Raw genomic sequence first — 479,113 nt, 5'->3', positions numbered from 1 at the left:
CCAAAAGCACTCAAAAGAGTTAATAAGTGTGCCAGTAAACTGTGCCAGATGCCCATTCCAATTTTGGTATCCCTTTAAAAGGATAGTTTTAGGTTAAAAAAACAGATCAGTGCAACATTTACAAATGCTGAAGTATCAATATTCTTGATGACAAAGCTACATCTCAGCAAATATTTTTTCAAAACTATTTCCTCACATATTTGGGATCTTGACCATTTATTCACGTTTCTTTACATTTTGGCTGAGTAGATCTTTTAATATTTTGTTTAGGTTTGCGTTTAAATTAATTTGGCTTAAAAGGTGAATCAAATTATTGAGATGAACTGAACTGAAGACTGAGAACTGAAGATAGAGATTGAGAACTGAACTGAAGTAATATACTGTATATGAGAGTAGCTTTATTCTGTTGATTACATTTTCCTTCAGATACATTTTTATCTTTGAGATATCGGATCTTGGTGTGTCAGTTGCATGCAAGTGACAGTCTTTGAAATGTGTAATATCATTATTTGAGAGGCTCCCGATCTGTTCCTCAGGCTGTGACAGGAGATCACATGGCCTGCAGCTCTATTATGATTCCTCTCCCCTCTGCCAGTTGAAAGCTGTTCTAATTCTGGCAGAATCCGAATTTTGGAATCGTATTTCTTATTTAAGGGAAGAGTGTTTCTGTAACCCTGGAGTAGTTCAGGTATTTTAGCAGAAAGTGCATCTTTATTTCTTTTTTACCCTGTTGGAAGTGGGAGCACAGCCTGTCCTCTCTGCGTATGCAGGTCTGCTTCTGTCTGTCATATCCACCGCTAATCGAAAACTCCTCACAAACGGTCTCATCCCAATCAAGCACCGGCTAGAGGCAATCTCCGCAAACACCGCCGGTCCATCCCTTCATTCAATCTGAGCACCTCACTAGTTAACACACCCTCCACTTCCTCCACTTACAAAAGCCTTCTGCTTTTCACTGAACACTGCTCGGTATTGTTAGCTTCTTCGGAACTCCTTGCCTCGCATTATTTACTTCCTCTTGCCTTTTTGGGTACTCGAACCCGGATCTTACCTTTTGACCTTGATCTTGTCTAGCACTTTAGATTTGTCTGCCTTTCTACATTTGAAGAACTTTTGGTATCGATCCTGGAATTCTACATCTCTGCCTAACGTTTTGGATACGTCAGAAATCTCTCCTGACTCGGCTCCCCTACTCCGCAGAGGGTTCCTCACTCAAACAATGCGGCTTGTTACAGTGTCCAGTTCCAATGGCCAGGCTGTGGACACTGAGACTGTCCTCTCTGGGTATCCACGTCTGCCTGTGTCCAGTTCCTATGGCCAGGCTGTGGACACTGAGCCTGTCCTCTCTGGGTATCCAGGTCTGCCTGTTTCCAGTTCCTATGGCCAGGCTGTGGTCACTGAGCCTGTCCTCTCTGGGTATCCAGGTCTGCCTGTGTCCATTTTCTATGGCCAGGCTGTGGTCACTGAGCCTGTCCTCTCTGGGTATCCAGGTCTGCCTGTGTCCATTTTCTATGGCCAGGCTGTGGTCACTGAGCCTGTCCTCTCTGGGTGTCCAGGTCTCTTTCTCCTTGTTGTCTTTCACCCTGTTTATTATCTTTTTAGGACTGGCAGCATTGCAGTTTTTGTTGTGAATGTGTCCCAGTGGGTGAGGTAGTGTTGTTTGCCCGGGCTGGGATTTGTGGTGCTTTAGCAGTGCTGTCCGGAGTCTGGTTGGTGTCGGTGTGGCTCAGGGCAGCGAGCTTCAGGACCAGCTGGCTGAGGGGGTCTCTCTCTTCCTCCCTCTCTCCTGGCTGCAGAGGAGGAGTAAAGTCTTTCCCATCAGAGCCTGCAGGGAATTCTCCACAACAGTGATCCTTTCTTTGAAACAAAAGATTTTTTTTAAAGATACACAATGGCTCCCATGACTGGTTAAATGCCCGATTGATTTCACATGAGATCGGAAATGGAATTGTGGATATCTGACATTGATCTATCAGCTGTTGGGAGTCTGGAACAAGATGCCCATCTGCACTGTTGAATCAACATCCGGGCAGCTGGCTGAGATCCTTGGATCAATACCTACAGTACTAGTGAAGCAAAGGAACACAGCAAATCCAATGGCTTCCTCTGTAATGTTTCTACTCTTAAACAATTGACCTGACATTACTGTTTAACAGAAAAGTTTAAAAGGGGTTGTCTTTCCAGCTACATTTATTTCCTTTTCCCTCCCAAAAGCAATCATAAGAGATGAGCAGAGCATATATACTGAGTGACCGTATATGTAGCTATTATTGTGGCCAACTTTAAAAGTTTTACAGAAGTAGGTGGAGTTTAAAGTAAAAATGAAGTGGGAGCCCATTTTGCACAGGAACCATACATTTTATAAATAGTCCCAACCATGGTCAAACGGCTATCCGGACGGATACTGTCGACTGCGTGTGTGGAAGTGGGGGGTTAGTCACTTCAGCCCCGGGTCAGTGTAGTTTCCGGTAAGAGAATAAGTGTGTGACGGGACAGGGGTCGGGGGAGTGGACCTATTGGGGACGTCATCAGGGGGCGTGTCCAGTGGGGGGAGGGGGCGGGGTGTGAGTACCCCAGTTCATCTGATACACTGATAGACTCGCCTGCCACTGTAGCAGGGTTTCTGCAATGCTGGTGCGCTATAGCTGTTCTCTTTAAAATCGCGATTATTACCCTCGACGGGGTGAACGCACTGGTGCCTTGCCCTGTCACAGCACGCAGCCTGCTGTCCCCAACTTCAGAAGCGGGTCTGGAGCTGGACACGGTGATCAGAGAGTAAGGGAGAGAAAGGGCTTGTTTTCGGAGTAGCGAGCGGTGCGCAGGGGAACAATAGCGTTCGTTCAGCCCTGGGCTCGAATTACAGGGGCTGAGAGTGAAGGAGGGAGGTGTAGAAGTGGTTCCTGCCATGCAAACTGACAGCATCAGATGTTTTGAACTGAAGGGCTTTTGAAAACAGAGACGGGGGGGAAGGAAAACGCTGGTCGCAGAGGTAACGGACATCGCGAATAGAGCGATCTGATTTATTTCCTGGACGCACGGAGCCACGGGGGAGACCGAGAAGAGCCAGCTGTGACAATATCGCAGGAGTGCCTCGGAATACGGAGCGCAGAGAGGAGAGACCCGCACTGTAAGTCAAACTATCTGCTTTATAACGGACAGCAGCAGAGTCCTCAGCCGCCTCGAATGGAAAATTCAGCCTCTTGCGGGATTTGACTTTTCTTATTGTGTTCACAAAGCGTTGAATAGTACAGTTATTACAGTTCTATCTATGGTAATGGTGCGGTTTTTTATTGACCACTTATTCCAAAAGCCAATCGGTATTCGGACTATTCCAAACTGCCACTACAGTGATTGTAATATACGTATGTATTTCGCTTACTGCTGTTTTCTCAGCTGTTTTCGGGGGAAAAAAACAAACTCAAATCACCCTGACACGTTCGAGGTAAACGCAGCGCTCCGAGGGATACAGTGTTCCGATTGAGTTTCTCTCAATCTTTCCCAGGTTGTCTTAAAAACGCCGTAAAATCCTGTTTACCCAGCACAGTGAGGAAGGCGTGATATTTTACACAGGGCTTGCGCAAGGCTAGCGAAGTACGTTACTAACGAAGTCGTCTATGAAGGGAAACGCTTTGCAGATGTTGCAGTTTAATCTTTTAGACATAAACTACGGACTCTTAGGCGCACGTATTCCCAGTTGCCGACGAGTGATGAGACAGGTTATATTGTCGACAGGCTATAGTTGTTATGGGTGACTCGAGAAGTAAACAGGCTATTTTCAGTTATTCCGAAGTTAACGTGGGAACTGTAGCTGAATAATTACAGTAATTACGGCGCAAGAAGTCCTGTATCGGGGGCGCAGCACAGGGCTGGACTGAGGGAACGGGCGATGACCGTTACACACGGTGCTGCCTGTTTCAGAATGGATCTGGTACAGTATGTGCTGTTTGGTTGTAATCCCTTGTTGGGAGCGTAACCCTTGCGGGTGCTGCTTTATGGGCATTTTAAAAACTGGTTTCAAAGCCCCCATTGTGTGCTAAATTAAACCAACGATATCCACGAAAAGTATTTTAACAGATGATATTCCTGAATAAAAACACTTTTTGTTTGTCAGTTTTGAAAATCGAATTGTTGTCTCTGTATGAATCCAGATCATCTGTTTTCGTTGTGCAGGCTATATTTAGAGGAAATATGTTTTACGTGTTTTACCGTGATTGCTTAAATCCAGTTGTGTTTTCTGGAGAGAGTGCGTATTTGTCTGAAAGCTTGCAGCGGGTGTGTAGAGATCGTACACGTGTGCAGACTATGTATACATACATCGTATGTGGCTGTGTATAGTTTGTGTACATATTGTGTAGTGGGTGTGTGTAGTCAGTGTGCATGAGTGCAGCGTACATGTCTACTGTCTAGATTAGAAAGTAGACAATAGTGCGTGTGTTGTGTACACGAGCAGTGTGTGCGTTGTGTATATGCAGTGTAGCAGGCGTGTATGTCGCTTCTGTGAGCTGGCGGCTCGGTCTTCTCGCTCTTGGAGCCTGAAGCTTTAATTCTGGTTTGGAGAGCGATGCCTGAGCCGCCGCGCAGATATTTTTAATTGCCCGGCCTTTGAAGGCGGCTTGCGTGTCGTTTTCGCTCTGCTTTCTTTTCCTTCTGTGTCAATGTTGTGTTTAGATCGTAGGGGGATCCGGTTACCTTCCAGAACCTAAAACCACAGGCGTAGGAACTTTTTAAAGGAGAATGTGCTTTCTTTAAAAAAAAATATTGAGGTCAGTATTGAGAGGTCAATCTTTGTAGAAAGTCATTTTCCATGTGCTGGCGCTGTGCAGTGCTCTCTCTGTGCACGGACCGCTCTCTGCAGTGTCTGGTGCTGTTCGAGCGGGGCTGTCAGAATCCCGCCTCCGCCCCCCCCGCTAGCTCCGCACAGGTTTGTGAAAAACGGCGTCTATGTGTGTGGAGCTCGCAAAAGCGAGTAACGCCACTACAGCTGTACGCCGAATGTGTGTGCGTCTCTAAGCCTACGTGTGCCTTCGCAGTGCGCGCCAACGGTGCGCCTCTCTGGGGGGGTGGGGGATACTGGGAAAGCGCAGCTTTCGGAAGTCGGAAGGCAAGGGTCAGGATTGTGAGTCCACCGAGGGTCATTATTGATGGCCAGTATTGATCACTCACTCCATTGTCGAAAGAAAGGGAGAGCGATTCCTCTCTCCGCTGCGGACCAGCCTTCCCTCGCACAGTGTTGTATTTGGGGCGGTGATTTTGTAACCAACGATTCACATCTCCTCAGCTTTCTGAGGTTTAAGAGCGGGTTGACCCGCAGCTTCAGAACTAAAACACCGCAGAAGAAAAGGGTTTGTGTTGTGCACAAGGTTTAATGACCACAAGTTGTTCAATCTCAAGGTGTTTCAGACGCAGGCCCCTTTTCCATCAGCACTGAATGGAAATGCAAGCAGTGCTGTCAAAAGAGTTCCAAAATTTCTCATTATGTCACAAATGTAACGCGTTCCTGTTATATGTATCTACATGTACATATATTTGCATCCATCCATGAGAAAGCCTCTTATTCCTGATAAGTGACACAGCTGCCCAGTGCCCTTCCCTGAGGTATAGGGTACAGGGAGAGACTAAACCTGGGTGTGTGCACCATTCATTGCAGCTCACACACACAGGGAGGATTTAGAGACACACAATCCCGGAGAGATCATGCAGACTCCACACAGAAGGATCCCAAGTCAGAGCCCACACCCAGGGCCAAAGACCTAAATAAACATGATGGCAATGGAACTCCTGCTCCAGAAAAGGCAGTGCCATCTGTGCACCTCCAATCTTGTGCGCATACTTCTCATGTTTTGTTTTCAGTACGCACACGAGTAAGTGGGTGTGTGTCTTTTAATGAAGTCAGCAGCTCACAACTTCTACGCAGGGTAATAAACACAGGATATAAAACCCCCCAGGAGAGTGTAATCTGTCTCACTTTCTCCCACAGTTTCTCTCTTGTTTTCTCCTATCGATGAGCTGAATTGCCGTCAATCAGTTCCATTGCGCCCTCACAAACGCACACTCCCTCCCTGCGCGTGAGTCATGCAGTGTCAGAGAGGACAGATGGCGAGGGGGAGAGGGGGAGATGTCCCAGCAGGCTACTTTCGGGTGGGTTGCACACTGTCGTGGGGGTCCGTCCTGAAGTGGGAATGCCCAGGGATCTGTGGGATCTGAGCTCTTACTTGGCAGGAAAATGGACTTTTGCTCCTCTATGAAGGAGAATGCGCTGAGCCTCACCCTCAGTGTAGTTTTACCCCAGTGCTGATGTGACTGCTTGAGTGAGGGTGAGAGGAACCGCTGGCCTCTGTGCTGGGCTGAGGAGCTCACGGCACGACGCTTCTATCTGTGGGATCACCACCGAACGGCCCTAAGAGGTAGACCTGACAGCGTGGGGACCCCGACTGACTGTACAGAACAGCACGTGAAGGGTGTGGACCTCTCTTCCCACTCATCTGTCCGGGGCTTGAAGGAAAAGGACTGGTTTATATAAGAGCATGCACACCTCTCTGATCATCTGAGATCCAGTGTGTTGACACAGGGGCAGCCGATATGTACCCACACCTTTAAGAGCTAATGCTCCCCTGGGAGAAGGCAGCAGCCCTGATTCCTGAGGCAGTCTTCTGCTCACGGCTCTGGTGGACCTGCGGCCCACGCAGTGCGCCGGGGGGAAAGGCAGGGGCAGGAGTGGTCAAGCAGCCCCTCGCCCTGTGACTGGGGTTCCCAGTGCGGTGCGGACAGATGGCTGCTTCTTCACTGGGGTCAGGTGCAGGCCTGTCCAGAGCCTGTGAACCTGGTACCACGCCGTGCAGAGGGCACGGCAGTGTGGGTCTTACAGTGCACCCCCCCCCCCCCCCCAGTTTAAACTGAGAGCCTGAGCTTCGTCTCTCCTCCTCCTGCCTCCGTGCCCTGATCCGCTTGACCGCTGCGTCCGTCAGGATCCTCGGACTCCCCAGTACAGAGAGGGCCTCAGCCGGCGGTCCATCTCTCCCTTGTCCAGAAACAGCTGGGGCAGCTCAAGGTCCCCTCTGTGTCCAGATTAGGTGCTTCTCCTTTTGATTTCCCAATTGCTTCACAGCCTGGCTCCATCGGATCGGGTTGTGTCGCTAGCGGTGGATCGCCCTGCCCCAGCCTCGGAAAACTGCCCATTCCCACAGGGAGATTGAAAGCCGAGGCCAGCAGAGCTGATCTTTCGCGTATCCAAGATGAGGGAACTCGCTCCCAGGTGACATTGGAGATACTTTGTCTGTATCTGTTTAATTATTGATCCCTCGGAGCTCTTGCTGAACTGCCTGCTGGCCAGCTCGTGTCTACAGGATCTGTGTGAATCGACACAGGGTGTCAGCAGGAACAGTTCAGAGGCTGGGAATTCAAGGGTAAAGGGTGCCAGAAGATTTGTTCATTTCCTTCGGCAATCAAGCCTTTTGGCGTGACCTTAGCAAAACACAGATGAAACAAATGGATTGGCCCATAATGCAGTGCACTGCAGTGGGGGTTGGAGTCAGCGCTGTAGTTTTTCGGGTGGCCAGGGAAAGAAGCACGGTGGTCACCAGCTGGCCCGTGCTGGCCATCTGCCTGCCTCTGTCTCCCTGCAGGCCGCGGGCTGTGGGGCTGTGTGTGTCGGAGACAGGGGTCCTGGTCAGTGATGCCGGGGGAGGCCTGTGGAGGCAGAGTGTGAGTGTGTGTTCAGTGTGTTCCACTGCCAGGGCCTGTGACTTGTGTGCACGGGGCACTTTATAATAGAGTTCTCAGCCTATTCAAACAGCACTACTGTGCGAAGTGTGCACCCTGAAGCAATGAGATTGAGTTCAAACACAAGCAGGATTTACAGGGAGGTCGGCCTCATGGACATCAGCAGTGGTCACTAGGAAGCTGTGTGTCAAGCCCTGTCCGTGGGTGCAAGCAATCCCATCAGCCCTTGGAGTTGTCGACAGGACAGTGCGCCATATTGTACCGCTTCACAGTCCAGCATTTCCACAAATCTGTAGTCTGAACAGAGCAAATCACATGCATGCAGTCTCTGTGGTCTCCTGGGCTCTTGATGAAGATTAAAGGCTGCCCTTTAATCAAGTACAAAAATTTTCAAAGGAAACTTTATAAAAATACTTTTCAATTGTGACAGCTGTCGGACACATGCCGAGTGTGAGACCTTTAGGAGCGCAAATCTGTTTTCCCAGGGCCTAGGAAGTGCATCAAGGGAATTAAGTAACTGAGACCTGACCTGGATGAGAAATGGAGGAAAGGGTGTAGAGGTGTGTGCAAAGTACTGTGGGTAGTGTGACTGTGTGGCGTCGTGTAGCTACACTGACGTTGTTTCAGCTCCCAGCTGTGCCAGCCAACAGGACAACAGGCAGGCCTGCTTTTCCACTGCGCTGCCTGCTCAAGCGTTACCCTGCACAAAGAGAACAGGCCGCTTCTCTCCTGTCCTGGGCCATTAGCAGCAAGCAAACACCTGCTGGTTCAACTGAGGCTACAGCCCAGTCCGACTGCACCACCCTTCACTCAGTGTCCTGCTGATGGGCAGCACCTGGATGATTTGTGCCAGCTGGCAGTTTGACCTGGTTTTGATGAAATTTCCTCCGTTTCGCCTGGTTAATCCCGTATTTGTGAGAGTTCGCCCATCAGGAGTGAGACTGAGAGAAGCATGTCTCATTCAGTGTGAGTTTAATTTCCCCCATGAACGGTACATTAGCTATAGAGTACTCAACATATGTTCAGTACAGTGTCTTACAATGCAGGAGTCTGGCTGTATCTGCCAAAGCCAAGCAGAACCAGGGAGAATCATACAGCAGTACAGGCTTGTAATGATGATTGGTAAAGTGGGAATCTGATCTGGGATTTGAGGGCCCAGGCACCTGCAGCAGGTGGAAAGCAGCTCTATACAGCGCTGTTTCTCTCCCCTTACTGCACACAGGCAACCTCCCTGGAGCACACTGACCCTGACCCTTGACCTCTGACCTCTAACCCCACCGGCATGGACACAACACGCACACACATCCTGCCAGGCCCCTTCCGTTGCCTCTTGGCTGTTACAGCAAGGAGGCATTTTTTAGGAAGCAACACAACCTAAATATAACCCTACACTTACGCACTGAACCCTGAGAGGCCGGAGGATAGACTTGGGTAGGGCGGAGAAGTGCACATGGATCTCTCGAGGGAGGCAGCAAGACCCAGGGAGGGGACTCTGGCTCCTCTGCTGGCCACACTGCAGTCCGTGTGTCCATCTCTCTGTCCCTCTTGCCCCCCGGCCCTCGGGCTCAGGGCCGTGTTACTCCATCTGCCCCCTCCCTGCCTCTCCTGCTCTTTCCCTCTGTACCCTTCCTGTTGTTCTCTGCCCTCCCCCTCTGGCTCCATTTGGCCCATATGGAACAGTTTATGTAGGAGCCCTTTCTTGTGTTCTTGCCTTTAAAAAGGAAACATTTTTTTAAAAATAGCAGCGGAAGGACAAACAAATCGGAACTCTCTCTCTCTCCTTTCTTCTTTTCACTGGAAACCACAGCCAGTGGTGAGGTGTTTCTGCTTTCTGGGAAACGGCGCCTGTCGTTTCCTTGTGGAGCTTTGACCCCCCCTCCTGCAGCAGAAAGTCAGCGAGCGGATCCTGGAATGCTGGGAAAACCTGACATCAGATGGCACTTGGGCTCCCAGCTGGGAGGGGCTTGTTGCCATTTGTCTGCCTGCAGGTTCTCACCTCTCTGGATATCTTTCCCTGAATGAATTCTCTTTCTTTCACATCCGTCCAGTGCGTGTGGTGCTCTGTTCGAGGGTGGTGGGGCCATGTGATTTGCTTGCCAGGAATTCAATTGGTTGAGTGAACGTCTTTTTTTGAAAAAGCCCTTCTATTAAATGACATTGATACTTCCTTAGTGTAGGAGCATTGCATGTTTGCTCAGCTCAGAATGGCCTCGTCAGCCCCTTAAATGGACTGTGATTACTGGACTGGGTGCTTCTAGTTTGGACTAGAATTGTTCTGGACTGGTGATACTATCCTTATTCTCCAGAACTGGGTTCTATTGATCTGGCACTGTATTTTACCGACTTCTCTGTACTGGAATGACACTATATTTTGTTTCCCTAGCATGGAACTGACCTGCATTATATATTTGAGTGTCAGTATGTTTGCTACAATGGATTGGGACTGTCTTTATTTGACTGGATTGGGTTGGACTGGTAGAGTCTTTGTTTTACTGCACTGGATTGGACAGGCGTGGTCAATATTTTGCCAGATGGACTGGTACTGACTCTTTACTGTACCTGGATTGGATGGCCACAGTCTTTATATTTTCTGGATTGGACTGTCAGTGTTTGCCACACAATTTGTCCAGACTAGCTAGGACAGACAAGGTCTTTACTTTGCCATAGAGGATTGGAATGGACTGATATCATCCTGTCTTAATGTATTGGACTGGCTCAGTCTTGCTGGATTGACCATACTGGACTGGCCCTTGCTCTCCAGTTGGAACACTGGGGAGACATGCAGTAGTCTGCGCTGGCATGCTCTGCAGTGGGCGGGCGCTGTCTGTAACGGTGCAGTACTGTCCTGGATCGTGCTGCGTGCCAGAGGGCATATTGACAAAGGTTTTAAAAGAAATTGAAAATAAAACCAAGCAGCGGGTTTGGTGATGCGGAGAGCCACAGAGGGAACGCCCAACCCTGGGCTCCCTGCGTGCTGCGTTCGAACCCGGGCTTTCCGTGATAGTGCAGCCTGAGCAGAGCAGAGTTTGCTTCCTGGTGAGCGAATGATGTGCTTTGCAGACTGTCTGAGATCTGCCTTCCCTTTTTCCAAATGGAGTTATAATAAAGATCTGGATAGAAGAGTCTGGGTGGATCGGAGTGGTGAAAAAAGCATTTCTAAGCCTTCCCTCTGCAGGCAGCCGGGAAGCCTGTCTCGAATATTAAAGTCCTGCCCACTGCAGAAATGAATAAGTGAGGTCGACTCCAGTGGGCCCTTCGGATTGACCTCATTCAGGGAGAGTGCCTGAAGGGGTGGGGGCGGCAATACTAATAATTCCTCGCTTTAATATAGCGCTCTTCATCCCAGAGGACCACAGAGCACTTGATATATTGGAAGGGCCCCCCCCTCGGCACCCCCTGGGCATGCTGGAGATTTCACAGGAGGGCACAGGGCTGCTCAGAGATTCATGACCACAGGGCAGAGTTTTCCAAGTTAGGACAGCGGATCTGTCAGTGTCCAGCGAGCTGCTGTTTCGGGGACCCGGTGCTCTGTGGCAGAGGTGTCCAGCACTGAGGGGTAACAAGACCGAACAGCTCAGCACAGTGTGGTCCGCTGCAGCACAGCAGAGGGTAGTCAGTGTGTCAGAGTGCGGATTAATGGCGATTGTCTCGGGGATCTCACAGGGTCGTGCGTGCGTGCGTGCGTTCGCGGCGGGTGAGTTCTGAGAGCCTCAGGGTGCTGTGGGTTCGATCTGCGCTCCCAGTGTCTCCAGCCCGTGCCATCACCAGATGTGCCAGTGCTGCCTTCTCCTCCTCCTCTCGCTCCATGTTTGTCGCCAGCCATCGTTATTATTAGCACTGACTTCATCCAGGTCCCAGGGCACCAACTCCTCTGCTGGTGAGGATGGCTCGTCGGGAACACTAGCTCCCAGAGGCGTGGCTGGGCCCCACGATGTCGTAATGCTCCCTGGCTCCCTCCGGTCTGGGCTACCGGCACAGCATGTCCCTCAGGGCTGGGGCAGAGGTGCCAGTCTGCCATGCTCCCAGCCTGAAACTGGCACAGGGCACCTGCACTCTGCGCATGTCTGCAGAGGAGGCAGCGTGGCACAGGGGCGAAGGCGAAGGGCTTGATTGCAGGAGGATCTGCCACTGTCTCACTCTGTCACCCTGAGCCTGGTGGCAACAATTCTGATAAATCAGTAGTCAATTCCACAGTTCACCTAATCTTTACATCAATGCATCTACAGGATGCCAGGGTATGATTATTCCATTCTACTGCAGTACGTTAAAGTGGTTTTAGATTGAAGGTTAGGTAAAGGAATTGTGCATCCTTTAGAGCAGAAATCCACCCTGAGCCCGAGCGGTATCATCAGGTGTGAGTGTTTTCGCAGGATTCGGAGACCCATGAAGCGGCACCTTTCTGAGACGGTGTAGCTGCAGTACTTCAGCGGGATGAGATCACAGAGATGGTAATTGACCGGCTCCTGGGACTGCGGAGCTCCACAAACACATGACATCACCTGCAGTGTGCAGGCTGCCACCGCTACAGCCCTGGGCTCCCAGGCTGGTACTGACACACGCTACCCAGAGCCAACAAAACCCATGGCCGTAATGGGGATGTGTGGAAATGATATCAAGGGAAACAGTAGCTGTGTGCAGTGCACTAGATGGCCTTCTCTTGAAATCTTATGTTCCGCTTTGCTAACTGTGTCAGAATAGCCTTGCAACTCTAGAGGCAGGACGGAGCAGAGCAATCGAACAAATTCAGGGTCTGAAGTGATTGCAGTACTTGAACAGAGAGAGCAGGGTCTCTTTATTCTGCAAGCGCACAGATCAGGGAGTATCATGTGTGGGGGCTTGGTTCAAGCCTTTCAAGCTCCTGGAGGGCACCATAGGGGTTTCCTTCAAAGAGCAGCAGCAGCACGAGCGCCCAGGGACACAGGCAGAACGTGAGGTTCGGAGTCAGGAGCGTCTCTACCCAGAGGATTGTGGGATCCTGGAACTGAAGCTGCTTCCAGTGGATCCTTTAAGTCTTGGGCAGATGGATTTTGTGGCTCGTTAGGCTGTTGATATGTCACATGACCTCCTCTCAATCACAGCCTGTCGTGCGCTGTGACGATCCTTAGGCTCTTCTGAGGAGGCTCTAAGCGAGAGGAGCAGATGTCCTGTCCTGCTCCTGTGGTGTCCTGGCGTGGTAGGATGGCTCAGTCTGGGATGTTCAGGGAATGGGAACAGGAGAGAGAGGGAGATGAGGGGAGAGGGCTGGGTGCTGACTTTATTCTTGGGAATGAGCTTGTAATCAGTGGATGTTTTGTTTTAGAATGTTTTTATTTTGGCTTGTCTTTTTCCAGGGGGTATATACGGAGCGATAAGTCTCTTGTGCCCTTGGGATTCGTTATTGTATACAGCATGAAATTTGTGCCAAAAACAGAATATCCTCCTACACGCAGAGTTTGTGCGTAGCTGTTTGAGCGTCATGGTGCTGGGGTGCCTCTGCGTTGGCTCTTGACGAATCTTGCCCGATTTGGTGCAGAGGCCTGTGACGTTCTTTCCCAGGAGATTCCGATCCAGTAATAATAAGAGCGGGAACAGGCCCTGATCCGCACTGTGGGAAGCTGTTGGCTTGGAGATCCTGGATGTGACCTTCCCCCCCCTTTGGGACGCCCGGCAGTGCTGCGTCTGTTTGTGCTGGCGTGGGCCGCGGTCCATCCCCTGCCTGACATTCCCACACTCCCTCTCCCCGCGCGTGGTTGGAGGGGCCGAGCCCGCGTGTGACTCCCGAGGCCCGCTGTGGAAGAGCACGAGAGCAGGGGTATGTACAATACCTGCAACTCCTGACCATGGGGTGGGTCTCATGTGGCGCAGGCCGGCGGGTGAGCGTTGGCAGAACCTGCAGGGGCTCCTCGGTTCTGCCAACGCCTGCCTGCAGGCCCTCGTCCTCCAGCTGGCGCGCCAATCCTGAGGGCATGAGTGACTCAGCAGAGGCAGCAGCTGTTGATGCACAGTCATCTGGTCTGAGCAAGTGCTCCCTCTGCACGGCCGATTACTAATTTATTGCTGTATCAATAACAAGCCGGGTGAGTCAACCCGTATTGACCTGAACACGGCTCTGCGTTTGTCACTGCCGGCTCTTCGGCTATCCACCACGAAGGATACTTTTGTTCCATGCGCTGCCTGGATGAATTGCTAAGCGCTCGGAGACCCGGGCTGGTGGGGGGGTGGGACGGGGCTGTTTGTTCAGGAGAGCCGGTCAGCTCCTGGCCTGTCTGCCGGGAGCTCAGCTCAGAGCAGCAGAGGCAGGTGTGCTAGAGAGTGTGACAGGCCGCGCGTGTGCGTACGTGTGAGCTGCGTTCGCTGTGTATTCAGCTGTGCTCGTGCGCACGCGGTTAGGTCTTTTTTGATTTGTAGGTGCTTAGAAATTTATTTTTGGACAGAAGAGCGCAAGTAAGCCTTCTTTGTCCTGCAACCTCTCCAGCCTATTTTAGGATCCAACCGTATCGTACCTCAATGGCACGGCTGGGTAACGTGTTCCAGACACCCACCACCCTTTGTGTAAAGAAGCGGTGCCTGGTTCTCGGTTTTAACTGCACTTCTATTTCCTAGTTTGCACTTGTGCCCTCGGGAGTGCCAAGTCCCGGGGGTAGGGGGGGTGCAGAGTCCCGGGGGTAGGGGCAGTGCAGACTCACAGGGGTAGGGAGTGAGGGGCAGAGCAGCTGTGTAGAGTGTGCAGGATGCCTGAGGGTCAGAGGGCAGGGGAACGAGGGCGGTTCATCACATTCGTTTACTCAGATTTCCACTGACTACTCCTGCAGATCAGTCAACGGCGTGCTGAGCAAGGCCTCACGTATACAGTGACAGGAAAGAGGGGGGTCTCGCTCGCTGCTCCCCTCTGCCCCTTCCTTCCACGGGCCCCGGACTCGGCAGTTCAAGGGCCGTGTTCCTCGCCCCTGGTCCCAGAGAGCCACAGGGGCTTTTCACCCCCATCGCAAGAACAGCTGCAAACGAAATCTGGCCCATCTGGCCCGTGTGGTAGTAAGGAGCTAATTAATCCAAGGCTCTCCTGCACGTGTTTCCTCTGGTTCCTGTTGGACTGTTCGTTGTGCAGAAGTCCTCAGGGACGTCTTTGCCGATGCCTTTGAGGATACTTGGACCGAGTCCCCTCCTGGTCCTCTGTGTCCGAGGTTCAGTTCCTGTGAGTGGAGGACATTCATTGAAGTCCTGGAATGTACTATATCTGCTTGATCCAGAACGCCTGGTTCGCTTTCCTCGATCTTCCTTCTGGCCCTCTCCAGCGCCGGGAATGAGGGATCGCTGTTCCTGCCTGCGCAGAGAGGCAGACACAGCCGTGAAGGGCAGAGCTGTCGGGAGCATCAGGGCTGGCCTGATGCGCTGGATCCGGCAGCGTGGGGTCTTGGCATGCCCCTGTGTCCTGGGGCTCAGGCCTGCTGGAGGGGGGCCGGCGCGGAGCTGCACATCTGGACGACATGCTGTACGGACACACAGCTGCTCGCGGTCTCTGTCATGGCGAGGGCTGGGATGTTGCAGCAGCTTACTGCTTGCCATTCAAAGAGCATTTAATCTCTAAGAGCTGATTTTCTATCACAGCGCATTTAATTTTATTGTCATTGTTGTCTCTGGTCTTTAATTCCGCTGTGTGATCGGGGCGTGTGTGCTCTCGGTCAGATGTGAAGGATATTAACTTGATTGAAAACAGACGCCGCCCCCTCACCCCTCCTCCCTTCCCCCTCCCTGACCTTCATCCGAGAGGGGATGTGCGCCGGACTCGCCCAGCTCTGTCTTAAAGCACAGAATGATCCCTGATCCCTCTCTCTCGGCTGGCCCACAGAGGGGCGGAGAGAGAAATGGGGGCGAAACAGATGGCACCCGACAAATTATGGGGAAACGACAAAGGATTTGCAAAGAGAGAGAGATCTAGCAGAAGGAGGGGAGAGGGAGAGAAAGAGGCAGATATTTGACGTCTCTGAAGGCACTCCAGCCTGGAAACACCAGACCCGCTTAATCTGTGAGAATTAATCGTGGCGAAATCCACAGAGAGCTGTAATGCTCTGAGTTTCTGAGGAAAACAGGAAAATATAAAGGATTTCAAAATATATTGTTACAGTCTCTTATTAAAAAGAGCAGCCTATAAATTGTGACATTCTCTGTGTTTTTATACAGTAGTTCTGTGCCCCCTTAGTAAAATATGAGCATTGCGCATGAGCGTCTCTGTCAGGCCCTGCATGACAAAGCGTTGACCAAGCCAGGCTGTGCCTACCAACTCCTGCTGTGCTGCTGTGTTGGAGCCTGCTCCGTTTGGTGCTTGGTATTGTATCGCTGGCTCCGGGGTGGCATCAATGGGTTCGGCCTGCGGTGTTTATGAGAGCGCGGTGTGGGGGGGGGTGCCGTGGTAGAATAATGGCTGCTGATTAGAATGAGAATCAGATCAGTTTACTGACCTGCACCAGCGGGAGGGACTCCCGGAGGGGGAATGGGAAGGAAGGGAGGGCGAGGAAGAGTGACTGCAGCTTTCACACATCCAGAGCAGGGAGCTAGATTACAGGCCGGATGTTGGGAGAGGGAGGGGGAGGGGGGGGGCAGAAGGGCCGAGTGGGGCTGATTCACCGTGCCTCCTCGCTGTCGGCTGGGCCCGGAGAGGTGGGGCGGGCCGGTCCGGTCAGCGGGATCCAGGTGATTCCAGCGGAATTCTTTGCTCTCTCCAGTGAATGACGCACAGGAAGGAAAAAACAACCATTCATCATGCTGGCTGCTCCCCATCACCACTTCGCAATTTCAATAGGGCCCCTTTTAAATGCAAATGCACATTAATCCTCCTGACTGTTGCTAATCTGCACTACCTGTTTAGGGGCAGTACTGGCATCCGGGAGAGCGGCGTTGACAGTGGGGGTGTCCAGTCCTGGTCCTGGGGGGAGGGGGCGTCTCTCTCCCAAGCAGCAGCCCAGGGAGAAGCTGATCCGCTGGTCCAGTGGAGCCAGTAATGAGCGGATTCAGAGCCGGGTTTACAAGCCCACTCCAGGAGCAGGACCGGACACTCCTGATGTACAGAGTGATGAGTTTGCTGTGCGCCCAGCCTGGGGAAAGGCATGGGCGATGGCCGGCAGACAGGAACTCGTGCTCCTCTGCCTGTTTCGAGAGCTGTGATGTAGCGAGTCGTTCCTGTTACTCGTGGCTGTAGGGGAAGGCTCAGAAGGGAGAGGGAAACTCTTAGAGTTTTTATTATTCTTGTTCCTTTTTCAGAGCAGGAAGGGTATAGTTAGCCTCCCTGTCCCTCTCTTCCTTCCTGCCCTTGGTGTAAATGGGTGCCGGTCAGCTCTCCAGAGCCGGCTCTGCAGGGGACACCATTCCCTAATCCCGGGCCCAAGCAGGTTCCTCTCACAGTCTCTCCCGCCCCCCGCCCTTGGGAGAACAGGAGACTTGTCGCGGTCCTGGTGGACAGTCGGCACTGCAGTGGACTTCCCTGCCCCAGAAGTCTTCCCACGTTAGCGTTCCCGAGTCTGGAGCTCAGCCCCAGTGCTGCCCCTCGGCAGGTATTAAACTGGAAGGGCTTTAATAGGGGATTATTGCGCTAGGGGGTCTCGCCCTTCAGGGGAGTAATCTTCCAGGGATTAACACGGAGCTCTTTTAGGGGTCCCGTCTTCGACATCAGAAGATTTGTGTCACGCTATGTTCCTGCACACTGTGCTCGATAAAGACATCAGGCAAGAGAATAATTACAGCGCAGGGATCTTAAATCCGACTTATTGTTCAGCCGTTCAATAGAGGAGTGAATTCATGGACGCAGATATTACAGGACATGACCAAGGAGCTAAGGGCTCTGCTCCTGTTGTAGTCTTCTGTCCATGCAGGTTTGCTTGCTACTTTATGCTGTGTCCTCATCACTGTGCTGCTGCTTCATGTTTCAATTGATTGTGCTTTGATTGATTGATTGTGGGTTGGATCTTTTGGAGTAAAAACCTCAATCAGAATAATGAAGAGGAGGGGGTCACATGAGAGATTGAGGGAATGCGGACGAAATTGGAGGCCAGCAGAACTAACGGAAAACCCTGTCTTATCAGTGACCTGAAGGTCTGATCTCCTTGGTACGCGTAGAAAACTGATCCGTTAAGCCCACGATAGGAAACGTAACTCTTTGGGATCAAAATAGAATTTAAATGGACCAAGTAGATAACTGATCTTATAATGGACACATATAATTCCAGTCAGGTAAGGGGATGGGTCAGTCTTCCTGACAATTCACATGGAAATGATCTTATAAGGAATGGGGGCGATGAGAGAACGTGTCCACAGAGGGTGACCGTCTCTGGCACAGTCCCACCCCTCCCTTCTCCCCCTCTGGTCCTCCAGCTGTGGACACGAGGACTGTTGTAGAGAAAGTGCGTTACTCCCCCGACAGTCAGTGCTGTGCCAGAATCAGTCATTCTCGATCCTCGGGCTCTTCTGAAGTCGAGAAAGTGAGGAGTAAGCAGAGGCTCTCTGTGCAGCGGTGCTGAAAATAAAGCGATAGGCTTTGTTGGCTGGATAGGCGCCCGCATCTTGTAAAACCCGTAACGGCTCAATTTGCTGTGCAATTGGTGTCTTAATCTGTTTCCTTGCAGTGCAAGTCCTTTTGCTCTTATGCCATTTTGCTGGTGCCAGAACTCCCATGGTGCTTTGCAGGGAAACCTCAGAGAGCAAATGGTCAGTTAGTCCATCTCAGAATAGGCACAGAGTGACCACAATGAACAGTGAGATGACATGAAGAAAGCCAAGCTCTGTGCTTTCATCTGGTTTTGGACACCGAAGGAAAGGAAATTAATGAACGCGTGTTGAAAGCGTGCCCCGAGTTTCAAAAGTTCAGTGGGCTGCATAATGCTTAACACTGTTTTTTCTGCTTGCGTCTTACAGTGTGTTACGCATTGCACTGCATCTTGCATCACACCACGTGCTACAGCCCTTCACAGATCACATCAGCACTGGACAAATAAGGTTCAGGTCTGAAGCCTAAGATCAGTAACAGCTGTCCTCCCTGCTGCTAGGTCCTGCGTCGGCCTCGGGGCTTTTCCGATCCGCCTGGGGGTGGCTGGAGGAGCCGGCACCGTGCGGTGCCGGATCTCTGATCCTTCAGGGCCCGCAGGCTGGCAGTGTTAATTTCATTAACACCTCCCCGAATCTGATGCCCCCGCATGTCTCCCAGCCAGGATGGGCGCCAATATCGCCGCGCACATCGGCGATGCTGCAGCCTGATTATCCCCTAATTAGCCGCAATTAAGGAGAAAGGCGATAGGTGATGCCCTGAGCGATGTTGTGGAGAATGCGGGCTGGCTTGGCGCCCGAGCCCCACTCCTCCTCTCTGAATCTCTCTGTCCTTCCCTCCTCTGTGCTCACATGCTGCCCTTGATCTGGGCTGCTGGTACCGAGATCCCCCCCCTACACACACACACGCACACACGCTGAAAGAATGTATCATTATTTTTCCCTCAGATTCCTATTTTGCCACCTCTGGCTTTCAAGACCGGGACACCAAAGCAATTATTAAGAAAAACATGAGCTTGCTATGAACTCACCATAAGACTGTCTGCACTTACTGCAGTTGTTCTTACCTAGCTATTAAAGCAGAACTGCGTGTTGCTTCAGCCTTTCCCCATTTTTCCTATAAAAAAATAAATGTCGGCCAGTGAAAACGAACATCTTAATTGTTTTAATGCTATGCTGTATGAGCTCTTTCTTCGTGGTTGGAGAGATGAAGGGTTTTGTCAGCCTCTGTTACCCAAATCCATATTTCCATGCGTGTGCTCTGTAATTGCACAATCCTCTGAGTTCTCCATTACGTCCCAAACATTGTACTGTCTGTGGCTGTACCGGATTGTCCAAGGCTTTGTGCCCATTGACAGTGCTGTTAATTGGCTGTGCCTGCTGTGTTTAGCCAATGAAATGGAAATAAAGTTGGGTGGGTGCTAACAAATGAACTTGCAAGGCCTCATGGGTAGCAGATGAGCTCACAGATCAGGACAAGGAGAGGACAATGTGTACAATATTAACATAATATTACTGAAGGCTGCTAAACTCGGCACCCAGGATCTGACAAACATACTGGACATTTCATGTCCAGGGATGTATTACAGATTTCCTGTCACAGCTAGCTCATTAAGAGAACGCCCCTGGAACCCCAGTTTGTTTACATGTCTTATTATGATCTGTCTGCCCACTTTTGGAAACTCAGTTTTGAACAATTCACAGATGTCCGTAGCCATCTCTCCCACGAGTATCTGAAGAGCAGAGAATTGGATGTTGTTTTGTTGTTTTACTGCACAACGGCTCAGTGACAAGGTCTAATGGTCAAGGAGTGAGGGGTCACAAGCAGGGGGGGTACTTGTTAAGCGCAGCCCCAAAACAAACACCAGATACAAGGGATGAAAATATTGAATAATGAAGTATTTGAGTATTGCTAACATTTTCAGTGTTTTTTTTTAATTGAGCCTCTGTAAGAATAACAGGACTAATATGTATTATGAAAAATGTTTAAGTTTAAAGTCGTTAATTATCCAGCCTGTAGGTTTGTGGTAGGTATTGGCGTTTCTGTGTATGTTTCCCACCTTACACTCTTCTGTGGGGACACCATCCTGCTCACTGCTGTGTACAGTACTTTACCAGGCAATAGCAGGACTGGGCAGTGACAGTTAGCACTGGGGCAGTACCTGTGAGTTCGCTCCTGGCTCACTGGAGCATCGCGCAAGGGTTAGAAATGAGCCAGCAGTCGCCTAATATTAATTTGTTTTTTTGAATCATTGGAATGAAAAGAGCTGTTGACCATGGGTAACTTCCTTTTCGTCTTGTGGCAGAGTGATTTTGTATTTTAATCAAAAGCCCGTACAGCACTCTGCAAAATTCCTGCTGCTGCTTGGGAAATCCCATTCCCAGCTGGCTAGTGACCCAGGCTCGAACCCGAGTGATACTGGGCCACAGGGCTCAGAATAGGACAGTACAATGTCAGTGAGAATCAGTGAGCCGATTCACTGGAATCTCTTGCTCAGCTGAATGAGAGTTCAGAGAATGTGTAGTTCGATATATAGTAATTCCACCAATAAGTGTTTTTCAGATACAGTGCCTGATCTTGGGTTTTCAGCTATATGTTTTTATTTTAGAGGCTAACCAATATGATGCTTTGTCATGCGGTTTCAATGTCCTGACTGGTTATTATTATTTTCTTTTTGTGCAGGCCTCACATCAGGCCAGCCCCTTCAAGGCCCCCAGTCCCAGGATCAGGTTTCCTTGGTGCTCAAGAGTCTCGTCCAATCAGAGTGTTCAGGCAGAAGCGAGAGGCGGGGCAGGAGGCAGGGCCAGAGGCATGGGAGGAGTCGGCGTGCTCTTGACGTGGGTTCTGATTGGCTGGGGAGAGGTCACATGCCTGGACTGGGACCCCGTCCCTCGCAAGACGGTCAAGCACAGCGGTGAGTTTCCAAACGGGATAAAGTCGAGGTGTTCTCCTGTTCCCTCTCAGCTACCTTCCTCTGTCCCTTTCTCCCCTTCCCTCTCTTTCCCTGAGTTGGTCTTTTGTGCTTTCCCTTTTCTCTGTCCTATCCTCTGCCCCTCTCCTCTGTGTGCCGTGGTGAAGCAGCTGCTCTAGCACGAAGTTTACTAAAGCCGTGTTCCTAAAGCTGTTTGTGCTGTGCCAGTTTCGAAAAGCAGAACCATGGAGCAGCTTGAGCATGGAAGACCAGCTGTCTCTTTAAGACTGGCAAAGGCCATCCTGCCCAGACACAAGGCACACATCCTGCCAAGCCCTGGAGCCTGGCAGTTCTTTTCTCCCCCCGTCCCACTCCTGTCTTCTCCTCTGTCACCCCCTTCTTCCTCTGAATTCTCTCTTCCTGCCCTGGTTCTCTCTCCCTGATGGGTGAGCGGAGGAGAGGCCGAATGGAAAATCCGATCGACGTGCACAGGAAGTCAATATCGCCCTGGAAAAAATCTCTCCCACACACACAAAGACTCCATATTTAATTTGCTGGTGTAGAACTGCATAAACGCTCAGAGCCTTTATTGCAAGTTTAAATAACTTTAATTGCTGTTGATGGGGGAGCGGAGTATTTAAAACTGATTGAGCGAGACTGAGCAGGGGCCAGGGAGGAAACAGTAAAACTGGGATTGCTCAGAGTGGACAACCAGAAGCCTTTTGTACAAGAGAACGAGTTAGAGAGGCGTTTAACACTTGAAAGAATATGCAAGGGGGTGGTTCTAAGTGAAATACAGTTGTTAAAAAGTCACTTGGATTTAGTTCAGCGTTCAATGATTGTGGGAGGCACAGTGGTGCAGTGGGCCCTGGGTTCAGTTCTGGTGCCGAGGTGCTATCTGTGTGGAGTATGTACAGTATACTCTTGCTGTGTTCACATGGGCTTCCTGCAGGGCCTCTGGTTTCCTCCCACAGTCCAAACACATGCCTGTAGGGCTTAATTGGCTACTGGGAAATTTGGCCCTGGTGTGAGTGTGTGCAAGTTTATCAAGTTTCTGTCTGTGTGCCCTGCGATGGACTGGGCGGGTCGCGTCCAGGGTCCAGGGTGTAGCGTGTCTTACCCCCGTTGCTTCCTGGGATAGGCTCCGGCTCCCCCACGACCCTGCATTGGAAGAGGCAGTTAGGAAATGGATGGGCAGATGATTATGAGAGAGTTCAGTGGGAGTTACAGCGGAGCTAGACCGAGTCTCCTTTCTGTATTGCACGGATCCGATGATCGAAGAGTTCAGAGTTCAGCGGAAGTTATGGCCGAGCTAGACTGAGTTACTCGGCAGCTCTGTACAGATTTGATGATGGAGTGTCTGAGGTCTCTGTAAGCCTCTCTCAGCTGCACGTGTAATCAGCTCTAATCCTCCTGCCCAGCTAATTGGCGTTTACTCGTCACAGAGCTCTACACTCTCGCTGCTCTGGTCTCTGCCTGCCTTGTCCTTGGCCTATTCCATTTACATATCCATTCCCACCCCAAAAGCTCTTTTACACTTCCAAAAAACAGGGGAATGTTCGGAACAAAAGACACATTGCTTCTAGATGTGCAGTGAGCTCTGAAGCATTACAGAAGTGCAAATAATTGTTTCGTGCCAGCACCGTGCTTTTAATTCATTACTTGAGCTCGTAGGTGGCTCGTCCGAACCCGTCCCCGGCCTGGAGCAGACGGAGTCCCTATTAGTCCTGCTGGCCGGTCGCTGTGTGTTTGTGGCCATGGGTGTGTCTGCCCTCACCACCCCCCACGACACAAACTTCGCCTGCAGCCTCCCCCTCTGCTTGCCTATACTTTCTCTCGCAGCTCAGCCCAGCGGAGCTGTGTCTCCCTGCTAACCCATCATTACTGTAATTGGGGGGTACAGGCAGCACAGTTGGGAGAGATTCCCAGTTTCTCTCTTTCTGCAGTTCCACTTTTCCATCTCCTTCTCTTGCAAAATACAATTTCATTCCATTCATTCCCTTCGGCTTTGCCTTTTCCCATTCCCCCTCTCTCCCTCTTCCTCCATGACCGCAGGGTTCGGAGCTGCGCTGGGGCCCTGGGGTCTGGGATTTGGGCGGGAGTCTAGGGTAGGTGGTCAAGGGAGAGACGGGGAAGGAGGGAGGGAAGCTGTTAAATATGTTTCTGTTTTTCCGGTAGACCCCAAATTAGTCAAAGCTGCTCGGAGGTTAGTGATTAGAGACTTGTGTGTGTTTTTTGGGGGGAGTACTGAATTGGATGATTATTGCTTCCCTCATCTCCCCACCTCCCTCTCCCTATAGAGAAATGCTAATCCCTTCAGACTGCTGCAGTCAGCACACGTTGTATAGCATGGAGCAGGGCACTGTGCACACACTGCACTGGAGAAACACTGGAGATACACACGGCACTGGAGATACACACGGCACTGGAGATACACACGGCACTGGAGAAACACTGGAGATACACACGGCACTGGAGATACACTGGAGATACACACGGCACTGGAGAAACACTGGAGATACACACGGCACTGGAGATACACTGGAGATACACACGGCGCTGGAGATACACTGGAGAAACACACGGCACTGGAGAAACACACTGCACTGGAGAAACACACTATTAATGCATATTGCACACACACTGCACTAGAAATACACATGGTTATATATGTGCACACACTACACTGGCAATACACACTGCCCACACACTACACTGGAAGTACACTGCACTGGCAATACACACAGTGCATGCACACACATTGCACTGGAAATACACACTGGAAAAACACACTGCGCCCACGTTGTACTGGAAATACACACTGTAAAGACATACTGCGCACACATTGCACACACGCTGCACACACAACCCACAACGTAGCTGTAAGTGGAGTTGCTGGACTGTTCACATCTGGTGGTTTTCTTTTCGATTTCTTTTTTCATTCTTCATATCTGCATCTCTTCATCTTTCTAAAATCCTTTCTTCCTATGTTCCTGTTTCCTTTCTTGCTTTTTCTCTGCTCTTTCTCTCCCCCCCTCTCTCCCGGTCTGCTGTGATGAGGTTGTTTCCTGTCCTTTTAAGGCAGTTTCAGTCTATCTGCCTGTGCTGGACTCTTCTCGCACCACCATCCATAACCCTGCTGAGTGTGTGTGTTTGTCGCTGTCTGTCTGTCTCTTTGTACTTCTGTGTGTGTTTCAGCTTCAAAGCAATCTTCTTAAAATAGCAGTTTAATTACACAGTGCAGTGTGTGTTGGTTCCAGTCCTAGGCTGTATTTATAGTAAGACTCCCTGAGACTGAGCTTTAAATAGAAGGAGAGGGACCCCAAGCTGCAGAAAGAGTTCACTGGTGCTGATGTGTTCTAGAGCTGACAGTGAAAGGTGAGGTTCAGCGATGGCTCTCTGACATCCACAGTTATGCTCCACAAACTGATAGGGTCCTCCTGCACAAAGTCAGGTGCGATAATTACATGCACAGCTCTGCATACAGAAACCAGCAGCCTTGACACGATGTTGATAAACACTGAGCATAACATGGTGGAGTCACTAACACCTCAGTTTTATATATATGTGTGGTGTGTAGAGCCTGATGCAAAGGGCTGATATTTCTGTCAGGGGGGGTCAAAAGAACAGCAGGTAACCCGTTCAGCCCCACTGTTTTGTGGAGCGTGTTGTGTTGTTGCTGTTTTTACACTCAGTTTCACCCCCTCCCAACCTCCTCAGTTCTGGAGCAGGGGCCCAGCTGTGTGTGTGCTAATCCGCACGGTGTGCTGTAAACACTGCATCACACCACGCTCACTGAACCAGCTCCCTGAACATCTGCACACAGCTCCCCCTCGCTCTCTCTCTCCCTCTCGCCTCTTTCTCTCTGTGCCCTGCTCCTCATCCTCCTCCCTCTCTCTCTCTTCCTGCCTCCCTTCCTGTCTCTCCCTTCAGCACATGCAGGACTTCTCTCCTGGAAGGTCACACGGCGCAGCTGGGCTGTTAGTTGTGCTTCTTTGTCTCTGCCCCCTTCCTCCCTGTCCAGCACTTGTTGCACACTGCTGCCCCACACTGGACAAATTGTGCCAGGCTGGCCAGGGGAGAGTGGCGGTCACCCCATCCTCTCTCTCGTTTGAAAACTGGAGTGCATAGCCACAACTCATTCGGAAAGAACTGGAAAGGTTGTTTCTCAGCAGCGTGTGTGAAGAGTGCTGATTTGGTTTGTGTGTGTGTGTGTCTGGTTTGGACCTCCTCCTCTGGCAGTGGGGAACGAGGCAGCTGTGCTTCGTTTCCCTGGGGACCGGTTTATCTGCGCGCTCAGCTCTGAAGATCAGCGTACTGCTGCTTTCTGGCTCGGCATTAATCCCTCTCCCTCTTTCTTTCACTGTCCTGCTGTCTCAGGGTTGCACGGCGTGCGGCGTTTCTGGGCAGATGGGGTGTGGAACTACAGCACCTTGATGCTGGCGGAGGGAGCAGGACTGCTGTATGTTGGCGCAAGGGAGGCGCTGTTTGCCCTGGACTTGAGTGACATCACCCGGGAGGTCAAGCCCTCTGTGAGTGATCCGTTAGTGTTGGTCTGCCTGTCTCACTGACAGTATGGCTGTATGTCTCACTATCAGTGTGTTTCACTGAGTCTGGTTGCCCTACTGCTGGCTTTCCTGGTTGTCTCACTGCCTGTGTCTCCTTCCAGATCAAGTGGCCTGCTCTGAAAAAGTCGGAGTGTGCTCAGAAGGGCAAAAACAACCAGGTACAGAGCCCCCCTGTGGATATATTTTTCACTGCATTCAAACATTGCAATTAATTCACTGATTTTGTGCACTCACATGCACACTGCCTGCAGTTGTACCTGTATACATCCAGTATACACTGGTCTTTCAGATGTATTACCCAAATGCATGAAACACCTTTCTCTCCCTCTTGGGTTCAGTTTCAGTATGTTATTACAATTAGTCATGTATTAACACCTCTCTTCTCTCTTTCTCAGACGGAGTGCTTTAACTACATCCGTTTCCTTCAAAGCTACAACCGGACTCACTTGTACACCTGTGGCACCTACGCCTTCCAGCCCAAGTGCACCTATATTGTGAGTGACACCTTGCACCTGTATGCAATGCGTTTCTCTATCTCGAAATCTGGACCGATTGCTCTCCAGCGTCCTTCGGGCCGAGATTTCTCAGACTGCTGCACTGGTGTCTGACCAGATCCTAGATGTTGGATAATCAAGTAGCACAGCTGGGTCCACGAATCCTGCAGGTCCTGATCTTCTGGCCAAGCGCTGATCTTGTCTGTTGTTCTGGCCTTTAAAACGAAGATGAATGTGGCATCAAGCTGTTGCCTCTTTCAGCTTCAATAGGGGTGAAGTGGCTCAGAGTGCTTGGGAAAGACTGGAGGCGATTGTGTGATAAACCAGTTAGCTGGCCCATGTGAACCTGTCCTTTGTTCCTCCCTAGGACTCGACCCATTTCTCCCTCGACAGCTCCGCCCTGGAGGACGGGAAGGGGAAGTGTCCGTTTGACCCTGTCAAGGGCCACACGGGCCTGATTGTAGGTGAGTGAGAGAGACCCCCCTGTATATCTGTGTCTCTGCCTGCCTGTATTTCTCTCTTCTTGCCTGTGTTTGTGGCACAGAGCGGATGGCTGGTCTCACTCTCCGACTGTGTTTTGTTCAGATAAGGAGCTGTACTCAGCCACCCTCAACAACTTCCTGGGCACAGAGCCAGTGATCCTGCGCAATCTGGGGCAGCACTACTCCATGAAGACTGAGTACCTGCCCACCTGGCTGAACGGTAAGACGGTCTCTCAACTCTCCCTCGGCTCCGGAGTTCAGACCACACAGTGCTTAACGAGCACCTCACACACGTGCTCTCTCTCCCTCTCAGAGCCGGACTTTGTGGGCTCGTCGTTTGTGCGAGAGAGCAGCGGCAGTGAGATCGGGGACGACGACAAAATCTACTTCTTCTTCAGCGAGCGTACCGTGGGACTGGACTGTGAAAACGAGCTCACGGTCTCCCGCGTCGCCCGGGTCTGCAAGGTAATGCTGCCAGCCAATCGCAGGCTGCCTTTCCTCCACCTGCCTGCCCCTGCCTGGGTTCTTGTCCAATCAGGGACTGGACTGACGGTCTGTCTCTGCCCACTAGTCAGTAGCCACTCTGATTGATGGAGAGTGTGACCAATAAGACACCTCCATTTAGTGTGTGTGTGTGTCCAATGAGAATCACTCTCATCTCTGATTGACATCTTCTTTGTGTATCTGATTAGGGCGATGTGGGCGGGGCACGGACCCTCCAAAAGAAGTGGACGTCATTCCAGAAGGCCCGACTGGTGTGCTCGCTGCCTGAGCGTCACGTGACCTTCAACACGTTGCGGGCTGTCTACACTCTGACCGCCGCCGACTGGCGCAACACCGCCTTCTACGCCATTTTCCACGCGCAGTGGTGAGTGCTCGTCCCTCTGCCTCTCTGTCTTCGGTCAGTCCCCCCTCTCTCTTTCTCTCCCCCTCTGCTGAGCAGATCACTCCGTGTGTTTGTCCTTAACGCCTTCTCTCTCTCCTTTCTCTTACTCCCTCTTCCCTGCTGAAAGGGGTTTCTGCCCTCTATCCTCCTGTCAGAGGAGGGTTAGACAGGCGATGTCTGCAGTTCTCACTCTCTTCCTCCTCCTCCTCTCTCCGATCCCCTTCCTCCCTCTGATTCCACCCCATCCGTCTCTCCCTCTCTAACCCGCCCTCCTCTCTCTCCCGCGCCCAGGGGCGATGTGGACGTGTCCGCCGTGTGTCAGTACCAGATCGGCGATGTGCAGCGGGTTTTTGACGGGCCCTTCAAGGAGTACAGGGAGGCGGCGCAGAAGTGGGGGCGCTATTCGGGCCAGGTCCCCACCCCTCGGCCTGGATCGGTGAGGAGGCAGGGGGTGTGGGTTCTGGACTTAATGTAGTGGAAAACACCACAAGCCAGTTCTCAACGAGCAAATATGGATCTTATATCATTACCTGACCCATCTTCCAATTCTGATCTGGTCATGTGACGGGTCATCCTCCACTGGTTTCTGGGAAATGTAGTTGTGGCAAGAACCTCACACATAGCCTCCTGTTACCTTGCCACATTATACATATACACGTGCGTGTCTTACAAAAAACGATTTTAATTCCCCAAACTCATAGCAGTTGCCCTTGAACAATGTCAGTCTTGAAAGATGCATCTTTCTTATGCCTGTTGAGCTGGTTAAAATTAGCCGTGTCACGCTGATGAGCCCCAGTAAGAGCAAGAACAGCTGACTGTGCACACTGATGCGCACACACACACCATGACTGCCCAGTTCCAATGTCATTCATGACTCTGCTGCTGTTCACGAGCAGCAGGTAGAATACTATGCCAAATCAAAAAATAATGCGCAGAAAGGCCCTGTGAGCCCCATACAGGGACTGAGGAGGAAATCCCTGTTCTTTTGAGCTCCTGCAGAGAACTGGACGACTGGAGTTTCAGAGACAGGACAGGGAAAAGACATGGGCAACAGCAAGTGGGAGGGCTTGGAGGGACTCTTATTGTGCAAATCCAGCCCGAGTATCCCTTTTTAAGAGCTGTTGTAATAGGGATTGCATGACTTTGCACGAGCGCGTACGTCTTGTGGGATGTTTCTTGTGAAATAAAGTTTATTTTGCTCGAAGGATTTTTAGTTTCACTGTCCGATAAAGGGACTGGAAGGGGAGCTCAGGGCTGTGCTGGAGAGGATGACCGGCAGTGTCCGTGGCCGAGACTGACCTGTCTGTGTGTGTGTGTGACAGTGCATCACCCGCTGGCACCGCGAAAACGGCTACAACAGCTCCCTGCTGCTGCCCGACGCCACGCTCAACTTCGCCAAGAGGCACCCGCTGATGGACGAGCGCGCCCAGGCCCGCCCCCTGCTGCTCAAGAAGGGCGTCAACTTCACCCAGCTGGCCGTGGACCGCGTGGCCGCGCTGGACCAGCGCCGTTACAACGTGCTCTTCATCGGCACCGGTACTGCCACTACGCCGAGAGAGGCGGGGAGGGTGGGCGGGAGCGGTGCTGACCAATCCAGGCTCTGCTGCAGAGCGCGCTTCAGTGAGACAGAGGTGCCCTCTAACTCTGACGGCTGGAGTTCTGGAACTTCGTTAGTTATTCACTTATTAACGGGAGTGAGAGATCAGACCCCCCCATTACAGACTTAACAGATCTTAACACATTTTCACGCCGGAGCTTTGCAAGTTTCAGCCACTTTGTTGGGAGCTTGATTAGATATTGATCGCAGAGTAACAGACTAAGTCTGTTTCAGGCTTAAGCAGGGCCATTAGCCAGGCTGTCTGTGCCAGATTTGGAGCTTCAGTCTGGGTGGCTGACCTGAGTCTCTCTCTGTCTCTCTCTCAGCGGAGGGGTGGTTGTACAAGGCGGTCAGCCTGGGATCAGATGTCCACGTCATCGAGGAAGTCCAGCTCTTTGACACTCCGCAGCCCGTTGAGAGCCTGATCATTTCGCACAAGGAGGTACTTTTCCTATCCACTGCAACCTGCATACGCACTGACCACCTTACACAGAAAGCTGCACAGTTCTCTACACCCTGACCAGAGGTACAACTAACTAGCACATGCTTTGCTCATGCAGAGGTACATAATGTGCATCTCACAGAGAGAGGCTTACTGACCAATGCATACTGACCATCTCATTCAGAAAAATGCGAGCTCTCTGTCTCATAGACACAGGTGTACTGACCAGTTCATACTGCCCATCTCATTCAGAGGGATGCACGCTGAGAGCCTCACAGAGAGAGGCTTACTGACCAATGCATACTGACCATCACATTCAGAAAAATGCGAGCTCTCTGTCTCATAGACAGAGGTATACTGACTAATAACATGTAAAGACATCAGCATTAACTCCCCTGCCCTCTCTCTCCCTCTGTAGAAGTCGCTGTACGTGGGCTCTCGCTCCCAGGTGGTGCAGGTGCCCTTGGCCAACTGTGGGCGTTACAGCTCCCTCCCTGATTGCCTGCTGTCCCGGGATCCTTACTGCGCCTGGGACAACGAGAAGCGCGCTTGTGTCCGCACTGACCAGCATCATGGGTAAATACTGCTCACTGTCCCTATTTGGTACCCATGCTTAACCTGCTGCCAGGTAATTTATTGGTAAATTCTATTGCAGCAGTCTCCAGTGCACCTAGGCTGATTGAGTCTGTCCCTGGCTCAGGTGTTCACAGTTAGAGAGCTTGTGGTCCACGTCTGCACATTGAATTTACCCGTTGTACACACCTGTCCGTATATGTAGAGTGAGCATCCCTGTGGTCCACCTGTGTACAGTGAGAATGCTCGTGACCCAGATATACAGTGCCTTGCGAACGTATTCGGCCCCCTTGAACTTTTCAACCTTTTGCCACATTTCAGGCTTCAAACAAAGATATAAATTTTTTATTTTATGTGAAGAATCACCAACAAGTGGGACACAATTGTGAAGTGGAACGAAATCTATTGGATTTTTGAAACTTTTTTAACTAATAAAAAAATGAAAAGTGGGGGGTGCAAAATTATTCGGCCCCTTTACTTTCAGTGCAGCAAACTCACTCCAGAAGTTCAGCGAGGATCTCTGAATGATCCAATGTTGTCCTAAATGACTGATGGTGATAAATAGAATCCACCTGTGTGTAATCAAGTCTCTGTATAAATGCACCTGCTCTGTGATAGTCTCAAGGTTCTGTTGAAAGCGCAGAGAGCATCATGAAGACCAAGGAACACACCAGGCAGGTCCGTAATACTGTTGTGGAGAAGTTTAAAGCCGGATTTGGATACAAAAAGATTTCCCAAGCTTCAAACATCCCAAGGAGCACTGTGCAAGCGATCATCTTGAAATGGAAGGAGTATCAGACCACTGCAAATCTACCAAGACCTGGCCGTCCCTCTAAACTTTCAGCTCAGACAAGGAGAAGACTGATCAGAGATGCAGCCAAGAGGCCCATGATCACTCTGGATGAACTGCAGAGAACTACAGCTGAGGTGGGAGAGTCTGTCCATAGGACAACAATCAGTCTTACACTGCACAAATCTGGCCTTTATGGAAGAGTGGCAAGAAGAAAGCCATTTCTCAAAGATATCCATAAAAAGTCTCGTCTAAAGTTTGCCACAAGCCACCTGGGAGACACCCCAAACATGTGGAAGAAGGTGCTCTGGTCAGATGAAACCAAAATCGAACTTTTTGGCCACAATGCAAAACGATATGTTTGGCGTAAAAGCAACACAGCTCATCACCCTCAACACACCATCCCCACTGTCAAACATGGTGGTGGCAGCATCATGGTTTGGGCCTGCTTTTCTTCAGCAGGGACAGGGAAGATGGTTAAAATTGAGGGGAAGATGGATGCAGCCAAATACAGGACCATTCTGGATGAAAACCTGTTGGAGTCTGCAAAAGACCTGAAACTGGGACGGAGATTTATCTTCCAACAAGACAATGATCCCAAACATACAGCAAAATCTACAAAGGAATGGTTCACAAATAAACGTATCCAGGTGTTTGAATGGCCAAGTCAAAGTCCAGACCTGAATCCAATCGAGAATCTGTGGAAAGAGCTCAAAACTGCTGTTCACAAACGTTCTCCATCCAACCTCACTGAGCTCGAGCTGTTTTGCAAGGAAGAATGGGCAAGAATTTCAGTCTCTCGATGTGCAAAACTGATAGAGACATACCCCAAGCGACTTGCAGCTGTAATCGCAGCAAAAGGTGGCTCTACAAAGTATTAACGCAAGGGGGCCGAATAATTTTGCACGCCCCACTTTTCATTTTTTTATTAGTTAAAAAAGTTTCAAAAATCCAATAGATTTCGTTCCACTTCACAATTGTGTCCCACTTGTTGGTGATTCTTCACATAAAATAAAAAATTTATATCTTTATGTTTGAAGCCTGAAATGTGGCAAAAGGTTGAAAAGTTCAAGGGGGCCGAATACTTTCGCAAGGCACTGTATGCTGTATGTGGTGATTATGTCCTTATTGTCCAGTGATAGACTCACCTGAAGCCCAGGTGTATCCAGTGAGCTTGCCTGTGGTTTGACTATACAGTAACGGCGTCTGTGCTCCACCCCACAGGCCCTCCCTGAAGCAGGACATCATGCTGGAGAGCTTCATCCGAGGAAGAGCCAAGTTTGACTCCAGCCCCATCCCCAGCCCAGGTAAGAAAATGACTTCTGTACCAAGAAGACACCTACAAGCAGACGGCCAAGTCTTAATTTGAGCCTGAAAACAAGCTCGTAACTCCTTGTGCTTTTCACTGCAAATCTTAAAGCCCCATGTGCTAAACACAAATTCCTGATCCAGCATATGATGAAGCTGGGTGTCTGAATGAGATAATCTGAAATTGCTCATTTCATTCACTTTAAAAACACTTTTCTGGACTTAACAAAAACTAAATCAGGGCTCTCCTGATTTATGGGCAGCGGATTCAAAATAATCCTGTCGGAAAATATGAATATTTTAGAGCTCACCGACAGAAGAAAAAAACATGACACACAGTGTGTATATATACTGTATAGGTACTGTAGGTGCTGCACGTGGATGCAGCTGGAAGAGGCTCAGAAATGGCCGACGCTGGCTGGACAGCACCCCCTGCACACCTGATCTCCCTCTCTCTCCCTCCAGAACACTCCAGGACCGGGAACGTCACCGTGGTGGTGGGCTCGGACCTGGTGCTGCCGTGCCAGCTGGTCTCCAACGTGGCCCACGCCGTCTGGCTGTTTAACGACCGGGAGCTGGTCATGGGCGGCGGGGACGACTTCGGCGTGCGTTTCGACCCCGCGCTGCGGGCGCTGGTGATCAGGGGCGTGGGGCCCGCCCAGGCCGGCCGCTACGTCTGCTTCTCGGAGGAGCAGGGGGTGAAGTTCCTGACGGAGCGCTACCAGGTGGCCGTGGTGGCCAGCGCGCCCGTGTTCATGGAGGCGCGGGCCCCGGACGGGGGGATGGGGCTGTTCTGGGTGCTGGTGATCACGCTGGGCGCCGCGTGCCTGTTCCTGCTAGGCGTGGCCCTGTATCTGCGGCGGCGGCTCAAGCTCACCCTGGGGAAGAGCGCGGAGATGAAACCCCTGGAGAGCACGCTGGTGTACCCCATCTCCCTCCCCAAGGAGCCCCCCAACTTCATCCCCAGCAAGATGGCGGGAGACCCGGACGATAAATTCTGGGAGACGGGCAACTTCTACTATTCGGACGGCTCTCTGAAGATCGTGCCCGGCCACGCCCTCTGCTCCAGCGCGAGCTCCAGCTCCCCCAGCGCCATCCCGGGCCAGCCCCTCCACTCGCCCAGCCGGCTCAGCCTGGGCAACATCCGCGGCTCGGGCAGCAACGGCTACATCCGCCTGAACCTCGGCTCGGCCGGCGAGGACAGGGGGGGCGGGGCCCTGGGGTCCGGGGGCGGGGGCGGAGGAGGGGGCGGGGGCGGAGCCACGGAATACATCAGCCCCTTTAAGGAGGAGCTGCGGCGGACCCTGCAGCAGAGGAGCGTGCTGCCCGATGCCAACCCCGAGGAGTCCTCCGTGTAATAGCACGGCACAGCACCTCCTGCAGGTCGGCGCCCGGTACTGCGCTTTTAAGACAAAAATCAAAAACATTCAAACCCAACTCAACTACCTCCCTACTTCAGGATTCCTCCCTCTCTCACTCACTGACATTCTGTCTCTCCCTAGCTCTCTCCATGTCGGATTCCTAGAGCTCTGACAGGCTTCCTAAAAAGTTCAGAGTTCAGATTCTGTCTCACCCAGCAGATCCTCATTCTCCTTATTTTCTTAATTGGTCCGTAACTTCCAGACCACCTGGGCCCAGCTGTAGGGATATTTCCAGGAGGACCTTGGATTGTGGGGTTTGGATTGTTTCTGACCGATCTGTGTTGTGAATTCTATGGAGGCACACAGAGGACTGTCGGTCTTCAGTCCAGACAGGGGGAGAATCCGGATCCACTAAAGGATGAAACTCGAAGAAGACAATCACTCCCTCTGGTCTCTGGCTGCGAGATGACATGCGTGCACAGGAGAGGAAGTGAGGGAGAGGTCGGGAGAGCAAGGAGAGAGAGGGGGATTTTTTTATGAAGGCGTGACTTGGACTTTTAAAAGAGCGAGTGAATGGTTGATCTTTTTATTCTCGTTTTTGTCGTTTTCCCAATTTTGTGTCTCAAGGACTTTGTAATAATATATTGTAATGTTGCTAATAATGAAAATCAGACAAGTGTACTATTGTGTATATTTGTGGGACAATGACATGGCAGCAGAAGGGGTGAAAAGGGCCTTGAGGGACACTGTCTCTGCCACAGTGCGTCAGCCTGTGTTGTTTCAGTTGCAGTATATATATTTGCTTATATACTGTACATCTGTTACAATCTGCTCTGGCCATTCCTGTGTGGGTCACATGACTGCCACCAGCCCCCTGCACAAACACACCACCTCTTGCTTCCTCGCTGTCCTGCTCGGCACCAGGCCACACGCAGACGCGGACTCTACGTGGACGCCCGGTCTGATGGACGCAGACCTGCAGGCACGTGTGTGTGGACGCACTGCAGTGTGAGAACCGGCAAAGGTGTTGTAGGAGAAACGGACACTGAGACCGACCGATACCTGCACTCCTAGTTCCTGCGGTGTGGAAAGGACATTGTGTGGTGGACATTTGGAGAGGCAAGATGGAACCCCACAGGCACTGCAGATCAGCCTGTCAGCCTAACCCCAGAGGTACGCCATAATTTCTTCTCAGCCCCTCTCCTCCTGCTTGTTGCTTTCCTTCGTATACGGAGTTGAAGGCAAAATTAAAAATGTCCTCATGCGTGACCAATCATTCAAGCTCATAAACCCTGAATCGGATCAGCTTTTTGTGCCTTGGGAATCGTCGCTCTTTCGCGGGGAAATTGGAATGTGTCCTTGCGGCATGACCTTGGCTCCTGTATTAACGGCCGACCCCCGACTCCTGCTAAAGACGGCGCTCTTTCTGTTGTTTTTTTGTAGGGGCTCGACTCTGATGAGGGCTGTAGGGCATTGCTGCCCCCTGCTGGAGGGGAGAGACATTGAGGGGGAACTATAAAGAATGGGACAGTGACCACTTGGAGACCCCCGTCTGGAAAGCAGACCAAAGAGGAGGCACGAGATTGTGGTGGGAGGAAACCAGACCTGGAAGACTGAGACCCAGCGATCCAGTATTTATTGGAGATGGGCGAGAGAGTAGAGGCACAGGTCATTCCTGGCTGGACTGTACCAAAAAAAAAAAACTGCTTGTTTTACTTCTTTTTCTGGCTTTTAATTGAAACTTGTGTAAATGTTTAAATCCGTCCCTGCAAAACCAAAAGGCATACACACAGAAACACTTCACAGCAAGCTTGTTAATAGCATGGCGTGTTTACATCACTTTTTATGTACATATAATATACGTGTGTATATGTGTATCTGTAAACAGACTCTAAACACAGTGCTGTTCTAACCTTGGACTTCAGAGCAATGCCTGTCCCCTCTCACTGGTTTCTGTCTTTTATTTTATTGTTCTTGTTGATGATATTGGTTTCTTATTTTTTACAGGTGTACATTGTAACTTATTTTGCCTGTACAAAATGTTCAATATTTATTATCACTGTACATAGTTACTTATTTTTATATATTCAAATAAAGACTGAGAATCGCCTGGCCCTGTCTACACGCGTGTGTGTGCTCGGCCGATTCGACTGCGAGTCCTCTTCCGTCGCTCCGGCAGGTGATCGGGTGTTCTGTGAGGTGATTGATTAGGTGTGTTATTTTAACTGGCCGAGGCCTTGATAACAAGCAACTCACATTTGGATCCCATTTGTATAGCAACTGAAGCAATCTGAGTGAAGTACCTTGCTCTCGGCTATATTGCATCTGAGATCTGAACCTACAGTACAACCTTCCAGGGGGCCGTTCTGAGTGAGCCACATCAGGCATGATCTCCTTGTTTTCTGGTCCTCATTGTGTTCAGCTCTGACGCAGGCAGGTAATCTTCATATCCGTGCCCTGGTGGAATATTGGGACGGCGTTAATCGTGGCGTCTGGGGTGTTCGGCAGATGAGTGCTCTCATGACTCTCTCTCTCCCCTTGGATGGAACGCTGGTCCATTGCAGGGGGGTCCCCAGTCATACAGCTGTGTGGACTGGTGCAACTCGGACAGTCTGCCTCACCAAGGCACAACAGCAGCCTAGTGAGATCAATTAAAGAACTGTTCGTGCCATCGATCCTCCCCCCCCCGCAGACGATTTGAATGTGGGAAGTGGTTCACTGAGCCAGCCAGACAGGTCTTAACATCTGCAGCAGTGATTAACAGTGATCCTGCCCTCCTCTGAAGACATGGCAGTGCGCCCAATTTGTCAGAAGGTTTTTTTTTTTTCCTCCTCCTCCAGATTAGTTGGTCTTGTGAGACAAGTGCAGAGCCTTTTGACAAATCATTCAGCATGTACCAGGTTTTATCTTACTGAGGGTAGGAAAAAAAAATAAATGACGAAAACAGCTGGTCAAGTAACTTTCCAGCTGTGTAATTAGATTCTCAGCCCAATTAACGCAGATTTACTTGAGCTGCCCCCGGAAGGCAGTGTACAAGCACAGTAACACAGATGATTCAGATAATGGGCAAGGAGTACACTGCTGTAGAGTACTACAGTATTACTGTTCAGTAAAGCACACAGCAGTGATGTACAATCTATATATAATACAATGCTATAGTAGTATAGGCCAGTACAGTACTTTACTACACAGTGTATTGCAGCATTCTGAAGTATGATATGTAGTATAGTGTGTATATATATAAAGGTGCAAACAGAGCACAGTGACACGAAATCCGTTCTATTCGACAGTCCAGGCTGGTAGAGTTATGTGCAGTGGGGTGCAGCAGAGCCGGCCTGAACGAGCTGCAGTTCAACAGAGACCCAGTCGCACTCTTATGCTCTTCAATCTGCCTGGTCCTGCTCCAGACAGCGCTGCCTTACTCACAGGGTGAACAGCTGCCTCACCGCTTGCCCTGCCCCCCACATCCTCTCTCCTGCGCGAGCGAGGGATTACATCAGAGCAGGCTGAGACAGAGATTCGTATGACTTTCCGATAATACCCTGTTCATATGGCAAGAGCTGTACAGAGAAGAATCCATCCTGCCAGGCTGTTTTGTATTGTATACTGACGCAGCCGCTTCCCTTCTTAGTTTTCACTTAACACTGCTGCCTCACAGCACTGGGACGCTGGGTTCACTTGCTGGGGTACTGTCTGGGTGGAGTTTGCATGTTCTCCATGTATTTGTGCAGGCTTGCTCCCGTTTCTTCCACAGTTCATAGACATGCTGGTGGTGTAATTAGCTTCTGGGAAAACTGGCCCTGGTGTGAGTATTGTTGTGGTTGTTTGGCTGGTGTCTTCCCTGCGAGACACTGGTATCCTGTCCTGGGTGCCTGTTGCTTGCGGGGATAGGCCCCCCCAGTATTGGAGAGAGCAGTTAGAAAATGGATGGATTTCTTTGTTTTAAGAAGTTCAATCTGAAGCATGTCAAGGCGGAAATGAATTACAGCAGTGTTCAACCCCTTTCCTGTATATGACACCCATTTCACACAGAAACAGCAACACCCAAGTTGTCCATTCCTGACTCACCTGTGCCGATCAGATTCCTGAAATGATCCACTGGCAGGTGTGTGCAGCTGCCTGATTTCAGGGTGACCTACAGCGTGAGAGGGGTGGGCAGTTCTCATCCTCGTTTACTTGTGGTTTTCACTCCATCTTAGCTGTTAATTTATTTTCTTAGCCTGGAAATGAAAGCAGCCGTGGTTTTTTTTTCAGTTCATGATCTGGTGCTCAGTGAGCCGTATCCAGGGGCAGGAGTGCTCTACCTCCGACCTAGAAGAACTGCTGGACCGTGGCTCCCTGGGACCAGGGCTGGACACCCCTGTCCTCCTCAGCCCCCCGCCACCTGTCTCTCAGCACGGACCAGATGGCCATACGTGGAACCTCACTGCCAGGGTATTTAGGGCAGAAAATATGAGACATGATGGTCATGCCAAGAGGTCTGGCAATTGGAAACAAATCTGTCCTAGTGGGTTATGGGAGGCAGATTTCCTGGGATTCTTCAAAGGAAAGGCGGGATTAACCGGGTAATTAGAAATCCACTGTGCACGCCGGACAATACGGGCACACATGATCAAACACCCAGGAACCGAGACCGAACCTAGTTCACACACTCCCCCCTAATGCTCAGCTATCAACTGCTCTCTCTCCTCTCACTCACAGAATCCGGTCTTCCTCACATCACCCAGAGGACCCTCTCTTGAGGCCCCTGATCTCCCTCGTTCTCCCCTCTCCTTTCCTTCTTCTTCCTCACCAGCTTTCTCCCCTCTCTCCCTTGCGCACGCAGCCAAAACCTTGGAATCGCCCCCCCCGTGCTCCCGAATGTGGACCGGCTCCAAGCGGTCTGTCAACAGGATCTGCCCTTCACCACAGCGAGGGTGAATAGCCATGAGCTCACGGCTCTGCAATAGAGACGCCACGCAAAACACAATGGGCACTGAACTCTGCCCCTGCGCTGCCCATGGCGTAATGACCGGTAATTAAGAGTGAGGTAATGTTCACATCTGCCCTGCAGACCCACGCTGTGCCCACAGACTGACCGCTTGTGTCTTTTCTCTCTTTGTTCTCCGCCAGTGAACCCCCAAACCACAGTTTGCTGGGGGGGGGAACCCCTAAATAAGCCTGGCCTCCTGCAGACAGACATGTCAGCCACACCCCACTGTCGCTCAGGACCTGTCGGGAGCGGAACTAACGCAGCCACAGCCCTTCCAGCTCCATAACACGGCGCGGTGTGCGCTGGGAACTCACCGTGTAGAAAACACCGCTCCACTAGCCTGCGCGGCTCCAGGTAAGTCCCGTGCGCTCGTAATAGAAAAGGGCTGTACTGCGTGTTTCCTGGCCTCTCCCAGCCAGGCCTCGGCCGCGGGTTCGGAGGGCCCGTGTGACAATGGTCGCGGGTGTCCCGATACCGGCGGGTTCCCACCTCGGGTGCCCGAGCAAACTTCCCGGGTGTTGGCACGCTTCCACACCGGCACGTAAACGTCTTTTCTGGGAGGAGCTCCGGTGATTCCCAGACGAGGAGCTATGAAATTGACCGTTTAGGTTTTAAAAAACGTCAGTTTTTCCCCCCCACTAGTGAAACGAGGAGCAGCAGCAGGGAGGGGTCCTGGGGTCCCAGCAGAGGCAGTGAACTCTCCATCCTTAACAGCCCACCTGTGGGGAGTTCGGTTCCCTCTGTTCAGCTGTTCAGTCCTTAATTTCACCTTAGTTCTTCCTGGACACGAAATTCTTAGGGCATATGAAGGAGGGAAACACTAGTGACTAACGAAAAACGAGCTGAAACAACATGCTTGCAATCGTCTCTAGGTGCTACAAATCAATAATCAGACGCTATCTAGCGGCTCTTCTAGAAACTAAAAGTGTCGAAGTGATGGTTTCTCGACTTGCTCCATCAATCACGTGGTTTAACATTAGAATAGTTCAAAGTGCATCATGGCAATCGACGTGATTCAATTAGCGTTTACCCCTCTTTTTGCACATTTCGGAGTTCAAGTGCCTAGGGCCCACGAACACCAAAATCCGACCCTGTACTTAATTCACAATGTCCGAGTACAGGACACGAAATCCACCTCTTCAAACTAGACCGAAGACGGACTGTCCAGTCCGCGTCCTGGAGGTCCGATATATCACCAGGCGGTAGTTTCACGCCAGCACAGCTCTTAACACGTTAAACCAGCTGGTTACCGGATTAACCGAACCGAACCGGGTTCTCCCAACTCGTACAGGCGCTCCTGCATTCAAGAAACCCCAGAGCCTGCGGGGACACCTCCCGTCCGGGACCTGACCCGGACTGGACAGCACTGTGCAAGTGATTTTATTTCTATAACGTATATATATGAAACCATCAGTATTGATCGGATGAGTAGAATGGCGGCTACATGACGTTGAACTATCATTCAATACTGGTTCGAAAATCTTTTAACATTAGAATATCCTAGTATGCTTGGAATAAAACATTCATGATACGTTTATAAATGTTATATTTATAAACGTGTACTCAACGATAGTATTTTCTGTTTTGTTTTAAGTAGAAAACACGTCGAGCCAAAACCGCAGCAGCTGGTGGCGTGACGTACAATTTATTTTACATCGTAGTAGTGCCTTCTTGCGGTGCAATGGGAGAACTACAGCCACGGCTTGGCCATGGCGAATCTTGTAAAAAACAGTACTCAAACCAAAATACAGATTTGTCTACGTGAATGACACTTTTTATTCGTTTTTTTATCATTCAATTAACGTCAAGAGGCACAGAAAAGTGTACAGTTGCCGCAGAAAGTAACGCCCTGGTAACGTAATGCGTTCAATGGGCTAAAAACCCTGATTTGTAACTTACTGCACGCTCTTATGTTCCGTCAACAGAGAGAGAAAGGGGTCTGGTTTCCGAAGGTGTTTTATCTAACTCTGTGTTAGGGGGGAAAAAAAACTTTTATTAAACTCCAGATCAAGAAAAAACAGTCCCTACGGTCTGCAGGATTAGTGTACAGCTTGCCTCTCCTCTCAGTATTTACAGCATAAGGCGCTGCTCACCAGCTCATTTACAAGCCACGCATTATACAGGCTGACACTGCTGTTAGGGTTATGTGGGCACCTGCTGGTTAACTACATTTGCTCCATTACCTACAGATTTATCTTCTCGTGAGTTTCTGGGGCCTGTGAAAATGAGAGATGGCTTCTGCTGTGTTATCATCCCGTCCCTCCCCAGCAGTGAGATACCCCCCCCCCCCCAAAAAAAAAACTGTGGGGAGCAGGCCAAGTACTGGCCTCGTTTCCCCAAACAGCTTCTGTAACTGAGGTGGCCCATCGAGCTTGAACTTGTGTCTCTAACCCTGACAAAGAGACCCATCGAGACTCAAGCCACATCTGGAGTCACCCCCCCCCACACACACAGATCTATCGCTGGGGGACAGACGGGGCACTAGGAGTGCCCTTGTTGGGGAGCCCTACTGGATTAATGGGTAGAGGTACTCTCTCCGCGATCCAGACCTCATACGTCCCGGGAGGCCGGGTCTGGGATTGCTCAGAGGAGGGATTCGTCAGCCAGGAGGCCGTCTCGGCTCCTACTGAAACAGACAGCTGCCGCGGGCTAGCGGCGGTGTGAGAGAGGGCGGAGCCGCTCACTTGCACGGAGCCGATTGGCTGTCGGGGTGGGCGGAGTCCGGAGGGCCCGTCTGCACCTCCTCGTTTCCCCCCCCCCCCGTGGGACGGGGGTCGACGCTCTGGGACGAGAGGGGGTGGGCATCAAATGAGAAAAGCCGACAATTCTATTCTTTCAAAGATGAGACTAGGGTGCTGCGCATCGGGGCTTGGGGACAGCGGGACTCCCCGTTGCCAGTCCTGGAGGAGAAACGGTCCAGCAGGTTCTGGAAGGCTCTCAGAACCACGACCAGCCCAAGCCCTCAGGAAGAGGGCTGAGTGTTCGCTCTCCTGCACTGAGGCTAAAGATCCCGCTGAAACACTCTGCTGAACCGTTGCCCTTGAGGAGTGTACAGATCAGTGGCCAGACACTATCGGCCAACGGTCAGAGCAGCTACCACTGGAAGGGAAAGGAGGAGACCTTGGTGTGGAGCAAGGCACTGTCCGCTGCTGGTGTCCAGGATACTTGAATCAGTAGCGTTCAGGTATCCAGCACTACTGTGACAACTTCAACTGTCCCCTGCATACCAGCTCAGGATCAGCTAAAACAGGGGCACGGTCTGGGCATCTGCAAAGGGTTACACAGTTACTGTTCGCCTTACGTCAATAGAGCCTGTATGAAATCTGATTAGGTTTTGAATTTATGGTGGAACCTCATTTTTGCCTTTCATAGCATGTAGCATTGGGGGGTTGTCCTAATCTGTCCGCACTGTGGTTTTTCTGTCATACAGATCATTACACTGTACCTGAACTACACAAAGCACTCCTGAGAAGCAGCTTCAGTGAGAGGGTGACAGGGGTGTCCAGTCTTGGTCCTGGAGGGCTGGTGTGTATATGGGATTTCCAGTCTCTTAAAGCAGCAGCAACCTGTAGAGCTGGGAGAAGCTGGCGAACTGGTCCAGTTGAGCCAGTAATGGGCTGATTCAGGACTTTAAGAGCCAGAGTGGAATGAAGTCCTGCAGACACACCAGTTGTCCAGCTCCAGGACCAGGACTGGACAGCTCCACTCTGTGATGTTCCACAGCATTCCCATGATCCCATGCTGCAGAATGGAGGCCTGTTAAAACAACAGGCAGCCACAGCGAAAGCAAAGCTACAGCATAAATACAACATTCTAGTGAGAGATTCGCCACAGTGAGAGTTCCCAAGGATAACAGCGCGGATTGCGGAAGTGGTGGTGCCCCCTCCCGGACGGCGAGTGGTCAGTGCTCCGTGGACAGTTTGAGTTGGGTCAGGTGGTCTACGGGCGCGGAGAGAGCCTACACTGCCGTCTTGGCGTACAGCTGGCGGATCTGCTCCTGGAAGGCGCGGCGGATGTCGACGCGGCGAGTCTTCAGCGTGGGCGTCAGGAGACCATTAGAGACGCTGAACATCTCCGGGTGCAGGTACAGGTCCTTCACCTGAGAGACAGGGAGGAAGAGGAGTGAGAGGGTGCAGGGAGGAGGAGGAGAGAGACAGGGTGCAGGGAGGAGGAGAAGGAGAGAGACAGGGTCCAGGGAGGAGGAGAAGGAGAGAGACAGGGTCCAGGGAGGAGGAGGAGGAAGAGCAGGGAGGCCAGAGAGAAAAGGCAGTCGCTGTATCCCCCAGGAGAAGGGACAAGCAGTGAGAGAGAAGCCTGTGAGACATAGTGAGAATGGGACAGGACTCCCACCAGAGAGGGGCCTCGGAGACAGACCCTGTGCCACACACCTGCTCGAACGACTTCAGACCGGCCTCCTTCCCAATCACCGTCATGTCCTCCAGCACAGCTTTCTTCACATCCTGAGGGGCGACAACGAGACGCAGAGTCACCCAGTTAGGGTGTGGAGTACCCCGAGGGGATAGGAGCACTGAGGGGGAGGGCAGGGGGGCAAACCGAAAGACACACAGGGGTGCATTCTCGAGAACTGCTCTAACAGAAAGAAATTTGGTGGGGTGATTTTTGTTTAATTTATTTGCTACTTATGCGAGTTCAAAACCCTCTGACCACATGGTGAGGTGCATTATGACATCTTCAAAAGGTATTGAATTCACCCAATTTTGTCTTTTGAGATGTGAAACCCCCATTCTGTGTGTTATTGTTTAGCTATACTTATATACAACAAAAAAAGTTAAAAAGACAAACACACATCCACACGTGGCCTGAAGTGATATTGTGTGCTGTGCAGGGAGCTAGACGTTTGTTTACCGGATTCCTGCAGAGCTCCTCGTAAGATCCCACAATGCCCCTCTCTCTAGCCCAGTCAGTGAACACTTCCGGGTCAGGCACCACAATGCCAACCAGGTGAGACTGGGGACAGGAAGCACAGAGAAGGAACTGTGATTGATTTGCTTTAGAAGTCATATTACTGTATAGGAGACTTTTACTATACTAAATCCTCATTTAATGTTATTTTATGTTGTTCCTTTGATTTTTTTTTATCTGTATTACTGCTTCATCTTATGCCATGTTTTGCCAGATTTCTCAGGCTCTATGGTTTAAGGTGTTTGTATTAAGAGGAGAACTTTGGCTGGTAATGGAGGAGATTTACATATCGGAAACTCTCCTCAGTTGTTTGCTCTGCTGTTCACCTTGCAAAACCCATTTAAAAAGATTTGAACCAGAAAGGTGTTCCAATTTTAGCATTAGCATGGGTGCCAGTAATTGTACTGTTAGTACTGGTGCCAGCATGAGCTTTAGTTGCCTCAGTCTTACTCCTGACAATAACAGTACCAGTAATGATGTTATCATCAATACTAAGAGTTTCAGTATCAACATTCATAGTGGCCGATCTAACAGTAGTATCATCACAGTCAGAGTGAGTCTGTGTGCAGGCTGTAGTGTTTGAACTAGTGCCAGCACAGGCTATGTCATTCCTTACCACTGAAATCCCAAGTCCAGTTAATCCTCCAGTAAGTAATTGAGCCACCAAGGGACAATTCATAAGATAAAGTATGGATTTGCTCCTAGACCAGTCGATGGCCATGTAGGAAGAGCCAAGATGAATGTGCAAGTTGTCTGTAAGCATGCCTGTGTGCCCAGGAGCGGATCACCGTTGGTGAACGCGAGGATGCCTGTGAGCGGATCTCCGTTGGTGAACACGAGTGCCCGCGAGCAGATCCCCGTCGGTGAACACGAGCATGTGCTCACATGTGTCCAGGATCCGTTAGTGAAAGCGAGTGTTCATGAGCATATCTGTGTCCCTGTTAGAGAAAATGAGTAAGTGCGTTGTTGTGTATGTGTGTGAGCGTGACAGTGCACGCTCGAGCTGCATACCTGCAGGCTGTCCCCGTGCACAAACACCTGCAGCACAGGGGCGCTGCGAATGTAGACGTTCTCGATCTTCTCGGGCGCAATGTACTCTCCCTGGGAAAGCTTGAAAATGTGCTTCTTCCTGTCAATGATCTGCAGGGCACCGTTCTGAGAGAGGGAGAATTTAACCCATGAGACTGTCCACGTTTCACTCAGGATTCCTCCTGTGGTCATTACCTGTGATGTACGCTAGGCACTGCTGTGTCTGTGATGAGATAAAACACCAGGATCTGGAGTTGAGAGTTACTGGGAAAGTGTGTTTAATGAGTCTGTCAGTAAGTAAATCATTCTGAATGTCTCTCAGTCCTTCAGTGAGTCAGTCTGTTCTTCCTTCTGTCAGTGAGTTGGTCGGTGGGTCACTCTCTTGGCCAGTCTGTCCGTCAGTCTGCTGGTCTATCATTGGGTCAGCCTGTTGGTCAGTCTGTCCTTCAGTGGGTCAGTCTGCTGGTCCATCACTGGATTCGTCGGTGGGTCGGTCAGTGGGTCAGTCTGTCTTTCAGTGGATCAGTCTGTAGATAAGTCTGTTCTAGGTTTTGAGTTTTAGGCAAGTCTGTCCTTCACTCAGTCATTCTGCCTGGTGGGTCTTGTCAGTGGGTCAGCCTGTCCATCAGTCATTCAGCCTGGTGGGTCTGTCAGTGGGTCAGCCTGTCCACCAGTCATTCAGCCTGGTGGGTCTTGTCAGTGGGTCAGCCTGTCCACCAGTCATTCAGCCTGGTGGGTCTGTCAGTGGGTCAGCCTGTCCACCAGTCATTCAGCCTGGTGGGTCTGTCAGTGGGTCAGCCTGTCCACCAGTCATTCAGCCTGGTGGGTCTGTCAGTGGGTCAGCCTGTCCACCAGTCATTCAGCCTGGTGGGTCTTGTCAGTGGGTCAGCCTGTCCACCAGTCATTCAGCCTGGTGGGTCTTGTCAGTGGGTCAGCCTGTCCACCAGTCATTCAGCCTGGTGGGTCTGTCAGTGGGTCAGCCTGTCCATCAGTCATTCAGCCTGGTGGGTCTTGTCAGTGGGTCAGCCTGTCCATCAGTCATTCAGCCTGGTGGGTCAGTCTGTCCATCAGTCATTCAGCCTGGTGGGTCTGTCAGTGGGTCAGCCTGTCCTTCAGTCATTCAGCCTGGTGGGTCTGTCAGTGGGTCAGTCTGTCCATCAGTCATTCAGGCTGGTGGGTCTGTCAGTGGGTCAGTCTGTCCTTCAGTCATTCAGCCTGGTGGGTCTGTCAGTGGGTCAGCCTGTCCACCAGTCATTCAGCCTGGTGGGTCTGTCAGTGGGTCAGTCTGTCCTTCAGTCATTCAGCCTGGTGGGTCTGTCAGTGGGTCAGTCTGTCCTTCAGTGGGTCAAGCAGTGGGTCAGCCAGTATTTCTTACCGGGAGCCACTTGCCGACGTCCCCGGTGTGCAGCCAGCCCTCGGGGTCCAGCGCCTCTGCTGTGCGTTCGGGGTCACGGAGATAGCCTCTGAACACACTGTGGCCCTTGATACAGATCTAGACAGAGGGCGCTTTCTTACTGTTCCACCTGCACGAGAGCCCATTCACAGCTTCCCTGCCTGAATTGTCCCTGGCACTCTGGCACTCTTGCCCTCAATCCCAAGTGGTCCTCTTTCTGTAGGGGGCGCTGGATCTGGGCCTCCAGCAAACAAGTCAATAAACTATTGGACAGTAAGACCTACTAAAGTAGCTCCAGTACTGTGTCATTTTCTCTCAGAACAACTGATCCCTCTTTAAACACGAGGAGCTTGTCTGAGTAAGGTTGTGATCTTATCACTTGGATTGAGATAAGCTCAGAGTACAGTTCCCTTTTGCTTATTAACTTTTCCCTTTTGCCCACATCCTTTTCCTGTGTCTTCCTTCTCTCTATCTCTCACCTCTCCTTCTCCATTGTGGGAGTAGTAGCTCATCTCAGGGATGTCAGTGACCTTCACCATAGCACACGGTAGTGGGGCTCCAACGTGACCTGGAATACAGACAGAGCTGAGACAGAGACAGACACGCAGAGGCGCGCAGACAGACAGAGACAGACACGCAGAGGCGCGCAGACAGACAGAGACAGACACGCAGAGGCGCGCAGACAGACAGAGACAGGCATGCAGACGGACAGAGAGACAGAGACAGGCATGCAGACGGACAGAGAGACAGAGACAGGCACGCACAGGCATAAAAACAGATCGACAGAGACAGACGCACAGAGAGACAGAGAGACAGAGATGCGCATCGGGACAGAGAGACAGACAAAGACAAGCAGATGAACACCTGAGACAGACAGATAGCACAAATGGACATAAATTGATACAAAGGCATATAAGGAAGATACTGTATGGTACAGAACAGACAGAAAAGTGTAGATTGAAAATAATTGAATGAAGTTCTGCCATAATAACTGCAGCAAATATAAGGATGATCCTGTTCTAGGTTCTTAGTTTTAGGCAAGACACTATCTGGTACATCGAGAAGGAGAGTAGAGCCTGTGGTTGGAGTGTTGAAAAGTTTATTAACCAGAGGGAATCATATATTTTAGAACATTCTCATGTGTCATCAAGACTTCAAGTGCAGTTTTAGAAATGGATTTTCTCTTTGTACCTTTTTTACAGGTGACTCTGAGATAGCATGAAACACGACCCAAAGTAATTCTGCATGTTTTGATGGAGTTATTTTTTATTCTTCATTCTGATCGAATCAAAGGCTCAGGAGCACTTTCAAGATCACTTTGACTTCACCGTCATTCCAGGAAATAAGGGACAGGAGATTTTTATTTCAAAATTAACTTCTACTTGAAATGACAATTCCCTGACGCCTGAGGCTAAACAGTGCTGAGTACCCAGAGGAGTGACATTTTTCACTATGGGTCCTGTCACACAAAGAGACACAGGAAGCTTCAATAACACAGCTCCCTGCCCTGCTCTCACCTGCGGTCCAGTCTCCTGGCATGGAGAATGTGCAGCCAGCTGTGCACTCTGTCTGCCCATAACCCTCGAAGATCTGCACAAGACAAGAGTTTACACACCCCCTGCTCTCACCCTACTCAGAGATGGATTTAGACAAGCAAAAACTGTAGGGTGGAAGACGGGGACAAAGCAGGAGAGGGCAGCACATTTTGTCAGAGGAGGAGAAAGGAGGGATTTTCTCATTTTGTCCACCTGAAAAAAATTCCCAGGAGGATCTAGGGCGCCTCGGAGTACCGAGACATCTCCAAACAGCACCTTATCTATTGACTCTAACCAGGAACACAAACTGACTGGGACTTTGACACTCCCCCCCTGACAGCGCTGTGAAGCTACACCCAGTGGTCAAAATATACTGATGGAAAAAAGAAACGCAACATTTTTTGGAATGAGAATACTATAGCTATAGCTTATGTACTTTCACAAAAAGTTGTCAATTTGTTTTAAGCCCTCTGAAAAGCAATACAGCTTGTGGGGTGAGGCATTGCAACTTTCCAATCACACGAAAGCTCGTTAGGTGCACTTTTACCCAACGAGGTCCTGGTGGAACTATGCCTGATCAGGTCACCTTTAAAAAGGCCTGAATTCAAAGCTTAGGTCACTGCAAGAAAAAGGCCAAGCAGTTTAGTCAGTTTTCTGTGCACTCCATAATGCCTTGAATGTCACCAGAAGCAAGGGAGTGGGCCATTGGCATGCTGCAGGCGCTATGGAGTAAGCCGCTCCACTGTGTCCTGACTGCAGAGAAGGTTTCAGTATGACCGCCCACGATCTGGTCGCCCTCGAGTGACCACACCAGAGCAGGACCGACACATCAGACTGGTCCATCTGAGAGATTGTTTCAGATCTGCCACCCGTACTACTGCTGAAACTGCCTGCAGACACAACGCCTGCATCAGTGACAGGACAGTGAGGCTCAATGCTGCTGGCCTTAGAGCAAGGTGACCTGTCAGAGCCCCTCTGCTCTCACCTCCTAGACGTCACATCCGATTGGCTTGGGCCAGACAGAGGCTGCGATGGACTCATCAGCAGTGGCATCAGGTCCTCTTCAGGGATGAGTCCCTCTTCAGCCTGTTCCACGCAGACGGGAGGGCCAGAGTGTGGAGGAGGAGGAGTTGCGTTTCTTTTTTCCCATCTAAACTGGCTAACATGTCCACCCCCCGACAGCTGTGAGAACAGCTGGAACAGGCTGTGGTGTGCAGTTCAACAGGTGCCTGCAATAGTTGTAGCCCAGACCATTTCCTTTCTCCCAGCAGGACTGGTTTCAGCTGAAGCTGTGATGAGGACAATGGTGTGTATTCGATGTGAATGCATATCCCACTGATTCCACAAACTGTCAACTGGATTGGAATCTGGAGATTGCTCAGACCAGGTAAGGTGATGGGTGTCTGTTTCATGCTCCTCAATTCAAATCAAGGCAAAGACAACATCCATACAAGAACTGAGAGGCTCATCAGGTTAGGGTTAGGTAGAATTAAGCATGTGATTTGGTCTATCACATAGACATCCTCAGTATTGCTGGTCTCCGCTTACATAGCTGGGTGGACTGGAGTAAAAGGAGTTAAACACCTCACTGAAGGGTACAACAGCAGTGTCTGCAGTGAGGACTCAAACCCGCAACATGTCAGTCAAAAGTCTGGAGGCTTGCCCACTACACTATGCCAACGCAACCACTAACACCTATCTGTTAATAAGAAACCTGTCATCCTTCTGTGAAGGATATCTCTTGCAAATAATTGCTGTCTGCATAATAAAGAAGAAACCACGTGTTTACACAGCTGGGAACTTGTACATCTCCAGTGAGCATCTTATCTGGTGAAAGAGATGCACACTAGATCCCAGCAGAGGGACGATGGAAGGGATTGAGGAGGGTGAGGAAGAAAGGCAGACAGAAAAAGAGAGAGATGTGAGGGAACATTCTCACCAGGCAGCCCAGCGTGGCGCGGAGGAAGGAGAGGACGGTGGGGGAGATGGGTGCCGACGCCGTCAGGATGAACCGCAGATTCCCGCCCAGACTGGCCTGGATGGACACACGACTGTAACTTGCAGAGTACAGGCATGAACACTGTCTGGCCATGGTGCTATCCTGCGGACTAAAGTGTGATGAATGCTCCAGCTGTCTGCTTTAATGATGACACGACCTCCTCTGAGCTTTGTCTCCTTGGTATGAGTCTGCAGCCCAGTGATTCGTTCCCACAGCACAGGCGATCAGCCAATCAGCTGCTTCAGGTGGCCCATTGGGCCCATCGGACTCTAAGCAGCCACTGTGGACTCTGCTCCATGAGGAGGTCTTCACAAAAGCCTGTGAATCAAATCTTTGCTGCTCTGTGTTCTTCGCATTTCACGTTCGTTGTGCTTTTGTTTTGGCATATCGGTGAGCAGTAAGTGTGTTTTGACTTCTTAAGAAGGCTGCAGACCGACCTGGATCTTGTTGAAGATCAGCCTGTCCCAGACGCTGTTGTTCCGCACCACCCCGCTGCTCAGCTCGGCCTGCTTCCTCCTCACGGCGTAGTGCAGCAGTGCTCGCTTCAGAGGGGAGCTCACCGAGGCCAGGATCTGGCACACACATACACAACACGGTCCGTCAACAGCTCTGCCAATCAGTCCATCGGTGTGCCAGTCAGCCAGCCCGGGTCCCAGCTGGTTAGCGAACAATCAGTCAGTTACAGCCTCACATTTCCAATGTGCAATCATCTCAGGACCCTACCAGTGAGTGTGCCAGTCAGTGTACCCATCAGTCAGGCAGCGTTCACAGGCTCACCTTGTCATAGATGCGGTTGAGAAGTCTGGGCACCACAGGAAAGAAGGTGGGCCGCAGGGTCTTGATGTCATCCATCAGCAGGGAAAGGTCTCCCTGATAGAAGCCCACTCTCGCACCATGGCAGAACATCGACACCTGAGACAGAGAGAGGGGAAGGAGAGGAGATCAAGCCATTCAGCCCCTGAGGGATCAGCAGTCTTCTTCTTATGTTGAGTCTTATTGTCTTCATACTCTTGAACGACAGTCAAAAGGAGGGATAATGGGATGGAAGAGTTGCTCGTGGGGACACGCAGTGTGACCATTGGTCCAACAGCAGAATTGTGCACATCACACAACTGCAGTGCACCGTGGGTAGATGCAGCCAGGGTCCTTACCTGGATCATGCGCTCAAACATGTGAGCCAGCGGCAGGTAGGATATGGAGATGTCCTCCTGGCGGATGACAAATGATCCCTGGAGGGGAGAGAGATACACTGGGGAGTGAGCCCTTCACAAGCTGCCTGGGCATCTGAGATGCCTGAAGAATGGTGTAGACTGAGAGGAGCCAGAGAGACTTACTTCCAGGATCTTGATGACAGAGGAGGTGTTGGAAGCAATATTACCATGAGTGATCATGGCTCCCTTGGGCTTCCCTAAGAGACAGACAGAGTTCGGTATAGGATCCTGTGCCAGGGAAGACATGTACTCATCCCCAACAGAAACTGTTTACCCATTTACTTAATCTATGTAGTCTCACACCCACACTCCACACACCCTCCTCCATCCCCTCTCCAAACACACACACCCACACAAGTACAGGCATGGCTGGCCTGGCTGCGAGTCCCACCCTGGGCCATACCTGTGGTACCGCTGGTGAAGCACACCACTGCCAGGTCCTCCGGCTTGGGTGGCTGCAAGAGAGACAGATGGGCACACACAATGACGCACACTGCCAGGTACACAGACACACATACACACACACACACACACACACACACACAGACACACAATGATAGAGACACATGGGCACACACACAGGCACACTGAGGAAGTGACACACTGGCACCTGGAGAGACGTAGATATTGTAACGCAACGGGGGCTCAGGCGGGCGCCCTTGCCGCATTAGGTCGGCCCCCCACCGTCGGGGGCTCGAACCCGGGACTCCCACGTCTCTCTGCAGCGACCCAGCCCCGTGAGCTAAAGAGAGATCTCTTTACAGCCCAGTAGCTGTAGTCCTGCTATCACAGGGAAGGGCGGTGACATCTCCTGCTCTGGTACGCCGGCTCTTACACAGTGCCTGTCGGCCGTAAGCGTTACACTATGTAGTGACACACACATGATACACAGAAGGACAGTGACACGCAGACAGAGAGAGAATGGTACACACAATAACAACCCAGTCACTCAATGCTGCAGATCAGAACTGCACTTTTCATTTGAGCACACAATTTCTGTTCTTTGCTAATTAAAAACATTCTGAAGGAACTAACAGATCAGTGCTTTATCTAGCAGTTCTTATCATGCTAGAAAGTCCACAGTACCACATCCATCTTCACAAATGTATATTGCTCCATCCTGCTACTGCCATTACAAGAATGTTTTCACAGCTAAGAGCCCCCCACTCCCCCAGCTCCGTTTGACAGCTATTATGATCTGTCTAGGTGTCAGGATTTCAAAGCTTTTCATGCAGCTGGAAGGAGATGAAACGCACCTGTTTAAAGCTTTTAGTCACAGCAATAATTATGCCTTTTTAGGTGTGGAAACCATGTTGAAATTAAACATGTCACTCAAGAAAAGGACTGAAAGGAAGCCATTCAGAAACATCTGTTATCTGGCACAGCTCTGCTTGTCAGCCCATCTGTTTCTTATTCTTGCACAGCCATACATGTCGGAGGGAAGGCACAGCTCAGCAGATAGAAGTGCAGGCTCTCAGGAGCCTGACGAGACACAGATGTTGCCCTGATAAAGTCAACCGAGGATCCAGAGCTGTCCAGCTCATCGACTCCTGCAATGCTGCTTGGAGAATCTCTGCCTATTTGCTAACGATGGGGCTCAGTGACAGAAAGACACCTGAGGGTACTAGTCAAGCCCTTCAGAGATCCCGTAATTAAAGTAAGAGTTGACTTCCGGGGAAAACTGTGCTATTTCCACAGAGATCAAACTGGCTGAGCTCAATTTAGGAAAAACAAGAGAAGCTGCTCTACACAAAGGGTGGTAGATGCCTGTGACAAGCTACGTACTCAGCTGCACTATTGCACTTGATTCACAGTGACCCTTTAGGAACAGCTGGCTGAGGTACCAGGAGGGAAATGAGCTGGTCATGTCTGTAACCTTGTGTTCCTAACAGCAGGAGACTACAGACTCCAGATCTCCTTCACACAGCTGGGGAAACGAGCAGCGACTTGAACAGAAGTCAGAATCTCGCCATTTCTTGTCACTGTGTTCCCTCCCATCTGAGCAAACCAACCATCCTGTCATTCTAAAAACCCATCACCAAACTCTCTCTCTCTCTCTCTCTCTCTCTGCCTCCACTTCTCATTCCATCGCTCTCCTCTTTTTCTGTCTGGAAAACCAGCTGGCAACCACATGTCTCTCTGATTCCTCCTCCACCACATCCGTCTTCATGCTGGAGGGACGAAGACCCAGAGGGAGAGACTCACCACAGGCTCCCTGAGATTCTGTCGCCCCAGCTCCTGTAACAAAGCAGTGACAGATGATCGCGCTGGCAAAGGTCATACACTAGCTGTACCGCTTCCCATAAGAAGAAGATCTAGAAGAGATTACAACCAAACACAGCCGAAAGGAGCTGGAGTCACCACCCAGCTTTGTCTGATAGATTACTGTAGATGTACTGTAGTTAGACCTAACAGAAGAAGTAACTGTGCCTGAAGATCAATGTTTAATGGGTTTGTGTGGCTGTTGAAGAAAGACTGATTAATACAACAAGAGTGACAGGACAAAGAATCACGAGGACACACTCTCTCTGACTCACCATCAGCTCGCTGAACTGCAGTATCTCTATGCCACACTTCTTAGCTCTCTCCAGCAGGGCGGCGCTGCAGGGCGTCATCAGCACAATGCTGCCCAGCAAAGGTGCCAGGGTCTGCTCCTTATGGGATAACAGAGACTCCGCCTTCTCTGGCTTGTCACAGATCACCATGGTGATCTCAGCTGAAGGTGTGGCCAGACAGAGGAGTCAGTGTGAGAAACTGCATATTGTATATTGTACAGTAAATCTATATGGTTTTTAATATTCTATTCACCACTATACCACTCAGTAATGTATTGAGCTTTTTTGTCCTCTTGCCAGTAAAGCTCATTAATTGTGCTATGCTAATAACTGTATTATATGACATTTTCTTTGTTTTAAGCAAAGTGGCCAAATTCAACACCATTCCCACTGCTGACTTTAACATCATTGATTGGTCAATTACTAAAAATAATTAAAAACAGCAATTCATTAAATAGGTTGCAGACTGACAGCAAACAGCTGTTTCATTTCCTAGCAGCTCCCCATTTGCAAAAGAGTGCATCTGAATCCAGCAACAATATTAACAATGATCTTCTGCAATTTAGAGTAAATCCCAACTGAACAATCGATTAGATCACGTTCAATGGACTTCGGTCACAACAGGAACTCCCAGACCCTTGTTTTCTGACGCTGTGTTTACTGACAGGTGTGTCATGTTCTGCATCAGAGTGGCGTTCTCACCAATGTTGAGGATGTGTACCATGGCCTCCTGCCCCAGGGTGTCATACAGTGGGACAACAGCCATGGAGAAAGAGTAACAAGCCAGCTCCGCAATCACCCACTGTGGACAGTAGGGGGAGACACAGAGTTTATCATCACACACTAACTCAGAACAACACATGGTCTTTCAGCTCTCTGCACTTCTCTTTCCCCCTCCCTTTGTCTCTAAACCCTGGCACAGTATGACCTACCATGGGTGCCAAACCCTGCAACTCACAACTGGCAGCCCACTGAAGCTAAGCAGGTGTGAGCCTGGTCAGTACCTGGAGGGGAGACCTCCTGGGAAAAACTAAGGTTGCTGCTGGAAGAGGTGTTAGTGGGGCCAGCAGAGGGCGCTCACCCTGCGGTCCATGTGGGTCTTAATGCCCCAGTATAGTGACGGGGACACTAAACTGTAAAACAGGCACCGTCCTTCGTTGGCCTTTACCAATCATGGCTTCCTAATAATCCCCATCTATGAATTGGCTACATCACTCTGCTCTCCTCCCCACTGATAGCTAATGTGTGTGTTCTGGCGCACTATGGCTGCCGTCGCATCATCCAGGTGGGGCTGCACATTGGTGGTGGTGGAGGGGAGTCCCCATTACCTGTAAAGCGTTTTGAGTGGAGTGTCCAGAAAAGTGCTATATAAGTGTAAGCAATTATTATTATTATTATTATTATTATTATTATTATTATTATTATTAACCCAGTGTCACTGTTGCTGCCTGTTCTACAGTTGCTTCCCCCCTCCCCCCCCCCCATCTCCCTTAACTCTCTTCATAAAATGTCAAAACGAATACCCCCTGTTGCCACTAGGGGGAGACATAGGCACAGTCTCAACCTCCTTGTTGCTTTATGTTCCCTAACATTTTAGCACATATACTCATTACAACGAGTTTATCTTTTTGACAAGATTTGTCACAACTAAAGAGTTTCTTTTCCCAGGCAGAACTATCCAATTGTACAATATATTTTTTTTTTAATTCCAGTTCCAGATAGAAAGGTTACCTCTGGCCTGTTCTGAGCAAAGATGCCGATGAACTGCTGAGGGTTGGGCTGACAGCCTCGCGCCAACAGCCCTGAGCCCAGGGCCTGTGCCTGCTCACACACCTGACACACAGAGAGAGGAAACACTGTCACTGTGCCACAGCCACGTGCGATCACAGCTCTCACACATCTCAGCGTTGGGAAGAGAGAGAGCAGCCACTTTAACAGACAGGCAGCACAGCCCCACACTCACCTCTCTGTAGGAGATCCACTTGTACGGCTCACTGGGCTTCCTGAACCCCAGACACGGTCCGTCCCCTGGACACACACAGTCAGACACAGCTCGGCTCAGCACAGAACAGCACAAGAGAGAGCACTATCGCACGGCACGGCACAGGATAGCACCATAACAGAGCACAATTCAGCACGGCAGGGCTTGGCACAGGACAGCACAGATTGACACAAGAGCAGGGCTTGGTACAGAGGGTACAGCACAACAGAAAACAGTACAGGATGACTTGTCACAGTACAGCACAGCGTGGCACAGTGCCTTATGGTCCGGCTCAGTACATCACAGAAGAATAACTGCTACAGCAGAGAACGCAGCACAGTGCAGAATAACTTCGCTGAATCATTCTTCACCCTATATTCCATCCAGCTCCAGTCCAGAGCAGTTTTGGCCCCTAAATCAGGAGTAAAACTGATGATAATAGGTAACAGCCATCACTTTGAATTTTTTAGCTGATGTCACTTATGACGGATCAGTGACACAAGAAAGAAATCCTCCTTTTGTTGAAAACACGCACATTGTTTACTCGGTACTTCCTACTCATCCATCAGCAAATTTGAACATCAGATCTTCTCTACCTGGAGCTGGGATGAAAATATTCTGGCAGGAATAAATACTCCCAGCACAGAGCTGCACAAAGCACTTCATGAAATACCAGGCAGTGAAGCACAAGACTGCAGGCTGTTACAAAGTGCAGCTCTGCACGGTCCGTCACTAACCTGAGACTCGAAGCCCTCTCTGGAACATCTCGTAGGCCGTCCTCGTGTCCTCATAATAGAACTCCAGCAGCATCTCGTCCTGCAGCAGTGCCGAGCGCCGACAGCTAGGGTCCCCCTGAAACAAGCCGCACAGACCTCAGGAACACACACCCGAAGCCCTGAAACATCCGACACAAAGGCCAAAGCGCAGCAGTATTCCTTCTAAAACCTCCAGGCACGGATGTCTGAGATCTGTCAGTTGGCGCTTGACCTGCCACATTGAGCTAGGTTACCTCATCTGCACCCCTAGAACGGTTTTGGACCGCTGCCCACGAGAGAGGTGCAGATGCTCAGCAGGGCATCACTACAGCAGTACTCCTGGAGAATGCAGTCCAGGCAGATGTTTCCTCGGGCTCGGGAGTGTATTGGATCCTTACGATAACCTGCCAAGGTCCGCCAGCACTGTGAATGCAGGGTATGGTGGCCTTGTACAGTAGAGATCACTGCAAGACCAGACTAGCCACCCCTAAATTGACTGGAAATTCACTATTGTGATAATAATCCCTATTGTTCCACCTATTACACTGTGTTGAATTATTATTTTTTTTGCTCACAGGACCACATAAATACACCTTGCTCTCCCTTACCTTGTACGAGATCAGATCAGATCATTTTATTGGCTATTTACAATTTCTTGCATTAGGAATTTCTTTTTGTGTACCCCAGCTTGCTCTCCATGAGACACACAGACAGGGGAGAGAGAAGCTGGGGTCAGCCATTTATACGCCACCCCTGAAGCAGTTGGGGTTCGGGGCCTTGCTCAGGGGCGACAACAGAGTAGGATTCCTCTGCCGGCTACGGGATACAAACCGGGCACCTTCCAGTCACAGGCGCAGACCCTTAGCCACAGTGCCGCTGCTCCAGAACCGCTTTTCAGAATCAGCCCCCCTCCCCCCTCACCTGGACAGGTACGGACTGCGCGTGCAGGTCGCAGGGGGGCCGGATGGGCCGCGGCCGGGTAGCCAGCCAGTAGGCGGTGAGGGAGGCCAGGGCGCCCAGCCCCAGCAGGGAGGAGGGGGAGAGGGAGGGCAGAAGCCGGCGCAGCTCCTCCACGTCGGGCAGCCACACTCCTGCCCCGGAGCGCAGGGACCGCAGCCACTCCTGGAACTGCATGGAGCCGCCGCTGAGAGGGAGACCAAAAGGATGGGCCTTAAAAACTGCGCCGGTTTTCCACGACCCCCGCTGTTTTACCGGAGTTTTTTTTTTCCGCAACTGAATTTTTTCTTTTTGGCAAGGCCACCAACAAAAACAAGTTACAAAGGATTTCTAAAACATTCTTGTGTACATGTACTTGAAGATATCTTACAATGAATTCTCACGTATGTACATTTTCACTAGAAATACAAATGAAATCATTGACCACCATTCATTTCAATGGTATTAAAAACAAACCTATTGAGAAAAACAAAAAAAAACATATAAGATAAACAGATGAGCATAACAATATTGCTGTGATCTACCAGAGTCTTAATTTTCCATACTTTCATATTTCTATTTACTTGGGGGAAGAACTGTTCTGATACCTATGGTTACTACTGCTATTCTGCATCGAGATTTAAGTTATACTAATTGGTCGCATGGTCCCTCTACCTCGTCTGTAAACTGTGAAGTTTAAGACTAGACTGGGCTTTGACATTCCTCATAGGAGTGCGGAACTGACGACGGCAGACTGGGCTCAGTGGAGCCACCTAGCAGGCTCTCTCTGGTATTGCGCCACTGATAGAAAAGACTGGCTGTACTTGGAGAGAGTTTCATCCTGCCTTTTTAAATGAAAAAAAAAAACAAAAAAAAATCTATTTCCATGTTCTGTGATGGCATCATGTCAGTCATGCAGATGCTCTTTTTATACAGTTGCATGCAAATATTTGGGCACCCCTGGTCAAACTGCATGTTTCGCTGAACTTCTAAGCAAAAAGACGTTAACACCCCCTCTGCAGGGTACAAACCTAAACATGATGTATTGCTGCACATTTCAATGCACAATGTTATTTGCTGAATTTAACAGATTCACAGTGAATGTGGCATGTGCAAAAGTTTAGTCAGTGCTTAGCAACACCTCCATGCAGAAATCACAGCTGTTAAATGTTCTTTATACCCAGATAAGAGTCTTTCTGTTCTTGCGGTAGGAATCTTTTCCCACTCTTCCTTGCAGACCTCTACTAGCTCAGAAATATTCTAAGGTCTCCTTGCATGCAGTGCATATTTCCGATCGCCCCACAGATTTTCAATCAGATTCCAGTCTGGGGACTGTGAAGGCCGTTCCCCAGCCTTAATCTTTTGGTCCAGTAAGAGGTTCATGGTTGATTTTGTGGTATGTTTTGGATTGTTGTTTTGCTGAAATGATCCAACCTTTTTAGCTTCAATTTCTTCAGTGACTGTGGGACATCAACTTCTCGGATTTGTTGATGTATAGTCCAATCCATTCATCTTTCCACCCACGCAATATTTTCTGCGCCACTGGCTGCCACACCAACCCACAAAAAACATAACAAATCCATCCCATGCTTAGTCCACAGCACTTTATTCCAAAATGTTTCTGGCTTATCCAAGTGTTGTTTTGCATACTTCAGACCTTGCCTTTTCTGATGAGGTTGTAGGAAAGGTCCCCTTTTGACAGCTCTTCCATGCAGATCATTTTTGTGGGAGCCACACTGTACTGTGGGCCTGGGGACCACTGCCCCGCTGTCAGCTAAACCTTTCTGCAGGTCCACTGCAGCGATCTGTGGCTGCCCAAACTTTGCCACATGCCACATTTACTGACTTACTTTTTTTTCCAATTTATTAAATGAAGCAAATACAAAATTTTGCATGAAGATGTGCAGCAATGAGTCACGCTTAAGCTCGTACCCCGCAGAGGTTGTGTTAACTTCTTTTCGCTTAGAGATTCAGTGAAACAGGCGATTTGACCAGGCCTGCCCAGACCTTTGCATGCGAGTGTATCTGATTGTTTTCAGCTTGAGAGAGGTCAGGAAGATGTGTGGGTCTCGGGAGGGGGGTGCGGAGGGGGGAGGACTCTGATTGGCCGGGGGGGAACAGGCGCTGGGGTTACTGCTGGCTGCTCAGCCGCCACACAATGAGTGCCACCCTGGAGACACAGGCATTGTACTGAGCGGGAGGGGGAGGGAGAGAAGGGGCAGGAGAAGAATAACGATGGAGGAGAGCGAGCGAGCCAGGGACAGGAGTAAACAGAGAGAGGGAGGGAGGGGTGTGAGACAGGCCCAGCCGGGGTGGTGCGAGAGGGAGGACCAGCACGACATGTCGAACTCCGTCCGTCCCTCCGCTGGCGTTTTCCAGTCATGTCCGGCAGTCTGCTGCCCTGTCAGTGCTGGGCTCCCCCCAGGAAATACCGCCCATAGAAAACCATGTTCATCATGAGCAGACAAGACTACGGGGGGACCTGATTCAAGCATTCAAAATCCTCAAAGTCCACCGTGAAGCTACAGGTGGAAAGTGCGGGCGTTTAAAACAGAAGACACTTTACACAAAGGGGTGCGGGAGTGTGGAACAATCAACCTGCCGTGCTCTTGAAAGACGATACTCTGGCTTATTTTACAATACGGCTGGATGAGAACCTCAGATCAATTTACTAACCAAGCTAGCCAGACTGGCCGGAGGGCGTCCTTCCTCTCTTGCGTTGGAACAGTGAGAAGTGTATCCCATGGGGACCCAGGCAATACGACAGGAGTCTACCAGCTTACCGGTTCCTGCGGCCGATACCGCCGAGACAGCTCAACCCAGGTGATCAATTGCACCCGTGCCGCACGCTTAGTCGAGGGCATACAGTACCTGTCTAACCGGTGAGAGCCTGGAGATGGATCTCACACACTGTTTCAAACCAGCAGTAAGAACAGAGGGCATTGAGAGACGCTTGTCCTGGAGTAACCCCAGAGAGGGGGTGGGGGCAATGGGGGAGAGGGGGAGACAGGCCCGGCACTGTGACTGTGCCCTCCAGTGGCATGACAACCTGACAGGCTGCCAAGGAACTCCCGGCCACCCCCTGCCTCTTCCCCCTTCCTTCCTCCAGCAGCTCGGCTTCTCCCATCTTTCTGTGTCACTCCCCCTCTCTTGCTCTCTCCTTCAGTGTCCAGTCCACTGGGCTTCACTGGCCGGGCCGATGAGTTACAGTGTTGCCAAAGGAGATACAATTAACACACGTGTAGAGCAAAAACCTCTCACTGGACATTTACGTACTCATTAAAGACATCAAATCTTACTGTGGGACAGACTCGTTCTGGCAGGTGTGGGAATTTTGGGATTTGAGTTGTAATTTGGGAGAACAGTGTCTAATCCCACCGTATTTTTCGCAGTGGAGAACTGCATCTCTCTCTCCCTCTCCCAGCTGGAGCCCGTGAGACCTGTGCTCGCTTCCTCTCCTCCAATCACAGCTCTCCTCCCCTCCCCCAGTGACCTCTCACCCACTTACCCGCCCCCCCTCAACAGGGAGAATAAAGGGTGATGTCACCCTCCTAGTCACTCCACTCTCACAGACCCCCCCCACCCTGCTCTGGTAACTCTCTTCTCCCATTCAGATCCCTTCAAAGGTGAGCTGAGGCTCTGGCACCAGCAGCAGTGTCCCGAGGGAGACACAACAGAGTGGCAATTCAGCTCACACCCCGGGCCCCAGATCGACACACCCACAACAGGGCACACTAAGAACCGATCAAGCCTGCTCTCCCCCACTTCCACAGCACGTATTCTCACTCCCATTGGGATCTTCGAAATTCAGGTTCAAGAGCTTGGCACGCCCCATGTTTGACAGTATCGCCCGAGCAACAACTGTTAGTAAACATTCACAAACATACAGCACAATGACACAAACTGATCGTCTGAGCGGCTCCCTCGCTGCTCCTCGGGCTGTGACAGGAGATCACCCGCTGGGCGGCAGCTCTGTTGAGTCTCCAGACACGGTCCCGGCGTTTCTCAAGAAAGATGTCAACAAGAACGCAGGCCTACAGCCTGTCTGCCTGTAGAAGCCCTTAGAGTGTCACTGTCTCCCTGTCCTCGCCAAGGGGCCCACTATCCTGCAGCTACAGCTCTCCTGCTCTGCTTTTACAACACCAGCCTCCCTCTCCCTCCGAGCTACAGCTCTACGCCCCGCTTTCTGCGAAAACAGGTGTGTGGTTTTCCTCCCTGACATGCCAGGCAGGGCTGAGCCTGTCCTGAGGAATTTGTGATGGCCCTATTCTGCCTTGGGCTGGCAGATTCCTATGCTGGGTACTCCCTCTGCAGCGCCGTGCTGACTGAAGGATGTTTTTTTCTAGTGTTATTTATTAACCCTGAACATTTGAGATTTTTTAGCCAAGGTTTCTACCAAGGAAACCATGGTTTCTACCAAAAAAGAAAAAAAAAACCCACCAAATTAAAAGAAACCATTTAATCCCCCATTCTGGAGATTTCTGAGGCCGGGATTCATTTCCAAGAGTGCTGGCTAACTATCTCCTATTTCACAGCAGGATTTCCAGCTTCGGTGTGGGGTCCCCCCTTCTGCAAACCAGCGGTGTTGATCCCTTCTGCAGACAGAGAGGATCCCCCTCTCCCAACAGGCCAGAATCTGCCCATCCTGTATCCCAGTGGAGAAGACCGTGTGGCTGGCGTTCCGTCACTCCAAGTCAGAAAATCCCAAATTGCAGCAGTCTCCCACAGTGGCATTACAGCAAAGGACCTTTTGCACACAGTACTCTGTTCCACTACTGCACAGGGAACCAGATCTGCATTGCTGCTTCTTGAGCAAGAGAGTTTTGTGTAACAGGGTTTGAAGAGGATCACAGGCCTCTTAGGGTGACAACACTTCCCAGGGGTACTCAAATCCCCCTGCAGTGGGGGTACAGCCCTTTTAGCATGGCAGCGTTAATGTCTATGTGGGCCACTCAGGCACTCAGGATCAAAGATCAGGCCACACATAAGAAAAACGGAGCGCACTGTCATGTACTGTGGGCTGACACATGAGGGGCTTTCCGAAACCGAGACTAATGCAGACAAATCGCTCTTTTGAGGTGTACGGAATAATGCAGAGCTCTGACCAGCTCAACAGCCCATTTTCATCATACGATTTTGCCATTTGATTCAGAAATGGCTGTAATATCGACACTTCAGGACAGCACTGTGGATACACAAAGTGGAGGATTTCTGGGCGTTTCAGCAACACGGTTAAGATTTTGCATGCAGTGTCAAGGATCCATGTTTGATCCTGGACCCAGTGACCCCTTAAGTTTAATAAACCATATCATACAAAGGATAATAAAAAAAACAATTATAAAAACAACTAAAGGAACAATTGTAACAGTTCTCAAGGACTTACATACCTAGAACATAGTACTACTGTCCCTAGGTGATGTTAAATACTGATTCCTGTAGTATTATCCAGCTTTGATGCAGAGACAAAGGAAATGAGGCACAATAGGCATGATACGAAGCAGAAAACGGAGCAGACACAAACACGGCATTGGCTGATATAACTTGTGCGCACTGCACAGGGCATTTGATACAGGGACTCATGCTGACAGTTAGTGCTTCATACTGGGTTTGAGAAATCAGAAGGCAAGATGGGCAACTGCACTAGATTTGGGTGTGCTCGTTCACTTATGGCCAGCAGCTCTTTAGAATTGCTCTGTTCAGCTAAATATTCTGTAGAGGAAAACAAACTGGTTTACCAGACAAAACTGTAAATCTGATTACGGGGTGGCGGTGTTCAGCTGAGGAGGGTGCTTTCTGACCCAGAAACCTGGACGTGTCACAGAGGGCCGGGCTCAGCAGGGTACAGACACAGGGCTCACTGGCTGATCACTGCAAACACCCTCTTTCCTGCGCTGGGCAGGGGTGTCTCCACAACACCAAGGGCTGTTTAACAGCCCCTCTGTCCCAAGAACCGGGCACAGCTGGAGAGGGTAAGAAACAGCTCGAGTCTCTCCAGGCTAGCCCGACACACCAGTCAAGACCAAATTCTTTAATTCCAACGTTGAGGTGGGATTTCTTAAGACTTCTGATTCGTCACATGGCGGAGACAGGGCACAGGGTTCAGCTGAGCCAAAAGGATTTGGGAGAGTAGAGACACAGCCAGGGTACAGACAGAGAAGAGAAGGGGAGAGGTGGCTGATGAGTAGGGGTCAGGGTGCAGGGTTCGAGTACAGTCCCATCACTCTGTGCATCTTCACTGGATGGCCTACATTTACAGATGTCTGTAGCCATGCATATGTAAAAGTATTGCACACACAGTTTTATATACAGTAGATACAGTATATCTAGAGCACTACATAGGACCTGCACTACAGCACTGTGTTATAGAGCTGCCAGACAGGGAGGACTGGCGGATTGGCAGCCCAGTATGTGATCTCCTGTCACTATCAGAGAACCAGTGAGCCTCTCAAATATTTGTTTGTGTAAAACGTTGCAGGTGTTTTTGTTCATTCTTAGCAATTTGGTGAGTAATTCATCAGTTCTGCCCTTGAGAGAGAGTGAAAGAGATGGAGATAGGTCAGACGGAGGAAGACAGAGAATATGAAGGGGGTCCAACGGAGCAGAAGAGAGAGAATGAGAAGGGGGTCAGATTGCAGAAGAGAAAGAGAATGGGGCACTCAGGGCTTTCTACACAATAACAAGGCTTTTCAACATCAACCCACTGACAAGAATCAGGCTCCAAATATTTGATGGTGTAATCCAACCCATTGCCCTGAAAAGCAGCGACCAAAACTCCTACCACAAGGCCCTGCTGAGCCAAGAGCTGAGCCCAACAAAGAGCCCTCTGAGCCAGCTGGTCTTGAAGCTCACTGGCCCAAGCCACACCGACACCAGCCAGCCTCAGGACGGCACTGCTAGAATCAAGCACATCCCAGCACAGATCACACGGCAATATCTCACACACTGGGACACACGCACAAACACAACATAAACCCTAAACAGACAATACACTAGACGAATATTTGACCAAGATAAGAAACACCAAAAAGAAACAGACCCTGACGAAGTACAGGCTCAGTGACCAAAATCTGGCCATAGAGAGAGAGGACAGGCTGTGCTCCCACTGCCAGCGGGGAGAAATAGAGACAGAGATGCACTTCCTACTGCACTGTGACAAATATGAACTGGGATTAGAGAAACATTCTTCCCCAAATTTACACAGCTAATCCCAGGATTCCCACACCTGCCAGAATCGGAACAATTTCCAATCCTACTGGGAGAGGGAGGAGGGAACTCAGTTGAACCGGCAGCCCAGTATGTGATCCCCTGTCACAGCCTGAGGAGCAGTGAGTCTGTCTCCCAGTAATGCTCCGTATGCTTATATGTAAATGTCTTAGGATGTTATAAGCGTATTATATGCTTTGGTGATACTGAAATTCACCCGTCATGCCGATAAAGCCGTCTGACTGGAATCGAGTGAGGAGGGGTGAGAGGAGGCAGAGAGGGGTGGGGACACAGTGGTGGGAAGATGTTATGGGGGTTACGTGAAAGACAGAGGGAGGGGGAAGTGGGGAAGTGAAAGTGAGGTGGAGGCAGGGGGGTGAGACTCTCAATGGAGAGGGTGTTCTCGAGCCGTGCCTTCTTAACCAAGTGTGAATAACACGCTCACAATGACAGGCCGGGGGGCTGGAGGAAGGGGAAGAAGGGATGTTTCTCTCACAGCATCCAAGCGGGGTGAGGGATTAACTGTCTGCCTTCCCTGGGCTGCGTTCTGACGGCACACATCCGCATGGCCATCCACACGCCCAACGACGCTACGCGCAGCGGGCTGGCTAGGGCCCCGGGCCCCAGGCTGGAGGGTCATGGGTTCGAGTCCCTGATGGGGATCTGCCATTGTGCCCTTGAATAAGGTACTTTGCTCAGATTGCTCCAGTAAAGGCCCCGCTGCACAAATGGGTCTCCGGGGTGTCATTGTGGATGGGAACCTATTCTTGACTGACTTGTCTTGAACAACCGATCGGCGGTATGAGAGGAAACAGGTATTTTTCCACCTCTAAGCTGTGCAAAGACGTCCAGGCGGAGAATGGTGCCGAAACCGGACCTAGCTCTTCAGTCGTGGAAGTCGTATCCACCTCGCCGCGCTCAGAGGTCCGGCGCTTTCCGATGCTCCCGGGCGACTGCGGGGTTAATGCGCCGAGACGCAAACCAGACCGGTTCTGCCAACTTCGCAGGCGCGCAGAGCGCTGAATGGAGCCGCTCAGCCGCTGCACTGTCGCGTGTCGGGGCTCGGGACCTGCCTTCCCGCAGACAGGAGCTGTCCCAACTGCGGCTCACCTGCCGGGGGCTGTCAGCCTAGTCGCCCGGGGAAGCAAGCAGACTAGACACACAGACTTAACCTTCGCGTGAGGTGCCTTATCATTTATATACGAGCACTTTCACCAAGAAGGCCGTTTCATTACACTGTTATCTATAACCCCGCGTGTAGGGTTAAGAGGCAGAGGAAAAAATATCCCGAAGCGACAGCATGAACTTAATCAATACGTGTGACGTAACTCGAATTACCGTAACATTACGATTCACACACTTGACTCTCTTCAAATCCAAACTTAAAACTCTCCTTGTTACCAGGATCTCTGTCTGATTGCCCTACATTCCATCTGGATAAACCTGTATGCCCGATTTTTTCTTTTACTTCTTATAGTACTTTTTTTTTCTTTCTTTAATCACTCACTACAGCTTCTTTGGGTTTGGAAAAGTGCTTTAATAATAATAAAGCTGTAAAACTGTACTCCGTACGAAACTCCTTAACGTATATAAATCGTGGAGTGAGACCTGTTTACAGCAACAGCAGAGCAGGAAAGTGTAAACACCTGAGGGGTCCTGTGCGCTGGAGGGCAGGCGAGTCTCTCAGACAGCTGGGCTGCCTCACCCGGATTCCCGTTCTCCGTGAAGCCGATTGCCCACTCCAGGTGTCGCCCGGCAGCGATGATGCGGCGAGACACTTGATGCGACAAACTGCAGGTATATCTCGCTCACAAGCTCATCGACAGCTACGCGCCTCCTTGGCGCAACAAGTAACTTTTAAATCCCGTCTTTAGCCGTTCGCCGAGAACGACTGGTACAGAGCCGCGCACCCGAACGCATCACCGCACTATACGTGTCCGCGGACGCGGCGAAATGAGCTTGGCCGCACCGAACAAACTGCTGCTCCACGCTGGCCCGGCTTTTTACCGCCCGGCTCCTGTCGCTGCAGCAGCAACAACGAGGGGGTCCTCTCTCCAGCTCTGCGGGAACGGGGAAGGACGGCGGAGTCTTACCTGTCTGTGAGGAGTTGGTGACCCGCGTCTCGCCACAGCCTCCACAGCAAACTTCGCAGTGGAGATGGAATGAGCAGCCACCCGCTTCCACACAGAGTGGAGGGTCTCCCCGTACCCCGCCCCCATTGCCCACCCCCTCCCGGCCTTCCCTCCGTAGTCCTTCCCTGACGTCACTCTAGAGCCGCCTTCCCCGGCCCCATGCCCGTGCCTGGCGTCATAATCACAACGTCACCAGCTCACGACAACCTTTATTGGCATGACGTTGCACAGGTATTGCCAACGTATTTATATTGAATAGAACAGTATCACGCAATATTAGCGAAGTACGCAATAATATTGCAGTGCAACACACTATACACATCATAAAGTACAGACAGAACAGCACAGGCTGATAAGAGTGCAACATAGTGTAACAAAACGACTTTGTTCCCTCCTCCCTCTAGCACACACACTCCTCTGTCTGGACTGCACAGTGCCATGTGTAGTGTCGTTTTTCCTTGAGTAGTAATGTCCAGAGAGTGTCCACTCTCTGTCTCTATAGGCAGCAGCAGGCTGACACAGTGTGTCCACAGTTCGACTGTGGACAATATTAGAACAAAAATCACCACACCTAATAATAATAATAATAATTGCTTACACTTATATAGCGCTTTTCTGGCCACTCCACTCAAAGCACTTTACAGGTAATGGGGACTCCCCTCCACCACCACCAATGTGCAGCATCCTGGATGATGCGACGGCAGCCATAGTGTGCCAGTACACTCACCACATATCAGCTATCAGTGGGGAGGAGAGCAGAGTAATGAAGCCAATTCATAGAGGGGGATTATTAGGAGGCCATGATTGGTAAGGGCCAATGGGAAATTTGGCCAGGATGCCGGGGTTACACCCCTACTCTTTTCGAGAAACGCCCTGGGATTTTTTAATGACCACAGAGAGTCAGGACCTCGGTTTTACGTCTCATCCGAAGGACGGCGCCTGTTTACAGTATAGTGTCCCCGTCACTATACTGGGGCATTAGGACTCACATGGACCTCAGGGTGAGCACCCCCTGCTGATCTCACTAACACCTCTTCCAGCAGCAACCTTAGTTTTTCCCAGGAGGTCTCCCATCCAGGTACTGACCAGGCTCACACCTGCTGAGCTTTGGTGGGTTGCCAGTTGTGAGTTGCAGGGTGATATGGCTGCTCCGTGCTTCGAAGCCTATCTCCTCTCCTAGCGGGGTGTGGAGCTGGTCAGAGTCAGAGACCTGTGTGAGACTGCAGGGCAGGTGAGCAGGAAGTGCATGTCCGAGTCAAGTCCCTGCTCACAGTGAGCACGCAGCCGGTCCTCTTTGGCCATCCCAGACTGTATTCTGTGAGCTTAGTGTGTCGCTCTTGGATTTCGACCACTGACACAGTTAAACATCTCTTTTTAGGGATCAATAGTGGTCGGGTGTTTTCTGTACCGTAAACGTCACCTTTGTGTCGAGATCCGTCTTTGTCTGACTGTCCGGGTCTGTGGCTGTAGTGCAGAGAGAGCAGCTGCAGGAGCAGACAGGCAGGGTGCTGGCAGGGCTCTGTGCTGCAGAAGGGTTCTGTAGGGAGTGGGTTCAGGGCAACCGGCCCAGTTCTGCTGAGCGGATTCTGTTGGCTGTACGCTCCTGATCTGATAGGAGTGTCACTCCAGATGTTGGATCCTGGTCATTTTGGCCTGTAAAGGGACCCTGGTCTTCACCTACCTGCTGTCGAACAGAGAAGGAGATGGCCAAGCCACGGGCCAATAAAGAAGCCGCTGTCCTGGAATTCCGTTGTGCCGGGTGCCAGGTTTTCTCCCATGAGTCCCTCTCCCTCTTCCCATAGCTCACGGCAAAAGAAGGACTGAGAAAAATGTCCAGCTCCCATGAAAGCTCGTGAGTTCGCTGCGATTGTTCCAGATTGTTCCAGTGCGGAGCAGTAATAGCTGAGGCTGGTTTCATCGTAGTGCGGAAACGGCGGATGAGGAGCCATAGTGACCCACTCGCACCCCCTGGGGGAAGAGCACAGGGGAAAGGAGAGCCCCCCCCCTACTCTTTGTATCTTCTCCTTTGGGTGTCAGATCGCAAAGGGGTCCCTCTCACACACAGGTGCTTGGCTCACAGGACTGACAGGAAGGGAAGGAGAAAGGGGGAGCCATGCAGGAGGGCCCCCTGAAACGACAGTGGTTTCCTAGGAGTCTTTTAAACCAGGGCTGCCTTCAGGCCAAAGCATTGCCCACTGTCCACTGTCCCCGGGAATACTGAAACCCTTCAGCCACTGCAGCCACATTCCAACTGCTTGCTGTAGCCTGCAGTTTCCTTACGTGCAGTAAAAAGACTACAGCTGATCAGGAAGAGAGTCCCTGCACTCCACACACATGGCTAACTGAGAGAACAGATACAGCACAGGGTGATCATTTCACTCTTTCTTTCAGGAACCAGTCAGCCAGAGACTTACTGGGGATGGGCAGTGGAAAGATATACTGTACTGCGGGCAGACCTGGACTGTTCTGCACTGGAGTGTCACTTGCTGTATCTGAGACTCAGTACGCAGAATGCGAATGAGAGTGGGGCCCACCAGAGGGGGTGGGAGGAGGATGACATCACTGCTGGAAATCAAGGTGTGGGTGTGTGGGAGGGGGGTGAGGATCCTGCACTCCCACACCGGCTGTGTCACTGGAGGTCTTTGGGAAAACAATGTGATTTGCTCCACAGTGCACTAAACAAGTTAAACAATCGCTGGAGAGCCTTGAGAAGGAAGCGTACAGTAACCCTGTTTATCTTCTCCCTCGCCACACAAGCACACTCACAAACACTGCAAATGAGGAGACAGTCAGACTGATATCATTTTTGATATCTTCATTTCCTTTCTCAATTTTAGAAACACACACTGAAAACCCAGTCTAATAAATACACCAGAATTTCCCCAGTATACAGTCTGATGGTAGTAGCAGCATACCTGTTTAAAAAGCCTCTGATTCTGCCAGTTCTGTGGTCAGTTTGTTAGCCCTTCAGTCATTCAGCCCTTCAGTCATTCAACTAAACCTACAGTCTCTCAGACTGCTGCAGGTATTCAATTCCTGCCTTCTATTAGAAACCTAAATTTCTGTAGCACAATTTTCAGACTACTTGTTACTAAAAGTGTTAAAATGCCATATCTAAGAGCTGAGGAATCATTCTAAAATAATGAAACCATTCCCATATTCGAAAAAAAAATCTTGTCTTCCAGTTCCCATATCAAACAGCGCCCCCTAGAGGAGTAGATAGAATTATTGTCCTTTCCTACATCACTCAAGAGTTGAGAATTGCTCTATAAAACCCAATCTGATAACAGAGGTCAGTGGTGGTGACCAGTAGGTTCTGGTCTTTCATGCCAGCCTTTGCTGCTTTTTCCTCCCAGCTGTCCGATCTGGAGAAAGGCTGTCACACACTGCGCAACTCAGAACTCTTTGTCCCAGCCAGACTCCTCGTCGGGGGGCGGGTCCTCAGGGTCATCGGGAAAACAGTCAAAGTTACTGGTGTCCAGCGGGCCGCTGACCTGGAAGAGAAACACAGCCAGCGCCACGGGGTCACTCGCACACTCCCGCCTCCTGCCCTGTCGCTCATTGGCAGTATTCCCCCACTAACCTGCCTGTGGTGTGAATATCGGCCTTTTGCAGGAATGTCTGCATGATGCATGAAGCCAGGCAAGGTACTGCAGTATTCTGGGATACTGCACTCTTACCATCTCACTGGTGTGGCAGCCCGGAGAGCAGGTCTGGTCAATGACTGAGTCAGGAAATCTCAGTGCAAGTGGCTGAGACCTAGTGGCAGCAAAACACTGTTTCTTCCCTGTGGTGCCTTGTAGCTGCTTTGTCTACTCGCCTCTTGGTTTCCTCCTACCTTGCCCCCATGTGCCCCACCAATGCCCCCCCCTCTCTTACACTGGGCAGAATGGGCGGGGTCAGAGTGCCTTTCCGAATGCCTTCCCAGTTGAATCCTTCAAACCACCTGCAAGACACAACACGCGGTCAGTGACTGGGCAGACGCTGGAGCGCCCACTGCTACACATGTTTTAGCTGATCACTCACTTGTGTTTCTGGATGTCTTTGACTCCGTTCTTCTGATTTCCAAGCCTCTCGGAGGGATTGTCCCTGTGGGTCAGACACACACACTGAGGCCCTGGCACTGCCAGCCGCCACGCACACTCAAGCTGCAAACACTGTGCCGCTGGAGTTCTGCGGAGGGTGGTTTATTGTGCTGAAGTGGGACATGTATATATCTCACTTATCCAGCATCACAGTATCACCACTTAAGCACATTGTGAGAGGTGTTGATGGGGTCTGTTATTTTAACCTCAAACAAAAGTTACACTAAGATGCCATAAAGCTGACTTGCTTTAGCAGCCCCAGTGGCTTAATGCTACATAATAAAAGACAGGAACAACACCCACAATCAGGATAAAGCAGACCAATGTCTGCTGCATATCAAAGGACAGAACCTAGAGCATGACAGAGTAGGACAAGAAGTAATTACATAGAACAAAGAACAGGACAAGCACTCAGATTGTGAAACAAACTTTCTTCTGACTGTATATATGAGCTGGAGAACTTATATAAGAGCAGTTTGTCTGTTCTGTGGGGCAGACCTGGCACACATTGTTGGACTTATTGAGCTCAATAAAACTGAATCTGCACAAGACTGTGTCCTGCTCCTCTGATGAAGAATTTCCCACAACAGTGCTATACAGTCTGTGCAGTCAATCAAAGAGCAGTAGCAGTTTGTGTAATGTGGACTACATGTGGCCGACCATATTGTGCGAATTGCGTTATGCAGTATCCGTTGCGCGGAGTGAGGTGTGTTTTTTCTGCTCATAGTGTGTTGCGCAGTCAGACCTGCAGAGCCTCTTAATGAGGTTGGCTGCGTTCTTGGTGATCTTCTTGGGGAATTCCACCATGTCGATCCCACGCAGGATGATGTTGTAGGTCTTCATGGGGTCAGAGCCGGAGAAGGGGGGGCTGAGAGAGATGGAGAGCGCTGTCAGTGGTCTTTCTGCGATGTCTTGCACTCTGCCTAACCACTCTCGTGGACAGTCACACTGCCCCCTCAATCTGGCCCACAATAATGGGCAGAATTAAACATTCTCTGATTTTTTGCCCAGATTTCTACCAGCAGTGTCCTGCAGATTGGTTAGTAAAGGCTGGAGACACATAGTAATCTTAGCTCTCAGACTGGCTCTGAAGGACTCGCTAGTACACCATCATCAGCCCCTCCTCTAATTATACTGACCCCACCCATAGTTGCTTAGCCCCTCCCACACCCAATCATAGCCACACCCCCTCCTTCTCCTCAACCCCTAGAACAGTACAACCCCTTTCAGTAGCAGTAAGTCTGAATTAAAAAAAAAGCACATTGATCCTGCTCCTTTGATTCTTCTAAGCCATTCTCTATGTCTAGGCACATTTTGGGAAACAAAACTGTTGTTTTGTTCTCTGTCTTCTCTTTTTTTTTTTACAGCTTGGTGCTACGCAACACATCACATCACTCTCAGTGTTTTTACCCTGCTTCACCGCAGGTCTGGGTGTTCAGCCATACGGTTCCCACAGATCAGTAGGCTCTGATAATGGCACCTACAAAACTGACTTATGGGAAAGAAAACGTGCTCATCAGTTTGATTTCCACCCCGATCTCATACTGTCCTTGCCCAGAGCCCGCCCTCCCTAGTCCAAACCTCCGACCCCCCTACCTCAGCCCCTCCCAGCCACACCCCCAAGTATCTGAGCCCCACCTGCCGCTCAGCAGCTCGAACATGAGGATGCCAAGGGACCAGTAGTCAGCCGACACGTCGTGGCCCTTGTTCAGGATGATCTCCGGGGCCACGTACTCGGGAGTGCCGCAGAACGTCCAGGTCTTCTTCCCAAAGCCGATCTTCTTGGCAAAGCCAAAGTCAACCTGGAGGGGGAGCCAGCGAGGGAGAGTTAGTGGGGTCTTTGTGCTTGAGTCTGCCCCCCCTCCCCCGGAATGCGTCCAGATTTTGATTGATGAGGCAGGGGCTCAAACATCTCATCTGCAATCCAGAGGACAGAACGCAATGCTCTCAGATCACCCTGAGGTTTAAGCGACGTCAGGTGTTTCCAGCCCACTTGACGTAACCCGGTCCTAAAGATCTGCTTGCTATTGCTGCCGTGTTTCAGTCTGATGAAGATTTTGGGGACGATGTCTATTTTTTTGCATCAGTCAAACACTGGAACTAAATACTTTTGCGCTGTCTGAGGCGTGCAGCCGCCTCCTGCCCTGGGTGTCTGGCGACAGGCCGCGGGCGTTACCAGTTTGGCGTATCCGCGCTGGTCCAGCAGGATGTTCTCGGGCTTCAGGTCCCGGTAGATGATTCCGCGGCAGTGCAGGTACGCCAGCGCCTCGGCGACGCAGGCCGTGTAGAACCGGGTGGTGCCGTCATCGAACGAGGCCCTGTAACCACAAGCGCAAATCCCACAGCAAGCCCAGTTGTTTTAAATAGGAGAAAAAAACTGAATATTTCCACAAGTCAACTCCAACACCTGTCCCGCTCTGCAGCACTGTCAACCCTCAGTACGCATCTTACAGCAAGAACCTGCCTGAAGGGTACAGTACTGCCCCCTGCTGGAAATATTAGATCACTACAATATTGACTCCTGCTGGAGTTCCATATGCTTTTTTTCAGCCTGGCTCAATTCCCAAAAGTAGCACTTGGCTCCGTAAGAAAATCAGTGGGAATTGCAGGCAAGCAAGAACAATGATGGTATTAACTGCCATAGTTTAGAAAGCAAGTACTACTCTTCCAGAATGGCTCAGCGTCTGTATTTCTGCTTATTGAACCCCTGCGACCAGTTCCTTTTCCAACAAGCTAGTCTTCCCTTGGTTTCCTGGTCTAGGTGGGGAGGGGTCAAAGGTCAGTACCTGTCTCTCAGCAGAGTCCACAGCTCCCCACCCAAGCAGGCCTCCATCAGCATGTAAAGATACTTGGCGTCTCTAAAGGTGCAATACAACCTGCAAAGAGGAGAGAGAGATGCCCTGACTGACGGTCTTTTTCAGCACTGAAGCAGAAACCTTCTTAAGCTTTTCGCTCCAATGCTAAATATGCTCTGGATGCTAATGTACTATTTTTTCCAAAGCAGAAATGGAATGGAAAAAACATTTCTGTTTTCCATCTTACACTGTATTTGCAAGATGTTGGAAAATGGGGGCTAGAGAATATTAATGAGAGCACAGATCTCAGTGTAAGGTAGTAGATCTCAGTATGAGGGGGTAGATCTCAGTGTGAGGGATGAAGAAACATTAAAGTGACAGAATTCGGATGCTGGTGAAAGAAAAGCTGTTTATTTCACGTGCACACGGGAGAGCAGCTTGCAAAAGCTAGTCTCCCCGAAAGACGTGGCTCAGCGCTTTTTATACACGGTAACAGACAAGCTTCCTACTTTTGACATACTGTAGATGACCTAATCCCTAAAATGAATCATTAGTTTTTTAGTCAAGCTCGGGTAGAGCAAAACAACTTCCTATTAAGACTTTCGTTAATGCTTCGCAAAACAAGACATTCGACTTCCCTTTTTACTACATTTAAGACATGAGCTGTACTTGTCCACTGACCTATAGACTTGCCAGGGTTATAAGCAGTTAGGAAGTTAAAAGATAAGCAGTTTGTTAGCTTTTATAAATTTGATAACGTTCCTTCAGGGACTAGGTCTTAGTGTGAAGTAACAGATCGCAGTGTGAGGGAGTAGATCTCAGTGTGAGGAAGTAGTAGATCCCACTGTGAAGGAGTAAATCTCAGTGTGAGGAAGTAATAGATCCCATTGTGAGGGAGTATATCCCAGTGTGAAGCAGAGGATCCCAGTGTGAGGGAGCAGATCTACGTGTGAAAGAGTAGATCCCAGTGTGAGGGAGCAGATCTACGTTTGAAAGAGTAGATCCCAGTGTGAGGGGGCAGTTGTCAGTATGAAGAGAGGGCATGTCTCCAGTGGGGAGAGAGATCCTGGGGCAGCTCTCCTTGGGCTGACCTGACAATGAACTCGCAGTGAGCTTCCTGCATGATGCGGCGCTCGGACAAGATGTGCCCCTGCTGCCGGGTGTCCAGGATGTGTCTCTTCTTCAGCACCTTCATGGCGAAGGAGCGTGTTTCATCACTCTTGAGCTGCACCTGGATCAACACAATACACACCTGCATCAACACACACCTGGATCAACACACACCTGGATTAATGCACACCCGCATTAACACACACCTGGATTAATACACACCCCCATCAACACACACCTGGATCAAAACACACCTGGATTAATGCACACCCGCATTAACACACAGCTGGATTAATACACACCCGCATCAACACACTCCTGGATTAATACACACCCGCATCAACACACTCCTGGATTAATACACACCCGCATTAACACACGCCTGGATTAATACACACCCGCATCAACACACACCTGGATTAATACACACCCACATCAACACACACCTGGATTAATACACACCCGCATCAACACACACCTGGATTAATACACACCCGCATCAACACACTCCTGGATTAATACACACCTGCAATAACAAACACTTGGATCAACACACACCTAGATCAACACACACCTGCATATGTTAGACCACCCAATTAATTCCAGAGCAAGTCTTCAAGACAGAAAGCTGTTTAAATTCTTAAATTTTGTTAATTAAACAAGTATAGCGAGAGTTGTACAGAAATGCTGCCAGGGAGTGAACTGGAATATCCTTTATTTGACTCCAGACATATACAGTAATAGCATACTTGTACTGTTCTTGGACAGAGAAAACCAGTCCCTGAAAACCATACTCACCAGCTCCACGCGACCAAAGCCCCCAACACCCAGAGTGCTGATGATCCGAAAATCAGACAGCGACACACTGGAGAAGAAGTTTGTCTCTGCCTCTATCCTGCACAAACAAGGACACCCCAGCACACACAAGCAGACAAACGGACACACAGACAAATAGTATCTGTATTTAAAACTTCAGGCCAGTGGTTCCCATGCTGCTGTCCTCTCAGTTTTGCTCCAGCGCAGCGCAGTTCATACAAGCCTGATACAGTCATTCCCACTCGTCTGTCCTTTGCTAATTGATCAACTGTTAAAGTCCGGTGTGCTGACGCTGTAATGGGGTGTTTTTTGCCAACTAATCCCACCCCCCAGTTACAATCGCAACCCCAGTCACAATTGGCTAGTGAAATGACTCAAACCCGTGATCATAGCTCTTACCTTTTTCTCAGGTGAGCATATTAACCAGTAGAGCCACTCAGAGCTGCACGTGGTACACTATGGTCAGCAGTGGCTTAGTGAACCTCACTATGTGACTGAATAGATACAACTATGGTGCCTGAAGGCCCCGAACTAAATTAGCAGACTCATCTAGGTCTCCTTAAATCATCACCAGCTGAAGACCGGAGCAGAAGGGCTACTTTGTTCCAACAGGCCTCATTCTGACCTTTCCTTTTAAGGAGATAATGATTCTGAGAGACCTAGAAGACCTGGATCAGCCCCAGGGCCTTGAGGAACAGAGATGTCAGCCCCCTGGGAGAAGGCGGAGGCAGGTTCTCACTTGGCTTTGGCTTCAGCGCTGTCGTACACTCTGTTAGTGACATCCTCCAGGCCGCCAATCAGCTGTCTGAAGGACCTGAAGACACAGGAGGAGGGAGGTAAGAAAGGTGTCTGATATGAATTGTGGGACCACACTGAACATTTCAGACCTCTGTTAATGAAAGCTGTGCTGTGGTGATTGTACATACTATAGACAGCAGAAAGGCCAAAAGGCCCTTCTAGTCTACTCTGCTGCAGAATTGTGTAAAACATAATGATTTGCAGAAATAATATACAGTAGTACCTATCCTACATGAGTTATTGCTTCTTCATTAAACAGACCAGTTCAGGTGAGATATTGTGTTGCACACACTAGTTCGGGAGAGTTACTGTTTACTGTATGTGTTACACAGGACAGTTCAGGTGAGTTACTGTTTCTGTACTAAACAGACTAGTTCCAGAGACAACCCGTTGTATCTGTGATAAAGAGACAAGTGACAGTATAGCTACTGCGGCCCTTGGTCACTCACTCTCTGTCGATGACCAGACACGTCACCTCCTCTGCGGCGATCACATTGGCTGTCCGCAAGTCCTCCCTGACACAGACAGACAGCTCTATCACTAAGAGATATAGTTTGATTACAATCAGCACTTTCAGAATTTCTTCATGCTTTATTAGCATGGTACTCAACTAAAAGTCACTAATTGTAACAGTAACTGTAATTTGTTATTTTCCCCCAAAACCAGTTATGAATTGACGTTACAAATTTTTGCAGACAGGCAGAAAGTGGGAAGACAGTGGCTACCCAGAGTGGCGTTCTCTCACCCCTTCAGCGCCTGCTCCCCGAACCAATCTCCACGAGACAGACTGGACAGGAAGGCCGGCTCTTCATTGGCAGCCTTTTGCTGTGTGACCTTCACCTGTGGAATGACAAGAGCAGTCAGGGGTCATGAGCTGGAGTACAGAGGGGGCGGCTTTTCCAAGTCGTTCAAAGCTCACAGCCACCCGAGAGATGAGTGACCATTCCTGATGTCACCGCATTAATGACAGACCGAGCACTGCTCGCACACAAATAGGTAAGACTCCAAAGCTTTAAAACAGTTCTACTGAACCTGTGGCTCTTCCACTCCACTCCATTGGAGTTTTTTACAACAGCTTCTTTATTTCATCAACTGATAATTGGCAGAAAAAATATAGCAATTAAAGTGCTGGTTGCACAAATGTCTTCCAATGGGGTGGACTGGAAAAGCTGACCACAGAATAGTCCTGCCCTAGGATAAAGCTCAGATGAAAACGTTTGCCCCATTTATTGATTTGTGTAACTCTTGTCCTATGACTTATTATCATTATTCCAAGAAGGACTGGGATAGTGGTTCTAGTTGTCTCTCTCCAAGAGAGATCAATGAATACAAGCAATGCAAATTGTAGCTTTGGAGGCTACACTGAGGAGAGTGCTCTGCGCAACACTGCCACCTTGTGGAAGGAATGGATGTGGCGCAATGCAAAAAGGAGATTCCAGGACTTTGATAGAACAGCCTGAGTCCACACTCTTCCTCACCTTGCCCTTGCTGATGATGAAGAAGGTGTCACCGCTGGCGCCTTGGCGGATGATGTAATCGCCCTCGCTGTAATGCGTCTGTGGACACACGACACAGGTGTGAGACAGAACAGGTAGGGCAGCCAATCTATGACGTGAGACCTGACGTGAGTGATGCCACACTGCCCGCACACCTCTCCCTGCATCGGATGTGCAGTCTGAGCAGTGAAGGGAGATTTAAACACTGTTGGGGTTCACAACTGTGGCGCCACAGCCATCTCAACCCAACCCAAAAGTGCACTAAACCAGAAATACAAACACCATGAGTATCCTTAATTTATTTCAGTATATCCTAAGGAGGTTGTGTTCTGAAAAATCTACAGTATCATTAGAAGATATATTTTCTTTTATTTTTGGAATCCTTCAGGGACACCTTTTCGGTTCTATAAGGGTCGAATTTGCCTCACTGGCCTTGCTTAGTCCTAGATATACAGGAGATATTGTAAAAATCACAATTCTTTATCTCCCCTGCCCCTTATGTGTGCAGAGATTGTAGGGAGAACAGCAGTGCAATATAACTTAGGAGAGCAGGACTCTCTGGCTCAAGCCAGTGCACGTCTTTGGTCCAGTCAGCTGCTTTAGCAGACAAGTGAATCAAAGGCTGGCTGGACCCAGCTCTCCAGCAGAATCGATGTGTAGGTCTGGTGTTTTTGACAAGCCCTGATATGGCGTGCCAGTGTGGGTACAGAAAGTCAGTGCTGAGTGGGGATATAGAATGTGTGCGCAGAATGCAGTAGCTGAACAACACTTCATGTGTAAAGAACCCACTAGTAGCAAGTGTTTTTTTTTGGTGAACATTTATCACATCAATATCTGCTGTTCTCCCCAGGGACTTACCATGCTCTGATCATGTGTCCTACCTTTACCATAGTATACTGGAGTAAAACTATCAGGCTCTCTACAGTGAGCAGGGCACTGTACCTCCTCAAGGACATCGGCCACCTTACTGAGGACATCCTCCTGCAGGGACTGGAAGGAAGGCACACTGTGGACAGACGAGCAGAAGGGCTCAGAGTCAGACAGACCAGCATCAGCTCTCAAAAGAGGACAGGAGGACACAAACCCAGACAGCTCTCAGAAAGAACAGACAGAATGGCACACTCACTCTGCTGTGCAAGAGACATAGACAACAAATGTGAACATAAGAGCAGACTAGGGTCAGGGACATTGTCAGTTGCGAAGGAGGACAAACAGAAACCTATTTGTTTTCAGGGAGGAGAAGACCAGAGAGATGGGGAGAACAGAGATGGACAGATATATTCCAGCTCTACGTGAGACACAGTGACAGAAACCTGCTGTGTCACAGGAAAATGACAGAGAGGTGGACAACACCGGACTGTCCATGTAAGAAAGGGGTGTGCTTAGGAGTAAGAATTTCAGCTCTAGGTTTTAGAGTTGCCCTTTCTCTGCAATACAGGGTGATTCCTTTAATAAAGGGGTAACCTTGCTAATTAGTGCCTGGCTGCATTCTAAGACTACCTTGACGTTCAAATGAACAGAAGTGCTAAAAACTTACTTTTGCCCCTTTTGCAGGGATTGTATTAATATAGCTATTGAATTTAAAGGCAAACTGGATTTGATGTGTACTTTATTTGTGTAATGCTGAAGAGTTTATTGATGTGAGAAATGACTGAAGCAGGCACAAAACTGTGTCCTGCCTACGTTACTGTGTCCCTAAATCTACCGTTTGAAATGACAAGTGGAGGTGACAAGCGTCTTTTATGTTCAGCAAGTGATGGCAGTCTCTGTGCGCCTGTCTACGAATCTGTCTAAATGGTGTGTGTATTCAGTGAGCGGTTTCTGCAGACTCATGCTTTCTGTCTATCTGGCTGCGAGCAGGGCATGCAGGGCCAGTGACCGGTACTGTCTACGTGTCTCTACTTATGTGCTGTGCAGGGACAAGCTCAGTGCTCGAAGGCGCCGCCCTGCAGGTCACCTGCGGAGGAACTCCATGTACTCGGTGTGTCTGATCAGGCCTGTCCGCATCATGATGGTCTGGAAGCACTGCCTGTCTATCGCCCACAGCTTGATGTGGGTGAGTGCTGGGGAGAGAGAGAGGCAAACGCCCAGTGAGGAGGAAAAGAGGGGTGACAGGGAGAAAGAAGGTGGGAAAAGACAAAAGGGGCAGGAGGGAGGAGAGAGAAAACACAAGCAAAGAGAAGAGAGAGAGTGGGGAGCAAAGGAGAAAAAAGGGAGAATGGGAAAATGAGAAAAGCAAAATAGGAAGAGAAGGAGGAGAGAGAAAGAGAGAGGGAATTAGTCCGATTGTTAAGCAGCACGCTGGATTCTATTCATGACAGGGTGACTGCACCAATGAAGTGTACAGGGAGCTGAAACATTTTCCAAGCAAGGTCGCCATTCAAAGAAAACTGAAAGAAAAAACAACTTGAAAGACATGTGGCTGGCTTACAGGCAGAGAGCGAGTGATGGGGGAGAGAGAGCCAGAACATCACAGCAAGGATCAGAGAAGCAGGGAGAAGCCTGGGACACCGATTACCCTGATGTGTGTGAGAGAGGGAGAGGGAGACTGTGAGAGAGAGTGTGTGTGTGTGTGTGTGTGTGTGTGAGGGAGGGAGAGTGTGTGAGGGAGGGAGAGTGTGTGTGAGAGAGTGTTTGTTAGATTGTGTGACAGAGAGAGTGTGTGAGAGAGAGAGAGTGTGTGTGAGAGAGAGTGTATGTGAGAGAGAGTGTGTGAGGGAGGGAGAGTGTGTGTGAGAGAGTGTGTGTGTGAGAGAGAGTGTGTGAGACTGTGACAGAGAGTGTGTGTGACAGAGAGAGTGTGTGTGTGAGAGAGAGTGACTGTGTGTAAGAGAGTGTGAGAGAAAGTGTGTCTGAGAGAGGGAGAGTGTGTGTGTCTGAGAGAGTGTGTGTGTGAGAGAGAAGGATAGTGTGTGTGAGAGAGGGAGACTGTGTGTGTGAGGGAGAGAGTGTGTGTGTGTGAGGGACGGAGAGTGTTTGTGTGAGAGAGAGTGTGTGTGAGAGAGTGTGTGTGTGTGTGAGGGACAGAGAGTGTTTGTGAGAGAGAGAGAGAGTGTGTGTGAGGGACGGAGAGTGTTTGTGTGAGAGAGAGAGTGTGTGTGTGAGAGAGAGAGTGTGTGAGTGTGTGTGAGGGAGGGAGAGTGTTTGTGTGAGAGAGAGAGTGTGTGTGTGTGAGGGAGAGAGAGTGTGTGTGTGACAGAGTGTGGGTGTGTGAGTGAGAAAGTACCAGAGAGATAGAGTGTGAGACTGAGAGTGGGAGTGTGTGTGAGAGAGAGGGAGACTGTGTGTGAGAGGGAGAGAGAGTGTGTGTGTGTGAGGGAGAGAGAGTGTGTGTGTGAGAGAGGGAGACTGTGTCCTGCTGTCGCTCAGGGAACAGGGGCTGCAGCAGAGCTTGGCACTGCTGGAGCAGTACGGGCAGACCTGGGCACTGCCAGCCAATCTGAGCAAGACCAGAGTCATGAGCTTCCAGAAGAAAGAAACAGATTCCACTTCACCCTGAACAGCAACACAGTGGAACACTAGGTAGGTAAGTAGGTATAGGTATTTTTTATGCCATAAGAATGAGTTGTGGAGTTCAATTACAGCCTATAATTACACAAAATAGGACAAACACCCACAGAGGTCTGTAAAAACATTCTCCACCAAATAATGTATGCAAGTCTGAATTAGGCTGATACCCACTACTGATCAACATACAGATGAGAGCAATAAAAGCTGAAAAGCAGTGATCTGAACTCCTAAGACAGAGAAGAGCTCCCTTATCCAGCTGGTCCTGAAGCTCACTGCCCTGAGCCACACCGACACCAACCAGACTCCGGACAGCACTAAACCACCACAAAGAAGAAACAGACCCTGAAGGACAGGCTCAGTGACCACAGCCTGGCCATAGAAACTGGACACAGGCAGATCTGGACACCCAGAGAGGACAGGCTCAGTGACCACAGCCTGGGAATAGAAACTGGACACAGGCAGACCTGGACACCCAGAGAGGACAGGCTCAGTGACCACAGCCTGGCCATAGAAACTGGACACAGGCAGACCTGGATACCCAGAGAGGACAGGCTCAGTGACCACAGCCTGGACATAGAAACTGGACACAGGCAGACCTGGATACCCAGAGAGGACAGGCTCACTGACCACAGCCTGGCCATAGAAACTGGACACAGACAGACCTGGATACCCAGAGACAACAAGCGCAATACTAATAATTATTAGTATTGTTGTAAACATCTGCAAAATGTTTTACTAATTCATCTTGCTTTGGCAACACTGTAATTCATCGATCATGACACTAAAGCTCTTTCAATTTGAATTACTCAGAAAGAGGATTGTGCGACTTTGTGCGTGTGTGTAAATGGGTAAGTGTGTGTAACTAATCCACAGATGAGTGTCCCCTCCGCCTGGCTCTGACCTCTTATTCAGCCCTGTTCGTCAGCACTGCTCCCTGTTCCACTATCTCGGAGATTAGCGCCAGGCACCGAGATTAAACACACAATGGAGCCAGGGTAAACTGAGGAGAGGGATGAGAGTGACCCAGGAGAGCGTGTCAGTTATTTCTGTAATCCTTCAAAGGGGGCTCCTGCTTCTGGTGCATTCAGGGCCACAGCTAACCCACTACGCAGCTCTCCTGTTGTCAGGCTCTGCGGCAGTGCAGGACGATGTGAAAAGGGCCAAGAGGTGCAGTTCACAGTGAAGCCAGGTGGGGGCACTTCAGTCACATTTGGACAACCAATTCCTCCACAGGTCAGACGCTCATTTCATTGTGCCCAAGCTCTTCAGTTATACTGAGCAGAGCCACAGCGTCAACTACTACCTCCTGAGTGTTAGAGCTCTTGAGGTAGAGAAAAGCAGGCAGACACTAAGAGAGCTTGAGATGGGAGGAAAGACAGCGAGAGATGCAAAGTAACCAGAGGGTGGATGGTAGACAGGGATAGAGAGGTTACCCAGCTTCTCAGGAAGTGTGTCTCAGTTGCGTGTGTTGTTTAAAGTGTGTTTTCTCTGCAGGGTACAGTGTGTGTGAGTGTGTATTGTCTGCAATGTGAGAGTGTGTATTGTGTACTGTGTGTGTAAGAATGTGTATTGTCTACAGAGTACATTGTTTACAGTGCATATGAGTGTGTATTATCTGCAGTATATATAAGACTATGTGTTATTTACAGTGTGTGTGGGTGTGTATTCTCTATAGAGTACATTGTTTACAGTGCATATGAGTGTGTATTATCTGCAGTATGTATAAGACTGTGTGTTGTTTACAGTGTGTGTGGGTGTGTATTCTCTACAGAGTATATTGTTTATAGTGTATATGAGTGTGTATTGTTTACAGTGTGTGTGGGTGTATATTTTCTACAATGTGTGTATTGTCTACAGTGTGTCCATTGTTTATAGTGTATGTGAGTGTATAGTGTGTGAGGGTATCTACTGTTTAGTGTGTGTGTGTGTTTCGTTTACAGTGTATGTGAGTGTGTGTTGTCTGCATTGTCTACAGTGTGTGTATTGTCTTCAGAGTATGTACTGTATAGTGTGTGTATTGTCTATAGTATGTGTGTGTATTGTTTATAGTGTGTGTATTGTATAGTGTGTGTATTGTCTATAGTATGTGTGTGTATTGTTTAAAGTGTGTATAAGGATGTTCTGAAGAATGTTATTGTTGTAAATGCTTTGCTAATTGTTATCGCTTTGGCAACACAGTAATTCATCAGTCATGCCAGCAAAGCTCTCTGAATTTCAATTGAGAGCAAGAGGATAGAGGGGAGAGAGAGTCCTGGTGAGTGAGAAAGAGAGAGGCAGAGAGAGAGATAAAGGAAAGGAGAGAGGGGGAGAGTGGCGGAGAAGGACAGTAGCCCTGCTCAGTCCCTGTCTGTCGCCGTGTGAGGCTCATTCGATTTGGGGATGACATCTGCCTGCTCTAAGCAGGCTCTTTGCAGGCTGGCCCAGTGACACTACCCTGTCTGAACTCATCTCCCATCTCCAGTCATCAGGTCTCAGTGCATCTGCACCACATGTGTGGTTTGTCCCTGCGTGGGACTCAGTCTGCCAATCCAGCTCGCTGAATGACCAGTAGCATGACCCAGACAGTCTGCAAACTCTTGTCAAGCACCAAATGAGCCCCATGACACTCCTCCATCCCATCTAAATTTCTCCTCCAAATTCTGCAACAACCTTTGTGGACTGATCTGAGTCACTGCACCCATATTGCACGTGACGGTCGCTCATAGCGGGCATTGGAACAGACCTCCGACATCTCTCACGCGCTTCCCGGACCCCCAATCAGCACAGCGCACGGGCAGGAGACCAGATCCAGTGAGCCAGAAGACTGCTCATGTAGCCCAGGGGGTCAGCCTCTCCTACCAAGAACCAGAGTGTTTGTCCACTGTCATAGGCTCAAACCAGGTCAGCTGTGGTACTCCTGCAGTTTCTCAGCATCTGCACAAGAGCAGAAACTCGCTAAGACCTGGGAACCCCCTTTGCATAGAGATTAATGACTAACAGAAGCTGAGGCTTCATTAAGCATGCACGTTAAATGGCTTCCGGCACTCTTAAATTGCAGTGAGATTTGCAAACCAGGTTGGATGTTTGTTTTTGCTTTCCCACTCGGTGTCAAGTCCTCTGCCGACGTTACAATCTAGACAGCTTGTGTCTCCTGGAATTCGGAAAGTGGACTGTCAGGCAGGGTCTCAGGGCCGAATGGTCCCCCCCCATACACACACCCTCACACACATTGACCAGCCTTCGTAGTGCGCCAACTGTGACAAATTACCAGCAAAATGTATTAATGTAAAAAACTGAGCTTGTCTTTTTAGCAGCTCTCTCGTCTCCTGTGTAAAGGCTGTCTTAATTTCACTGCGTACCTACATTTTGGTCATTACTGACGGAGGGTTTCATATATTTAATCTGTATGCTCAAAACCAGGCCCTTCAACGCCAATTCTTAGTGTTGTTTCCCACAATTTGTTCCAACACTCTCCATCCATCCATTCATTTTCTAATGCAGTCACCCAGCACGGGGTCGCTGGAGGGAGCTGGAGCTTATCCTGGCAAGGAACGGGCACGAGGCAGGGTACACCCTGGACAGGACGCCAGTCCATCGCAGGACGTGTCAGACACAAACACGCACACACTCACGCCAGGGCCAATTTTCCCAGAAGCCACTCAACACCTAAGGACTTCAAAAAACATGCATCTAGTCTGTTTAAAAAAAAATAAATTTCAAAATTCTGCTTGAAATGTACTTCAGCATCGTGCTACGTTCAGCGTATTCGGTAAGTGAAAACCGAATCAGGGTCCACTGGGAATAACAACACCCAAAAATGAAGTGTACTGAAAGGATTATAGAGTGTTTAGTTAAAATGTGGCTTAACCCCCCTGGCGAAGGGCTGAACAGGGAGCAGGTGCACAAAATCAACTGAAATGTGAACGAGCTGGAGCGCCCTTAAGGGGGAGGGCACAGGGTCAGACTGGCAACAACCTTCTATCACCGCTGATTTCATCTGCCCAGCCGACCTCTGGAGGAGCGGAGAGGGCGGCCTCAGGCGGTCTCTGCCTGGCACTGACCTACGCTGGGGAACTTTGGGAGCCTACAGACTGGCACTGTGCCAACCTGCCCAAGCTGTTTGATCAGTCCGGAGAGAGACGCGCGTCCTGTAGCAGGGGCCTCTGGACCCCGGGACCTGCGACCCCTGTCTGCTCACACTTTGCTGCCGCAGAGGGACACGCACAGGCAATCAGAGGTATATAGAAATATCCGTTCACTCTCGTATGCCTGTGTTTGTACACGTGAGCTTCTTTCTCGCTCTGTTTCCCTATTCTCTCGCAGTGCGGTAATCTAGCTGTGCTCGTGGCTATTTAAAGTAAATCGGTGCAGAACAAAGGTTCAAGGCCCTTTCTCATTCGCGCTCTCTCTCTCTTTCCTGTTTCTGCCTCTGAATTCCTCTCCCTGTCTCTCTTGAAAGGAAGAGGAAACACAGTGCTTGCAGGAGAGTTAATGAATTAATAATGCAGTCAGTTCATTAATTCAGCAGCTCCAGAGGGGGGCGACTCCAGCCCACTGCCAATCAAGCTCCAGATTCCATCTCTCTTACTGGGAGCCCTGGCCTGCCCCAGACCCTCATCACTCTCTGTACTGTGCAATGTTACACTGCTGTATTCTTTGACTAGCAGTAGGAACGATCATAATTATTTGTATGTGCATAGCTTTTCTCATCCAAAACGGTCCCTTCGTGCTTCTCTTATATGCAAGGTGATGCAAGGCAGCCATTCTGACCAGCTGCCCCACTGTGATGAGGTAGATGAGGTAGTGGAGTGAGAAATGACATTGACAGTTGAAATAGGGAGACCAGATCACAGAAGCATGAGTAGAATTTAGACAAGACTTCTTTACAAGACTAGAATTAACACCTTCATTCTTCCAAACAGTGTCAACGGCTCTTTATTAGACAAGTAGTTAGGACCTCAGTTTAATGTCTCCTCCGAAGGATGACAGCTCTTGTAGCACCATACTGGGGCATTGGTCTAGAAATTCGGGCTCAGAAGGAGCCTACTGGTCCACTAACATCACAGTGGCAATCTGCATTTCCATCCCAGTACTGACCCAGCCTCGTTCAGCTTCTGAGATCTGTATTCTGTTCAGGTGCACAGCTATCTGCTGTTTTGCTGTTCTGTACTGCAGAGTATGATATTTAAGTGTGATCAACATCAGTACTGGGGTTTAGCTTTTAAGATTGCTGTGCTAAAAGAACAACATTCTAAGGTTTTTGCTTCAATATAAAAGTTACTCTATTACTGCCACCAGAAATTAAAATTTCAAATTAAAACTGAAAGGAAACTTCAGTGTCAATTCCCACACCACATTGATGAACAGACAGTGAAAATGGCTCTGTGGGCTCCAGACTCTGTGCAGTTTCCTACAGGATGGGGGCTGTTTTCTGCAGGTGTAGGGTCAGAGTCGACCACGCTGGCGTGGGCGCCGAGAGGAGGGTGAGTGACCGGCCAACGCAGGACAGCGCAGTCAAGCACACGGCTGCCCAGAGCAGGAGAGCTGCTGATGGGCTCACTTGGTAATGCTGAGAAGAAGCCTCTCAGCACCGGAGCAGTGCAGAGAGGCCCCACACAGCAGACAGTGAGAGAGAGAGAGAGAGCCAGGCTGAGTGGCGACAAGCCCACGCCTGGAGCAATTATCACTCGTAGGATCGTTAATGGCTGCACTTCACACACCTAGCGGCTGCTTTCAACTTAATTACTCCAACCTGATTTTGCCTTTAACACTTTCGTGCCTCTCGGCCTCATGTGGAAAAAAAATGCCAAACGGTTGTTCCATGAATCCTGATCAGCACCGATCATGGAACCTGCATTCACTCCCTGGCTATCCCTCATGGTCCAGGATGGTCATCTCCATTGAAACCCAAGGTGGGCGATAAGCCCAATATGGGATCTGCACACTCTCTGGCAGGTTGCAGAGATCAGGTTGTGTACTGCGCAGTCCTGTCAGGAATCTTGGATCACCTCCTGTTAGTTGTGGACTTGTGCCAGTTGGCATCTTTGAGGCGCAATAATTGTCCCAAGTGCTTTAGCAGGCTGTCCGTGGCTGAGCTGTGCAGGACCATGTACACCTTTCACTTGGCCATATCCTCCAGCTGTATCTATTGCAGTTAACCACTTCTCACCCTGTGATTTCAAATGGCTCTACAGCCTTTTGACTGCGCTTGTACACTACACCATAGTACACAATGAGCCTATTCTCTAATCACGGCGAACTTTCCCTAGAATATGTGGAGGAATTTCACGCACGAAAAAGGGGAGAAAGGAAGGGCTCTGCACTCTCCACCGAAAGGCTGTGGGTTCAAGTCCTGGCTATACACGCTACTGCTATACCCATGAGCTAAGATACTTCATCACACCTACTGAGTCCCATTTTTAAGGAGGTATATTCCTGCAATGCAGCAGCATTCAGCCAACCAGGGGAAAACTCCTGCTCTCTCAGGCCACTAAACAGTATAGAAACTAGGATAAGATCAAACCTGCTGAGCCAACAGGCACATGTATGGACTGTACTTGCCCACATCTCTGGCTGTATGCATACTTGAAGTGTGTATATCTACAGTACAGGCACTAACCATGACCTCATCTCACTCATTTTCAATCTCTGGGATGCTGTCTGGGCCACTATTTAATTCCCTGTCTGAGGAACCTTAGACTCTACTGCTGGGTCTGGAATAAACACAGGACCTATAAACCTGACAGATCCCCTGCGCCGTTGTTCCACAGAGTCTTTGTCACGGTGGGGAAGGGGGGGGGACAGCAGAAAGGCAAACTGAGCAGCTTATATCCTCCAAACGCTTCAGTGCCTAAAAAAAGAAGCTATTCAGGTCAGAGCAGCGCGCTGCCGGAGTGGGGAAGTGAGTGCGGAGAGAGAGAGAGATGGGAAATTCTCTCAGGTCTTCTTTTGCAGTTTCTTCTTTGATTCCGTTTGAAGTGAGTCTGTTTCTCCGTCTCTCTCTCTCCCCCCCTGCTGCTCTCTTTAAACACAGCCCGAGAGCAGAGTTCTCTGCCTGAGTGAAATGAAGCCCTCCGGGTCCTCTAGCTGCCACCCAGCCCTGCGCGTGCTGCTCCACGAGCAGTGCCCGGGAGGGAGACGCTCCCTCTGATGGACAGAGGGCGGGAGGGGGAGAGGGGGTGAATCTCAGTACCCCATCTCATAGCCCCCAGCTGCACAGACCTGTGTCACAGAGAAGAACAGCCTATTTCAGTCCGGTGGAGGCCTGTGGCCCCACTGTCCCCCTTCTCTGGGATGGAGGTTTTCCCTCCCTGTCCTCAGCTGAAGGAATCTGCAGTGCTACCATGTTTTCCCCGAGCAGATACAATTTTAATGTGCAGCAGTGTATTCCTGTCCTTTCGAGTGCGCGCTCAGACCAGCAGGCAGGCAGGGGTGTGAGTCGTGTGCTGTCCAACCCAGATCTGACATAACAACAGCTCTTTCCCTGCAATAGCACAGTACAGCCCTTTGAAGACAACAACAAGTGGGACGTCTGGTGAATGATTCTAACTGCAAGGAGGAGACAGACACTCAGATTATGTTCTGTATAATGTATATGAACTAGACTGGGGTTGATTTGGTTTACTACACTGCTGGTAATGGATGTCCAAACCCGGGATTTAAAACTAGATTACCTCAGGCTTACATTTTCCAAATTAGATTTTAATGAAGAAGGTGCTTACTTTTAACAGCTTTCTCACTAGCTAGATTGCCATCTTTAAATTTTGAAAAGTAAGATTGAAAAAGCCTCCAATTGATATTTTGTGGGGGAAAAAAGCCTTTAATATCCCACTGTTGGGAAACTCCGTGGGGAATCCCTAAGGTAGAGTGTTGAGGCAGTGCCAATGATAAAGCATTATACAGCGTCCCCCTGTAAGAACGCTAGCTACGCCCTAAAATAAAGCAACTTCCTCCCCCTGTCATAAACAGTAAATCTCATCACCTCCTGCATCAGACCCTGTTATCAGATAGGAATGTGTTGGTGTCTGCTCCGTTATGTGGAGGGTACTGTGTCACATCTCTATCATCTCTGAGTCCAGGCTGCTGGTTTCTGCCTGCAAGCTGTGTGTACATGCTGCTGTCCAGCTGGTCACCCTCACCTGTGACAGTCGCAGTGCGGGTGCAGTTGTACAAGATGGCCAGCTCCCCAAACACCTTCCCCGGGCCCATGGAGCACAGCTTCAGCCCATCCTTGGTCACCTCCACCTTCCCCTCTGTCAACACACACACAGTTAGGATTAACATCACGCCGAAAGACCCAGGAGAGCAACATCACAAGTACGGGTGCCGGAAATAAATATCACTCCCATCAGACACATATGAAGACAGGGAAGAGGGATCAATCGACACAAACGAGCTTAGCAAATTAATATCCAACATTTAGACACGAGGAACACGTGTTCAGGTATACATGCAGGTGAGGATAAATATCTAGGGTTATTTGGGGGAGGGGTGGCACACAGCACTGTTTACAGCAAACAAAGCCCTGCTGCAGAATGACTCAATACAGAGCTGCATTAAGAAGCAGGCAGTGCACAGCTAGTGATAACAGGCAGGGACTGATCATCTGAAACACCCAGTTACAGCAGTGGGAGGGAAGCACGGAGACAATCAAAGGAAAGAGAAAAGTTGGATCTTGCAGTGTTTTCGGTGTCTGGCAGTCTGCAAGTGTGGGCCTGTAAGAATGAGAGGAGAGGCAGTCCATTCAGGAAGCCTGCACAGCTGTTGTTTTGAGTCAGGAGCTGTCCTTGGTGCTGAACCCAGTGTCAGGGCCAGATGACAATCCAGCTCTCATTGTTGCTCTTCTAGACTGTCTGAGAGAGAGAGAGGCTGGAGGGAGGAGATACGGTGAGGGAGAGGGGGCTGAGACAAATTGAGGTGTCAGAGCCACGCAGGAGAGGGGCTGCTGTTCGAATAAGCAAGAACTGGAGGGGTATGTACTGAGGGAAAAGGTCAGCAGTTACAGCAGCTGTCAGTGACAGCTCACCGTGTATATTATAGAAAGACAAGAAGGACCCTAGACTCACTATCCTCTCAGAACCACACACTGGCTCACTGACTGAGTCACTGACTGGCTGCAGTACTGAATCACTGGCTGATTAACCAACTAACTGCCTGTAACACTGAGTGACTGACAGACTGACTGCTAATTGTACTAATTAACTGCATGTAACTCACTCTGTGACTAGGCTGCAGTTCAAGAGTCAAAGAATCGGAAATCAAAGTAAAAACGGATCATCGTAAAGCACTGTGTTGCCCATGAGTCAATCAGCATGTCACTCGGGCTATCAGAAAGACCGAACGCTTTCGTTCCAGAGACTTACTCAAAACCACTGGCAGCTGTAATCATCACAAGTTGCTTTCACTGAGTATTGACTCCGCTGGGGAGGGGGGGCAATACTTTTGCATACCCCAGATTTTAATTTGTGATTTTTCTTTGCTGTTTCTGCTGAAAGCATTCAGTTTGAGCATTCATTTTTTTATTCAAATCTCACTTCAGAAGCAAGTCTGTGCGCCACCCGTCATTGGAAAGAAAGCGATCTCTCACAGGAGGAAGAGAGAAGAACCCCCCCCCAGTCTGTGCTGGACGAACAGGGGCCCGGGCTCTGATCTCTGCCCGTACTCCGGTAGCAAGAGTGTGAGCACGCAGGCACTGCAGCTGAGCGCCTCAGCGCCATCAGCAGCAGATAATGCAGAGCACGTCTCTGCTCTCCCTGCGACAGCTTATTGTGTTACAGGCTCTGGCCCCACAGCGGGGCTCAGCACGCACCTCGCTATCGCTCCATCTCCCTTGCCATTAAAAGGCAATTCTTATTTCTTCTGTTTAATCCTGAGGCAGATAGGCTCGCGAGAGCAATAGTGTGGCAGTGAGGGAGGCCAGCAGAGCCCTCCAGCCTGGGAGGGGTGAGCAGGGAGAGGACATGATCAGAGCAAACTGCCCCCACGCAGTACAATTAACTCGGGGACTAACTCATGAGGACAGCTCATGGATGAACAGAACAATATTCCAGACTTCCCCATGGCTTCTGCTTTGTCCTTGTGCAGTTAAAGCACAATGAGTGTAAAAAAATCCAATCAAAGATTCTTCCCGAAAGCAGCTTTTACTGCTGGGATAGAAAGAAGACAAGGGTGTTTCTAAACACATAATGAAAGAGCTTTCTTTTTGTCCTTGTGTTTGCCTACATGCCACCCAGTAAACAGGGCTATGCTGACAGTGGCTGGGTGTTGTTGAAAAAGTATTAAGAGTACAGAACCGGGGTCTCCAGCAGTGGTGCTTGAGTGCCCTCATTCAGTGCCACTGCTCATCCTAAATCACCAGTTTCTAAAGATCGGGATAGAGACCACCTTGAATTTGGATGATCGGTTAATTAATCATCTAGGGATTCCATCCAGGGATCACAGATCCTTGAGGTATAATGAATTGTGTTCCAAAATATACTCTATTAGCGGTACTTAAAATTCAAGTTGTCTTTAGAAATCAGTGATTTAATGGCTGCCAGTGAAGCCTGCAGCACTGGGACTCAACAAGATCAGAGCAGGAGACAGGTGGTCTAGACAATCTGGGAGGAGATGTATAAAACAGTGGTGCCCAACTCTGGTCCTGGAGGAACAGTGTCTGCTGGTGCGCAATCTATCTGAGCTCTAATTGTCAGTGCTAATTTATGACTTAACTGATCTGCTTTCTTGTTCAGTCTTTTATCTTGCTTCTTTTGTTAATCCTGAGTGATAAAATCACCCCACTTCAGAAGTGCTGTTTCCAAAAACTTCTGTGCTTAGAATTTTACACAGACTTTCCTGAACTTCATTGTTGTTATTTCTCAGTAATGTGCTTTTACTGCTTGATCAATTGACGATGAACAGGCTGGAGTGATACTGTATCAGACACACCCACAGTGGGAGTGACACTGTATCATACACCACGGTAGGAGTGACACTGTATCAGACACCCCCACGGTAGGAGTGACACTGTATCAGACACACCCATATTAGGAGTGACACTAATCAGACACACCCACAGTGAGAGTGACACTGTATCTGACACACCCACATTAGGAGTGACACTGTATCAGACACACCCACAATGGGAGTGATACTGTATCAGATACACCCAGAGTGGGAGTGACATTATATCAGACACACCCATGGTAGGAGTGGCAGTGTATCAGACACACCCATATTAGGAGTGACACTAATCAGACACACCCACAATGGGAGTGACACTGTATCAGACACACCCACAATGGGAGTGATACTGTATCAGATACACCCAGAGTGGGAGTGACATTATATCAGACACACCCATGGTAGGAGTGGCAGTGTATCAGACACACCCATATTAGGAGTGACACTAATCAGACACACCCACAATGGGAGTGACACTGTATCAGACACACCCACAATGGGAGTGATACTGTATCAGATACACCCAGAGTGGGAGTGACATTATATCTGACACACCCACATTAGGAGTGACACTGTATCAGACACACCCATATTAGGAGTGACACTAATCAGACACACCCAGAGTGGGAGTGACATTATATCAGACACACCCATGGTAGGAGTGGCAGTGTATCAGACACCCCAACGGTAGGAGTGACACTGTATGAGACACACCCACAATGGGAGTGATACTGTAACAGACATACCCAGAGTGGGAGTGACACTCTATCAAATGCACCCACAGTGGGAGTAATACTGTATCAGACACACCTACAATGGGAGTGGCAGTGTATCAGACAAACCCATATTAGGGGTGACACTAATCAGACACACCCACAGTGAGAGTGACACTGTATCAGATACACCCACAATGGGAGTGCCACTGTAACAGACACACCCACATTAGGAATGACACTGTATCAGACACACCTACGGTAGGAGTGACACTGTATCAAACACATCTAAAATGGGAGTGGCACTGTATCAGACACACCCATATTAGGAGTGACACTAATCAGACACACCCACAGTGAGAGTAACACTGTATCAGACACACCCACAGTGAGAGTAACACTGTAACAGACACACCCACAATGGGAGTGGCAGTGTATCAGACATACCCATATTAGGAGTGGCACTAATCAGACACACCCACAGTGAGAGTAACACTGTATCAGACACACCCACAGTGAGAGTAACACTGTATCAGACACACCCACATTAGGAGTGACACTGTCTCAGACACCCCTTCTGGTGGTAAGACATTGTATCAGACCTTCAGCAAGTGTGTTTTCCTTCTGTAGATGTCCAGTTGGTTACACTTCAGGTAACACACCTGCTTGAGTGCAGTTCTTCTCGTTCTCAAATTTACCAATGTGCCGCTGATAGAAAACTGAGATCAATTAGTCTGTGATTAAAAACCCAAAGTAAATTAAAACCTCAAGTTTATAATCACAAAAACCAGAGAACACAGTGTGCCTCCAGGACCACTGCGTCGACCCACTCCTATGATATGGAAAAAGAGATCAGAGTGAGAGAGTGATGAAGGTTTGCTCATAATGGAGGTTTAAGCCTAAGAGGACATGAAGATTGGTAGTTGCACAAGTGTGGTTGGTGTGTGGGTGTGGTCAGTGGCTAGTGAATGCAGTCACTGTGGGCCTGTCCAGCAGCCACGTGGTTAAGGTACAGACAGGTGGGGAGCTGCGTCAGCATGCGTAGGCTGCAAAGGAACAAGTAATAGGTTTATTCCATGCTGAAAAAAAGAAGAAAGAGATCACAACGTTTCGGCCGTGGAGCCTTCTTCAGGTGTGAGAGAGACAGGGCAGTAGGCAAAGGGAAAGTAGCGGGAGAACAAAGGTTGGGAGGGAGGAGGAGCAAGAGGCAGGAGCAGGGGACAGAAAGAGAGGCCAATCCAGAGGTGTGAAGTCAGAATGGGTGCAGAGAGGTGTGAAATGAAACTTCCAATGAATGGAGAAAATTTAAAAGAACAGTAGTCTGTCGTTAAGAGAAGGGAGAATGTGTGATCATAAGTGTGGTCTTTGTTCTCAAAGACGGTTTTCCGAACTCATACATCAGAAAGACCACCGAAACCAAAATCATTCTGCAGCTGTCCTCCCACTACTTTACCTTTGCCTACTGCCCTGTCTCTCTCACACCTGAAGAAGGCTCCACGGCCAAAACGTTGTGTTCTCTTTCTTCTTTTTTTCAGCATGGAATAAACCTATTGCTTGTTCCTAAGGTACAGACAGCCTGGCTGTGCTGTCTCTCTCACCCTCCATGACGTAAACGAGAGAGCCCACATCTCCCTCGGTGATGAGCCGGCTGCCCTCGCCATACTCGGCGGGGTACATGCACTCCACGATCTCCAGAATCTGGCTCGTCTCCAGGTGCTTCATGAAGTCATTCTCCAGGATGGCAGCCTTGATCATTTCCCGGGACCTTGGGGTAGGCAAAGGTCCAATTAACATTGTCAAGTATCGTAGGCACTCGTCTGTAAGCACTATGTGTGGACTCACTCTGCATTTAGTATTCCCTGTTTCCACACCTCCCTCTTGCAGCAGACAGTCACTATGTGTCTGCGCACTGCCTGTATGTTCCCATGTTCCCTGCAGCTGAGTAGTGTTCCCATTCTCCTGAGCAGGGTGTGTGTTCAGTGTGTGTAGATCGTCTCCACACTCACTCCTCTCTCCTGCAGTAGATGGTGTTCAGTGTATGTAGATTGTCTCCACACTCACTCCTCTCTCCTACAGTAGATGGTGTTCAGTGTGTGTATATTGTCTCTTCTCTCCTACAGTAGATGGTGTTCAGTGTGTGTATACTGTCTCCTCTCTCCTGCAGTAGATGGTGTTCAGTGTGTGTATACTGTCTCCTCTCTCCTGCAGTAGATGGTGTTCAGTGTGTGTATACTGTCTCCTCTCTCCTACAGTAGATGGTGTTCAGTGTGTGTATACTGTCTCCTCTCTCCTGCAGTAGATGGTGTTCAGTGTGTGTATACTGTCTCCTCTCTCCTACAGTAGATGGTGTTCAATGTGTGTATACTGTCTCCTCTCTCCTGCAGTAGATGGTGTTTAGTGTGTGTATATTGTCTCCTCTCTCCTACAGTAGATGGTGTTCAGTGTGTGTATACTGTCTCCTCTCTCCTGCAGTAGATGGTGTTCAGTGTGTGTATACTGTCTCCACACTCAAGCCTCTCTCCAACAGTAGATGGTGTTCAGTGTGTGTATACTATCTCCTCTCTCCTGCAGTAGATGGTGTTTAGTGTGTGTATACTGTCTCCTCTCTCCTACAGTAGATGGTGTTCAGTGTGTGTATACTGTCTCCTCTCTCCTGCAGTAGATGGTGTTCAGTGTGTGTATATTGCCTCCTCTCTCCTACAGTAGATGGTGTTCAGTGTGTGTATACTGTCTCCTCTCTCCTGCAGTAGATGGTGTTCAGTGTGTGTATACTGTCTCCTCTCTCCTGCAGTAGATGGTGTTCAGTGTGTGTATACTGTCTCCTCTCTCCTACAGTAGATGGTGTTCAGTGTGTGTATACTGTCTCCTCTCTCCTGCAGTAGATGGTGTTCAGTGTGTGTATACTGTCTCCTCTCTCCTGCAGTAGATGGTGTTCAGTGTGTGTATACTGTCTCCTCTCTCCTGCAGTAGATGGTGTTCAGTGTGTGTATACTGTCTCCTCTCTCCTGCAGTAGATGGTGTTCAGTGTGTGTATATTGCCTCCTCTCTCCTACAGTAGATGGTGTTCAGTGTGTGTATACTGTCTCCTCTCTCCTGCAGTAGATGGTGTTCAGTGTGTGTATACTGTCTCCTCTCTCCTGCAGTAGATGGTGTTCAGTGTGTGTATACTGTCTCCTCTCTCCTGCAGTAGATGGTGTTCAGTGTGTGTATACTGTCTCCTCTCTCCTACAGTAGATGGTGTTCAGTGTGTGTATACTGTCTCCTCTCTCCTGCAGTAGATGGTGTTCAGTGTGTGTATACTGTCTCCACACTCACGCCTCGCTCTTGCAGTAGCTGGTCAGCGTGACGTGGCTGAGGTCCTGTGGGTCCAGCGCGGTGGGCTCAGCGGAGATGGCCTGTCTCTTGGTGCGGAGGGGCTCATCAGGAGGGGTGGGGCCGGGACTGGGCCGGGAACTACGGTACCGGTCCAGCTCGCCTTGAAGCCGCTGGATGAGTTCATCCTTCTGATCCAGTTCCAGCTCCAACTCGTCAATCAGGGCGTCCCTCTGCCGCAGCTCCTCGATCTTCTGCTGGAGGGCGTACTGCAGGTCCCTGAGAGTCCCCATGGGGCAACTGGACTGAGAGAGCGGGGGAGAGGGACAGGCACCTCCTGTAGACACCTGTGAAGAGGAATCAGTGAGCTGTGTGTCAGCAGCTTGCGTGTCTGTGTGTTTCATTCCTGACACCAATCCTGACATTTTAACTCACTTTAACACACTGGCACTGAAACAACACCGTTGAACATTTTCCCAGCCTCTGAGCCCGGCACAGAGAATTGCCAGACGTGAGTTTCACACCAACACAGAGTCCCACTAAAATCAAACCTGACACTGATGCTGAAAGTGATACCCCAAAACCTTTCCCAACAGTAACCCTGACATGGTGACACACTGGAAGCACCCCTTGACACAGAGTATTTAACCCAGACACAGTGACACATTGGAACTGCCCCCAGACACCGTGACACACTGAAACTGCATTCTGACACATCAACACACTGATTTTAACCCTCACACAGCGACACATTGAAACTGCACTATGACACACTGATGCACTGAATTTAACGCTGACAATTTAACCCTCCACACTCACTCCTCTCTCCTGCAGTAGATGGTGTTCAGTTGCACACTGAAACTGTGCTATGGCACACTGACACACTGAATTGAACCCTGACACAGTGACACACTGAAACTACATTCTGACACACTGAAATTAACCCTGACACGGTGATAGAGACATTCTGACACACTGAATTGAACCCTGACACGGTGAAACAGCGGCCTGACACGGGTGGAGACTGAACTGGGCCCTCTCACTGACGCCCCAGCGACGCCGAGCTGAAATAAGTGATCCAGGAAAACCAGCCCTAGCGCTCGGCATGCACACGAGCCGCCAGGCGAGGAAACAAGGTGCAAAGGATCAGGAAGAGATTGGAAAACTAATTATTTTATAGGTTTTTGCATCCCTGGGGTTCTTCAAAGATATGCATTTCCACCATCACTACCACGCGTTTTTAATAAGCCGAATGTAATTACATGCAGGATTAATAAGCAGTAGCTCTTTTAAATATCCGTCCTCCAGGGGTTTTAATAATCCGTGCTCGTCCACCGCTGTCAGTTATTCTCGTCGGGACAGAGGACTGAGAAGCTGGATTCAGTCGGAAGCAGGAATCTAGAAAACCCTACTTCTTCTATCCTCAAACAAAAGAAAAACTAAATAGCCTCCTTTTTTAATGAAAGCAAATTCAGCACCGCATCAAAATGCTTTTATAACTACTTTTTCCTTCCTACAATTCACACTCAATACGCCTGTAAGACTGCCATTGAACCCCATGACTTCCCTGAATGCATGGCGCGTAAAAAAAATATTTTTGATAAACCACGTTTTCAGATTTTCTTTCAACTGTGCGATATGAACTGAGCCCTGTTGCACGCAGGAGAGGAGCGAAGCGGGCTTGTGTCTTCAGCGGGGGGTTACCTGTGACTAAAAGCTCTGTTACGAGTCGGACCCGAATCCCTTCACTTCAATCTCCGATAACAGCTCTCAGACCACGGCATCGCAGATCGGTTTCTCCCTTCGCCACTAGAGAGGTGTCCTGCGGCGATCCACTGGATCCCGGCTGCGATTGGAGGGCGTCGCGAGGCGATGTCTGTGGTGGTGTCGAACAGGTGTGTCAGTCCGGATCCGCCGCCGGGCGCTCTGTTTTAAACCAGGCAGACAGTCGCGGGTCAGAACCGGGTCCACACAGTTAAAAAAATACCGTCTGGTCGAGTGTATTCCGAGCTCAGCGGCTGTAGTGTAAAGCTAAGCGAAAAGCGGGGGGGTTCCGTTGGTCTGGGAAGTTGAGACCCCCAGTTTCTTTCAAACGGACCTCATTTCGACTTCCCTTTCCTCGTCAAAGAAACCGTCCTGCCTCGGTTGTGTCCAGCGAGCTTGGACAAACTGGTTACGGGCGTACGGTTGCGGGGCATTTAGTTTTTAAAAAATGTAGTTTGTTTTTTCGCCTTCCGGGCAACTCTACGGAAGGCTCCCGCAGTCAGAACCCCGAACCTCTCGCGGTGTGGAGTACCGGTACCGGCGCTTAGCCCACACAGAGCTGGAAAGCAACAACAGAGACTAGTAGTAATACAAATGAAAATTCCGTGAGGCTCAGGTCCGCTACTCCTGCAGGCACACACCATACCTCTGCCGGCTCCGCGCATTACAGCCTTCCCTGTGTGAGTGTTAAATAAGAGAGAGAGTCGCACGCTGGGGGGGAGAGAGAGTGTGTGGTTTCCACATGGGTGCTGAAGTCAAGTCTGCAGCCAGCGAATGTGCAAATTGACATTCTGTGCAGAAATCAGCATCTCCGCCGCACACAGCGAGCACAAACACGCAGTTATACAAACACACTCGCACAAAACAGACACAGCCTGAAACCGGCAGTACATTTACATGCATCACACTGGTACAACACAGCTGTTGAGGAAACCGACGGGATGAAATCAGGTGTTAAAGGGGATTTTATGTAGTGTAAAAACGGACAGAAATCTTGTTGCAATAAATTGTAAGCAAAATCTATGTGGTAAAATGCTGCAATTCGCGGTCTCACGTTAATTGTATGATGGAGAGCAAACACCCTTTGAGATAGAAGGACAATGCTTCCGATCTGTTGGAAACGTGTAATATTTAAATATCAAAATTGTGTTGTCCAGTATTTCGAATCCGGGGTTGTGGTAAAAGCCATAAATGCTTATAATCGCTTGCCCATTATTTAATAAAAACAGAGTGATGCTGCTGACTGCCTTTCAGCACAAGCTGTGGTGCTTTTCACACATTTTTCAGAGTCTACAGCCATCTGAGATGTTATGCCGAACACCAGGGGTTTGTAGCTCGATCATTGACGTCTGTAGACGCAGGGCGAGCAGTGTTTTTTTTTTTGCAAAATCCGAAAGTTGAACCGTTATTGACGTAACTGACAGATCGAAGGGCAGCTGGAACTGTGAAAAATGTGCACTTCCCTCCAGCTCTCAATTAAAGATAACGACAATACGCCTCATCTGGTTTACACCACCGTTTTTTTTTTAATCATACTAACTTGTGCTGAGGCAGGAGACTCCCAACATACAATGAGCGAACGTTGATCTGTATTTAATAACATGGTCAATGTTTTCGGCGTTTTGAAATGTCTTACCTCCTGTGCTTAAAATGCAATTAGCAGTCATTGCCTCCTCACAATATACAGTCTGATCAAAAAATAATCACTGCTTTCTGGTTATAGGGTGTTGGTTTACCACTATTAACAAATTGAAAATTAAAATATGGATTAAAAAATGAGTTTATCGTAGTTGCGATTATCATAGTGTATGTCACGCACATACAGTACACAACATATTTGGTTGAAAAGAACGTCGTTCATCGGCTGCAAAAATACGCGCCAGTGAAACCTTATATTGTAATATTGTATACGTCTATATGCTGAACTGCAGGACTGAAATGAGTTAAAGGATTGAAGAATTGGTGGAGATAAAATTCCCAGTAGCTACTGTATGTGAAGTGAAAAGCGTTTCGCTGTTTTCGTGATGAGCAGTGTTGTAGCGTTTTAACCGACAAACGCGGAACACAAGATGTTCCGCAATCAACCCAACTGGTTAAAAAAAAACAGACTGCGCATTGCACAGGTCAATCTTTAAACTGCGTGGATAAAAACGAGTTTAAAACCGAGACAAGGCGTTATATTAAATTACACAGCAGCTCGACTTGCTAACTTAAGTTCTGTGTTCCGATTTGGACCAAAAAAGCCGCGCTCCGACTGTTCGCTGTTTGTAGTCCTAATAAACCGAACAGAACGTGAACAGTGGGTCGTACTCGCACTGACCAGCTCCCGAACCGCTCCAACTGGACTGTTTTTCGTAAGAGGCACCAAGCAGCGTCGAGTCTGCTTCTGGTTCTCCTTCCACGAATTACTGAAATCCCTATGTTCTGAGTCTAACGTATTTTAGTCATGATAGGGTAATGCTCTCCACTGGGAGTTAGGAAGGTCAGGGTTTTCCAGAGTTTTTAAAGTGAGGTGTGGGTTTAGCTACCCTGTTTACTCAGGTACCTCTCCTGCACTGCTGTCCTCTACCCTGCCTGCCATGAAACAGTCAGTCCCTGCCTTCTTCGGGTGTTGTGTATCGTAATTTTTGCATGAAAGAAGCTCTCCCTCTATGGAGATCAGCATTAGCTGCAAATAATGAGTATTCCTTGGATTTATGGAATGTTATCCTCTAATCCTTAAGCGCTTCACTTGTGCTGTAGGTGGGGATTCAGTTCATCTAGCTCTGAAGCGCAACCCCACTTGGGTGACAGGCGACAGCCTTTCATCTGCTGCCCTAACACGGCAGACCCGCTGGATGTGAGGAGATTATTTCACCGCCTCAATCAAGGGGGAGGGCGGATGGTTTAAAGTAAGAGCGGAATTTCACCTGGTTAGTGGGATTCACATTCCTGCTCTTACAAACAGTGCCATTGAATATTTAGTAACCAAACAGAAACACATTTTAGCTTCGCCCTGAAAAGGTGCAGTGCCACCGGGCGGTGGTTTGTAGATTCTGATCCAGAGGGATGAGCGCCGCCCTACTGGTCTACTGAATCTCTTACAGCGGCAACGTGGTTTCAATTTCATGAGCGTTTCATTTATCACAATGGATTCAGTCTTGTTCTATTACGAGTTGTTAAGGTATATTTTGTGTTTAATCCGAACAGGCCCCGCTCTTCGGATTTGTTCCCCAGGACAACTCGATCGCAGCCTGACAAGCACTCTGTGAACTGGAGTTTTATTTTTGTACTCAGACTTGATTAGTCTTATTGATTTTTGTATTTGTGCAAAATTAGCGTGTAGCGAAGAATAAATGTTTTTATCAATTATAATAACACGGAGATATATTTAGCAAAAATACGAAGGGTTTTATCACGATTGTGTGAACGAATCTGCTCCTTCTAAATCCCACGCTGAAAGTACTTGTGATGTCACATCCAAGATGGCGGTACACGGCAGTGAAACAAGCGGACAGGCGAAACTGGAATTGTATCCTTTGATCAGCACGAAATGATCGCTAGTTAATTATCACACTGCCATTTTGAGAACCGACCCCGGCTTTGCGTTGATCATCCTTTATTTCTTTTATTCCTTTTCTGTAATCGCAGCTGCTGCTATACTGTTGTTTCCGTACAGCCAGGCAAAGACATGCTTACGTTAAGTGTCAGTATTATGCTTTCATGATCAGACCACCTCTGTTTTAGGCACAGCTTTTCTACGTTGTTCCTTATCCTTAGGTGCTTTCCAGTTATCTGTTTTACATCAGGGAACTGTGGTGAACTACAGTAAACTAATCAATTTGTATTAGAAGAGCATTGTAAGTAAAGTTACTGATGTTACGGAGGCGTAAAGGCTGGAGGTAGCTATTGCAGAACAGTCCTGTTACAGTAGGGACTGTAGTAAAAGTGCAGTAGGACAGTGCTGTTACAGTAGGGGACTGTAGTAAAAGTACAGTGCTGTTACAGTAGGGGACAGTAGTAAAAGTGCAGTAGGACAGTGCTGTTACAGTAGGGGACTGTAGTAAAAGTGGAGTAGGACAGTCCTGTTACAGTAGAAGGTGAAGAAAAACAACAGATGAATACTGGTTATATTAGGGATATATGGCAGACTTAAGTTTTAGTGGGAGTTGAAATAAAAATATGGGAAAAAAGAGTCATTAATCAATTTTAAAAAATAAAATAAGCACATTTTAGCACATTCCCAGGGCTTTTTTTATGCTAAAAGCCAGGAAGGTGAGAGTATCAGAGTACAGACAAATATGTGATGTTTTCAATGAATAAATCAAACCCCACAGGGAGAGGCATAGGGTTATGAGCAGCAGTGCCCCAGGGTGTGGCAGTGAGGTTCAGGGGAACCCCAGTAGCAGCCACGTGTCACATAATTTCTCTTTAACGGGTTATCAGTGCTCTGCGCATCCCGTTCCCCTCGGAGCGCGAGGCACGGATCGCTCTTCAGTCTCTCTCTCCTGACCGTGAGCCGCGCAGAGGGGGGATCAGCAAGGAAATGAGGGCGGCAGACAACGTCCTGTCCGTGTGAGTGCCTGCCAGGTGGCATGCCTGGCTGCGCGCCAGTGCGACAGTCCGTCTCACCGTGTCGGGGCGCATGCCTGTAACGCCCACTGCCTGTCTGCTTTTGTGGGTGTGTGCTGATTGATCCTTGTGTGCGAGTCTGCGCTCAGTGTGTTGGCAGGGGATAGGGTTGGGCCTAGCGGGCCAGCGTTCTCTCGGCTTCCTGGGTGCCAGTTACCCCACTCCTCCAGACAGCCCCTAGTTTCCTGTCAGACACTGTGGAACCTGATGCAAAGGAGACTGAAGCACACAGACGCATATTCAGAATATAGACGAATATTAATGTCCATCTGCAAGCTTTCAAACACAACTGTAAGCACTGATTTAAACTGGTATTAGAAACATTAAAAGTAATTGTGCCTAACAGTACTGTAGTAACATAGTGGTCTGTCAGAGAGTAAATGGAAAATACTTGTTTGGACAACAAGTGAAGAAATACCTTGTTGGGAAACTGTGAGCGCAGCTGTTCGTGAGCGACCAGTGGGTGGAGGAGCCCGAGAAACCTGTTTGCCTGTACTCATTCGCCCCCATCTGGTACAGAGGAGCGGTTTGCTGTAGCTGAGACATAAAATAACAATTGGCGATTCTGAAATTTGGTAGGTCAAAATCTGAAAAACTCCAAAGCAGTTGTAAGAAAATTTACTTGGAATATCGCTCTTGTCTGACACTGTTGTGGCATTTTGTTTTATTCTTGTTTCTCTGTGTGTGTGCGTGTGTGTGTAAAAACTGAAAAAGATGCACAGAAGAAGCTAGAGTCCATAGTCTTTGGACTGACCTCCCTCTCTCTGTCTGCCTCTGCCAGGACTTGGGCCGCGGACGAGGCCCGGATTCTGAGAGTGTCAGTCGGGTCGTTCATGGATCACTTGGCACTGGTTCTGGAGACTATGGAGGAGTTCGGACCCCCAGCAGCCCCCTGACCCAGCCTGGCTCTGTGGTCCAGCAAATCAGCCTCCATTCTGGGGGAGAACAAAAGGTTGAGAGAGATGTTGGTGGGGTTGCTGGAACAAGGCAGGGGTACAATGCAGGGCCATTTCAGAGAATATCCATTTGATTGACTGCACAAGGACGACGGACATTACGTGAGGAAAATGAAAATCCCAGCCAACAACACTAGGTGTTAGTGTGGTCTTACATCCAACACAGGCTTCTGAGCTTGCACTGCAGTACAGTAAATACTGGAAACGTGTGTATGGAGTGACATGTTCACAGTGTAAATACAAACTAATAAAGACTGTTTTCTAAACTGCTTTGAAATGTGTTTTTTCAACGACAGATGATTACGTATAATGACTGAAATAAAACCTCTGCGTATTGTACACAATGCAATCGTCCCAATTTCTTCCTAGATTTTTTTTGGTTTACTGAAGACCAATGCAGAACTTCGTCGTTTTGTTTTCGCAATTTATACCTCCGTATACTCGAACCGGGAAACATGGTATTTAATCTTTCTACAAAATTACAAACCTAAGTATAAAAATCCTTTTCATTGGGCTTAATTAATAGGCAGAGTTCGTATTGATATTTATAGAAAAGCAAGTGTTTTCCGCTCATTGAGCAGAACTGTGAACTGTTCCTTTAAGGAAGGCCCGGCTTCTCTTAAAGCTGTAGCGCTCTCTACCGCTTGCCTGTTCACAGTCCCAGATGCTGAGGGTGGCGTATCTACAGGGTTTTATAAATAGACAATAACTTTACTGAGGTCCTTCAGGACACTAATTAACTGTAAAGGCGTCGTGAATGAAAAATGATACTGACTGTGAAACCACTTCAAGGGAAGGAGTGTAGCCTCCAGGTAAGCCGGACCGGAGCTTTCACTCTCGTGTGCTTCGCTGTGGGCTGGGCTGACACAGGAAATGCCGTGGCTGTTGCGGCCCTGCGTTAATGAGAATGGCGAAGTAGACCGGTATTTCTGAATGGAATTAGCAGAATGTCTCCTAAGTGTTACCTGTAAGGGGCAGGGGTTTGCCCCCAATAAATAAACCTGACTTCCTGCTTAATTATGTTTTAATTTCGAATAAAAAATGTAGCGTGCTGCCTAAAATCTATCCAAACCATTGTCAAACCCGGGAGACGCACCATTTGTCGAAAGGGTACGCCGGTTCAGTTATTTACCAGAACGGAAATGTTTATAGAGTCCGGGCAGTCTGTTGCCTGGAGACTGTGGTTTTTATTAAAAGAGCAGTTACTTCTCTTTTTCACGTTGATTTTGAGAGGAACTATGTCGACTGAAAGTATTCTTGCGACGACCCTATGAAGGAACGGTCTCCCAAGACACTTTACAGCTGCCTATTGTTGACCACGTTTGAACTGGCAATCGAGATTCTGAAGTGAAAGGTATTGCTTTGATTGACAACTCTGGTTTTCCTGCCAGGTCACCGAGGATGAGAAGGTGTCCACAGTGAAGGAGCTGGTCTCAGATAGACTGAATATCCCTCCCAATCAGCAGAGACTGCTGTACAAAGGGAAAGCACTTGCAGGTATGGGAGATGGGCAAACACATGGTGCAGTATAGGCTAGGACACACTCAAAAGTCTATGAGATAATGATACATTGAATCAAACACAAAACTGCAAGCAGTGATTTCAGTCTGGTTTTAGACACATTAAAAGTAATTGCACTTTACAATACTGTTGTGGTCTGTCAGTGAGTAAATGAAAAATACATTTGCCTCGTTTTAAAACAGCGTGTGGTGCGCAGCTGTTCTTGTGCTCCAGTCTGTCTCACTGTCGCTATTCTGTCATGCTGTGTTTCCAGACGAGCACAAGCTGAGCGATTACTCCATTGGGCCAGACGCGAAGTTGAATCTGGTGGTGAGGCCAGGAGGAGAGGCGCGGGGGGCAACTGCAGGGTCCAGTGTGTGGCACAGCCTGTCTGCTGTTCTGGCCAAACATTTCACTCCCACCGATGCCGCCAAAGTGCAGGAGCAACTCATCAAGGTATCAGAGCTGGTCCAGATGGTACTCTTGTACATCACACCACAGCTTGTAACAGAATGATATTGCGTTTCTCATGACTATCTCTCCAAGATAACTAGAGCATCTTCACCAACATACTAAATCCCATTTGATGTAGGATTCTTCTATTTCGTTCTTCTTCACTTTCTGAAGAAGACGTTTTGCATGATTGTTGGATGTGTTTTTTTAATGTTATCAGCCAGGATGATGTGACCAACTCCAACCTCTGACCAGCAGCTCTCATTGTGCGATAGGCTCAGAAATCTGAGAAACCTTAAGCTAGAAAAAATGAGAATCTAGAATCACTCATTTTCGGAGGTAGCTGATGTTAGTGTTCATTTTTTTACCCGGGTTGCTTCGATGAATGGCCAAACGACCTTTGGACGGGACGTTTTTTTTTATAATAATCACCCCCTAGTTCATCTTCTCCCTCCCAGGATTATGAGAGGTCCTTGCGGCAGCTGAGTCTGGACGACATCGAGCGCCTGGCCAGCCGAATGCTGCACCCAGAGACGGTGGAGAACATGGACATCTCCTTCCTGGACTGAGAGTCCGGGCCGGGGTTGGGGAGAGGGGGATCTGGCTGAGCAAAGGAGAATGAGTGCCCCAGGTGTGGCAGAGGTGCCCGAAGACCAGCCTCTACATGTGAATTGAGGGCACCTCGCTGTTGTTTTACACTACACCCCCTTGGCCAGTCCCGTTATGCTTTTGGTATTGTGGATGACCGCAAGGGGGAAAGACTGTGCTGCAGAACATACAGAGACCCCCATATCATATCTCCGCAGAACAGCCTTTGTCATTCTGATGCTCGTAGTCACCAGCAACACGTGTGGGAGAAGCTTAAGTGGTGGCTGAACATAGGCCCCACCTGGATCTGTACAGGGGGGGAGGGGGGCGGGGAGAGGGCATGTCATAGCTGCTGTTTGTTTTGTAAATATATCATTAAAATATTAAAAGAAAAGTCAAAGGATTTCTTTTCATTCTCAGAACAGGTCATTCATATGGGTGGTGTTTTTTGGGCGGGAGCAAAAGTCTGTGTGTTGGGACAGCAAATAATATAAGTGCTAAGGAGGAGGTAAAGGTTTATTCCATGCGGAAAGGAAAAGAAAATAGACACAGCGTTTCGGCTGTGGAGCCTTCTTCAGCGTCACCCGCAGAAGGCTCCACAGCCAAAACACTACGTCTCTTTTCTTTTCATTTCAGTGGTGGCGGTGGGGGGGTGTCCCCGTTACCTGTAAAGCACTTTGAGTGGAGTGTCCAGAAAGTATATATATATAAGTATATAAGTGTAAGCAATTTTTATAATTATTATTATTAATAAACCTTTACCTGTTGCTCTGCAGCCTACACAGCCACCTACTTTAGTGGGGCCAGCAGGGGGAGCTCACCCTGCGGTCTGTGTGGGTCCTAATACCCCAGTATAGTGATGGGGACGCTATACTGTAAAAAGGCGCCGTCCTTCGGATGAGACGTAAGACTGTGGTCATTAAAAATGCCAGGGCGTTTCTCGATAAGAGTAGGGGTGTAACCTCGACATCCTGGAAAAGCACTTTATAAGTGTAAGCAATTATTACTATTACGTGAACTTCATATAATTCCTAATACTTATATAGCGCTTTTTTGAACACTCCACTCAAAGCACTTTACAGGTAATGGGAACTCCCCTCCACAACCCCACCTGGATGATGTGCCAGTCCGCTTACCACACACCAGCTCTCAGTGGGGAGGAGAACAGAGTGATGAAACCAGTTTGATGGGGATTATTAGGAGGCCATGATTGGTGAAGGCCAGGAGGAAATTTGGCCCGGACACCGGGGAAATACATTCTTTTTGAATAACAACCTGGGATTTGTAATGCCCATGGAAAGTCGGGACCTCAATTTTATGTCTCATCCGAAGGACGGTGCTTTTTTTAAAGTCTAGTGCCCCTGTTGCCGTAATGGGGCATTAGGATTCGCACACCGCAGGGTGAGCCCTCCCTAATTGTCCTACTAAAAGCAGCAGGGTTTCCTAGTTGGTCTTGAGATCATTTTATCTTACATTTTTTAATGATTTAATTGTACTTTATATGTGCATTCGAATACTTCCACTGTTTACAAAAAAGTAAATTTGATTATTCTATCTTGTAACGAATGCAGTGTGCCAGAACATTTATTTTTTGGGATAAATGAAAAAGTTAAAGCTCAATAAGTAATAAAAGATGACAAAAGATCATCTAAATCAAGATCATTACCAGGACCTTTCTTTCGGTCACTACATTTTATAAATCTGAAATGGTTTACAGCAGCAAAAACATAAAACAGCCCAATTGCTCTCACTGCTCAGTTCCCGCTTCCTTTGATTGAAGCCCTTAAAATTCAAGACGGGGTAATACTGTGCAATCACTGTCTTTAGTACAGGTGCACTTCTATACTAACCCCAACTAAACATGATGAAGCAGATTTGCGACCTTACATTATACTGTTGTGTCAGGGTTTTGCTGTGGACTCGGGATAAGTAAAGCATCTGTAATGTATTTTAAATACAAGGAAAAAAAAATTAAAACAGCTGACTTAGTTTTCAAAGACTGAAAGAAAGAAAAGAAGCAAAGAAGGAAGACAAACACAATACTGGAGAATGTTTGTTGGCATTTAACCTTTATTTGACTGCTTCGAAGAGGCAATGATATTAACAGGTGATAAGACAGTTCAGCCTGAAGAAAAGGGAATCCTAGTTTTTTAACCTACATACAACACTTTTAAACTTTAATATAATGTATATATAAAATCAGTCAGGATCTTGATATATTTATATATTTATACATTAATGACTGTTAATGGTAATATACAAAGGCAAATAAAGACAGACCAAGTGAGAGAGAGAGACCATGACTGCACAGGCCTGAGCCCCATGATCCAGGCAGCTTCGGATCGCCCCTGCTGGGGACAAGCTGTGGACCGCGGCCCCGAGCAGTGCAGAGGGTTGTGATGAAGGCATTCGATTTTGAGCTTCAATAGAGCTTTCATCTCCGAAGTCCTACACAAACAGCTACCACTCCAAAAAAAAACAAACTATTATGTTATGGAAAAACAAAACATCTGCAGAAGCCATCTTATCAAGGCTGCTTTGTAATCACAGTTAAGAACCTCTTTCTAAACCATCTCTTGAACTGGAGGCTCTGTTGGAAATGGGAGGTAGAGACAGATGGGGAAGAGACCTGCAGCTGCACAGGATGCTTCCAGGGTCACAGGAGGGGCTTAAAGCGTCACACAGCACTAGACAGCTCCTAATTATCTCTGGGCTACAGGCAACTAAAAACATACAATAAGCATCTTTTATTAACTACATGAACTGAAACCAAGTTATTCAAATGTGGAAATGCAGCACTTTACATTCACGGGAACTATAATGCTGAACATGGGGCTTGGGCTGGTGTTAATTGTGCCGTGCAATTGCAGACTCATGCTGGGGTTCAAAGTTCAAGGGTCAGAAGGTTCACAGAGAGGCTCCCGAGTGCTGCAGGACTGACTCACTTTGCAACCTAGGCTTGTGCCTCTGCAGTCTAGCCCTCCTGCTATCTCCAGGACTCTAGTATCTGGCTACCAGCTCTGGGTTATGCCAGAGGGGTATCAAATTAAAAACCTAGACTGGCATACGTATTGTCAGTTAGCCTTCTCTAAGCAGCCACACTGGGAAAAATAGTCAGTGCATGCTCTACGGGAAGTCAGCCTGTTTAATAAAAAGTCAGACTTGTTTTCTTTCAAAACAGATCCCCTCCTTTCCAATTGATCATCAGCTGAATTCACAGAAACAAGACACTCTCCTACACATTTCTGAACACTGCCCAAAGGCTTTTAACATAGCTCTGACTCAGGATGGTATCTAATCACCCAGTTAGTCCATATATAGCTCTATATAGCACCTTCCATGCCATATCAGGGCTCTTCTATAGTGTTAACAACAGTAATCAAAGATAGGGTAACTACATGAAAACCCAAAGCTATTCAATGACCCAATGGAGATGATAGCTAACACATTCTGTTGAATCGCTGATCCTGTTTTTGTTTTCTTCATCACAACTTCATATTATGTGTTTGCGACTACAAAATGTCTTGACTGTCAAAGGCAGTTTCACGCTATCTCACAGCACTGACTCGGTGCAGAGTGCCCCCAGGTGGGGTTTCTCCTTCAGAGAGATTAGCTGCTGGACTGGGAGACACAAAGGTCTCTTTGAGGACTTAGAGCAAGCGCTTAGCTGTTGTCGGAGGATTCGCTGGCACGTGCTTTGGGAATATCACTGCCAACGAGGCGATGGGAATGAAATGATCGTGGGCACTGCAGTGATAAAAAAACATTAGTGATTGCCCAGGTGTTAAGCAATAGCATGAGCTGGTATAAAAACCCAGGTGCCTTGTAGACACAAATGGTGCTAAAATGAGAAGGACCCCATAGCCAGGGGTCTCACTGGTACTTCCACACATGCTTCCTACTCAAGCTGTCTATACACCGAAGGCAATCCATCGTGCTGATAATTTTACTGCAGAATCTGCTGATTTTTTTTTAACTTGAAGAGTGCAACATGCATTATAACCTTCATCCTTACCCGCAAATAATTTCAAAGAACAATCTTTTAAATAAATCCATATCAAAAGGGTGAATGCAATGGCAAAATAGCTTTGCTAATTTGCACAATAAATATCATATATATAAATCCATCTTTTGGTGCAGTAACCAGCAGTGAGTAACGCCTGTCCTGCCCATGTGCGTTAAGCAAGCGAGGAGACAGGCAGACACGAGCCCGACGTGAACCGAACCATTCCCACGACACTGTGTGCCCCCACGACAGTGCAGATCTGCGCGAGAGCCGCCAACGCTGAAATTAATAAACACGTTGGCAAAAGCGAGGAAATCAAGGTCCAGCCAAAGGCAACAAAAAAAAAAAAGTGATTCCCCTACAAAACATAATCAGAACACAAAGGCAGAAAAGGCACAGGAGCTGGCAAGAGACAGACTCTGTCTGCTGACTCTGGCTGTGGGGCCATCAGAATCGCAAGCATGTCCTCTACAGTCAGATTTACAGTACACATGAGCACTGATGAAGGAAGAACAAAGTAATCAAATGCAACTATGGATTGAGCAACTATAATAAGTACGGTGGTCATTTGCAGTTATCATCAGCATGGTCAATAATAATCATATGCATAAAAAAACAACTGGTGCAAAGTTAGCGCCGCAGGCGAACTGTGTGTGAAGGGGTTTCCCACTCTGGTACCCAGACTGTATTCCAGATCTCCTTACAGTTTTTCAAGGAATGGGTGACTTGGAATCCAGCATGCTGATTTGGACAATTTTCTTTGACAGGCAACAATGTACAGAGAAGTGAGGGGTTTCCACCTCTGTGACTAGCGCCTCCTCCTTCCCCATCTTCTCTCTCTCAGACTTCTGCCCCTTCCTCTCCTCCTGTCTCTCAGCAGCTGCAGGAATCGTTGGGGCCAGTGGGTTTGTCATCTCTCAGCTTGATCTGATCGGGGAAGTCGTAGGTCTCCACTTCCGTTTCCTGGAAGGCGACAAAAAAACGAAATGGAATTACAGTACCAATAAAACAGTACCCACATTCAGTCACTTCTCTACAAAAGTTTAATCCTCATGTTTCATAAAGTGAAGGGCAGACGGCCCTACAAATTCGAGGTTATCGACCACACAAACTATGAAAGTATGAAAGCCAAGCAGTGAGATCTCTCTCAGACCTCTGTGCTACTGGCACATCTCCACTGCCACCTTGTCTAACTCCTCATCTTCTAGCTAGTTGGCTTATTTGTCTCCAATTTACATGTTTGCTAAATGTAGAGGAGTGGAAAAAAAAGAAATGCATCATTCTCCCAGGAGGTCCGCACCTGTTTGAGCGCGTTGCGAGCAATGGTCTGGAAGGCCTGGTCCACATTGATGGCCTCCTTGGCGCTGGTCTCGAAGTACGGGATGCTGTTCTTGCTCTGACACCAGGCCTGGGCACGTTTCGTTGTTACCTGGTCAAGAGACAGATACTGCATCACTGCTCAGATTCTCAACACTGTCAGCCTACACACTGAGATGAAGACACATGCTGAAATCTACACGTGCAGCCTCAGTCCTCTTTTCTTCACACATTGTGACAATCCTGCTGTGCTCACAAAAAGGACTCCTGGATGAGGGTCTATGATTGAACCACAACACATTAACCTCTGATTTCTGATTTCTGCTGGATGTCTGCATCACTGAATTTGAGTCTCAAGAGCTCAGGACTGACCTGCCTGTTCTCCAGGTCAATCTTATTGCCCAGGACGACGAAGGGGAAGTTCTCTGGGTCACGGGGACTGGCCTGGATCAGGAACTCATCCCGCCAGCTGTCCAGCGTCTTAAAGGTGTTGGGCGCTGTGACATCAAACACCAACACGCAGCAGTCTGCTCCACGGTAAAATGCCACACCCAGGGACTGAAACCGTTCTTGTCCTGCAGTGTCCCAGATCTGCGACACACAACACCAAGGACATGCCACACAGAAACTAAACAAGCAAATCCTTCACTGCGACACAGTGAAATAGGGTGATAGTCAGGAATGCAGAACCACAGGCGAACAGACACGGGGAGGGGCCAGTCTGGGCAGAACCATAGGCGAACAGACACAGGGAGGGGCCAGTCTGGGCAGAACCATAGGCGAACAGACACAGGGAGGGGCCAGTCTGGGCAGAACCATAGGCGAACAGACACAGGGAGGGGCTAGTCTGGGCAGAACCACAGGCAAACAGACACAGGGAGGGGCCAGTCTGGGAAGAACTACAGGCGAACAGACTGCTCACCTGCATGGTGACGAGGCGATCATCCACCATGACCTCCTTGGTGAGGAAGTCAGCGCCGATGGTGGCCTTGTACTGGTTACTGAACTTCTTGTTGACATACTGGTTCATTAGAGAGGTCTTCCCCACCCTGCAAGCACACACACTGTAAGAGCGACACCCTACGGCACACAAAGAAACTAAACACTAAATAAAACAAAAACACCTGCGGACACACACACACAATCAGGCGGGTTGTGTCAGAAAGGCAAACATCTATCTGTTTGGGAGACAAGTAAGGTCTTTAACCATGGGCAACACTGGATGTGTGCGTAGTTCCTCCTTACCCTGAGTCTCCCAGGATTATCACCTTCAACAGCACCTTCTTGCGAGACGCCATCCTGAAGCCAGCTGGGAGAGCAGGAAGGGGAGGGAAGGGGGGGAGAGTGGGAGAGAAGCAAGCAAAAGTGAAAGAATTAAAAAAAACGTTTCAGTTTCCAATCCACTCCCTGTCCTGTACATGTCCCTGTGTACTGTAGAGCCTTCACTGGCTCTGACGCTGCCTAGGTTGTCCACTTGTCAGCATTTTGACAGCATCCAGCCCTTCCTGTCACGCCAGTCCGGCGGGGTGACTAACATCGCGGAAAGGTTGTGGCTTCATCCCCAGTACTTAAGAAAGAAGTGATGTCAAATGTGGGTCCCACGTCCTAGCGTTCATCATCCCAATGGAAACGGGCTGTATCTACCGTTCCTAAGCAAATTAAGTGACACCGCGGCGATTTATGCCAGAAAGACAGATCCCCCACATTTCCTCTCCCTGCTAGCACTGTAGGAAAAGGGCAAGTCACCGCCGCAAAAACAGAAAGGCACCACAAGGTCGGAATCCGAGAAAACTTCGACTATCACAACCGACATCGCTTCTCCGCTCTGGCGAAACGAGGAAGGTGTGATCTCAAGCACAGGAACCAGCACAACGATCGTTTCTCTTTCCAGGGGACGTCCGGCGAGCCACAGACAGAGCTGTAAAATATATCCTGTGCCTTTAATTTCTCACCTACGCCCGCGGCTGTCGTAACGAATGCTCCTGGTTCTTCTAGTTTTAAACCTCGAGGGAAAATATGATATCTCTACATAAATATACACCTATTTAATACATCGCTGTGAACACAAACACAAACTCACCGACAAAATCACCGTCCGCTCCAACACTTCCGGTGCGGCGCTGTCAGACTCGCAGGGACAGTGCGTGACAAAGCGGGGGCGTCCCTACACTTGCAGCCGCGTTACAAATAATATTTTTCTTTCGAGACACCAGAAAAATATATATTTTAAAAACGACCGTCTAGGAGCACATCCGCCGTTGTTGTGCTTCTGCCTCAATATGGCTGCAGCAAGTCACGAGGGGGTGACGTTGCCTGTAGGAACGCCCGCTCTCCCCCTGTCTGCGGAAAGTCCCAGGTTTTGACTCCTGTGAAACAGGCGCCATTGTGGCTCAAACGGAGAACCACGGGGCTGAGGGAACTAAAACTGACAATCAGAGCCAAAATGGGGGACATGGGCTCACTCTAATCTTGTGATACACGTGGGTGTTGCGAAATCAATGCTGTGGTTATAGAGCTGGTTTGGTTTCTCGCAGATGAGGAAGTTTGTTCTCCATTTGAGCACTGTTCCCTCTTCCGTGACTTTAACAAACAACATCCACACTTTTTGTTCACAGCTTATAGGCACTGTGAGCAGGGTGTGGAGAAGTGAGAGACCACACAGAACTGCTAAGCCTTTTGATTTTCATGAGTGTTTTCTATTCTCCTCCTGGGCTTGTATTAGCAGGAAGGCTAGTAGGACTGGGCTTCTGAAATAACACTGCTGGTGCTCCGTGACTATCCACACCCACAAAAGAGCTCACACTGTCTCTCAAAGGGTGGACAACCCCCCAACTCCCTTTCCGAGGTCATTTGGAAAACATGGTAAAGGAATCCTCCTGCACTTGCCTTACATCCTTACTTCTCCCAGTGGCTAATCCTATCACGAAAAAACAGGGACCAGGCCTACTAACCCGTCTTCCTATCGAATGAGGTTGTGCTCCCGAACACAAATTCTCCAATCCATCACCTGCACCTATTCTTCCAGACCTCTCTGCACAATTGTATCTTAAAACACAGTATCAGCTTACGTTTTCAAGTCTGTATATTTCCTAAATGACCACTGATGGCAGGACACCAGTCAGAAACTCATCAGAACAAACAGAAGGGAGCCTGGTGAGGGACACCAGGAGACTCAGTGGACAGTCTGTACTGACCTCAGAGAAACAGCGTCGTACACTGCTCTCCTCTAGAATCCCAGCAGGCAGGCAGCCTGGCGCATCACAGAGCAGGACTCACAACCTGCTGTCCTGACACAGGGAGCGGCAGGGGAAGATTCTGGAGCTCAGCTCTGCTCAGACTGGGGCCAGTGTCCCATGGAGATACAGTAAAGGATTGAGAACCCTGGAAATCCAAAATTACCACTACTGGCACACCGTGCAGAGACAGGGATACTTGAACAGTAAGTTGTGAGGAAGGAGCAAGTAGGATACAACAGCAGCAGGGCCTGTATGAGATGGTGAATCCTGACAGCACTGCTCTCTCTGAAGCACAGGGGCAGAATCACCCCAGAACCAGAACCTGACTGCAAACTGCATTCAGCCCAGAGTTCTGAAATGGGTCAATACATATAGATGGGTCCTGTATAATCTCTTCCATTGCCTCACTCTAAATGCCCTGTTGTCTCTCTCTGCAAGGTGAAACATATACGATGCATTGCAGAAGTGTGAATAGAATTCCCACACATTAAAGTACAGTTCCTCTCTCATTTAGAAAGTCAGTTGCTAGCATGGACCATTTTATTTTTACAGTGCTAAACAAAATGTTAAAACACACATATACATTGCAGTGTTACAGCTTTAAAAAGTCATAACCAGGCTCCTCTGTGTACACTGCATGTGGTCAGTCCAGGTTCTGGGGAGTTCCAATCCAAGTTTTAATAGGTCACCCTTGATCATCAAATAACAAAGAAGTGATCATTATATCAAGACGCTTCCTCAGTTCAAGTGGTCAGTTTGTGTCCTAGAAGCCTGTAAAGGGATCATATTTTTATTGACAAAGATATCAAAATGAGTTAATCAGACAATCACTCTGTTTACATGGCGATTAAATGTGACCTACAGGTCTGTCCAGAAGGTGGCTCTCCTGGACAAAGGACTGACATCAGCTGGGATACACAGCAAGGTCCAAGCCTTCTTAATGGAAGGGCCGATCTTTGTCCTAATCCAATAATTACACTCTAAATTTACAGTTGCAGCTCTTATAAGCATTTTTCCATTTTCTGAATCAAAGGACAAGTGGAATATTGCATGAGGATGGAGTAAATGTGTTTTCCTTAAACTGTTCCGGGGTTTCTTGCTGTGTCCTGCAATGAGTGACTTCACTGTCCAGAATGTGTCTCCAGTCTGGATGTTGACAGCCAGAGTGTACAGAGAAGTGAAGGGTTTCCACCTGGGTGACTGCTTCTTCTTCCCTTTTCATCCAAATTCAAATTCCAAGAGCTTTATTGGCAAGATCGATGAATCACGGTGCTGTCAAAGCAGGAAGGGAAACGCTACACTGGCCTGCCAGCTCTATGGAGTTTCCTCCCCCTCCACCGGTAGGACTGGAAGCTGAAAGAATTCTGGGACTGGACCTGTTATATTGCAGCAGACAGTGCTGCCCCTCTTTCAGCTCTCTGGTCTCTGTCCACTCCCCCCTGCTCTCCTCCCTCAAGCCCTCTCTCAGCAGTTGCAGCCACTGCTGGGGGTGGGCTCCTGTCTGTCCCTCAGGGTGATCGTCTCAGAGATGTCACTGAAAATCTCCACTTTGGCTACCTGGAAGACAAAAGATCACATCAGCAGCAGCAATAGTAGTATTTACACTAGAGTTCACTAAATCCCATGAGATAATAACTTGTGATCAGCAGTGAATAGAAAAGATATACAGTAGATAAAAAATGACAATTATTACATAACAATAGAAGTTTTAGGGAGACAGCCTGGGTATTCATCAATACTTTTATTTATTAACAAAAAGGTAAACACCCACGATACCCATCCTGCTGACAGGTGATTGATCCTGGAAGATCAAAGTGGTCAGTAACCATGGAAACCCAGCAGGGACGATTGGTCAAGAGAATCCAGAAACAGGCAGGATAGGTGAGGCTGGACAGTCCGCTGTTGCAGGTCAGTCTCACTGCCTTTCTGTCAACTAGATCGCTAGTCTTTCAGCCTGCGTATCTGTTGGTGTGACTGCAGTATTTTTTAAAGAGGGTTGTCAATCTTTGAGGTCTTCCGTTTACATCACATTGGCATATGTCTGAAATGTAAAGACTGAGTATAACATGCTCAGTATCCCATCTACCTGCCCAGATGTGTGACTTAACCTGTACAGGTGTGTGTCTGAATCTAACCAGGAGTGTGAATTAACCAGTAGAGGTTTGGATTGAACCTGCCCAGGGGAGCACACCTGTTTGAGCGCGTTGCGAGCGATAGTCTGGAAGGCCTGGTGTATGTTGATATCCTCCTTGGCGCTGGTCTCGAAGTACAGGATGTTGTTCTTCATCAGACACCAGGCCTGCGCGCTTTTCGTCGTTACCTACTCAAGACAGAGATACTGCATCACTGCTCAGATTATCAACACTGTCAGCCTACACACAGAGCCCATGACACTCTGGAAACCTACACTTGCGCGCTCCTCTTTACTATACACAGTGCAACGGGTGAAGAATAATTTAGCTGAAGCTTTCCAGTCCTGTTGTTGAAGCTGACCGGCAAAGACAGTCTCTTTGAAGAAATATCTCTATGGGTTTCATGCACTGATCAGCAAACCGCAATGAGTCCAGTAGCCCCCTTGTCTTCTTTAACCCTTCGTATGTCTGAGATCAGAGACACTCTGAGTTTTGAGAGCTCAGGGCTGACCTGTCTGTTTTCCAGGTCGATCTTATTGCCCAGAACGACGAAGGGGAAGTTCTCGGGGTCTCGGGGACTGGCCTCGATCAGGAACTCGTCCCGCAAGCTGTCCAGTTTCTTGAAGCTCTCGGGCTGCGTGACGTCGAACACCAGAATGCAGCTGTCCGCTCCTCGGTAAAACCCCGCCACCAGGGACGAGAATCGCTCCTGTCCTGCTGTGTCCCAGATCTGCAGCACAGCCACAGAGCACAAGAGCTCACAGCAGGCAGACATTAAACCCGAGTAGACAAACACTCAGCAGGTACTGTCACAAACTGATGGAGGACAAGCACACAGCTGGACAGAGAGATACACTGCCTGCATGATGACAGACGCATAGGAACAAGACACATAAAGACAGCTGAACAACTGACCTGTAGGATCACAAGTTGATCATCCACTATGACCTCCTTGGTGAGGAAGTCAGCACCGATGGAGCACTTGTACTGGCTACTGAACTTCTTGTTGACATACTGGTTCATCAGAGAGGTCTTCCCCACCCTGCAAGCACACACAGACACCAGCAGGGAGAAGAAGAGTGAGTGAGCACTAGCCTGGAGTTTGTGCGACGTGCAGAGTGTACTATTGTCGTGTCCTCTCCTCACCCTGAGTTGCCCAGCAGTATCATCTTCAACAGGATCTTCTTATGAGACGCCATCCTGGACCAGTAGAGAGAGACAGAGTGAGGGGGAAGAGTGGGAAAGAGGGAGAATCAGACTGAAAACAGCACGATGAAGGAGGACAGGGTGAGCATGAGAATGAGAGAGAAACAGAAACTGAGAAAGGGAGGATAAGAACTAGGAAAGGAGAATGAAAGGAGAGAAAAAAAGAGGAAAGGAGAGTGAGGGGGAGGGAGAATGAGAGAGGGAGGGACGAGAGAGACGCAAAATTGAAAGAATAATTAAATGTCTAATTTTCGTATCCATATTCTGTTGTTACAACATCTTTACAATTTAGCATTTGTCTGTAGAATGATCACTGAGGCAAAACTATTGTATAATCGAATGTAAACAGGTTGACCGCATAGACAAGGAACCAAAAAGCCCTGTCATACCAAACAGCTCTCGAGTGACTAAAACTGTGAGTTCAGTACAGCAAAATAAACATGGATCTCATTATCTCTAAAATCAGACAACACAGACCTCTGCTGAAACATGAAATCTCTAGATTGTTAACCTGGATGAGAGCCACAGGATAAATCTCTAGAATGATCAACTGCTACATTTACCTACCATCATCACTGTGGTTTGTATTGTTTTGTTGCAGGGATTGCAGTTAGTTTAGCGAACTTCTTGAGCCCCGAGGAGAATATTTAATCCAAAACCATAAACACAAACTCACCCTCACGATTTTGCCTCTGGTGCAACACTGTCAGAAGAGGACAGTGTGTGAAGGCAAGGCAAGTGGATTCTCTTGGTGTGGCTGTGCTGGGAGAAATATTTTATTTCTAACGATAGCAGTAGGGTTACAAAAAATGCTAGCTCTTCCCGTATTTCTGCTGAGGTGATGACTGTAAGTTTGTTTCTTTTGGAATGTAAACGAACAAGTCACCTTCAGTACAACACAGAAAGAAACAGAAAGAAAAACATTCTTTGGTATGGTCCTGCTTATCCAATGATTGTAGTTCAACAGAGCATTGTAGAGCCATGTCTGACAAGCAGACAGGTAGATACAAATTATGGGAATGAATATTAATGAGCTTTTACCAGTTAACTTGGGCTTTGACCCATTCACTGCTAACCTTGAGTTTATTTAAGCAAAAGGTGAAATTAGAGGTGTCTTTAGAGTCTGCTCCTCAGCATTGTGTAGCGGCAAGAGCTAATTAGTGTTTCTTCTCATAAATCATTGAAACCAACATGCTTCTTGTAATATAGATTGATACATGATCAAGTGGCATTACTCTAGCAATACGTGGCAGGATAGGGTCCTTAATTAGACCCATCTGGGTTGCAGCATGAGGCCTCTATTGTTACTGATTGATCAGCGTGACATTACATACACACTCTTGTGTTCACTGGGTACAATCATCAGATCAGACTGTCCCACCTCTAGCTACAGGAGAGCCATGTTCTCTGTTGATATTAGCCTGGAAACCTTGAGAGAGTCTCATGGCTTTGGTTGTTTTGGTTTAGGGCTTCTTTATTTCATGTGAACCTATTCCCCTAGTGAAATCTTTGATTTTGGAACTGATGGCTGATACTTTGTGGTTTTGATCTTGATCCTTGATCCTACATGTTTCCGATTATGCTCAAAAAGGGTTAAACACGTTTTTATTCTCTGTTATTCATGGAATGTATGTGTACTGTCAGAAAAGCAGGACAAATGGAGTTAAATCCATCCTTCTGCCATGTCTGCTGATATGCAAGGTGACTCCTGACAGAAGCAAGATCTCCCCCTGTTCATGAAACAACAAAAAAGCTACAAATGAATCCATCTGGGCCATTTTATTTATTTGGCTGCAAACACATTTATTGAATTATCTCATTCTGGTGTTTCTGGACGGATCCTGGGATATGCACTCAACAGCATGGGCTTGCTCCAGACTCCCACAACTCTTTGTGTCAAATAAGGCCTCTCGAGCTCCCTTTAATTTCCATTTCTATCCCCTAACCTGTGCTTGTTTTAAAGTCCTTAAGTGTCCCAGGATCACTTTGTAAATAACCCCCCAAGATTTTGAAGATGTCTTTTCTAAGAAGATTTTCTCATTTTTTAAACAAAGTGCAACAGTATCAGTACATGAACATCGACAGTAAAGAGGAACCCAGTACTCAGATAGAATAGGAGACAGTGAAAGAGTTACAGAAGGATGTGCTGCCAGACCACAGTGAAGTTCTGGATTGAGACCTCTGGAAGTATACCCCTTTTCAAGTCTCAGGAATGAGATCCTTGCTCTGAGGGGCAGCATGGTGACATGACACTTAGCTTTTGGTGCCCCCCCCACCACCACCACAGATCATAGGTCCAGGGTTCAATTCTGGTCTGAGGTGCTTCTGGGTGGAGTTTGGATGCCCTCCTAATTGTTGTGTGACCTAAGGCTTGGTTTTACAGGGATCTCTGAATTGCTCCTTGTACACCTGTGCTCACTGTGGACTTATGCCCATTGTCTGCAAGGTAAGGCTCTGGCCCTGTATTGGGCTACGCAGTTACTGAAAATAGATGGGGATCATCCTGACTCATTCATTGAGAAAACGGGGCTGCAGATTGTTCATTTTAGTTCCACTAAGCAAAATTCTGAGACAGGCTGAAAAGGCAAGAACCAAACATGAAACAGAAAACATCGTGGAAGCCAAACTGTCTGTTGAAAAATGGCTTAATTTTCACCAAGTGACCTGATAAACAAAACTGACAATCCTCCCAGTGTCCACCGACACCCACTCCACACTCTGACTCTCCTCCCAGTTCCATACACTGCATCTGTCTGCAACAGGTTTCATCACCTGACGTAAGAAGAGCGACACAGTGACAAAGTGGTTAGCATTGCTGCCTCACAGCACTGGGGAACTATATGCATGGAATTTGTGTTTGCACCAGAACAAACAGCAGGGAGCCAGGTGAGGGACACAGTGGACAGTCTGTACTGCCCTCAGAGAGACAGCGTCGTATAGTGCTCTCTGACTCCCAGCAGGCAGGCAGGCAGCCTGGCGCATCACAGAGCAGGACTCCCAACCTGCTGTCCTGACACAAGGAGCGGCAGGGGAAGATTCTGTAGCTCAGCTCTGCTCAGACTGGGGCCAGTGTCCCATGGAGATAGAGTATAGGACTGAGAACCCTGGAAATCCACAATTAACACTACTGGCACACCGTGCAGAGACAGGGATACTTGAACAGTGAGTTCTGAGAAAGGAGCACGTAGCATACAACAGCAGCAGGGCCTGTATGAGATGGTGAATCCTGACAGCACTGCTCTCTCTGAAGCACAGGGGCAGAATCACCCCAGAACCAGACCCTGACTGCAAACTGCATTCGGCCCAGAGTTCTGAAATGGGTCAATAGATATAGATGGGTCCTGCATAATCTCTTCCATTGCCTCACTCTAAATGCCTTGTTGTCTCTCTCTGCAAGGTGAAACATATACGATGCATTGCAGAAGTGTGAGTAGAATTCCCACACATTAAAGTACAGTTCCTCTCTCATTCAGAAAGTCAGTTGCTAGCATGGACCATTTTATTTTGACAGTGCTAAACAAAATGTTAAAACACACATATACATTGCAGTGTTACTGCTTTAAAAAGTCATAACCAGGCTCCTCTGTGTACACTGCATGTGGTCAGTCCAGGTTCTGGGGAGCTCCAATCTAAGTTTTAATAGGTCACCATTGATCATCAAATAACAAAGAAGTGATCATTTTATCAAGTCGCTTCCTCAGTTCAAGTGGTCAGTTTGTATCCTAGAAGCCTGTAAAGGGATCATATTTTTATTGACAAAGATTTCAAAATGAGTTAATCAGACAATTACTTTGCTTACATGGTGATTACGTGTGACCTACAGGTCCATCCAGAAGGTGGCTCTCCTGGACAAAGGACTGACATCGGCTGGGATCACAGCAAGGTCCAAGCCTTCTTAATGGAAGGGCCAATCTTTGTCCTAATCCAGTAATTACACTCTAAATTTACAGTTGCAGCTCTTATAAGCATTTTTCCATTTTCTGAATCAAAGGACAAGTGGAATATTGCATGAGGATGGAGTAAATGTGTTTTCCTTAAACTGTTCCGGGGTTTCTTGCTGTGTCCTGCAATGAGTGACTTCACTGTCCAGCATGTGTCTCCAGTCTGGATGTTGACAGCCAGAGTGTACAGAGAAGTGATGGCTTTCCACCTGTGTGACTGCTTCTTCTTCCCTTTTCATCCAAATTCAAATTCCAAGAGCTTTATTGGCAAGATCGATGAATCACGGTGCTGTCAAAACAGGAAGGGAAACGCTACACTGGCCTGCCAGCTCTATGGAGTTTCCTCCCCCTCCACCGATAGGACTGGAAGCTGAAGGAATTCTGGGACTGGACCTGTTATATTGCAGCAGACAGTGCTGCCCCTCTTTCAGCTCTCTGGTCTCTGTCCACTCCCCCCTGCTCTCCTCCCTCAAGCCCTCTCTCAGCAGTTGCAGCCCCTGCTGGGAGTGGGCTCCTGTCTGTCCCTCAGGGTGATCGTCTCAGAGATGTCACTGAAAATCTCCACTTTGGCTTCCTGGAAGACAAAAGATCACATCAGCAGCAGCAGTAGTAGTATTTACACTAGAGTTCATTAAATTCCATGAGATAATAACTTGTTTTCAGCAGTGAATAGAAAAGATATACAGTAGATAAAAAATCACAATTATTACATAAAAATAGAAATTTTAGGGAGACAGCCTGGGTATTCATCAATACTTTTATTTATTAACAAAAAGGTAAACACCCATGATACCCATCCTGCTGACAGGTGACTGATCCTGGAAGATCAAAGTGGTCAGTAACCATGGAAACCCAGCAGGGACGATTGGTCAAGAGAATCCAGAAACAGGCAGGATAGGTGAGTCTGGACAGTCCGCTGCTGCAGGTCAGTCTCACTGCTTTTCTGTCAGCTAGATCGCTAGTCTTTCAGCCTGCGTATCTGTTGGTCTGACTGCAGTATTTTTTAAAGAGGGTTGTCAATCTTTGGGGTCTTCCATTTACATCACATTGGCATATGTCTGAAATGTAAAGACTGAGTATAACATGCTCAGTATCCCATCCACCTGCCCAGATGTGTGACTTAACCTGCACAGGTGTCTGTCTGAATCTAACCAGGAGTGTGAATTAACCAGTAGGGGTTTGGATTGAACCTGCCCAGGGGAGCACACCTGTTTGAGTGCGTTGCGAGCGATAGTCTGGAAGGCCTGGTGTACGTTGATATTCTCCTTGGCGCTGGTCTCGAAGTACAGGATGTTGTTCTTCATCAGACACCAGGCCTGCGCACTTTTCGTCGTTACCTACTCAAGACAGAGATACTGCATCACTGCTCAGATTATCACACTGTCAGCCTACACTCAGAGCCCACGACACTCTGGAAACCTACACTTACTGGCTCGCTCCTCTTTACTATACACAGTGCCACGGGTGAAGAATAATTTAGCTGAAGCTTTCCAGTCCTGTTGTTGAAGCTGAAGTACAAAGACAGTCTCTTTGAAGAAATATCTCTATGGGTTTCATGCACTGATCAGCAAACTGCAATGAGTCCAGTAGCCCCCTTGTCTTCTTTAACCCTTCGTATGTCTGAGATCAGAGACACTCTGAGTTTTGAGAGCTCAGGGCTGACCTGTCTGTTTTCCAGGTCGATCTTATTGCCCAGAACGACGAAGGGGAAGTTCTCAGGGTCTCGGGGACTGGCCTCGATCAGGAACTCATCCCGCAAGCTGTCCAGTTTCTTGAAGCTCTCGGGCTGCGTGACATCGAACACCAGAATGCAGCTGTCCGCTCCTCGGTAAAACCCCGCCACCAGGGACGAGAATCGCTCCTGTCCTACTGTGTCCCAGATCTGCAGCAGAGCCACAGAGCACAAGAGCTCACAGCAGGCAGACATTAAACCCGAGCAGACAAACACTCAGCAGGTACTGTCACAAACTGACGGAGGTCAAGCACACAGCTGGACAGAGAGATACACTGCCTGCATGATGACTGACACACACAGGGACAAGACACATAAAGACAGCTGGACAACTGACCTGTAGAATCACAAGTTGATCATCCACTATGACCTCCTTGGTGAGGAAGTCAGTACCGATGGTGGCCTTGTACGGGCTACTGAAGTTCTTGTTGACATACTGGTTCATCAGAGAGGTCTTCCCCACCCTGCAAGCACACACAGACACCAGCAGGGAGAAGAAGAGTGAGTGAGCACTAGCCTGGAGTTTGTGTGACGTGCAGAGTGTACTATTGTCGTGTCCTCTCTTCACCCTGAGCTGCCCAGCAGTATCACCTTCAACAGGATCTTCTTACGAGACGCCATCCTGGACCAGCAGAGAGAGACAGAGTGAGGGGGAAGAGTGGGAAAGACAGAGAATCAGACTGAAAACAGCATGATGAGGGAGGAGAGGGTGAGCATGAGAATGAGAGAGAGACGGAAACTGAGAGAGGGAGGATAAGAACTAGGAAAGGAGAATGAGAGGAGAGAAAAAAAGGGGAAAGGAGAGTGAGGGGGAGGGAGAATGAGAGATGGAGGGAAGAGAGAGAGTTGCAAAATTGAAAGAATAATTAATGTCTAATTTTCGTAACCATATTCTGTTGTTACAACATCTTTACAATTTAGCATTTGCCTGTAGAATGATCACTGAGGCAACACTATTGTATAATCGAATGTAAACAGGTTGACAGGATAGACAAGGACCCAAAAAGCCCTGTCATACCAAACAGCTCTCGATTGACTAAAACTGTGAGTTCAGTACAGAAAAATAAACAGGGATCTCATTATCTCTAAAATCAAAAAATGTTAACTCTTCCCGTATTTCTGCTGAGGTGATGAATGTACGTTTGTTTCTTTTGGAATGTAAACGAACAAGTCACCTTCAGTACAACACAGAATGAAACAGAAAGAAAAACATATTCTTTGGTATGGTCCTGCTTATTCAATGATTGTAGTCCAACAGAGCATTGTAGAGCCATGTCTGACAAGCAGACAGGTAGATACAAATTATGGGAATGAATATTAATGAGCTTTTACCAGTTAACTTGGGCTTTGACCCATTCACTGCTAACCTTGAGTTTATTTAAGCAAAAGGTGAAATTAGAGGTGTCTTTAGAGTCTGCTCCTCAGCATTGTGTAGTGGCAAGAGCTAATTAGTGTTTCTTCTCAAAAATCATTGAAACCATCATAACACTGAAAAATGCTTCTTGTAAAATAGATTGATACATGATCAAGTGGCATTACTCTAGCAATACGTGGCAGGATAGGGTCCTTAATTAGACCCATCTGGGTTGCAGCATGAGGCCTCTATTGTTACTGATTGATCAGCGTGACATTGCACACACACTCTTGTGTTCACTGGGTACAATCATCAGATCAGACTGTCCCACCTCTAGCTATAGGAGAGCCATGTTCTCTGTTGATATTAGCCTGGAAACCTTGAGAGAGTCTCATGGCTTTGGTTGTTTGGATATAGGGCTTTTTTATTACAGGTGAACCTATTCCCCTAGTGAAATCTTTGATTTTGGAACTGATGGCTGATACTGTGTGGTTTTGATCTTGATCCTTGATCCTACATGTTTCCGATTATGCTCAAAAAGGGTTAAACACGTTTTTATTCTCTGTTATTCATGGAATGTATGTGTACTGTCAGAAAAGCAGGGCAAATGGAGTTAAATCCATCCTTCTGCCATGTCTGCTGATTTGCAAGGTGACTCCTGACAGAAGCAAGATCTCCCCCTGTTCATGAAACAACAAAAAAGCTACAAATGAATCCATCTGGGCCATTTTATTTAATTGGCTGCAAACACATTTATTGAATTATCTCATTCTGGTGTTTCTGGACGGATCCTGGGATATGCAGTCAACAGCATGGGCTTGCTCCAGACTCCCACAACTCTTTGTGTCAAATAAGGCCTCTCGAGCTCCCTTTAATTTCCATTTCTATCCCCTAACCTGTGCTTGTTTTAAAGTCCTTAAGTGTCCCAGGATCACTTTGTAAACAACCCTCCAAGATGTTGAAGATGTCTTTTCTAAGAAGATTTTCTCATTTTTTAAACAAAGTGCAACAGGATCAGTACATGAACATAGACAGTAAAGAGGAACCCAGTACTCAGATAGAATAGGAGACAGTGAAAGAGTTACAGAAGGATGTGCTGCCAGACCACAGTGAAGTTCTGGATTGAGACCTCTGGAAGTATACCCCTTTTCAAGTCTCAGGAATGAGATCCTTGCTCTGAGGGGCAGCATGGTGACATGACACTTAGCTTTTGGTGCCCCCCCCACCACCACCACAGATCATAGGTCCAGGGTTCAATTCTGGTCTGAGGTGCTTCTGGGTGGAGTTTGGATGCCCTCCTAATTGTTGTGTGACCTAAGGCTTGGTTTTACAGGGATCTCTGAATTGCTCCTTGTACACCTGTGCTCACTGTGGACTTATGCCCATTGTCTGCAAGGTAAGGCTCTGCCCCTCTGTGGCCCTGTATTGGGCTACGCAGTTACTGAAAATAGATGTGGATCTTCCTGACTCATTCATTGAGAAAACGGAGCTGCAGATTGTTCATTTTAGTTCCACTAAGCATAATGTTGAGACAGGCTGAAAAGGCAAGAACCAAACATGACAGAGAAAACATCGTGGAAGCCAAACTGTCTGTTGAAAAATGGCTTAATTTTCACCAAGTGACCTGATTAACAAGACCGACAATCCTCCCAGTGTCCACCGACACCCACTCCACACTCTGACTCTCCTCCCAGTTCCATACACTGCATCTGTCTGCAACAGGTTTCATCACCTGACGTAAGAAGAGCGACACAGTGACACAGTGGTTAGCATTGCTGCCTCACAGCACTGGGGAACTATATGCATGGACTTTGTGTTTGCACCAGAACAAACAGCAGGGAGCCAGGTGAGGGACACAGTGGACAGTCTGTACTGCCCTCAGAGAGACAGCTTCGTATACTGCTCTCTGACTCCCAGCAGGCAGGCAGGCAGCCTGGCACATCACAGAGCAGGACTCACAACCTGCTGTCCTGACACAGGGAGCGGCAGGGGAAGATTCTGGAGCTCAGCTCTGCTCAGACTGGGGCCAGTGTCCCATGGAGATACAGTATAGGACTGAGAACCCTGGAAATCCAAAATTACCACTACTGGCACACCGTGCAGAGACAGGGATACTTGAACAGTGAGTTCTGAGAAAGGAGCAAGTAGCATACAACAGCAGCAGGGCCTGTATGAGATGGTGAATCCTCAAAGCACTGCTCTCTCTGAAGCACAGGGGCAGAATCACCCCAGAACCAGACCCTGACTGCAAACTGCATTCGGCCCAGAGTTCTGAAATGGGTCAATACATATAGATGGGTCCTGTATAATCTCTTCCATTGCCTCACTCTAAATGCCTTGTTGTCTCTCTCTGCAAGGTGAAACATATACGATGCATTGCAGAAGTGTGAGTAGAATTCCCACACATTAAAGACGAGATCTTCTCTCATTCAGAAAGTCAGTTGCTAGCATGGACCATTTTATTTTGACAGTGCTAAACAAAATGTTAAAACACACATATACATTGCAGTGTTACTGCTTTAAAAAGTAATAACCAGGCTCCAAGAGCTTTATTGGCAAGATCGATGAATCACGGTGCTGTCAAAGCAGGAAGGGAAACGCTACACTGGGCTGCCAGCCCTCTGCCAGGAGGTTCCTCCCCCTCCACCGGTAGGACTGGAAGCTGAAGGAATTCTGGGACTGGACCTGTTATTTTGCAGCAGACAGTGCTGCCCCTCTTTCAGCTCTCTGGTCTCTGTCCACTCCCCCCTGCTCTCCTCCCTCAAGCCCTCTCTCAGCAGTTGCAGCCCCTGCTGGAGGTGGGCTCCTGTCTGTCCCTCAGGGTGATCGTCTCAGAGATGTCACTGAAAATCTCCACTTCGATTTTCTGGAAGACAAAAGATCACATCAGCAGCAGCAATAGTAGTATTTACACGAGAGTTCATTAAATCCCATGAGATAATAACTTGTGTTCAGCAGTGAATAGAAAAGATATACAGTAGATAAAAAATGACAATTATTACGTAAAAATAGAAGTTTCAGGGAGACAGCCTGGGTATTCATCAATACTTTTATTTATTAACAAAAAGATAAACACCCACGATACCCATCCTGCTGACAGGTGACTGATCCTGGAAGATCAAAGTGGTCAGTAACCATAGAAACCCAGCAGGGACGATTGGTCAAGAGTATCCAGCAACAGGCAGGATAGGTGAGGCTGGATAGTCCGCTGCTGCAGGTCAGTCTCACTGCCTTTCTGTCAACTAGATCGCTAGTCTTTCAGTCTGCGTATCTGTTGGTGTGACTGCAGTATTTTTTAAAGAGGGTTGTCAATCTGTGGGGTCTTCCGTTTACATCACATTGGCATATGTCTGAAATGTAAAGACTGAGTATAACATGCTCAGTATCTTATCCACCTGCCCAGATGTGTGACTTAACCTGTACAGGTGTGTGTCTGAATCTAACCAGGAGTGTGAATTAATCAGTAGAGGTTTGGACTGAACCTGCCCAGGGGAGCACACCTGTTTGAGCGCGTTGCAAGCGATAGTCTGGAAGGCCTGGTGTATGTTGATATTCTCCTTGGCACTGGTCTCGAAGTACAGGATGTTGTTCTTCATCAGACACCAGGCCTGCGCGCTTTTCGTCGTTACCTACTCAAGACAGAGATACTGCATCACTTCTCAGATTATCAACACTGTCAGCCTACACATAGAGCCCATGACACTCTGGAAACCTACACTTGCGCGCTCCTCTTTACTATACACAGTGCCATGGGTGAAGAATAATTTAGCTGACGTTTTCCAGTCCTGTTGTTGAAGCTGACGTGCAAAGACAGTCTCTTTGAAGAAATATCTCTATGGGTTTCATGCACAGATCAGCAAACTGCAATGAGTCCAGTAGCCCCCTTGTCTTCTTTAACCCTTCGTATGTCTGAGATCAGAGAAACTCTGTTTTGAGAGCTCAGGGCTGACCTGTCTGTTTTCCAGGTCGATCTTATTGCCCAGAACGATGAAGGGGAAGTTCTCGGGGTCTCGGGGACTGGCCTCGATCAGGAACTCGTCCCGCAAGCTGTCCAGTTTCTTGAAGCTCTCGGGCTGCGTGACGTCGAACACCAGAATGCAGCTGTCCGCTCCTCGGTAAAACCCCGCCACCAGGGACGAGAATCGCTCCTGTCCTACTGTGTCCCAGATCTGCAGCACAGCCACAGAGCACAAGAGCTCACAGCAGGCAGACATTAAACCCGAGCAGACAAACACTCAGCAGGTACTGTCACAAACTGACGGAGGACAAGCACACAGCTGGACAGAGAGATACACTGCCTGCATGATGACTGACACACACAGGGACAAGACACATAAAGACAGCTGGACAACTGACCTGCAGGGTCACAAGTTGATCATCCACTATGACCTCCTTGGTGAGGAAGTCAGCACCGATGGTGCCCTTGTACTGGCTACTGAACTTCTTGTTGACATACTGGTTCATCAGAGAGGTCTTCCCCACCCTGCAAGCACACACAGACACCAGCAGGGAGAGTAAGAGTGAGTGAGCACTAGCCTGGAGTTTGTGCGACGTTCAGAGTGTACTATTGTCGTGTCCTCTCCTCACCCTGAGCTGCCCAGCAGTATCACCTTCAACAGGATCTTCCTATGAGACGCCATCCTGGACCAGCAGAGAGAGACAGAGTGAGGGGGAAGAGTGGGAAAGAGGGAGAATCAGACTGAAAACAGCACGATGAGGGAGGAGAGGGTGAGCATGAGAACGAGAGAGAGACGGAAACTGAGAGAGGGAGGATAAGAACTAGGAAAGGAGAATGAGAGGAGAGAAAAAAAGAGGAAAAGAGAGTGAGGGGGAGGGAGAATGAGTGAGGGAGGGAAGAGAGAGAGACGCAAAATTGAAAGAATAATTAATGTCTCATTTTCGTATCCATATTCTGGTGTTACAACATCTTTACAATTTAGCATTTGTCTGTAGAATGATCACTGAGGCAACACTATTGTATAATCGAATGTAAACAGGTTGACAGCATAGACAAGGACCCAAAAAGCCCTGTCATACCAAACAGCTCTCGAGTGACTTAAACTGTGAGTTCAGTACAGCAAAATAAACAGGGATCTCATTATCTCTAAAATCAGACAACACAGACCTCCGCTGAAACATGAAATCTCTTGATTGTTAACCTGGATGAGAGCCACAGGATAAATCTCCAGAATGATCAACTGCTACATTTACCTACCGTCATCACTGTGGTTTGTATTGTTTTGCAGTAAGTGTAGTGATCTTCTTGAGCCCCAAGGAGAATATTTAATCCAAAACCATTAACACAAACTCACCCTCACGATCTTAGCCTGTTTCCACAACTCTGGTGCAACACTGTCAGAAGAGGACAGTGTGTGAAGGCAAGTGGATTCTCTTGGTGTGGCTGTGCTGGGAGAAATATTGTATTTCTTACGATAGCAGTAGGGTTACAAAAAATGTTAGCTGTTCCTGTATTTCTGCTGAGGTGACGACTGTACATTTGTTTCTTTTGGAATGTAAACGAACAAGTCACCTTCAGTACAACGCAGAAAGAAACAGAAAGAAAAACATATTCTTTGGTATGGTCCTGCTTATCCAATGATTGTAGTTCAACAGAGCATTGTAGAGCCATGTCTGATGAGCAGACAGGTAGATACAAATATGGGAATGAATATTAATGAAATTTTACCAGTTAACTTGGTAAATGGGCTTTGACCCATTCACTGCTAACCTTGAGTTTAATTAAGCAAAAGGTGAAATTAGAGGTGTCTTTAGAGTCTGCTCCTCAGCATTGTGTAGTGGCAAGAGCTTATTAGTGTTTCTTCTCATAAATCATTGAAACCAACATAACACTGAAAACTGCTTCTTGTAAAATAGATAAATACATGATCAAGTGGCATTACTCTAGCAATACGTGGCAGGATAGGGTCCTTAATTAGACCCATCTGGGTTGCAGCATGAGGCCTCTATTGTTACTGATTGATCAGCGTGACATTGCACACACACTCTTGTGTTCACTGGGTACAATCATCAGATCAGACTGTCCCACCTCCAGCTATAGGAGAGCCATGTTCTCTGTTGATATTAGCCTGGAAACCTTGAGAGAGTCTCATGGCTTTGGCTGTTTGGGTATAGGGCTCTTTTATTTCATGTGAACCTATTCCCCTAGTGAAATCTTTGATTTTGGAACTGATGGCTGATACTGTGTGGTTTTGATCTTGATCCTTGATCCTACATGTTTCCGATTATGCTAAAAAAGGATTAAACATGTTTTTATTCTCTGTTATTCATGGAATGTATGTGTACTGTCAGAAAAGCAGGACAAATAGAGTTAAATCCATCCTTCTGCCATGTCTGCTGATTTGCAAGGTGACTCCTGACAGAAGCAAGATCTCCCCGTTCATGAAACAACAAAAAAGCTACAAATGAATCCATCTGGGCCATTTTATTTATTTGGCTGCAAACACATTGATTGAAGTATCTCATTCTGGTGTTTCTGGACGGATCCTGGGATATGCACTCAACAGCATGGGCTTGCTCCAGACTCCCACAACTCTTTGTGTCAAATAAGGCCTCTCGAGCTCCCTTTAATTTCCATTTCTATCCCCTAACCTGTGCTTGTTTTAAAGTCCTTAAGTGTCCCAGGATCACTTTGTAAATAACCCCCCAAGATTTTGAAGATGTCTTTTCTAAGAAGATTTTCTCATTTTTTAAACAAAGTGCAACAGTATCAGTACATGAACATCGACAGTAAAGAGGAACCCAGTACTCAGATAGAATAGGAGACAGTGAAAGAGTTACAGAAGGATGTGCTCCCAGACCACAGTGAAGTTCTGGATTGAGACCTCTGGAAGTATACCCCTTTTCAAGTCTCAGGAATGAGATCCTTGCTCTGAGGGGCAGCATGGTGACATGACACTTAGCTTTTGGTGCCCCCCCCACCACCACCACAGATCATAGGTCCAGGGTTCAATTCTGGTCTGAGGTGCTTCTGGGTGGAGTTTGGATGCCCTCCTAATTGTTGTGTGACCTAAGGCTTGGTTTTACAGGGATCTCTGAATTGCTCCTTGTACACCTGTGCTCACTGTGGACTTATGCCCATTGTCTGCAAGGTAAGGCTCTGCCCCTCTGTGGCCCTGTATTGGGCTACGCAGTTACTGAAAATAGATGTGGATCTTCCTGACTCATTCATTGAGAAAACGGGGCTGCAGATTGTTCATTTTAGTTCCACTAAGCATAATGTTGAGACAGGCTGAAAAGGCAAGAACCAAACATGACAGAGAAAACATCGTGGAAGCCAAACTGTCTGTTGAAAAATGGCTTAATTTTCACCAAGTGACCTGATAAACAAAACTGACAATCCTCCCAGTGTCCACCGACACCCACTCCACACTCTGACTCTCCTCCCAGTTCCATACACTGCATCTGTCTGCAACAGGTTTCATCACCTGACGTAAGAAGAGCGACACAGTGACACAGTGGTTAGCATTGCTGCCTCACAGCACTGGGGAACTATATGCATGGAATTTGTGTTTGCACCAGAACAAACAGCAGGGAGCCAGGTGAGGGACACAGTGGACAGTCTGTACTGCCCTCAGAGAGACAGCGTCGTATACTGCTCTCTGACTCCCAGCAGGCAGGCAGGCAGCCTGGCGCATCACAGAGCAGGACTCCCAACCTGCTGTCCTGACACAAGGAGTGGCAGGGGAAGATTCTGGAGCTCAGCTCTGCTCAGACTGGGGCCAGTGTCCCATGGAGATAGAGTATAGGACTGAGAACCCTGGAAATCCACAATTAACACTACTGGCACACCGTGCAGAGACAGGGATACTTGAACAGTGAGTTCTGAGAAAGGAGCACGTAGCATACAACAGCAGCAGGGCCTGTATGAGATGGTGAATCCTGACAGCACTGCTCTCTCTGAAGCACAGGGGCAGAATCACCCCAGAACCAGACCCTGACTGCAAACTGCATTCGGCCCAGAGTTCTGAAATGGGTCAATAGATATAGATGGTTCCTGCATAATCTCTTCCATTGCCTCACTCTAAATGCCTTGTTGTCTCTCTCTGCAAGGTGAAACATATACGATGCATTGCAGAAGTGTGAGTAGAATTCCCACACATTAAAGTACAGTTCCTCTCTCATTCAGAAAGTCAGTTGCTAGCATGGACCATTTTATTTTGACAGTGCTAAACAAAATGTTAAAACACACATATACATTGCAGTGTTACTGCTTTAAAAAGTCATAACCAGGCTCCTCTGTGTACACTGCATGTGTTCAGTCCAGGTTCTGGGGAGCTCCAATCTAAGTTTTAATAGGTCACCCTTGATCATCAAATAACAAAGAAGTGATCATTTTATCAAGTCGCTTCCTCAGTTCAAGTGGTCAGTTTGTATCCTAGAAGCCTGTAAAGGGATCATATTTTTATTGACAAAGATTTCAAAATGAGTTAATCAGACAATTACTTTGCTTACATGGTGATTACGTGTGACCTACAGGTCCATCCAGAAGGTGGCTCTCCTGGACAAAGGACTGACATCGGCTGGGATACACAGCAAGGTCCAAGCCTTCTTAATGGAAGGGCCGATCTTTGTCCTAATCCAGTAATTACACTCTAAATTTACAGTTGCAGCTCTTATAAGCATTTTTCCATTTTCTGAATCAAAGGACAAGTGGAATATTGCATGAGGATGGAGTAAATGTGTTTTCCTTAAACTGTTCCGGGGTTTCTTGCTGTGTCCTGCAATGAGTGACTTCACTGTCCAGCATGTGTCTCCAGTCTGGATGTTGACAGCCAGAGTGTACAGAGAAGTGATGGCTTTCCACCTGTGTGACTGCTTCTTCTTCCCTTTTCATCCAAATTCAAATTCAAAGAGCTTTATTGGCAAGATCGATGAATCACGGTGCTGTCAAAGCAGGAAGGGAAACGCTACACTGGCCTGCCAGCTCTATGGAGTTTCCTCCCCCTCCACCGGTAGGACTGGAAGCTGAAGGAATTCTGGGACTGGACCTGTTATATTGCAGCAGACAGTGCTGCCCCTCTTTCAGCTCTCTGGTCTCTGTCCACTCCCCCCTGCTCTCCTCCCTCAAGCCCTCTCTCAGCAGTTGCAGCCCCTGCTGGGGGTGGGCTCCTGTCTGTCCCTCAGGGTGATCGTCTCAGAGATGTCACTGAAAATCTCCACTTTGGCTTCCTGGAAGACAAAAGATCACATCAGCAGCAGCAGTAGTAGTATTTACACTAGAGTTCATTAAATTCCATGAGATAATAACTTGTTTTCAGCAGTGAATAGAAAAGATATACAGTAGATAAAAAATCACAATTATTACATAAAAATAGAAATTTTAGGGAGACAGCCTGGGTATTCATCAATACTTTTATTTATTAACAAAAAGGTAAACACCCATGATACCCATCCTGCTGACAGGTGACTGATCCTGGAAGATCAAAGTGGTCAGTAACCATGGAAACCCAGCAGGGACGATTGGTCAAGAGAATCCAGAAACAGGCAGGATAGGTGAGGCTGGACAGTCCGCTGCTGCAGGTCAGTCTCACTGCCTTTCTGTCAGCTAGATCGCTAGTTTTTCAGCCTGCGTATCTGTTGGTCTGACTGCAGTATTTTTTAAAGAGGGTTGTCAATCTTTGGGGTCTTCCGTTTACATCACATTGGCATATGTCTGAAATGTAAAGACTGAGTATAACATGCTCAGTATCCCATCCACCTGCCCAGATGTGTGACTTAACCTGCACAGGTGTCTGTCTGAATCTAACCAGGAGTGTGAATTAACCAGTAGAGGTTTGGATTGAACCTGCCCAGGGGAGCACACCTGTTTGAGTGCGTTGCGAGCGATAGTCTGGAAGGCCTGGTGTACGTTGATATTCTCCTTGGTGCTGGTCTCGAAGTACAGGATGTTGTTCTTCATCAGACACCAGGCCTGCGCACTTTTCGTCGTTACCTACTCAAGACAGAGATACTGCATCACTGCTCAGATTATCACACTGTCAGCCTACACTCAGAGCCCACGACACTCTGGAAACCTACACTTACTGGCTCGCTCCTCTTTACTATACACAGTGCCACGGGTGAAGAATAATTTAGCTGAAGCTTTCCAGTCCTGTTGTTGAAGCTGAAGTACAAAGACAGTCTCTTTGAAGAAATATCTCTATGGGTTTCATGCACTGATCAGCAAACTGCAATGAGTCCAGTAGCCCCCTTGTCTTCTTTAACCCTTTGTATGTCTGAGATCAGAGACACTCTGAGTTTTGAGAGCTCAGGGCTGACCTGTCTGTTTTCCAGGTCGATCTTATTGCCCAGAACGACGAAGGGGAAGTTCTCAGGGTCTCGGGGACTGGCCTCGATCAGGAACTCATCCCGCAAGCTGTCCAGTTTCTTGAAGCTCTCGGGCTGCGTGACATCGAACACCAGAATGCAGCTGTCCGCTCCTCGGTAAAACCCCGCCACCAGGGATAAGAATCGCTCCTGTCCTACTGTGTCCCAGATCTGCAGCACAGCCCAAAGCACAAGAGCTCACAGCAGGCAGACATTAAACCCGAGCAGACAAACACTCAGCAGGTACTGTCACAAACTGACGGAGGTCAAGCACACAGCTGGACAGAGAGATACACTGCCTGCATGATGACTGACACACACAGGGACAAGACACATAAAGACAGCTGGACAACTGACCTGTAGAATCACAAGTTGATCATCCACTATGACCTCCTTGGTGAGGAAGTCAGTACCGATGGTGGCCTTGTACGGGCTACTGAAGTTCTTGTTGACATACTGGTTCATCAGAGAGGTCTTCCCCACCCTGCAAGCACACACAGACACCAGCAGGGAGAGGAAGAGTGAGTGAGCACTAGCCTGGAGTTTGTGTGACGTGCAGAGTGTACTATTGTCGTGTCCTCTCTTCACCCTGAGCTGCCCAGCAGTATCACCTTCAACAGAATCTTCTTACGAGACGCCATCCTGGACCAGCAGAGAGAGACAGAGTGAGGGGGAAGAGTGGGAAAGAGGGAGAATCAGACTGAAAACAGCACGATGAGGGAGGAGAGGGTGAGCATGAGAATGAGAGAGAGACGGAAACTGAGAGAGGGAGGATAAGAACTAGGAAAGGAGAATGAGAGGAGAGAAAAAAAGGGGAAAGGAGAGTGAGGGGGAGGGAGAATGAGAGATGGAGGGAAGAGAGAGAGTTGCAAAATTGAAAGAATAATTAATGTCTAATTTTCGTAACCATATTCTGTTGTTACAACATCTTTACAATTTAGCATTTGTCTGTAGAATGATCACTGAGGCAACACTATTGTATAATCGAATGTAAACAGGTTGACAGCATAGACAAGGACCCAAAAAGCCCTGTCATACCAAACAGCTCTCGATTGACTAAAACTGTGAGTTCAGTACAGAAAAATAAACAGGGATCTCATTATTTCTAAAATCAAAAAATGTTAACTCTTCCCGTATTTCTGCTGAGGTGATGAATGTACGTTTGTTTCTTTTGGAATGTAAACGAACAAGTCACCTTCAGTACAACACAGAAAGAAACAGAAAGAAAAACATATTCTTTGGTATGGTCCTGCTTATTCAATGATTGAAGTCCAACAGAGCATTGTAGAGCCATGTCTGACAAGCAGACAGGTAGATACAAATTATGGGAATGAATATTAATGAGCTTTTACCAGTTAACTTGGGCTTTGACCCATTCACTGCTAACCTTGAGTTTATTTAAGCAAAAGGTGAAATTAGAGGTGTCTTTAGAGTCTGCTCCTCAGCATTGTGTAGTGGCAAGAGCTAATTAGTGTTTCTTCTCAAAAATCATTGAAACCATCATAACACTGAAAAATGCTTCTTGTAAAATAGATTGATACATGATCAAGTGGCATTACTCTAGCAATACGTGGCAGGATAGGGTCCTTAATTAGACCCATCTGGGTTGCAGCATGAGGCCTCTATTGTTACTGATTGATCAGCGTGACATTGCACACACACTCTTGTGTTCACTGGGTACAATCATCAGATCAGACTGTCCCACCTCTAGCTATAGGAGAGCCATGTTCTCTGTTGATATTAGCCTGGAAACCTTGAGAGAGTCTCATGGCTTTGGTTGTTTGGATATAGGGCTTTTTTATTACAGGTGAACCTATTCCCCTAGTGAAATCTTTGATTTTGGAACTGATGGCTGATACTGTGTGGTTTTGATCTTGATCCTGGATCCTACATGTTTCCGATTATGCTCAAAAAGGGTTAAACACGTTTTTATTCTCTGTTATTCATGGAATGTATATGTACTGTCAGAAAAGCAGGGCAAATGGAGTTAAATCCATCCTTCTGCCATGTCTGCTGATTTGCAAGGTGACTCCTGACAGAAGCAAGATCTCCCCCTGTTCATGAAACAACAAAAAAGCTACAAATGAATCCATCTGGGCCATTTTATTTATTTGGCTGCAAACACATTTATTGAATTATCTCATTCTGGTGTTTCTGGACGGATCCTGGGATATGCAGTCAACAGCATGGGCTTGCTCCAGACTCCCACAACTCTTTGTGTCAAATAAGGCGTCTCGAGCTCCCTTTAATTTCCATTTCTATCCCCTAACCTGTGCTTGTTTTAAAGTCCTTAAGTGTCCCAGGATCACTTTGTAAACAACCCCCCAAGATGTTGAAGATGTCTTTTCTAAGAAGATTTTCTCATTTTTTAAACAAAGTGCAACAGTATCAGTACATGAACATCGACAGTAAAGAGGAACCCAGTACTCAGATAGAATAGGAGACAGTGAAAGAGTTACAGAAGGATGTGCTGCCAGACCACAGTGAAGTTCTGGATTGAGACCTCTGGAAGTATACCCCTTTTCAAGTCTCAGGAATGAGATCCTTGCTCTGAGGGGCAGCATGGTGACATGACACTTAGCTTTTGGTGCCCCCCCCACCACCACCACAGATCATAGGTCCAGGGTTCAATTCTGGTCTGAGGTGCTTCTGGGTGGAGTTTGGATGCCCTCCTAATTGTTGTGTGACCTAAGGCTTGGTTTTACAGGGATCTCTGAATTGCTCCTTGTACACCTGTGCTCACTGTGGACTTATGCCCATTGTCTGCAAGGTAAGGCTCTGCCCCTCTGTGGCCCTGTATTGGGCTACGCAGTTACTGAAAATAGATGTGGATCTTCCTGACTCATTCATTGAGAAAACGGAGCTGCAGATTGTTCATTTTAGTTCCACTAAGCATAATGTTGAGACAGGCTGAAAAGGCAAGAACCAAACATGACAGAGAAAACATCGTGGAAGCCAAACTGTCTGTTGAAAAATGGCTTAATTTTCACCAAGTGACCTGATTAACAAGACCGACAATCCTCCCAGTGTCCACCGACACCCACTCCACACTCTGACTCTCCTCCCAGTTCCATACACTGCATCTGTCTGCAACAGGTTTCATCACCTGACGTAAGAAGAGCGACACAGTGACACAGTGGTTAGCATTGCTGCCTCACAGCACTGGGGAACTATATGCATGGACTTTGTGTTTGCACCAGAACAAACAGCAGGGAGCCAGGTGAGGGACACAGTGGACAGTCTGTACTGCCCTCAGAGAGACAGCGTCGTATACTGCTCTCTGACTCCCAGCAGGCAGGCAGGCAGCCTGGCACATCACAGAGCAGGACTCACAACCTGCTGTCCTGACACAGGGAGCGGCAGGGGAAGATTCTGGAGCTCAGCTCTGCTCAGACTGGGGCCAGTGTCCCATGGAGATACAGTATAGGACTGAGAACCCTGGAAATCCAAAATTACCACTACTGGCACACCGTGCAGAGACAGGGATACTTGAACAGTGAGTTCTGAGAAAGGAGCAAGTAGCATACAACAGCAGCAGGGCCTGTATGAGATGGTGAATCCTCAAAGCACTGCTCTCTCTGAAGCACAGGGGCAGAATCACCCCAGGACCAGACCCTGACTGCAAACTGCATTCGGCCCAGAGTTCTGAAATGGGTTGTAGCGGCGAGGCTTAATAATAAGAAAGAATTAAGTGTTCTGAGCCTTCCCAAAAGAGGCCCCATCTCACCCTCCATCTCTGTGGTGCAGCCACAGAGAAAGAATTCATGCAAGCTGATTTAAGATGTTTTCTTGTGATAAGAAACCAGCTCCCAAAGGGGGATGCACTTAGCTAAGCCTGGCTATCATGATCAATGGTCACCCATTGGCGCCTATCTGTCTAGGGAGTGCCAGTTGGACATCTGGACTGCATTACTAAGTGTCAGGACTAAGTGACTCATATCTCACCCTGATCAACCAATCAGGGACTGGTAGGGCCGAGTAACCCACGTGGGACTCTGATGCCCATGGAACTTTCAGCCAATCAATGAGCTGAAGTTCCTCCAGGTAAAAACAGGCAACACAGAGAGCCTGAGAGATTCAGAAAGAGAGATTCAGATTCAGATTCAGATTCAACAAGATTCTGTGAGAATTCCAGGGCAGGACGGCCCAGGAGCAGAAGGCTCCCAAGGGCAGGACATTCTCGCAGCGCGCCTCCTGACCATCCTGAGACTCAGCCCGGACAACCACGGAACGGCCAGTGTGTCCGAGTGCCAGAACTTTCCTTTGTTCTAAGAGTCTAGAGTGGAGGTTGCCAGAGAGTAACCAGCAGCAGGCCTCCTGAACAGGTCGGAACTGTGGACAGCTGAATCACTATTCAGAACTAGCTCTTCATCATAAACGAACTGGTCCTCTTCCTGACTTGCTGGGACCCACAGTCATCTTTTCTCCTGTGCACAAACTTTGCTAGTTAAAGCCAACAGTGAGCATCAGCAGCGCACCGTCGCAAGCCGCACAGCACAGCCTGGCACCGAGCCAGAGAGCGCGGATTGGACAGCAACAGCCTGCAACTGTTTCTTTGTGCCCGCAGGAGATCTGAATCCCCAGAGATTGGATGAGTATTCAACTTCAATGCATTACAGCTCGAGAATTCAATTGTTATCCCAACCAGTTGATATCAATTTAATTCCTAAGAGTTATGTACTTGTTTGAGTATCTAATGTAGAAGTTGTAACCAAGTTCACTTTACGAAACGGTCTTAATGAATGATATACTGAACGTATGTCCTCTTGATGTGTAACACTTTGTAACTGATTGAATATATATCTTTTGTATTCTGATAACCCTCTCGATAAGATCTGTTAGGTTTATATGCATATTCTATGTATTAATAAATGTATCCTCGTGTATTAGTACCTGTGTGTGCGCGTTGTTTGAGTTATGTCGCATGGTTGGATTCTAAAGCCATCAAAAGAATCAACTTTGTGATTTACTGCTACAATTAATAATTGTCTCAGTAAATGCCCAAACCCTACAGAACTGGTGCCTTCAGAGAGCCACTATGATTACATATTTGGCGTCCCTGAAACGGCTATGAATCACTACATTTATTTGGCGTCCCTGGGTGGGCATAATCTACATTATTTGGCGTCCCTGGCACGGGCGTGGCAAGACTGAAATGAGTCAACCAAGCGAATAATTCATATAAAACGCCGCGGGTTTCATACACGACAATACAGTGTGCTGAAAGCCGAAAGGAAAAAAAGTTCCCCTTGCTCTTTAAGCAGTGCTTGATTGTTTTGTGATCTTTTGCGATCTACCAGGTTGATTGCATACTTGATCTTGTGGTTTTCTGTGGTAAAACTGTAATTTCGTACTTAAAAGTAATACTCTTTAAGTTTAACGATGGTTGCTAAAAGGTCTGAATTCGAGTCGCTATTAAGCACTCTCTCTAGCAGCGACAGGTCTGACCACGATCTCTTCCATATCTCCGTCAGCGGAGAAGCTAGAAGGATAAATCTCCATTCTCTGAGAGAGCTAGCGAAGGACATAGAGAGATTTGACCCGGCAGTGTCAGAGAATAATATCGAGAGTTATATTCAGGACCTCAGGTATAACCTGCAGTACCTGCCAAACGCCACAGAACAGGAGAAAGTGTTTCTGGTCAGGAAAACTACCAGCAGAGCTGTACATGAGTGGATGGCTAGGCAGATGAAAGAAGTCTGTAATGACTTTGAGCAGCTTTGTCAAGCACTTATCGAAGAATACAGTGCGTTTATTGACCCGACTGCTGCGATAGCCGCCGCTCTTAACATTAAGCACGAGAGAGCAGAGTCCCCTCGCGAATATTACGAGAGACTTAGACGAACTTATTTTGCAGGGCGAAATGATGAGGGTTGCGAAGAGAACACACATTTCAAGGGTTTATTCATTGCGAATCTCCACCCGTCAGTCAGAAAGATGATCTTAATGCATATAGATGCACAGACCATGAAAATGACTGATATTAAGAGATTCGTGCAGAAAGCCTGGGAGTATGATGTCCAAAGTCGCTCTGAGCAAAAAGCTGCTAAAGCGACTGTGTTCGCCGTCAGAGCCAGCAGGGTTAATTCCCTCCTGCTCGAAGGAGCACAGGCTCCTGAGCTGGCTAAGCCCCGTTCCAAAGCAGGCACACAGGACCGCACCCAGCGTCCTAAGTGCCATGAGAACACCGGGGGAGGGAAAGGGCTAGAAAAGGCTGAACAAAAGGATTCAGTAGCCGCCCGCCTGGCCAGGCTTGAACAAGCTTTATTAGGACAGGGACAACCGTTCCCCAAGGCTGCCGGAAGCGTGAATGAGCTGATACTCTCCACTGGAGGAGGCGGAGACCCGCCCCCTCTCCCTCCCTCAGTCTATCTGATTGAGCGGAAGGGTTCCTGCCTGGATAAGGTCAGCCACTCCCAAGTGAGTGCTGACTCCACCCCTGAAGTCACAGAGCAGGCAGTAAAACACAGAGGAAAAGCAAGAAGCTTTTACCTCAAGGCTGCCATGGGAGATGTCTTACCTAGTGAGACACTGATTGACACTGAGGTTGAAAGGTGTTTGATGTCACACGGCAAGCTCAAACGGGTAGAAAAAGAAAAGGGCATGCGACTCAGAGAGGAACCTTTGGTGGATCACCAGAAAGGCAAGGTGTGGAAACAGGTCAAGGCTCCTAAGCCTTCTGTACAGAAGGAAAGGGGGGCCAAGAGGCAGACTGTGCTCACACAGTGCCCACCGAACACAGAAGCCTATGCGGAGATTCCTTCTGTTCCCTCTGGACAAGAAATAAAAATATTTCCTTGTTCCCCGGATATACAGGGAAGTCGTGTCCCGGCTGAGGTCACAACAGCCTCCATGCCACAGGAGCGGTGCTCCAAGCAGCCGCCTGATCCACCAGGTAAAGCACACACCTTTTACGTCCCTAAAGAGGAGCAGATCTCCCCACCTGGCGATGAAAAGGAGCTTTCCCTGTGCACCCTGGCACCCAAGAGGGGTCAGGACCACCACCCTGCAGTGGTGGAAGGGATCCAGATGGCAGGAGAGCAGGTTGGTGATGAAGCCCTCACCCTTAGCCCTGAGAGGTCCTCTATTAGTGAGGATCTGCTTGAGCAGCTGTCACAGGGCCACCGCCAGGTGCCCCTAGTGCAACATTCACAGGTTAGACAGGAGGTCCAGCTGGACGCTGAGACTACTGCGCTGTGGACACACCTGATCCCAGATGCCGATTCCCTCTGCTTTGACCCAGGGAACCTGCAGTCAGGTAACATTATTTCTCACGACTACCAGGTAGTGAGTGAGACTGACCTGATTGTTCCTGCCTCAACGGCAGGGTTTCCAACACACCCAGTCCCCCAGAAGGGACAGGGAATGAAAGCCGAGCCGGTTTTCTTACAGCCACCAGCTCAGTCTGTCAGTCTGAGTCTGACCAACAGTGGTTCAGCCAGACTGGAGCTGGATGGTCAAGTCACCCGCCTGCCAGTGCAGGACATCGCAAAGAGAGGTGTCAGAATCCCCGCCTGCACTGACATGGGCCTGGTGAGTGATAGTAAGTTCAAAGACAGTGAACTAGCTATCCCAGTGCTGGGGCAGCTCCCTGAACCCCTAGCGAGGGAAGGGGGGAGCGAGCAGGTGTCCTACACCTACCCCCAGCAAACGATTGGAAACATGCCGATAGAGGGATTCCTCAATCAGGAAGTGTGCAGGGTGGACCTGAACAGTGAGAATAGGATAACAATCCCAGATCACTCAGGTGCTCCAGATGACCACTCAGCCGAGGGTCAGGCATGCTCCACCACTGCACCACCCCCTGCAGGGTTCCTAGAGCACAGGCATGAACAAATCGAAAAAGCAAATGCCCTGGAAAAGGAGGAGCAGCATCAGCAGCTGCGTCAGATCTCCCCAGATTTCCAGGATGTTGGTGCCCAAGATGCCACATGGCATACTGAGAAAGACACCATGAACACGCTGCACCAGCTTAGAAAGGCAACAGTCACTCAGAAGGAGATGACTGGGATCAGCCACCCGAAAAGACTTTTGGGAGGACTGATTGCTGCCGCCACTGTTGCACGTTTGCTTTTTCTGGTAGGTTTGTGTGCTACTGGCACTCTCACCCTGACTGCCCCAAGAAGGCAGGTGTCAGAGAGGCCAGAGGGTAGTGACAGACTGTATCGACAGCAGCAAAAGTTGGAAAGCTTAGGGAAAACCCTACAGGCAACTTCCTATGCAACAGGGTTAAACCTTATTCCCCAAACAGTGGACATGATTGTTGGTGTTATACAGTGGGTTTATGCTTGTGTGCAACAGGCCAGAATGTTGACACAAGACCTGTTAAGGGAGTTTAGTGCCACTGTGGCCAGTCTAGCCATGGCACAATTCCCAACCCACTTGATTCCACTCTTCTCAGTAGAGGAGTATGTGACATTAACCCCATCGCTCATAGCTCACCCAGAAGGCAATCCAAGATTGAATTCGGTTCCAAGTCTTGAGATGGGTATGGCTACCAAAGCTATCCATTGGCTGTGTCTAAACGATTCACCAATGAAGGGTGTAAAGCTACTAACGAGCAGAGGGAGGTTAATGGACCCCATGAAGAGCAGGTGGGAAGTAAATGGCTGGTCAACACACCACATTTAACTGACACTATGACTTGTGACGGGCATGATACAGCTACCGCAATGCAGCTACCTAATCAAACAGTTTTCCTGTAAGTTCCCGAGGAGGCCATAGTACAGCATGGTAACTTAACACTGTACGGTCTGGAACCAGACGATATAAGACCAAACTTGAGGTCTTGGATGCTTTCAGGTGCCACACTATTGAATTGGATAGAAATCCAAGAAACAGTAAGCCCTGAAGAGGTACAGGTAGTTAGTTTGCTTTAATGGAACAAACCTCCAAACCACCCTAGCAGATACCCAACACAGGTGTTGTGGTTTATCGGGGGCTGGGAACAGGAACTGTTGTTATTGTAACACTACTGCCAGGTAGCTGGATCATGACTGACAGTGTACTCTGAATGATGTACTCTCACATCAAGATGTACTCTGGGTAGCATGAATGAGTCAAAGGTAGCATGCCAAAAGAAAGGAAGTTACTTCTTCCCAAATATCTACTACAGAGGTATCAGATATTGACAGTGAACTTCCTGATGTGTAATTCCTAGACTTAGATAATGTCTCCTACCGTGTTTATACATACTCCAGATGTTATTCATCCTGTTTGTATCCAATGCTGGTTCCGGTATGAATTCTCGAGGAGTAATGTGGACATTTAAGATTAATGTTCTAATGGCAAGGGACATCACTTAACTCTGTTTTGTTTTGAAGGCAACAATGCCTCAGGACCTCGTGACCTTCAAAAAGGGGGGATATGTAGCGGCGAGGCTTAATAATAAGAAAGAATTAAGTGTTCTGAGCCTTCCCAAAAGAGGCCCCATCTCACCCTCCATCTCTGTGGTGCAGCCACAGAGAAAGAATTCATGCAAGCTGATTTAAGATGTTTTCTTGTGATAAGAAACCAGCTCCCAAAGGGGGATGCACTTAGCTAAGCCTGGCTATCATGATCAATGGTCACCCATTGGCGCCTATCTGTCTAGGGAGTGCCAGTTGGACATCTGGACTGCATTACTAAGTGTCAGGACTAAGTGACTCATATCTCACCCTGATCAACCAATCAGGGACTGGTAGGGCCGAGTAACCCACGTGGGACTCTGATGCCCATGGAACTTTCAGCCAATCAATGAGCTGAAGTTCCTCCAGGTAAAAACAGGCAACACAGAGAGCCTGAGAGATTCAGAAAGAGAGATTCAGATTCAGATTCAGATTCAACAAGATTCTGTGAGAATTCCAGGGCAGGACGGCCCAGGAGCAGAAGGCTCCCAAGGGCAGGACATTCTCGCAGCGCGCCTCCTGACCATCCTGAGACTCAGCCCGGACAACCACGGAACGGCCAGTGTGTCCGAGTGCCAGAACTTTCCTTTGTTCTAAGAGTCTAGAGTGGAGGTTGCCAGAGAGTAACCAGCAGCAGGCCTCCTGAACAGGTCGGAACTGTGGACAGCTGAATCACTATTCAGAACTAGCTCTTCATCATAAACGAACTGGTCCTCTTCCTGACTTGCTGGGACCCACAGTCATCTTTTCTCCTGTGCACAAACTTTGCTAGTTAAAGCCAACAGTGAGCATCAGCAGCGCACCGTCGCAAGCCGCACAGCACAGCCTGGCACCGAGCCAGAGAGCGCGGATTGGACAGCAACAGCCTGCAACTGTTTCTTTGTGCCCGCAGGAGATCTGAATCCCCAGAGATTGGATGAGTATTCAACTTCAATGCATTACAGCTCGAGAATTCAATTGTTATCCCAACCAGTTGATATCAATTTAATTCCTAAGAGTTATGTACTTGTTTGAGTATCTAATGTAGAAGTTGTAACCAAGTTCACTTTACGAAACGGTCTTAATGAATGATATACTGAACGTATGTCCTCTTGATGTGTAACACTTTGTAACTGATTGAATATATATCTTTTGTATTCTGATAACCCTCTCGATAAGATCTGTTAGGTTTATATGCATATTCTATGTATTAATAAATGTATCCTCGTGTATTAGTACCTGTGTGTGCGCGTTGTTTGAGTTATGTCGCATGGTTGGATTCTAAAGCCATCAAAAGAATCAACTTTGTGATTTACTGCTACAATTAATAATTGTCTCAGTAAATGCCCAAACCCTACAGAACTGGTGCCTTCAGAGAGCCACTATGATTACATATTTGGCGTCCCTGAAACGGCTATGAATCACTACAGGGTCAATACATATAGATGGGTCCTGTATAATCTCTTCCATTGCCTCACTCTAAATGCCTTGTTGTCTCTCTCTGCAAGGTGAAACATATACGATGCATTGCAGAAGTGTGAGTAGAATTCCCACACATTAAAGACGAGATCTTCTCTCATTCAGAAAGTCAGTTGCTAGCATGGACCATTTTATTTTGACAGTGCTAAACAAAATGTTAAAACACACATATACATTGCAGTGTTACTGCTTTAAAAAGTAATAACCAGGCTCCAAGAGCTTTTTTGGCAAGATCGATGAATCACGGTGCTGTCAAAGCAGGAAGGGAAACGCTACACTGGGCTGCCAGCCCTCTGCCAGGAGTTTCCTCCCCCTCCACCGGTAGGACTGGAAGCTGAAGGAATTCTGGGACTGGACCTGTTATTTTGCAGCAGACAGTGCTGCCCCTCTTTCAGCTCTCTGGTCTCTGTCCACTCCCCCCTGCTCTCCTCCCTCAAGCCCTCTCTCAGCAGTTGCAGCCCCTGCTGGAGGTGGGCTCCTGTCTGTCCCTCAGGGTGATCGTCTCAGAGATGTCACTGAAAATCTCCACTTCGGCTTCCTGGAAGACAAAAGATCACATCAGCAGCAGCAATAGTAGTATTTACACTAGAGTTCATTAAATCCCATGAGATAATAACTTGTGTTCAGCAGTGAATAGAAAAGATATACAGTAGATAAAAATTAACAATTATTACGTAAAAATAGAAGTTTCAGGGAGACAGCCTGGGTATTCATCAATACTTTTATTTATTAACAAAAAGATAAACACCCACGATACCCATCCTGCTGACAGGTGACTGATCCTGGAAGATCAAAGTGGTCAGTAACCATAGAAACCCAGCAAGGACGATTGGTCAAGAGTATCCAGAAACAGGCAGGATAGGTGAGGCTGGATAGTCCGCTGCTGCAGGTCAGTCTCACTGCCTTTCTGTCAACTAGATCGCTAGTCTTTCAGCCTGCGTATCTGTTGGTGTGACTGCAGTATTTTTTAAAGAGGGTTGTCAATCTGTGGGGTCTTCCGTTTACATCACATTGGCATATGTCTGAAATGTAAAGACTGAGTATAACATGCTCAGTATCCTATCCACCTGCCCAGATGTGTGACTTAACCTGTACAGGTGTGTGTCTGAATCTAACCAGGAGTGTGAATTAACCAGTAGAGGTTTGGATTGAACCTGCCCAGGGGAGCACACCTGTTTGAGCGCGTTGCAAGCGATAGTCTGGAAGGCCTGGTGTATGTTGATATTCTCCTTGGCGCTGGTCTCGAAGTACAGGATGTTGTTCTTCATCAGACACCAGGCCTGCGCGCTTTTCGTCGTTACCTACTCAAGACAGAGATACTGCATCACTTCTCAGATTATCAACACTGTCAGCCTACACACAGAGCCCATGACACTCTGGAAACCTACACTTGCGCGCTCCTCTTTACTATACACAGTGCCACGGGTGAAGAATAATGTAGCTGACGTTTTCCAGTCCTGTTGTTGAAGCTGACGTGCAAAGACAGTCTCTTTGAAGAAATATCTCTATGGGTTTCATGCACTGATCAGCAAACTGCAATGAGTCCAGTAGCCCCCTTGTCTTATTTAATCCTTCGTATGTCTGAGATCAGAGAAACTCTGAATTTTGAGAGCTCAGGGCTGACCTGTCTGTTTTCCAGGTCGATCTTATTGCCCAGAACGACGAAGGGGAAGTTCTCGGGGTCTCGGGGACTGGCCTCGATCAGGAACTCATCCCGCAAGCTGTCCAGTTTCTTGAAGCTCTCAGGCTGCGTGACGTCGAACACCAGAATGCAGCTGTCCGCTCCTCGGTAAAACCCCGCCACCAGGGACGAGAATCGCTCCTGTCCTACTGTGTCCCAGATCTGCAGCACAGCCCAAAGCACAAGAGCTCACAGCAGGCAGACATTAAACCCGAGCAGACAAACACTTAGCAGGTACTGTCACAAACTGACGGAGGACAAACACACAGCTGGACAGAGAAATACACTGCCTGCATGATGACTGACACACACAGGGACAAGACACATAAAGACAGCTGGACAACTGACCTGTAGGATCACAAGTTGATCATCCACTATGACCTCCTTGGTGAGGAAGTCAGCACCGATGGTGGCCTTGTACGGGCTACTGAAGTTCTTGTTGACATACTGGTTCATCAGAGAGGTCTTCCCCACCCTGCAAGCACACACAGACACCAGCAGGGAGAGGAAGAGTGAGTGAGCACTAGCCTGGAGTTTGTGCGACGTGCAGAGTGTACTATTGTCGTGTCCTCTCCTCACCCTGAGATGCCCAGCAGTATCACCTTCAACAGGATCTTCTTACGAGACGCCATCCTGGACCAGCAGAGAGAGACAGAGTGAGGGGGAAGAGTGGGAAAGAGGGAGAATCAGACTGAAAACAGCACGATGAGGGAGGAGAGGGTGAGCATGAGAACGAGAGAGAGACGGAAACTGAGAGAGGGAGGATAAGAACTAGGAAAGGAGAATGAGAGGAGAGAAAAAAAGAGGAAAGGAGAGTGAGGGGGAGAGAGAATGAGAGAGGGAGGGAAGAGAGAGAGACGCAAAATTGAAAGAATAATTAATGTCTCATTTTCGTATCCATATTCTGGTGTTACAACATCTTTACAATTTAGCATTTGTCTGTAGAATGATCGCTGAGGCAACACTATTGTATAATCGAATGAAAACAGGTTGACAGCATAGACAAGGAACCAAAAAGCCCTGTCATACCAAACAGCTCTCGATTGACTAAAACTGTGAGTTCAGTACAGAAAAATAAACAGGGATCTCATTATCTCTAAAATCAGACAACACAGACCTCTGCAGAAACATGAAATCTCTAGATTGTTAACCTGGATGAGAGCCACAGGATAAATCTCCAGAATGATCAACTGCTACATTTACCTACCGTCATCACTGTGGTTTGTATTGTTTTGTTGCAGGGATTGCAGTAAGTGTAGTGATCTTCTTGAGCCCCAAGGAGAATATTTAATCCAAAACCATGAACACAAACTCACCCTCACGATCTTAGCCTGTTTCCACACCTCTGGTGCAACATTGTCAGAAGAGGACAGTGTGTGAAGGCAAGTGGATTCTCTTGGTGTGGCTGTGCTGGGAGAAATATTGTATTTCTTACGATAGCAGTAGGGTTACAAAAAATGTTAGCTGTTCCCGTATTTCTGCTGAGGTGACGACTGTACGTTTGTTTCTTTTGGAATGTAAACGAACAAGTCACCTTCAGTACAACACAGAAAGAAACAGAAAGAAAAACATATTCTTTGGTATGGTCCTGCTTATCCAATGATTGTAGTTCAACAGAGCATTGTAGAGCCATGTCTGACAAGAAGACAGGTAGATACAAATTATGGGAATGAATATTAATGAGCTTTTACCAGTTAACTTGGGCTTGGACCCATTCACTGCTAACCTTGAGTTTATTTAAGCAAAAGGTGAAATTAGAGGTGTCTTTAGAGTCTGCTCCTCAGCATTGTGTAGTGGCAAGAGCTAATTAGTGTTTCTTCTCATAAATCATTGAAACCAACATAACACTGAAAACTGCTTCTTGTAATATAGATTGATACATGATCAAGTGGCATTACTCTAGCAATACGTAGCAGGATAGGGTCCTTAATTAGACGCATCTGGGTTGCAGCATGAGGCCTCCATTGTTACTGATTGATCAGCGTGACATTGCACACACACTCTTGTGTTCACTGGGTACAATCATCAGATCAGACTGTCCCACCCCCAGCTATAGGAGAGCCATGTTCTCTGTTGATATTAGCCTGGAAACCTTGAGAGAGTCTCATGGCTTTGGTTGTTTGGGTATAGGGCTCTTTTATTTCATGTGAACCTATTCCCCTAGTGAAATCTTTGATTTTGGAACTGATGGCTGATACTGGTGGTTTTGATCTTGATCCTTGATCCTACATGTTTCCGATTATGCTAAAAAAGGATTAAACATGTTTTTATTCTCTGTTATTCATGGAATGTATGTGTACTGTCAGAAAAGCAGGACAAATGGAGTTAAATCCATCCTTCTGCCATGTCTGCTGATATGCAAGGTGACTCCTGACAGAAGCAAGATCTCCCCCTGTTCATGAAACAACAAAAAAGTTACAAATGAATCCATCTGGGCCATTTTATTTATTTGGCTGCAAACACATTGATTGAAGTACCTCATTCTGGTGTTTCTGGACGGATCCTGGGATATGCACTCAACAGCATGGGCTTGCTCCAGACTCCCACAACTCTTTGTGTCAAATAAGGCGTCTCGAGCTCCCTTTAATTTCCATTTCTATCCCCTAACCTGTGCTTGTTTTAAAGTCCTTAAGTGTCCCAGGATCACTTTGTAAATAACCCCCCAAGATGTTGAAGATGTCTTTTCTAAGAAGATTTTCTCATTTTTTAAACAAAGTGCAACAGTATCAGTACATGAACATAGACAGTTAAGAGGAACCAAGTGCTCAGATAGAATAGGAGACAGTGAAAGAGTTACAGAAGGATGTGCTGCCAGACCACAGTGAAGTTCTGGATTGAGACCTCTGGAAGTATACACCTTTTCAAGTCTCAGGAATGAGATCCTTGCTCTGAGGGGTAACATGGTGACATGACACTTAGCTTTTGGTGCCGCCCCACCACCACCACAGATCATAGGTCCAGGGTTCAATTCTGGTCTGAGGTGCTTCTGGGTGGAGTTTGGATGCCCTCCTAATTGTTGTGTGACCTAAGGCTTGGTTTTACAGGGATCTCTGAATTGCTCCTTGTACACCTGTGCTCACTGTGGACTTATGCCCATTGTCTGCAAGGTAAGGCTCTGGCCCTGTATTGGGCTACGCAGTTACTGAAAATAGATGGGGATCTTCCTGACTCATTCATTGGGAAAACGGGGCTGCAGATTGTTCATTTTAGTTCCACTAAGCAAAATTCTGAGACAGGCTGAAAAGGCAAGAACCAAACATGAAAGGATAAACATCGTGGAAGCCAAACTGTCTGTTGAAAAATGGCTTAATTTTCACCAAGTGACCTGATAAACAAGACCGACAATCCTCCCAGTGTCCACCGACACCCACTCCACACTCTGACTCTCCTCCCAGTTCCATACACTGCATCTGTCTGCAACAGGTTTCATCACCTGACGTAAGAAGAGCGACACAGTGACACAGTGGTTAGCATTGCTGCCTCACAGCACTGGGGAACTATATGCATGGAATTTGTGTTTACACCAGAACAAACAGCAGGGAGCCAGGTGAGGGACACAGTGGACAGTCTGTACTGCCCTCAGAGAGACAGCGTCGTATACTGCTCTCTGACTCCCAGCAGGCAGGCAGGCAGCCTGGCGCATCACAGAGCAGGACTCACAACCTGCTGTCCTGACACAGCTAGCGGCAGGGGAAGATTCTGGAGCTCAGCTCTGCTCAGACTGGGGCCAGTGTCCCATGGAGATACAGTATAGGACTGAGAACCCTGGAAATCCAAAATTAACACTACTGGCACACCGTGCAGAGACAGGGATACTTCAACAGTGAGTTCTGAGAAAGGAGCAAGTAGCATACAACAGCAGCAGGGCCTGTATGAGATGATGAATCCTGACAGCACTGCTCTCTCTGAAGCACAGGGGCAGAATCACCCCAGAACCAGACCCTGACTGCAAACTGCTTTCGGCCCAGAGTTCTGAAATGGGTCAATACATATAGATTGGTCCTGCATAATCTCGTCCATTGCCTCACTCTAAATGCCTTGTTGTCTCTCTCTGCAAGGTGAAACATATACGATGCATTGCAGAAGTGTGAGTAGAATTCCCACACATTAAAGACGAGATCCTCTCTCATTCAGAAAGTCAGTTGCTAGCATGGACCATTTTATTTTGACAGTGCTAAACAAAATGTTAAAACACACATATACATTGCAGTGTTACTGCATAACCAGTCATAACCAGGCTCCTCTGTGTACACTGCATGTGGTCAGTCCAGGTTCTGGGGAGCTCCAATCCAAGTTTTAATAGGTCACCCTTGATCATCAAATAGCAAAGAAGTGATCATTTTATCTAGTCATTTCCTCAGTTCAAGTGGTCAGTTTGTGTCCTAGAAGCCTGTAAAGGGATCATATTTTTATTGACAAAGATTTCAAAATGAGTTAATCAGACAATCACTCTGGTTTCATGGTAATTAAATGTGACCTACAGGTCCGTCCAGAAGGTGGCTCTCCTGGACAAAGGACTGACATCGGCTGGGATACACAGCAAGGTCCAAGCCTTCTTAATGGAAGGGCCGATCTTAGTCCTAATCCAATAATTACACTCTAAATTTACAGTTGCAGCTCTTATAAGCATTTTTCCATTTTCTGAATCAAAGGACAAGTGGAATATTGTGTGAGGATGGAGTAAATGTGTTTTCCTTATACTGTTCCGGGATTTCTTGCTGTGTCCTGCAATGAGTGACTTCACTGTCCAGCATGTGTCTCCAGTCTGGATGTTGACAGCCAGAGTGTACAGAGAAGTGATGGGTTTCCACCTGTGTGACTGCTTCTTCTTCCCTTTTCATCCAAACTCAAATTCAAAGAGTTTTATTGGCAAGATCGATGAATCACGGTGCTGTCAAAGCAGGAAGGGAAACGCTACACTGGCCTGCCAGCTCTATGGAGTTTCCTCCCCCTCCACCGGTAGGACTGGAAGCTGAAGGAATTCTGGGACTGGACCTGTTATTTTGCAGCAGACAGTGCTGCCCCTCTTTCAGCTCTCTGGTCTCTGTCCACTCCCCCCTGCTCTCCTCCCTCAAGCCCTCTCTCAGCAGTTGCAGCCCCTGCTGGGAGTGGGCTCCTGTCTGTCCCTCAGGGTGATCGGCTCAGAGATGTCACTGGAAATCTCCACTTTGGCTTCCTGGAAGACAAAAGATCACATCAGCAGCAGCAATAGTAGTATTTATACTAGAGTTCATTAAATCCTATGAGATAATAACTTGTGTTCAGCAGTAAATAGAAAAGATATACAGTAGATAAAAAAATGACAATTATTAAATAAAAATAGAAGTTTCAGGGAGACAGCCTGTGTATTCATCGATACTTTTATTTATTAAAAAAAAAGATAAACACTCCCACGATACCCATCCTGCTGACAGGTGACTGATCCTGGAAGATCAAAGTGGTCAGTAATCATGGAGCAGGGACGAATGGTCAAGAGTATCCAGAAACAGGCAGGATAGGTGAGGCTGGACAGTCCGCTGCTGCAGGTCAGTCTCACTGCCTTTCTGTCAACTAGATCGCTAGTCTTTCAGCCTGCGTATCTGTTGGTCTGACTGCAGTATTTCTTAAAGAGGGTTGTCAATCTGTGGGGTCTTCCATTTGCATCACATTGGCATATGTCTAAAATGTAAAGACTGAGTATAACATGCTCAATATCCCATCCACCTGCCCAGATGTGTGACTTTACCTGTACAGGTGTGTGTCTGAATCTAACCAGGAGTGTGAATTAACCAGTAGAGGTTTGGATTGAACCTGCCCAGGGGAGCACACCTGTTTGAGTGCGTTGCGAGCGATAGTCTGGAAGGCCTGGTGTATGTTGATATTCTCCTTGGCGCTGGTCTCGAAGTACAGGATGTTTTTCTTACTCTGACACCAGGCCTGCGCACGCGTTGCCTTCACCTGGTAAAGACGCACCAGGTTCAACATTACTGCATCACCACTCTTAACCAACACTGCCAGCCTACACACAGAGCCCACAACACTCTCTGTAAACCTACACTCGCTGGCTCACTCCTATTTTCTTTACACAGTGCCTCGGGTGAAGAATTATTTGGCTGATGCTTTTATCCAAAGTGGTTTCCATTGCTCCAGGGTACAACAGTAATGCCCCACCCAGGATGCCACATGTAAACTTTCCAGTTCTGAGCCCTGCTGTTGAAGCTTACCAGCAAAGACAGTCTCTTTGAAGAAATATCTCTAAGGGTTTCATGCAGTGATCAGCAAACTGCAATGAGTCCAGTAGCCCACTTGTCTTATTTAACCCTTCGTATGTCTGAGATCTGAGACACTCTGAGTTTCGAGAGCTCGGGGCTGACCTGTCTGTTCTCCAGGTCAATCTTATTGCCCAGAACGATGAAGGGGAAGTTCTCAGGGTCTCGGGGACTGGCCTCGATCAGGAACTCGTCCCGCAAGCTGTCCAGTTTCTTGAAGCTCTCGGGCTGCGTGACGTCGAACACCAGAATGCAGCTGTCCGCTCCTCGGTAAAACCCCGCCACCAGGGAAGAGAATCGCTCCTGTCCTGCTGTGTCCCAGATCTGCAGCACAGCCACAGAGCACAAGAGCTCACAGCAGGCAGACATTAAACCCGAGCAGACAAACACTCAGCAGGTACTGTCACAAACTGACGGAGGACAAGCACACAGCTGGACAGAGAGATACACTGCCTGCATGATGACTGACACACACAGGGACAAGACACATAAAGACAGCTGGACAACTGACCTGCAGGGTCACAAGGTGGTCATCCACTATGATTTCCTTGGTGAGGAAGTCAGCACCGATGGTGGCCTTGTACTGGCTACTGAACATCTTGTTGACATACTGGTTCATCAGAGAGGTCTTCCCCACCCTGGAAGCACACACAGACACCAGCAGGGAGAGTAAGAGTCAGTGAGCACTAGCCTGGATTGTGAGCGACTTGCAGAGTGTACTATTGTCGTGTCCTCTCCTCACCCTGAGCTGCCCAGCAGTATCACCTTCAACAGGATCTGCTTATGAGACGCCATCCTTGACCAGCAGAGAGAGACAGAGTGAGGGGGAAGAGTGGGAAAGAGGGAGAATCAGACTGAAAACAGCACGATGAGGGAGGACAGGGTGAGCATGAGAATGAGAGAGAGACGGAAACTGAGAGAGGGAGGATAAGAACTAGGAAAGGAGAATGAGAGGAGAGAAGAATAATGAGGCAAGGAGAGTGAGGGGGAGGGAGAATGAGAGAGGGAGGGAACAGAGCGAGAGGGTGGGAAGAGAGGGAGGGAAGAGAGAGAGAGGGAGGGAAGAGAGAGAGGGAGGGAAGAAGACAACCAAATTTGAAAGAATAATTCATGTTTCTAATCAGTTTCTAATCTATATTCTGTCGTTACAATGTCTTTACAATTTAGCATTTGTCTGTATAATGATCGCTGAGGCAACACTATTGTATAATCGAAGGTAAACAGGTTGACAGCATAGACAAGGACCCAAAAAGCCCTGTCATACCAAACAACTCTCGAGTGACTAAAACTGTGAGTTCAGTACAGCAAAATAAACAGGGATCTCATTATCTCTAAAATCAGACAACACAGACCTCTGCTGAAACATGAAATCTCTAGATTGTTAACCTGGATCAGAGCCACAGGATTAATCTATAGAATGATCACCTGCTACATTTACCTACCGTCATCACTGGTTTGTACTGTTTTGTTGCAGGGATTGCAATAAGTGTAGCGATCTTCTTAAACCCCAAGGAGAATATTTAATCCAACACCATGAACTCAAACTCACCCTCAGGATCTTAGCCTGTTTCCACACCTCTGGTGCAACACTGTCAGAAGAGGACAGTGTGTGAAGGCAAGTGGATTCTCTTGGTGTGGCTGTGCTGGGAGAAATATTGTATTTCTAATGATAGCAGTAGGGTTACAAAAAATGCTAGCTCTTCCCGTATTTCACCCGAGGTGATGACTGTACGTTTGTTTCTTTTGGAATGCAAACAAACAAGTTACCTGCAGTACAACACAGAATGAAACAGAAAGAAAAACATATTCTTTGTTATGGTCCTGCTTATCCAATGATTGTAGTTCAACAGAGCACTGTAGAGCCATGTCTGACAAGCAGAGAGGTAGATACGAATTATGGGAACCTTGAGTTTATTTAAGCAAAAGGTGAAATTAGAGGTGTCTTTAGAGTTTGCTCCTCAGCATTGTGTAGTGGCAAGAGCTAATTACTGTAGTGTTTCTTCTCATAAATCATTGAATCCAACATAACACTGAAAAATGCTTCTTATAAAATAGATTGATACATGATCAAGTGGCATTACGTGGCAGGATAGGGTCCTTAATTAGACCCATCTGGGTTGCAGCATGAGGCCCCTATTGTTACTGATTGATCAGCGTGACATTGCACACACACTCTTGTGTTCACTGCAAGGTGACTCCTGACAGAAGCAAGATCTCCCCTTGTTAATGAAACAAGAAAAAAAGCTACAAATGAATCCATCTGGGCCATTTCATTTATTTGGCTGCAAACACATTGATTGAAGTATCTCATTCTGGTGTTTCTGGACGGATCCTGGGATATGCACTCAACAGCATGGGCTTGCTCCAGACTCCCACAACTCTTTGTGTCAAATAAAGCTTCTTGAGCTCCCTTTAATTTCCATTTCCATCCCCTAACCTGTGCTTGCTTTAAAGTCCTTAAATGTCCCCAGGATCACTTTGTCAATAACCCCCTAAAATGTTGAAGACGTCTTTTCTAAGAAGATTTTATCATTTTTGAAACAAAGTGCAACATCATCAGAACATGAAATGTACAAATGATAACAAAAGTAAACACGAAGAAAAAAGAGGAGACAGCGAAAAAGTTTTAAAATACAGAAGGACGCGTTGTCAGACCACACTGAAGTTGCAGATTGACAACTCTGGAAGTATTCCTCTTTCCAAGTTTCAGGAATGAGATCCCTCTGGGTGGAGTTTGGATGACTTCCTTATTGCTGTGTGGGTTTTCTGATTTCCTTCCATAGTCCAAAGACCGAGTGTTTGCCTTTATAGGCATCTCCAAATTGTTCCTTGTACACCTCTGTGCATGTGCCCTGCAGTGGGCTGGTGGCCTGACCAGAGTTCACTCTGCCTTATGCCCACTGTCTACCAGGTTAGGGACTGCCCCTCTGTGGCCCTGTATTGGGCTAGGCAGTTACTGAAAATAGATGGAGATCTGCCTGACTCATTCACTGAGAGAACGGGGCTGCAGATTTGTTTTAGTTCCATTAAGCAATATTTTGAGACGGACTGAAAATCCAAAAGCCAACACGACTGAGAAAACATCTAGAATGCCAAACTGTCAATTGGAAAATGACTTAATTTCCAGCAAGTAGGGTTACCAGTGATAGACAGCGTTCACCAACACCTGACTCACCTCCTAGTTCCATACACTGCATCTGTCTGCAAGAGTTTTCATCACCTGACACAAGAGGAGCAGCACAGTGACACAGTTACTAGCATTGCTGCTTTGCAGCACTGGGGACCTGGGTTCAATTCCAGACCTGGAGTGCTGCACATCTGATGCTGTTTTGCACATTAGCTGTTACTTGTTGTTTTGCACATTGCCTGTTGTCTCTCTTTCTTTTCTTATACAATTGTATTTTTGGTTTTTTTTGTACTTCGTACCGTCTGAGAGCTAGCTAAATAGCATTTTGCTATACCATATACCTGTATATGAGTATAATGACAATAAACTGGAACTATTATGTGGTGAGCTTGTGTTTTCGCTTTTTTTTTACATGGGTTTCCTCCCAGAGTGCAAAGACATACTGGTATGTTAATTGGCTTCTGGGAAAACAACCTGGTGTGTGAATATGACTGTGTGTCTGCCCTGGGCATGATGGATGAGATGGACTGGTGACCCATCCAGAGTGTACCCTGCCTTGCACCCGCTGCTTATCAGGATAGGGTCCGGCTCCTTCACAATCCCGAACTGGAAGAAGTGTTTAGAAAATGGATGGAGGGATGAATGGACACAAGAAATTCTTAGTAAACAAAGCACAACTTTATTTATTCACTTATCTTCTCAAAAGACCACTGATGACAGGACACCAGTTAGAAAACCATCAGAATAAACAGCAGGGAGGCTGGTGAGGGACATCAGGAGACTCAGTGCACAGTCTGTACTGCCCTCAGAGAAACAGCGTCGTACAGTACACTGCTCTCTGCTAGACTCCCAGCAGGCAGGCAGGCAGGCAGCCTGGCGCATCACAGAGCAGGACTCACAACCTGCTGTCCTGACACAGGGAGCGGCAGGGGAAGATTCTGGAGCTCAGCTCTGCTCAGACTGGGGCCAGTGTCCCATGGAGATACAGTATAGGAGTGAGAACCGTGGAAATTCAAAATTAACACTACTGGCACACCGTGCAGAGACAGGGATACTTGAACAGTGAGTTCTGAGAAAGGAGCAAGTAGCATACAACAGCAGCAGGGCCTGTATGAGATGCTGAATCCTGACGGCACTGCTCTCTCCGAAGCACACGGGCAGAGACATCCCAGAACCAGACCCTGAATACTAACTGCATCTGGCCCAGCCTCAGGTCCAGAGGTCACTACAGGGCTCGTCATGGGTAGAAGTGGAGCTACCCCCTCACTAACGCGTCTACTGTCTCCCCTCTTTCTGCTCCAGCCCATCCCACAGTTCCTGCCTTTGTCACTTCCTCTCCCGCCCTCTGCTTCTAGAAGTCGTCATCGTCGCAGATGTCCAGGTAGACATCGAAGGCCTCGCGGTTGCAGTTCCCGTCCGGCGTGAAGACGTACTTGTGGAACGTGCCGTCCACACAGATCGCTGAGACAAAGGGGGCGGAGGGAGAGGGAAAGAAGGGGGTTAATTCAGATGGGCTAGATGGTGCAGTACACACAGCGCAGGGCTTTATGATAACTGTAAACAGTCACTCATGGTTAGTATAACACAGTACTGCAACTGTAGCATTATCACGGTGCAGTCTGATCTTATCAGATCACTGAAGCTATGCAAGGCCAGTCCTGGTCAGTACAAGGATGGGAGGCCTTTACACACAATGAGGTTGAAGCTGTAAATGGTGTTTTTTAATGGTGTCTTCCCTCTGGACCAGATTTTTCAAACAGGGTATATGATGACAATGTAGGAGGAAGTGCCATCCATCAAAGGAGCTGTTAAACTGAGGTCCTGACTATGTGGCTTATGCAATCTTGGCTCAACTTTAGGCTTATGCAATCTGGCCTCACAAAATGTCCCTAAAGTGAAGCAATTTCTCACTTCTCTGCTTAATCAGCAATGTGGTGTGAGCACGTATGCAGCTGGTGAGAATGGTGGCTTTGTGTCACACAGACTGGAACTATGCTTCAGTGATGGATGATGAAATGAGGATGGCCACCTATAGGTAAGACGCTATATTTTGGGAAAACCTTGATATTCTGGGATGAAGAGTGCTATTTGAATGCAGGTGGTAATATTAATAATAATAATAATAATAATAATAATAATAATAATAATAATATAATTATAATAATTTATTATTTACTGTGATGTCAGTATTGGATTAAGCACTACTGTTGTATCATACTACGCTAATTCTCTTTTTCATTGCATTCATCTCAGTAGCGCTGCTGTACTGCAATGCATTGCAGTGTCTGGTGCATACCAATAACAGAGTTGACGTTTTTGGAGGTATTCTTCCCAAAGGCACAGATACAGGCACACTCTGCCGGGACAGTGAAGCTCGCCAGGGACCACTGACTGTCCACATACTGCCCGATCACAGGGCCCACCTTCCCCACACGAGCCAGGCTGAGGCATGGACACAGGGAGAAGAGAAAGTGAGGTTAGTGCTATCAGACAGTATACCTCAAAGGTTGGGAGCCATGTCTTACAAACTGTGACAATTAAGTACATGCAAAAAACCCCAACACAAACAGAAACGGAAACAGGCTGGCAGAAACTGCACAAGGACAGACAGGTAGAGTCTTACGCAGAGCGACGGTTCAGTTTGGTATCTTTCAGAGCGAAGATGTGAACTGTCCCCTTGTCACTGGAGGCGCACAGGAAGGAGGAGTCGTGGCTGAAATTGATACTGAGACACAGGAGACAGTAAGAAACACCAACTGCATATCCACACACCCACCACAATGTTCTTCACCTCCCTCTTCCCTCAGCACCAGTGTGTGCCCCCCTTCCTCTCTCACTCAGCGCCCGTGTGTGCCAGTCTCCCTCTCTTCCTCAGCACCAGTGTGTGCCCCTCTACCTCTCCCTCAATGCCAGTGTGCCCCTCTCCCCCAGTGCTAATGTGTGCCAGTCCCCCTCTCTTCCTCAGCACCAGTGTGTGCCCCTCTACCTCTCCCCCAGTGCTAATGTGTGCCAGTCTCCCTCTCTTCCTCAGCACCAGTGTGTGCCCCTCTACCTCTCCCTCAGTGCCAGTGTGCCCCTCTCCCCCAGTGCTAATGTGTGCCCGTCCCCCTCTCTTCCTCAGCACCAGTGTGTGCCCCTCTCCCCCAGTGCTAATGTGTGCCAGTCTCCCTCTCTTCCTCAGCACCAGTGTGTGCCCATCTCCCACTCTTCCTCAGTGCCACTGTGTGCCCATCTCCCAGTCCCTGCGTTTCCCGGTACCAGAATGTCTCTCTTCCCCAGCCTCACCAGTACAGCGTGGCGGGGTCAGTGCCCCTGCGCAGCTCCACCAGTTTATCACGCGTCTGCGTGTCGAAGAGGCGGATCAGGGTACCCTTGCGTGAGGCAGAGGCAGCCACACTGCCCTGCTGGTTCAGCGCCACGCAGGCAATCTCGCTCTGATGGGCGTTGATGGTGAAGGGGGCCGAGGACGTGCCGGGTTTCGTGTTGGACAGGTCCTGCAGTCGATATGTGTAACAGACAGTGAGCTGACAATACTAACTCAATACAAGAGACCTCTTTGTCAATACGGACTCTTCTGTCTCACCACGAGCTGCAGGCTGCCACACTTGTGTCCTGGAAAAACCAGCAACTGCTTCTCCAGGCTGGGGCAGAGGTCACACAAGCCTGCACGAGAGAGGAAAAGGAAAAGAGATGGAGATTTAGTACTAGAGATGCAGCCATAATCTGAGCCTGTGCAAGAGAGGCAGTGTGGCTGATATATAGTAGAGTAGTTTATTGCCATATGTACACGTACACTGGAATTCTTAATCATGCTGATCTCTTGGGACATACACAGTACAACAGACAACACAACACAGTGTAGACAACAAGAACAATACATATATTGTGGAAAAATAAATATGTAGAAGTGAGACAGAGAAATAAAGGGTAGACTATGTAAAATGTGCAGAGTGCAGATGTGCATTGAGTCTAAGGCCCTACAGTTAGCTGTTGAGCAGGTGCACTGCAGTGGGATGGAAGCTGTTCTGGAAATTACAATAAACTGGTGCTAAATCTGAGTAAGAGATACTTGGAGGGACTACAGACCTAGTAACTTATTCACTGGACCATACATGAAATTAACACTGCACTGAGTCTAAGAGAGAGGGCTGGATCAGTGCCCTGTGAATGTGGGCACGTGGAATCCCATCTTTCCAAGGTACCTTTGGGGTTGTCCCTGGTGTCAAACTCAAACAGCTTGGTGGGGTTGTCAGGGAAACTGTAGACATAAATCCTGTTCTTCAGGACAATGATGATCCTGCAGAGAGAGTGAAGGGGAGGGAAGAATTTTGGGAAGATTAAAAAACAGTAAGATCAGATAGAAGGGGTTTGGAGGTGTGTGTGTGAGGGGGGGGGGGTTAATAGCGCAAGACCAACATCAATATGTACAGCATAAAAGTAATCAGCCCAACCTGGAGACAGTTGGGTCAGTCTGAGCAGACAGTATGTTAAGTCACAGGGACAGTAAGGCCTGTCTGTGAGAAATTAGTTCAATCGGGGCAGTCAATTCGGCCTAGAGACAGCTCAGTCCACAGGCATTCAGTTCAGTCTGGGGATAACCAGTTCAATCCCTGGGGACAGTACGTTCACCACTGGGGGGCAGTACTCACTTATCGTGCCTCATGAGGACTGCTAGTACTGGTTTGGTAAAAGTAAACTCCAACACCAGCTTCTCCTTTGAGTCCCGAGTCTCCCGTGCATCATCCCAAATCAGCACTGCGGACAAAGACACAGGCACAGTCAGTAGCTAGGGCACACAGTCACACACACACAATCGTAAAGACACTGGGGCACACACACACACACAGGGACAGTATTCAGACACACAATCGTACAGACACTGGGGCACACACACACAGGGACAGTATTTAGACACACAATTGTACAGGCTCTGGGGCACACACACACAGGAACAGTATTTAGACACACAATTGTACAGGCTCTGGGGCACACACACACAGGAACAGTATTTAGACACACAATTGTACAGGCTCTGGGGCACACACACACAGGAACAGTATTCAGACACACAATCGTACAGGCTCTGAGGCATACACACACACAGGAACAGTATTTAGACACACAATTGTAAAGGCTCTGGGGCACACACACACAGGAACAGTATTCAGACACACAATCGTACAGGCACTGGGGCAGACACACACACAGGAACAGTATTTAGACACACAATTGTACAGGCTCTGGGGCACACACACACAGGAACAGTATTTAGACACACAATTGTACAGGCTCTGGGGCACACACACACAGGAACAGTATTCAGACACACAATCGTACAGGCTCTGAGGCACACACATACAGGAACAGTATTTAGACACACAATTGTAAAGGCTCTGGGGCACACACACACAGGAACAGTATTCAGACACACAATCGTACAGGCACTGGGGCAGACACACACACAGGAACAGTATTTAGACACACAATTGTACAGGCTCTGGGGCACACACACACAGGAACAGTATTTAGACACACAATTGTACAGGCTCTGGGGCACACACACACAGGAACAGTATTCAGACACACAATCGTACAGGCTCTGAGGCACACACACACAGGAACAGTCAGATAGACACATATAACCGTACAGGCAATGGGGCACACACACAGGGACAGTCGGACAGACTACACACAATCGTACAGGCACTGGGGCACACACACACACACACACGAACAGTCAGATAGACACACACAATCGTACAGGCACTGGGGCACACACACACAATCATACAGGCACTGGGGCACACACACACACACACACACACACACACACACACACACACACACACACACACACACACACACAGGGACAGTCGGCCAGACTACACACAAGTGTACAAGCACTGGGGCACACACACAAGGACAGTCAGTCAGATAGACGTACCGGAGATCTCTGAGAATTTCGGGTTGCTGCCTCCTCCCACGATGGCCAGCAGATTGGAGCGATGGAGCATCGAGCACAAAGCCACACTTCCCACCTGCTCGTGATCTGAAACACCACGTGACAACGGCACAGTCACTCCACAACGTAGACAGCACCACCGCGTCTTCGCAACACCATCGACTGATGTGACAGCGTCCTTCTAAAAGGGCCGGAAGACCAGTCAGGGCCACACTCACAGAGCTTCAACACGACAGACTCGATCACGCAGAGATCTCTCACCCAGGTGCCCTTTCTCCATCAGCGGCTGCACATTGAAGATCCTCACCCCAGTCTCCATGGCACAGCAGAAACAACCTGGGGGCACACAGCGGGGTCAGAAAAGGGCACAGCAAATCATTTTGTGTTACAGAACAGCACAAAACAAAAGAGAGATACAGAGGAAGGCGAATTCTCACTCTGGTCCTGGTTGAACTGAAGACTGTTGACTCCCCTTTGCTGAGCCATGTCTGTCTGTGGATTCCTACTCCCTGGAAAAGAGCACATAGGTGTAGCCAGTTGGTAAGGAATGACCAGACAAACTACCCTGTCAGCGACAGAACAGCCCTATATTAAATACCTTTCTTGATGATGATGTAGGCTGTTGTGAGGTGACCCAGAGCTGAGATGAGTTGGTTTCAATATCACAGTCCACTCAGAACTCACTCACTATGCAGCCATGGCACAATGCTGTATAGGCCAGTACAGCTCCAAACTGAGTCTGTCTACATGGTATGAGCCTACAATCAGGGATGCCCAGTCCTGGTCCTGGAAGAACAGTGTGCTGGTTTTAACAAGCTAAATCATCTGGGTACTGGATTGACTGGACTAGTGTAGGTTTCTGCTGGATCTTGAGGTGTTGAAGATGGGCAAGACACCCCTGGACTATGGTAATTCTGAACAAGAAGAAATTGTCGCAATGTGAAAATGAAAACAAAACGGTGGTTACCGTGCGCTAGGAACAAGCTACCTAGCCGCGCTGCTGAATCTGACTCTCATGGATCCTTCAACTCACGGGCCCATCAGCTTTTCAGCAATCTACTCTTGTTATGCTGAGCTGTGAATCTGGATCCACCTGTATTATCCTAATCAGTTTCACGCTGGTCACAGGGCCACAAACACATTATCACGATTTTTGTATCCGTTTGTATGGTTTACTTTAAAGACTAGTGTCGAGCACCTGAAAGACTACTCTTGTACTAAACAAAAGCAATAACACATTAGCTCAGTTTGAAGCACAACAAAAATCTCTAATTCCAGCAACTCACGGGAAACCGCAGTAATCCAGTGACATTCACAGACACACGTTTCACAGTCCAGATCCAGCACTTACCATTAACAGAGACAGGGGAATCACACCGCAGATGTTACAGCAGTGAACGACACTGACGATCCCGACTATTTTTCAGACCTCCACTCGGATTGACACTGCTGTTGTTGTTATTATTGCAGGAGGGTCAAACATCTAATCTACTTCCGGGTCACACGGAAGTATCGCAATGGGAAGTAACTGAGTCCCACGTTCCACCATACTGGCTCAAATGGCCTAGCTCCATTCAGGTGCAACCGAAATGACACCAAATTCAGAAAAAAATATTTTTTGATAAGGCATCATTTGACTGAGGAGAAACAACACTAGCAACGCCCGTGTAACCAAGACAAACCCCGTCACGGAATAAACGGGGCGAACGTCGAACGCGTTTCAGAGAAAAGGAATATTTTCCTTCTAGCCTTCTAGCGGTACATGACTGAATTGCAGCAGTATCTCTCGACTGCCAGCCAGGAAGAATTGTGAGTCTACAGTAGGTGGCAAACTGGCTTTTTGTGAACACGATACGGAAATAAAAATAATCGATATGTTGTTGAAGTTGTTTATAGTTAGGTAATTGATCTCTTACGAGATGAGTTATACTCTCCAGAAACAACAACAAAAAAAACAGTGATGGTTACATTTAAGTTGAGGAAATCTTTCGTGTACTGGTTTGTCACAGTGAAAAGAACTCAACCACATTTCAACAGATGCCTAGACACAGCCATTTTAGATCTGATTTAAATTGACTTCTGGGTCTATCAGGAACAGCTCCCGAATACAAATTGACATTTGTCTTGGGTTCTGATGAAGACAGTATCAGTGACCGATGTTCTTTAATCTAATGCTTAAAACAACCAAATCAAAAACGTTTCTGACAGAACCATTTAACTATTTTTAAAATTCCGACATTGTAAATTGCAGAGGAGAACACGCCCCGCTAAACACGCACCAGATACCGTTACGACTTTTAGCCAACCAGCGCCCGGTTAACGGAAATCCAGCCAGCAATACCTGCTTCTCAAAGAGCGATGTTCTGTCTAACCAATCGCCACTGGGAAGGAGGTCCTTAATATGTTTGTAAGCCTATCAGCGAAGAGAGAGGGTGGGCATTTGAAGACCTACAGGCCAATCAACGCCTTAGAGTTTGATGCGAAGTGCAGCCTCTTGGTCGCGTTCGTGCGGCGCAGGTCTGCGCAGAGACACAATCGCTAGGGTGGTGCGCGGATCAAAACCGATCTATTTTTTCCTTAAAATCGACTGTAAGGACAATGTCAACATTACAGCTTTTTTGCTGTATACAACACGGTTGTAATTTATAGTGTAACAGGGATATCTCACTAGTCCTAATCATTTTTAGGAACATGTTATAGTTTTATACCATGCTGAAAAGAGAAGAAAGAAAAGACAACGTTTCGGCGGTGGAGCCTTCTTCCCCGAAACGTTGCGTTTTCTTTCTTCTCTTTTCAGCATGGAATAAACCTATTGTACCTTTGCAGCCTACGCATGCTGACGCAGCTACCCACCTGACCAAATCATTTTTATATCGTATACCAAATCGTCAATTCGTTACGTTTTACATTTCTCTTCCCACATTTTTCCAAGGAGATATGCCAATGTGCATACTGTAAATAATTATACTGAGTGGAAAAGGGACAAAAATTCCGGGTCGTTTCGAAAATAATGACATAACACAACAGAAGGAATTTCAAGGAACGCGATTTCAGGAGCTTCCGGTTGCAGCCGGCTGCGCGGCTGCTCTGCGAGCCTGTGACGTCACACAGCCCGCAGGCCAGGGCAGCTGTCCTGCGCGACGGCTAGAGCGCAGCCGGGGTGCCTCCTGATAGATCTGTGCGTGATGGAGAGACAGACGGGGTACCGCGGGGGTTCGGTTCAGTCGTCTCCTTAACCCCGAGGTTTAATGGTCGGCGATGGCGGATATGCAAGGCAGGCTCCGGGTTTAAAACCGAAGAATCTTCCCCCCTCCCCCCGCGATAACCGAGCGAGGAATCTGCCCCGGCTTATCTGTTCTGGTGAGGAAGTGGATTCATTCTTATACAAATTTTTAAACTCAGCTGTTCTGCTGTTACATCCCGCTCTCCCTTCAGGTCCGACCATGCCAGAAAAGAAACGATTTTGCTTCCTCCGGCCGAGTTCACGCTTAGTTCTCATTAAAATGTTTACGTGCGTTTCTTTTCCTTTACTTTCCGTCAGATTCCAGCGGGCTCGCTGCCGGACTGTCGGCTCTGGGCTTGGCGTGGCCGTGGATCTTGCGTGGTTGTTGTTGCTGATGGTTTGACAGGCGAATGCTGTGACGTCGGTAGAGCTCCCCTCGGGGCTCCGCCGCGATTTTCTATTGATGAAGAAAATGCAGCTCAGACAAGAGAGTGGATTTCGTGTGCTGAGGGTGGGAAAGGTGTGTGGGTGTGCGTGCGTGACCTTGTTTCTGGCAACATGTGTACCAAGTTTACAACTGCACAAGTGAAATCAGGGTGAAGGATGGAGAGGCATGATGAACGACGTTAACTCTGAAGGAGAACCACAGCAAAGCCCAGAGAACGCACGGTGCAAGCACAGGTTCATAATGGATACGCGAAAGTACAGGGAAAGAAGTGTGAGCGAATTCTTGGAGATGACCGGTGATACCGGCTGCGCGACTTTCTGCTCCTGGCATAATCCCTGGGGCGCCGTGTTGTTGCGAGAGAAGCAGTCACCGCGGGAGCAGGAGCGCTGGTTTGCCGGAAGGTAGAATTTTATTCCCGGCGGTGGCGAAGACTCAGGTGTAGCACGCTGCGAGCGGATGCAAGGCGTGATCTTTTCCTACCGGGATCGCTCCGTGTCCGTGGTTTTGTTCCGCAAAGCCCAGGACTGGGGGAGCAGTGCCGGTGAAGGGGGAATTTACCGGGCTCTCCCTGTGTCCTGAGATCACTGATACTAACATGCGTTTCAGCCGTTTCTCTCCGCTTTCCTAGTACCGGGAGGGGACACTGTTGTTTATGTGTCTGTCCTGGTGACTGAAGGCACGGGTGTCGGCAGCAGGGGTGTCAAACTTTATTCCTGCAAGAACTGCTGTCTTCTGCGTTTTCGTCCGATCCGCGGAGTCGGTTAAGCAGTTAACGTGATTATTCTCTTAATTAGACATATAATGGATTTTTTTCTCAAGGTCGTTTCCAGTTGATTACTGAAAAAAGGCCTGGAGAGATGTGTGAGCAATTATGCTGTTTATTAGATATGTAGACCAGCTGTGTAGCTGGGAGTTCAGGTGGAAGACAGGGGCCCTCAGGGGCTAAGTCTCACACCCCTGGGCTACAGTGAATACCTTGTTCACACTCTCCCCCACTGTACTGGTGGATGGGTTTCCTTGCGGATGAGCTATAATGGAGCTCTCAGGGTGCTTTGGCCAACTTTTTATCTTCACTCATGCTCCACACATGGCCTTAGAAAATGTTTCTAGAAGAAGAAATTCGCCTCAATCACAGACTCGAGGTTATGAAGTTTTACCTTGGAGCGTAGGGTTTTGGGAGACAAAGACGAAGCTCAGATTTGGGATCGCCGTGCACCAGAAAGGTTTGTAATAGAGCTTGAAATCTCTTGTTGTGCTGTTTTGGAGTAGTGGATCTTTTAAAACTTCGTTGGCCTGCCTCAAATCTTCAGGCATTTCTGTCGCGTCATGTCCCTTTATAAACCTTTCCAGGGTGATGGAGGTTCACTGAAATAGTGAGGCTCACTCTCTAGATACAAGACGTTGTGCGTCTGTCTAAAGTTTCGATTCAGGGCCGTCAGTCTGCCCTGGGTACAGTGCAATGTGTGTGTATTGAGTGTACCCTGATGCTTTAGGTGTTGTACAGTACAGCTCACGTATTGGGACTCTCTGTATAGGAACGGTGCAGCACAGTGTGTGTGCTGAACAATGGAGGCTCTGATCCCCTTCATCAACCGGCTGCAGGAAGTCTTCCTCACGGTCGGCGCAGAAGTCATCCAGCTCCCACAGATCGTAGTGGTGGGGTCACAGGTCAGTCATGGGTTCAAGGGTCAAAGGTCGACCCAGTGGAGCTCACAAATGAAATAGGCAATTATGCTGGTAATTTTTCAAGTTCTCATAATCAGTCATCGGATAACGTATCGTTTACTGTGTAAGTCTTCGTGTGTGCTCATCAATCCGTGTGTGTGTTTGATGTGTGTGCGCGGATGATTGACACTCTTCTCCTCCAATGACAGAGCAGTGGCAAGAGCTCCGTGCTGGAAAGCATAGTGGGGCGGGACTTCCTGCCCCGGGGGTCAGGGATCGTGACCCGGAGACCTTTGGTGTTGCAGCTGGTGAATGTCGCGCCGCCTGAGGAACGCAGACGGACCGGAAATGGTAACTACTGTTCGCTGATATCCTCACAGTACTATACACTGTAGTATATGTTCTAATATAGTGTAGTATGTGAGGGGTGTGTCCAGTGTGGAGGCGGAGCCCTGGACGAAGGGCGACGATTGCCTGACGAGTTACAGCCTTGGCCTAATGAAGAACAGCTGGGCAGGCAATATATAACCACACTGGACACCCCTCCGACAGGAGCAGAGCCCCACCCCGGAAGGGGAGCTACACCACACCGGCAGTCCCGGAGGGGCTTCACATACATTTTTGTACGTTTCCTTTTTGTTTTGTTTTCTTTCGGTTCTCGCTAACCTCACACCGGTGCCTCCGCCCCCTCACAGGGGGTGTTGCCAAGTTACTGGTGCTCGCCGCGCCTCCTACAGTACATACAGTACACTGCCTGTTTGAGCTTTTACACATTCAGAAACAGGAAGTGAATTTTGCAGCAGGTCTGAAAACACCTCTTTACTGTATTCTTAACATTGCGGAGCCAATGTAATGTGTGCTGCAGGTATACCCTCTGCAGTCTGAGGCCAGACGCTGAGCTAACACTGCTTGTAAGCAACAGCTTAATCACTGCTGTGATTTTCTTTCTGAGTTTTTACTCTTATTATGTTCTCTCATTCATAACCACTCTCTCTATCTCTCTCTCTCTGTTCACTGCTCATCCTCAGGAGACAAGACAAAGTCAGACTCAAAGACCAGCTACCCAGGTCTCTCTGTCTTGTCTATCTGCATGGACAGCTCCTGCCCCTCAGTTTCCCCCACTCTCTGCATGGGTCTAAGGTGTTTGGCTGTTCTTCAGCTTTTGCCTGACTCTCTCACTGTGCTGTGTGCCTGCCTCCCTCTCACTGTGGGCTGCAAACAGTCTCTCAGAGTTTGAATGTCTTTCTCCTGCTTTCATTCACTTTCTCTGTCATATCTCCCTCTCTCTCGAAGGCATCAAGGCTGAAGAGTGGGGAACATTCCTTCATTGTAAAAACAAGGTACTGACTAAGCCATAACTGCAGTCGGCTCTGCGGAGTGCTGGAAGACCCTTGTACTAGAGCAGCGATAGCTGTGAACACTCAGGCCGATCGATCAGACTGTCCTGCCTGTGAAGTAATCCACTCTGACCCCCTGTCTTCCTCAGATTTTTACAGATTTTGTGGAAATTCGCCAGGAGATTCAAAGTGAAACTGACCGCAGTACTGGAGCTAACAAGGTGAGCGCTGCCGCGAAGCATGATGGGAACCCAGTCACTTTGAGCTGATGGGATGTCTCTCACCTTAGCACAGTGGGGGTGAGAGAGGGAGAGGGGGTGATGAAGGAGAATGGACACACACTAAAACAACACAAACCATGGTTTTGCTAGGCCCTAAAAAGGCAACATATACTGACTGGGCGCCCGATCAGGGAGAGAAACAACAAGGAGAAATAGACCCTAATGAGTTACAGACAGGGACGAGAGCCTGGCCATAGAAACTGGACACAGGCAGACCTGGATACCCAGAGAGGACAGGCTCAGTGACCACAGCCTGGTCATAGGAACTGGACACAGGCAGACCTGGACACCCAGAGAGGAAAGGCTGCGTACCTACTGGCAATAGTGACAGAGATGCACTTCTTGCTGGACTGCAAGAAATACTCAGATGGATATTCTTCCCCAAAATAACAAATCAAAACCAAGAATTCACACAAGTGTCAGAATCAGAATAGCCCCCAATCCTTCAGGGGGAGGGGGAGGAAACTCGGTAGAGCCCAAACCTAGGAGAACATGTGATCTCCTGTTACTACCCGGGGAACAAGGATGGAGCCTGCCTCTAAAACAATAATTATATGTTATTTTAAATGTCTATAAATATTTGACTAATTGCTATTGCTTTGGCAGTGAAGTTCTTTCAGTCTCTCTCCCTTCCCTTGCATGCACAGTGTGTTATTGTGGTGCTGCAGTGCTCACTCACTCAGTGTGTTTATTAACCTCTCTCTCTGTCACAGTGCCGTGCAGTGTTACTGTACTCCAGGGGTCAGCTAGTGTGCGTATTGTACCCTGAATCAGAGCAAATTCAATCTAGCGTTCAGTCTGCCAGGCTGAGGTGTTAACCCCACCATTTCCCTCTCACAGGGTATCAGTCCTGAGCCCATTCACTTGAAGATTTTCTCTCCTCAAGTTCTCAACCTCACGCTGGTCGACCTGCCGGGAATCACCAAGGTAACCAGAGTGACAGAGCTGGGGTGTGTGTGCTGTGGCTGGTTAGATGGGAATGCTGTCAGCTTCTGTGTCTCATGGTGGTGATGGAGGAGATGGGGGGTTATGGAGGGTGATGGGGATGATGGGGGTGATGGTGATGGCGAAGAGGATGATGAGATGATGACAATGATTGTATTGGTAGTAATGGTAGTAATGATGAAGGTGATCAAGATGGTGGTCATAATGAGGGTGATGATTGCGATGGCCTTGATGATGAAGGTGACAGTGATGATAGTGATACATTGCAGCCAATTGGCTGACATCTGTCACCGTTTCTTAACAGCTGCGGTTGTAGTAGTAACAATGCACAAAAGTGGATTAACTGGCAGTGGTCCAAGACTTGCGCGTTGTTATTATTTTCCTGGGGTCCTGTGTTCCGAGGTGCCCGTGGGGGACCAGCCAGATGACATCGAGCAGCAGGTGCGGGAGATGATCCTGAGCTACATCTCCAACCCCAACTCGCTGATCCTGTCCGTCACGGCCGCCAACACTGACCTCGCCACCTCCGAGGCCCTCAAACTGGCGCGAGAGGTCGACCCCGAGGGTGAGACCAGCTGTCCTCTCGCCCTGCCTGCCAAAGTCGCCTTTCTGGGACCTTGAAATGCAGCCAGCCTTCTTTTCGGTGTTATCCGGTTTGATTTCGGAAGCCAGAAATTGTACTGCCTGAGGTCGGGTGTGGCTGCAGGCCTGGACACAGCCCTGTTTGAGACACTGCGAGTCCAGGCCTCCAGCTGAGGGGATGGGCTGTCGTAAGACGCTGGGCAGATCCTTACATCACTGCTGAAGAGGGTGTCACACTGCTCTCATTTTTTTCAGTGAAAGTACTGCTTCAGTGTTAATACTACTACTACTACTAATAATTGCTTACACTTATATAGCACTTTTCTGGACACTCCACTCAAAGCGCTTTACAGGTAATGGGGACTCCTCTCCACCACCACCAATGTCCAGCCCCACCTGGATGATGCACCAGTCTGCTCACCAGACACCAGCGCTCAGGAGAACCGAGTGATGAAGGCAGTTCAGAGATGGGGATTATTAAGAGGCCATGATTGGTAAAGGCCAATGGGAAATTTGGCCAGGATGCCGGGGTTACACCCCTAGTCTTTTCGAGAAACACCCTGGGATTTTTAATGACGGTGAAGAGTCAGGACCTTGGTTTTATGTCTCACCCGAAGGACGGTGCCTTTTTACAGTATAGTGTCCCCGTCACTATACTGGGGCATTAAGACCCACACAGACTGCAGGGTGGGTGCCCCCTACTGGCCCCACTAACACCTCCTCCAGCAGCAACCTTAGCTTTCCCAGCAGGTCTCCCATCCAGGTACTGACCGGGCTCACACCTGTTGATTTTCAGTGGGCTGCCAGTTGTGAGTTGCAGGGTGATATGGCTGCTGGCCATCTTTTTTTACATAAGCAGTCCAGCTCACATCCACAGTAACCCTTCCATTAGGTTGCAATCAGTGAAAAGTTTATGAATCCTTGACATGTTTTGGCTTTGTTGGTGTTGTGTGCTTGTGTTGATCTGTGCCTGCGAACCCCCTCTCCGCGTCAGGACGTCGGACACTGGCTGTGGTCACCAAGCTGGACCTGATGGACGCTGGCACAGACGCCATGGATGTGCTGATGGGAAGAGTCATCCCTGTCAAACTGGGCATCATAGGGGTCGTCAACAGGTCAGCAAGGTCAAGGGTTGAGCTCTGCATAGAGCTTCTTCTTCTAATAACCAGCTTCTTTGATTCAATCTCTGACTCACAAAGAGATATTATAGCAGGTAGAATATTCACAGAAGTATTGTACCAGGCTTATGCAGTGTGCAGAACACAGCACACACAGCACAGAGTGCAGACACTCTGTTGCAGGCATTTTGGAATTCTTTATCCCTGCAAAAAAATAAACCTAAAAAACAATAATTCTGGATGAAACACACGGCAGTAAAATGCATCATGTTTTTGTTTTCTGGGTTAAGCGCTCAGCTCAGGAGAGCAAGTGGAGGGAGAGTAAAGCCAACGAGCTCTGAAATTGCCCCACTGGGGATGGATAAAGTGTTTTGAATCAAATTGAATCATTCTGTTTTTGCTTTCTGGCCCAGTGTCTGGAAACCAGCAATGCCCTCATGTATCAGTCATGCAGTAGATCAAACAGCGCTCTATGGGGAGCACATTTCTCTTAGAACCATGTGATAATGGCCTATCTGAGTGTTATTTCTTAGGGCTTGCCACTTCTCCAGGACCCTGGTGTCATAAGACATATGAGTTGTGGCATCTTGGGGTGCTGGTCAATTAGCTTAGTTAACTCCGAGAATCCTGCAATTCTCAGTTATTGTGTGGCCCACTGGGAAATGGAGTTCTAGCCCCTCCTTGGACTACAGAAATTAAAGGGAAAGGGAAGGAAAAGTTACTGGGGGGGATAATGTCATTATAGTCAGACCAGCCCGTTATACCCTGTGTGGGCAGTGTGCTGCAGAGGCTGATCGTGTTGACCGATTGACGCCCCTCCTCCCCAGGAGTCAGCACGACATCAACACCCAGAAGAGCCTGGCTCAGGCCCTCCAGGACGAGCAGGACTTCCTCAAGCGGCACTACCCCTCCCTGGCCTCCCGCAGCGGCGCGCGGTACCTGGCCCGCACGCTCAACCGCCTGCTCATGCACCACATCCGCGACTGCCTGCCCGAGCTGAAGACGCGTGTGACGGTGCTGAGTGCGCAGTACCAGGGGCTGCTGAGCAGCTACGGCCAGCCCGTCGAAGACCACAGCGCCACCCTGCTGCAGATCGTCACCAAGTTCGCCAGCGAGTACTGCAACACCATCGAGGGCACGGCGCGGCACATCACCACCTCTGAGCTGTGAGTCGCTGATGCGCTCGCACTGTGGCGCTGCTTTGATGCATACCCGCCTGGTTCAAGGCTTGGCTTTCTAGTATGGCCCCTGCGCAAGGATGACACGCAAATTCGTGACACACATGGGATGGCTCCTTTGCCCCGCCCACTTTGGTCATGTGACACATTGCAGGCTCCCCATTGGCTAACAGGAGGGTTGCGCCACTTTACACCCTGACTTCACTGCAGGCGCCCTGCATGTCTCGGGGGGGGTCACTGATTGTCGGTAGGCTGAGTGGACACACTCTCACTCCAGTGGCACCAGCTGTGCCCCTCAAGCAGATAGTGGGTTTTTACCCAGAGTGCAATCTGCGCTCCAAGCACATGCCTCTACAGATTGAGCCAAAGCTTTTTTGAAACACAGGCCTAGTAGTGCAGTAACACCCAGATGGACTGCCTCGCGCAGAGAGAGGAAGTCAGACAAGCAGAGACGTATGCATGCACCTACCCACAAATGCACCCTGGGACTCATTCCCCTCTCCCTTTATAAGTCTTTTTCTTTCTCTCTTGATCTATCTCTCAGCTGTGGAGGAGCCAGGATCTGCTACATTTTCCATGAGACGTTTGGCCGAACGCTCAAGTCCATCGACCCGCTGAGCGGCCTGACCACTCTGGACATCCTGACCGCCATACGCAATGCCACGGTAATGCCCAGTGCCACAGCAGCCCTGCAAACCTGGGATACGTCTATGCCAGCCACCCACAGCAGTCTGTGTGCCCATATGGGTTCTGTGCCATGGACCAAGCCAGATCCGGGCTTTGTAGGCAATTCTGTAGAATATTCCATTATTTTTCTAATTGTTTTCTACATATGTGTCTCAACAATACTTTTAGGTTCATACCATTACTAGTACTGTTCTGTACAGTACCACATGTTTAGAATTAAAAAGGGTTTAGCCTTGACTCATTTAATTATGCAATCTTTAAATAACAACCAAATCTGTTTTTTATCATAGGGGAATTGTTGTCTCAGAATTCCATGCCCACCCTTGCTTATTTCATTTTTGGGTGTCTTTGTTGTCCACATTCTAAGATGATGGTTAATACTGTGGGTAATAAATCTGCAGTATGTGACTGTAGATTGAGGCTGTGATGTATAGTGTGACATTTTCAGGGGTTGCTGAGTCACAACCAACCAGGACGCCAACCTTGTACTTCCTGAGAAAAGCCAGTAAAGAATTTTGGCCTCAAGTCATTCACAAAACAGTGTCCGAAAAACACCCTCAAGTTCCCACGTTTAGGAAGAATAATATTTGCCACACCCTTTTAAAGCCGTCAAGCAGGCAGCTCATCCCTCACAGCTGAGACTGTTTAGATGGGAAATGAGCAGGCCATTTCCCCCAAGGCATCTTGGGATGTGTAGTTTCCACCTCCCCTACGCAGAGAAAACTACCAGTTTTTAAAGAGACAGGGTCAAAGAGGGTAATGGCCTCTCAAAACTCTAGGCCCAAAGTACACTCCCTCTATGACCCTGCCCCACATTTTGTCACAACTGGCTCAGTTTGGCCATCTGATGTTGGCCCAGGGGTGATACACTGGCACAGTAGGTGGCACTGCAGATCTAAATCCACATGGGAGGGTGAGGAAGGACATCAAGTCTGCAGAATATGGGAGGTGTTGCCAACCGAGAGCGTAAACAGGTGATGAAGAGAAACATGCTGAGGGCCTGTTTGTAACTGCGATGACGTGCACTTTCAGCGGCCCAGGTGTGGCGTCTTGACCCCGGTGTGTGCGTGTGTGTGCGCAGGGCCCGCGGCCGGCGCTCTTCGTGCCCGAGGTGTCCTTCGAGCTGCTGGTGAAGAGGCAGATCAAGCGGCTGGAGGAGCCCAGCCTGCGCTGCGTGGAGCTGGTGCACGAGGAGCTGCAGAAGATGATCCAGCACTGCTCCTCCTACAGCACCCAGGTACCAGGGCGGGACGGGCAGCGGGCCGCCGGGACACCACACCTCCGCCTGCGGTGTCTAAACCCCACCCCAGGCACAGCAGCGCACTCGGGTCCTGGAGACCCGCACACCTGCCTGTGTTGTCCCAGCTGAGCTCTCGGAGAGCGGGGTTTTGAGCAGGGAGCTGCGTCAGCAGGCGTAGGCTGCAAAGGAACAAGGAAAAGTTCATTCCACACTGAAAGGGAAAGAAAGGAACCAAGTTTGGACGCTCATTCTCACCTGCTTTATGTCCATTTCCCCACTGCTCCCTGCTGCTTCTTACCTCTCCTTTGCCTTATTTATCTGCTACTTTTCCTCTCTCCCTCAGACCTGAGGAAGGCTCCAGAGCCGAAACGTTGTGTTTCTTTTCTCTGCCTTTCAGGATGGAATGAACCTTCACCTGTTCCTGAGCTCTCAGATGGGTACCTGAACCCTTAATTGAATGATAAAACCCTTAAACCCCCTTAACAATCTGATGAATTTGACTTCTCTCATTGTTTCCAGCTCTTAGACATTTGGGAGGCTTGCTTATAAAGTGTTGTATTTTAGAAGCAACTTCAAATCTCCAACATGTGAGTGGATGAAACTTTTGAAACGTTTATCAGTTCATTTAAGGGTTCAGTTCCATAACTGAGAGACTGGAGCAGAACTGGAAAGTCGCAGATGTAAAGGAGAACCTACTGTCAGTGGAGAAGTTGTAAACGAGAAGATGCCATTCTGACGTTCTTGTGTTAGTGTTCCACATAAGCCAGCGAAAAAGAAAACAAGAAAATGATACAATAAGAGCTGTGGAAGCCTATTGGCGCTACAGACCAAAAATATTTCTTGTGTTTAAACAAGTTACCTTTCGCTTTTTGAGTGCACTACAAATCTCATACATTTCAATAAACAACAAAAAGTTACAATCAGGTTCCGCACTAAACTCATTAAAAAGTGAACATGAAGCCCTTCCCAGATTGCAGCCGGAGCTGGAACTCCAGCAGGAGTGGAGAACGACGCGAACGCCAGGCAGTGGGCCGACAGTGTCTGTCCATCTGACTGACCGACTGTCTGTCTGTCTGTCAGGAGCTGCTGCGCTTCCCCAAGCTGCACGACTCCATAGCGGAGGTGGTGACCAAGCTGCTGAGGAAGAGGCTGCCGATCACCAACGAGATGGTGAGAACCATCAGCCGCTCGCCCTCTCGCCCTCGTGGAAACACCTGCGGTCAGCGCCAACACCAGTTCTTTACTGGCAGGCTTTACAGAGTCCCCCCAGAGTCACCAGGGCTGTCAGACCCACCCTTTCTCCTGGACTCCATTCCAGCCCTCTTACTGCACTAACGCACTGGTCTAACTACTCCCTTGAGTTGCGTAACGTCTCATTGATCATTTGAATAAACAATTTTGTGGGACTTGAAAGAATATTTTGTATGACCAGTTGAATCAATCATTTTTGATCATGATAAGCCAATATTGGAAACCGGAAGGCACTGATTTCCTGGAAGGCTCAACAAGAACCGAGTCTGGGTGCTCACACATTGACCAGGTAGCGTACGGTGCTCTGATCAGAATGAGTGACCTTGTACTTTTTCAGGTGCATCATCTGGTGGCAATTGAACTGGCCTACATTAACACCAAGCACCCCGACTTCATGGATGCTGCCCAAGTCTCTGCCGCTGTCAACAGTGCTCAGGTACCCCATAAGTACTCCGATATACCCTTGTACCGTTACTACAGTATTCTCCTGTACATAGTTAGATCAATTCCCCCCTTTCTGCAAAATGTTACTCCATTATCTCTCTGTACATGGGCACCCCACTACTCCCCTGCACATGGATCCCCAGTATCCCCCCATACACAAGAGAGGTTTCCTGTGTTAAAGGGGACCTGCAACACTATTTTTATATTTCTGGGTTAGAAAGAATCAGCATTGATGAGTGCATTTCAAACTGCAATAAAAATCAAATGTGCACAGTATACTGTAAAACCTCCAATTTACATAAAAAATACACTCAATTTCCAGGTAAGCGCAGCACCATGTTCTGCATTTCAACAAAACATCTCTTTTCAATCCACACAAATACTACTTACTTGTTAACTCTGCGTGCAGATCACGTTGGAATATTTCTGCAGTGAAATGTCTGCTGCACAACCTGTATATGTTGGGTCATACATTACATTACATTAGTCAGTACAGTGACTAGTGAGCAGGAATGGTCACTTCACATCACAAACCCTGGGAATTCTAATGTGAGTTTGCAACAACAAGGCTTCTTACAGTAGTTTCACAAAGTTCACGCTTTTGTGCTTAATTTGAAATGTGTAAAATCTTGTTAACCGGTCTGAGAAACTGGGACTTCAGCTCCCCTTGAACGCCATGAGCCCCTCCTGCTCCTCGCCGAGCCTTACCCCCACCCCGCTGTGTCTCCCCCTGAGGCGGAGGCGGTGCAGGACAGCGGCCGGCGCTGGAAGAGCGACAGGGCTGCCGAGGAGAAGGCAAGCGAGGAGAAGACGGCCTTCAGCAGTCCCTCCCGGGGCCTGGCGGTCCACCTGCTGGACGCGGTATGAGCCCCAGGCAGGGTCGGGAGTCAGGGGTCAGAGGTCAAGGGTCACGGGGAGGCAGAGCCGGGATTTAACCTCCGCTGCCAGGGCAGAGACTCGCAGGCAGCCCCTACTGGTGCGCTGATGAGAAAAAACTCAAACATGCTGCAGCACCTAAATATCTTTGAAAACGAGCATCGCTGCACAAAATTTCACATTCTGCTTCATAAGTGGTAATATTATTTTAATAAGACAGTAATGCATAAGTCATCATCACATCTCATATGTGTAAGTACTCTATATCTTGATTATTGTGAAAAGGCAGGATAAGCTGCACGCTGCGGCTTTGGTGACTCCTGCTGCCAGCCCAGCGCAGTTATTAATGTAGCGCCCCCTGTTTGTCAGCCAGTGCCGGTGTCTCGGAGGCTGACCCCGCGGGAGCAGCTTGATTGCGAGGTCATCCAGCAGCTCATCAAGTCCTACTTCCTCATCGTGCGCAAGAGGATTCAGGACAGGTCAGAGGTCATGGGGGCGTAGTTTCCGTGATGGAGGTGTGAGCGCAGTGTGTCTGTGTGCAATGGTCTGGGGTCGTTGAATGATATCTGGGCGTCAGATTCTTCTGCCTGGTTGTTGCTGTTGTATTGGGAGGCTCCTGTGTCTGATAGTGAGCTGTCGGTGTAGTGACAGAAGGGTGTCAGTGAGTAATAATTGGGTGGAGGTGTTATATTGTGGGGTGCCAGTGTGTGATAACAACGAATCCATACATCAGGGGTGTCAGGGGGTAGCACTGAGAAGGGTGTCCTGATGTCTTTGTGAACTTTTGGGGTATCTGTGTCCTAGCGTGCCGAAGACAGTGATGCACTTCCTGGTGAACTTTGTGAAGGAGCACCTGCAGAGCGAGCTGGTGGGGCGGCTGTACCGATCCCCCCTGCTGCAGGAGCTGCTGACGGAGTCCGCTGACACAGCCCAGCAGAGGAAAGAGGCTGCCAGCATGCTGGAGGTCTGTGTGCGTCACTCTGCGTGCGGGTTTCACTGTGTGCATCACAGCCTCTGTCACTGCGTGTGTGTGTCACTCTCTGTGTGCATCACTGCCCCTGTCACTGTGTGTGTACTGTACAGTATGTATGTATCACTCTCAGTGTGCATCACTGCCTCTGTCACTGTGCGTGTATCACTTTCTGTGTGCATCAATGTCTCTTTTATGAAGTATGAGTATATATCACTCTCTGTGTACAGCACTGCCTCTGTCACTGTGTGTGTACTGTATGTATCACTCTCAGTGTGCATCGCTGTCTCTGTCATGACGTATGAGTATATATCACTCCCTGTGTGCATCACTCTGTCCCTGAGAGCTTCAACTAATCTGTCGTCTCTGTCTGTTTCCACACCCTAGGCGCTGCAGAAAGCCAGTAACATTATCTCAGAGACCAGAGAAACCCAGCTGTGGTAGAGTCAAGGAGCACACCTGTGGACCAGCCAGACCCCCACTGTCTCTGTGTGTGGTTGTTCTGCCAGCCTGTCGCTGTCTGTCATGTTGGTCATGTTGTGTGTGAGCCGGTGGATATGTGTGAGTGATCTTTCCCTTGCTCAGACCAGCAGACCTGTCCTACCTAGTCTCTCCCCTTTCAGAGGTGCTCTATCCAGCAAAGGTCAGGCTAGTTCTTGTCCTGTGACAGACTGATACCCCTTCTCATGTACGGTCTTTCCCAGTGTCAGCCTGATGCCTTGAGTCTGTCTGAATATATGGAAGGTTGTAAATTAGAAAAGACACTCAGCCCTTCTGGGGTGCCTGGTTGCTTGTGGCTTGAGGAATTGATTGAAGAGGCTCAGCAATCCATTTCTTGAGGAGTCCCGAGGAGTCAGCTTCTGGTACTTGGATGGTCAGTTTGTTCCAGACATCTACCACTTTCTGCTAAGCACTGCCTCTCATTCTCAGTTCTTAAGGCATCTGCACTTTAACTCCTTGGGTCCTGGGGCTCCTTCGGTAAAAGATCAGCAGTTGTGGGAGTGCTGATTTTGTTTTGCAATTCATCCTTCATTTCACAGGAGTCCTTGGAATTGATGACTGAATCACAGCCTTGCTGCGATCTCTTATTTTCAGGACCTTTCATGCCATGTCCTGTCAAAGCCTGTCTTTAGAGCTGGAATCAATATGGCTGCTCTTCTGTGAACTCTTTCTTAAGCAGCAGTATCTTTTTAATCGCATGGTGATCAAAACCGATCACAGTAGGTCTTACTGTGCATCGAACATTTTTTTTATGTTGTACTCCTTTAGTGTGTATTTGGAGGAGCCAGTATAAGCAACTCTTGTAGTATGTATATTTGATCATGTTGGGGAGCCAGTATAAGCATGGAGAAAAACCCTGTTTGTGATATTGGTCAGCCTGGTCAGGCTCTGCTGAGATCCAAGCCCGCAGGGCTACCTTGTGTTTTATTGTCATTGAAGGGTAAAAGCTTATCCTCTTCCTTTGCTGTCTCACGATCAGCTGTGCGGACTGCATGAGTCACACGGCCGTATGGAGCAGATCTCCTGGCTCACGGAGAGTGTGACGTGCCAGTTCCTCCACGCTGTGTCCAGGAGTGCGGAAGAGAGTGAGGACAGCAAATCTATCTTGCGTGCGTTTGTCATATTAGGATGAATATTGCGGTTCGAGTTTCACCGTTTCCCTTCATAAGCGCATAAGAAACATTAGAAACGAGAGGAAGTTGGTCAGCACATTGGAGCTGAGGATCACATCCTGCCATTCCTTGAATGAAGCCAGGGTCTCGGCTTCAACATCACAGCTGCTTGTTCCAGACCTCCGCATCTCTTTGTGTAAAGGGCCACCTCCTGTTTGCGATTTTAAGTGCACTTCCAATGTATACACAAAGTTCTGTGTATGGAAACATTCTGTGCTGTGAAGTGCCCTGACAGTTCTCCTTCACTTTACTTCTGAAACAGATTAGCCTCAGAAACTAAACATTCTGAGGTCACCCCATAATGCATAGCCCTTCAGACAAGAGCACAGTCATGTGTCGGTGTCCTCATTTGTGGTTCTGTGTGTGGGGGAATGTGAATGTTGAATGAAATTAAGTTAACTGCTTGAAGGTGCTTGTCTACTGTGATTCTACTTGGTGTAGAATAAAAGTCTTGTGATACACTTGCCTGGGATTCTTGTGCATTACTTCACTGTCTCCTGCATTTACTCAGAGTACTTCTGCTGTTTGCAGGCTGTACTCAGACTCATATGAGTACGGTCATAATCAGGAATTTCAGAAATTGTTTTTTTCACTTTGTTTTCACTGCTCTAAATCTTAGTTAGGTGGTTATAACCTGTACTGTTCCTGTGATCACAGCACTGGGCCCCTGTTAAATTAATACAGGGTTTTAACATACGGCTTTAAACGCATTTTTAAATAGTGCATTTCGTATTTAGCAGAGCGTCTTGGTTTTCTTGTTTCTCGGAAGAGCGGTAACGGGGGACTCTAGTGGCTTCGCTGCAAAGGTGGAGGTTATCGCCAGGGGGCGACAAAGCAGATAAACTGGCCATTTAAAAAATCTTACCCTCTCTTGCCAAGAAGAAAAATCACAACAAGATTTACAGGAAGCGGAGTGCAGTTTTTTTTTTATAGAAGGCAGTTTTCATACGTATGTGTGAAAGTAAGTTGACGATGTGTGAGTACGGAACTCGCATGCGAGTGTAATTACACCTGTGCGTTGTCAGGCAGAGCTGTCCTTAAATCAACTCACGGTGTAGGGGAAGCGTAAGGTCAGTTTAATGCACATGTAGTGGTTTCGCTTAGGGGTTAGACTCCCATCTAATCGCTGATGCCTGTCAGCTGGGTTTTTAATTCCCCGCTCTTGTTTGTTGCAAACTGGGCAGAGCGCACACATGAATAGGAAGCGAGCTGCAGAGCCCGTCAGCGGCCGTCCTGCTGGTGGAGAAAGACTTAAAGCGCGCTGCCCCACTGCCGAATGGGGGGCGGCGTTGCTGGAAGGCACCTCAGGATCTGAGAGGGCAGTGCACCTCGAGCTGGCCTGCGCCGTTGAGCGGGCGGTGAAGGCGGCGGTGGAGTTGGCCATGGCGAGGGTGACCAGGCTGGTGGAGAGGCGCTGCGCCGGCCTGCGGCTGCGCATCGAGGACCGCGAGAGGGAGCTGGAGAGCGTGCGGCTGAGGCTGGATCTGGCGGAGAGCGAGCTGAGGGTCCTGCGCGAGCGCGTCGGCGGCGGCGGCGGCGAGCGCGAGCCCTGGCACGCAGCCCCGCAGTCGGAGAGCCGCGGCCGGGCGCAGCGGAGGCTGGAGGCCGGGGATCCGGCGGGTCGCGGGGAGTTTCTCCCGGTGAACAAGAAGGAGGGCGACCTCGTTAAGACCGTCGCAGCCCCCTCCTCATTCCCAGGTGTTACCGGAACACTGTCCGCCAAACAGGAATTGTATAATCCTCCCGACTGCGAGGCCAGCGGGGAAGAACGAGCTACTGACCATCGGCAGGGACCAACAGTAAAACGTAAGTTACTATTTACAATTCGCTTTAATTTGTCCTTCGTCTCCACGTTTTTGTAGTAGCAAGGGGTAATCTTGCATAGCTGTTGCAGTTTTTGATAAACGTGCGTCAAATTGTATCTATTAGTTGTGTTTTACTACTAAATTGCTCTGTGACCGCTTTTACAGTTGAATGTATCAACGAAGATGTTTAAAGGCATCTAAAATATTACTTATTAATTTGTATCGTCAGATGTCAAGTTATTTTCAAGGGATTTTTTCCGTACAAAATGTATGAACTGCTCGTTCTCAACACAAGAAGACCATATAACCTCTACAAGATGAACCTGACCACTGATTACTGTGGGTTGGAGGGGAGTTACAGTTTTTCTTCAAGATCATTGTAGCATGATCCCAAGTAAAATCCGTGGTTCTGAAATTAGAGTGCACAGGTACTGTTAGTACTGATGCAATTGCAGAACTATATCATTGTACCATTATCATCACAGTGCTACCCCCTGTCTTCTACATAACTCCTATTTTTCATCATTTGATATGCACAAGAACAGTTACTAACTCTGTATGTGGGCTGATTTCCATTATGAGTGATTTATGATAATAATAATCTGGACATTCCTGTAGGTAGTAAGCTGGTCAAGTTTACAGAGCATGCCAAATGAGGAGGAGCAGCTAACGGTGTAGAAGTGACCAAGGAAATTTAAAAAATGGGACAAACACCTGGCAGATGAGAATGAAGATCTGACCCTTTGAAGTGCAGAGTTTTACATGCAAGTATCAGAAAAGTAAACTCAACATAAGAAGACAGATCTTGAAGAAGCTGCCTATGAAAGTCTGAGGTGGCTATGATGAGACAGCCCATGAACAAGTGTGGTCCAAAGATCCGAACAAGTCTTCACTGGCTGCCATCTCTCCCATTTTCTAACTGCTGCATCCGATTCAGGGTCATGGGGGAGCAGGAGCCTATCCTGGCCAGCAGCAGGCACAAGGCGGGGTACAGCTTGGACAGGAGCACACGCACACACCCACACCCACACCAGAAGCCAATTAACCTACCAGTACGCCTTTCAATTGTGGGAGGAAACCAGAGCACCCAGAGGAAACGCACAAGGACACAGAGAGATCATACAAACTCCATGCAGATAGCACCCAGGGAAGTGCACCTAGTGCTGCCAGTCAGCAATGCTAACCACTGCGGCACAGTACCGCTCCACTGGCTGCCACACAGATTTGAAACCCATCTTTTAATAACGGGAGAGACCGTGTTGCGTATTTAGCAGGCAATCAGAATTCAATTTCAGTGTAGAAATCATGCATCAGCAAGTTGCTGTGTAGAGCAATGAGGAATCGGACGTAAGATGAGAAGACAGGGGGGCTAGTGTGTCAGGCCTATGTGTAAGATTAATAAAGTCTCTGTGATCAACCAGCACTGTGACAATAGGTCAAAGATAAAAGGTGGCAAAAATAAAATGGTTGCTGATATTCTTCAGGCCAAACCAAGAAACAGGCTGTTCTTTCTGTCCCTCCCCTGCGCAGGTGCTGATAGGACATCGCCTCTGATCGACACTCCTGAGGCTCATGGTCGCTGCATAGCTGGGGAACAGGGGTGCCCTGCGCCTTGTCAGGCCCTGCAGCCTTTCGGAAGCAGCCAAGACACCTCTGAGAGACTCTCGGGCGCTGACTGCAGGCCCCTCAAGCAGGAGGTGTCTGAGCTGGGCTATGGGGACGTGGTTCAAGAGTCCAGATGGCCACCGAGCCCTCTCGGAGCAGAGGGCAGTGAACCGGGACCAGGCCAGGCAGCTGGGCCGTACTCCAGCAATGCCCAGACTGGGAGGGGTAAAATCGAAGGGAATCCCAGGTCCTCTAGGGGCAGTATATCACGTAAGTACCAGTTACGGTTTTGTCATTTTTGTTGGCCGTGCATCAAGGTTGTGCTGATTGGGTTCCTCCAGAGCAGCTCAGCCTGTGAAGATGCTGGACTGAGCACAGGTTGAGCTCCATGACCACGGGTTCGAGAGGGAGTCGTGGCACTAGGTGATTGGGATACCTGTCAAAGGAAGGACAGGATTGGTCTGTCAGGATTCCCTCTGTTCTCCGCAACACAGCGCCCTCTGTGAGCTCCCAGGCAATTGCAGCCTTGTGGTGCTGTCAGTGAGGGACCCACCCTCTCCTTCAGTCTGCGCTGATCAGCACACCTCCGAAGTGCGTTACTGCAGTTTCACACCTTTGTACTGTGTGTGTGGCCGTTTCCTGATAAAAGGTGTCTCCCTGCCCTGTTTGCACCTTGTGTTTCACTCGGAGAGATGGTGGAGCAGGAAGCAGAATATATTCCCCCTTCTTGTCTATGGCAGACATGTTCTGTCTCATGAAAGCTGACCTTTCCTTTCCAGCCTGTTGTTTTGCTTGCTGTTTCGAGGGGAAAGCTGGTGAAATAAGGGAATCTCACGTGGAGCGAACTGTTTACAGCACAAGACGCATGGATCCTCTTCCTTCCACCCACTCCTCCCCCCAGGAAAGCACATGGTGACGCTGTTCCTTCTCTCTCTCTCTGGAAGGACTCCATCAGCTGCGGATGGAGTGAGGGGGGGTGGGACTGGAGAAAGCACGGCAGGGTACAGGAGCCGTGAGGCGACGGAGACACTGAGCGATTCCAACTTGAGCTCGGTCCACGGCGGGCCGGGCCAAGTCTGATTACGTGCCTGCCTGTGGTTCCAGTCCGTCTGAATTCCCTGTCTAGCTCGGAGCTGGAGCTGGTGGAAAGCCTCTTGAAGCATCCCTGCATTTCACAGCCCAGAGAACGAGCTCCCGGCCTGTCAGAGCACCTGGACCAGCCTGTGAAGTGCTCACGCTGCCTCTGGATTAAGTGAGGTAAGGCCTTTAGCAGCAATATAGGAAAATACTGTAATGCTGCTACCTTAGTCCTTTCAGCCAAGCACAGTACAGACCACCAGCACAAAGATCTTAGTTCTACAGGATTAAGTGCCTGTCCTGCATGTCAGATGCGTGTGTGTAATGATCAAAGGGATTAGGATCATAGCCGAGACTTGAAAAACAAATTTTACAAAATGACCTTGAAAGGGGCTTTTCTGAGAGGAGAGAGAGTTACATATCTGCTCATTGTTTTGTTCAATTTTGCCGGTTATTTGCAAATCTTGACCTTCTGACCTGTACGAATAACAGTGATGATTCCAGTTAGAAGACTGAAACTTGCTTTTTCATTGCCCCAGAACTGCTTCATGCCAAGACAGAGCAGCGCGGGATGTCAGAGCCGTGGCAGGGGGAGTACCGCGAAGTGCTCCAGAGCAAGACGGACAACAGCTGGTGAGACCTGAGGAAGCCCCTCGTCAGCTGTCTCAAGTGGGGTGCCCCCAGGCCCGCCTCCAGAGGCCCTGTTTCTCGCCCCACTCGGGCTCCTGCAGACCCTGGAGAGGAGCCCTCTGCACATTCTCTTTGACATTCCTCTGTGTGGCTAAACGGGAGAGGATCCGGAAGTGAGAATGTGTTTAGAACAGCACCTAGGAACTTTTCCTGATATCTTTGAATCCTTGAAGAAACAGCAGGACTTTCACTGCTGTGTACAAGGAAGCAGCATTAAATTATGCAACGTATCAGTCGGACTTCACTTGGAATGTCCTGTGCAGGTTGGTCCTCTTAAGTTACAAATAAAAAATCGGGACGCTGTTGCTCTGGAATGAAATCAAAGACGATTACAACACTTCTGGCCCTGAAGCAACACCACGTCCAAACAAGAAGAGAGGATTTGACGCAGATATTCATAATCCTGAAAGGAACCAACAAAATTAACCCAACAAACTATATCAAGCTCAGCACAGAAGAAAGGTTAAAAATCTTTGCCGTTTTTGAAGATAAGTGGGAAGTAGGAACAGGCAAATATAGGAGGGAAAGTGGGGAAACGTTGTGTATAAAGCAAACTACTATGAACTGAAAATGCCAACCTGGTTTTAACAGAGCAGTTCCATCAGCCTCTCCTGGTGCACCTCCCGTGTCTTCTAGCTTTGAAGGTGATGAGGAAGTTCCACTGCACCAGTGTGAACTAAAAGCTGTGTTCATGCTTTGTGTACAACACTGGAAGGCATTTATCTCTAGGCATAACTGAAAGCACTGCTGACTCAGTCAAACTATAACTTTTTTACAGTCATGGTACTCAAACCCAAAAGCACTGATCAGTGCTGTAGCCCTTTTAAAATGTTCATAGTTGTTGGAATGCTATTTTACCATTTTATTTAGCTTTCTAATCCTCTAGATTGTGTCTCATTTTTCTTAACAGCATTGGACAGAATGTTGTTTTCTGTGACTGCTGGAAACCTCTGTCCTTTTGTGTTGTAATAACAGGAAAAGGCAGGTGTGACGTGTAACAACAACCTACAAGTGCTCCTGTGCTTCACTGTGAAACCACAGCTCAGCCACCAGCGCTCTCCAATAGAGATGGCCAAGAGGCAGTCTAGGAATGGTTGCTTGACCGATGAACTGCCTTTATTTATGGGTTAATTGGTTGTTTCGGCTCTAATTGCCACATAACTTGGGCTCGAGTCTTCTTCAGTAACGTTTCTCTTTCTGTTTCCTGTTCTTCTGGGGCTGAAGAAGACGCCGCACAACGGAAGACGCCGCGACACCTGGCGCCCCCCGACTCTCCGCCCGGGGGCCGGCGGCTCCCTCTCCCTCCCCCGGCTGCCGAGGGGGGCGGGCCGAGGGGGCGGGGCCCGTTCGCCTGCGCGCTGTGCGGGCGGGCGTTCCACGCCCTGCAGAGCCTGCAGTCGCACCAGCGCACCCACACGGGCGAGAGGCCCTTCCCCTGCGCCACCTGCGGCAAGAGCTTCGCGCAGAAGCAGAACCTGATCCGGCACCGCAGCGTGCACACGGGCCTGGCCCCGCACGCCTGCGGCCTGTGCGGCAAGAGGTTCAGCCAGCTGGGCAACCTCCGCATCCACTACCTCATCCACACCGGGGAGCGGCCCCACGCCTGCCCGCAGTGCGGCCGGCGCTTCAACCAGGCCCAGAACCTCAAGCGGCACCTCCGGGTGCACGCCAAGTGCCTCTGACGCCGCGCCGGGCGGGGAGCTCGGGGCGAGGCCCCGGGCGGAGGCCCTTGACTTGAATTCTCACCGCGGTCAAGCAGTGCTGGCACCCCAAAAGGCCTCGTTCCCAAGAGCCAACCCGTCGCTCCTCCTGCGTGATTGGAGACGGCGGGGCTCACTGAATCGAGGCCCTGTCAGAGTGCTCTTCTCAAAACGCGCACCTGGTGACACTTGGCGGTCTTCACAATCTTTTATTCGTATTGTCTCTTTCGCCTGAGACCCACTCGTTCCGGAGTGGGCAGCTGTCTTCAGGGCCCAGCGGAGACTCCTGACTGAGGAGAAGGAAATAAAGAAGGGCGACAGGCTGGCTCATGGAGCCCGTCTCCTTTAGTCACTCCGTGTGCTCTGATCGGAGGGGTAGCTTGTCCCGCGCCAGTGTCCCCGCCCACAGGCGCGTCTTCCACCTGTCCTCGTCACACTCCGCCTTGGACGTGACCTGGGTTCGAACCCACGGCACCCCGATCAGTGCAACTTACTATGTAAGCACCTTTTATTGATTGAGCCGCTCAGGAAAAATTTGATCTTTTTGTTTCTTAACAAAAAGAAGCATATTCCAGTTAAAGAAAACTGGGGGAAATGAATGACCTGCATCATTATCAGATAATGTCATTGTTATTACTGATTGGCGTGATTTTTTAGTGACAGTCATTTGTCATTCTTTTTTTTAAAAACGTTTGGTCCAAATGTTGAATACTTTTTTAAATTTAATTTATTTTGTTGTTACACAGGAAGGTTTGTTTATATGCATGTCCAGTCCCAGAGTTTAATCATTCCTCTGGAATCTGGGGTTGCCAGTGTGACGATTGAGCAGTGCTTGTTGTTTATTTCAGTTTTTATTTCCAGCTTTCACACTCCTCAACCTGGAAAAACATGGGAAACGATGAATGTACTGTACAAAGCATTCTCACTGGACTCTGAAGTAGCTGTCAAGTCTCTGCTATTGATTTTTATATTGAGCTCAGTACTTTGGGATCCACTATTTAAATGAAGTTTCTACCATGCAGTAAATACTGATTTTTCTGTATTATAAAATGTATTTTGTTTTAAACTGCTGTTGGAATTTTTCTTTTCATGGTTACAGGTAGGGATTTGTGAGGTGTGGTGCTGATTTCTCTACAGAAATTGTTCTCATTCTCTCAGGCCCTAGATTAAGTTTTGGAGTCCATTTTGTGACTGTGGTTCATTTTTAAATTTATTTCTTTTTAATTGTTTTACAGTTGTCTTGCAAATGAAGTAGATTATTTTTACTAAAGTATAATTAACGCTTAGAAAATTAGGTACTTGTACAAAATAATATTAAAGTGTTTAATATTTTGTTAGTTGGTCATATGCAGTAGTTTTGCAAATGTGCAAATATTAGAAAAGCAGCACAAAAATAAAAGCTATCTGTTCATTAGCGTGAATCCTTTGCACAAGCTTTAAAAATTAGGCCTGCGACAGTCCATCAGATTACATGTGACATTGGCCATCTTCTCAGCCTTGAAACGGAAGAGATTTGGTTCCTCTGATGTGTCTGTACTGTTTATGCCTTTGCCTTTAGACCAGACCGTACTCTTCTCTGAACACCTCCTTTTGCAAGTGTGTTTTTCTGGGCAGAATTATACACTTTCTTCTAATGTGGTCTGTCAAGTTGTGCCTTCACTATATATATTGTTAAAGGCTGGGAAAAACTGGGAGAAACCCCCTAATCTTTGAGAAACACGGTTTTATGTCTCATCCTAAGGACAGCACCGTTCTTACAGTGTAGTGTCCATATCACTATACTGGGGTATTAGGACCCACACAGACTGCAGGGTGAGCGCCCCCTACTGGTAACACTAACACCTCTTCCAGCAGCAACCTTAGCTTTCCCAGGAGGTCTCCCATCCAGGCACTGCTTAGCTTCAGTGGGCTGACAGCTGTGAGCTCCAGGGTGATATATCCGATTTATCTTACCTGGCACTTCATGATCGCTATGAGCCTGATCACGGTCGGGGGACCCAATTTTAAAGTATATGCGGTTTTGTGTTAATAATCCAGTGAGGACGATTACTGCTGAATTTAAGAGCATCTCTGTGCCTAATACTGTCAGGGAGGGGGTGCTGGGACGATCTGGGACCCTGGACTCCCTTCTGCCACAGTCTGGAGATGTGCTTGTTACCACACAGTCACTCCGGCTTCGAGCAGGAGCTAAGCTGTCGCCAGAAAAAGGTTAAGACCCTGGAGGAAAGCAGCCCAGTCCAGAGAGATACACGTATGACACCCGATTTCTAGTTGGGCAGCTGTCATGGATCTGAAAGGAATAAACAAACGCACCTCCGATCTGTAGTGTGACATTGAAAGAGGAAGTGTCCTATCTGTCCACGCAACGGCCCTTGCACTTTTCACAACTTCCCCAGGAAAAAGGATACTCCATAGAATTCAAGACTTCTTCATGTTTGGTCAGAGCATTTGCTCGCCTCACAGTGCAAACTTTTTTTTTTCCTTTTTGCCCTTCTACTTCTTTTTACTCTTCTGGAATTAACCTCTGACTGTTCCTTGGTTACACAAGAAGCATTCTTTAAAAGTGACATAGGAACTTCTTTTACGATGCAGTTGTTTTCAGTTTTGTGGCTTACATGCCTTTGGTCACTTGCCCGTAAGTATGTCTTAAGTGTTTGTGTGTGATTGTAAAACTAAGACGAATCTTGTGCTGTGTTTCTGTCCAGAAGATGAGCACTATGAGTGGTTGGCAGGCCGAGGGAGGACTTTGGCGCACACTACGGTGCATTGCGGTATTTGAGAATCAATGTCAGGTTTTTCTTTGTCATCATTTAAAACAGCATTTGAGAGAGAGGACAGAGCTCAAAGAACTGGTCAAGGGGCCGAGTGGTGGCACCGTGGCTAAGGATCTGCGCCTGTGGCCGGAAGGTTGCTGGTGCAAATCCCACGGCCAGCAGAGGAATCCTACTCTGTTGGGCCCCTGAGCGAGGCCCTTAACACCAGCTGCTCTAGGGGCACTGTATAAATGGCTGACCCTGCGCTTTGACCCCAAGCTTCTCTCTTCCTGTCTGTGTGTCTCATGGAGAGCAAGCTGGGGTCTGCGAAAAGAAATTCTTAATGCAAGAAATTGTATATGGCTAATAAAATGATAGATACATATTATAATAGCTGAGATCATTACAAAAACGTGCTGTTTCATAATTAAAGGTGTTGTAACCCTGTTTTTGGCAGTTGGTATTGAATTAGACTTTGTTTTGATTAGTCTGGATCCTGTCGGAATAAGGCATTATACATTATAAAATAACATTTCAGACTGACGTAATTCAGTCCTACACTCCGTCACTGTTATGAGTAAAGAAGAATGAGGGTTTAAACCCAACAGTGGAGAGCTGTTGTTAAACTGAGCAAGGAACTTCAGTAAAATGCCAAGCTCTGAAAATGGATAGGAAGACAAGTCACTTTGCAAAAAAGTGTTGAGCAAATAGTAACAAGTATAATATGGGAAACTATCAAATGGATTTAACGGTCAACAGTTCATCTACTCAAGCTTGTATTACTACCGTTATAATCAATACCCGCAATTAAAATGCCACCTAGCTACAAGTTAGTTATTAATATGCTTCAATTGAATTTAAAGTCGGCCATGAATGATTCAAGACTGTTAAAACCTTACTTTCTGGAGTTTTCTGGAGCTTTAAGATGGCCATTTACTGAGAGAGGAAAATTTTGTGGTGCCTTTTCACATGACAGTTTTCGGTCTTGGAGGTTTACTGCTGTGCTTTTGTCGCACAAAGGTTTTTATGCATCCCTGTAAGGGCAGAGCGTTTTGTCTCAGAGAGGGTTTAAGCACCGGTCTGACATGAGGAAACCCAGCGAGATCAGCAGAGCTCAATCGGTTCGCTGGTTTAGCCATCAGGCTGTACTGTTGGATGATTGGGAGCGATCAGTAGCTACGTAAGTGTGGCCAACCAGGCATGTTCGAGGCGGGCAGGTTATCCCCAACACTACATCGGTGACCCCAAGAGTCTGCCAGTGGAAGCTGCATCACTAGCAGGATTGATGCTGCCTCTCCTGTAGGACCAGCTCCAGTGTGTAAAAAAGGTAACTGGCTCTACAGTGCACAATGCCTTGGGGGAATGGAGTACATATTGATGGTGAACGAGCCATTGGGGAGGGTGAGCTCCAGGTTGATGAGTCTCCCCATTACATTTTACTGTAAAATAAAAAAAATGACAGGCCATTCAAAATAATGACCATACTTATCTGACCTGTTTTCTTTCATCATTTTTCAAGAACCCGGTTATGGCCCATTCCAAGCACGTTGATTCTTACTTTTTAAACTAAATTAAATGACACTTATCTATTTGACTTTTGCGTCCCATGTGAAGGATGACATGTTCGGAATAATGGCACTGCCTGTCTCCAGAACAGGGCATTGCTTAGGACAGTGGTTCTCAAACTGTGGTACGCGTACCTGCAGTGGTACGTGGCGTGCCGCCAGGTGGTACGCCAAATGACCCTGGAACTGTGTTGTGTGCGCTGAAAAAAATCGGGATGGGTTTTCATATTTTGTATTTTTATACGTGTCGAATACACAGCCTACATACTACGATACAGTGCGCGCTTATACTTCAGTGGACACAAGAGATACTCTGTAATTCTATACCACTCTATAGGAATGCGTGCTATGGACGCAAGTGACCAATTGTATTTAAAAAAAGCTACTGTATCTCCAGCAAATAGGGAGAAAGGAGAATGTGCGTGATTTTGGAACAATGCCAACGTTGTAAACACAGGAATGCATAGAAATGCGTGCTACGAACGCTGGTAATCTTGTGAGCACAGGAAAGCGTGAAAAATAACAGAAAAATATTTAAGAACTGTTCTAAGTTAATTTGAGAAAAATACACCGAGCGTCTCTGTGTTTCTCTCCCATGCGCATGAAATAAATACTTAAAATAAACACTGAAATTAAAACGGAAATGTGGAAAAATGCAAGCTTGCAGATTGCTAAAGCATGTAAGCCCCACACTGTGTGTGGAGAAAAAGCTGATGAACAGCTCGACCTGCTGCCCCCCATGAAAGACACAGTCATTCATAATTATTGAAATGAAGGATTATATCAGAAGTACGCTGACAGAGCGCGTTAAGATGAGAAGATGTTTTTCACTGCAATTAGATGAGTCTGTAGTCGATTTGGCCAATTTGCTCGTTTATGTTAGATACGAGTTTGAGGGTACGTCCCGTGAGGACTTCCTGTTCTGTAAGCCGCTACCAACAGGAACTGCAAGAGAGCACATATTTCAGCTTCTGAATGAATTTATCGAAGAGAATGGCATCGACTGGATAAAATGTGTCGGAGTTTGTACAGACGGTGCTAGAGCAATGACAAGCCGACACAGCGGTGTAGTTGCACGAATTAGAGAGGTTGCTCCAGAAATTAATGGTTTCATTGCAACATCCACCGCGAGACCTTTGCCGTCAAGAAAATGCCTGACGATGTTAAACTGTTGTGAATTGTATCAAGGCTCGAAAAATTAATTCACATCTGCTTTGCTCGAGTAAACAGGCTCACCCCTCTCACTGAAATGGTGCTTTTTTATTTTTATGTTGTTGTTTTTTTTCCTGTAAAACACTTTGAGAAACCATATTTTAATATATCAAACAAAGTTTATTATTATTATATTTATTATATGTGTATGTGAGTGTATGCACGCGCGCTCATGTTGGTCATTGAGAATTTCTGGGGTTCCTATGAGATGATGACTTGTAGGTGGTACTTGAATGATTTGGTTGGATTAGGGGTGGTACTTGGTCCAAAAAGTTTGAGAACCACTGGAAATTAGGAAATTAGGAAATTCTGGTCCAGTGGGAAAAATGCCACCAACATCACTTCCTGTAGCAACCTGATAGTGGTCACTTGTTGAAGTGTTAATCGACGCTTTACTGAGCTTTACAGGACACTGCTGCTGGTCTGTATTTTGAAAAGCCAGGCATATTTGCTGTTTTTTCTGGCCTGTTAAAAGGGGCTGCTAGTTTATGCTGTCTCAAACACAGCGGCTCCGTGCTAAATGTTTTATGCACCAACCCACTAATCCCCTTATTAATTAAGGGAGAGGTTACACTTTCATATACTGTAAGTGTGTACTTTTCCATTTAACAGAAGACACCCTTTATAATTATCCTCAGAGACTGACTCACATCTTTCGTTAGTGGGTGGTCTGTTAGGACAAACCTGCTTAAATTAAGTATCACATAGTTAAATCCCTTTTGTTTTTGTGAACGTATTCACTCATTTCTACAGCACCAGCGATCAGCAAAACAGAAAAAGTGAGTCCTACAGCTTGGGATTTGGGATACATTAAAGGTAAGTGTAGAACGTAGTGTAGCACAAGGGAGGGCATATCATTTTACTTATAATAATTGCTTATACTTATATAGCACTTTTCTGGACTCTCCACTCAAAGCGCTTTACAGGTGATGGGGACTCCCCTCCACCACCACCAATGTGTAGCCCCACCTGGATGATGCAACGAAATGCTCACATACACCATCTGTCAGTGGGAAGGAGAACAGAGCCAATTCAGAGATGGGGATTATTAGGCGTCCATGTTTGGTAAAAGTCAATGGGAAATTTGGCCAGGATGCTGGGGTTACACTGGGATTTTTAATGACCACAGAAAGTCAGGACCTCAGTTTTATGTTGCATCCAAACGATGATACCTTTTTACAGTATAGTGTCCCCATCACTATACTGGGGCTTTAGGACCCACACAGACTGCAGGGTGAGCACCCCCTGCTGGCTCCAATAACACCTCTTCAAGCAGCACCCTTAGTTTTTCCCAGGAGGTCTCCCATCCAGGTACTGACCAGGCTCACACCTGGTGTGCTTCAGTGGGTTGATAGTTGTGAGTTGCAGGGTGATATGGCTGCTGGTTACATCGAAGCATCCACCAAATAAATTAATAAACAGTAATTAAATTAACGAATGTAGTTAATAGTTAGGGGTGGTAAGGTGGCAACTTGGTGAGCATCACACTGCCTCACACTACAGGGGCCCTGAATTAAATGGTGTGCTATCTGTGTGGAGTTTGCATGTTCTCCCTGTGTTTTTGTGGGTTTCCTCCTAGTGCTCCGGTTTCCTCCCACAGTCCAAAGACATGCTGATAGATTGATTGGCTTCTGGGAACATTACCTTGATGTGAGTGTGTGCATGTGTGTTTCTGTGTACCCTGGTGTGATAGACTGGTGTCCTGTGCAGGGTGTGACCTACCTTGTGCCCATCCCCTGCCAGGATAGGCTTCAGGTCCCCCACAATCCTGTATTTGAGGTGAGAAAATGAGTGGATGGGTGGTTAATAGTTAAAGCATGTAATGAAACATTTAGTACAATTTATAACCACTCCACACAAGTACTACAAATGATAGTTTGAAATGATTGCAAATGGCAGATGAAATAAAATGCATTAGATTACATGTTAATTTAAAAAAAATTACAAGTTAGTGGGAGACATGTGGCCTATCTGTCTCGTTTGGTAGTTAGTAGAGGCCTGATCTGAGGGTCCCATCCAGTCATTTCTTGAAATAATCCATCATATTGGAGGGCAGCTTGTTTCCTGCTCCCGCTAGCCTTTGGGGAAAGCAGTGTCTCTTGTCCTCGGTTTGAAATGCACTTCTCTGTCATTTCCACTTGTGCCCTCTGGTTGGTGTTTCACTAAAGATTCTGTGGGAGTCTGCTGGGTTGTCTTTGTCAGTGTCTTTCAGGGTTTTTAATGTCTTAGCAGCTCTGTGGCGACACTAACAGCTCTCCCCTCCACCACCACCAAACCTGGCTGCTTGTGATAGTAAGACGTTAGATTCTCAATCTCTCTCCCTTCAGTATTTCAAATACCAAGGAACAATAAGAGATGAACATTTAAACTTTGCAGAGAGTACCAATTGCATTTTTAAGAGGGCCAGTCAGCATATATTTCTGATCAGGAAGCGGAAAGCATGTAGGCTGTGTCAAACTAACGTATTAACGTTAACACTAACGTATTACTATCACAAGCAGCCAGGTTTGGTGGTGGTGGAGGGGAGCCCCCATTACCTGTAAAGCGCTTTGAGTGGAGTGTCCAGAAAAGCACTATATAGGTGTAAGCAATTATTATTATTATTATTATTATTATTATTATTATTACTACTACTACTACTAACTGGGCGTTTCTTGTGCTTGCAGAAGGCAGAAGAGTCAGACTGTTGGGCGGGAGTGACAGCTGTTCAGGGAGAGTGGAGGCCTATCTGTACGGCCAGTGGGGGAGACTTTGCTACCATGACTGGGACATTGCTGACGCCCAGGTTGTGTGCAGAGAGCTGGGCTGCGGCTCTTCCTTTTCTGCCACCGCAGATTTTGGCAAAGGGCTAGGCCTCGTCCATCCTTACAGAGCGATGTGTACCGGACGGGAGCCTTCATTGCATAACTGCTTGTTTATGAGAGGAAACATTGTTCAGTGCTTCTCTGATGCTGGAGTGAGGTGTACCGGTACTGGTAAGTAAGGAACATGCCTGTGTGCCATACAGAGCTGGCTGGCTGCTTACATTTCCTAGATGATCAGTTCCTGCCTAAATATCCCAGCTTAGTTATGGTAACTAGGTCTGAAACTGAAAAGGTTCCCCAGTTCAACAAAAGCGATGCCAGTTGCCAGCGTAAAACACGCTAGGGCACAGTACAATGTACTGTAAATGTACATGTGTAATATTTAGGTACATATATGTTGCAAGGAACACCTGTCAGAGGTACAGTGATTTCTTTAAGACCCAAGAAGACACTAGGATTTTTGGGAATGGCTATTAATTAGTACATGTCATTTCACAGGGCTGAAAACCACATCTCTTTTAGATGGTTCTGCTTTCCAGTGTTGTGAAACAGCCGGAGTTAATGTTCCTTCCTGTAACACAGTATATACACACAGAGGCATTTACAGCAAATGAGCGTTGGGAGCAACAGCTTGTTTTGAATTTTTAATGGTTCTCAGTACATGTATTTGATTATGCATCTGTGAACTGCTGTTAAATAAGGTTAAAGTACGATTGGGTTTTAATCTGGTGGACAGATAAAAGACAGTGGTACTGGAGAGATTGCAGACATTATTCTTCTTGATTGTTTTTGCTAATATGTCCTCATAAAGTCTGAATATTTGCAAGAGAAATCTCCGAAACAGCCTGGTTTGGAGAAGCAGGCCACGCAGGATATCAGAGCTGTTTACTGTACAGTAGGATAAAAATACTAAAGTTTTTATGAATTAAAAGATGCTGTCTTGGATCAGACTGCCATTTAAATGACCAAAATTGCACTTTTATATCAAACATACAATTATGTTATACATTTCTCTCTCTTGTATTTCATCCCTATCATTTGAAGGGATTCAATTGTAACAGCCTTTCTAGTGAATCATAATTTTGAATTATGGTATGAATTAACTGCATAAAGGAGAACTGTTTGAAAAAAAATGGAAATTTTATTGATGGATTGTCCACCCAAAAGGATGGAAAATTGTCTTTGGCATCACAATAAAAAACTACATAAACAAATAACACTCAACAAAATTAATACATGTTAAAAAGCAAACAATAGGCCTATCCATACACTACATATACACACATTTCACTTTGCCTATATTACACTATCATTACACTAATCCGGTAGGTTAATACAGGGAGTCACCTTGCTTCGTTTAATGTACCGACTGCACAGGGAATAAAGGCAGTCTTGTATTCATTTTTCTTGATCTTGTGCATTCTAAAACAGTTCCCTGAAGGAAGCTGGAAATGGTTTTGAAGAGGATGGAAAAGGGTCATCAACGATTAAAACTTAAGATCCTTTAAACTGCAATACAGCTCTTTAACCTGTTTCTATGGTTGACCAATTACTTTACTAGCAATATTAACGATTCTGGCCAATTTCCCCTTACTCTTAATACGCAGTGTGCCATACCACACCGCGATAACAAAAGTAAGGATGCTTTCTACCAACACTCTGTAAACCCTCTCTAAGATGTTTTGACACCCCCCACACACTTTCAGCTTCCTGATCAGAAATATATGCTGACTGGCCCTCTTAAAAATGCAATTGGTACTCTCTGCAAAGTTTAAATGTTCATCTCTTATTGTTCCTTGGTATTTGAAATACTGAAGGGAGAGAGGTTGAGAATCTAACTTATTACTTTCACAAGCAGCCAGGTTTGGTTTTATAAACATTAATATGAAGCATGCTTGACTGACACCACCTCTCGCCTTTACTGATCTGTTCAGAGTAATTTTCCACCCCTTCTCTATCATCCCCAGTAAACAGTCACTACTAGGGCCATATCATCTGCATACTTTAATGGGTTAACAGAAATTCCCTGCATTTTCAGACATAAAATTGTCAATTTGACACAACACAGCCCTGGGGAACACCAGCGTTTAAAAATATTCATTGGAAAATGTGTTAAAGCCGATGTGGGCACTCTGTTAAAAAATCCTTAATCCTTTTTATGAGCCTCCCATTAACATCCAAACCCAAAAGCCGTTCCAATAATAATAGCCATACTGTTGACGCTGATACCCTGGCATCTTAAAATGGTGGATGAGATGCTTGAGGCAATTAACGACTAAAATCCAATTAAGCTACATGGCTGAGCTGGCCTGCTTTAGTTTGTAACCTTGCCAGTGTTGTGATGTTAACTAGAAATACACCTGTGTAGAGAGACACAGACCTGAACCACAGTCTGTACCTGTACCTGTACCTGTACCTGTACCTGTACCTGTATGTGCGTATGTGGGTGCCCTGTGACGGACCGGACATCCCATCCAGGGTTTTTTCCCCACTTGTGTCCCGTTCCCGAATAGCGATGGACACGGTATCAGACCAGAATGTAAGAACGGAGATGCTTGCATTCGCCACACCTGTCAAGAGCACCCGAAGACACGTGTTGTGGGAAATGAGAACGTGTCCATCTTCTCTGTGTGTTCACACACTCGGGCTTCCCAAGGGTCCCTGCTGTAAATGAACAAGCACTGAAGAGAACCCAGTAACCAAGTGTGCCTGTTCTGTTCATACCAGATCACTCTGCCCATCACGCAACACCCTGCAGCTGTTTGACTTGAGCAAAACTATGTCTTTTTAAGAGTATTAAACTTGGGGAGGACTGACCTTTCAAACAACGTGACAAATATGCATTTTATTATTGTAATCTGTTCACAGGGGAAACCACACCAGCTATGCCAACAACTCCAAAACCAACATCTTTGTATGGTAAGCAAATCAGTGTTAGTTGTCTTTATGTAAAAGAAGCATGTATAGAATTGTATTGTCTCCTGTGAGTGCCCAATGTGGCATGGCTGGAATGTCTGGATGCAATTTTCCTGCCAGGGTTCAATGCATTTGGATGCTCCGTGTTATACTGTAGGTGACCCTTAAAATGTTGAAGGATAAACTATACTGGTACTAGTTTAGCTGTAAGAGTGGGTTAATTTCAGGTCTCAAAATACTGCCAAAATGCTTACAACCCTAAAGCTTGGCATTACTGACTGCACACATGCTTACGGTACTATGTCCCATGTTAAACAGATGGTGTTCCTTTGCACAGGCCATACATCTGGGCATTGCACTGGCCAAAATATTAGGAACTCCCACTGGTTAAGGCATTTGGCTTATAATAAGTACTAGGGAATGGATCCAGGCGCTTGTGAAATGTATGGAGCCCAGTCCCATCCCATTGTTCTAGTGCAGTGGCCTTTGCCTGAGGTTGTGGCAATGGTGTGTGGAATTGGTTGCTCCAGCTCTGCCAGATTTTTGCAGGATTGAGATCTGCGGGTGTTCTGGCCAGAGGAGGAAAGTCTTCAAGCCAGCCACACATTGTCTGCCTCTGAGAGAGTCTGCTGTAACCAGGGCTTCTAATATTGTAGCGAGAAAGTGTCGGGAATACAGTATCACTTTCGCACTTTGCTTTACAGATTCCCTAAAGCCCGGCATTGAAGTATATGTACAGTATGGGAACAGTGGAAAATATGTTGTGGTTTGCTCATCCCAGCAGTACATTGGTGAAGGTGCTGTTCATTTGGAAATTGTGTCCCAGAAAACCTACACCCTACAAAATCCCGTGTGTAGCGGAGAAAACATGTGTCTTTTCTCTGTGGATGAAACCCCACCAGTGTCCTTCACCTGTGTGCAGAAAACGCAGGATTCAGGACATGGTCCCTTAACTTTGACCAGTGATTCCCAGACTGTCAGCAGCCCAGGTACAGTAAATGGTCCTTTTTGTGCTGTATTTGGCTGTGTTATTGAAAGTAACTTTATAGCTGTACCCATTTAAACTCTTTAAATGTTTAACCATTTTAAACCCATTGAAAGCTGGCTGCTTGGCTGAGTGCAATAATTTGGTAGTGTTCTGGAAGCAGGCTGCCCTGGGGGCCCGAGGACTGGACCCCTAGCCCTCCATCTCCAGCAGACTCGCCTCCCCCTTTCCCCTTCTGTATAAAAATAGGGGACTCCCTTTCCCTGTGGGCTGATTCTGGCACCACACCCCTGCCAGAGACGTCGTCTCTGCACCCTTTCCTCCTTTTGCTCCCTGCTTTTCCGCCCCTAGTGACTAGCCCTCTCTTGTACTATCAAGGGAAAAGAATTAATGAGCTTCGCCCCAGTCTGCTGCTCCTCTTCTGTACCCCCGTCTGCTCTGCAGAGGGACGTTTAGGGGGGATCACTACAATATGCTCAAGGCTACAACGGCAATGTCCTGCTCTGGCATGGGACTCACAACATCCAGTTTTGATTCCAGACCCCTGACCACTGCTCCCCTCTGAAATGTCCCTCACTTCTGTTCTTTTGGCTTAAATTCCTGTTTCTGTCCTCTCAATTTATACCTTCAGCAGAACTGCCTCAAAATCCAATTGCCAGGAACTTAGCAGAGTTGAACCAAATCAGTTTGGCATCAGTAGATTAAATATGAACATTTTGCATGTTAATTTTTAATCTATTTTTGCATGTAGTATAGTCAGGTTCATCTTGATCCAGAAAGAAGAGACATTTCCTTTATAAGAGTGGTAGTGTATATATTCAATTGCATTTTTAGAATCACTAGCTATCTAGATAAAACCAATAAGTAGTAGTTTCTTTACAATCAGTAACTACTAGGGCAGCTATATTTGCAGGTGTGAATCAAGCAGATCTTTTAGCAATTGTAGGCACCGAGTCTCTGGAATGAACTGATAGAGGTAACTGAGGCTATGCATTTCGACAACTGGCTGTTTCTCCTGTTCTTATCCAACTCTCTATCTCTGTATAGGTCCCAAACACAGTTTTCCTTCAATGTCATCCTTTTCCAAAGCCTACACTGCCTTTATAGTGATCGGTGTGACTGGAATGATTATAGCCATTTTTGTGACTGAGCTCAAGGCAAGACGAACAGGTAAAACAGTTATTGAAGTTGTATTTTTCTAATGCACTATAAACCTTTCCCAGTTCCCTCTTGCACAGTGTAAGTTTTCAGAACATAAGGAAAGTTACAGCAAATGATGTGTGGTGAGCGTTCTGGTGCACTATGGCTGCCGTCGCATCATCCAGGTGGATGCTGCACATTAGTGGTGGTGGAGGGGAGTCCCCATTACCTGTAAAGCGCTTTGAGTGGAGTGTCCAGAAAAGCGCTATATAAATGTAAGCAATTATTATTATTATTATTATTAAATGAGACAACATTCAACACAACCAGCTTATGTGGTTGCTAAATATTCTGAGTATCTCATCTGCCATTTCTAGAAGGAAGCCAGGGTACCTGCTGGATCAAGGCTGGGTACCCCTAGCTTGTTCCATACTCCCTCAACTGTATTGTGAAAAGACGTTTTGCCTTTTCTTCCCTGGTATTTCTGCTTGTGTCCTCTCATGTTTCACCGATCTTGAAGAAGTCGTTAACTCATTGGTTTACAAGTACTTAGCTTGGGTTTGTCACACTTTTTTTGGGTGAGAGCTTCATTCTCAAGTTTTTGTTCAGTGTATATCCCCATTTGGAGTGAATACTGAAAAAGTTTTGTTGATGGTCAATAATCCTGTTCATTTCCTTTTGTGTAGTTGGTAGAATACTGTCATCCCCTGAGATTTACCTACGGTTTTTCTAGTAACCTTAACACTTTGCCTGCTCTGTTATTACTGTTTACCACAGAACTTTCTTTCCTCAACCTCAATCATGTTGTTTTCTTTGTAACCATAAGAGTAAAATATTAATTTCATACATTTGCCATTTACCTTTTTCTTTCTGAATATTTCACATTATCTGTCAGACACTCCATCCGTTCTGTTGCTCGTTTCATTGTTCTCATTATCCTCCATTATAATACTCTACATTACAATACAATATTCTTTGCACTCATCTTAATTTGGAACTTGTTGTTTAACTATACTAAAAAGTGCTTTCTTTCTCCTCACGTTTATTATTTGATTTATTGAATCATTTGAGACAGCTTTCTAAACTTTGGTTTATTTCTGTCATGTATCTGTCATATGCTTTAACCAGGATATCTTTAAAATGCTGCAATTTATTCTCTTCTCCTATATTCACCCTCTCCTGTTTCTTAAACAGCCTCATTTTTAAGATTTTACTTGTACAGGGAAGAGTATGTAAAACGGAGCACAGGCAGCCGTACTTTACACAAAGGGTTGTGGGAGCTGAAACAAGCTCCTCAGCCACAGTTTTGAAGCCGATACCCTGGTGTATGTCAAGAAATGGCTGGATAAGATCCTCAGACCACTTAGTAACATAGCTGTACGCGTGCCAGATGTGCATTTCCTTTTCATTATTCTTGTGTCAATATCCAAAGACAGTTTAACTTTTACAGAAAACATTGCTTACACAATTTTTTTAGGATTTGTTTGTTCAGAGGAAAGTATAGGCACCATAGGCCAGACATCACCGGCTCGAATGGGAGTCATGTGCTCTTTGTGACCAGGGTTCTGTAAGGGGTGGTACGCTATTGGCTAAACAGCACTGGGGACAGGTGAGCTAAGGCAGGACTGAGTCTCCCCGACTTGCTGCACAACACTGCCCTGTGGCCTAATGTGCAAGTGCAGTCTGCAGGGAGGTCAGTGGGGTGCTGTGGCCTGGGGGTAAGAGCAGGTACTGTCAATTTGTGGTAGTGGGGCCAGATGAGAACACATTTCCTAGGTTGTGTGTAAACTGTTGAGAGGTATGGTGGCACAGTGGTTAGTATTGATGCCTCACAGAGCTGGGGCCCTGGGATCATGAGACTATCTGTGTGGAGTTTGTATGTTCTGCCCATCTTCACATGGCTTTCCTCCACCCCCCACAGTCCTATGACATACTGGTGGGTTAATTGGCTTCTGGACAATTGGCCCCTCTGTATGTGTTTGTGTCTGACTGTACCCTGGGATGGACTGGTGTCCTGTCCAGGTGTATCCTGTCTTGTGCCCGTTGCTTGCCAGGAGAGGCTCCATCTCCCCCCATGACCCTGAACTGGAATAAGCAGTTAGAGAAGGGATGGATGGATAAGACATCCTCTTCTGCTCTTCTTCACTGACTCAGTGATGACTCAGTGAAGGGTCAGAATAAGAAAGAAACTGGGAAAGGATTTTTTATCCAGTGTTCAAAAACAGTGTATTTTAAGGAAGCACAATTAAAATCACACTTTAACTGTTACTAAACTAATACGTTTGTCTGCATTTTTTTATTTCACAGATCCTTCACAAAACAGCATCGATAATCACACAAATCATCAAGACGTTTCCCACTAACTGAACTTGAAAAATTCCACTTTGTATTAAGATAGTTGTAGAATTGTTTTATATACTTTGATATGAAAATGTTAACAGAGAATGACGAAAAAACAAATGAGAAAATTTTCAGAAGCAAAAATGTTAATATCATATCCGATTTATACTTTGCAATGTTTAATGGGACAACATCCCTGCTTTACAAATGGAGAAGGTTTGAAAGGATTTAACATAAGGACAGAAGAAAGGTTGCAAAGGAAGCCATTCACCCCTATTTAGCTTGTTTGCTTGCTAGAAGCCTTTTTTAAGAGCATGTGTCACCATTCACCTCTGTTTTGAAACTTCTTGAAAAAAGTGAAAATGTTAAACTAGTACAGATAAATCATATCATATATGCAGTTTGAATAAGCATACTCTTCAAATTACCGATGTAGACACCATTCCTTTGCAAATCATGTTTTGGAGAAACGTTGTCAATATTTATTGTGTCCCAATGTACCTTTTGGCAAGTCAAATAACAATAATCACCATTAACATGATAAATAATGACATTATAAGAGTTCATCGGCATCCATTAATTCAGGAAGATGTGTGTCCTTCAGCCTCTGTAAAGTTTATACAAGATAAAGGTAAAGTTTTTTTCAACCACACCTATTAAAGGTAGGTTGTCTAGCTGAGTATGGGGTAAGTTGATCAATACATCAAGGTGCCCCCCCCATGATCTTCTAATCAATATTTAGGTGTAGACTGGAGAACATTGTGAGAAGCTTTGTTGTAGATTAGTAACTCATAATGCCTGTAATCTAAACAGTCATTAGTAAATAAAAAACTACGCTTACCATAAATCAGTTGTATAGGAACCTAGCAGCACTAGACCAGCCCTGATCCCGGAGAATCTGAATCAAGCAGATTTTCAGGAGATTCTCCTGCCATTTTCTTAAAATCAGCCGGCTTCAACAACACAACTGGGAAACTTGTTTGATATTCCCACAGTTCTTCGTGTAAAGAAGTTCCCCCATCTTTTTCTGAAACATTCCAACTACACTACATGAGCCCATGAAATGAATAACTACCCTCAAGAACTGAATCTTAAGTCTTCTTTAACTTTCTGTAATATAATCCTCCTCATCACAAAGAAAGATGTACTCCCCAACTTGATTAAGAAGAAATACTCTTCCCAACAACATTAGAAGATACTTATATTAACTAGTAAGGGATTAATCAAAAATGACAAAAAATAGATATAGGTTAGGAAACCAAAACCAAAACAAAGTAACAAAGGTGAAGATACAAAGGTGTTTTTTGGGTGTCAAAGATCTCCTGGACAAGTGCAAGTTAAGGGCAAGATGTAGTTCTGTCCACAGTAGTCACTGTGCCTTTCTTCACCTTCACATATTGGATGTCGAATGCTACTGGTCCTTTAATGTTGAATCCAAGGAAGAAAGTAATACTACTGGGTTTTCGCACCTCTGCAGGGTTGTCAGGATTCACCTTGATTTTCTTTTTATTGTAGACGGCAAACACTTCTCGATTTTTGATGACCCCTGAGACACGCTCTAGGAGTGCAGAGACCTGTGTGTTTCTCCACACCTCCCCATTCCTCCACTTTTCATTGACTTGCCCTCGGGGGCAATGAAGGCATTCGTCAATCTTTGATTTCTGAATCATCCTTTGCACTCCTGTTCCCTTTCCGAGGAAGAAAAGAGGTACGATGTAGCGGGATCGATAGTACTTGCTGTACTGAGTCTGGAAGGATCTTTCAGTCTCGTCGACGAATGAGTTGAGGTTGATATTGTCATCATCTGGTGGCCAGAATGATAAGAAAGCCAGGAGATACAGCTCTGCGGGTTTATACCTCGCTTCACTTTCCAATAAACTGCGGAGAGTGGGTTTTAGCTCTTCCTGCGGGATTATTTGGTTGACCCATCTCCAGACGATCTTCAGAAGGGTACTGCAAACCTGATCATTAATTTTAGCTGTCCCTGTGGCGAGTTGCTTCCTCAGACGTTCACATCCTTCCTCCATGGTTACCCTGTCATAAGCAATGTAATTAGAAAAGCACGTACTCACGTCTTCCTGGAAGTGCTTAGGGTCATCTTTTAATATGCTTGGCTTGGAAAACGTGAGGTAATGGTCTGCAAACTCATGTATCCTCTCCACATCATCTTTCAACCTGGAGAGCAGTCGTCTGTATTGCTGAAGTATTTTCACTGTCCTGTCATCCACTTCTGTGAGAGAACGGATCTCGATTTCCCGTCTTAGGACTTTCTTCATGTCTTCTGATGGATGAACAGAGGTGAGAACTTCGAACACTTTGTTGGCAACCTGTATATGGCCAAAGAGTCCACTGGTATTGTAGATGCTTGACTCCCTTCTTAATCCATTGTTTTCCAACTCCTCTGCTTTCTCACTTTCGGCCAGAGTTTGCTCCTCTCTAAAGGCATCAACAGCTTTGTTTGCCAATTCCAAAAGTAATTCTAACTTTTGAGGCACAGGAGCCACACCACATTGTTTTAATTGCTTCTTATAAACCTGCCCAAGGGTATCAGCCACAAACGAGTTGTCTGGATCTATCTGCTTAGCCTCCTTGGCCCATTTCTCTGCAAGCAAATAGTTTTGTTTCCTAAGGTAATAATACCTGGCTAAAACTTGTGAAATTATTGCATCTTTGCCGAATATGGAGGCTGCCTTTTGTAAAATGGGCACACACTTAGCTCCAGGTTCCTTATGGATGCTTTCAATCAGCATTGAGAATCTAGCCTCTGGTAACCTTTTCTGCAGCATCTCTCGAATGATCTCCTGCAACAACTGACGTTTTCCCTTGAATGTTGTAAGCAAGTTTTCCATAACCTTGCCTCTTGTCCAGCCTTTGCTGGCCAGCTTTTCACAGAACTCGGCTGCGATCTTATGGTGAACCAGACGGACATGATCACACTCAATGAGCTTCTCTTGCTTTCTGAAAGTGATTAAAAAAGCTGAAAGGGGCTTCATTCGGTCTTCAAATGGGGGACCCCCATAAATAGCATCTGGGGGCCCTAAAAACGTCTCACAATCTGATTTTAGAAGAGATGATCCAATGGAATAAGTGTTCATTAATGCTAAAAATGAGAAGAGCTGGGTTTTACGTGAATATGGTAGCACTTCTTGTTCTAAGACACTCTCAACCACCCCCTGAATATACTCAGAACTGTAGTTTTGCTGCATGACATTAAAAGCATAGAATGTCTTGTGGTCTTTGTGTTGTTTCTTAATAACATCAAGCTTCTCATCCAACATGTCCTGCTCCTGGCATGAAACCTCTGCAAGAATATTAACACAATTGCCAAAATGGCCTGCTTCTTTTACATGGGCATCCCGCTTACAGTTCAACACAATCACCACAGGGGTGGTAGTGCTGGGAGCTTTTTCAGCTATTTTGTGCGAGAAGCTCTGTTGCTGTTTTTCAAAGTGTTTTAGGTTGTCGGCAAGTAGGAGGACAGTTTTGAAGTTCTTTTCTCCTCCTGCATTGAACAGCTTGGTCACCTGGCGAGCGATGTCTTCAGATTCTGCATCTGTGTCTTTTAGGACAGCGCACCTGAGCTCTTCCTTGAAGTCCCACAGGACCTGCATGGCTAAAGTTGTTCCACCACTTCCCGGCTGGTGGCATAGGTTAACAAACGATACGCTTCTGTGATGTTGGCGGTGCTTCTCGATTAGGCAGATCAAGCTTTTATAGGCATCCCTCTTGATGAAAGGTGACTTTTCTTCCGTCTCTGCTAGGAAGTTGAGCCACTGGGCTTGTCCACCTTTGTAGAAGTAAGCAGTGGAAAGCTTTTGGGTATCATCGGACCTCTCATATTGTTCTGGGCATAAGATTTCAAGGCAGGGCGTTACATCCTTCACGGCGGTTTCGAGGGCAGTTATGTCTTTACAATGACTGTCCAAGTGTTCGACACAGTTGGCCATTTCCAATGTTTCTGTAGTCTGCTCAGCCATGGCTTAATGAAGAAGCTTTTCTGTTGACCATTAAGCACTCAGTGAGGTCTCAATTCCCCCAAAGGACCAGATTGGCTCCTTTCTGGTGTCTCTTCCTGGCAATGTCCTACAACGTTTAAAAAGAAAAAGCATATTTCATAAACAGCATTGTAGAGAAACTGGTTTCAGTGTTGCTTAGCAGCATTGTTCTGACATTTTAGTTTCCTGTTTATTAAATCCTGTTAATGAAACCATAGTGCAAGGGTGTTTCAGTAAAGTAATGGGATAGTAATATCGTCCATATATAGCTAGAGCTATAGTCAATAACAACGGTGTGGCAACGTCACTTTTCCCCATAGAGTCTAGACCAGTTTAGTAATAACACTTCATCACCCATGGATTCCTACTGTACTGGATCTGATGCATGTCGGGCTCAAAGAGCTAAGATTGAGAGCTGCTAGACAGGTATCTCTTGAATGATTTAGAGATGCCAAGTACCCTAAACATCATATGTTTGGAAAGAGGCAGTAAACCTACAAAGATGGAGGTAAAACATACAAACTCCAAAGGTTTTGATCATATTGAATGGATGTACATGTTTGTGATACTTAAATGTTTCGGTCTTATAACTAATAACTAATTATGGCAAGTCTGATTGCCTCTTGTTGCACAGGGGTACAAGACAAGATTGTCCTTTATCGCCCCCTGCTGTTTGACATTGCCTGCCTCAACGTCACATATCTTAAAAGCTCATTTGCAACAACCAGAGAATGCAGGAGGTTTAGCTCTTCCTGTCTTTCATCATTATTATTGGGCTGCAAATGTAAGAAACATGACGAACAGGCAAACTGTTTTTTTCCCCCAGGACTCTGGTACAGACAAAACACCCCTGTGTGCTGAGACACGGAAGCACAAGCCAGCACTACAGCCTCTCTCCCTGCATCCTGAGTCACCCAATACAATGACAGCTCAGGTGTTATTCTGAGGATCACCCTCAGAATATTAAATCAGATTAAAAAGTGTACAAATAACCCAGAACCTCAGATTGTGCTCCAGTTTGTTACAAGCACTCCTTTACTCCTTCACAAAATTATATTGTGTTTAAAAAAAGACTAATTGTATGTCCCCAGATGAATGAGTCCCCATTACCTGTAAAGCACTTTGAGTGGAGTGTCCAGAAAAGCGCTATATAAGTGTAAGCAATTATTATAATTATTATTACATGAGCAATTCGCATTATTTAACAAGTTAAAAGACAAATATGGCCTCTCACAATCAAATTTTTTACATTATTTACAAAATTAAATGGATGCATAAGCAAAAAGTGCCTCAATTTCAAAATCTCCCCCAGTCCAATCTGTTCTATGATCTTGTCAACTCTGGATATTGAATATCACACCTCGTTTCCTTTTTCTAGGCACACAAAGGTCTGTTAATCACCTGAAAGATGCTGGGTCTAGGAACACAATAGTGACATTTCTAATGAGGTTTGGGAAGAGAGTTTGAACAATATTCACTGGTGCTCTATTCCTGTTTGATACCAGATCATACAATACATTGTGACACATCGACTGCATTACTCTAAACTAAACTGAACAAGATATTTCCTTCAGTCCCTCCTGTATGGGACAGGTGCTGATGAGGGTTCCTGATGAGACTCTCACACACCTCTGCTGGCTGTGTCCCCAGGTACAGTATAGAAACTGTGGGAAGAATTATTTCAGTGGTACACAAAAGTGTTTGGGAAGAATCTTCCCCGGATCCTGAACTGGCACTCCTTGGGTGTTCAGAGGCAACTCTTAGACTCTCAATGGAAAAAGAATCAGCATTAATGTACAAAATGATTGTGGCAAAAACGAAATATTCTTAAAGAATGGGAGTCTGTGATTGTACCCTGTTTCAGGAGCTGGCTTGATGAAATGATCTTCTCAACTACAACAGAGGATCCATGTCTATAGGACAGGAACTCCAGAGAGATTCCATAGGATCAAGGTCCCTTTCTGAAATGTTTTGAGAGACTTGAATTTTGTACAGATTCCTGATTGTTTTATATATCCACTCATTTTGTGATTACTTCCAATGCAGATTGTGAGTTTCTTCTCATCTCACCAAGAAAACTATGAAATGGCATAACAAGTTTGAGCTTTTTTGTTTGTCTAACTGCTGTTTTTTGTGTCTTGTTACCATTTTCTTAAATAAAATATTTAAAAAACTGTAAACTCAACAGAGAAGGTGCAGTGCCTGGAAGCAAGCCTAGGATCCAACAGCTGTGAGATAGAAATAGCAATAGCATCACTATCAACTGTTTAGTTTCAATGTAACTTTGTAGTAGAACCAGTGTATATGTGAAGAATGACTACAATCCTGACATATTCCACAGGAATTAAACAGGAATCAAACCAGGTTACTCAAAGTGAAAATACCTATCTAGCAATAACCTATCTCCCATCCCCTCTATGGCAGGCTTGCAGAAATGAAGAGCACGTTCAGCAATAGACTGATTCATCCACAGTGCGACAGGGAGCGCTACAGGAGGTCACTCTTGCCTTCTGCCATAAGACTGTACAACGCATCCACCTTGCGTCTGGGCAGAGGCAACATTGACAGTGACCTGTTTCTGGACTGAACAGTAAACTGACACATCTGTTCTTTTTCTTTTCCCGTTTACAACCTTTTTTTGTGCAATATATGCCAGGGACCCGTGCAATACATTTATATTTATATCTATATTTACATCAATATTTATATTTATACTGTATGTGCAATACGATTTTTCTGCGTACTGTTCTGTTCTAGGTCGTTCTTTGTGTGTCCTGGACTGTGAGTAACTCTTTTAGTGCACCCCTCACTGTACTGATTGTATTGTATGTATTGTATTATTAGTTACACTGTGGCTGTGTAGTCTGTTAAGCTACTGTTGCACTGCAATTTCCCTCACGGGATCAATAAAGTATCTATCTATAACTACTGTAGCTGCAGATCACAAACCAGCAGTAGAAGAAACATTATATAGTGCATTTACTTTTAATCAAATCATCCAAAGGCACTCAAGTTTTAAAAATGACAGGTAATAGTGTAAAGGGTATATTTACAAAGAAGTAATCTGGATACAATTGAACATTTAACAAGGATATGGAAATATTAATATGGAATTTCGTTTATATGAATTATGCTCAAATTTAATAATGCTTTTAATTGAACTGCACCCTGTTTCTAATAAACACCATGTTTACAAAGCCCATTCTAATTGCCATTTACCTGTTCCTAAACAATTATTTATTGCAAAGCAGATCTAAAAAAAGCACCCAGTACAATTTGTTACTATAGGCATGTCTCCAATCTCCCCAACCTCAGCCTGGCATTTAGAGTACTTACAGTAATGGAACATCAAGAAATACTCGTCTGTGTAGTCTTGGGTCTAAGAGTGTCCACGCAAACCCGATTTTTATAACACCTAGAGACATGCCCCTTCCTTGGAGGAACCAATAATTATTTCCTAGAACACACTCCCATTTGGCAAGCCCTCAGATCTACATGCATTCCATCACTTACTAATTTGACACACACCTTGTCCATATGAGATGTTTATTCTAAAACCCCCATTAACTGGAGACCCGAAAAAAGCAAATGCTGCCCTTCAAATGAACAGCATGCCAGGGCACAGGGCATTTAAAGCTCAGGACAGGTGTTTGTTTACCTGGGTGTGTGTATGAAACAAGCTCCCCAGCCATGTTGCCTCATAGTTTCTTTTAAAGAAATGGCTGGATGAAATCTGCAGATCGCTTCGCTCCTGAAACCAAGCCGGTGAGAAGTGGGGCCTCCTGTCCTTTGTGAACTACGTTTTGTGATCGAGGCAGTTTTCTGGATTTGAAATATGAGGTGAAATTGCCATCAGTACACAACAATGACAGTAAAAGACTTGTATAGAGATTTTTATCCCAATGGATCCCGAAAGTGTATTACGCACTGTATAGCAGAGGAACCACTTCATCTACCACTGAAGGCAGTTCCTCCACCTGGGTGACACTGCAGATCAAGCAGGGAAATTGCTTTCCCAATTGAATTAAGGGGAATGTTACTTAAAGGGGCAATTGAATTAAAGGGGTATCGGTGTGGAAATCCTGTTTGGGAGTGTGAGACATTCCCAGAATCACTGCTTTTCCAGCCTTGTTAGTCCTCAATTCTGTACGGCTGTTTCTGTCAACTACATATGAAAACTACTGTTTATTTCTTACAGTTGCCTACTTCTCTTATTACGCTGGAAATAGGATGAATTATTTAACAAGGTGAACCTCATCCTGCGTGCTCTGCTGTTTGTGTGGTCAGAAATAAGCATACTAATCACATTAGTAATGACGCTTGCCTGCTGGGAAAACTTAATACTATCAGCGTACACACTAACACTTTTAAAGTTTGTTCAGCTTCACGATCTTCTTGTTTTCGCAGATCAATGTCAAATTGAAAGTACAACCTTGTGTTTCGATTTACTGGCTGCTGCAACTTAATCGTCTGAATTGAAAGAAGGAGTCACTGCAACTGACGTCACAGGTCTTGCGAGCACGAGCTTTAGTGCTGTAGGAGCTCCTGCACTGAATGACCCAACCCCAGACCCAGTTGCCTGTGTCTCCAATGAAATTATCTCTTGAACACAGTACAGAAAGACAAAGGCCCAACCCGCCTGGCACTAGAACCTCAGGAATGACAGGAATTCGTTCATTGTGTTTTATCCATTCCTCTTATCCAACAACATTGGTCTAGTCACAAAATCAAGCACGCAGTCAGATACTGTCCTCTCCTAGTTTCACAGAAAACAACACTCCTGTTGAGTCCAGTCACGACTACCCTCACACCCAGAGAAATACACATGGATGAAACAGCCGTTTCCCCGAGTATCAACTTTGCTGATGCAAGCAGCATCACTCTCATATAACACCCAGCTAGAAATGGCATGGATGTATAGAACAGGAACAGTGCTGTGGACTGCACAGGACACTAGAACCTGCAGCACCCCATTGTATCCATCGTAGAGGATGAAGGGCTATTTAACAAAGACGACCTCTAGACAGCTGCTTAATCAGAATCATTCCACAAGGGAACAGCAGTCATTCAGGAGGCACGAACATTAGCTCATTTTGACGTCTTGTGTTGCTTAGAGTTTTCGAAACTAAGAATTGAAAAACACGATTAAACACTGTCCAACAGGACACATTCCTCCCAAGCCAGTGTGACGAAGAGGCTGCTCTCTAAACGCACAATACCCAAAAGCTTTTCAGTTCCAGCAGGACACAAGAGAATGAAAATGAAATGACAAAGACCGGAGTCCCAAACAGCTGCACATTTGTGCTGATGCTGCCCAGTTTAGAGCCCAGCAGTGTGCCTTGCTCCTCGGCTTGATACCTAAATCCTCTAAAGTCCAAAACGGTCCTCTACAGGGCAGGAAAAACACTGAAGCATTTCTCAGTTGTTATATTTGCCTCCACCGAGCCTGACGTCTAATAAATCATTTTCAACCCTTCTCTTTTTTTGCAGGGGTCATTGGTCCCAGCCTTTTCTCACTGTGGGAAGATAATGGATCTCTTGCAGCTGCTCCATGAAAGAAACCAAAAGGCCCGACTTCGACAACATGGATGCATAGCTTGGTCCCTACTCCCATAACTCTTAGGGGGATAAGAAGTTAATCAACTACCAATCAGTAACAAAGTGTGAACTGTACACCCATAGGGGTACTCTCAAACAAGCAGGCAATCCCAAATCCCACACAGCACTTCCATTGCTCCTGGAACCAGCGCTGATCCTCCCACAGCACTGAACAGATCACACCGCTGCACTGACATCTTTCCCACAAACCACTGTGCTCTCTCTGAAGGGTTTCCTGCTCATCTTCATTAAGAAGAAGATAAAGTACTATGCTTTGTGTGTGGCCAGAAAGAAGTACAGTATACTAATCTCTTCGGTGATGACACTTGCCTGCTGGGAAATATTATCCAATCAGTGCACATAACTTAAAATTCATTCACTGCTTCTTTTCTCCCCCGTTGACAGAGGTGTTAGGTTTTGCTTTCCCAGCTGCTACACCTAAATCATCTGAATTGAAAGAACAGGTACTGCCAACTGAAACCAGAAAATGATTAATTGCAGTTCTGCAGGAGCTATCAAACTGAAAGAATCCAACCTGTGTGTTTTGGTGATTTTTTTTAGTTAAGTCAGAGGCTATAGTCCTTAAGAGCTATAGGGACTGGCATTTTAGATTAAAAAAGGCTTTTGTTAAATTTTACAGCTCATTCATAAATTATAATACATAATTCTATTAACTGGGTGTTCTGTGGTTTTACCTCAAGTAGTAAATGATTCCCTGGACTTCTGACTGTGGGGTTGTAGGTACCTTCAGGGAGGTATTGTGCTTTACCCCAGTAACTCCAGCGCACCCAGCTGTATAAGCATGGACCAGTATCGCCGGGGCCAGGGGGTGGGCTGGTATTGCAGTTGAGGTAGGGAGTCACAGGCACTCTGACTGCCCCAGACCGAGAAAGCATGGCGAGGTCTGGCTGGATGAGCTGATGGTTCTCTCAAATAGCCTTATCATAAAGAATAAAAACCAAAACCCCAAAGCACCAGAAAGTCAGGCACAACAGGAAGTCATTTACTGCATTTTATTAAAACCTCTTACCCGTCAGGGTATTCATTTATAAAACTGGACCAAAGGGCTCCACCCCTACATACCTCCCATGACCGATCCCAAAAAAGCTATGCATTATTAGAATTACGAAGAGGGAAGAAACTGAAATGACAAAGTCTTTAGTCACACAGATGTGGAGGTTTACGCCGATGCTGCACAGCAGGGGTCAGAGTAGGGGTGTGTAGGACAAGCCCACTGGTGGGGCTCCGGGGGAACTGCAGGCTGCTCGGCAGTGAACTTTTACTCTGCACCCTTAAATCCCCTAAACTCTGAAGATTTCAAACTAGTCCTCCGTAGGCCAGGAGGAACACTTGTTTTTCCAATTGCTAGGTTTGCCTACCTGTGCTAGCCTATGTAAAAAACAAACAATTGCTTTCACAATTTTTAGACTTACCTGCCCCGTATCGTGAGGACCTCCTAAGACCACAAGGCAGGTCACAAAGAAGAGGCCGTCCGGGAGTTAGTAGCTTATTTGATCCAAGGATCTCATCCAGCTGCTTCTCAAAAGAAGCCATTGTATTGGCATCAACCACAAGACCGGTTAGCTTGTTCCATAATCCCACCATCCCTTGGATAAAGAGGTTAATACTATTAAAGAGTTACTAATTAGTTGATTAATAATGATACCTGCATTTTTTAACAGCTTTATCCACTATAGCAAGGGTTCCCAACCTTTTTTTTTATCAGCTGAACCCTTTCAACCTAAATTATTTGCCTCAAGTACCCCCTTGACATTTTAACTAAATCAAACGTTTCAATAAACAGACAAAAGCAACCCCCTTAACATGTTTCTTTCACTTTGTAAAATACTATTACTGTTATTTTTCTTATTCCATTGTTATTTAATAGGACTATTTAATTTGACCTTGACGTTTCCATCACTCTTGCAAACCCCCTCTTGAACCCCCAGAGGTTCACGAACCCCTGCACTACAGGGCCGCGGGGGTGTCAAATCCTATTCCAACAAACGGATGCAAGGTGTGGTACACCAGTCCATCACAGGGCACCCACACTTGGGACCAATTTTTCCAGAAGCCATTTAACCTACCGCTCTGTCTGTGGACTGGGGGAGAAAATTGCAGCACCTGGAGGAAACCCACTCAACCCTGGGAGAACATGCAAACTCCACACAGACAGTACCCTGGGGTCTGGGATTGAGGCCAGGGCCCCAGAACTGCGAGGCAGCCGTACTAACTCTGCATGCGTAAGGATCATTATAACCAGCAGCCAATGCAAACCCCACTCAGCAATGAGGCCTGATGGGATTGGCACTAATTCAGAACCTCTCACTCACACAGTATTGAATAGAAAACATCTTTCAAACACAGCCTGAGAGGGAAGAGAAGGACTTCAGACTGTCCAGGAATTAAAGGAGTAAAAACAAGACCTCAAGGGAAACTTGACTCAAACTCTTTATTCACTATAAACCACATCAGTGTAGCACAAGCGATGCTCGTTAGCTCAAGATGACTTTGACCAGTAACAAGAACTCCCCCCCCCCCCCCCCCCAACACTCACAGACCAGCAGCACACATGCTCTGCCCTGCCTGAAGCAACAGCACTCACAGAGGAGTCCCCCGTGAACTCAGGGAGAACATGCAAACTCCACACAGTCTGCCCTGATCGAGAAAGCAGCACTCACAGCAGTGTTCATAGGAGTAAAGGGAAGGAAGACCAAAGAATTCAACCACCAGTTTTAGCTAAATGCAGATTAAGACTCTATGGAACAGCAGCTTAAAAAAAAAAAACATTCAGAACCCTGCAGGTAAAAATACAGATTTTAACGTACTTATTTCCATGAACTACCCTCGTGTAACTGCGGTTTTGAAATCTTTGCCACACAAGTCGCACAGCGCTTCAGTGAAGCATTTTAGACAAGACACTGAGTTTCTTTAAAGCCTAGAGTGTAAACAACTACCAGAGGCTGGATAAAATATACAAGACAGAACAGGCTGCAGGTAACAAACTTTGCAGGACACTGCTGTTTTTTGGAAGTACAGCAAACCTGCCTTTACCAAAATACTTCTAAGAAAAACAAATTACCCTAGGACTTTAGTGCAGAAAGTTTTTGCCAAAGAAACAGAATTAGTAAATATTTAGGCCTCCTTGAGAACAATGGTTAGGTGTTAGAGACAGCTAAAGAAAACACACTGTCCCCCTTTTTAACACAGCGCTGGTTTCCGACAGATGCAACAGGGAGTTTGGAACACTGGCAGAGAGGCTTTTTAAGACAACTAGAAATGTCATGGAATGAGTCCTTTATCAAGAACTGGGATTTTAAAAGCAATAACAAACGGAATGTTACACTTTTATTCAGCTGAACTGTAACACAGCAGTGACGTGGAGGAAAGGAAGGGCTCTTTCTTGAGAGTTATGGAACAGGGAGAAGTGGAATGAAAGTTAACTGTAGAAGAGGTGGGTGACCAGTGACAGGAGCCCTGGGTCATGGCTATGTTGCCACAGGGTATATAGAGATTGTTCAGGGTCCAGCAGAGATTTCTTCTGCTTTACTTTCAACTATCATTCCCCTAAAGATGATAGGGGAAAACTCATTGTATACTGTCGCACTGGAAGGAATGTGCAGCTTCAGCCGCCCTGCAAAGCCAACACTGGACTAACTAAGCAGGGGGCAAGACCGGAAACCATGTACTGTACACTGCTGCTGAAAAAGTCAAACTGACGTTTTCAATAAAGACGGCAGTGTGTGTGTGTGTGTGTGTGTGTGTGTGTGTGTGTGTGTGTGTGTGTGTGTTTCTTCCCCTTCATTTGCAGGAAGGAACTGTGCAGCCCAACCTATGAACTCAGTGTGATGCTTCTCTGGTAGTGCACTGCTGTTCCCCGGGTTCATCTAGGAAAACTACCTGGTGAGAGTCAGAAACAGGATTTGAAAGGCGAAGACAGTGGCGGATCCTGCTGCAGAGATCTAGGCCTCCCCTGCAAGCGGATTCTAACTCAAGGGTGGGGGGACGCTACGCACATACACTGGCCAAGCGCCGAGTGCTCCGAAAGCACGAGGAAGAGAGCCACTTCACTCAGGAGGGACCAGGCTATGTTTGTGGGGACGCTAAGGAATAGAGAGGTGGAGGGGAGCTGCCCCGGACCCCACGTGGAAAGGGGGACCCCGCACGCCCTCAGTTGGCGAAGGTGGATCTGACAGCAGCGACGATGCACTTGGCGCTGATGCCGTGGTAGTCCAGCAGCTCGGTGGGCTTGCCGCTCCGGGGCACCCCCGTCACCGCCAGCCGCTGCACCACGACGCCCGGCTCCTCGGCCACCGCGGCGCACACCGCCTCGCCCAGGCCACCTGCAGGGACACAGCACACGCGTCAGGAGCGGACTGGGGGGCTCCGGGCCAGCGCCCAGGCACAATCAATCGCAGTCCCACAGCCAGCCACAAGGGGGAGACAGTTCTAAAAAAAAAAACAAGGTACAGCAGCACCACTCCCGGAGCCAACAGTCCAGTCCCGGCCAGTCAGAGCTCAGCTCACACACAATGAATACAGTGTGCCTTAGGAGGCAGCTCGCTATTAATACGTGGGCACCTTTCCTTTTACACTACTTGACTTCATGTACTTAATACCTCTCAGAGGATAGGTTTAGAACACCTTTTCTTTATTTTTGAGTACTCGACTGCTTAAAGTTTCCCCACACAAATACATCTTAGTGGAACAGTAAGCTTTTCCTAAACCCAAGCACCAGCCTCAATCCTTGGTTTAAAAAAAAAATTATTTCCATGAACTCATGAGTTTGGCCTACTGCCACAGATCCGACACGTTTGTACAGAGTCTTGGAAGGTGAAAATGCACATTTGTGCCCAACACCACAGACCACTGCAGATGGGAAGCGAGCTTTCTGCATCCCACAGGGCCTGCATACTCATCGCCACAGCCCAGGGCACTCTGACTGGAAACTGGAGACTGGCACCGATGCTAGGAGTCTGAGACCAGGGTCAAAACCACACAAGAGGGCTTTCTGTCCTTAACCCAGCCCAGTTCCTTCCTCCGCGCCCCTACCCTCGCGATAGTGGTCCTCCACGGTGATGATCCTGTCCCCCGTCGCGCGGGCGCTGGAGACGATGGTCTCGGCGTCCAGGGGCTTGATGGTGAAGGGGTCGATCACACGGATGTGGACACCTAAGGCCGGGCAAGAGAGAAGGTCAGCAGGCCCACCGTGCACGTCATGATCCCAATCACCCCAGGGGTGACCGCAGGGGCAGAACAGCGGGGTGGGGGCCGATCAGCCCTGGTCAGTGTGTTCATCACACACCTGACTGCACACCCAACCCAAAGCCATGGGACAGTTATTAATGTTTTATATGGGCATTCGGACAAACTGAAAGGATGTGATTTTGAACATAAGCATAATGTGCACTCCATATAAATTAAATGCACTGGCTTGAATCCCAATTCTTTGATTATAGCTACATACAGATGCAGCCATTCAAAGTGCGCGGTACAGACACCGCAGTACAGATACCGCAGGTAAGATGACACGCGAAACCGCGGTGCGTGATTGTTTGACCGACAGGGGCACTCGTGGTCCGTTGGTCTGTCGTAGAAAGACTTACTGTAAACGTCTTTACTGTGCCCGTTGTAGATATTGAATTTTACCACTGAAGGGAAATCTTAGTAGCTGAGCATAAAAAGAATAGGAGCATACTGTAACGCGTGTGAAGGCCATAAACGATATTAATTTTGGAACGTAAACATACAGTATATGGCTGGTCTTGGTACTTTAAAGAAAAAAATACACACCAGTATTCCATTTCTCCCTAAACATTGTAAGCTTCGAAGTCTTTAACTAACGTGATACCGGAGTCAACAAGCATACTTTTAGAATTTGATTAAAAGGGAATATAATATGGAATCGCGTATCTAAAGAATTTAATAACTGTATGATTATATCCGTGTACTGCGGCAGGACTGTGTAAGGCTGTTTCGCCTACCTGATCATGCGAGCTGTCTTGTAGCCTACTGGTCTAGGTGCGTGACTACCAACCGGCAGGTTGTGTGTTCGAATCCAGCTGGTGTTGGACTTTTCATTTTTATTTATTTATTTTTTAATCGCGTAACATAAACATATTACCGTATGCAAACTGTACTGTATACAGTATGTATATGTAAATTTGATGTCTTAACTGTGCCCGTTTAATTGAATTAAAAAAAATATTTAACACGAACATTAAGCTGTTTACATCTTCCGCCTGAGAACAGTCACCCGTTGCTACCCAACGCAGAATGGTGATTGGCTGACACTATCTGACACCCCTCTGATTGGAGAAAAAAGACGTGCTGGCGTGCTATACACACTACCAGGAAGAGGATTTCTTTCTATTCAAAACGTGTATTTTAAAAGTTTAAGAAGTAAAAACCTTACAGCGTACACAGATTTCTAAACTGATCAGGATCGTTATCTTTGTCTTATGCATAATAATGTTCACCTCTCTGTCCAGCAAATTAATAATAAACTTTATTTTATATAGCGTTTTTAACGAATAAGTAATTAGATTGCTCATAAACCTAATCACTTGCTTTTTCTTTTTATTTAGGCTCAGATTTCAACTATAGATCGTATTATTAATAACCATAATAACAACCAACCAACAAAAACAACCATATAAACATAATGGTGGTGCTGGACCTTCCAGTTTTATTTATTTATTTTTTAATCGCGTAACATAAACATATTACCGTATGCAAACTGTACTGTATACAATATGTATATGTATATTTAATGTCTTAACTGTGCCCGTTTAAGTATTGAATATTCATATCTAATTTTACCACTGAAGGGAAATCTTAAACATACAGTATATGGCTGGTCTTGGTACTTTAAAGAAAAAAATACACACCGGTATTCCATTTTTCTCTAAACATTGTAAGCTTCGAAGTCTTTAACTAACGTGATACCGGAGTCAACAAGCATACTTTTAGAATTTGATTAAAAGGGAATATAATATGGAATCGCGTATCTAAAGAATTTAATAACGATATAATTATATTCATGTTGCAAAAGAACTGCAACGGACATAAAAACTCCCTTGCATGGTTTCATTACGACCAGAATCGGTCTTGAGATATTTTTAACTTGATTTACAGTATTTGAGAGGTATGTCTTAACACCGATACTACAGTGCTTAAGTACTGCTCACGTATATGTTTCTAGGTTTATATTATGCATTTCATACGGTCAAATTACTTTTGAGCAATAAGAAGCGAGAAACGGTATGCGTTTTACTTTCGTTTTGTGCTGGGACCCGTGGATTGATTAGAGATATCAAGTACATACAAGTCATTTTTTAAATGTTGTAGTTCGTCTTGAAAAAATGTTACGAGTACATCATCCATCAACAATTACACAGGTTCTGTTTCCATATTGCGGATTTTGGTTACGTAATATTTTCTAGATTTCACGTTGTGAATATGATGGGATGTCTGATGGGATGTTTCTAAAAATCCATCCTCTGTAAAACGTCTTCTCTAGTTGTCCTGCATATGTATTCGCTAATGAAGCTGTGTGTTCTGAGCCTAGATCTCTACATTTCTGTATGAACCAGCTTAGAGGGCTAAAGACAGCTTGTGTTTAAATTGAGTGTAAGGCAATTAATGCTTCTAAAGTCATGGTCAGCATTTATCTTTGTACTGTGTTGTAAACTTGTTCTGTGCCAAGTCACATTATTTTATAGCGTTTTTAAAGCGTTATCAAATACGGTGTTACTGTAGTTTACCGAGTCCCATGTCACATGGTCTGTGATTGAAACCTGTAAAACCTGTTTAATTCGTCACAGCCAGCACTCTTCAGGTGTGAGGGTCTTCTGCTCAGAATGAAACGCTAAAATGTTTGTGTATATTCTAATGGTAGTGGGGGCGGGGTGTGTGGGAACAGATTTGGTTGAAACATTTTCTCTGAAAGCATTTTCTTCTTGTAACCGATCTTGTTACAGCATGTTACAGTTTACTATTATTAACCATATTAATTTTAAGTGCTTAATGTAAAATCTTGTAAAAATATATTTTCATTGTTCAAATATACATTAAGTCTGACTATCATATAATAAGTTAAATACAAAACTAAAGAAAAAATAGGGTTAAATATAATTCAAAATATTTTGCTAACAATGTTAACTGTTTATGAATAATAAAATGTATTAACTAAGGAGTAGGATGGCACAGTTGTTAGTATGTTTTTTTTTTTTTTAACCCAATCTCCGGGAAACCATTAGTACGATGGTGAATCGGAGATTCTCAACCCTTGCTGCGTACGACTGGAAAATAATTCGTGATCGGATCAACGAAATGCTTCGTAGGAGGAGGCGGTCTTTTCCTCTTGTCTAACAGTCTGTCCACAAACAAAACATTCCTGTTAGACAAGAGGAATTAAAAAAAAACAATGTTGTCAATGAAAACCGGTGTGTGTGTCTCTCCCTGCTGGATGTCCCTCTCACAAACTGCGGAATGAATAAAATAATTTTATTGAAAACGAGTTTGCGATTGTCTGGTCTTTAAATTCTGGAGATACGCGATTCCATATTATATTCCCTTTTAATCAAATTCTAAAAGTATGCTTGTTGACTCCGGTATCGCGTTAGTTAAAGACTTCGATGCTTAAAATGTTTAGGGAGAAATGGAATACTGGTGTGTATGTTTTCTTTAAAGTACCGAGACCAGCCATATACTGTATGTTTAAGTTCCAAAATTAATATCGTTTATGGGCTTCACACGCGTTGCAGTATGCTCAGGCACTAAGTAAAAGGAGATGCTTCGTATTGCTTGACTAATTTTAAAAACTAAGTTATAAATATAAAAATTGCAGGCGCTGCTCTGGTGCGTCGGCTCCTACACAGTGCCTGTCTGCCGTAAGCGTTACAATATACATACAGTACCCAACACTGCTTGTACCCATCTGTCATGCAAATAAAACACCTTGAATTGAATTGAATTGAGGGGAGAAGGGGGGGATACTAAAGCCAATACTGGCTCAATGGGCTTTGACGTGCTAATGCGTTGGTTTAACGGTCCGGGTGTGGCAGGCTTCCAATGTCAACTCGACTCGATTAGAAGACAATGAACGTATTTTAGCCCTAAATGAATTAATAGCAAACATGGTTTACATAAAATACATTTTTCCAAGAAAGTTTATAATAATACGATCTATAGTTGAAATCTGAGCCTACTTTAAAAATAAAGGAAAAGCATTTTCAGAGAGCAATCAAGCTGTGTTTATGTAGAAAAAGTGATTAGGTTTATGAGCAATCTAATTACCTATTCGCTTAAAACGCTATATAAAATAAAGTTTATTTAGAGATGAATGATCAGTGTCGCAGTTTAAATAATGTGAGTCAGGAAACTAACACAGCGCCACCGGATTTAATAACGCAATAAAAACGCTATAAAATAATGTGACACAGTACAGCACAGTACAACAATACTGACCATGACTTTAGAAGCATAAATTACCTTACACTCAATTTAAACACAAGCTGTCTTTCTGTATGAACCTCTAAGCTGGTTCATACAGAAAATGTAGAAATGCATTAGCCTGATCATGATTAAAAAACACATAATTAAACACGCGTTTGCGATTTAAATCAGAACACGATTTAAATCAATATAAATGTTTATATTGTAACGCATACTGTCCAGCCTCCATTTCTCTATAAAAATTTACTGTTGCACACACACAATAGAAGCAGGAACCGCTGTCAGAAGGGAAGATATATTCAAAATATCGCAAATATCGATCATGTTGCGATATTTTGAAATATAAAAGTCAATTGATTGTCCATAATATCGCTTACCTATTTTTTCGAAGAAATGTTTGTTAAAATAAAAGTCCAGCACCAGCTGGATTCGAACACACAACCTGCCAGTTGCTAGTCACGCACCTAGACCAGTAGGCTACAAGACAGCTCGCATGATCAAGTAGGCGAAACAGCGTTACACAGTTCTGCCGCAGTACATGGATATAATCATACCGTTATTAAATTCTTTAGATACGCGATTCCATATTATATTCCCTTTTAATCAAATTCTAAAAGTATGCTTGTTGACTCCGGTATCACGTTAGTTAAAGACTTCGAAGCTTACAATGTTTAGGGAGAAATGGAATACCGGTGTGTATTTTTCCTTGTGATATTTTAAGCTCTAGTTGAATGATAGGTGTCGCATTTTAAATCATTTTCGTAGCTAGAAATTATGAAACGCCCTGTTAAAAGCAAGGAAGTTTTTATGCCCCGTTGAAGTAAAACAAAATGCCTGACAAAGTATGGCTTGGACAGATTCCAAGTGCTTGTACAAATGTGCTAAAGAAATTATACTTGGAGTATACAGCTTGTCCAAAGTCATCCATTATTTCTACTATTAGTAATATCTTCAGTAAAGGCTTTGATGCATAAATATTTCTGATAAAGGTAGGTTGTGTACTTCTGTCCAACTGAGCAATCTTGCTTTCATAATATATACCAACATTTTAATGACTGATGATTAACATGCTGTAATACACAGTTCAAAATTAAAGGCTCAAATGCTGTACATGAGAGGTTAAGCTCCCCCTGGCGGTTTTACAAGGCGACGCCGGATAGTTAGTCACGTGACACACGTGACACGCGTGATACCGCGTGATACTGTGACACGCCCACCGGGGTATGCCGCGAAATACCTCACCCATTTTGAATGGCTGCATCTGTATACAGACAAAATTACACAATGCGATATGGGTACGACTTATATACACGTTTATTTCAAAAGCACCTTTCCTCACAATGCTCTTGAAGTAAAAGCTCGAGTACTGAACTAGTAAAAGTCATCTTTTTGATGGGCAGTTATGTCTTTGTGTTCTACAGCTACCGCATTTCTAGGAGCGCCTCTGCATAACCCTCACAATACTACAGGAACTATTTGGATCCAGGCACCACTGTGCAGAGGTCACACCACAGCCCGCCAGCAGGTGGCCCTCTTACCTTCCTTGGCGAGCTCATCTGCAGCAGCCAGAGCCTCGTGCAGTGTCACTCCAGCCCCGATGACAGTGACTTTGTCGCTGTCGCTCTTCCGCACGACCTGTCAAAACGCACTCATGTCAGGGCTGGGTCCGCCGCAGGGCACAGACTGAAGCACTGTCTGAACACAGGTGGGGTGAAGTTTACTGCTGAAGTTTTATAGGAGGCGCAGAGCAGATTCAGGGCTCAAACAAAGGATTAAGGGGTTGTGCATTTAAGTCCCGGATTCCCTGAAACCATATTTCTGTTCATTTCTATTAAGCCGTTCAGCCCAAAGTCCTTTCTGGTGCTAACAATCAAGGAGCTGGCACTGCATTTATAACATTTACAGTATTTTGGCAATCTGAAGCAAACCTTGTAAGAGCAGCTGGGCAAACTGGAAACCAGTGTACTGTTCAAAGATTAAACCCATTTGTTACCGTGCCATAAAAAGCAACACCTCCTTACCGATCCCCCACCAATCTTTGTTGGTTTATTGGTACCTCCAGTTAGAGACGTGCCATTACAGCTACAGAAACCCAGAACCCTGCACCACAGTCCTCCCCACGCCCCCGGTTTCTCACCTTGGCGTGTCCCACTTCAAACTTCTCCCCTGGGGAATAGATCACCGCAGTGTCTGGGCGGCTGGTTCGAATGAAGCAGATTCCCTGGGAACAGGAGAAGGCAAGGTCAGTCAGGGGTCAAAAGCCCACTCCCAGGCCACCACAGTCACTAGTGGGATACTGAACCAGAACAGGGCCAACAAGGGATCTGGCCTCAAAGAGTGAGCATCTGGTCATTAAAACAATTGTCAGAGGGAGATCAGTTTCAGAACTTTTTTCAAAAGAACACCAACACTACTTGTAGTGCAGGAAAACAATTTATAACATGGATTTTTTTTCCCCATGTCCTGAGCAAAAACAGAGGAAGCATTTTACTTTTGATGTTTTAAAAGGAAGAAGTGCTTAAAAAGGAGACGGAAACGCTTTGGATTCTAAAACAGTTCTCCAATCAGATCAGTTAAAGTCTTCAAGTTCAGCTTCTGATGGTAGATCTCTTCTGAGCCACATTCCCCAGAAAGCAGTGGGGATTGACCTGTGCTCAGTCACCTGACCAGTTGGAGCAAGACGATTGGTCGGGCCACAATTCAAAACCAGGAAGCAACAGGCTCCATTATGAGCTGAAAGAAGGAGCAAGGAGCCTCAGACCAACTGGCCTACGAGACATTTTGACAGTTTTAAAATAAGACTTGTATTTATCCTATGCATTCAAGTGGCTTAGCTGCCCAGTTATGTACCTTAAGAGACAAACAGAAGACTGTTCAAAGAGGAGCTGTGGATTTGTTCACTTTAGAAGCTTAATTGAACCGACTACAGAAATGTTTTCTGTATGTACCGATTTCCCAGAGACCTGCTTCAGATATCAAGATGTAACTGCTGCCACACTGTGCCCCCCTGAATCACAGTTCAGCGCCAGCAGCAAGCTTGAGTGGTTTCCGGTCCGAGTACCTTTGTATTGGCAGCAAGCTCCACTGCCTTCTCCGTGGAGACGGCGTCGCTGGGGTAGAAGACCGTGCAGGTGGGGATGGCACGGAACATCGCCAAGTCCTCCAGCGCCATCTGAGAGGGCCCGTCCTCACCTGGGCCCAACACGGGAAACAATCGTCAAAAACAAAATGCCCTTGAATGCAAACTCCGAATTGGAAAGCTGCAGTGCGACCTCCTCTCCACCAGGGGGAGGCATTCCCCATACCGATGGACACGCCGCAGTGGGAGCCGGCAAGGTTGACGTTGGACTGGGAGATGGCCGCCATGCGGATGTGGTCATAGGCGCGGGAGAAGAAGGCGGCGAAAGTGCTGGCGAAGGAGACGGTGCGATCGCGGGTAGCACAGCCAATCGCCACGCTCACCTGGGAGACGAGAAGACGGTTTAACAGGAAGGGGAATAGGAGCAGAATTCAAGCAAATGGCCCCAATGTGAGGAAAAGGCATGGCAGAATAGAGCACCTCATCTTATCCTGAAATTGTTCTTACTGCATGCACAGATCTAGACGTTTGTGCTAGACAACCAAATCACTACGTGCCAGCTTCAACAACACAGTCACTAGTGTGACAAAACTACTTTCAATTAACACTGGTAAACGGGATTAATTGTAGGCCAGACTGTGCATTTTTAAAAAGCTAGTCTTCTCCCCCAAACACAGGTTAGTTTCTTCAGCCCTCAAGCTCACTGGATGATGGCCCTCGCTGTCCGACAGCAGGCCAATGTCACCCACCATGTTCTGCTCGGCGATGAAGCACTCGATGTAGCGGTCGGGGTGGGCCTTCTTGAAGATGTCCGAGAAGGTGGAGTTCTTGGTGTCGCCGTCCAGCGCCACCACTCGCCCGCTGGCCTCCCCTAACTTGGCCAGGGCCAGCCCGTATGCGCGGCGGGTGGCCATCTGGGAAGACAGACACCGAGCACAAGCCTCAGTCGGCCATTTTCCCCACGTTTCCTTGCACAGACTCTCTGCACAGCTGTGCCTTGTTAGAATACCCCATTCCTCCTTGGCAGGTGGTTCTCAGAGGGCCTTCATGGCATGAATATCCATCGCCATGAGCAGTCTGCACCAGGCCATGTACATACAAGGCCAAGCTAGCAGGCCCTGCGCTGCAACTGATCTTAGGCCAGACAAGCATAACTCAAAGCTGTTCAACAGAATCCAGCTGTGCTGCTTTTTCTTAACCTCCTTCACCTTTTTTTCTGCACATCTATGAATGGTGCATTTCCATGTAACAAAGCAATCCCACCGAGTGTGGAACAAGCTACCTGGCAATGTTGTTAAAGCTGAAACCCTGTTTCTCCCTCCCCCACACAAAACAGCTGGATGAGATCCTCAGATCAATGAGCTCTAAACTACCCACCAGGCCAGGTAGGTTAAACCCAGTCTCGTTAGTCCCTAAACGACTAGGTTTCATGACTGTGCCCACCTTGTCACCAATCTTGAAGGCAGGAGGGGAAGGCATGACGATATTGGAGATGTCCACTGGAGGAGCGTCCTCTGCTGGCTGCTCGGGGGACAGCGGCTTGTTGGTCTGGATCAGGCTCTGCAGGTCTGCCAGCAGTGCCTCCACGCGGTCCTTGGGAATGGGCTTGCCGTGCCAGCTCTCTGCATTCTCAATACCTGGGAGCACGGCCAGAAACAGGGGATGCCAGTTAGCAAATTGCTGAAGATGCGCTCTTAAGTAACTTAAGAGGAACAGAAGCAAGGGAAAATGGACATTTCAAAATGATCTCCTGCTATAAACATCTATTTTACTTTTGTTATACTTTTTTCCCCCCACATCCTCTGCTTGCAGCTACCAACACCACGACCGCACACGGGGGAGAATGAGGAAGTATAGGTAGACTGAGCCCTGAGCCAATTCTTTCAAAAAAAAAACACAGGCAGTACAGCCCCATTCTGGAGGATCAAAGTTGATTGGTCACAGGGGTCAAGGTCGCTGAGCACATCGACTAATCCCACCCTACCCCATCATTATACGTCCAGTTGTGTGCCCCCTTTTGAGTTATCTCTGGCACAGCCAGTAACAGAAAAGCCTCCACTCAAAGCCACGGTCACAGAGTTTAACCTGCTCTTGAGCGAGTACCTTTACAGTGAACGATTCATCACAAGCCAGACCGGTAACGTAGTAAATGATCCAAAAGCACCTGACCTTTGAGCCCTTTGCCCTTGAAGGTCTTGGCCACGATGGCGGTGGGCTTTTCCTTGACCTGCTTGGCCTGCCACAGCGCCTTGCACAGCTCTTCCACATCGTGCCCATCCACCACGTAGGTGTTCCAGCTGCAAGACACCCACATCTGGCTCGGGAAACGAGTTCTTAAATGGAACCCCAGATTTCACCAAGAACTGACCAAGCCAAATGGACAAACTCACTTCTAAAATTGCAGGAGGCTTTTAAACTTTCCTTATAAATATTCACCCAATTGAAGGGACCTGCAAACAAGTGGTTCACCGTATCTTTAGTGTCTCCTGCTTCTAACATTCAGGAGGAATGAGAATCTGGACATCATGACTAGGAAGCCCTGCTACAGACTGCAGATGGCCTTATGAACACAGGCAACAGGGTACAATACACCTGGCAAGGAAAACTGCGCAGATAAGCAGGAGGTATCTTGATAAAGAACTAAATAAAGAACACTCACTGAATAATTTGTATTTCCACCACTATGTAACTCCTTTTTCCAACCCTTATTAACCAAACATTTGTGTGCCAAGGATCTTGGCCTTTGATAAAATCTCTTAATTTACCCCCTGAAAACACACAAGCACAACTCTCCCTGTGAAATCCCCTGAAAGACTCCAGTATTGAAACAGGAGCCCTTTTTTGGGTTGGGTTGGATCAATCACCATTCTGAACACAAAAACAGATTAAGGTGCATACACAACGTGTCATGTCATTGGGCATCCAGCCCCCCCCCTCGCCAGAGTCGGGGTCCCCCGGCCCCCGCTCACCCGAAGGCTTCACAGCGCTTGCGGTACACCTCGGTGTCGTGCTGCAGGGGGGCGGGCTCGCTCTGGCCCAGCCGGTTGACGTCGAAAATGGCCACCAGGTTGTCCAGGTTGTAGAAGGAGGCGAAGGCCATGGCCTCCCACACAGACCCTTCCGACGACTCTCCGTCGCCCAGCAGGCAGTACACGCGGTAACTGAGCAGAAGAAAAACCGTGTTGGCAAGCAAGAGGAGGCCCACCTGCATTGAGCTGAGAGGAAAGAGAGCGGCCAGAAGCCGCTATCCCGCTCCCGTGGAGTCCCAATGCTCCAACTACAGCATTCCCCAATCCCAAACTTTCCTACTGGATCTGACACTAAGGTCTTCCCATCCTTCCAGACTTCTCCTCTCTGACCACTATCCCCACCCCCCCTCTTCTCTTCCAAGAAAAGCAGTTCAACACAGGAACAGCAGCGCCAGAGCTACCCACAATGCAACACAAAGCCCTTTACTGAAGCCCTGACTGAAAGCTTGTCTAACACTGCTTGGTCTTACACGGCCTACTCTCTACACAACAGCTCCCCATCTGCAGGATGAACAATTGTTAGCTGTATATTCAAAAGTCGGCCATTGACCGCTTTTTGTCTTGTACACCCAAGAGGGCCTTTATGTTTTTCTCACACCTCGGCTCACAGCTACAAACCCTGCAGGAGGAGTAGGCAGGGTCGCCCCAAGCAGAGGACCACTGCTGACTGCAGGGGAGACACCTCCCTTGACGACAGCTCGGCAAGCCTGCAAGCAGGCAGGTCACAGCAGGGCGCTGTGTCGCTAAGAGCGGAGAGAACTCTTGTAATATAACCCCCACCCAACCCTCAGCAGCGCTTAGACACCCGTCTACTGCTTATAGTGGATTAGTAACACGACCCAAGCTCGAACCCCAGGTCGTAAAGCTCAACCTGTGCCAAGACCAGCATTTTTACTAGTTGAGCCACGCAGGAGCCCCACAGTCTTACTGGTGCTGCCCCATTCCTTCCCAACCTTCCTTTCGAAAGCAATGGGTTGGACGCCGGGGCACCCAGGCTTGACCAGAGAAGACAGCACTGGACGCCCTCAACCACGCAGGAGCGAGCGGCGGGGCCGTACCTGGCCTTGTCGAAGTGTTTGCCCGTGTAGGCCATCCCGCAGGCCGCGCCCAGACCCTGCCCCAGCGACCCCGTGGCGACGTCAACAAAGGCCAGTTTCTGCAGAGAGACAGGCGAAGGGAACTTCGATTATACACACGCAGAGCAGCTTCAACGGATGCATCTACTACGCGCCTTCGTTAACCCCGCAAGAGATCACTGCAGCAACTGCAGCACGAGGCTGGTTTGGATTTTGACACCAGCGCCCGTTCCACCTGCAATCCAGTCGGCCAGCGGACAAGACTGGGAGGGAAGTGTCAAGTGTCCCGCCAGTCCTCCCAGGTTCTTCTCCATGTCCAGTCTGTGGTGGGCCCATCGGCAGGGGAGGCACCACAGCAGCAAATCCATCTCCAAATCCCATAGCACCCCGCTCACTTTCCCCCACTAGAAACAGGAATCGCTCCTGCTGGTAGTATTCCAAGGTGCAAAGAATATTGTCATTTTCATATTGAAGGGCCTCAGAAGGTCATAGTTAAACTGTTCTTTTATACTTTTCTAGCTGCAATAACTCTGCGACTTGGAATAATGAGAGTACGTAATCCAGCAGGGTGGCTCCAGGAGTTATTGTTACTGGCCTGACGGGATAGGAGTGCTAGAGGGCCCGGGTCTGCAGGTCTCTCTTCATCTCAACTCCCCAACACCTGAAAAGCTTGGGGAATCAGGTCCCATGAAGCCCACAGTGCGGTGATGTAGGCGAGGAAGATCTTAAGAGTCACCTGCCCCCCAGGACCAGGACTGCCCCCCTCATTCCCAGGGGTCTCTGGCTTTACCAGCGCTCAGCACCAACGGGGAGGCGGGCGTCACTCACAGGAGTCGGGTGTCCCTCCAGGTCGCAGTCGAACTTGCGCAGGTTCAGCAGATCCGCCTCCTTGACGTATCCAGCCTCGGCCCAGGCGGCGTACAGGATAGGAGCAGCATGACCCTGCACAGGGGGCGAGGGGCAAAGGTCAGCTGACAAGAGGCACTAATCCGATCAATACAGCATCGTCTTGTTTGTGACCTTTACGAGCCTTCGAGGTTAAGAACATAGATGCAGACACAAAGCACTACACTGTATTTGTTACCTCTCCCAGCAATGAATAATCCCCCACTATACCCACTGGTCACACCAAGGTTATTAATTTTTTTAAATGAATTTAAAGCTACAAATTGAATTATAAGAGCACGTGTTCTGATTAAAGACAGCACTGTGGCGCAGTGGTTTGCTTTGCTGGAACCTTGGGTTCAATTTCACACCGGGGATGCCATCTGTGTGGATTTCCCCATGTGTTCTCATGGAATTCTACCAGGTGCTTCTGTTTCCTCCCACAGTCCAAAGACATGCTGGTAGGTTAACTGGCCCTGTCCGTCTCTGGCCTGCCATGCTCCTATTGCTTTCTGGGATAGGCTCTGGCGCCCCCACCACCTTAAATCGGATATGTGACTATTGAAAGTGACGTGATCCTAACATTCCTGGGATAGCGTTTCACCTGCAGTGTGAAAAATAGATATTATGTAACACTTCTGACACAGCACTCATGAGAAAGCAACTGCCACCTTCCTCCTTTAACCCAGCAGGTGATGTGCCACACTTCCTGTTACAAGTGGACAACTGCTTGGCGCTACAACAGATCATGTACACACGAAAAAGAGAAATGTTGTAAAATAAGACATGGAGAATGCTACTGTGCATTTCTGCCCAAAACTCATTTAATACACTAGTTAGGTCCTCCAGGACAGGAGCTGGGGCCCCGCACACCTGCTGGCCTGGTCCAGCTGAGCTCTTAGTTCAGAGAAACACCACCGAGTCAAGTAAGAGCTCAGCTGTGGAACTTTTTTAACGCTCTTAAATACGGTGTAGGCTCCCTTTTAACTACTGCATTTTACGAATGGCAAAATTCTTCACTTGGGAGTAGAAAATATAACTTGCAAATGCTGCCGTCGAGCAATTAATTAGCCGTGTGTGGTGAGAGCTATCAGTGGGGAGGAGAAAAGAAGAACATGACTGGTCAAGGCCAGAGGAAAATTTGGCTAGGACCCTGAGGTAACACCCCTACTCTTTCTAACCAACATCATGGGATTTTTAATGACCACAGAGTGAAGACCTCAGTTTTATGTCTCAACTAAAGGGTAGCGCCTTTTTACGGTATAGTGTTCCTGTCACTATACAGGGGAATTAGGGCCCACATAGACCACAGGGTGAGCTCCCCCTTCTGGTCCCACTAACACCTCTTCCAGCAGCAACCTTAACTTTCCCAGGAGGTCTCCCTTCCTGATACTGGCCAGGCTGAGCTCCAGTGGGCTGCCAGCTGTGAGTTAAAAGTTGATAGAGCTATGGGCAAGTTACACTGGAATGAAAAGCAGCAAGCCGGTGGGCCTCCAGGACCCTGAATGCAAACCCTTGCCCCAGAGGGCATGTCTTCGGACAGGGGGATACCCAGGCTGGAGGAGTCATTTTGGCTAGGGTGAGGATCAGGGTCCACCCCTCCAGCCGAAGATCCCGTTCCCCCAACCTCCCCGTGCACGCGGACGTGGCCACAGCCCACCTTGGACATGATGAAGCGGTCATTGTTGGGGTTGCGGGGGTCCGACGGCTTGTACTTCATGGTGTGGAAAAACAGGACCGACATGATCTCGGCAGCACTGCAGCAGGAGGTGGGGTGGCTGGGAAAGAGACAACGGACATCAGCTGGGAAGACCAGGAACATCCCGAGGAGCACCGCGTTCTGCCAGCTACCTGTAAAAAAGGCACCCAACTGCAAGACCTGAGCATGCACCCTGTTACATCAGGGGTCCCCAGTCCTGGCCCTGGAGGGCTTCCAGGTCTCTCTAAAGCAGCGGCACCTGCAGAGCTTGGGGAAGCAGGTAAACTGGCCCAGCTAAGCCAGTAATGACCCGATTCAGGTTCTTCTGAACCCAGCTGGACTGAAATCCTGCAGACACAGCAGCCCTCCCGGATAACCAGAATAGTGGGGACCCCCAAATTACCTTCCACCTGCCTCTCAGGACCCCAGGGGGCGCACACACACACACACACCGTCACCTGCTGGAAGAGCTGAAGCTGCTGCAAGTCCGACCCCATCAGACGCGCTCCGGTCACCTCCCACACCCCTGCAGCAACGGGCTCAGATTTGCAAGGCGTGTTGTGACAGAGCACGGGAGGTCAGGGTTTTGCAAGCTAACAGGAGAGGGGAGAGGGGCCAGCGAGCTGCCTGTAGATTGCAACAGAGGACAGCTACAGGGCTCCACAAACAGATCAGACAATTGCAACACAAGGGCCAAACTGATTTTTAACTAGCAAAGTGCAATCATCTCAAAGATAGTTCCAAAAATATGCCAAATTTGATTTTTCTGCTACAGTTCATAAGATAACAGGCTGCACAAGGGCTCCTCCAACTCAAACTGCTTCTTCTAGAGCACAGTATCTTCTACTGCATACAGCAATGCAGTTTTATGAGTCCAATTTTGATTTGCAACTTATCACTTTCTGAAGAGTGCCGATTAAAGGTAGTTCATTTTTTTATAGAACTGAACCAACCTCCTGCTTCCCCTGCCTTCATAATATACTCTAACCTGCACTCACGGGGTCTTCCCAAAAATATTTACACACATCGTTCAGTATATATACATAGATTTATTTCACATCAACCTCCTCAAAACCGTGTATTGTCCAGGATTGACTGGCGCCAAAGCCTAATTACAGGGAAGGAGGACTTTCGAGAAATATGAAACGCTACAAGGAAGGAAGGAAAAACGAAGCACCTGCCCAATTCTGCAACTTTGGGATTTCTCAATCCTGCGTTTCCTCATCTTCAGTTTACAAAAGCCCTAGAGCGAAAATAATCGGTGGGATCGGTGCACACATGGTTACCAGTTAACGCTGGAGGAGCATAAAGTCACAATGCGGATTCAGTAACTCGCAAGGCGCAGGCCGACATTCATTTGCCAAGTCGCCAGAAAAGAAAAGGGGGACGGAAATCATTCTAAAACTACAGCCCAGATCGCTTCGTGGCGAAGACTTTCGCTATTTTAACTCGATGTGGCTCAAAGGTGAAGACTGCTCGTACAAGGGCGACTTTCCGCAGCCACGGAGCACCCCGGCACCACGTGACTCGACCCCTGCAAGTTCACAGCCGCACGGAGCGACCGACCTCGCCTCGCATGAGGATACGACACGGACCCCTCCTGGGAAAAAAAACACTAAACTGAAAATGTGTTCTGTCTTGCAGAACTGTAAAGGTTTCGCACCAAGTCTGACAAAGTGCATGCAATAACGCCACCCGTTATTTAGAAGCGTTATTTGTTTTAGATTTTACATTTAATTTGATTCCATGCCTTTTGCTTAAAAGATAGAAAAGTACGGCACAAGCGTAAGCAATTTTGACTGTTTCTGTTATATGCACGTACGAACTGCACACCCACTACTCGAGGCTGAACTCGAAAAAAAATATCCGGTAGGCCCCACACTTGTCATTCATTCTCCTGTCTCCCTGCACAAAATGAAAATAACCATTTCAAGAGCCCAGAAAGAGCAGCAGAGCAGATTTCTACGTGAACGCAGACACACGGCCCTTCTGCCGTCGTAGGGGGATTAGGTCTCGAAGAGTTTCAGTACCCGGAGTTGGAGGCGCATGTCGCCTTGATGGAGTGAATCCTCAGCTTGTTCGCCGTGTCTTTCAGCCCCTGCAGGGTCTTCTCGTCGGGCTTGTGGTAGCTGGCCATTTCCCTAGATTTGAGCTCCTCGGCGAGCGATTAATTAGCTTCGGTAACCGCAGAGAGATTAGAAGGCAGACCCAAACTCCACACGCCGTCAGCGGGCTAGTACAGATCCTCCACAGCAGGTAGGCTAGGCTCGGCAGAGACAGGCGAGGATTTCAGACGAGGTGTCTGCCGATCAGCCCCTTTTATCAGCTCCTTCCAGGGGGCGGGGTCTCCAGCGTGCAACTGCGTCACCCCATCTCGCTGGGTCAGAGCTCCGGACTCGGTCGCTCGTACCCTGACTCAGCGAGTTTACCATTTTGAAAATTTAACATCAAGTTTATCGTATGACTTCCCGATTGAAAGCCAAATTGTTTTACACACAGTAACCCTGCAGTGTGTTTTTTTTTCGCCCAGATAGCACTGATTTGGTCTAGATTTAAACTGCTTTCCTGCTACAGTCCATCCTTTATATAGACAGCAGTGTTTCTAGGACGTTGCAGTGCCGCGTCTATAATGCAGCATAGATTTGGAGAATAAAGGAAGCATTTTTAATTCACATAAGATAATTTGATAATAAGGACACCGTCATATTACTACAATCTTGCGTTTATGCAAATTATGAAATATGGAAAGAGCAATGTACCATATTATTACCAAGAAGAAAAAAGGTATCAGTCTTTTCAGACAGTGCTTGTGATCCTAATCTGTCCACACACATACCTGCGAATCCATCTGTGTGGTGGGTTGACATTTTTGACTATAGAAGCATCTTTCTGCGGTCTTATTTGATTAATACTGTAAATTCTGAAACCACAACAGTTTTGTTTAATTGGTATTTTATCTGGAACCCCATTTGCTGCATTGCAGGAATCCTATACATTTCTTTTCCCAATGGCTTATGGCAAACCATGTCATGATCTGAAACAAGCTTCACTGTTGTCGATCTGGTGTTGCACTCTGTAACCTTTCTGTAGCTGTGGAACTGTAGCACTTCATTGCACTGATGGTGCAGACTGCCTAATAATAAAGATATCTGCTACATGGATAATATCCATTTTATCCACCTACGTAGTTGGAGTAAAATCTGTCAATTCAACAAGCTTTCCTGTAGGAGTTATTTGAGAGCAGCATTACCCATGGCAGCCAGGTCTCAGACGCTAGGCCAGGCCAGTCCTGGGATGGGAGACCTCCAGGGAAAAACCAGGTTGCTGTTGTAAGTGATGTTAGTGGACCAGTAGGTGGTGCTCTATCCCTCTGGACCTGTAATCTCAAACCAATGTCCCAGTGTATACACAGTGTGCTACAGGATGTGCCAACATCCAAATCAGACGTTACCTCATCAGCTCTCAGATGCTAGGCCAGGCTGGGCCTGGTCAGTACTGGGACGAGAGACCTCTAAGAAAACCAGCTTGCTCTCACAAGTCTACCAGTAGGGGGCACACTGGATCCCTGCAAATTCCTTGGCCCAGAATTTCAAAACCAGTAGCCAAGTATGAAGGCTAGGAACACTGTGCTGTAGGAGGTACTGTTCTATGGATAAGACATTGAAACTATTTATCTTTAAAGATCCTGTGTCACAGTTGGTAAGAGCAAGGGGTGTGAGCTCTGGTGTTAAATTCCACCAAATTGAAATTAAACCTCACCAAGCTCCACACTTTAAATTCCTCCATCCGGTGCCTTATGGCAGGTGTCTTTATGGGTGGACGTGCAGAGTCATCTATTATATATAGCAGGTTATGATTATTTAGTATGCAATAAGCCCTATTCATGCAATTAATTACTAATGATTACAGTGACAGTAAAGTGAGGGACAGCGCTGTTCACTGTGCAGAGCTGAGCAGGGTGAGTCAGAATAAGCTGTTAATGACAGATGTCATCGGCATAGATGTCACTCAGGGAGAATCGCAGATAAGGGGGCCTGGCTGAGCCTGGGCAGCTGGCTCTGCTTAATCGGGCTCTCAGAGCAGTGAAATCAGGCAGCGAGGCTGCGAGGGGGTCGCCCCGAGAAAGGGGCGAGACGACAGATGAGTAGCAGAGTGGGGTTTCCCTGGTATGCTAAACGCTGCCCTGGCGCGGCCGGAATGTCACAGCTGCTCTGTCGGGAATGTACCGTCGCTGCCAAGCGCTTGCGGACACTTCGAGAGCCGCTGCGCTCAGTTCAGGACCCTCGCATAGTGCGAGGCTGCCGGCTTCTCACAGCGTTGATCGTTGTTCCCGAATCGTTTCGCGTTCGTGGTTAACACCAGGCAGGACGCTCCTGGGCTTATGTCTTTTACACCAAGGCCAGAAGTCTTTGACCCTTCTCCCCAGTCTGAAACAAACTGCCTCTCCCCCCCTCCACGCACATCTAACATTGAACACTTTTCATCCTTTCGTCACCTCCCTGTTGTACGAAGCAGGTTTCTTTTTTATATAAAAAACTGACCCTTCAATAATGGAATTTCTCTGCTTTAAAAAAAGAACAGACCAAGTAAAAGAGGGGGGATGAGGAAGAGAAAAGGAGAAGGCTGAGAAAACAATTGTGTTGCCGACAAATTTTATAACACACTTGGCGCAGACGTGGAACCGAAGAGAAGCTCTCGCCCATTTCTGCAGAGCGACATCGAAAGACACTATGCGATAGATTTTGTGACCAAATAAAACGAGTATTAGAATAAGAATATTTCTTTAGCTTGTACTTTAAATATGTACAGGAATAATATCTTGCACAGACAGAGAGATAATTCAGTTTAAACTATTTGAATGTTTTCTATTAATGGGGAGAATCTCATTTGAGTGGTTTTGAATTTGTTTTCTGGCGGCAGGTACACTGAAAGAACTGAAAGTCTGCTTTGTAATAAACACGATCAGTGAGGAGCTTGTGAAGGGTCTGCAAACAAAACCTATTCCTTCACTTCACAACGTAGAAGAGAATTAGGAGCTCCTCAGGGGTGAGAAAACAGGGCTCTGCTTTACACAAAGAGGTGGTGGGTGTGTGGAACCAATAGCCCATCTCTGGAGATGCTGAAAAACTGGAGGGGGCCGTGTGGGATCACGAATACTTTTCAATGAGTCCTGGCTGGCAGGACTACTAATAACCTCAAAAGCTCATCCTTTCCTCTGTACAAGTGAATGTTGCTCTTAAAATAATTCTCGTTAAAAACAGGATATTCTACTCTTGTGTCCAAAAAGCAACACGATTCACGTACAGGTAATTTGGACAGAGAAACAAGACTGACTGATTGGCCTTCACTCATTTGTAACTTTTTTTTACCTACAGGGATCTTGGTATAAGAGTGTGTTTTTCAGACACTTGTTGATGAAGTTTGAAGTTTGTGCCAACAGTTAGCTGCCTTACTTGACCCCCTTCCTGTCTGGCTCGAGTCTCTGTCTCAGTAAGACTATCTTTGTCAGTAACTGATCGCGAGGCTGCCGCTCAGTCTAAAACGCTGAGTCAGGCAGGGTCTAACAATGTGTTTAGTGTTCACTGGAGCAATTCCAAAAAGGTAATGGAAAACGGCTCCTCAAGACAGAAGTGGCGATTCCTAAAAACCCGCTCATACATGTTGCTGCCATTCCACCCAACATCACAGCTAACTTCTATCAAGCAGTGAAAGATCAACAGTGACACTCCCTTCATACAGTCCCTTCAGTGCTCACTCACAGTGACTGCACAGTGTTGCGTTAGGGGCATGCCCTGTGCTTGTTACTCAAAGCCATTTCTGTGCTGCTCTGTGTTGAAAACCGGAGCAAAGACCCCCTTGTCCTGTTCATTGTCTTTCTCCCACTATGCAAGGTTTATTGGCGATCCCGTTTCGATGAGACTGCGCCAATTTTCTTTGGATTGGACATTTTGTGTCAAACGACCCAGGGGTGAGCATTGCTACCTGCCAGTGCTGGGGCCCTGGGTTCGATTCCGGACCTGGGGTGCTGTCTGTGTGGAGTTTGTATCTTCTCCACGTGTTTGCGTTTGTGTGGGTTTCCTCCCAGCGTCCCCAGACATACTGGTAGGTTAACTGGCTTCGGGAACAAAAACTGCCCCTGTGAGTGTGTGCTCGTCTGTGTCTGTGTTTCTTCCCTGCAGTGAGCTGGACTCTCGATCAAGGTGTACCCTGCCTTGTGCTCGGGCTCGCCTACAACAGATACAGCGGTTAGCAAATGGGTGGATAGACTTACCTCTGGAACTCTGGTGTATCTAATTGTTATGTTTTCCATTATTTTAAATAGAAAAGCGGAAGTGTTGTGTTTAAGTCAAAAACCTGGATTAAAACACTGAAACCCTTCCACTGCCCCTCGCTTTCCCAGTGTTACAATTTAAGCTCTGACTCTGCATCCCCAACAAACGGTCTTGAGAGAGGCGCTTCATGCAATACAGCACACAAATCAAGGGCTCTGTGGCTTGAATTGTAATCGCTGGGCCTCACCCACTGGATCACATATTTTCAGTCTGCTGCTTTAAAGGATTTGCATAGGGCTGGGCCCCCAGCCTGCCAATAAGGAAGTGCCCTCAGATCTGCTTTCTCACTCTTACTGAGCGGAATGCAAGGGGAAAACACACAGTACAGTGAGGAAATAGACACCACATCCCCTTATCACTTATACTGCTCCCGGTTTCAACACCACGCCGGTTCAGAAGAGCTTCTCTTAACACGATAACTTTATAATCACAACACCAAAAAAAAAAACATTGTCTGCCCCAGGTTGTCTATTCTATAGTTGCACTAATGCACTAAGATTATAAGAAATTAAACGTTGCTTGGTTCTTGATCCGACAAAGACTAAGCATTGTAATGTAGTCTGTGCTTCAAAATAAGAAAGGAGGCAGCACATTTTACAGAAATGATCCCCACGGTTGATTTGCCAGGAAACACACTGTCTGCCCGTTTGTACAGCTTTCGTAGAAAGCAAAACGGGATGTGGCAGATTATACTGGCATGAGAGTCCTCATTCATTTTGAAAGACGTGCTGTATTTGTAAAGTCCAGGGGAAATAAGATAGTGTAGTTAGAAAGAGCGAGGAGCCAGAGTGAGGTCATGTGTTAAAATTCCACCCTCAGACCTTCTGAAGATTGGTTACTTCCCAGCTTTTGCCTTGAAGTGTGCTGAAGAAGGTCATTGTGTCCTTGATAAATTTCATCGGAATTCTCTCCATGCTTGCGGCTTAAGTAGGTGGATAGATCTGCTCCTTAGAAATGAGGTAACAGTGCTTGAATCTTCCTCACCCTAATATATCTCATCCAGCCTCTGTCCCAAAGCAGCCAGTGAGGATGAAACAGGAAATGCTGAGGGACAGTGCTGCTGCTTCCACGAGGCAAATGTGTATTCGTGACCTCACCTGCTGGGGATGCGTGATGATCAGGAACCAAACTGGGCACGCCGTGCTCAGACCCGCCCCTCTCTGGGATTCGATGAAGGCCGCTCACGCTCGCCAATTGCAACAGACAGAGCAGAACTCCAACCTGTGCCAAAGGCCCAGGCCTCCTGCCACTGTGGGCTTCAGCACTCTCCAGGTCACATCACGCTCCTGCAACAGGCCGAGTGCCAAATGAGCACTCAGGAACTCTCGTCCTGCATTGCAGGTACAGAAAGTGCATCAGAGACAGACACACTGGAGTCCCCCCACAGTGTGCCTTAACTTCCCCTCCCCTGGAGGGATCAGTCTTAGAGGTGGACAGGGGAACCCCTGTACAGCAACCTCCAGCTACCCATTTCCTCAGTAACCCCACAAATGGACAATTCAGTGCAGGGCCTCTCCTGTCACCTCCATTGCAGTGCTGTCATGCAAATTACACCTCGATGGTTGCATTGAGCTGGCTATTGGATTGGACTGGAAGGCCTGCAGGATGAGCATGCATGCCCTAGATAAGGCTTCATTGAGTATTTGATCAATGGTTGAGCATTTATACCCTACATAAACTTAATTGATTAAGTAACAGATCAATGGTTGAGCATTCATACCCAAGTTAAGGTTAAAATGCGAGCAATTTTGCAATGCAAACTTAACATGCAGAATGACTTTAGATTAGAATTTGTCATTTCCAAACTTTTTGATGATGATGGTGGTTGTTCATCGATGACAGTTGTACTTTGTGCAGCTCATCTGTTTGGAAACCTGTGCAGGATAGCTTTTTTTTTTTTTTTTGGAAGTGGGGCAATCCCACTCTCTTGACCTCAGAAGCCTGGGTCCAGTGGTACGAGCAGTTGTCATGCCTGGAGATTTCGATGGTTGCAGTGGATGGCCATGACGCCTTTCTGGGCCTTGTCATACCCTTTGCTTTCCATGGAGCGTTGCAGCAGTATAGTGTCCCATCCCTATACTGGGGCATTAGGACCCACACAGACTCCAGGGTGAGTACTCCTACCGGCCCCACTAACACCTCTTCCAGCAGCAACCTTAGTTTTCCCCAGGAGGTCTCCATCCAGGTACTGACCAGGCTCACACCTGCTTAGCTGCAAGGGTGATATGGTTAATTATTTTATTAACAGAGTATATAAAGTGTTAATAGAGTGACATACATGTGAGAATAATTCTCTCTTGTTGAGTAATTGCACATTCGTAATAGCACTCTAATCCCCAGCACAGCCTGAACCACACTCTTACCGCTAGGGTTATTTGCAGAGGGTGCTAATTTAATTTGTATCTCATTATGATATAAGGGTTATATTATAAGTCTAAAAGGTGTGATTGTGTAACCCCTTTAAATAAAGTGTGGCTATACCTTGTAGCGGCGAGGCTTATTAATAAGAAAGAATTAAGTGTTCTGAGCCTTCCCAAATGAGGCCCCATTTCTCTGTTCATCTCTGTGGAGCAGCCACAGAGAAACCATTCATGCAAGATGTTTTCTTTTGATAAGGACAGCTCCCAAAGGGGGATGCACTTAGCTAAGCCTGGCTATCATGATCAATGGTCATCCATTGGCGCCTATCTGTCTAGGGAGTGCCAGTTGGACATCTGGACTGCATTACTAAGTGTCAGGACTAAGTGACTCATATCTCACCTTGATCAACCAATCAGGGACTGGTAGGGCCGAGTAACCCACGTGGGACTCTGATGCCCGTGGAACTTTCAGCCAATCAATAAGCTGAAGTTCCTCCAGGTAAAAACAGGCAACACAGAGAGCCTGAGAGAACAAGATTCAGATTCAACAAGATTCAGTAAGATTCTGGAGAGGATTCTGTGGACTGTTCTAAAGGGAATTCAAAGGAGAATTCCAGGGCAGGACGGCCCAGGAGCAGAAGGCTCCCAAGGGCAGGACATTCTCGCAACAAACCTTCTGACCATCCTGAGACTCAGCCCGGACAACCACGGAACGGCCAGTGTGTCCGAGTGCCAGAACTTTCCTTTGTTCTAAGAGTCTAGAGTGGAGGTTGCCAGAGAGTAACCAGCAGCAGGCCTCGTGAACAGGTCGGAACTGTGGACAGCTGAATTACTATTCAGAACTAGCTCTTCATCAGGAACGAACCGGTCCTCTTCCTGACTTGCTGGGACCCACAGTCATCTTTTCTCCTGTGCACAAACTTTGCTAGTTAAAGCCAACAGTGAGCATCAGCAGCGCACCGTCGCAAGCCGCACAGCACAGCCTGGCACGGAGCCAGAGAGCGCGGATTGGACAGCAACAGCCTGCAACTGTTTCTTTGTGCCCGCAGGAGATCTGAATCCCCAGAGATTGGATGAGTATTCAACTTCAATGCATTACAGCTCGAGAATTCAATTGTTATCCAAACCAGTTGATATCAATTTAATTCCTAAGAGTTATGTACTTGTTTGAGTATCTAATGTAGAAGTTATAACCAAGTTCATTTACGAAACGGTCTAAATGAATGATATACTGAACGTATGTCCTCTTGATGTGTAACTCTTTGTAACTGACTGAATATATACCTTTTGTATTCTGATAACCCTCTCGATAAGATCTGTTAGGTTTATATGCATATTCTATGTATTAATAAATGTATCCTCGTGTATTAGTACCTGTGTGTGCGCGTTGTTTGAGTTATGTCGCATGGTTGGATTCTAAAGCCATCAAAAGAATCAACTTTGTGATTTACTACTACAATTAATAATTGTCTCAGTAAATGCCCAAACCCTACAGAACTGGTGCCTTCAGAGAGCCACTATGATTACATATTTGGCGTCCCTGAACCGGTTTTCTTACAACCTATTGTGTCCTTCAATATAAGGATGAAGCAAGAAAACAAACATTTCCTGCTCTGTAGACATTAAGCAACATACAGAAAGTGGACATGCGCTAAAAGCTCCAAAACTAAATTTGATGAGATTGAGAGAGAAACATAACTAGAAAACATTTTTTTAAACACATACACAGAAAAGCATCATTTGTCAAGTTTTAGATATTGTTTTCCTTCTTAGTGTTACCATTGAGTTCTTTTGCAGTATGTCTATTTCTCCCCCAAAGCTGCATGAGCTAAAAGGACTTACAGTCATCCAGACATTAATTAAAATAATTCACTTATTAATGTGTTTCTTACTTACAAACTGCAGTGTTATCATCTAACACTAGTTCTAATGGACCAGTTCTTTTTAATTGTGTTGCTTTTTAGCCACTTGTTAGTTCATGAACTAAAGGCCCCTGAATGTTTGAATGAAAACAACAATTATCCAATTCTGCCTGCAATTTATTAGAGGACAAGATTAGGAGAGGAAAATGCAGATGATCAATACAAGTGAAAGTTTAAAGTACAGTTACAATGAGGAGGACATTCAGACTACCTAGAGCTTCTCCCCTTTTGATGAAAGAACTCCGAATATTGGATTCAGCATCATGGCTGGTTAGCTTATACTCCTACAACACTTTGTGTAAAGAAGTCCCTACCATTCTTGGTTTTAAAAACATTTCCAATAGTTTCCACTTATGTCCGCTGGGTTGCGTCATTGTTGGCTCTCAAGCCTGACTGAGGGAGAGAATTGGTTAATACCCGTTAGGAATCCCAGATGGAGAGATATGTGGATCCGGTGCAGACGCAGATGCGGGTAGTTGACAAGGCAGGCGAACAATCCAATACAATAGGCGAGTTCGTGGTCCAAAGGAACAGGGTGTTTCAGAATCCAGGAAGTACGATAGAAGCGAACAACCCGAAGCAAGAGGCGAGGTCGTGGTCAAAAGGATTAAGGTAGGTCGGAAACCGGGGAGAACACGGGAGGCAAACAATCTGAGACGAGAGGCTAGGTCCAAAGCCGAAAAGGCAGAAGTGGAGTCCAGAATCCAGAATTATACGAGGTACGGAAAACCACCAGGTAGAGCGCTCAACGAGTAGACTCACTACCGAGTGGGTTAGGATGTTATAAATAGCGCGGCGTGCCGCACGGTAGAGCGCGTGCAGGTGGGTTAACACGTGCGCCGGCGCTTGTTGTTATTAACCCGCTGCTGGTGCTGATTAGATCGCGTGTGGGTTGATCTCCGCTGGCTGGCGGTCGTGACAATACCTTTGAGGATCCTGAATACTTGTCAGTATAGGACATTTATTTAAGGCCAAGAAAATAGCTGTTTGCTCTTCTTGGACTGATTCTAGTGCCGCAATATAATTTTTATGACATGGTGACCAAAAAATCTAAATGAGGACCTGCTAGCGCATGGCACTTTTTTAACATCACTGGATTTATATTCCACAATTCTAACTCCATATCCCAGCGTTGCTGGGTTTTTTACTGCTTCCCCGTATTGTGTAGAAAAAGAAAGATTGTAAACATGGACATTAAGTGTTTGCAGAAGTAGGGTGTTTAAGTGTTTTACATCTTATGTGTATTATTATGTTTTCTGTGCTACCTGTGTAACACTCAGAACTTGTATTTTGTCTCAATCTTTCTCAACATCCCTACAATTTTTGCTAATCATCCTTTTTTGGTTGACCAGTTACGAAATACTACAAGAGTCCTTCTATGAATTAGGAGGAGCAACGGTCTTCCTCATGCAGATCCCCGCAGTGTTCTCCGTGTCACATCACTGTCTTAAACGTTTTAAAGATGTTTGCGACCACATCCAAAGCCACAGTATCCCATCTGGTCAGATTTCTGCGCTTGCAATAATCTGATAACTGACTGAAAGCTATTTTGCAAGGCAACAGATACCGCTGAAAGCCGTTTACACAATAAATGCTCTGTGTGGCAGCAGCGAAGTCCAGACCAGCAGGCAGTGGTGTGTAATACGCGACCCCTGCTGGTGAGAAAAGGCTATTGCACGATCTCATTTTGACCGCAGTTCCTCAAGGAGAAGCTGAATTATCGTGTCTGCCTGTGTAGCACCAGCTAGGATGATACATTTGCAAAAGAACCTTCCAGCAAAGCACAGGAGGTCCGGAGCACGTTTTCTACTTTTCTCAAACTGCCCCCATTTTCCACTGACACGTTTATAAACATACAATATGAATAATTCTGGAGGATAGTGTAAACTAAATTTCTTGGCTTGGTTTTCCTTAAAACTATTTACATTATTATGCTAACAGCTGAATTGTAGTTCTAAAAAATATATTCAGCTATGGATCTTCAATGGTACTAAGCTGGAGAGTGGCAATGAATCTTTTTCATCGCTAATGCTAGAAACACAAGTATTTGTGTTTTGTGCTTGTTATGGGGAACAACGGCAGTACTACATAGGAAGCTTCTTCAGTTTCCTCCACGTCATTGCGACGCAGTCAGTGTGCCCCGACCTCCGCCTGGTAAATCAGAAACGATGCTTGTGAATGAAACTCAACTGATCCTGACCTGCTGTATGGCGTTTGCATGCTCCATTGTGTTGACATGGGTTTTCCCAGCGTGCTCCGGGTTCCTCGACCTCCCAGATGCGTGTCGGCTTAGTTAATTCCCGTCCCCGCGTGCGCGTACGCGTGCGCCTTGTAATGATGGGTGCCCCATCCAAAATGTATCCCACCTTGCACCCTGTTTTTTCCTGGATAGCCTCCAGGCTGTCAGATTCCTTGCCAGGAAGAAGTGGATTTCTCATAATGGCTAGATCACAGCCCAACACTAGGAGACACCCATCATTTTTGGAGTTGGAGGTGTACTTTAGCGTAGACTTTAAAATCCTCATGCTCACCTACAAGGCTTTACATGGCTTGGCACCTCAATACCTGTCTGAACTTTTATCGCCCTACTCCCCACCTCGCAACCTCCGCTCTTCAAATTCTGCCCTCCTTACTGTCCCCCAAGCCCGTCTACATTGTATGGGCGACAGGGCCTTCTCCTGCTATGCCCCCAGGCTCTGGAACTCTTTGCCCAAGGATATTAGAGAGTCACCTTCTCTTAACTCCTTCAAATCCAGACTCAAAACCTTCTTCTTCAGAAAAGCCTTGACTTTCCATTCCATTCTTCACCCCTCTGCTCTTCTTAATACCACCATCCACGGTCTCCTCTATTGTTATTGTTGTATTGTTGTAATTATAATTGTGTCCTGTCTTGTGAAATTTTCTTATTTATTGTTATTGTCATCCTGTAAAGCGCTTTGAGAAGCCACCTTTAAAGGCGCTATATAAAATAAAGTTTATGATTATTATTATTATTATTATTATTATTATTATTATTATTATTATTATTATTATTATTACTTTGAAACTAAGAGCATGAAGACAACTATGCCAGTGTTTTAGCTCATTGTGTTATAATGGCTCCTGGACACATCTGGGTGGAGTCACCGGCCAGCTGTGATCAGATCGCGGGGGAGCCGGAGCTTATCCCAGCAAGCAACGAGCGCAAGATGGGGTAAAGCGCAGTGCTGAAAACTGTTTCTAATATAACATCTAATTCATGGTATAATACCTGCACTGCAGGACTTGAATCGTGTCTCACACAGGCTGTAAAACAAGCCTAATGCGAGGGGAAAAAACAGCATCTGAAACACAGTCCTCACACACACATGTCTGAGGCTTCTAAACCTGGGGTGTCACAATCCTCAAGGCTTTTCGGTTTTTAGGCCCGCGACGATGACCCGGGTTAAAAATGGGGTAGATCTTTTCCTCGAAGATATCGATAAATGTGTAGATGACGGTCATATCCTCGGCGTTGTGAAAAACAACCCTCCCGCCGCCGTAATCCACGTACACGCCGATCTTCCGCGGTTTGGAGTTGAGGCGCAGGGTGACGGTGCCGAAATCGTGAGCCGTGTAGCTGCCGCCGCGGCCGAGCGCGATGATCCACACTTTGTCTGCCGGGCGGGCTTGGTAACACAGTTTCCTCTCCACGGACGCGGCGGCCACACCTAGCTCCCACTCTGACTTGTTGCCCACCCACACCTCCCAGTAGTGGCGCCCGGAGGTGAAGCCCCGCGATCCCAGCACATTCAGGTAGGTGTCGAACCGTTCCGGCTTGGGCGCTAAAGCCCTTCTCGTCCCGCCCGTCTTCGCCGTGGTGTTCCCGTTGGATAGGATGAGGTGCGGATTGGCAGTGTCGGGATCAAAGGTCACGGGGAGCGGAGCTGGGAAGGAAGCAGTCGCCGTCAGAGCCGACATCGTGGCATAAAATGTGAAATGGGTTCAGTGTCTCATGAGCGGTTGTATCTGCTGATTCTAATTAGGAGCAGGGCTTTTCATCTCTGGTTACAGGTAACTGGATTTCTTCTTGGGGGCAGAAAGCAATCGATTCAAGAGGCGACAGAGTAATTGAGCTCAACTGAAAGGAAAACAGGAAAACACTGGGATCCTAAGCCCTTGGATTGAAAAGCCCTATTTCACAGCATGAAGTTCTTGCAATGCACTCTACATCTGAACTTGAGCACAACAGATAACATAATGTTTAATTGTTGGTGGGACTGAGCTGAACAAAGTGGATGTTCTTTCGTAGTCCGATCTGAGCAGTGGGTTCGTGGTTAAGTGGTAAAGTCAAGGTATGTTCATTGCAAACCCCCAAGCTTCTGCTCAGGGACTGAGAAAAAGAAGGAAGAAAAAAGACAAGAAAAAAAAGAGGAAAAGAGAAGAGGTACAGTACCTACACAAACACAGACCCAGGAGAGTTGTATACCTGGTGTAAGGATGTCTTTCATCTTCTTCCAGACAGTATACTGCAGTGGCCCCACGTACTCCTCAGACGAAAGGCTGATGTATTCGTCTGCTGGTTTCTGGAAGGTCAGGTCCTTCCTGTGGGAGGAAGGAACAAGCAATACAGAGATCATCCCACTCCCTTTCCCTATACATTTCCTGCAGTAGGCTGCTGCCGTAGGTATTGAGCACCGCCAACATACGCCACTACTCCCCTCCCTCTTCAAGGCTGAACGTGAGCACGCAAGGAAGGGGGAAGCATTTCGGCGTTGCACAAGCCTCAGTGCAGCTTTGTTCCAAGAGGCTGGAAGACAAAAATAGCTCTTGGACAATAATAGGGATAAGATCACAACAGTGGTACAGAGGACTGTAGAATGTAATGCATTATTAAGAATCACAATCAAGGCATTGTAGGACATGAATTTCAAGAAAGACCACTCACCTACTCAAGAGATCTTTCAAATCCTACAAAGAAAAAAGAAAAATAAATATGAAATATTTGGACAGATAGATGCACTGCGGTGGTTCAGGGAAGCTAAAAAGTGATAGCTATCATTTCCACCCGTAACAAAAGAATACGTAGTGTGTTTTACAGGTTTCATCACTCTTCTGAAACAATGTGAAAGAAACTCTTTCATCAAAGTCACACCTTTGCATTTTCTATTACACAACTTATTGTGTTATTTTATAAGGAATTTTTCTTTTCTTTAAAAAATCCGGAACCATTCTGAGCCATGAACCAAATGCAGCTGCACTGGGTCTTCACTCATTAAGAAAGATCATTTATCTTTTATAGTGAATTAAATTCTTCATTTGATAATACTGTATTGTTTCTTGCTGCATTGACTCCACCAGCTCCTGTAAACAGGTCTAAAACAGGTTTAAAAAGAGTATTTGTAAGTTCAGTTGTCATAAATACTCAAAAGATTCTCAGCTTGATTATATTTTTACATGTTGATATCCACCCATTTTCTAACCTCCTTATCCAATACAGGGTCAAGCCTATAGCAGCGTGGTACACCCTGGATGAGACGCCAGTCCATACACAGACCAGGGCCAATTTGCCCAGAAGCCAATCAACCTGTATGTTTCATGACAGTGGGAGAAAACCTGAGCACCTGGATGAAACTCACACAAACACGGGGAGAACAGACGAACTCCACACATGTATCACCCCAAGAATTGAACCCAGGATCCCAGCACTGGGAGGCAGCAATGCTGACCACAAGTCTCCAATAGATAATATGCAAATAAAATAATACAAACATAAAAAATAATGTATAATTCTTTGGTATTCTAACCCCCAGATATTTGTTACTTCAGAGCATGTTTAGCAGTGATCGGAGTGCATTGGGATATGCCGGGGGGATATTGAACGGAAAACACAGAAAAAAAGGCAAGTGTTTCTAAAACTGAGAGCAGGAGGCACTTCCTACACAAAGGGTTGTGGGGGTATGGAACAAGCTACCCAGTCACATGTTTCAGGCTGATACCCTGGCTTCCTTCACTAAAAGGTGTCTTTACGTCACAGGTGCTCAATGTGATCCTGCAGCGCTCCAGGTAACGAGTGAGTTTCACACACCTCAATACAACAATGCTACACCAAGTGTACTGGCAATGCTGTCAAAGTCCAAACCCCTGCTGCTTTCAAGAAATGGCTGGATGATATTGCTTACACTTACAGTGCCTTGCGAAAGTATTCGGCCCCCTTGAACTTTTCAACCTTTTGCCACATTTCAGGCTTCAAACATAAAGATATAAATTTTTTATTTTATGTGAAGAATCACCAACAAGTGGGACACAATTGTGAAGTGGAACGAAATCTATTGGATTTTTGAAACTTTTTTAACTAATAAAAAAATGAAAAGTGGGGCGTGCAAAATTATTCGGCCCCTTTACTTTCAGTGCAGCAAACTCACTCCAGAAGTTCAGCGAGGATCTCTGAATGATCCAATGTTGTCCTAAATGACTGATGGTGATAAATAGAATCCACCTGTGTGTAATCAAGTCTCTGTATAAATGCACCTGCTCTGTGATAGTCTCAAGGTTCTGTTGAAAGCGCAGAGAGCATCATGAAGACCAAGGAACACACCAGGCAGGTCCGTAATACTGTTGTGGAGAAGTTTAAAGCCGGATTTGGATACAAAAAGATTTCCCAAGCTTCAAACATCCCAAGGAGCACTGTGCAAGCGATCATCTTGAAATGGAAGGAGTATCAGACCACTGCAAATCTACCAAGACCTGGCCGTCCCTCTAAACTTTCAGCTCAGACAAGGAGAAGACTGATCAGAGATGCAGCCAAGAGGCCCATGATCACTCTGGATGAACTGCAGAGAACTACAGCTGAGGTGGGAGAGTCTGTCCATAGGACAACAATCAGTCTTACACTGCACAAATCTGGCCTTTATGGAAGAGTGGCAAGAAGAAAGCCATTTCTCAAAGATATCCATAAAAAGTCTCGTCTAAAGTTTGCCACAAGCCACCTGGGAGACACCCCAAACATGTGGAAGAAGGTGCTCTGGTCAGATGAAACCAAAATCGAACTTTTTGGCCACAATGCAAAACGATATGTTTGGCGTAAAAGCAACACAGCTCATCACCCTCAACACACCATCCCCACTGTCAAACATGGTGGTGGCAGCATCATGGTTTGGGCCTGCTTTTCTTCAGCAGGGACAGGGAAGATGGTTAAAATTGAGGGGAAGATGGATGCAGCCAAATACAGGACCATTCTGGATGAAAACCTGTTGGAGTCTGCAAAAGACCTGAAACTGGGACGGAGATTTATCTTCCAACAAGACAATGATCCCAAACATACAGCAAAATCTACAAAGGAATGGTTCACAAATAAACGTTTCCAGGTGTTTGAGTGGCCAAGTCAAAGTCCAGACCTGAATCCAATCGAGAATCTGTGGAAAGAGCTGAAAACTGCTGTTCACAAACGCTCTCCATCCAACCTCACTGAGCTCGAGCTGTTTTGCAAGGAAGAATGGGCAAGAATTTCAGTCTCTCGATGTGCAAAACTGATAGAGACATACCCCAAGCGACTTGCAGCTGTAATCGCAGCAAAAGGTGGCTCTACAAAGTATTAACGCAAGGGGGCCGAATAATTTTGCACGCCCCACTTTTCATTTTTTTATTAGTTAAAAAAGTTTCAAAAATCCAATAGTTTTCGTTCCACTTCACAATTGTGTCCCACTTGTTGGTGATTCTTCACATAAAATAAAAAATTTATATCTTTATGTTTGAAGCCTGAAATGTGGCAAAAGGTTGAAAAGTTCAAGGGGGCCGAATACTTTCGCAAGGCACTGTATATAGTGTTTTTCTGGACACTCCACTCAGAGCACTTTACAGGTAATGGGCACTCCCCATCACCAATGTGCAGCCCCACCTGGATGATGCAACGGCAGCCATAGTGCGCCAGAACGCTCACCACACGTCAGCTATCAGTGGGGAGGAGAACAGAGTGATGAAGCCAGTTCAGAGATGGAGTATTATTAGGAGGCCTTGATTGGTAAAGGCCAGGAAGAAATTTGGCCAGGACGCCAGGGTTACACCTCTATTCTTTTTGAGAAACACCCTGGGATTTTTAATGACCACAGAGAGTCAGGACCTCAGTTTTATGTCCTGTCTGAAAGATGGCACCTTTTACAGTATAGTGTCCCCATCACTAAACTAGGGCATTAGGACCCACATAAGACCGCAGGGTGGGTGCCCCCTACTGGATCCACTAACACCACTTCCAGCAGCAACCTTAGCTTTCCCAGGAGCTCACCCATCCAGGTACTGACCAGGCTCACACCTGCTGAGCTTCAGTGGGCTGCCAGCTTTGAGTTGTTACCAAATGTGCTCCTCTCCTTTGCATAAATTCCTATGTACTAAGGCTCCTGTCCGTTTGACACCGGTCGGAAGAGTTCTGGACGGTACAAGCCGGGGTCTGACCTCTATCGCGGCTGGGTCGTCATGCAGGGCCAGTTGGTCTTTCAGGAGCTCCTTGGCTTGCAGCAGCCGGCATTTTTCCGCTTCGCTGCGGGTCCTGTTGCGCTCCAGCGCTTTCCGTTTCTCCTCTTCGGCGTGCCGAAGTTTAGCTTTCGCCGCCGCCTCCTCTCGGTCTAGGAACCGGTGGAGCTCGGCAAACTCCGCCTCTATCGTCTTCTCTATGGACTCTCTGTCATCCTGCAGTGCAGGTATTATACCATTAATTAGATGTTATATTAGAAACAGAGTTTTCAGCACTGCGCTTTAACCCATCTTGCGCTCGTTGCTTGCCGGGATAAGCTCCAGCTCCCCCCGCGATCTGATCACAGCTGGCCGGTGACTCCACCCAGATGTGTCCAGAAGCTATTATAACACAATGAGCTAAAACATTGGCATAGTTGTCTTCATGCTCTTAGTTTCAAAGTACACCTCCAACTCCAAAAATGACGGGTGTCTCCTAGTGTTGGGCTGTGATCTAGCCATTATGAGAAATCCACTTCTTCCTGGCAAGGAATCTGACAGCCTAGAGGCTATCCAGAAAAAAACAGGGTGCAAGGTGGGATACATTTTGGATGGGGCACCCGTCATTACAAGGCGCTCGCGTACACGCACGCGGGGACGGGAATTAACTAAGCCGACACGCATCTGGGAGGTCGAGGAACCCGGAGCACGCTGGGAAAACCCATGTTAACACAATGGAGCATGCAAACGCCATACAGCAGGTACCTCAAGCCAAATTTGGACCCAATAATGACGCATCAGTCTTGACCACCTGTACCAACTGCAATAATTGTACAATTAAATTCACAGCCTGATGACTCTGGGGTTTGCAACCGAGTCGTCCCCAAGAGAGACAAGGTTGGAATATCGTAAAACGAAAGGATGCAGAATTACCTTCAGAACGGCGCTCATGTCCTCCGCTGTTTGCAAAGACCGCGACGCCTTTTTCACCTCTTTCCGGATTTGCTGTAAGAAGCCTCTCAGTTTCTCCTGTGAGTGAAAGCATCGGGAAAGCAACAGCGGAAATAACAGTCGTTAGTTTTTTTTTTAATTTGTAAAAAAAAGATTCTCTGTTAACACACCGGTCTGTTTAGGGGAGAGATATCTCACAATGCAAACGCCTGGCTGCCAAGAGTGAGCTTTGGGTCTTCTAATTAAATCTGTCACCATGGGGAAATATTAGGACCTCTTACACAAATCCCAGTTTATTGCCTATCTTCAAAGTTCCACAATTCACGAGGAGTGACAGCAGCCGAAAGCTTGGGAGAAATTAGAATCGTTTATTGTGAGGTGGAGATTCGGCGTAACCCGCTTGGCTGAGGGCCAACCTCCCGGCCGTTGGACGGGGAAGATAGGACCCCCATGCGACCAATGGGGTAGCTGCAAAGGTGGAAGAGGGATGCAGAAAACGAACGAGGAAGAGGAGAGGATATATGGTATATATGGAGACCGGTTGGTTACGTCAGGATTAGTGAGAATTGCAGCAGCCGTGTCGAATGAGCGCGGCTGCCTTCATTCTTCCCGAACTTTCATTAAAAAACTCCATTTATATGGACAAACCATTTTCTGTGTTCCATCTCATTATCACGTCAGACGTATCTTTCCTGGAGAGCGCGAAGCAATTTGCTCTGGTAAAAAGCAGGGAGTTGCGCATCTGCCCCCCGTCTCTCAGTGTGTGACTCACTCTGTATTTCCCTAAGACCTCATCCAGCGGGGCCAGGCTGTGGGACTGGTGCAGCTGAGAGCTTCCGCACGCCACGCAGATGGCTTTCCCATCCTCCTGGCAAAAGAGCTTCAGTTTCTGCCCGTGTTCCTCGCAGTAATGCTCCCTTTTTCTTTTCCCAGTCGCTTCTCTCCGATCTCCCATCATCTCCCTCACCGTCTCGGCTACGCTGCCCAAGAGCGGGGCGTCCTGAACAACTTCATCCACGGCTCCTCTGCCGCAGAGCGGGCACCGAGCGCTCTCCCCGGGTCCCTCCCAGCAGCGACCGACACAATCCTGGCAAAAGTGATGTCCGCATTCCCGCAGAACCGGGCTCCTGAACAGGTCTAGGCAGAGCGGACAGGTTAGGTCCTCACGGAGTCTGCTCAGCTCGTCTACGGCCGAATCCATGCTGGACCAGAGGGGATACTGTCGTGCCAGTGGAAGAGCGATCTTTGAGTTTCGGTTTTGTGCTAGGGAGTGGCTGAAAACCATCCACTTAGCTTTTCGAACTGTTTTCGTCTTGTGCCAGCCGTATGACTAATTGTGCGTGCTTTCCGTGTAAGTACACGCCCTTTGAATTTAAGAAGTGCTTGAGAGCCTTCAAATTTGAAGCTAATTAACCTTTTAACATTTTTAAATGAATAGTGGGAATATAATATTTGCACGTGTCAAACGTCTGAAATGAATCGTGGAAACAATGCCAAGCACAGACTAAATATGATTTATTTTCCAGTTAAAATATGCAGTTGAAATGTAAAAAACGCAGACTTTAATATATCGCAGATTGCAAGATCTAGAAATCTTGGACACAATCGAGAATTAGAATACGTGTACGTTATGGGAATCAGCAATTTGCTCAAAACCTCTACAGGTGTTTTCTGCTATTATAACGACGTTTACTGTTCTTAATTCACTTTGATCAGGATCTTCGAAACACATCATGGCCACACCTCAAGCTACACCTTAGCAATTGGCACCATCATCACTGGCTTCTGGGTGTCACAGTGGTGCAGTGGTCTGCAGTGCTGCCAGGGGTCCAGGGTTCAAATCCAGGGGTGCTGTCTGTGTGGAGTTTGTATGTTCTCCCTGTGTTTGTGTGGGTGTCCTCTGGATGTTCTGGTTTCCTCCCACAGTCTGAAGACATACTGGTAGATTAATTGGCTTCAGTCAATACTGGCCCTGGTATGAGTGTGTGTGTTTGTGTGTGCCCTGCGATGGACTGGCATCCCATCCAGGGTGTATCCCGCCTTGTGTTTGTTGCTTTCTGGGATACGGTAGGCACCTCCGCAGCCTTGAATTGGATTAAGTGGTGAGAAAGTGGTGTTATGGATGGATCACTGGTTTCTCTCTGCACAGCCAGAAAGCTAAACGTCTAGTTGTTGCACTGCAAAATAGAGATCTATTAGGCTTAAACGTTCACTCAAATCAAATAGCTGGTTTACTGGCTTCTCCGTATCATTATAGAACTGTTTCTACATAAAGAACTAGAAGAGCAGCACAACATAAAATGTCTAAGGCATAAGCACAGCAGTGTGCATTTGCTGTGGAAAAACTATGACCATTTGACAGATAAATCCAGGGACCTCGCCAATGGCTCAACCAGTAAAGGAGCTCATCTGAGCGTAGACTGAGCACCACGATCGCGGGTTGGAGCCTGTGCTGACTAGTCCACTGTGACTGGGATTCCCCAAGCAGTGGTGAACAACTGGCTGAGCGCCACCTAAACTAGGGTGAAGGACATGCTTCTCCTCCTGTTGGAGCTGAATGTCTGGTTCAGAGCTGCGTTGCCATTGATCTGTTAAGAGATCAGTAGCTTTGAAGGTGGGTCAACCATTAAAGGAATCTTAATTGATCACAGACCTGGGACTGGTGGTGGAAGTGAGCAGAGCTGGTGCTTTATTGACAGAAATCGAGCTGCATTCAGTCATTTATTGTTACATCAAGAATGCCTTTAACAAAATATCCAGGCAGGTTGCTTAAGTTTGTTCTGGAATCTATTATGTTTAATCTTTTAAGAAGTGGTTGGGTGACTTCCTTGCACCATTTGGCAGTCGTCCTAGACTCAGCTGACCAAACGCACATATTAAAATTGAGGGTTGATGATTTTCAGGGGTTTTGTAGTTTCAAGGTGTTCGGTGAAACCAGGATTGAACAGCGGATAGATCGTTTCCTGAAAATGGTTGGAAAACGCGTAGAGCAGGGTCATGCCTTCAGCGTTATAAAAAACAAGCTTCCCCTCGTCGTAGTCTAGGTACACCCCAACCTTGCACAGCCGAGTTTTCACACACAGCTGAACGACCGTTTGGTTACACGCCTCATAGCTCCCGCTGTTCCACCGCAGGGTCCACACTTTCCGGGGAAGGACCGTCTTATACAACCCCTTTCTGTCCACAGACGCTCCGATGACCCCCAGCTCCCACTGCGTCTTCCCATCCACCCACACCTCCCAGTAGTGCCTCCCAGAGTCGAAGCCCTGGGACCCCAGGACGTCCAGATAGTGTTCACAGCGCGCCGGGTGTGCAGGGACGTCTGTCTTGACGCCAGCACTCCTCACGCTGGTGTTCCCGTCTGACAAAAGCAGGCAGGGATGGGCAGTGTCAGGATCCAACGTCACAGGATGCAATCCTGGGGAAACACCAGGTCGAAGACGGATAGGAAGACCAAAACTGAGGTCAGCATATTCAGTGATATTTAATGTAGGGCTGCAACGAGGTCAAATTCTAATTTTGCACTTCTGCCGCCACACATCTTTACCAGCTTCCCTCCCTCCACCCCAACTTCACCTTTGCAGCTGCCTCTCTGGTTCATTCCTGCTAAGTCGGTATGTTTTGACAGCGCTGATCTCCGACCTGCACTGCTATTTCCTCAGCCAGGCTAGTTACCTCTAAAGCATTAAGTATACCCTCCCTTTATATTCATCTCCTTGTTTAGTTCATTAGAATTTCACATTCATCATTTTAAGAGATGACATTATAACCCCAAAACCACTGAATGCAAATATGGCCTGCTGGGACTTGAAAACATTTATGAACTTTGAATCTTTGTTTCAAAGCAGAGGAAGGGCAGACTTTGAAGACTTTCTGTGAGCAATGACAAGAGACTACAGATTCGAGGTGGGCACTGGTCAGAGCTCATTTTTCAAAGAATCAGATGTGAGTAGTGGCCTACAAATAAGGGAATATATGGGCCTACAATATATTTTTACACAATAATACAAATTCAGGCCACGAATGGTTAAACAGTGGTGGTGTACTATACCTGGAGAAATCAGTTCTTTCACCCTCATCCACACTTTGTACTGGAGTGGACCCACATGCTCCTCTGCCAATAGACCGAGTGACGAATTTAAAGGCTTCTTGAAAGTCCAGTCATTTCTAGAGACACAAAAAGACACTGACAAAGGTCAGCCTGAATACACCAAAATAAATAAGGCAAACCAGAATGCATTGGAAACATACTGTATGAAGTAACACCTGGATCAGGTGAAAGTATGACTTTCTGAAGATCTGTGGACAGCAGGTGATGTAATATTGAGCAACCATGTCAACAAGCAAGACAGTAACATCTGCAAAATGTAGATAGATCAAACAACTGCACTAAAAGTTTTCACTGGTATAACAGAGGTTCCCAAAACACAACCTCTCACCTGTTCAGGAGGGCTTTAACTTCCTGCAAAGAAACAAATGAAATAAAGTCACTTTTAATTGTACAGTACTCAGTGTTTTAAATGTTTAAATTCATCTTTAATTTAAACACAGTCTTACTGAAATAACTTCAAATCATGCTACAGCCAGGAACAGACATTATTTGTTGTTTGAACAAACTCTCAGTGAGGAGCAAACAGCCGAGTCTGTTTAAATAAGAATGATAAGCATGTGACCAGTACAAGTTAAAATTGACTACAACATAGAAGCAATCACCTACAAAAACTGCGTTTTTTTTTAAAAAATTAAAATGTCAGAGACATTGCCAACAGAGGCTTTTCATTATTTTAGATACGGATTAATCTGTTTAACATCACAATGACAGGAGAATGTTGTGGAAACATTATCTGGAGTCAGGACATTAATGATGAGCCTATAAATAAAATCTAAAATCGAACATCCCTAACAGCAGAACAGGTGTTCTAAGCACTGTGTGTGCCACAATGTAGCAGGGCTGGAACCTCCAACATCACAGTGTTCCATATACGAAAACAACATCCTTCCATCCAGTTCCTAACTGCTACATCCAATTGAGGGATGAGGGATGGGGAGCCAGAGCCTATTCCGCCATGCAATGGGCACAAGGTGGGGTACACCATGGACAGGACACCAGTCCATCACGGGGCACACACACAAACACACACACTCCCATTAGGGCTACATTTCCCTGAAGCCAATTACCATTCCAGTGTGTCTTTGGACTGTGGGAGGAAACCAACGTGCTCATGGGGAGAACATACAAACTCCACACAGACAGCACCCCAAATCTACAACTGAACACAGGACACCAGCGGTTTTGGGCAACGAGCAAACCACTACACCACCCTGCCACCCCTGAAAAAAACACCCCTGAAACACCAGAGTCAACTAGAACACTTCGACACTGTAAGAAAGTCACTCTTCCTTGTAGTTTAAAATTCATTTTTGATGTGAAAACTGATTGTCCCCTAAAGTGGTGCTAATAATATTAAAATTGGGGCTTATTTAATACTAGTAATATTTTGCACTGTGCATCACCAAGCTGGTGTATGTGTTGTGTGTGATTAAGAAGATGGGTGACACTGTAGTCTACAGGGGTGCACGGAAGAAGCACTGCCGGAATCCCCTCTGGACGATCCTGCCCACAGCACCGGCTGACCTTGACCGCGGCAGGGCTGTCACAGAGAGCGCGTTTCCCCTGCACGTCCCTGGCCGCTTCCTCTAACCGCATCACTTCCTGCTGCGCCTGGACCCGGCTCCTCTCCAGCTCGCTCCGTTTGAGCTCCTCATCCTCCCGAAGACGAGCCCTGAGGGCCTCCTCTTCCTGGTCCAAAAGCCGCCGGATCTGAGCGAACTCCGCGTCCATCTTCTCCCGAATCAGCCGCCGGTCCTCCTGGAAAAAGACCCCGGTCCATTCTCAAGGACCCCAGTCATCCCAGTCACAAACTGCTTTCTCTCCTACCGTCTGGTAAACGGTACCGAACCATTCGGTCCAAGTCCAACAGACTACGGACCAGCTTCCACCTCCAGGCATTAAGACTGCTAAACAGCCAACCTGCAGCTCCTTCAGCAAATCACCCATAAAGACTACATGGACACACAGTTTTCATTGTATTCAGCATACTGCACTACTGGGACATAATATATTGCTTACACCCTGGACACATAGCAGCTCTATTTATATTGAGTTTTCTCAGTTTATTTAATTTAATTTCTATCGCATTATTATCTATTATTATGTAACCTTATTTCGTAACCTAATTTTGTGGTTTTTAATCCCCTCCACCCCCTAGCGAGCTCGTAGAAAAGACATTTCATTGCCAGCAACTGCTGCTGCATACTGTATTGTTGTGCATTTGATAAACTTTGATTGATTGCTTGATTGAAAGAAGGAATACCCTCCTACTCCATCCTGCTTTAGCAAAACTCCACATTCTTCAGAGTTCAGTTTATTTGTCAAAGCAGAAGTGCAATAGTGCAATGAACTGCTTACTTACATGTATGCCCTGATACAAAGACATGAAGGAAACAGCAACTTAAACACAGGCCAACAGCAGCAACTACAGGAAAGTTAAATAACACTCAAATGAAATTCAGCACAAGCAGTGTGCAAAAATGCATCAGTACATAAAACAAAGATGCAAAATTGCAAAAATGCATCAGAGAGTCAATGGTAGAGGTAGAATTTAATCATCTGAAAGCTTGTGGGAACAAGCCCACTTTCTCACAATGTTCACAACAACCCTTTGACTTCCTGAAGGAATTCCCTCAACCAGAGAATAAGATGCCTAGAGACAATAAGCACGGTGCTGCTGGTGCTGTAGTCCAGCTGTTTGAACAGCTCGGCAGACTAGCCCCCTGTATGTTTGTGAACACACATCAGACTCAAACGGGAAGAGGCAAGGAATGAGACTGGGGGGAGAAAAGGAGCTCTTGTAGAGAGAAACCCAGGAACTGGAAGAGAAGTGTAAAAACTCGCAGTTACCTGAAGGGAGGCTATCCTCTGCTCTGTGTCACACTGGCACTGAACAGCCTCCTTCAGTTCTGTCTGGATCAGCTGCCAGAGAGCCTGGGCCTTTTCCTGCAGAGGCAGTGGGATGAAATTCAGGACCAACTGCTTTTTGTGCCAAAGGTTAATTACATTAAGTAAATACATACAGTATGGTGATTATATTTACATTCTGTATTCTAGTTTGACACAGGACTGAGTGGTATGCTACGAATGGGTAGAAATAGCTACAGTATGATCAATAATCCTCATGTATCCAATATCCACTTTTAGGCTATGATCGCAGACTAGGCATGCGCAATGCCTTACTGTAGTAAATCTGGGCCAGTTGAGCACAGCAGGTAGAAGTAATAAAATAATAATCATTGGTGCACTGTGGTTTATTAAAACATTTTAAACCCTTGATTTATCTCTCTGCTCAGGCCTTTGAAGAACTTCATTAAGGCCCCCCATGAGTGCTACCTCTGACCCCGTCAAACCATTACACCGCCTAAGCCGGCGATTGGCATGCAAACGCAATCGCCGCGCTTCACACAAAAACCGGCCAAAAACCGGCTGGTGAGTAGCTTGAAGAAGTCATTCATTAGGACAGAAATGGCTAAAACAGTGTCCAAGTACATATTTGAATTAGTCCAAGTTTGGGCGTGTGCTGGGGAGGGGGGTCAACAGCTCTAGGGTGCCTTACCGTGTACTGCCGCAGGGCACCGTCCAGCGCGGTCTTGGCGTGAGACCGGTGGCGCTGGGAACAGGCGCAGACGAAACAGATCGCCTCTCCATCCTCCTGGCAGAAGAGCTCCAGCCTCTCATCGTGCAGCGCGCAGTAGCTCTCCCTCTTTCTCTTCGCCGCCGCGTCTCTCTTCGCCGCCAGCTCTCTCACTCTTCCGACGATACTGCCCAGCAGCGGGGCATCCTGGGCAACTTTATGCGCCGCGGTCCTCCCGCAGAGCGGGCACCGAGCGCTCTCCTCGGGTCCCTCCCAGCGGCTACGGATACACTCCCTGCAGAAGTGGTGTCCGCATTCCAGCAGGACCGGGGCCTTGAGCAGGTCAGAACAGACCGGACAGCTCAGATCCCTGCGGAGTTTCTCCATCTGGTCTTCCGAACAATCCATCCCGCCCAGCTGGGTCGGCGTTGATCTCAGAGCCGCCGCAGCGAAAGCGCAAAAAAAAAATGATTTAAGTTTCGGTTCTTGGTGTATTGGGAGTGTCTACAAATCATCCTCTGCGCCTCCCTCTGAAGTTTTCAGCGTATCTGAGATGCCAACCGTGTCTCTAATAATTGCGCGGGTTTGCTATTGCGTCTACACAGCATTCAGATGAATGTTTTGCTGATTTTTCTGCTATTTTACTTTTCTTAAGGTTTCCTTCTTTGACCTCGGGGGCTTGTTTCTGCTGAGCGCTAAAATGCTTGAAAATGACGCGGGAGAAGATTTTATGTCAGGAACAGTATTTCTACAGTATGCATCTCGCCCGATACAATGTTCCTAAGGTTTAAATCTGACAAGTGGTTTTGTTCTTTGTCCCCCTCCTGCATTTGGCTAACTGTCGTGAGAAACATGCTTTTAAAATGTTGCTTAACCACTGTCAAGGCTTTGACTGCTGCATAAGGATCTCATTAGTGAGAGAGGTGACTGGGCACAGGTGAATTGATGATTTAACTCACCGCTGATGAAAATCAAAAAGGATTCCCCCAACACAGCTCTGTGAGACCTCAGTGTTTCCACTGAGCTGAGTTAGGTTAGTGTCCACAGGAAGAGGGTCAGACGTTTGGCACAAGTGTCATCATGCTAGGACTATATAAAAAGACCACAATGAGGTCACACTGTGCCCTATTGTAGGCCAGGAAGCTACACAGTGCCTTTGGGTATCATATTCTTCTTGTACTTATCAGCAAGGACGAACCTCAACACACATTCAGCTCTGTGCTCAGAAGCAACCAGAAGTCTGAATACTAACAAATAACTAATAACTGAAGTGCTGGTTTTCTGTGGTTCTGTTTCTGCTTGAGCTCCTCTGAAACTGATACATGTGCTGGCTCTTCAGATAGAGCTGGTCCCTTTTATTTCACTGGCAACTATGGTCTTCAGTACAGATCAATATTGGCACTGGTGCAGAACATCCAGAATATGGAGCTATCAGCCATAGTAATGGCCATCTGTGCAGCTCAGACCTTCCTGTCAGTCCAGAGTAGTGATGGGTTTCTTCTGGTGTCTCATTAGTTAAGCATTTCATTTATGGTCTCAAAGGCACACGCTACAAGCCTTGCATTAAGTCCCATTCCTCCATTATATAATATTATTATTGTCAAAATACTTTTTACAAACAGTGACAGTTCTTTCTGATTTCATTGTTGCAAACTGATGGATGGGACTGTTGAAGCTTTCAAGAGAAATTGTTGCTTAGGAAGTCCGAGTTCCTCCAGCAGGTGTTCTGCTCTGCTGCCAGTAGGGGGCAGCAGTGACTGTTGACTTCTAGTAACAGTGAAGCAAGACCACCCGAGTGTGTGTGCTGAGGAATCTCTGAAGGCCAGTACAGTGTGTTACACTCGTGATTTGGTTCACAACAGATCTCTAGTGCCCTGCTACTGAAACATGCTTACTCTTTCCTTGGGATTGATTGCTTTGTCCTTGGGCCCACAACACTGGGAGACTGGTTAAGACAAGGCAGGCTCTGAAACTCCATTTCTCCTGAAATGATTTTGAAAGCAATTCAATTTAGAAAGCATAGCAATACGTTGAAGGCAAGCAGGTCAAACAATGATGACTAAACAGCAGATCCAGTGAATGCTTGGAGGATCTGAGGACAGAAAGGGTCTGTGCGAGTCCGGAACCGTGGTGGAACTGAAAGCACAATCAACAGTAACTCTGAATCACGGAAAACTTTCACAAGCAAAAATGAATTGAACTGAGTTTATGAAAAAGGATTTTCATACAGAGGAAGTGCATTAAGGTTGTAACTATTGTATTGAAGTGAATTATTATTATAAAAAAGTGGCATGTCATTAATTAAGAAGTGACACCAATAAAGGTGTAAGAGCATGCAGGAAGGTGATATGTTTTCTTTTTAGTGCAAATTTAAAACCTAAAGGCCTTGCAGGTTTATGAGACCAGATGACAGCCCAGCTGTGTGAAATGCAGCCGACACATATAATTACAGCGGACGAGGCAGAGGTTAATTCTGCACTGAGATGTAAAAAGAAAAACATACTGGCCTTTGAATATGGAGCTTTCCTCAAATGTACCTAACACCCTGACCTCCACTATAATTACAATACAGTGAACTGTTTCACGGTCATACCAAACCAGTATAAGAGCCAGAATATCATAGTTCTGCAGCAGGAGATCATTAGATTTCTCCAATGAGAAAATACATCAGCAGGTGGGACACAGCATGCAGTTAGTTTAGGTAGGACAGGGCATTGAAGAAGGAGTTATCTTTTAATGGTTGCTACCTTTATGTAATATAAATCTTTTGTATTTCAACATGTTACGCTGCTTTGAGGAAAGCCACCTGCTTCTCTGAAGTCTGGCTTTTTGAGGACCAACTCTCAAGATTCATTCACTGATTCAGGAAAATGTACTTCCTTTTCCTAAACATCCTGACCTTACAAGACGACATCTTCACCACTACAACTTCACACGTTGTTAAGGGATGTTTTAGACCCTGAATCTAGTGAAGAATCCAGACAGCCCTGGGATTGGAAGAGCATGTGTTAAATGGTTAAATGGATTCAACTACAGGTAAGGAAGTGATAGCGATAGTAGTGATTGTTGAGCTGAGCTGGGCTAGAGTGTAATTTGACAAGCTGCCCAGTGGGTGTCCCTCTTTGCCGAACACTGCAGCCTGATTGAAATTATTGGATACTTTTTAAAACTTCCGGAAGTCTCAACCACTTAATTTAACTTCCCAGTAACTCCCTTCTCCCCACTGTTAGCTCTATATTGATATAATAGATAACATCCAGCTTTAGCCAACCAGGTAGAATATATACTGCACTCTATTTACAAATCCTTTTTCTTATTTGTTTTTTGGCTGATGCCTGTGTCAATATAGACGTACAGAAGTGGGTAGAAGCAGACAATACTGCATACAAGGAATACAATTTGGAGCACCACATATGCCGTCCATACAAGTCTCTTTTCTATGCACCACAATGACTTTAAATTGCCAGATGTATTTTAGGAATTCAAATCCACATCAGATCTTTCCTGTGCTTGGCTGTATAGTAGTGATGCACGGGTCGGCTTTTTTTTTACCCGCACCTGCTCAAAAATCTTTTTCTTTTTAACCTGAGCATCACTACTGTACAGTATTAATATTAGAATCATAACAAAGATCAGAATTTCTTTTTTTCTTGTTTGCTTGGGCAGCTAACCCAAGGTGGAATCCCATTCAGATACAGTATTTCTTGAAAGACTCCATTAACACATTGTGGGTTGCCATTCAAGTACTGAATTTCATGTGATAGTGTCGGTAGAGTTAAGGAGGCTGCCTGAGCACCGGCAGAGCGCGTGTTGTCTTCCCTGCGGTGTGCCGGTGTGTAGTCGTCTGCAGAGATTTTGGTTCTTTGGTACAGGAGAGAAATCTTTCTCCAAGTGGAGAAATTAGTTTGTGTCACCAGTGAGGGGAACACATTCGGTTCTGCCGTGAACGCCGTCTGAGGGCGCATGGGGATCTTAAATTGTAGCGCTGATTGGCGTCAGGTGTGGAAGCTGCACATTCCCACGCGCCGCTGAGTAGGAAGTGCAGTGGGATGTGTGTTCCACTGTCACATACTGTAAGCAACAAATGTTCAAACCTTTAAAAAAAAAGACTTGCAGATGCTCCATCTAAGCAACTTATTAGTTAGTAAGTGATTAGGGTTGGCTGGAATGAACCTCCACAGGTGTGTGGGGCTCCAGGACCAGCATTTGGAACCACCAGCTAGGCTCCTAACAACCTCATTGGGCTCATTACTGGCTCAACTGGACCCGTTTAGCAGCTCTTCAGTCTCTGTGGCTTTAGAGAGAGCTGGAAACACTTGCAGACACACCAGCCCTCCAGAACCAGGACTGGACACCCTTGAGGAGAGACAGCAGGGGGTCATCAGGACCAGCACACCAGGACTGGACACCCCTGAATAGAGACAGTCGGGGGTCAACTGGGCCAGTTCACCAGCTTCTCCCAGCTCCTCAGATGTTGTGGCAGGGGGAAGGTGGCCTGATAAAAGCTGGGGCCTCACCGGCTGGATTCAAAGCCCATAGCTGTGATGAAGACGTTGACGAGTACAGTGAAGAACACCAGCACTGTGGAGGCGTCGTTCATGAGGTTCAGCTTCGGCTGTTTCCTCACATCGTTGAGGTCATACCTTACTGGAGATGGACAGAAAGGGCAAAGGTCAGAGGCCAATGACACTGCAAAAGCAAATTTTTACAAAGACAATGAGACCACACTGGGTTTATGAGCTGCAGATACTTATACAAGCTGACACCTCTTGCACTGTACAGTCTCAATCATGTATCCTAATGAGTTCCCTTGAGTATATATTTCACATGTAGAACTAGAACAACAAATCATTTAACCAGGGATTTCACTTACAGTATTTACCCTATCTCAGACTGTCAGCATTCAAACTATTAAGCATTAGACCAATACCTTTAATGTTCTAAAGATACAAGTTCCAGATGTTTTATGGGGCATGTGCAACTTTTAATACCTAAGAGTGACATTGGGTGACTGGACATTTCATAATCCCAAATGCCTGGGGTGTGGGCTGTATTTAAACACAGCAGGGTTGTAACCCTGAAAAAAAATTAAACCTCGTACCCTGCGCATTGTCTGTATTTTCTCCCAGAGACGTGATAACTCGATAATCGGTTCCAACGGAAGTTGGATGTGACCATGGTCAGTTTTGTTGTTGCGTGCTGGAGAGATGGTGGCTGACAAGTCTACACTTCCAGTCATACACGAGGAGACCCTTCCTGTTATCCTCACCTAGGAAAATGAGCAGGAGGCCGACGGTGATCTGCAGAAGCATTGACAAGGAGATGAGGACAACCAGAGGGTAGTAGTATTGGTAATCTGGCCCCTCCTGGAGCACAGTCTTGAGCTGAGATGAGTTGGCCATCAGCAGAGCTATATCCAGCATGCTTTGCGCTGCACTCTTCTTTGTAGCATAATGGTTCATATTGATTGGTTTTCTGAGACCTTCTGTCTGGTTGTTGTCCTGTCCACAGGAGGGGAACAAAGGGTTTAACAGGCAACCCAGTAGTATACAAACTTCAATATATGTTTCTACCTCCATTGAACTGAAGATTTCCATCCCATTACAATCCAAAACGTTTTGACGTGAATTTTCAATATGTGTAATGTGAAGGCTGCCCCAACTCTGCAAGCATCACTCCTCTTTTCTGTGTGCTGGGCAATATCATCGACCATTTTGTAGTTTTCAAAATCAATCATGTTTAGTGATTCAGGGCACTTCTCTTGATTTCTGAGTAGCACTAGAAACCACCTTGGTGCAAGGTTAAGGCGATACTGACTCAAAAAAAGAATTATACAAGTGAAGGCAAATTGTAACCCGGTATTGCACAATACTTTTAGTTCAGTCTTTCCAGGGTGGAAACTATAAAAAAAATGCAGATATTATTTCCTTATTCTAACATGTGCTTCCTTCTTTTAAAAGTGGAATGTATTTAGAACTTTTCAGAAATAAAATTGCAACACAAAGTTTCTGACTGGGCTTTAGTAATCCTAATTCTCCAAAAACACTCTTCTGCTCTAAAAACACGTGATCTACCGATGATGACTGACATTGCCGTTTCCTGTGAAGAAAGCAGATTTGTTTGTTTCGCTTGGAAGAAATGTGTTCCAATCTCGTGAGAGAGAGCCCCAACAAAAAGCAGTGTTTTTGCAATCTGCCCATTTCTGTTTTTGCTGTGGAGGTGCCCTATCAGTTCTGCGTGACTTTCACTCGTGGCTTCTGTCCTTGGCATAATGTCGAAACAATCTGGGAGAGCTTCACTGATAAGCGTGGCTACAATGCCTGGATTAAAAAAGAACACAAGTACAAGTATTGCCTTCTTGCTGGTTTACTTCTGGACAGACCTTGTTTTAAAATCCAGGGCTCCGTGGAGTGATTCAGGCTCCTGTTGGGTTCACACTAGAAGAGGGGTCTCTAACCCCCCTTAAATCACCGTTCTTCACGGGCCTGGAACAGTTACACTGCAGCCCCCAGAGATCAGACTTCTCCTAATTAAGCACAGTACGTAATGGTGGCCTATTGAACTAACCAGACTGGGGGCTGTATCAGGTTTCAACACCTCTGCACTACATTGTGCTGCTTCTGTTACAATGTGCCAGATACAAGGCAACCTGGCGAGTGAAGCTGTAGAGTACATTCGCTATTATTCATGCGAGGAGTGGTCAGCTCTGGTCCTGGAGAGCCACAGCCCAGCAGGTTGGACAGGTCACCTGTTTCTTAAGATTACAAATACCTATAAATTATTAATCAATTAAGTAAATAGTGCATTCAATTGATAAGAGCAGAGGAGTAAGAGAACACTGATCCTTAAGGGTGCTTTGGTCCACAGGGAAGTAATGACAAATCATGATTTTTGAAATACTTAAAATTGACAATCATCTTAAGTACATTTATATGAAATTTAGTTAATTTATGGCCACCTGAATACGGCGATCCCGTCTGTGCCTTTATTGTTTGCTTTTTTTACTTTTCAGTGTGAAATCGATATCTCCTTGATCCTGGGCTGCTGACTTGCTGCCACTTAATGATTTATCTACGGATTTTGACACCCCAGATCTGTACTGTACATTGAACTTGCACAGTTTATAATGCAGGGAACCCCAGTTCTGGTCCTGAAGTGACAAGGTGACAGGGTGGGAACCCCTGGTCTCCCCCTGGACTCCTGGAGATCCCACAATGGAAGTCCTTCAAAGGCGCATTCCAACCTCATTGTAACGCGCAATATTGTGTTCGCTGGGAATGACGTGGCGGTGCGCCAGGCAGTGAATGGGAGGTGTGGTACTGTACCATTATAATCCCTGTTTGCTCAGAAAAGTAAACAATTATAGGCATGTGAAACGAACTATCTGAAAGAAAAGAGATTTATTTTAAGGAGTCGGTTAAAACATCGCATCAGCCTTTAACATGATTTTGCTAGTGTATGGTTACATATTTAAATTTGCGTGCAGCAAAGTACTTAAAATGGGAACGTCAGGATTTGGCCTGGTAATTCATTTTATGCACATCACTGGTGTTATGTCGATACCTCTCCTATCGTTATTTTAACATCTCGGAGTTTTAGTGAAAGTGCTCCTCGCACATACAGTACTTCACTCCAGGGTAGAACGAAGCACATCTGAATTGTTTTCTGGAAACGGGAACCTCGAAACCAAAAGAAATCTTCTCAAATACGCAAAACGTGATGAATATCGAAAAAGTTTTCGTCTTACGTGGTTAAACAACTTCCCATCCGGTTCCACCTTGTGAAAAATAGTAATTTCATGAATAAAGTAATAAATGAAAGCTTTTGCCCAATTATAGTGAAGAACTGTAACGAATACAAAACTTAAAATAGATGCTTGAGAACAAAACACAACGTTATTATAGAATCACAGAGGGTGTATATAAAGCCCAGTGCTCACAGGGGATCGTTAAAGCCAAAAATCTTTACATTTATTCATGGTGTCTGAGGTGTTGCACTCGTACTTGCCATAAACTAAACTGGTTAAGAAACAATAATTTTCGCGACATAACTTTTATGTCCATCACACGTTTTACGTGAGCCCAATGCATCCTAAAACAATGGAAACTCCATGTTATTAAATACTTCCTTTAAACGTGCACGCGTCAATCAGTCCTCTACTTAAACCCTCATCTGTCCCCCGGTCATTGCTCACAATTGAGATTCTCTCTCGGAGCTTACCTACTAACTACGACTTTGCCTTACTACAACTTCTCCCCCGGACCACGACCCCGCTTTTCCGACTACCGCTTTAGCCACTCGATTTTGTACCTTCGCCCGTTTTATGCTTTCTCGGATCCTGACCCCAGCCTGTCTCTTCGTTTACGCCTCTGCCTACCGACGCAACTTCTACGCCTTCCCGGACTCCGACCCCTGCCAGTCCCTCGACTACGCCTACGCCTGTACTACGCCTTCCCGGACTCGGACCCCTGCCTGTTTACTCCGACTACGCCTGCGTCTCGTGCCAACCCTACCAAGGGCACCGCAGTGGATCCCTATCCTCAGCAGTCAGCCCCTGCGTGACAGGTTCTGAGTGTCTTGGTTACATCCGTTTGTGTGTATAGATGAAAAAGCTATTGAAGAGCACCCCCACACCCCCCACCCATCTCGGTGGAAGTTGCCATGTTCAAAAAATCCTAAAAAGATAATTAAAGTTGCACACAACAAAGCATGACTGTGAATGGTCAGGAGGCCTGCCTAGTGAGCACATCACTTGATTACAGTAAAAAAATCATTAAAAAATAAAGAAATGTTCCACAACTCAAAGCGAGGTTGTATAAGGTTAGGTGAAATGTCTGGTGTAAAACACCTGGTTGCAGCACTGTGGCTGTTGTGCTACAAAATAAAGAAAGGGGCCACAGCCACAGCGAGGTTGTATAAGGTTCGGGGGGCTGTCTGGTGTGTAAAACACTTGGTTTCAGCAGTGTGGCTGTTGTATTTGAAATGCTATTGAGCCATGAAGACGACCCACCTATCCCAGTGTATTACCTGTAGTGTTATCTTCAAAAAATCATAAAAAAATAAAGGTTCCACAACCCAAAACAAAGCTGGGAAAAGTCAGAGGACCTGCTTAGTGTGCAAAACACTTACTTGCAGCATTGTGGGTGCTGTGGTTTAAATGCTATTGGTTTGTGAACAGAATACCCCTAAAGGAGCAGATAGACCGCGTGTGTACGAATTATGAAATAAAGAAATTTTCATGTCATAGCTTAACTACAAAAATGAATGAATTATGTGTGTACTGTATATACTGTATTTTAAATTAGTTTTGCCTACTTCATCCTCATTAAACATCACATATTTCAGCTATTCTTTTACATTACAGAGAACGAAACGTCCAATGGAAATATCCAACAGAAAACTCTGTTACTCCAACATCTATTGCAGTTTGAGAATGACACATTAAATAATTTAACTTCACTTACAGTCATTTCAGCTCCTCCGAGTTCCCTGAGTGGTATGTCTTCTCCGTTTACTGGGATTCGTTCATTCTTCTCCATACCTTAGCGTGAAAACGACACTAATTTACACAGTTTGCCACCGGGGATACTGATTTTGCTACGACACCGGCTCCGTTAACATTGACGCAAAGTCTTTCACTAAAACAAACCAGCCTTCCCCCTGCAGTGCTGCCGGTGAGGCCCCAGTACTTCCATTAACAAACCACCCCTACAACTTTCAACGCCCACTGGTGTAAAGGGGGTTGCTCCTACACATGAAGGTTGGTCTTGGTGTCGGTGACTTCACTTCCTGGTTTTCTCGGTGTAATGTCAGGGAATAGGAGACAATAGACGCCGGGGTCGAGTTTCGTGTCTCCCTGGCGTTTACTGTCCAATTTAATGAAATATTCACCGTAGTGTAGGCGCCACAAAGCGGAGCTGTCTCGCAGTAACCGATTAACAATTTACGAAGATTTATATGACTTAATAATGTGTTTAAAGTTGCCCTAAAAGTAATAGCAAACGTGGGGAATTAAGAACAATTCATAAAGCTGAAAGTTGGAAGAAAAAATACAGACTGTTCTCAAAGGAAGCCCCAAATAATGCTATGATCCAGTTTCTAGATTAACAGCCACGGAAGTTCCACTTTTTGAAGTTATTTTTGCAGGAGAAATGCATGTTTTTAAGCAGGATTCACGTGTCAACAACAGAGTTATCATCCACACACTGCACAGAAGCAGTGTGTTAAACTCGGGTTCTGTCCAAATGTGATTCTGTAGTTATGGAATCAAGTCTGGGGCACACTATGGTGCAGTGATCAGTATTGCTGCCTGGCAGAACTGGGGCCCTGGGATCAGTTCTGGATTTGGGTGCTGTTCTGCACGGAGTTTGTATGTTCTCATGCGTTTCTTCTGGGTGCTCTGGTTTTCCTTCCACAGCCTAAAGACAAGCTGGTAGTCTTATCGACTTCTGTAAAAACTGGCCCTGCTGTGAAGGAAATGGATTGATGGATAAATCAAGTCTGGAGATCAAATGGGGATTATCCATTGGATTTCATTTTATCTGATTGAACTCATAATTGAGAGACTGATAGGATTCATACGATCTACTTAATGGTTTTCAGTTCCTGAACACATTAGAGGCTGACATTCAGTGACTGTACTTCAAAAGTAACTTAAAATCTTCATCTTTTCAGTAGGTAAAAAGTTTTGTGAGCATTCTAAGCAAGCTACTGACTAGTTAAACAGGTCAACTAAAATGAGAATCAGCAGGTTTGTGGGTCCCCATAGCCAGGCATGGGAACCCCTAGTTTAAACTAGGCATTATATATAGTAGTTTAGGGTACCTGAGAGTCAATGGAAAGAAAACTAGAAGTCTATTTACCCTTCCAGTAATCGGGTTTTATACCTGTGCTTTGTACACTGATTTATAGGACCTTCAGTGACTTTTAAATCTAAAATAATGGTGCCAAAGGTGCTTAGCACTCTAAATACCAGGGTCCAACTCTTGTCCTGGAGGAACACTATGTTGGCTGCTTTTCATTGTAGCTTAATGGCTTAAATTATCTTGTTTTTATTTAGGTTTTTAACTTTGTTCTTTGGTCAATCCTGAGTGTCAAGATCTCCTACTTCATGAGCACAGCTCCCAACAACTTCAGCACTCACCATGTTCCCACAGCCTCTTCTCACGGTGCTCAAAGTTCTTTCTCACTGATACTATCTGATCAGTTGGTGGTGAAAAGACACAGGCAGGAAGAACTCTGATCAGATTTGCCCACAGTGGGTATGGGCCTAGCAGTCACGCCCATTGTGGGAGTGCCACTGTATGGGACACACCCACAACAGCCTTTTTCTTTCTGTAAAGGTTCAGTTGGTTAGGTTTCTGCCAGCACACCTGAAGGTGGGCAGATCTGAACCTCAGATATTGGTACATCATTGATACTAGTTACAAATCCCACTTGACCTTCTAAGCACTAAAAGCAAATGTATAAATAGGCACCAAATAGAAATGTGAAAACAATTGATCTGTGAAGAACTCAGAAGGCACAAAATCCAGAAGCCAGTGTTTCTCCAGGACCAGTGCTGGGGACCACTGGTCTATAAACAGAAAAAAATAAAACGTTCACTGTGGGAGTATTTGAGACCATGCCATTCCCACCTTGTTCTGTTTATCATAAATTCAACCCCCAGTAGGAGCTGTTTAGAGAGAAATTAGAGAGAAAATGCAGATTAAACAAGATAAAGAGAGATTATATCAAGTTCTAATACACTTCAAAAGTCTATAAATAGAAAATAAATATATATGTTAAGGACATCATGTAGCTCTACTGAATAAAGGCCAGACGGAACAAACACTAGGCGACACTGGGCATTCTCAGAACCAGGGTTAGGAACCAATAATATAAGGCCAATGACGACCAATGAAATTTTATTCAGATTTTTATTTTAAAGGTTTTTTTACAATAATTCCAGCAGAGGTAACACAACCCTTCTTCGCTCTGTCTTAATGCTCTTTAATGAGCTTTTAATAAAAAATAAACATCTGGATACACACCTGTTCAAATTCTGTTAAACCATTTACTGGAAATATTCAATTTTGTCATACGAAAAACACTCCGAGTACAGAAACCCTTCCAAACTAAAAGTACAAAAAAAATAAAGCACTAAAACTACTCTACCACTAAAAGCATTTAAAACTGGAAAACTGTGACAGGATGCAAATGATGAATATAAAAATGAGAAATGAAAATGATAAAATTCCTTTTAACAATTTGAACCTCATAGCTGACAGAAAATGTTCTAAATGCTGGAAATATCCACAATTTTATAGGAAAGATTGACATGATTGTAAAAACAAAGTTGAGTAGCTGGCTATTGCAAAATTGTACAAAATGATTCATTGTGTAAAACTGAGAAATCTTTTAAAATCTGAAAACATAAACAGAAATTCGACCAGAAGGTTTTGAAGCAAAGTGAACTGCACACAGGCCCAGCTATAGCAATAAAAAAAACTTCTAACGAAGATCTAGCATATTTCTTTAAAAATATTACTTGTGATCCTTATAGCAAAACCCATTAAAAAAAAACTAAATTTGCTATTTTAGCAAATAGTACCTGCAGTAGTCCGAAGAGGAATCAAATTCATGTCACACACTAAAACGGTAATCCATGTCCCCTGGTTTGTCCCCTGTTCATCTTACAAATAGCTTTTTATACTGGCATAGCCAGTAAACACAGGGATGATCTTTTCCCCCTCTTTTTTTACACTTCAAAGGAGTGCAACACAAAGGGTTCAAAAAACTCCTAAAGGCCACTACAACTGCTTCATGTAAAGTCTCTGCTGCAAGTCTATATAGGGTATACTATACAATTACAATAGCTTTTCCCTATATGAACGTGTTCATCAATAAGCAAGCTGATATCTGTACACATATACAGTATTCTGTATATATTGGGTGATATAATGTGTCATTAAATTTGTAGAGATTTACAAGAAGCAACAACAGTGGCACAACACCATACAAAAACAGAGAATGCAATACAAGATTTATCCCTGATGTCCATGCACACAGCTGATATTTTTAGTAGAATGCCATAGCATATAATTTGGAGATAACTTCTCTTAATGTTCACAATAGTTTACACAACATTTTACACATGCTGCTCACAAGTTGGTTTATGTAATTGTGTAATGAAATCCTTGATTGCTTTCTTAAAAGTTTACAGGGAAATGTTAATCATCTAAAAAAGTCGAGAAACAGTATGCTAGAAGAGATATGATTAACCAAACATGCAGCGAAGAGGAAGACTTTGCATCCAGAAACTTGGCAACATGCCTGCTGTCCTGCATCTGAACACAGCATATTGCCAGTTTTAGCATGGTACCTGCTATAGCATGTGACCTACAAGCCAATCACTCAGTCTTTAAGAGACCAGGATAAAGCTCATTACACACTGCCCGGGGAGATCACTGCATCTCAGGGAGAGAAACGGACCCACAGCACCCAGCACACAGTTCAAATACAGGTGGAGGAAAATGTTCAGCTAGTGTACTCACTTGCACATTGTTCTCAATGGGAATTACAGATATTTTCACTAAAAAAAAGAAGAGGGCCATTATACTTCATCACTTGACTGTGCCTAGAGCTGTAGACAGAGTTGTCATCTCTTCAATACTAATACTCAAAGTACACTGAAATTTGGGACCATAGTTCTTAATGCAACAAAGGGAGTGTTAACAAAAGTGACCTTTTACATGAATATATCAGATCTTATCATTGAGGTCACATGAGGTCATGATTTATGTGTTGGTCCTGTGCAGTAGTCAGGAAAGTATGTAAACCTTTCTTTAACCTACTGCAGGCATCAATTCTTAACACAATATGATAGTTATTTGCATCTGCATTTCTTAAGACTGCACTTCCCCAGGGCCATTGTACAGAACTCTAAGGGATCAATCAGACTGGATTCCAGGACAAAACAAAAAGTTGCACAGGAAATCTGGGGGGTGTGCTCACTGTCCTGGCATCAGTTACAAAGAACAGAGGCTCCTTATCAGGGCTCCCCTAACAAAACTACACACATGCACACGCGTGTGAACAAAAACATTTGTACACTTCACATCAAGAGTCCCTAGTTTATACATGCATGCATTGACTACTTCAATGCATGTTGGTTTTATTTGCTCCTCACCAGCAGCCTGTGCTTGATTTGCTTTTGCAGTTAAAGAGCAAAACCAAAAAGAAGCTACTGTGGCCCATTGTGTTGCCCCCTGCTTTGTGCTGATAGGCGGACTGCAGTACCTTTCCTCAAATATAACTTCGGTCTTCACTTGCAGCTTCAGGGTGTTTCACTTCCTGATTCCTTCCGGTTATTTTATATTTCGGCTCTCTGCTGTTGGTTTTCCTTCCATATTACAGATCATGGTTGAGTTAAACACACAAATCCTTCCTTAAAGCTGGACTTCACCTGGGTTCTTGTCCTCTTTCAGCAGCTGTCTAATGGACAGACGCATGCATTACACCCTTCTCAATATCTCTATGACCCCGATTCTCAGCACAGCTGCTGCATTTCAAAAGAAAAGAATGTAAAGCCCAAAGGCAGCAGTGACCATGACAAGACTACAAGGCAGCTTGCATGGCTGCTCCTACCATCTCCACAGAGATGTGGGAGACGGAGAGTTGACGTGCTCTTCCTGAGCAGTCAGCAGGTGGCACTTTCCTAAGAGGAGGTCCAGGCTTGGGAATCCAGAAATAACTGGAACAGCAAATCAGGAAGAGATCACAGAGACCAGGCTCTCCCTGTAATAAGAGAATGAGCTGGAGCGGGAATGGACCAGTGGCCCAGTGTTCTAGGGCAACTGACTTTTTTAGAACTGCAGAGGCTCCTAAAGGTCAAGCAAGGGATTACACCTTATTAAACACACTGTAAATGCTGCTTTCTGGTTTTGTCTCCCCCCCCCCCCCAACACGGTTTGTAATGCACTTTTGTAATCATTTCCTACTCAACAGTAACCCATGTGCTTGAATGTGAACATTTGACATTGCTTGGAGTTGTGCAAACGCTTTTCTGCGACTGTGTATCTGGGATGATGTGCTCAATGTGATGGCAATGGTGAAAGCAGGGAGATTTTTCTATAGATTTAGACTATGCATCTTCAAATCCTCCCATGGCTTGGACGCCATGTCTTGTAACTAAGATTCCCTTTTGGCTTGTAATAGTCAGCAGTGTTTCGGCCACAGCTGCAGAAACTGTTTTATGTGCCCACTGACCCCACCTGTGTTGTAGCCTGTGAGGCATCTTTTCTCTCAGTTGACTTTGAAACCTGAGAGTTGGGTTTGTTATTGGGAGAATTTGATTCTAAAGTATCTGACGGACAAACTTGGTGGGTCACATCAAACTATCTTGAAAAACCATGATAATGACTGTGTCTGATGCAATGGGGATATTTTCTCACGTGGTCATTCCAGGCAGTGTGTAAACTTTGCAAGCAGAAATAATTTCTCCTTGAATTTGGCAGAGGAGCACCAAAGCCCTGAAGCTGCCCCAGAAAAGCGGCATTCAATTCAAGTGCTCCATCAACCCAAAGAGCACTACTGGTAGAAAGGCTGAACAGGGCCTTCAAACTTGGCATCGAAGGTGTACAGACGGTGCTTCCTCTCCGCGTCGTAGAAGGTCAGTTGGCCCTCCTTGTAGTCAAGCAGGCAGCCCAGCTTCTTTGGTGGCTCAGCGGGGGTAATGGGGAAAGGTGTTGGCAGCATGGCACAGTACCCACTGGTCTCACCACAAGACAGCGCCCAGACACTGTCGTTCGTGTTGGTGTCCTTGTTGACTGCGACATCCTTCTTCTTCACGCCCACCTTCCACTCCTTCCTGTCCCCAACGTCCACTTCCCAGTAACGGTTCCCATCTGAAAACTCGGGGCCCACCGAGTTCTTCGTCAGCGAGACATTGGCTGGGGAAAAAAACAGATGGGGGTTGGGGGGGGGTGGGGATAGGACGCTGAATTTTGTTATGGCTAGGAACTACACACAATTCTTGATTGGATATGCGGGTGCTTGTTGTCATACCTGCTCTTGTCAGAGAACTAGAAATCACACCAGAATTATCACCAATAAGATGAATCCAGTTGATTCATGAGTTACCATAACAACATGCTACGGTAGAACATCAGTTCCACCTGCTGGTCTTTAAGCACCTGGCTGTGACCTGCCTCTGCATTCTCTAGTATTCATCATGTACTTACCTTCCGTATTTACACTGTTTGTTTCTATGTTTCTCTGGCTTTGAATTTATCTTAAGGGAAAAGAATTTAAAGATTTTTATCTCATTCTAATTTGAATAATCTGTTCCAAGATTTGCTCCTTTATTTTGTTTGTAAATCAGAACCAATTATTTACTAAACAAATCACCCTTTTAAAAGCTGAATTTGATTTAGGAATCTGCTTAGAAAGACATTGGGACATTTAAGTTTATAACTGAGTGCTTACGTTCCTGTTCTGCCCAAAGATTCATGCATAAAGATATTCCCATTCTGTGGCTAGTTGGTGTCAGAGAACACTACCCCAGTTGTGACCCCATAACAAGGTGACTGCTCAAAGGGTGTGGAAGAGGTTATTGTTGCCATCTTTCCCAGGGGAAGATGGGATTCTCTGTGAACAAGCAACAATCTGTTTATTACCCTGAGAAAACTGATATTTTAGCCTTCAGGAAATAGTGTGGCCATACTTCTTTTAAAAATGTGAACAGTCTTATCCTATTCTCCCTCAATTTGTGTCATAAAGGTGAAACTCACTGAAACCATGTGTTACTAAGAGGTGGAAGATCACTGCTTTTACCCCAAGACCCTACTACATTATTCATTCCAAACTACACTATTCATTAAAAGAAAATGTACTGGGTACATGTACACAGTGGGCAAGTGGCTGTTGTTCCATCTTTAATTGGTAGCAAAAGCAGATCTCAAAAACACAGCCAATATAACTTGGGGGACATGATTGATTTTGTTAGTTTTTAACTGGAGTGATTCAATTGAATTCTTCACCATAGAGCTTGCACTCTTGGTGTAAAAACCCACACTAACCAACATGCCTATCAAGTCAGTTTCAGATCTTTCAGGAACATTTCCTTTGGAACACAGGCTCCCAGCAAATACATCCATTCCTTTTAAAGAATCTAGAGAGGAGAAGAGATCTGTCTGGGACTAAGGAGTGTATTTGGAAGTGAATCATGGCCAGCTTACCAGCTTTTTTGGTCTGAATGCGCTTCCACTCTGTATAAAAGAAAAAGGGAAAAACGTTAAAACTGTATCTGAAGTTGGTGACCAAAAAAATGCAATCTTATGAGTGCATCATCCTAAATTTTCCATTAGAAAATTAAAACCATAATAATGTAATTAATTATGCATGGTAAAAAATACTGATATTCATATTTGGGGATTTTAATGGAAATTCAAACAGATACTACCATCCATATTGCTGAATACAAAATAGTGTTTTTAGTAATACCATGCCATGCGTTTTAAGTGCTATTGGAATAAAGATACTGCAATAAATACCGATTTTAATAGCCAAATTATTGAAAAATGGGTTTGATCACAAGGATTTTATAAGCCCTCAGAGCAGAAAGTGCATTTCTTATTGTAAGTCACGTGGGCTTCATCTATTTCTCATGGTTTTTCCATCTGCTAGCCAACTTCCAAGACAATCCTAACCCTTCTAAACACATCAGTTTTTCTCACATAAAGATCAGGAAAAAGCAAAACAACATTTTGTCTTAAAGCGTTCAGTTCACTGCTGAAAACAAATACACCATGTTGACAACACAGGCGTGTTGCTCGCTGTTGGCAGGAGCACAATACCAGCAGACCTCAAAGCTTTGACTTGCAAATTACCTGAATCGTTGACGAGTCGAGCATCAGCTGCAAAATAAATACGTGACCATGAGTGATTCACTTTATCATACTTAAAAATACCTCCATACACGAGACTGAACTCCCTCACCCTGTCCACATATGACAATCCCCTGACAACAGGAATTATTCGTAATGCTTTATTTTGAATTCTTTGTTAGGTTGTAATATAATTTTTAACAGAACACAGCTTAGAATATTATCACAATGTCATAATTACAAATTGGATTAGAATTCCACATCTTTTGCAATACACCTGAGAATCACATTCGCTTTTCTATCGCTTCACACACAGGAGGGGACAAACTTCATCCTCCCCACCTGGGTGACAGAGGGCTGTCATTCTGTCCCACCAGCCCCACTGCGCAGTACGTCAGGTGGAGGAGTGAGAGTTCACTTCCCCAATTCAGGTCAACTTGAGGGAGGACAGATTGTTCGTGCCCAGAGAGGAATTTAGTCCAGAATCTGGGATTAACATCCCTACTCTTTCAAACACTGCCCCAGATTCTTTAGTGACCATGTTGTTGAGACTTTTCCATATTCCAAATCAAACAGTTGGGATGGCACTAGAGCACTTTGATGAACGTCAGATTTCTATAACCTGTCATGTCTTGTATGATTTGCACTGATGACACACAATAGCAACATGTCTGTACAGGCACACATGTTATTCTCCTTAACAGCTTTGAGACAGACTCAGTGTCGGGCTCTGAGAGAGAGCTTCAACAGAACAGCTGCTGGTGCTTTAACGAAAGTCTGTAGTCTAAAATCCTAAAATTCAGCTACAGCAGGAGCCTTATTTTCAGTCCTCTGCATACAGCATGCAAGTAAATATGGAGGTCATCTATTCCAAAATCCTCCATATCCAAGACACAAACTGCATGGACTTCCTGATGGCTGCTTCTTAAATACGTTCCAGGAAAGGATAACCGTGCCAATGGCTCCAAAGATACAGAAGGGTTTGCTATCTGCAACTAACCTCAAGGTTTCAACAGGAAAATGCAAGACTTAAACTTAGTATTATACTGAAAGAAAGACCTTAAAGCACTCAGTAAGGTATTTGCATGTACTTACAAAGCTCCTTCTTCAGCTTCTCATAGTCTGAAAAGAAATAAAAAACATGTAACACAAAAGATATCCCTCGTTAGCCCTCAGCTATTAAAAAGGCTGTATATAGTCATATGACAACTGCCGAAACAGTCACTCTTTGTACATGACACAGCAGTTTAAAATAATGTTATCTATACAATGGTGTTCTTCCATGTTATTCAATTAATGTTTCATTCGTCTTTTTGAACTGCTAAACTAGTAAAAACTTTCTCTCTGTATCTGGGTTGGGATCAGTCAAACTCAACTTGTGAAGCATTTGTATTCAGAATCTTCAAAGGGAAAAAGTCAACCCAGTGGACTTCATCAGAATAAACAGTGAATCGTGAACCTGAATCATTTCTTTACACAAAGGGGTGTGGCACTGGGGGACAGGCTACCCAGTCACACTGTTGAAAGTCGCCAGTCTGGTTCACTTCCAGAAACGGCCGAATGAGACTCCTGGATCAGTTAGAAACTAACTACCAACAGTTAGTTTGCAGCAGCCAATGAAGGTGCCCCTTGCTGGTGCTTGGTATTGTGATGTGTTATGTGTTGCGTCTTGTGAAGGACATGTCCTCTGTCACCTTATGGTGGGGCAGCTCGAGGGAAGCACAGTGTTTTGAAGTTGGGCTCAGAATTTCATTATTCTCTCCATCCACTTTGCAAACCAGATAAGTGCATGAAGGGAATGTGCCTTCTGCCAGGTGCCCTCTCAATAAAAATCGGTTATACGAAGAATTAAAGCCTCTACGTTTAAGTGGATAACACAGTCTCCTCACTTTTGAAACGAAGTCTTAAAACAACTGCAGATTCCAGATCGAGTGGATATTTTATAAAACAACAAACGTGGAATCCAAATATCTAGAAAAGGGTCGCACATACTTTCCTTGACATCCTTCTTGTCCGTCTCTGTGAAATGAAAGCAAAAGAAACAAAGACAAGAGTGATGAGTGAATCATGTTGGGTGCTGCTGAAGTTCATCTCTGTTTTGCAAGCAAGCAGGTTTGTGATCGAGTCATGGCCAAAAGTGCTGAGGAAGTGGTTTCTGCCCACAGAATTCACAGGAACACAGACCGGATGACGATGAGGTCCCTTAGACATACAAACAGTGACCTAGACTTCAGCTTGTAGTCTACAGTCGTCTCCATCGCATACTGTCCTGTGTCTGTCCTTCTGTTCATCCCTTCACTCCGCGTGGAAGAACAAGACTCCAGCCAATACCAGGTCTCAACGCTTCCTCAAAGGCTGCCATTTCGGACTGGATCTGCTGTTCAGGTGCCTGCTGTGCACTTCACAGCTCTTTTGAGGTAGTGCGGTGGTCAGCCCAGCCTCCGGTTCTGGGTTTCTGCCTGGCCATGGGTGCCCAACTGCCTGGAGTCTGCACAATCTCCCGGTTCTTCCCAGTTCCCAGAAACGTGCCATCCAGGTCTAACTGGCTATTCTACACTGTCCCTTTCACAATGGCCCTGTGAGGGGAGTGGGCAACCCTGTGCTCCCTAGACCCCACCTTGCAACCTGTGCCTCCAGAACTGGCTTCAGGTTACTGGGACACTTGTCAGGAGGTGGCTGATTAAGAAAAACAAAATGGATGGATTTTCTACCATTGCTTCCACTATATTAGCTCCTGCACTATGCAATTCATTACATTGATGCAGCTGCCAGAGTCTGTATCACTTTACACAGAATGGTCTGTGTTTTGAGAAGCGAAACCCTTCGATGTCACCATGGATATACGTCCTGCCAAACTGCAGCTGCTAAAAACTGCTCCGTTACTGAGTGTTACCATGCTATATAGCAGGATTCGTGACAATGACTTGCTAAACAGCAAACCATCCTGAGCTAACAACAAAATACAGCTCCTGATGTGCTGTAAAATAATTTCTCATTAATAGAATAATAATGAACATATTACCTGAGTGCTCAAGAAGAGGCTGTCGTTCTGGAAGAAAAAAGGGATATGTTTAGTGCACTGGAGCTTTCACTTTCTTTCAGTTTTGTAAACAACTCAATTGCTTCACTGTAGCTTATTTTCACTTTATAAGTCAACACTACAGTATATAATATAACAATAATATAACAATAACCATGTTATATTATGTCTAATACAAGCAGGCTTAGGTAGAAGCTGCAGTAACAATTTAGTGGAAAATGTGGAGGAAGTGCACAGATGTTATTCAACATGTCCAAAGACGGTTGATCTCTGAGGATAACAGTTCTGGACACTGCCCCGAAAAAAAGCTCTTTCAAGAATATATTTGACCTAATCTGGCACTTAAAAGACTAAAAAGATTTGAATACATTTGGTAGGTATCGAACATTTTAAAGGAAGAAATTAGAAACAATACTGATTGTAACTCCAACAGTTTCTGTGCTAAAAACAAGTAAAAATTATTATTTAGAAACGTATTGGTTCAATGAAGGGTTTAACTCAACAACTGAGGAGGAATCAGAATTAATTCAAAACAAGGAGATACTGTATTCCCTAAGAAACCGGGCTATCCTGACCAGGTTTTACTGGACAGTTGTAATACTGTTGTGGACTATGTTCTGTTTCATGTAGCTTTCTGAACATGTGTAGAAGAGAAAAGTTGAAAAGTCACAAATCTGTAGTAGTTATAGAAGTATGATGCATTTACCAGCTTCTTTGGCCTGTCTTTCTTTCTCTGAAAAGATAAAGAGAACAAAAACACAGCGTTACAACGTGTAGCAAGGAGGAAAGACTTGATAGACAATGATTAGATGATACTCTAACTATGATGATGAAGAGAAACGCCAAGTCGTGGCTGATGAAGAAGAGGGGGAATCTCACCTTTAATTGCATCTCTCTTCTTCTTGAAAAAGAAGGCGGCCACCGCAGCAGCAATCACAATGAGGAAGAAAACCACCCAAAACGCAATGAGCCAGGGAGAGACATCTGGAGGAAACTCGCCTAGTGAACAAAGGATGATTTGACTCTGTTATTACAGCTACTGATTCTGTATTGCCTACTCAACTCAAGGGCAGCATCTTTTGCTTGCAAATTACAACATAAACTGGCAATATAGTAATGTACAACACTGTGCTTTGATTGTCTGAGGATCATTAATATGAACTCCAATACCTGTAGCAAGTGGATAAAAACACCTGGTATTACTTGGCTTAATGGGATTGTACTGTAACTGGGCTGCGTGTACCAGCTATCTATCTTTAGTTTTACTATAATTGAAATACATAATAATAATAATAATAATAATAATAATAATAATAATAATAATAATAATTGCTTACACTTATATAGCGCTTTTCTGGACACTCCAGTCAAAGCACTTTACAGGTAATGGGGACTCCCCTCCACCACCACCAATGTGCAGCCCCACCTGGATGATGTGACGGCAGCCATAGTGCGCCAGAACGCTCACCACACATCAGCTATCAGTGGGGAGGATAGCAGAGTAATGAAGCCTATTCATAGATGGGGATTATTAGGAAGCCATGATTGGTAAGGGCCATTGGGAATTTTGGCCAGGACGCCGGGATTACACCCCTACTCTTTTTGAGAAACATCCTGGGATTTTTAATGAACACAGAGAGTCAGGACCTCGGTTTTACGTCTCATCCGAAGGATGGCGCTTGTTTACAGTATAGTGTCTCCGTCACTATACTAGGGCATTAGGACCCACATGGACCGCAGGGTGAGCGCCCCCTGCTGGCCCCACTAACACCTCTTCCAGCAGCAGCATAAGGGTCTTGAACTGGCCTGTAGCTGGTTTCTAGGTAATGAGCATTTGTTTTTCATGCAACCACACATGGAATGAATCCCTTTAAATCAGTGGCATTATGTCAGAAGTGTTTTTTCAATTCATCATGTGTTTAGTTCTTCCTAATCATTTCTCTTTCTATTGTATTTTATTGGGAAGCTTTCAGGGCAGAAGAGGCCCAGAGCTTTGGTCATGAAATTAGCCCTATTTTTTCGAAGAAAAAGTGTCCTATTCCAGACAAACAAACTGTCAGCTAGAGCAGGGTGTAACTGTTTTGTTTCCAGTGTCCACTAATCAACCTTCATAGGCTCCTTCTCTTTTTTTCTTCACATTTTTATGGCTTTGGAATAAAAGGACTCCTGAAAAAAGCTGGCTTCTCTGTATTTCAGATGTGATCACTCCTGTAGAGCCATGCAAGATGCACACTGCCAGACACTAATGTGTTGTTTGTGCCTGCTTCACTCTGAGCCTGTTGTTTTTCAGCTGTTGTAGTTGTTGCAGCTTTACAGTGAAGTTGTATTGCTATAGCTAGCTGATGGTTCTGATATGGCATGCACAGAAATGGAATGAGATAAATATTAATCATACAAAATGCATTAAAGCAAAACATAAGAAAAAAAGTTACCAAATCTCATTTTCGGAACTGTGAAATGTATATTCATGCACAAGGAGGCACAGATTCCTACTCCTCTTTTTCCAGTTGATAAAAATCTACTTTAATCTTGCTGGAGAACAGTTCCACCTAGTGGTGAGTTATGCTGATCGCACTTCAAAGAAGTAGGAATGAATACACTTTTAAAAAAAGTTATTCGTAGAAACCAGGCTCTCTGCAGGTTCAGTTGAGGCCCCTCCATGTGTTCTCTCTTGGCTGTGTTTATCATGACTTCAATCGCAGCCAAGTTTCACTGCAGGACTGAGATCTAGTGGCAGTTGCGATTGATATCACATAATATATGTTGTTTGTATGTAACGTACTGTACGTAATCTTTGACACAAAAACAGGATTAAGGACATGTGCTAAACGTCTTTGTGTTTTATGGAATTAGAGATAGGCCCGAGGTGTTATGTGGGCTGGCTTTCATTATAACTTTATTAAAAGTGTACGTCTCAGTAAAGAAATAATGCTCCATTGGGATGCATACCTCAGCTTCACAGGAAGAGCTCTAGGAGGCCTGCACTTTTGGAGGTTTTTCTTGAAGGATGAGGGAACATAAATAGGATGGTAGAAGATCTAAGAGGGGCCACGTTGGAACGAAAGGGGTTAACAAACTTATTAATGCGACTCAAAGAGGAACCGAGAGCAGAGAGCAGCACGTGGCAGGAAGACGAAAACTGAGGGTGAGGAACTGATCTAAGCTTCAAGAATGCTGGCTAACTGGGTTTCTCAGAGAACGTTTGATCAGAGGCTGAATTAATCGTGCAGGGGAGCTGGGCCTGCAAAAGATAATATTATCAACTGTGAGAAAGGAAATCAAAAAGCTGCACAACCCAAGAACTGAGGTTCAGGCGATGAGGTGAATCATCCAGGGTGACAAGGATACCCGAGGACTAATGAAAAGTCTGAGGCATGAACTGTAAATGTAGATGAGCTGGGAATCTCTCCCCTCTAGTGAGTGTATGAACACAAACATATCATCTGAGGTGGGGAACTGCGTTACCAGAAGTTAACATAGTATGAAAAAGTCTGCAAGGATCTGTGATACAGCTGCAGCTTGATCTCTATTGGCATGACAAAGCACACTGGGAGGCATGGGAAAGCACATAGCTGGGGCACTAGTGGAATGCTCTCAATGACTAAATATTGGAACATGAAGGATAGGCGTCAATGCTGAATGCTCAATATTAACTTCCCATTTCTGGTCAAGTAGTCAAACTGGGTGAAGAAGAGCCCATATCCAGTGATAACCTAGCAGCGCAATCCACAGAAAGTCAATAATGCATCCCACTTAACCCCCTGTAACCTTTTGTCCTGGAGATCTCCCAGAGACTGCTGGTATAAAACTGGGCAGGCAGTTGGAGCTCTGAGGGTTACTGGTGCTGTGAATCTTGGTGCATATCTCACAAAGCTTGGCAAGTGTAAAACCACTCTAAAAGGCCTCTCTCACGAGGTGAACCTCTGCAGATGGGATACACGGGCTCACCAGAGATCTTGAGGGTCTCTTGGGTATCGGTGCCAAGTGTTGGGTTGTTCATTCTGCAGCTGACTTTCAGGCCCTCCTCAGCGGTCAGGGTGACCTTGCTTTGGACCTGGAGCATGCCTCGTGGGCCCGTCTCCTGCTGGAACTCGGGTTGCAGGGTCTGGCCGTTACTGGCCGTCCAGCTGATGGCAGGGCTTGGGTACCAGCCCTCGGAATTGCAGGACAGAGTCAGCGAGCGGGGCGAGGAAATCTTCTTCATGACAAACACAGGTCGAGATCCCAAATCTAGAAGGGAGAAAAAAGAGGCTCATGAGTGGCTCAAGCGATAAACATATTTTCAAAGCACCGATGAGATCTGTGAGGCCAAGATGTCATGACCTGGGATCATGTCAATCGCTGACTGTGACTGTGACCTGCGCAGCAATTGTCAGTGCCACAGGGGACAGGGGCAAACATTATTCAGCCTTAACTTGAGAAAAATATAGTTCCCCTGACTTGTAGTAACAGTGTGAGATATGCCTGTCCTCCAACTGGTGCCCACTGCCCTGCCAGGCACAGGAGCTGGCAGCCAATCAAAATGTGAATGGCTTTGGCAAGTGGGCGTACCAGGGCTTTATTCTCCCCGTTCAGTACAGCAGTTGCAGCAGCGAGCCAAATCCCAGAGCAACTCTTACTGCCAAACTGGGGAGAGACGTCAGGAGAAGGGGGGGGGGGGGGGGATCAGAAGTAAGATGATAGAGAAGAGAGCGAAGAAGAGAGGAAGGACGAGAGGTTGGCAGGGCAGAAAACAAAGATGAAGACATGGATAGGGGAGAAGCAGGAGCTGGGGGTGAAGACTAAGACAAGGAAGCGTGCAGCTGTGCCGGAAATGGGCACGGCTCACTACAGAACTGCGCGGAGGACCACGGGACAGAATCGGCATTGCGGACACAAGGGAACTCACGTCCGAGCTTGAGCTCCATGTTCTTCCTGGCAGACTCGAACTGGCAGGTGTACGTCCCTTTGTCGCTAATGGTGGCATTAGAAAGAATCAGGGAAATGTCTCCCGAGGCTAGCTTCGTGCTGTCAACACTAGCACGGCCCTCATACCCGCTCTGTGCTGTGCCCGTGCTGCCCACTTGGGTGTATATAAGCTGCCCATCTTTTAGCCATCTCACAGTGGAGGTCTCCGCGCTCTTTCCTCCCAGTATCTGGCATCCCAAAGTCACCTTTCCCAACAGAGTTCCCCGGACCTCAGATTCTGTCTGCAGCGTGATGTCTGTTGGGAAGAGGAAGAGCAAATGTCAAGCCGGACAGAAATCAAGAGAACATCCATACAAGAGTACATCCAGGGGAGGGCACCCCTGGGCCTGGAGCACCAGGTTACTGCAGGCACCTTTCAGGCAGCACCCAAAGAAGGCTTGGAAGGCACAGCTGATTGGACTTCTTACCCACTTAATTGACTCAATCAAGTCAATAAGGTTCAGAGTTTCCTACACCTGATATATACCATCACAAACTGCCATTACCTTAATTAGTAAGTGATATGACTTGTGGTTTTGAAGTACTGGTAAACATCATATTTGGAAATGGCTGGAGGTTAGGTACTATATAGAAAACATGTAAAAAGACTGTGCAACCTGTTATGCCTGCAACATGTGTTAGAGAAGTTCATGACTGCAGAGACTCAGGGCTTCCTGGAGTCAACCAAGGGCAATACTGCATGGAGGGGGAATGATGGGGAGACACACCTGAGCAAAGCAACATGTACCTTAAGCCTAGAGGAGTCACCCACAATCCAGCTCTCCACTTGCAGATGCACAGAGATGGCTGGAGCACTCTTAAGACCATCAGCAGTGGGGTGAATCCCATTACACACCATTTGCTTTTGATGGGACAGTGTACCTGTACAGTAGGTGTGATGGCAGCCTAGAGAATCCTCTGCTCTTCTTGCATTGCATTGCTCTCACTGTGCGATATGAGGGTGTAGTGGTGCGGGAGTATTTCTCATGGTTTGGACTATGTTTTCAAGGACTCTTCAAGAATCCCTCTTGGGAATTACTGTTAAATAGGCTAACAGGATGGAAAGGCAAGGTGCAGAGAAATACAATATATACTAAATGGTTAAGACCACTGGATATATATTACAGTGGGAATAAACTGAGCTTTCAGAGTGTGGAGACTGTATCTCTTAATACATTTTTTTGTAAAATAAAAAAGAAGCTTTCATGTACACTACGAATTTAGCCAGTTATGTCCAATTCTGTACCATAACGTGTAACTCAAACCACATGCAAGCCTGACTCCAGAGACCCAGCATTGCATCAAGGCCTCTGACAGGCAGTGTCTTCCTTATCTGTCAACGACGAACATGTGTTGAGACCTTACACTGGAACCATGTGTGTGAACTCCTACTGTAACTGCAGAGCAATACTACGGTACAAAAAGATTTTTTTACATGTGTTTCATCAACCCCATCTTTGGAATCTCCCAGTTCACAAGCGAGAATTGATATGTCAATAATGTTACCAATACTGTACTGTTTTTAAAAAATTGAACCCGTGCCATACAATAATGAACTTTGGTTGTGCTTCACGACTTAAGTCATTACTACATCTACAAAAATTACAGCAATCCAGTTACCTTGTCCGGAAGCACATATTATTAGGAGAGTGATAAGCCAGATAGTCATCTTTGCGATTCCTGTGGGACAAGAAACAATATTCTTAATGCTAAGTCTTTTATTGCTCTCAGGATTATCTTTAAGGCATTTGAAGTCCTGGAGCAGGTAAAACAAACACAGAAGAACAACTACAAACAAAAAAGCTCTATATTTACATAGTAAGTTATATGCAAAACTTAGGGCAAAATAACATTTATTTGTTAAAAATATATATATATATAGGTATTCCTTCTAAACAAGAAGTGTATTTAAGAATAATAAAATAACAATTACAGCAACAGTTCAAAATATTATCGGAAATACTTTTCAATGTCTGTAATACAAAAAAAAACTATTAAACACAAATTATACCATCCACTTTCTAACCTCTTTATCCCCTAAAAGGTTGCAGGGAGCCAGAGCCTATCCCAGCAAGCAACAGGCACATGGCAGGACACACTCTGGACAGGACACCTGGCCATCACAGGGCACACATTCATACCAGGAACAGTTTTCCCACAAACCAGCAGGTCTTTACACTGTGTGAGGAAACCCACACAAACAAGGGGAGGACATACAAACCTCACACACAAAGCACCAGGGCCCCAGCACTGCAAGACACCAATTCTAACCACAGCGCAACCTGCAACCCCTCAATACCATCACTTTTTTGCTAAATGCATTGTTGTAAATATTGAGGAAAACCAGAAATATCCACAATACAATTTAGTAAATGTGCTGTATAAACAGGTCTGAAGAGTTCTCTACAAGTCAACTATTGCATGCTTGAAATTAGTGTAAAAATAACACCAGCAAATACTGTATGTACAGTACATTTGCATCCAACAGTACTATTTTCCATATACAGTAAACACACACTACTAAATAATGGAACTGTGTAAACTGTCCCCTTATCTATACATTTAACAAATTTAATCAGTTTTTAGGTAGACCAAATTAAGAATTAAACATTTCAGTGTTCAGCTCCTCAAACATACATTAATTTTTCACTTCCTGATATAAAATACAGAACATATTATACTATCGTCAAAGGAAAATTAGTTTGTATTTTTAATGTATGTTATACATACTGACCACCAGATTTGTTAGTACTCCTGATGAAACAAAACAAAACACTACAAGACAGACTGAGTTATCAATTAGATAGCCTTGCTTGAAGAAATTCTAAAAACTTTATAATATTATAAACTTAATCGTTTTGCACAAAGCAAACCATTGGTGTCATAATTCAAGTCCAGTGAACACAATGATCACATTTATTCTCATCCCTGTAGTAAGCATTTGGTAAATCCTCCTCTGGCAGGGATTACACTAACAAGACTGTAGTCTGCAGTGTGCTAAGGGGATCTGGTCTCATGAAAGGGGATTTCTGATGATGACTCTCCCAGGTTAAATTACTCAAAGTCCTTCAGACTCTTTGTTTTTTTGTTTATGAACTGACTTCTTGAACCAGAAACCAGAAAAATTCATTTGGATTGAGGTCTAGGGATTGAGATGGCCAGCCAGGAACATTTATTGTCAGTGCAGTTAAAACCATTTCTTTATCTATTTGGTTCACTGGACATGCCAGTTTGAAGCTTCACCAGGAGAGGGAATGAGGTGTTTGACCAAAATATCCTTATATGTGTTAGAGTTCATGATAACCCCCTATCCAAACAGTGGCTCCAGGATTCGCACATACAATATCAAACAATCCCAAAACATACCTGATTCCCTACCGTGCCCCAAAGTGTTCACTTACCTGTAACATGAGCTTCACCTTTTTTTACACCAAACATGACATTGATGAGCATGTCCAAAAATGTCAACTCTCAACTCATGGGCAAGACTACAGATAGAATATAACTATATCTGGACTGCATTTAACATTGAGAAAAATATCCTACTCTGAATTCTCAAATTCACTCACGCTTTTAGCTAAGGCAAAATGTATTTTCCCAGATATTTACATGAAATGGGATTACTTAAACTATTTCTATTGCACAAAATTATCTTATGACACTTTTTATGTTAGGAAGTATTAGTTTTTTTACCATTTGTACAAATGTTATCTGGCTAAATTGAGTATTCAACACACTATTTGATCAGTTCGCCCAGCAAGACTGAAGTTTGACTGTAACTAACATTGTTGTTTGCGCCATTTGTGTCACAAATCTGTCACTGTCAAAATAAACACTATTGTCTTGTAAGTGTACAACTTACACTGATTGCTGACTACATGCTCAGTTTACAATAGCAATGTTTAGCGTGACCGAGTCTCAGAGTACAATTGAGCTTGGTTATGTATAGGTCCTTGAGCTCTGTATTGATGCTTGCTTGAAGCATTGAAAGTGTGTATTTAACAGGAGACTGATACTCTGAAACAAAATCATTAATTTGAGAAACGAGACGGATGTGAAGACTTATTGTTTGTTAGTGCAAATCATGTTCGTATTAGTTGCTAAACGTAAAACACTGAAGACTCAGCAGAATTGTCTGGCTGGTCCTCTCTTTGTGACTGGCGGTAACTCAAAGGACAATGTAAGTCCAACCGGCGAGCTTCTCATCAGGAAAATGTGCTTCACTGAGGTGCATTGACATGGGTTGGCAACAAGGAGACACTTGACTGGATCGCTACTCACTTTTCTCCCATCCACTTCCTAACTGCTTTATATAGGGTCACAGGGGAGCCGGAGCCTATCCCAGCAAGCAACAGGCGCAAGGCAGGATACACCCTGGATGGGACGCCAGTCCACAAACACAGATGAGCACATACTCACTTTTAATTTGATCACTTTATCAGTTTATTGACTGTATACAATTTCTTATATTAGGAATTTGTCTTTTTGCATACCCCAACTTGCTCTCCACGAGACACAGACAGGGAAAGAAGCTTGGGGTCAGAGGGCAGGGTCAGCCATTTATATGGCACCCCTGGAGCAGTTGGGGTTATGGGCCTTGTTCAGGGGCCCAACAGAGTAGGATTCCTCTGCCAGCCACAGGATATGAACCAGTAACCTTCCAGCCACAGGCACACCATACCGACCAATTCTCACACCAGGACCAATTCTTCCAGAAGCCAATTAACCAAAAAAGCATGTCTTTAGATAATGGGAGGAAACTGGAGCACCCGGAGTAAACTCATCTCACCCATGTGAACACAGGGAGAACATACAAACTCCAGACAGGCATGGGAACTGAACCCAGGGCCCCAGGATTACAAGACAGTAATGCCAACCACTGTGCCACCATGCCACCCTCCAGTAATACACTACCACTTAAAAGAAATCTCCTTGCAATAGCTTGCAATTGTAATGGAGTACTTTGTAAAACTATGTCTCTCCATCAAGACAAGTGCTTCACCGCGGCTGCACACTGACTTATATGTGTTAAAGTCCACTGTCCCCGACGCTGCATGTACCACCAAATTTTGCTAAACTTTTTGATTTTCTTATTTAAAAGGGAACTGCAACCCCAATTTCTCAGACCGGTTATGAAATCATGGTAAAAAAATAAATTAAAGTTATAGGAAAATTCTACAAATTTGGAATTAAGCTCCAAATCGCAAACCAAGCGAGAGTACTGCAAGTCGCCATGTTGTTGCAAACCTCTGGTCTCGAAGAGAGAGTTCGATAGAGTTCGTACGAGTTGCGAAGCCGCCCTTCCTGCTCACTAGTCACCATAATGACTCATGTAATGTGATGGACGAGTGAATAAGTACAGGTTGTGCAGCAGACATTTCACTGCAGAAATGTTCCAACGTGGTCTGCATGCAGAGCTAACAAGTATGCAGTAATTGTAGGCAAAACCGTTTGGAAGTTGAAAGCAATATGTCACGATGGTAATCCCCCCTCTTAAGGGCGCTCTGGCTCTTTCACATTTCGCTGATTCCCTGCACCTGCCCTCAATCCTGCCCCTCCTTATTTCAGCCGGGTTCTCTCGCTACTCCCAGCTCTGCATTGGAAGACGGACGCCTGGAGGCCCTTCTACCACCGTCCCCCCACAGTACCTCCACGGCTTGAGGGCGCAGGCCTCCTATCGGCGTCCTGACCCTGCTGAGCCCAGGGCTCAGAGCGCCTGGCCTCGTCATCCTGTTTTTATTGCCTGTCCCTGTACCGGATCCCATTCCGGTTTTTAACTTGATCTTGTTTTCGTCACGGATGGATTAGGACCTTGGACTTTGCCCTGGATTTCCCCCTGGACTCCCTTGGGCTCGTTTGCCATGTCCACGCCCCCCCCGAGCACCAGTTCGCCGTTGTCACGCCCCACCCTGTTTGTCAACCTGCTCTGATCCTCGTTGTCTCCTCCACGTTATCCTACTCCACTCACTTCCGGATTATACCGTCTGTACAGGGTCCAGAACTACGCATCGAGACACAATATTTCTATTGGATTGAAAGAGATGTTTTCACAAGCCCGCTCGTTTACAACATTGCAGGGCCGCTTCACATCACCAGACGATTTGTTGCCTTGTTGCCTGAATTGCAGAACATGTCACTGCGCATCCCTGGAAATGTCATCTATTGTGGGATGTAAATTGGAGGTTTTTACTAGTTACTGTGTACAGTTGACTTTTATCGTGGTTTGAAATGCACTCGTCACTGCTGATTCTTTCTAACCTGAAATGTCATAAAAGGGAGCGGCAGTACTGTCACCCGGCCAACATCAATGCCAGTGTGCTGGCAATGCCCTACCTGTTCTCTCCTGGTTACTCACACTGCTGTGGGGCTGTGAGGCTGCTGTGTTTTCTCTCATGTTGAGGTTTCCTCATTCCATATAAAAACAGGTCGAGCAGGTAGCACAGCCTTGATGTTTTACATGTGCTAACTACAGCGCCTGTTACCTAAATCAAGACGCTCCAACCCGCCCCCAAAACTTAATGCAGAGAGCGGGCAGAAAGGAAGCCATAACCAGGAAGTGTCTCCACGCAGCCTTTGACCTGTTGTGTGCAGACTGCTGACTGCATGGTGTCGAAGTCAACACCATTATTTTATTTCGCACCACAATATTGCATTACCACATTACAACGAGAGGAAAAAGAAAGCAGCCCACGTTTTCAGCCCTCAAGGCAGTGCAGCGCTGGCACTTCAGTGCAGAGTATTGTGAATCTGCAACACCCTCCACGACTTCAAGCACATTCCAAGACAGACAAACGTACACTATTTCCACACTATTTAACACAGTGCTCCACAAGCTTAAACACACTGGTGATTAGGGATACAAAAAACCCTCCAGAAAGCATAATTTCAATTAATTATTTCCAGTTAGCCTCAACATTTTTAAAAGGTTGGCACTTACGGTAGACAAGACACATTTGTTATATTGCACTAAAAAAAATCTACTGGATTGCTAGGGATCTCTCCACTATGGAAGACCGTTTCCGCTAGGGAGTAAAAAAAAAACGTGCTGTGGTATCTCAGAATTGCGACTTAGTAACTCAGAATTCCAACTTTTTAATCTCATATTTGCGACTTCGAAATAGCCCACATTTCATTGTCTATCCTTTTGTTATTGTAACGGATTCGGGTTCTAGGGCTTGTGCCCTCGCCGCTCCCACCCTAGTTCGTGCCTAACTGCATTGGCTCGAACCCAGGTCTTGCCAGTCGAGCTAAAGAACACTTTCTTTAGCCCCAGCGGCCAGCATCCCTGTTATGAGCAGGGGAGGGCGGTGGCGTCACCACACTGCAACCTATATGTCGGCCGTTCCGTTACACTATATTCATGAATCGTACAGGATCATAGGATCTATAGGCCTGAAGACTTGTCTTGTACAGTGCCCTGACAAAAATCAAATTAATTACACTAATTATTATGAAATCCCATTTCCGCCAGTGAGGCTTCCATAGTACCCGGATGGAATAGAGAACGGTGGGCTTTTTAAAAAAGTTTTTATTTGAACACCAGAATATGAAACAAGATACAGAATTAGACACTTCACATCCATAGGAAATCACAATTATAAAAACTGAAACTTATACTTTTTACATATTTCCATTGTATGTCCTTTTTTACTTAAAAAAAGAAGATCTTCTTTAGTACAGCTGGCAAGACCTGGGTTCGAGCCAATGCAGTGAGGCACGAACGAGGGCGGGAGCGGCGAGGGCACAAGCCCTAGAACCCGAATCCGTTACAATACCAAAAGGACAGACAATGAAATATGGGCTATTTCGAAGTCGCAATTGCGACTTTTATTCTCGCATTTGCGACTTCGAAATAGCCCATATTTCATTTCATATATAAAGTCGAAATTCCGAGTTTTGAAGTCGCAATTCTGAGATACCATAGCGCGTTTTTTTTTTTACTCCCTGGCGGAAACGGGCTTCTATACACCTCTGTATACAAAAGGGCAAACAATTCCTCTCCTTACTGCTGCAACTCGCCTTCTGTCTGCTCACTCTCTCTCATCCTCACTCCGATATTACTATACTAGGAAGGTATACCTGTTGTCGTCTGAATTAAATTGGCAAACTTTTTTTAGATTTTTTCCTCCTTCTCCGATTCTCTACATATAGTTCTGTAATAGCCATTTTAAGTAGCTCTATCATTTGCCCCCCGAGAAGGGCTTTAAGAAGGAGAACACTCGTTAAATAAAAATACGACACCGCGCCCTACTTTATGGTGTTTTTACACACAGGTTTGCGGAGGTTGGCAGACTCCCCATCTCACCGCTCAGCTCCCCCCTCTGCGCTTTCTTTCGGGAACCCCACCTTGAGCCCCTTCTTCACCGGGACCGCTCCTCATGAAGTACACCCCTGGGCTCGTGAAGATAGGGGGTTCCCCCCGGTTGACGCCTGTTTCCTCAGCCAGGCGAGTTACACCACATAAGCAAGAATCCAGCCAATTCGTCGTTGCAGCAAATAAGACAACTACCTAAACTACTTACTGTACGTAAAATGATCACCCGCACAGCATCTGTCATACTTGTTACATGTACAGTACTTAAAAATGTTGCAGTAGCTCTCTACGCTGCAAATGTCTTGCGAGGTCAGGTAACAGAACCCGTTTAGTCTTCTGAAAATCTTTGCTACTTCAGCGTGAACTGCAGCATTTTGCAGTTGTCGATTTCAGCAGGTCAATTCATAATCTAAAGATCAAACCTCCACGTCTTTTGTACCCCAAATTTTTTTAAAAAATTTACTGTAATTCTTAAAAGGACGCACCCACTAACTAACTTTCGCTTTCGTTTGATGTCAAGGGGAATAACATGATAAATACTGTAGGAAAAAAATAAAATTATTACATATATGTGCATATTTTAATCCAACAAATAAAAACTATACAAACGTGAATTTGCGTTAAGTATCTAAATCATAAAAAACATTGTTTGACGATATCAAAAGTGAAAGTACTGTAGTTTTACCCAAAATAAGCTTTTTGTTTAAATTTAGACGGTGGAAAGGTCTTATCTAAACAATAGCAACCAATGTACGTTTTTAATACAAATGACAATTTACCTGAAACACGGTTTCAGTGTGGAAAAAAGTCAAACCCCGGCGAGGAGCCCTTACGCCCAGTAGCAGCACCGCTCCGCAGGAGGCACGCCAGTAGTATGGGGAGTATAGAGTCAGCAGAAGAAAACAAATTTCGGGTTTAGACACCGACCAATCACACAGCTCCTCCGCCAGCGTCAGATAGTTCGGTTACACCGCATCGGCTCCACACTAACTAGCACATACAGGTACATGCTTGTCTCCCTGTTCGTAATTACAATGGAACGATTTTCCTAGGAAACTCAATGTTTCATTAAAGGGATAAACAAGTTCATTGGAACTGAGGGCCGGCGCGGAGCAAGAGGGCGATATACAGTGTATATATATATTAAAAACACGTTTTGTGTGTCGCTGTACAGACAGCTAGCATTCTGTTATTAACTCAATAACATTTTAACACAGCGTTCATCCTCGAGTCATAGGGTTACCAAATTGGGTGTAGCGTCCTGTGGGCTGCGTTTGTGTTAGTTACGCATATTGCAACGATATATGTTTTCCCTTTGCGCATGCGGTGGTGTATTAAGAGAGGCAGGAGACTGGAACTGCAGCTCACTAGTTCTCTTGCCCTTCTCTGGTACACGGACGTGCTGGTCTCTTTGGGAGGAGAGGCAAGTAATAATAATAATAATAATAATAATAAACTTTATTTTATATAGGGGCTTTAAAGGTGGCTTCTCAAAGCGCTTTACAGAATGACAACAACAATAAATAAAAAAGAATACACAAGATAAAACACAATTACAATACACAGAGGAGACTGTGGTTGGTGGTACTACAGTAAGTATAGTAGGAGCAGAGGGGTAAATAATGGAACCAGTTAAGTAAAGGCTCTTCTAAAGAAGAAGGTTTTGAGTCTGGATTTGAAGGAGTTCAGAGAAGGTGACTCTTAAACCTTGGGGAGAGAGTTCCAGAGCTTGGGAGCATAACGGGAGAAGGGCGTGTCACCCATAGAATGTAGACGGGCTTGGGGGACAGTTAGGAGATCAGAATTACAGGTAGAAGAGAGGAGGAGAGAGAGACAGTAACGGCTGCAACAGCTCAGCTTTGGAGTTAGGCGAGAGAAAGAGAAAGGCAAAGGGGGACTCTATTTACAGAGGCAGGGAAATTGGAAATGAGTCTGCAAAATTGAAGGAAAGGGTTTAGGGTTCAGAGGCTCCCAGATAGACCATTCCAGGGGTGGGATGCTAAAATATAGTAGCCGGTGTTTTTGTCAGGATTTGTTGTGGTTTTCTTTTTTCCTCCTTGTGTCTGCTAACCTCCATTAACCAGGGTCTTCTTGGGCAACTACGCACTGTTTGCCTAGATGTCCATCAGCTAAATTATTCCGTAAAATTAAATTAAAATACTGAGTACATAAATCCTGATATGTAAAAAGTGCCAAACTACGTAGTCTACGCTTTAAAGCGTGTGTGTGGGGGGAGGGGCTGTGTTGTATTTGACCCCGGGTTCGACCTGGCCATTCCCAGCCCTCACTCGGGTCCCGCAGTTCCAGCTAGAAAGAGGGTTTGTAACCCTCAGCCAGCGGGGTGGTCGGGACAGTGCTTGGAGACAGATGCTCGATGCTCTCTTCTGTCCCTTCCCTGGTGTACCAGATCTCCCCCAAAGAGACCTGCACAGAAGCTGTCCCTTCTCCCACACCTGGTCCAACCCGTTTGGCCAGTCCACCCAATCCCGCCTTCTTATTTTACCAGTGGCTGACATGGCTACAACCAAGGCTGTCACCCAGAACTTAGATACAGTAAGTGTTTTTACCGCTAACCTGAACGGATTCTGTGTTTTTGGCTGTGTAAAATCTCACCTTGAGATTCACTCCTCAACGAATCGTGAGGGTCTGAACAGTCAGACCCCCTGTTACTCTGCACAGCTTGTATAGAAGGGTCTGTGCACAGGTGCAGCCAATTCCCTGGTGCGAATGCAGTGTGAGGACCGTCTCATTGTGGCCCCCCCAGTGACTCCACCCCCTCTTCATCTCCTTAACCTGGCTGTCCTGTTACACCTGGGCTTGTTGTGGGTGGTAGAGAGGGGGGAGTAAGATAAGATCACTTTATTGGCCATATACAATTTCTTGTATGAGGAATTTGTCTTATCGCATACCCCAACTTGCTCCACCACGCCACCCCATAAAATGCAACAGGGTTTAATGACAACAGGGAGTTTAATAAATTAACCCTAACCCCTTCATGTTGATCTAATTTAACTTTGAACACTTTGTGATATTTAGAAAAACCAAACAAATCAGTATAGTGTCCATAATATTTGCTATCTGACTTTGTTATATTGAGAACACGTACATGTTGTTTGCGACTGTCTGGGACTTTCGCCTCTCAGTGGAAGGAGGCATAGGTGTGCCAGGGGCCTGATTCAGGAGAGTGGTGCTGTTGGATGATTTTGGTGGGACCTGGTTTTGGTTCCCGGAGAATGGGGTGTTTGTTTGTTTTTGGGTGTGTCTGTGTCTCTTGTGGATCATTTTTCTCCTTGTCTTCTTTGTATTGAGTCGACAGTAATGACTAAGTGTTAAAGAAATAAAAAATGGAGTTCATTGAGATAGTTCGGGAGGGACAGCAACAGACACCTTCAGCTGGCCACTGCTGTCCTAAATCGTTATTATGCCTGACGTCATTCCCTCATGGGGAAAAAATATAAATACCATACGAAAGCCCAAATTCTTTTGTATCCCTTCTCCATCCCATCTCCACTTTGCAGCAACCACCTGTGGACCGCTATATGACCAAAACTCTGACAGACTGGACCAATCTGTCAGATTACTGATGTTACCGTATGATAATAAAAGCTTCTTTCTGACTGAGCACAGTCCGATACAAGGCACTGTAGTTCGTAATTTAATGAGCTGAGTTCTCACATCCTCTAAATTGCCATGTATTTCTATTCCTGGAAATTGACAGAATTCTGGCAATTCCTCGACACCTAACTGAACAACTTGTGCATGGAGTAAGAACATTAGGATGTGAAACTTCAGAGAAAATGTATAGAGTGATGCACATATTCCTCATCATGACATCTATTGCGAAATCTCGGACAGCTCATCGCAGAGCACATCAGCCACAAAAATGGGATCTCGAGTGAGCCAAGAGAAGGAGAAACAGGAACACCCACACACATCAGCTGTTTTAATTTGTAGTAAGTATCACACAGAGTGGAGCTAGTAGTTTATTATTCACATGAAATGCTCCCAAAGCAATTCTCCCAGCACGTGTTGGCTACTGTCCTACATGAGAGCAGAGAGGCTCTGTTCCTTGCAAAGCTTAGGGGTTAGTCTGGATCAAGCACCAGTTCCATTGGTGTCTTCAAATACTGTTGGCAATCAGGGGTCACTCTTGCACAAGGGACTTTGACAGGCACAGAAAGAAAAGAACATAAATGAAAGAGATGCATCCTAGCATGATAATTCATCATTTTAATATTATAAGTAATCCTTGGGCTATGTGAATGCTGAAATATGAGCATCTGAGTGTCTAGAATGTGGGTAACACAGCTTTCATTTTCAATTTAAAACATCTGAAACTGAATTCATTTCCTGAAACCAATGCCAACAACAAAGAACCTGTTTCTTTTCATTTTGAGGTTCTTCCATGCCACAAGTTAGATGAATAAAGAGTCAGGAGTAACACACTTATCATTGAAAGTGTTTTATTATATTAAACTCAATGTAAAATATCAGTGCAGTAAGAACAAAACATTAATTCTAATTCACTTGTACAGTTTATTCTTAAGTTATTTAAGTAGCAATCGATGGCATTTAATTCAATGTTTTAGCATGGAGTAGATTTCATTTGAAAGTTAATTACAGAAAATAACATATAAGTGAATTAAACACAAGGCATGAACAGGGCAGCCTGCAGCAGAGCACATATCAGCATTTAGCTGTGGCGACGATCACTTCCTGGAGTGAGCACAGGAAATAATCTTGAAAGAGGGAAACAAGAAACAAAGTCATTTGGCACTTCTGAAACAACAGACAAGGTCGTTCGGCTCCTCTTACACAAAAATAGGTAGCCAGCAATAGGTGTTTTCAGAGCCAGGAGCTTTTTGCAAACCACCCAAGTATGACAGATGATCATGAGAGGGTGTCTCTACAGCCCAGTCATGACCTGTTCTGTCACACAAGACTGTGTCAGACTCTTCAGGACATTGCTTGCTCATGAGCTCCGTTTAAGAAAGAGAAACTACTTTACTCATGCCAATTAGTAAATTAATGAAAGACTCAATAAGTAGTAATATACAGTATGGGAGGGGATATGCAAATAGTAGTACCTGCCAACTCCTTTAGGAGTGTGTGTTGCAGGTGTATACAGGATACAGTACTTATACAGGTTATTGTAGACCAGCTAAACACTCTGATCACCAGTCAGTTCAGTACAGGTCAGCTGTGTTCAGGCCCAGACAGACGTGGACTGGAAGAAGAGGCACAACTGGACAGTTAACTCCCCTTTAAGTGGGAGGCACAAACAGGAGACCTGTGGAAAAGATGCCCTAATATGGTAATGTAATCCCAGGCTGAAAGATGAACGGCTCTCATGAGAGATCACGTGTGGGAGAAAGTTTAGTCATCTCTTCACTCTCTTCATCCCCAGTCACGCCGCCCTTTACAGGCCAGACTTTCACTGCTTTGGGCCTTTTCCTCGAAGCACAGAGACATAGACAAGTCACGCGAGATCTGGAGAGACTCCATTTCAATTTAGAATTGGGGTCTGTTTTCTCTCAGTCGTGGAAATATGATTTTTTTGTAAAATACAATAAAGATATAATAGCAAAGCGAAAAGATCGCCATTTGACACAGTGAGAAGAATAAAAATGCACGATGCACTTACCCAAGGATTTTCCTTTTTTGAGAGCTGTCAAAAACAGTAAATAACAAGGAAGTCAGGAATAAATGAACCCTGGGAAGGTAACCTGTTTCTGCTGTAAGCCTGATTTGTGTCAAGATCAGTAATCAATGATCAAATCCTGCTCTGGAGATCAACTCCCTGAGGGCTTTCTCATTATTCATAACACTGCATCAGGCCAAGCACCTGATGAAGTAATTAGATCAGTTATGAAGCTGAGACTGTTGAACATTGACCTCTTGGAACAGAACACTTTCAGGCAGTGGTAAAAGAAAGTAGAACAGAGGATTATCAGACATTACCCAGTAACTAAATCATAGATCTGATGCAGGTGACAGCCCTGTATATTTTAAAATGCATTCAAGGACCAAGGTAAATCGGGACAAGTTTATTCATTAGTTAAGACATTACATGTTTTAATGTGACTTCTCTTCTGTCTCAGTCACACTCAGCCCCCCAGATTGTTGGACAGCATGCTAGCTAGTTTTTAATAGAAAATGTTACATGGTGTCTCCAGCAGTGCTCTGCTTACTGAGCACAATAATCAGGAATCAGGACTCACTCACAGCACTCCTATACTGATCAGTCAGGCCAGTGTTACGCATTCCCACGCACACTGTGCTTAACAAAACACTCACGCCGCAGGTAATGTACCTACAGTATCACCGTTCACTCCTGTCACTATTTCATTTCCCCTCTTCCCCACTCACTATTGCGGATTCACCTCAAGCTTCCTAGTGCGCGTTATTTTTGCTTCTACTTACTATTCGGTATCTGAACTTCTAGCTTATAATAATAATTCCCCTCCACCACCACCAGTGTGCAGCCCCACCTGGATGATGCGACGGCAGCCATAGTGCGCCAGAACGCTCACCACACATCAGCTATCAGTGGGGAGGAGAGCAGAGTAATGAAGCCAATTCATAGATGGGGATTATTAGGAGGCCATGATTGGTAAGGGCCAATGGGAAATTTGGCCAGGACGCTGGGATTACACCCCTACTCTTTTTGAGAAACGCCCTGGGATTTTTAATGACCACAGAGAGTCAGGACCTCGGTTTTACGTCTCATCTGAAGGATGGTGCCTATTTACAGTATAGTGTCCCCGTTATCTGGGTTATTAGAACCCACATGGACCGCAGGGTGAGCGCCCCCTGCTGGCCCCACTAACACCTCTTCCAGCAGCAACCTTAGTTTTTCCCAGGAGGTCTCCATCCAGGTACTGACCAGGCTCACACCTGCTTAGCTTCAGTGGGCTGCCAGTTGTGAGTTGCAGGGTGATATGGCTGCTGGCTCGCCCCTCTTTTACGATTTAGCCTTGATAAATGTTGCTCTCTAGTAGTCTCTATCATTTTCTGACCTTCTTGCTTGTTTCCTGGATTATGTTTTTCTTAGAGATTTGGATTGGAGTCCTGCACAGGATCCATACTTCCTACTTGTCCTTTGTTACAGCCAGTGATACAAATCAAGACTTACTTCTTCCTAGGATTGCAACTAAAGGCATTAATCAAGACTAGGAAATCTGCTGGACTATGGATTTCATTCACCAAAACATATTAAGAGCATAAAGAACAAAGAGTTGACAATAAAGAGTCGGCCTTTCAGCTCACCTATTTTTAAAGATATTTGATGGGTTGACTACTTCATTGAAGTAATATTCTGCTCTTTTACAGCACTTTTAAAACTGTACCTCAGTTCTGCGGCGCAAGGTCTTTATTTGTAAAGAAGCCTAACAGTTCTTGAGATTTTCCATTTTCTGTGAGTGGTTTCAGTGACTGAAGAGATTGATCGTAGAAACCTGTAAGAACAACCTGCAATATTTTGTATTGACTATCTGCCACTTTTTGTGGGAAGACACAGATTTATCTGTCAGAAAGAGAAAGAAAGGAGTTCTTCAAAATACTTGGCCTCTGTCCGCTGAATATTATGCAACTGCTTCACGTAAACCACATACAGTAAGTGTTTCATGCAGTATTAGTAACAAAAACAGAACTGAAATTACCAAGCATGGCCTCAAACATTTCCTGACACTCTGGTCCTCCGTTCAAGAAGCCTTTTCTAAGACAGGACAGGTAGCCTGGAGAGAAGATACGACATTCAGAAAGATGGGCAAGGTGACCGAATATCCTCTAACAAGAGGGATAAAAGGCCTGTATTCATCAGCAGGCCTGATCAGGCTCACTCTTCATCCTCACAGAGTGGAGCGGGTCCAGTACCAAATGTCCAGACCCTGGCACACACTGATGATTAGTCACTAACATTCTCAGCTGGTATTTATACTGCAGGGGCAAGGAAGAAACATCCTCAAGATCCTGCACAATTATTTGTGATTACAGTATCATGGCAAGGAGTATTCTGAGCCACAGAAAATACAAGACAAAACAAAATGGTGAACAGATTGATACAACATTTTGATTTTTTTAATCTCTTTGCTTATTAAGGCTTTTTCCAGCACTCTGGTCTGAGTTTCCAAAATATTATAATGTTCATGGTATGATCATAATAGCACGTTTGAAGTTAGCATGTTGAGGAGAGACTGTATAGAGGTCTGTATCCCGACAGTGTTGGAAATATTTTTTTAAACAAAGCACTGAGTGCAGTAAAAACTCTAAACCTGCAAGCAGATCAGTTAGAGTCTCCACTTAGTACTGCTGATTGAGGGCCCGACTGGAGCAAAGACTAACAGACGCAGCAGTCCCCTTGGACCAGCACTGTGATCCTCTATTCTCTCTTATTTACTGCCTTGCGGTCCCAAAAACTGAAAAGCAGAAGACTGAGTTGTAATTGTGACACTTATTTCTTTATTAAAGTGAGCATTACAGTGAGATTTTGTGGCACACACTTGTTCTAATAATCAAGCTGTGACATTTGAGCAAAGATAGTGACCACAAACATATAATTTTAATCTATTTTATTTGGCATCACTTTACAAACATAAGGTACATCATGGGACTGGAAGCTGAAATGAAATTTATAACAACAGTGCCCTCGCCTCAATAATTTAAAGGGAGCTTGCTCTTAAAGGGCCAGTATGAACTTAGAAGCATAATATTAAATACTTTGACTTATTATTAGGGATCTTAAAATTATTTAATCCGATTTGGTCATTTTCCAAATAATTGCATTCTGGGGGGCAATTTTAAACAATATACAAATGCAAACATTTGCCTGTCATTTACGGTCTTCCTGAAAGGACCAAATATATTACAGGACATGAGTGACCTTGTGACCTCTTGCAAAGATATATGCAGTCTAATTTTACGGCCTATTAGAAACACTTTCATGATCAATAAGCAAAACAAATATATTACAGAATATTGACCACAGCGATTTGGCCTTTGCTTTCTTCCTGCAATATTTGCTCAACTACAGATAGTCAATGTTTATAATTAGAAATAATTTTGAATAGCCCTGCAGAGTATGTTGTTTTGGAAATCTCAATAAATCAGCACAGGATAAATCATTTGGAGGTCTTGTCAAGTAAACGTACTATATTCAACATTTCATTATTAGGTACAAGTCCTCCAAGTTACGGTGAAGGACAGTAGATATTCAAGACTCACTTTCAGACACATCTCTCCTAGAACCATACCTGCTAAGTTCGTCTTCGTCCGACTTTCAGTAAACATTTCTGTGGAAAGACATTACAGGGCTTGTTAGTCAATAACAGAAAGAAAGTGTGTCTTTTGGAAAAAGCTAGCGAATTAACCCTTTGGGGCTCCAGCAAAGATTTATTTTTCTCAACCGGACAAGACCACTTTAAATATTGGAATATTGTTGCATACACGGTCTTCATGACTGTCAGATATATGAGCTAAACTAGCGACACACGGCCTTGTACTGTATGCTCCTAATTTTTGCTTAGTTGAATTTGCTGCTGTGTGCATGTGATTCACCAGTTTGTGTGCTTTTCTGTTGTTTTGACTAACTTACATGCACTGAGTAATACATCATGAGTACAAAGATATTATTTGCTAAATATTATATGACTTTTTCATGAAGAAAAGAGTATCAGGTAATATTCTTGTTCTTCAGTAATGTGGCCGGCACTGAGGACATTCTTACTTGATTGCATGAGGTCCTTGGTGTCATAATGGTGGTCATAGCACATCACGATGCCTTTCATAGACTTTGTAAGCCAGCAGGACATATATTCTTCAGCGCCCCCAAAAACCAAAAGGATAAAACAATTACACCAAGGGAGAAATTTTAAAAAAAGAAAGCAGCAGATGCATACAGGCCATATTTTTCCAGCTAATCCAGGACCGTCCAAATCCTAGTCCTGGACAGCCAATGTGTTTGGGGGTTTACATTCCAGAGATCCAAATCAGCTTGTTACCAGCTTGACTGGACCAGTTTATTAATTCCTGCTGCTGTAAATAAACCTAGAAAAACCTATAGACACCCCGCCCTCCAGGACCAGGAATGTGGTCTTAAATAATCTTAATTATTAAAGTGCATCTGGACTGGAGTGTTTTCCACTATCTAACACAAATGCATTCTGCTTCATCCCTGGTTTTGCACGTAAGAAAGAAAGATGGCAAATGAGAACAGGCCCATCTTGCTTGTTTCGTAGTTCAGAAGCTAAGTGAATGTACTTCACAGAAGCCATTTCTTCAAGGAGCTCCCATATTGCCCAGAAAATGTCCCAGACATGTGGCTTGTTCCAGATACCCACAATTCTCCATCCTAAATGATGTTTTCATTCAACCACAGGGCTTGAATTAGTCCCTTGGCCTGACCCATCCTATGGCTTTTAAGATATTATGTATTCTTGGACCCAGTCTCTCAGTTTCCTTTGTTCCAAATTGAAGAGGTTAAGCTCCTTTAATCTGTCCATATAAGAGAGTTCTCTGACACCACACACTAGTCCATTGGACTAGGCCTTTCACTCATATTACAATCCGGAATGTGAAAAAAGAAACTACTCAATTTTCACACTAGAAGACTAGTGTAAGAACTCACCTCCACTGACCAGATACCCTGAAGTTGTCACAGTACTTTTAAAAACGGGGCTAAGAAACAATTAGCATCCATAACATATCAAAATAAACTTTTCTTTTTCCATCACTATAACTCCATTTTGCATGGAATTAAGTTGGAAAGTTGAAGTCTCCCAATGCCTCATCTTTGCTACTTACCCTTCCTGATCCCATAATAAGGCAATAAAGTAAGCTCCTCCTACCAAGTAAACTACTTGGTGGTCTATAACAAACACCTATCATTAAGCCCTTCTAATTTCTATTTTCTAATTGAACTCATATATATTCTGAACTGCCTGATCCCCCTGGCTTACAGGTTATTTCTGATATATAGTCTGTAGCTCTACCCCAACAATCCTTCTTTCCAATCTTTGTTACCAAAACTGTTAATTGTCTATCATATACAGTATTTGTATAATTATTTCCACAGTTTCAAAGATACATATTATCCAGGCCATGAAATGTTTCACTGGCCCAGGAAACAGGAATGCAAGAAATGTAAATCAATGCACTGTTGTCCATGTACTGTAAATTGTCTGGAAGCTGCTTCTCTCAGTTCTTCAGTAGTCCCACTAGGTGGAAGATTTCTCGGTCAGTCTGCCTGAGAACAGCAGGATGAGTGGTGGTAACATCACTAGGCAATGAACACGTTCAGCACTCTCAGTAACACTCTCACTGTCAGGAGAGGTCTTCGCTATGTTGAAAAGGAGGAATGCTGTAAATCACGTTTTGTCCACGCAACCTGTGTGCAGAGAAAATTTTAACAGGATTAACTGTACCTGGGTTTTTGAAAATCATCCTGGCAAAATGAGTGAGGACGGGTTGTACTTTATCGATCTGCTTGTTGGCCACACACACTGCAAGGGAAATTCGCACAGACAGGTGTTAAAGCCATAACCACTACATCTTGCAGGTGTCTGCATAATCACTAAATATGCCTCTGCAAAAATTAATCTCTAAATCCATTCAGTTTGATAATAGACACGCTTGACTCATACCGAAAAAAGGTATTTTTAACTTCCTTTCCCACCTTGTCCACACATAGGCCACATGTAGAGACATTACTATGTAAATAGATTAAGAATGCTGTGCTGACAGTCATTTGATGAAAGATTTCCAACCTAACATTTTTAAAATACAAGCCTAAAGAGTTTGTGCGGAGTGCAGTTGTGATTTATGCTTTCTGCTCTTGTTGCGAAGTCCGTGCTCTGTAGACTGGTTGCTATTTTCCTAAAGCCCAGTTACCATTCTAGAGCCCTCTCTCCACTAATTTCTGAAAGCAGGTACAGTAAATGGCTCAGATCAATCCCTCTCAATGGTTAAAATATACAGTATTTATGCAGAATGTACCGTAGATACTTAGATAGTATTTGTAAACAGATGCCACATAGGTCTGATGTGAATCCAAGTGAGACAAAATGGGATTAAAGGAGGGACAGAAAAAAACAACAAATTGATTAACATGAACAGGTTTTACAAAGGACAATAAATATACCTCAGCTACCTGTAAGTGAAAAGTCTTCGTCACATTCTGGTTTGAGTAAGTTTACCTGCTGTTTCTTTGAGATCTTCAGCGTTCATTGTTTGCCAGCACTCCATGTAGTACTGGACAAAGTATTCCACGAGAATCTCTGAAGAAAGGATAAAAAACCCAGAGAGACGTTCTGTACCACGGCACATTTGTGGTTAGATTTCTTTACAAGAATAATTTTATGCAAAAAATGTATTTGAAGTTTTCAGACTGTTGGCTCCAATTCAAACAAAACATAATACTGCAATTCGTTTAGCTTCAGAATAAACCTGTAAAAATGTCATGCAGAGAGAACAGGAGTTGAGAGCTCTACTAATCTTAATATTGTAGAAAACAGAATAGGTTCTGTCCTTGTGAGCTGCTTAAATATGTGAAGGAAATGAATAACAACTGAAAGACAAGGACCATATCCCTAGAACTTACATGGTGGAGAAATTTTTAAGGACTAAGTTAGGAAACAAACACAAGGTATCATCCTGTAAGTCCTGAAGATTTCCTCAGATACATTATCTGACTTTCAATGCACAGCAGTGATGTCTTCAGAGATCAGCAGCATGCAGAGCTTGATTATGAAATGAACTGGCTGATTCAAAAACTGTATCAGGAAAAGAACAGAAATGATACTCTGATCTCTGATCTGATACTCATACAAATGTGTGAAGGGACCAGCTCCCAGAGGGCACTTATGAGACGCTATACTTGAGCAATGCACTTCGTCCTGCTGGGGAGACCAGTGATGTGAAGGCCTTCCTGGTGATGTTCAAGAGATGGAGCTCCTGATTCTCGTAGTCTCACTGTTTGTTGTTTTCACAATACACTGGCCTGAAAAGCCCAACTAAAATTAGCAGGACTATATGGTTTTTATTGGAACTTACAGTCCTTCTTCAGCTGCTGGCTGGCCCAGTGTTGTTTTTTATACAATGTCAAACCGTATCACTGTAGCAGGGTCAATCCAAAAGACTCAGCCAGAAAGAACTGTGGGTTTTCTGCACTGTAGCTCATTAGGATTGTTGTACCTGCCTGATTTAGAATTCAGCTATGAACCACTTGACCACACACAGGGGAGAATGAGGAAGTGTGGACAAACTCCTCTCACAAGCCCAAAATCCTCTACTTGTGTGTCTGTTTGTGGGGCAGTCAAGCACCTTAAATAGCCCTGGAACAGAACACTGCGAGAGCCCAGAGTAGAGGTAGCCCACCTTGGCTCTTCCAGTCTGGCATTCAGCGGGTAGTGAAAATTTCTTACATTTCCCAGGTCTTGTCCCCAATGGCATTAAAGCAAATATCACACGTTAATCGAGGTTTACCAACATCTAATACGTTTTTCAGCCCTATCCAGTTTTCTCACTGTACCCATCAGTTTCCTTAACCCAAGCAAATTCTCATTTAAAAGGTGACAACAGGATGTTCCTTTGAATCCCAGATTGCCCACCTCTCTGCTGGTAAACCTGACTGAAATAACCTCCACCATTCACAGAACTGCCTGGGTGTATACATACCTCCAATGGTTTTAATCTCTGAGCTGTATGGCCCATCTGTTAATGAAGAAAGAATGACATTCCACATCAGCTGTAATTTCTAGTGCTGAACTGTCTGAGGGAACCGTTTGTAGGTATAAAAGTAATCTCTAGTGCTGTTTGTGGGAATCCTTCATAGATATGAAAATGCATTCTATCACCTTTTTTTTTTCAATTTTGAAAAGCTGCTGATAGATCTAGTCTACAAGTGCATAGAATGGTCGTCATGGTGAAGATATGCTATTGTGCTTCAGAAATGCATTGTTTGGTTTTGCATTTTTGAATCTTTTTCCCTGTTTTGGATATGGGAAAACAAACACAAACCTTTGCTAACAAGGACCACACCAAGCCACGCGCAGAGAGAGAAAGTGAGTCATGTTCTGGTTCCAGTTAAGGCATTAAAAGGCAAGGCTGTTTAAAAAAAGATGTACTCTTACCTATGAAAGGAGCAAAGGTATTAAAAACGTCCCTTATACAGCGCTTGGCCATGGTCTGACACTTCTGCACAATGCAACCTGGGTAAAAAAAGATGGCTTGTATTGAGATGTATCTCAATCCTTTTCACACATCCTCACATCTCAAGAGCTGCACTTGTTTGTTTTTAAGGCTACAACATCTATGAACATGAAATGTTCTTCAAGCAGAAGATTTTATTTGCTCTTTCATTGACTTGTTTCTATATTTAGACAGTCCAGATAAGATTACAAAAAGTAAAGTTAGTATTTGATAAGCACTCTTCCCAATTGATGGCACGCACCTTTCAGCTTGTTTGTGAGAGCCTGCCCATGTGTCTCCCCACAGACGTCGATATTCCTGGCGCAGCTACGCTGTAAACAAGCTACAGAAATGAAAAAGAGCATCCTGAAGAGGCAAGGCTGTGAGGGACATGTGATTGTAGGAATATTCTCTTTTCCTCAAATCACCGGAGCTGTGAGTAACTGATTTAGGTACTTTTTTCCTAAATTATTATTAGATATGTAAACACAAATGGCAAGTCATCTACCTACAATGTATAACCTGTGACGTATTTCTTAATTGGGCCTGTTCAAATAATTCCATGGAGACAGATCTGAAACAAGATCAAGTACTAACACTTTCAAAATCCTAATAATGTCAGGTCAGTTGTTCCAGATATTGGGGTGTTTCTTAATTGCACACAGCAATACCACCTCCTGGCTGAAATAAGATGTAATTAAAGGGTAGAGATTTTCATGTTCCTCACTTCTGGCTGTAAAGTCAACAACAACAGATGCTAATGCAGGGGTCTCGCCTGCTACCAGCTTGAACAGCAGCAGGTCCAGGTACCATCAGACTCTATAAGCCACTGCAGTGCTGAACAGTCTTGTCTGTTTTCAGCAGCCAGGGCTCAGGCCACAGCCTGCTGAGCTGCTGGACACCATGGAGAAGAATCGAGTGAAACCAAGTGAACTACAGCGAGTTGCATTTCTGTAGCTCCTTGTTCTTGTGTCCTTCAGTTCATTATTTTTGGTGGGTTTTTTGGGGGAGAATCCTTGTGGAAACCCAGAGAGAAGACCCTTTGCAAAAAGAAATTTCCTTTTTCTTCTTCAACACCGGCTGCACCATGCGACAGTATTTATCTACATGCTTTGTTCCAGTGAGGTTGTTAAATGTTGTTTTGTATCATGGTATTGTACTGTTGTTCTATTGTATTATTGTTGTGTATGTTATATGTTTATGAGCTCTTGATGTTCAGGACAAATTCCCTTGGGGCAATAAAGGTTAATTTTACATTATGCTACAGTATGTGGGTGGTGTCTGCTGGGAGGTATTTAATGTATATAGGTTAGGGCCCAATAACTTCCACAAGGTGGCACTGTTTTCCTACACTGGGGGAGTTTGTATCTCAGCCTCAATGCTTTGCAATGCAGCTTCCAGGTTCGGGAGCCTTGCCCGTTGTAGTCTGCACCCTATTTCTGTACCTTCTACGTCTGTATGCAGGCCTGGGAACTGCACCTTCAGGCAGCTGGTGGAACTCGCAGCTGAAAGGTTTGAAAAGGCAAGAGAACAGTGAAATGTACAGTACATACAGGCAAACAGGTGAATTTCCAATTTTGTTGATTCATTACATGACCAAACTTGTGTTGGTAAACGCAATACTTCACTGATTTTGTTTTTGCTACAAAACTATAATCTCTTTTCTCGTCGTTTTTTGTTTTCTGAAAGTTAAGAAAGACAGAGCAGTTCAACGCAGAAAAATGTCTCACAACAGGTGCCTTATTGGGAGAAAATTCCAGCAATACAAAGTCCAGAATTAAATTCGGGGGGGGGTTAAAAGTTACCGAAAAGCAGAATGGCTGCTGTCAGTGTTGCTCTCAGCAAAATCATTTTCATGTTATCTGAAATTAAAAACACACAAAAATGTAACAAACAAAGGCAAAAGTCAGTTTTAACGTGTATCAGTACAGAGAACAAATGTTATGGCTTTGCTGCCTACCTCCGCAGAGGTAGAAAAGCTTTTGCAATCATATTCAGTATCACTTCAACACTGACAATACTTGCACAGAAGAAAACATTACAACTTCTTCTCAGTCACACGGCTTCCAGTCCTGCCTTGCTGTCAGATGTTTATTTTGCAGATTTTGCTTATTGTGAAAGGTGTGTATTATGTTACTGTACGTGCATATTTAGAGGGTATTGCCACTTCTGCCTATTTGTGCTATGCAAACCCAGCAAAATCTCCCCGAAAACAGATTACAAAGCAGAAGCTGATACCAGTAAGCTTTCTATGCAATTAGGAACATCAAGTTTACATAAAAAGGGGAACATTAGGCCCATCTTTCTTGTTCAGTTACAATTAGCCAAGTGATCCAACCAGCTTTTAAAAGTACCTTGTTCCCTACTCCTACAACCCTTAATGTAAAGAAGTGTCTCCTGTTCGCAGTTGTAAATGTGTAATGCGCCTCCCTGTAGTCTCCACCTGTGTCCTCTGGTCCAAGTTTCACTGTAGTTTCTATAGAAATCCAGTAAGTGTCTTCGTCAATGTCTTTGAGGACTTCAAAAACAGATTCACGTTGTCTTTGTCGGAATGTACAGTGAACAATCGCTTTTGAAGGCATGATGTTATTAGATGAGAAATAAGTCATCTGACTGTCGAGAATAAATATTGTGGGTTTGAATGTTCTGCCCTTTCTGTCAGTGACACCACAGTTGCTCACCCAATTAACTAAACTTTGTACTTTGGGTACCTGCATGCTATAGAATCAGGAGGTCCTGATCCTCTATAATACCATATGCAGAGTGGAATACATTTTCCTGCTTTTATCTTGTAAAAACCACAGCATAACTGCTACCGTAGGTGCCAAAGCTGTAATAACGTCCAAACACTAAGGATGGAAATCTGTACATGCTCAGCTGTCCTCTTTCCACTAAGTGAATGATGAAGCATTCAGAGTGGTGGCGTATGTTGCGCTCAACGGGAAGGCCCCAGCATGCTAATCTTTCTCTCAACACGGATGAGCACAAGCTGCACCATGCGTTCAGAACGTACAACTTACCTCTGTTAAAGGAGTCCCAGATAAGTGGATATCGGGTTACAAAAACCCAGTCATAAACATTTATACCCACACTTGCAATCAGAAAACATTCAGCCCTCTATTTAGAACACATTGGCACTTAACTCATATGGGGATTAAAGCACCCCTTCTTATTTTAAAAGTAATCACCTAGAAAACTAAACAAAGTTCTATATTACTGGCTTACCTTAATCAATTGAAGATCTTGGATCACAGCACTCAAGATATGTGCTCCTGTCCTTTATCAATTATTTTACTTTCTGTTTCATGTTACTGTAAGTACTGTCGGTGGGAAATTCAACAGGTCCCTGTGCCAAGCTTTTTTTGGATGGTTTATCACGTGGCATTAGTTGTGTGGGGAATTGTGTACAGTGTCCATGGCTATTGCTTTGTTTTGGATACTTGTCTCAAGGAGTGTTACCTCTCACGAACAATCCGATGTGGGGCAGATGGCTGATTCATTACAACGCAAAGCATTTTTGAATTAGTGAACAGCCAAAGCAATACAGTCCCAAATGTTTATTTTTTCATGATAAGCCAGAGTAATGAAGTATATACAGCAGGGGTGCCCAACCAATCGATCGCTTGCAAGAATGTTTGGCAAAAAATAAAAGGGCTATTTGACTATTTACTTTTTTCGATAGCCTAAAAAGTTTCAGATTTGTGCATGTAATGTCATACATTTTACTGCTCTTGTGTGTGTTTAACCCTTGCCAAATGGGTTGTAAAAGTGTCTTCCCTGAGTGCTGGTTGACACTGGGGAAAAAAGGATACAGGAGCTCCGTAAATAAATAGTATTGTGTGTGCTACCCAAGAACGTTCTCTTGGTTATTGGCGCACAAACCCCTCTTCGGTAGTGCATAGTGGAGTGAAATAGACTGGCCGTGACAAATTCGCAAACAGTTTGATAAGTCTGATTGCCTATTTGATAGTTGTAGTGTTTGAGCGAAAATGATGAAGCAAAGAGACCGAAAACTCACCGTTACCACAAGGAATAGGAGCATGATTTTTTTTTGTACTTTCGCATTCAAATCTGCAATGCTAGCGTCTCCGCGAAAAAGGGAAATATAGACCAACTTTTCAAAACTGCACACAAAACGTATGATGTGGACTTTCCCGAACAAGTTACGGAAAAGAAAAGTGGAAAACTAAAATCTCAACTAGTTTTCACGAGACCTAATACAAGAGGGAACGCGGCAATCATCGCATCGTTCCGTGTGAGCCACGTCCTGGCTAAACACAAAAAAATCATTCAGGGATCGAGAAGTAATAAAAGCGTTTGCTGAGGCTGCTGACTAGCTGTTTGGAGATTTCAAAAACAGAGGTGAAGAGCCCGAAGGCGGCTTCACAGCCGAAAACGTTGTTTCTTTTCTCCTCTTTTCAGCACGGAAAATGTGTAATTTGTCATGGCTATGTTGTAACTAGTTTTGCATGTGCAATAGATGTGGTGTAATGTTCTGTGATGTATTCAGATGTACAGAAGTGCTGTGTGTCCATAAATTGCTTCCCCTAGGGGACAATAAAGTTTGTCATATTTTACTGTCAAACTTCTTATTTTCTTTGTTGGTTGTTCTGTGAGTTATAGAACAGTACAAACCAGAATTTCACAACAGTAAGACTGTATAAAAGGAAGTGCTGTTTTAATCAGAACTAAGTTAAATTAAGTATACCTAACTCTGATGGAATTTGCTCTGAAGCCTCAAAGCAAATCTTAAATAAGATCACCTACCAATAAAAAGTGAATTAGAAAATGAAATATTTACAATCACAATTTCGAGGTGATAATACACAGATACATTTTATATTATCCCTTACATAATAGAAGTTATGTATAAACTAGATTGCTAATTGCATATTAATGACAGACAAAATACCAAAATATTAAGTGTATAAATCAGAAACAAATGGACAATCAATTCAGGAATAGAAAATGATTAATCAGTCACATGACAGAAAACTAGTACTGTAGCTCTTAAAACATTATGAAAATAGTTTCTGGAAAAACAAGGACTATGTTGTGCTAGTGAAAACTGTATAATAAGTTGACTGTCATTGAAATTTTTATTTGCAGCACTAGTCCGATAGCTTGCGATTTCAAATTACTCCCAATCCTTTGACCTCTGGTGTAGTGACAAAAATTCTTCATACTTTTTCTTCAGCTCTTCTAATTTTGTAGCTAAAGACGAAAAAAAGGAAAACAAGAATCTTAGATTAGATTTTTTTCTGATACCCACCTACTTGTTTTATTGCCCATTGTGGGCAAAGCTCTGGCTTTCTAGTTTCTGCTTAAATGTTTAGTGTTAAGCAGAGTCAGCGAAAAAAGAGGCTCTTGAAACTACACTACAAGTCCCAAATATTTGTAAATAAATAACACATAAGATAAATTGAGTTATGGTGAAAATAAAATCCAATGGATTTCTACCGGTATGCTGTGATGACCATGTCATGCTTCAATGCTTGAAGTGGGTTCCAGAGCATTGTGCAAAAACTAATTGCAACCTCCCAATATCTCCTTGCAACTCAGCTTTCTCACACACTCCATGTGAAGACCTGCTCCCTATAAACATTCTGCCAGCTTCAGAGAAGAGACCAAGGATATACCATCATTTCACTTGGTAAACTAAAGGAATTTAAAGTGATTGGAAAAAAAGAGAGCAGTGAAGCCTATATATACAGTAATACAATGGGTCTCCAAATCAGAGTGTGGAGAAGCCTGATCTAACTAGTCTTGTAGGTCACCTGGTTCTGAAATTTAAGAATACTTGTAAGTTACAGATTAATTGAACAAGTCTTGTCCAGATGAGAAAACTCTGGTCTCTAGGGCTGAAGACTGTGATCTAAGTTGATCTCTAATGTACTTTAGCAAATCAGTTGCTTCATTAAATCACAATGAAACTGCTCCAAAGGTGATGTATTGGTGACAAATAAAACCTGCCCGACGGGGTCTCCCCAGGACCAGGGTTGGAGAATGCTGTGTTACGGTAGGGCTTACAGTACATCTTTCGAAGTAATGAGTTTTTAGAAGTAAAGAAAAAATAACACACTCACTTTAAGCTATTTCTGATACCTGAAAATTTCACTGCACTTACCAAAAAGTAGACTTCTCATCTATTCACTGTAACCCTTTCAATTCACATTCTTCAGCCCCCTGGGTCCCAGTCCTGGTCCTGGTGACTCACATACCTGCTGGTTCTCATTCCATCCCACCTCAGTTAGATAACTGAAGCCTTACTCGATCTGAGAAGTTGCTTCAGCTGAACATTTGCATTTTGTTGCTAGTCACAAGGCTGGGATTTTATTTCAATCACAAAATACACCAGTTAAAGCTCCAACATGTTTAAGAACTGGGACCAAACAGTTCAAATTAATCTTATTAAGTTCATGAAGGGTTTGATCGATGAACTGAGGGCTTGGTTGAAACAAAAACCTACAGGCGTGTGGGTCACCAGGATGGGTGTTCTACACTTTACGCAACATACTTCTGGCACTTTATTTAGCAGTATCGGGAGAGGTGCATCTCGTCTTGTTAGATCTTGTTTGATTGGAACCAAATAGAGAAAACTGTTAAATCTGCAGCTCGTATTGCCTGAACATCAGTCCATTTTAGTTTTCAGGGCTTTTAAGCCATTGCAGCAGCACTGTTACCTTTCAGAAGGCAGAGAAGTGTTACGTGCTCAAATGCACAAAATTGTTTTTAAACAACTGGAGAGAAACAGTATTATGGTAACTGCTGTACATCTGGAGAAAAGCAGATGAAAGTGAAGAGAGCCTCGTGAAAATGCCTGATTTCATGGGGAGATATGGGGTATGTTGTACTCACGCAGGGAGTGCATTTCTCCTCTGCTCCAGAACTGTTGTGCTTGCTGTCGCTGCTCCACAGTCTTTACCACGGCCCTGGATGTGTCTGTGGCCTGATGGAGAGCTTGCAGCTCCTGGTGGAGATCAAGGGGGAGGGATGTATGGGGAGGTATACCGCATGGCTGAAGCAGTGCACTCAACACCAGGGCTAGTGTAAGAGAAAGGCTCAGATTCTGCCCTGCTGCATGTTACACAAGCCCCGCTGGCTCACCCCTGAAGACTTCCTACTCTTTCCAAGGAAACAGAGCTCTGTTGTAAAGAAATATGTTTCAGCTTTGCAGGACTAAAAACCAAAGATTTGTTCATTTATTTTCTTCCACCCGAGAGATTGGAATTCAACAAGCTGTAACAACAAGGCCTACCTATAAGGCTGACCACAGAGGGTTGCAGCGACTTTCAATTTGGATTCCACCTTCCATTATTCATTCAAGCAAACACTGAATCAGCTGGAGCCATTTTGCAATCATTTCCCCATGCTCTAGGTATGTTAGTGGAGTTGTGTACTCCTACCGTAAAGGGAAAAAAATATATCAACTGCACACAGCTAAAATAAAATAAGCTTGAATCTTCAAGACAAACAGTCATCAGTTACAAGTGATATATATTAAATATTGTCCTTTAAGACTAGAAAAAAAGTGTGAGATATTTCAACAGGAAGCTGTGTGTCCTACAAAATTATACCAATACCTCAGCATTCACCTGTTCAGACAGCACAAATAGACACTGCTGTCTGACTGTCTTGCACCCTACAAATGTGTCTCCAGCACACCACCCATTACAGAGGAGAAGGTCCACAGTGTCAATTGTTGAATTCTCTACATCCTGCTGTGTAGCTTGAAATTGATTACTGTGCTTAGTAAAACTGTCCCGTGTGGCAGTGAACAGGCTTAACATACATGAAACCTGAAGAAGGCTCCACAGACGAAACGTTGTGTTTTCTTTCTTCTCTTTTCAGCCTCAAATAAACCTATTACGTTTTCCTTAACATACAATATACTGGATATAATGTATTTTTCATCTGCGCCCCATTTCCTTTTGATGGAAAGTCACCATGGGTAAAACAGTCAAGCAAAAGAAGTACTGATGATGATAAAGAGCAGAATACTTAGTAATCACAAAGCCCACTGGCCTAACCAGCTCCACTAATATACTGCAGGAGATGGTTTTATTCTTTGGGTTTGATATGAATACGGCGATGTCACTTAGCTATCCTGCTGCCCTACATACAGTACCTTATTGCAGGTGTGCAGCAGCTGGTGGACAGACAGGAAGAGGTGTGCATTGCTGCTGAGCTGTGGGGGCTCTCTGTTGCAGTAGTCCCGGAAATCTGTGGCGTAAACCTGGCTGAAGGCCGACATCAGCTGGGAGAGATCAGACAGCGCTACCTGCAAAGCCTGACCAGACATGCTGGGGCCTTTGCTGCCGCTGCTGTTGGGATGCTCTGCTTTTAAGAAGGCGCACTAGGAGAGAAGGAGAGCACAGGTTCGCGATACATAGTGTAGGACCTTTGGAAAACAGCCTCTCAGTATATTTCAAGACAGAACATTTTCATTTTAAACTCTTATATAGAAGTCAGCTAATCCTCAAATTAAAAGGCTGCACATCTGCAAACTTTGTAGAGATCACCCTCTGGAATTTCACTTTCAGTCACTGCTTCATCCCTAGGGGGCAGCAGTGAGCCAGGACTGAAGCCTTGCCCTGCAGGCACAAAGTGCCGGCGGAGACTACACCCTGGATGGGATGCCAATCTATTGCAGCGCACACGCACATGCATTCAGGGGACAATTTAGAGATGTCAAGTAGCCTGGACTGTGGCAGGAAACTGGAGCACCGGGAGAAAACCCACGTGAATACAGAGAGAAACTCCATAAAGACGCAGCCCTGGGTCGATTCCAACTTCAGGACCCAAGGCGGCACCAGCCATCTTGTGACCATGCCATCCATGATGAGCTAAGCGAACAAGACAAACACTGAAACCCCACATTCTGGGACAGCACTGCCATAGCTCACCTCCTTGTAAATGTCACTGAGGACGGAGTTGGTTTTCTGCAGCAGGGCAGACACTTCCTTCAGGGAACCCTCCTTTGTTTTGTTGGACACAGGGCGATTCCTACAACATGTTAAAAAAAACAAACCAGGAGCACAACTGAAGCAGCAGCACAGTTTAAAGTTTATGGTGTAAAATGCACTAACTGGCCATTTTGTCATACCAGTTTCTTGCTGCAGCCAATGAGATCAAATATCTTTCTAACCATAGCTCTTTCAACACCACAGAAAACAAAATCAAAGAAACCATCAAGAGGACTTTGTACAAAAACACAAGAAGCATGCAATTACAGTTGCCTTGATTGTAATCATGTGATCTCTAAAGACCAGGGTGACAGATTATACATCTCAAGGAGATAGATTCAAGTGGATGTTAGAAGTATTACTTTTAAAACAAATTCATAAATATCACAACGAATAAAAGCAATATCTCAGTCACCTGACACACAACACCTGAGCTGCTGACAAAAGCATCAGCAGTTGGCAACTGATCTGAATTAATTCAGAAAATGAATGAAGAGAAACTGGGCTCACGATTTGCCAGAGGGCTCTCTCCTGAAGAGCAGCTCCCGAATGTCCGAAGGCCAGGGATTACAAGAGGGGTTTAGCAATTCTGGCAGATGTGGACTGGAAAGAACCTCCCTGAGGAAGTCTGTATTCTTGCTCACGTCTTCGGGTACAGACACTGTCGCACTGAAACATACGAGCGAGAACAGAGCAAGCGAAAAACTAAATGTAGGCTCTGAGTAATAAAAGAATCAATATTTTTGGATACAAGATCACTTACAGTAGAACCTGAACATCGCAAGCTTAGTGTAAACCAGTGAATCAGTCAGAGGATCAGCGTCTTTAAGATTTTGGGTAACAGGCTATTCTCCGTTAGCCATCGGACCACTGAGCCTCCTAACAACCTCTACAGCTACTTCACACAAATACTCATTTTCGACTGCCCAGAACACTCATAACTGTGATTAATTTAGCTAAAGATGTTCTCATATTTTTCAATAACAGGCCCTAGTTAAATTTATTGTTATTGGTGCATTGTTTATGGTCTTACTGCCCCTGCAATGGTGGCAACAGCTTTTGAAAATACTTTTTAAAGCAGTGTCAACAATGTACTTGGTAGCAGCATGTACTGAAAAAAGGAACAGGCATTTAGGACTTTTATCACTCTCTCATTCTCCTCCAAAAAGCCTTTTATGGGGAGTCTTTTCCCAATAAGTAGTAAACTTATAATCAAATCCTAGTGTCACCAGAAACTTCAACAGAACATTATGCATGGGCATTGCAGGTGTGGGAATTGAAATAACCATAATGCCCAGAGAACATGAGCTATTCCTGTCAATTTCACCACTAGTTATGTCGGGTTTTCCCTCACCTGGTGGATGAAGAGGAATTCCCTGAGTGTCTCTGGAGGTCAGGAACCGTGACTAAACTGAGGAGCTGTTCCAGGAACACTAGCTGACGCAAAGCAGGAGCCAGTCCCTGGAGGCACACAGTCAAACACCATTCAAATTCAAACCTTGCTCACTAATGCACCTAAGTAAAGAACAGGAGCATCTTTGTGACTCATGTCTTATATTTAAAAAGTCTCAGATACGGAAAAGTGACTCTAAAGCAGAGAGCTGTGAGGAATGAGCTGCTGTCCTTGGTCCCTGGATCACTCGCTGGAAAAGAATTGGTCAGGTAAGAGTTGAACAGGAAAGGAGCAGAACATTAATCTGCCATCGGGAGCCAGAGGACAGACCCCAGCCACTGCACACTCACCCAGAAAAAAAGTCTGGAGGAGTACAGAAAACCTGGGAAGACCTTTGAAGATAGACACTCCAATCCCTCTCTGTAACTGAGAGATGTTCGAGTAGCTGGTAAACAGCTTCTCTGCCCATTAATAATTACGAATGAATAATAAGTAGAGATCTGTTGAAGAAGTCTAATTAGCAACTCAAAAAGTGTTTTTTTTGTTTTGGCTTGTGATTGTTTTGTTTACCTACACAATAAATAAAAGAGAACCATTTTGTACCTTATGGTTGCATTAGTGTCTGCTTTCCTGACATACCCCTATTTTAAAGACCCCGTAACTCAACCCCTAGGTGAATGACTTTCATGATTCATTTTACAAGACCATGATTAAAATAAACTCCCACTGGGTTAAATCTTTTAGTCATCCATTCTGTTGCATCTGGCTTCAGTCCAGAGCTCTCAATCACTTCGATGTACTATCCAATTACTTAATAACTAGCCACTAAAAAGACATTTTCAGATATTAAACGGATCTCTCTAAATGGAGTGAAAAACCTCTGACTGTAGCCCTAACTCCCTCACCTTACTTACACAAGAGTGGATGTGGCTCTTACCTTGATCAAATCTGTATCATCCGGCTGACACAGCAACATCTCATAACCAAATCTGGCCATTTCTGCAAGGAAGGAAGTCAGAACCACGCAATAATATTATATTTTCTTGATATGCTTTTTTAAAAATTAAAATATAACCTGGAAACAACATTCCCAATTATACGCCAGGCGAGAATCTACAACAAATTACCAAAAGTCATTAAGTATAAAAGTGGAGCCCAGAAATAGCTGCATAATGTAGTGGTAAAATAAATGATTCCCTCTCATTAGCGGATAAACCGTTGCTGTTTTGCACGGTACATGTAATCTTTAACGTCTGACACTGATTTTCTTGTCCTTGACAAAATATTTACTTTTACCGTCATGCACATGAAAACATTCATAAATTAAACATCACAAAAATAAAAAATTTACATGCAATTATATTTGAGTCAATACAAAGCTCACTAAGCATTTAACAATCAGTGCAGAAAGTTTACGATAATGCCTAAGGGCAATTTGATTACCTTCAATCAGTGAATTTGTCTGGGATGAACCAAATGTGGACAACTTTTTATTCAGTGATGGACATATGCTTGAAAACAAAACAGAAAAAATATTAAAGAGATTCTACTATTGCATCTAGTTTCAATGTACAATAATCTTAATTTCGAATCTCAGACTTATGTTAATGTGAATTCTGTCAGAATGCAAATTAGAGACCTTGAGAACATTGCTGATCAAGATTTGGCCGGAGTCTGAATTGCTTTTGCTTAATTCTGAAAAAAAAAAAACTTGCAATTGTATTTGGTACACAGCATTATTTCACTCGGACACTAATTATAATATACTAACGGCAAAGCAGCCATATGTTTCAAACCTGGGGATTCAAAACAGACACGAAATCAACAACACCGGTCAGCGACGACATTGTCTCATGATTTTGTTACGTGACCCATTAACACTCACTGACAAACTCTTTGCTTACAGTTTGAACTGGAGCAGTGGTTCAAGGAGTTCAGTCCTAATCCTGCATGACCACAGTAAATAAGCATTTGTGCTAACTTACAGTGCCTTGCGAAAGTATTCGGCCCCCTTGAACTTTTCAACCTTTTGCCACATTTCAGGCTTCAAACATAAAGATATAATTTTTTTATTTTATGTGAAGAATCACCAACAAGTGGGACACAATTGTGAAGTGGAACGAAATCTATTGGATTTTTGAAACTTTTTTAACTAATAAAAAAATGAAAAGTGGGGCGTGCAAAATTATTCGGCCCCCTTGCGTTAATACTTTGTAGAGCCACCTTTTGCTGCGATTACAGCTGCAAGTCGCTTGGGGTATGTCTCTATCAGTTTTGCACATCGAGAGACTGAAATTCTTGCCCATTCTTCCTTGCAAAACAGCTCGAGCTCAGTGAGGTTGGATGGAGAGCGTTTGTGAACAGCAGTTTTCAGCTCTTTCCACAGATTCTCGATTGGATTCAGGTCTGGACTTTGACTTGGCCATTCAAACACCTGGATACGTTTATTTGTGAACCATTCCTTTGTAGATTTTGCTGTATGTTTGGGATCATTGTCTTGTTGGAAGATAAATCTCCGTCCCAGTTTCAGGTCTTTTGCAGACTCCAACAGGTTTTCATCCAGAATGGTCCTGTATTTGGCTGCATCCATCTTCCCCTCAATTTTAACCATCTTCCCTGTCCCTGCTGAAGAAAAGCAGGCCCAAACCATGATGCTGCCACCACCATGTTTGACAGTGGGGATGGTGTGTTGAGGGTGATGAGCGGTGTTGCTTTTACGCCAAACATATCGTTTTGCATTGTGGCCAAAAAGTTCGATTTTGGTTTCATCTGACCAGAGCACCTTCTTTCACATGTTTGGGGTGTCTCCCAGGTGGCTTGTGGCAAACTTTAGACGAGACTTTTTATGGATATCTTTGAGAAATGGCTTTCTTCTTGCCACTCTTCCATAAAGGCCAGATTTGTGCAGTGTAAGACTGATTGTTGTCCTATGGACAGACTCTCCCACCTCAGCTGTAGTTCTCTGCAGTTCATCCAGAGTGATCATGGGCCTCTTGGCTGCATCTCTGATCAGTCTTCTCCTTGTCTGAGCTGAAAGTTTAGAGGGACGGCCAGGTCTTGGTAGATTTGCAGTGGTCTGATACTCCTTCCATTTCAAGATGATCGCTTGCACAGTGCTCCTTGGGATGTTTGAAGCTTGGGAAATCTTTTTGTATCCAAATCCGGCTTTAAACTTCTCCACAACAGTATTACGGACCTGCCTGGTGTGTTCCTTGGTCTTCATGATGCTCTCTGCGCTTTCAACAGAACCTTGAGACTATCACAGAGCAGGTGCATTTATACAGAGACTTGATTACACACAGGTGGATTCTATTTATCACCATCAGTCATTTAGGACAACATTGGATCATTCAGAGATCCTCGCTGAACTTCTGGAGTGAGTTTGCTGCACTGAAAGTAAAGGGGCCGAATAATTTTGCACGCCCCACTTTTCATTTTTTTATTAGTTAAAAAAGTTTCAAAAATCCAATAGATTTCGTTCCACTTCACAATTGTGTCCCACTTGTTGGTGATTCTTCACATAAAATAAAAAATTTATATCTTTATGTTTGAAGCCTGAAATGTGGCAAAAGGTTGAAAAGTTCAAGGGGGCCGAATACTTTCGCAAGGCACTGTACATTGTATGAAACCATACTGTACCACCCTGTTCTTAGCTTAATTTCACATTTAATTACTGCTGCTGCTGCTGCAGGATCGTGACTCCTGACCTCGAGTTTCACTCTCAAACGATGATTGAAATATAAGGGTATTTTAATAAACTCAGCCTAGAGACAGCATCACACCCGTTCTAAGACAACTGCACTGGTTCCCAGTCTCACGAAAACCATTCCATGTCATGGTTTCTTTTTTTGGGGGGGGGGGGGGTTAATGTGGAGGACTTTGAGGATTTCAATGCACAAATTAAGTTGCCTGCTCTACAAATGATCTGCAGCACTTTGAGTCATCACTCTTTCCACCATGATTACAGCTGACTGACGGTAAGTGCAGTTGAGCCGATTGTGAAGCCAGCTCAGACAACTGTGAGGAAAGCACATCTTTCACACGCAAATCCACTGTATGCACCACAGCCAATAAGAAGTGGGTCTCGTGTATAAATTCATCATATATACAATGCTTTTTTGAGGGAGGCGGTATGTACATATGGTCCAAGTCATTCTGCGCTTACCTTATGCAGATCCATTTCAAAATATCCAAGCGATGCAAAGAAGGTGTGCAAAGCAACTCTTGCATGCTTTCTTCCTCTCTCAGAAACAGTCCTTCTACTAACGGGCAATCGAGCTCCTGGAGGGGAGAAGGAGCATTCGCAGATGTCAAGTCATTACATACCACACATCTTACACCCGAGCCTGACACCACTCAGCTCTGCCAGGACAATCGCATTTCATAGAAAGAGGGAAATCAAAACGCTACTCAATAATAACCGTACTTTAAAGACAACGTAGGACTAGGGTGGGGTGAATGTATATTTGCTTCAGCTCAATATCCAGTGCTACACGTCCTCTCCAACCTCAGAAGCAGGTTAAAATTTCCAGACGTTCACGGTATAATCGTATGAAAACAATATAACTGTGCCAGCAGCTACTGTGACTTCCACATAAAACTATTGACCAAGTTTTCAAGATTACAAAAGGAGAATCGCGATTCGCTTCTTATCTCCTGCTACGTTAATACACCTGTACGTTAATACAAATGTGTTAATACACATCACAAAAATTAGCTAGCGGGCCTGTAGGAACCCTTTGTCGAAAAACATTACTATATGTTTTTATATTTCTTCTTCTTATGATTTATCCATTCGGATCGCCATTAAAATGTTTAAACACGGGAACATAACCCAAAACAGTTAAGTTACAGGGTGAAATAAAAATACAGTAAGGAATGTTATGAGCAACTAATATAATTTAAGATAACAACGATGAACCTACAGAATTCAAACCTACAGCTGTGAACTCGTCTTATAGAACGCCTGCCTTAACAAAGTTCGGATAAATACCTGTAAAGAGCTATAAATGCTTTGAGAAAGCTGCTTCTCTTTCAAACCAACCGCCATTCTTCCGTCAATAACAACAACAAAAAAACTACTTGTTCTCAACTCTATTGGTTGGTTGGTCACACACTTCCCACGCACGGAAGACGCATCACCCCTCCCGCCTCCTTCATTTCTCTAGCTCCCATTGGCTGAGAAGGACATCATTCAAGCGATTCAGCGCACGTCGGTGGGCGAGTCGTGTCGCAGGCAAATGGTTGCGGTGGTACTGAACATCTTAAAGACGTACAATTAAAAAAAGAAAAATCTTAGTAAAAAAGAATACGCACGTTATAAAAAGCGGAATAATAAAATAATATATCCGATATTTCATTTTTTTACATTAATCCAGAAATCCTTACAAAAAAGTCGGACCCTGCTCCTGCACGTTTCATAGCCAGGCCAGTCAAACATCTTTTTTCACAACAGCCCTTTCCAGCTACTATACCTTCGACGGACGATTGGTCGGGGAGTAGAGAACTAACGTGGAAACTCCAAACCCCACACCAGAAGTAAACCCGAGAGCAGACATGCCAGTCTATTGCAAGGCACACACAGATACAAACACACACTCTCACACCAGGGCCAGTTTCCCCAGAAGCCAATTAACCCACCAGCATGTCTTTGGGCTGTGGGAGGAAACCAGAGCACTGGGTGAAAACCCATGCGAACGTGGGGGGAACGTACAAACTCAACACAGATAGCACTCCAGATCTGGAATTAAAGGCAGGGTCCCAGTGCTGTGCTAATCGCTTAATAAACCAACGCTAACCACTGCGCCACTGTGTTGCCAATGACAAATTAACAATTCATCCCCATTTGCTTGTGAAGAAGGTTGAATGTCAGCAAAACCTGCAAAGGAAATATACAAATTTAATGATTGCCTGAGTTATCAGCCCCCTAAGTCAGTACTTAGTGGGACTTGTGGGAGCACTTATTATTTCTGGATATGTCTCTACCGCAATTACACAGATGTCATAAGAATAGTCAGGCTCTCTCCCCTTATGCAGTATCCTTCCCTGTTTGGATAAATTTCCATTAGCAAGACGTCCCACAGGGTGATTGCCACAGGGTGACACGTGTGAATGTAGAGCAGTGGCTTGTGGGCTATGCTTACCTTGTTCGATGTGGTTTTTCCTCTTTTTTGCCTGCTTCCCTGTCCTCTCTAGGTCTCCCAAGCCTTCCTAGCAGCCACTGTACAACAGGCAACAATTCAGTCTCAGATGGAATGACCCACTGTTTGCCTAGACATCCATCAATTACCACACAGTCAGAGGAAATATGTCATATTTTGTGGGGGTGCTGATCGGACCTGAAACATAGTACATTCCTGCCCCTCATTCATGTCCTGAAATTCAGAAGGAGGACATACAAGCTTTGTCAAGTGAGAAAGAGTCTTGGTTGCTGTCTTCTTCCAATACCCTGTGTTCATTGCAGACATTAGCTTAGTGGGAGTAATAACAACAACAACAACAACAATAATAATAATAATAATAATAATAATAATAATAATAATAAATAAATAAATAAATAAATAACTCCTTACACTTACAGTATATAGCACTCTTCTGGACATTCCATTCAAAGTGCTGTACAGGTAATGGGGATCCCCTCCACCACCAATGTGATGATGCGACGGTATAGTCATAGTCAAAGTGTGCCAGTCTGTTCACACATCAGCTTTCAGTGGGGAGGAGAACAGAGTGATGAAGCCAGTTCAGAGATGGGGATTATTAGGAGGCCATGATTGGTAAAGGCCTGGGGGACATTTGGTTAGGATTCAGGGGTAACACCTGTACTCTTTTCAAGAAATGCCCACAGTGTCAGGACCTCAGGTTTATGTCTCATCCAAAGGATGGCGCATTTGTTGCAGTATAGTGTCCCCATCACTATACTGGGGCTTTAGGACCCACACAGACCGCAGGGTGAGCGCCCCCTGCTGGCTCCAATAACACCTCTTCCAGCAGCACCCTTAGTTTTTCCCAGGAGGTCTCCCATCCAGGTACTTGGCAGGCTCACACCTGCTGAGCTTCAGTGGGTTGTCAGTTTTGAATTGCAGGATGATGTGGCTGGTGGCAATAATGAGTATAATGAAACATATTGTTTGGGATTTTGGGGATGAAGAGGGTACTATAAGCAATTGAAGGATTTCAGATGATGATAATTATTTTGATTGCTAGAGGAATAGAAAATGTAATTATATAATATACCTTTTTTTGTGCTTGTCTGTGGGTACACTGGTGGCTCTGCAGGATATAAGCAGGGAGAAGGGTCCTAGAACCTTAAAATTACTAGGTTTCATATCTACAGGACTCTGCATGGTGGTCACTATTATACTATTACCTAATGAACCACTTTTACTGTTTTTCACATTTTGCATTTGAGGGTTTGTAGGGCTAAGTGTCAAGTACTTTAATAGAAAGTCACAATTCTAGCCTCTTTAAGCTTGATATTTATTTTGGAGGCTCTGAGAACAAACACTTATCTGAGCTAGTTTAGCTGGATTATCTGTGTATGAGGAATTTTTCACTCATTCATGCACAGGGTGTGTCTAGGCCTCTGCCAAGTATAATTCCACTGGTGGCAGAGTGGGATTATTCCCTCTGGGGAAATATGGTAATGTCACATTGAATAGACCTTAAAAAAGGTAGTACATGAGTTGCCAAACACGGTCAAACTCACCACACTTCTTAAGTGGAAATCCCTTCAGAGGCCTACGATACATAAATGCTCCAGTCATTGCAAATGAGTTGTTGTCATGGGCAGAACTCCACAGAGTTGCTGCCACCAAGAGAGATCAAATTTACATGATGGTAAATACTCACAAAACGATGCGATAATTATCATTATAATTTCACTTTACTGGACCATCTACATTCTGTTATGTCATCACAGCCCTTAGAAGCTACCATATATGGCTCAACTGCATCTTTCACTTTAGTGTTCATACAATAGGAATGTCAAACGCTGCATAATTTGTAAAGACTTACTTTCAATTGGCTTTACCCATAATAAATTGTTTTACATTTTAACTAGTGAACAGAATCATTATAAGCATACGGACATTCACCCGTGTCCTTAAGACTACAGATGAAGAAGCATTGTGATAATTTACTGAATGTGGCACTTTCATACACTCAAATTCTGATTTCATATCGTACACAACGTACTGTACTATCACGCAATTGTCATGTACAGTAAATACTGTTCGTGTTAGTTATCACGTACATATGTGATACAAGTGAGATTTTCTTGGTAGATGCAGGGCGCTCGGTATTGATCAGGTAAAAGGGTGAAAAATGGTTAGTTTAAAAAAAAACAAAAATAAAAAAATAAAATTCATGTAATGCCCGAGGATAGAACAGTGACACAAGCGAGTTTAAAAAACGACACGCAACAACACACACTTATCAAAGTTATTATTGTAGAATACTTTGATATTTTGTTTTTTATACAGACAAAAAGTGTTGACTTAATTCCCAGTAAATTCTCGTAGATTCCCATACAGCTTAGTCTACAGTATACAGGTGTGTTCGTTCATCATATATAGATTCTTTATTTTTCTCTTAAGTAACAGGCAGGTAATTTTTATATATTTAATAATCTGAAGATAGTTTTGTTTCTTTTTTTTTCTTTTCGTAGCGCGGTTCAATACAATAGAATATGCTCCGGAAAATGCGCAATTTTTTTCCCTTCAGCGTAAACAGCGCTGTCGGCAAAAAAAATAAAATAAAATAAATAATTATAATCATAATGTACAAGCGGTTGGATTTTTTTGTTCATTTTTTCTTTACAAAAAAAGAGAGCCAGAGAGATAGGACAGGAGGAGAAAGAGGAAGTAACATTGAAACAGAATATGCAATTTTAAAAAATAAATGAAAAGTTGCACATGTGTACATTTGGCAAAATATACAGCAATGGTGAAGCAATTTTTAAATATATTATATATTTTCACATTGTGTATTTTTTCTTTCTTCCTCTTGTGAAATTATCTACAACATAGAATGAAAAGAAGCCCAAGAATGGAATTATATACCTTTTTTCCATTTTTGTATTGAATAGCTTATTAAAATTGAAACACGGCAACTAACTCTTTTGCTGTTGAATTCTTCAGCAAGGCAAGTCTGTTTTGAACTTGGCTGTGTAAACGTTGTAGGTGGAGGTAGAGAGGAGGGAAGTGGTTAATCTGAAATCGAGTTAAACATCAGGAAGCTATCTGCCCAAAACGGATGACTTTGTTGACTGCTTTGGTCTATTCTAAACAGAAGTGTTGAACTCCAGTTTAACACCCAAAAGGGAAAATGCGCACACATATCACATATTTATATATTAAATGGCTTATTAAACTCTGAGCCAGTACACTAAAAGAGACGTCAAGAACCAACTACTGTAGATCTCAGATTGCCGTCGCAGACTGGAGTTTAACACCTGTGCTTTAAACAAACGGCTCGGAAACCCTGATTTTTCCCCCCAGGAATGACCAGAGTATAGGCAAGATGTCCCAAATGTGGAATCAGGGAAAATAAAATGATTTCATTTTTTGAAGTTACTCTGTGCTTGAAGAAAAAAAATACATTGTAAGTTGTTAATAATAATGTGTCTTATCTTTAAACAACGAATATGATATCCAATACCTGCTCAGATACTTCTTGAACCAATAGACCCGAGTTACAACCAAAGCTTGAATACAGTGGGATGTGTGAACATAAATGTAAGTTTCTGTAATAGAGAACACCCACACCATGTAACTGAGTCTAGTTTCCAGTGTATCCTGCTGGAACACCAGGAGAATCCCACTGACTTCAACTACAGTGAAGAGCAAGCCCCCTCGTCATAAAATTTGCCTTTGGTAATTTGCTTTGCTCCCACCCACCTTCTTTTTCTTCACTTTGAAAATGAACACAAAAAAAAAACACCTCAAAAACGATTGTCTTGGATGTGGACGAGAAAGCTGTGCTCTTCCAATGAAATCGAAAAAAACGATTTCTCCATAAAAGTCACCCCCTGATTCTCTTGATTCGCAATAATAAATGGAATTGTACTATTGCCGTCTCCCACGGTCACATGGTTCAGTCTGGAACTCGAGGTACAATGCGCTGAGTTCCTGATGTGCCCCCCCTGGTGAGGAGCACATGCACCTGTGTGCGTTCGGCAGCCTTCTTATGGACGACAACCCACTTGTCCATTAGACCCATTTCCTGCATGCTTGTTGTAGCAAATAAGGCTCTATTTTGATATCATGAACAGTTAAAGCCACAGCTTTGGCAGTATTACAACATTCTGCTGCTTCCAATTCCGATTTTTGGCAAAACTCTTTGTTTGGAATAATGTTACTGAAACCCACAGAGCCCAAAACATGCAAGGCAATCCGAGGAGGATAATGTTGATTCCAAGCAACATGGAGAGCACTAGGAAGTGAAGCAAGTTTTGAACTCTTGGTGAAATTACATGCCAACATATAAACATTGATCTACATAGTTCTTCTGATAATATAACAGTTCTGGAATACTTAACCCCAGGTGCGTCCCTTTTCATCATGACCACCTCAAGAAGCACATGAGAGTACGGAAAGGCCTTTTACCCACGGTCATTTTTCATTCATCTGACTTCCCATCACACAGCTTACAGCTCTTTTGTAACAGAGGAAATGCAAAAGAGGATATTTACGTATCATATAAAACTCATAAACTGCGGACATTATGATTTAAATATAAAGGTCAAATCACCTATGCTTCTGTTGCTTTACAATGACTCTTTGATAATTCAGCATGATTTCACATCACAAAAATGAGAGCATTCATTTGCAATGGCAATATTTTTCACAATTTGTCACCACCCTTACATGTCTCGGGGCATAGCAGATGAGTTATAACAATGTATTTGTGAGGGACCTATCATATCAAGTTGATATGTTAAGTTGATTTTGCAAAATCGCCAGGAGTTTATCAGTCTAGTAATCAGTTCCATTCTTCCCTCTTCCCAATTTAAGCGCCAATCAGAATATTATTTTCCGCACATGTCTTTCGCTGCTTGCAAACGTGTTGTGAGCCACTTGAAAATCAAAATGGAGAGCCCGAGTGAATGGAATGATTGTTGAGTGAAGGGATTTTCACCGAGCTGGGATTTCTGTAGCCCTTAAGGCAGGAGTGACCCTGGTGGCATCCGCTTGTATTCAGTTCAGCTGGACTTTCACTTGCCTCTGATTGAACGGATAATTTAAAGGATATGGGTTTGGTCATTGTTCTACTCCTAAAACAATGACATTCTCAAGCTACTTTAGCTTTTGTCTAAGTAAAACAATAGCTCTGGCACTTCCAGAACTGACGGCAATTTATAAAGGCCTAATCAATGAAATAATCATCAGCCTGGATGCAGCAAGAACGTGGAATCGGGAAACATTGCTTTTTAAAATCTAGGCTGCCCAAATATGGCTTAAGAAGACAACCATTAGAAGAATGGTTGTCCTTCTTGGGGCTCCAGTTGGTTAGTGGCACTATTGATTAATGAATGAATAAATATCAGTATTAGATTCTTTTTAGTGTTCAAATCTGGGGCACCACTGCAGACACCTAGGCTGAAGTTGTCCGGGGTGTTAATGGTGGGCGTTTGGCACAAGATAAGCCAATAACAAAGGGTTTTGGCTGGCGACAAATGCATGGATTTGGGTAGTAAAATGCTCTGCTAGAGGTTGTGCTTCACAAATACATTCATATCCATTTTAAACCTCCCACGACGAAACACACACCGGTTTTACTGGGCTCGCTGACCAGCCTTGCTCCCGTTGGACGATGGCATTGGTGGACACAGACAGCAAAGTCATCCATTTGAAATTAGCACCTAGCAACATCGCACCGCCTCCCCTTGCCACCCCCTCCACTTAAAAAACAAGAACGATTGAAATGACAACTAAATGAGCAAACCTGTTCCCACCCGTGCGAAAAGCCCACAGGCTGTTCGAGGTTGTTCCGAGTAGTTACGTCTCATGTTATTTTTCGCGGACGCACACGTCTGTCTGCGTTTAGTGTATCCTATTTCGTTTTGTTCGGTTGTTTTGTGTTTTTTTTTTCCTTTTTTTCTTTTTTTTTTCTTATTCCGGGACATACACGACGACACACACGCACACACACACACAGAAAAAGAGAGAGAAAGATACAGAGTTGAGGAAATTAAAAAAAAAATCGAATCAAATAAAAAAAAATGAAAGGAGGTAAAGCAATCGACCAAACGGACGAACACAGGTATCAAATAAATACAGTAATAAATAAATACAGAAATAAAGCAAATCGATAAAGCATTAGTAATTGCAATATAGTTGTAGTAGTAGTAATAGTAGTAATAATAATCAGAACCATAATAATAATGTTAATAATAATAACAACATCAATAAAAAGCGGAATGAATCGACCCCCTTTGTCCCCCCTGTGAGTCAATCCTTATTTCCTGGGACAACAAGGAAGTCAAAAGTACACCATAGATCACAGTCCGCGGATTTACCTCCTAGTCCGGCATTTTTTTTGCTTTCCCAGTCTCATTTGCCATCACAGAAAAAAAATGTCCCTCGGCAGGCTGAGTGGGGAGGATCCTGGGGGGGGGAAGAGTGGGGGTGGGGGGAGGGTCGGGGTGCAGGTGTCGAGGCAGGTGGGGGGTGGGGGGTGTCGATGGCGAGGAGTCCCTCCTGCTGCCGTTGAGAGAGAGAGAGAGAGAGGGGGAGGGAGGGAGGGAGCGCGCAAGACAGAAAAAACCAATGGCGTTGGCCATGGCGACGACAACGATGACCACGACGACGACGACGACGAGGAGAGCGAGCTGTTGTTTCCACCTTCCAATGTCTTGGTTTGGTTCCGCTGCCCCCCCCCCCCACAGGCCCGACTGCCCTCCCCCCACCCCTCACCGCCACCCCCGCTCCTTCTGAAAAGTCTTCATCTGCAGTTTCGCCAGGCGCTCGAGCGGCAGGCCCTAACCCCCCCACCGCCCCCACGTTATAGAGACGTCTCCACGCTGTGCAGGGGGCTCCCGGGACTGGAGGAGGTGGTCGACTTGCTGGCGTCTGTGGGGGTCAGGTAGATGCCGCTGTCGATGGCGTTGTTGTTCCTGTTGGGGGAGGCGGGGAGGCTGTACTGGCGGTAGGGGCGCGGAGGGTGACGGGAGTGGGGGTGCGTGGGCGCGGGCGCGGGCGGGGGCTGCGGTGGGCGGAGGACGAGCTGGATGTGGTTGTGCTTGGAGGCCAGTTCCGACTCCTCGTCGATGTCGGTGTCGTCAATCAGGGGGATGTTGTGGATGTAGTCGTTGATGATGAACTCGGGATGGGCCATAAAGTTGTGGATGGAGTTCCTGGACTCCGGCTTCTCGAGCCCGTCGTACAGGGAGCTACGGAAGGCCTTCACCACTCGGATCTGCAGGGAGATGGGGCGAGAAGATAGGGGAAGAGTGGGAAGGGAGGAGATAGGGGAGGTGGGAAAGGTTTAGTTGGGGCATTTTTAGACTTTGTGGATGACCTGCAAAGCACGGATGTGCACGCTCCCAAGATCAGGTCACAACAGCCGGACAACATTGTGGAACAAAGCGCTGTCTGGAATGGTACTGAGGAAGAAAGTCCCAATTAGACCTTATCAGAACAGTATGGTAGCATAGTAACACTGTACGTAACCTTTTCAGCTTTGGCGTTTATCATTTGGACTATAGCACTCTAGCTCAGGGCTGTCCAAGGTCTGCAGATGCTCCAGATCACTTTAGAACTGCAGTATGATCATCTCCCAGACTGTGATTTTTTGTTAAAACACTGAGAATTCACGTAAACTGACCCAGTCACTCTCTCAAAATAGACTTTTACTATCAATGCGGGCTTTGTTGAGTGACAATTTGAACAAAGTCTTTGGCTCATTCGCAGTTTGGAGGACACTCATCAAAGCTTCAGCTCATAGCCTTCAAACGGAAATGCATGTGGATACTCATCGTTAGGGAAGGTCTAACTATGGGGTATTTTCCTTCTGCTCAATTTTTCTTTAATGTTTGCAAGTACTGTTTGGCACAGTAATGGCCCACTGACAAAAGAAGACTGTCATTTTAATTTTCTTGAGGTTTCATTTAAGAATCTAGAGGGCAATCTCTAAAGGAAAATCTACATTGAGTTATGGAACTCTGTATAACTTGAGCCCAAATGTTAATGTTTATGCTATATCTATGATCCATAACCATGATTCACTTAGTTAGAGATGATCAGAGCCAATCACGTCTTTTTTCTGTCGAACAGAGTTGAATTATAAACCTGAATTTAAATTAAGGTTAGATAAAGGCACACCCGGCTGCCCTTTCTCAAACTCCGAATCCTTTTGTCAGCTGACGTACTGTGATGATGTCGGAGGAATCCAGATTCAAAAGGGCCCTTTTCTTCCCAGTCACACCTCCTCGTGACCTGATCTTCCGAGTTCTCACAGAAGGAGAGGGAAAGCAATCAGGAACGAATGGAAAAAACGACCAAAAGAACCCAAACAAAACCAACCAACCAAACAAACAAACAAACAAACAAACAGAACAGTCATGAAAACTAACCCAAAGGAAAGGGCACGACTTTTGTCAGTTCACCACAAAGGAACGACACAGACGAGACGGTGTACATTCAAGGAGCTCAGGGGGAGGGGGGGGAACTCAGGAGGGAAAATGTCAACACTGAACGGCCGATACATGATCACTCCATATGTATATATATACACACACATACATATATTAAAGAAAAAAAGGAATTGTGCGAGTTAGAATCTGCGACACAATGCTAGAAAAAAGAAGCAAAAAGGACACACATGGAATGAGGTATTGACTGTCCCGCCCCAGCTTTAGGACCTGAAAGTGCGACATGGTCGTGATGAGTCGCACAAAGTGTCAGAAACACCCATTGTCCACTTGTGTGGGGTTGATGGATGCAGACACAGAACAGAAGAGGAAGCTATCAAAGCAATGAGAGGACAGGCCTCTCATCTGGTTTCACTGTGCAATCATTCTGGCATGCGACAGCAAGCAGTCAGAGTGCAGAGAACAGAAAGAGAAGAAGCAAAACCGATCAACTCAAAGGCAGATTGTTAGCGGTGCTGCTGAGTCAGCGTGGAAAGGAAAAGAACCACAGAGCGAGCTTCTGCTAATGGGCTTTCTTCAACTCACAACTTTATCACCAGCGAGAACAATAAAACCAAAATTGAAAGAAAATCCAGTACAGCAGGAAAAAACAGTGGCAAGTGACTATGGTTTTGGGGCTTTTCCCAGTTAACGGTATGTCTGGGAGTTCCATCTACATGTCAGCTGAAGTGAACCCATGTTAGGATCTTGTCATGTCCAATTGAGGCTCTGGGCTCTCACTGTGAACCACAACATGGGAAATACACAACACACCTCTTCACTTTAATGCTACTGTCTTCTCAAGTCAGTTTCATTTTTTTAATGCCTATGTGTCTGGTGTGGTAGCAGGCAGTCAAACGCGTTAGGTTTTAAGCGTATGGCAAAAGTGCAGATCTGCCTCGGCATTCAGCGTGATACGCCCTGTCCTTACATGGCTGTGTTGTTAACTCGCTTCCAGGGCTAACTGAAGGACAGCCTGTGTAACTTTACATTTGGCAGCGTGAAAGCCCCGCCGTCTTTAAAACGAGCCAGCGTAGAAGCAGTGAATAACTAACGGAGCGGGAGTGGAAGTGGAAACATTCGATAGAGCTCGAGTATAACGCCCATCCAGGAAGTGGGCGGTGACGTTTACTAGCTGAAAGACCAAAGACAGGAAGTGGCTGCCGCCCGTGGATCGAATCGGAATCTTAAACAGCCGACGCCCCTGAATTAAACTTGCCCTCTTCACAGTGGGTCGCCCCAGAGCTTGCAGTAGAGGAGAGTCGAAAAGCGCTTTGTGGTCTTCCCTAAGAACATGGACAGCCCCAAAAAATGGCAGCTGGTGAGCAGTGCTCAGAGGGCAGGGAGCGAACTGAGAAGAAAACCAGGAAACGAAAAGGGCTGGAAATACAGTGGGGTTTAAGGCACTAGCCCTGCATGTAGTAGTGTTTTTTCCTTTATTTTGTATTTTAAGTCCTCACAACACATTCGGAGTCTTTTTAATTAAAAAAAAAGGCAGTAGCACTGTCCTTCCAAACGTCTGATTCCTTTTACACTTTCCTAAAAAAAAAGGAAATAAAGGGAGCCCCAAAACAACACCTGCAATTTCCTGTCCCCAGCAAGAAAGGGACTAACAGAAAAGCCCCAAACCGCCCCACAAAACAAAAAAAAGACAGAAAGAAATGGCCCAAAATCAAGCGCTGAGTGAGTTATGAGGAAAGAAACATGCACCCGTGCTCAGTTGCAAATGAGAGAAGCATGTGTAAAAGTGGATGGAGGATTTTGGAGGGTTCAAAAGAGAAAGAGGGGAAAAAAAGAAAGAGGGGCCTCCCGCGCCTTGCCGGTGCCTCGTTTTTAATTTGTGCACATACAAGCTTCATGCTGTAAAGATAAATCAACACATATATACAAATGCATGTATATATAAACAGAAATCATAAAGTTCCAAATAAACATTCTGCAGCAATGGTGCTTTCTGCCTTTTGCTCTTGAGCAGTCTCCCTCACCCCCCTCCCCTGAACCCCTGAACCCCATTAACCGCAAAGGAAAAGAAGCCAATGAGCCCAAAGAAATCAAATTGGAACACAAGCAAACAGGAGGAACAGGTCAAGCTTTTGGCTGTGCGCTCATTTGTTTTTCCAAAGAGCCTGTTTGTCACAACAAGAAAGCTTCATGCATTCTTCTTCTTTTCTTTTCTTTTCTTTTTGGGTGCTGTAAACATTCGAGTATAACGCCCGTGGTTGTAATGTGATCTGCAAAAACCTGGATGCGAAAATCAGGTACTTTTGGGGGGGGTGGGGGGGGTTCTCTCTTTTAGTGTGTTTGTTTTGCATTGTTTGTTTCCTTTTTTTGGGAACGCCAAATCGCCTCGGCCTCTCCTCAGTCCCGGGCCTTTTCAGGAAGAAGCTTGATGGAAAAACTAAATTAAAAAAATAAATTAACCCTTCACACTGCGCCCCCCCCCAAAACAAAACACATACACACACGTACTTCTTGCCCCATTCCTCTCCCCCTGCCAGCCTTCTCCCCCTCCAAAAATAGAAACAAAAAAAAACAGAACAAAACTGGCTCCATAAAAAGCACCAAAACGGAAGAAGGAAGAAGCAGGAGGAAGAGGCAGGGCAGTGGTTAGAGACGGCTGCGATGGAAAAGCAGTGTTAATGACCTCCCACTCCTCATTCCCAAGTTAATCCACTTTCTAACGCTTTCTTCCAGCTTCGACAGCCGGAAGTCTGCCCACAACCTGCCCGAGTGGGAGGAAACAAAAACCTGGAACATGGACACGGAGGTGAGGAGGAACTAGAAGAGCTAGGGGGAGGAAGCCGACAAGGAGTCTTGGGATCTCTTGACCCAAACCCTGGTCCTTGACTGCCTTCCTGCCATCTCTCCTGCTCTCCATCGCTAGATGTAGCTTCAAGAATCGAGCTATGAAATAATACCCCTGCGTTTAGATCAGCGTTACTAAGCCAGCCTGAAAAGGTAATGCCAAGTGCAGTGTTTGGGGCTAAAATTCTGTTTGCGGAGCTTGGACCAGATGTCCGAACGGAATTTATCTGTCTGATGGTATTTGAAAGTGGCAGGAGATGTCAAGGCACAATGCCAGAAGTGCCAGCCTCAAGGTGATGCCTGCTGTATTTCCATACAGTACCTATCTACTGTATGCCCATGACACCTAAGAAAGAAAACCAAGAGCATCCAGGGAGCTAATCCAAATTACAGCACCAGTCATCAGAAAAAAAAGATCAGCCTGTTCCTAGGATAAGAAGGTTTTTCCCAATTTCTTTCCATCTCCATGTACTCACTGTGTGGGGAAGTTGCGTTCTTGTAGAGCGGTACTTTAGAAATACCTTCCATGAATATATAACTCAAATAATACCAGACAAGAATGCTGCTTCCCATGCAATAATGCAGTCAGGTCAACCAAAATCCATGAACAACCTAATATGTCTCCAGTTTCATTACAATTTAGGATGGTAGGCTATTATTTGCTTTCCATTTTGGACAACTGGGACCGATATTTTGTTTCTCTATAGCATTGTTTTTCCCTTGAATGTTACTGTATATCAGTAACTAATATTAAACACATTAACTTTCTTTTTCTTCTTATCTGAACCTTACTTTCGCCAAACACTATAAAACATAATCATGTAGGGCACACTGTAGTCCCTAACTGAAAGCTAAAAACAGACAAACTATCTTGCTACCAAAGTTGGGTGGATCAGGAATGCTGTACTTAAAAATTAAAAATTTTGGGGGAAATGTGGCATTTTGCGTTCATGCTGCTGTACAAACTATAACTACAAAGTTTACATCTCCAACAATCAACTATTTAAGACAAACTATAATTGGATTCTGTCCAGCTTTAGTGCAATGAGCTACAGTGTACACTGCAGCAGAAAAAAACAAACATGAGAGATGGTAAATAAAAACAAAACTGTGCAAATTAAGACAGAAATTTCCCAGCCTAACCCTGATCCAGCCCCACTGCACATGTAATAATTTATCCCATTCAAAACTTCAGCCAATGGGGCAAATGTGAAGGGCAGGAAGAAACGTGTACCTTAACAATGAAGGGATGAAAACAGCTGTCGTCAAGACAACGGGGGGAAGGAAGAGGGCAAAATAAATAATTCCAAAGCCGGTCAAGACGACAGACAGAACTGACAGTCGTGAAAATAAGGAGAAAAACGAGGGTGAGAATGGAAGGAAGAAATTAAATCAAGGGTGTCGTTGGTCCTTCCTGGCGGGTCAATGGTGTTGAACATGGAATAAAGATAATAAGAAATAAAAACACAAAAAGATTTCCTCAGTCAAAGAGCCGGGCTTTCAAATACCTATACAGAGACAAAGGATTTCTCTTAAAAGAAAACTCAATTCCAGGCTACACCTTTGTCATTATTACCAAGCGAGTACTAAAATCTTTTACTAAAACTGAGTACATGCAGCGACATTGAAACAAACTCTCCAGTTTATGAAAGTTTTGTGACATCCAGCTTTCCTCTCCTAGTACCACTTGTGAGGTGCCCCATGGTTTGAAATGAAGTCTGAAGTCCTCCTGTCAAGAGCACCACATTTGGTGAACTTGTGAAAACCAAACAGGTCTCCAACATAACTGGGGTAATATCTCTCAGCTGAAGCTGAAACTGAAACGACTGCCTGAAATTTAAACTCCCTTGCGAGGTGCTCGAGCTGCACAACCCCGTACATGGAAGAGGAAAAACTCTACAAAGAGAAAGAGAAAGGAGGAAGGGAGAGAAAGGCAGATCGATACAGAGATTAGGACAGAGGATGACATCTGCTGGGATGAAAAAAGAAAACAAAGAAACTTCCTGTTCCTAATCCCAAGAGACTGCCGAGAGCTCAACATCCACACTGAAAAGGAAAAGGTTGATGAAGTACATCCTCTTCATTCATGTAAATTCAAGTACTGTCACAACCGTTGGGGCTTATACTCGAAAGCTTACAGACGCATCTCTCGTGCACACAGCAAGGGCGAGAGAATCACACCGCAGATACACTGGGAACATCCGATTTGACTTTTCCATTTTTTTTAACGTCTTTGTTCTTGCTTTTTTTTCCCGTTTTCAGCCACAGTACAATCAGAAACAAATGGAAAATGCAATTGAGATAAACAGCGAAAAAAGAAACCAAAGAGATCCCACCATATTCCCTCAAATGAAAGAGAACTTTGCATGGCCCAAAAGTGAATAAGAGAACTGGGAGATTTTTGGCCTTTGATGGTTTTTTTAAACCCCCTTAATCTTCAGGGTAGCATAAACCCAGAAGGACACAGACTAGGAACTTGTCTGATTCGTTGTTGTCATTAGGACCAATTTCCCTGTTAAGTTTCTGGCTTCATATACGTTTCTCAGCATCATCGACATGCTTTAATATTCACACACTTTCTGTTCAGTCTGAATTGGTGCTGGAAGCTCATTACTACAAAAATAAGAGTGCACGCATCATCACTCTGCTGAGGACTTTTTGGATGCGCGTTCTTGTCAGCAAAACCTCTTTTCTTCATTATCCAAAATAACATGATTCTTTTTCCAGCACCACGGGAGAAATGTGAACAGAGGTTCCAGTAACTATTGTACCACCATCTAATTCTCACTACAACATGACTGTTCACTGTTGAGTACTTCTGTGGCAGTACAAAACATTACATGCAACATCTGAATCTAGGCACCCCAGCCGCTGCAATCTTGAGGTTAAGGAAGGTTATATATATTTTATTTCTCAAAAGTGATAGATTTCTTTAGTCTATTTAATGGAAGCCATTAACTTTACGTAGGCAGCTGGTTTACTGTAAGTGCTGCGGTGTTGGAAAGAACATCTTTATGACAGCAACTTTCAGGCCTTTGCCTTGTTCAGAAAACCCAATGACCGCTTGCTCCCTGAACTACGCAATTCCCTTTTTAATCTATTATTGTGCCGATACTGTTACTCTCCCTGTGTCCTTTCAGAATGTTAAAAGTGTGATCACTGACATCTTTGTGGGGAAAAAAAACAGTTGTCAGGGCAAACCCGTCTCTCTGCTCCGCACTGTCCTCAAAAACACCTGTGAAAATCCACAGTTGATCCTTACCCATCCCTTAAATGTCCAGTTCATAAACCAGCACCCCATCTTGTTTTTTTCCTGAGAAAAAGCACAAAGCTTTACTGTCCCAAAATTTTGGCTTGTTGTCAAACAGGGGGGGGGATGAAAAAACTCCAATCAAAGAGAGAATATGGCTTGTCCCATCCAGCCAGAGAAAAAGAACAGTAAAAAAAAACCGACAACAACACAGAAAAAGGCAAGAAACAGGACCAAAACAGGACCACACAGCACCAAAATAAAGAAATGAGAGAGGCTGTCAAGCAAGAGATATCATAAGAAGGTAAGGAAGAAACCAACCAGCCAACCAACACATGACAAAAAAAAAAAAAAACACGCTGATCAGAAACGCATAAGGACTGCAAAGAAAGAGAATGAAAGAAAGGCGCACTCCAAGTGCTTCTCCTCTCTCTGGTCATGGCTCGGTTATGTGTTGGCGTGTGGGTGTGTGTGCGTGTCTGGAGACGTGTCTTGTCTGTGTTGATTTTTTGTTTTGCGTGTGCAGTTAAGGAAATGAAACTCACTCCCAGGAGCACCGGTTGCATTGGCAGTAGAAAGAACTACGTGAGTGGGGGTAGAAATATTGGTTACATCGTGGAGCTGGCTGAGAACGGAGGAGCGGCGTCGCACTGCACCCTGAAACGAACCACTTCTCTTGAAGGTACTCACTACCTCCATCTGCAGGAGAGAGAGAGATAGACATTACAGCACACTTGGATTAGCCAGCCAAAGAGAGGGGGTGGGGACATTGGAGGAAGGGAGAGAAGGAGGAAATGGGAGGGGAGGTGGGGGGGGGTCATTTTGGGGGGAAGGTGGCAGCAATTTGAAACCAAAAGTCTAAAAGCCGTCATGTTTATTCTCTTCCCTGACCTCCCCAGTGCTCTTTGAGATGAACCCTTCATGTTGCATCGTGCCCGGGGCATGGTTTGGTTGGTTTAGGCCGGTTGGATCAGACAGGAGTTGGATCTGATGAATTTGTGAATTGTGAGGACACAAATTCCAACGCTGGAAAGATGTGATCATCTTGTCACAAGATCCCTCTGCGAACCTGAGTTCAGGTTGTTTCGCCACCAATAGGATACCTTGCAAAGCAGGGTTGGCCGTTCACACAGTATGTTTGCAAGGAACTCGCTAACTGGAACAGAAAATAAGCTGTCACTCAATATTAACACGTTTTCCAATAGACAATCTTGTTTGGGTGGTGTAAAAGGCATACTTCTAAACAAATGACCCCAAAACAATCTGACATACTGTATGTTGTGAAAAGTAGGGATTGTGGAGTTTTTTTCACTTATCATCTTACATAAGATAAGGAGTACCCACAGGAATAGCTTATACTAGGGTGACAAGCTAATTTATTTACAGTGACGACTTGTGAACACTATTTTACAAAATCCAATATAAAGCCTGAAAGTCTCAGCTCCCTCTTTGGAGTACCAACTAAATTTCTACAACACACCTAGACCCATCTAGACCCAGACACCTAGACACCTAGACCCAAGTCTACCTCTGCACTTCAAGAATCCTTTCTCAGTTCTCTTTTCCCCAAAATCTTTGCTACACTCCCTCCAAACTTTATGACTACCACAGTAGCTCCATGTACTGCATCCATGAAACCCAGTCTGTTTCCCAGTCTTACCCTTCACCTCAATCTGACTTATCATCTCTATGTTTCAGCAGATAAGGTAATGTACTTCTGTGAATTGTTGTCCCTGACAGCACTTGGCGAGGTGCAGTCACAAACTCCGAAATTCTGTTATGTGTTTTCGAACCTGAATCATGCAGAAACGAGGACTTTGTCCTCTGTGCACTTAGCCATCAGATGTTATCTTTATAATGCAGTACTTTTAAGACCAATAATAAGGCTAAGCTATTAGCTGACACTGTTCTCTGCCGCAGAATTCAGAAGCAGCTTTAAAAACACTACTTTTAAGGTGAAACACAGATTATCGATTGAGCAATGCAGCATATACCTTTTCTTCCAGCTTTATTTCTTGTCTGTATGTGTCTGCATTAGTGCTTCAGACTAATATACTCAGGAATCATCAGCATCTTAAAAGCCCTGGCCTGCTTCTATAAAATGCACTTTCTATCACCATTAGAGGTGAAAGAACCAGTCCATTAGTTTAACTCTTTCTATCTCTTTCTGTATGTCTTTGGAAACCTGTTCATTGTCTGTGCTTTGACTATGTGTGAAGAATTACAGGAATGCATCAATAACCCAGTAAAACAACAGGTAACAAAGAGATTAGATTACCTAGGGGTACCTTGAAAGGTAGTTGAAGTCCTTCAGTGTATAGTATATAGCCCACAAAAGAACTCCATTGGTTCAATTACTCAAATATATGTACGTAGCACAAAGAATACTTTTGAGGACATAATGTAATTGCTTGTTTATTCCAAGACAAAATCATCTCTTTTGTGCATTAAAGTACGGCAGACTAAGTTGGAATGACCAGGTTGCACAAAATACTGTATTTCCAGTCGATGCACAGAGTCAACACTCCTTTAAGGATCTTGTGAGAAGATGTCTACTTCAGAGTTGATGGCAGAGGAGGGTGATGGAGACGAGAGTGGCAGGTTCTGGGGGGCTCTTGTCTCAGAGCACAAGCCACTTCACTACATTTTGACCTCAAGAAGAAACTAGAGAGCAGAATCAACGCCACACTGTCGTGTGCTGATGGCGCACGCCGAAGGGTTAGAAAAAGGTCTATGTGGAGGACTGACTGCATTCTCCGCAGCTACACTTACTGTACTGTACTGTATTAGCATCAGAACCGGTTTCTGCTGCGTGGTGCAATGCAGACATTGCACATTGTACAGACATTATCGCTAACCCTTGATGGTGGAATTTGATGTTGATCTTTGGCTGTGATCACCATGACCAGGGAGTAAGTGAGGATAGTGCAACTTCTGCCTATGAGCTGTGAAGCTTCTCTGTTGTTTTTTTTATATTTTCCAGGAGTCTTTGTCTTTCTAGGCCACAGGTGACAATCCTCCAGCCGTGTGGTACTTTGATGACGGTGCCCCCAGCTATGTAATTAATGGATGAACAATGAGCCTGAACACTACAGGTCCTCTACAGCCAGGCAGTCACTGTGTACACAGAAAGATCCAGGTTTTACAAAGCCCATCTTTTGCCTTGGCCACTCAGTAATGAATCCTGACAGCAAATTGTTTTTTTTGCACCTGCACCAGAATAATTGAGTTGCCACTTTGTGATGTCATCTGCACAATGTGCTATTTGCATTGTTATCTTATATGGCCGTGCGGAGAGGGGGAATGCAACACCAGAACTTCATCTGTCCTCTGCATTTAAGCAGAGCTCTGTTTGACTTCAGGAAGGAAGAGATTGTGGGAGGAGAATATAAGGGGAAGGACTTTTCAAAAGGTAGCAAAAGAACTTCATACTGCAGTCGCCTGTTAAAGCTGGAATCTACTGTACCTTCTCTAACCAGGAGTCTGGATCCAAAGAAGAGAGGAATTATAACTGCATGGGGTCCAACAACCCAGATTATCACAGATTTCTGAGATGGCCTAAAATATAGCTCTTACATTTCATGACCTTATTCCGGATTTTTAGTTCAGATTGCTCTTTTTGACCTGGGTTGAGACAAAACACAGTTCCCCCTTTAAAACAAGGCTCTGAGACATGCCTCCTGTAGGGATAGCTGGAGGTTCTTTTGACTGTTGTTCTCACATAAGCATCTCAATTAATTACATAATTAATTTATCTGATCATAAGCTGCACTAAACAAATATATAACTTGGTTTAAGACAGTAGGTACTGGACATTTGCTCTGAATCACAACACTATTTTGTCTGTTAATCAGATATGTAGCTTATAAAAAGAGTGACATTTCTTTAAAATGGCCACTTTTATAGGGTGGGCGTGGGCAGTGTCCATTACTTTATGGTTTATTTTGGTGGATTCTCCGTTACTTTACTGATCCCTTAACTGAACTACCATTCGCTTTGTCGAATTTGTTATTTTTCAGCACATGAGAAACTGTGATTTCAAGCTGTTCATAGAATTTGACTTTGAATATTTCTAAACAACATGACATCAGAAAACAATTAGTGAGTTAAGGTTATTTAGTGATGACATTTGGGCCCAATTGTAAGCTAGATAGTGGATGTTGTCTCTTTTGGTGACCCAAGAATATAGTTGGGTGCTATATTTGATATCCGTCTTCTCCAGTATAAATATCTGTATAATTGGATATTATTTCATGTGATTGCCTACCTATTTCCTTCATTTATCAAATGTCTCCAACACTGATACTAATTGTGTAATAATTCTCTTTAAGAAAGAAATTAGTTGCAGGAGTCATTAATCTTACTCCCTTCCTGGGATAATATTGTCTAGTTCTTTCTGCCTTTGTCTCTCTTAATTATTACCACCAGGTAAAAATTTTATTTAAAAAAAACCATTGAACCCAAATGAAGATGTCTGACTACGCTATGAAAATGATGTTTAGGAGTAAACTGTTTACTAAAGCATATTCCCAAAGAAGATGGGCCAGACATGAACTTTCTACCAGTGTTGGATGTCAGAGCCTGAACCAGAGAATGAAATAAACACAAAGCTGGAATCTAAAGGAACAGATATTAGAAAAGGTCCCTCCATGAAATGCATGTATGTATACAGGCATACATACAGTACTGTACATGTGTATGTATGCAGTGGTCATGCAATGCTTTCCTGTTTCAGACTCCTGGTTAGTTGCTCGCAAGTTACCATGCAGGCTCGAAAAAAAGAGCAACTCAAAAATCATTTTATGTATTATAAGGAAAGTCAGAAACCAAATCAAGCAAATGAAGCATGTTACAAATAAGGAGACGGTATGAATGGCACAGGAATCTGTATTTCTTCCATTGACCAACTCTGAGCTGTTTGCTTTTGCTAAAACAGTTCCAGTTCTCTAGAAGCATGGGAAAAGGGTTAGACGTTTGGCAAAGGCTGTAACCAGTGCAGCCAGAGGAGAGGCAGATCTGTTTAAATTAATAACATCCCCCCACCCCCACCCCAACGCCATCTTGCCCACTTACTGCCTCTGAGAAAATTTTCCCTGGCATCAGATGTTTGGCACTCAAGCACAAGAGGTTAGAGACTGAAGCCCTCAGCGTTTATCCACAAATCAAGGCACTGGCATTACCCGGCCAGCACCAATCACCCCTGACTGATGTTCAAGCCCTGCTGCTGGTACTAATGGTCTTACAGTGAGTGAGCTCAGCAGGGCTTCCTGGGCTGGTGGGTGGGACTCCCTTCTGTATGTTTATTCCTCAAGAGCAACATCCCAGCAGGTTGGCTGGTCTCTTTTAAATCAACAACACAATACCACAGAAAGGGCTAGATTAGTGCAATTATGGCTTCCGTGAGCCAATTTAACCCTCCTGCAGAGGACTAGGGCACCTACAGATTTAAGGAGACCTATACAGTTCTACCAGAATGTAGCTAAATCCATTGCTCCTGGTTTCCATGATACACCACTTTGTTTTGGTGTCTTTCTCAGACTACTAGAGTAACTGGGTCTGCCTAATGCACTGAACCTCAATACATCAGTTTTCGGTTTTCTGCATCTCAGCCCAGCTTAGTTTTGCCAGAAGTGCTCCCTGCCTGTGTCAGAAGTATTTTGTCTCTCCCTGGAGGTCTGGGAGCCCTTGGCCATACAATACCTCCTTGCCTGCCACTTGCTAAAAATCAGTGTTCCTCCTCTCTGTGGAACATCCTGCTCTGCTGAAGCCATAGCTAAACATCAGTGAAAAGCCAAGAGATTGATGCAGGCGGCAGGGTTAATGGTGCTGAGGACACTATCGTGTAGAAAACACTGCATATACTGCACTTGGGATAAACCAAGGACTTCAGTCTCCAAAGCAACGCATTTCAGACATTCAAGAAGCACCCAGAGATCCAAAGCAAAGCTTAGTAATATCACAATATATTGTGTTTATAAAGCAAAGAGGTGTTTAAAATGACAAGACCAAGGGATTTTATAAAGGCCTGAGATACTATACAGTATATACTACACATACAGTACTTTGTAGTTCTGAGCTGGAGGAACAAGTACTTTACCAGCTTTCATGCACAACAATTTCATGCTGTGTTAGGGTTCTGGAGGATGTCAGTTGCTGCTTAGTGCTGTGATGTTAATTCAGCCCCAGTTCACTAACTACCCAAGAGACAGCTTGTCACAGGGATTATTACAACTCAAGTGGGCCAAAAGAGTTTCTAGGCCTCACAGATTTCTTACCTGTTTGTATTGTGAACAGACAGAATGAACCAAATAGCAAATCAGAGGACAACCTGATGTGACAATGCAACTTATTGAGTTAGACTGTGTGTATGAAAGTCTGCATTACATGTGAACTGTAGTGATGTTTTTAGCAAGACTACAATTGGTTCAATCACTTTTTTGCAGGTTTTCTTTTTTTGGTCAGGTTTACAGGCTTTGATGAAAATACCTCCCATTATTTAACTTGTGACGATCACAAGAATGTTGGAGATGTTCTTTTCCAGAGTGTCCTTTTTTAATATTTCCTCAGTCAAAGACGCATGAGGAATTCTTACCCATACAGTACAGTTTGGGTTACTGGAACTGAGGAAGGAACTGCGATGGCCCACTGTGAGTTTTTCCCAAGTGGTCAAAGCCACATGTTATCAAAGGTTAAGGTCAAAGGTCAAGGGTCAGGGGAAGAGGGGTATATTGTAGGACAAGGCAGACATCAACCACAAATCACCATAGACTTAGTACTGGGCAACAAGCCTTTGGGTACTTCTGTTTTCCTTTGCACTGAGGAATGAAGTGGAAAGTCATGTTATAAACCATCACCAAGAGCTGTCTGGTTCCCTGAGAGTTAGCTACAGACACATGTCTTAGTGCAGTGCAGAACTGCAGTCACACACCTACTGCGGGTTCCAAAAGCTTGCTCCCTCGATGCCAAGGACACATGTCCTGTGCTGCACAAGACTTTCATACTTAGCAAGGTTAACAGTAAAGATGGGTTTGTGAGGAGGCATGAAGAGCACTTTGTGAGCTAAAAAGGGATTAAAGAAGTAAAGAATCCCTCCCAACCATCTCCCCCTCTTTACTGGAGAGCTATGGTACACTTTCTGATCTCATGCTCCGTCTTGTCTTCTGTGTTCTATTTCCCGTCTGCTCAAATACTGTTCTAAGAGGACCACAAATCTTGTACCAAACTCTATCTGTGAGCATCAGAAGCAAACTTGAAGGTGATAAAAAGAAACAAGAAGAATGTTGATTTGAAGGAACACGTTAGCAAGTCATGATCTGCAGACCTTGTATCGATTAAGATATGGAAATGAGATTCTCACTCTGAGCAGGTTCGATGAGCTGCAGGCTCCTGTATATAAGCCAACACCAGGAGTTATGGCATGTCAAGCTTGCTGTGCAGCCAAAATAATTTAAAGAATTTATTCTACTTCAGATAGTTTCTTTGTGTTAAACAGCATAGTTTTAACAGGCTTGTGTGCTTTTTTTCAGATTCAGGACTGTCAACGCCACTAATAATTAAACCATTGCCTCCATTTTAAAACTGACAAAATGCATGCAGTGATCGTCCTCATAAGCAATAATTACCAGCAACTGTTAATAAAAGCACTTAAGTTCTTAATTGACATGGTAATGGAGCTCCTGTCAGTTCAAAGAAAACAGTTTACCTTGACAAGGGAAATACTAAGGTACCTTGCAGTTTATCAAGAGGTGGGTAATAACAATCTCGAGAATGGCTCAATCAGTAAGAGTGCTTGCTCAGAACACGTTAAACACAAACTAGAAGAGACACTTCCAGAGCTGAAGTTTGGTAGGTCTTAGCTTGCTACAGTAGGGCTCTATTGTCTTTTGTTGTAACAGTGGCTCATGGGAGATGCCAGGCTATTACAAGCCTGCAGTGACATCAGTGAGAGATTCATCACTCCTCCCCTCAGTCTCCAGTAGGGTACTGTGCAGCCTGCTGCATGCCAAAAGCAAATGGCTCTGCCAGTTGGGTGTGTTGGAGGAGAACATCCACACACAAGTCCTCTCTCCTCCTATGTAGTACAGGGCTCACAGCTGTAAAGCCAAGTCTCAGGTCTTTGCCATTTTGTGTGGCAAAATAATGAGTGAATCCCAAATTTCAAACAAGAATGTATAATATAAAGAGCCTACATATTCCTTGAACTGGCCATAACCCTTGCCTGGGTAATTGTGGCTTTTTCTTGAAATTCTGTGAAGGGGTTTCTCCAGCAGGGGGAGACAGCCGGCCAATTATGTTGATTGCACAGTCGAGGTAGATCAGTGTCTGTTTTTTGGTGGCCTCCAGGTCAGTTCCTAGACAAGTAGTTGGAAATCAGAGAATGTAGAAATTGTAGGGTTCCAACGCAGTTAGACCATGACATTCTTGGGAAGGGTATTTGGTTACAATGGGATAATATTCCCAAAATGCCACTGCTGTTCGAAATGACTTGATGATGATACTTTTGTGGGTGGCACGGTGGAGCAGTGGCATTAGCTTCACAGAGTTGGGGCCCTTGGTTTGATTCCAGACCTGGGGTGCTATCTGTGTGGAGTTTCTGTGCTCTCCCCGTGTTCAAGTGGGTTTCCTTCGGGTGCTCCGGTTTCCTCCCACAGTCCAAAAAAATACTTGTAGGTTAACTAGCTTTTGGGAAAATTGCCCCCAGGCAAGTGTGTGTTTGTGTGTCTGCCCTGCGATGGACTGGCGTTCCGCCCAGGGTGTACCCTGCCTTGCGCTTTTTGCTTGCCACGAGAGGCTCTGACTCCCCCGCGACCCTGAATTGAAGCAGTAGTTAGAAGATGGATGAATGATACTTTAAATAAATACATTTTTGCACATGAGCTGAAACAGAATTTTGGTTCAAGATTTAATCTTTCTTGCTTTTCAGACTCTTGATTCTGAAGGCTACAACTACAGGCAAAAAAAATCCCTGTTATTCCACAGATCTTCATTTCAAAAAGGACAGTTTCCATAGCAGAAATTCTAGCTTCAGAAATGTGGGGATCATGTCAATGTGCCCTCTGAAGTGAGTCTTCTAATCCCCAAACTGTCAAGGGCAAGTTTTGGAACACGCAGTATAAAATGCATTGTAAGAGTACCGATAAAGCAAATATGGAAAAATACAGAACGATATTTGGCAGAAGAAAGGGAAAAAACATCAGGCATGCTAGTTGCAGTTGACTCAAAAACAAAAATACTGTTCTTGTTGGAACTTCCATAGAATGAAACTCTCAGTTAGATGGAAACAGTTATAATAATAATAATAATAATAATAATAATAATAATAATAATAATAATAAAACACTTGCACTTTGAACCTGAGCAGTGTCACAATCGTCCTGCCTTTGATTTATGGTTTCCATGGAAACAGGTGAATGTAACAGGGGGCTTAGTTTCAGATCAGGGGACTACATATTCCTGTTCTTTCTAATATGACTTCTGATGCTGCTGTTTGTGGTCTTAAACTTGGAGCTCAGACACATCAAAACAAGCTGCAGTGTGCTTTGGTGCGCTACATGCGCCTTGTTTCTGCTGCTCATTTTCATGGACCAGCCCGTCGCCCGGCCTTCATCAACACATTAATACTGCGACCTCCAACGGCCCTAACAGCAGCAGCACTGCCCTCGCTTGAACTGCTGCGTCTGCTCATCCTGGCCTGCTGAGCACTGCAGGCTCAGAGCTCCAGAGGTAGCGTTTAACCAGTGGTCGATTTCCCTTGCAAACAGCTCTGCAAAAACAAGGCCACTTCTGCATCCACTGAGGAAGTAGATGGCAGAAAAAAGTCACCGAAAGCAGGCATCTGGAACTCACTCCACAGGAAGGAAGGTGACAGATCGACAGAACGGACTGTAGTTCTGACAGCCTTGACATTCTAGAACTTTAAACAGGGACTTATAAAGGGCTCCTCGGGGATGGAACTATATTGTTTTGTTTTGGAAACCGGTAAACCATCTTGATAATCATATGTTGTCTATCCTGACAACTGGAAGCGACCAGATATCGGAACATTAACAGATTGAAAGCCTACCCTCTGCTCTGAAAGCTAAAGTTTGAACACTTTGCTTCGAGTAAAAATAAACGTCCAAAGTGGAGGAAGTGATTTACCAATCTAGGTTTTTAATTGATCATTTTGATGATTGATCATCATGGGGCATCCTTTCCCAGGTAAGACAGCAGTGGGCAGGGCTGCGGTTCAGATTTACAGTAATTTGAATAAACTGCAAATAAGAAGATTTTTTTATGTAAAGACTACATTAAGAACTAATCTGGAAAATCATCATCATTAGCCATAAAGGAACAAGTAAAGGTTAATTTCACACTGAGAAGCAGAAAGAAGAAACACAATGATTCTTCTTGGGGTGTGAAGGAAAGAGGAGAAAGTACTGTAGCAGGGATATACTCTAAAGCACACAAGATCAAAGGTGAGAGTTCATTTGAATGGGCACACATTCTCACTCTGTGCTCTTATTATAATGTTGGGCTTCTCCACTTCATCTTGTAATTCATCTTTACTTGTTCCTTTGCAGCCAAAGCACTTTAACCCACTCCCACTTGGAACCCCATCAGCCTTAAATGACAACTATGTATATAGTGTTGGAGATGGATTCCACAACTGAAGCTGTGGTAGAATCAGTAACCCCACACGTGGCCGTCATTGTGGAACATCCAGCTCTTTGTTACTGTTTAGCAGGAGCGTCTGCGCGGTCCTGCAGGCAGGTAGGGCGCTGCTCTTGATCAGGCGGAGAGAGACATGGGGGCCGGGGGGGGGATGGGGGTGAGACTGGCAGGGAGCTGGCACCGAGCAGGTGGGCGTACCTGAGTCTGAATGCGGTTGAGCCCACGGAACCACAGGATCTGCCCGCGTCGCAGCTCCCTCTCCGCGTGATCGATCTCTTCCTCGTCCTCCGCGAGCTCCTCGTCTGTTATCTCGTCCTTGCCCGGCCCGTGGCCGGCCTCCTTCAGGCATTTGAGATGGCTGGTTGGCACCGTGGCAATGACCTTGAAGGAAGACAGATGGACAAGCCGTGAGTGAAGTGCGGAGCCCCGTTTCCGCGGGTTTCAGAAAGCACTCGATGGGCTAACAAGCGGTTGACTGCTGGAGACCTCACTCAATCCGGGCAGGAGGTTACTATTTGTGACTGACTCTCCTACAGGCTGCTTTGGCATAACCCTTTCCCTAATCTTTCACAGTTCATTCGGATAAAAGCTTGTGGTGTCTGAATTTGCAATACATATACATTCAAGTGCAATGTCATATTTAAATGAATCTCTTATTAAGACGGGCTTTTCCAAAGACATCCTCCCGCCAGAAAAAGCTTAACCCCCCCCACTGGAAAACAAACATAAATTAAGCAGGATGAGAATAAAAAGAGCCTTTTAGGGTGCTTTACTTTCTTCCCCCGCTTTGTGTCAAATCCATTTTGCCGTTCATAACTTCAAATTAGTGTGTTTTGCAGAACAGTTTTTAGCAGAAATGAGAACTGCACAGGATTAGAAACATGTTCACAGGTAGTTCATACACATACGTTGGCAAGGAAATCCATGCAATTCAGAGCAAAGAGAAGGTGGGAGGGTGATGGTGGTGTACAGATATTTGCCAGAGCTGGCGCCCTCTGTACCCACCTGTCCCCAGAGCAGTTCTCCCACGCCCACAAACAGGCACCAAAGCCACTGCTCCACATTGAGAGGGGCGCAGCTGAATGGTTTGCCCCCGAACTGGATGATCACAATCTGGGGAAAGACAAGACACACAGGACACACAGAGGGATCACCGAAACAGCATCAGTGTTTTCCTTACTTGTTTATTCTTGCCAGTTGCTTTGTTTGATAGCAGGGTTTTTGGGGCAGACCGTATTTTATTTCCTTTAGCATAGGATGTCATTAATACAAACTAATGGGAAACCACTACATTTTCCCACAAGTTGTTTTCAATTCCTCTGTTACATTCTGCAAATTTGATCTAGTCAATTACTATTTGAGAAAATTCCCAACGTAAGAGTGAAATCAAGAAAGCACACACACTCCAAACCATAACGCCACCTGAATCACTTTGTACCGAGAGCCTAGCACTCATCTGGCTAACAGAAATCTGACAGCTTTAAATGATGACATCACAAGCAGCTGCCCATCACACAGGGCTTTCGACTGTACAATAAGGGAAGAATCTCCCAGCCTACAGGTGCCTTCAATTCAGGGGGTACATGGCTTATTATGGATTGTAGCTCCTTGGATGCTCTTGACCACTGTGAGTTACTGGGTGAGTCTGGATTTGAATCAGCAATTTCCAGGCTATATAATGCAATAATGATTAAGGGAAACACGGCCCAATGCATCACTAATTTGCTTCCCCGTGCAGTACACTAATCAGTTTTGAGAAGTGCATGTACAAATTAGATCATAAAAAACCACAAGGAGTCACTGAGAGCAAACACAATGTAACAGGACAACTAAACACAGTAAGAAATATTATTGTCATCATGAGTGTAATATTCCTCATTTATAATGAGAAAATATAAGAATATAAGAAATGATAAATATTAGAACTGGCTCTTTCCTGTAATCCACCCATTGTTACCCATGGTACATGGGTAACATTCATAATTAACAGATACAGTGGTTTGAGTCACTGCAGGTCTCACAAGCTGTAGTCTAGGGGTGGCCAACCCTGATCCAGTAGAGCCACAGTCCAGCAAGACTAGGAACAGGTTTTGAATAATTTAGCAAGTTGATTGTTTCAGTGAAGTCAGGAATGGCCTGCTATGATCTTTGAATGCTGTACAATGATTGGTATTTTCAATTCAAGAGGTCTCTTAATTTCTTGGATACCTGCTTTGATCAAAACAAAGTGTTTTAAGGGTTTAGAACTTGACTGATTGAATGATTGAACCGAGATTCTACATTGTGCCTCTCCAGGACCGTGGTTAAATGGTCCAGACACGAAGAACTCTTGGTTTCCAGACAAAAGTCTACTTACTGTAGGAAATGGTTCAAAGAGCTTGAAATGGAAATCTGTGTTCCATCTCTGAACATCCACACATACAGCAGTCCACAGTCTTGGGGAAGTTTATACTAGAGCCATCAAAAACATGGGACCATCAAAGCAATATAGGCAGGCAGAGCTCACCTGTACCCCAAATGTGCCCAGAACTATGCTGCAAAAGATAGGGTTGCCAAAGATGCCATCAAACACATTCCTCTCGCCATGGATTTTGCGGGCATTGATCTCGTTGAAGAGCTGCATCAGCACAAACGTGTTGAAGATGATGGTGTAGTGCTCCGAGGGGGGGGAGTGGAGGGGCGCGTTGCGGCCGCTGTCAATGTCAAAGATCTTCTCTCCTGAGATGAGAAATAAACCAAAAGCACACAACAGGTAGGCTCGGTGGAGTGTTTGTTTACTGAAAATGACCTGTGAAACCCAACATGAGTGCTCTCCCCACAACTAGTGAAAGTGAACATTCAACCTCATTATACCTTTGGTCACCCTGGCCTTTGGATCTTTGTCTCCTCTGTTTACTGTAGCAGGAATATACTGTACTTAAAAGTGGAAATGAAACAAACACCTGATATTGAGTGTGATTATACCTGAAATAGCTGAGCACGAGTGAAAAGTCGTAAAGACACTCAAAGAAAATCAACCAGATGCAGGCAAAAAAAGAAAAAAAGCACAGCATAGTGACACTTCTTCCTATGCCAGACGTCTCCTATGTAATAGGTAGGCAGTGTTTTTTTTTAACTGGAATAAAAACATACAGTATGCACACAATCCAAAAGAGACACCAATGACACTGAAAAACAGAGTTTTTGTTAAGCATCTGAACTCAGCCCGTCCTAATCTGTACAAAAGTACAGTATATTTTTAAGTTAGGTTATTTGGCACGGTCTACAGTTAAAGCCATGCTTGCATGTCCACTCGCAAGGTAGGAATGAACTGTGACACTGCTTGGGTTGTTACACCTCAGTGTCATGTCTATATAGCCATAAGGTATGTGCCTAAAAGAGCTGCGTATGTACATGTACTGTATGTGCTGAATAAGACAGGAAAATGAAGTGAGTAGGGAGGTGATAAACACATAATTAATTTTGAAACTCTAAAGAAATGTCTTGGCAAAGTTTGTTCTTATAGTGTACATGTACCAGAAATGAAAGAAAGGATCCATTCCAAGCAAAGAATAAATGGAAACATGCAACAGTGCCTTTTATCTAGGCGTAGAGTAATGTAAAACGGCGAGGTTACACAGAAATACAGAAATTTTTAAAATCTAGTTTAGATCTATTATAGAGCAACATCCAGGACGTTACTGTAAAGAATTGCACATAGTATGAGATAGGAGTTAATACATTTTCATGTTAGTGAGGTAAGGCATCGATAAAAATAAACAGAATCATTAGCTGTGGCTTAGTAGTAAAAGGGGCCACATGCTTGCTTCACTGTTGCTCTTCAGTGGTGCTAAACAGTGCAAGACCCAGATCCACTTGGGAAAAGGAAATCTGAACCTTGCCCATACAGGCCACTCGGCCATGTCTGAGGAAAAGCAGGGAAAAGCAGGTGGAAAATGATTCCACAGAATCTAACATGTCCAGACCATCCTGTGAATCAAATCCCAGCTGCCTAAAGGCACACAATCTGTCACTGATGAAGCAGCTCATTGGAAAGACACACTAAGCCGCCCTACGAGAACCTGCTCACTCTGTCCTTTCTGGGATGTGTCTGAGGTTCTATGCACTGGTGTCAGTGTGGACCAAGACTCCGCCTGTCTCCTACGTACCCACAAAGAGCAAGGTGAAGATAATGGTGAGCTGGTAGACCCCGTGCCCCAGGATGTTCTTCATCATGGTGCGGGAGATCAGGGGCTTGTTGCGGCCGTAGGGCTTGCGCAGGAGAAGGGCTTCTGTGGGCGGTTCGGTGGCCAGGGCCAGAGAGGCAAAGGTGTCCATGATCAGGTTGACCCACAGCATCTGGACAGCTTTCAGCGGAGAGTCCTGGCAGAGACAGGAGGACGGAACCAGAGTCTTTCTAAAGTCCTTTCAAGCAAGACCTGACGAAAGCTCCCTCCCATTTCAGGAATCTCACGTAGACTGAGTTCGGGCTCGCTCTGGTCTCAGGACGACTTGTGTGAAGCTGCTATACTGAGCCCTCTTACATCAATCTTCTTGATTTTTAAATACTTTTCTATACCTACCAATTAGGTGGGAGGGGTGTCAATTATTTATGAATGTCTGTCATAAATGATGTTTTTCAGCCCAAAAGCACACTCTTTCAGTTTAAGGGAAAAACATATAACCTATAAACCTGCCTTTTGGATTTTTTATCTTATTATTTAAACAATTGCTATCAACACAGTCAGTAAAAATTGTTCCTGTATCTTTTTATATCATAAATATACAACCTCATTATTTGATGTGTCATAAATACACTGTAAAAAAATTGCTACAAACACAAACAACACCCATCAGAAGCAACTGACCGACTCCTTCAGCGCACAGCTGGTATTCCTGAATTTTAAACCTATGCAGTATTTATTTTTACTTTGTTTTTGTAATTGTGAATTTCTCTTTTATTCTGTATTTCTGATTTTACTGTAATAATAATACTAATCATCATCGTTGTCATCATCCAGAATTACGAAATGGGATTGATTACACTGCTGTTTCAAAAGCAAATGTGTGATGCTCATTCTGTCCACCAGAGTGTACAATGGCTCAGTCCCACACAATTTCTGGCATGACTGGATTTTGCCTTACCTGAAGACTACAGGAGTTTGTTGATGTTAGATGCATGAGTGCTGTAAATACTGAGCTCAATTTCCCCTGGACTTTCTAAGCCTCTCCCAGGTATTTCAGAGTGTCACTAGGAGACAGGTACTGTGTGTTTACTGTACCTGTATGATACACTCTCTGTAGTCTCAGGTGTATCTGTGTGATAAAGTCTGTGAATTTCAGTGTGTACTTGGAAGAAAGTTAATGTGTATTTACCGTAGCTCTGTGATATACTTTCTGTAGTCTTGGGTTGATCTGTATGATAAAGTGTATTTAAGTGCGTACCTGGGAGACAGGTACTGTGCATATCCTGTACCTATGTGACACACTCTGTAAAGCCTCAGGTGTATCTGTGTGATAACATCAGTGTATTTCAGTGTGTACCTCCTGGGAAACAGGTACTGTGCGTATACTCACCTGTGTGATGCAGGCTCCAGTGAAGGCCACAATGACAGCGACCACATTGACTGTGAGCTGGAACTGCAGGAATTTGGAGATGCTGTCATAGACATTACGGCCCCACATCACTGCCTTTACGATGCTGGAGAAGTTGTCATCGGTCAGGATGATATCAGAGGCCTCCTTGGCCACATCTGTGCCAGCAATGCCCTTGGAAACAAAAGGGACAATTGATTAGCAAGGCCTCAGTTTTTGATCCCTTCCGCTCACACTGATATTGAAACACAAATGTGTTACCTGTCACACCCGTGCCGGGTGCAGCTTGTGTCCTGCCATTGCTAGTGTCAACCAGCACATTCACACACTAATGCAGCCGGCCACAAACCTCAGACGACCTAGGTCAGGGCGCCTATCAATCAGGCCTAAACATCTTTCAATCAGGCAGCCAATCCACTGGGCAATCATCCTATTAAGCAGAATTTTTAAGGCAGGATTCTTCCATTCATCGGTGCTCCGACATTGTCATCATTTTCTATTGTGTAAGCGTTACCGTCTCACAGTAACCTTTCTGCTAGTCTGAGACTTCCATTTGATTATACAAGGCGGCTTTTCTCCATTTATTTTTTCTGAGTCACGCCTAACTTCTTACCTCTATCGGTTTTCTTGCCTACTCTTAGCTATCATCCTTTCCTTGCTCGCTACTGCTCATCTCTGCAGGATCTCCTCTGAGACCCGCGCTTGAGTCCTGTCCTGTCTCTCGCTGCAGGGTTGTATTCTGTGCCTGCACAGTAACCATCTTAATGGCTTCCAAAGTTCCTAGTTCCAGTACTACTGTTGAATCCCTTTTTTCTAACTGTATGTTATTTTCCAAAACTACTAACAGCAAAACCTACAGCAAGGGAGTTAAATATTTCTGATATTTTTTCTTTTGTCACACCCTCTGTAACGTACTTCTTATCTGTGTTTTCCCTTCATAATTTTATAAATCTACGCAGGGAAATGGGAAGAAAATTGTGCTTGGGAGCAAAAAACGCATTAGACTCCCCCGTACACATGAAGCAATGTTTGAATGTACTCCCCCACTCGAGGTCTGAATCAGGGCTGCTCAGCATGCAAAGCTTCCAGTACAGCCCACTGTAGTACTGGCATAGAACCAGCGTCTTGACTGTTACACTCATCCTGCTATTCATTAAGGACATAATTAAGGAGCAAACTGTAGCCCATGTTTAGATGAATCTATAGAAAATGAACCATAAGAGGGTTAAAATAAAACATTATTGTTTTTATATATATATAGACATACACATATATTGTTCTATTTATAACAAAAGTTCTATTAAGGGGACCTGGTGAAATGAGATTTACCTGCTGTACCACTGTTACAGTATGTGGCGTACATACCTGCATACCTGTGGACAGGTGAGCAGTGTGCCGGTACCTACCATAGCAAAGCCAACGTCTGCCTTCTTCAGAGCTGGCCCGTCATTGGTCCCATCGCCAGTCACTGCCACAACCTGACGCTGCTCCACAACGGTACTGTCAATGATGCCTGAGAGGCGGGCACATAGTTAACGATAACCAAGCGCTTAATTATCCCTAAAGTAGCTGAGTGCTAATCTTTAAATACAAGACATACTGTGAAAGAGTTGTCATTAGTCTACACCAGGAATGGGCAAGTACAGCCCTTTAGGGATCCATTGTTAGCTGATTCACATTCCACCTCTGATCTTAATTGCTTACAAAATAATTATTAGGATAAGGAGTCAGGTAAAGATAGGGTGCTTGGAATATGGTGCAGGAACCTGTCCAGAGGAGAGCAACCATGTGTATTCCAGTGTTTAAGGGAATGCCCTACACTGACATTATCAGAACAGGTTACAAGGGGACCTGATACAGATATCAAAATCTTCAGAAGCTAATTTCCTCAGCATGGACAGTGAAACACAGATTAGAGGACAGATGTGGAGGAACATTTAAAACTGAGAACGGGATGTATTTCTTTACCCAAAGGGTGGAGGGAGTATGGAAAAGCTGCCCAGCCATGTCATTGAAGCTGATACCCTAACCACGTTGACACAGCCTCTGCACTGACACAGTGTTACCTCACTGTTCTTCCTTCCACAACAATTTCTGCAAACAAATGCAACCAATTGTGACCTATAGTTACCCATTACCGATTGCAACAAAACAGGGGTTGAAAGAGCAGTCGACACACCCACCTGCTCAATAGAAAGATGCATCTTATTACCTGCTCAATAGAAAATGCTTCATATTACCTGCTTAATAGAAAAATTCTTAAAATCACATCAACACTGTGTTGCAATGGTTTTCAAAACCTCTTTAAGGGATGGATGAGCTGTGCTGCTTGCCTTACCTTTAACCAGTGTGTGCTTGTCTGTCGGAGAAGATCGAGCCAAAACTCGCAGCTTCGGCCAAATCTTATCAATCCGCTCCTGTTCAATCTGATGGGGTGGGAATGGGGGGTACAAGATAATTAGAATAGCCCTCGTATATTTAGGGACATTACCAATCACGGCTTCCTAATAATCCCCATCTATAAAATTGGCTTCATTTCTCCGTTTTCCTCCCCACTTAATAGCGGATGTGTGGTGAGGGTTCTGGCGCACTATGGCTGCTGTCGCATCATCCAGGTGGGGCTGCATATTTCTGGTGCAATTAATTTACATTACCTGTAAAGCGGTTTGAGTAGAGTGTCCAGAAAAGTGCTATATAAGTGTAAGCATTTATTAATATTATTATTATTTTTCCAAAATGTACCACCAAATGAGGAGAGAACATTTTTAGTCTAGGGATTCTACAATAAAGAAAATCATAAACAATTTCATAAAATAAGACTGAGGGCTTTCTATAATAAGGTTCAAATGATCCAGCAACTGGCTTCCAAGACTGGTCAGAACAATGTTCTTTTGAGAACAAGCTTTGGGGAAGAGGAAAGCGATGGTAATATTCTTTACTCTGTATGTTTTCGTCTTCTTTCTCACTGTATGTAAGACCCCAGGAGGACTGAAATCCAATGGCGAGTTAATCAAATACACACTTAATTGGTCTTTATAAGATCTAAACATATGGAATACTAATAGGTAAATGGGAAGGTTATCACAATGGAAACAAAATACCAGGAGATGTCAGAAGACAGATTTGGGAAAGGAACAATTTGTCAAACCAATCTGATAGATTTCTAGAACAAGCAACGGTGGTAGCTATATTATATACCAAGATACATTTACATCTCCAAAAGGCTTTTGGCTAAAACTCCACATAGAATATACATTCTCAAATTGAAAGTCATGGATATCCAAGGTGTCACATGATTGGAAAGCTGGCTAATGGGCTGAAAGTCCGATGACGTATTTCAGAAATATCAATACGATACAACAAGTAAGGGAGTTTCCATATTCAAGCCACATCATCTCATCTGGCCAAATCCTAGCCTGGTTTCTGTGGCATTTAGTGGACAAGTGACGATATGACTCCCCCTCCTTCAGGACAGGACCTCCACTATATGCTGGAGGTGACCCGCACAGACAAGAGGAAGCTGTAGCCCAAGAACGGCCGAGAATTTCCAACCTTGCACACCTCCTGAGCCCCGCAACTAAGTCCCATCCCCAGATCTCACCTCTCCCTTTTCATTTCTGATTCGCCGGTTAAACTCCTTGCCCTCTAGACAAAGGAAGTCCTCGCCAGCCTGGATGATGCCACACTTGGCAGCGATGGCGCGAGCAGTGTTGATGTTGTCGCCAGTCACCATCCGCACCGTGATGCCCGCGCGCTGGCACTTCCTAATGGCCTCTGGTACCTGCCAACAAGAACACGGACCAAGAGCTGGGTTTTGATCTGGGATTATCCATCTGTAGAGGGGAAGCAAACCCTTCACTTTTATTCATGGTAGCTGTTGTCAAGGCACCTTTCTCAAACTCCATTCAGAGTGATGACTACCCAGCGAACTACCTTCAAAACCTGAAGGATTTACAATGAGCTGGAGCTATGGTAGCACTTTAAGATACATATACAGTAACTACATTACTTGTTCACCTCAATTCCTTCATTATTACTTATGGTATGTAAGAGAATGAGACCCATATTTAGTATCTTCCAGCTTCTCTAAAACTGAGCTCTGACCTCCTCTTGCCAAAAGTTTGACACCCAAGAATGCTTGTTTCTGATTCGCAGGATCTCATAGTGCTCCTTCATTTTTATTCCGGTTCGCATATTTTTTACCACATAGTACCACATAATTTAACCCATCATCTCCTGCTCCACTCCCCTCCACCTCGTATAGCTTCTCCCTTTATTTTTGCCCCTCACAGTTTTTATTTTTCAGTTCATTGATTCATAATATTGATTATTGACTCATATAGTCGATTTCTTAACTTCTCCTTCTGTTTACTCATTATTTTCTTTCAGTGATTATGATCGCAAACAAAAAGAAACTCCAGGGTACCTTGCATTGCAATTAGCACATTTTTGCTTGCTTGATTTAATCTGACAGTTTAAAAAGGGATTAAAACAGAAGATATCTAGAAATCCCATTGAGGCTGTCTGGACTGCTTCTATCGAACGGTTACCATTCACAACTAAAACCGCTGACAGGTTTGGCTCATGTACCTCTGGCCGGACAGGATCCTCTATGCCCACCACTGTGATGCAGGTCAGATCGGTGACTATCTCATTTTCGTTCTCCCACTCGGGCTCAGGGGAAGCAGGGAAGTTGCGGTAGGCGATGCAGATAGTGCGCAGGCCATCGCAAGCCATGGGTTCGATCACTTTCTTCACCATTTCGTCACGGTCGCGTGGCCGGAAGTTTCGAACCTCCCCATTGCTGTTCAGGATGCTGGAACACCTATGCAGAAGACAGGGAAAACAGGAAGGGGGGGGAAGATCCCTTAATCCCTTGAAGCCCTGTGTTTGACTGGGTTCGTGGGTTGCACATAGTGATATTCCAGTTTTCCAATTTTGGATCTGCATGGACATCATCCAAGGACCTCAGTCATGACCTGAAAGCAGTATCTGATTGAATATGCAGGCTCTGGCTTTAAGATGGTTTCTCTTAACTCTCTCCTTTACAAATAAAGTTGGGGCCTACCTATGATTTTTAGATATTTTATAGCTCCCAAGCCTGGTCCTGGAGAACCAGCTGGTTTTCATTCCAGTTGAGCTTAATCACGTAATTAAAGTCTTCAATGAACTGATAGCTTTTTTTCTACTCAAAGGTTTGGAATTTTATTTTGCTTCTGAAATGCAATAAATTGCAAAGGGATCTCCAGCATGTTTAAGACTTTGTCAAAATGAGCTTGGCCTTTTCCGGCATATGCATCACTCTTCCATCACTGCCAAGCTGGAGTAGTGGAGGCAGACAGCTAAACTGGTGGAGAGCCAAATTTTTTTATATTTCTCCAGGATCTATAATACAAAAATAAACTCTTGTGATGCCACCAGGGGCTCTGTGGTTGATGGACAGTATTATATGAAGTGTGTCCTAGACTTCACGGACCTTTTCGACTACACCAAGATTACAAAACAGGAGATCCATGACACAAAACTCCCAGAAGACGATGCACTCTGAGTAAAGCACAAGTTTGCTATCTTTCCCAGGCAATATAAGTAGAGACCAGAGAGGGATGTTGTTCTGACCTGCATCCTACTGTAGAAAACAAAAAAGACTGCAACTGCTTCACTGACGCTGGCAGCTTGTGAGTACAAACTAAAAAGCTGTTCTAATTAACCGGGGAGAGCTATGTGCACCATGGCACTAGGGCTGAGCCAAACACAAATTGTTTTAAGAAAATACAACTAGAAAAAAGAATAGCCTAAGTTAATAAATTGAAATTAGCAGATTAAAAGAAGAGAGGCACAGCCACTTGCTGCTACTAAGAGAGATAGGAAGAGAGACATGGCTGTAGAAAAAAGGAATTGCTCTGAGTTTGTAAATTGCTTACATCTTTTATTTTATGGAGTTTTTAAGGGATATCAAGAGCAAAGCCTAGAAAGACAAGGTAAAACCAAATACTGTTGGTTTTCTTACTTTTGAAAGAGCTTAAACATGAAGACAGTGACAGTTTTTTATTTTCTTTTTGTCTTTTTTTCTGTTAAAAGGAGATGTTTCTTTTTCCCACAGGGGCAGCTTCACTACCCCTCTGTATTAAAATTAATTAGTCATTATAGCAATACTTCTAGAAGCTGACTTTTTGTTTATTAAACTTTATTCTTCATTTAATAAACGTTTTTTTGTGTTAATGGTCTGAAAGTCATGGGAGTGTCTATGTTTTGAAGGCCCTGCTTCTATTCCGTCCCACAGGTGTCCACATCCCCCTGCAGCATCACACACTAGGAAATTGGTTTTTAATTATATAATGCCACTCCCAATACCCCAATGAAGCCCTCATATGTAAGAAATATACAGTGCCTTGCGAAAGTATTCGGCCCCCTTGAACTTTTCAACCTTTTGCCACATTTCAGGCTTCAAACATAAAGATATAAATTTTTTATTTTATGTGAAGAATCACCAACAAGTGGGACACAATTGTGAAGTGGAACGAAATCTATTGGATTTTTGAAACTTTTTTAACTAATAAAAAAATGAAAAGTGGGGCGTGCAAAATTATTCGGCCCCTTTACTTTCAGTGCAGCAAACTCACTCCAGAAGTTCAGCGAGGATCTCTGAATGATCCAATGTTGTCCTAAATGACTGATGGTGATAAATAGAATCCACCTGTGTGTAATCAAGTCTCTGTATAAATGCACCTGCTCTGTGATAGTCTCAAGGTTCTGTTGAAAGCGCAGAGAGCATCATGAAGACCAAGGAACACACCAGGCAGGTCCGTAATACTGTTGTGGAGAAGTTTAAAGCCGGATTTGGATACAAAAAGATTTCCCAAGCTTCAAACATCCCAAGGAGCACTGTGCAAGCGATCATCTTGAAATGGAAGGAGTATCAGACCACTGCAAATCTACCAAGACCTGGCCGTCCCTCTAAACTTTCAGCTCAGACAAGGAGAAGATTGATCAGAGATGCAGCCAAGAGGCCCATGATCACTCTGGATGAACTGCAGAGAACTACAGCTGAGGTGGGAGAGTCTGTCCATAGGACAACAATCAGTCTTACACTGCACAAATCTGGCCTTTATGGAAGAGTGGCAAGAAGAAAGCCATTTCTCAAAGATATCCATAAAAAGTCTCGTCTAAAGTTTGCCACAAGCCACCTGGGAGACACCCCAAACATGTGGAAGAAGGTGCTCTGGTCAGATGAAACCAAAATCGAACTTTTTGGCCACAATGCAAAACGATATGTTTGGCGTAAAAGCAACACAGCTCATCACCCTCAACACACCATCCCCACTGTCAAACATGGTGGTGGCAGCATCATGGTTTGGGCCTGCTTTTCTTCAGCAGGGACAGGGAAGATGGTTAAAATTGAGGGGAAGATGGATGCAGCCAAATACAGGACCATTCTGGATGAAAACCTGTTGGAGTCTGCAAGAGACCTGAAACTGGGACGGAGATTTATCTTCCAACAAGACAATGATCCCAAACACACAGCAAAATCTACAAAGGAATGGTTCACAAATAAACGTATCCAGGTGTTTGAATGGCCAAGTCAAAGTCCAGACCTGAATCCAATCGAGAATCTGTGGAAAGAGCTGAAAACTGCTGTTCACAAACGCTCTCCATCCAACCTCACTGAGCTCGAGCTGTTTTGCAAGGAAGAATGGGCAAGAATTTCAGTCTCTCGATGTGCAAAACTGATAGAGACATACCCCAAGCGACTTGCAGCTGTAATCACAGCAAAAGGTGGCTCTACAAAGTATTAACGCAAGGGGGCCAAATAATTTTGCACGCCCCACTTTTCATTTTTTTATTAGTTAAAAAAGTTTCAAAAATCCAATAGATTTCGTTCCACTTCACAATTGTGTCCCACTTCTTGGTGATTCTTCACATAAAATAAAAAATTTATATCTTTATGTTTGAAGCCTGAAATGTGGCAAAAGGTTGAAAAGTTCAAGGGGGCCGAATACTTTCGCAAGGCACTGTACTGTATGTATAGAGGTTTTCTCCCAGAAATGCATTCCATTTGGACCCATGCTAAAAATTACCTCAATTAGCACTGATTCCTACAAAGACTTTCTTTGGGATGTATCCTCAGCGCTAAGCAATACATGGCTGTACAAAGTTGGAGATTAAGGTGCATGTCATCAGATCAGTGCTGAGATGCACTGCTGTATAGTAGCACTTGATACAAAAATGCAGCAAAGGTTTGGAGAGAACATGGGGTATTACAAGTGTGATATGTGAACCATGATATCTGTATAGAATAAAGTTTGATATGTATTTTTCTCTTAGGAGATCAAAAGTTTTTTAAGATCTCTTACTTCTTCAGGAGGATCTCAGAGGCTCCCTTGCTGTAGAGCCGGAAGCTGCTGTCCGGCAAATGGACCACAGTGCTCATGGACTTGCGGACGGAATTGAAGGTATAGACCTTGTAGAGCTTGTCCTCTGGAATCTGCTCCCGCACTGCCTGGTAGTCTCTCTTCAGGTCCAGCACGAAGCCCAGCAGGGAGCACTCCGTCTTGTTCCCCACCTGCTTCGGGAGGCCACCCTCCTTGTCTGGAGGCTGGAGTGGAAAAGGAACGATTGTCAGTTTTCAGAGAGGGCTATTTAAGGTAAATGATGAAACACGGCAAAGAATGAACTTGGCTCCAATCACATTTTTCATGGAGGATGTACTGTTGCTAAGTGAGTCTCAGCTCCTAGTTCTTCTCCTCCGGCAGTGAGAGAGGACTTGCACAGACACAAAGGGTGGTAGAGAGATGGAAAAACTGGAGTAGGGGAAGGATGGGAAGTTGGTGGGAGGAGTGGGATAAGTGAGAGTTCTGGCAAAGGATGGTAGGAGCCCAAGGTGCATCTTTGATTGTCATCTTTAGCAGTGCTCCCACACTTCCTGTTTCATGGAACAGTTTAACTTATCTGACTGACTTTCTGTTGGCTGCATGAGAATGTTTAAAGCTGGAACACGCTGTGAGAGTGAAAACTAACTCTGCAATGTAACTGAAACCGTAGAAAAGGCAGACAAGAGCTCACTCACCATGATCTTCGAGGTGTAAGCGCTGTTGACTGCGATGGCACTGATCAGGAGCTCCATTGTTTTGGGGTTAATGGAGTGGGGCTCAGGGACTTCTTTGAAGTAATTGTCTCCAATATAAGTCTGTACCACTGTCATGCGGTTGGTGGTCAGGGTTCCAGTCTTGTCTGAGCAGATGGCCGTGGCATTGCCCATTGTTTCGCAGGCATCCAAGTGTCTCACCAGATTGTTGTCCTTCATCATTTTCTAGGAAATACAAAACAGGGCTCTTAATTCTATTCTGGTGTCCTGTCTGGTGCAGTATTGCAATGACTGTGCATGTTTTATTAATAAAAGAGCATTGCAAAACCCCTAATCACTCTTTCCCCTGTGGTATCTATATAAGAAAGTAACAATCCTCTTGCATAGCAGTTTGATTCACAGGAGATTTTGAAGTCTGGAGGACCTGCAGGTTGAAAAACAAAAATACAGATGAATGTACATAAATGGTATAGGTGTGGCCAATCCTGTCCCTGGAGAGCCACAGTCCAGCAAGTTTTATAGGCCACACTTCAGTTATTCATTTGAATGTCCTTGGACCAATTTCATTTTGATCCGGGACACACATGGTTTGTTCAATTAAATAATTCAGTAATCCTTAGAAATACAAACATTCATGACTTAAACTAACTAAAGTTATCAAACTTGCACATGCTCCAAGTGTTGACAAACTTGCAACATCTGCTTACTTAGCATTCTTTGACTTGACAAGACTATTGGCTTAGTGAATTATGAGGCATTTCAATATTTCTGAGTGCACGGATCCACATCAGAATAGAACTCACTTGTGAAATGCAGCTGACTTACCAAATAGACAGTAAATTATTTAACCATCAATGACACCACTATGCTGATGATGTTACAGTATGTGCCTTGACAGAAAAAACTCTCTAGGTACTTGTAATATCACAGAGGCACATGAGAAGATGGAACTTAGTCTTAAGCATTCAGAAGACCAAACATCTTCACCATCAAGTTCCATAACACTATTCCAGCACAACTGGTTATGATGAGTATTTGAGGAATTTCTCATACAGCATTTCTCACACTTTGGGAGTTGTCTTTCACAGAAGGGTAAAATTGATGAAAAAATCCAAAAAGTGCAGCCTGCAGATTTGAGGCCCACAGTGGTGCCCATAGTGCTGTCTGTGGACATGGGTGTTTAAAGGATCACGACATCAAACCTCAAACAACATCAAACATTTTCTGTATTAAGTGGGAGGACAGAAGCACCAACATCAGTGTCTTATGCCAAGCAGGTTCCACGAGCATTGAGACTACCATCATCAACCATCAGTTCTGTTGGGCCGATCATGTTGTCTGGATGTCAGATTCCAGACTTGCAAAGAAGGTTCTCTTCTCCCAGCTCAGCCAAGGCAATCACAACACAGGAGGGCAGAAGAAGCACTTCAAGGATTACATTAAAGCAAGGAAGGGCTGTGAACAGCAAACATGCAGACATGCCATGTGAGTAACAGCTTCTGGGGGTTTATGGCCCTTGACTGAAACAGATGGAGAATTAATATGTCCAGAGTGAGGGATTAAAGCGAGAGTGTCAAAGACTGGGCAACATGACTGGATTGTGCACACAAACAGATATCTCCTGCTCAACCTACTAAAGGGAGTGCGGCTCTTGTTTTGGCCTGAATGGTCACCTTCTGTATTATGGAAGATGATCGGTCATAAACTGAGAGGGACAGCCAACGGACAGCATCTGCTGGACTGTAGATCTATAAAACCAGGATTGGCTACTGCTGTACCAAGACTTCGGGATTGTTATCTGTCTTTCAGATAACAGAACCTCTATGTAAACAGGTACAATGATGTGAGATCAGTCTTGATTGAAGAGACTTTAACCCCTGAATTCAATAACAAAAACACAATTTTCATTCTTTTTGCTCTCTGTAGCCCCAGTTATCCTTAGAGATCTGAAAATCATGATGGCTGACTCCAGTAAGGATCAGACCGAGCCTGCAGTGAATCTTATTACAAAACACAATCCAGTTATGTCTGACCTTGTATAACCCTGCTTAACACTATGTGAAACAAAAAGTTATACACACTAGGAGTGTCATTCAAAATGTAATATTCCTCCAGGATTGTCCTTTTTTGAACTCCAGCAGCACCCCCAGGGCTTGACATGTAAAATTCCCTACAGACATGTTCTGTTTTAAGATATAGTAAAATAAACACAACTGAATGTTTGAATCATCACAGTCTAAGGGAGTTTTTCTTTCAACAGCTACTTCATATCATCCTGAAGTCATCAAACCTTGGCAGCTGTGAAAAGTTGTTTCTGAGAAGACTTGTTTGTTATTACGATGATGCTGTGGCTGGTGACAGAAATGGTTTTAGCTGACAAGAAGGTGACACACACTGAGCATTCCACAGCACTGTCCAGGATTGTGGTAGACAATGTCTAATCAATAAGACTATAAATTGAGGATTTGATTGCTAATGGATAGTAAAGACCCCATGGTGCTGTTGAGGTTGATCTCCAAAGACCAATTCCTTTGCTAAAATTCCAGTTCAAGCTTCAATTCAGCTTAAACCTGGAATGTCTCTGACTTCTCCCAGTTTACCTGGTCAAGTAGTTCCTTATTTGTAAATATTGCAAACTGCTCACTAACCTACAGCCAAAATATTGTTCTTGGAATCAAGCATATGATCATCATCATCATATAATCATCATCATAATCACCACAATCATCATCCCAAGGGTTACCTTGACAGAGTAGGCCAAAGAGATGGTGACAGCCAGTGGCAAACCCTCAGGAACGGCCACCACCAACACAGTGACGCCGATGATGAAGAACTTCACAAAGTACTGCACATACACAGGGGTGCACTCTGTCAGCCAGGTCCGGCCTTCGATCACAAAGGTCTGGATCACGAAGTACAGCACCAGGATGATCACCGTGATCGCAGACATCACCAGGCCTGAAGAGAGAAGGAGGGGACAAGTGTTGCGACTTTTCTGACGTGTATAAAGGCAGGAAACCTGGTGTGTACATATAGGAAGAAGGAGACGGAGTAACACAGAAATCAGGTTATCATCTCATCTCCCCCTTTTCTGCTTTAAATGTAGAATCAGAACATAATTGAATAATTAGGATTCAAACTTGTTCATACAGAAGGCTTACAAAAGATTTCAATGTTCACAAGGAGCACTAATTTTTTGGGTAAAAAAGGAAAATCATATTTTGGTTTGGTTTCTCCTTAGTTGTTTTCTGCGATCTGTTTTTGCCGAGACGGTGGCAGGATTTTAAAATCGTATTACAAATTAATTGTACAGAGTTGTTGGAATTCTCTTAAATATAATTTCTAGGGCAATTGTCTGAATACGTTTATATGCGCTATAAAATGACATAAGATAGCTAACAGTAGCTCGGACAACAGGTAGCACATCTTGTGGAAGCAAGCCACAGTTTCTGAAACAAGAACGGACAGTTAGAAAAGCAGTTCACATATGATACTCAAATTCTTATGATCATTTCTCACTTGATTGTATTATCTGTGGCAATCAGCACAAGCAATAATTATAGTATTAGTATAATTAGTATTATAGTAAAACAATTAGTATTTTACAATTCAGTGTAAGCAAATCGGGGGATCACTGGAACTGCAATAACGCTGAACATGGTAGTTCGGTATTATGTTCGCCACTGTGCACTGCAACTGCAAGTATGCTGCCACCCTTAAAGCAGACTGTACCACTCGTGGATCCAGGCCACAGCCTCCTCTCTCGGGACACTTGCCTGCTTTGCCGATCTGCACGGCCAGCTTGGTGAGCTTGCCCTGCAGCACAGACTTCTCCTTCTTGGGCACGTTGGCTTTCTTCTTCTCCCGCTCCTCCACCTCGCCTCCCTCGGCGCTCTTTAGGGGCTGCATCTCCATGGCCACCGCCCCGTCCTGTTTCTTGGCTGGACCCCGATGGAGGGGAGAGAGGAAACAACACAAAATAACGCAAATGGGTCAGACAGTCCCCGGAGGCAAGCACGTTCCCGAAATTGCTGCTCCTTTGAGAAAGAGGTCTGCTGGGCTTCTCATCTTGATCACCTCCAAGCACGCCGGGGCGAAACAGGGTTTCTTCGCGTTTAGGAGTCATGCACCTGCTGATCAGTGAAAATCACCTCCGTTTGAGAAGGAACATTTACTCATCAGATGGACTGATCTGAGATTTCCAGATCTGAGCTCCTTTCAAGACATTGCAAGTAGGGGAAATCACATTCCTTGGCAGTGATTTTCTTTGAACCTAGAGTTTTGACCGAATGTCATTCAGATAACAAGTCTACAGCTGGTGCGGCGCTAGTGAGTCTTCTCCCAGCCCCTTTCATCCAGTTCACAATGGGAGACGCCCTGGAAATCTGCATGAAATGAAACAACATGAATAGCCACTGTAGTTTAAAATAAATAGGGACCATTTACAGTGGCTTTTTTTTCCCTGTTGTTTCCTGTTCCAAAAGCTATCAAACCTCCTGCATGGGATTCCCTGATGTTTCCTGCTTGCTTTGCTCTCTCTCACAAAGGCTTCAAGCAAAAAGGGATCTTTTAAAATCTTCTGAAAAGCCTTTCAAGTATTTCAAGGGAGAGCTACACAGTGATGCAGGCCAGTGGCCAATTTATCACTAACACATTTACCAGCCATATGGTTTTTCATGGTCAGTCTTGGCTGAGGTGGGGGGTGATTCATCTCTGTAGAGCCACAGTCCAACAGCGTCTCTTGGTCATAGTTAAATATGGAGAATAAGACCATTACCTACTACAATAGGCAGTGGAAGTCCAGTAAGAACATCAGTCCTCTTTTTTTCAATTTCTGCACTTCTTTATTTTTTGAAATCACAAATTATACACGACGCCTTGCAGACCTACCAATAATTTTAAATTTCGGTTAACCACATGCAAAATTTTTTATTTTTTTCAACTCAACTTTGTTATTCAACACTGGAATAACTGAACACAGTAATACAGTACTGTATGTGAACGAGGTTGAATGTAAAAAAACACACAAAGAAGATATTCGAAGTGAAAAGTACTGATTACATACGTATTCAGACACCAACGTCAATACTTGGAGGACATACAGTAGGCTTGATAGCAATTACCCTTCTTTGTGGATACAGCTCTATCAGCTCTGCACAGTGGGATAATGTACTGTGATGGTTGCCCATTCTTCCAGTCAGAATTATTCCATGTCTGACACGTTTGTTGGCAATCATCAAACCTTTTTCTATTGGAATCAACTGGGCTGCTCCAGGACATTCACTCTCTTCCTCTCAGACCCTTCCAGTGTTCATATGGCCTTGTGTTTCATGTCATTATCTTGGTGAGATGTGAAGTTTTTACCCATTTGTAGGTTTTTGGCTTACTCCCGGAGGTTTTCCTCCAGGATGTGCCTGTACTTTGTAACCATCTATTTTCTCCTCAAGCTTCCTGGTCTCTACTTATGAGAAACATCTCCAGAACATGATGCTGACACCACCATACATGACAGCGGGGGTAGTGCTGACTGGGAAATGTGCTGTGTTTGTACAAACACTTTACATTTAGACTAGAAAGTTAATCTTTTGTTTTGTCTGGCCATAACAGATTTTTCCAGGTGTCTACAGTATATCTTATACAAGACAGAAGATTAGTCTTTGAAACTAATGGCTTGCTTTTTGCCCATTGTCTAGGCTAGCTTCATGTAGGGGTAGGTATATTACCAATCACTGTATGAGCAGTGACTCCCATCTCAGACGCAGAACTTTGCAAATCATTCAAAGTCATGGTTGTCTTTACAGCGACATCCCCAACAAGTTTTCTGCTTGCCGGGCTGCTCAGTTATTAAGAAGAGTGGCCGATTCCATGTCTTAGTGATGGGATTCACTGTAAAAGGGATAGGTAACTTCCTCCAGATTTCTACTGTATCTCTCTACTACCTCATCCCTGATTTGTATTGAAAGCTCCTGGATCTTCAGGGTGGATTTGCTGTATCATTATGTGAGCTGTGGCTTGAAACTCAATTCTAAAAGAACACACACAGATAAGTACATTTATGCTGTCAAGAAATGAAACTTTGATTACATACAGCCAGAGACCGTTGTACTGTATATGTGAATTATGGTTTGAAATTCCTATGTCTTTCTGAGGGGACTTACAGAGGTTTTTATTCTGAGTACATTGATCACATACAAAGACCATTATACTAATTTTGTGACCATTTTTTGCTGAACTGATTTAGGCTTGCCATTGCCAATGCTTGAGATACGTATGGCATTGAGAGTCTTCTTTCTTGTATATCCTTCTTGTTGATATACTTTTAACAATTTTATCTTTATCAGTTTGGAGGAGACTTTGTTGATTGCAGATACTGTAATTGAATGGGGACAATAATCTGTGCATACCAAGTTTTGTGCTGGGAGCTTTGTGGGTAACAAACACACAGTTGGCCAGTCTTTGTCTCAGTTTTCTTCTTAGCCTGCACATTACATTGAACATGTATCAGATCTATAATAAAATTGTTGAATCCCAAAGCCTATGTAAGCCACTATAATGAAAACTTTAAAAAAGACAGTCAAAGCAAATAATTTCTAATACAAATACAATGTAAATGTAAAGTTTTTGAAGTTAACTATAAAAAACAAAAAGTGTCAACAATCAGCTAAAAACTTCAATAAGAAAAAAAACTATTTGTAAAGTTATGTAAGAGACATTTATAAGGCTCACTCAGAATCAAAAGGACTGAAGGCAGTTGTGCAGTCCACATGAGTCTATAGGTACATGGCACCAGCATTTTCACCTCTGTTCAGCAACCACCACTAACAACAGTTAACACCTCACATTTTGCATAAAATTATGAATCAATAAACACTGAGTTTAAAAACAACCTTTAGCGCAAATATAGAAGCATCTCTCATGAATAGATATGTGTATTTGTTTTTACTTGGTACACACCCCCTGTCATTTATATGTACACAAATAGGGAATTTAGTTTTTAGTACTGTATACAGTATGTTGTGCATTTTTCAGTAATAGAATTGCAGTTTAAATATTGAACTACCTGTCCCGTTCCTGTTTGACAGCTTCACAACTGTAAGCTCAGACAGTACAAAAATGAGAAAGCTTTGGGGTTTTACACTCTATATAACATAATTCTGCATAGCTGATTAGAATGATATTTCTCCTTATTTTTAGTGTGGTACCATAGAAATTTCAAGTAAAACATGATCATTCTTTAACAGGACAAGTACAATTTCTTAAGTCATGTTAAAAACAGACACATCTGTCCCACATGAAAAGGAGGAGAGGCAAGCTGTCAGTTCTGATGGAGAATTTGTATATGTTCCCTGTGTGTTATATTTGCAATCTCTTTTTCTGTTGTTCTACTAAGATAGTCGTTGGTTGTACCAATTCCACCATAATAATTCCATAATAGACAAAAAGACTTCTGAAAGTCTGTTTTATGAGCAAGCAGATTAAGAACACACAAGGCCTCTTTTACTGTCTTTAGAGTGCATATTCTGACATTTCCTGTCCTTGACTGAGAGAAAGTTTTTTTGGAAAGGGAAGACTTACTCCAAAATCTCGGAGAAATAAAAAAATACTGCCAACCCAAAGAAATATTTGTCAAAGGCGAATCATGGTCTAATATTTCAGCGTACTAAAGCACAATTAAAGCAATGTAAAATCCCAGTAATATATTAGCAACAGCAAGAAACATTATTGTAAAATATAGAGGATTACCAGAGTAAACGTGCAGATATACCATGACTATTTACTAGAGTACTGTCAATGAAAGTACCTGCAACAAGAAATTTCCCCCAACTTATGGCTTGACAGGTGTTAAATTCATGCTTAAAAAAACCTGTAATGTCAATAACACAAACTGGATTCAACACCAGCGTCCATCCCAAAAGGCTAGGTTGCTTACCGGCACTTCCTTGACAAATTGTTTGTTACTTACGTGGATAATTAATTATTCCCTGAATTTGTAAGCATATTGATTAAAATGTCATCGTTTACACATCAAGAAAGGGGTCAACCACATATTACGACACAGAAGTGGGGTGAATGGAAGCACATGGTCAACTGTGAGCACAGTAGCTTCATTTGTACAGGAAGACGCAGAGTGGAAGCAAGACAAACAAATACATTTGAACAGTGTGAAATGCCTAAAGCTGACTCTGGGTTTATCAGTGCCTAGGACGTAGAACTTTAAGAGAGGGAACGTTTAATAGAGAAGAGACACTAGCTCTCACATCTAACAGCCAGGCTGACCAAGCAGACATCAATGTTATTAGTGAGGAGAACCTCATGCTATGAGCAAGTCTATTCTTTGTACTTATGGTGCATGTCACGTCCCTCAAGCAGCAGATGCAGGTGACCGCATTTAGACACAGCGCTGTGAGAAGAAACCACTGTCAGGCTAGTGCACACAGGCAAGGTTGTTAGCAGTGAGCTGGGAATTTTCGACATTCATTTAGCATTTTTCCTCTTCTCACTTTTGACCTCAGTGTACATACTGTTTATATTCATATTTCCTTCCTTCATATCTCAGTATCGTTTCCCTCTCTCTGTTTGCCTGTTCTTATTTGAGTGTGTGTGTGTGCTTTCTTTACCTTTGTTCTGACTGTTTTCCACGGCTCCATCCTGCTGTTTGCCTGTGAGAGAGGTGACAGAGACAGAGACCATATGAGACACGTCACAGACCGCACAGTGGCAGGACAGACAGAGAGAGAGGCAAAGCAACAGGGATGTGGGACGTAAGAATGGGGAGAGGGGCGGCGGAGGACAGGAGCAACAAGTCTGGCAAGAAAACGAAACAAATACTTTTACAGAACAGCAACGCGTCATTGCAATTCCTGACAGGTGGGAGGAAGTCATTACAGTACATAAAGTATTGTTGACATACCTTATACTGGCGCTTGATGCACTGCTGCTTAAAGACAGCTGGGTAACTAAAGTTCTGGAGAGTTACCAAGACCCTAAGGAACTTTGGAGAAGCAGTGAACCTGTCAGGGGTGGGATCTAAAGGAGAGTAACAGATCAGCAGGGTCTCTCGGCTGCCTGTGGTGGTTTATGTGGCCAGCCGGCGAAAACCGTGCAGTGTGAGGCACTGAGGGTAATTTCTGCTGTGGCTGTGCTCAGTCATTTCTTTCAAAAACAGGGAATGAACACAGGAGTCGGGGTGAGTCGGGCTTTCAGGTTCACATTTAGACGAGGATAAAACGGTAACATGTCCCATAGGGTTGCATGGAGAAGTGGCCTAGCTCTCCTATGCGTTGAAAGGGGGTTCACTTTCCATTCTGATTGATTGTTAAACGGTGAAAGGGGATAGATTTCCCTGAGGGGTTGGGTTAGAAGCACAGTGCAGGTCTCCTATGCTTCAAAATGAGCTTTCCAGGGGAAACCCATGAGGCAAAGCAGGGGAAGGACCAAGGAAGGATGGGAAGGTTTATGGACCAGGGCTGGTCCAGCCTTAGGCCCAGTTCCACAATTCCCCACTGGTTAACAAGTTTTACCAAACAAGGTGCAGGTACCCTATAACGAGGGACTGCTGAGGCTGGCAACACCTGGGTTGCGTTGCAGAACATCCTGATGGGCCACCCTGATTTCTAAGAAGTCGAAGCTTCCCTGTGTGAAGACTACCAGCACAGCTCTGTCATTTATGGTTATAATCCCTTTCCCCGTTAAATTACACACCAGCCTGTTTAATAGAAATACAAAAATCTAAAAATACAGTACATAATTCTCAGAAGGGAAAGTCAAAACAAACATTTAATCCTTCACTGATAACAGAGGTTTACTCATCAGATAAGGGAATGCAGATGGCTTAGTGACGGTTGATTACAGCTTTAAAGGCAGGTAGTCAGGAAAGCAGTCAACACCAAAACAGGAGAATCTTATTTATCAATTTACGCATTTTTTACTGTTTCTAAGCTCCGCTCACATTGACACATTTACGTTTATTTTTTCATGATGAACACGTCTGCTCAAAGAGAGTTAAAAAGAAGCTCCTGTGCACAGTCCGCTCATAAAGGGAGACTAGTACGTGGTTTTTTTTAATTCTATTATTCTGTTGCTGGAGCCAACAAAGAACATAAATTAAACTTCTGCAGGGTCTTTTTACCTGGACTTTGGAGATTGGTCCATAGACAGCTAGCGTAAGTTACAAAGCACGTACTGCCATCATGGTGATGTTTAACAGAGAATATTACAACATTATAGGGAGGGTTTTGTGCACACGAACAGAACACTGTTTCTCCGAAATTTCGAAACTCTTTTCCAGCTACAACCAAAACCACTGTTACTTCTGAAAGGCAGCTTCTTCCACCTATAATACTTAAAAAAACATATTCTGAAATATTAATGTATCAATTTGCCTGTCATATTATCTATTTATAAAGTGTAATTTTGCTAATTTAAACTAGAGCATGAGCAGCAGTAGGGCCCTATTGACAACAATGATGAAATCAGAGGTGGTGGAGTGCAATTAACATTCTTGTCATCTGGCAGTGAGTGCAGTGTTATTATTTCTGTTATAATTTTTCTAAGGATTTAAGAAAAATTCCTCAGAGAGCATGGGAAGATAATGCACAGAATCTATGAACCTGGAAGGTATTTCCTTGTATGGTCTTCTGCCTCTTCTTTTACATTTAATTTAACTTGAGGCAACAAACTTGTCACTCCACCAGTACCAGCTGATTTCCAGTACTGCTGAAAAGGGCAATGAAACGTTCAGAGTCAGTTGTACAATACTTTCGAAGTCATGGGTGTTTGTCAGTTTTTTTCCCTTCTTTTTGCACTGTAAATGGAATTTCTGTAGGACACAGCACACCTCACACCGAGAATGGACATATTTAGACAAAGAGATTAACAGAAGCCAAAGAGTATTGTAGCATTTCATACTCTTCAGTATTAGACTGTCCCATGACCTCTCTCTTTTTCCTGCTCACTCCTTCCTCTTCCTCCCTTATAAACGCAGGCTGAAGCCCATACTCTCTCTTTCTCCTCGTGTGTGTCCAGCGGATGCCTGTGACTCTCTCTCCCTGCCTTTCCCACTATTCTCCTGCTCCGTGACTAGTGCCCCCCCATCTGTAATGAAAAGGGCAACAATCCTGTATGAGCTTGGCTTGCCTGCTCAGGCCTGTCTTTTCACATCACCTGCACTGGCTATCCCAGAGGTCCTTACTGCTGTTATACCGCTGTAATCGTTGACCACACTAAGTCTGCTGTTTAAGAACAGCGCCCCCCACAGGTTTTGTAAATTCCAGGGTGTCCCTTCAGTTCTAACCTATCCACGCAGGACAGAGTAAATGGCGTCCGAGTCCTGTCCTGGTTTTCTGTATCAGCTCCACCTAGTGGAGAGGGGCTGCGTTGGGTGGGCGAGAGTCGACGTACCATTGGTGATGCCACTTGGTTTACCGTCGTTGGGCAAGTCAGGTGTGTCAGCAGCTTGAGAGGACATCAAGTTGGCAGTGCCAGCTAGGGGGTTAGCGTCTGGGGTGGTAGGGTGTTGGGTCGGGGGGGCAAGGTGGAGGCAAACAGGAGTCGGGAGAGAGGGAGGGGTGAGAGAAAGGAAAAGAGCAAGGGGCCGATTGAGGCAAAGGGGATGAGAAACGAAAAGAAAAAAAAAAGAAAAGGAAATCATGAGCAAACAAAAATTAAGAGGAAACCCAAACAGAAAATGGTGGGCTTGTTTTGTATTACTTCAAGCTGTGAAAAAAGCAGCTAGATTCAAGGGCAGCACTGGGGGTGACTTACTGCTGCTTTGAAAGTTTGTCAGAAAGAAACGTTAAAGAAAAAAAGATTATGAATGGTGACGGATTGATGCATTATTCTGCAACATGTGTTCCTGCTTTACCTCCTTGGGTAGATTCCTTCTCCTGTGGCCAGCAGCGTGATGGCCAGTCCTGCAGTGTGGCAAGCAATACGCAGCCCTGCACAGCGCAGACCCATGTGGGCTAAGGAACAGCATCTCACGAGGACATTAAACTATCTTTTGGACTCAATTTATTCATGCAGGTGAAGCTCTGCCAGAATGAAAACACCTAAAAGCCAACTAGCCTACGTCATGGCAAGTATGGTATGAACTGTTTGTGCTTCCAAAGTGTTGCTGTGTCCTGTGTTATTACCACAATGTCATGGTGAGCATACTGTATCTAATAGTGGAGGTCACAATGAAAAGGCTGGAGAAAGAGCTCAGTTGGAATAGTATATTCTGGTTTGGATGTACCAATCTAAAAGGTACAATGGATAGCTGCCTCAGAGAAGTTAAAAGTCTTCTTATTCTAGGGAAGAAGGAAATATATTAATATCACAACCAGAACATTTTTTTAGATGTATCATATTGGCCACCTGTTCTCTATTCACCCATCTAGCTATTACATTCCAGTTTTTCCATGTACCAATGAAAAATTCCTTGTCTTTGCCCCAACACTCTTTAAAAGAAAATTCAGAGATTTTCCAGAATGAAGGGCACATTTCTCCGGAGTTTAGGTTACCTGAGTTGGTATTTACTTACCTACGCACACAAAAACTGTAGGTGTGGACTGCCCTGTCAAAGCCAGCCACTCTTAAAGCAGCCCTCAATAATTCATTATTCAACATTCCTCCCTGCTGAAGTCCGGGCGAAGATAAGAGTGGGGCTGAATTATCCATGAGCAAAAAAAGACATCCATTTTGGGTTGCTCACTTAGCCTGGGCTCTCAATATTTCATGTCTGGGTCTTTAAATAATGCACACACGCACACACACAAACTGAACAACCTTCTTCCCAGCAGTAAGGGCTCAGAATTGTGGGAATTGACAGACCACAAATCAAAATTGGTTTTGCCTGTAATAGCATAGAAATTGATGAGACCCACTTCATTGATTTACCTGCTTTTGGAAAACTTGTGCAGACTCTTTATGAGCTTAGATGGAAAAAAAAATGTTCACCTCCACTCTTTTCACTCAATTGCTTGCCCGAGTCTTTTCAGTGATCAGCACACACAACAACATCCCCTAACACTGCATCTGTTTACTCCTGTGACCCACAGTTTACAGATCTTCCAATGTTAAAGTGAGTTTCATTCATTTTCACCAGCATCCCATATGGGAACCTTCACATAACTCCTGCAACATGTGCTGGACTAGAGCGGAATGGAGATTTTGGGGGATCACTTGAAAGAGTAGATGGGTTTCTGGCTGATCACAGCTACAAGGATGTCAGGAATGACAATACAATCTGATCAAACCCAACCCTGCAGCATGAGCACTCAATTTAGAGGAGGGGTGTCACCTTCACTGTTATCCACCCACAGCTTCAGGTCAGGACAGAGGCCCAGGTGGATGCCATCATCCCCTTCTCTTCAGTATACTCAATCTACTGGGTGCAGTGCATGTTGTCCAGGAAATGATGACTGAGAAAGAAAACGTCATCAGGACTGTGTATTAAACTCAACTAACCTGATGCTGTATCTGATCCATGTACCTGATAAACCTATTGTGGCATTACGTGAGGGGCGTGCCCAGCGTGGAGGCAGAGCGCTGGTAGCCCTCAGGTTTGTAGTCCCAGCTGTCCTGGCTTCTGCAGTCCTGTAAAGGCACACTGGACACCCCCCGACGGGATGAGAAGGGCCACCCCCGGAAGGGGAAGTTTACACCGACAGTCCCGGAAGGGGATTGCACCCACGTAAGGCGTTTCATTTTCTTTTTGCCTGTCCAATCACGTATTCTCACCGGGGCAGACACACACAAGTTCTTGTTTTGTTTTTGCCTTACGCGCCCTGTTCACCAGACTGTGCCGCTAAACAGGGTAAGTCTAGTCTGGTCGCCGCTGTGCTCGCGGTTCTTTTTTTCCCAGGCTGGTCCCTGTCAAATAGTGCACGCCCAGCTTGGAGGTCACAAGGCACAGCAGTAGTCCTTTCTTTTGGCCTTTTCATTTAATTTTTCACTCCTTTTGTGTTATTTTTGGTCCCTGCTAACCTCACACCCAGGGCGTTGACTTTTTACCGGTGCTCGCTGCAGCTCCTCCCACTCCGCACTGTCACACTGTGACTTTTGGGAATGAATGTTAATCATCTCTCACCAATTACAATGCTGAAATGCAATACTATTCAAATAAACCTTCAATCCTGTTTTGGATATATACTGCATATTGAAAGTCAGCAGCTACAGACAGCTGTTTCGTCTTCATTAGTCAGGCATATCCATCTTTGCAGAAATATGAAATTGTCATTAAACTTGTCAATTTATAGCCATAATTTTAAAAAAGCCACACATTCAAAGTGACCGAACTGACACAGCTGAAAGCATATTCACAGATACATAGGCAGTTGTAGACAGATACCCATATGCTCACTGTCATGAGTGCTGCTTTCCATTCACCTCTTTGCACTGCTACATTGCAGAATATTGACTTATTCTGTATTGAATATGCTTTGCAGAAAAATTTATGCCACACTTAAGAAACACTTACTGTAAGTTGAGTCAAACATAACGCAAAGGGGATTTCTTTGGTTTCTAACCTTTTGACTTTCATTTGCTGAGAACTATAGTTTTCAGGGGTCTCACTTACAGTTCTCACTGCTCTTTGTAGATACAAAAATACGTTCCCCTGGTCAAGTTGTTTGTGTTACATCTACTTTCTCATCCTGACACTCTCTAGTTTGGTTTCAAAACGATTTTGAAGATCCAGGTGAAGTAGCAGTCGACATCATTGGGAAATGCAATAAATGTGGTCATACATCTTGTTAATCTGATGTTCTTCAAATTTCAATGTAATCTTACACTGGTAAAAAATTAATATGCAATATCGTGTTAATCTCCTGTTGTGATGACGCAGAGTGTTGATTCACATGATAATGTCATATTTGCTCTTGTTTCTCTTCAGCAGCCCATAACTTAGATGCGGTGTTGAGTCTCAGCATCCCTCAACACTCCAGCCTCTTTTCAAAGCACAGCACAGCACATGCAAAATCACAGTTTGGAAAACTAACAATAGGCCAAGACTTGAAAGTGGTGGTAATTGGATTATAATATTTTTAAAATGCAGAACAAATAATTACTTATTCTCTTCGCAAACCTAATCTAGATTCAGGAACTGAGACTTAATCTCAACCTCCACTCTCCACCTGCCAGTGAGTAAGTGACAATCTCACATATCCGCACACACCATGTCCCCGCAATCCGGAGAACAAATAATGGAGAGTCTTCCACAGGACAGACACATCACCAAGTAAACTACGGTAAACACCTGTAGACTTAAGTGCCTGGTTGTTAATCAAGAGATTTTTTTTTTTGCACGGTCAACCAGTGATCTTTTGTGCTGAGTTACCACACACCAAATCGCTGGAAGTAATGGCCACTAGCTGGGATACCCAGTCATATCTGACGCATTGTAAAACTGTCACATCCACCAGCAACCACATTCTATCCCGCAAACGACCTCTCTCTAATCAGGCCACAGCTACTGGTAATTCCAGCAAGCGCCAGCGCACTGATCAATTATCCAACCATGACACCATGCTAATGACCACACCCTCTACTTCCAGAGATATTTAAGCCCTCACTACCCTCAGGCCTGCGCTCGGTATTGGCCTCTTTTCTAGGAGCTCCTACCTCACTGTTCAAAGCAGAGATATTCTCTTCCTGACTCGACTTCTGGCCTTCAAAACTTGACCTTTGTCCCTCGACTTCAGTCCAACATCTAGGATAAGTAGCTATCGATCTCCTTTCCCTTTTGCCCTTTTCCCCAGTTCTCCGAAACTTTCAGAACAACACAGAAGGTCCTTCCTCTCTCATCGGCGTATCACTCGCAACAAAAAACCTGGATCAGACTCCACAGTCTCCAGGTTGAGCAGTCACCCAGGAGGCCCACAAAGGTAGTTTTGAAAAGTTCCAAGCCTTCCACAGAAGTACTTCAGTGTCACACCTGTATACGGTCAAGCGCACCTACTTAAGCAGCACCTGTGTGTCGATTCTGCTTTTTGATCAATGCTAAGCCAACACAGAACACTGTCATTAACACAGGGCTACATTAAGTGATGGGCAAGCTAGTAGGCATGTGCCTAGAGCCAAAGTGTTTAGGAAAGGCTCTGTCAGAACTGCTAACTGTTCATGTTTAAAGTTTTAGAAATTATAAGTTTTAAATTTAACTGAATTTATAAGATGTTTCCACATGTTTTGACCTGTTAATGGTTGCCATGGGCTACAAGGAAAACCGCACAATTTGTCGATTAGTTTTGCCCACTTTGCGCTGCCACCAAACAATGTCTCTTTTGAGAGCAGAAAAGAGCAAGAGCACAAAAAAAAAAACAAAGGAGTCTGTACAGAAACATGTTATGATATCTGTGACTGAAAGGGACTAAACAGCAACTAAGTCTATGAAGAAGTAGAGTAAAAAACAGATTTTAGACACAGGTTGATTTTCTTAATATTGTTTGAACATCTAAAATAGCCTTTCAAAGCTATTGCTTTGAAATGCAAAGATTTCAGCAATGGCCTTGTGCAGGCTAGACATGAGGGTCCCAAGCAGACAGAGGTCTTTGGATGTCCAGCTGTACAGTGATCCAGCCGTTTCACTCCAGCGGTTCTGGAGATCAGTCATCTTGTTTGATGGAACATGTGCAAAATTACCTGTGATCAAAAGTGTGTGTCCTTGGATTGTGATGAATTGGTTGAAGAGTTGTCCAGGAGAAAACTAAATGCAAGAGGCCAAATATACAGTATAGTATATCAGCACTGTAAATCATAGTATTTCTGAGTGTTATTACATCAGCATCAAACTAATGGAGGCTGAGGGGAAAGGATAGCTGCTTGTTTTTTCACTGGACACAAACACTATTCTCTCAGAGTCTCACGCTCCCCAAACCGGCGAGGGATCCAGTGCAACACAGGGAGACCTGCCTGGTCCAATAACCTCCCAACTTTCTCTTCCTACCTTTCTTGTCTTTCTTCTCCTCCTCCCCCTCTCCAGCTCCCAGCAGGGTGAAGATGATGCCAGTCTGGGAATTGACCCCCACAGCCGTGACTACCATCCTGCCAGAGCCTTCCATGACATGTGTGCCTGCGATTAAAACACGCAAAGAAAAAGAAAGAAAGAACGAATGAATGAAAGAAACGGGTTCCCTTTATTCTGCATCTTAGCACGATGTGCACGCTTCGACAAAAACTGCAGTGTTTGAACTCGAGATCATGCTGCGGTGCATCAAGACCAGTGTAGAGGACGATTAAAGATTGGCTTGTGTCGATTCACTCCAGTAGCTGCTACGTACTCAGCTCTGTCACTACAGCTGGGATCGAAGATCTATATTCTGTCCTCCATCCTTCCATTTTCTAACTGCTTTATCCAATACAGGGAGCCGGAGCCTATCCCAGCAAGCAACAGGCACAGGGCAGGGTATACCCTGGACAGGACGCCGGTCCATGTATACAGTCTTTTGCCATTGAAAATTAAAACACAAAATACAATGGACAAAAACAAAAGAAAGGTTCTTATCAATCTTTTACCACATGCAGTCACTGTCTTTTGCATATAGTAAGTGTGCTGATTTAACTCATCAGCTATCTTGGGATGGTTTTGCACTTGACAAACGTTGCTTCCAAATAACTGCCAGCAATTCCTGGGATGTAAGATGGGAACAGTACACACAGCAAAATAGTTTCAAACAAATTTTAATTGAAAAAGTAAGGAAGCTTTTTGTACATGGCTAACATATTAGTTGCCTGTCCCTGGACAAGGAATTGTCACGACTGTAGTCCCTCAACCTTAAGGGCGCTCTGGCCCTTTCACTTTGGACATGATTTTGTGCACCTGTCCCCTGTTTCAGCCTGTTTCCAGTCCTCCTTAAAAGCCAGGTGCGGACGTTAATCCGGGCTCTGCATCTGATCTCCGTATCATGCGAGTCCGGGACCTGGAAGCGCCTGACCCCGTAAAGTTTTTATTCTCTGTTCCCGTTCCCCTCCCGCCGGTTCCGACCCGGTTCTAGTTTTTTTCTTGTTTGTTCCCGGATGGACTCCCCGGCTTTGGACTTTGCTTGTGTTTGGATTCCCCCTTTGGATTTCTACTGGATTGTTTGCCCCGGACTCACCCCCCTGGACACCTTTGCACTTTGGACACGCCCCCCCCATATTCATTCCCGATTCCTGCATGGCTTTTCTCCCCAGTGTTTCCTCACTACCCTGGATTGTGTCGTCCGCATAGGGTCTGAAAGAACTGTTCAGTTACAGGAATATAAAGGGTTAGTACTAGTAAAGGTAAACTTGAAGAAGAAGCGGAAGAAACATTTGTGGACTTTTTAGGAAGTGTGCATCACAAATACTCTTCCCACTGCACCTCTAGTTAATCAGTTCTGGAACAGTGGGCATGAGGAAAACAATCTTTGGAGAAAATGCAGAAAGCATTCCACAAAACACATAGTGGATCTTTTTTCTTTTAAGCATGCATGACTGCATACTAGCATCTGTATGCAACAGCCATCTGTTCACTTTGCACAGTCTAATAACTGAAGTGCCCTACTTAGAGAGTTCCTTTTAAAGTGCCAAGCCTACAAAGTGGAAAGTTAAATGAGAGCTGAGATTCACTGAAACTGCAAAGCTGGTGATGACCACGTGTGAGATGCAGGAGAGCAGAAGCAATGGCCTGGAAGAGAACTTTAATTAGGATGGGATTTTTAATTAAAGTAAAAGGAGATCTGATGTGTGAGCGTAATTGGATTGTGTGCCCGAGAGGTAGTCTCAGGGATCTTTCGTCACTAGGACTATCTTACAGAAGAATTACACATGCCAATGAATTAGAGAGGGCCGTGCCATGCCCTTCAAACCAACTGTAAAAAACCCCATGGAACTCTGCATGGTTTTTCTCTTTATTCCCCAGTCAAGATGGTAGCCCAATGGTTTAGATTAGCAATGAAGCCACTCACTGTATGGGTAATGTCGCCTGGGTGACAGCTTACAGACTACAGTACGTGACCACACAGGGCCCCTAAAAACCTTGGAAAAGCTCTGATGATGACTTTTTTGTGACGTGAGTACAACCAGGGTCTCCACTTATGGTTTTCGCATTGATCAGCCACAGAAATGTGAGGCCCATCAAGGTCTCATCTCTTTATTCCAGGTGTCAGTTTTCTTCTATGGCCTTGCCCGTTATTAACTAGGTGCAAAACCTTTCCTGGGAATGCCATCGGACAGCGGTATAATTGCGTTCTCACAAATCAGAGGAGACAAATCCTGTCACAACTGTGGAAGATCGGCTCTACACATCTGCTTTGGCATCTCGACCAGTTGTTCGAGTCAACTGGAGCCAGATAAAACGAAAAGTGTTAGGATTACATTATGCACCGAAACACAGGCCATTTTGTGTCTGTATTTGACCTGTTTGTCACCTTTCAGGTCTTTCAGTCATTTGTCGCTCTTTACATCCTCTTGCTGGGACAGGGCGTAATTTCTTGTTGATGTTCTAACATGGTAGATGACAGTCTCCCATGTTAACACCACACCACGAAGTGGAACTGAGTCTCTGAGTGTAAGAAGCACAGACGCTGGAATGTATTGTATCGCCACAATCAAACAAAGGTTACACATTTAACACGTTTATACTGTATACTGTACCATGGGATTAGATTATCCACCCAAAAACACATTCTCTTAATAAATATTTAACATTATTATTACGTCAGGGATCTCGTTTTGCACCTAATTTGTTGCAAGAAATCATAAACATTTGAAGATGCCAATCAAAGCAGAGACAATACGGAAGACAATATGGAATACAAAAATAACACGGTAATGTGTTTTTCAGTCAAAAATTGTTCAGTCAAAAATGTACAGTATTTGTTAGGACCTACTTAGAGAAAAAGCACAGCATATTCTGAATTAGAGGAAACTACTTTGAAACTTTCTCTGAAAATCTTGGATCAATCAGAAGAGGGGTATCAAACCTGACTCCTGGGGGGTCCAGTGTCTTCTGCTTTTCAGTCTACCTGAGCTCTCGGTTACATACAGAAGTTGTTCTAGTTATTTAGTTAATAGCATAATTGCAGTTCTGTAACAGGGTGATTAATAGGCAACTATACCATCAGGGAAGTGGATGTTTATCTATGTTTGAATCTTATTCTGTACCTTTACTGAAGTGGATATTTTGAGAAACTAACTGTATAAGACATTAAGAAAAAAACACTACTGTATACAAGCACAAGTAAAGAATTAGGTTAATTGTTTCACTGACTGCTGAGGTTGGAACAAAAACCACAAACACCAAGTCTGACATTACTGGATTAGAGTAACAATTCTGTTAAACACAGCCTTCAAAGTACTGTACAATGTACTGTATATTATATACTTCTGTTAATCTTTGAGCTTTTACTTCTACTACTTATACAGTACAGGTCTGCAATGCTGAGATACAGTAACAGCCGATGCCACCTCATTTGTTATGCCACACAGCCCATTAAAATGAATAGGGGACAGCTTATTTATTAAAAAAAGAACCCTGGTGGAATTAGTTTGGTTTGTGCTGGTGTAACAGGGCTCAGTGCACTGGGCCAGTTAGAGAAGTGACATCCCTTCCTCTTAAATCTAGACAATGTAAAACTGTGTCTCTGCAGAGGCCTGTACTTGGCGCGACAGGATTAAATCTCAGCAGGAGCAGGGAGAACCACACTGGTCACACAGGGAAAGACACGCCTCTGAAATTCATATCACTGAGGCTGACGGTCACATTTTTGTCACGATTTCATGTCAAATATATTTTTTTAAAAAGCGTGACCTTGAAATGCTCGTTCTTTTGCAGACAGAGGGATGCCGAGACACACCAAGGGAGTGATACTGGCTTTTCAGTGAGCTGAACCAGACAGCACGCTGCTGAAGACTGCTGCTGAGCAGTGAAGCAAAATGGGTTCTGACTGGAAACCACAGCAAGTGCTGAGACACATGGTAGGAACAACCATTTATAACGGTCTCCTCCAACTCTGTTTGTCAGGGAAGCATGGTGCACACTATCTGATGTGCTGTGTTAAAGCATGATCTTAAAATGCTCTTATCCAAGTCAGTGATTTTCGTATGAAGAGACAGAGTACTCTGCCTGGTGACTGTCCAGCTTAATCAGTCTTACTAAACTCAGCTTCACTGCTTTTACTGTATTTCTCTACAGCAATGCTATAGCATGTCACAACATATACTTTGAATGTTTAGTAAGCTAGACATCTCACTACAGTAAATGGTCCAATACTGCCTATGATCGACTGTATCACAATGGCTATATAAAGTAGTGGGAGGAACAGATAGAGGTCAAATCCCTGCTGAAAACCTGGAAGTGCAGGATTAACATTTTCTTATTCCCATGCAGCCCAAATGGCGATACAGGCAACCCTTCAAGTAGCTCGTGGAGTAAAGCTCGATACGTGCAGGATAAGGCAATCTGAAAAGATTGTGACCGTAAAACAAATGAGCAAATTTTGGAATTAATCTTGGCAAAAAAATCCAGCAAAAGGTGTCAGGTTTTCTGCCTGGAATTTTAGCTCTCTTCGTTTCTTCGCTACCGTCTGCATTATAATCTTAGTTCACAAATTCTATTGTGATCTGCCCAGCCCAGTTTCAAAACTCTGAAAATATTGACTGGTGGAGGAAAAAAGAAATCCCTTCTTTTCTTCTGGGCGTTGACTAGACGTGAAAGCAAGCTGGGAATCTCCGCAGCAGCCTGGATTCTCTGTTTGAAAAAAGGACAAGGCTGAAATCCAATTACCTTTATCTGCTTCAAGGGCCTGCTCAGTAATTTCCTAATATACGGAAGCTGTTGGTTTTTCCCTAGTGAAGGCCCTATGCTACCAGCCACTCCATATAATGACAGCATAATTTTTCAATTATTCAGTGGTTTCTATTTTTAACCTCACACAGAGACAACTTTAACCCCTTCCTCTGATATTTCAAATAAACAGGGTCAGACAAGTGTCTTGACAGAAGCTATTTGGATTGCAGTTCAGATATGCACACGATATAAAATATTATCTACAACTAACTTATTTTTAGCTTAGAACGGTTTCATTTTTAGCTACCGAATAGCTTATATTAACCCAGATCTTCAAAGTGATCTACAAAGTCCATAGGGCACATACTGTAGGACTTTGCAGTTCAGTACAACACAGAAGAAGCACTACTAAAACACAGGCAACAAGCAAAAGTGAAAACAGATAAAAAGAGTGACCAAAATGAAGAAGCCACTTGTTTGTTACTGTGTTCTGATCTTAAGAATTAAAGCGTTATTATGTATTTTTAAGCAGAACATGCTTCTTTATTCACAGTGTTCATTCCAAGTATTGTCAGGCTCAAGATCTGCCGAGCCTCAACACTGTTTGACTTCATGACACAACTGGTGATAAACACAGGATACCTGCCATGTGAGTCATCTGATTACCAGTGTTGCTCATTGGGCTTGCCATCTCTCTCCATTCTTGGTCAACCTCATTACTGCCTGACACCCTCACTCTGACCTCATGAACTGACCTTCAGAGGCCAGCTGAGAGGTTGCGGGTTCAAAACTGCTGTTGTACCCTTGAGCAAGGTTTTCTAACCACTTCATCCAATTCAGGATTGTCAGGGAGCTGGAGCCTATCCCAGCAAGCCCCCGGCACAAGGCAGGTTACACCCTGGACGGGACGCCAGTCCATCTCAGATGTCACACAAATTGCTGCAGTAAAATACCCAGCTGTAGACATGGGTGCAAATGTATGTTCCCCTGGGTAAAAGCGTAAAATAAATGAGTAAATAGTAGTAGATTTATTTTCAGGATCTGCTCACATGTCAAATTCTTGTCCAGCATGTCGCGTTGAGAATAACATCAAGCTTGTGGGAGTACACCTTTATTGTGTGCTCTAGGTCATAGCAAGCAAACTGCTGTGGCTGCTTTGATCTTGCAAAATCAACCTGAGAAACTACGGCCATTTCCTGAACGCATCGCATCCAACTAGGCGTGTACAGAAAAACAGACACCTGTGAATAAACATGAACCAGCTATAAGCAATGGCTGTTCAGGTCCTTGGATCGGGGAGTTAAGTTGTCCTACTGGAAAAGGTCTCTGCTTGACTGCTGGCTCATGCCCTGGCTGATTTGTGGTCTCCTGAGAACGTTGTTTAAACCCTCTGAGTGGCCTTTGTTGGATGAGCATAGCAGTACATATTAATGAACATTTCACCCCAGAATGTGAACAAAGTATCAGTTTAATTAATCACAGTAGAGTCCCAATTATCTGACTTAAATGGGACCAATAGTATGTCAGATAATTGAAAATGTCAGATAATGCGGAAACTGAGTAGACAAATCATAGATTAATGGAAGTGCCGTATAAGTATGAAATCTGGTTTATTAATCTACTGTAAATCAGAGATTTCTCTTGAAGTATCAGACCTTTGATGGGCATGCCCTTATCCCTTTGCTGCGTGAACCACAAGAACAAGGCTTCACTGACCTTTTCAGATTTACATTTCTTCATCGTTTTCCTGTCCCTCAGTCCTTCAGTTGAGGCCCGATCAGAGCACCGCTTTTCTAGCTCATTTCTTTTCCTCTTCCACTCACCAACTGTAACTCGTCCCACACCGAATTCAGATGCAATTTCTTTGCATGGACTCGCCTTTGCTTGGTCTTTTCAACACTTCAAGCTTTTGTTCCATTGAAAGAACTACTTTCTTTCTCTTCGCACTTGTCATGTCTCTCAGATAATAAAATCATACTGTATACACAAGCGCAAACGAACAAGCGAAGCTACATTAATAGCAGTATTCGACACACTGACTGACAAAGCAGCATGGGATTGGGCAAAACATTATCCATGTGCACGCATACAGTACATAGCATATACTGGATGTATATAGCATGTTGATTGCTATGTTGGATAAAACGGAAGGTTGGATAATCGAAGGTCGGATAATCGAGACCGTACTGTACTCTGAATATACTGCAGGTGCTCCACAGTGGTACAGCATGGGCAGCAGAATCTCTTGGCTCAATGCCGGAAGAAATCTAATGAATCGTCCTTACCGGATAGAAGCATCGGATCTTTTTCTGTTGACTTCTTTACGTGGTCTGACTCTCCAGTGAGGGAGCTCTCGTCGATCTTCAGGTCGTTCCCCTGAATCATAATCCCGTCAGTCGGGAGGAGGTCACCTAGATGAAGAGAGAAGCCATGTTATAGTGATGGCGGCACACCTCTCTTTTAAGATGGAGACTCAAAACGTGTGGAACCCAAACACGAGACAGAGTGCAGCAGCAGGATGAAATGTTCTCTGGGTTTCCCCCAGTCTCTCCGGTCTTCATTGTTCTAGATCACACAAGTAAGGATCTCGGACCTCTCTGTATTCTGACAGTTGGAGCTGTCCTTCCATTAAGCATACAATTTCCTAAGCATACAAGTCCCCCGTACCCGTGAACACACCTGGCAACTTTCTAGGTGAAGGCTTTATCAGCCTCAAGTTTTTCCACTGGCTTCTCAGAAGATGGTAAGATTCCTAAAAATGCTCAAAATAGCTTCAAAGAGTTCACCTTAAGAAGGTGACAGTAAAAGCATGGGAAAAGACATACAGACAAGGCATTAATGCAAATTCACAGAATATTATAGCTTGGCTATAGGTTATGAGTAGGTACAACAGCAGTGGTCTCTGCTAGTCTTTTCTATACTGCCTCAGAACACCCTCATACAGCCTCTGATCTTACGTATCATTTATATATATGACCTTTCTTGGCATACAACAAAATCCAGAAACATTTAGACTAGAATGGAACTGGAAAAGAAAAAAAAAGATAACCGAAATGGAAGTTACAAAGGGAACAAAGACCAAGGGAGAACCAAAGAGGAAAACAAGACAAATGATCTGATAACAAGAGCCGATACCTAAATGATACACAGAGAGTGTCAGAATCACATTAGACAAGATAGAAGCTGCCGCATTTGCAGGAAATGGTGATGTTCCTGGAAATCACAGAAACACAGCTAACTGAAAAAGAAGGAGAGGGGTGTAACTTCAGCGGATAAACTATGTTCCGGAGACACAGGAAAGACAGGACAGGGGTGGAGCAAATGGAGTAGAACTTTGTATCAGAAAGAGTATTCAGGCTCAGGAAGCTAAGTTAGAATCAGGAATCTCTGAATCTATGGGGATCAGGAATTAAAAAAAAAACATTCCAGAAGAAGATACAGTATCTTCTAAGAAACAACCAAAAGCCCTGGATCAGTTACCTACTCACTAAAAAATGAGCTAGATGGGCTGAATGGTCTCCTCTCAGTTGATTTCTTTCTTTTGCTTGTAAGTATTCTTTTAGGTACTGTAATGTTTACAAGGGCACTTTTTATAATCTGCCTTGACATGCCAGCTCTTTCCAAGTTCACTTCATATCCTCCTTATCCTCACAGATTCCCCTACACCAGGGGTGTCAGACACAATTCCTGCAGGGCCCTGTGTCTTCTGGTTTGTGTTTCACTTCAGCTCTCTGACACACTAATTATTTAATTAACAGCATCATTGTTAATACTTCTAACCAGACTTTAAGGTGCTTTAGAGGTCACTGTACTTTTACAGAAGTGCATGATTGCAGCACCCAACAGTAAATGACCTTAAGAAACCTTTATATGTCTAATTAGGAAAATAATTAGACTAATTGTTTAACTGACTGCTCTGGTTGGACCAAGCACGAGAAAACACCAGACCCTTCAGGAATTGATCCAGTCCTACACCTCTTTCTTCTTTGCTAACTTGCTTTCTTGTGCTAGCGTTCCTGTGCTAAGATCAGGAAGGGAAATGACATGATGAGGGCCGTGGCGCTCACCGTATTTGACCTGGGCGATGTCTCCCACCACCATCTCAGCCACAGGGATCTGGATGACGATGCTATTCCGGATGACGCAGAATTTCTGCTCCTGCTCGATGCGGCTCTGGAGGCCCCTGAACTGCTTCTCTTTGCTCCAGTCGTTGAAGGCTGTCACCAGGACGACGCAGATCACCGACAGCAAGATGGCCGCCCCCTCGATCCAGCCTGCTTCTGCCTCCCCCTCGTCTTCTCCCGTAGACACATTGCCACAAGCTGCAGAGAGAGGTGTGTGTGGGGGGGTGGGGTGGGGAGGGACGAAACGCTTGCTTTTTTATTGAACACATTTCCAATTGTTCAGCTACAAAGGCTTCTGTTCAACATCAAATTTTGGAGCAATACAAAAATACAAATGTACTTCTACACAGTGCCACTGCTACCAAGACATCCCAGAATGCTGTACTGTACAGGATGCAGATCAAGACATTTTAGCCTGTGGGATGTGAAGCACTCCACTGAAAAACTGATTGCATGAAAGCGCATTCAGAAACAGAAATGGTCAAATTTAGACTTCGTACAATACAGTTTCAGCATCATTACTCCAGAAGGCACTGGCCTTGTGCCCTCTTTGATTAAAACTGCATCCTGCAGGTGCGGTAGACAGTTAACTAACCCATAAACTACTTTCATATGCTATTGAGGGCCTCTAAAATCAAGCAATCTAAAGTGAGCTCATGGCCTCTGTGGAGCTTTTCTGACTTTCATTCCACTGTTCTGGAATGAGTCAACGAGCTGCTTCATTTTGACTAAAAATGATCATTTTAGCACTGATAATTTCAGGGTCCCTCTACAGTGGTTCTGCAGGCCCTGTGCTTGTGATGAACACTACACAGTACTCCTGCAGTCATTTTGTAAAGGAATCGTACAGTATGACCTGGCCCAACAGACAAGGAGAAGAAACAGAAAAATCACACAGTGATATTGTGGAAACAAACATCTTCCAGGAAACCTCTCAATGGCAGAGGGGGGAGTCCCAGGCAGAGTACATTTTGATACAATACGAAATCATTTCAATAATCGCAAATAATTGAGATTGAAACTGGAATCGCTGGGGCAGGAACACATTTCAATCCTGAGAGAAAGAAATCTGCACTGAACTGTGTGTGTCTCTTAAAGAAAACAGGATGTCACTCTATTAACATGAAGGTAGAAAAAACAATACCAAAATATCACAGAGAAAAGTCAATCAAGTCTGTTTTTCACTGCAGACAGAACGCACTCCAGAAATCCCTTGATGCTGCCTGTCTTGAAGTTTGCTCCTGAGCTTGATCAGTTTTGTGCCCCTCTTGCTAGTCTCATTATTCCTTTTGTCCAAAATACATAATCTTGCTTCACTGCTGCTTCTGGACTATAATAGTGTCCTTGGTTTTCACTACTTACTGTTTGCTAGTTTACCTGCTTTCGAAGTTGTAATCAGACATAATTAAACCATCTGCACTCCCTATCTCATGTAACAGTATCTATTTATAGCCTAAGCAGCTGAACCGTTTTTGCGACACAGCTTCAACAGATACATTTTTCACTTTGCCTCGTGCCTGTTACGAAAACCCTTGCAATTATGCAAGAAATTCCCTGTGATAAGGCTAATAGGAATCAATTAATAAAACATAAGATTGCAAATTTGGTAAAAAAAAGACTATCCTGTTAAAACCTGAATCAGGTGCCTTTTGTTCCATTCGACTAATTCAAGGTTCAAATGGAGAAGAAGCAAAATATGATTATCAGCTTTCTGTTAGTTAGCTAGTTAATAAACCCCCATCAGACTAAAATCTGTTACTGTAAAGGGAATCAGATTAACAAAAAACAGGAAAACGGCCCTTAATGGCCCCAATAATGTGTCGAAGTACGGTATATCAATATCATCCATGAAACACAAATAAGATAATAGAAAACAATATTATTCTTATTATAACAGAAAACCTCGGATGGGCTTAAAGCATTTGTCAAAACAATATCTCAAAGCTGTTGCTTTCAGCTTTCAAAATCATGCTGGGAATTTCATGAACAACCTTAATCACAGTCTCCTTCACCTTCCCAGCCCTTCTGATCTGTGACATTCCGTTAGTTCTGTTTAGTCCACCTCTTTACAGAAACTCACAGATCCATCAGCAATTTCACTGTGCCAGGAGTTTGGCACAACATTCACCCCCTGAGGTACAACACAAGGTGAAGCCCTTTGCGCTACCTGGGGCTCGCTTAGTAGGTTAAACAGAACCATGGCCTGTGGTGTCAGGAGCTGTGCAGCTTTTCGGGGGACTCTGTGAAACTGTGATGCCTACCATCGCTCTCCTCTCCGGGGGGCTGATAGAAAGAGAGACCCAGGGAGATGATGGCCGCGATCTCCAGGATGATGAGCGTCACGTCCTGCAGGGCCTCCCACACTAACTGCAGGAACGTCTTGGCCTTCTTGGGAGGGATGAAGTTCTGACCATACACCTGCCTCCTCTTTTCCAGATCCACAGGGTTGTCCAAGAGACCTGCAGACCAAGAAAGAGGACCGAGGCGGGCAGGGAGCGGCAAGGAGGTGGGAAGAGAGGAGGGAGGCAGCATGGAGGGGATCGATGAGGAAAATGATGGATGTGGAATTAGTGGTGGGGAATTCAGTGGTCAAAGGTGGTCAGAGAGGCCAACAGCATTGGCGATCAGAGAAGGAGAAAGTAGGAATAAGGCCAAAGCAAGGCCAGGTAAAACATTGGGAATGAGATGGGGTTTTGGAATGGGAAAAAGGAGGGGAAGAGCAGTGGGGATCGGTAGAAGAGACACAGAGACAAAAAAAGGAGAAAAAAATAGTCAGGCATTACAATTTGTCTGTGCCTAGTGCTGAGCCCTCAGCAACAGATGTTAGCACATTTGCATTTAAATACAGAAATTACCAAAGAGCATAAAAGGTCTGAATGAAAATTAGAGATAAGAGACAAGTTTACAATATCAAGTGCTGAGAAGAATTATCGCACCAAGAAAAAACACACTTTATACAAGGATCCACCTGAAGATCTTCTTTTGAAATAATTCAACCCATTCTCTGAGATTTGGAATGGCATTCTTATTCTAGGATACTACTTAGATTTGGGATCTGAGAAATACAGGTCAATAAAGGAAGACTTGGCTCGATATTCCACGTTTAATGCAGCCGAAAAAGTTTCTCATCAAGTTAGCAGCTCATGCTATTGGACCTGCTGGGTGATATTTCCCTCAGAACGACCCTGGTATTCTTTACTCCTTGTGGTTTTTTTACTTTTGGCGTATGATGCAGCCGATTCAATGACTGCACTGTGTCGATACAGGGGTGGAAGAGACGAGAACATGTGCCCGCGGAGATGTTGGTTTGACAGGCTGAGCCAGGCGCTGTTACAGCAAGTGCAGATGGCCCTGCCACTCGCGCCACAGTCTTCATCTCACACCTTCGCTATCGGGCGCCGGGCACAGATGGTCCCGGCTTGGCAGTGGTAGCAGGCCTGTCTTTCCTGGCGCCACCTTCCTTTTTCCTCGCCATTCCTCTGCTCGTTATCCAAGGCAGCAGGTGAGGTGACATCAGGGGGTAGGGAACTTTATCCCCTAGGCTGGGCTGAGAAAGGTCTTCCTGCTCCACCTCCTCATTCTGGGATAGCAGTGTATAACACAGCATCATTTCTCCTCATCCTCGCAGGACTCGAGCCAACAGTAGTCCAGTTCAATGATTGTGCAACAGACAACATCTTGCTTGGACACTGCTAAGCATCTACCCATCCCTCCATTTTGTAACTGCTTCATCCACTTTGGGGTCATGGGGGAGCTTAAGCCTATCCTAGCTATAATAAGCAACAGATGCTGAGCAGGACACACCCTGGACATGATGTCAGTCAATCACAGGGCACCACACATTCACACCAGGGCCAATTTTCCCAGAAGCCAGTATAGCACTGGACTATGGGAGGAAACCCACACGAACAGGGGGAGAACATCCAAGCTCCACACAGACAGCACCCTAGAAATTAAACCCAGGTTTGGAAATTGAACCCAGGGCCCCAGCTCTGCAAGGCATTGTTACTCTGTCCTTTTGTTATGCCACTTTTTCCTTTGCCAACACCCCTTGTATCAGATGCACTCTCCTCTAGATCAGGCCACTTTTTAAATAAATTATTTAACTTTGGGAAAATTTTGATTGCCGGGTGGTTCAATGTGAACCACTGTAAACTATATCAGGAGTCAGCCTTTACAGCGCATTAGCAATTCAGCAGTTTCCCTTGTGTTTTAGCTGTGACATTTACGAGAATGGATCGATGAAGAATTTTTTTATAATAGCTGGTACAATAGGTGATACAAAAGCATATATGTAAACTTTCAGAACTTCTTTAATCGAAGACACAATTCAGCACTGCAAACAGCTTTGATCAATGTTTTCCTGACCAGTCTCTTCCTGTCAAACAGCAATTCAGATTTTGCTCAAACCAGCCACTGGTTGATTTCCATATAGAATCAACTTTGCATCGCATTTAAGACTGGTACCTTTCAAAGGCTCCAAGTGGACTAATTAGTGCACTCAAGAAGAAGGTGCTCTTCGTTTTCAGGCTCTCAACAGCAAAATGGCCTTTGGAATTGAACTCAGTGCTCAATGTGTGCTCATTGAAGTCTGCAGCAAGTGTGACACACAATCCTCTGAATGGAACTGAAAGAACTCCTCCTGCACCCATAACCTTTTAAACCAGATACTGTACAGGTCCCTGTGCATTCTGCAAAACAGGTTGCTTCTAAAGAGCCTTCCTCGCCCAACGTGCATTTTTACAGATGAACTGTCTGCAAGCTAAGAGCTAATGCATGCTCGGCTGTCTGGCCTAATCTCATTTAGAGGGATGTAATTGGAAGCTTAAGCTTATAAGTAAAATGATATGGAGCTCTTTCAGTCCAGCAAACACAAGTGTTTTCCCAGACAAACTGGGAGCTGGGAGGTCCATCCTGCGATAATGTACCTTGATTTTGTTCTGCTAGTTGTCATGTACTGTAGGTACACTTCTTTGACAGCTCATTATCACAAGGAAGATTAGACCAAGTACAAATACACCGTATAAAGAGACCTGAGGGGTAAGGGTGCTCTGACAACTGCTGTCGTGCCAGTTACCACAGTTATTCTGCTTTCACGTCTCACTCCAAAGAGGGAGCAAGAGGAGGTTATTGGCTCGGGAGCCAGTGCCAGCACCAAGGCTCGAACCGGCAACCTTCACCATACAAGTCAAACACCAGACCAGCTTGGAGGCCTTTCGGCCCCAGTGCGCCAGCTGTTTGCCGAGAGCTCTTTGAGAAGACCTCATTAAGACGGCACGCTCAGCGAACAAGCCGCCACACCACGCTTTTGGCACACACCCACACCAACGCTCGCACGGAGACATGCCTCCTGTTCCCTTTTCGGCCACAGAACCGCCAACTTAACACATGTTCCAAAAGACCAGAGTGCCAGGTCAAGTGGCAGCACAGCACACAAGCATGGTAAAACGCTCTCAAGCCAGCAGAGGGGAAAGGGCGAGCCTGTGTAAAAGCCATGCTGCGAGATGCATCCAAACCATTATTGCGTTATTCCTATTGAGCTCTTTGGCGAGGGCTTAGGATGACACTGAAGTTGTAAACACTCAAAAGCTTAAGAGCAGCTGCAAGAATCTGCATTAAGTAATCAGCTCTGTGGGAAGGAATGAAAGAAAGTGATTCACTTGGAAAGGGAGGAAAGGATTTCTTCACACATGCATGCTGAAGAGCTCAAGGGTACAGTGCAGGGAACAGAGATGCCTTTAGATTCTCCTTTTTAACTGCTCCACTTTAACCTTGTCATAGCTTTTTAGCAATACTGGCAAAAATAATTTGTTTCTCCCTGATTGCGCAAAACTGCACTGAGAATGCTGTGTGATCTGAATGATCTCTAGCTCCAGCTGACAGAGACCCTGTATTGGACTAAGTGGTTACTTATAGCAGAAGGATGAGTGACTGAATCAAAGAAGGCAACAGGAAGGTATAAAAATGGGTTTTGAAACTTGGTCCCAGGAGATCATTCTTGTATTACCCCCCAAAAAAAAAACATATAGATATATCTTCAGTAGATCCATGTCAGGGTATACAAGCAGAAAAATGTAGGTAAAATTGAAAGAGGAAGTGAGTACCGATCTGGGAAATATCTTTATTATATGTGCACCGCTAAGTCACTCACTCAGAGATCAGCTGCAAGGGAATGTCAAAGACAAAGAGGACCTGGGGGCGCCTGGGTAACAAATCTATATAAAAGAAGCAGCTCAGCAAATTGACTACAACAATGATATGAGGAATACATCACAACAGTGCTGGGCCAACCACAAATAGTTACAATTGAGATGATTATGAAAACAGCGCTTGGTGAGCAGAAGTAGTAGGCACTGAGGGGGGCATGAGACACCACAGTGGTATGATGGCTACCCGCAGATGGAAGTGTGAAACTGGATTCCCCGTTTCTTCCAGATCGACATTTTGCAATTTATGTTCCTGCTTGCTGATTTCTTCCGTGTTATGCCAAAAGGGAAGAAAAAAAACACATCATCATCTGTGGGTGGCACCAGTGGGGCAGTGGTTAGCATTGCTGCCTCGTAATGTTGGGGTCCTGGGTTCAATTCCTGGGGTGCTATCTGTGTGGAGTTTGCATGTTCTCCCTGTGTTCATGGGAGTTTCCTCGGGGTGCTCTGGGTTGTCTTCTGGGGAAAACTGACCCTGGTGGTTCTGTGTATGAGTGCCTAGGATGAACTGGCATCCTGTCCAGGGTGTACCCTGCCTTGTACCCGTTGCTTGCCTGGATAGGCTCCAGATGCTTTGCAACCATGAACTGGGTAAAGTGAAGTGTTTGTCCTATTTCAATTTCATTGACATTTACTGTGGCTGTTAGAAAATGGATGGCTGAATCTTTGTCTGTTTCGATTGCTTGGGGCCTTTCTTTTTGTCTCGGTTTCAAGCCGCTGTGTTAAGTGGAGGTGGAAGCTGGAGGCACACCGGTCCCTCATCACAAGGGGGCGACTGTCAGGCCGGCTCGCGGACAGCCGCAGAGGCAGCTTGAGAGAGAGGAGCCGGGGGGGGGGGTACTAGGACGGAGTGTTCTGGGCGCTCAGAAGGCTCGCTGGTAACTTACAGCTCTGAAGGGAAGAGAAGCAGGTGAGGGCTGCATTGCAGCAAGCTGAGGGGAAAGAGGCACAAATCTGCAGTTTCACATCCATACTTCAGCTCCCCGCTCCCATTTATCATTCATGAGAGAGTAGGCTGAAAGTACAGCACGCACACACACACACACACACACACACACACACACACACACACACACACACACACACACACACACACACACACACACACACACACACACACACACACACACACACACACACACACACACACACAGGATCAGCTTCTGAGACGGCAGCTGTGATATTCCGGGATACGCTGTAAGTTGGCCTAGCCTGCTGCTCCCTTAGCTGGGTCTTTACCACTAGAACTCAACCCCAGAATGTCATTGGCGGCTTCTGAAGATTCTCCACCAACCCAGAGCTTTGACAAGACCACGGCCAGACGGCAAAGCATTGTCAGTCTCCACCTGACCTGAGGCGCATGGTTTTGTTTAGTGTGAAAATGACACTGCTTTCACATTCACTTCTGGGTTGTGCGACAAACAATCCAAATTCCAAGCAGTGCTTTAAACCAGCAGTACAACAGATGTGGCTCTTTTGTATTGTTAGCCACAGCTTGTGGCGTGCGGACAAAAAGAACAGTGGAGTGTGTAACTACGTCACCCACTGAGCTCCAATGTGAATACAAGTATAGCGCTGCACACCTGTTTGGTGCTGATCATGAAAGCACTGCAGAGCACCTCAGGTCACAGATGGGTCATGCTACATAGTGCTCTGCCAGTGGGGATCAGAACAAAGGATGCTCATCACGTGTGTGTTTGATTGTGGAGAAATAAAAAAACACCATTTCAAATACATATCATCACCACGCCAAATAGAGGCCCTGTAGAGAAATACTAAATCCTGTTTTATACTGTAGAATATGTGTTTCTAAACAAAGTCAATTGATCTCTGCTTTAATACAAACATTTCTTAACAAAAAAGCATCCTTTCATGTCGACCATCATTCCATACATGGACAGAATCCTGACAGGCAAAGTTTAGTAAAGCTTTAAAATTTATTTGTTCCTACAGATAGGGCAATAAGTATGATTGGCCGGGGGTGCTTTTCTCCTAATCCTACCTTATTTCTACCATTCTGATCACTTATTATTTCATCCCACTTCAGAGTCTATTTGAGATAGCACATCTCACAAGAATTGGGTTTGCAAGAACACATGCAAAATAAACAATTCCTCAAAATATAAAAAAACAATGGCCATCCTTTCTTTACTAAAACAGTAGCTTTGTTTTTCATTTTGTAATCACTGCAATTATTTTCTGTATGAATGTTTTGCTGTGAGCTAACTTCTAATCAACCTGATATTAAAAAAGCAGGGCTCTAGGCCGCATGCATGTGTTCTCGGAAACATGCATTTCTTCCACGTTTCTGCTTCTTTTTAATTTGCATGCCTACAGTGTAAACAGCAAAGATCAAACAACATCAGGGCCTGGTGCAGCTTTCTCCAGAAGCACTGCCACCACACAGGCAGCTACAGTACAGTGCTCCCTTTTCCACTGCAACCTCCAGAAACCCCACCCACCCAATTCCATTTGAACTGACTGCCCTCTGGGAACTCGGTGCTACCAGCTGGCCAATAACTTAACCCAGATTCACACAGACAAAGTGTGGCGTGGAAGATCTGTGATCTTAAATATGAAGGCACCAAAAACCCAGATCCGCTCCTGCTCTATGAATCAGCCGCTGTTGCATGAACGTGAGGGCAAGCACAACATGAGATCCGTGTGGAAGTGATCTTGGCATGTTCTGCACACACCAGCTAAGTGGGTTAGCAGAGAGGCGGGGACAGCCCAGCCCCGGGTAATCAGAAGCATGGTCCTGACAGACAGAAGGAGCTGGGTGAAATCCTGGACAGCCGACTACCTCAAACAAATAGTATCTCCACGAAAGACACTTACTTTCAAACCTACAGTAACTGAGAAAAATAGTTACAAACACATTTAGAGAGTATGATCCATCATGCTCTTTAAAACGCATATTTACTGCAATTTGTATTTAACATGCCTATTTAACTGAGCGGACAGAACAAATCATGCATAACGTATAATTGGAATTTGAAGTAATTAACATCACCCAGGCCTTCATGCACCTTTTAGGTGGGATTCTGACTTGGAGGCGTTCAGTCATAATCCCACAGATGGCAGTTTTGCACCACTGGCTTCTTCACCAGGCACAGACACCAAATGTCTGAAAGTGTGGTTCCTCTCAAACTGAGCAGGATTACTATTGCACCAACCACAATACAGTACTCTACAAGAGCAGGATGAAACTAAACTAAATTGTGAAGTTCTAATCACACCTCGTGTTCCCTGTTCACCATTAAAGACATTACAGCATCTTTAAAAATCCAATCCATATGAAAGATCTCATTTTCTGTCGTCTGACAACAGCACTCCACCTACAGTACCATGGCCATACTTGAGCCTCAGTTTTTCTGCTCTGAGTAAAATAGATCTTTATTAATGGTTAGCCAGGCATTCATTTTCAAGGACTTATACTCGTGTATTGATCAGACACTGACTTGCTTAACTGCACAAAACCCAACCAGAGCAGGCTCTGGCTCCCTGCTGATGAAGCAAGGCAATAACATTGAATCCATTCAGCTGTGCTCAAGACTCACATACAGGTATGAGTGGTTCCTACTCATGTTCACTTGAGGAGGCTCTTTGATTGGCTCAATGCTTACCAAGGGATCTTCTAATCCAAAAGGTTCATTACATCTCATTAAGGTTTGGTAGGGGAGGAATATGCCTTAGATAGAGTAATCCTCTGGTCTACAGCACAAACAGTAACTCAAACCCACTCTAATCCTGTCAAGGGAGCCCAGAGTCAAATGCTTTCCAAAGATAAGCAACATAAATGCTGCTTTGAAATCTATCTCACTCCACAGAAAGGTTCATTTCCTAGCGATCCTAATGTTCTCCAAAGAAGAATGAGAACATCTCTTAGTAATTCAGTCATCCACGTCATTGGGGACTCCTACAGAGTCAGAACTCAGAGGAATATCTTTGGGTAGCCCACATCAATAGATCCTGTCAACATCTATTCAACAAAAAAAAATCAGATTCTAGTTTCACATATTTTTCTGAACACTGCACTATGTACAGTATGCAATGTTTCTAAATGAAATATCTAAGATTGATTCTTTATCTAGATGTGCCACTTGAGGTCAAGTTCCTTTTTACAATGGCAGCCTGGAGAGCACCCATTTATACAGCTGGGCATTACCCTGCTCCGGGGAGTAATATCACGGGACATGATGGGGGTGTGTAACTTTTTCTAAATCTCTTCCCCAAACAGTTTACTTCACTGAAGTTTCCCCTTTAACACATTTTAAACCGCTTATTAAAATGGAAAGGAACCTCTTGAAAAGACCTTAATAATAGTATGTGATGATACTATGAGTGTTCTCAGACATTGTCTATTAGCTGTTGTTCCATATCAATCAAAGATACAGAGAAAGAGTCTTCCAGGAAACTGCAAATCACACATACTGTAGCCTCATTCGTAAGAGTGTATAGTGGAAGACTGAATTGTATTCCACTTGCAAGCAAAGAACTGACACTTGGTTTCATCAGAAAATGTAGATGATTTGATCTTACTAAACAGCTTCAGTATTGTCTCAGGAGTTCTGTTCAGCAAATAAACATTATCCAGCAGCAAAACGTATGCTCCCACAGACATATAATACTATTAAAACACAGGTGTATCACTGGATAAGCAGCACTTTATCACATAAGAACCTTTTGTGAGCAAGACCCTTGTAACAAATGTGCTGTTTTACATTATCATTGAATTTTATGAAGAAAAAAGAGAACGAAATAACCATATAAGCATACATTTTCCATGAAAATTAATGGAACAGAGAGAATGTCCAAAATAAAGGAAAAGAGAGGAATTATATCCTATCCTAAAGGCATTCTTTTCTGTTTCAACTGATATCTGTCCATTTGAAAAATGTTCAAGTGGATTCTGGGGAAAAAAAAGGCCTGGCAAAGACTTCAGGCCCCCACCGGTTTTGCAATGATCGTTAAGGACGGAGCCACAGAAAATGAATAACGTGTGACTTGTTTTTTCAAAAGCTCTGAATTTAATAAGAAGTGACACCGATGATCACATAATTTTACTCCCATTGGGCCAAAGAGAATTTACGTGTCCGAATTCGTTATTTGGTTTTGTGGTATGTGCTGAAGTGAAAGCTCTGGCCTACGTGTCTCGTCAATTTGGCACAATTTCATGCTGGCTAAGTGCTGAATCCATCAGACCATATTTGCATAAATTCAACCCAAGCTGAACATCTTCTGTAGTCTTTCATCTACCTGATTTACACTCTACATTAAGAAGATTTCAACAAGTGTGAAATGTATTAAGATTTAAATGGAAAACTCAAACAAATCTATGTCTATGACTATGGAGATGATCTAATATGGAACAATGGCACCTTGGATAAAAAATGTACTACAGCTGTAACCTTACCTCATTTTAAAACATCCCAAGCATTTGTAAGCTAATCACAACAGAGATGAAACCAATGTTTTAATTCTGAGAACCACTCAGCTTGGAAATCTAGGACAAATGAAACACAGACAGGAAAAACAGGAATAAAAATGGATTTGAAACAGTTCATATCTTTCCTAGTGCTTGTCTCTCTGGCTTGTGCTAATGTTTGTAGTTGTCATAGTAACAAAGTATTTAAAAGAAAAGCTTATTGGTTCCCATTTCTTCTAATTCTGTTTACTTACTGATGAATCAAGAATCATTTGTTTTAATTGGTGCCATTGCAGTAGTTTAGGTTTGAAGGGTAACTGTTAAGAAACCTTGACGCAAATCAGTTTTAAATTAATTAAAATCCATTACAATTCCAAAGGATGTGCAACATTAATTCAGTTTTCACTCCAGTATAAATGTATTTGAATTGCACCTAAAAACAGTTCTCATATTTAAATTGTTTTGTATCAGCAAATAATGAAAAAAACTGCAGAAAAAATGTAGGAAATGTAGGGACAAGAGCTAGTTTTCATAAATATATTCATGGGACAATATGATAATAGAGGTATTTTTTGGCAACTTAAGGAGATCACATATTCTTTCATTTAATTATAATTATTCATCTAATCTCTCAATGTCAATATGATTCACTAATTCTTGTTGTAACATTAAGGATTCTAAGAGTGTATCTTTAAAGTTTGCGGCTGAATCGTTTCAAAACATCAATTTCTGTTTGCATGCTTGCAGTGATTTCAGTTTTATTTTCCCAAAATTCCCCGGAGAATATTTTTTTTTCTATGATAGTCATTTTTTCTCTTTGCAAATGTAGCCTACTTTTAGAATTTTACCTAATCCATCAGAATGCCCCCCTACGGACCAAAAAAAGTATACATCAGCACTGAAAAAACACTTTTTGACAATACATGTTATGATATGTTCTCATCAAAAAAGTGATGTTTTAATTAACTCACACAAATTGGGCCTTCACCATCTGATTTCATGTTCATTTTCGCAAAGGCTCCTTTGGCTGGTTGTAGCCTGACAGAAATTTCAAATGCAAGCAGATGCATAGAGAATCACGTGTGTTTCCAACTGGGACAAGAATGAGACAAATCCTGGGAGGAGCCCAGTTACTGGCAAATTAGGGCTTATTTTTCGGGGTCTGCTTTGAGACAAATTAAATTTGAGTTCGGAGTTGAAGTCAGCTTCAGTAGTATCTGAACAACAAATCAAATTACAGAACCATCGTTGCCATAATACCTATGGTAGTGAAACCTTAAGTCTATCGTTTCACTTAGCAGGGCACTAAGCATTTGAGTGTACTGTAATTAAAGTAAAAATATGTATGAATATGGGCCCAAACATATGATTGAAAAACTCCACTGTCAGCAAGTTGATATTCCGAGAATTTTGTGCTCACATTGAATTCCAGGAACGTTACAAATCAAGTTCCACTAATTGGATTTGCTGTTACTTTTGTTTTGGCTAGGCTCCTTTACAGACAAAAAAACACTTTCTGATTAGTAATTGAATGGCACTGACCCCGTCTCAGAATATGATGTCACTCCCCTGGAACATGAGAAGAGTAGGACACTCCTGTGACAGGAGGCCCAGCCTTTTGACATAATGGAGTTGACTGCTTCCTGAAGAATTGTTGTGTGGCTAGTGTTGGGAGGTCCCTCAGAGACCGTGAATGAATCCTAAAGGGATCAGAGGCTATAGCACATGCTACATTAAATTAATACATATTCCATCCTTAACCCAAACTCAGACCCTAATCCCTACATCCAAACAGAACCCTTATAATACCATTAATGTTTCCAGCTCCTTAGGCTTAGGTTTGACTTCTCCATCATTACTGCATCATTACAGTTTTCCTACAGGTATTCTGTAAAGTAGATTGACTGACTTATTGCAAATGTCAAGGAAAGTGCATAAACCAGAGAAAACTGGCTTTATTCCAAGTCTGAGGTACGTGACCATGAATGAAAGATTAATGATGACAATAAAAACAGGGAATCCACCCTCCACATCTTTTAAGTTTATCTAGCTTTAACATCAAAGTAGGTTTTTCATTAAATGATAAACATTTATGCTCAAATACTGCTGCTTCAGAGATTTAAACTAATTCAAGTGAAGACACCGGTACCAATCTGGAACCGAAACATCTTATTTTATTATTATTTCACTGATTTCTACTTCATTTGTTAGTTGAGTATCCTGTAAGAGGTGATTAATTGCTTCTCATGTTGTTCATGTTAAGAACAAGCTATTTGATTTCATCAGCCAATAAATTTCCATTGAAAGACAATTTCTGACTGCCAGAAATTTAAAATCAAATTAGAAATAACTGGAAAAAAGAAAAGGAGAAAAAGGCTTAAACATTAGCATCCAGTTACTGGCTATGATTTTACGACATACAATGGCACTCTGGCCTGGTCAACCCGATTCCCGACAAATGCGCCGAAGTTTTTTAAAAAAAAGATTCTTTAACTATCTTTAACCAGGGATAAACACCATCATGTCGCAAAGATGACTGTGTTCAGACTGAGGCAGGAAGTGTAGAATGGAAATTAGTGTCTGCGTTGTCCGAGATTACATTGCACAAACTGGGTCTGTGTCAAAACTACACCAAAAAAGCACCCAAATCTGGTAAGAAGGAAGTAAAGTGGAAGAATAATATTAGTGCCTCACCAGTCAGACTGGCTAAAGACCTTAATTCCCTTCGAAGGACTTCAAAGCATTTGTGCGACACTAATTAGCTTCTGCCTGAACATTTCCTTGTGGTCTGCTTCTTATAATACATGTAAATATTTTGTTCTTTGACAATTAGTTTTGCAGAGGAAATGTACTGTATTTTGTACACATTAAACTAAAAACAAAATGATTAGGAATAACTGACTGAGAAATTTAACAAATATGCACCCATGCACTATGGAAGTACTGTACATAAGCACTATGGATGTAGTGTATGTGTACATTATGTACTGAATGTGTGCACTATGGATATACTGTATGTGTGCACTATTGAAGTACTGTATGTGTGCACTATGGATGTAGTGTATGTGTGCACTATGTACTGTATGTGTGGACTATGGATGTTGTGTATGTGTGCGCTATGGATATACTGCATGTGTGCACTATGAATATACTGTATGTGTGCACTATGTACTATACTACCTGTACATGTATGCAGGATGTACTGTATGTGGGCACTATGTACTGTAAAGGAACAACTAATAGGTAATTCCTTTTTCAGCATGGAATAAACCTATTACTTGTTCCTTTGCAGCCTACGCATGCTGACGCAGCTACCCACCTGAACTATGTACTGTATGTGCGCACTATGGATGTACTGCATGTGTGCACTATATACTATACTACCTGTACATGTATGGACTACGGATGTACTGTATGTGGACACAATGTACTGTATGTAAAGTATGAATTTCCATAGTGACATATGTAGAGTATGTGGGATACTTCAAAGCATTTGTGCATTTGTGCTTTTGTGCTTCAAAAGTATTTTCTTTTTGCTTAAAAGGTGTTTACTAGCTTGCACATTTAAAAACAGCAAATCAATCTGCCTCATGACAATTACAATCTAGCATAGAGCTGCAATGATGTCGGGAAATTGAGAGGGTTTCACTTGTGCTCTCAGCAGTGGCAAGCTGCCTGTAGCTTACAAAATGGACAGAAATGTTCTTGTAAAAGCCCTTCGCGTTGGTGAGCAGGAAGACAAAGATTTGCAAGAGAGAAGCACGATGTAAAAACCAATGCGCGAACTTCCAGATTCACACGTTAGATTATTTTGTTTCCACAGAATAGACGCTTGGCCTTTCAGAAGATCCTTTTTGTGCTGTGATTGTTAGCCAGCGTTGCTAAATGGCAGTCAAAGCAGGGAAGAGAAAGGGAAGCGCACAGCGAACAAACAGGAAAGACAGAAATACAGTAAGGTCAGGAGACAGATGCCACCTTTTTCAAATTCTGAAGCACTCCAGGACAGGCTAAAGAACTCACCTGTTAGAACAATCACAGCACTCTGACTCTTACAGTACAGAGCCTGCGTGAGATGTATATAGAAAAACTATGGGTTAAAAGGGACCAGTAAATGCTGACAGTGGTGCAAAGTGAGCACACGGGGAGGTGACTGAGTGCTAAAGGCTCCCTGCTTCAGAATCCTCTTTCTTCAGCACTCTCACCCTCTCACACTGTCTCCTCCAGTCTCAGCCTCCTGTTCAGATTTTCCCCTTGGTGTGTCCTTGACAATGCGGCAAGCAGGCTAAGTGAGCTATCTCCCTCTCTCTCTCTCTCCCTCCCTCTCTGTGTCACTGCAGACTCGCCCGCAGTATTCATTTTCCTGTTACACAGCCCTTACCAAACGAAGCAGAACCACTGATCATTCTATTTCAGCACAAGGTGGGAAGGAGGACTTGGAGCTTTGCTGAGGTAGCTTACTACCAGGTTCTGGAAAAAAAAGTCCCCTTTAGCTCAAGACCCTTCCACTCTCAGACGTCTCTTCTATTGCCCTATGTAATATTTTCCTCCGAAATGTGATTAACATATCCGTCTAGATTAAATATAATCTAGAAAATGCATATATTCTTATTTCACTATTATATTTTCAGAATGAGTAGTGAAACATGAAGTGGAAGGCACTAGCAGAAACTATGTGAAAGTGTATTAAAAACTGAGAACAGGAGGCACATCTTTACACAAAGGATGGTGGTAGTAGTCAACAAGCTTCCCTGCCATATTGCAAAGCCACCACCCTGGCATCTTTCAAGAAATGGCTGGATGAGATCCTTGGATCAGTTAACTATTAACAACCGAAAGGCCTCTTCTTGTTTGGAAAATTCCTTATGCTCTTATGCAAAGATACATTCAGCTGCATGACATGGTATTAACTGACCTGCCAGAAATAAAGGCATTATAAATGTTCTAGGAGAAGAGAGGGATGGGGAGGCGATGGGGTGGCAAGAACGCCATCCTGTGCACTTTGCTTTCCTCATCTGAACCTGACCTGGCATGGTCTAGTTTGTCTATTTATCAACAATGTCATTATCCATCCATTATCCAACTGATGCTCATTATGTATTGAGCCTTGTGCTGGCTTGCACCACAAATCATGCACATTATGATCAAACAGAGCATTTGTCTCTTACTGTATTTTTGTTCTCTTCCACAAACCCAGGAATCTGCAGGTGTGATTGGCCCAGTCCTGCAGGTTTCACAGTTCTTCATATCTAATATATATTTTTTACCAGCAGCGGATTAAATCCTCAGAGATTTAAAAAAGTGACTTTTGTCTCGATAAAAAGTAACAAATTAGAGCTATTACGTGAGGCTGGAGGTGAATTAAAACCACTTCCGAAAGTTGTTGAAGTCCCCAAAATAAAGAGGATCTGTCCCCTTAAACTGGGTTACAGCACCGCTATTTGGAACGCCTTCAAAAGGACCCGCAAGAACAAGAATCCAGGTCTCGCTTTTTTTTTTTGCAGATATCCCAAAAAATGGGCCACGCAGGCTTTGAAATTCAACTGGGACCTTTGAAATTCCGCTGACTAAAGAATGAAATTATACCTGAGCTAAATGGTACAGAACCGATGGCTATGCTCCTATCACTTCCTAAACACTTGTCATTCTCTCTCACCCATCCATGGCTGAGACGTGTATGGTCACACTGCTGCGGTCAGAGCACTGACCAAGCCAAGATCAGCTGTGCGCTACCGTTCTTCCCTCTTCAACGAACAAAAAAAAACCAAGGACAATTCAGTGAAACTGTTGATTGGATTGACCTTCTCAGCCGGCGCATCTCTTGGGTGTGTTTTGAAGAAAGAGGCAGATGGTTCACTTGGTACCATGCACTCTCTCGCCAGTAAGCTATTTAAGCAATTTAAAGAGACAATTTCTAATTAGCTGCCTCCTTGTTTTCCTTAGCTACCCAAGGGGAAAGGTGTGGCAGTGAGGTGGTGTGGTAGGTCAGTGGGTACACCATGCTTTTACCAACAGGCTTCAGCGTGTATTAAAAGACACTACTCTGAATACACTCATTGGTTTTAACCTTAAAAATGGGTCCAATGCAGCAGACCCAAGGTGGATTGATGAATTTGAGATGCTACGTCAATCATTCAGCCAATCACTTAATATTTGCTAGACTTATATAAAGTTCTGTCTGTAGCTTAATCTCAGGCTGTTTAACAGAGATTCGTGTTTTTTGTTGGAATCACTATTATAGACACGTGGATAATTTGTAGTAAGAATGGCATGGTAAAGACTCATAATAGAGTAAAAGTATCCACAAAGTTTATGATGTTCTCATACTGTAATCAAATCCGCTGTACACAGAGTACAAACAAGCAGTGAAGTGTTCTGGTAAATGTAGTTAAAATATTTTTTTTTGCTGAAACTTGAATCCTAAGCATTTAGGATTTTGCTCACTCCCAGTTCAGGTAGAGCAGTTCACATTCTGCATCTCGTCGGAGGACAGGTACTGTACGCCCCACACCAATCAGCATTGGTCTACCAGAAAAGAGGTTTGCGATATTCGGATAGTCAGTTAGTCACAAGCATTGATCATGGCTGACACAGCTAGTCAATGAAGTCCCCACCAGGAGGGAACTATTTTGGTTGTTTGAAGAAATAAATCTGCATGTCAGATTTCATCAGGGTGGAAAAACCAATCTTGCTAAATCAATAAACAGTCATTAAACTTTGTAGTTCATTTGTTGTTATTAATTTACAGAGTAGAAGAACTTCTGAGCTAAAATCTTTTGGGGGAGACCGACCTAAAGCAGCAATGTAACATAAAAAAGGGAGGTGATATTCACCACTTCTTCAAATCCATGGTCAGCTTCTGAAGGATACACTAATTTTTAAACCTCCTCTTTAACTTCCTGGTCTACCTGTAAAGACTACACTTTTTTCAAATGGAAACTCCTTATATCTGACTAATTTGATCTTGTCTGTGCAGTGTGATTTTAAGACGAGATCAGTTTGATTTATCCAGGGGTCTTGTCAAAAATTGGGGCGGCAGCTTTTTCATGATCAAGGTTCATGTGTTTCTGATAGTGACAAGAATCACCCCTGTGAGCTGGCATTTAGATTCGTTTTTTAAAAAGCACCTGCAAACCAATCTTTTTGTCTAAAGATGCAGCATACATCTACAGTGTTCTGTACTGAAGCTTTGCAAGAACCTTTGCAAGAGCATAACCTACAGTCTTTCTTTCCTCACTGCTAAGTGCAGACAGTCTCCAACAGACAAGAACATCTCCCTGCTCATTAAAGATATAATTTGTACATGCTGCAGCAGTTTTGCTGCGATTTTCCTTTTTTGGAGAACACAAATGCTAATTTAGATGTGACAAGCATGGGGTATAAAAAGTGATGAATTCCTTTGCTCTAGCCTGCCACTGCTCTGTAATGCTTTAATTGAGTAAAATGCTAATCGTCAGCACTCTGGCTAATAATTGGTACTGTGTATTAGGATGATAGCACAGTGGTGGGAATCCTTAATGATCAACGTGCTTGTTGGCATTCCTAGGTTTTTAGTTTGTCATGCCAAATAAGTTGCACATATTTGCTGTTTGAGAATGAGACAAGGCTGTCTAAGTTGTGGCCATGTTTTGCACACCATGTTTTAGTAATAAAATCGTGATAGAAGCATGGTTCTGCATAGCCCTGCTGTAACACAGCAGAATCCCTTGATTGATTGTATAGTGGAATGGTCCAGATTTATGGCCATGCCTCTGCATCCCATTTCATGGCTATCAGCCTCCTGACTCAGCTCCTGTCTCAGGCCCTGCAATCCTCTCCCATTCTCCATTCCATAGCTTTTCTGTATTTTAGGAAAACTGGTGTAAAGGACCAAGCCGAGAGGGAACGAGGGAGAAAATTCAGTAATGCCAAAAAGAAAGTTTCAAAGAGTGCTGCAGAGCTGAAATAGTTAAGCCTCCAGTCTTAAATACAGCTATAAAGGGCGATGCATCCATATAATGTCACTGATTAAGGGCACATTTGGATTTGCTGTTTCAGAACCCATCAAACACAGTTGTCTTTGAAACCGAAAAGAAAAAACAAATCAGCCATCAGTTATAAACATGCACTTAATGAGAATGGGAGGGGGGGGGCATCTCCATCAAACGCCCACAAGAAAACACTGAAGGTTTTTGTAGCCTAGCAACTACAAGAGGAAAGCTTCTGTTAGTGGGAAGGTGGCAGTGAGAGACTGGCATGAGTGAAGTAAATCAACAGAAAACCCAGTAGGATCTGGAGAGGATTTTGTTGTCTTATGGAGGGGACGTCTTTCCAGTTTGTGCACAATGCAGAGTGCAAGGGAACAGCTGGGACTCTGACTGCATTGCAGTTTGATCCAATTCCAGGTTTTTGCCGACTTCAGGTTCTTAGGGAAGCACTGTGGAGTAGTGGCTAGGGGCTCTGAACGTGCAGCTAGAAGACTATGGGTTTCAAATTGAGGAGACTGCTGGTGTTGAGCAAAGTACGTCCCCTGAATTGGTCTTGTAAAATACCTTGCAGATGCAAATGTAAATTATTTTATATAAAAGCATCAGACAATACATTGTTCAATATTATATTATACTATATCATAAAATATACATCATATATCATATAATATATATCTTATATGATATAAGATATATGATATACTGTATGAACCAACACTTGTGGTTCTGGATATTTAAACCAAATTTTGTGGAGACACATGTTAAGCCAGAACAAATATATTTTGCTTTTCTGCTTCGTTAGATCATTATATACAAAAGCTTTCAACTTGTTAACCCCGAAAGTAGCTCAAGCTACTATCCAAAGGATGTCTGACATTTTCACATCTTACCTGGTTCACATCCTATTGCTTGTGTCGTCTGAAAGAAAGTCTCAGATGCTTTTTTTCCTGTTTAGTCTCTAACTTGTCTTTCCGCTTGCCTTAATTATTGATTCCCACCTAGTTAGGCATGGGTGATATGCCACTACCTCCCAATCCCACCCCAACAGGGCAGAGCGTTGGCTCTGTGGTTAAGGATCTGTGCCTGTGACTGGAAGGGTGCCGGTTCAAATCCCGCAGCTGGTAGAGGAATCCTACTCCGTTGGGCCCCTGAGCAAGGCCCTTAACCCCAACTGCTTCAGGGGTGCTGTACAATGGCTTACCCTGTACTCTGACCTCAAGCTTCTTTCCCTGTCTGTGTGTCTGTGTCTCATGGAGAGCAAGCTGGGGTATGTGAAAAGATTAATTCCTAATGCAAGAAGCTGTATAGGGCTAATAAAGCAACATTATTATTATTATTATTATTATTATTATTATCATCAAAAACAAGGGGTGACAAAGTCTGACTACCACACGCATGGTAAGAAATGCACGCTTTCAATGGAGCACAGATTTGAAGGTGTGCAAAGGTCAAAGGGTTTTAACTGCAGCACAAAGACATCATGACTCAGGTAACGAGAACTGTGAGGAGTTCTGGGAAAGTTGTTGGCAGGAACTAGCAACTAGCTAGTGAAGTCGCTGAAGTATTCAGTGTCCACCATTCCCCATGAACTACACTCCAGATACACGGCCAAGTGACAGCAAGCTCCCGTGATCAGGCTTGCCTGCGATAACCAAAGTAGGACCACCTAAGGGATTACTTCCATGCAGCAAGAACAATGACTGCTAGTACAATCTGGTGTCATGGATGACTCATAAGGCTGATTAGACCAGACAATTCAGGTCTGCTGCAACGCAGCAAGTGCCCGTACTGTGATAACATCATGACCCAATGCTGAGAGGCTGCAAATAACTGCGGTTTCCACTTCTACATGGATGAAAGTGACTTGGGATTTGGCAAAAATCTTGCTTTCTCGTGAATTCAGATTCAGTATCTTGCCTGAAAATTATACAAGATGTGTAATGTAGAAGAAACCTTAAAGTTTTAGCCGAGGTTTAAGAGCCAGTTTACTGCTGTCATCGGAAACCTCACAGGACAGTTCAGCTCTGACATTTTAAGACCTGTGCCCTGGCTGGTGTTGCTGCAAAACTGAGTATGATTTCTGTATCTTTCTGCGTGATAATACTCAACACCACATGGATCACTCAACAAGCTCTGCATCAAACCTGCAACCTTTAACGCTGCGCTCCAGCCTGGGTTAACATGGACACCATCTTCCACCCTGGAGCCAGAACCTATCCCGACAAGCAATGGGAGCAGAATGGGACAAGCTGCCAGTCCATCATAGGACAGACACACAGACAATAACATACTGTATACACACACTCACAACATGAGGGATTTTCCCAGAAGCCAATTAGCCTGCCTGTATGTTTTTGGATTCTGGGAGGAGAGCCACACAAACATGGGCAGAACATGCAAACACGCCAGGTCCAGAATTGAACCCAGGGCCCCAGTGCTGTAAGGAAGCAATGCTAACCACTTCACCACTGTGCTGCCCCAGAAGTGACATCACCCAATAGCACATGGTGTTGCTGAATGAATTAAAGCACATCCTTAGTGTATGTGCCTTAGCAGCCATATCACCCTGGAACTCACAACTGGCAGCCCACTGAAGCTAAGCAGGTGTGAGCCTGATCAGTACCTGGATGGGAGAGCTCCTGGGAAAAACTAAGGTTGCTGCTGGAAGAGGTGTTAGTGGGGCTAGCAAGGGGCGCTCAACCTGCGGTCCGTGTGGGTCCTAATGCCCCAGTATAGCAATGGGGAAACTATACTGTAAACAGGCGCCTTCCTTCGGGTGAGATGTAAAACAGAGGTCCTGACTCTCTATGGTCATTAAAAATCCCAAATTTCCCATTGGCCCTTACCAATCATGGCCTCCTAATAATCCCCCTCTATGAATTGGCTTCATTACTCTGCTCTCCTCCCCACTGATAGCTGACGTGTGGTGATCGTTCTGGCGCACTATGGCTGCCGTCGCATCATCCAGGCAGATGCTGCACATTGGTGGTGGTGGTGGAGGGGAGTCCCCATTACCTGTAAAGCGCTTTGAGTGGAGTGTCCAGAAAAGCGCTATATAAGTGTAAGCAATTATTATTAGAGCCCTTATGGCCCAAGAGACAGCACCATGTGCGAAGTTAATATTTCAAACTGCAACTAGGTACCAAACAGACTGGATGGACTGAATAGGCACCCCTCTTTGTATCCGTTCTTATATTCTTACAGCCTTCACTATAGTGAGTAATGACAAACTTACATCATAGCCAAAACCCAAATGTATCTTTCTAATTTTTAGAATAATTCTGTCTGTAAAACATGAACTATGTCAAAGAGTTAAAGAGGCAAGATTGGTAGCCAATCCTCCAAACAGGGATTTCAAAGGAACACAAACTGTTAGGAAGAACTTTTATTTCAGTTTATCACTTTATAGTCTCCAGTGAGAATTTTCTGCCAGCCAATGTACAAGGATTAATAAGAATCATTGAGTAACACAATGCAGTGCCTATATATCGGTGGGATAAAATGGAGAACTAATTGTTCTTCACCAAAATGTGAAGAGAAATACTCTAGATTGTAGGGAAGTCCAAATACTTTAACCAAACAAAAACCTATGACATAAATTTCAGTCTGTGTTTTAAGAAAACTGAATGTGTGAGAATGTGTTTTACAGACGTGAAATATCAGAGGCTGCTGTTCTCTGTGTTTGTTTCCGTGACCTTTGCCATTTCATTTAGTTGACTACAAGAATTGTGGGATAGAGGAGGAATTATGGATATACTTGTATGTCTTTAGTAACAGCACTGGGTTTTCTGCATTTTGTAGTATTGAGAATTAGAGAGATCAATAAGGAGCTATGTTTTTGGAACCAAGAAATTGTTCCTTCTTAGCATGTTAGCCAATTTGTGAAATTATAATTTGGTTTTTAAAAGGAAAATGAATGATATATGCAATTTTAGAAGAGATGACATGATTATATATCTTTGTACAAACAGTACAGTGCATACAGTATACACAGATAAATGATGAAGTAACACTTATAATTTGAACCGTAATATATAGATGTAATGACAAGAGAAACTTAAAGCACCATTCCAGAGTCTGCTTTTGAAGGACAGTAAGGACAATATGGGTGGTATTCAGTTACGAAAGATATTTTTTTAAGTTAGTGCTTCTAATGAAAAATAATTAGTGCACATCTCTCGAAGGAGGCTTTGACAGATTCTTATTCCGTGCAGGTACACTCTGAGTGAATTTCAGTGACAATTTTAAGCCAGACTGTTTTTAAAAATAGAACGCAGGGCTTCAATCAAGCATCAAAGTAACTTTTTATTGTGTGGCTATTTTTAGGCCCATGTTTGCGATGAAGCAAACGCAAACAACTGCACAATAAAGTACAGTACATCAGACATGTCCTGTAGCACAGAGACAAAAACGGGCCAGTCCAAACTCCAGAGGGAAACCGATAAGAGAGAAATGCAGAAGAATATAGGCAACTCTTTCAATATGTTCTGCAGCTCTGAGATGTCCCACAAGAATTGAAATGTGGCAGGATCTAATTAGAGCCTGTCTAATTTATATGCACTGCAGAAAACACAGAATTTTGGAATGGAACTATTACACATTTACAGTTATTTTTTTAAATATGAGATGTTTTCTCTAGGGTGACGTAGTGATATATCTGTTAGCACGGCAGGACTGCCTCACAGCTCATAGGTTCCAATCCAGCCTTGTCCGTCTGTCTGTGTGGAGTTTGCATGTTCTCCCCAAGTTTGTGTGGGTTTTCTCCACACACTCCGGATTCCTCCTACTACTCAGAGATGGGCTATTCTAATTTGTCTTTCTCTGTGGCACCACAACTGCTGTCCCATCCAAATGAAAGCAGTCATGTGCTTTCAGACCTGCCTGACACCCTGTGCTTTCAGGATAGGTTTTAGCTTCCTGTAGTGCTCTCTGGGAAAAGTTAAAAGTTAAAGTTGACGGTTTGCTTCACCACACATGTACAAGTAACTATATAACTTAAATGTCTTTCAACAACTTTTAAAGCTTTTTGAAAATTGTTTCTCATCTGCCATATTGTTGATTAAACTTTCGCATTTATAGCTAGTGCACATTTTAGTGCCCAGAACACACACTGCTTATTCCCTACAGTATATTTAATTATCTGACGGAGCGTGAGCTGTCACTGCAGACCATTAGTACATTACTCTATGTCCATGTGCTAATAAGACGGATCAGAATTTTTAAATTGTTTAAGGCGAGAGATCCGTTTCACTGAAGTCCCAATGGCAGACCATTTTAGAAAGATTTCTTTCATCTCCTTTTCATGCACAGCATCATGCGCAATCAGGGTTTCGCAATACAGTTTGCTTTCCTAGATCTGCTCACGGACAATTAATCCTCCCTCGCCCAGATTAGCACGGAGATATTTGGAAACATATCGGGAAAAAAAATCAATAAAGGAATTTTACATTCTTTCACCTGTTGTTCTTCTATGTAACCAAGGAAGAACCTTGAAAACAAACAGGAAACGCTGCCGTCCTTATGTGTGGTGAACTACAGAGAACATTCTGCTGTTGGAAAAGTCATAATTCGGCGTGCGGGCAGAAGTCCAGATTCCTTACAAATTCCTTACAAATAACACGGGGAACAGAAAAAGCAGACGGCTGTGCTCATCAGTCACGGGAAAACCATCTTCGGATTCCCGTCTTCTTTGTTTCTCGCACTGCATGACCCCTCTTGTCCTCCTCCGGGAATCTCGAGGGGAGCGTGGCTTCTCCAGCAGCCCTGCAAAGCCTGGTGCAGGAAATTACAGCCCTGACCAGCCCCAGACCAGTTCACCGCAGCCGTGCACGGAGACAGAGCGTGATCGCAAGAGAGGGAGAGTGCCCACTCGCTGCAGCGCAATCAGCTTAACAGAGAAATCTGTGGATTTTAGTAATCCACGGCCCGTCCTCTTTCTCCGTACACCAAGAGAGAGGGAGGGTGGGAAAAAATCCTCTCATTAATCCGGGAGATTTTGTTTTTTTAATCCACCTGGAGGCAGGAAACAATGGATTGGAGTTTGGAGCGCACCGTTTCATACAGAAGCGCAAGCAACAATGCCAAGGGGCCAGAAAGTGTAACACTGCTAATTTCAGTATGGTCCTGAGGAAAGGAACCCCCCCTCCCCCCCAAAAAAAAAGAATGTATGGGGACACTTGGAGGTTTTTGTATCACAAAGGGATAGGGACCCATTCTATCTGACAGGTTAAAGAACCCACTGGTTCCTGTGTGTACCACCCAGAACAGGAGCTTGAGTCCTTGGAGCACACTTTGGTCTTTAGAATTAGGGTCTTATGACTCCATACCCAGAACCATGCAGTGAAGAAAAGACAGGTAGTTAGCTTTGCAGAAACGGATATCAATTAAAAGAAGAAATGGCTAAAATCAGGCTCCAAGCAAGACTTTAACCTTGTACAGTATCTTTGAATCCATTGACTTGTGCTCAGCATCAGTTGCTTATCTAGTTAAGAGGAATGGAGCTCTAGAGTTTCAGCAGCACTGCCATATATACATGTAACAGACGTTCTTCACCAATGACATTGGAGCACTCAACTCCTACTGTATATTCAACGTTTCTGTTATTTTAGAATGCGAAAAGCAGTTAAGTATTTGATGTGATGTGATGAACGCTTTTCAAGAATGGTGCATAATTATACAGACCATCCAGTGACTGGTGAATAGCAAGATACTGTCTCAACTGTGGTAAGAAAGGTAAATAAAGAACAGTGTTCACAGATCGGGAAAATGTAGATATGTCTTTCCAGTCGACTTCTTACAGTCCTGCCTCAATGCATCAAGGAAGCTGTTCTTTCTGATCTACTATGCTCTAGCAGAGACAGCGCATCTCCATCGTTCACTGGACTGCTGCGCTTCAGAAATTCAAGCATGAGACAGGACGTTGGGCTGAGGAGTCACAAAAGAGGCACAGTCTCTTGAGTAGTGGTGAAAAGCATTACAAAAAATGAAATGTATTTTTTTATTTCATTCAGTACATTGTAATACCATACGTCAGTGCTCCAACTGAGCATTTATGGGAGTATAGTGAAAGTAAGATCAGTTCTGTTTCAAACATTTCGGGTTTTTTGGGGTTTATCAAGATTATTCCTTTGTCAGCTCCTTTCTCCTCCTCCTGTGTTTTGTGAAGGTTAATGCTGAAGTTTTGTCTCACTCTACATAATTGGCTGTCCCTGTGTATGTGTATTTAGATCCTCCTTGTTAACTACAGTATATATGATGGAGAGATAACACAGGTGCACAGTGTAATGAGAACAAACAAAGCATCACTTAGAAATCAATCACTGGTAGCTCCCCCTCACGCATAATGTATGGCCTGACACAAACTGACATGCAGAAGGCTACACCTTTACAGAAATGTTGTGGGGAAAAATGGAGGGAAGCTCTTTTTGATCTGGCATTTTGATCCACGCAATGCATTTTGCAAAATGACCCTTGAATACAGCAGATTGCAATTACAGCAGCATGATTATTCTCACCAGAGGGTAGGATCTTCTTAGCTCTTTGTCCGGTACCTATGTCTCCTATCTATAATGTAATTAGGAGGGATGCACATGTATTAGGGATATATGAGAACATTACTCATCATCCTTATTCTGATTCCTGCGAGGGACTCAGAATGACACAGGCAAACCTTTGCATTGATTAGGTAGCAGCCAATGGAAGCAATAAACGTTACTGGGTACTGATCAATTGAAAAAGCTTTTTTTTTTCTAAATGGACATGTCTTTCCTTTTGACATCACAATTAGAACCATACACAGGCACACTCGGTGCCTGAGCTCGTGCTCCCTGAAAACGTGTTTTACCTCCTCCGAGGAACCCCAATCCAAGTGACTGAATCAGCCTTTTGCAGCCTTAAGTACCGACTGATGTCAGGAGGGGCTTACCTTCATTGGGGGAGGTCTTCAACCGGCGACAGAGCCCGCCAACGTCGCCGTAACTGTCCTGGATCTTCTGCAAAGCCTCCCCGCCCCGCAGTTCCATTAAGGTCCTCAGCTCCTCCAGGGTTGCGCCAAACCCCCCCGTGTGGTTGGCATCGCTGCCCCCTCCTGCCCCGGCGCTGCTGCCCCGCTGGTTTTTGGGGTAAAACTCCACTGCGCTGTTGGCTAGATCCCCCATGGCAGCTGTGCCCCCTGTTCTTCCGAGCGGCAGATCTCAACGAGTCACTGGTCCAGACCCCCTGCCTCTGACCACTGCAAGATGGCGGCGGTGTTGCTGTTTCGCTCGTGTTTCTCGCCCGGTCCCACGTCTCTCACTGATCCATGGGACGAGAGGTGCCTTCGGGTAGGGTGTGTGTGTGTGAGAGTTTTAGTTGTTGTTGTTGTTGTTTTTAAAAGAAAAAAAAAAACTTCAGCGGTTTGGGATTGTCTTCTTCTCAAGGGTGGGGAGTCTCTCGTGTTCTCCCCCAGGGGTCAACAGGTGAGTCGGTCGCTGTCCGCCAGCTGGCCGTTGCGGTCCCAATCCATCAGGGGGCGGGCGTCAGGAGAGGGTGCGCGGTGGCAGTCTGTGGTGGGAGGGAGGGAGGGGGTCAGGGAGGGGGGCGCTGGGGGGTCAATTGTCAGGGACTAGCACATCTGGTGTCTCCGCTGCTCCGAGGAAACCTGAGAGAGAACGCAGACAACAGCAACAACAGTTCAGTGCCTGGAGAGCCCAGAGCACCGGTCGCCACGGATACACGCGTTCACGGGTTTGGGCTCTTGGTCAGTAAGTGGGCACAGACTGGAATGGGGTACTGTAGTACTTGAACACACTACATATGTCAATTACCACACTATAATCAGAAATATGCCATGTAATCAGAAGGGTAAATTGTTATTTATAGTGTCATGCCTTTAACTATCCATGAAACAAATCGTGTGAAGCAAAAATATAAACATTCATTCATCAACAACTTTCATTTTGTACACTGCTACTGAATAAAGGAAAATAATGAATGGACCAACATTCTTTATGCCAGTGTGTTGACTGTATTTCTGTGTCCCAGTACCTAACCCCCCTCTTTTCCATTAATCCTTATGGGGGAAAATTGCTATGTCATTTTTTGATTCGCTATATGGTTCAATTTTTTAGAATGCATCTCCAAAGTATACCAGGACATGGCTGTACCTGTTTTTCTTCCATACATATTATGCCAGAATTTATATAGCTGCGTTTAGTTGGCCAAAGTTACATGATCAACAACACAACAGAAACCCCACGGGATTTGAACCTGCAACCTTCCTCACCGCTGTCATACTAAGAACACTTCAGTTTTTATTCTGCTGTTGCTGTGCCTCCCTTTTAAAAGGATTTCAGGGGAGGTAGATTCTTCACCACACCATGACGGAAAGGTATTAATTGCAGCCAAGTTCAATTGCTTTACATAAGTAGCTTGGATGAGCCTTTTCAGCAATGGTAATGCATAACAAAATGTGAGAATAATATAATTCAAGTGATAACAATGTAATTGCATCTGTTTTAATTACAGCCATTTATTCAGTTCCCTAACCTTTACCAGAACACCCATATTTTATTGGTTTAACACAAGGGTACTGCAGCACAATTTTTAATTTTTTTAAACTTGCAGCTCTCAAAGAGACGAAAAAATGTTGTTCAATCTGCCTAACAGACGAAGATGCCTTCATCTCCTTTCAGTGTTCATAGATTTTTGTACATTTGACACATAATGTAAATCACCAAATGAAGACTGTTAGCAAGCAGTTTAGCAAGAAGTAAACCCACCAGATCAAGGTCCTAATCAAATTGTTCCTTTGATGTTTTTTAATACAGGACCTATAGACCTATGAACTATCTTCCTCACAGCTCATGCTGACAAACAATGCTACAAGAAAACCAATATGATGAATGCCATGTGCAGGTACTGTATTCACACCCTTTCTATGCTGTCCCATTTTATTTAGCTGTTTATGAGTGACATATACAGTACACATTATTAAATAGTACTGGGTAAATGCCAGAAAAAACTATAAAGAAAAAAAATACAAATTAAATGCATAAAGCATTTAAACCCATTTGCCATGGCAAAAGTAAACTAATTGAGGTGCGTAAGTCTACTAATATCTTTAGACAAGTCACATAATTAGTTGAGTGATGCAGTAGTCCATCACAGGACACACACACACACCCACACCAGGGCCAATTTTTCCAGAAGCCAATTACATACAGTACCAGCATGTCTTTGGACTGTGGGAGGAACTGAAGTACCTAGAGCAAACCCACAGGAACACACATACGATCTCCACCCAGACAGCACCCCAGGTCCAGAAATGAACCCAGGGCATCAGCACTGCTAACCACTGCAGCACCATGCTGCCTGCCACATCTAGATACGAATATACATTGGAGTCATACAGCTGAGAATGGTAATGTTGTAAGCTGCTGTGTGGTGGGTGGTGTGTTTTAGCCCCTGTAGTTTCTGGAGTGTGTAAAATTGCTTCAATCCACCACTGAGCTTGGTGTGACAGGGAAAGCCGAGCCCTGATAGGCCATCACTTTACATAAGCATCCCCAGACAGGAAGATAGCCTCTTGTATACTATCTACTATTGAAGAGAAAGCATTTTTGTATTAGCCAGCCATGAAAGGGTTAATGCAAGTGATTCTTACTTAGATGGACTAGACTCATGTCTTTAGTGACAGGGAATTTACATACAGTAGGGTCTGTGGGGTCTCCTTGTGTGCATGTCAACAGAAGGTTTTTCCTTTTAACTTGAATTAAAAGGAAATTATTGCCGCGACCTGCCATAGTTAATAATTGGCCAAGGTCCTTTAAAGTCACTGCTGTGAAAGGCACGTTTGTGTTCACGGTGCAGTGGCTTGAAATCTTCTCCAGGCCTGGATCAAAGTGGCGTTCTTCCCCTTAATAAGGTAATTAGACCAATTAAAAGAGCGAGGGCTTGGGTGGAAAGGAAAGCCAGGCGGCCTTCCAGGAAGCCAACCGAGCTCCCCTGCAAAAACAGTCTGCAGCTCGGATTGCAGCAGAACTGCATCTCCAGCACTGCGGGTATTCTGCAGCCCACAGAGTGACACCGGCCGACAGTCACAGACGCCTTCACAAGAATTGCAGCTAGCTACACTCTTAAAATGCAGTCATGTGCTACAGTTCGCATATGGGTTATTCCTCTTTTCCTGATTTAATATTGTTTTTTTGCTGGGCAACCTCTGGGCAAATTGCTTTAAAATAAAAACAGACTTGATTTTTGCAAGACTTGCCAAATTTCTCATTGTCCTTGTTTTAATCAAAAAGGTTCAGAGATTTTTGTATATCAATAAATTCATTCTTAGGTGTATTTTCAAAGAGGCAGTCTTATGTTGGTCTCACAGATTATTAAATGTTTAGATATTTACCACTCACTCTAAGGTAAGGTAGCAGCGCTCAATATGCAGCAGGATGGGTTTTTTTATTGTTTAAATGCAACAAGTGTGCTGGACATGTTCCCATTTTTGTCTTTGGGAGTGCTATTCCACACATTTAACAAACTGCAGCTGCCATCTCACCGAGGGTGTTCAAACCCTGTTTAACAGACAGATGTATTTGCCTACTTGCAAATGCTTCTAAATTTGACTTTCAGTGCAATATGTTGCCATAGCATCACGGCATGTGAAAGCACAGGCTGAAACAGACATAAAAGCGTTTTTAAAACTCATTCCTTGTACAGCCACTACACCTTAGAAAACAGGAGGTTATTAAAAAGCTGTTAACATCACATGATTGCATTTTTTCTTGTGTTTTAGTCTGTCACCTGCATTTTGTAAAATTAAGGAAGAACGAGGCTGTCTGATGGGCAAGCAAATAAATTAATAAAGGTATACTTCCTGAATACAGAAAATGGCATATACCCTGCATATACTTTATAGTTTAATGTAGTATAGGGAAAAGAGAAGCCAGTGTTCGCTGACAGAGGCTCAGAAAGAGACAAATGGGTTTGAGAAAAGACAAGAGAGACATACAATAAAGAGAAAGAGAAGACTACAGAACAGGGAACGAGAGAAGGCTTGAGCACAGAGGAACAGATTGAGAGAGAGCGTGCAGAACCAGACAGGCACAGATTGAGAGAGAGGGACGGAGGCAGCGGGGGAGGGGGGGGGGAGAACTGGAGGAGGTCGCAAAAGCAGCCGAGCCGAGGGAGAGCCAGAGAGAGAGAGAAGAGTGCATGAGGCAAAGACGCAGGCCAGGGGGACAGGAGCAGACGGCAAGGGAGAAAAGAGGGAGGCAGACGCGGACAGAAAGGACGAGGGAGCCGGAGCAAGGAGGATGGCAGAGGGAAGCTAGGGCCCGAGAGCCGAGGAGAGGGACAGAGAGAGAGAGAGAGAGAGAGTCGGAGAAATAGAGCGAGCAGTGGTGTCTGTAGCCTCATTAATATTTCACAGGCAGAATCACTGCAGATCACTAGAAGTGAGCCACGCTGAACTGCAACACAGAGGCTAGAGCAATCTCTCACCACCACCCCCCTTCTTCAAAAAAATCAGCTTACAACATGCGCGCAGACACACACATACAGTACTATAAAGGCAGGCAATCAGCTTTTACACTCGGCTTGCTGTAATAAAAGCCCATTCCAGACCCCTAAGAAAAATGTCCAAAAAAACAACTTGGGGGACAGCAGGCGAAAGAGCACACCAGTAAAACAGACTAACTCAGCTTGGCAGCCAAAAGTAACATCCAGAGTGTATCAGAGAGCCTGGTCAGATATACAGTATGTTCCATACATATGCAGTGCAGTATGTACATGTAGAAGTGGTTCTGAGAGAGGCGTTTTCACATTTCATCATTGAAGACTTCGCCTTAGCTGAAATAACAAAGGGCATTAAAGCAAATGGGGAAATTAATACATTGGTAGTGCGCTTTTGTCCTTCGATGGGGGATACACCAGCCATGGGGAAGACCTGGTTGCCTTAGGACTTTTGACACTTTCCGTGAAGAGGTCGGTCCTGGAATGACCGGATGTGGCTTGTGTGCAGCGATCAGGGTCCTGCACACACATCTGTGGAACATGGAGGGTTCAAATCCCAGTGGACACTGCTGTTGTAACCTTGAGTAAGGTGCTGCACCAGGACTGTTCCAGTAAAATACCCAGCTGTATAAAGGGTGCACATGTAAATTGCTTTTGCCAAACGTGTTAGCCAAATCAAGCGTTTCTGTCTTCCTGAGTTGCTGTTTCTTGCCAATCTGGAGGATTGAGTTCATGAGTGGATACCGTAGGTAACGGTATTTGTGTTTCAAGAGGACACAGCGGCCCTGAATTGGAAGACATGCTACCTGGTTGCAAATTACATCCGGGGTTTAAGATTGTGCTCTCCCTCTCGTCCCCACCCACATCTTCCCTTCTGAAGAGGAATCTTCTGTGTCCCCAGTTGGAGACCAGCTGTCTCAGTGCCAGCTCAGATAAAGTGAACCAGCTGCCCTCGTCCCTTCAAGCTGTGAGACTGCTGCACAGGATCCCTATTTCCACAAAATGTGTAAAGACTTCAAAAAAAAATGCTGGTACCTCACAGGAGGGAAAGCCGGAATGCAAGGTATTAGAATCGTCTTTGATGTTGCTCCCTAAGGAAAGCGCAGCACTGGATTATACAGTAAATTGTATTGAAGTGAAGGCTGAGATCAGTGTGGGTCTGTATAAGGGTGGGACTTCATATCACAGTGGTTTTACACTTGGAAAATACTACTAGCAGGGCTTGCTGTTCATAATTGCAAGCAATTAATTGTCAGGACATTTTCTAATCTACACATGTCAATTCATTGCTGACAATTAGGGTTGGCTATTTCATGGCAATTCAAGATTTTCTAACTGGAAAAAGAAGAAGGCTGGCAGATATTTCCCCTTGGCCTTCGGTGATTTAATTAAAAGCAGAGACGAGGACTTTTTGATAATGGTTACACCACACACACAGCAAACATCGATAGTCTCTCTGGCTCCATTGTAAATAATGCAAGCCATTTTTCTCAATACACGCTTACAGTTACGCTTGGCAGTTTTATTACTATTGCTAGTAGTATATAGTAGTAATTGCTGCCTTATTTTAAAAAAGAAGATGAACATACTCTTCTAGGTGAAGAAAGGCAGGCCTCTCCATTCACCTAGCCTACTCCATTAGGACTCAGAGGCAAGAATCCCCTCACAGTTCATTAGGGGAGGCAAATCTCTTAAAGCTTATTGTATCATAGACCCCACTTCCACTTCCTGAGGTTAAGCAAACCGAGAGTAGTCTAACAATCCTACAGAGACCTATATGTTAGTGTCCATGGAGGGAATCATTCTCTTTTAATGTCCGAATGTCTCTGCTTCAAGGAGAGCATCATCCAACTGGACTTTTGCTGTGGAAGCTTCTCCTCTGTGACCTGTAAAAATTGAACACCTTCAGTGAAACAGAAAAGGACTGGGCTGTGACTTATTTCTGGTGCCCTGGAAACAAGGGAGAAAGGTACAGTACTGTACGTGGATCTAGCTCATTGAAAGATGTTTCTAGGCACTGGGAGTGGTATAGTGGTATAGACAAGCATCCATGTGACAAAGCAGTGTTTCATATCCAGTTGTCATTTAAACCTCAATTCTTTCTTGTTAAATGGTTTCCTCTTCCAGAACTCATGTTCTTTGCTTTGTGCTGGAAGCTCGACCTCAGTCACCAATTAACGCAGGAAAGTAATGAGGAAGAAAACCAGAAATATCAAGGCAAATGTGCAGTATACGATACCCAGGACTTGACTCGAACTACACTTTTTTTCTGCCCTAAACAGCAGGAGATACAAAGACAGCTGCAAAGGATTTAATTCAGCTTAGTAGATGATGGCCAAGGACTTGACTGAAGCCTTCGAGTAACTGAAAGGTCACCTCTCACAGTCATTTGAAACAAATTATCCAGCAGCACAAGGGGATATATAAGGAAAGGTAATAGCTGTATAATAGGTCATAGATGCAGAGCTGACAGAAGGGAAAAAAATGTACCTACTAAAACTCAGTGCTGTCACACCCAACCTCAAAGAATCCCTCAGGCACAGTGCATATTCCTGCCTTGGATAATATACTGTAATAGGGACACAGCACCAAGAACAAAAAGAATGAAGATCAAGCACACTGGTCCTCATATGGTCATACAGAGCCATGAAGAAAGCTGATATTTATTCAACATGTGAGGGAACACTATGAGAAAATCATACTGTTGGGGAGGTTGCTCGTTAGATTCATATAAGGCTCTGTAAAAGAAAAATACATTGAGTGCTACAGTATATGTGGAAGAGCTCTTAAGATCCCAAGGGTGTGTTTTTTGCTGTAAGCCTTTTTTATGTTCTTATTGATGTTGTTATAATACGAGCCACTCCGCCCCAGTGTTGGAGACACTGACACGTTTACAGGATAACCCCTGCACGCCTGCTGAAGGATTTAATTGAAACAAATCTGCATACAGTGGCACGGCGGGCAAAACTAGTCAGACAAACTGCGCACAAGGAGATGAAAAGAGTTCCTGTACATCTTTAGGGCAAGTTCAGATCTGATGTGCTAATCCACTTTGATGCCCATGCAAAGAAACAGATTACACTGTGCCAGCCAGTAAGAGTGATTGAGCCACTCATTGGCTTATCAATGCTGTGAGAATTCTATTAATTAATCCACTTTTGTTCTGCTGAATGCATCTCTCAGAAGAACAGAGGGAGAGACAATAGCACCCGCACGCTGGAAGAAATTCTCTTGATAAGCTCACATAGTTCGCCATACATCATAAAAAATATAACGAAACCCCCCTGTGCTGTCAGGGGAGAAAACAGCTGTCAACACAGATGTTCTGCTAACCTGCAGTGAAGTTAAGAGGCAGATCTGCTAAACTCCCAACACTTCCGGAATTTTAATCCATTAATTAATTTTGACTCCAAACTGACGCCTTTCTTGTGCTCTCTCAGTGCCCTCCCATCAGTTGTATAATAGAACAATAGGGGCCAAAGTCAAAGCAAAGTGAACTTTGCATATGTATTATACATACACACTTGCACAACACACTGGAGCCCATGCTGAGAAGACTAGATGGTCCAGTGGTTACAAATGAAAGATTTGTTAGAGTGAAGCCTGTGCATTGCTGGTGTGTGCCTTGCCTGTCCACTGATTCTCTGATGTTACTGATCTTGAGATGTAAAACTAAAGCTGTGTTATACAGAAAGTGACTGTACGGGAGAAGTAGTTCAGTGAAAGCAAATAATTTATTTGTTGGAGGGGGGGGGGGTATTCCTTTATCTTTACTTGCAAACCATTTTTCTGTATCCATCAGCAGAGGAATGTAAGATCTGCCTGTTTGGTAATTGGTCACTGGCTGATCCAAGGATCTCATCCATCTACTGCTTGAAATAAGCCATCGGCAAGGTGTTGACTTCAACAACACGGCTGGGCAGCTTGTTCCCACACTCCCACAACTCTTCATGCCTCCTGTTCTTGGTTTCAAAGGCACTTCCTTGTCATTTCCGCTAGTGTTCCCTGGTTCGCTCGGAATAAATCCACAGGGTTGCCATTAATCAATGCCTTTGAGGGTTTTGAACACTTGTGACAGGTCCCCTTGCAGTCTTCTTTGTTCAGGACTAAAAAGGGAGCGCAGATAAGAACAGAAGAATGCATGGAGTGGGGAGACAAGGCCTGTGCATGCTTTCTTCTAGCACAATCATGGTCAAGCCTCTTGCTGCTTCATATAATGCAAGCTCCACTGTGCTTTATAGGCGAGTCAAAACCTACTGGATGAGCGATGCATCTCTCGACCTTGATGCAACCGTAAGGTAACAAGTCTCTCAGCCAGCACCACTACTCGGAGAATACCGGGAACAGTTGGCTCATGAGAGATACAGTTCCAGACTTGAAGCTGCAATATCTGGAGCGGGTATCTCCACCCTTGGTCCTGGAGTGCCCCATACAGTACAGTGAGTCATCTTGGTTACCTTTCTTTAACAATTGGGAGCACCTTTAAGTTAATGGTGTATTAAGTAAGTCATCTGTTCAATTAAGTGAATCAGGGCCCGCATGGATGAAGGGTTCTCAGAGCGTGGTCCAGGATGATGATTTCAAAATTACTAAATTTAACAAGTCACCCGCAAAACTGAACATAATGTAATTGTTCCCACTCTTTAGAAACAACTGATGTTAACCAAAAAAAATTTAAATCAAGACAACACTGGAGACCCCTTATCTAGGGACTATACATCTCAACCTGTGAGCTGAGAGGTTGAGGGATTTCACTCAAAGAACCCCTAATTTAAGACTGAATAAAGGCTGTGACTGATAAAAACATGGACAACCTGCTTTAAACAAAATAACATTCTAAGCAAACATTACATTATGAAGACTCTAGTGCAGTTCACTGCGAAACACTGACATTTTCAAAAATGGCAAAAATACAAAACAAAAATAAAATCGACAATTTCAATATAGTTCGATTCATTTTCTTAAATAAAAATGGAGCATATGTTTCTTGCAAACAGAGAAAACACAAAGGAATTATGAGTCATGACAAACAAAATCCTGCACAGCTTTCTTCAGATTTCCACTGTACACTCTTAAGAAATGGCACAAAAGAAGTATTCTGCAAGATACAGATGCATTGCACACATCAAGAAACACCAAAAACAAAAAACATTTCTTGATGTTGCTGAAGTGTATTTAAAAAAGAACAAAATGTATTTGTGACATTATTAAAACTTATTTTTCACAAATGCTATATCCCATCAAATTCTGATACTACACAGAAGGACCGTATGCAATATCACTCAGCAGTAAGTCAATTAAATTAATTAATTAGCCATGGCAAAAAATGTGTACTGGACAGCTGCAGTCCCTACTTTATTTTATTTCTTGGGCATTTTGCATGACTCTCTTTTGGGTTGGCTTCAATAGCAATTTCTTTGTGTTTAACAGTGCTCCTGTAAAAAGATTCCACAGGGGCTCAAGCACACAGAGGGGACATTGGCTCAAAAATGGGCCTTCCTCGTCTTCAAGTAATTCACAGAGCCCAGAAAAAAATAATTTACCCTCACGTGCAAATTGCAAACCTTGTGCTAAACAGCACATTTTATTTTAAAATAAATGCCACATAATACAGGGTCTTATAGTTTTGCAATTGGAAAAAGGTTAAAACCTTTCAGTATCATTCTAAGTGCTACTACATTTGATCTTAACCAAAAGGCTGAGAAGCTTCAATCAAGTGATGCTCTGGCCATCCAATATGAGTAAGTCTTTAGTGAGGAGTCCTAACTTACAGTATGTACCCAACAAAGTAATATCATTTGGGTCAGTGCTAGGGTTAAGGTATAAGTGATATACTGTACATTGGTACAGCTACAGTATACATATATACAGTATAGTTCAAAAAAGCAACTGAAATATTCATTAGAATTGTTTCTCATTGATTGACTTTTAAGACCGTAAACAATTACTTTGGAGAAGTGTTAGGGTCCGGTTTAGAAGAATCTGTCATGAGCCGTTTGGATAGACTGATGGAAAATACAGAGCATTTCGATTGCGATTAAAATGATCCTTAAAGAGTGGCTGTGCAAGATTATTCCATTTGACGTACACCGATCATGAATAAATTTGTTAATTAATGTGCTGGTCTCCATAATCGGCACCGCAGGTAATCGCTGATTTCCCAAGCGTTGCCATGACAATTTGAAGAGTCTTGACGGTTGTTTTTGCACAATTGTATGATTCAACAGTGTCTTTGCAGGAAAAAGTGAAAAAGACTATTTGATTCTTACACTAAATGGGAGACTCAGTCAGTATTATTCATTTGTGGTTGTTAACACTAAACGTCTGATCATAACCAGTCGTTAACAGAATGTTTTCATAAGTCGTTAAATCAATCAAATCAGACAATGTGAGATATTCTTGCATGCGTCCTGTGATTTTCTGGTGGAACTCATTCTAAATATGCATCAATATCACGTTACCACCAATTAATTTGGAAGTAATGGACTTAATAAATTCTTTCTTGAAACTGTTACGGGCTCTTACTGTTTATGGAGAACTATAATTCTTGGTGGATGAAGTTTTAAACAAGGTTCAGGAGAAGGTCAGACCCTAATCTCGCCCACTTCCGCCTACTCATGTATAAATACTGTATCAAATTCCAACTTGAATCGCTTGAGCATTTCACTTTATCAGCCTCGCTTCGACCCCATCTTCACTCTCGCTCTGGCTCATCCTTTCTTGAAGGCGGGGGGTTCTGACAGCTTTCTCTTTATGGCCAGGTTATTGTTCTCCACAGCCAGGTGAACTACGCCAATTCAAATCACATATCTACTAAAACTGAACGTAATTTGTCTTTTGCCCAGACTGTGACCCACCTCTGACCCACCCGCCACCAAACTATCGCTAAAGGCAAATTATTAAATCGGCTCAAACTTGGAATTACAGTACTTGTTTTTCTCTGACACCTGTGGCTCTTACTTGCCGGATATCTGGATATCAGGAACTGGATTTGTTATTTAATGTTAGTCGTTGGAATTGAGGATTTCATTTAATCCAGGGCTTTGTTTCACTGTCGAAGAGGGATTATTTTGCCAAAGAATCAAATGTCCTTAAATACTGAGTCAAGCTAATGCCAACCCCTTTAAAAGAAGAGCAAAAGAGTGCTTAGATAATAGCAGTGTCATGATTGTAGGTTGTCTCCATAATTTAGATTCTGTTCGTTCGCAGAAAAAAGGAACGGCAGCAATATTAAAATAATAGACAACAAAGCATAAGTTAAGTTATTATAGTGTAGTGTTACTCTGCACACTAAAAGAAGAACCACTTAAAGTCCTTAAAAAGTAATATTACATTAATATATTTGACCTTGAGCTTTGTTACAGATTAACCCCTTCTGAAACCGAATTAAAAATAAACAAGAAATTGAAAAATTATTCTACAGGTGAACTTGTGAAATATTATATAAAGAAAAATAATTTCCCCATTATCTTTATGGCAAGGACAAATAGATTGAAGCCAGTGAGTCTCTGAGCTCTGTCTGAGCCCATTAGTCAAAAGCTGATCCTCTTTAAGTGAGCTTCTCTAGGAGAAACAGTAATTACGCTAATTAGCTAATGAAACGGAGCTACCCCTGATTAGTGCGCCTGTTTACGAGATCCGGTGGCTAAGCTGTGGTACCCCACTGCTCCCACCCCCCCCCTCCATCTCTAACCCCCCTCCTCCCTCTTCCCCCCAGCCTATCTGTAACAATTTGCCACTGAGCAAGGGGAGAGCACGGTTGTCCCTCTTGGCTGTTCTGTACAAGAAGAATGGCAACCACTTCTAAGGGAGACTGCAAGAATGTTCTAGAACAGCCTGGGACAAAGATAATCGGAAGAGATACAGGAATGAAGTCTTTAAAATGAAAGCTAGGACTGTGCTTTTAATCTCTTAACAGAATGAAGAAAGAAATATGTTTTTTGATCTCCTTGGGATATAAAACCAATAAAATGTCAATTCCACCGATACTGTTTGAAGCCTAAACACAACATTGTTTAAAATGTCAGCAAAATGTTTCCGTCCTGTTTCTTCCATTTCTGTTATTGTTCTACAAGACCACAACAAGGAAGCACTAAAATAAATACCTGTGAAGACAGTCACACATTTACAACAAAAAGCATTTAAACAAAACTCTTCCATCTTCCACTGTCTGTTCACATCCACCACACAGACTGCTTATATACAAAACTGTTCTTGTCTGGAATCGCCCTGTGATAACACTGCTTCATTTTCAAAGTTCATTAAAACCACACAGTGAAAGAATTACATGGAATAAATCATGTAAGATACACAGGGTATGCATACTGTATATGCCCCAGTTTCACAGCTCTATGGTTCAATTGTAACAGTTTGAAAAGGCATACCTTTATTAATTACAAGCAGAACATACATATTAAACCTATTAAAAACTATTTCTAATTATTTCTGCCCCCTTTCTCCCAAAACCTAACAGATTTAGACACTGTTCAAGAACACTAAAAGTTGCCTTAACTCTTAAGTAGCAGCAGCCATATCACTCTGGAACTCACAACTGGCAGCCCACTGAAGCTAAGCAGGTGTGAGCCTGGTCAGTACCTGGATGAGAGACCTCCTGGGAAAAACTAAGGTTGCTGCTGGTAATAATAATTAAAATAATAATGCTGCTCCTAATAATCCCCATCTCTGAACTGGCTTCATTACTCTGCTTTCCTCCCCACTGATAGCTGATGTGTGGTGAGCGTTCTGGCACACTATGGCTGCCGTTGCATCATCCAGGTGGATGCTGCACATTGGTGGTGGTGGTGGTGGAGGGGAGTCCCCATTACCTGTAAAGCGCTTTGAGTGGATTGTCCAGAAAAGCGCTATATACAGTAAGTGTAAGCTATTATTATTATTAAGTATAACTTTTCTATTTACTTTGTTTTCATATACTGCTGAAGTACATGATCTATGAAACACAGAACAGAAATTTGGCAGACCCCTTCCAAATAAATAATATAAGAAACCCAAAGCACATGCATATTTGTTCAAGGTCACAACGAACTCAAGTGCAACGCCTGTGACGCAATTTCAAGGCTGAAGAACCACAAATGGCAAGACTCCTATCCATTCTCCTTTATGTACAGTACATTTCAAAATGTCAAGTAACATCCCAGCTTCTATTCCCCAAACAGGGGCATCAACATGGAACACTCACACACACAAACAGCACCCAAATGGATAGAAAAACACTTCTCCACTGACACATGTGCGTCAGTCCATTCCCTCCCAGTCCTTTTGGCATCACAGATGGGATTCCTGTAGGAAACAGGACAGCATCCACAGAGAAGGGAAGGATAAATTCAGGCAGGGAGGCCCACAGCTGAGCTATTGCTGTGCTTTGAAGCTGCACACAGTGCCAGCAATGGGTTGAGGGTTTGGGCACATGCAGCACATTTATATTGACTATATAAATACAGGCCTTCCTGATTAATAAATACCCCCCAAAGAAACAGGAATAAAAAACATTGCATATCTACATGGGCTATGGTTTAGATAATGTGCCTTGTTTAAAAAAATGGTTAACAAATGTGTTTTAAATAATTGAAATCCACATCTATTCACAACTCTAAGTAATTCCTTTCAATAACATCCAATGAAAATAAACCTACAATTAAAATACGTTGTACTGTAACCATCTGCGCAGTAATGGCTGGTGTGGCGGTAATGCTGTACTGTAACCGTCTGCGCAGTAATGGCTGGTGTGGCAGTAATGCTGTATTATGACAGTGTGTGCAGTAACTACCTGCGTTTTGATGGTGCTGTGCTGCTAAAGGCCTATTGTGATGTCATTGCCGACTTGGGCATGCAGTAAGGTCATGATATGATTCAATTTGAACAGAATAGTCAGCATAACGCTCACCCCACAGCTCCTCATACATTGTCTTCCTTTAGGTCTGTCAAGGGCAAAATAGCATTCACCGGTGAATAAAATACTCCATCTCCTTCTCTCTGCCGCCACCTCAGATGTTCTCTGGCCCACAAAAGGCGGCAATTACTTATCTCAGCTGTCAGCGTGTCACACCTGAATGGCCTCCAAGCACACAGATCATTTTCATGCAGACAGTGAGCAACAGTCGTTCTGCTAAGGTACAGGTTATTTTTTCCTGGACTTTCTTGTGTCATATTAACTTTAGTCTGAAACCGGTCAGAATGATGCGATGGTCCTGGGAACCTGTGCTTTCTAGGAAATGGCCTGTCCCTTATGGAGCTGGTTGTTCAGTTTCTCTGGTTGGCTTTCTCTCTAGTTTCACAGGTCTGCTGAAGCAGAACATCCTATCCTCCGGGAAATTTCTCTCACAATCGGGCCATCTCCAGTCATGCCAATAATAAGCAGGCAATCATCATTAAATATTCTTGTTTTGAATAAAATCCTGTCTTTCTATATGGCAGTTTTTACAGATCTTTAATCAACATATTTTGGAAACTTTCACTCTGATACTAAACAATGAGTATTGCAATCACATGACTTGTGTGCAGTATTCTGTTTCCCTGAGAAAAACAGCCTGACTGCTTACAATTTAAAATGCAAAAGACATTATATGCAATCAGCTATTGATGTAAAACCTATAGTTTGACATCATCAGGCCTCAATATTCATGAGAATAGGAAGTGATGATTATGGTGGCATGGCAGAGGCTATCTGACAAGAATCAAAGCTCCTCCAGCAAATTACCCTGATGTACCTGTCTGTAAGCTGGCAAGGGGGGGAAGGAGGAAGCAGGCTGAAGAGAGGATGATACAGCAGCAGCTGTATACAGGTTGTGTTGTTTCCCTGTTAACAGGAGTTTTTTTTCCAGACACATTTGCTTCCATGTTTAGTTTGGCGTTGCCAAGGCTACAAACAGATGCTGCCGAGTCCCATTAATTAAGATCCCACGGCTTTTTTCTACATGGAATCTGTACTTGAAGGACCCCCCCCCCCACCTCTCTCCTTTGTTTCATCTACTGTATGTCAAACTGACATAACGATACCCTGGAGCAGAGACTCTGCTTTCACCAGGAGAGATGTGCGAAGTCTTGTGTGAAATACGCCTTTTTACTGTACCCATCACTAAAACCAGGCATACCTGACGCTCACGATGGAGGAAGGGAACAGTATAAATGCTAACAGTAATAGGTCTCAGTTGTAACACCTCTGATAAATCAATATGTCCTACAAAACTGGACATGTGTGGACAAGGTTTGCAATGGTATCACATAAGGACCAGAATGGATCAAATCATAATTCAGAATAATTCTCCCAAACTCTGATACTGATAAAACTGATAAGATCATCAGTATTAAAAGTTGAACATTAAACACAGCAAATATGTAGATCATGCAATATGCAATCATGTTTAATCCCAAATCTAAGTCTAAGATGTTGCCAACAGGATTAATTGAGTACTATACAGGGAGTCAGCTACAGTAAGTAAGTTTATACTCATGCTTTTTCTCACTGGGCCAAAAACTACTGGTAAGGATTCCAAGGGTCAAAAAGAAGATGAGCTCCGATGAAACCTGGAAGTTTGCGGGACGAAGATGGATCTGGAAAGACAGAAACATGGGAAACAGCCTCCACAGATCCATCCATTATCTGGATTGGAAGGGTTGCAGCAACCCCAGAGTTCATTACAGGACACAGACACACACACCCTGGACAGGACAGCTGTCCATCACAGGGCACACACACACACCTTGGACAGGACACTTGTCCATCACAGGGCACACAATCCCTGGTCAAGAGATTCAAGAATACAGGGTTCTTCGTGTCCAGAAGGCTGCAATGACCATAGAGTGAAGACACTAGGCCAGCTCCACCAATAGACTTCCCAATCTCTGCTTCTTTTTCCATAATGTCTTACTGTACAGTTTGCCTTCTGGTTCACATTTCTGTCCTTTGCCTATGATACCTCAACACTTTATTTTCTTATTCAAACACTGAGGTTTCAAATGAGTCTTTTGTCTCCCTTTAATCTCCTTAAAACTTGCACAGACATCTTCAAATAGCTAAGGGATGCTGGAAGGAATTTTAAGAGCTGATATATTTAAATGAAAAGACAAACAGTATAATTTAATCAGGTCAATGCTGATGGATTTCAATTATTGAAATATGCTCATTTTCTCATTCTTTTTACATTTTAGCACTGAGGACAAAACGGCTTTTAAAAATGTTCCCAGCTTATTCAACTAAATTTGAAACATTTCTTCTCTGTTTCTGCCTTTGCATACACACTACATTTGACACTGTTAAAATCATTTTTGATATCTTTGTAACTTATTATAGTTTGTCTTTTGTAATACTGAAAACTAAGTCTGTTGGAGATACATGTGTAATCGTATAGGAGCCCAATTCTTCTTGGGCATAAAGAAGCATAACCTCAACTTGCTCTATTAGTGCTGAAATGACATCTGGTGTGTCATGACCTCTGGTTATTTTCCAGAAATGTTCTACAACAGCAACCAAATTGTCTCCAATTTTGTGCGTGAATAAGATCAGTATTAGAAAGGATGCCTTCCTGACAAGAGTTTACTAGCAGAATATTTTGAAATGTCACCAATTTCCCACATTTACTCTGGAATATTTATACTGGTGTAAATCGCACAACTTATCTTTGTTAAGAGGTTAATGTGAAAGCCTGAACTATCTCACTGTGTCTAGGAAATCAATACAGGGGACAGGAATCTAGCATTCGCAGGCTAGCAATACCGGAAAAGTCAACCTAAATGACGTTCTCAAGATCAGGAGTGAAACACGAATCGGAAAACGCAGGTGGAAATGAAGAAGAAGGTCATTTAAGATTCACTCAAGAGTCCTCCTTACACACGTTAGACAAAGAGTTATGGGAGTAGGGAACAACCTAGCCAGCAATGTTGCTAAAGCCAGTACCGTCTTTTCATTCTAAAGACGGCTGGATAAGATCCTTAGATCAATTCATAACTAACTATGGAACAAGTTAGGGGCTGACTGGCCTCTTCCTGTCCCATTAGCACTGTCGCTCTGTCACCTGTACATGGACAGTTGCTCTCACTCCTGCCCCTGGCACCGGACCCGTCAGTTCCAATGTCTGCTCTGTGTTTGTAGTTTGTTCCTATATATTAAGTGGTACATATTAACTATATACAGTACCACTTAACTCCTATTGCAGAAAAACAGAAACAAAACCCATCCTGAAACTACTGTAGGTTCACACCACCCCCTTCTCTCAATGACCAACCTATTTTAGTGTAATTTCTATTCTCAAGCAGGTTTTGACTCCACACCTTTCTCCACCCCTCTCCACTTTGCACTTCCTGAGTGGCGTCTCTGCCTCCTCCTCTCTCCCAGCTTTTGTTCTCCTGTGCTATTTAACCTTTGCCGTCCACCCTGTCTTTCACTATACTGGGGCATTAAGACCCACATGGACCGCAGGGTGAGCACCCCCTGCTGGCCCCACTAACACCTCTTCCAGCAGCAACCTTAGTTTTTCCCAGGAGGTCTCCCATCCAGGTACTGGCCAGGCTCATACCTGCTTAGCTTCACTGGGTTGCCAGTTGTGAGTTGTGAGTTGCAGAGCGATATGGCTGCTGGCTAAATTAGACCCCCCCCATCTCTTTTCCTCATCTCTGTGGTGCATTCACAGAGAAACTATTCATGTAGTTTCTGATTTAGAGTGTTTTCTTTCCGATAAGAAACAGCTCCCAACTGGGGAAGCGCCCAGCCATGCCTGGCTATCATGATCAATGGCCATTCCTGGCGCCCATCTCTCTGAGATTCTTGGGAACATCTGGATTGCCCTCCTAGATGTCAGAGGTCATTGTTATCTCATCTCACCTTGATCAACCAATCAGGGACCTGCGGGGCACGTTGGTCTCAAATGCCAGCTGAACTTTAGACCAATCATCGTCTGTCTTTGTTCTCTGTTAAAAGAGACTGCAGAGCTCAGAACTCGGCTTCTCCGGCCATTCTCGCACACCCTTAGAGACAATCACGTGACCTCCAGTGTCTTCTGGCTTCAGCAAAGCGCTAGCCAGGGAAAAGCACGTAAGTACGGAATTCTTGCCAGAGGTCTAGCCTGCAGCAGACCTCGTGAGTCGCTTCGCTTGATCACCGAAGTATATGTTTAGACTGTTTGTCGACAATCTGAATACGTTTTCAGCAGTAGCGCTACGCCGGAAGCAAACCACGGTTCTTCCACCCTCTGTGCATAGAGACTTTTTACTAGTCAGCTGGACTAGTAGGTTCCTGGGAGAGCAATGACTCTTTCTCCTTCCTTCTTTCTGCAACTCGGAACTACACCAGGACTGGGTTGGGCACCGAGCCAGCATCGCACCGATTGGACGTTGCTGCAATGGAGCCTGCCAGCTGGTCTTTTGTGTCCGCGCCCCGGGAAATACAAATCCATATTTGGATAAGTAAATCCAATATTCTACATTGCCGATCGAGAATTCAATTGTATCTCAATACAGTTTGATATCAATTTAATTCGTATTGAGTAACGCATTTTTAACGCAGTATCTAATGTAGAATTCATATTCATGAGACTGATTAACGAAACAGTCTAGCTGAACGGTATACTGAATGCATATGCCTTGTTTTGTATCACTTCGTGATCATATATATCTTGTATCTTGGTAACCGTCACAGTAAGATCTGCCATCTGTATCCAGGCAGACTGTTATATATATATATTTTTATGCACGATGTACAGTATGTATGAATAAATGCATCTCGTGTATTGAATCCATGTGTGTGCATCGCTGATTGTTCCTGACGAATCGCCATAAAAGAATCACCTCATGCTTTACAGCTACAATTAATAAATTGTCCCAGTAAATTCACAAAACCCCTACAGCCCCAATCCAGTTACTCTTATTGGTCAAACTGAATCACTCGTGAAACCTTGTTTAAGCAATGAATCAATTAAACAGGTTATGTTTCAAGGAAGGGAATACTGGTCCTTGAGGACTGAAGGGTATTCTGATTTTGGATCTGAATCATCTCTAACTTACTTAATTGATCATCGTTACATTTTTGCAGGCATTTAGAAAAAGGTGGTTTTTTCCTGTGATCCATGTGGGTCCTAATGCCCCAGTATAGTGACGGGGAGTCTATACTGTAAACAGGTGCCGTCCTTCGGGTGTGACATAAAACCGAGGTCCAGGGTGTTTCTCGAAAAGAGTAGGGGTGTAACCCTGGTGTCCTGTCCAAATTTCCCATTGGCCCTTACCAATCATGGCCTCCTAATAATCCCCATCTATGAATTGGCTTCATCACTCTGTGTCTGATGAGGAAGGTCAATTGAATTGGCTTCATCACTCTGCTCTCCTCCACCCACCCCACGCGCTGGTTGGAGTATTCTCGGTTGCATTTAATGGCAACGTCAGCTCAAAGATTTGGTTCAAACCACCAAATGGAGATGGGCGTGCCGACAAGCGGACCCTGCTGATGCGGGATTAATGCTAGGATAAGAGAGAAACCTACTGGACTAGGGATCAACAGGGCAGAGGTTGAAGACGTCTAGTTTCTTGGGATACAAATCAAAAACCCATCTCTGGAGGGACCCTGTAAAAACCATACAGCAGAACTGTACTGATTTGGAGGAGCCACTTGCTTTTGTTGGAATTGAGATATCATTATGTATTCATTGATCTGACGTGTGTCCAAGCCAGCCTAGTGTTACAGGTAATAATGTAACTGCTTAGTGGAATATTGAAAACTCGTGAATGTAAGTAATTTGCAGAGTGCAGAACAACGCAGGCAGCCTCATACAATGCATGATATCGATGTGCACTCAGTTGCACATTAAAGTAGAAACAACATACCGTAAGACAGTAAATATGGTGCATTGCTATGATAGTCCTGCTCTTGAAAAGCAGGCCAATGCAAAGACCTTGAAATAAATAAATAAAATAAATAAAACTCGGTTTTGTGCTGCTGGTTTGAGTCAGCTTTTGAGGCTATGCCCGTATTCATTTCATTATCACGTAACCCACAATTTTAGCAAAAAGGGCAAGTTTAAGACCTTTAAATATCAAGTGCTTGTGGCACATGATAACCAACAAAATCTGCCTGCTCCTGACACATGAGGTGAATGCAAGTACAACATATAACAGCGCCAATGCTCAACCGATGAACTTCATTATCATATGCAGTACACACGCACCTTATAACGAGCTTTCTAAAATTTGAGAGAACACATCTGCTGGGACCAGCTAAATGGTATGATTCTCAGCAGGAGCAAATAAGAGAGAATGACGATCACAGATAACGTGGCAAAGCGTTTTCTGGATAGGAGATGTTGTTTTAAGCTAGTGTTTTCAACAGTGCCTCCCACTTAGAATAGCAAAAAGCAATTGTAGCTAACAAAAAGTGGAACAATCACAATATACTCACTAAAAAAAGATGAAATAGCCAAAGCGGAGATGAAGGACAACACTATATTGATAAAATCTGCCCTTTCAGTTCTGTTAATCACCTCCTTTCTGAGTTCAGGTTTGTTACATTGAAGTGAAAATAGCGAGACCACAACTGAGGCCACATGCCTTAGGCCTCCTTTGTGGTGAAGAGCTCTTCAGTGCACAACACCTAAAAGCTAATTCCCCAGAGAAACAAGTGAACCGAGATGGAAAGCTTCCTCAAGCCCGGATCAGACTGGATCTCAGAACCTCACTGGGGTGAGCCCATACTGTATTTACTGTAGATGGACCACCTCTGGGATAATACGCCAGAAGTATTGTAAGAACAGGGAACATCCAGACGTTGTTACCCAGTCCTGCACACCTCCACATAAACCTCCTGTTTCCTGAACTGGCACAGCTCCTTGAGGGATAAAGACATTATTAGAGTGTTTTTTTTTTTAGTTTTCTTCTCTCTTCTGAACTGCAACCCGTCTCAGAAATGAGATGTCACCGGTGCATAAATATGCATGGATCGGCGACTGTCCCTCATGCATATTCACGGGCTGGAAGCGCTGCTGAATAAGTGCTATCAGTTGTCCGTACAGGCTGCTCAGCACATTTCACAGCTGAGGGCTTCTAACTGTCGGAGTGCTGCATCGTCTTAAGGGGGCAGCGAAAAAAAACTGCGAGCATAGTTAACATTGCCCTGTGCAGCCTGTTCTGAGCACAGAATGACGTTAACCGAGCATGTCTCCTGCTCTGCTTGACAATCACGAGCCTTGTTCTCGGTCTCCATGAGCCTAATCATGGCTTTGAACCTTCTTTTTAATGCATCACGCAACGGTAGTTTGGAAATCTGTGCAGAAGCAAGTACGACTCCCACTGCATAGCCTTGTAATCTGTAACAGGATTTACAACATGTAGACAGCTGAATAGGACTGCAGTAACAGTGAACTGTGGTTGAGCTGACATGCAGGCAAAGCTAGGAAAGCAAAAGAATATTGCTTTAGTGCAGGTTGAATTTGTTACCGAAAAAGGAATGCAGACTTTGTAATGGCAGGATTACCAGTCAGAAAACCACACAATTCTAAAATGTACCTAGGAAAGATACCGAAAGAGACTCAGGGCAGTTTGCCCAGGATGGTTTGCCTCATGTTTCTTTGAGCAAGTGAAAACATTTGGATCTCTTTTAGCCTCGATCAGAGACAAATTAATAGGGATTTGCATGTCTTTAGAATGCTGGAGGGTAATTAACAAAAGTCAAACCCAATTTCTGTGTTTGTGGTGCCAGAACCCAGCGGACTCAGAGATTATGTTCTAATTATCTGATGCCTACAGACTGAACATAAAGTGCTACATTTTCAGTAGGTATAGAAGCAGTGTAATAATCACAACAGAAACATAATATTTATATATATATATCATAAATCCTAATAATATTTTATTACGTTGCTTTCACGGTGCATTGCACATTTTCAGCTACATTTCTCACTGGAACTGCTGCCTGGAGTAGAATTATGAAGGAGCAATGGTGTCATTTCTAACTCAGAGATGACCCCAGGTAGCATTTATTTAATGGGCTTTCAGATAATAAAAATACTTTTCGACTGTGAAGTCCTGGCTGTGCATTGCACTGGGGAGTCTAATTAATCCCATGAAAAGGATCACTCACAAGGGCAAGTGCTAAAAATGAATGGAACAAAAGGCATGAAAGGCAAATTTTAAAACTGCAGTATAGAATATTAACAATGCCTCTCTTTCAACACCACGTGAAAATGTGTTCTCCAAGAAACTACTTCATATCACTGATGTTTTTGCTTGTATTGTAGGCTATTGTACAGGCTTGTACTAACCTCTTGCTAGTGTGATCCATTCCTCCCTTCTCAGATTCAAATGACGTCGTGAACAACGCTATACGCAACCATTCACATTCATGAAGTCTCTTTATAAGAAAAGATTATATGCTTGATCTCTGCCAAAAGATTTATTAGAGTTAATGATCACCAACCTGCTTGTCACCATTTTTGTACACCAGGTGTACATTTTTAAATCAAGCTACACAATTTGTGAGCCTTTTTTTAACCTCATACCTCATGTTTCACAATTCACAGCACTTAGGGTCTGAGTTTTTTGGTGGCTGAGGACTTGCTGCACTAGAAACCACACACGTTCACCAGGATTTTAGATAGTAAAGTTGTACATATTAAATGTACGCACAAAGGAGAGACGGCATACTGGATTAAGGAGAACAATTAAAAAACGAGTCCAATTGCTTAGCTACTCTTTATGTTAGTTTTGTGCGCTTACTGTATGACTTGGTTTGTTATTCGGGACTTCAAAAACACCATCAGAGGAGGCCTTCGAACATGAGGCAGGGGAGCTGACCGCCTCTTCACTTGCTCAAATGCATGCTGTCCAGGAAGTGCCACTAAGGGCAAGGGGAGGTTCAGGTGAGGGTTAGGGGGTTAGGTTTAGAGTGAGGGTCAAAGGGCTAAGGTCAAGCCCAGGGTCAGAGTAGAATGGGGTTAATAGGAAAGATACAGCTCTTGGAAATGAAAGATTGGGATGTTGTATTTATTGTAGCTGCTATCAACAAAGTCCTATGTTGCACGAGCACGGTACACTCCTACGGTACTACTAGAATTAGAGTTTTGTGTTTTCCAGAAGACCTCCTTGATGCAATCAATCATTCAAACAATCAATACACTAAGTGAGCTTTCATCTTACAGAGCACCATCACACAGTGAACAATCAGCATACAACAGGGCACAGCAGGTAGGCCTGTAACAGTCTGCGTTTGCTGGACTAGGACCTTGGATTGCATGGACCTTTTGGGGTGCAAGGTCGGCATGTCCCCCAACACTGAATTCGGATTCACATTTTGATTTATTCAGACTTCGTTAACACCCCTGGGATCCTGTCATTTACTACTCAACCAAAGACCTTCTCTGTAGCCTTTTATAGCCACTGAAAGAGAAGAGCAACGGTAAAGGGTGTGTTTTGCCACAAGAAGGAAGAATACTAGGAGAAGAACGGGAACAAATGACAGCTTAAAGACGTGACCAGCAAATGTGAGAACAGGAAAAAGACAAGTAAAAGCAGGCAGAACCGCTATGATCGATAAGGCAAGATGGGTTTTGGTAAAGGCAGATTTCCAAAAAAGGACGATTTTAGAATGGCACTAGTTTGTGAAGAGACAGACCTGAATTGTTTTGCTTATGGTACTGTATATGCATGTGAATATATACCTGTGAAGGGAACTACACAATCTCTACTCCCATATGCGCTCCATAGGAATAGAAAGTGTTCTTTTCTCTAGACTAGAACCACTGTTGTCACGATGGTAATCCCTCCTCTTAAGGGCGCTCCGGCTCTTTCACATTTTTGTTGACTTCATGCACCTGCCCCCAATCCTGCCCCTCCTTATTTAAACCAGGCGCTCTTGCTACTCGTGACTCTGCATTGGAAGACCATGTGCCACAGGAAGCAGAAAGACAGATGAAATGGTCAGAGAATGCAGACGAATTAAGTGTTCTTCCCATCCTGTGAATCAGGGTAGTTTACAGGGCCATGAAATTCGGCAGGCCCATCTGCCAAACCACCACCTGCCTCCCCTCTCCACTGAAAGACCTCACATTACATAAATGTCTTCTTATGTCACTTGTCTGCGGGGCTGCGGAGCCGCAGGTTATCATGCTGCACTGCAGACCAAGAAATGTCTTATTAACTGCCCGAGCAAGGGCTGCATCATCCTCGGCTAGGAAAGCCGATTTCGTTTTCCTTCGTTTGAACGATTCGCTCCTTCCGCAAGACTGGGAGCAGGAATGTGCTTTTCATTCTTTCTTTTTTTCGCCAGATGGCCCTGCTTGAATCATCTGTCCTGGTTCAGCATTCGGGACGGAGATATGACCCGGTGTGTTATTTCTAAAAACGGACAAGGAAACATGTTGGAACTAGCTGGGACTGGCTTTGAGCACAAATTCTTCAGGAGCGCTTGTGGCTGGAGTGAGACTGCTAATCGCTATATATTAAATACTGCACAGCTGTATGACACAACTGGCTGTTTGCTTTATGATGTCATTTGTCAGAATACTTACCGTACAGCTGCCCAGGGTTACACTGTGTAGGCTACCATTTGGACAAGCACCTGCCCATTTATGGGGGTTTATATTAAGTATAACGCAGTTATTTTAGGAACCTTGGAAAAAGATGCAAGTCAAATCGCATCGCATTACACATAGTTCAAACACACAATTTACTGAACTAAGTGCACCAGCTAGTTAATGAGATAGATGGAAAAAAGAAATCATCAATTGTGACACTCCAGCTCCAGCACTGCAGATTGGTACTGTACGTCAATAGATATGCGATGTGAGAGTTTTATTCTTCGGGTACAGAACGTGGGTAGTAAGGGACTTTGCCATCACAAATATACTGCGCCATTCCTCTGCATATCCCAGTTGATAGAGACTAAGAATTAACCACTGCATATCTACTGACTTTTGATTGGCTTGTTACAGAACATCGCTTTATGATTTAGATGTACTATTGTTCCTTAATTATGGCCTTAGGAAACAGCTGAACAATCTGTCAAAGCACTCCCAACACAAATTTCCTAGATATCAGATTTCTTAGACTTTACTATTGTGTCTTTAATAGCCACAGCCCAACCATGATTACTTAAACCCCTCTTCTGTGTTTTAATAATGAACACTAAATGCTTGCATTTCATTTGTAATGTGAGACCTATCTATCAAAACCTCCTTACGTCTACAATGATAACTACAGGATTTACCATCATAATAAAAGTGGCCTTTAGGGGCTAATATACCTGTTCAAATTAGGGTCAAAGCCTTTCGTAGTTAATAAATGCCAAATTCAGTTATGAAAAATTACAAATTTAATGTCAGGAACACCCCAATGGAGCGAGAATAAATGGCCAGAAAATATCCTAACATCATAAAATGGTTCGGTTATGGCGCAGCAGAGTATCTGTGATCATGAAACCGAATTGTTCGGCATGGTTTGGCATTGTGGGACTGCAAATGAATCTAGATCACTGCAGTGTAAAACACAGTGAGGTTTAAAATGACTTTGAAAGCCCAGATTATATTGCAGTCATGCTGTGATGTTTTTTTTTCTTGTGCTACTTCCCTAAACATGTTGCCTTTTCCAGAACTGATCTGTATTTATCCTTTACCTCATGCCTGCTGAAAAACGCATTGTTCACCACATGCCTCTCTGCTGTAGTTCCAGCGCAGATTGCTAGCTGAAGATTCAATTCAAACATACTGTACAATATCTATTAAGAGGAAGTGGGTTAGGGAAGCAATTAAGAGTCGTGCAACTTTGGGGGCACCACAGCCCGTGTGACCCAAATACAAACCCTTTCTCTATGCCAACCCACTCTGGAAGCCTTATTTCTCCAGGCTCACTATTGAAAAAAGGCATCTTCCTCTCTTCTGGGTAATGTGTAGTTAGAAGGACAGACAGCAAATATAACCTAAAGAATAATATGGACACAAATGAGTTAGGATAAAACAAAGAGACAAAAAGAAGACTGACCCACTCCATTCATTACTGTAACGTCTCCTGGTGATCCAGTCAATGCATTATCACTAGGGACAGTGTGGGATCCAGCGATCACAACAGTAATAATAATTAATTAATAATTGCTTACACTTATATAGCGCTTTTTCTGGACACTCCACTCAAAGCGCTTTACAGGTAATGGGGACTCCCCTCCACCACCACCAATGTGCAGCATCCACCTGGATGATGCGACGGCAGCCATAGTGCACCAGAACGCTCACCACACATCAGCTATCAGTGGGGAGGAGAGCAGAGTAATGAAGCCAATTCACAGAGGGGGATTGTTAGGAGGCCATGATTGATAACAGCCGATGGGGAAATTTGGCCAGGATGCCGGGGTTACACCCCTACTCTTTTCGAGAAACACCCTGGGATTTTTAATGACCACAGAGAGTCAGGACCTCGGTTTTACGTCTCATCCGAAGGACGGCGCCTGTTTACAGTATAGTGTCCCCGTCACTACACTGGGGCATTAGGACCCACATGAGCCGCAGGGTGAGCGCCCCCCGCTGGCCCCACTAACGCCTCTTCCAGCAGCAACCTTAGTTTTTCCCAGGAGGTCTCCCATCCAGGTACTGACCAGGCTCACACCTGCTTAGCTTCTGTGGGTTGCCAGTTGTGAGTTGCAGGGTGATATGGCTGCTGGCAGTAATCTGAATGAGCTGTTAGGATTGCTCTTATTTCTAAAAGCCCTTTGAAATGAGTTTCGAAACAAGCTAAGGACTATTTTGACAGTCTTCGACAGCTCCAAAAACTGCGTTCTATGGACATCAGTTGAGGACGGCCCTTTTTTTCCCCTCTAAGAACTGAGAAGACAGCAGGAGACATTTCAAAATGTGAGACAGAGCAGCTCTTTTCTTTCCAGTGTGTGTTGATCGATTCAAAACTAACTACTGTAAAGAAATAGTGTTTAGGCAATTCAATTAAACTTGTCTGTATGGAGAGAATATAGTACTGTACTCGCAAGTAGTAATTTTCAGCTTATTTTATTGAAAGCCAGCAATGCAAGTAATTCTATTTAAGGGGTTTCTAGATGCATTTGAGGGGGTGTGAGGGGTCTAAAAGTTCTGGTGCATATTGCAAACTGCCCTAGTTTTTCATGATATAGTTTGATTAGTGCTTTTATCTACAGTACCTAGGAACACAATGTACAAGTCAGCTTTAAAAAGTATATTTTTCCCCAAACAGAATGTGTTTTTCAACAAGACGCCTCAGTAACTCGTCTCTTCGGCTTTTGGTTTGTGAAAAATGAAGTAAACCGCCATACTTGTCAAATTCTCAGCTCTATCCTACAGTACCCCCCCCCCCACCTGCCCTCTATTTCTCCCGGTTCCTTCTAACATATCATTACAATTTCTTATACTGGTAGAATTCCCTTTCATCAGTACAATACGAAAGAAGACAGATTTAGAGACGTCTACTGACATCTATGCGTATGAAAATCACAACTGCTCTGCTTTCCCAAATCCAGCTCAGAAGAAAAGACAGATGCTTTCATTTTCAAAGATTTAGAACAGCCACTTCTCTCTTAATTAATTCCAGTCGGTTTGAAATTTATTAAAAGTTTGGACTTTTTATACAAAACTGCTCTTTTTAATTGCCTGTTAAAAAGGAAAAAAAAAACGGACAAATCCTAATGTTAGAATTACTCTTACTTCTTCTGCAAAGAGACGTCAAAAGATACAATACCATTCTGTCTTATTGTATGCAGAAATGTTTTGTCATACTGTATGTTTCTTACATTGTATAAAACATTTGCATCTATAGCTTTAGTTTTTAGTGATGGTCTTTGATTACTGAGATGAAGTAAAAATCTTTCAGGCCTGTTCCCCATTTTAAACCATTTGTCCTCTGAAAAAGCAAGTAACAGGGTTTCAAAACGCATAACTTCTGCGATAACCAAAAGATCTGGAATCTGCCTTTGCATTGTTCACTTCTTTACAAATGGTTAGACTTTTTGTTTTCCTTTTATGGAACATGACCGCTTCCAATTTGCCAGATTCCATGAAAATCCAGTGGAAGTCCATGTCCATGTCCTCAGCTGTCAGACCAACAGTTTCTCCAGAAGCTGGTGTTGTGGAAACACCAAGTCATCAATGTCACAGGTCAGACGGACAAAAAACCTCAGAGATTTGCCTGCTGTGCTGACTGTGAGCCAAGATGCCACAAGCTGCCTTGCAACTTTTCCTCTTGCTTGGGACATTTCTCCATGTTGATTCCTCAGGTCTGAGTTTTTTTGGGGGGGAAATGGAAAAAAAAATGCAACAGAGAAAAAACAAAAACTAATAAAGCAGGAATCTCGCCAAAGACAAATACAGTACAATGCAAAAGAAATCACAATGGAATCAACAGAAGAAGTTTAATCCCTGTAGCTAGTGCTCCAGTCACTGATTTGAGACTTACAGAGCGAATGACATCTTGTTGGCAATATTAACTTGGCACCCAGAAAGCCTCTCCATTAACTGCTTTAGCATTTCCCGCTGCATTACAAGAACTTATTTTTCATTGCAATGAGTGAACAACAACTTCATTTCTTCATTAGAAATTCATAAGTAAATTAATAAAGCTTATTTGTTTACAATCTACAGGATTCTTTACGTAGAGTTTCCAAGACACAATTTACTATTTGAAAGGATGGTGACCGGCTGTACTATTTCTGTTGCTCTGCCTGACAGTGACATCACTCTTTGTGTAACGCTGTAAGATGGCACACAATGTAAAACAGAATTACAATCGAATACAAATTGATTGAGTCACTGAACGAATGTCCTCATGCATTTAAGAAGCCCAGGGATTTTAAAGCACACGTTTAGGTTTAAAAAGAGAGCGTCACTTTACTGCAATTTTTAAATCAAGAAAAGGAGACAAATAATTTCCAGTTGACAACCACAATGATTAGATTTTCCAAACACAAGAGTTTATTAATTGTATGCAATCCTACAAATCAGAATTAGATTTTTGCTCACTTTAGAGCACTTTACAGATGGCTTATTCATCTATCCATCCATCTTCTAATCACTGCAACCAATTGTGGGTCACGAGGAGCCAGAGTCTATCCCAGCAAGCAACGGCCCAAGGTGGGGTACATCCCAAATGAGACACCAGTCCATCTCAAGACACACACAAACACAGACACCTGGGCCATTTTTCACATTTTCCCCATCCCAGGAATCAAACCCAGGTCCCCATCGCTGTGAGGCAACAATGCTGGCCACTGCACCACCATGTTGCCATGACTTACTGTGCGTTGTGTTTTTTTTAAAAGATCCTTGTCATTGAACTTAAAAGATCCGATTACGCTAATGATGAATTGGGGTTCCCGTAACTTTGATCACGTACAGGACATGACATTCTTGAGTGTTAGTAAATACTTTAGAAATTCTGTACCTTGCTCTCAAAACTGTTTATGACATCTGCGAAAATCTAAAACCTGTGAAGATCAGTCCTTTATGTGAAGTGGTCAAAAACGTGTTTCCAAAGATCTACATTTATCCTCAGCTGATACTGGGTAACAACACATCTGAGGACATTTTGATCATTGCCATTTGAGGAACAATGACAGCATCTTATTATACCAAAAACGTTATGATATAGTTTCATGATTTGGGATACTGCACGGTGTTCAGTTCTGATCAGGATGAAAACTTAAGAATTGTGTGGACCTATACTGTAGAAAGGGTAACTAGCATGAGAATTGTAGGAATTGAAGGAAAAAAGGACATTTTTCAAAACATTACCAAAGACATTTGCTAAGAACTCAAAGTCTGTGGTCGAGATCCTGGTTTCTGTAGCACAAAGCCGGCTCAGAGCATTAGGATACTCCCTGGATAGGATTGTAGTACAGTGTAGGGGTACCCCCTTCCTCCAGCTGACCCAGCAATTCTGGTACTCATTTGTACAGCAGGGTGGTCAGAAGCATATAACAAGCAATGTCCACAGAAGGGACAGCCCACAAGGTTCTAGTTACAGTAGGTGTCCACAGCTCTAGCTCTGCACAGGACGAAATACAGCTACTGACTGCCTCAAAAGACCTTCCAGCCAGACACTAGATAATACATCCAAATGCCATTCAAAATGGATGGTTATTAATGTGTATTATTACGCAGAGAGTGGTAGGAGCCTGTAACAACACAAACTTGCACCTGATACACCGATTCCACTGTCAACTATGAATTGGCTGAAAATCACTAAATGATCTCAAGCTTTGGAGCCAGAGACACTGAACTACTTTTATTTGAAGCGCAATTATTACTTTTATGATTTGTGCTTCAAAATAAACTAAAAAAAAATCAAATTGGATGAAATGTATCCTATCTTAATCCTATACTGGCCCTAAGAGGAAGACAATGCATGCAGCCCATTTAATTCAGAACAGCACTTCTATGAAAGAGCCATCAGTGATTGAACATGCCTGACCAAGGACATCGGCATTCAAAATCTGACTAGAATCCATTTAATTTTAACACATACTATACGATTGTCAATAAACAAAAGAAATGAAAACAATTGAGTCAAATAAACTTGGCTGAGGATTATTTTACCTTTAGGCAGTATTCCATCCATTCCAAAGCCAAAAAGATATCATGATCAGATCAGATGTTTCTTTCCATCTAAAGCAACGCCTTTCATCTTGGATCAAGGTCCGAAATCAGCTGACTTTAGGACTAACATTAGGGGGCACATCTTTACGCAGAGTAATGTACTGTAGTTTTGGACCAAACTACCTAGCTACACTACTGAAGCTGACAGCCTTCAAGACTCTGAATGAAACTCTGGGATCAACTAGGTATCAGCATACTGTACAAACGATTGAGGTGGTCGCTAGGTTAAAGACCGGGACACTATTGTGTAAACAGGTGCCGTCCTTCGGATGAGACGTGAAACCGAGGTCCTGACTCTCTGTGGTCATTAAAAATCCCAGGGCGTTTCTCGAAAAGAGTAGGGGTGTAACCCCGGCGTCCTGGCCACATTTCCCAATGGCCCTTACCAACCATGGCCTCCTAATAATCCCCGTCTATGAATTGGCTACATTACTCTGCTCTCCTCCCCACTGATAGCTGATGTGTGGTGAGTGTTCTGGCGCACTATGGCTGCCGTTGCATCATCCAGATGGGGCTGTACACTGGTGGTGGTGGAAGAGAGTCCCCATTATCTGTAAAGGACTTCGAGTGGAGTGTCCAGAAAAGCGCTAAGTGTAAGCAATTATTATTATTAAAGAGGAAAACATGAATTTGGACATGCCACATACTGTGCAGACAATGAAGATGGAACCCAAAGAGTCAGCTAGTTTCCAGAGCCTTTGATTTTCTGTTGTTTGGCACTGCAGCAGGAGAAAGAGGATGAACCCAAGCCGTGCTGTGTGCGGTACAGACTGTGACCTTGCTCAGCCCGGGAGCTGAGGCGATCAGATGGCAACACAGAGAAAAGGCAGAAATCCCCTGGAGTGAAAGGGGTGAAGGGCACTGCGGCAGGTTACCTTCTCTCCCTGCCACCTTCCCTCTCTTACTACCCCTCTGCGTTATTCGCAGAAACAAATAACTACCCACCACAGACGAATCCACAGGGTTCTAATTGGGTGAGCTAAATATAGCCCCATCTCTTTACAGGAGGGAGCCAGCTGTGTCTTCACAGGAGTTCACATTTTACTGGCTATGTGGTAGCCCGTGCGGAGCTTCACAACCCCAGAGGTGTGCGAGGAGCACATTGCTGTACAGGCTTATTATGCTGAATTTCACTCCCAAACTCGTCACTGTTATTGCTATAATAATATAAGAGAGGACCAACTCGCATTTTGTTTAGTTTTTTCCCCACAACCTGTGACCTCCATTATACAACCAATGTATTTGATCCCATAACTACAGCTTCACACCATGGATGGGTAGTTTGCGCCATACTCCCACAACCCTTTGTGTAAAGACATGCCCCTGTGTTTTAATGCACTTCCTTCCGGCTCCAACGTGTGACCTCTTGTGCATCACTGTTGATAGCTCATTAGAAATATTAGTTCTAATGAACAGATTTTTTTATATGTATAAAAGATAAATGCCTGTATTTATTACAGATTAGACTTCAAGAGACTAGACAGATGCATAGAAGGAAATGTTAGTGCTCATACCTGCTTTTAAAATATTTGTGATATACACAGAATCAACACCAGCTAAAATAGTAAAATTTCACCATTCTGTTGTTTTTTTCATATTTTTGGACAGGTTTCAAAGTAGGATCAGAACAGCAAGCCATATCCAGGATTCACTGCCAGGTGAAATTATGCAAGAATACTCCTTTGGGAGCAGTAGCAAGAAATTTAACATATGTCCTATGAAAATATGTATATAATAATCTCAGTGTTAACTCTAGCAATAAGAGCAAGAAGAAAAAAAAAACAGATCCAAACAGCCTGTGGTAAAATCCCTAATAATAAGCTGGCAGTTTGCAGCCATCTCATTAATACTATTCACAATCAGGGAAATACAATATGAAATACAGAGTACATATTAAAATAGACTTTAGACTGGCAAGATTTACAGGAAAGTACGTCTACTGAGCATCTGAAGAAACTCATAACAGCATGCCAATTTTTGAGAAATAAAGCAGATGGAGCATTTTGGATATTGATTATATGTTTTGGGAGTCACTGATCACTCGTGACAGAATGTGATTCACTGAAGCGACTTTGTTGCTTGTGTCAAAATCGCTTTATTAATGAGAGAGATGGGTGGGCTCAGGTGATGAGGTGCTTTAACACGTTGGGTGTCAGGCCTGGTGGAAATAAAGAAATAAATCTAAAAAAGGAGAGATCATGTAAACAACAAAGCCTTTGTGCCATCGTTAAGTGGGGGCCAAACCTCAGGTGGGCTTCCTAGCAGTGGAGCCAAGTCCTCTTTTGAAATGACCACCCTGGTGGACGCCCACAGGTGTGGCACGGCTGCATAACGCGAGACTCTACCTGCTGTGTATGAGAGAGAGCGATCAATGGAAAAGGCCACCACTGATGGTCTGGGCAGGAGTGCCTAGTTATTCCAAAACTCATTTTAAAGTAACCGTTGCATGGACCTAATGTCCCACTCAACTGCTGGGACCTCACTTGTTGCTCATCCTGCATGACAACACTCCCACAGGGCACCCTGTGTCCACATGCAGCTCACATAACACTGCCAGGCTTGAGGAGCTTTGACCATCTGTGGAATGAGCTGGCAGGACGTGAGGTACGTAGGGTTCAGAGGCCAGCGAACAGGCACGTGCTGATCCAGGCTCGAGGAGAGGAAGGAGACAGAATCCCAGGAGACTGCCTCTGCCACAGGGTGCAACGCATCTGTCACCGAGATCCAGCTTGTGTGGCTTTCTGCATCAGCCACACATGCCAAATAGCCCGTGACTTTCATTAATTACTTCCATTCGATAAATGGCAGTGTATTGGCTGTGTATGTGTACGCTGTGGCAGTGTGTTGGCTACGGAAAAGGTTTTGGCATTTCCCTCATAAAAAACGTTCTGAATTTGTTGCAGTTATAAGCGGTACATTTCTCTCAGTATATAGTCAATATATTTTGTGACCATTAAGCAGATCTTAAGAAATTGCACATAACACACACACACACATCATTGCGCATACAGTTGACTCATGCTGAGCATGTGGACATCATTCAGTAAACACCTGTGTAAGAAATGAAAGTGTGCTTCCTGTTAAAATAAGGGTAGCGTGACTCTTCTGCGAGTAAAGACTAACTGTAGGTCAGAGCAGTTATAAACTACTAAACAGCCAAAGAAGAGTGAAATACTGTACCATTCACATTCCTTTAGGAAAGATTCGATCAGTAGCTTCTGGGGTCTTCAATCTAGCGCACTTGAATCAATCCTTACCATGAGAACACAATTGAAAACACAGATTTCAGTAAAGTAGTACGAGGACAATTTGTGTGTTTATCACTAGATTCATGACTCGTATACTGTAAATCCCAGCTGTGGGTTTTTGGTTTTGTACAGTATGTACTGTATGTCATACTTTAAGTGTGTGGCTCCAAAATAATCGTGTTTGAACTTCTGGTCCAGAAAACACGTGACTGCTAGGCTCAAAAAATGAACTGTTGGTAGTTTAACTTATTCAGCCCCCAAAATACAGTATTCTAGTAAATTATTCAGAACTCGAAAAAGGAAAAGGCCTTTGTGTTCACGTTCAAATTGTCTGTGGATAATTTGTACTTCAAAGCTGACAGTCTCCTACTATTGCCATTCTTATGTTTCATCCCATTGAGCTTTTTCAAGTAGGGAATTGAGACTCCTAGAGCAGGCGACTGGTCTGGGGTTGAAATGCATACCAGTTTAATCTAAGATTAATTTTAATCCAATCAAGCCTTTTAAATGTATATTCCAAGTCGAGTGTTTCACATAATAAAAGTGTAATGCACTTGTGAGGTAAGGGTGGGAATCAAAGTCATTTTTATTTATTATGAAGAGAAAGATTGTTGACATTCTCTCACCCACAACCTGTACAGACCCAAGCGAATGCACAAATTAAATACAGTGCCTTGCACAGCTTTCACATTCAGTTGTTTTAAAGTTTGCGGTCATGAAACTTTGAAGTAGCAATACATATACTGTATATTTTATACTGTGCACAACCTACCCCACACACTCAAAGCACAAAACAAATAGACAGGTAAATAGATAAGTAATATAAAAGAGAGATGGAAAAGTCATGATTGTGTAAGTATTCACTCTAATTTAATCAGGTGCACAAAATTACCTTAATAAGCCACGCAATTAGATGAATGGCCTTTGTGTACAATAACAGTCACAAAGGCACAAAATGAAAAACATTGGAGGAGAGAAAAACATTTTTTAAAAAGGACACTGACTATCCCTTTGAGCATGATGAATTTGATCATTATGAAGAGGAAGTTGTAATGTACCACAAAGATTCCTAGATCAGGGTGACCCTCCAAACACAGCAGCCAGACAAGGAGGAAACGAATTAGCGAGCCCACTGTGAGGCCAATTGCAACTCCAAAAGAGCTACAGAGTTCAATGACTGAAATGGGAGAAAATGAGTCAATAATATCCCTGTCACCCCACAAATCTGGCAAAACCATCTCAAATCCTGTATGGATCAAGAGTGTAGCAAAGTGTAGCAAAAGGTGCTACAGTATATTCAGAATTTGTTTGGTCTAAATGCCAAATGTTACTTCTAGTGCAGACCTTACACAGAACATCTCTCACTCAGCACCACCCCTCGAGCCAAGCATGGCGGTGGCAGTATCATTCTATGGGGATGTTTCTTCTCAGCAGGGATTGGAAAGCTTGTTATGATTGAAGGAAAAATGGATAAGAGCAAAGTACAGGCAGATACTAGAGGAAAACCTGTTTCAATCTCCAAATGACTGGGGGAAAAGAATTTCCTTTCAGCAAGACACTGACCCACAGCACAAGGCGAACGTTACACTTGACTGTGTAAAGTCGAGGCTTAAGAATAAGAAAGTGAATGTCCTTGACTGCCCCAGACAAAGTCGTGACTTGAATCCTATTGAGAATCCATGGAAAGATTTGAAAACCTCTGTGCACCAGCGATCCCCAGACAGCTTGAGAGAGCTCATACAGTTACACCCAGAAGAATGGGGAAACATTTGTACCAAGCTGCGGTGCAAACTTGGCAGATATTCAGCCAGAAAGACTTGGGGCTGTAATTGTTGCCAAAGCAAAGGTCCATCAACTAAATATCAAGTTCACAGGTCTGAAAATGTATCTATGCCATCAAGGTATGTTTTTTCTCTTTACTTTAACTGAAATGTACTGTAACTTCCCTTACAGTTTTCCAGTTTCAGCAATCATCTTTTGAAAAATGTACTTATACACAATGGGACACTACAGAAACTACTCTTAACAGGCATTGTACTTAACGTATTTGATAAAATACTGAAGATTCAACCTTCAACTGCACTGTTTATTGTTTTAATTTCATATATTGAAAGAATAAGGACTTTCTACTGTTAATTTCACTAGAGGGTCTTAAACCTACAGTAGCTCTGTGATTATAGTTTCATCCACGGTGCACACAATTCCTTGGATTGTAATGTTGCAGACAAAACCTAATGATAGATTGGTTCTCTGTTGCTTTTCTGCATAAAGGCACATTTTCCTTGCAATTCTAGGATTTTGGTTCTGGAAAAATAATTCCCAGCTGCGAGGCTGGAAGTATTGGGGGGAGGGGGCAAGTTCGTGATGCACCACGCAGATCAGTCCACTAAAAAAAATATTCTGCGCCACACTGATTCCTGTCCCCCTGACCACTGTGAGAAGCCACTTCAAATGTCGCTTTGCTGGGAGAGTGACTCAGCACTGATCTGAGAATTCTGCACCATGTGAAAATTCGGCTCTGAGGAGCAAAATAACAACGGGCTGAAAGAAATAGTTTGCAACAGCCTTAATCTTTCTGCAGAGTATGTATATTACAGCACAGTCAGCAAGGATCGTCTTCACTGCCCACCCAATGTGCCCCAGGATCCCTGTCTTGTCATTAAAATTCAACCACGATCAGACCGTATTACTCTTATTAATGTAGAAACAGATGCAAATAATAACAGACTCACACTCATAATGTATGGACACTGGGAAGACCTTAATGAATTGTGAACGGTAAATGATGTAGGCCTAAACGATGATGCCCAATATCTTCAGGAAGTGACTCGTGGGTGAAGGCTAAATACACACTGGAGGATAATTTAGACTGGACTGTCTGATAACACAGTAATATACCACTTACTCTTTGTGGCAGAAAAGCTAAATCGTGTCTAGCATTTGGTCTGGCAGTGTGTTTAGCGACTTTAGAAGACCAGCCAGATCCCTACCCTTCTGAAGGTATCACGCAACATCATTCAAAGTACTGTACATGCATCGGCAGTTTATTCTAATTCTTAACTTGCTAAATTTCAGTGAAAGAATTGCCCATTTGTCCAGATGCCCAAGTGCGTATACAGCAATCCAGACATAATTTCTGAATATGCTCTAACAGAGTATTTCTTGACTGCATACCGCACACTCTCATGAATGCTCTTCATCATTAACATCTCCACTGGATGTGGCATGTCTGCTCCACTCTTTGCTCACTGAAGTGGAGCTCAGAATGTGCACCATTCCGTCTCTCTTCTCTAAACAGCTTCCCAAGACGCCCCCCCAATGGCAGAATTTTTGGCGTTAGTGTCCGACTGCAGTCACTTCCCAATAGGAAAGTTCCCACAATCTGAGCAGGAACCCAGGGCCGGGGGTGGCTGGAGGCTCACTGTATAAAGTGGCCCCTTACAACCACAAATTGCTCTCCAGGAAAAGCTAGTTGCATCTTACAAGATTTTTTCTCATTAACATCCTTTCTGTTATTTCATTTCTTCGCTGTTCCGTGTGCTCTTTTAATGTATTCAGTGCTGACATCTGTTGTCGCTTCTGCTCAGCCTGCTATTTGCTTTGCTAACTAAAGCATAAATAGCTTCTGAAATGTTTTTTTTTTCAGTGCTGGGAAGAATGGATATAATATCAATGGTACACAAGTATGCCTTCCCAGTGGACCACAAATTAAGGCTCATTGTGACACACTGATTTGCTTTATCCCAGATATTTCCTAGCAGAAATGCTGGAGACAGTTTTTAGATGTCTCATTTGTTTGGACAGTTCACATGCACAGGGGGGGAAAAAAAGCAGAATAAAACCTAACGTTAAGACAATGCAAGTTCTCTTTCCATCTTGTGTCACGCACGACTGGGAAGGACCCTATCATGTGTTGCGCCACCCAATGGGGACTGGGAGACAGAGCCGGGGAGGGGCAGGGGAGAGCAAAGTAAGGTGGTCAATCAGATAGAACCTGCCTTTGGGAGGAACTTCAATCACCCGGAGAAACCACAGAGAAACCCTGCAAGAACATGCAGACTCCACACAGAAGGCGCATGCCATGGAATCCAACTTTGGGCCTACAAGCTGTGATGCAGCAGCGCTAACCACTCCACCACACCAGTGTGCCTCCCATGACAAAGTAGCAATAAGAGAAAAGTTGAATAACAACTTTCTACAGATGCTTTAGATGACTACGTTAGGTAACCCTGGTACACAGCCACCATCCTGCGTGCTCTCTTGGTACCTCTGAATTGTCTGTGGAGCTAAAGACTAGGAGAGACTGGTGAAATGATACCATTATTGAACTGAGGAACTCAGAACTAGGTGAATGAAAACCAGGAGCTTTCAGTTCTACACCGTAGAAGAGAAAGGCAACCAGATCTCCGCCCTGAATCAAAAGCCAAATGAGGAACACAATATTATGTCTTAGAACAAGGGTGCATAACTCAAGTCCTAGAGGTCTATAGCTTTTCATCCCACTCGAAACTAGACTGATCTAATTGTAGTTTCAAATGACTTTCTTCAGTTCCGCAGTAATGCAGTCCTTCCTTAGAAGATATAGAATTCCTGCCCTTATGCTCACTCTCAGCTCGTTTTATTTGCCTAGGATGTCAGCTGATTAAGGAGATATTTTGTTATCTGCAGGTTCAATAGGGACAGACGGCCCTACTGTAAGTTACTCTATACAAGCGACTGTCAAAGCATAGACTACACCCCAGTCTCTGTTAACTGTTTAGGATAAAATCATCTGCTCAGCGTCCGGTTCATATTTTATTTCGACAGACAAAGCAGTTTCTGATGCTTGTTGCTCAAAAGCAAGCAATATTCTTAGTTGGTAAGACAAACAATAAACGCATCATGCCCAGCTAACTCAAATGCTTCACCAAATAGCATCAGATCACACTCGCACTGGTATGGATTGCTGGTTGCTACTGAAATTCTAATTGCAATACTTCAGTGTATTAATGTGACTATCCATCCATTTTCTAACCACTTTATCCCTTACAGGGTCACTGGGGAGCTGGACAAGGGGTGCAAGCCAGGGCACATGCAAGATGGGACACCAGCCCATTGCAGGGCACACACAGACACAAACATGTACAAACTCGTATCAGGGCCAATCTTCCCCAAAAAACTGAAAAGGGCAATTAACCTACCAGCACGTCTTTGGGCTGTGGGAGGAAACTGGAGCACCTGGAGGAAACCCACAGGGAGAACATGCAAACTCCACACGGAATTGAGGCGCAGGGCTCTAACGCTGCAAGGAAGCAATGCTAACCACTGCTCCACTGTCGGTGTACCGTGAATATGTACTTTACAAATCCAAGCCATTGTTCACAGGTTTTTCGCTACCAGAAAAATCAGTATTCCAAATGCATGCTGTAGCATTTTTAGCATCTGCATTTCTCATCTGGAGTAGAACAGATGCTAATTGCAACGCCATGCAGAATTTCACCATCACAACCTGGGTGTTTTTCAGCATTCTCCAAAAAAGCAGGCTTGGGTAAGGAACTCGGAAGCGAGTGGGTTCTCTGGATCTAGGATACAACAGAAAGGTGTCAGAAACTCCTGAGACCCCCCCACTCCGAGAGCATGAGTATTTCATAACGTAAGCATTAATTAAATTTAGCTAAGGGAAAGATGTTTCACTGGTATCAGTCTAAGTGGGGATCAACAAGCTCTTATTAAGCTAAATGCCTTTCAAGGAAAAGATGACTTAACCAAAAGTGGAATCAGTTTAATCCCCCCACAAGCCATCGATTATTTTTAAAAAAAGGCATCGGGTTTACACTTCACAGCAATATGGTAATATGGTTGTCTGGTTGACCGCTAAATACCAACCGATTCTTTTGATTGCCGAAAGATCGCTGAACTGAGCTGCTTATTTTCAACTCACGGTGTTGGGCTTGTTGTTCATTTTGTGCGTCATTATATCCTTCCAGACCGGCCTCTGAAACGGTTTAGGGAAAGCGGCTGTCGTCGTTCTGTAATGCCACCGAATAAACGAGCATTGTGGGTTTTTTTATATAATTTTGCGTTACAAACTCTCGTCGCACGCATTAGAAGCGCTGATAGAGACAGCTGCGTTCCTTCAATGCCAGGATGGTGTACCTACAGATGCGCAAGACTTGATCTGAATCAGCTGTACCTGTCTCATTCATAATTTCCGGACATTAATTAGGTCATCTCGCGGTACACGGTGCGTCTACAAAGTATTATCTGGGCCGTTCCTGTCCATATAGAACAAGGACACCTCTGCGTGCTTAAAAAAAACAACCAGAGCAGGCTAACAGCTGAAGCACGCACAGTTACAGTAAAAAAAAAGTAAAAAATAAACATTTTAATATTCGGAGTTGCGAAATTTCATAGTAAACATGCATGCATAAATGGGTATTAAATTTTAATTTGACCCTTTCTTCCAGCGCTGTTTCAAGTACATCGTTTACAATAGCTTGAAAGACAAGCATTGCGTCCCAGATATACTGTAGGAACAGGTAGGCATGTACAGGTATGAGATTGCTACTGTACGTGTATAATATTTACAGGTGTTTGTACTTATTAAATTTACTCTAAACGTTAAAGCTGTAAAGACGTGCTGCTCGATAGTTATGTAAATAGTGTTAGAATATGGTTGGACGTACGCTGATGTTTTATATAATACAAAATAAATCGGTATCCTCAATAAAAAATGCCTAAGTACAGCATCTGACACGTCTTTGCTGGGAATTATGTTTGTCGCTGCCTCTCCATACGAACTGATCATCAGTAAGCTTCCAACAGTGGTAGAGATCAAGGAAATCAGACCACTTTAATATCCTTCCCGAATGAAGGGTTTTCCTTAGGAGCGCGTTGCTACCACTGAATGCCCTTATAATGCCCCTGAATTGAACACACAGCTCCGATGCTGCAATCCACTCTTCCCTGTGATTTTTTTTTAATGTCATTGGAGAGACGAGAACATCCTTGACACGCCAACCGAGCCCGGCCCCGCCCAGTGTGGCGGCAGGAACCAATAGAAACAAAGGTCTTGCCGAACTGTCAAGCACACGCGGCCAATCAGCTGCGCGAAAAAGCGAAACGCGCTCTTGTGAAGTTCGGTTGTAGAAGATAAAAAAAAAAGCCCTCCCCCTACCTTGCAGTTAAGTCGGAAAAAAAATCTCACGATTACCACAAAACATTGCAATGCACCAATATATTAGCTAAAGCATAGGAGAGATGGAAGAAGAGAGAGGGGGTGGAGACAGAGGGTGGAGGAGGAGGAGGAGGAGGGGGTACATACGGCAGGTGTATAACCTTGTCCCCTGCTTTCCCTCATCTGAATAATATGCCCTTACAGGCAACCTTCATTGAATTGTTCACCTCACACCCCCCTTCTTCACCACCTACACACACGCAGGCAGTGAACAAAAATCACCCCAGCACCCCTCAGCCCGCACCTATACTGACTCTGCTCAGGTTTTAGGTTATTGCAGGCATCCCAGAAAGTATGCCGAGTCACATGCTCTGCTTTTTAAATTTCGCGACTCTATACCGTGTTTAGAGATGTAACGTGCCCGAAAGAAAATTCGTTTATATCCTGAACGACGCGCTAGCTTCACCGCATATACACAACGCACAGCCTAGTTAAGTGCCAAAAGCCGTGAAATGAATAATTCAACCCCATGTTACGCCAAAGCCCAGTCGGTGTTTTGCCGGTCATCGGCGCAGTCTTTTCCTGCACAAGGTTACCGGCGTCTGCACCGCTTCACAGCCAAATCACATCGCATACATCCATACTTATAACCGCCTGCCCTTAAGAGATCAAAGCAAAGAGATTTCCACTGCACATCCTGCCTTAAAATAACAAATACATCACAAATAAGGAATAAATACACGCATGGCACATTCAGCACGACAGAGCCGGGTTTTCATGGAGTCTGACTCTCCATCCATCAAAAGTATCAGATTAATAAAACGGGAACTATGGGGACTGCGACCCAAAAACATGTTCGCAAAATTGAATTAAATCATATAAGTAAGAATATGAATTAAAATGAATGCCATTTTCCAGATGTTATTAATTATTATTATTAATATTGGTTATATTTGAGTATTTATTCTTGTTTCAGTGGCTGTCATTTTGTTCGTAAAATTTCGTGTTTAATTCTGCACCAATGCAGGTCTTAAGGTAGGCGTTCTGGTGCTGCTCCCGTTAATCCTAATGATGATCTAATGTAAAAGGGATTTATTTGTTTAAAACGTACAGGTCTCGATTTTCGCAATGAGTATGTACATGTATGCATGTATATCTGTGCGTATAAATATGTGCAAGAAAGCATTTGAAAAAAAATCATAAAATACCATCTGTGTATTGATATAAACTTACCAGGCCATGATCCAAGGACGGGAATGGGATGGAAAAAAGGAAGAAATTCCCAATTAAAAAATAAAATAAAATAAAGGCAAGCTAATAGAAAAGATGGCGATCGTCTTGATTTAATGCAAAAAAAGAGAAAATGTACATATAGCCTGAAATTGCCTTTTGATTAAGGTTACGTAGAGAGGCAGTATTCTGACTGTATTTTTTCCCCTTTAAAAATAAATAGCTTAACAGAAGTACCGCAGCTGATGCGGTTATCTACATGCTGTTCGGATGTAGCCAGACCAGCTCTGCGCTTTGGTCCTCCTGTAAGGAAGCAACATCCGAGAGGGATGCGCGGGGGGGGACAGCGCTCGACACCTCCCCCCGAAAACCCCAGCAGGAACCCTGCACCCCTCCGTGACTCCGCAGCGCGTCACCGGAGACCAAGCCGGGCGGATATATTTAGAAGAGCGAGCCGGGATGAATTTAGGAGAGAAGGGGGAAAGGACGCGGGGTTTTAGAGACGCCCGGGTACTTGGTCCATTCCCGACCTTAGCTTCATCACTTTTTTCAGTGTATGAGCAGTGCAACTGTCATTAAAAATACCTGCAATACCCTGTTCTCCAAAGCGAGGGTACAGAAGAGACGGTTTCGCACGCAATGTAGTTTATGCTGGCTTTCATCGGCACAGAACACGTCTTTGACTGAAACCCAGGGGTGTTGTGCAAATATACTGTAGATACTATTGGATTATTTACAGTTCAAATTATTCGTCTTGCTTAAACCCCCCCAAAAAACGGTTATTTTATCCGTCTTGCTCCTACAGATAATAGTGCAGGCTGTTTGTTAATGCTTTACAGAGCGAGGAGATGTGTGGATAAATAACATTTTTAATTATTTAAAAGATTGCTCCCAAACTGTCGGATAGAATCCGCTCACATCAAAGCGGAATTTTAATTGTGACCCTTCCCACGTTTCTAAAGCGCAACGGAGAATGGAGCCATCAGGACGGGTGTTTTTTTAAAAAAAAAAAATAAGCGTGAAAACCTGTTTTTTTTTCTCGACGGAGCTGCACCAAAGCGGGGCGCAGTACTTCATCGAATGGACCATCAAGTTCAAATAAAGGTCTCGCTGGCAGCAGAGAAGGCGCCCGCGACTAGTATTCGCAATGTTACAGTACGTCTGCTCTTCTTCACCTCGTTAGTGGTATAATTTACGCCTGGGGATAAGACTGGTAAAAACATCACCATCATCATCGCCAGAAGAAAAACATGAAAATGATATAACGATTAAAGTCGTCCTCATATTTTTTAAGTTTATAAGAACACAAACAAGTAAACTGGAAAACAACCTGTCTTCAAAACGGGGAAAACGAAATATGCTCAAATAACCATGTTTATTTTTTTGACAATGGTTTCAGCAAAGGACAATATTTTGCTGGTTGTAACATAAAAACGGCTGCACCTATCCCAACACAAATGACAACTAGGCGTGGTCACAGAGTAAAGAAAGCAACTTCAACCTGTTAAAATGGTGAAAAGCTGTTGTGCTTGGCTGCAGCTGTTCCAAAAAACCACTCTCCTGATTTTCAGAAAGGGAGTAAGCCTTAGAGTGTGGTGTCTGTTGAATGATAAAGACAATTTGGCCCTTATTTTCTCCTTGGGCCAAGTGCCCATCTCATGTCTTTACCATGAATCAGACAATTAGTCCACTGTGAATAATAAGAACCAGAGACCTTCGCTACATGAATTGGTAGGTAACATTTGAAACAGAACAGTTCCCAGAAACATAAAAACAGTGGTTTGTGTCCAAGGGTGTAGATACAGTATGCCTTAAATCAAGGGAGTGTCATAGGGGTTCCTGTAATAATTACAGCCCCTAGAGAAACTGCAGGACCTAATTCTTTTACAGATGACTGGTTGGTATGGCAGTGGTATATAGGATTAGCCATACAGAGAGGTCTGTTGGTTTTGTCACAGTGAAGATGTATGAGGATAGATCTTAAAACATTATGTCCTAACGAGGAAGGCTAAGGGCAGCATGGTGGTACAGGAGTTAGCATTTTCTGCCTCGCAGTGCTGGGGCCCTGGGTTGATTTGCAGACCTGAGGTGCTGTCTGTGTGGAGTTTGCATGTTCCCCGCAAGTTCTTGTGGGTTTCCACCAGGTGTTCCAGTTTCCTCCCCCAAAGATATGGTGGCAGGTTAACTGGCTTCTGGGAAAACTGGCCTGGATGAGAATGTCAGTGTGTTTGTGTCCGATACATCCTGTGATAAACTGGCATCCCACCCAAGGTGGACCCTGCCCATTTCTTGCCAGGATAGGCTCCAGCTCCCCTGCAACCCTGATTTGGGAAAAGCAAGAAAATGGATGGAAGGAAAGAAGGCTCAGTAGATGAACCTTGGAACACTTCATAAAAGAGTTTCTGGAAACCCCTCTGAGAGGTGTTATAAGAAATGACCCGTTTGAGCCCCTGAATAAACAGAATGGCTGCATTGAGAATTAAGGTTGGCTGTGTGACTGAACAGAGGTCTGCTTGTACACTGCCCAGTCTTTTTCTTGCCTTGTAGTAGCATATTGTGACCAGAGAAAGGGAAAGCTCTGTTCTACAGTGTCGACATTCTGATATTTGCAGCAGGAATTTTCTGTCGCAACAGCTAGGAATGCAAGTACTTCAGATCACCCCTGGCTGTGGAGCTATGAAACTGATAACTTTACCACTATTTTTCAGAAATGAAGTAAAGGCCATTGCTCACAGTAATGGCTTTTAGACAGTGCATCATGTACAGAAATGCAGACAAACAGGCCCTGTAATCACAGTCTTTTAGTAGCATTCTTCATACTGCATGGCCTTTCCTGTTAATTCATTTTGAAGTTGTTTTACATTGTGTTGCATGTGTGCTTTGCAGGATTTTTGATTTGCAGGATTCGTTTGTTTTTCAGAAAGTTTGCTGAAACAGAGATTCTGAATAGAGCATTGCCAGAAGTAGGACGCTAATGTCCCACACAACCCTAAAAAATAAACCTTTTTTTTTCTGGAATTGCTGTTCATTCATTTGGACAATGTCTCCATCAAAGGCAATTTAAATCTAGAGTTTCAATTGAGGAGTGAGGTTTTGAAAATGTTTTTGCTGCAACTGTTTTTGGACATCAAATTGTAAAGTGCACTAATAAGACTTCATGTAGAGTATTGTGTACTGTATGTGTATAGAAAAGACACTGCTGCTGTAGAATCAAGAGCAACCAGATAAAGTGCTTAAAGAAAAGTCCTACACTTTTTCTGAAAAGTCCTGACAGGCGTAAGTAGCTGTATCTTTTTAATCCTGAATAATGAAGATTATGAGGGGACCTGATCCAAATACTCAAAATCCTAAAAAGCACCGACAGTGTACTTCTGGAGAATAAACAGTGACACAGAAAACAGGAGGCACTTCTTTACACAAAGGGTTGTTGTAGTATTGAACATGTTACCCATGCATGTTGTTGAACTGATACCTTTGCATCTTTCAAGAAACAGCTGGATGACATAGCACCTAATTGATTAAAGTAACAACCAAAAGGTCTAGATAGATGAATGGCCTCCTGTCATTTATAACCATTCTTGTGTTCTTATGCAATTTACAGTTAAAAACTTTAATTGCATTATATATAATGGTGGAACACTGCAAACTCTCAAGTAACAGTAAGTAGGTTACATAGTGCTGCAATAAGTGGAGCATACCACATAAACCCAATGCAATGTGTCTCACAGCAAAGTTAAAATACAGTGCAAGGTACAATGCAGGCTACAGCAGCAAAAAGGGCAAAATTACAATACTTTATGCTTGGACAGGGAAACAAGGCAAATATACATCATAGAAAAGGGTGCCTGAGACCTGCTAACTGGTGCTGGTGGACGCGGTTCATATTCAACAGAACAAAGTCGTATAAGATTCACAACACTGTCTGATTTACATTCTCCTCTTACTTTTTTTCTCTCTCAGATACCAGTATTTTGTGTTTAGTGTTACGTTCCATTTCTGTCATTATTCGTTAATTATTGTTGTTGGCAAAAGATTATATTAAAACACAGAATTATTCTCAACACCTAAAATACAACCTGAATAAGGGAAGGCGTGAAATATGATGATGATTAGAATTAGTTAACTGTGAGGTACTGGCACCTAGCTGGGTGCAATTGTGTTTGTGAGTTTCTTGTGTGCAGCTGGTTACGATGGATGCCCTTGTTCTTCCAATGAAAACTTCTATAAGAAGAGGTCTTTTTCATTTAGAAAGATAGCTTCTGAATGTGATTCTCCCAGCCCAGCTACTCAGTCTGTTAGTGAAGCAAAGTAGCCTCCAATGTCTTAGAGCTCTTTGCTCAAGCAGTATAGATCCTGACTTCATGCAATTCCAGATTTATTACATTTATGTTACTATATTACTTTTCCAATCTCAGCTTTAAGAGTATGCTATTTAAAAGTAAAGTGTGTTTATTGCTTGCCTTGTTTCTATCTAAAAACAACATAATGTTTACTTTCCTTGAAAGTTAAGATAGATGACAGAAAACTAAGTTAAGGGATGTTGTGAAAAGGAGCTAACATTTAGGTGCGGATGTGCAGATAGCATTACAATAGAAAGACTAGCAAGGAGAGAGCGCATGAAAGAGCGATACAGTATATACAGTACAGAGGCAGAAAGCTACATTTCACTGAAAGGCAAATGAAATGTGGAGTGACAAATGTTCTTACACGTGAAATTTCAAGGCCATGTCATGCAAGCGTGGCGCTGACGTCCAATTTGGATGGCTGAAGAGCCAAAGACGCAGTGTATCCCTGAGAGCCGGAAAGATATTTAGTATGTGCAAGGCAAAGGGAATTCTGAGCCCGAGCACCCCCTGTAAAATCCTGAACAAGCTGATTAATTATTGAAGCTGCCACAGAGAACGCTTGGCTTGCGTTGAAGCATCTTCAAACACGCCTCTAGCAGCCTTGGGATGTAAGATAAGCAATGTTAGTAAATTAGAGATTAGTCAGGGTTATTTTGGAAAAGTTCTTCTCATCTGAAAGCAAAGTTGGAGTGGGATCCGCCCATTTTTAATGGATCTGCTTGAAAATTAGGTTTTAGCACATAATAATTTCTGTAATATGGAGAAAAATGTACCACAAAAAGCAGGACGTGTTTGCTGACAAAATCTTGGAAATAAAAGTATCATGCTTTGCGTGCCTTATGCATGATGTTCCGTGTTTACCTTTTGTATTATCTGGCTAGATCCCTTCCTCCTTTTCTGACAACAGGTTATTTGAGGTTATTTGACTTATATCTGAACATCTTTGCTGGACACTTTTAATGACAAGTCATGTCATTGTAGATAATGAGTGCCCAACATCTGATGCTTAGAGGTGTCAATGCTTTATGTGTTCACCCTGAGTTCTTCCTGTAGCTATCGCATTTCAACTATTCTTTTAAGGTCACTGTTAGCACAATTTGGAGATGAATTAGAGATCAATCAGATCAATTGAAGATCAGACATTATTCCCTCTCTCCATTTGCTAGGCCCAAGTTTTTGGACGTCCCTTTACTAATGGATGAGTAATTAGGTAAAGGTACAGTACACACCAGTGCCACAGTGGCTCATCAGGCCAGGGATTATCCTGGTTTCCATGTTGTTAAGCTGACTAGAGAGCATGTGACTGCCTTCTGAACCGGGGGCTAGGCCATCATAGGGATTAACGCTGGAAGTGCTGGTCCCCACTGACACAGCTGGGTGGACTGGAGCAATAAGGGTAAAGTACCTCTCTCAATAAAACAGCAGTGACTGCAGAGGGGATTTGAACCCGAAACAGTCTACTAACTAACTGTATAACACGGCTGGAAGAGTAATCATGTAAGTAAAATGAAACGGCTATTTCATTTTGAGAAACAGAGAGAAGATTAAAAGCTCTTGATGCCGGAGTTGATTTAAAATACTTCCGAACATCTACATGAAGAATACTGAATTAAAACTAAGATGCTTAAAACCTCTGGCAGAGAAACAAAAACAGAAAACATGAGGAGGTCTCAAAACAATGGAAATCCATCCTGATCTGAAAGATGGCTTCCTTCTAAATGTAATTATATCTGTCCACAGAGACAAAGACTCCACTGCTTAGAAAGGCAGCAATTAAGGAAAAGCCAAGATACTGTAGAAAACTGAGTGAGCAAAAGTCAGTCGCTTTGCACTGCACTGGTCTAGGAAAGGGAGGTACAGTGGCACAGCGACTAGCACTGCAGCCTGGCAGTGCTGGGGCCCTGGGATCAGTTCCCAACCTGGGCTTCTGTCTGTGTGGAGTTCGTACGTTCTCCCTGTGTTTGCATGCGTTTCCACTGGGAGCTCTGGTTTCATCCTACAGCCCAGAGACATAATGGTATCTTAACTGGATTCTGGAACACTTTGCCTGCACGTGCCTGCAATGGGCTGGTGTCCTGCTCCAGGGTTACCCTGCCTTGCATCCATTGCTTGCCAAGACAGAGTCTGGAAGGGGATGAAGGGGTTTGAAAATGGCTGAATGGATCATCAAGGAAAGTACAGTGTGACTTAGCATGCCCTGACTTGTATATACTGTACCTGCAGATGTTTTACACAGCACAAACATCGGGGAGCAATGAAAAGAAGGTTGGGGACAGAGGTCCTCACAATGGATGCACTGTGCCAGGTGCTTTGGTAAGTGAATCTGTGGATACACATTTTCTCCTAGCTGCCTAATTTCATTGTACGTTAATTTTAGCCCAAAGTGGACTCATGAATTCCTATTCCTGTTCCTTTAATTTAATAAATGAAGGCCATAAAAGGAGCTAGAGGCGCAGAGTAACGGGCTAAACATCAATACACTTCCAAACGTCATTCTCTTTCTGTTCTTTTTCCTTTCTTACCGAAAGAGCTCGTGGCGCTTGTAAATTATTTATGTGAAGTCAGGCTTTATTGAGAACCACCCATGTGTGACTAGAGCTCTGCCAGGATAAAGCAAATATGCCCCCCACCCCCTCCAAAGGAAGATGAAATTAGACATTAGATGCATATAAATGTGGTTCAAAAAGGTCTGAGCCTAAAGCATGGAGTAAACACCAGAGACCTGTTTGACATTGTATGTTCACTGCAACAGCTGGGTCACTGGGTGCTTGACAGCTGTTTATGTTGCTGCTTTTGCAAAACTGGACTCTTGATGTATGTGGCTGTTGTCCATATCCCCCAGATCCCACCTGCCGAAGACAAAAACATAACGTCAGGGTGACACAATCAAGAATTTGGCTGTTTCAGCACGCTGTTCTCGTTTTTAAAAGAAATGCCACGTATTTTCAACCTGTGCCCTCTGCTTTCTGTTTCGCTGTCTATTCTGAAAATGTCCACTGGGCTGACTTTGTCGGTGCCTTTGAGCGTTTTGAACGCTGGGATCAGGTGTCCGTGTCTCTTCAAGACTAAAAGGTTCAGTTGCCTCAGCCTGTCAGTGAAAGACATTTCTTTAACACCTGGAATGTATCTGGTTGCTCTTCTCTCTTCTTTGGATTGATTCCTGATCAGCAATATCTTTTTAAGAAAGCAGTGACTATAACTGTATAAGCACACAATATTCTAAATGAGGTCTTACTAGTCTATTGTACAATTTTCACATAACATCCTTTAAAATAAAATTCCACTCTTCAAACTACATATCCTAACATGTTGTTTGCCCTTTTCAGGTTAATTGCCTCCCTACGTTGTCTGGATGTAAATGCTGGGTGTCCTGAGAGACACACTCCCACGTGCCAATCTCCCACACCAGTTCAGCTCTCCATTACTCTGTCTAGTGAATGTGATTAGACCTTGGATTCAGACTGTTGTGTTGTGTTTTATGCTCACCTCCAGACATCTGAGACACAAACCCTAAAACGCACCATGTTACAAGACTGGCGCCTTGGCACAGGAAGTCTGAATAAACTACTCAGAGTGTGACGTCCCCTGGCACTCACGCGACACCTCTTTCCGTCCTTTAAAGAGGAACTCGTTTGTGTTAATTAAGAATGATTTTGGTGAGACGGGCATTTTCCTCTTCCCATAGCAGGGCACTGTGAAATGTCTACATGTTTCTTCTCTTCTACGTCGTTTATCTAGAGCGAGTTTTCTTTTTATCCCTTTGACAGCTCAGCTACATTTTCTTTCGTTTGCCACTGGGGATGAGATGAAGGCCATTTGAAACTTCTCCCATCTGTCTCCACAAGCCCTGCAGCCATGAAAAAGAGCTTTGTAGTTGCTTGAGACGGCACAAGCTTGAATCACAAGAGATAGTTGTTTTCACTGAAAATCTGTGATGAAGTGACATAAGCACAAGTCTTATGTTTCCATTAGCTTTATGGATATCATTATCACTGTTCAATGTAAGACTCTAACTGGCCTGGAGAATGTTAATTGAAGAAAAGTCTTTGCAGACAAAATCATACACTTGAAAATCAAGCAAACAAGCATATAATGAAGTTTACACGGAAAAAGTCCTCACTTGACTTCCTGTACAGTTTATGACAACTGAATTTTAAGAAGTTACATTTTTCACCTTAAAGGTTATTCCTGGATGTCACAGAAAGACAAATCACTACACCACTGCCTCACAACAGTGGACTCCCATCTGTGTGGAGTATGCATGTTCTCCCCGTGTTCGCATTGGTTGCCACCCACAGTCCAAAGACATGCTGGTTGACTAACTGGCTTCTGGGAAAGCTGGCCCTGGCACACTGGCACACTGTCCAGGGTATATCTCTTCTTGCACCAGTAGTAGAGTAGAGGAGTTTGCCACATGCACATGTACATTGGAATTCTTAATTGCGCTGATCTCTTGGGACATACACAGTACAACAGACAACACTACACAATGTAGACAACAGGAGCAATAAATATGTTGTGGAAAAATAAAGAAATATGTAGTAGTGGAGCAAAAAAACCCAGTAGACTATGTTAGAAGTGTGTAGTGCAGACGTGTATTAAGGCACTGCAGTTAGCTGTTGAGGATGAGTACTACAGTGGGATAGAAGCTATTCTTGAGTCTATTGGTCCTTGCTTTAACAGTGCAGTACCTCTTGCCATAGGGTAGGGGGGAGAGCAGTTTGTGGCCGGGATGGTTGGGATCCTGAATGATAGATTGGGCTTTACTGTGATAGCGCATGGTGTGGTGTTAATGGTAAATCACATCCTATAATCCTCTGTGCTGTTGTCACAACCCTTTGTAGTGCATCTCTGTCATGCCTGGTAGTATTGCTGTACCACACAGTGATACCACTAGTGAGGACACTTTCTGTGGTGAAATGCTTTGTGGACTGCAGAGAACCACGGATTTTAACCCGGCCCTCACCAGGCACAGACCAGCGCCCTACAGGACGAGCCACTGCAGTCAAGTGGTGTAACCTGCAAGTAAATACATCCCTCCCTGTAGGTTCCCTCAGAATTGAATTTCTTGCGACTCACAATTTCTAAGAACAATCAAACATGATGACCAAGAAGCTTTCATAACAAGTCGGGGAGGAAGTATGAAAGAGGAATGGATCAAGAAAAGGTTACTTATCCCTTAAACGATGGAACTATAGTGCAGTCAATCACTAAGAAGTGCAATGTGTATCATGCCATGCGGACACTAGGTTTAGATCAGGCTCTTCACTGAGCAGCCTGGCAGGCAGCAAGCTGGTTATGGATGACACTGCAAATCCATAACTTTTAAAGCCTCCCTGGACTTTGAAAGACTTGCAGAGTTTATGATGAACATGTCCGGAATAGCAGGCACTGTTCATACTTCGGCAATACCCCCGTCTCTGTGTAACGCTGGCCTGTACTTCCTGCTGAAACGAGGCAGACGATATGGTCGGGCCAAAATGGAACTTTTGGCCTGAACTCGAATCTTTACACCTGGCACAGACCCGCCACAATTTTCTCCTCAGAAACTGAGCAGAAATCAACTCGGCAAGACAAGGACATGAAACACAAGGCCAAAGCCCCATTGGAATCTTGCGACAAAAAGAGAGTTCATGTTCTTAAGTGACCCAGTCTAAGCCTTGACTTGAATCCAATAGAAAATGCATGGCAAGGCTCAACAGCTATAGTTTATCAACAATCCTCCATAAACTGAAACTGGAGCAATCTTGCCTGGAAGATGGGCAGAAATTACATCATCCCGCTGTGCAAATCCGGTAGAGGCCCAACCAGAAATCCTGAAAGCAGTAAGCTCTGCCAAAGGTGTTTTCACTAAGTTCTGACTTGAATACTTATGTAACCTGTAAGTTGCACTTAGCACATCTCTTCTTTGCAGGTTTTGCTGCCATTCAACCTCCTTCATATGAAATAATGTTCAGATATAACATCTGAACATTATTGTTTTGATTCAAATTAAGTTAGAACAATGGTATCCATTACTTGCAATTAATTGAAATTTAAATCTTTGGATGGGGCTGAATACTTTTGCAGAGCACTGTAAGATATATACAGTATATATAATTTCCCTGCTGCTAACATGGCAACAATAATTTTGACAATATAGAAAAACAGCGTAATTTCTTGATGTGTTCTCTGGCAAACTGTATTTTCAGTATGGATGTGCAGCTTGAGAGCACAGTATGCCCTCTCATACCTTCCGGAAAATGGAAAATTCAAATAAGATCAATAAGAGTCTCGTACGTTCAAGTGAATCCATGATCTTGGGGTGATAAAACTGTGTCTGAGCAACTTTATTGGATTTGTAAAAACAGCCAGGCCACGATCTGTACTCCTCACTTCCTAATTGAACTATGTATTTGCTAAATTTGATTGAGTTGGGAGGATTTCCTTCTCAGATTACTTGGGTATTTCTGTAAAAGTCCAAACCCTCATAAAAGCAGCCTATTCTCATTTTTTCATCCAAATCCACCCATGAAATGTTTATAGTGATAAAATCCCAAGTGGTCCTTTAACGGAGGATCACAATGTGGCTGCAGATGTTGAAAGATGTGAGAAATCTGGTAAGGCTGTTATTGCTCTGATCACAGAGAAAGATCAGAGACGCCAGAAGAAAACCAGGTTGTTGCTGGAGGCAGTGTTGGTGATTCCATAAGTGATACTGTTCCCTCTGGACCAGAATGTGTGAGCCAATGTTAAAGGATGGAGACAGGAGCTCAGTTTGTTAGGAGGTATTGTCCTTTGGAAGTCATGTTTAAACAGAAATCCTGGCAGCTTGTGATAATGCACAATTCCAATTAGAGAGGCGAGAGCAGACTCACACAAGTGGTCCTGGCTACATTTGTACTCAGATTTTCACAACCCGGTCTGCTTCGCTGTCAAATGAATCTGTTTTCTGCCTTACCTGCTGTGCAGAAAGAATAAGAGAGTACTGTACTTCAAAGGGAGGGACAGTGATCTCCATCCTGAATGTAAGGAACAGGGAGATGAAATGCACTATAAGCATACATAACACTCATGGCTATAAAGACACTAGTGAATCAGAGGATCACACCGCAGAAGGAGGAAAAATTGTATTTTCTCTTCCAGACGGTTTCTGCCTAGTTTTCCAAATAACCTGAACGGTATGTATAAATGTTAAGAAACTACTAAAACTAAGGACTCTTCACTTTTCAGTTGTCAATGTGTTTAATCGCCATCAGCTCTTGATCAACAATTGTCACCTCAACAAACATTTAAAAGCGAAAAACAACACTATCAGCCCACGGTCACAGTCACAATCTGGCTTCAAATCATCAACGGCGAATGATGATCAGAAATCAGTGGTCCGTTTGGCAAAGAATAAACTCGCCGGTACAGGAATATGGGCAAGCCCCTCGGATTAGGTTCATTCATAAAACTCCACCGTTTACTTCGGCCAGGAGGCCAGCAATTAGCAGGCACAGCGGGCTTTCTCCTAATGCTCTGCCTCCATGAATTATGAAGTGAGCGCAGGTAGAGTGAGCCTCAGATCCATCAATAAAACATTAACAGATCTGCCGTTTCGTAAGAAGCCAGAAAGGAGGGTAGACAAGACCCAAGAACAGAGCCAATGACGACTAGACTGATTGGGACCATATTCACTCTGTAAATGCACCAAACTGTCTTCAGGCTATCGGACAGGATTGTGCAGTAAATCAAGGGTAACGATCTCAAAGACCAATCTTATTTATTTAAAAAATTATACCTCTCTCCCCTTTTCCATTTTTAAGCGCTCTGTACAATTGTTTCTTGTTAAAGCTTGTAAAAATTAACTACCCAAAAAACCCTGCCCCACCCATCACACCACAAAATTAAGTGTTGTTCATTAGAGATTATTACACTACTATGTAAAATGTCCTTTTGTTTTGTCTAAGGATACACTGAAGGGAGAGCCCTGGCTGTCAGTTTGTGAGAAACCATTGATATGATTGTCCAGACAGAAATAATTATACGACCTTTACTGAGTCTGGACTAGGCTCACATTCATACCTGCATGGAATGTATGCCTGATCAAATTAAGGAAAAACATACAGTACTGCCTTGAGATTATGCATCCGAAGTCAGAGTGCGTGTGTATTTGTCAGTGTGCAGCTTTACTAAGTTAAACCCTGGTTATAATTATAATCCTCTTGATTTGAAAATGTATTTGTTTCTGACGGCGCTCCACATTTGTCCACATGACAAGGCTCATGCTTTTATTCCCTTCCTCTGTCAAAGTGGTACATTGATAAATTCCTGTCATCAGATGAGCTTGGTTCAGTCCTGCTTCATTCCCTAAAAGATATGAATATACTACAATTTGCTTACTGGCTAGTCAAAACACTTATTCCCTAAGACTAAAAAGAAATAAAGTATTCTCTGCTTGGTTAGTTTCGTTCATTTTGTTTGTTCAGTCCTTGGTAATGACTTGACTATATCAATTTCAGATGTACTTTCACTGCAGCCAAGCTTTTGAAAGAGCATTGAGATGGAGCTCAAAGAGAAAAAGCACTCAATCAAATAAAAATTGATTGACTGAAAAAAGCAAAATGCATCGGAGTCTGGAGAAGACCCACTGCACTAATTCCAGTCCTGAAAGTAATACACATGCATACTGTACTGTACACACAATTGCAAACAAGAGTCTGCAGACCTTCAAGATTCAGCGAACCCTACATAAAGTGTGAGGGCTTTTCCTAATTATGGTAAAACAGACATTTTAATCCCCGCCAATGAATATCAACGAAGGCGCTGTAACAAAGTGAAAATCAGCCTTAGCCATTAAAATAACACTTGTGCAATTCATTATTCACAGTCCCTAAACTCTGCAGGCAGGAAAGAGCTGATAACCACTTTAACATATTGCAGGCACCAAGTGCTTGAGAAATCAAAGATGCTGTCTGGTTTTTCTGCAGCTGAACACCTCGGTCATTAACTTATGCAACCCGCCTAGTTCTTGAACTGCTGATGATAACATAGCCACACAACCATTCTGTGGCACACAAGGCTGAGATACTAGGCATACTGCCAGTGGATAATTTCTTCGGATTGGTAATAAACGGTAGATCTCTGAATACCATGCTATTTTAAAACAGGACATTTCAGTCTCAGTTTCAAGCCAAACTGGAGGTGTTTCTTGATTTTAGATTATTCCATATTCCATGGGACGCAACATAGCCGTTTTCATAGTCAACTCTACAGCGTTTGCCTCCCATCTTTAATGACTGAATTGGAAATCAGCTACAGTTTTCTAGAATGTGCTCAACAATTCTGTACCGGCACACCTTCAGAAATCAGCCACGTTAAGAAACAAAATGACTGCTTTGACATTGTGCCACATTTCTGACACAGTATGTAGATCTAGGAAGAATTACTGTTTACCCAGCTATTTCATAGCTCTGAGACTCCATTAGGTGTTAGGGTGGGATCCTGAGCAATTGTACAGTTCAGCCATCTGTTATGACCTGGAAGATTGTATGAGGTTTACTCAAAGTGTTCTTTAAACTTGTCTGTTTCCAGCTGTGGCAGCTGTATGACCTACCTGTATGTTGCTGTCTGTTATAAAGGACGTCGTGCTGGACATGAGGCAGACAACCTCAAATTGATGGAATTCCTCTTGAATGTTAGCTGACTTTGCGGCTGCAATTATGTGCCCATCTGCCTGAAGTTATATGCATACTGCCATTGAGAAGGGCTCGTCTTGGAGGGAGATTTATAGTGCTAGGATATCCCCATTATTGAAAAAGACAAAAATCCCACATGTTGTGCAAGCTCTCGTCTCATCTCAGGCAATGATGTTAATGGGATGCAGGTGTTCCTCTCCAGTGTGCCACTTCCAGGAGCTCTTTCCTGTCACCTGTGTTGATTGTCTTGTTCTTGGACCCACTTTCTCAAACTGTCCATCAATCTATGATTTCTACTCCGTTTCTGTAACTCATCACGACTTTGTGCCGATGACATTGTTATGTACTGTATGAAAGGGCTTGGTGGCAGCAGAGTGAGTACAGGCAATTTCTGAAAATTAAATGATGAGGCACACCGTGGGTAAGGGAATACTGGGCAAAGTCACAAGCCTTCTTTAATTTCCTGTAAACAATTTGGTGGAGGCAAAATAAATAGGACATAGCTTAAGACAAGTATATATATACTACATACCAGAAAAAAAATAATGCCAATATTGACCACTGGAGTGAAGTCTTGGACCTTCAGACCTTTCCCACTAGATCCCTGTCTACCCCACCACACTGGTTTGTAAATTGTCAAAAATCATTATACAAAAGTAAGTAAGTCTGCATTTATAAAATATCTAATCCTCCACAGAAAAGCCTGCCCTCTAAACTAATGCTTTAAAAAAACAGGACAAGCTAAACACAAATCTAACTCCTATAAAGGAGGTACAGTGCTCCATGACAGAGATGAGACAACAATAGCACGCACACTTCATAAATCTGGCTTATAGGGGAGAGTGGCAAGAAGAAAGCCTTTGTTGAAAAAAACTCATATCACATCTCGGCTGGAGTTTGCCCAAAGGCATGTGAGAGACTCAACAATGTGCAGGAAGATTCTATGGTCTGATGAGACCAAAATTGAACATAATGTTTGGAGCAAACCTAACACAGCCCATCACACTGAGAACACCATCCCTACAGTGAAGCATGGTGGTGGAGCATCATGCTTTGAGGATGCTTCTCTGCAGCAGGGACTGGAAAACTCATAAAGACAGAATGAAAAATGGATGGAGCGAAGTCCAGAAAACTCCTGGAGGAAAACGTGCTGCAATCCGCAAGAGCATGGACTTGGAAGACAATTCATCTTCCAACAGGACAATGACCCGAAACATACAGCAAAAGTCACACTGGAGTGGATTAAAGCCAAAAAGGTTAATGTCCTGGAGTGGCCCAGTTAAAGCCCAGCCCTCAAACCAATTAAGCATCTGTGGAATGACTTAAAAATTGCTGTTCACAAACAGTCCCCAACCAACTTGATGGAGCCTGAGCAATTTTGCCAAGAAGAATGGGAAAAAATTTCAGTGTCAAGATATGCAACGCTGATAGAGACTTACTGTACCCAAAGAGACACACATCTCTAATTGCAGCCAAAGGTGGTCTTACCACGTATTAACTCTTACCAAGTATATACTTATGCATTCAATTATTTTCTGTTTTTTATTTTTAATTAATTTATTAAAATATCTGGATGTTTTTTTACTTTGACATTATATAGTAGTTTGTGTTGATGAGTGGCAAAAATTCTCTGTTAAATACATCATGGTTCCATGCTGTTACACAATAAAATGTGAAAAAGTCAAAGGAGAGTGTAGACTAACTAAAGGCACTGTAACTAGCCCGTATGTTCATAGACCAAAAACAAGACAATATATTATTATAGATAGTTAAGGTTTCCAAATCCTGCCATGTCTGCTAAATATAATGACCTTAATGTTTCATCCAGGTAATAAATTCATATTGACTTCAATATTTACTTAATTGCAACTTGGTGTTCATCAGATTCTGGAAATCCTGAAAAACATGGCATTTCCATCTTCCTATTTCCCATAAAAGCTTTAAAGTTTACTCCTTTTCCTCTTCTCCACACTGGGGAAATAAAGGAACTTACAATCTAGAAGATATGTTTGAAGAGTCTGCGTTTTGCTCGTTTCGGGACAGTATCTTAACACATGCAGCTTGGGCTCGCTACTGACCTCTACTGGGGGGTGGGGTTATCTACATAACCAATGTACAGTATGTACTGAATGTACAGTACATTCAGTGACAAAACAAAGGGCCTCAGGTTTTTCTCCAAAAGGCTTCATACAAAGCAGATGTTACTACTTGGATGACTGATCTGAATGTTAGGAATGAAGTTGCTTTTTTCCAATATTTGGGACAATATTAAACCACCATCCATGAAGCTCTATCATCAAATCATTCTCTTAAATTACCTTTGAAGATTGTATTTGAGCCCTTGCATATATAAACTCTTGTGTCTGCTTGTCATCTTTTTACACGGTTTAAGAGGTCTCCAGATATAGTTAAATTATGGGGAAACGGGCATCCTCTTCTTTGTCCACTCTTCCCCTAGTACTCTTGCTCAATGATAAACACCTGTCTTAGCCCCCCAAAGCAGAAAAGGATCCGGTTGGCTGGTCTCTCTGCAGCTATTAAGATGGTGGCATTGCAGAGGGAGCCTCTACATTCTCTGTGTCCCAAAATATCTTGACATAATGCTGATACAGTCAAATCTTTATTACAGCTATTCATTTCAATATTTAGGAGTAATACTCCTAATTTTAGGAGTCCTTTACTTTATAATTGACGTGGGAGGGGATGTTGTTTTGTTGTTGTGTTTATTTTTTGGAAAACATTCAAACTAATAATGAATCAGAAGTGAGCTGCTATCCTAAGAAACCCAGAATTGTCATGGCACTCTGCAGACTTGTTCACTTCACCAGCCTCTTTTGGGTTATCCTTTCTGATGCAATGCTACCAGGGCACTTTTACAAGCTATTGAATTTCTATCCCAGCATCCCTATGCCGTGCTGCTGCTGTTGACGATGTCATATGCTAATTAACTGTCCCATGATAAATACCAACAGGGTCACATGCAGATCTGAGCACCAGAAATTCAAAAAGGAAGTGGAGGACAAAAAACATAGGAAATGGAACACTGTAACTCTAGTAAAGACAAATAGGAAACACATATAACTACAATGCAGTCTTTCAGTTAAGATGGGGCACACAACCCCTGTACTTGCAGCATTTGTTAAAGGTATTCAAGATAATTTGCTTTTTAATTTTTAAAAAAAAATTTATTTCAAAATGTAATTTTCAGGGAAACATGGAACACACCATTTACAGTATTTTAATATGAGATCTATAACGCATTATACCATTGCTATGACCCAGCAAAGCTTGGTCATACAGTACCTGTGTTCCAACAAAGGCCATCATGGTAAGAGAATGGTTCTGATGGTTCCATAGAGCTCCCTCCTTTTATGCAGCTGTGATGTGCTCTCCCCATAAAGACTTCACTAAATTAACTTATCAGATGTGAGTATAATTGGTGAGATAATATTCTAGCTGGTCACTGCAAACTGGGACAGAATGAGACTCTCAAGTTCCGTAGTCTAATAAACCATGAGACAAAGAAATGAAGAGAGTGCCTGAAGCTTTTTCCTTCTTGTGTTTTAATCCTTGATAAAACAAAACACTCCATCTCGTCTTAATTAGTCTGTCAAAACAATCTGGGCCTACTTCAGAACGCAGATGAAAGAGACGCAAGGAATTAAAGAAAGCACTGCGCTTATAAACATCTTTGGAAAACAGAAAGTGCGCCTGAGATCAGCGTGCCAGAATAACAAGACTATTAGCCAAGAACAATTTTTTTTTCTTGCTGCCAAGATCGTCACGCAATGTTACTTCGAATGCATTATCCCCTGAGCTGTGAATTTGTGGTGTTCAGTAGGATACTACTGAAACAGTGTTCACTTTTGCTCAGCATTCAATAGAATAAACTGTTTTAAATAGGGAGCCACTAATTTCTCAATGCATTTGAGATGTCCCCAGCTACGCTCAAAGCTGGTAGACAGCGTGCTATTTTTTGTAGTTCTTGAATCAATACTTGGAATGCTGCAGTCTGCAAAAATCCTGCTCTATCTGTCTCTGGTTTTGTGAATACACTGGACATCAGTGAAAAGTTAAGAAAAAAAGGTCTTTCTAGGTTTTTAAAAAATGTTTTTTTGGGGAAAACAAATCATAAGCTTCAGCTGCACAATGAATCACTTTTGCAGTTATTTTAGATCCAAGAACTATTTTGTGTAATTGATTGCAAACTGCTGGGTGGAATATCTGGACTGTTTCATGCAAGAGAGACATCTACAGAATTCTTCGCCTTGTGAATCAGAAAACATCCCACTGCATGTCAGTGGTCTATCAGGTGGTATACATGCTGTCCGATCCATAAATAAGGTCTTTGGCTCAGAGCCACTTGACCGGGTGACCAATTTAGATATCCAGGCAAATTACACTGGAGCTACAGTATGTGAGACATTCAACCAAGGTGGTAATTG

The 479,113-nt window shown here is 45.0% G+C and overlaps 25 protein-coding genes and 3 long non-coding RNA genes across 68 annotated transcripts; 8 read left to right on the top strand and 20 right to left on the bottom strand.

Annotated features, from left to right (window-relative positions):
• Positions 1–2,569: 2,569 nt before the first annotated feature.
• On the top strand, positions 2,570–35,753 carry sema4c (sema domain, immunoglobulin domain (Ig), transmembrane domain (TM) and short cytoplasmic domain, (semaphorin) 4C). Of its 2 annotated transcripts, none has more exons than XM_088624528.1 (16): positions 2,570–3,127; positions 20,912–21,143; positions 25,521–25,672; positions 25,810–25,866; positions 26,104–26,202; positions 26,570–26,666; positions 26,788–26,904; positions 26,998–27,149; positions 27,377–27,552; positions 27,862–28,006; positions 28,893–29,106; positions 29,494–29,609; positions 30,028–30,185; positions 32,197–32,279; positions 32,746–34,814; positions 35,085–35,753. In XM_088624528.1, exons 2-15 carry the CDS (start codon positions 21,041–21,043, stop codon positions 33,636–33,638), a joined length of 2,562 nt encoding a protein of 853 aa, XP_088480654.1. In that variant the 5' UTR covers positions 2,570–3,127; positions 20,912–21,040; the 3' UTR covers positions 33,639–34,814; positions 35,085–35,753. The 2 variants fall into 2 exon arrangements, with proteins under 2 accessions (XP_088480654.1, XP_088480653.1); XM_088624527.1 differs by lacking the exon at positions 2,570–3,127 and adding an exon at positions 3,910–3,928.
• Positions 20,807–25,522, bottom strand: LOC148674435 (uncharacterized). Its single transcript, XR_015935305.1, has 2 exons — positions 22,261–25,522; positions 20,807–21,658 (listed from the first exon to the last, which is right to left on the bottom strand). It is a non-coding gene; the product is annotated as an uncharacterized LOC148674435 (long non-coding RNA).
• Positions 35,754–40,361: 4,608 nt separating the features above from the next.
• acsl2 (acyl-CoA synthetase long chain family member 2) lies at positions 40,362–66,378 on the bottom strand. Of its 6 annotated transcripts, none has more exons than XM_088624529.1 (21): positions 66,227–66,378; positions 56,916–57,138; positions 55,977–56,091; positions 55,222–55,286; positions 54,990–55,091; positions 53,961–54,060; positions 53,241–53,419; positions 52,909–52,941; positions 51,107–51,158; positions 50,827–50,900; positions 50,644–50,721; positions 50,270–50,404; positions 49,930–50,064; positions 49,433–49,528; positions 47,476–47,548; positions 46,438–46,526; positions 45,941–46,057; positions 44,548–44,691; positions 43,480–43,581; positions 43,002–43,073; positions 40,362–42,712 (listed from the first exon to the last, which is right to left on the bottom strand). In XM_088624529.1, the coding sequence occupies exons 2-21, from the start codon at positions 57,126–57,128 to the stop codon at positions 42,572–42,574; spliced, it is 2,115 nt and encodes a 704-aa protein (XP_088480655.1). In that variant the 5' UTR covers positions 57,129–57,138; positions 66,227–66,378; the 3' UTR covers positions 40,362–42,571. The 6 variants fall into 6 exon arrangements, with proteins under 6 accessions (XP_088480655.1, XP_088480656.1, XP_088480658.1 ...); XM_088624530.1 differs by lacking the exon at positions 66,227–66,378 and adding an exon at positions 60,818–62,258; XM_088624532.1 differs by lacking the exon at positions 66,227–66,378 and adding an exon at positions 60,835–62,258.
• Positions 66,379–68,227: 1,849 nt separating this feature from the next.
• LOC148674432 (cGMP-dependent protein kinase 1-like) lies at positions 68,228–98,343 on the bottom strand. 2 transcript variants are annotated; one of them, XM_088624523.1, is made up of 20 exons: positions 98,231–98,343; positions 97,525–97,746; positions 95,824–96,167; positions 94,107–94,273; positions 88,993–89,106; positions 79,323–79,428; positions 78,308–78,371; positions 77,348–77,425; positions 76,615–76,709; positions 76,319–76,384; positions 75,811–75,885; positions 75,054–75,150; positions 74,237–74,376; positions 73,137–73,226; positions 72,527–72,668; positions 71,989–72,152; positions 71,096–71,218; positions 70,292–70,354; positions 70,145–70,211; positions 68,228–69,759 (listed from the first exon to the last, which is right to left on the bottom strand). In XM_088624523.1, exons 3-20 carry the CDS (start codon positions 96,111–96,113, stop codon positions 69,661–69,663), a joined length of 2,040 nt encoding a protein of 679 aa, XP_088480649.1. In that variant the 5' UTR covers positions 96,114–96,167; positions 97,525–97,746; positions 98,231–98,343; the 3' UTR covers positions 68,228–69,660. The 2 variants fall into 2 exon arrangements, with proteins under 2 accessions (XP_088480649.1, XP_088480648.1); XM_088624522.1 differs by having other exon boundaries at positions 97,525–98,338.
• Positions 98,344–100,912: 2,569 nt separating this feature from the next.
• On the top strand, positions 100,913–103,417 carry lage3 (L antigen family member 3). The gene is made up of 3 exons (XM_088624526.1): positions 100,913–101,095; positions 102,010–102,138; positions 102,977–103,417. Exons 1-3 carry the CDS (start codon positions 101,049–101,051, stop codon positions 103,089–103,091), a joined length of 291 nt encoding a protein of 96 aa, XP_088480652.1. The 5' UTR covers positions 100,913–101,048; the 3' UTR covers positions 103,092–103,417.
• Positions 103,418–103,764: 347 nt separating this feature from the next.
• ubl4a (ubiquitin like 4A) lies at positions 103,765–106,092 on the top strand. The gene is made up of 4 exons (XM_088624524.1): positions 103,765–103,963; positions 104,543–104,648; positions 104,926–105,107; positions 105,563–106,092. The coding sequence occupies exons 1-4, from the start codon at positions 103,916–103,918 to the stop codon at positions 105,671–105,673; spliced, it is 447 nt and encodes a 148-aa protein (XP_088480650.1). The 5' UTR covers positions 103,765–103,915; the 3' UTR covers positions 105,674–106,092.
• Positions 106,093–107,744: 1,652 nt separating this feature from the next.
• Positions 107,745–113,310, bottom strand: LOC148674429 (ras-related protein rab7-like). The gene is made up of 6 exons (XM_088624521.1): positions 113,096–113,310; positions 112,261–112,324; positions 111,938–112,064; positions 111,388–111,606; positions 110,999–111,127; positions 107,745–110,661 (listed from the first exon to the last, which is right to left on the bottom strand). The coding sequence occupies exons 2-6, from the start codon at positions 112,311–112,313 to the stop codon at positions 110,572–110,574; spliced, it is 618 nt and encodes a 205-aa protein (XP_088480647.1). The 5' UTR covers positions 112,314–112,324; positions 113,096–113,310; the 3' UTR covers positions 107,745–110,571.
• Positions 113,311–114,760: 1,450 nt separating this feature from the next.
• On the bottom strand, positions 114,761–118,444 carry LOC148674428 (ras-related protein rab7-like). Its single transcript, XM_088624514.1, has 6 exons — positions 118,266–118,444; positions 117,530–117,721; positions 117,299–117,425; positions 116,895–117,113; positions 116,443–116,571; positions 114,761–115,808 (listed from the first exon to the last, which is right to left on the bottom strand). Exons 2-6 carry the CDS (start codon positions 117,580–117,582, stop codon positions 115,716–115,718), a joined length of 621 nt encoding a protein of 206 aa, XP_088480640.1. The 5' UTR covers positions 117,583–117,721; positions 118,266–118,444; the 3' UTR covers positions 114,761–115,715.
• Positions 118,445–121,507: 3,063 nt separating this feature from the next.
• LOC148674427 (ras-related protein rab7-like) lies at positions 121,508–130,060 on the bottom strand. 3 transcript variants are annotated; one of them, XM_088624516.1, is made up of 6 exons: positions 129,929–130,060; positions 123,831–124,001; positions 123,600–123,726; positions 123,194–123,412; positions 122,739–122,867; positions 121,508–122,104 (listed from the first exon to the last, which is right to left on the bottom strand). In XM_088624516.1, exons 2-6 carry the CDS (start codon positions 123,881–123,883, stop codon positions 122,012–122,014), a joined length of 621 nt encoding a protein of 206 aa, XP_088480642.1. In that variant the 5' UTR covers positions 123,884–124,001; positions 129,929–130,060; the 3' UTR covers positions 121,508–122,011. The 3 variants fall into 3 exon arrangements, with proteins under 3 accessions (XP_088480642.1, XP_088480643.1, XP_088480641.1); XM_088624517.1 differs by having other exon boundaries at positions 123,831–123,942; positions 129,929–130,058; XM_088624515.1 differs by having other exon boundaries at positions 123,831–124,022; positions 129,929–130,037.
• LOC148674426 (ras-related protein Rab-7a-like) lies at positions 127,054–130,069 on the bottom strand. Of its 5 annotated transcripts, none has more exons than XM_088624508.1 (6): positions 129,929–130,069; positions 129,204–129,395; positions 128,973–129,099; positions 128,567–128,785; positions 128,099–128,245; positions 127,054–127,482 (listed from the first exon to the last, which is right to left on the bottom strand). In XM_088624508.1, the coding sequence occupies exons 2-6, from the start codon at positions 129,254–129,256 to the stop codon at positions 127,390–127,392; spliced, it is 639 nt and encodes a 212-aa protein (XP_088480634.1). In that variant the 5' UTR covers positions 129,257–129,395; positions 129,929–130,069; the 3' UTR covers positions 127,054–127,389. The 5 variants fall into 5 exon arrangements, with proteins under 5 accessions (XP_088480634.1, XP_088480638.1, XP_088480635.1 ...); XM_088624512.1 differs by having other exon boundaries at positions 128,117–128,245; XM_088624509.1 differs by having other exon boundaries at positions 129,204–129,374.
• Positions 130,070–132,766: 2,697 nt separating this feature from the next.
• Positions 132,767–148,915, bottom strand: LOC148674425 (ras-related protein rab7-like). Of its 3 annotated transcripts, none has more exons than XM_088624520.1 (6): positions 148,784–148,915; positions 135,531–135,701; positions 135,300–135,426; positions 134,895–135,113; positions 134,440–134,568; positions 132,767–133,805 (listed from the first exon to the last, which is right to left on the bottom strand). In XM_088624520.1, exons 2-6 carry the CDS (start codon positions 135,581–135,583, stop codon positions 133,713–133,715), a joined length of 621 nt encoding a protein of 206 aa, XP_088480646.1. In that variant the 5' UTR covers positions 135,584–135,701; positions 148,784–148,915; the 3' UTR covers positions 132,767–133,712. The 3 variants fall into 3 exon arrangements, with proteins under 3 accessions (XP_088480646.1, XP_088480645.1, XP_088480644.1); XM_088624519.1 differs by having other exon boundaries at positions 135,531–135,722; positions 148,784–148,894; XM_088624518.1 differs by lacking the exon at positions 148,784–148,915 and adding an exon at positions 148,675–148,783 and having other exon boundaries at positions 135,531–135,722.
• On the bottom strand, positions 145,896–148,924 carry LOC148674424 (ras-related protein Rab-7a-like). 6 transcript variants are annotated; one of them, XM_088624501.1, is made up of 6 exons: positions 148,784–148,924; positions 148,047–148,238; positions 147,816–147,942; positions 147,411–147,629; positions 146,941–147,087; positions 145,896–146,324 (listed from the first exon to the last, which is right to left on the bottom strand). In XM_088624501.1, the coding sequence occupies exons 2-6, from the start codon at positions 148,097–148,099 to the stop codon at positions 146,232–146,234; spliced, it is 639 nt and encodes a 212-aa protein (XP_088480627.1). In that variant the 5' UTR covers positions 148,100–148,238; positions 148,784–148,924; the 3' UTR covers positions 145,896–146,231. The 6 variants fall into 6 exon arrangements, with proteins under 6 accessions (XP_088480627.1, XP_088480633.1, XP_088480632.1 ...); XM_088624507.1 differs by having other exon boundaries at positions 146,959–147,087; XM_088624506.1 differs by having other exon boundaries at positions 148,047–148,100; positions 148,784–148,921.
• Positions 148,925–151,605: 2,681 nt separating this feature from the next.
• LOC148674423 (ras-related protein rab7-like) lies at positions 151,606–155,471 on the bottom strand. 6 transcript variants are annotated; one of them, XM_088624495.1, is made up of 6 exons: positions 155,265–155,471; positions 154,458–154,649; positions 154,227–154,353; positions 153,821–154,039; positions 153,193–153,404; positions 151,606–152,643 (listed from the first exon to the last, which is right to left on the bottom strand). In XM_088624495.1, the coding sequence occupies exons 2-6, from the start codon at positions 154,508–154,510 to the stop codon at positions 152,595–152,597; spliced, it is 660 nt and encodes a 219-aa protein (XP_088480621.1). In that variant the 5' UTR covers positions 154,511–154,649; positions 155,265–155,471; the 3' UTR covers positions 151,606–152,594. The 6 variants fall into 6 exon arrangements, with proteins under 6 accessions (XP_088480621.1, XP_088480622.1, XP_088480623.1 ...); XM_088624496.1 differs by having other exon boundaries at positions 154,458–154,628; XM_088624497.1 differs by having other exon boundaries at positions 154,458–154,511.
• A 2,027-nt stretch (positions 155,472–157,498) lies between these two features.
• wdr45 (WD repeat domain 45) lies at positions 157,499–165,133 on the bottom strand. Of its 2 annotated transcripts, XM_088624494.1 has the most exons (12): positions 164,156–165,133; positions 163,403–163,590; positions 163,242–163,313; positions 163,066–163,140; positions 162,787–162,891; positions 161,492–161,597; positions 161,045–161,139; positions 160,426–160,505; positions 160,128–160,336; positions 159,466–159,567; positions 159,139–159,284; positions 157,499–158,303 (listed from the first exon to the last, which is right to left on the bottom strand). In XM_088624494.1, exons 3-12 carry the CDS (start codon positions 163,288–163,290, stop codon positions 158,194–158,196), a joined length of 1,077 nt encoding a protein of 358 aa, XP_088480620.1. In that variant the 5' UTR covers positions 163,291–163,313; positions 163,403–163,590; positions 164,156–165,133; the 3' UTR covers positions 157,499–158,193. The 2 variants fall into 2 exon arrangements, with proteins under 2 accessions (XP_088480620.1, XP_088480619.1); XM_088624493.1 differs by lacking the exon at positions 163,403–163,590 and having other exon boundaries at positions 164,156–165,132.
• A 590-nt stretch (positions 165,134–165,723) lies between these two features.
• LOC148674421 (dynamin-1-like protein) lies at positions 165,724–181,186 on the top strand. Of its 6 annotated transcripts, XM_088624487.1 has the most exons (19): positions 165,724–166,164; positions 166,346–166,547; positions 168,011–168,143; positions 168,350–168,491; positions 169,169–169,207; positions 169,434–169,480; positions 169,627–169,698; positions 170,599–170,685; positions 171,106–171,268; positions 172,280–172,400; positions 173,231–173,569; positions 174,126–174,246; positions 175,350–175,505; positions 176,589–176,678; positions 177,097–177,195; positions 177,939–178,064; positions 178,449–178,558; positions 178,884–179,043; positions 179,437–181,186. In XM_088624487.1, the coding sequence occupies exons 3-19, from the start codon at positions 168,042–168,044 to the stop codon at positions 179,491–179,493; spliced, it is 2,031 nt and encodes a 676-aa protein (XP_088480613.1). In that variant the 5' UTR covers positions 165,724–166,164; positions 166,346–166,547; positions 168,011–168,041; the 3' UTR covers positions 179,494–181,186. The 6 variants fall into 6 exon arrangements, with proteins under 6 accessions (XP_088480613.1, XP_088480612.1, XP_088480616.1 ...); XM_088624486.1 differs by lacking the exon at positions 166,346–166,547 and having other exon boundaries at positions 165,725–166,164; XM_088624488.1 differs by lacking the exon at positions 165,724–166,164 and having other exon boundaries at positions 166,314–166,547.
• A 422-nt stretch (positions 181,187–181,608) lies between these two features.
• Positions 181,609–188,665, top strand: LOC148674420 (uncharacterized). Of its 2 annotated transcripts, XR_015935562.1 has the most exons (4): positions 181,609–182,528; positions 184,058–184,402; positions 187,124–188,096; positions 188,461–188,665. XR_015935562.1 is itself a non-coding variant. In XM_088627090.1 (3 exons), exons 1-3 carry the CDS (start codon positions 181,916–181,918, stop codon positions 187,579–187,581), a joined length of 1,416 nt encoding a protein of 471 aa, XP_088483216.1. In that variant the 5' UTR covers positions 181,609–181,915; the 3' UTR covers positions 187,582–188,665. The 2 variants fall into 2 exon arrangements, 1 of the variants encoding a protein (XP_088483216.1); XM_088627090.1 differs by having other exon boundaries at positions 187,124–188,665.
• Positions 188,666–188,792: 127 nt separating this feature from the next.
• On the top strand, positions 188,793–203,422 carry LOC148674419 (lysyl oxidase homolog 2-like). Its single transcript, XM_088627119.1, has 7 exons — positions 188,793–190,234; positions 193,883–193,945; positions 195,796–196,104; positions 198,802–198,852; positions 199,554–199,838; positions 200,882–201,004; positions 203,282–203,422. Exons 1-7 carry the CDS (start codon positions 190,186–190,188, stop codon positions 203,335–203,337), a joined length of 936 nt encoding a protein of 311 aa, XP_088483245.1. The 5' UTR covers positions 188,793–190,185; the 3' UTR covers positions 203,338–203,422.
• Positions 203,423–203,773: 351 nt separating this feature from the next.
• Positions 203,774–215,207, bottom strand: LOC148674418 (sterile alpha motif domain-containing protein 9-like). 2 transcript variants are annotated; one of them, XM_088627066.1, is made up of 2 exons: positions 210,646–215,207; positions 203,774–207,397 (listed from the first exon to the last, which is right to left on the bottom strand). In XM_088627066.1, exon 2 carries the CDS (start codon positions 207,289–207,291, stop codon positions 204,652–204,654), a length of 2,640 nt encoding a protein of 879 aa, XP_088483192.1. In that variant the 5' UTR covers positions 207,292–207,397; positions 210,646–215,207; the 3' UTR covers positions 203,774–204,651. The 2 variants fall into 2 exon arrangements, with proteins under 2 accessions (XP_088483192.1, XP_088483193.1); XM_088627067.1 differs by having other exon boundaries at positions 210,968–215,207.
• A 138-nt stretch (positions 215,208–215,345) lies between these two features.
• tktb (transketolase b) lies at positions 215,346–234,449 on the bottom strand. The gene is made up of 14 exons (XM_088627079.1): positions 234,165–234,449; positions 232,096–232,213; positions 230,379–230,492; positions 229,533–229,630; positions 228,415–228,606; positions 227,615–227,742; positions 226,889–227,082; positions 226,195–226,359; positions 225,672–225,828; positions 225,428–225,558; positions 224,504–224,587; positions 223,905–224,001; positions 217,960–218,079; positions 215,346–217,250 (listed from the first exon to the last, which is right to left on the bottom strand). The coding sequence occupies exons 1-14, from the start codon at positions 234,269–234,271 to the stop codon at positions 217,078–217,080; spliced, it is 1,878 nt and encodes a 625-aa protein (XP_088483205.1). The 5' UTR covers positions 234,272–234,449; the 3' UTR covers positions 215,346–217,077.
• An 8,395-nt stretch (positions 234,450–242,844) lies between these two features.
• LOC148674416 (zinc-binding protein A33-like) lies at positions 242,845–253,377 on the bottom strand. Of its 2 annotated transcripts, XM_088627087.1 has the most exons (6): positions 252,875–253,377; positions 252,085–252,180; positions 251,155–251,388; positions 247,655–247,677; positions 247,196–247,311; positions 242,845–246,653 (listed from the first exon to the last, which is right to left on the bottom strand). In XM_088627087.1, exons 1-6 carry the CDS (start codon positions 253,301–253,303, stop codon positions 246,109–246,111), a joined length of 1,443 nt encoding a protein of 480 aa, XP_088483213.1. In that variant the 5' UTR covers positions 253,304–253,377; the 3' UTR covers positions 242,845–246,108. The 2 variants fall into 2 exon arrangements, with proteins under 2 accessions (XP_088483213.1, XP_088483214.1); XM_088627088.1 differs by lacking the exon at positions 251,155–251,388.
• Positions 253,378–254,768: 1,391 nt separating this feature from the next.
• Positions 254,769–261,863, bottom strand: LOC148674415 (zinc-binding protein A33-like). The gene is made up of 6 exons (XM_088627089.1): positions 259,773–261,863; positions 259,064–259,159; positions 257,738–257,971; positions 256,542–256,564; positions 256,154–256,269; positions 254,769–255,520 (listed from the first exon to the last, which is right to left on the bottom strand). Exons 1-6 carry the CDS (start codon positions 260,196–260,198, stop codon positions 254,979–254,981), a joined length of 1,437 nt encoding a protein of 478 aa, XP_088483215.1. The 5' UTR covers positions 260,199–261,863; the 3' UTR covers positions 254,769–254,978.
• Positions 261,864–263,346: 1,483 nt separating this feature from the next.
• On the bottom strand, positions 263,347–269,554 carry LOC148674414 (ninjurin-2). Its single transcript, XM_088627140.1, has 3 exons — positions 269,255–269,554; positions 265,060–265,291; positions 263,347–264,437 (listed from the first exon to the last, which is right to left on the bottom strand). Exons 1-3 carry the CDS (start codon positions 269,327–269,329, stop codon positions 264,304–264,306), a joined length of 441 nt encoding a protein of 146 aa, XP_088483266.1. The 5' UTR covers positions 269,330–269,554; the 3' UTR covers positions 263,347–264,303.
• Positions 269,555–271,689: 2,135 nt separating this feature from the next.
• Positions 271,690–294,886, bottom strand: LOC148674413 (butyrophilin subfamily 1 member A1-like). The gene is made up of 12 exons (XM_088627104.1): positions 294,738–294,886; positions 287,265–287,324; positions 285,586–285,900; positions 284,646–284,927; positions 281,577–281,696; positions 281,404–281,430; positions 280,680–280,706; positions 279,650–279,676; positions 278,753–278,779; positions 277,661–277,687; positions 277,010–277,039; positions 271,690–275,722 (listed from the first exon to the last, which is right to left on the bottom strand). The coding sequence occupies exons 2-12, from the start codon at positions 287,311–287,313 to the stop codon at positions 275,361–275,363; spliced, it is 1,293 nt and encodes a 430-aa protein (XP_088483230.1). The 5' UTR covers positions 287,314–287,324; positions 294,738–294,886; the 3' UTR covers positions 271,690–275,360.
• Positions 294,887–298,404: 3,518 nt separating this feature from the next.
• Positions 298,405–312,646, bottom strand: LOC148674411 (uncharacterized). Of its 2 annotated transcripts, none has more exons than XM_088627131.1 (13): positions 312,161–312,646; positions 309,948–310,004; positions 309,588–309,647; positions 308,405–308,485; positions 308,085–308,162; positions 307,630–307,665; positions 306,150–306,230; positions 305,379–305,456; positions 303,683–303,772; positions 303,210–303,248; positions 301,620–301,694; positions 299,603–299,626; positions 298,405–298,697 (listed from the first exon to the last, which is right to left on the bottom strand). In XM_088627131.1, the coding sequence occupies exons 2-13, from the start codon at positions 309,997–309,999 to the stop codon at positions 298,645–298,647; spliced, it is 747 nt and encodes a 248-aa protein (XP_088483257.1). In that variant the 5' UTR covers positions 310,000–310,004; positions 312,161–312,646; the 3' UTR covers positions 298,405–298,644. The 2 variants fall into 2 exon arrangements, with proteins under 2 accessions (XP_088483257.1, XP_088483256.1); XM_088627130.1 differs by lacking the exon at positions 312,161–312,646 and adding an exon at positions 311,368–311,523.
• LOC148674412 (uncharacterized) lies at positions 311,807–312,301 on the top strand. The gene is made up of 2 exons (XR_015935571.1): positions 311,807–311,875; positions 312,050–312,301. It is a non-coding gene; the product is annotated as an uncharacterized LOC148674412 (long non-coding RNA).
• Positions 312,647–313,227: 581 nt separating the features above from the next.
• haus7 (HAUS augmin-like complex, subunit 7) lies at positions 313,228–323,646 on the bottom strand. The gene is made up of 10 exons (XM_088627118.1): positions 323,495–323,646; positions 322,667–322,782; positions 319,945–320,012; positions 319,439–319,500; positions 318,463–318,569; positions 317,619–317,777; positions 317,049–317,148; positions 316,271–316,498; positions 315,001–315,112; positions 313,228–313,356 (listed from the first exon to the last, which is right to left on the bottom strand). The coding sequence occupies exons 1-10, from the start codon at positions 323,549–323,551 to the stop codon at positions 313,280–313,282; spliced, it is 1,086 nt and encodes a 361-aa protein (XP_088483244.1). The 5' UTR covers positions 323,552–323,646; the 3' UTR covers positions 313,228–313,279.
• A 3,285-nt stretch (positions 323,647–326,931) lies between these two features.
• On the bottom strand, positions 326,932–460,982 carry atp2b3b (ATPase plasma membrane Ca2+ transporting 3b). 6 transcript variants are annotated; one of them, XM_088627051.1, is made up of 23 exons: positions 460,667–460,981; positions 417,871–418,584; positions 392,610–392,807; positions 390,292–390,546; positions 388,510–388,635; positions 381,422–381,547; positions 375,898–375,996; positions 373,116–373,157; positions 368,274–368,438; positions 367,241–367,455; positions 364,480–364,722; positions 363,767–364,008; positions 360,006–360,240; positions 359,017–359,196; positions 357,754–357,841; positions 356,822–356,928; positions 355,398–355,589; positions 353,990–354,203; positions 352,348–352,559; positions 350,847–350,954; positions 350,040–350,222; positions 339,734–339,887; positions 331,763–331,920 (listed from the first exon to the last, which is right to left on the bottom strand). In XM_088627051.1, exons 2-23 carry the CDS (start codon positions 418,100–418,102, stop codon positions 331,895–331,897), a joined length of 3,642 nt encoding a protein of 1,213 aa, XP_088483177.1. In that variant the 5' UTR covers positions 418,103–418,584; positions 460,667–460,981; the 3' UTR covers positions 331,763–331,894. The 6 variants fall into 6 exon arrangements, with proteins under 6 accessions (XP_088483173.1, XP_088483175.1, XP_088483176.1 ...); XM_088627047.1 differs by lacking the exon at positions 339,734–339,887 and having other exon boundaries at positions 326,932–331,920; positions 460,667–460,982; XM_088627052.1 differs by lacking the exon at positions 375,898–375,996 and having other exon boundaries at positions 460,667–460,980.
• LOC148674409 (uncharacterized) lies at positions 385,230–397,593 on the top strand. Its single transcript, XR_015935567.1, has 3 exons — positions 385,230–385,413; positions 390,331–390,558; positions 392,785–397,593. It is a non-coding gene; the product is annotated as an uncharacterized LOC148674409 (long non-coding RNA).
• Positions 460,983–479,113: the final 18,131 nt, after the last annotated feature.

Source organism: Lepisosteus platostomus, chromosome 3, assembly GCF_059453375.1.
Source record: "Lepisosteus platostomus isolate fLepPlt1 chromosome 3, fLepPlt1.hap1, whole genome shotgun sequence".
Taxonomy (NCBI): domain Eukaryota; kingdom Metazoa; phylum Chordata; class Actinopteri; order Semionotiformes; family Lepisosteidae; genus Lepisosteus; species Lepisosteus platostomus.
This window is presented reverse-complemented; position numbering and strand designations above follow the sequence as displayed.

What these genes read in the sequence shown, in the direction of transcription:
- tktb (XM_088627079.1), bottom strand. Translation starts at nt 234,271, where the DNA reads ATGGCCAGCTACCACAAGCCCGACGAGAAGACCCTGCAGGGGCTGAAA. An exon ending in TCATCGCCGAGCAGAACATG is followed by an intron (nt 225,829 to 226,194) that starts GTGGGTGACATT and finishes CTCGTCTCCCAG; the next exon opens with GTGAGCGTGGCGATTGGCTG. An exon ending in GGAGGACCACTATCGCGAGG is followed by an intron (nt 217,251 to 217,959) that starts GTAGGGGCGCGG and finishes GTGTCCCTGCAG; the next exon opens with GTGGCCTGGGCGAGGCGGTG.
- LOC148674425 (XM_088624520.1), bottom strand. Translation starts at nt 135,583, where the DNA reads ATGGCGTCTCGTAAGAAGATTCTGTTGAAGGTGATACTGCTGGGCAGC. An exon ending in ATACTGCTGGGCAGCTCAGG is followed by an intron (nt 135,427 to 135,530) that starts GTGAAGAGAGGA and finishes GTGTGCTTGCAG; the next exon opens with GGTGGGGAAGACCTCTCTGA. An exon ending in ATCAACTTGTGATTCTACAG is followed by an intron (nt 135,114 to 135,299) that starts GTCAGTTGTCCA and finishes GCTGTGCTGCAG; the next exon opens with ATCTGGGACACAGTAGGACA.
- atp2b3b (XM_088627047.1), bottom strand. Translation starts at nt 418,102, where the DNA reads ATGGGGGATCTAGCCAACAGCGCAGTGGAGTTTTACCCCAAAAACCAG. An exon ending in CATCGCCCAGGTCAAATACG is followed by an intron (nt 388,636 to 390,291) that starts GTGAGCGCCACG and finishes CTCTTCATCTAG; the next exon opens with GTGACCTCCTCCCGACTGAC. An exon ending in ACCAAGTGGCATCACCAATG is followed by an intron (nt 373,158 to 375,897) that starts GTACGTCGACTC and finishes CCTCTCTCACAG; the next exon opens with GCAAACAGCAGGATGGAGCC.
- LOC148674413 (XM_088627104.1), bottom strand. Translation starts at nt 287,313, where the DNA reads ATGACTATCTGGCTTATCACTCTCCTAATAATATGTGCTTCCGGACAA. An exon ending in GAAGCTGAAGAAGGAGCTTT is followed by an intron (nt 277,688 to 278,752) that starts GTAAGTACATGC and finishes TTTATTTTGCAG; the next exon opens with CTGATGCTCGACTCGTCAAC. An exon ending in CATTCAGACCAAAAAAGCTG is followed by an intron (nt 275,723 to 277,009) that starts GTAAGCTGGCCA and finishes TTTTTTCCCCAG; the next exon opens with CCAATGTCTCGCTGACGAAG.
- LOC148674427 (XM_088624516.1), bottom strand. Translation starts at nt 123,883, where the DNA reads ATGGCGTCTCGTAAGAAGATCCTGTTGAAGGTGATACTGCTGGGCAGC. An exon ending in TCGACCTGGAAAACAGACAG is followed by an intron (nt 122,868 to 123,193) that starts GTCAGCCCTGAG and finishes TGTCTTGAGTAG; the next exon opens with GTAACGACGAAAAGTGCGCA. An exon ending in CTCGCAACGCACTCAAACAG is followed by an intron (nt 122,105 to 122,738) that starts GTGTGCTCCCCT and finishes TTTGTCTTCCAG; the next exon opens with GAAGCCAAAGTGGAGATTTT.
- LOC148674424 (XM_088624501.1), bottom strand. Translation starts at nt 148,099, where the DNA reads ATGGCGTCTCGTAAGAAGATCCTGTTGAAGGTGATACTGCTGGGCATC. An exon ending in ATACTGCTGGGCATCTCAGG is followed by an intron (nt 147,943 to 148,046) that starts GTGAGGAGAGGA and finishes GTGTGCTTGCAG; the next exon opens with GGTGGGGAAGACCTCTCTGA. An exon ending in TCGACCTGGAAAACAGACAG is followed by an intron (nt 147,088 to 147,410) that starts GTCAGCCCTGAG and finishes TGTCTTGAGTAG; the next exon opens with GTAACGACGAAAAGCGCGCA.
- LOC148674428 (XM_088624514.1), bottom strand. Translation starts at nt 117,582, where the DNA reads ATGGCGTCTCATAAGAAGATCCTGTTGAAGATGATACTGCTGGGCAAC. An exon ending in ATCAACTTGTGATCCTACAG is followed by an intron (nt 117,114 to 117,298) that starts GTCAGTTGTTCA and finishes GCTGTGCTGCAG; the next exon opens with ATCTGGGACACAGCAGGACA. An exon ending in TCGACCTGGAAAACAGACAG is followed by an intron (nt 116,572 to 116,894) that starts GTCAGCCCTGAG and finishes TGTCTTGAGTAG; the next exon opens with GTAACGACGAAAAGCGCGCA.
- LOC148674414 (XM_088627140.1), bottom strand. Translation starts at nt 269,329, where the DNA reads ATGGAGAAGAATGAACGAATCCCAGTAAACGGAGAAGACATACCACTC. An exon ending in TCGGAGGAGCTGAAATGACT is followed by an intron (nt 265,292 to 269,254) that starts GTAAGTGAAGTT and finishes TCCTGTGGACAG; the next exon opens with GACAACAACCAGACAGAAGG. An exon ending in CCTCCTGCTCATTTTCCTAG is followed by an intron (nt 264,438 to 265,059) that starts GTGAGGATAACA and finishes GTCCATCTCCAG; the next exon opens with TAAGGTATGACCTCAACGAT.
- LOC148674416 (XM_088627087.1), bottom strand. Translation starts at nt 253,303, where the DNA reads ATGGATTCGGCCGTAGACGAGCTGAGCAGACTCCGTGAGGACCTAACC. An exon ending in ACGACCCAGCCGCGATAGAG is followed by an intron (nt 247,678 to 251,154) that starts GTCAGACCCCGG and finishes TTTTCTTTGTAG; the next exon opens with GATTTGAAAGATCTCTTGAG. An exon ending in GAAAGACATCCTTACACCAG is followed by an intron (nt 246,654 to 247,195) that starts GTATACAACTCT and finishes CTTCCTTCCCAG; the next exon opens with CTCCGCTCCCCGTGACCTTT.
- acsl2 (XM_088624534.1), bottom strand. Translation starts at nt 58,438, where the DNA reads ATGGATTGGACTATACATCAACAAATCCGAGAAGTTGATGTCCCACAG. An exon ending in GAGAGGGCTTCGAGTCTCAG is followed by an intron (nt 55,287 to 55,976) that starts GTTAGTGACGGA and finishes GTGTGTGTCCAG; the next exon opens with GGGACGGACCGTGTCTGGGG. An exon ending in ACGTCGGCAAGTGGCTCCCG is followed by an intron (nt 44,692 to 45,940) that starts GTAAGAAATACT and finishes TCCCTCTCTCAG; the next exon opens with AACGGTGCCCTGCAGATCAT.
- lage3 (XM_088624526.1), top strand. Translation starts at nt 101,049, where the DNA reads ATGGCGGTACACGGCAGTGAAACAAGCGGACAGGCGAAACTGGAATT. An exon ending in GGACAGGCGAAACTGGAATT is followed by an intron (nt 101,096 to 102,009) that starts GTATCCTTTGAT and finishes ACGGGTTATCAG; the next exon opens with TGCTCTGCGCATCCCGTTCC. An exon ending in GCAGACAACGTCCTGTCCGT is followed by an intron (nt 102,139 to 102,976) that starts GTGAGTGCCTGC and finishes TGCCTCTGCCAG; the next exon opens with GACTTGGGCCGCGGACGAGG.
- haus7 (XM_088627118.1), bottom strand. Translation starts at nt 323,551, where the DNA reads ATGGCGGTTGGTTTGAAAGAGAAGCAGCTTTCTCAAAGCATTTATAGC. An exon ending in TGCTGCACACCTGCAATAAG is followed by an intron (nt 315,113 to 316,270) that starts GTACTGTATGTA and finishes GATCTCCACCAG; the next exon opens with GAGCTGCAAGCTCTCCATCA. An exon ending in AGGAGAAATGCACTCCCTGC is followed by an intron (nt 313,357 to 315,000) that starts GTGAGTACAACA and finishes TTTCGTCTTTAG; the next exon opens with CTACAAAATTAGAAGAGCTG.
- LOC148674423 (XM_088624495.1), bottom strand. Translation starts at nt 154,510, where the DNA reads ATGGCGTCTCATAAGCAGATCCTGTTGAAGGTGATACTGCTGGGCAGC. An exon ending in TTGACCTGGAGAACAGACAG is followed by an intron (nt 153,405 to 153,820) that starts GTCAGCCCCGAG and finishes CGTCTTTACCAG; the next exon opens with GTGAAGGCAACGCGTGCGCA. An exon ending in TCAGACACACACCTGTACAG is followed by an intron (nt 152,644 to 153,192) that starts GTAAAGTCACAC and finishes TTTGTCTTCCAG; the next exon opens with GAAGCCAAAGTGGAGATTTC.
- LOC148674421 (XM_088624487.1), top strand. Translation starts at nt 168,042, where the DNA reads ATGGAGGCTCTGATCCCCTTCATCAACCGGCTGCAGGAAGTCTTCCTC. An exon ending in ATCATAGGGGTCGTCAACAG is followed by an intron (nt 172,401 to 173,230) that starts GTCAGCAAGGTC and finishes CCTCCTCCCCAG; the next exon opens with GAGTCAGCACGACATCAACA. An exon ending in CGCAAGAGGATTCAGGACAG is followed by an intron (nt 178,559 to 178,883) that starts GTCAGAGGTCAT and finishes TCTGTGTCCTAG; the next exon opens with CGTGCCGAAGACAGTGATGC.
- LOC148674418 (XM_088627066.1), bottom strand. Translation starts at nt 207,291, where the DNA reads ATGGCTGAGCAGACTACAGAAACATTGGAAATGGCCAACTGTGTCGAA.
- LOC148674419 (XM_088627119.1), top strand. Translation starts at nt 190,186, where the DNA reads ATGCAGTTGTTTTCAGTTTTGTGGCTTACATGCCTTTGGTCACTTGCC. An exon ending in GGATTTGGGATACATTAAAG is followed by an intron (nt 193,946 to 195,795) that starts GTAAGTGTAGAA and finishes TTGTGCTTGCAG; the next exon opens with AAGGCAGAAGAGTCAGACTG. An exon ending in GCTCAAGGCAAGACGAACAG is followed by an intron (nt 201,005 to 203,281) that starts GTAAAACAGTTA and finishes TTTATTTCACAG; the next exon opens with ATCCTTCACAAAACAGCATC.
- LOC148674411 (XM_088627131.1), bottom strand. Translation starts at nt 309,999, where the DNA reads ATGAAAATGATTTTGCTGAGAGCAACACTGACAGCAGCCATTCTGCTT. An exon ending in GATGATTTTCAAAAACCCAG is followed by an intron (nt 303,773 to 305,378) that starts GTACAGTTAATC and finishes GGGGCGCTGAAG; the next exon opens with AATATATGTCCTGCTGGCTT. An exon ending in AATGTTTGAGGCCATGCTTG is followed by an intron (nt 299,627 to 301,619) that starts GTAATTTCAGTT and finishes TGTTTTTGACAG; the next exon opens with CTCTCAAAAAAGGAAAATCC.
- LOC148674426 (XM_088624508.1), bottom strand. Translation starts at nt 129,256, where the DNA reads ATGGCGTCTCATAGGAAGATCCTGTTGAAGGTGATACTGCTGGGCAGC. An exon ending in TCGACCTGGAAAACAGACAG is followed by an intron (nt 128,246 to 128,566) that starts GTCAGCCCTGAG and finishes TGTCTTGAGTAG; the next exon opens with GTAACGACGAAAAGCGCGCA. An exon ending in AGGTGTGCTCCCCTGGGCAG is followed by an intron (nt 127,483 to 128,098) that starts GTTCAGTCCAAA and finishes TTTGTCTTCCAG; the next exon opens with AAAATCGAAGTGGAGATTTT.
- LOC148674429 (XM_088624521.1), bottom strand. Translation starts at nt 112,313, where the DNA reads ATGGCGTCTCGCAAGAAGGTGCTGTTGAAGGTGATAATCCTGGGAGAC. An exon ending in ATAATCCTGGGAGACTCAGG is followed by an intron (nt 112,065 to 112,260) that starts GTAAGGAGGAAC and finishes GTGTGCTTGCAG; the next exon opens with GGTGGGGAAGACCTCTCTAA. An exon ending in CTCGCAACGCGCTCAAACAG is followed by an intron (nt 110,662 to 110,998) that starts GTGCGGACCTCC and finishes GTCGCCTTCCAG; the next exon opens with GAAACGGAAGTGGAGACCTA.
- LOC148674415 (XM_088627089.1), bottom strand. Translation starts at nt 260,198, where the DNA reads ATGGATTGTTCGGAAGACCAGATGGAGAAACTCCGCAGGGATCTGAGC. An exon ending in AGAGGATAGCCTCCCTTCAG is followed by an intron (nt 257,972 to 259,063) that starts GTAACTGCGAGT and finishes GTCTTTTTCCAG; the next exon opens with GAGGACCGGCGGCTGATTCG. An exon ending in GTTAAAGCCCTCCTGAACAG is followed by an intron (nt 256,270 to 256,541) that starts GTGAGAGGTTGT and finishes TTGTGTCTCTAG; the next exon opens with AAATGACTGGACTTTCAAGA.
- wdr45 (XM_088624494.1), bottom strand. Translation starts at nt 163,290, where the DNA reads ATGGCTCAGCAAAGGGGAGTCAACAGTCTTCAGTTCAACCAGGACCAG. An exon ending in GATGGAGAAAGGGCACCTGG is followed by an intron (nt 162,892 to 163,065) that starts GTGAGAGATCTC and finishes GTGGTGTTTCAG; the next exon opens with ATCACGAGCAGGTGGGAAGT. An exon ending in GACCCCGCCACGCTGTACTG is followed by an intron (nt 159,568 to 160,127) that starts GTGAGGCTGGGG and finishes CCTGTGTCTCAG; the next exon opens with TATCAATTTCAGCCACGACT.
- LOC148674420 (XM_088627090.1), top strand. Translation starts at nt 181,916, where the DNA reads ATGAATAGGAAGCGAGCTGCAGAGCCCGTCAGCGGCCGTCCTGCTGGT. An exon ending in GCAGGGACCAACAGTAAAAC is followed by an intron (nt 182,529 to 184,057) that starts GTAAGTTACTAT and finishes TCCCCTGCGCAG; the next exon opens with GTGCTGATAGGACATCGCCT. An exon ending in CTCTAGGGGCAGTATATCAC is followed by an intron (nt 184,403 to 187,123) that starts GTAAGTACCAGT and finishes CTGGGGCTGAAG; the next exon opens with AAGACGCCGCACAACGGAAG.
- LOC148674432 (XM_088624523.1), bottom strand. Translation starts at nt 96,113, where the DNA reads ATGGGGACTCTCAGGGACCTGCAGTACGCCCTCCAGCAGAAGATCGAG. An exon ending in GCTTTGGTCGCGTGGAGCTG is followed by an intron (nt 74,377 to 75,053) that starts GTGAGTATGGTT and finishes GTGTTGATCCAG; the next exon opens with GTGCAGCTCAAGAGTGATGA. An exon ending in CTCATTAAGAGGCTCTGCAG is followed by an intron (nt 70,355 to 71,095) that starts GTCTGACTGCGC and finishes TCTGACCCACAG; the next exon opens with GGACAATCCCTCCGAGAGGC.
- sema4c (XM_088624527.1), top strand. An exon ending in AGCCCAAGTGCACCTATATT is followed by an intron (nt 26,203 to 26,569) that starts GTGAGTGACACC and finishes GTTCCTCCCTAG; the next exon opens with GACTCGACCCATTTCTCCCT. An exon ending in CGCACTGACCAGCATCATGG is followed by an intron (nt 30,186 to 32,196) that starts GTAAATACTGCT and finishes TCCACCCCACAG; the next exon opens with GCCCTCCCTGAAGCAGGACA.
- ubl4a (XM_088624524.1), top strand. Translation starts at nt 103,916, where the DNA reads ATGATACTGACTGTGAAACCACTTCAAGGGAAGGAGTGTAGCCTCCAG. An exon ending in CAAAGGGAAAGCACTTGCAG is followed by an intron (nt 104,649 to 104,925) that starts GTATGGGAGATG and finishes CTGTGTTTCCAG; the next exon opens with ACGAGCACAAGCTGAGCGAT. An exon ending in TGCAGGAGCAACTCATCAAG is followed by an intron (nt 105,108 to 105,562) that starts GTATCAGAGCTG and finishes TCTCCCTCCCAG; the next exon opens with GATTATGAGAGGTCCTTGCG.